The following is a 576,716-nucleotide window of genomic DNA, read 5'->3' as shown; positions in this document are numbered from 1 at the left end:
GGCGTTGGTGTAGATGATGCGGTTGGTAGATGACGGGTTGATGAGGTTGAGTGATGGAGAGTTGTACAGTAGGTGCCCTCCCTCGATGAGTCTTGGACTCCCTGGAGGTGTCAAATAATAATAATAATAATAATTATATCAAACAGTATACGAGGGATGTGAGTTTTCAAGATTTAAGGTGGTACACTAGTGGTGTTCCACAAGGATCGCTGCTTGGTTCACTGTTATTCAATCCATATTAATGATATTGGGGAGGATTTGTCAGGCGACATACAGCTATTTGCTGATGATGCAAAGATAGGTAGGGTAATCAGGAATGCTACTGATATGCAGTACTTGCAGAATAATATGAATAGGCTGGAATTGTGGGCATGTAAAAATGGATATAAATTCAATGACAGTAAATGCAAAGTCATGATTAGATAACGTCGTATTATATTGGTGGGATTATGCTAGAAGAAACTGATGAGGCTAGGGATCTTGGAGTTTTAGTAGATAGCAAGTTAAAGTTCAGGGGCCATGTAGCAATGATTGCAAATACAACTTAAAAGATAATTGCAATACTGAAACGAACTTTAACACGTAATGATAAGGATGTCATTTTGCCTCTTTACAAGACCTTGATAAGACCTTCACTTGGACTATTGTGCGCAGGTCTGGTCTCCTGGTTTCCGTTGTGATTCTGATATATTGGTGTCACAAATGATATCAGGATTGAGGAATGGTGATTATGAAGACAGATTGAGAATTTGTAGACTGCAGACACTAGCAAACAGGAGAAAGAGGAGTGATATGATTGAGACTTACAAACTTCTGATCGGGTCATACAGGATTTCAATTGATGGAATTTTCCAATTTATGGAGGGTGGGGAAAGGACGAGAGGGCATCCTTGGAAGCTGAGAATGAAGGCCGTCAAGAAAAGGTTGAGGGCTAGACTTTTCTCTCACAGGGTGGTGCGTGTAGAAAGTGGCCTCCCTCAATGAGTCCCTGACTCCCTGGAGATCTTTCTTAATAATAATAATAATAATAATAATAATAAATGACAACGACGCCATACTACTCAACAGACTTCTATCGTTTGATCTATTTTCCATCCTCCGTAACACTGGATTTCCAGCTCTCTCTCTCTCTCTCTCTCTCTCTCTCTCTCTACATAAAAATTCTTGACGCTTTCTAGAGGAGAGTGACTACGTTGATAAATGGTCCCTCCCTCGTTAACTCCTTCGGCTTATTATTTCACCGACGTAGGGTTTCAGCTCTATGCCTTATGTTCAGGTACACCCATGAACACTTCATCTGAACTGGCATCCATCATTCCTTCGTTTTCTGTTGGGTCCTATAAATACGAGTAGCAGCAGCCAAACATTCGTTTTTCAGCCCAACTGTAATCACATCAAACCTGCTTCTCCTCTTCCTCTCTTATTCCGTCTGCCCTTGTCCTCTGGAACTACATTCCTCATGAAGTGTTCCCCCAACAACCGCATCCCACAGATATTCAAGAAAATATCAATGGATTTCTCTCCCATTTCCCCCCTGCACCCTACACGCGGCGCTGAGGTACTATAGGTTCTTCTTTCTCTCGTGTATGGAATATAAAAATCTCTCTCTCCATACACACTGTTGGCATACTGTATTAATGATCTGTGGACGTCAAAACGCTTCAGGATTGTTATAAGAGATGATATCAGAACACAGGGTTCTACTTTTAAGAAACAAGAGAGGTCACTCCGTGCAATCGCTGATGATTTTTCTGGTCACATGAATCGCCTGCCGAAGCGAAGCTGATTACATATTGGGCTACGGGTCACTGAATCAGCCTGTCTCTTTCCACATACGTTTAACATACGTCCATGTACGTTTCAGATTATGGGTTTGAACCACGATTAACGGGTCACTGAACCGCACCTGATAATGTTGTGGACAACGTCAACACATTCGCATATTGATCTATAAATATAAAATAATATGATAACAAACGTAACACCTATAAGAAAACGCGTCTGTGAATGCCTACGAGATGAAACAAAATGTGTGTTTAAAAAAGAATAATTTTAATTAAGAATGCATTGCATTTGTCAACCCAAAAGACATTTACATTACATTAAAGAACTTGTACTATAAACCATCATTACTAAAACTAAAACTGTGTAATGGTCTAGATTTTGTCTAGTGTTATTCTTGAAAATCGATTATAGAAGGTTACATTAATGTCTTTCTACATTAATTGTTGCTTTAATTTGTATTCTTTTTACAAACTTTTTAATTTATAAAATGACTTTGAAAACTTCAAACATTTTACAGCATGAGTATCGTTGGTTCAATGCAGTTTATTAAAATAATAGCAAATTACTAAAACCAGACCTCCTCCCAACATACCCATACTCGCTTGCTTCTATATAGACTCATGTCCCCGTTACCTAATTCTGCATCCTTGTCCTGACCAACCTTTCTGAAATATTAACTGCCACTCCATGAATGTAAACTTGTTTACACTTCAATATTGCTGTGTTACACAGAAATATCAAACCTGTTATTCTAAGATTATTTTCATTTTAGTTTATCGCAAACCAAATCTTTTTAAACTACTATATCTCACATTTTCTCAATTTTCAAAGCTCCAGACCTCATCAGTCATTTATTACCATTCCAATTTTATAAAATAACGATTTCGTTTTTAAATTACAGCAATAACAATAAAGTAACAAGTTTTATTTAGCTATACTGACTTTCAGTTAATGCATAGATCAGAATAATTAACTTCAGGAAGGTTTAGAGGTCACCTTACTTCGCTTTCTTGGAATTAATCTAGGTAAAATTAATAAAAATGATAAAATTATAGAAATGCTACAATTAGGAAGAAACATAATATGTTTAGGCGGTACAACAATCTTTTTCTCATTGAATTATTGGCGAAATAAAGTATGATTCGAACAAGTATCGTGCTTTAATGTTAGGAAAGCACGATACATCGATGCAAAACTTTTATAGGAAAGTTTTGTATAATAATATTTAAAATTTGTTTTTAACCAACTAATTCTAAAATAACTACGGTGATACTTTTTAAGCATATTATGAGTTGAAAAAAATAGCATTTACTGTAGTATGAATGCTGATCTATTTTTCCTGTAGGGTCTCGTGAATCTAATCGAAATGTGGGAGCGAGCTATTCGAAATCTGGTTGGCTGTGAAAGCAGTTTCAGGACGAACAATGTAATTACACACTGCTGTCTGTTATTTTTCCCGGTGCATTCAATCATTGTATTTACCGTCTATAGGAAAATTTACTTGATATTCTACATATAGTCCCCGACAATCATATCCACTTCGTGAACAACGGTACCCTTTTTCTTCCCCATTAAAATCATACGTGAATGACAAATCGTTGACTTTATTTAGCATCATTTTATTAAAGGGTTTCAAAGTTTAAAGCGCCAGTAGTACGAACACTTACTGGCATGTTTCAATGGGTTTGTTTCGCTATCTTTAAGGATGATAGCCGATACGGAAGTAGAACGTGCACTGTATCACTCACTGTCACTCCGTGAAATTCCTTTGAATGAAACAAAAAGGATTTTTTTTACTCATCGCCAAGCACTGTTACCTTACCTTATCCGCCCATATATCAGGCTACACTAAGAGACTAAGTGTCTCTCATGGTAAATAACGGAAGTGAACGGAGAAATTTCGCTGTTATCTACGCCGTACAATGACCAGCTGTCGACTCAATGATGAAGAGATGGGAGTGCACGCTATCAGTGGGAATTCTTTGACTATAATGGGTCGTGAAAACGGCTCTACAATCTGCAATGGTGCCATGCCACAAAGAGACCCTTTAAAAGAGCAGAACAGGTTTCCTTAGGGAAAATAAAACTATTATTCTAGTGGGTAGTAGTAAAGGAGTCACAGGTGAAATCTTTAACGCATTTATCAAGGAATTTGAGAATAAAATGGCAAATTAATTTGAAATTTACTTTCTGACTAACATGGGAACATTTCGGTTCCTCTTGGTAATTATTATTACTGGATAGATGTCAGCAATTTGCTACTTGTAAATGCATACTAATAAGCTAAAGTCATAGGCTCGTCGTAATTTTAATGTACAAAACAGGTCCCGAGTGCTTCATCGCCAATACTTGGAAACCTTCACCAGTCCACACGAACTTTCACATTGTAGTGAAAGAACTGTGTTTTCTTCCTTTTAAAGGTTAGGTCATCACGATATCGTGTGGAAGAACCTTGACTTAGTCCCTTTTTCTAAACATTTGAATATGAATTCAGAGGCATGTGCCTATTACTAACACGCTCCAATCTTGTAAACTAAAAAACAACTTATTAGCAGATATGTAGACTAATAAATCATGACTAAAATAACTAGAAGGCATAAAAAATTGGTATTGCGAATAGGAATATTGTCTTATTGATTTCCCTTTTAAAAAACAAGATATGAACTGATCTGTTGTCATGACAACATCACATTCACTTCGACAAGCAAACTTGGAGCGATGTCATTTATAATCTTACAAGCTTAGTTTATTTACGACAAGTGTATTGAACGACCTGCTAACTTCTTAATGGTAGTTCTCAAGTTGAATTTGAATAATAGGATTATTATAGCTGTCAGTCTGAATGAATTTGTCGTTGTACTAACGACATTCTGATGGTTTGATTTACATGATACGTAGTGCAGCTAACAGGAAGTATTATATATAAAAGAAACATTAATTCTTTTAGACATGAATGGAAGCAATACACAGTCTTCATCCCAAATGAAGTTGTTTAGATGTATTTCTATCATAAGGGTTACGTTCTAGTCATTTGAGAAAGCATTTAAGGCAAAGTCAACACTGGAATCATTACCGTACAATTTGTCTAGCTTTTAGATTCATACATTAATATCAATTCGTAACTTTCCAAGTGTCATTTTAACTAATTGGGCATGATTATTTTTGCCATTCTTCATTAGCATTCAGGGATGTATTGTGTGAAACAGGTCATCCAATGTATCTATCATCTCGTGTTTTGAGCAATGGGGATTACATTTTGTGATCTTTGACGTATTGGACATTACATAACCACGAAAGCAGGTTTATATTTCACTTTCCCCTTGTCCTACTAAGCAGTTGTAGATTTAGGACGTTAAATGGCCCAGTGAACCATGTACTCTCTTGGTCTTTAGGTATAACCCCCTTCTCCTTAACGGTTTATTGGCGACTAGATTAGATTTTCCAACTATACTGTCCTCTGTTGTCTGTATCTTTCTCTCAACCTATTTGGAAGATAGATATAGAGAGAATCTTTATCTGCTCTCTACTACTTATCATGTTCTCCCTCGGTGTCTTGTTTCGTTTCACTTCCGTCTGAAGCACTCAGAGTTTCTGTTTGTCTCAGTGGCACCATTTGTGTCATTGCATTTTTATAACATAGAGATTTCTGAACATATTCGGTAGCGATGATCACTTGAATTCTTCCATACTTTTTCATTACATGGCTTTATAATTCACTCTTTCATTCCGAAATCTTCATATTTTTCTTAGTATTTTCTTTTTCTTAGACTTTTCAAATGACAAATTTTAGGAAGCTGTTGTACCACGATCAACAATCTTCATGGACTGGTACCACATTACAGACAACAGAACGAATTCGGTGATTTTTCTGTGCTGTGCCACAAATATTAGGATTAAATTCTTTGTGGATGCCTGTTTCCTACTAACCCCGCTTATAAGTAATAAATAATGATCCCCCACTTTCTTGCATGCATCATCCTGTATTATCCCGACAGGGCAGACAGAGAGAGAGAGAGAGAGAGAGAAGAGGGGGGGGGACGCGTCTGATGGATACGCATTTCTTACTAAGAAAGACTTGGTTTGGGTCCTTTAAAATCTGACCCGGAAGGGGATTTACTCTTTTAAATAAATAATATTCACTTATGAGAGGAAAAAGGGGAGAATGAATACTAGTTATTTAATTATAATAAAACATTTCGTGTTGTAATGCTATTCACTGACAACAAACTTATGGAAACCAAATAGCAAAAGTTATTTTTGTGTTGTATAATGCAGGTTGCACTTCCACTTTTAATTACTTTTTATATTCATTTACCAGGGAATTGTGTCATTTTCCAGGACCCGCGATATGCTCTTTTAAGAACGGATGTGATTATATGTTAGCAACTTTGTTCACCTACATGCTACCATTCAAGGCATTTTTGTACAACTTTTTACGTTCTTTGTTGTAAAGCTAATGCACATTTTTGTCTTTAGATTTCATAGCATTATTAGCAAAAGATAGGTTTGCAGAAGGAAGGAAGGAAGAATGCTTAATTGAGTCCAACTGGTTTTTCTTGAGCAACAATTTATGAGAACAATTCAGAAAATTTTCTCGTACCGGAAAACGAAATCAAGACCCTAACTCCCAGAAACTAGATAAAGTGTATTATTTCTTTTTAATTTTGGTATCAACATTAATTCTTTGCCATTATGAAGACACAAGAGAAAGTAATTGGTCATGGCTGATGAACGTATAAAAAGAGCCTGCGTTTCTGAATTTTATACAGTTAGATGTCGTTGTAGCTGTGTTATTTTATAGGGGTGAGTTATTTGTCTTTTTGTTTGTCCTACATAACACTGACACTTCTTCAGGCCTGTTTCCATAAAGCTATCTTTTGTGTGTGTGTGTGTGTGTGTGTGTGTGTGTGTGTGTGTGTGTGTGTGTGTGTGTGTGTGTGTGTGTGTGTGTGTGTGTGTGTGTGTGTGTGTGTGTGTGTGTGTGTGTGTGTGTGTGTGTGAGAGAGAGAGAGAGAGAGAGAGAGGAGTATTTTCTTCAGTTCTCTTTTCTTCCAAATCATGGTAATCCGACATAATATTAAGATCTGTTATTTAAGAAATGCTGAAGGAAAGTATTATGGAGACAAACTTACTTTCTTTCTACACAACTTCCTTTCTTACTTTCTACACAAAAGGACATAAAAGAAACCGAGCATCTGATCAACGAGATGCTGGATTGTAAAACTACAGCTTTTGAAACCATAAAACACAGCTTCGTGGAAGAGGTCAGACCTTTCTAACGTAGCAAATGACTTCATCCTAGAACTGAAGAAAAATATCCTTCTATTCGCAAAACATGATTTCCACTAGGATGGACCACAAGAAAAAAAAAGCATTGTGGTTTCCAACTATAAGAGAAGCACAAAATCCAAGCTAAGATCTAAGAATCGATGGCATAATATCCAAAGATATTAAACAACACCCAGTTAGCTTAGATCTAATCACATCAAAATTAATAAATAATTTTTAAAACTTGATATATACCAAACAGATTAAAAACCTGACTAATCATACCTATATACAGACAAACGTAAAGACATTCAATTAGCAACTACAGACCCTTAGCTACACTACTAGTTTTCAACCAAATTATAGAGACGATCGTGATTAACAAACTTGCTGCCTGTATAGAAAAATTTTCACGTTATTCCCGAAACATATTTCCAGAAGAATAAAGAAGCAACACCACTCTTGGTGGATTTCTTAAATATGGTAAACTCTGCTTTAGAAAGAAAAATATGTCGTGGTTGTCTAAAGTTTTTGATGCACACTAAATTATGAAACACTTCTAGAAAAGCTAAAACTTATTGGACTAAGTAGGCCTCTCTACACGTGGTTTACAAATTACTTGAAAAACAGGAAACAAATAACATTCATCGGATTATCCGGTAGTACAAAGCTACCAGTAACCTATGGAATACCACTCCTTTCCTCTTTACGATCCATGAATGTCAGTTAATTTCCTCTTAGGAGAAAGAGCTTCCAGGCGTATAACACGATCACCAAATTGCTCACAATAAACACCAACGATCTAATCTCTGAGGAGCCAGAATGATATTCAGAAATGCACTTAGTCGCAAGTTCACAATAAGTACGTAACAACAGCATCCTCCTTCCTGCATGCGAGGCCAATAAATAAATAAAACTACCACCATTACATAAGTTAAAACACTACGATCCCTTGGAATAATAATAATAATTTTTATTTATTTTTTTCTTTTTTATTAAAATTTATGATTACGTATTTAAATTACATGTGATGTATACATTGCGTACATACATACATTTGATTACATATGATACATACATTACATTACATTACATATGATACATTCATTGATTACATATTTTTTTAAAAATTCAATCCTTTTTTTATTATTAAAATTATGATTACATATTGTGATTACATATTTACAACAGGTTTAATTCTGTTTTTGTTTTCGTAACAAAGAAATTCGTACAGATTTTTTTTTCTTTTTTTTTCTATATAATGTAATAATAATAATAATGCAGCATTTATTCATTTATGCGTGTGTGTGTGTGTGTGTGTGTGTGTGTGTGTGTGTGTGTGTGTGTGTGTGTGTGTGTGTGTGTGTGTGTGTGTGTGTGTGTGCGCGCGCGCTTGCGCGTGCGCGTGCGTACGTGCGTGCTCATAATAATAATAATTTATGATAATTATTAGATATTAAAAATTATTTTTGCAAAAATTAAAAAAATTCATATAACAAGAGAAATATATTAATTATTTTTAAAAAAATCCCTGTAATATATTTCCAGCACCTAACAATTTTTATTAAATTCTATTTTGAAATATTCATCAATAAGTGAGTTATCTCTGTCTCTTTTTAAAGAAATCTTGTTAGGATTGTGCAGCTGTTTGCTAGTTTTTAAAATCGATGTCTAATTATTTGATTATTATTTGTCAGTATTTTTCATTGGCTCTGCTTTCCACCGAAAAGCGGAGTGAATGTCAAAAAAAAATAAATCTCAAAGAGTTCGGTTGATAAGCATTTGCTTGCAACCTGAGTGGTCAAATGGATAATATAACTCTCATTCGTAATCGACGGGCTGAGTTAGATCTCAGTGTGGTATGTTTGTGAAAGTCTAGGTGAGAGATTATCACTTGGGCTTCAAACCACATCTTAGTTTATCATAAAAGATTTTCAAAACAGGATTTCCAAGTTATCTAACCCATAGGTTATGATAGCAGTACCCTGTACGCGTGCAGACCTTCATATGAGGAATGGACACTAAAATAAATAAATAAAAATATTCTTATTTTACTTGATAGCTGTGAGCAAATGGTCTATTAGATACTAAAATTACTAAGAAAAGTATTTATAGACATATGAAAAGGAATGATCAAGAATAAGAGTCTCCTTGAGAAAAAGCATAAATGATCCAGCTATGTGGGTATGGGTGTGGGTGAGAGATGTTGAAATGAGTCAGTGTGATAGGGATTACTAATCGACTGGACTTCCTATAAATGGCATCAAGAGGTTTTAGGGAAGCTCATGGTGCACCCCACCAACATCAAAGCAGTGTTCTAAAGATAGCCAGATTTCAATGTATCGATAGCTGGATTGATGAAGAGAAGCATCTTGTGCCGAAAAGGAACCAAAGCTTATTGAAGACTGATGAAGCAGATGTGACGGGTTTGTTCCGAAAAGGCTCGAAGAGAGCTCCGATCCCATTGGGGAAATTTGCATTATCATGTGTAAGGGGAAATGAAGAGATGATCCCCTAGGAGAGTGGTGTTCAACCTTTTTTTACTACGCGAGCTGCTTTTCTATAAAATGTTATTCGGCGATCTACTCTCTTATATAGATCACGTTCCCCCAACCTGATATCTGATTACGCACAAATAAACACCTAAAAATAAACAACTAAAAAAAATACACAACTAAAAACTTTATTTGTGTATTTAAAAATTTATTTACCACTTTTAATTATTTTAATACAACAAATATTTTAATACAACAAAAAACAAACAAATTGGATTAAAATATTTATTTCTCTATTTTGAAAAACCAAACTTCGAAAAACAACAGATTGATTACAAACTCACAAGTAACAGGAAATGCTGGTTGATTAAAAGAAAAAAGTTAATGTGAAATTTGGCATTGTTTGGACTTCGCAATATTTTTCTAGTCAAGTTGATATGAAGAAGTGGCCAATCGCAGACAATCATCCAAGTGATCATTTGTAATTTGGTTTCTTAATTGATTTTTTATGACTGTCACATATGAAAAAACGGAATCTGATAAGTATGTCGATCCGAAACACGACAGAATTTTTCGCGCAACATCAGTTAATATTGGGTATTTTGTTTATTGATTTTGAATGTAAACTATTCTGAATGTTTATTATCTCAAGTTCTACTTCAGCTTGGTTTACATCAAACAGCCACTAATTTTATTTGAAATTTCTGTGATGTTCAAGTTTTCTTGAAATGGATTATTGATAAAAGATACAATCATTTCAGTTTTATTAAAATCTTTAAATCTTGAATTTATTTCATCCTCAACTAATTCTATTTCTCGAATAAATTCTTTTAAATCATAGCGAAGCACTTCTTGATTTTGTTCAAAACATTTTAATAAATATGAGAGATGTCTAAATTCGCGGTCATTGATATTTTTCTTTAATAAAAGTAAGTATTGGAAAGTTTTATTGAACTTAACATGTCAATTAAATTTTTATCTCTACCTTGTAACTCTAAATTTCGTACAGAAATCTACTAAAAATGATAAGTGTAACAACCATCTTTTATCACTCAATTGTGGATAAATATCTCCTTATTCATCAAGAAAATGTTTTATATCGTTAATACAAGAAATCTTTCTAAAAATTGACTTCTGCTGAGCCAGCGAACATTATTGTACAACAGAAGTTCCCTATCATCATCTGCCTGTAATTTAAGCCGTTGCAGGGCTTTTCCTCGAACAGAATTTACAATTTTAAATATAATGTCCAAAACATCTTTTGTGTTTAATCTTTTACTACACAATACTTTTTGGTGAATAATACAGTGGTACGTTAAAAAAATCTGGATAGTCATCGTTTTTACATAATGAAATGAAGCCCGATTTATTACCTATCATTGATGGAGCACCATCAGTAATAATAGACACAAGTTTAAAAAGCGGAAGTTTGTGTTGTTTCACAAATTCATCAAACGCCGAAAAAATGTCTTTTCCCCTAGTCCTTCCCAATAATGGTATAATTTTCAAAAGTTCTTTACTTGAATAATCTTGAAATACTATGCGAATAAATACCATTAACTGAGCAATATCAGTGAAGTCGTTTGATTCATCAAATTGTAATGAAAACGCAACACACTGGTGAATGTCTGACATTAACCTGGCCTGGAAACTTTTCTCCGGCAATTGGAACTCTTCCTTTCGGCAATTTGAAACCTTGTCTGCAGCCTAGACGTAGTCTCTCTCTCTTTAGCGACGTCTCGAACCGAGAAGCTCCTTTCTGGAAGCGGGAAACTCCTCTCTCAAGCAACGTGGATCCCGGCAGTCTCTCAGACGCCGAATCTGGACTGGGCGGTCTCCTCTCTGACAGCAATTCTGGAACCGGGACCCCTTCTGCTTGCTTCAGTCCCTTTTTATTAGGCCTCATCTGAGACCTCACATGAAATTTGGCAACCTCCAAAGAATCGGTATGAGTCTTTCATCTTAAGTTTCAAGTTCGGCACGCCTTTTGTTCTCCTCCGCTTTCTTTTGATTGTAAGTTGCCAGCCATCGAAAAGTTGTTTGAACTCTTTCTGACTGACTTCGGAGGTGTTTACACTTAGGGCCTGCAAGCCTTTCTCATACATACAAGTTTCAATAACAATCTTTCTAATGTCCCCATGTACAGCTTCGGCGACAAAAACATTGCCTTTGTTTTTAACACTCTAACATATTCTTATCTAATACAAACTATACCGAGACAAACAAAGTTTATTTTTTTACAATATTCACATTTACAATATTTTTTTCAATATTCTCAAGTAAAAAATCGATGTAATGTGCTTTGGAATATTTAATATGTAAGCTACAATCGAGTTTTTACACTTTGCTTATAATCGTATTCACTCGGCTCGCTGTTTGACTTCCACTGATCCAAATTAATTCATTTACCCGGACTTATAAGAAAATGACTGATTTGACGATTTTAACGAAAAATAAATAAACAATAGCAATACACTTAAAGCGAATTAAAAATAATACAAAATAATGATAAATAAAATATTATGTTTTCAGTTTTAATTAAATTTGTAAGTAAGGAGGAATACACAAGTGACCGATCAAAAATCGCTCCGCGTTCGACGGGTTGGAGACCCCTGCCCTAGGAGAACTAAGACAAGACTATGATTTAGACCCATAAAGATATAAAGTAGGAAATTGGGTAATTCTTGAAGTCTCTTAGGTCCTTAATCCACTGTATGCAGTAATGTCCTTATGAAAGGCGATAATAATAATAATAATATTTTTTTAGAATAGAATAAGTTTATTGTCATTCATTTATACATATATAGAGTATTTACAAATATATAATTCAGATTAAATACAAATATATAAACATATATAAATTATTATAACATTAATAATAATAATAATAATAATAATAATAATAATAATAATAATAATAATAATAATAATAATAATAATAAAACTCTTTTAAAGAAATTACATGTACACAGAAGGATATAAGTACAAACATTCCAATTAATAATAATAATAATAATAATAAATGATTTATAATAATTTATTATTACTGTTATTTATAATCATTAACTAAGAAGATAAATGACCACTGGTTCCCGCGACTGTCATTAATCACCCACTTGTGTAATGCATCCACCACCTGAGAACTTCGACAGTTTGCTGCAAGTAAAGGATCGAACTGAGACCAAAGAACTTCCTACTCAATTGCCATCACTAACTTCGCAAAATGTTGAACTTTCACGTTGTTAAAAAACAGAAATAAAAGCTTGTGTGGTATCATTTAAATCTATAAAAGCATCGAGCAGTTATGTAATGAGATGATTTGTCTGGCTAAATCTCTGCATGTCATGAGCTGTCATTACCGTCTAATAATATCGCAACGCATTGTTTGTCCTTGTTCACACAATGTCAGATGAAAGTCTTTTGACTCGCACGATGAAACCTCGTGGGTTGATAACCTCAGCAACTGTTGGCGTTGTAAATATCACCGTCTTTTTATTTATTTTTAACTGAAAAGAGGATCTTGACTTCGTTTCATATATGCACCACATGCTGCCAATCTAGACAAAAAAAAAAAAAAGACTTTGCTATACGCTACTCACAAGCCCCCCCCCCCCTGTGGTTTCAAAGGTAAATCTTAATTGAATGCATATGAAGTGTCCGGTAATCGACCCACCAACAGATGCATAGAAAAATGCACAAAACGGTGACATATTTAGTGCACTAGCTCACCATGTAAGTCTCGGTTCGTTGAATGCTATTTTGCTTATTGGTTTGGCTTGAATTTTTTGTACACTATTAATATTCTAATAGAATTAAATCCTATATCAAAAACAAAAGAAAACTCGTTATTATAACGAAGCTGTTATAACGACTTTTTTTCACTTAAAAAGCAACTAAAGAACAAGACCTCATCCAACTCAATCTCAACAGTGATGTGAGATAAAGTCCTGATCTGTCAATTTTCAAACAAAAGTTAGAACTAACAGTAATCCCATCTACTTCTCTCGTGGAATATAAAGGCAACTGAAGATTTTTTTCACTTTTCTAACAATAGTTTTTTGATAATTCTATGTATTTGTTTTGCAGTGTGTAAAACACTGTTGTTAGACGTGATACAAGCTCGCTGGATAAAAACTGTTTTAACTTATGCAGTATCGTTAAAAATTATTATTGTGTATTAAATTGTGTATTATGTTGTTTTGAAATAACTAATTCACAACTATAATCTGTTTAAAAAACTAAAATAGCTAAAAATGATCTGTTTTGTAAGTTGTATTTCATATACATATATTTAATCTTCGATCTGCAATCAGCCATAATTTGAAATCACGATTTTCATTCAGTCGACGAAACTAATCGGATAGCTAGAGGGCGTTCTCACCGTTCTGATTTTGTAAACTTCATTTCCAAATTGCCTTTTGACTCTTCTGATATTGACGTGTCATTGGTAAGATTCTCTTGTGTATTCTTTTTAATGGTATCCCTCTAGCTAATAACAACATCGAAATTGGCACAAAAACGTGAAGGTGCGGATCAAAGGGTAAATACGTGGAGAAAATCCGTGATTGTTTTAATGTATTGTACGTACTAGCTAAGTGAAATCCTTGTGCATGGAAAATATAGCATGCATGATAAAGCATTGATATATTTTTTTACGTTTCGAAAGACTAGATAGTACCAAACGAAATTAAATATATAAATTCTAGAACAAAAATAATCAAGTGGTTTTAATATCTTATAGTTAATGCACTCATTTAACTGCTGAACATATGTTGTTGTTTTAGATTGTATTTCATCCATTGTTAAAAAATCGCCTTGCAGTAAATTGCAAAATCTCAAACCACCTATTGAAAACTAGTTTTAGTTTATATTTTATATAAAATTTAAAGGAATTTGTATAATTGTATAGAATATTTGCTAACTTGATTTTTATTTTTTCATTAATCTCTTTTAACTTAAACATATTTAAGTACTCCATTTCTCAGAATGAATATAATTTATTTATATTTTATACAAACGAAGACCAATTGGGAGAAGAAATCTGAATCGACCGTGAGATGCGGTGATTGATTCATTCAATCCAATACCCTTGGAGGGTAACGGATGGCAATGCTGTAGCCAGTGAAGTTCTAACTGAGGCTCGGCTATTGCTGTTACCCTCCTGCCATGATCACAGCTTTAATAGCTCATTACCATCTTATTCCTACACTGTCCTCTACAGATAACGGGGAAGATGAAAAGCATTCTTGCTTCACCCCTTTAAGCCAGTCCTTATAAGGACTATAAGGACCAATTGGGAGATTATGGTTCTCGGAATCCAATACTCTTGGAAGGTAATGGATGGCAATGCTGTAGCCAAAGAAGTTCTAACTGAGGCTCGGCTGTTGCTGTTACCCTCCTGCCATGATCAGAGCCTTAATAGCTCAATAACACCTTATCCCTACACTGTCCTCTACAGATAACGAGGAAGATGAAAAGCATTCTTGCTTCGCCCCTTTAAGCCAGTCCTTATAAGGAAAAGGAAGGACCAATTGGGATGGGTGGTGTAGGGGTAGCTGGAGAGTTCATTTTAGGACTTCCAGTTAACAAATAGCAATGCTGTAGCCAATGAAGTTTTAACTGAGGCTCGGCTATTGCCGTTACCCAACCATGACTACGAGCTTTTTAGCTCCATAACACTCCATCCACACAGATATTCTTCATTCAGATGACGGGATAAAGAGTCACGGACTCAGTCCATCGCCCAGTTCTTTTAAGAACCAATTGGGATGGGTCTTGAACAATCGACCGTGAGGTGAAGTGATTGATTTATTCAATCCAATACCCTTGGAGGGTAATGGATGGCAATGCTGTAGCCAATGAAGTTCTAACTGAGGCTCAGCTATTCCTGTTACCCTCCTGCCATGATCAGAGCTTTAATAGCTCAATAACACCTTATCCCTAAACTGTCCTCTACAGATAACGGGGAATATGAAAAGCATTCTTGCTTCGCCCCTTTAAGCCAGTCCTTATAAGGACCAAATGGGATGAAAATTTTAGATGAGATGTGGGGTGATTGATTCATTCAATCCAATACCCTTGGAGAGTAATGGATGGCAATGCTGTAGCCAATGAAGTTCTGAGGCTCGGCTATTGCTGTTACCCTCCTGCCATGATCAGAGCTTTAATAGCTCAATAACACCTTATCCCTACATTGTCCTCTACAGATAACGGGGAATATGAAAAGTATTCTTGCTTCGCCCCTTTAAGCCAGTCCTTATAAGGACCAATTGGGATGAGAGTCCTTTTTAGGACTTCCAGGGTAACAAATGCCAATGCTGTAGTCAATGAAGTTCTGAGACTCGGCTATTGCCGTTACCCAGCCATGACTAGAGCTTTTTAGCTCAACAACACTCCATCCACACAGATTTTCTTCATTCAGATGACGGAATAAAGAGTCAAGGACTCCGTCCATCGCCCAGTTCTTATAAGAACTATAAGAACCAATTGGGATGGATTCATTCAATCCAATACCCTTGGAGGGTAACGGATGGCACTGCTGTAGCTAATGAAGTTCTGACTGAGGCTCGGCTATTGCTGTTACCCTCCTGCCATGATCAGAGCTTTAATAGCTCAATAACACCTTATCCCTACACTGTCCTCTACAGATAACGGGAAAGATGAAAAGCATTCTTGCTTCGCCCCTTTAAGCCAGTCCTTATAAGGACTATAAGAACCAATTGGGATCGGAAGGGTGAATTTAATCGACCGTGAGATGCGGTAATTAATACCCTTGGAAGGTAATGGATGGCAATGCTGTAGCCAGTGAAGTTCTAACTGAGGCTCGGCTATTGCTGTTACCCTCCTGCCATGATCAGAGCTTTAATAGCTCAATAACAACTTATCCCTACACTGTCCTTTACAGATAACGGGGAAGATGAAAAGTATTCTTGCTTCGCCCCTTTAAGCCAGTCCTTATAAGGTCCCATTATAATTGATTCATATGGAGTTTTTTTACTCCGATCAATGAGAGTTTTTTCGGCATGATGGTTGTTGCGAAGAATGTTTTTGATTTCAGTAATGATTACTGAATTTTGGATTTTGTCAATCTTCTTCTGACTTTTGATGCAATTTTCCGGCCCTTTCCCGTTCTCTTCGCCATTATAAATATTTCTCAGGTAAGCATATTTGAATACTTTTAAACATGAACAGTTTAAGTCCCGACGACTTTGTCCAATCTCTGGATAAGAAGCTGGCGCTCGACCTCTTCAAAAAACTGTTGAAGAAATTTGATTTAGAGTGGCCAGGGTTTCTGAACTTATATTCAGAGACAGATTACTCCACAGAAGCGGACAACTCAACACCAGGGGAAGAAGGGAAGATGAACCTGGTAATTTCTGCTCCTACAGACCATATAGAAACCCATGCTCAAAAAAAGCGTAAAACAGCGGAGACTCAGGTAAACGAGGGGATGGAAGAAGATGCCCCCAACACTGACCTCCCTACACCCAACAATGAAAAAGTCCCGCCAATTGTACTACGGGAAAAAGAACGATGGACGGCCCTCAGGCCTGTATGAAAAACCACCAAATTGCCTATTCATGGGCAAAAAACGTAGATGACGGAGTTAAAATCCAGCCTTCCACAGTAGGCGACTACAGACACCTCACAAAAACCATGGATGAGTTAGATATTAAATATCATACTTACTCTTTGAAGAGAAAAACCTAAAAGTTGTACTCAGGGGAGTAACAGAAAACATCTTCACAGATGAAATAACTGAAGACCTCTGCCTCCACGATCTCCCTCCTCAAGGTCAGCAGAATGTTACGGGCCGACAAGAGTTTAATGCCCTTAGTACTCGTAGAGATAACACACACACAAGAACATATACAACATAACAACGATCTGTGGACTGAAAATCACAACTCAACCACTAAGGAAAAGGGCCTCGTCGGGCCAGTGCCACAGATGTCAGAAGTACGGACACGCAGAGCAAACTCTGCAGAGAAGACTACAAATGCCTCAAATGTGGGAAAAACCACCCCACAGCAACCTGCTCAAAACCCAGCACTTCACCAGCCAAATGCGCGAACTGCGGGGGGCCCCCACCCGGCAAACTACAGGGCTGCAGTCACTACCTTAAGAACAAAACAGACAACAAAAGGAAACAGATCTCTCAACCCTGCCCACAGGCACCAGAGTCGACGGCTCCCCAGTTGCCTAACACCCAACAAAAGATAACAAAACACCAGCTCTCACAAATGGAAAATACCAATAGTCTGGAAAGCCACCGTCGAAGCAGGACATACGCTGAAGTAGCTCGCCCATCCAAAGATATCCAGCACGACCAAATTCTTCCAAACATGACAACAGTCATCACAGCCTCATTGGCAAACATGCTTCAAGACTTCCGTAAATCAAACCCTTCACCAAACCCCACATAAATATTTCTAAAAGAAACTCAAACCATCTTATCAATGCTTGTTAATGAACAAAACTAGATTACTCCCAGACTCAATACAGATCGCCGCTTGGAACGCCAATGGCCTAAAAAACAAGACACTGGAGCTTCAAGAATTCTCTCATAGATACAACCCTTACATCATCCTAATTAATGAAACTCATCTAAGAACTGCAGATAATCCAAAACTGAGAGGCTACACACTGTATAGAAATGACCAACTGGACCACAGAGGTGGTGGTACAGCCATATTTATCAGGAACTGCATCAGGCACAATGGAATACTCAACTCCCCCCCAACCTCCAACCTAGAACTCACTGGTGTCGAAGTCCACACAAACTCAACTGCAAGACTTAAAATCTACGCCGCCTACAACTTTTCTGCTAAGACCCTGCTATTTTCTGACATGGATGCTGTACTGGGCATAAATGAATCCATCATCGTCGCTGGTGACTTAAACTCCAAACATCCCTCCTGGAACAGCAGAACCACAAATAAAAATGGCCATATCCTCTTCAGCTACACAGGATTAAACAACGCTGTCGTAACAGGACACATGGAACCAACCCACCACAGCCTAACTAGCACAGCCAACATCCTAGACATCGCCATCCTACACAACATCAAATACTAGCACAGCATTCAAGCAATGAACGAATTATCATCAGACCACAACCCAATTCTACTTCACTTAGCAACAAACACCAGTCACTTACCCCACAAACCTCCATTATCTGGGAGAAACTTAGGAAAGTGCTACCAGAACACATTGGTCCGGTTCCCCATATAAAAGCTAAGGAAGAAATAGACACGGCAATAAAGAACCTCACCAATCAAATCAATAAAGCCATAACAGCAGCCACAGTATCCACGATTACCCACAAACAAAACCGTCTCCCGGAAGAAATCCTGGACTTAATAAGGGAAAAAACAGACAAAGAAAAAGATACATACCACAACACACGTGCTCCCCAGAACAAAACAGCCCTCAACAGATTAAACAGATATGTCCGAAAAGCTCTCCAGAACCACAGGAATCAACAATGGGACAAGCTCACCTCCATCTCCACAGCAGATCATTCCATATGGATATTCCTAAACAACCTCAGGATCAAGCGCAAATCCCTCCTCCCTCTCCAAGCAAAACAGCACCTTGCATACACAGATGCTGACAAAGCCGAAGCCATAGCAAGAAACCTAGAGAAACAATGCAGTCCTGCATATGAGAACCTAAACATCAGCCATGTATACAAGATCCATCATAAAGTCAGTTTCACAGTAAATCGTCCTGATGACAATCCCAGCCCTATAATGCCTACCTCACCTACCAAAATAATCGGCATCATCAACCATATCAAGATCAAAAAATCCCCAGGTCCCGACGGCATCACTAATAATGTCATCAAGGCACTACCACGCAAAGCCTTAGCACATCTGGCAAACATCATAAACTCCATCCTCAAATGGCAGCACTTTCCCCAGAGTAAACGCAAACCACGATGAATGCTGATCTTTTAAAAGCAACAAACTGATTCTACTCAAATAAACTGAGTTTTGAATGTCTCCAAAATTAAACGTATAAAATTTAACTTGCAAAACACAACATGTAAAACGAACGTCAGCGTACAATTATACTTACGTGGCTGTATTGTAGAGCAAATTTCCAAATAGAAAAGGTTAATGTAATGACACATTTGGGATTTAAAAAAATGATAGTAATTTAAGTTGGTAAACCGCACATCGCCATTGTCTTAAATACAGTAAAAATTATGTTAAACATACTTTACTATTTAAATAACTTCTTAAAATTAAATATGCTCAAATATGTTCTGTGTGGATTCAAAGCACGCTACAGTATGAAATACTAAATTGGGATGAAATCTATCGAAGTACATTGAAACCTCTAGTTTGGACTGAGAATAAAATAATACATATCTTAACTTGAAAATATGTCAATATTACAATGTGCGATAAATATTCCATACTAAACATGTTACCACAGATATTTATACGCTAATTTGGTAGGCTCCCGCTTGCCAATAATGACAACCTAAATAAAGTATTACTTTTCTGAGGGATTTTATTTTTCTGTAGGTTATGGTATTCTAGCTAACTGTAAATTGTGAGGATAATGCTAACTCTATTGCTAAATAAAGAGTCGTGTACACACGAAGTCAGATTGACACTAACTCAGAACAGTACCAAATGGTTGAAATTTTACTAATAGCAAACTTTTTCGCTGTGAGAAAACAAACAAACAAAAAAAAAACAACTATGCTTTGCGTCTTTATGAAAAGCTTCAATAGAACTTGTGTTATAAGTTCTATTCAATAGGCAAGACAGAGGTAAGTAATCATTCTCTCTCTTCTTATAATTTCCTTAGAAATCTCGCGAATTCCAAAGGAACCTTTATTTATATACTGACATGTCCGAGTTTTAAAACTTTTTAAACTAGAAACTCTCCTTTTATTAAAGGTTTTCCTGTAGATCCTTGCAATAAACCGTTGAACGACTCACCTTCCACTAACACAGTTTCGCCCTTTTCTCTTTTTATCCCTAGGCTAAAGGTGACCAACTCGCATCTTCCAATTCGAAAACTAGGCCTGAAATATCAAATCAAGATAAATGTATTTAAATCTTGTCTCTGCAGCAAACGAGCGTGACTACCAGAAAGTAAAAGTCCTTGAAGCTATTTGCTTAAAGATTTTAGAGTACGCGACAAAAGAACGGTGGCGTTTTTTTTTCCAAATTTCTTCCGTGAACAGGAGCAAACAGCTATTTTCTAAAAAGGAATTAGTGTGAGGAATGCAGGTGTGTAGGTGATGCCCATAAAAATCAGATACTGAAACTTTTATTACGGGTCACATGTACTGAATACGGAAAGCATAAAAATGTAAGGAACTTAGGACAGGCCTTCTAAGTAGGCCTGTCCTAAGTAGGCTTAGAGAGTGTAACTGAAACACAGAGACAGATTTTCGAATACAAGCAATCATTATTTTTTGAGAATAGTGAAAATACTTCCATTTCTTTACATTTGTTGCGGTAAGCTAAAAAAAATTAAAAAAAAACCATAAATGTATACACGTTGACAAAAAAGTAAAAAGAACAAAAAAAAAACACCAAAACAAGAAAAAGTATTTGATGCTTTATAAGTGATATTCTGATCATTTACCAGATTTTGATTTCTAATATTTTATTTTAAAAATGTAATGTGATCACTTTAACACCTTCGCATATTGCAATCACCATTCCCAAAATTCAGTTCGTGCAAATGAAAGCTGAAATTCAATAGAGAAACAATGTCTGATTTTAAAATACTGAAACTATGTTAAAAAAACGTTTACTTTTCTTGACCAAAAAGCTCTGGAAAGACTTTTATTGGGATTATATTGATCAAGTGCATATAATAAACAACTAAGTTCTACCAACTAGTGTCACCAACTAAGTCTGTTGGCATCTTCAGGGTACATAACTGATGTAAGGCACTAAAAAGTAAAAAAATGTAAGGAGGCCACAGTTGCCCGCTGTATACAAACCTTAACAGGAACCAAGGACTAATCTTGCCCGTGATCTGGAAGACCCTTATCAGATCCTTCAACTCGCCAGAATTATAGTGTCAACTATAGAACGTTCCTAAATAACAAGTGATATCATCCACGCTCTATGAATGTATTGTACGCGCTCTGTTCTTTGTTTAATATAATTGGAATCGGTTGATTATAGTTTGTAACAGTTTTTTACTTTTTAGGGCCTTACATCAGTTATGTACCCTGAAGATGCCAACAGACTTAGTTGGTGAAACTAGTTGGTATAACTTAGTTGTTTATTATATGCACTTGATCAATATAATCCCATTAAAAGTCTTTCCAATACTGAAACTATTGCATATCGGATTCCATATGCATCCAGACAAGACGAACGTGTCGTGATTCATTTCTTGAGCTGAGGTATGCCATCTGGCCATTTCTTTGTTAGAATGCAAGCAGCGTAAGATGGAAGCTGATAATTACGCTAGAGTAAAGTCTGCAATTATCTACTCGATTGTTCTCGGTCACTCATGAAATTATGGATGCAGCAGCAACACGAAGAAACAGACATTTCCTGATTAAAGTCTGATCAACGTCACTTCACTTTAGTGATAAAAGTCAGAGATTTCGTCATTAATATAATATTTTTGCGACTTCCGTTATTGTCAAGCAATAATATGGAAACCCTAAAACAATTGCGAACAATTATCAAAAGTTACGTCCATGGAAACGTACATAATGGGTATTTAAGATAGTAGTTGGAATTTTTTTATTGTAGCACTGAATTTCTCCCAATTGGCCATAATAAACTATAGCAAATCGCGATTAGAAGTTTGCTACGCTTTTCTTAACTCAGTCAGTTTCCTAGTTAGTCGATCTCTTGCATGGTCAAGTAGATTTTTCCCTTCCGAATCTCTCATCTTTAATTCCTCACTCAAAAAAAAAAAAACTTAGAATCCACACTATTTCATTCCATGATCTCTTCTCTAAAAGCTCTTCTAATCATTGATAGCCCTCGAGCTCATTTAATTTAGTGATGGCTGAAGGGTGGAGAGTGGCTGGTACCCGATTTCCAAAATGTAAGTTAGGTTTAAAGGAACTCCGCCGACTTCCTTCGGAAATAAAGGGCGTTAGAGCATTTATTTTCTTTCTTTATTTTATTATTCTTTATTAATTAAAATCTAAATGTTCAAATATCTTAATATATAAATTAATTTTAGAGCATTGCCGTAAAATTTCAGAAGCCAATTATAAGAAAATTTTCTGTCATCTCGTGTAGCACGCTCGCATAAAAAGCTTCTGATGTATTTTAGCGAAAAAAAAGGGTACATGAATGCGTTCTCTCTCTCTCTCTCTCTCTCTCTCTCTCTCTCTCTCTCTCTCTCTCTCTCTCTCTCTCAGTCTCATCAGATCTCAGCATTGGGAATTGTAGTCCAGTATAAAAGCCTGGAGGACACACAACAGCATTCCATTTCCATCAGTGAAGTTCCGGTTCATGTCTTTCTCGATGTTGTGAAAATGAGAACACGGAAATGATCAACGATTCCTTCATGATTTCCCTTAAGGAGAGACATTACGAACCTATTATGTTGTGGTATCATTTGTAGGCATATTACAGAATAAACTAATCACAGAAATGATTAGTGTGTTATATTGAAACGTGTACAACTTCTTTCAAATGCTGTAAAATCGATTGTATCGTAAATCTGATTGGAATAACATAAGATCTTCATGTCTCCAAATGGACAGAAAATATGAGACAATTTTCACTCATTCCTCGCAAATTGATATGATAGTTGGCGTGAATATGAGAATGGATAGATAAGTGCATTATTTCTGTTTATTTGTCTATTATAAAAATTCTAAATATGAGCTTTTATAATTCTTGTTTTGGTTCTATACTTATGCGAATCAGCCTCTTCGTATTTAAAGCAAACGAACACGACGAAGCAATTCTTGCCGATTTGCACAGAAAAGTTTCTTTAAGATTGATCTTATCACAGCGGCGTACTTCGATTTTGGAAGTGCTAATTCATTCGCATTAATAAACACTAATTTAATACACTCGTTACTTAAAACCGTATTAATTAATAATTGTTTATATGTATATTTCAAATAACAATTTTATTAATTTTAAATTTCATAAAATTATAGTGTTTTTATTGTTGTTAACTACTTTTTAAATTATGTGGAATGATTAGAAATGGTAGTTGGTGAGTTTTTTAAAGAAAAAAATATCGCATAGCAAAATAATTTTTTTATTAGTTTATTGTTTCGCAACTTAGCGCAGTGAATCAGATCAATTTATATTCCTTACTATAAAGGCAAACAATGGTTTTTGCAGAGGGCGCATGTGTCACGGTATGGCTGCCAGTTCTTTGTGGAATGTGAATTATTATTTATTTTTAATTCACATATTACTATAAAGGCAAACAATGGATTTTTGCAGAGGGCGCAGAAGTCACGGTATGGCTGCCAGTTCTTTGTGGAATGTGAATTATTATTTTTTTTTCTCTTTGGCACTGATGGGAGCTTTCTGTTGGTATTAAAAACATTTTTTATTAATTAATTAATAAAGTAATCATCCAACTTAGACATTATCATTGCATTTAGTGTTTAGCTATTCTAAACCAATACTAACATTTCAAACATCAATAGATTTTTATTAATAAAGTGTATAAAACTGAAACAAAAAAGTGTATAAAAGGGATATTTAGTTGCATTTACACAAAAATATAATTTTATTATTTTTTAAATAATCTTGTTGAATAACAAGATAAATAAATTGGCTCAAAAAGGACGTGAGACTTTTCTCGGGATACATTATTTTGATTGGAGAAAATACTTCCTTTGCAAATATTTTCCAATTGCAGGGAATGAGTATTACAGATTAGTAGGGATGATTTACGATTTTATTTTAAATAAAATAGCCTCTCTCTCTCTCTCTCAAGTTAGTGAACGAACAAACAGGAAGAAAATGAAAGCAAGCGCTAAAAATAAACTGCGGACAAAAGGTTCGAAGGTTTGTTGACTGACGCACTTCGGTGATATGGAATCGGGTCGTTCTGCTTTCAGAATTTGTCGTCAAAGGTTACCGTTTTATGTTGTTTGAAAAGAACTGAAGGAGCTTCTGACCTGTTTTTTTTTTTTTTTTTTTTTTTTTATTCCTTACTTTTTCTTCGAAGGAAGATAGAGAGAAAGGGGGAAAGAAATCACTAGGGGGTTGAACCGAAACCAAACCTAATACGTCATAGCATGATAACACTATGATCTCTTTCTCTTTGTCTATCTGTAACAATTCATTCAAGTGCTATTACTTAATTGTGCATTGTTACTGTCGTGTGCGACTGCAGCGTCACCACGCGGAATCCTTGAGAACTAGAAATAGATAAGAAACTAGCATGCGGGATTTCTTTTTTAATTTAAGGAAATGTGTTTTTATGTCTTATACAGTTACGACCTCGTCAAGTAGGAAGAGCACAGAAAATGCTTTAAGTAAACTTCCTCCGAAAATAATTTATTCTATTTATTTTTGAATGTTTTAGAAGCTTCGCATGCAATAGTTGATTGTTTAATTAGGTATAAAATTATTTCATATAATATTGAACGCGACGGTATTTTCATCGGAAACATCTGTCTTAATTTTGGCTGTATTGTATGATTAGTTTTTATAGTTGTGTGTTAGCAGTTTTTGTCGAGAATGCTGAAATTACAGATGGCATGTTATCGGATCAGTGACTTTGCAATTATCAGTTAAAAAATAACAGAGTGGAAACTGAGCATGTGTATAGAATGTGATAACAATGATGACATTCTCTTAAAATACCTGGGTTTGAATCCTATTAAGTACGCGAGGAATCTTATATAAAGTCCTTTCAATAAGTTGAATTGCCCAACTTCGAATGAATGTAACAGAACTGTCACCACTTAATCCAACAATATGAAAACTTTGTTTAGACAAATCACGAAATAAAAACAGACCTTGATTGAAGAGAATTTATGAAGGAGGAGGAGAGCCATCTATTAAGTGGATTGTCTCATATTCCAGAGCATGAAAGCATTTTGAGGAAAGTTTTTTGGGTATCACCCAAATATGGGAAGATTATTTTAAGCTCGGATTAATTTGGGATTTATATAGTTTAGGAGTCGTAAAGGCAATGAAATGTTTACAACAATAGATGATGCCCACTTTTTTGGAGGCTCAGGAAGCAGTACACGTGATGAGATATGATGTGTTTGTATACCAGGAAAAGATGGGGATGTATCTGGTCAAAAAAAAAAAAAAAAAAAATCTGATACTGAATGCAAATTTTAATATTATCAAAACTAAGATATTAGATTTTCTTACAAGAAATAAAAACGACCGTGTTTTGATAACTAGATGTTCACTAAATTATTCTCGTCCCAGTGCAAATCTCAAGGAGATCATCGTTTAACACTTTCATTGCCAAGCTGAAAATTGGAATTTCGTGTGGTGGCCATTTTTTTAAATTTTTTCATTTAGTTAGCGATGTCCACGCGATAACGCGTGATCGGCCGTTTGCTGAGAACTCGCGTCACGCGATATCGCTTGATTGGCAATGAACATGTTAAACATTGGTTATGTAAGAATATGAAGCTTCGTCTTTCAACATTACAGAGTTTGTCCAAAGGAATGTCTTCTGTTAAAATGGTAAATAGGAATTTCAGCCAATAAGGAAAGATCATTAATGTTCATCATCTGAAGTGTTTATAAGAGGACTTCCTTTAGAGGACTCGTAACCTAGATCTTCAATAGAAGCAACTAGATGTTACTAGATGTAACTAGATTCTAGATGTAACTAGAAGTCTCCTACCTCCAAAATACGAATAAACAGTCGCAATCAAGCAGTGGACAGAAACTAAGGGAAATGTTCTTTTTCTTTCTTTTTCTTTTTTTTTCTTCTTTCTAAACCGCTTCATGTGAAAACGAAGTCACCTATCACATATACATGGTTCTTTATTTTAGTACGATGTTGCTAAAGTATTTGCCTTTTTAAGTAATTGATGAATGAAATTCATTTAGAAAAGTTGTAGTATAGCTCTCACGCATTCACCTCCTGAATGTTGTGTATAAAATAATATCATTAATTTCAAGCCCTTCCGGTCATTAAGTGAACTCTAGTAATATCCTTCCCGTGAGCTATTTCTGGTCTCGATTAATTTCTTTTTAATGAGCTTTCAGCGTCTAATTCAATGAGTAATTGTCTTAGCATATGTTTTGTTCCCATTTGGGAAATGGGGTTGTAAACTCTTGCATGTAACTAATTATTATTTGAAGATGAACGATTCTCTAGTAGTTAGTTAGCACATTTGAAGCACATCACTGGAGCTACTCCTATAAAAATAGCTTGGATGACAGCGAAGAGTTTTTTGGTGTCGAAATAGGGTAATTATTTCCTTCATCACCTAGTGTGTCATTGTCCTGTTTAGCTGTGTCGTTTCAATTTCCCTAATTAACCAAGATTGAGTCTTAAGTGAGAGACTGTAATATCGAATTAACCTCTTTTCTGTATCAAATTAATTGAAAGAGAAAGTGCGTAATATCTGGATCTGTTGGATTTTATCATGTGTGTGTGTGTTGCAATATAGCATAGCACTTGTATCTTTTTGATTTATAGATTATGAGAAAAGAAGACTTGATCACTTTTTGACACGGGCAGAATTGATGGCTACATTGATGACTACGGAGACCAGTCCCCTTTTTTAAAATGTGAAAGTGTTTCTGATAACATTTTAACTTTCCTTTTCAGAACTGTACTTAAATGGTAAGTGATTTTTATCTCATTACACCCATTAATGAAAAAGTGTGATGTGCAGAATATTGATGTTTTCATGCTTTAGATTTTCTTTAAAATCAAATAAACCTAACTCGATTTCCCCTAATTTATAGCATCATTTTCCATGAGAACAACATTCCTATCCAAAAACGGGTATAATGCAACGTTTGAAATAAAAGAACTCATCGTGAGCACAGGTCTAACTGTTATTATAGTGATTGGCGTTGTTCGTTGACTCGAATATTACTATCATTTACTGCAAATTTGCAAAAGTTGGGAAAAGAAATAACAAACAAATATGGAAGCAATTTTTATGAAGTCGAAGTCAGTATATTTTTTTTTAAAAAAGCGACATCTTTATTCATTATGGAGTCCTGAGTCCTGAGAAGTCAAGTACGAGTTTTTGTTGTAGTTTTTAATGCCAATCTCACTCAGGAAAAATTGAAAACTTATCACATTTATTACCATGAGGATTAGATGATTCTAAAAAAGTCCTGTTGTAGAGACTACACATCAAATTTTTTGAAGCCATCCCAAACGTCTAATAAGGATGGGAGGAATGTCTCACATTGGACTACGAATCTCATCTGCCACCTAAAGACATACAAACATCCTTGTTACAGACAGCTTCGAATTCTCCTAGCAGGCTGTAAGGTTAGATAGCAAATGAATTCAATAATTCATAATTAAAAAAAAAACATTTTTATTCTTATTATTTATTTTGATCGTGACATTTGCTTCTATTTTACAAAGATCCATTTTCTATTTGTTAGTGACGTTTTTCTTTCGTTTATTCTCTATCAAAAAATGTAAAAAGAAATTCCCAATAAAAATGCTGTACTGCGAGATTTCAGGAAGAACAGGAAAATCGTCATGATTGTTTTTCACATGGTTTGATTTTGACATACAGTTGTGTCATCAGAATATATTTCCTTATATGGACTACTTTGTTGTTGGTGTCCTAACAAACTCCTACATGACTAAAGAATTTAGGTGAACTAATTCTCTCAGGATAAGTAATAAGGCGCTTTCGCCTGAAGGGTACTGTCTTCTATGGGAGAGTCTATAAATCTGTTTATATCGCCTACGGAAATAATTATATAAGACAGGAACATCATCTGAAAAAGTGCACTAAAGATATTTCTTTGTCGCTGTGAAATAACCCTTATGACAATTCTCAAGACATGAATGGAATTATGAGGTAATAGAACAACAGAATAGCCGGTACTACGAGAAATTTCACTGCTGTTTCATTATTATTTTTTCTTTTTTTTTCTTTTTTTTTGATGAAAATCTACTAATCTCGAACATCAGCCCTTATTTGGTGATATTTCTGAAGCTCTGCTAATCCAATATGGCGAGAAAAAAACACTTGCTTTAGTCTTGTTTCAAAAAAAAACAAAAAATGCACAGCACCTATTTGATATTTTCTGTCTGTAGATTCGAATACTATCTTGCTGGCGGATTCATTTAAATCAAATTTCTCATTTAAGATTGTTTCTAAAATTTGATAATCCATGATAGTGAATAGAAATTTGAAATCCAAGGCGCAAATATAGTAAAGACGATTCAAAGGATTACACCAATTCTATGATTATCAGAGATAAAGTGTTTGAGATCTGGTCAGTGGAATTCGGAGGGGTTTTAAGAAACTTTGCAGGGAGAGAGAGAGAGCGAGTTCAGAGGCTTATGACATCAATCATATCGGGACTGTGGAATGTTAGTTAAGAGGAATTAAAGACAAGAGATTTGAAGAGATTTTTCAAATGACACAATCATAGGAACGCAGACGGTGGATGCGGACTTGGAAACTGCACAAAGAAGTGGTGAAAAAGAGAGTGAAACTGAAGTTGTCTTGAATTACGTCCGAAATGTCGGAAACGACTACTTTGCCCGCCCTGAAAAGGATCTCCCCCCCCCACACACCTTGGTGGGAAGATCCCACAGTGTGAAAACCACTGAATTAAAAGTTGGAAGCAATCATAAAAACAAATAAACAAACAAAAACTAATCCCATTCTTCTATATGACCACGCGTAGTATTGCAACAACTGAAGTAAACTTGACAGCCATTTCTGACTTACGTTTCTTTTAGTCATTAAAATTGTTCATCGGCAAATTAAAATTGAATTAATTTCAAATTTTAATAGAAATTCTGAATGCCAAATGTCCTTAAATCCTGTCTAGCTAGAGAAGAATGATTATGATCGTGCAAATCATTTTTCAACAAAAGCGGTTCAGTTATAGCCGAAAAACTTGCCACTCATCAACCATTTAGAACTAACAATTCCTCTACTAGAACGTATGCATATCATTAATAAGACTCTTTTAATTGTTTAAAAGAGTCTTATTAACGATATGAATGTGAATAGCATTCACATTAATTTTTTAATGTGAATGCTATTCATTAAAGGTTTCAAACGTATCTTGCATTAGTGGTGTGGAAGGGCTAAGGATTAGATAATTCTGAAATACTATTCTAGATTGCAAACGACATTTTTTCACATCACTTCAGACCTTGGGTGAGCAAGGTGTTGCACTGGCGGATGAAATTTATTTCCCACCTAAAAACATTTGTAGATATCCGTGTAAAAGTGAAGTTTAAACTCAGGATTTGGTTAGAGAGGAGAAGTGCTGTCCACTCACTCAACTAGACTGGTAAATACGGTAAATACTTTAAAGTAATTCAGAGTTTAATAATGATTGCCGATAATTCCATATTTTTTCCCAGAACTATTTCAGTGGCAGGTATATATTATTATTATTATTATTATTATTATTATTATTCGTGACAACCTCCAAGGAGTCCGAAGACTCATCGCGGGAGAACACCCACACAACTGTCTTCACCACTACACCGAACCTCTACTACCAATCATCTCCATCAACGACATCTACCGCCCACCATCACCACAACTAGTATTTTTGTCTGTAAATTGCGTGTGTTCTGAAGGGCTGATTTGTCTGTATGCGGGATGAAAAACCCGAGTTTCCGGGAGAAAAAACCCTGCTACCTCCGTATGAGATCGGCTAACTCACCTTCGATTGAAAAAGTCCACTTAAAGATTCCTCCCGTAGCGACGAGAATCGAACTTAGGCCTATTCCAATCGAAGGGCGCAATGTACCTTCGTTCTTCCAATTGTGCTACGGAGGCGCTTATATAATATGCGAAGAAATTTATTGAGTAGTGGTACTTGTGAAAATCGACGAGTGTGTCAAGGTTTCAGCGCATTTATGACACATTGGCCTGTTTTTCGCTAATGCAGGCTAGACATTTTAAGATGAATTTCATCATGCTAGGTCTCTACAGCAGGGTTTCCAGTTCACGTAAAAAAATCAACAGAAAACAAAAAATAAATTAAATCACATGAAATTAAAAAATAAAAATTCCTTAGCATATCCACGATGCTGTGATAGGTTTATAGCCTTTTGTGTGTAAGAGTACATTGAAAAAAAGCGATTTTATTTCGGCAGATTTTTCTGCCACAAATGCCTCAATTTAAATCGAAACCATTTGATAACCTTAATGGAGATCCCAAATACCAAATTTCATTATGAAGAAACATGGTTTATATTAAAAACTTGTTAGAAAGAATATTAAGGAAGTAATTTTCGTAGATGACATACTACTTATTGCAACACGGCATCTTGGTTGACCTAGTGGATCGCATTTCCGTCTTCTATTTGCAAACTGCTGAGAAATTAGAATCCATCTTCGTTTTCAAAACGGCAGACTGTGGATGCGTTAATTCGGAACTACTCTCTTTCTCGCTCTCCATGTTCATCCACGTCAGGTGACAACACAACGTCTAAAACTAATCTGTAGGATGAAAACCACAAATTCGTGGGTAGGAGTGTGTAGTTAGAGTACCTAATCCTGTGCAAGATAACAAATCGTGCATTTGTGTATAAACCTTTCGTTACTAGTGAGATCCGATTCCATCATGGCAATCCGAGACAGAAGCAGATTTCGTAATACGGAATCATCCAAGCTCCTTCTAATTGAAGAAAAAAAAACTCAAAACAGCTGTTTGAGCGCAACAAATTATGGCAAAGATCCTTTGAAATACCCGAGAACTTCCTTTGTAGAACTGGGATAATCAGTAGAGTAGGTTATTGCAATTCATTGCAATACACTGTCAGAAGAAAGGGGAAAAAAACGGAAAAGATTATGCTGTGACCATAATCTGCTACTGCGTAACACATCCTGATATATCAACAGCGATTCTAGTGATGTAAATGGGGTGTAATATAACTAAACTTGTTGTTGGTGTTAATACAATGGTGATGAGGACCAGGATTACTTTGTCTGGTGCTCAATTCATTGGTGTTTTTATACAAATACCTCAACTGGGCGTATGTTGCACGTAAAACGTATACTGACGTTCGAGAGCAAACAGTTGAATTTTACTAGTAACAAATGTAATGCCACACTTAGCCTTTCGTACCTCCCTTTTGGAACAGACCTCGTAAGTGGTACCGTGCAATTGATGACTGTTAATGACTTAGAAATGTTTTTTTCGTGCTAGAGACGAAAAAAACCAACTGCCTAAGGGGATCAGTTTGGAAGAGGCAATTGTTCAGTGATAAATATAATCCTAAATATGTTGTTATTTAAAAATTTACTAATCTACAGGAGAAAGAAGGTCATAAAAACTTGAGAATGTCAAGGAAAATAACACGAAAGCGTTCTGTTGACTACACTATTATCAGCTTAAAAGATAAACAGTTTTTTAAACTGCTACGCAGTCTGGATGCATGATATTGGAAATCATTTAGTGCATGCAGTTGATTTTTCAATTATTTTAAAAAAATAAAAAATTAGGCATAAATTCTTATTTTTATGACATATTTAGTTATCTCGTCTTCGAATTCGATTTTTTGTTTCTTCCAAATGATAAATTATTATAAATTTTCCATTAACATTACAATGGGCAGTCAGACTAATAATTTTCTGCAGGATGAGAAGAGACAGTGATCCAATAACCATATAAAATGAAATAGAAGGTCAAATCCAATAACATATGAAGCAAACAGTAAATAAAAAACTTCAGATAAATGACAAAAATAATAAAGTAATAATAAATAGAAAAAAATAGAAAGAAAAATAATAAAAAATTGGCAACAATTTTTACTTGCTCTCCAATCAACAGGGTTCGAATCCTATATGGGCATGGATGTTTGTAATTGTCCTTGGAATAGAGATCAATTTCGTTATATGAATATAATTTACGTTTCCAAACTTTCGTGGATGGGAGTAACATTAAAAATAAAAAAGCTTTACACGCAGAGATAATAAATTTATTCTTGTATTGTGAAAGCACGTGAGTACTGATTTGTTTCTATTTTTCACAGCCGTAGCATATTACGACAGTTTTTTTTATTCTTTTTTTTTTCAGGAAGTTAAGTTAATTATTTTAACAACAAACCTTTACCTTAATAAGTGATCAGTGTGGAATCACAAATAAGGCGCACAGGATGTGCATTTTATTCCATGAAATAATATATTTCCTGGCTTCAAATTTACATGCATTTCCGCACAATTTTGATGAGTTTCGCAAGCATAGGTATTCTTCTACGTGTCAGTGAGTGGTTATGATAATAAAAAACTTTTGAAAAACAAAAAGGAATTTTAAATTGATAAGCCATTGTACACTAAATAAGAAAACTATGGATTCATCAACTGTTTTTCTTTAACGAGCTCTGCCTTTTTTTTTTTAAATCCCCATTTTTGTTCTTTGCATTCTTTCACAGCATGAACAGCCACAGTAACTCGTTCTGTTCATCGGTTTATTGTTGACTGCACCATTAAAATGTCTCACGTTATTTTTTAAATCGAAATCGTCCTTTCACAACACTTTCATAATTCTACCGACACGGTATTTCTCCCCTCTAGTACACTTAAAATAGTCCTTAAAAGAAAGAAAGGAAACAAAAATCTCACGTGAGCTTACTTAACTATCCGCGAACCTGAAACACTTCATTAAATATGCCTGACACGAATCCTACGACCGAAACCAATGACCCATTAGTCGACCGTAGTCAAACAAACGTACACACAATACACTGCACTTACAATCACCATTTTTTATGTCAATCTCCTCCCTTTTTTCTTTTTTGTTCAAGTTGACGAGAACCGAACTCTCTCTTATTTTAACAATTAACTTCCTGATACAAATAAGGAGTTCAATTTCGTTCTCGAGTAATAGAATTAATTCCGTAACTTGAAGCCTAACAGAGCGAATCTACAACAGTATTAAGGGAACAAACATGACCCCGTAGTTTTAGTGCTTGTTTTAAAAGCAATGGACAATCTAGAAAAAGAGAGAGACAGATGGAAGATTTGAACATTGAGTAGAAGACAAAACTGGAGTCAGCGAACTACCACAAGGAAACACTGAAATTTATGTAAGAAATAGGAGGTCAAATTAAGCCTAAACTTGCATTTTCAAAGTCTACTGTTCGATCCTCTAATAGGACATTGCCTTAGACGATGGCATATTTAAGAGAAGGACGCAGTTAACTTCTTTTTGTATCTAAAGTGACGCACAGCTACCATGGAAACAGTTACTCTAGTGTCTAATTACCAGCCGCACTATGTACTAATGAATCCCTCAGTTCTTAGAAGGTCTCACTGAAAAAAGAAAATGAATCTACTGTGATTCGGGATTTTGAACTTTCCCTCCTGATATTTTTATGACTTGAGAGAAAAATCCGGTGTTTGTGCTTTGTTTCATTATGGTGAGTGTGATTTATTGTTTATTTTGTTTCCATAAACTCTGTGAATTCTTCTACGTTTGTTGTTTACTAAAGTTTTTTTTAAATAATTATTTTTCGGCGAAATTTCAAACTTTCTACAACGTTAAAGGCCTTCTGGCTTTGATATTTGTGTCGAACCTGTAACGCTCTACTCCACATGAAGCATTGACTATTTTCTTGTAATATTATTATATTAATGTTGTTATTTAGATAATACTTTCTTATAGTCCTTATAAGGACTGGCTTAAAGGGGCGAAGCAAGAATGCTTTTCATCTTCCCCGTTATCTGTAGAGCACAGTGTAGGGATAAGGTGTTATTGAGCTATTAAAGCTCTGATCATGGCAGGAAGGTAACAGCAATAGCCGAGCCTCAGTTAGAACTTCATTAGCTACAGCAGTGCCATCCGTTACCCTCCAAAGGTATTGGATTGAATGAATCAATCCGAACAGAACCATAATACTTTCTTGGGATTCCATGGCGTCTAAAATACTTAACAGATATCCGAAGGGTGTGTGTGTGTGTGTGTGTGTGTGTGTGTGTGTGTGTGTGTGTGTGTGTGTGTGTGTGTGTGTGTGTGTGTGTGTGTGTGTGTGTGTGTGTGTGTTAGTATTATTATTATTATTAGACACGTCATGATGTTCTTAGACCAACCGCAATTGGCCATACATACTCCACCCATTGAATGGGTCTTGCGTGTTAATCATGTGTTCCGAGACTGGCTTGCCTGTTTTACGGAAAGAACAATCATTTCTTTTCGGTATCAAACCAGACTTATCAATGTTCCTTATGTTGTGACGAGATCTGAACTAATCGTTTTCGACCCGCACACTATACTGGCTTCCAACTGCAGTATAGAGGCATTAATTTCCGTACTGTAGACTTGTCCGTTTTATTTTTTTTAAGTTTTTGAAGTTTCTCTAATTCTTTTTATTCATATTTTGATTTTATCAAAAAATAATAATAAGTAATAATTATTATTATTTCTTTTCTTGGACTGATGGCAATCAATCTATGAATTTTTAAACTATGTTTAAAAACTAGGTTAAGTTTTTCAGAAATGATTTTAAAGGTGTTTGTCTGTTGTTATAAGACGTGGATAACGACAACATATATAGAAAATTTGACGATGTTCTAATTGGTTCAATAATTGTAATTCTTGTGCACCTTTTTTATACGATTGAAACCAAACTATCATACTATTAACGCTTATAATGTGAAGAAATTTGCCTCAGGAAAATGTGCAGATTTTTAATTATGTTTATCTAAGCTCAGATTTGTACTATTTCAGCGAATTGTATTCTACTAGCTGTAAATTATTTGAATTTGACAATTAAATATATATTTATCCTGCTTTCCACAGCATATCGAAGCCTATTTTTCCACTAGCGATGCGTAAAACTATTTTATGCAACAGTTAGTATTTTATGCAACACCGAAACGACATTTGAGTGTTGTAGGTTATTCTACAAGCAACAAATTGTAAAGCCAATATCTTTTAAATGCAAAACTACTACACACTTTCTGCGCCATATTTTTATGTATTATGCCCCTTGAGCGTCTGCGTGGTAATCTCTTTATATAACAATGACTACGATAGTAGCTCCCTCTTCGGTCGATCGAATTTCACATAAAATATTATTCACCACACCTTTTATTGAGTAAGGCAAGTTACAGTTTTAGCAAACGAGGAATTTTAAGTATCTATTTAAAATATTTATTTGTCATTTCATTTAAGAATAGTAAAAACGTACAATTAAAGTCTCACAGAGATATCACCAAATGTAAAAGGGAAATCGCCTAAGACTGGCATTGCTAACGATGTGTTTCAACACCCACCTGGATAGTTTAAGATAACAAAATCCCAAACAAGAGAAAGCATTTGATTTTTCCAAGGCTATTTTTAACATGCTTTCACACCAAGTATTTCACGCTTTAGCAGACTCAACGATCTCCAGTGGACCATGAATGCCGACAACCGACAATACTATTTCTTGCTAGCGGAACTTCCTTTTGCAATTTCTGGTCAAGTTTCAACATTAGCAACGATTCCTCTACTCCTCCTACTCCTCTTTTTTCTCTCCTTTCCTCCCTCGCTACTACTTTATCACCTTCCGTGCTGATTCCTTCGTACCTTGCAGTAAGCTCCTCTTCGTTTTTGCACACTTTTTCGTGGTACCTGACATCAACAGAAACGACCCAGATGAGATTGAGATGGCTCCTTCTGATCTCACAAACTGGTTCAGTCATTGACAGTTGAAAATTTCTCGTCGGTATATAAGAAATCGATTGACATCCACGTGTTGGTGTTCAGGTTTCTCGCCCAACATGAATATGCGTTATCAGGTAAGCAGCAATAGGCAATAGCAAATCAGTACTTTTGTGTTTCAAAAAAAAAAAGAAAAAGCAATCATTATTGTTGTTTTTAATCTTCAGAATCCGAAAGTGACCTTCAGAGAAAAATAATGGGTATTATCACGACTGAGGAACAATATTAACTCGGAATTGTGAGGTGTGGGATATCTTATAAAATGTTAATGTTTGTGTGTATATTTGTATTGTTTCTTGATGCAAATGAGATGTTGTCAAACAGGTTTAGAACCTTTAGGGCTTAACGTCTAGTGATTAAATTAAGTATAATTTAGAAAAAGAAGAATCAGTGTTGTCTTTTATGATAAAAGTGAACACAGTTCGGACAAAAAGGTTTTTTCGACTTTCTCATGTAGGCTTAACCTCTCCACTACCAACCGAAACACGTTTGGAGCTAATTTAGTCGAAAAAAAAACAAGAATTAGCGAAATTCTCGGGAATAACATAATAAAGTCTATTAGGGTTTACTCAGGACACACCGCGAGGAAGTTGACTCATTGGTTTTCCTCCCACAAAACTTTGGTGGTGATTTTTACCACCTTTGATCCCCGAATGGGATCTGATATTTTAAACTCTTTAATAAGTCAATAAGTTTTATGTATATCGTAGCTTTGATTGACTGATTGGGTACTTTTAGTACTCTCTTCTAGATTTGTTTTGGACATTATTTTGAATCCAGTATCATCGTTATTGCAATTAGGCTTACTAATGTATGGTCCACTATTGTAGATTATCGTTGGAATAGGAGAAAGATCTTCTTTGATAAAATTTACTAATTCTTTTTTCCAGAAAGCTTATTTCCTTTAATCTGGTAGAACCATTCTTGGCCCAAGTGGAATTGGCACCACGCAATGCTGCAATCCTAAAATTTCTTGCATTATAATTTTAGCGATCTTTTCAAAATTCGTTATTATTCAGAAGTGCAATGTTTGCAGTTGACGGTAGTGAAAATAAGCAGGCTACTTTGCTGGATATAAAAGAAAATTGACCTCCGTTTCCCAGCAAAAAGAGTTCATTTTCAAATGCCTAAGTGTTTTCAGAACTATCTGGAATTTTTATTTTTTATTTTTTATTTTTTACATACGGATGTGCGTGGCTCTGTTATACATTTCCGATTATCTTGTTTCTTCTTATGCAGGTCCCTTCTTGTTTCTAAACTCATAAGAGATCTTAATATCCACGTGTTGGTACTATTCTGAGCTTCCTTACTTGTATTTCAGAACAGACAAAACGTTTGCGAGATGCGTACCTTATCTACAGTAAATAAATAAATAAAATATTTCAATTCCTGCTGTCAATAAAAAATATAGTGAATAATATATTATTCGAAATCCAACAGACCAATCAGGAAGCTGCTGACGTAGCCATTGTTGATTAGATTTGAATTCAAGTTCTCTTTTCCAAGTAATTAGCAAAACAGCCCATTTTTGGACGAGTTTTGATTACTAATTAAACTTTGCATTGAACGTTATATGTGAACTGTATTTATTAATAACTACTACGTGGTCTGTCGGTGGCTGTTGGTGAAGAATGAATTATCTGTATATGAAAAGCTTTTCATGTTGCTCGGACAAACGCTACAACTAATGAAAAGCAGATTGATCAATGGATTGAATACTAAACAGGCTTTTCAACATTACAGGAAGTGGATCTGATCAGAAGAAGTTAGTTATTAGCTCTCGAAAGTGATACTCCATTCTGCCTTTGTTATTGTTACTGATTGTAATTCTTGGCGGATTGACGTATGCTCAGTGTCTTTATTTTATATTCAACTGCACTAAACAACGTACTCCTTGTCTTTTAATTTATAAAAACGATTTTTTGTTCGTAATAATGATCCTATATTCAATGGACAGAATGATTTTGTTATAACAGCCAATTTTTGCTATTATGGCAATGTATAACAATGGAAATGTATAACAAAATCTATAGAGAAATATGCAGGCTATCATCGTTCATAACACTCTTTTATCAATGGTATTTTTATCTGTGCGAGTGGAAAGTAGGTTAAAAACTTGTAATCTCCATTTTGACTGGTGGCGCCATCTGTGAACAGTGGATTAGAAAGCCATTTGCAGTCTTTGTGCATAAAATGTCGGTGGTTTTTATAAAACTAGTGAGTGAATGAGAATATAGAATATTCCAAGTACATAAAGCAATAATAGCTTAGGAAATAACTAATAACAAATCCTACACTTATTCTAGCCTAGAGAATCATGTAAAATATCCCTCTGATATTTATTAAAATCTTGATTTATAACAACTCTCCTAGATTTATAAAATTTAAAAGTATGAAAAGAAATCATAATTCCCAAATGAATTTTGTTAATATTTTCTTGATTAGTACCTCCTGCTGGCTACATTGGTGGCTGTTGCTGCAGCTGCTGGTTCCCAACAGCAAGCTCCGAACAGTAAAGATCATCAAGTAGTCGAAAGTGGTCATGAAAGAGCTGCTGATTTGAAAGATGCCGAATCGGGCCATCATCACGATCATCACAGCGAACACTTCCAGTAAGTCAATTTTCTGTAGTAATCATTGCCACAGTTCAATATTGAAAATGTAATATACAATAGATTACTGATTCCACACGTGCAAATTATTTTAAATTTCCATACGTCAGTCTTGTTCTAATAAACTTAATGGGAGTCAACTGTAGATACGCAGCATCTGTATTCTTTAAGTTTACGATTTTTTTATCAATTTTCTATTTCAATTATTTAATCATTTGAAAATTTACCATGTCAGATAGAAATAGATCAATTTTCTATGTCCATGAGAAAATAGAGCATGTATATATGTGTGTATAATAGGTTATGTTTACAGTAGCAAATATATTCGTTATATTTCATTTCAAAATATATATAAAATATATAAAACCACTTTTCTAATTGATTTGTACAAAAATAAACCCAATTTTATATAATTTAATATTACGAGTAAAAATAATAATGGCAAGAAAGAAATAAAATCGTAAATTTTAGTTAGCCTAGTTAGTACTAACTTATATTGCTAACTAGAGGGAAAAAACAAAGCAAATATTATTCGAAACTTATTATACTGTTTTCTATGGTTATGTTTTGTAGATTTGTTGCTCACATCTTGTGTAATTATTTTATTTATTAATTCTTATTTATAATTATTCGGACAATGTCGTGGTTGGACGAACAAAATGCGCTTGCGTGCAAAATAAAAAATTGAACGTGTCGTACAGGATATTTTAACTTCTATTTTTTATATACTTTTCTATTGTAATAATTGATCGTGCCACACAAGCTTTAGTCTATCCACGCAGCAGACGAGTCTTAACTAGTAGTATGTCGGTCAACTATTACGTAGGTAATTCACCCAATTCAGCATGTTTTGACAGGAATATGGGTGCTTGCAGTGACTTGTTCAAAGCACGAGTAGGTATCGCAAACAAGTCAATGCATGCAAGTCGATTCGGGCTAGATTTCAAATCTATAAATACCAGTGGTTTAGGAATAAGTTTCATTATTTTTTGTGTGCTTTGCTAACAATCATCAGTCGAAAGTGTGATAGATAAGTGCAGTCATACAAAGTGTAAATTAAATCTTTTATTTTGTGAATATTTTTGCAAATTTTATTACTTCATTATGTCTGAATATAAGAAGAAATGTCGACAGTACAGTATTGAGTATTTGAAATATGGTTTTATTCCGTCTGAAATATTTGAAATATAGTTTTATTCAAACTGTTATAATGGGGGGGGGGGGGTTACAAAATTTATGTCTTGCAAAGTGGGCGGTGGCCCGAAAACGCTAGAGGAACATCAGGAGGTGAAGTTACGACTGAACATTTTTCATTGTTGTAATTCCCGATCCTTCAAAGATTTCAGCATAAAAGTGTGGAATGCTAACCAGAGAGAGGTACCGAATTGTCCCTAAGGGCACTTAGCAAAACAAATTTTTGCTGATACATATTGTTGTATTGCTTCATTATGAGTTGGTCTGTTGAGTATCGTTATCATACCTTGTAGTTTTTTTCATGTAAATGTTTAAATTTTGGACTATTTATTGTTAAACGATTTTAGAAATAGAATATGAAATTGTGAAGAGTTGGCGAAATTAAAATGCTGTCGTTTTCAGAGACCTTTTGAAATCCTGTAAACATTTCCAGAATCAAAGGAAAGGGTACAGGCATTTGGTGTTTCTCTTTTTAGGATTAAGGATGGTTAGTTATTTATTACGTTGGTCAATTTGATTTACGTGGTATATACACCTTATAGTCAAGGTAACTAATCTCTTAAGGTCACATTTGTATTATGTTTATTAATTGGGTGTATTCTCTGATAGATTTGTCTGTTTTGAGGAAGTAAAAAACCGAGTTTCCATGAGTAAAAAAAACTTCTAAATCCGTGTGAAGTCATCTAATTCACTTTCAGATGAAAAGTCCATCTACAATTTTCTGACATCCAAGACAAAATTTGAACTTGAAGCATCAGGAATGCATTTTAAACCGTTATCAAACGAGATTATAATGGTTGTCGTTGGGATAAGGGAAGTTGTTTTCTAAAGGGACCAAAGTGATGAATGCAGATTTCGTCCCCTCGCATCAACGATTCCTCAGCTCACGCTGTTTGTCTGTTCAACACACACACAAAGCTCTAGTCTCTCACCTTCATGCCATCTGGATTCAGATTACTTTCTCGTTTTTCCCCCTGAGGAAACCTACTAGCGTTGATATTTCTAGGCAGTGTTATAAACACTAGATAACAAAGTGTCTGGGGAAGAAACGAACGATAATGGAATTTTGATATAAGAGTTCATCGCATTCTTTACTTTACTACGTTGGTCAATTTGATTTACGTGGTATATACACCTTATAGTCAAGGTAACTCATTTCTTAAGGTCACATTTGTATTATGTTTATTAATTGGGTGTATTCTCTGATAGATTTGTCTGTTTTGAGGAAGTAAAAAACCGAGTTTCCACGAGTAAAAAAACTTCTAAATCCGTGTGAAGTCATCTAATTCACTTTCAGATGAAAAGTCCATCTACAATTTTCTGACATCCAAGACAAAATTTGAACTTGAAGCATCAGGAATGCATTTTAAACTGTTATCCAACGAGATCATAATGGTTGTCGTTGGGATAAGGGAAGTTGTTTTCTAAAGGGACCAAAGTGATGAATGCAGATTTCGTCCCCTCGCATCAACGATTCCTCAGCTCATGCTGTTTGTCTGTTCAACACACACACAAAGCTCTAGTCTCTCACCTTCATGCCATCTGGATTCAGATTACTTTCTCGTTTTTCCCCCTGAGGAAACCTACTAGCGTTGATATTTCTAGGCAGTGTTATAAACACTAGATAACAAAGTGTCTGGGGAAGAAACGAACGATAATGGAATTTTGATATAAGAGTTCATCGCATTCTTTTAAAATTATTATGATGTTTTAATCCAATGATTAATAACATTCACTAAAATGAACTCTGTTAACATTCTTTGAAGGAACTAACCAAAGTAAACTGTCATTTCCCCGTCTAGGTACGCCAAGGTGCCCGCTAAGGAACATTACGAATTCGGTTACCGTAAAGGAAATCCCCATCACTTCAGGGAACGCCACGAACATCGAGAAGGCCCTCACTTCCGCACCAAAGTACGCTGGGGTGATAAACACGGAGGTCACGGCGAGCACTACTGGGAATACAACCATGCTGGACACCACGACGATGGTCATCACCATCATGACGGTCACCACCATCATCACCATTAGAAGATGAACTTATTTCTCCCCGCGATAGAAACCTTTAACCAGTGCCGAGGATGCAAGAACACTCTACAGTAAGATAGGAAGTGGCGTCGATGTTTTTGTTGTTGTATGTTAAGTGTTTTGTATAATAAAGTAGACAACACAATCGAGTCTCGATGAAACCAATTCATGAACGTTTTGGACACTCCGTCCATATTACTCATAGTTTAATTATAAACACTTTTTTTTCTAGCCCTTCTGCATTTATAGAGTTATAACTAAACGAGTCTCTTGTATGGCATGATTCGTAGCCGTCCTGACCTGCTTCGATTGAAGAAAAGTCTTTAAGATTTAAAGTAAAACGTTTTGGGAATGATTGGACGTTGTAAAGTACAAGATTAGATTTGTTCAGAGTTCTGCAAGTATTTAACTTCCAGTTTGGCTTGATACAATGGCAAACCTAATGAGTTTGTGGCGAAGCATTGTTGGTAATGACTAGTTCTCCAACTTCCACGTATTGATAGTTTCCTCAGATCATTCAATTGGTGTTTTATATTTACTCAACTCACCGTGTGCTGTTGTCAAAAATAAATAGATACGGGAGGTAAATTTCTTGGTCTCCATAATGGCTTTAAAAAGAATGTTTCTGTCGGGAATGGTTTTTACTCCTTTTGCAAGACAGGTAAACCTGGAATAACCATAGTTGCTTCGGCACTAATGCAAAAATCCCAATTCGACCTCTCTTTTCTTCTGTAACAGATGCGATGGTCAAAAATTTATCGCAGAAAAACTATGGTAATTACAAGTTACCCAACCAGCATGGTAAACTAAAGATTGTAATAAAAAACTGAAACGAATAACGCATAAGTTTTTCTTCAGTTCCATGCTATATTCATCTATCCTTCCTCACTGAAGAAAATATCCTCTCATTGGTTGATGAGTAAATAAAATGATAATCAGCTGATAAGAAAGTGAAACGCGTTGTACAAAATTTACAGAGAATCATCTGAATTCGACAACATTCTATAAGAAAGTGGACTCGATGAATATGATAAACAAATTATTGCGACACACGACATCTTTTATGATTTCAGCACACGTATCTTTCTCTTTTCTTCAGTCGAATTCATAAAATTGTATTTACTTGAACTTAAACCAAGCAGCATTGAATTTATAGCTAGTATAAATTCAAAACCCTTCCACGATAAGCAGTCATTGCAAATAATATGTGGCTCCATATAGAAGTAGACATTTTTAAGTTGAATTCCTAACTATTCAATACATTAATAAGGAAAATTCACACGCACACTACCAATATGTTTAACAAATACAGTAGATTCTGGTTAATTTGGACACATCCGGACTTAAACATTTTGGCTCAATGAAGCGGCTTCCCCAGTTATGCGAAGTTTCATGTTAATAGTTTAAAAGACTGAGCAACAAATATTGTGCTTAATCCTTATTCCCGTAGCATCTTATATCTGCAAATTGCAATGCTGTTCTGGCCGGTTTGCCTGAAGAAAAACCCAAGTTTACAGGAGAGGAAAAACCTCCATCTTTATATGAGACGGGCTAACTCACTTTCAACTGAAAATCCCTGATAAAGGATTTTAGCATTGTAGGTATTAGGTGGGAGATGAAGATCATCGTCGGGTGTGAGACCACCGCCCAGCTTATTAGACTTCTGAAGTGGCTTGAAAACGTTCCACCAACGGAACGCACATGGTAAGACCATAATCTTTTTGGCAACTATTCATTTGGAAAAATTCCTTTTGGAAAAATCACTTAAATTATGTAATGATGAAGTAACATCTGAAGTAACATCATGAAGTTTCATTGTGTACAATTTCGACATAATTTAAATGATAATAGTTGGGTCCCAAATGAGCCAACGTAGCTCAGTGTATCGACGATGCCCTTTGGTCAAAAAGACGTACTTTCGAATCCTGCCGACAGGTTTGACAGGTTTTTCACCCAGTAACACAGGCAAATTAGCCAGTAGAACACACGTAGCTTACAGACATCATAAATTGGCTTTATAGCTATAGTTTCTTTGGCCGTAAATCCAAAAAAAAAAAAAAAAACAGTTAAACACACTGGCATCTTTGGTACATTTCAATCCAATCTTCTCTGTCGTTATCTTAGTGATGATTTATCACTATTTAATTTCTGTAAAAGTTGATTTTCGGCTTTGGATATCCCCACCTGAAGTGAAGTTGAAGAGCTACAGGACCTTTCATGTGTCGTTACCAATGATCATGGTTCCCTGTAGACTTTTTTTTCACTTCACGCAGAATGTCAGAAAATATAAATTGAGATATAATTCATTTTTCCAGTATGAAATGGAACTCTTGAATAAAATGAAAACACAGATACTTAAAATGCGTATAGTTGTTTGTTTATTTTCACAAACCTATGAAAACCAATGCATGAAAATAACAGATTTCCTGTATAATTTAATGGACTCAGTGTTCTGAAGACTGACGGATATTACCCCTTCTTCTCTTAGATGTTGAAAGCTAAATGGAGCTTTTTTGGGTCTTTCGAAGTTCGTATTTATTTCACTTTGGTGTTTATTATAAACGAATAATCTTCTTTATCAACGTAATATTCCATTTTTGGTATCAAAATGTACGTTTGTTTTTATAATACAACCAGCTTGTTAATGCGTATCTTCAAATGGCAAATCGGAAAGTCTAAACTTAAAACTAGATGGTAAATTTCACTTCGGTGATTGTTCTGAAGAGTCAAACTAACCTGTATTTATAGAACACGTAATATTCATCTAATAGTGATAATTTATTTAAACAATATTTATATACAAAAGAAAAAAATGTGAAACATCACGACGAGACTAGTTGTTTCCAATAAGATGTCTTCATCAAAGAAAATATTCGAAAAACACCAGAATAATTCTGTTGGCATATTCTTGGATCCTTCATCTTTTCTAAGATCACACACACTCAAAAATTATCCGCTCCCTCTAACACCGTAATTCAAGCCCAAATTATGGTGAGTTATTCTCCTTTTGCAGTTGACCATTTTTATTCTCAGTTACTTGTCTGGTTTTTATTTGCTTCCAGATAATTATCACTTCTTGTACGAGAGGGACGATGATAATGAAAGCAGCCGCTACACAAGTCCAAATCGTTGCCACAGAAATCCAAATTAAAAATCCATGGGCATCTAATACCCGATTGATTAACATGATTCCAGGCCAGACAAAAACGAAAATTAGTGCAGAAGTTATTCCCAGTAGGTACGAGGTCATTCGAGCTCTTTTAAATATCTTTTCCACCATTTTCATTGATGGTTTCTTATAAAGACTGTTAAAGGAAACTGAGTTCACTTCTACGTTAAAATCCTCCTTATAAAGTTCAGTCCAAGGATTTAAAGGATTGTCAATATTTCTAGTCTTCTCCCATTCCTTTTCGGCTTCTGTTTCTGACATTTTCTTTCCGGTAACCATAGTTACCACAATGCACACAGCGCCACCACATAGCATAGAAACAACGTTGCCAACTAACATAGGCAATTCTCTTCCACTATTATGAATAAAATCGGATAATCCATGAGGATATGTGGAAGCAGTTCCTAACCACGAAACTATCCCACATATACAGCCCCCTATAGCCCCGGCAATCATGCTTTTACCATTTACTCTGGTCCACAATATGCAGAAAACGATGGGGAAAACGCAGGATCCAATGACTACCCCAGTAAACAGATATGTCCACGACAGGTTTAAGTTGATGGAGTAAGTGAACAGAAAGAGTGGAATGATTATAATGGTGGTCCAAACGATGCACCAATTTTTGTAGCTCCTTAAGCATTCTCTATGTTCCCTGTATGCACCATGTACCGAACATTGGAAGGGAGGTTTTACCAGATGCCGACATTTCTGTCTTCTAATAGTATCACATTGACACTGCTTGCAAGAGGCCATACTTGCGCATGTGCAAACCTGAGCGTCAGTAATGTTTCCGGTGTATGGTTTACCGCATAAAAGACATTCTCCGTCCTTTATATCTGGCCTTTAAGAAACAAAAGAATATATTATTATTTCTAAAACTATGGATATGAAGAAATTAAAAATAGCTCAATAATTACAATCAGCAGAACTTGAAATGAATAAACAGTTCTTTTTATGATATAACTTTGGACATGACCTCACCTGAAAGGTGCCAAGTAAGTCTGATAGATGTCGTAGATTATAATTGATGCCACAGCAATAACCTCAGCAGATCCTGTTGACATAACGGCCATTATGAGCAAGATAATCATCGAATAATTCCCTGTTTTTCCGAAAATCACTTCGGCTACAAGTGGAGATGCTAATCCTGAAAAATACAAAAACCTTTGTAGATCCGATGACGATTTTCTTTTAAGCCTGCTAAATATTCATATAAAGAATAATACTTTTAACAAGTTTTTCTTACTACTAAAAGAACTAACAGTTTCCGTGAGATATAATTAAGTTAAAATCCTAAATCCACTTGAATACGTTATAACATGTTATCAAGAACAGGGCTTACTTTATAAACCAGGCACATGAAGAATATGCAGCTTTATTGTTTGCATACCTTTATTGACACCATAGTGACAACATGGATTTTTTTCAGCGAAACTTCAGCCATTTAAAGGAGGTTAATTGGAGCTAAAATAAAATTAATTTAAAATAACAGCTTTGATCATAGATGGTAATATTGGTACCATCATAGGATAATGTGTTTGTCTAGCCTTCATATTAGTGTACTGTTTACGTGCAAAAAATTTTAGAATTGAACGAGCTTAAAGGCAATCTGACTACTTGTGTGTCGAAGACCACATATTTGGAAATAAAATATACATTAATGTATGCCATTGTGTACTGTTACTGTACTTTGAAATCTTAAACTCCTAAATTTGCAGATAGTAACTGTTGACTGTTGGCTTAAAATATTACTGAGATTAAACTGGATAACCTCTGCGCTAGGCCACACGAAGATAGATTTATAGTTCTAGCCTAGTCACCGACTGGTGGAAATTTTTCTAAGCCTTTCTTCAACCGGTTCCCAAGTTCGTCCATCTCTGGCACGGGAAAGCGGGTTTTTTCTCCCGGAAACGCAAGAAAATCGACCGTAGAACCCACATTATTTCAAACAGTAACATATCCTGTTAGGGTTAGGTACCAAGGGATGGCAACACTTGTTTTCCGGTCTCTTCATCGGTGGTTGCCTATAATTAGTGATAGATATACGCCAGCTATCTCTAATTGGCTACCAGTGGAGATTGAATTGAAAGATAGGATTTAAAGGGCCTCGCCTACTCCCTATAAGGGAATAAAAGGCGTTAGCTTATTTTTATTATAATCGAATAACAGTATGTGACGCGTATATCCAAATATACATATATTTATTAGTAGAGTAACATCATTAATAAATTTGCCTGTGTAGCACTGTAGAAATGGCGATTTCTTCTATAGGCTAGGCAGCCACAGAAAGACCGTTATTGATTCGATTCTAGTTGGCGACAAGAGGAACTTTTTCTAGACATTTTTTCAGCCAGTTCTTGGGCTAGTCTCTCTTTGTCATGAGCAAGAAGTTTCTTTTTTAATGCCATAAACTTGGATTCCAAAACCTGACACTGAGTAAAACCTGACTTACATAGACAATAGCATGATTGTTAAGTATTAGAGCCACGAGATGGAGTAACTATTTCTCTCTCTCTCTCTCTCTCTCTCTCTCTCTCTCTCTCTCTCTCTCTCTCTGATGATTAACTGATGGTTTGGGCTCACTATTCGCGACGGTGAAAGGATCGAGGATCGCTGGGCTGTCCACTCCTCTTAAAAAGTTAGTTAGGATAAAAGCAGATCCCTTTGGAGAATAAAGGGCTGTAGAGAATTTATTTATTTATCTATTATTAAGATAGCTAAGATTTGTATACCGTAAAATATTGACCAAATGCAAAAAAAAGTTAATTTAACTTATGTGAATAGTGTACTATATATGCATTATATGCAATTGAGAATGTAGAAAATGAAACACCTTCTAGTAGGGTTGCTGTTAGGATTAAATCTCTCTCTCTCTCTCTCAACCGCTGATAACATCATTTACACTAACAACTTTTGGCTATAATCCTTCTACAGAATATTCTGGTAAAGAATTCGCATTGTATATTAGTATACCGTTATCACAACTAGTTTTGATCCAAGATACGATACATTCGTGAAAATTTGTATTCTATAAAAATACCGCAGCCAAAATATTCTTGTGAGGAATTTTTGTAGGAAAAAATTCTGGAAAAGGCAGTTGAAAGAACGGAAAAGGAAAAGATGGTCCTTGTTGGAGATCTAAATTGCAGAGTAGGAAATTATGACCAGACATTGGAAAATTTGGAGAAAAAAGCAAAGCTAATAATAATAGTAATTGCCTACAAGATTTCTCTTTGGGAGATGGATTAATTATTACTAACACCATGTTTCAGCATAAAAATATGCACAGATTCACATGGAGAGAAGATGCAAGAAATAAGAAAACTCTCATTGACTATGTTATTGTTGATAGTGATGTTCAGAATAGAAGAGTATCTCGAGGATGTGAAATTGGAAGTGATCACCATTTGTATTTTAGTAGGATAAAATTGAACATCATGTTGAAAAGGAGAATAAAAGTGTGTAAGCAGAGTTTGAAAACAAGAACCAAACCATGAAGATTCAGTGGCAAGCCCTGAAGAAAGCTCTGATTGAGTCAGCCAGGAAGGCGTGTAATGAGATTGTCTGTAAGGATAGAAAATCCAGAACTCCATGGTGGTTATAGGAAGTTAAAGAGACAGTGAAGGAAAAGAAGAAAACATATCAAAAGTTCCTCGAAAATAAGTAAGCTTGTGATCTTAGAGAATACAAAGACTAATGTAAGAAAGCTAAACACTGAGTAAAACTAGCTAAACAAAAGTCATGGGAAGACTTTGGTAAGAACATACAAAATAAATATCAGGAAGGTGGGAAAATACTCTGGAGGCTGTTGAAGAAGCTTAGGAATGGAGGAAAGAGTGCTGTAAAAGGAATCAGAGACGATGACGGTGCGTGAAAACTGAAGATAAAGATATTTTAGATGTCTGAAGTAATTACTTTGAAAGACTGCTAAATGAAATAATCAATGACAGCACCGTGGTAAAAAAACACCAAACAGGTGCAATCAGAAGTACATGTCCATATGTGAAGTAATGAAAAGCCATCAAGAGCCTGAAATGTGGAAAGGCAGCAGGAGTAGATGCTATTCGACCAGAAATGCTCATGTAAGGAGGTATAAACGTTTTACAGTGGTATAATATGGAGGTATAAACGTTTTATGGAGGTATAAACGTTATAAACGTTGCATAGTTCAGAAGGCCTGGACAGAGGGACGAATTGCAAATGATTGGAGTAGAACTCTCATAGTACCCATCTATAAAATAAGGGAATAAAATTGAATGTGAGAATTGCAGAGGAATCTCCCTACGTTTTGTTGATCTGGGAAAGGCATATGACAAGGTGCCAAGAGAAAAGCTCTTCAAAATGCTACAGTTCTATGTGTAAATGGAACATTATATCGAGCAATACAAGTTCTATTCGAGTTGTAAGTACGCAGTTAAAATTGAAGGAAGCACAGAAAGATGGTTTGATGTTAAATTAAGTATGAGATAATGGTGCAAATTATCTCTGTCGTTATTCATCATTTATATGAATCACATTATGAAGGAACGTGATACATACCTGAGTGGTATATATAAATAAATCCAATTTAAGTCTGCAAGATTCTCTGACCAAATTGGATAACTGTTATAATAAATATACTGCAAAAATTAGCGATAAACAGGATGACAAAATGCAGAAACATTGCAACTACATCCTGAATGGAGAACCTATAAAACAAGTAAAACGTTTCAGCTATTTAGGCACACGTTTTAATGCAGATTGCAAATTAACCATTGAAATAGATCTCAGAATTAGCAAAGCCGGTATAGTAGGAAATCAGTTGAATAAATGTATATGGAATAAGAGAGAAATTAGTCAAAACACTAAATTAAAACACAGCGTTCAAACCAATTTTAACTCATGGATCTGAGAGCTGGGTTAGAAATCAAACTGTTGATCAAAGACTAGAGACCACAGATATGAGGATTGTTCTGATAAAAATTAGGGGAGTAACCGATGGCATCAATGGCAGAATTATAATAAAAATAAGGGTAGTAAAGAACTTGACATTGTTAGCATCCAGGAATATGTTAGCAGAGCTAATCTCAGGTTGTATGGTCGTTTAAACAGAATGGGAGAGGAAAGGGAGAGGAAGAAGAGCAATTGTTGTTTGTCAGGATGGCAGGAAGATGACCCCGAAGACCAATATCTAGATGAATTGATATCAGAAGTGACTCAGAATTTTAAACACGACAATACTGGAGTGCTCTCAAGTAATGGATTAATTTGGAGGAAATTTGTTGATAGGAAGTTAGTAATGATATAATTTTTTCCTACAGTACTGTCACACTATCCTCTACACCGCCTGAGAGCATTATGTCAGGAATTTGATGATGAAAAACTTTTGTAAGATTTTCGCAATCCTTCTTCGTTTTTATGGAGATTTCTTCGCATCATAAACTAATCAAATGCAATTCTTTAAGCCCCGGAAGGTCTCTTACAGTTTCTATGCAAGAGAGGGGACGCTTTGTCGTCATAAACAGTGAAATGCCCTCCACGTGAACAGTGCAAACTCCTTTAGTGCTTTCGAAAAGTATCAGTCCGCCATTTTCAAAATGCAATAGTGATATTCACAGCTGTTTACCTAGAATTATAAGTCTGTTCAATTTAAAACCATTCGCTCTTACAATATAATTTACGGTATTCATGGAAATACCTGAATAAATTTCTGAACTCTTGATAGTGGAGTTATATCTTTCCATCTTTTTACTAAGTAGATTCAGAAAATTATACAAGTCAAACTCTGTTCGTTTCACTTCTATTGAACACGGAATGCATAACTGGCACTAACTGAAATAAAAATGATCGCACCAAGATTTTAAAACAAAGATAACGACCATCAAAGAAATATGTGAAATTTTTTCTTTTACATGAAATTAACATCTTATCGACTCCAAGAAAAATCCAAATTATTTGTAACTTCTTGCCTTCCTTGATTCATTAATAGAACAAAGTAAGGATTGAAAACAACAAAATAATTCTTCAACAAAAACCTAAGGCATCATTTTATTTTAGCTCCTGTTTCTCTGAGATTTCTGTCGAATTATTTTCTGGTGTGCTATCCTCTTTATTTTTCGATGGTGCAATTCTAGAGCGACTTGGAAACCCTGACTATCTTCTCGATCTCCTGGTTACAACACACACGAACTCAAACACACGAATTAGCTCTCTTAAGGGCAAAATGATTAGAAATATTGAACCTGTTGTCCGAATTTGCCAAACTACCGTTGAGGGTATATGTAAAGCAAAATGTGAATACCTCTCAAAGATTTTATATGACAACGATGTCGACGTTGTTCTTCTTCAAGAGACTCACTGTAATGATGAGGACCAGCTGCACCTCAGGGGTCAAATTCCTGGCTTCATTATCACTGGAGCCACTTACCATCATGCACATGGCCTTGCTACCTTTGCACATAGTACCCTAGAAGATTTCTACCTCATTACAACCAACATTGTCGGCGGCGTGCATCTGATAACAACCACGATAGGGAACATAACCATTACCAACATGTATAACGCCCCATCATCTTGTGGCCTTCACTAGTTCAACCAGTGCACAACCACCCTGCGATGCATATACAAAGTGTTAAAAAATTTCCCTAGAAATCTTCAAATATATTTTTGAGGTCATTAATAATAAAGTATCAACAGAATACTATTAAAACTTAAATTGGACTACTTTTTCTACATAAACGTAACTTCATCTATTACCATGGCAACAGAGTGGCACCATTATTGACGCTAATATGTTACCGGAGAAATTGCTGTCATAGCAACAAGAGTAACAGACTATGATTCATGATCGTTTCCATGCATTTTGCTTCCCTATTTTCATTTCTTTTAAACTTCTTTACTAGATTTCGTCCTTGCTTCTTTAAATGTACATTATTACCGACGTCTGCATATATAATTGTATATAAATGTATGTATGAATTTAATGAAAAATATTGAAAGCTGTATATAATGTAATTAATAGAATAAATTACCTCTATCAACGTCATCTTCGGAGAGAAGCTCCTTCCCCTGGAAACTGCTGAGACCCAGATAAGCTAATCCCATTGTGCTTGATAAGGCAAATGGAATGGCAAACCACGTGAGACCACCTAAAATGAATCCCCAGACACCCTAAAGAATTAAATGAGTGTTTCATTTTTCTCTTGTGTTACAAGTAGTCTATATTTACCTTTCTTTAGTTTGTTTATGAATTGTAACAAGAACTTTCTTAAATAATTTCTTGAGATTTTACATTATGTTTTAATACTGGAAAAAAAAAGAATGGCATTATGTATGCAGTGCGCATCATAATCATTGAATAACATAACAAGATTATAAGAGAGAGTGCAATGCAGTTTTTATAAATCGGTTTGGCATTTGTTTAATCATTGTTTTCATTAAACACAAATAATAATAATTTATAAAAAATGCACTTATTAACAGAATAATTTGCTAATCTAAAGTATTAGGTAAATTTACTATCTAGTGATAAATGAAATTAACACTCAAGATTCTGTTGGTGATTTCTGCTTGAAGGCAGACAGTGGCAGATTGTACTGTGTTTTGCGCATGCTCAACAGTTCGTGGTTTTTAATATATCAATAGGGTTAGCTGTGAAGTAAACAGTAGTTGATTTTGCATTAACTCACCGTGTTATGCAAAGCTATGAACGTTTTTGAATAGTATGGATACTAAGGAATATTTAAACGTCTGTTACATTTTGCCCTCTGTAATACAAAAATGAAAATAGACCGTAAAAAAGTCACGTGATTACATATCACTGTTTTTGTAAGGGATTATATAAAATTTAATTGACATTTGAGTGCAGCATCTACTGCTTGCTGGGAGAAAATCGGCAAAATCCACAGACAACCGACTCCATATTGTGTCGCTAATCCTCACTAGTATTACAGTGTTCCTGTACGCAGTTGTCCTGTCTGTTATGTTGTAGATATTTCGGAGTTTCTTTTTGGAATAAAAAATTCTACTCATGTGCCAAAGATCGAATAAGTTAGTTCCGCTTAAAAAAAAAAACGTCGATGACTGGAATATCGAACCTTACGTCTCTTGCTCTTAGAAGTGCAGGTGTTTATCTAGAGATTATGCAAAATATTCGTAAATAATATTTTTTATTTAGTTGTCTATTAAATAATTTATTGTTTAAATAATTTATTATATAAAGTACAGAAAATAATCATATGTGACTTTTATAATATGGTAAATCATCTAATTAATTCTTTATTCCAAATCGCTTATCTTCTTCAGCCTCAAATATTACTTCATTATGTATTGGATTGCCGAAGTCTTAAGCCTATAATTCAAATTTAATCAGAAAGTTAAAATTAAAATTAAAGAAAATTAAATTAGAACGATGAGTGTTATTGTCTTCTTCCATACTCCGATCAGTTAATTCTTATTTTCGCATGCATATACATTTTACTCAAGAATCCGATTTATTAAATACAAATAATGTCATCGGAATCAAATCATTAGTTCTGTTGTCCTGTGATCTAAGGCCTGCAAATTGGAAAAAAATTGAGGTTATTTTGGGTATCCGGGTCATTGTTAACCAATGACCCGGATACAGCTTGGTATTTGTGGACTTGTTTCAGCATTTAATTTTGGCCTGGGCTAGACGAGGATCTGCAATGCAGTTTAAGCTATCTGGCTGCTGTTAAGCAGAGTAAAAATCCTTAACTGAACTGTCACAAGAAGGTTAATTATATATATTAGAATGTACCTAACTTAAAGCCTCGGAACCCTTGCATTTCGGAGCTTACATTACGAAACCAAAGGTTTATTTATAGTGCGTTATTTTAAAATGACAAAAAATCCCGAATTCTGTTAAAAAGTAATTATATTTGAAAGGAATACTATTTGACTAAGTAATCAGAATACTTCACCGACCTCTTTAGGTTTAGCTGCCACACTACTTTGCCAATAGGCTTGATCGCAAACTATTGCACCAAAGTTGCCAATGATGCTGATAATGCCATAAGAAACACAACCAGATGAGAAAAACGTAAAGTAGCTTCTTTCTGCGTTCTCTTCCGGGCTTTGAATGCAACTTAAATACTTGAACACGCTGTCGGAGCTGCCAAAGATGTTTTCTTTATGATCATACGGATTGTAATAAACCTAAGAACGGTAATAAGAATTAGTATTTCGAAGTAGAAAAAAAGTGATAATTTTTACAGAGATTGGCGAATAAGAGCTTGCCTACCTCCACCAAGAAGATCAATAAAATAATAAATATGATGCTAGTATTGAAGTACGAGACGTAAAAAGTCGCTCCCAATCCTCCAATCAGAGTGTAGCATCCGATGATTGCACTGAGAAGAATCACTGACATTTCTTGACTCATTCCGATCACCAAACTATTGAGGACAGCACAAGTGGCTAGTATTAGCATCGCAGTCACAGCCACGTTTGTAAATACAGCAAAGGTACAGAAAACCAAATGGGTCGCTTTGCCAAATCTTGCTCGAATCACCTGCAACATAAAATAACCTTTATAGTTTTAATTTTTGGATGATTGACTCGTCATAAGGTAACATATGCTTGCTTATGTTGCTAATTCGTAAAAAAAAAAATAATAATAAATTAGATAACGAAATTAATTGCCTTATAGGGAGTAGGCGAAACCGTTTTACTCCAATTCGTATACAAATTTAATTTTTCTGATTATGTTTTAAGTCAAAAGGCACCTACCTGAAGAAACGTCTTGGCTCCAGGAGCACGAATCTTTAATTGTATGGACAAAATAGAGAATAAAAGAACCTGCACCGTAGCGCCCGCTGCGTCAAAGTACGACCCGCAAATTCCATACTGAAAAACACAAAACATAAATATCAGATCCACAATCGTTAAAGGCATTCATCAGTACGCAATGATAAAGCATGCAATATATATGTATATAATGTATAATAGTAAAGGATAACCACACTACCTTTGTAGCAACTGTAGCCGGTTGAAGCATTGTGGCACTCCATGTCCACTGAGACACGATGGTTGTAGCTGTCAGTCCAATGGACACTTTTCCTCCAGCGTCAAAAGCGGTATCGAGGTTGTTGGCATCGTGGTACACAACTCTTCGTAAGGTGTGAAAACCGAATGCTATGGATGCTGCTAGGATTCCCACCGCCACGAACATTCCTAGAGCCACTTCAAACGATACGGAAGGTTGAAGTCCAAAACGAACAGTTGCATTCGCCCGCTGTGCGATGACATCGTGGTTACAATGATCAGGAACAACATCGAAACTTGGTCCAAAATTAGATACGGACTCTCCAGAAACTATCTTGTTGGTATCTTCGATCGTAGATGGAATTACAGAAATTAAAAACAACGCAGAGATGGTTATCTTTAAAATAGACATTGCTGTAATTTAAAAAAAAAAACAAATTCCATCAGATAAATCAAGCTACGTCGATATTAGAAGAGTTAAAATCATCGCCACCTGGAAAAGTAAAAAGATAATTTTATAATAATTAGAATTTAGAAAGTATATTTTCCTTATATCGGGGACCATTTTATTGCTTATTTACGATGTTTTTTAAAAAAATATCCTCGGGTTATACTTATCTTCAAAACACAGCATCCTACAAATGTTTTCGATAATAGTGCATACTTTTTAGCCTCACTGTAACAATTCACAAGTGAGTGGAACTATTTCTCGTGAAACAGTCAATAAACTACAATGTTTTGGTTTATAATGCTCAGCTTTCATTGAGCTGAGAGGGGTGTAGGCGAGACGTTTCGTTTAATTTCGGCCAAAGTTAGAATATACTTATTTCATATAACTGTTCACAAACACCTTTGGCTGCTGTGAGATTCGAACCCAAACCTACTGGTTCTAATGCGGAAGACCTGTTCATTCTCCCAACCAGAACGGCCAATATACATTCAAAGGTTTGTAGAGGACTCTACATATACTGCTCAAAACAATTAGGGGATATTTTGGTTTTCTTGTAAATTATAAAGTTATAAAAATAATTTACAAATGTAACACATTTATTTTAAACTATTCTTAATATACAGCAGTGGTGTAGAACGCGCAACTGCGTACACAATCATGTTAAGACTTGTCGAAACGTGTCTTAGCAGTATTAGCATGTGGGGGGGGGACAAAAGCGTGGCTTGTTGCTCTCACTTCCACAGTGCATAATTATCACTTCAGTTGTAAACTTGTGCCACCTGCCACCTATTTGTTTGTTAAAAATGGCAGAGCAACATGATATCCCGGAATCCATGGCTTGGAGAGCCATTGGTCACTCAAGCGTATCGTGTATCTCAAAGCGTAATTTCGCCACCTTGGAATCGATTTCTGGAGATGGGAAGTGTTCGAAATCGTCTTCATGCCATAGGTGCATTATATGCTCGAAGACCAATGGTTTGCATTCCACTTACTGCAAATGACGAAAGAGTCCGAAGAATTTGGGTACAGGAACGCAATTGGATAAATGAAGATTGGGCTCGTGTACTTTTTAGTGAAGTCCAGGTTCGGTCTGCAACCAGATAACTGACGTATCTTGATATGGCGTGAAAGTGGAACAAGAAATAATCCACAGTTTTTTCGTGAAAGACCCTAACATCAAAGTTTGAGGTATGGGCTGGAATAAGTATAACTGGCCATACTGATCTGTACTTTATCAGAAACGGTTCCTTAACAGCCCGAAGATATCGCGATGAGATTTTGGAACCTATAGTTCGTCCATATGCTACTGCAGTTGACCAAGAATTCCTTTTTATGGATGACAATGCTGGCCACACCGTGCAAATTTGGTACAAGAGCGGTTTCAGGCAAAGGTATTGAACGAATCGACGAGCCTGCTTGTTCATCGGATTAATCCATTCGAATATGCCTGGGATGCTTTAGGTAGGCGAGTTTCTGCTGGACTGGTGCCACCACGATAGCTTCGAGAACTAGAAATTGCTGTCACAAAACAGTGGGGAAATATCCCAGAAGAACTGTTTGATCATCTTATCCGGTCCATGCAATGAAAATGTACTGCTGTTTTGGCTGTTAATGGAGACTATATACGCCCTATTAAAAATTAACAAAAGCGTTTTTGGCTATTCTTGTTGTTATTCTTGTTAATAGTATTTCACTCTAAAATGTATAATTTGTTGAATTTATAATAAATATCGATCATTTAAACAATATCACATCAATTACATCCTATCCATGAGTAAGGAATATTTATTCATGTATAAAGTAACCAATAGTTATAATTATTTGCAGAAATTTATAATTATCTGACAGAAACTAAGATATCCCTAATCGTTTTGAGCAGTATAATTAATTTACGTTATTTCTAGCTTCCTGTCCGCTGTCTTCATCCAAATTAATCTCTTATTTGCCCGTATCAATAATTATTTGTTAGTAAAATAATATCACAAATTATTAATAATAAATGTCATGTAAGTAGACATGACATAACATGTCATTGACACGTCATGTCAATAACATGTAACAATAAAAATAAATTATTATTATTATTATTATTATTATTATTATTATTATTATTATTATAATCTGTGCCCACCTATTTTTAGAATAACAGATTATTATTATTATCATTATTATTATTATTATTATTATTATTATTATTAATGCAAAAACGCATAACTAATAGAAGTTTTACAAATTGGGAATACATTATTTTTATTACTACTACAGCGCTAATGAAATAACCACTATTTATTTACTTCACTTACCTTGTTTTAGGCTAAAATCTGGTGGGAAATGGTGAAAAACAATCTTCAAGTGATATATAAAATTTGTGTCCTGGATATTTGTTTACAACTACACAATACCTCCTTGCTCAGCTGGTAACAGTTATGTACCCTTTGCTGAAATGATCTAGTTTCGAATCCGTATATTCTAAGAAGTCTTTATAAAGAAATTTTGAAATTAAAGTAAGGTCACTGGCCGATTACCCAATAGGTGCACGCCTAGGGCCTCGTGGTCTCAAGGGGCCTCGAAAATTACCCAGCAAAAAGATGGTATGCCTCTAAAAATTTAGTGAACGTTTATATTTATTATTTATTTATTTTCTAATATATTTTAGGCAGCTAATATTTAATATAGTTAATATAAGTAATACTAACTAGACAAATTCAATAAATAATTATAAATAAAGAAAAAAATATTATTATAGGATTTTATTGTCTTTTTAATATAAAATCCAGTTTTACATAACGTCAAGGGCCTTATAACAAAATTGCGCCTAGGGCATCAAAGGAACATAACTACTGAGTAGGGTATCTGATAATACAGAGATGGGGAGGGTTTTTCTCCCAAAAACGCCATTTTTTTTAATCACGAACAGACAAACAAGCAACAGCTACGTACTAAAGTTCACTGTCCTCTTTGTAAAATGTACATAGACACCAAATTACTTCGCCATGACAGGCTTAAATATACACTGCTAGGAAAAAAAAGCCAACAGACACCATAGTTAGTGTAAGGAACAAAGAGCAATGGTGCACAACTGAATAAGATGTAGGATTGCCCTTCGCTTCGATGACCACAGCAATTTTACGTGAAATACTTGGCATAAGCATACGATAGCGATCGATGGGAATTTTGGCCCATTCTTCCTGTAGGCATGTAATGAGGTCATGGACTGTTGTGGAGCGAATGTCCCTGACCTCACCTGACGCTCCAGTTCATCTCACAGATGTTCAATAAGGTCGAGATCAGGGGCTCTGTGGAGGCCCGTCAAGTATGGTGACATTCATGTCCTCAAATTAAGAAGTTACAGCAGCAGTATTATGATATGGTGCACTGTGTTGCTGAATGAAGCAATGGTTAGTTCCATAAAAACCCCACAAAGTAGGAAGAATTGTATTATCCAGAATGTTCAGATACCTGTCCCAATTCAGTTCGTGGTACCACAAACAGTGGTCTGAGGAGACCAAGCCAGGAAAAACAAGAAAATACCATCACACCGCCATCTCCGAATTTTAATGTTGAGGTTACGTATTCTGGTAAAAGACGTTCAACCGGGTAACCTTTAACCAGGAAACCACCACACCGGACGATCTGCTCGAAACAGGGTGTAGTGTGATTTGTCGCTCCATTATACAGTTTTCTAAGCTTCCACGTCCCACTGTACACGCTCCTTGCACCACTGAATATGACTGCATATTGATTCGGGTAATGCGGGACTTGCATATTCTGATCCTACCATGGAAATCCATGTTGTGGGCCTCGGTTCTGAATGTTTTTGTGCGGATTCGTGTTCCAGTACGTTTTCACAGACGAATGACAGTTTTTACATATTATCCTTTGTAGCACCCTAAAGTCATTGTAATTGTAATTGTAAACTGAAATGAACAAAGATGTGTGTTTTTGTTGTTGTGTTTTTCCACAGTGAATTTTTTACTCAGTTATTCTGATTAGAATTTGATATTTAAATCCATGACTTTATACCTTAATGCATTCTGTTTAATTATTGTAAAAAATATATCACTACTCTGAAATTAATGCCAGGAACAGGAAAAAAAAAGTGCTGAGACCTGATATCCATGTAATTGATTATTCTAGATATTGTCTAATGCTACCTATTAAGATTGTTTGAGTTATCTGAAAACAATTCGTTCACATAATCGAAAATGCGATCTGTTAGAATTTGGTTGTTTTACAGAGACACGGCAGATAATTAACCCAAAAACGTCACTTAAACTCTTAAAGTTTGGTATAGAAAAACTTTTTTATACTCCAGATAACATAAATATAAATTTTACCTTTCCCCACACAAAGTAAGATAAAAACACACCAACAGTATATCCAACAGCATGTGAAAACATGTCGTTGAGTCATCTGCGCAAAAGGTTCGTTTTTGAAGGAACGGTCAGGGTAGGGCATAGTAAGGGTAAACAGTACTATAAGAAAAACCATACAGTCAAGTGACTTTGGACTTAAGGTAATCGTTCATCCACTGCAGCTGCTGTTTTGTGTTGTGGTGTTTTGTGTTTGGTAATGTAAAAATAATGGGTGAGCCACAAAATTCTTTGAAAGCTTCTTTGTGAAAAGTTCTAATTGTTCATAATTTTGTAACAGAAAGTTAACATAAAATATAAGATCAGAGCTAATAATCAGTGAAATAATAATAATTATAATAAATAACTATGTATTTGTGGTGCCAAATGAAGTAATGTAAGAAGAAGAATGAAGGAAAAACGAATATGCAAAATCTACAGTGGGTGCAAAATACGAATTTATGATTATCATTGGTATAATTGATGTACAATTTCTTTTGAATAAGACTTCACATTTATTTCCTAAAGAAATGTGTATTTCTGATGGAATTATTGTAAGATATGCATTGACAAAATCACCTTGTAGTTGGAAAGAATTACCTGAAAGAGTTAAAAAACAGAATTCTTGGTTAATAAAATATAACCATCAGCTGAAGTGGGAAATTGGTTCACTATCTCTGGACAAACTAAGAAATTGGATGATAGAATCAACATGCAAATATCAAATATTACTCAGCAAAGGAAGAGAAAACTCAAAAACATTAACAAAGTTAATAGGAAAGCCTATTCTTGATTTAAATGAAATTGGATGCCCAAAACGTAAAAACATAACATGTACTTTTAAATGCTTTTGGAAACATCACAAAAGATTCTGTGCTTTTAATAATGCTCAGAAATATATGTATTGGTTTCAAAAAATAAATATGCAACCCTTAATTTTACTACAGTAATAAATTCCCAATGATCACCAAATGAAAATTAACTTTCAAATGAGAGTCACATTGTCAAAAACCACATGATGGCAATTTGACAAGCAATGGAAGAACCTTTGAACAACAGTGAAAATTTAACAATAAGAAGATTAATGAACCAAAATATATATTGTATTTTTCACTTTATTTATTTTCTGTATGATAGATTCAGTAAATACAATTTGTAAATAATATTTCACTCAAATAAAATGCGTAAATTTAAATGAACAAATTGGGAGTCGTTGATGTGTTATACAAATTTTAAGTAAGACCATAATATTTTTTCCTTGTGAAATTTCATGCCACAAACTAACTAGAGACTTTTTTTTTGAAAATCCACTCAGTGAATTAAAAGTCTTATTTGTACATGCAAACCCCTCAAATATTTCAAGAAACTATGTCAACTCTTGGAAGCAAAAGGAAATGGGTATTAAATTAATTGGCAGAATTTTAGTGGAGAATATTTCACCTGGAAAGTGACAAAAAAATAAAAAGGTATCGTAGCATGCAGATATCAAGTGAATCAACTTGCATATATCAAAAAATACTTGCCATTGGAAGAGAAAAATCAAAAAGCATTAACAAACTCAATAGCCAAACCCGGTCTTCATTTAAATGATACGAAATGATGAAAACAATATGTGCATGAATTTAAAAACATTGAAAAAGCTGATGAATTTCTTGTTTGCTGTGATCATAAATATTTATTTGAGGGTAAACATTTTTTTTTCTTTACAATTTTTCTTTATTTCTTTCTTTCATTCTGAGCTAATTTTCGTTTGAAAATTGAAAATCACCCAAGTTACTAATTATTTATTTGTATTGGAAAGAATATCTAATATATTAATTGTGTTGAAAATATATATAAATATCCCTACTATGAAATAAATGTCGGGCTGAGAGGACAACAGTCAATTGGGATTAACGAAAATGAGTTTTACATAGTTGAACTATTTAAAAACCATAGTTCAACTTGTTTTGAAATGTCGCGTAGAGAAAAATCACGTGAATTATACGTAAACACCCAGGGCAAATGATACACTATGAACATCAGTGCAAATGTTAAATCAGAAGAATAACAAAAAATACTGTCTTTTTTTCACTTTATTTATTTTCTGTGTGTTAGATTCAGTAAATACAATTTGTTAATAATATTACAGTCAAATAAAAGGTAACATCGAAATTAACAAAATATATAGTACAAAGCTAATATTAATTTGAAATAACAAGAAATAACTATTTATTTGTTTTGCTGGCAAAAGAAGTTTCTAAAAGAAAACTCTGTGGAAGGTTCAATACCTTGTTTGTCTCATATCCGTTACTTAAAATTACTAATGCTAAAGAAAAAAATAAATAAAATAAATAAATTCCAGTTACAGAAATAGGTTATGAGCATGAGGAATCGATGGTAAAACGAATAGTCATATTGGTTTAAAAAAAATAAAATGTAAGAATTAATTTACTGCAGCAACAATTTCCAATGAGAACGAAGAGTCCCAACCTAAACACACGATTTCTCACCTTCGTACAACAATCTGGCGACTGGATAAGAGACATATCTTTTTGATAAGACTTAATGAGAAATCTAGTGTTGAAAAATAAATTCATATACATTTTATTTATTTATTAATTTTGCTCAGTTATTCTGTTGGAATATGTAGTTAAACTGAATTTTAAAAGTAAAATAGAGAAAATAACCAATCAATTTCAAAAAAAAAAAAAAATCATTTCGCTTGTCAGAATTCGATACTCTAACAGCACTCTGAATTCGAAACAGGAAATAACACCTACCCTAAAGAACATGGCACATAGAGTTTCCCAAGAAGCTTGGGAAAACATAGCATGAGCAACTGTGGGAAAGAATTAATACAGAGAACCAATCGGATAGTAATCTAAATTAAGTAGTCAACTAGTGTTTCTGGTCATTTACAGAAATATCTTTCAACTCCTATGTTTTGTGTGTTTTTGCGCTGTGAATGTATATTAGCCCGAGTAACCTATAATGAAAAAGTCAACTGCATTTTCAGATTTGTGTTTGTGTTCTGTGCTGTGAATATATGTTAAAAATCAACAATTTGGAATATTCAGAAAACCTAGATAGTACCAAGATGTTCCTATTCTGGAAATAAATGTAAGTTAATTTTTTTTAACTTAAACATAACAATTGATAATTGTAATTTCAATAATCACTGCTCGAATGTTTGGTAAGCATAATTCTAATACTGAATAGTTTTTTTTCATAAGAATAATCATAGGGTACATATTAGAGTATCAACATGGATACATTAGTGACTTTTCATGTCTAATGTGTGTGTGTGTGTGTGTTTGAGGGACACCAGCATATAATTAAATTATTCAGAAAAGCATAATCGCTGTGCCATCACGACTCTACTCTAAGAATTCCCACCCTTTAACAGGAAAGAAATACCCCAAAACGTATTGGAAAATTAGTACAGTCATCTATAGACAACCAAAAACAAAACATGAAGACAATGATGGATGTGTTTCACCCTGGGGTATATTCCAAGATATCTTATCTCAAAAACATCGCCCACAATTAGTTAGGCAAACCAAAAAACACCATGTGATATCACAGAGAGGCATATGTTCCCCAGAAATTTCCAAGCACATAACGTCACGATTGCTTATCTCTAAATATTACCCACAATGCTTACGTGAACTGAACACAACAGGTGATGTCCCTGACAGAAGGGGGCTCCAGCGAAATTCCAAACATTCCAAAATTTATCTTATCACTATCCATCATCCATAATGACATACGCAAACCCTTTACTTATCTACAACTCATAACAACACACACATCCAGGACACTGATGTCGCTTCCCCTTTCACCCTACCCCTATATGGTTGATAGTGTCCCACCAATAACGACACGAATGCTTATCCACTAATATATCTCCCTTTTCCATTCAAAACAATAACGTCACTTATTGACAACAACAAATGACATCACTTATCTACATCTGAAAACAACACACACCCACGACATGATTCCTTATCTTATCTTGATCTTGATCTGGTCAGAAGTGTCCCAGCAATCACGGCATGAATCCTTATCTCTACCATCACCCATAATTCCATAGGCGAACCAAAACACAAGAACTGAACCCATTGACACATATCCCCCCCAGGGAAATTCCAAACATTCCAAACGCATGACGTCACACACACAATGACGTCACGATTCCTTATCTTATCTTGAACTTGATCTGGTCAGAAGCGATCACCCCACCCTACTACTACTTGCCTGCTTATAATACAGTAGAGTATCTTGTTCATTTTCCCCCGTTTTACCAACCTAACTTGCATTGTCTTGACATTTTAATTTGCATAGTTATTCAATTATTGTATATCGTATAAATTTTATTGTTTTATTCATGATCACCTATGGTAACGATAAATTAATAATATTTCTTTATAAAAATGTTATAAAAATGCATATTGTTGAAATCCTAATGACAATCCCTATAACTAGATTAATCAAAGTTTAACCCCCCGCAAAACGGGGAAGGGTTATTTTTAATAATGTACCCTATATATATAAAATGTAAGCCTTTTTATGTAACGTTTCTATGTAATGTTTTTGTGTCACGTTTTTTGTCAAGTTATTTGAAACGCTACCCTGAGTGTCGAGTCTTCAAAATTCGAGTCATTAGAATTCAAGGAGAACCGACCTACCAGTCCGGAACTCGGGGGTAGGAGGCGTCGTAGACGCCAGGGGGGGGGCATAATCCCCCTTTCGAGTCTTCAAAATTCAAGTCATCAGAATTCAAGGAGAACTGGTTTATCAGTCCAGAACTCGGGGGGGAGCCCCCTTTTTAAATACTCGACACTCAGAGGCTACCCTGAGTTTCGAGTCATCAGAATTCAAGGAGAACTGGCCTACTAGTCCGGAACACGGGAGGAAGCTGTAGGCGCCAGGGGGAGGGGCCCCCTAGTAATATCTAAAATAATTTCCTGATCCTATTTAATTTGGATAATCGATATCAATTTATTCACTTTCTAAACAGAAAAGATATATTTTAAGTCCTGCATTGGGTTTGGTTTAAAGTAAATGGATTATATAAAGCCATGGACAAATGAACTTAATTTTTTATTAAGGTGCTATTGGAGATAATTAAACCTTTTCTAGAAATATACTTATATAAACCGAAAAAAGTATGATAGCACTTTATATGAACTTGCTATCTATTCTCTCACTTACTAATTAGGAACACAGTAACGCCTCTTAGACAAGCATTGCGGGTTATTTTTCCACTGATTAAACATCAGGGACAGACGAGCACCTACAACAAGCCCTTTATCGAATAATAATAATAAATGAATTATATGCAACTAAAAACTATAACTAGATTAATCAAAGTTTATCCTTTCCTGGAAAACACAGGGAGGGGTGTAATACAATAGAGTATCTTGTTCATTTTTTCCCGTTTTACTTATTATCCAGCAAATGAAATCTCATATTAATTATAAGGAGGGTTAAAATTTACCTGAGTTAGGCTGCATCATTCAAGCTATTCTCTATCCAGTATACGTTTGTTTTTTAGCAAAACACACAGTTGGTTTCAAGGATGTACCAACGAAATATTCTTCCAGCACCACCTCTCAACCTTGAAAATTCACAAAATACAAGCAAACGGTTGCCAACATAGACATCACATGATTCTTTATGTGATGTAAGATACAAGAGTACAGCAGCATGCAATAGAATAACAGAATCATTTTAAGGGCTTTTTTCCCCCCAAGTGTAATATTCAAATGAATAATGACTTGCTTTCTTGAAGCATGACTGTAAGCTGTTATGCGAGACCGAGGATGAATCAAGTAGAAGACGTAATTGCTGTTATTATTACTTCGGAGTATATAAGCACTATATAAACAACATTTAACCGTATTTGCTATTTCTTTTATTTGTATTCAGAGATATTTGGGATTATTTTTTCAGTAGATTGATTAGAAAATATCAGTTTGATGAAAATAGTCGAAAATGGTGAAGACTGAAGTAACAAATTTAAATGTCCGTAACACAATAAAAGGTCACAACAATTGGTGATGGAAAAGATAAATACTGTGCGACTACAGATGCGATACGCCTCAACACTTCTGCGCATGACAGAAGGTGAATCCATTCCGATAATAGGATAATCAGTCTCGCATCTGTGGTCGGAGAGTACTATGGAATCGGAAATAATAAATATTTATTTCCGATTATTATTATTATTATTATTAACGCCCGAAATTTCCTCCGTAGAGACGCCATCAAGACTAAAACCTATGACAACTGGTTTGCAACATTTTCTGGGCTTAGAATTCAAATTCAAAATGGTAATTGGTAATTACTAAAGAAATAGCCAAAAGGCTTCATTTGGGGCGATGTAAAATTACATCGGCAAAGTGGATATTAGATCCAACATTATTTCAAATCCGAATGTTTGTAGAAACTATGAAAGTTTCGTAAGTTGAGCTGAGAGCTTACCAGAATACAATCCTCGCCATCTCCTAGTAGCCTTAGCTTACACCACTTAAAAGACACAAATGCTGTCCAAGCGTCCATATGTTCGCCTTTTATTAGTGTATTTGATAATGATTTCACTGTCCTGACAGCTGTTTCGAACTGGTTAGTTCTCTTCAGTAACCAGGCATGTTTATGTGCAGGGGGCCGTCTCTCCAAAAACTTGGGTGATCCCTCAGATCACCCAACAATGAGCGACCTGAAGGATCATTTAACTGAGTAGTGGCTCTGCTCAGTGACAGGCTCATCCCACCACTGAGCAGAACCGCTCATATTCCAGAGAAAAACATCAGCCAAGGCAGCAGCCCGAATATAAGCCACCCGAACAGACGCAAATCCTAAGATGCTCAAGAGCATCCCCAAGGCAGAACCTTAAGCGAGCAAAGACTCTTTTTTCAGTACTAAGGAAACCCAAATATCAGAGAAATGAGTCTCTGAAATCACCCAACAATGAGTGATCTGAGGGATCACCCAAGTTTTTGGAGAGATCCCTCAGATTACGAGAATATGTGGACGCTTGGGCAGCGCCCACGTCTTTTAAGTAGCCCACATTAAGGCAACTCGGGGATGCCGAAGATTATATTCTCGTAAGCTCTCAGGTCAACTAAACATTTATAGTTTCTACGAGCATTCGGCTTTGAAAGAATGTTGGATCTAGTATCCACTTTGCCTATGTAACAGTTGATCTTCAGGTGTACCATGAAGAACGCTGCTCTGTAAATGTTTTTCACAAGTCCGCGCATTCACGCACGCACATTAATGTTTATAAAAATACTGAGTTTACCTCTAATAAGCACGCAATTAATACTATGATCTCATTATGAAATAGTAGGAACTTGATGCCTAACTTTTTATGTGATCCTCATAAAATGTAAAGGGTAATAAACTAACGGTTATAAACTATAGTAAATTAATATGGTAGATGGGCTATGAATTTTTATCCTTTATTTTTATTATTGTTATTTTGTTTATTTTTAGTTATTGTTTTATTGGTAGTCGAAGAGCATTATCGCTAGTACAATTTTAATCATAAACAGCATATTGTAATTTATTGGCGTTCATTAATTTCAAAAATTCACATTGATTTTTGCGATTTCCTGTGTTTTTGGGTTTTATTGTTTAATTTATATATTGTATATTTAAGCAGTAAAGAGAAATTAATTGCCCCTCTTGCTGTGCCCACGTAAAATTAAACATTCTGAAAACAACATTACGTATTATACAATCATTTAGCAAACACGATCTCTTTTTCTCTCGTATTACATGTTAATATGAGAGATTTATGTACATTATGAAGATAGGCCAGTTTTGTATCTACATATACCCAATATACTGAGCAATAATACTATGTGTATCAATAATTCATGATTACTATACATATTAATTTCTATGTATATTTAAAAATATAGAATGTTATTATATAGAATATTATATAAAGTCATATATACTAAATATAACAGTTAAACTTTTTATAAAACAATAAATTTTATAGGTTGTTTTAAAGATATAAAAATACACCTTTTGTTTTTTGTCATAGTTTTTATAGTATATTATGGTTTCAGGAGTGCATTTATTGTTTTTTTTATGCATTTATTTTTATTTTTTGTTATTGTGATTCATATTGTTGTTCTTTATAAATTGGAACACGATTTCATCTTGATCAATTTCTTGTTTAATTTTTAAAACGTAATATCGGATTTAAAACGAATTTAAATAAATTTCTCTCCATAATTACATAACAAATATGCAACTCTGGTTTCCTTTGAATCATGAATGTAATCTCCTTCAACTTATCCGTTCGTTAACAGCACGGGAAGACCACTGATTAAGGGTTAGTTACAACGAATTCATACAGCTGCACTCCCTAAGGGCAAGTATTTATGCCTGTGTGTGTGTGTGTGTTTTGTGCAGCAGCGCACTTAGGATTTAATCTGGGCGGAGGGGGACGACTTGAGTAGACGATTTGAGAATACACACTACGCATCGCATACAACCTGTGACTGATCATCTGCAATGATCGCTAATTCATAAGTTATGAATTAGCGATCTATATTTTTTATACTTCTATAAATTATACTTTTTTATCTATATTTTTATACTTCTATAATTAAGTTGTATAGTTTCTATACTACTTATGAATCATAAGCAGTATAGAAATAGAAGACACGACACAACGTAAATAAAAAAAATGAATTTTAATTAGGAAAAAAGATTTTTGTAAAATTTTCTACTGTTTTTTATTTTCCTTTTTCTTTGGAGGAAGGACTCCCTGCCCCTCCCCCCTCTGGGTGCGCCACTCTGTGTGTATGTGTGTGTGTGTTTTACGTTTTACTCCCGATAGTAACCAGGAGGTAATTTATTCCTAGATGCTCCATAGCATACAATGCTTATATTACATGTAGCTTCTAAGTACTGATGAACATTTGTATTTCCAATTTTTATCAATATTCATATTTACATTTATATTTTTACATCTGTATGTACATATTCCGACCTTTACATCCATATTTATATTTATATTTATATTTTTATATACTCATATATTCACACTATATAATTCATACAATATCAGTAATTTATGTTTCTTTTCAATGAATGGAAGTTGATCTTATTGACAAATTTAATTAGTTCTGAGCAATACTTTTCGATAAGTCTCTGTTTTGACACTGACCACTTGTCTCCAGGAGTAATGAGGTGTTGCATTGGGGGCATCCGGATGGAGTCCAGTAGCTCTGACAGTCATAAAGTATGTGGTCAACAGTCTGTTGAAGGTATGGACTATAAATACATGATGGTGATTCCAAGATATGGAATCTGTGTGAAAAGTGTCTTAGTTTTCCATGTCCGTTAGTAACGTGGTTAAACCTGGAGAAATCACGTGTTTTTTCAGCCGGAGTCTGCTTCTGATGCCAGGAAAGAATTCTTTTGTTGTTGATCCGTTTTTTGATGTTTTCCATTCTTCTTCCCACAAGTCTACGCTTTTCCTGCTGCAAGTATTTTTATAGCAGATTTCGAGTACTTTTGGTAACTTGTTTGTAGTCGCTTTTTTAGCCAACTGATATGTAAGTGCATGCACTATAGCAAGTTGTTCTGCTTGGTTGTTGGAACAGAGAGGATGCAGTCTAGAGCAGCGCTTTTGTATAATGGACTGTCTATATGCAATATCTGGTATTCGCCACTTTCAGAGTTTTCCTTCTCCTTAATATTTGTTTTCTTTGCTAGGTGAGGCCACTTACTGTAGTGAAGCGGACGTTCGTAACAGTTTGGATCAATGTTGGAATTTCCGCACGCACACACACACACACACACACACACACACACACACACACACACACACACACACACACACACACACACACACACACACACACACACACACACACACACACACACACACACACACACACACAGAATAACGCGGAAGATGCAAAAGCTGAGTGAATGAGTGAGTGTCATAATGTAGTGTAAAAAATCAATTTTTGGTCACGTAACATTATTACCAAATAACAACACTAGATGGCGTGAAACGTCAGATCATTTGAAAATGGCGACTTTCGATGGTGCAGAACGAGCACGTCGTGTGTTTTGGCTTGAGGAAATGAAATCTACAACACAAGTTCAGAGGAATTTTCGCACGCAATACGGCAAAGAACTTCCTAGTAGGCGCAAGATCTACACGTGGCACAAGCATTTTGTGGAAACAAGCTGTTCTGTGCGTCCTCCACGGTCAACGGAAAGGCCGCGTGCTGCCAATGCCGTTGTGGAAGAATCAGGAAGGTTTCAAGAGAAGACCTGAAAAGTCAACCAGACACGTGTCTCGTCAAACTGGAATTCCAAATGGGACTGTGTGGCGTGTTTTACGACAGCGTCTACATTTAAGGTCCTGCAAATTTAACCTCGTGCATTTGAAGAAAGTCGATAAGAAGATATGCCAGGATTTCTGTACGGAAATAATCAGTAGGTTAGAACAAAATGACTTTTTGGACACGATCGTCTTCAGTGACGATGAAGCGAAATTCCACACGCCATCGTAAAACATTTTCGGGGCATCCCATATGCCAGAAGAAAGTGTAATGGACCCTTCGTTTTTTTTCAGAGTCTACCGTTACTGGTGGTGTGCATCCGGACATGCTACAAGGGTACCTAAAACCACAATTAGACGACGATGACCACGAAGGACACATTTCCAGCAAGACGGAACACCTCATTACCTGATAGACGTAAGGTCGTACCTCGACCCCCTTTTTCCAGGCAGATGGGTTGGTAGAGAGGGTCCTGTAGGATGGCCAGAGCATTTCCACAACCTTACACCGTTACAATTTTTCTTGTGAGGTTTTGCGAAAGATCGAGTGTTTGTACCACCACTATCAGCCAAAGTGGATGAGCTGCGTTCCAGAATTATTGCCACCATTGCTGAAGTTACGCCAGATATGCTTTTCCCCTTATGGCAGAAAATCGATTATAGTTTGGACGTCTGCAGAATTACTGGAGACAGTCATATCCAACTTGAACTGTCTCTGTTGAAACTTGAAGTGTTACACTACATTTGCACAGTAATAAAAATTGTTCACCTATCGCTATTTATCTTCTATTGTCATTGAAAATTGTATACCCCTTTTTGAAATACCCTGTATATTTAATAATAGATTACCATCTCTTCAAAGATGGAACACGAAGTTGTAAATTTTTTTTAATAAATTTTTAATCAAAATGCTTATTTTTTCTCAAATAAATACGTTGTAGCTTAATTATATTATAAAGACGATTTTTTCCTTTGTTAATTTATTTTGATAAACGCTAAACTGATAATATTTAGCCTGAAATAAATTGAAAAAGGTAGAATTATATTAAAAAGCAACCTGTCTAGGATTTCAGGTCTAGAAGTTCAGATTCAAATATAAATAAACGGACACATTATTGACAATTTTTGAAAGTCAGTAAACAAGGACATATTAGACTTTTTGTATCTTATATGTCATATGCAAATTTGTAAAATTAAGCAAATTGTTTTTTTTTTATTTTATGTGACCCACCCACAAAAGATTGATATTCTACATTAGTACAGTTGATAGGCTAAGGTAGAATATCAATTTTTTTAAAATTATCGTTAATTTTATTTATTTGTATATTAACACGGTCTGGAAACCATTACCGGTTAGCAGTGGGTAGCATACCCGATCTCTAACCAGCAAACAGCGGTTCGAATAATGCTGTGGGCATGGAGATGTCCACAGCTGTGAATGGGGGATCAACTGCACCAATGTGAGATCACCGCTTTCCTTAATAGTGACTTGAAATGATTGAAAAAACAAAATTCATGTTTGATCTCCAAATCCGGATCATGTAAAAATAAATTTTAAAAAAAATCGTTATATCCCGATAGTACATTAGTACTCTGGGTTTATGACCATTCTTGGATGGGAGTTATGACCATCTCAAGAGAATTACGTTCCATCTCGTGATATCGGTAGATAGATGTGAAGGATATCGGTAGTGCATGCGAAGTATTAAAAATACGTAAATGATGTAATGTCAGAATGAATATAGAGTTCTAAGAATTAATAGGGTAGGAGGAAATTGGATGTTAAGTCTTGTTAAGCAACAGATTCTTAAGAAAAAGATGATGCGGAAGGAGCACCATGTGTAAGGATGATGTCCGTCACGAAAATTATAAGGCACAGGCCAGAAAAGTTAAAAGTATTGTACTGAAAAGTAAGTTTGAGTAATAAAAAGAATGACTTTTGAAGCTTAAGACAACCCAAAAGAATTCTATCGTTATGTTGCAAGTAAAGCAAAGAATGAATGTGAAAGAATAACTACTGAATACAGACGGTGTGTGGGTGACAGATGCAGAAGAGAATGTTCACTTAATGAATGTTGCCATTTTACTAAAAGCTATCAACGTTGAACATTGAACTTACAGCTACCTCTTCACCGCATGAGGTGAAGAGGTTGCACAAACTGAATAAGAATTTATCATTCGTGAACAACACTCATAGAAGTTGTGAATGAATGCAATGAATAAAGTGATGAGAGAGCTAGATATTCCTCTCACAAAGTGGTGTGTGATTAGAATGGATTGGAGGTGTTGAGTACAAGTAGTGTGAATGAATTCAAGAAAAGGTATGACAGCTGGCGTGGTTCATATGTGGCCTTCCTCGATGAGTACCTAACTTCAGGGAGGTCTCTGGTAATAATAATAATAATAAATAAATAAAAAAACAGAGTTGACATTCTTGATTTAACAACGTATAGCTAACACTTGAGGAAAATGGACGAAGAAAGCCTTATGACTCTACTTACACAAGCGTTCATCAGTCAATCTCGCCAGCTGATTACACGAAGTTAACTAAATGGATCACAACGTTCGCCGATCCTGAATATATATTTTTTATTTTTTTTTCAATAATAGGAATTAACATTAATTTAAAATATTTTACTTTTATATAGCCAAGATATTAAAATATTATTCCCCCACCCACCCAAGAAAACATCCCTTGACCAAGAAATGGACCTTCCCATTTTATTCGACTTTTTCTTATTCATTGTTAAAATACTTTGGATTTTGAAACTCTTCACAAAATGTTATTTAGTTCTTTAATTAAAGAACTTCGAAGAGCTCATGTCAGTACTGCAAAGAAGAATGTGGAAGTGCTTTCCATCCGTACATTTCCGTAAAATAATATATATTTCGCATTAAACACGTGGCCCTGGCGTTACCATGCAAAATGAGGATCTCAACTGCGAATGCATCAGGTATTTAGCTTTGGGCGCAAAATATTTGTCCTTCTGCACAAACTTTCTTTTGGTATACTATCATAGTCGAACCTATAGGTACTCTGTTACTATCACTCGATCCTTGTTAAAGGCATTATAACCATTAACTTGTAAATGTTGATACCGAATTTTTGGACGAGTGTTTTCACTATGAGGATTGAATTTTATTTCGGTTCTAATTCAAAACCTTGGGTCCATCAATTGCAAAAGTTCTGTTTAACAACTGTTTGGCTTCAATCTCATAACAATAGAGTATTTCTTCTGCAATCCTCTTACGAGCTGCTTAATAGTTTTCTGTCAGCTGGTGTAAGACCCACATGATACTAACTTTTGTTCTTATCTTCAAATCTCCTTCTTCTTCCAGTAGACTTTTGACGATAACCACTCTCTACCGTCAATAACAGTTGATGTTCTATCACTTCTTGATGACCACTGTGGCACAGTATAGTGATCCACCACGGCATCCTCACAAACTTCAATTAAAGTATTGTGAATCTAAGTTGAGTTACTTTTTGAATTCTGTTTTTCAAAGTAAGATTTCAGTTTTAATGTGCGATGCTAATCTTTGCTGATTAGTAATGTGAAGAATTAATATATTATTACACCACTTTTCTGAATTTCTCGATCATTGATGATGCATTAGATCTACTCCTTTTAATTTTAAAGTTACCACTTTGAATAACATATAGAATATATATATATAATTAGATTTTTCTATAATATACACAACGTAATTCTACTGTACAAGACAGTGATCCACCCTACAGTTATATACGCCTCCCCAGCCTGGAGCCATACCTCCAAGACAAACATCCTCAAGCTACAAAGACTACAGAACAAATGCCTGCGAATGATACTGGACGCCCCGTGGTTCATCAGGAACGCCCAGATCCACCGGGACATAAATATCCCCTACATCTCTCCACTACTACGCTCCCTAGCAGAAAAATTCTTTATGAAGACATCTATGCGTCCAAACCAACTAATACAACAAGTCGGACACTATGACGGTAATGACCACTGGAAACATAAAAGACCGAAAGCCATCCTAACACTCAACGACGAATAACCACTTCTGCCCACTCAGGGCGAACTAAAATAGCTGACAAATATCTCCCATCACTGCTCCCGAAACAAACAACAGGGAATATGAAAAGCGTCATGCTTCACCCTCTGCGCCATATATGTCCTGCGTCCTGCATATGCAACGTAATCATCCTTCTGTACGGGGGGGGGGGGGTTCTCGAGTTACGTCGGAGATCCGTTCCTACGGACCGACGTAAGACGATTTTCGATGCAAGTCGGAATTACCATAGCATAAGTTACCTACCTAACCTAAAACACCCTAAAGGCATACGTATATATCAAGAAACAGAACTAGGCCATAGGAAAATGAAAGGGAGAACATAATTACTGTATAGTACAGAAAAATGACAAAAATGAAACTGTAATAAAAAAAAAAAAACATAAAAATAAAAAAAAACTGGTGCTGCCTTCTCCTCGTTGGCGATATAGGTACGATTACGTTTCCAAAATAGGCCTGTCTCGTCCACATTAAACATTGTTGAGCACTGTATCCCCCCCCTCCCTTATCTCAGCCAACCCCTCAGGAAACTCACCAGCTGCTTTATCATCAACACGAGCAGCTTCACCTTGCACCTTAAGGTTATGTAAATTGCCCCAAGCCTTAAACCGCATAAACCAATTTTTCTTGAATTAACATGAGGCTAATTGGGATACGGCGTTGATGCTGGTCTTCCAGCCAAAGAACAAGAAGCCTTTCCATCTCAATCATGAGCCTACTGGCTTTCCTTTTCTTCGACACACTGCCATCGGAAGAGTCTGCCTTACATTTGGGAGCCATATTAAAGGGTAAAAAGTCGTAAAAAAACACAAACACAAAAGTGAGAGAGCGGATGTAAACAAAGCACGCGGTACCCAAAGAGTGTATGCTGGGACCCAAGCGACGTCACCTCTCCCAAACAAACGCCACGTAACGGCGTATTCTTCCACCGCGCTCACAAACAAGTTCGCCCGGGACGTTTGAATTTAACGTCGCGCTGCTTCAAGTCGAAATTTATTTTTTAAATTATTTATGGGATTACCGCCGTAAAGTCGAAATTTATTTTTTAAATTATTTATGGGATTACCGCCGTAAAGTCGAAACGACGCATGTCGAGAACCCCCTGTATAGCAGCATTATTGGACGAACGGAGAACTCCCATGCACTTTAATGTTACCACGTCCAGATTAAAAAAAATAATAATAATAATAAATAAAAATTTATCTAAGCAAATCTGCAACCTGGCTGAAAATTATGACACGTGGCAACGTTATCAAAAAAAAAAATGAAAATGATAAAAGACAAGGGTTATGAAACCACATATACTACAAAAAATATAGCAAAAAATAAAAGGTGTTCTTTTATTTTTCAAAATAAAATCTATAAATTGTGTAACTTAAAAAAATTATATATACCTTTTATTTCAAATATGAATCAATACAAAATTCTATATATATCAAGATTATATATATTGAAAATGTACATATAAACAAATTAATGTACATCTTGACATTGGTGATGCATATAGCAATATAATTCAGTATAGAAAAACGTAGAAGCTATACTGGCGTATCTAAATATCTCCATAATCTCGCATAAAGCATATAATACGGTGTAAAAGAGATCAATCTCGAGTGTGAAATGTGTTGGCAGACATCAGCCAGAGAGTGCATGCATCGACAGACTACATATTATTATACTGCACTTTCATGGAGTCCAGGACTCATCCTGACAGATCCTCTGATCTGAAATATATTTCGCTTCCGACTGACACGTTTAGGAAGAAGGAAGCATCTAAAATCTACGACAAAATCAGATGCACACAGCTTATTTCGAAATAGCAGTTAACGACTTGCTAATGAGTTCCTTGAGGCAAGCGCATAATTAACATGTGTGTGTGTGTGTGTGTGTGTGTGTTTGGAAAACATGTATCAAGCAGTGTTCTTCTTAAGATTGAAGTTGAAGACCAGTTATATTATTGTTTAACGTGAGTCTCACACAAAAATGTTGGTAACCCATTTGCACAATGGTTGGGTTAAAGGTTACATATATTCTGGAAACCCTACTTCTATAGGCCAAACAGAACTTTTGCAAACCACTTCAGGCATTCAATAAGCATCGTGGGTGTCTCACATCGAGGTGTGAAATCATCTTTCACCTCAAGACTGTCAAAAACATCCACTGCGCATGGAGACTGGAAAAACTATTGATAAGGTTGGCTGATTTCTCCGATGCACTAATACACAGACCTAGGTTAAAAGTCTGATAATGCACTACATCTGAATTAAGTAAACACTTTGTTTTAAAAAATAAAAACACAACTAATGTATTATAAAAAACACTGTTGGCTGTAGTTACAGGATTGACACTAGCTAGATCTTTCGTATGATTGAACAAGGAGCTTTCCCTGAAACTTGTTACGAATAGAAGTGCTAATGAGAAATGGTTTTATTGCATGGAAGGTGGAATGCATTGCAAGTTTAAGGTGTCATAAAATTCGAACAAGGAGCTTTCCCTGAAACAAGTTTCAGAAAAAGCTCCTTGTTCGAAAGATCTAGCTAGTATCAATCCTGTAACTACCGCACAACAGTTTAACTCTACCAATCATATTACTGCTTCGTCTTCTGTTCATCAAATTCTGCAGTCCACATGTCCTCAATTTATCTTCATAACTACGCTGATATCCATTCTTATCCATTCTTACTCGTTTCTGCACCCTCTCCAAGGTTCAGTTATCCCCCTTCAAATCCCATTGTCAAATTTCAGCACAGCAATGGTCTGATGATGATCTTTATAACGCAATCATCACGCTTTTATCTATGCTCAATGTCCATTCTACATCTCTACAATGTAGAAATCTTAGAAGATTTTTACATTGTTGAGATGTAGAAATCTAAGAAACCTTCACCAATTTCGCGATACTTCAATTGCGATAGTGATTTGAAATAAGGAACATCGCTATACTTGGCGATATCTCTTCATATTTCTGTCAATCAACACTCCACTATCCCTTGCCTCCTCTAGTGTAATTAAAAATAAAAAAACAAACATATGGAAAAAAAAGTTAAGTATCAATGGAAACAGATGGTTGGCTACAATTTGGAAGCACTTACCTTAATTCGGAAGACATTCGATGACAGAAATATAGTAATAACGTAACCTAATTATGTAGTACTATTATGTAGTGTTCCTGCATAGTGCTTGAGGGAATATTGAACGTCGAGGTTGGCAGAGTGGATTAGGCTACCGCTCTGGTATTTGAGAATATCTCGAGGTAATGCACGAATTTGTTTGCCGGTATGAAACACTAATCCCACTAATTGGAGGCCTATAGTGGCTTAAAAATATTCCACGTTTATTCTTTATAGCAAGGTTTCCATCTTATATATTATCCTGAAGCCTATGATAATACTAATATAAAATTAATTAACGTTTCCAGGTGGCGCTGATTTTAACTCTTTAAATATGTATTTTGATTTTTCTGATGCAAGTTTTTTTTTTATTACAGTAATGTGTCCATTTTAAAGATTTTAAAAGTCATCCATTTTGTAAATTTAATTTTCATATTTATAAAAGTATTTAAGTTTATGCACTTTATTCTAACAATATACCAATGCGTCCCAAATCTATTCGCTTCTCGTTAAAAGTTTTTTTTCTTGCAAAGAAAGTAATTAAAATTGCTTATTAAATAAATCGTTAGCCAGCGGATTGAACTGATAAACAGAGCAATGTTTGTTCGGTAAATATAAATATATTTAGATGGGAAATGGGGGTGGGGAAATGTGATAACAAGACACAATTTTGATATACCTTAGACGACCCAAAATGAAGATCAAATCTAGTGGGAGATGAACTTCATCGCCCGGTGTGACTGTCCAGCTTAGTAGAGGTCTGAAGTGGCTTGAAAAGTTCCACGTTTGGTCTCTAGAGCAAGGTTCATATCTTGTTCTAGAAATAAAAAAATAAAAATCTTTAGCTCACCTACAGTACGAATGTACTCTAAAAAAATCCAAAGCAGTCAAACTGAACGAACGTGTGCACTATTCGACTTAGCCTCAACAACTAATAGATGTTTGCTTGAAAATCCAGCTGGCGATAAAAGTTTTATTCCAACTATCATTTTAAAAACTGATCGAGAAGCAATTTGCTTCCATAAGTAAGATAATCTTGCAACCAAAGAATATCACGATCCCTTCCGACAGTTGCAACTACTTCAAAGAAACGGTCCAATCATATCTCTGAGCATTTTAATACTATTTTTTCATATGTTGGAATCCTTTCTTTTGATGGAGTTTTTACTTAAACGTTTTGTGGTAATACTAGTAACCAGCTCCTTCCGCATATTGAATATCACTCACCAACCTCAATTATTTCTTCAACTGTTCAAATTACTGTGGATATATTCTTGCATGTGCCTGTTTATGCGTGAATTGGCCGAGTAGAAGAATGTGCCAATACCAGTAGGCGATAGATTAGATTAACGCCGTGAATACACCCACCCGCTGTACAAAAAGAAACCGAACTTTTGATAGAAAATAAAACACAGGTCAATTATAATTATTCAAATCATTTATTTCAATCAATATACCCTCCCTCAGCTTCGATACAACGTTTGGAACAGTCAATTAATTCGTTAAATGAGTTTTTTATATCGGTTTTTGGGATACTGTTGAGGGTCGTGATTACTGCCGCTTGAACGTTTTCGATGGTGTCGTATCGCTTTCCTTTCATCGGCAAATGAAGTCAGAGGAAGAGAAAGAAGTCAAAGGGTGCTAAATCAGATGAATATGGTGAGTGATCCAACACACAAACTTGGTTTTTGCTCACAAACTGTCTCACAATGTTCGAACGATGAGATGGTGCATTATCGTGCAAAAGTGACCAACTGCCTGCATCATGATATTCATGCCGTAAGCGATGAATTCTCGATATCAATCGCTTCAACACTTCGAGATGAAACTCACCTTTGACCGTTTGGCCATGCGGAACGAATTATTTGTGGACAGTGCCCTCCGAATCGTAGAAACAAATCAGCATTGTCTTTACTTTTGACTTCTCCAAGCGACTTTTTTTGGGGGGTTTCCCTCTTCGGGTGGTCTCCACTCAGCACTCTGGCGCTTAGTTTCGGGCTCATACTCAAAACACCACGTTTTATCACCAGTAACGATCGTTTCAAGGAAATTCGTTGAAGTTCCTTAAGGAAGTTCCTTACGGCGGTTTTAATGAGGCCTTGCAATGTTCAATTCGATACATTTTTTGGTCGTCGGTCAGCGTTTGGAGAACAAATCGCGAATTCAATTTACGAAGGCCCAAACTCTCGATCAAAATGTTGTGCACAGTTGATTTCGGAATCCCCCAATTCATCTTCAACCAGTCCCACGGACGATTTCAGGTTTTCTTTGATGAAATTACGCACTTTTGGATGTTAATTTTTCTCAATCCGGTTTTTGGACGGCCTGACTTTTTGTAGTCCTCGAGCGTCTCAAGGCCACTTGGAAATCGCTTAAACCACTCGTAAACTTGAGTACGGGATAGGCATTCATCATATGCTTTTTGAAGCATTTGATGCGTTTCGGTAAAACCAAGTTTAACACAAAAGGCAATCGCAGCTCTGCTTGAAACTCATTTTCCGACTGTTCGTCAAAACACACTGTCACTCTTGGAACTATAACTCGACTTCTAATGAAATAAATGTCATAAACAGTTGGCACAACACTAATGAAGTTTGCCGCTTTCGACAACAAAAAGATACAACAGGTGGCGCCAATAGTTTCTTCGATTTTCGAAAAGTTTGGTTTCTTTTTGGACAGAGGGTGTATAGATGCTCACAAATATCTTTAGTTGGAAAACAAAATTTCGTCGCTCGGTGTTAGGCAGATGATAGAATTCATCTCCCATCCTCATTACTGGACACAAAACATCCTGCATATCTCCTATTTAGATAAATCTACAACCAAACCAGATGATGAAACTTTTATTCCACCTTTCTTACTGGAGACCAGATGATGATGATGATGATGATGATCAGCCTGTTTGCTACCCACTACAGGGTGAAGGCCTCTCCCATTGCGGGAAGGTTGGGTCTACTTTTCCCAAGGTGACCCAGTCCATCTTAAGAGAGTGTACCTATACTTGGGTGGATGAATGTATGAAGGTGGAAGACAATCACAAACATCCATGACTACGCGGGATTGGAACCCGCAGCCTTTTGATTGGAGAGCGGATACGCTAACCACTCGGCCAACCAGACCTGCGGAGGCCAGAATTGTCTTAAAAATTATTTCTCTTTTATTACATTTTAGTACAGAGCATGGTTTCTGGAATATCTAACCCAAGGTGCATGACATTTATAACCTCTATGTTGTCCATATATAAAAAGCTTAGATGATTTATTATTATATACTAATGAATGTGTTCGATGACCGAGGATGTAATGTTTTGTTTGAACACAGAATTTGTGGATCCTACTTTCACGCAGGAGGCACCACCCTGCAAGTACTTTTGTTTTCCATTTTGTCCATACATCTGAAGATTCGAGCTCCTTGAGCCAAGACATTTCTTCAGGTAATTAATTTTTGGCTTAAAACATAATCAGAACAAAAACAAATTTGTATACGAAGTATTTACATAAACAGGCATAGTTACAAATTCAAACTAGAAAAGTTATTTTATGTTGCAGGTGATCCAAGTAGGATTCGCAAAGCGACCCATTTGTTGTATTTACAAACGTCGCTGTTATTGCGATGCTAATCTTAACAACGTGTTCTGTCCTCAGGTTTATTACAATCTGTATGGTCATAAAGAAAACATCTTTGGCAGCTCTGATAGCGTGTTCAAGTATTTAAATTTCATCCAAAGTCCAGAAGAGAACGAAGAAAGAAGCTACTTTACGTTTTTTTTCATCTCTCTGTATTTCTTATAGCATTATCAACATCATTGGCAACTTTGGTGCAATAGCTTGCGATCAAGCCTATTGGCAAAGTAGTGTCGCAGCTAAACTTAAAGAAGCCGGTGTAATGCTGATTATTTGAATCAATAGTAGTGTTTATTACACACGCAATTTACAGACAAAAATGCATTACAGTCAATAACTTTATATTGGTTTCATGAGATGGTATTGTTCTTTCCTCTAAAGGATCTCAGGCAGTTGCATCGTCATACGCTACCTTCAGGAAAATATATGACTGTTGATTAAATGGCGATTGTAATTTTGTATTCATACTAGAATTTCGCGAGTCACTTCATCAATAAGCACTTTGAGGATGTAAATAACCAGTAGTTTGTTAAAAGGAGAACAGCAGATGATTCAACATATTATAAACGTTAGACATTTTCATTCCTAAAGGAAACTGACAAATCTCTAGAACAAGCAGGAATTCATACAATAATACTAATGAAGATCAGCACCACAAGATGGAAGAATATTAACCAGTCTGTTACAAATTAATAGGCATGTTAATATTCCTTAGCACTCACGATATTGAACAAATGTTTATTGTTTAGAATGAGAGGATCCTAATTAAAAAACTGCGTGTGAGAACACACACAATTTACAGACAACAGACAAAAAATAATGTTAGTGGAGATGGTAGGCTGTAGATGGCATTGTGTGTTGATGGTAGTAGTGTTGTGTGTAGTTGGAAGATTACGTTGGGGCTGTGTGGAGTTGTGTGTAGTGGAATAGAGTGCTCTTTCGCGATGAGTCATTGGAGGTGTCACGTAATAATAGTGTTGAAATCAACCATCAAGTTACTCTATAAGATAGCCCTACTGCCAAATGCATTAAAAGCTGCGAACTGTTGCGCATGCGCCGGATGCAGTTGTATCTGCTACTGCGAAAAATCATCAATAGAAACTATAGTGTTATTCTCGCTTGCTTTTTTATTACACAGTAAATTCGCCCAATTAAGATTATAAAATTAGTTTCTTGGTTAACAAGACCATTTTTTCTTGAATTATTTTTATATTTTATGAAACAATGATTAAAAAACTATTTATAAAACGTATAAAGTACACTGCATACAAACCTTTCTCTTTTTTCAGTATTAAAACATTATATAAAATCTCCAAAAATTATTTGTGGAAGTTCTGATCAAAATTATTTCTAAAATAATGAAAATGCAGATTGCTTGCAACACGAGAGAAAAATGAAACACTTGCTTAATTCTTTAGGGTGTCTGGGGAATTCATCTTAGGTGGCTTCACGTGGTTTGCCATTCCGTGTGCCTTATCAAGCAAAATGGGATTAGCTTATCTGGGTCTCAGCAGTTTCCAGGGGAAGGACCTTCTCTCTGAAGATGGCGTTAATAGAGGCAATTTATTTTGATCATTACATTATATTTAATTTTCTATCGTTGTCATTAAATTCATAAATGCGTTTTATATGCCCATTTAAAGAAGCAAGGACGAAATCTATTATAAAGGAAATGAAAACAGAAAAAAAAGCTGAAAACTATCATGAATCATAGCTTGTTACTCTTGTTGCTATGATAACAGTTTCTATGGTAATATATTACTGTCAACAATAGTGCCTCTCTGTTGCCATGGCAATAGATTAAGATAACTTTATGTACCTAAAGCTGTCCACTTTAAATTATTATTGCATTCTGTCGATAATTTTATTAAATATCTCAAAAATCCATTTGGAGATTTACGCTGAACCTTTGAAGCAATGTTCTGTAGTCAGTTGAATTATACGAGCCTCATTAAACTTCAACAGTTAATGAAAGCCTAAACACAAATTAATTTCATATTTAAATAATCTTTCATTTGAGAATATTCATAGCTCACCTAATATTCGTATCAATTTTAAGTTTTGTTGGTAGAGATATCTTTTTATTGGTAAAGATATTTGTTGGGTGCAAGTAGTTTACACAGTTAGGTCTAGACATGTTTGTCTCCATTCGTGTGCGAGGATAGGAATATTTCAGAAAACAGGACAACAGTTCATCACATCTGAAAACGCTTCATTTTCAGCGGAGGAAGCTCCTCATAGGCTCATTAGCCTAGATGACACAATCGACAAAGGCATAAATATCTTTGGAGATTTTATTAAAAAAAGTTATAATATATATATATATATATATATATATATATATATATATATATATATATATATATATATATATATATATATATATATATATATATATATATATATATATATATATCCTAAAAATTATCTATGGTTTCAACAGATTCACTACAAATTTTCTCTCTCACACAAATGCACTGTTTCTGCTTTGTCTGTTCTATATGAACTTCCACGGTCACTATACTACTGGACTGGCAACAAGCATCCCTTCAGTTTCTATTTCACATGGTATACAAAAGCACAATCTATTTTGCATCTCTTTACTGTGCAACTGCAATCACACTAAACTTGCTTTTTCTGTTCTTCTTTTATCCAATCTACCTATGAAAAAAGGCTTCCTCCTGAAGTAGTCCCGAACAATTACAACCTGCAATTCTTCAATAAAAATGTCAGATGCCTTTCTTCCCAACCGTCACCTGTACTCAACAACTCAAAACACTGTTGAACTTATAAGTTATTCTACTTCTGGTGGGTGGGATCCATACAAAAAAAAAAAAAAAAAATCCAAAACTTTAACGTAGAAACTATACTTATTCTGCAAATACAAACGAAAGAATGGCATATAAGTTGTTGAAACAGTAACATCGCTTAAGCCAACATACAAGGTGTTCCAAAATTCACGCAAGAAATAATTTTGATAGAAAACACAGGTTTTTAATTAAAAATTGTAATTTCTTATTGATCCATAAAGTACACAGTATAGGGCTATGCATGGAATAGCATATCGGGTAAATGGCCCCAAGGCTTTGCTAGCACATACGCACTCTTTTGTCGAAATTTTCCATGACCGCTTTGCATAAATGTGGCTGAATTTCGTTGATACAGCGCTCAATTTCCTCTTTCAAGGCGTGGGCTTGTTGGCATAAACCTTAGACTTAAAAAAAAAACCCAAAGAAAAAAGTCAAACGGCGTTAAGTCACATGATTTGGACCAATTCTGATCACCAAAACAGGAAATTACACGACCAGGAAATGACTCATGCAGTAATTGAATTGTTTCTCGGGCTGTATGGCATGTGGGACCGTCTTGTTGAAACCACATGTCGTCCACATCCATATCTTGCAATCTAGGCGCAAAAAACTGGATTATCATGTCACGATAGCGAGCACCATTAACTGTTATTGCCTTACCAGCCGCATTTTCGAAAAAGAATGGACCGATGATACCTCCAGCCCAAATTCCGCACCTAACAGTGACACGCTGTGGATGCATTTGTTTCTCAACAATCACTCGTGGATTTTTTGAACCCCAAACGCGACAATTTTGTCGATTAACGAAGCCATCAAGATGAAAATGAGCCTCATCGCTGAAGATGATTTTGTTCGAAAAATAAGCATCCACTTGTTGTTGCTCCATAATCCATTCAACGAACTCTCTTCGCTGTGTGTGGTCATTTTTAATAACCCTGAACTGTCATTTTTTTTTTCGTTGGCAACACTTCAACCGCACAAATGGTGCTAAATTTAAATCTTGCGTGAATTTTGGGACACCCTGTATAAAGCATAAGATAATACAACATAGAATTGCTTACCAGAATCTTCTGTAGAAACAATGGTCATTGAGAAGAATTAGTCTTCTGTTATTGCCAGTTATGTATTCATTGTTAAACACAAGCGAAATGAATGGCGTTCTGATCAAAAATTTTCTAAATCTACGTAGTGAAAATATGGAAAAGTGTAACTACACTTTTCCATATTTTTCCATACCAAAACAACTTTAGAATCTTATTCAGATATTTCCATGGGTACTGTAAATAACATTGTTAGAGTCCATGTTTTTAATTTTATTATTTTAGGAGAGTAACTATCGCCTATTTCTATAAAACTTTGCAAAATGGTGAATTGATATTTCTTATAAGATGTCACAGGGGTTTGTTATGAACTGAAGTGCTAAACTTCTCATCCCATATACATCCGTTATCCTTATATGTGTATAAGGATAAGGTGATAACGACGAAAAGAAATCATGATGAAAGTATTGCAAAGATCCTTAAAAGAATTTTTAAGTATTTTCGGTTAATAAAAAATATCTCCCACCTTCAGTCAAAACTGGACGTGACAATGGAATAATAATGTATAATTTTTGTTTCCCTGAATGTATTCTGTAGAATATCTTCTGTGATCATTGTGAAGAACGATTATCAAGAGAAAGAGAGAGAGAGAAAGAAAGAGAGAGAGAGAGAGAATTAATGCTAATAATAACCCTATTAGGAGGATTTCAATTTCTACAAGCTCCACCTGCATACAGTTTAATCACGTACATGTATCAGCTCAATATCAATAAACCAGTTGGTTTCAGGAGAGACAGAAAGCAAAAGGCAGTTCGAGGTCTTCCACCGTGTAACTCTTATTACTTACTGTCTGTAATAATGGGGATTCTGCAATCAGGTTTTGAGATTCAGGTTAAAAACCCGAATTTCCAGGTGGAAAAAAATTTGCCGGTGCCAAAGATTTACTATTTCAAGACCCGATCGAAGAATAGTTTCGAACAGATTTTTCTATTCAGCGACTAGAATCTATCCTCTAATAGTGTTTCCGTAGAGGTCAGAAAAGAGCCTTCTCGTTGGACTCCATACAAGTAGCAAGCGCCATTTCCACCAATAACTTAATTAAAATTCCTCTATTATAACTTAATTATGATTCCTCTATTATAATATCATATTACAATCTTTCATATGTGAGAATCACATTAAAAATTAACGTTTTCATTTTATACTCATCTTAGTCTATTTGCACTGTCTTATCAAAACGACATCTCAGCTCATGTTTGCTTTCGAGAGGTAAGCAAACAAACTGCATATTTTTCATGGCTGATTTATAAAGTATAAAGATCCGCGTTCCTGTTGCATCGATGTTTTATCAAATAGAATTAGAATTGTGGCCAAATGAAGACTAATTATTCTTTATATAAATATGTAGCAGACTTCAAAAAAAAAAAAAAAAAACGTGAGGGAATTGAAAAGATTTTTATAATTTTCAGGACTGGCATCTCCTCTTGAAATCGAAGTGATTCTCGAAAAACGGGGAATTACTTAATGATAAACTTGCTCCTAGTGGCTTTATGCCAACAGGATCTGCTGAGGTTATTGCTGTAGCTTCAATTATAATCTACGACATCTATCCGGCTTACGTGGCACCTTTCAGATGAGGTCAGTTTCTCTGGTCATATCACAAACAGCACCGTCTCTAATGCACTTCAAGTTCTTTAGCAATTATTTAGTTTTTTTTAATTTTTTCATGTCCATCGTTATGGCACTAAATCATATTCTTTTGTCTCTCATAAGACAGGTATAAAAGCTGGGGAATGTTTATGCGGTAAACCATACTCCTTAAATAATACTGACGTGCAGGTATGCACATGCGCAAGTATGACTTCTTGCAATCAGTGGTAGAGTGATATCATTGAACGACAGAAACGTCACCGTTTGATAAAACCACCCTTCCAATTTTCACTACATGGTGCATACAGGGAACATAGAGAACGCTTACGGAACTACAAAAATTGGTGCATCGTTTGGACCACCATTTTAATCATTCCACTCTTTCTGTTCACTTACTCCATCAACTTAAACCTCTCGTGGACATATCTGTTTATTGGGGTAGTCATTGGATGATCTTGCGTTTTCCCCATAGTTTTATGCATATTATGGACCAGAGTAAACGGCAAAAGCATAATTGCCGGGGCTATAGGCTGGAGTGTGTGTGTATGTGGGGGGGGGGGATATGTAGGACAGTTTCGTGCTATGCACTGCTTCCACATATCCTCATGGATTATCCGATTTTATTCATAATAGTGGAAGAGAATTGCCTATGTTAGTTGGCAACGTTGTTTCTATACTATGTGGTGGGGCTGTATGCATTGTGGTAACTATGGTTACCAGAAAGAAAATGTCAGAAACAGAAGCCGAAAAGGAATGGGAGAAGACTAGAAATATTGACAATCCTTTAAATCCTTGGACTGAAATTTATAAGGAAGATTTTAACGTAGAAGTGAACTCAGCTTCCTTTAACAGTCTTTATAAGAAACCATCAATGAAATTGGTGGAAAAGATATTTAAAAGAGCTCGAATGACCTCGTACCTACTGGGAATAACTTCACTAATTTTCGTTTTTGTCTGGCCTGGAATCGTGTTGGTCAATCGGGTATTAGATGGCCATGGATTTTTAATTTGGATTTCTGTGGCAACGATTTGGACTTGTGTAGCGGCTGCTTTTATTATCATCGTCCCTCTCGTACAAGAAGTGAAGATCATCTTGAAGGAAATAAAAAGCAGGCAAATGGTTGAGAATACAAATGGCAAGCTACAAATAGAGAATATCTTGCTGTGATAATTGCTTGACTTACTGTCTTATTCATCAATTTATTTGTAACCGGACATTTTTAATCTCAGTTACTTGCCTGCTTTTTATTTCCTTCAAGATGATCTTCACTTCTTGTACGAGTGGGACGGTGATAATAAAAGCAGCCGCTACACAACTCCAAATTTTGCAGTAAGGGGAGATCTAAACAACGATGGCTGGACAGCTTGAGAGGGAACATCCAAGACCTCGTGCTAGAGGAGAAAATGGCTGAGTGGTGGAGGTTGATCCGATGAAGCGACATTACGTGAATGGGAATGAGGTTGACGATCTCTATTACATGAATATGACTCTGATCTGTAAATATAGTTTGGTAAAAACTAGATGTAGCTTAAAAATACCAAAGCGCTTTACATCGATTTTTTACAGAGATCAAGTCCAATGAGAATATTGTAAAAATAACCTTGTTTGTCTCTGTATATTTCGTGCTAGATATTATTGTAAATAACTCTTTGGAAAATAACTGTACATACTCCTTTAACAAGAATATTTTAGAGTGTTAAATACAAAGGCAATGTTTTGCTGCCTGAACGTTGTGTAATAGCTTTCTATGAGGGCATAAGAAAGGTTATTTACGACTTTTATGTATGAGAAAGTGCTTAAAAGCTCTGCGCATAAACTGGTCGGCAACTTACGATCAAAAGGGTGCACGGAGAAGAACAAAGAGCGGTTTGAACTTAAAAAATGAAAGAGTCATGCCTAGTTCTTAGGGAGTTACAACCAGTGGTGAGCTATAAGGGGCTCGCGGGCACTCGCCCAAGCCTTTTGTTACATTTTTCTCAAATTTGCGAGCCCCTTGTTCTTCTTGCTTACTTTTTTATTTTTTCAAAAAAAAAAAAAGTGAGTTTTTTTTTATTTTTTTTGAAATACAGTATATTAAGCAACAAACTCATATGGTAACCTAACAAAATGATTTCATTAAATAAAATATTATAGTTGCTGTTACTACCATTTTACAAATAAGAATTCAAAAAGGTGCACGGACACAAAAGGGTAATCACATATAAATAAATAGGACTATAAAATAATGCCCTTTGATTGGTACCGTTGATTATCACTTGAAGTATAAAAACAAAAGAGAAATATAACATATTTCAATATTATTGTGTTTAGATAACATTTATTTATTATTTATAGATTGTTTGTCATTAAAACTCCTATCGCAAACAAAACAAATCTGTTTATAAAAAAATGCGAACTATTGCATATGTGCGATTATAAAAGATTTTATTCTTATTATATTTTGGTAGTTAAATTTTTTTTTCTTATGTAAGATAAATTAACACAGATGATTGTGTGCAAATATTTCATGTTTAGATCATGAAATATTTGTTTAAAAATGATAGCCTTTGGAGGTTGATTGTCCCCTCTTACTTTTTGATTAAGGAGTACACAAGCTGCATTAATAAAAGTTTTTGTGTGAGATACGGCTCTTTTTTTTTTTGCTCGATGATGCGAGCCCTTTGTTGAAATTTTCATAGATCACCACTGGTTACAACCCTTCGTGCAAGGTCTGAGAGTAGGCATAACAAAAAGAGACAGAGCAGAGCAGGGAGGGCTTCCAGTCGCCACTAGAGAGAGAGAGAGAGAGAGAGAGAGAGAGAGAGAGAGAGAGAACTTCCAGGTCGCCAGAGAAGGCTTCCAAGAGAGGGAACCTGGTTGTCAGTCAAGACAGAGTTGGCGGCAGTTTCAGTTATTGGAAGGGCTTCCAGTCGTCAGCAGTGAATCATCAGAAGGTCGGAATCAGAGGCAGTTCGAACCAGTGTAGTGGCAGCAGAGAAAAGAGGTGAGGCAAGACCCCAGTTACTAAAGAGGAGAGCCGAAATCCAGGTGCCAAGAAAGCAAAGAAGAAACGCTGTTACCGAAAAGAGCCAGTCGGCGGCAGTTACAGTCATCTGCAATCAGTAGCAGAAGTGGCGGCAATTAGAAGCAGAAGTTCCCGAAGTAAGGATCCAGTGGAGAATTTGCCCGCATGCTGAAACCTCTTGTATATGTGCTATTCGAGTACCGCAGATTGCAGTCAAAAAGTCCACTAATATCCCGAAGCGATACCGCTGTAGCAAGACACTCCTAAAGGAAGCCAAAAACTCGAGATGAAAGAAAGGCCATAAAGACTTTAGTAAAAGACTCTTGACTGAATGTGCGATACAGAGCCTCTGTAGGTTACTTCCCTTTGTATATTTTTTCTTATAATCTAGGAGATATGTTATATATGGAATAAAATACCGAAGGTGGATAAACATAATACGCAGTAGAGTAAGTGAGAAAGGTTACGCGAGAGAAAGCGCGCACTGCTAGTTAGTAATATAGAATAAAAATAAAGCTAAAGAATGGAGATATAAGAGAATAAAGATATTACAGTACAAGTATAGAACAACAGTACCATCTATTACAAAAGTTAGCATCAGTTTTTTACGCGTGGATAGGCTTATGTGTTCGTCAGACATTTTTGAAATAGATTTCACGGTTTGATATGAACACAGATGGATAAGAAAATAACTATTTATTAACTTAAAAAGCTAATATTTCGCTGGTATTATATCCAGCATCTTCAGAGCACACAACACAAAGTTTGTTACAAATGCAAAACAACCACAATCTGGTGTAACAGTGGGGCTAGTAAAAGTAATTGCAGCGTGCAACACAAGACTAAAGTCCTAATATGGCGCCATCTAGGTTTAAAAAAAAAATCAAAGTTTCGAAATAGTAGTCCAAATGATAGTCTTAGAAAGTCTGAAAAAATAAAATAAAATAAAAGTAATAAATATTAATTTGGTTCAATGGGGTTCAATGATTTAGCTTAAAAAATATTATGAGAAGATGACCAAAATCCATCATTTGTTCAGAAGCAATTAAATTGTTCATGAAAACCTCATATTTTAACAAATGGATTTTAACAGGTACGTGAAAATAAAATCAATTAATCGAATAAGCATTTAATTCAAAAGCAATTCATCGAACAACAGTTAATCCAAAAAATGCAATTTATAGAAAGCCAGTTCTTCGAAAAAAGAAATTAATAGAATCGCAATTCACAGAAACGCGTTTCGGTGAATTGCATGAAAACTTACAATTCATTGCAAAATCACAATTCTTCGAAACCACAGTTTATCAAATAAACAAATTACGAAAAATGAACTGTAAAGCAACTCTATTAAAAACTGGAATCAAATCGATTTCTGTTTTGATGATTTCTGGACTTAAAGTGTAAAGTAACTAAAAAAAGAAACAGTGTTTACATTGAACGATTAAGTTGGTAAAAATCAAATAAGCAACTGTTTGTGTTTGATGTACTCGTAAACAGGAAACAATTATAAATCAAACTATCTTCCCATTGCTCTTACTTGAGTACCATCGACATGCAATGGGACAATAGATTGGTGACTTTTATCTCGTTTTTAAGAACAAGCTAAACAAAACTCCATTCTCTCACTCATCGTCTACTTAACAACAGCAAAAAAAAAAAACATCGTCATATCTAAAACAGACTTTGTAATGACCAAATGTATCCACCTGCTCAAATGGTAAGGTACCAGAAGATTGGACTACCATTTGAGTAGGAGGATGCATTTGGCCATTACAAAGTCTGATGATCATGGTGATATTTTTGCAGTTGTTATGGGCTGAAGTGGAAGATCAGTGAAAGAGTAACGTTTTTAGTTTGGACCATTGAATGCATTCTATATTTCTGGCCTTGGACTGTTTTACAAATCTGTTGGAAACCAAGGTTTGGATAAGGTCCGCTTTGTCTTTATGGATTTCGAGTGGAACGAGGAATAAAACACTCATCTTAGCAAGAATGATTTCAGCTACTAAATCAGAGTAAGTGCTTGGATCAGTGAAAGGAATAATCAGCCTATAGAACACATGCATAAAAATTCTGATAATCGCAATTAGCACAATTGTAGTACCATATGAAGGAGCCTGAGATTGACTTGGAGAAGAACGATCTAAAAAGAAAGAAAGAAAAATGTAGGAGATTATAAGAGTTCCAAAAGTGGAGATATCAATAGCGTGTATGTGGAAATAGAGGTGATTAAGAACAGGTCCAGGATGATGAGGACTTTTGGAATGCTGATAAGTAGACTAACAATTTGTGTTAGATCATTACTGACAACAAATAATTCAGCTTCTCTTCCAGCTTGGTCTGTGAAGTCAGGAAGAGAATTCAGTAGAAATTTTGGATGTTGAAATCACCAAGAAATATTATCTCACTGTTTGATTAGGCTGTATGTGATCAACTTGCAGAGAAAGATGATTAAAAAGACCAGTATAATCATTAAAATTAGGAGAGCGATAAAAGCAGCAAATGAAGGCAACAAAGTGAGACTGGAAATTTTGAGCCAAAGCAGATCATATAAAGCGCATCGTTGGTAAAAATCCGGATTTCTTCTGGAGCGAGATAAAAAAAAAGCCCAATTATCTGCTTTAGAGGTTGTGTACATTGGAAACCGGCTAAACAAATTACTGTTACATAATACCTCCATGGAGTCCAGGACTCATCAGGAGGCCAATCGATATTAAACGATCCACCATGTACGCTACACTACTATACCTTCAACTGAAAAAATGCATATAAAAATTCCTGGTGTCGTAACCAGAATTGAACCCAGGTATTTTCCAATCGAAGGGAGCATATGTTATCATTTTTAGAACCCCGCTACGAAGACGCCTTTAGGTAGAAATCCAACTGTCTTATGCTTTCTTTCTTTCACGAACTAATGTAATAGAAATTAACCCAAATTTTATATTATGTAGGCTGTTTAATAAGTAATAAAACTATATTTATACAGATTACCTTTAATCATCATCATTTGCATGGTCTCTTTCGAAGTAACTACCGTGAGACGCGATGCATTTGTCCCAACGTTGAGTCCACTTCTTAAACACATGTGAGAGTCCGTTTTTTGAGAGTTCTTTCAAAACCGCCTCCGCAGCTTTTACACATGCTTTGTTGCTTTCGAAATGGCGGCCTCTTAGTGGTTTCTTGAGCTGAGGAAACAGCCAGAAATCGCACTGTGCGAGATCAGGACTGCATGGAGGGTGTGGTAGGATATCTGTGTTGTTCTTCTGCAAAACGTCCACTACACAACCAGCAATATGTGGCTTTACATTATCGTGGTGCAATAAGAAGCCATTCTTCAGCAATGGACGCTTCCTTTTGACGTGCTTGATGATAATCGCTGCTGTGTTGATCATTGTCTCTGTGATGGACGTTGAAGGTCTTCCCTCACGTTCAAGATCTTCCACATTTTGCCTTCCTTCCTTAAAAGTTTTATGCCAGCGAAAAACACTTGCCCTCGACGTTGCTTCATCGTGGAAAGCTTCGCGTATCATGTTAAGTGTCCGATGCCGATTTTTGCAAACGCACACAAAACGTCCTGTTTCAAGGACGCTTCCATTTTGAAGACTGGTAGCGCCTCGCAGGCGATCCGAAACAAGCTTGCGTTTAGTCACCTGACACTCTGGCACATCAGCCCGTATACGCCATCTATCAACCTCTTTTGTTAATACAGGACAGCAACATTTCTTTATTCCACAGAAATTAATATTATGATGAGTGGTTTCGCCACAGTAAAATTAGTCTTATTACTTATTAAACAGCCCACGTATATTAAATTTAAATTGGAGTTAAGTTTAAATTTGATACATTTAAATTAAATTTAATTTAAATTCTATTAATAAGCGTGACCAGAATTTCAAACCAATTTTGAAAAACCCAATTTTAATAATAATAGTAATAACTGGTTTTATGTCTTTACATGCACTTATGAGTGCAAACTGGACTGTATAGGTTTATGTTCACTGAATTCTTTATACTTAGTTCTATCTTTCCGCTACGTAACTATCATTTCCTAACACATGAATGTCGTACGTGTCAACCATGCTAAAAATATAACAGAATGTTATTTCGAGAACAATAAACTTGAAAGACGCCCAACGTCTTCAGACGACATTGCAAACTGAAGATAATGACGCAGCACATTGAAAAGTGACCCTTGTTTATTGTTTATCTCAACATATTAAAACAACATCACAGGAAAATCCACAAATATCTTTTGTGCCATTCTACAAATTATTATACAAAATAGTGCAAAAATATCGAATTAATAAATCACGCCGATTTACTAATTTCTTAAAAATAAAATAAGCCCATTGATTTTAAGAAATGTTTTACTACAATTTTAAATCAATTTTTTTTTATTCAATCCTCTTTACGAGAATGTATTAACTTGTAGCATAGTGGTGAGCTAAGAATGGGATAATTCGTTTTAATAACAAAACATTTTATAAAAATAAAAAAGCAAAGTGATAACATGAGTAAAGTTTCATCGGAGATTGTTATGTGGTGACATTTCCTTAATATGTACTTCATTGTGCTCGCCTACTTATATCACTTATCTTAGATTGTCACTGTGTAGTGTTATTACTTTAACTATATATTTCTATGTCTATACACACGAGACTATCGGAAATCTGTACCCTCTTATCTACAGTTAAATCTATCCACACAATTGGCCGATTCTTAGAATGATTAAGTATATTAAATAAATTAACAAAGGGTAGACTTCTAAATAGAGTCCGAACCCCAGCAATAGCGGTCTGGAGTTATTACTTCCTAATCCGGTTCTGGCAATATTTATTTGATCGCGCTGTGCCAGCCAGATCCCTAGGTTACAAATTCCTCTTAACCAAGGAGTAACCCTCAGATAATATACTAAATAAATCAATGTATTAATTACTCTTTATCTCAATTTTATCTCTCTTTTAAAATACTTTAGTTTGCAGTCGTGGTCTCTGTCATATAATTCTTTCCCGCTCAGATTCAGATATTAGCAAGCGGTGCTTTGGATTCAATCCAAGGCAAAAAACAGGTTAAGATATTCAAGATACATTTATTAAATTCCTAAGATTACAGATTTGAAAGAATATGCTCAATTGGAATAGAGAAATCCTAAGTTATCAAATTAAACATAGCAACTGTAATTCACACAACATATTCAATCATAGGTTAATTTCACTGCACCAAATTTTGTTAGCATCTTCAAAATATCTTTACTGATATTTTAAGGATACTTGTGACATAAAGATTGAATAATATAAGCAGGTAAACACAAAGAAGATATTTAATTAGCCAAATATTTCGGTCTGAAAATAGCAGACCATTTTCAGACCGAAATAGACGTTATATCACTAAGTATTAAAGGGAATATTATTAAGCGGAGACATGATTGAAATAAAGATATTAATTAATAATATTAAATAACATAAAATTAATATGAATTAATGAGTTATCCTGATTAGACTTTCCCAGATTTTTGATATAGATATACAGTCATTCCGATTCAGGTTAGGACGATGGAGTAAGGCCTCTACGCTTTCTTTGAATAAACGTTCAAATTTATAGCGGGATCTATGTAAGAGGCGAGTTTTTGACCAAAGGATGTTGTGGTTAGTTTCAATCCCGTGCTGAGACAATCCAGATTTTTCAAGTTTGTTGTGATGAATGGAGGATTGATGTTCTTGGATTCTTTTTTCCAAGAGAGCGTCCAGTTTGTCCAAAATAGGAGAAATCACAGTTGTAGGGAATTAGATCAACTCCAGGAAGAGACATAGGTGAGCGTTTGTCTTTAGGAGAAGGAAAATGGGAAGATAATTTAATAATGGGAAGAGAAATATCCAGAGTGTATTACGAAATCGAATACTTTTGTAATGTCTTCTCGAAAGATGTCAGCCAGTAATTTTAAAGTCTCCTTGAGAGGTACATTTCTATATAAAGATTCTATGTCAAAGCTCACCATAAGATTTGTAGGTTGCAATGGGATATTTTTCGATTTTCTAAGAAATCTGAGGAGTTTTTAAGAAAGGAACTACAGTTGCCTATGTGAGATTTCAATAATTTAGATAGATATTTGGCTATACGGTAAGTAGGAGAATCAATACAATCTACTATTGGACGAAGAGGAAAGTCAATCTTATGTATTTTAGGAAGACCATAAAATCTAGGAGGTCTTGCAAAATGAGTTTTGCAAGAACTCCTAGATTGCAAAAAACTCCTCAGATTTCTTAGAAAAATTGAAAAATATCTCATTGCAACCTACAGATCTTATGGTGAGCTTTGATAAAGCATCTTTATATAGAAATGTACCTCTCACGGAGACTTTAAAATTACTGGCTGACATCTTTACAGAAGACATTATAAAACTATTCGATTTCTTAATACACTCTGGGTATTTCTTATGTCAAAACAAATTTTACAGCCAAGTAGAAGGAACGGCCATGGGAAATCCTATCTCTCCTGCTTTAGCCATCTTTTATTTAGAACATCTAGAAAAAGTCCTCTTCTCATCTATTTTCCCTCAACCATCCTTTTGGGTAAGATATATAGATGACATCTTTACTATATGGCTTCACAACAAAGACTCCTCACCTTCTTTTTTAAACAGTATCACTTCCTTATACCATCGTATAAAGTTTACTATGGAAAAGGAAAAAAAAAAACAACCAGTTATCATTTTTAGATGTTCTCCTCATCTGGTCACCTTCAATTTCTCTTACAACTACAGTTGACAGGAAACCAACGTTCACAGGTCGGTATATTCTTAATGAATAAGCCCATCATCTTTGTCAAAAAACAGGAATCATAAAATGTCTAATCAGAAGAGCCAAAACTAATTGTTTTGCTTCTAATTTTCTACAGAAAGAACTTTCTACTGTCCAACAACACATGAAACTCAATGGCTTTTCCGAAAAAAGTACACAACATCTTCTCGATTCTTATAATCCACAACTAAACAACAAAGATTCAATACGTCGAGTTCCAATTTCATACATCTCCGGGATTTCAGAACCTATCTCAAGAATTCTGAAGAAATATGAGTTAACAGCTGCGTATTCACCTATCAACAAATTATCTTCCCATTTTCTTTCTCCTAAAGACAAACGTTCAACTATGTCTCTTCCTGGAGTTTACCAAATTCCCTGAAACTGTGATCTCTCCTATTTTGGACAAACTGGACGCTCTTTTGAAAAAGGAATCCAAGACCATCAATCCTCCATTCATCACAACAAACCTGAAAAATCTGGATTGTCTCAGCACGGGATTGAAACTAACCACAACATCCTTTGGTCAAAAACTCGCCTCTTACATAGATCCCGCTATAAATTTGAACGTTTATTCAAAGAAAGCGTAGAGGCCTTACTCCATCGTCCTAACCTGAATCGGAATGACTGTATATCTATATAAAAAATCTGGGAACGTCTAATCAGAATAACTCATTAATTCATATTAATTTTATGTTATTTAATATTATTAATTAATATCTTTATTTCAATCATGTCTCTGCTTAATAATATTCCTTTTAATACTTAGTGAAACAACATCACGCGGCTTGTTCTATTTTTTAATGATCTATTGTTAGTATTCCACCTTGTATTTTTTAAAACTGTTCTTGTAGTGCCACTGAAGATGGTCTGCAATTTTCAGACCGAAATATTTGACTAATTAAATATTTTTCTTGTGTTTAGGTGCTTATATTATTCAAATATCTTTACTAGTCTACACATACTCTCAAAACAATCACATCAATAACTTACTCATAACATTACAAACTAGAATCCATTCAATTAATTACTTGAGAAATAGCCCTTGGACTTAAAACACCGCTGTCCAATATTCGCTCAAGCCCTTTTCCTACGAGCATAGAGTTCTGAAACATAACATCTCTTTTCTTCTATATTACAATATTCCTCTTTCTTAACAAAGAATTACAAAAGGTTTTAACATTACCATATTGCTGGAAGTATATTCATTCTGTCATCTTATCCTTACTTCGTCCTACGGAATGTCCAGTTTTCTTCTAGACGATTGTCTCACAGGCTAGGCTTGGACTTCATTGTTCTCCTTTCTTTCCGATCGTCGACCAGAAACAGCATGGCTCGGATCGATCCACGTGGACGTATATGGCGTCCATTTCCTTCAAGCTTACTCGGAAGGCTACCGATTGTCTCCTGGCCTGTTCCTTCCATACGACATCGCGAACCGATGGCAGCGAATAGCTACACGCTATCGATAAGATCCCGAACTCGAACTCTCTCTGACTCCACAAGAAAATCCCTAGTAGACTACAGACCTCAAGAAAAAAAAGCTTCTCGAAATGGGGGGGCAAACTCCTTTTATACCTTCTACCCTCGGCACGCTCTTTTGCGCACGTGTCGTATATTCTATTCGCGTCTTCTTGGAGAACTCCATGCGTGTGCCGTTCTGCACGTAAACAATTTGCTAGGCTACTCAATTCACCAGAGATTTTCGTTAGTGGACTTTGAACTTCTGTTTCATGCCTTAACCTCTTAACATACAAAGACGTCTGTGACACGTCTTTTGTTTATTGCACCAAAATTGCTTTTGAATTTTGGTTTCACATATAAATACAACCGAATATAGATGCTAGACAATGTTGTGCCTATTTCCTTTCAGCTGAGAAAAGTTGTCAAAGGCGTGTATCGGCTCTTTCGTTTGCGCAAATTCGTCATTATTTTTCAAATAATGATGAATTTGATCCAGTAAATCACTCTTGCCCAAAACATTGGCAGAAAAACGACTGCTTTCTGATTTTTAATTGGTACATTAAGGGGTTCACATATATCTTACAAAGAATACCTTTTCCAATATAAATTCTTACAAAAAATTATGACATCATTTGCCTTTAAGTAATATTAGATAAAATAGGAATAGTATATTATTCATTAAACAATTTGTATCTTTACCTATGTACAAGCATTTTAGTTGTTGTTTAGCTAAAATTTGTTGAATCCTGAATAAATTATTTATTTAAGGAAATCTTTTCATTCAAGATCCAAGAAAGGTTTCCCCTTTCCTTAAAAAAAAACCCTTTTTTCTATTTCGCATCCCTCAATTCTGTGGGATGAGGGATACTTCGCCATTTCGAGATTTAAGTTACCTTCTGGCAGAAGTACATTTGGTGTGTCCTCTTTTGTGGTTCACCCCATGTCTTATGTTGCACAATCCTTTGTTTGTAAAGACATCTTGTAGACTTATGGTTGTCTTGCCCCTTTGGTGTTGTATACTGATCATATTCTACTTTCACATGCCTTCTTCCAACCTTTTCACTGATGCAGATATAACTGACCTCTAGTACCCTTTGACATATTTCATCCTGACCCTTGCTTGCCATTTCATTATCAATGGTTGCTTTAACTTCTGTAATGTCACTCGAACTTGAATGTCCCTTCTCCTCTGGTGGGGAATTCTCATCTGGCCCTAGTTGACTGCATACTACCTTAGGTTCTCTTCCTTCTCAGCTTGTTCTAATTTTTTCTTACATTGGGACGCGACGCCGAGTGAGTTGTTTCTATCACCCAAGTAATGTGCTTTCTGTTTCCTTCTGACAACTTTTTTCCTTCCAAGAAACATATTTCTTCTCTTGCATAATCACATGAGAATTTGTATTTCATCAGGAAATCATTTCCAAGTATTAGTGATATGTGTTGGAGAGAGGTCTTTGGTAGGATCAAGAACTCATGCCAAACACACATATTGTACTCTGGTAATTTTACCTTCAAACTCACTGATGTGGTAGCGTAGATGGTAGAGGAGGCTACTCCTGATAATCTAATAGGTCTCCTAAAATATGAAATCCTCCTCCTCACATAGGACTCTAATTTCTTGAAATAACTTTCTGCAATAATGGAGGTTTCGGATCCTGTGTCTATTAATGCTCTAAAATATCTTCCACAAATCCTCCCTTCTATAGATATTTCAAAAGGCTGGTTCACCTTTTTGCCAGGTTTGGTTATACACATGTGAGATCTGGATTCTTCATGATTGTTTTTACTGAAACACCTTTTACTGCTATAACAATTACAGGCAAGATGCCCAATCCTATTGCAATTGAAGAATCTGGGAAGTTCCCTCCTTTCATATCTTTCAGTGACTCCTTCCGAGTTTAAGGGCGACTCTGTGGTATCCCGAATAGATAATTTTGTCAATTTCTGCATTACAATGTCTAATTTATCAAACAATGGTTGCTGTAATCTTTCAATCTCCTTATGAATTAGTTCTTTGGTCCTTTCTTCCTGAAGATATGAAGACTCTGGGTTTCTCATAGAGGCTGCTGTCAGTTCACCAAGCACGGCATCGAGGCATTCCATAACAGGCTGCTGTAATCGTTCTACATCCTATTTGATTATGGATTGAACCTCGCTCTGATTAAGAATGTTTGTTGACAATTGATTGACTGACTCAACTCTATCTCCCTCGCTTCCTTTCATTCTCTTATGTTTGTCCTTCTTTTCACGACTCTCTTTCTCAGTATCTGGTTGATTAGTAGTGTCTTTCTTCTCTTTAATTAAGTTAATAAATCCTGTGGCAGCTTCAGGACGAATGTCTCCTAGCAGTTGGTCTCTTTCCTTTACCACTTTGTAACACTGCTCTAAGTTGGTTATCTCTTTTCTGAAAGCTGTCTCTCTCAATTCTTGCCTCACCCCCTTGCCTAAAATGTTGGAAGACTGCCCAATCTAAATTGGGATAGCCTTCATATGAGACGTTTAAGGTGCTCACAAGAGTCAACAACCTATTGTAAAAATCTGATATATTTTCTTTGTCTTTCTGTATTATCCTCTGAAGTTTCCACAAGTTCAGGCCCAAACTTCTTATCTTTGAAAACTGGGAAATTAGAACTTTTTAAATTTGGAATACTCCAGAGTTTCTTTCAGAATTGGCGATGAATATAGAAAGATTTTCGCCTTCTTACTAGCTTACTGCGTAGTAGTATAAGAAGTTAAAAATCTGCCCATCTGCCAACTTTTCTCAATTCCTCGAGGTAGCAAAAGAATGCAATAACGTCATCTGTCTCCTCACCTGAGAATTATGGGAATACTTGTTGCAGGTTAATGGTTCTAAAGAATTCTGAGTCATTCATCTCAGAGCTTGTTGGTGTAGACATTTTTGTACCTAAGTTCACAAAATTCTTCTCCAAATTAGTCAAACTTTCTCTTAAATTCCAATGTACCTTGATTGCCTGACTTGAATCCAAAACCAACTTACTGTGACTGATCGATTAATTTGTTTTAAGCAATCAAATCACATCCTGTCGACTGCGCCATTGTTATGTCGTGACGTATTTCTTAATTTATACTTTATTGTGCTCGCCTACTTATATCACTTATCTTAGATTATCATTCTGTAGTGTTATTACTTTAACTATATATTTCTATGGTCTATAGACACGAGACTATCGGAAATCTGTACCCTCTTATCTACAGTTAAATCTATCCACACAATTGGCCGATTCTTAGAATGATTAAGTGTATTAAATAAATTAACAAAGGGTAGACTTCTGAATAGAGTCCGAACCCCAGCAATAGCGGTCTGGAGTTATTACTTCCTAATCAGGTTCTGGCAATATTTATTTGATCACGCTGTGCCAGCCAGATCCCTAGGTTACAAATTCCTCTTAACCAAGGAGTAACCCTCAGATAATATACTAAATAAACCAATGTATTAATTACTCTTTATCTCAATTTTATCTCTCTTTTAAAATACTTTAGTTTGCAGTCATGGTCTCTGTCATATAATTCTTTCCCGCTCAGATTCAGATATTAGCAAGCGGTACTTTGGATTCAATTCAAGGCACAAAACAGGTTAAGATATTCAAGATACATTTATTAAATTCCTAAGATTACACATTTACAAGAACATACTCAATTGGAATAGAGAAATCCTAAGTTATAAAATTAAACATAGCAACTGTAATTCACACAACATATTCAATCATAGGTTAATTTCACTGCACAAAATTTTGTTAGCATCTTCAAAATATCCTTACTAGTCTACAGATACTCTCAAAACAATCACATCGATAATTTTATAGATCATTACTCACAACAATTCAAACTACAATTCATTCAATTAATTACTTGAGAAATAGCCCTTAGACTTAAAACACCGCTGTCCAATATTCGCTCAAGCCCTTTTCCTACGAGCATAGAGTTCTGAAACATAACATCTCTTTTCTTCTATATTACAATATTCCTCTCTTTCTTAACAAAGAATTACAAAAGGTTTTAACATTACCATATTGCTGGAAGTATATTCATTCTGTCATCTTATCCTTACTTCGTCCTACGGAATGTCCAGTTTTCTTCTTGACAATTGTCTTACAGGCTAGGCTTGGACTTCATTGTTCTCCTTTCTTTCTGATCGTCGACCAGAAACAGCATGGCTCGGATCGATCCACATGGACGTATATGGCGGCCAGTTCCTTCAAGCTTACTCGGAAGTCTACCGATTGTCTCCTCGTCTATTCCTTCCATACGACATCGCGAACCGATGCCAGCGAATAGCTACACTCTACCGATAAGATCCCGAACTTGAACTCTCTTCGAGTCCACAAGAAAATCCTTTGTAGACTACAGACCTCAAGAAAAAAAAAAGCATCTCGAAAGGGGGGGGGGGGGGCAAACTATCAACTTGGATCTTGAATGATCCAAGATGCTGATAGTTTGAGATGCTGATAGTGGTATAGTGGTGAGCTAAGAATGGGATAATTCGTTCTGGTAACAAAAAAGTTCATAAAAATAAAAAAAAAACGCAATGTGATAACATGATTTTAATCGTTATATGGAAGGTTATATAAAGATTTACAGAGCAAAGATTCAGTTACTTCGAAGTAACTGAATAAAGTTGAATAAAACGGAGTAAAGTGTTATTGGAGATACAATGAAGTATCTGCGATGAAACCAGGCATCTGGGCGAAAGTTGAACTAATGTCTTCTTAAATTTACTATCTTTCATATGACTTAAGTGATCATGCATTTGAACTCTCTATTGGCATACAATGTAGGGAAATAAACAAAAAAAGCAGGCATAGTAACGGGCGTGTCACATATCTTCAGTTAGCAAACTACACTGGTGTCCAAAAGCTAAGGAAGAACTGCATTTTGTACAGTATATGAAAAGATTTTCATAACTACAGGCAAATGTGAACATAAATTTATTGCCAGAATACTAATACATTATAGCACACAAAACATGTTAGAAATGTCATTCACATTTAATTACAATACGTTTTTTTGCAAAAGTTACAAATTTCCTAAGGCCATAGTTAATGAATTAATGTACAGTGTTTACCGAAAACTATGCGGAGAGACATTTCTGTATAGAATATGTCCACCCTAACTGCAATGCAACTCTTACAACGTCGTACCATGCTAATCACCACGTGATTCAGGCGTTCTTGAGGCAAACTGACCCACTCCTTCTTCAGAGCAAAGATAAGGCATTGTTTTCTGGAGGGGAATTTCGAGCAGCAATATGTCTTCCTATTGCATAACAAATGGGTTTGAGATCTGGGGAGCGCGCTGGCAGTAGATTCGATTAATGTCCTCGTTCTCCAGATGTATCTCTACTGTGCGTGTACGATGTGATATTGCATTGTCATCTATAAAAATGAATTCTTCGCCTACAGCACCACGGAACAATCGAACATGACGTTAAAGAACTTCGCAATATTATTCACCAGTCATAGTCCCTTTTTTCAGCACTTGTAGCTCGCTGAGTCCATTAAGCATAATTCCTCTCCACATAATGATCCCAACACCGCTGCATCTATCCTTTTCAAGAACATTCTCGCCATAGCAAGCAACACCACTTTCACGCCAGATCAGGTGTCGTTTATGGATCCAACACCATTGAAAACGATGAGCTGTCGATAAAAGGACGTAGACAGGCCTTTGTGCATATTAGCCTATTTATCGCAGACGTTTTGCCACATGTTGTCGAGATATACGCGTACCTCTGCTGCAATGGAGCGAACTTGCGAGCTGACCTGCCGTGGTACGACGATTACGTTTGCTGTTATAACCAAAAACCTATCTTTGTGCTCCGTGGTAGAATGAGGGCGACATCTTAGCAAACGCCTGGAACACAGTCCATGGGTTTGAAACGCTGCCCAGAGCCTGGATACAGCGCTATGTGAGGTTCCAAACACTCTGGCAATATCAGTAATTCTGCGGCCTTCTTTCCAATAATTCTTTCCCCATGGGAAATCATCTAGATCATGTCTTTCAGATATTACAAGATATTTAAGTATGCAACTTTATTCCTTCACGAAAAGAGCTTATTTCAAACATAATTGGCTTAGCACAGCCTTTTACCTTTTATCTTGTTGAGTCGTACCACGTGACCCCTTTGCGTGCGATTCTAAAATTTGAATGTGTACTCACTTTCTGCTCCAAATCGTTAGTTATATAAATTGCCACAAGCTAATTCGTCTGCATTTATTATTATTATTATTATTAATGTTATTATTATTATTATTACTATTATTATTATTAGTAGTAGTAGTAGTAGTAGTAGTAATAGTATTACGGGATATTCTATGGAGTTCTAAGACTCATCGAAGGAGGCCCTAAAAGCAAATGTTGGATAGACTAGACACTATCCAACATTTGCGTATTAAATATCATACTTTGCTTTGAAGTTATTCACAGCCAGGACACTTCCAACAGACTCTGGCAACCTAAATGTGCGGTTGTAATCTTCAGAAATAGCGTCCATTCTTAGGTTTTTTAAATCAGTGTACTTAGTTTTTCACACACACGCACAAAAAAAATTAAGGTTTATTTGGTGTCTTGCAAACATTCAACTAAAAAGTTTCAAATATTTTTCTGTCTTCGAAGAAAATTATGAAACTACGTCTTACAAGTTATAACTTCCAACATTCAACCAATCAAATCTACTCGTATGTGTACTTATTTACTTGTATGTTTCATGGCGTCACAAAACAAATAGTGGTGAACTTGTAATAGTGAACCTAGTAACGTAATATTCTTCCGCATTGAAATAGTCCGCCCTTTATTCTTCTGTGAATAGATATAATTTTATTATAAGACGTCTACGTTAATTCACAATCGTTTACAACCAAAAAAAAAAAAGTTCCTTAATTTTATTTATTATATGCTGTAAGGGCATTATAAAGAATTTCTCATAGCGTAAAACTTCTTATGAAAGTAAGCACTAAATTTTGCTGACTCGCGATATTTAGCAGATCTGCTAGGTTATTGATCTCTTATCCCGACAAATATACTAGAACATGAAAATAGACTTTCACTATTTTTATTATATTTGTGTATGTGTGTGTTTGAAAATGAAAATAATCATTAAATTAAGCGGTTGTCGGAAGAAAGGCTTAGCCACTGCAATTTCTCGTTTAGCAAACGGTAAGTGAATGATCAATTATTGTATGTATTATATCGTTCCTATTGTGCATTTTCAAAATTCCCCTTTAAAATGCTGCATCTCTTTTATAGAATATAGTGTTTTATAAAGAAATAGACTAAGCAATGAAATGGAAACCACAAACATCGGGTAGTATCATAAACATTTTATAATATGATACTAGCCTATAACTTAATAGCATAATTTATTTCAAGAAAAAATTATCGAAAATACACGGCGCCCTCTCACTATTGAGAATGCCGTGTCTATCATAAAACGATGATAATGCAAACATTTTTTTTTAATTTATTTATCTTAATAAAAATGCGTTCGCAATACCGGAATCTTTCTTTTCAACTGCTAAACCACAGAAACCTACGCCTACAATGCAAAAATAATTTTATATATACTGTACTTATCTTAATTCGTTTTTATGGAGGACAATCTATTATAAGAGCATTAATGGTTTCGCAGTTAATATCAAAAATAGCAGCAGTGACGTACGTAATGTTTTGTACAGTGCAGTTTACAAAACAAAGTTGCATTTAAATGAAAAGCAACTTTTTATACGGCCAATTTCCTATATCAGCATGCATTAATTCATACTTGATCATACGTTATAAAACAATGATAATGCAAAATCAATTATATATATACGTGTCTTAATTAATCTTTCTGGAATATAGTCTATCAGAAGAATATATTTGTGCAGTGCAGGTTGCAAAAGAAAGTCACCTTTTAATTCATACAAATTTTTTTCAGGTCAACATTATACTAGTATGCATTAATTCATAGTAACAATCAAATTCAAAAGTTTATATATATCGCAGAAAATGCCAGAATGCGCGAGAAATAATAATAATAATAATAATAATAATAATAATAATAATAATAATAACCTTTTTAGTTTTTATAATAATAACTAGTCTACTTTTTACGTACTTTCCAAGTTTGCTTAATTGAAAACTAACATTTGGTTTGTTATGCTGGAACGACAGACGTCTTCATCATGATTTACCTCGATAATGAACATCTATATGATTCATTTTTGAAAATGAGGTAAGTAATAGAAAACATTCACGCTCCATATATTTCGACAATAGATACTGTAGATATGAAGAGAAATGTCAAACGTGTTATGGCAAAGGTGGAGAAAACACTATACGTTGTTATATATAGAGGTATCACTCTTAGATATTTTAGCAGCGCATTGTATACACCAGTTGGTTTGCATGGTTGAAAAAGCGCTGCACTGTGAGAGGATGTTTGGTAGCTGGTTGTACATTATGATAATCCTGCAGCCCTACTACTGGGTCAGAAACCGAAGAGCACAGCAGACGATAATCTTTTCCTTCAGACTCCGAACTGTTTCTGTGACCTAAAGGTTTGTTGTATATCGTCTGAAGACTTACAGTTACAATGAAAATAACGATAATGTGATGAAAAGGGTTATTCAAGATCTTCACATGATTATGACACTCTTCTAAACCTTACTTTTACACCTGTGCAACTCCTTCTCTCGCATACCTTACAAGTATATTGTTCTTTTATTTGGGATGCTTATGTCAATCAATAGCAATAGACTTCTGTGCTTAGTGTGGTGATCCATATTCTTTATTTTAATTTTAAAATATAATACATACTAGCTAGATACTTAAAATATAATAGATACGCGACATGTACGCTCTGAATGGAAAATTGAAACAACTTCATCTCATAAAAAAACGGGGAGAGATACTTTTTCAGTAGAATGTATTAGTCAGTCTTAATTGTGGTTTGAAGAATAGAGTTATCCAGGAAGGTCTACAGAAGACCTAGATTACGCGGTGGATCTCTGCGCAACCACAAAATCATTACAATGTTGACAATCTTGTGTAATGGATGAAAAAAGATGAAGCAAATTGGGAAATTGTATTATCAGTAGAGCAGTGGATATGTAGGTGATCCATCAGAGGGCTGATCCAGTTATTGTTTCTACACCATTACTTCCACCAGTTTCCTTGTTGGTCACTAAAGGAAATTTTTGGTTATTGTACTGCGAAGCTTTGCTATGGGAAAAATATCTACTTCTGTATAAGTATTGTGTTTATCAAATAACTGTGCATCTTTATGACGGTCTCTTAATAATGGCTGTAAATATTACCTATAGTACGTTCATTACTTGAGCTAAGGGTCTCAGAATTAGGAACCTGTTCTGGAGAAAAATTACAAACAGATATCTCTAATAAAAGTGCCCTTCATTATTAAAAAAATTATTAGGGCAGTAACAATAATAACATACATTGTATTTATGTGTTGAAGCGACTTAAAGAATTAAAACCATGCCACAATAAGTTTCAAACCAATAGATTGAAATGCAAAGACGTTTTCCACTAAGCCAAACAACCTGGTGACTGAGCCTGTAAATCAGCAGGTTAATCAGTGTTGGCGTTATAATTTCTTATTAATATGCAACCTCAGATATCTCTAAATGAGCATTCGAACCATTGACACCAAGAGGAGGGCTGTGTGTTTATTTATGATATCATTGCCACCAGTGGTGGCCGGTGAAAATTTAAAGTGGGGGTGCTGCATATACAAAATAAAAAATAAAAAATAAATATTTTTTTCCTAATCAGTAACCAATTTATTAATAAATAAATTTACGTATTAAAAATTGCTTTATTAAAAATATTTCATCCTCACCACGTACAAACGCCAGTAATAAAAGTTTCGTATCTCACAGAAATAACGCGCACATGCATGCAATTTACCTGTAAGCGACACTGCCCAAACGAGCACTGTCGCAATCACTTGTAACGTGCAGTTATGTAATGAGTCTAGCAGCAATTGGCCGAACGTGATAATTCCGACGCTTAGATTGCGTTAGATTTCAGTGCATTTGTTTCGTAATCTAAAACGTTAATCGAACAATTCCAATTATTAACTATTCAATCACTGTCGAAACATAAGCTGTAACCTTTAACATGTTGCATTGCATTTATATAATGTTGAAAGCATTGTTATTATTTATAAACAAACAAAATGTAAATTTTTCATTTTTTCCTTGGGGGTGCTGCAATGTCGCAGTGCTTTATGTACGAGCCACCACTGATCCAACATGAGCTTTTTCTTTAGAATTAGATTTTGAAAATTATAAAAGATAACTGCTATACTGAACTGGAAGTTTTTTTTTTTAAAAAACTTATTGCCGTTAGTTGATGGGGGGGAAAAAACGAAAGGGTAAATAGTTCTCGTTAATATAAGCTATAAGCCAGTAATCGCATAGGATAAAATGTTGAATCTAAACAGCATACGATATTCAAAATTTGTATAATCAACAATCAATATTATGTAGTCGTAAATATTATAAAATCGTAATATTTATAATGCAGTATATATTTATTGTGTTTATGATTACTAATTTTGTTCCTATAAATTTAAAATTATTATATTTAATTAAAAGTATTAGATTATGCTACACGTTTTAATTATAAACTTATTTAAAAGAAAGATTTTTAGTCATAAGCTATTTGAAGTAATGTTTTGATATGGAAAACCATAAGGATAAACCCAAATGTTATTTAATGAACGAATGCAAACCCAATTCTTTAATGCAAATATAAATGTAACCAATTATGCGCATTGAATTTACATTTATTCATAGAACAAAAACATAAAATTAAAAAATATATATTAATGCTTCTCTTGAATGGGAGTGTTGTTCATTTTGGAATTTTTTCTTATGGTCATTCCAACAATTACAATTTCCTGAACCAGGGGAACAATGATAATAAAAACAGCAGCAATGTATGTCCAAAGCCTTGAGACAGATGTCCACACTAGAAATCCAGTCGATTCCAATACTCGATTTAACAACATCATTCCAGGCCAGAGAAAAATTAAAGTCACTGCCAAGATTATTCCCAAAGTATATGCGGTTATGCGAGCCCTTCTAAATACGCTTTCAACTACTTTTAGAGGAGGCTTCTTCGAATATTCTTTGTTATCGTCTAATTTAAAGTCCTCTTTGTAAATATGTGTCCAGGGATTCAATGGGTTATCGATGTTTCTTGTCTTTTCCCATTCTGCCTCTATTTCAGCTTCGGTCATTTGTTTTCTGGTTACCATGGTAACAATTACGCAGAAGATTCCTCCACATACGATTGAAACAATGTTGCCAACTAACATTGGAAGTTCCCTTCCGGTATTGTAAATAAAATTGGATAATCCTTCAGGATAGGTAGAGGCTATCGCCAACCATGACACTGCACCACATATGCTTCCACCCACAGCTCCAGAAATCATGCCTTTATCATTTACTCTAGACCACAGTATAGATAAAGTAATTGGACAAACCGAAGAGCCAATGAGTATGCCCGTGAACAAATATGTCCACGAAAGGTTTAAATTAATGGAATAAGTGAAAAGGAAAAGTGGAATGATTAAGATGGTAGTCCAGACGATACACCAGTTCTTATACCCGAGTAAGCACTCCATGTATTCGCGGTACTCACCATGTATTGAACATGAAAAATGTGGCTTTACTAGACGTCGACATTTATTTCGTTCAAAATTATCGAGTTGACACTGAGTACAAGAAATCATGTCTGTACATGTACAGGTCTGGGCGTCAGGCGAGATAGCAGAGTGCATCTGTCCACACAAGATGCATTCTCCTTCCTTCATTCCAGACCTATAAGAAATCAAAGAACCAATTAAATTCCGTTTGAATAACAGTAAAGAGAAATAAATACATCAGGTAACATCTCGAATGTCATCTAATAAGTTTATTAGATGACATGAATAATTATGAATGATTGGATGTTGTGTAAAATATTTAACAAAATTAGTACTTAGTAATTAGTAACAATTAGTACTTCACGTATATTATTCTTACCTGAAGGGTGACAGATAGGTCTGATAAACATCGTATATAATGAGAGATGACACAGCAATAACCTCTGCAGATCCAGTAGACATAACAGCCATCAAGAGCATCACAATCATGGCGTAATCTCCTGTCATTCCAAGAATTACATGGGCTACAACTGGAGCTACTAGACCTATATGAGAATATTTTATTAGAAAACGCCGATGTTTGTACACTTTAAAATGTATGCTGTTAATATAATAATTGGCACACGACCGGAAACTCAATGAAAATAGTTATTACGTAAACAAGTTTATTCTGAACATATCGTCAGCCATATATACTTATACTTTAATACTTATATATTTTCTGACATAGGGATTGCTATGGAATCGGAAAAGGGTTTTGATATTTCTAGGTGTTTCTAAGTGATTTCTAGGTGCCAAAGGTTATATTCTCATAACCTGTCTGGTAAATTTCGAAACGTTTTTAAGTGTTTTTCTATATTTGGATATAAAATATGCTTGGATCCATAAGATCCTCTATTTCAATATCTTACCTATGCCAAATTGAATCGATTGAGACCTATGATTTAGAAATTTGATTTCTTAAATCTCCCAACCTAATACCAAATAGTTCAATTCTATCTAAAATATGGATTTTTTCTGACCATATTTCAGTTGTAACTTTTTGAGTGAGATTTCGACAGAATCTTCTGAAATTTCGCGGATAGAAATCCTATGTTGTTATATAGCCAGTAAGTGAAACTCAAGATCGAGAACTACGATCTATATGAGTTCCAATACCGTAAAACTATCGGCGAAGGCAATTCGAAGCAAAGGTGGAGCAAACTCCCTCACTATTCTTGATATTCTCTCATAATGTAAAACACAGCTCCTAGGAGATATGTAAGTTCCTAGTGAAGGTATGTAAGTTCTTTTCACTAAGCTTTGATATCTTCCAGGTCTACCTACTCACTGATGAGACCTCAAAAAAAAAGGTTGAAACCGGTCTGGGTAGTGACCTCCCCTCATAATGCAATGACAGTATTACATCTCCTAGGAGCTGTGTTTTACATTTTGAGAGAATATCAAGAATAGTGAGGGGGCTTGCTCCACCTTTACTTTGAATTGCCTTCGTCGATAGTTTTTCGGCATTGAAACTCATATAGATCGTAGTTCTCGATCTTGAGTTTCACTTACTGGCTATATAACAACATAGGATTTTGATCCGCTTAATTTCTATTAAGTTGCCAGAAAACTAGCCGTTTGGCTTTTAATTACTTCAAATTTCGTTGACTAATTTAGAGCATTAATATATATCCAATTTACCTTTATCGACATCTTCTTCGGAGAGCAGTTCTTGCCCCTGGAAACTGCTAAACCCCAGATAAGCTAACCCAATTGTAGTTGCAAAGGAAAATGGAATGGTGAACCACGTCAGTCCTCCGAGTAGAAATCCCCAGACACCCTAATCGCCAATAGGGAAATTTATTAATGCAACGTTCATGAATCGAATGAATACTTTACCTGAATTATTAAATTAATTGAACTAAATAATTAATAACCTTATCACTATCATCATAACCAAACAGAAGTGAACATGTATAAGAAGAAACTGAAATCCTGGCACATATTGCCAAACTGCATTCATTTAAATGCACTTTTAATATAGAAGAAATGCAGTATATGTGAATTGATATTCAGTTAAAGGGATAATGTTAAATTCCAGTTAAAATATTAAAGAACAAGGCAAACATTTCATATAATAAACTTTAAGTCTATTTAATTCAAATCGAACGTTATAGTAAATTTTGATACTTCATTATGTTTTGATACTTTAGATTTCGATACTTACAGGCACAATATTAAGTTCTTTCCTGATAGTTTAATTATGACTTGTGTTGTTTATTTTTGCACGGAATGAACTTTTCGCATCATCTCCTCGAACCAATGTGATCTTTTAAATTCAAATTTAAATTTTTTAAACGACTAAAAGTAGATTGAACTACTTCTGCCAATTAATGAATACACAGTGGTAATCTCTACTAATAATGCAACTCTAAAAAAAATAAAAAATAAAAAACATCTCTATACATATGCTATCTTCGTAATTCTAAAAAAAAAAGGCTTGAATCAACCTCGCTAAATTCACATATTTGGTTTCATATAATAATAAGCCGATAATTGTTTGCTTTCAGATTCCACCACTAGACGGCAGCTCTGATAGAAACTATAAATGAATGTATCAATTCTACATAATATACGTTAGATGCTTGTTTCCGGTCATTTTAGGTTTTTAGATTAAGAGAAATTTCCTTCGGGATTATACTAGTTACTACATATAAATCTTTCTAAAATTTCATAGAAAATATTACATATTCATCGATGCGACTAGTTGTAGTAACAACCATTGTTTAATATGAAACGCATTTCACAATACAGAGGGTGATGATATCATGAATAGTCATTATAGAGCAACTTAATAGAACATGAGGATTTGACTGTAACAAATATGACCATATTGCCACCAATTGGTGAGAGTGATCATAGGGTCTTGACTTGGGAGGTGGCTAAAGGTGTAGAATTTTCAATTAAGACAGGGTACATGTGGAATTATCGGGCTGGAAAGTATGACAAGCTTAGGAGTTTGATTGGTTCAGTGCCATGGCATGTACAACTTCAAGGACTAGAAGTTGATAGTGCATGGGAGGTAGTTAAGAAGTGCTTGCATGAAGCAATGGCTGACTGTATACCTAGAGTCCGAATAATAAATCAAGTAGGGGTTAAATGGATGAATAACACCATTAAGCTTGAGCTGAAAAAGAAAGAAACAATTATGGAGGGAATTTAAGGAGAAAGGTGACCGGCAGGCACATGAACGGTATAAAGCGCAGGCCAGAAGGGTGACGAGTGTGGTAAGAAAAGCAAAAAAGGATTACGAAAGAATATTGGCCATGCAGGCTAAAGAGAATCCTAAACAGTTTTTTAGATATGTAACAAGTAAAAGGAAAAATGTACATGGCAGAATGATTTTAAAGAATGCCGATGGTAGGGAGGTAACTGAATCAGTTGAGATAGCTGAGTTACTGAGTGAGCACTTTGCAAGAATATATCATCCAAGGGGTGACATTGCAGAAACGAATAAACCAGTAGATTATACGGGAATTGTGGTGAATGAAGTGGAGGTGAGTAGTCTATTGCATAACCTCAATGTCAATAGATCTGTGGGATTGGATGGTATACCAGCTCGTGTTGTACGAGAAGCAGCTAAAGAATTGCCATTACCCTTGACCATTTTGTTTAATTTGAGACTCGGGTCTCGGTTAGTCCCGAACGGTTGGAAAGAGGGGAAAATAGTTCCACTGCATAAAGGTGGTTCCAAGACTGCTGTTGTAAATTACCGACCTATTAGCATATCAGGAATCATTGTCAAGGTCTTAGAGAAATTAGTCAAGAAAAGAATACAGGATTGGATAGATGAAAATGGGATATTGTATGGGGGACAACATGGTTTTGTGAAGGGTAGATCATGCCTCAGTAACTTGCTCACGTTTTATAACACAGTGACGGCTGAACTGGACAGGGGTAATGGGTTTACAGTGATACTACTGGACCTTGCCAAGGCCTTGATAGGATACCACATGGAACCCTAATCAGTGAACTGGAGCAGATAGGGATAGATATAGGGTTGGTGAGATGGATAGGAGGGTGGTTGAAGGAGAGATACCCGAGAGTGGTTTATTCAGGAGTGGAGTCTAAAAGACGTCTTGTGACTAGTGGAGTGCCGCAGGGCTCTGTTCTTGGACCACTGCTTTTCAATTTGTTCATCAATGATATTGGAAAGGATTTGAGAGGAAGTGTTCACTTGTTTGCTGATGATGCAAAGTTGGGTAGAGCAATTGTGAGTGCACAGGATGTCAAAATTTTACAGGATGATTTGGATAGTTTGGAGGACTGGGCTAGGAAAAATGGATGTCAATTTAATGTGGCAAAGTGTAAGGTTATGCACTTTGGGCTGAAAAGAATAGCTGCAGTATATCGCATTGGTGGAACCGTACTCCAGGAGATTGATGAGGCCAGGGATTTGGGAGTGTTGGTGGATATGGAGTTGAAGTTCAGGGGGCACATTGCAAAAGTGACTAAAACAGCTCACCAAATCACTTGGCTTCTGAAAAATACTTTAACATGCAGAGACAAACAAGTTTTTGTTCCTTGTATCGAGCCTTGATAAGACCCCATCTGGACTTCTGTGCCCAGTTATGGGCACCAGGGTTTCTTCGTGATGGGGAGGAAGTGGAGAGGGTCCAGAGACGAGTGACCAAGATGATAGCAGGTCTGTGGAATGAACCTTATGAGAATAGGTTGGGGATTTCTGGGTTGCAGAAATTGAACGATAGGCGAAGGAGGAGTGATATGATTGAGACATTCAAATTACTGAAGGGTTTTTATAAGATTGATCCAGAAGATATTTTTGAAAATATTACTGGTGGTGGGAGGACTAGGGGCCATGCATGGAAGCTGGGCAAGAGCGTGGTTGACAAGGGTGTTAGAGCTAGGTTTTTTACTTGGAGAGTGGTGAATGAGTGGAATAAGCTTCCAGAGTCTGTTGTGGGTGCTACGACCATGAATGAGTTCAAGGCAAGATATGATAGATACTGTGTGAATGTTGAATAGTTGTTCTTGACATGATGTTGTGTCCTCCCTCGATGAGTTTGTCGACTCCTTGGAGTTTCCCGGAACAACAATAATAATAATACCTGTATAGGTTTTGCTGCTACGCTGCTCTGCCAATATGACTGGTCGCAGTATAAAGCACCAAAGCTGCCAATAATGTTGATGACACCAAAGGAAAGCCCTCCACTTGAAAAGAACGTCAAGTAACTTCTTTCTGCATTTCCTTCAGGACTTTGTACACAACTTAAATACTTGAATACATTGTCCGAGCTACCAAAGATGTTCTCTTCATTACCGTAAGGATTGTAGTACACCTAGGAGAGAAAAAAACGAATGGTAATTTGAAGAGGATATTTATGAATTTAGTGTTTATGTAACTTTGACTGTTCATGGAACTTACCTCCACTACCAAGACTAGTAGAATGATGAATATAACAGTGCTGTTGAAATAGGAAACGTAAAACGTTGCACCTAATCCTCCAATCAGAGTGTAGCATCCGATGATTGCGCTGAGAAGAATGACTGCCATTTCTTGACTCATTCCGATCACCAAACTATTGAGGACAGCACAAGTAGCTAGGATGAGCATTGCTGTCACAACGATGTTAGTGAAGGCAGCAAAAGTGCAGAAGACTAAGTGGGTTGCTTTTCCAAACCTTGCCCTGATCACCTATAAGTTAAGAAACGATTCAAGTTATCAATGTACTACGGAATCGTTTCTTGAGGGATCTTATGTTTTTATTATTTTTATTTTATTTATTTTTGCTTTTAAACTTAATTATATCCTGAATGTGATATGTTACTTACCTGAAGAAACGTCTTGGCTCCTGGAGCCCGAATTTTTAACTGAATGGACAAAACAGAGAATAGAAGGACCTGCACTGTAGCACCTGCAGCATACCAATAAGGTCCACTGATTCCATACTGGAATAAAGAAATGAGACTATAAACACAAATAAGGTAATATTGAAATGCCGATTCATATCTTATGGGCTTTTTAGCACAACTTTAAATATAAACGAACATAATATAGAGTTTTACCATCTTATGCTTAGCCTTTTACAGATTATTTTTCGGAGCTTTTGACAGTTTTATAGAATGACATTATGAATAATTACGTATTAAAAGCTACGAATTTTTGATAAATATGTGATATTAATGAAAGAAAGGTATGAAGAAACTAAAAACAATTTTTAAAAATTTAAAAACAATGAAAATTATTTTAAAAGCAATTTTAATTGTTTTTACATTTTAAATTTTTTCGTTTTAAATATTTTTAATATTTTAAAATGCTTTTATTTTTAAGAAATATTTTTTATTTTTTAAACTTTTTAAACTCTTTAATTTTTTTAATATTTAAAATTTTTTAAACTTTTTAATTTTTTATATTTTTTAAATATTTTACCTTACTGGCAACAGTACAAGACTGCAACAAGGTGGCACTCCATGTCATCTGGGAAACGATTGTTGTAGCCGTGAGTCCAATAGATACTTTACCACCAGCATCAAAAGCAGTATCCAGGTTATTCGCATCATGATACACAACTCTCCGTAAAGTGTGAAAAATGTATGCAATAAACGCTGCCACGAATCCTATCACTACAAATACTCCTATGGCTTTATCAAATGCAACTGAAGGGCGTAGTCCGAACTGAAGAGTGACGTTCACCCGTTGTCGGATTATGTCACGGCTACAATGGTCGGGAATAACTGCAAAGGTTGGTCCAAAATTACGTGCAGATCCACGTGAACTAGGAGTCGTCTTGTTCGCATCATCGCTTGTACACGAAACTCCCAAAAAACAGAACATGAAGATTATTATTGAACTAGAGAACATTTTGGCAAATGAAGTCAGTCGAATGAACACCACTGCCCTCTGTTGGAAGATAATGTTAAAAGTATTCATTAGTTCAGGGCAAAGGTAATTTATTTCTCTAAATATTATATATATATATATATATATATATATAATATATATATAATATATATATATATATATATAATATATATATAATAAATAAATATATATATATATATATATATATATATATATATATATATATATATATATATATATATATATATATATATATATATATATATATATATATATATATATATATATATATATATATATTAGAATTAGACAGCACGAGATAGCAGAAGTTGTTTACGGTGCTCTCTCTTCCCTAGTAGTCTTGGGCGATTTGTCAGTGACGGCTAAGGAGTGGTTTTGACTACTATTCAGTCTCCAAGAAGTTAAGGCTTAATTCTTTTCATACTCCCTTTGAGGAACCAATGGCATTAGCAGATTTATTTATTATTTATTTAGTTATTAGATAATAATGAATAATAATGATTTATTAACATTTATACATTTATTCATGATCTTAAGAAGACCTACCTCTTCATAGTCACAATATTCAATGTCTGCTTAATTTTTTAATTAGAAATCTTGTTCAATTTTGATAGCAAAAACGTCTCCTGGTCCCGGTAGTATTTCTCCGATAGTTCTAAAATTTTGTGGTATAGAATTTGCTTTTGTTTTGCGTCCTTCTAAATACTATTTTCTTCCTGTATACCAATCATGCAATTTGAAATCTAGCTCATATCCAAACCGTTTCTAAGAAGAACAGCAAATCGTCATCATCATCTTATCTGTGATTTCTCTCACCTGGGTGGTTTTGAAAGTAATGCCCCAAATTTTAACAGTTCAAATACGCTGCTACCCGGAAATCTCTGAAATAAGTGATCATCGTGGATTACGGCCCTCAATCAACCGAAAATCTTCTTCCTTATGTCATCCCTAATTCAATAAATGCCATTGAAAAGTTTAGAGAAATTCTGCAATTGCTTTTTGCATTTCTAAGGTGTATACTTGGTTTGGCATTAATATGGATTGGAATAATAGCCAAGAGAACTTAGTTTTGCAGGGCAAGTATTACAAACTGTAAATTGAGTGTTCCCAAGCTTGTTTCCCTGTGCGGAATTGAAAATTGAAATTCGTGAAAAGGAAATCATAATTGGTGCATATGAGACTGACTAACTCACTTTCCGTTCTTCGTAAACAGACGCGTCGGCCTCAAACGTACAATGAAGTTAGCCAATATCAGAAGAGTGTAATATGGACCCAAGTAGGTGGCTCTGAATGCAGTATGAGTGTTGGGAATTGACCGAAAGATAAAGAATACTAGACCAGATCTTGGGGAGAGGGAATAACAATGGGTTGGACTATTTAGAAATACTGCCAAACCAAACTGTAGCTGTTCGGCGAGTGGAGCATGTTAGTTCTTCTGACCGGTTTGTTTGTTTGAGAGGAAGAAAAAAATGAATTTCCGGGAAGAAAAAACTGCTGATCTTCCGAATGAGACAAACTATGTTCCTCCTTAAAATACCTTTTTAGTGTTTCTCGCATCCTCACAAAACTAATGCGTAATCGCGTATTGACAAAACTACGGAGTTTTCACTAGAGGTGACCTTGATGAAATCTAAATTAGCGGAAGGAATATCGTAGATTGGATCTAGAGAGAGAGAGAGAGAGAGAGAGAAAGAAAGAGAGAAACAGAGAGAGAGAGAGAGAGAGAGAGAGAGAGAAAGAAAGAGAGAAACAGAGAGAGAGAGAGAGAGAGAGAGTACTTAATGTACTTTAGTATTTATGTAAATTAATGTGTTTTAATTATATGTCAATAGAGTGCTGCCTGATTCTTTAAATTACAACACTCTTCCTAAACAAACTCGGACCTGTGAACTGGAAACAACTAAGGCAAGTAGAATGGTGGAACACTTTTAACCACATCAAGATCAAGATAAGATAAGGAATAGTGACGTGATTGGTTGTTGAGATGATGACCTCATTGTGTGTGTGACGCCATAAGTTTGGAATGTTTAGAATTTCCCTGGGGGCATATGTGTCAGTGGCTTCAGTTCTTGTGTTTTAGTTCACGTATGGAATTATGGGTAATGGTAGAGATAAGGATTCGTGTCGTGATTGGTGGAACACTTTTAATCACATCAAGATCAAGATAAGATAAGGAATCATGTCATGGGTGTGCGTTGTTTTCAGATGTAGATACGTGACGTAATTTGTTAGTTGTAAATAAGTGACATTATTGTTTTGAATGGAAAAAGGAGATATATTAGTGGATAAGGATTCGTGGCGTGATTGGTGGGGCACTTTAAACAAGATCAAGATAAGATAAAGAATCGTGACGTTGATGTGTTGTTATCAGATGTAGATAACTGATGTAATTTGTTAGTTGTAAATAAGTGACGTAATTGTTAGTTGTAAATAAGTGATGTTATTGTTTTGAAAGGAAAATGAAGATAGAATAGTGAATAAGGATTCGTGGCGCGATTGGTGGGACACTATGAACAAAATAGGGGTAGGGTGAATGGGTAGCGACGTCCGTGTCTTGAATGTACGTTGTTATAACTTGTAGATAAGTAAATTGTTTGCGTATGGCATTATGGGTGATGGATAGTGATAAGATAAAGTTTGGAATGTTTGAAATTTCACTGGGGGCCCTGATCTGTCAGGGATATCACGTGATGTGTTTCGTTCACATATAGCATTGTAGGTGTATTTAGAAATAAGGAACCGTCACGTTATGTGTTTGGAAATTTCTGAGGAATATATATATCTCTGTGATATCACATGGTGTTTTGGTTTGCCTATGAAATTGTGGGCGATTTTTTTGAGATATCTTGGAATTTTCCCAGGGTGACACACATCACTCATTGTCATCATGTTTTGTCTTTGGTTGTCCATAGAGGGCTGTACTAATTTTGCAATACATTTTGGGGTATTTCTTTCCTGTTAAAGGATGGGAATTCTTAGAGTACAGTTCTTAGAATTCTTACGGCAGCGTTATGAAAAAAAATATCCAGTATTACAATTGTGCTTACCCAAACATACGACCAGCGGTTATTGTAATTACAAATCACTTGTTTTTAAGTTTTAAAAAAAAGATTAACTCACATTTCTTTCAGAATGGGACATCTTGGAACTATCGAGGTTTTCTGAATATTCCAAATTGCTGATTTTAACATATATTCACAGCACAAAACACACAGACACAAGATCTGAAATGCAGTTTACTCTTTTTTCATTAGAGGTTACTGGGAATAACATATATTCACAGCACAAAAACACACAAAACATAGGAGTTGAAAGATATTTCTGTAAATAACCAGAAAATCTAGTTGACTACTTAATTTAGATTACTATCCATTTGGTTCTCTGTATTAATTCCTTCCCACAGTTGATCATGCTATGTTTTCCCAAGCTTCTTGGGAACTCTATGCACTTTTTTGTTGAGGACATGTGTTATTTCCTGTTTGGAATTCACAGTGCTGTCAAAGTATGGAATTCTGACAAGTGAAATGATTTTTTTTTTCAAATTGATTGGTTATTTTCTCTGTTTTACTTTTAAAATTCAGTTTAACTATATATTCTAACAGAATAACAGAGCAAAATTAATAATTAAATAAAATGTGTGTGAATTTATTTTCTAACACTGTAGATTTTTCATTAAGTCTTATCTTAAAGATATGTCTCTTATCCAGTCGCCAGATTGTTGTACCAAGGTGAGAAATCGAATGTTTATGTTGGAACTCTTCGTTTTTGTCGGAAATTGTTGCTGTAGTAAATTAATTCTTACATTTTTTTAAACAAATGTGACTTTTAATTTTACCTTCGATTCCTTGTGCTCTTAACCTGTTTCTGTAACTGAAATTTATTTATTTATTTTTTCTTTAGCATTAGTAATTTTAAGTAATGGATATGAGACAAACAAGGTTTTGAACTTCCCGTTAGCGTTTTCTTTTAGAAACGTCTTTTGCCAGCACGACAAATAATAGTTATTTCTTATTATTTCAAATTAATATTAGCTCTGTAATATATATCATGTTGGAGGCTTAATGGATTTTTTACAACACTCAAAAAGAATTAAAATAGAATTTAATACATCCTATATTTCGTCCTAGTCACTAGGACATCTACGGGGATTACAAAAACAATTAATATAACATATACACAAATAACAAACAATACTAAGCCTAACCACGTGGGTGACACTAAAGTCCTATCTAGGTAGAGCGCCCTCTAAGGGCAGTAGTAGGTGGCCTGGAATGTAAGGTGGGAACTCTGGTAATGAGTGTTTCCCAAATCTTCTTTGGTTTTATTGAAATATGGTTGCATTAAGCTTCCGAAGATTTGGGAAACACTCATCACCAGAGTTCCCACCTTACATTCCAGGCCACCTACTACTGCCCTTAGAGGGCGCTCTACCTAGATAGGACTTTAGTGTCACCCACGTGGTTAGGCTTAGTATTGTTTGTTATTTGTGTATATGTTACATTAATTGTTTTTGTAATCCCTATAGATGTCCTAGTGACTAGGACGAAATATAGCAAGTATTAAATTCTATTTTAATTCTTTTTGAGTGTTGTAAAAAATCCATTAAGCCTCCAACATGATGTCCTCACAGCACTTAAGCCTCTACACACGTAGTCTGTAATATATAATTTGTTAATTTCTATGTTACCTTCTATTTGACTGTAATATTATTAACAAATTGTATTTACTGAATCTAACACATGAAATCAAATAAAGTGAAAAAGACAGTATTTTTTTTATTCTTCTGATTTAACATTTGCGCTGATGTTCATAGTGTATCATTTGCCACTGGTGGTTACGTATAATTCACGTGATTTTTCTCCATGTGACATTTCAAAACAAGTTGAACTATGGTTTTTAAATAGTTCAACTATGTAAAACTCATTTTCGTTAATCCCAATTGACTGTTGTAATCTCAGCCCGACATATATTTCACAGTAGGGATATTTATATATATATTTAACACAATTATTATATTAGATATTCTTTCCAATACAAATAAATAGTTATTTATTCTTATTTCAAATGAAAATTAGCTCAGAATGAAAGAAAGAAATAAAGAAAAATTTTAAAGAAAAAAAAATATTTACCCTCAAATAAATATTTATGATCACAGTAAACAACAAATTCATCAGCTTTTTCAAAGTTTTGAAATTCACAAACATATTGTTTTCATCATTTGGTATCATTTAAATGAAGAACGGGTCTAGCTATTAAGTTCAGTTCTTTAATGATTTTTTTTTATTTTTCTCTTCCAATGACAAGTATTATTTGATATATGCATGTTGATTCACTTGATTTTATCTGCACACTATGAAAACGTTTTCCTACAGCAATCTTTTTAAGAGTTATAGTAACGTGTTGAGTTAAAATATCTAATGGCTTTCTGTAAAATAACTAAATTCTAACAGTCGTGCTGAAAGTTCAACTGTTTTTTCTACTCTGTTGAAGGTATCTACAGATATAATAACAAAATTATGACTTTTCAGGTGAAATCTTCTCTACTAAAATTCTGGCTATTAATTTAATATCTGATTCCTTTTGCTTCCAAGAGTTGACATTTTCTTGAAATATTTGAGGACTTGCATGAAAAAATACGACTTTTAATTCACTGAGTGAATTTTCAAAAAAAAAAAAGTCTCTGCTTAGTTTGTGGCATGAAATTTCACACACAAAAAAAGAATTTGGTACAAGTGTTTTCCTCTAGTCTGGTGGAGCTATCAACAGATATAGGAACAAAATTGTGATTTTTCAGTTCATTTGTACTTTATTCAAAATTACAATTCTGTTATTTACTATGACCTCTGTTTTTAATTCCCCCAACACGTTACTAAAACTCTTTAAAAGATTGCTGTAGAAATAAGGCATCGTAGTGTGCAGATAAAATCAAGTGAATCAAAATGCATATATCAAATACTACTCGTCATTGAAAGAGAAAAAAAAAACATTAACGAACTTAATAGCCAGACCCTATCTTCATTTAAATGATATCAAATGATGAAAACAATATATGCATGAATTTCAAAACTTTGAAGAAGCTGATGAATTTCTTTTTTGCTGTGATCATAAACATTTATTTGAGGATAAAAATTTATTTTACAATTTTTCTTTCTTTCTTTCTGAGCTAATTTTCATTTGAAATAAGAATAACTAATTATTTATTTGTATTGGAAAGATTATCTAATATAATAATTGTGTTAAATATATATATAAATATCCCTACTGTGAAATAAATGTCGGGCTGAGAGGACAACAGTCAATTGGGACTATCAGAAATGAGTTTTTCATAGTTGAACTATGTAAAAATCATAGTTCAACTTGTTTGAAATGTCACATGGAGAAAAATGACGTGAATTACACGTAAACACCAGTGGCAAATGATACACTATGAACCTCAATGCAAACGTTAAATCAGAAGAATAAAAAAAATACTGTCTTTTTCACTTTATTTGATTTCGTATGTTAGATTCAGTAAATACAATTTGTTAATAATATTACAGTTAAATAGAAGGTAACATAGAAATTAACAAAGCATATATTACAGAGCTAATATTCATTTGAAATAATAAGAAATAACTATTTATTTGTTGTTCTGGTAAAAGACTTTTCTAAAAGAAAACGGTAACAGACAGTTCAAAACCTTGTTTGTCTCATATCCATTACTTAAAATTACTAGTGCTAAAGAAAAAATAAATAAATAAATTTCAGTTACAGAAACAGGTTAAGAACACAAGGAATCGAAGGTAAAATTAATAGTCATATTTGTTTTAAAAAAATTTAAGAATTAATTTACTACAGCAACAATTTCCGATGAGAACGAAGAGTTCCAACCTAAACCTACATACAACAATTTGGTTACCGGATAAGAGAGATATTTTTAAGATAAGACTTAATGAGAAATCTACAGTGTTAGAAAATAAATTCACACACATTTTATTTAATTATTAATTTTGCTCAGTTATTCTGTTAGAATATATAGTTAAACTGAATTTTAAAAGTAAAATAGAGAAAATAACCAATCAATTTGAAAAAAAAATCATATCACTTGTCAGAATTCCATACTTTGACAGCACTGTGAATTCCAAACAGGAAATAACACATGTCCTCAACAAAAAAGTGCATAGAGTTCCCAAGAAGCTTGGGAAAACATAGCATGAGCAACTGTGGGAAGGAATTCATACAGAGAACCAAATGGATAGTAATCTAAATTAAGTAGTCAACTAGATTTTCTGGTTATTTACAGAAATATCTTTCAACTCCTATGTTTTGTGTGTTTTTGTGCTGTGAATATATGTTATTCCCAGTAACCTCTAATGAAAAAAGAGTCAACTGCATTTCAGATCTTGTATCTGTGTATTTTGTGCTGTGAATATACATGTTAAAATCAGCAATTTGGAATATTCAGAAAACCTCGATAGTTCCAAGATGTCCCATTCTGAAAGAAATGTGAGTTAATCTTTTTTTTAAACTTAAAAACAAGTGATTTGTAATTACAATAACCGCTGGTCGTATGTTTGGGTAAGCACAATTGTAATACTGGATTTTTTTTTTCATAACGCTGCCGCCATATCTAAGAATTCTAAGAACTCTACTCTAAGAATTCCCACCCTTTAACAGGAAAGAAATACCCCAAAATCTATTGGAAAATTAGTACAGCCATCTGTAGACAACCAAAGACAAAACATGACAACAATGAGTGATGTGTGTCACCCTGGGAAAATTCCAAGATATCTCAAAAACATTGCCCACAATTCCATAGGCAAACCAAAACACCATGTAATATCACAGAGATATATATATTCCTCAGAAATTTCAAAACACATAACGTCACGATTCCTTATCTCTAAATACTACCCACAATGCCTTGCGCAAACTAAACACACCACATGATGTCCCTGACAGATGAGTGCCCCCAGTGAAATTCCAAACATTCCAAACTTTATCTTATCCTACAAGTCATAACAACGCACATCCAAGACACCGATATCGCTTCCCCATTCACCCTACCCCTATTTTGTTCATAGTGTCCCACCAATCACGCCACGAATCCTTTTCCACTATTCTATCTTCCTTTTCCATTCAAAACAATAACATCACTTATTTACAATTAACAATTACGTCACTTATTTACAACTAAGAATTACATCACTTATCTACATCTGATAACAACACGTCAACGTCACGATTCCTTATCTTATCTTGATCTTGTTCAAAGTGCCCACCAATCACGAATCCTTATCCACTAAGATATCTCCCTTTTCCATTCAAAACAATAACGTCACTTATTTACAACTAACAAATTATGTCACTTATCTACATCTGAAAACGATGCACACCCACGACACGATTCCTTATCTTATCATGATGAGATAAGGAATCTTATCATGATAAGTCCCACTAATCATGACATGAATCCTTATCTCTACCATCACCCATAATTCCATACGTGAACTAAAACACAAGAACTGAAGCCATTGACACATATGCCCCGAGGGAAATTCCAAACATTCCAAATTCATGGCGTCACACACAGAATGACGTCATCATCTCAACAGCCAATCACGTCACTTCACTTTATTGAAGGAATTTATGCTAGTAAGAGAGAGAGAGAGAGAGAGATCTACCAGACGTATTACTGAGTCTTATGCTGATGTAGTAATACTTGTGGCGCAGTCTTAACAAATAAATTTTCCAGTATTCATAGGCATACGACTAGTAAAATGCGAAAGGTTGATAAACCTAGTACGCAATAGTAAGATAGAATAAGAAAGGAATATATAAGGAAAGCGTCTAATAAAATAATATAAAGGCAAGGATAAAAAGAATAAATAAGATACATAAGCAAAGTGCACAAGTAAGTAGAATAAAGAGTTAATACCCCCTAGTAGTTAATAATACCCCTCCGTTTACAATTGACTGACCTTTTGTGGGTAAAATACACATTAAAATAATAACTTATCAGCACGCGCGCGCACGCACACACGCATATATGAAAGTTGTTCTTTTTCGAGATGGATGTGACGTCAAATTTTCATGATATACTTCTTACCCAATCCCATTATGGTTGACTGGTCTTTATGTATTAGTCTTCTGCATCTGTCTCCTGTCATTCTAAGCGCATCCCCCAATCTTAGTCCAGTCAGAGTAGAAATTTGATTCAAACATCCTCCATGGGGTCCTGCTTCTTCCTCTATCTCCTTGCATCTTGCTCTGCATGAATAGTTTTTCAATATTGTAATCAATATTCTCTCCTTTTCTTCATGCAGTGTGTCGGAAATATTTGAGGATTCTTCTCTCCGCAATGTTCCAGAGACTTATTTCAAAATTCAATTAGTCTGTGATAGTTAGGTTGATTCTTTACTCTTCCAAGGAACTCGAAGTATCCTTCACCGGGTCCCCATTTCAAAAAAACTTGATCTTAATTGCCATTGTTCTTGGCATTGTTAATTGGCAAGACTCTGAGGTATAATTTTTTTCTCCACACAAGTGTGGAGAAAAAAAAATTAAAATAATAATAATAATAATGCTCTTGAAGGACAAAGTAAATTACGACTTCCAGAACAATACGCCATCGTTGGTGATATAACTGATAATTTGGGAACATCCTGTTGCCAATCGTCTGTTGCTTTTTCAATCTTGGGCTGTTCTGCCAAATTCTTTGCCATCTTTTGTTCTTGATTGTATACTGGAATATTAAGAGACGATTGAAAGTTAGATAATAATTATAATTAATCTTGCAATTTTACTCTTGGATATAAGTGAGTTAATAAACCCTCAAGTTAAATAAAACCTGAAATGCATAGTCTTTAAAAAATCCTCAAAAAATCCTCGTATGAATCATATCCAGCAAACCAGTTGCTATCTGATTTCGGCTAGAGTTATGTACAGCCTTTTAAATTCGCTTTGTTCTTGTTGTGATTGCAAGGAAACAGCATATGAAATAAAAGTGAAAAAAAAATGAAAAAAAAATATAGAAAGCTAACTGTAATCCTATAAATTAATGGAGGACAAAGGGGCGTGTCTTATACCTCCATAACACAAAGCAAGGAATGTACACATGTGGTTTGTAGAGAATAACATCACTATATTACAGTAACCATCACTTAACACATTACCGAAATACGTTAGAACATGTATGGGACAATGAAACGCAATCAAAGATATCTTAGATAGGTATGTCCAAGAATCATTCATTGGTAAAATTTAAAATGAAGTGTAGAGTATCAATATCACCAACTTTATACCAAAAACTAGTGAAAAGTCTTTCAGGACATTTTCTGAATTTTAAGGAAACTTGATCTTCATACTAAACTAGTGCAGAAAATTGTCTTGCCAGACAGATGCTATGGCACAAAAATGAGCACTCACGTTAACAAAAGATAATTTATTATATTATCCATGTTTGTGTCATGCTCTTTTACTATACGTTTACATTACATTTGATTTAGTTAGATTTAATTTGCCTTTGATTTCAATTACTTTACTAGTATTACAGTCCGTTCGTAAACCAATGAAAGAAATCTGTAACGTTAATTGCGTTTAACTTGCAGACGATAAGTAGCAAAACGAAAATACCAGTTTTTAGATATGCGGGAGCCATCTATTGGTGCTAAGCGATCATGATTATTTTTTTTTACTTTCCTGAAAATAATAGCGGATTTTAAAAGAACGATTGTTTAATTTCATAAATTAGTAATCTAGAAAAATTGGATTACTTCTTTATTTCTTTCTAGTCCATTTCTCACAGAACGTAAGATATATATTCTGTTGTACAATAGTTAGTATAATATATGAAATAAAATAAAAGGAAAACCACTTACCTCTGAAGTAACTCGCTTATGGTTTTAGTCAAAAGACAAAAACTACCGTTTCATGTATCCAGTATCTTGAACAATTTTCTATCAGCAGTTTGAATAGTTTTAACAATGTCGTGATAAATTGCTTCTACTTAGTGACTGGCATTTTCACTTTATGACGCAAGAGTCACATTTTTGAACCTCAAATAAGAAAAAAGTAGGCGTATCTGTCAAAGTAACGACCACTGTGATGATTAATGGAAATACAGTTTGTCATTTAGCTATTCTTTATATATAAACACATGTTTCAGCTGGGATGATATCATCGTCTTGCACGGTATAATTTTGTTCCATATGATCATCATATGTACACTATACTACCGAAAGTTAAGTTTATCTATCTACGGGATAGATGTGTCGCTCTATCCATCATCTCTTATTTGAAGATCTGAAGTAGTGAAAGATATTATGCTTGGTTTCTAAAGTAGGGTTCTCCTCCAATATTTGACTCTTAGCAACCCTCCACAGAATTAGTGCGTAGGTTTACAACCATTCATGGATATGCTTTTCATTAAAAAAATATTTAGTTAAGTTTTGTTGGATTTTTTGTTGAGTAAACTTAATACCTAATGACATATGCTGGGATAAGCAAGTAATGATCTACCGTCTATAAAACCGTCTGGAGATGATGAACATGTGGCGCCATAAATTACGAGCGGCAACTCAGAGAACTATAAATTTGAAGTGAAGCCAAAAGAAACGCACCAACTTCTAGGGCAAGTGGTAGTAAAGCAGAGGATCGCTCCCTCTGATTATTAAAAAATAAAAAACAGTGACACAAAATAAATCAAATCAAAATGAACGCACAGATTCCTTATCGAAAACATTCTCCATTTTGAGCTTTGGTGTACATTGAACAATTTCATCTGTTTTATAAAGAGGAAAGAACTGTTTAGTACAGTGACATATCTATCGCTGTTCGGTTCTGCCTTTACAGCAGTATATTTAGATTTTGGAAAGGCTTTTAATAGATTGCCACATTACGAACTAGTAGTTAAATTGGAACAGATGGGATTGGACAGTAGATTAGTGCCCTGGGTGGGCGATTAGCTGTCTGATTGGTATCAACAAGTTGTGTATGGGGGAGTGATATCCCAGAAGAGGAAAGTCATTAGTGGCGTGCCCCAGGAATCTGTTTTGGAACCATTGTTTAGTTTGTATGCAAATAACATTAGAAAGGGCTTAACTTGTGATATACACCTGTTTATAGATGATGTAAAGTTGAAGAGAGTTATGTTGTAGCTTTGCAAGAGGACCTAAATAGGCTGTCTGAATGATCGAGCGTGTGTGGGGATATCAGTTTAATGTTGCAAAGTGTAAAGTTTTAAAATTTGGGAAGCAAAGATGAGATGCAGAGTATAGGATTGGTGGGAATATTTTGGAAGAGGTGAGGTAGATAAAGCCTTGAAATTTCTTGGACATAGTGCTAAAATTGTGAGGACAGCACGGCGAATAATGGGAATGATGCGGAGTACACTGACGTGTAGCAGTAATAATGTTTTGATTCCATTGTACAAAACTTTGATTAAGCCGTATATGGATTACTGTGCACATATTTAGTTGCCTAGTTTTCAAACGGATGATGAGATTTGGGAAAAGGGGTTCCGAGACGATTGACTAAGTTGGTTTCTGGTCTCTGGAATGTGGAATATGAAGCCAGATTTAGAGAATGCAAATTACAGAGCGTGATGGATAGAAGGAAGAGGGGAGATATGATCGAGACGTATAAGGTGGTAAGGGGTAATTACAGATTAATGTGGATGAGATTTTTCATAGAATGGGTGGAGACAAGGGAGTACAAGAGACCATCACTGGAAGCTGTATAAGGTGGATGTGAGCAAGGGGATTTTTTGCATGCAGATTGATTAACAGTATGATTCTACAAGTTGATTGTCATCATCACTATCTCTCTATAGACTGGTCATATTGTTCTTGATACCAGTATAAAAATTCGTGATAGTCCGACTACCATCCTGATCGCTGCAGGCGTTTTGAATTTCTGATTTATTCTTTCTCTACCATTGCCTACATTTCTGAATACGCACCGTTTGACTCCTCTCTGTTAGCCTCCACTGTATTTTCTATGTATTTATTGTCCGAGCAGTTAATGCAGCCCATCTGATGTCTGGATAGGCCACTGATATGGCATCGAACAAAGATACTTCTTCCGAAGTTGGTAAGTACTCCTCTATGTATCGTTAACAGTATACAGATGCCGGATCTACTTTACAGGAACATACGTGTTTCATTCTAAAAAAGGGAGAATGATAGATTGCGAATAAAGAAATCTCTCTCTCTCTCTCTCTCAAGGTATGATTTTGCGTAGAAGCAACGTTATCAATTACGTTGCAGTTTTAGTATATTTGTGTGTGTGTTTGTAGACGTGTTACGAGAAAGGTATTTTTGTGTTTTTTTCCTCAATTTTGATAACAAAAAAAAAAAAAATCAGCTAACGCCTTTTTATTCCCGTATACGGGAGTAGGCGAGGCCATTTAGCCCTATCTAACTTTTTGGAGACTGAGTGGGCAGTTCAATCTCCACTGGTACCAATCAGAGATAGATGGCCCAAGGCTATCACTAATTAAGCGGTACGCAGTGAAGAGAGACGGCTCAAATGTGCCGCCATCTCGTGGTCCCTAACCCTAACACAATATATTTAATGTCTGAAATAATGTAGGTTCTACGGTCGATTTTCTTGAGTTTACAGGACGAAAAACCCGAGTTTCCGGGAAGAAAAACCTGCTTGCCCGTGCCAGAGTTCGACTAACTCGGGAACCGGTCGAAAAAAGGCTTAGAAAAATTTCCTCTAGTCGTCGACTAGACTCGAAACCAAGTCTTCCTTCGCGCGGCCAAGCGCGGCGGTGTGCAAACGCCACATCCGCTGAGCTACACAGGCTCTCAATTTTGATAACTGATTTGTTTATTTATTTATTTTGATTTTATGACTATTTCATTCTTTTCATTATTATTAAAGCGGACACTTTTAATTTTCGTTGTTTTTAAGAGGAATGAACTTGTAGAATCGCAAGCAGAGCGAATTACTGGTGATCGAAGAATCTCTCTGACATCTCAAATAAAATCCATTTCTAAATATGAGTAATCATTTTAAAATCATTTGACTTCTCTGCAGTAGTGTGAATTTTAAAGACGCAAAAGGGGGGAAATGACTTATTGCTAAAAAAAATAATAATAATAATAATAATAATAATAATAATAATAATAAAATAAAAAATAAAAAAATTAACATTAAAAACAAAATCATTATAATCAAAGCCAACAGATTTCCAACAAAGACCCCAACCTCCCTCTTTCTTTTTATCAACTACTTTCTGTAATGACTTGAGAAAATTCCTCTGCTTCTTCCTGGGTAGACTCTTTTGTGGGACCATGCGCACGAGCATTCAACAATTTCAATTTTGATGTTTGGATATTGCGTACCATTCGGCAGAAAGATTATTTGCATATTTAGTGTGAATACTATAGCTTCTCCGTCCTTTATTCCTCTTCTTCTTTTTCAACCTATACATCCCTTAGGACGGGTAGAGTCTCCTGAGCTACGGCGAAATAATACAGCCTGTACTCCTCCGCAATAGCATCAAAGGCTTATATGACTATGAAATCCTCCACCTTTATAGATCAGTTAACTCAGGATTTGATTAAAAACGTCTCAAAAGGTTCCTCACGTCATAGACGGGACTCGAATCCGGGACTTTCCAACCCCAGGACTCGTCTACACGTATATCAACTGGACTACGGAGGCTCCATTCTCCATCCTTTACGGGATAATTATTGGTTCAGTATAACACCTTGAAGTTTTATGTTTCAGTAAGGAAATACCGTGAGTAGACATAATAATTAAAATTATAATAACGGATTTAACTCACGTAAACTGTTATTTATTAGTGGAAGTTTCGCCTGAGTATCACAGGCATCTTTAGTACATGTAAAAAGCTAAACAAACAATAACTGTTCAAGTTCAAGGTATTGATTATAAGATTGGTGTATTCTATTTAGTCTACCATCGTCCGAGATATACACTTCTTGTAAAAAGTCAACGAACACCTCCATGGGCAAGGTGCATCGTGTTATGTAACGAATCACGTACTTTTGTAGCGCTATAAGTTGGAGGAATAGGATGATCCCAAGTCAGTGCAACTGTGTCAGGGTGAAATGGTGGAACGAAAGGAACTGACGGAGTTTGAGTGATAGGATGCCAGTTAGAGGCCTCGCTGTTTAGCAAATCATCGACAAATTGGACCATCCCAAATCAACAACCAGTGATACTATACTGAAATGAAAGCGCAGGAAGTCAACTGCAAGTGCTAGCCGAAGTGAACAACTCAATACACTCACCGAACGTGACCCTACGGTGCTACGAAGAAGAATATGTAAAAACCGCGATTTGTCGGCCGACTCGTTGAATGTGGAATTCCTGCACGAATCTGCATAAGAACATTCAGAACTGTAATATTCTCGTACAATCACATTACCCGAAGTAACATGCAGCGTTGTCTTCAGTGATACAAAGAGCGTGTGTAGTGAAAGGTTGAAGTTTGAAAAGCTGTGTTATTGAGCGACGAATCACGCTACGCCCTTTACCTATCAAATAGATGGGTGTGGCAGATGCCGGGTGAACGTCTTTACCAGAGTTCGTAACCCTTACTATGAAATTCGGATGGTATGGTCCTGTTTTTTCTGGTTTGGCTTCGGACCTGCTTGCGGTACCGCGAACATTGAACTTCAAGAGATATTTGAACATTCTGGCTCAATGCGTCTTATATCGTGACATTTCTACGGAACTAACTATTGTCTCTTTCAGCAAGACAATGCCCCGTGCCATACGGCTGCTGCTGTAACTGTGTGGTTTGTGGATATGAACGTCACCACACTTGACTGGCCTCCACAGAGGCCTGATCACAAGATATAGGATGTTCTTTATTGAGCATCTGTGGATGAATTGGAGCGTTGGGTGAGCCCCCCCCCCACACACACACAACAGTTCAGGGCCTCATTAAATGCTACGGAAGAATGGTCCAAAATTCCCATTGATCGCTATCGTACGCTTGTGGAAATTATGCCCTTCACGATTGCTGCAATCCTCGCAGCGAAAGGTCCTATTTCAAATCTTGTTAAGGTGGGCGTCATGGCTGTTTGTTCCTCACACTATGGTGTCCGTTGATTTCTTTCCAAGCAGTGTATTTTAACCTTACCTGTTTCTTGTACGTTCTCTGAAATCTCCATTCGGGACCACTTCTTCTGAGGTCAACTTTTATAGCACCTGATACCCGCTTCTTCTATTCATTTCTCATTTCGAAGGAAATGAGAAATGGTCTCAAGAAGTGTTGCATGAAACACGGCATTTTGCGATGATCGGTTGTGTTATCGCAATATTTCCATGCGGAACATTAATGAACTAAAACATATTTCTTTATCTTTCATTACATATCCTATTAGGTGTATTTATTTATTTATTAATATTTTTTTCATATCAGTCCAACTACAAAAGAGGTGGCAAAACTCACCCACAACACATTAGCGTCTCGTGAAGATTTTAGTCTTTGGCAAAAAGAGAGTTCAGGAAGTCGCAAAGAAGTCGAAGTAAGGTAACTTCATGCTCCAAGGAAAGTAGTTGTACTCAAGATAGTTTGTATATCCTATAAACGGTTTCTGTAAAGCCTATAAGGTACCAATAATTTTGGAAATATTCCGTTCAAAAGCAAAACTTTAAAAAAAAAAAACGAATATTTTTATTGTGGGAAATCCTTCGGTATGTCGTCTTCCTTTCGTAATTGTGAGACTCAATGGTCCATCACGGCCAAATAAATGAGCTTCATAGAAACGATGGTGTCATATGTCTGTTCATATGCATAGATTCACGCGATTTATCTGTCTTGATTTTCTCCGCGTAAATTTTCTTTGTACCCAGTTCCAATTAAAGGGTGTCGTCATTACCGACTGATCTACGGAAGCCTCCAAAAGCGAGTAGAGTTATTAAAATGCTGAGAAAGGTTTATTTTCTCACTTTAAGGATTGGTCTGATGATTTGCTGCAAATGTCTACTGATGAAATTCGAAATTAGTCTTAATATAAGAACTATCGGACCATAGATCTTTACGTTTCAAATTGCGTAGGGGCACGTGACATGCATGCATTGTGCTTTACGATAAGGGGAATTCCAGCAACTACCTGCGTGAAAACGGCTCAGAAGGAGAAAAAAAAATATTAACGTCACTTAACAGAGTTGTTGGGTATGCAACATTGTCTGTAAAGGAGGCACTTTTCCTGCGCGTGAGCCGTGTAAAAATAAATTTCCTTCTGCCTTGAGAAGGTTTCCTTCTCAAGTCAGAATACCTTCAAGGTTATGTATATCTTTCCGTTGGCCTTGTACTTGATCTTCTGAAGTTCCGTCTATTTGCTTCCGTCTTCCTTTATTTTGTAGATTTGCTGTCATGCGCAGACGTGTATAGAATAGGAGGACAGATGTGGAAAGATATGGAACTAACAGTTTAAGATTTTGTGGTTCTAATGTGACTGTACGGTAATATCACGACTTCAATTTTGCAAGCTGATCCTTCACAAAAGACAGTTTCGGAGTGCTTCAAAATCATTGATTGCTGTTATCAGATGAATTATTAATGTTCTGGTACAGCCCGCTTTAATTCCGGTTCCGTATTGAATGTTATCAGTTGCCATTTTTTATTCGAACAAAGAATTCAATAGGGGAAAAAAAAATCAAATAATGCCTTTTCTTATTGGCTACCGAACTGGTAGCCAATCAGAAACAGCTGGTCCAAGCATGAGTGTAATCGGCACGCAGTGAAGAGACGGCTAACAAGTGCGGCCATCTCGTGGTCCCTGGCTCTAACACAATATAATGTCTGAAAATAGTGTGGGTTCGACGGTCGATTTTCTTGAGTTTACTGGGTGAAAAACCCGAGTTTCCAGGAGAAAAAACCTGCTTGCCCGTGAGAGATCGACTAACTCGGGAACCATTCGAAGAAAGGCATCTTAGAAAAAGTTCCTCTGGTCAGCGATTAGAGGAACACAAGTCTTCTTCGTGCGGTCAAGCGCCATGGAGTGCAAACGTCACTTCCACTAAGCTACACAGGCTCTCCTTTCAATAGGATACAATAATAATTTATTTTTATTTGTTTAAATATTTTATTGATCTCAAAAATATTTACATATATGCAATAATCGTCTTAAGTGACATTGAAACATGTCGTTTTACAAAGTAATGCGACTAAGTGCTGCAGATTATGGTTAATTTTCTACATTAGATTTCTATAAAAAAATCAATAATTTATATTATTAAAATTATGGTTATATATTATGCGTTTACAATATGTATTGTTCTGGGTTTTGTAACAATGAAATTCATACAAATTTTCCTTTTTTTTTCCTGTATAATGTATTAATAATAGTTACTGTAGTTGGTAATTTATAGTTGTGGTTGAACAAAACTACATTTTTCCAGTATTTATACAATTACAATTAAGTATATATATTTACAATTTTTGCTATAATGTATTTAAGTGCTGTAACTGCAGCAGCTAAATGTAATAAATGCATTTTTTTCCTTTTTGTTGATCTCGGTTGAGATGTAATTTCTCAGATTGCATCCTCCAAGCTTTTTTATTAAGCTTATCTGAGGATTACACGGTTTAGTTATTGATTTGATTGCTGTGTTGGATGTAGGCTGATGTTTGATAAGTCTGATATTCACTACAGCTGTAGGATGAGAAAATCATTTACACGCGTGCACGCGCATGCAAACGCACACGGACGCACACACGCACGCGCCCACGATAATTTGAAATATCATGACGAGCCACTGAACTGGAAAGCCTAAAGTAATATATTGTGTTTCATTAAGTTTGTAAGGTGTGTAAGGGTGCGTATTTCTTGTTCAAAGTATGCCCTTAAAGCTCCTTTCAGGCTATTGTAGTTTGTAAGGTTCCTGTATTCAAAAGGTAGTTTATTTTAGCATGGCTGGGATGTGGAAGCTTCGGATGGCCCTTCCTTAGTGATTATTATATTTATATATGATATTATTATATTTAGGATATCAGATAATAATATCTGATAATCAGATACTAATTGCCTGAGGTCTTGTTAATGGTATGTATTTCTGGCTGTCCTAGTTGGCATCGAAATAATGTTTTAGCATAGCTGCATAGTAACGTAAGTGTTTTGCTGTTAGTATTTTGTTTCTTTGTTCCCAAAAGATCAGTTTTATCATTTTGTACTGTAACGAAATTAATCTATTTAGTTTGTAGGGTGCACAGAACGTATACGTTGTTATAGCGTATCTTAGTATATTTTGGCATAGTGCTTTGTATATTAGTGTTTTTAGGCGTGTGGGAACTATGTATTTTAACGTGTAGAGTTTGCCAGTTATTCTTCGGAGTGTAGATGGTTTATGTGGCTATTCCATTTCATATCTGCATCGAAGTAAATTCCAAGGTATCGTATTGTTTCAACCTGAGTGATGGTAGTGGATTTAATGTTCTGTATTTTTATGTTTGTATTATTATTATTATTATTATTATTATTATTATTATTATTATTATTATTATTGTTATTATTATTATTATACAACACCTTCAAAGAGTCCTAGAATTCATTGCCCGAGACTCTTCCACCCTAATACCTAAAAAAAAAAAAAATTAAAAAAAATAAGCTAACGCCTTTTTCCCTTATTCCCGTATACGGGAGTAGGCGAGGCCATTTAGCCCTATCTAACTTTTGGAGACTGAGTGGGCAGTTCAATCTCCACTGGTACCAATCAGAGATAGATGGCCCAAGGCTATCACTAATTAAGCAGTACGCAGTGAAGAGAGACGGCTCAAATGTGCCGCCATCTCGTGGTTCCTAACCCTAACACAATATATTTAATGTCTGAAATAATGTGGGTTCTACGGTCGATTTTCTTGAGTTTACAGGACGAAAAACCCGAGTTTCCGGGAGGAAAAACCTGCTTGCCCGTGCCAGAGATCGACTAACTCGGGAACCGGTCGAAAAAAGGCTTAGAAAAATTTCCTCTAGTCGCCGACTAGACTCGAAACCAAGTCTTCCTTCGTGCGGCCAAGCGCGGTGGTGTGCAAACGCCACATCCACTGAGCTACACAGGCTCTAATACCTACACTACACTAATTTAATTAATTTGTATGGTTGCTGTAAAATTTATCTGGCAAATGTTGTTTTGTTTCTTAATTATGTGTGTTTTCTGCACAGCTTTCCTATTTTTTTGCAAGATGAAACTATAAAGACAAGGAGAAAAAAAAATTGTTGAAAAGATCAGTTCTGCGCAATTTTTTCATCTTCATGTAAGAGAAACAAAATTAATCAGTACACTCTTAAAAATAAAATGAAAAAGAAGGAATCAATTTATGTACGAAATTCGAAAGTGATTGAGGTGGCCCTTAACAATTTATGTGTCCCAACATTTTAAAAATATTGATAACAATTATTGTCACTGAACAGCCGGTGGATCTCTCTGCATTTGACGTATACTATTATTATCATTATTACGTAACACTTCCAACAATGAGCCCAAGGACTCGTCGTTAGAGGACACACAACTGCACTAAAAACTCACTGCCTTCTTTACTAATCCTCCAACTACAGCACACTACTATCATCAACACGCAATGCCATCTACTTCCCAATATCGCCACCAATAGCACATTTTGTCTGCAAACTGTGTGTGTTCCTTGGCCGATTTGCTGGTATGAGGGATGAAAATTTCAAATTTTGTGAAGAAATAAAAAAACACAAAAAAACTGCTATCTTTGTATGAGATCGGCTAACTCACCTTCAACTGAAAACACCTATATATATTTATTTTATATTGCTTTCCCCCACGAAAGGTTTATTTGTAAACCTGTAGTACATTCGTACCGTGAATGAACTTGATTTTATAAGGACGCAATGTTCCGTTGTTCTTACAGTTGCACTACGGAGACGCTTACTGTTTACTAAAACTAAAAATCTCCGTGAGTGGCAACAGGATGTCACATTAACTGAAATTAATTTGACATACTCTTTCCAATTGCTAGTAATGGCTACTAATATGCAATAGAAAAGCTTAGTGAATGGATCTCCAGTAAAACCAACTGACAAGGCTAGTAAATCAAATATTTTAGAAAGAATGCTGGCCAGCAGCTATGGGTTCTAACCCCGTAGTGGATATGGTGTTTGTGGCTGTTTTTAGGTGGGAGATGAATTTCATCGACTATCGCTCGCTATCGGAGGCCTAAAGTGGCTTTAAATATTTGGTCTCTCAAGCAGGGTTTCCAGATTATGTAAAAAATAAATAAATAAAAAATCCTTAGCCAGTCCATCGTAACCTGAATATTCTTAAAAAGGGAAAGGTGATTGCTATGTATTTGTACAACATTCAAATTTGATTACTTCAAGGATTTTTAACTTATTTTTTATTCAGTAATCAACTTAATTGGCCAAAAATAGTATAAGACTGAATATAATGAGGAAAATAAAGAAATATACGTAAAACACGAAATATTAAGAATATAGACAACAAACAAAATAGACTAATACATGAAAAACGCTTGTAGTGTTTTCAGGATTTGACGGATTTATCGAAATGACTAAGCGTTAATGGTGAATTGATGGAAAGGGACAGAACAGTCTGTTGCTTCGTAATTATGTTGGATGACTTGTTTGTTGTTATTTTTCTACTGTCTCATGCATTATATTTTTATTATGTCATGTTTTTATGTGCATTTCTTGGTTCTTCTTCACACTCCCCGCTATTTATCCTATTCTACTTCCGACCCCACCATTACGTTCCGCGCTAAATAAAAGCAATAAAAATCCATGAAGTAACTCAATATGGTGATCTAGGAACTCAAATCTGCATTTGAATGGGAATGGGGGATGGGGGTTAAGTATTTTACGATTGTGGCTTCAGTGACATATCTGATCTCCGTACTAAAACCCTGAAAAGAAAGAAAGAGAGAGAGAAAGAACATAGTGGGACGCTGAATTGAGGTTTTTCTTATTAAAGAAATTTGCAGCAATCATGAAAACGTTTGTGGATTTTTGGCAACTTACTATTTTTTTTTCTAGTCATTAAAAATGTTAGATCAGAGATCGAAGCCAAAGGTTTGACCAAAGCCACTCGCGTTTTATTTAATAATTTCGGGATGTTGTCATACGACATCCCATGGAGCACCTTGTATACTGCTGCAAAATAACGAGATAAAAATTTATACATTCGTTGGTATAGTACATTATTATTATTTTTCCTATATATATATATATATATATATATATATATATAGACCTCACCCGACGCTCAATTTCAGCTCACAGATGTTCAATAGGGTTCAGATAGGGTTCTTTGCAGGCTAGTCAAGTGTGATGACGTTCATGCCAACAAATCATGCAGCAGATAACAGCAGCATCATCACATTGCCACCTCCGGATTTCATAGTTGGGGTTACGCACTTCGGTAAGAGAAGTTCACCTGGCATCCGCCCGCCACACACACACACACACACACACACACCCGTCCATCCTAGCTTTCACTGCGTCTTTGCACCACTAAAGATAACGCCACGGTTTGAGTAATGTGGGACTTGCATATTGCAGTCCTACCCTGAAGACCCACGTTGTGAGCTTCGGTTCTGAATGTTTTTGTGCAGATTCGTGTTCCAGTCGATGCCCGGAACTCCACATTCAATATGTCGACGATGCAATTCGGTTTTTACATGTTATCAGTCGTAGCACACTCCGGTCACGTTGGGTGGGCCTCAAGTGCAAGTGCTGCCCGTCCGTTTTAGGTAATGTTAACTGTGCTAGACTCACTTGGAAGCATCATATTTTTCCAATTTATACTCGCTACAAAAATGACTCGTTATATGGCACGCTTCACCTTCCCTATGGGAAGGTGAAGTCAAGGGAAGGTCAACAGCTTTCTTATCGTAAGAAAGAAGCTGTTGACTTCTTTCTTACGATAAGAATGCACTGTTAAGAAAGGAGCCGTTGACTTCTTTCTAAACAGTGCATTCTTATCGTAAATATTGTGAGGCCTACAGTCGATTTTCTTGATCAGGGAGATTAACTACTCCAGTTTCTTCTAGAAAAAAAAAACAAAAAAAAATATTTTCCTGTATTAATGATCGACAAATTCGATATCTGGCATTAAACAAAAAATGTAAAGGCCCAGAAACAGTTCGTTTAGTGGTCTTGTGATGCGAACGAAAAGTAATCAACAAATATAAACCATCCTTACCTTACCAGCGATATAAGACTGTAACAAGGTGGTTCTCGATGTCCACTGAGAACAATAGTTGAGTTGTTAATCCAATGGAAACCTTGCCTTCGGTATTAAAATGAGTATAGGAATTATTGGCATCGTGTCATACAACGTTCCTTAAAATCTGGAAGACGACTGCAATGACCGCTGCCACGATGACCATAGACATTCGACCTTCAATGTCGAATTGGATAATTCGACACTGAAGGTCGAAGTCCGTGCTGAACAGTTGCATTCACATTCTCTGATTATGTCACAATTACAACGGTCGGGGACCAGAGCAAAATCTGGTCTAAGAATGGGCGTATAATGAACTCCAAATAGAAAGAACGCGAAGAGCATCACCTCCGGATTGGTAAATATCTTCTAGTTGTACATGATGGGTTCACTCGTAAATTAAAATGTAGGTTAAAAAGGATATGAAAACATGCATTTCCTTGGGCAGATATATATTGGAGGAGGGGAATAAGGCTGTAACCATCATCTCTCTCTCTCTCTCTCTCTCTCTCTCTCTCTCTCTCTCTCTCTCTCTCTCGCTCGCTCGCTCTCTCTTGCCAAACGATTAGTGCAACAAAATGATTATTATAATTTTGACACATTTCTTCATTATGTTAAATATCGGTTGATCACAGGAAGCAGTTAATTTAACAAGTTAGTCTCCCTAACTTGTTAAATTAACCTGCGCCGATGGCATATGTACAGTACTCGATAAATGAAATTCTTGCGACTCGTAAGAATTTTTGATTATTCCTATCACGCTTTCTTTAAACTTTTAACTTGTTTTATTCCAAACTCCAAATACTAAATATATATAATGCATAACAATGCACTAAAACTCGAATAGTATGAAGCTTTTATCCTAAGGGAAAAAAAAAAAACATTTAGATATTAAATCAGTTTTATTGATTAGCCAGGATATCTATCAGATGGCGTTGAAGGGATAATGACTTTTCCTATCCGCCCTAAAAAAGAAGAAGATAGAATTTCTCTTCGGAGTGTGTACTTTTTATTAGTCTTTTTTTTCCCGTACTGATTATTTTTGCTCCAAAGAAGAAGCTCACGTTCTTTTTAGCTAACAGAATATTGTGGCTCGTTTGTTCATCTACTAAAAAGCACGCTGCATAATAATGGGTAACACACTCTTGAAGCTTGAACGATGAACAGACGAAGTTTTGGTAAGTAATCACACTAAACCTGAAATCTGACTTAGGCACGTGGATGTACTCATCATCCGAAAAATTCCATCACATTTTCACCGACTTATCGAAAATCTTAAACCGCAAAACCCGATTCACAGTGGAATTTGGAAGAAATAGAAGACTTATTTCAGATATTCTTATCTGAATGCTTCATCATAGCAGACTTTCTTTTGAAGTATACACAGGAAAAAAAAGTTCAAGACTGGAAGATGCATGCTACGTCACACCATTATATAGCCCAGAAACGAGGTATCATTAAAACATTCAAAGAAAGAGCATACACAGTATCCAATGATAATAACAACACAAGGAAACAGGAAATGATGTATTTCAGGAAGGTACTCATAAAGAATAAGAGCCTCCATAGCTCAGTCAGTATAAACGAAGCCCTCTGGTCGGAAAGACCTGGGTTCGATTCCCGTCCATGACGCGAGGAATCTTTATCGGGTCTCTTTCGACTAAAGGTGAGTTAGCCGGGCTCATACGGAGGTACAGGGTATTTTCTCCCGGAAACTCGGGTTTTCCGTCCCTCCAACCGGCCAGTAGAACACACCCATTTACAGACAAGAATACTTGGAGGCATAGGGGGTAACCGCCTTATCCTCGTATTATGGTTAGGGAATCCAAGGATACTTGGAAAGCCGTGGGCGCTTAAGTGCCTGTTATTTTATTTTTATTTATTTATTTTATTAAACTTGTTAAAATATACATTATACGATACGTAACAAAGGACTATTTACATATTATAAGTATATAAGTATATATATTACAGAGAAAGAAAAATTTTCCTTTCGGATATACAATAGAAAATGCAATAAATTAATCAACATTACAGTTCAGTTTCAGTCTTCGTTATCTTTCAGATGAAGCGTATTGTCGTCAGCAATCCAGAAAAGGGTACCAGCTGGATTCCATTCCTCTATGAATTTCGCTACAGTTCTTGTTTCTTTGTAGTATTCAAGTTCCAGTGAAAGCCTGCTTTTTAGTTTCCGACAGAGGATATACATGAGGGTTTGTGCCGATTCGGTGATGGATGGGTGCTAGTTACTTGTGTGTTTTAGCTAGAAGCTGTAGATGACAGTCTTAGCGCAGATGAAGAGGAAATTGCATATTCTGTGTCTGTTTTCTTCTGTATGAACTAAATGCCAGTAGTCTTCTTGGCTGTGTGCGCGGTTATAGGTGCTAGAGGCAGTATTCAGGACATAGGTAATCATCGCTTTGTTCGCGGGACAGGTTAGATATGTGTGTTCAAAGGTACTTGAAAAGTCACAGAATAGACACAGATCCGTTTCTCTTAGCCGAAATTTGTAGAGCTTAGGAGTTGGCAAGATGTTATGCCATAGTCTCCACTGTATGTCGGAATCAGATTTGGCACACTTCGATTTATATGGAAGATTCCACTGAAAACTGAGTAGCATATGCAGCTTTGTAGATGAGAGGGTTAAGGATGAATATACGAAGGGAGAGGTTGGAGACACTGTCATGAGGAAGTGGTGTATTTTCTTGTAGTTGGAGGGAAGAATTGGAAGTGAGGCTTCAGATTGTACAAGATGAAATATCGGCTCCGAGCAGTTTCTAGAAGGAATACGGATTCCCTGAGGTGTAGCGATATCTGGGTAGGCTTTTATAATAGCAGCTTGCATCTGTTGATATTACTTTTCAATTTTTGGATTCTTCATTGGTAGGCTTGTGAATGTTTTCCACTTTAGGGCCTGTCTGGGTCAGGAGGTCCCCTATGATTCTTATTCCTGCTCAGTTCCATGTAGGGAAAAGAAATGGCTGGCCAGTTGTGAGACTTATGTTTCTGTTCGAAAATAGTGGTTCTGTAAGTACAGCTGACTCTGTTGATCCTGTCAGTGTGTGAGGAAGTTCTGTTTTTCCACCGCTGTAGAGAATCTGTAAAAAATGAGGTAGTTTAGGAGGACATGGTGTAGAATTGGCCATTCGGAGGATTGTGGAAAGTGCAAGTCGTCAGGTGGATGATTTTGTGATGTAATCGAAGGTGGTTACATAAGTGTGATTGCATTGAAGTGTCTTTAGGAGGAGGATCTAATCTTGTTTTCAAGGGAAATCAGGCCTTGACCTACCTCCCTTACTGAGTGGCTTGCAGAGTTCAGGGTATGTTGTCCAGTTAGTATTGTTCCAGAGGAAACGTTTGATTGCCTTTTGAATGTGGTGGAGAAATTCTTCAGGGGTGTGAGTACTTTGAGGGTATGCCATAACACACTCGCAGCCATCTGGTTAACTATTAGTACTCTTCCTTTAAGTGAAGACATGGAACGAATGCTGTTTCGTTTACCTAGCCATGGATGGATGAGCTCATAAAGAATGGCCACAATCTTACAACCATCAACATCTGCCGAAGGCCATTACGTAATTCAGCACAGAAGCAAGAAACTTAAAGGTATAGTTTCTTTGCTTTACGTAAAACAATCACCGGTAATAACAGCAGAATGCGTAAACAGTATAACTTAAAAGTTACCTTCACCCATACAAAAAGTCGTACGTAGATTCAAAGAAGCCTTCGAAATGCTACGTCGTCTAATCTAGGGTAACTAAAAACGAAGGTCTTATTTTTAACCACATTTGACGGGAGTACATTTACATCTTACAAAGCTGGGTGTGAATTAATCTGCGACAGAGGTTATACAACCCAATACAACAATGAGAGCTCGACGCAGATCTAAACACGTTCCCAGTCAAGTTTTCAAGTTTATTCATTGTACGAGTATGTCAATGGTTACTTGAGAAACCCGTCTGCTAATACAAACGCTTTTCAAATTTATAATTTAATCCCGAAGATGTAAGCGATTATGCAATTTTTTCTTAATGTTTACTATTTGTGGTTTTTATCGGAATGCCCATGAATGGATAACTCACAACAAGGAAATCTCAACTCAATTATTATTTAAGTTGTACCATACGATATATAAAATATATATACAAAATATATAAAAATGTATATTTCATGTATTTCGGTTTAATCCATAAAATTTCAGTGAGGTAGTTGCTGCCGAAAATATTCTTGGAGGAACCAAAGCATAAGAACGATATAACAATGTATAATGATAAAAAAAAGAGAAAATAAAGCATTGACTGCAGAAAGGATGTACGTTTATAAAGTAAGAGAACAATGTACACTACATAAGAACAATACTGAAGAGTCAGCTGGGATACTGATGTCAATTTTCAGATGTTTTCAACAAATTCAGTACAACGAAGAAAAAAAAAAAGATAAAATACAGAATTCGCTGCTATGTTACTAATTAGAGGTTCGAAGGGAAAATGACATGTTATAGAGCACTCCCATTCTTCATGACTGGCATTTTGTTAATGATAGAGGGTGGCCATAATTAAAGAAGTATTCAGGGCCCTGTAGCGAAAAATGTATTGGACGAAATTCAACCTAACTTGGTATAAGTACACTCTGGAACGCGGGGTTTTGATTTACAGAAAAGAAAAATAGTACACAATTCTACCACCAGGAGAAATTTGGCGCTAGAATCGCGTGGTTTGGGATTAAACAGTAATGGCCAGAAGAGACAACAAATCAGTTTTCGTGTTCTTATAACTTACACATGTGGTTCAGATGTTCCAAGAACGACAGAACGCAACGGATCTGAATTGATTTTCTCACATGCTGCGTTATTCTGTTTTTCAAGGTTGCTAAATCAGGAACATGTCCTTTATACACCACATGTTTCAGATGGCCCCTCAACCAAAAGTCGCAGGGGGTTGAGATCAGGCGAACGAAGTGGCCATGCTATGGAAAATGCACGACTAATCACTCTGTGTACTATGAACTGTTTTCGTGACATTCACTGTGCTGGCAATCCAATGTGAGATGGTGCTCCATCCTGAATGAATATAGTAGAGTCAATCATCTTCGCTGCTGCAGTTTCATAACAACAAAGTTTCGCAGCATTTCTCGATACCTAACAGCAAAGACGGTACAAGTCACAAGTCTAGTCGGCCGAAGTTCTTCGAAAAATTACGGACCGATAATAAACGATGCAGTGAAACCACGCAACACCGTGACTTTCGGTGAGTTTAAAGGGGTGTTATAGTACACGTGAGGGTTACTCGCAGTCCAAATATTTTTTATCTGAGCGGTATTTAACACTACCGTTCAGATAAAAATGTGCCTCGTCACGCCACAAGATCTTCCACGGCCATGCATCATCCACCTCCTTTCTAGCTAAGAAAGTCAGGGCAAGCTGCAGTCGAGGTTCCGTATCACCATGGAGCAAAACTTGAGTATGGGCGATCTTGTAGGGTTTAACAACTCAGCATTTCCGCACAGTTGAGTATGGCATGTCCAGTTGCCTTGATATGGCCCGGGCACTGCTGGACCGCTAGGCGTTACTCATTCCGTGTTCCACGACGGCAGTTGCAACTTCGTTAACATGTTAGGAATAATCCGTTTGCGCCCTCGCCCTGGCTTCACTGCTAAAGATCCGCTATTTTCAAATCGTAAAATAATTTTTCTTTTTTTTTTTGTTGTCATTGGACCTTTTCTCCTATCCTTCAAACGTCTTCCGACGTTTGAAGGATAGGAGAAACGATGTTTGTAGAAAATAACGAAGCCTCGTTTTAGTGCAATGTTATCTTTTACTGTGGTTAAAAAAGTTTATTTGTTTCTCATATCAGATTGAATTGCCCACTCAATCTCCAAAAGTTAAGATTAAATGTTTCGCCTAATCCCTTTAACGGAATAAAAGGTGTTAATGTTTTTTTTTAAAAAAAACAAATTCAGAGTATATGTAGTTCAGCTGGTTTCAGCCATGCCCTTTCGAATCGTACGCTTGTGAAAAGTATGCCTCGTAGGATTGCTGCAATGATCGTAGCTAAAGGTAATCCTACATCCTATTAAGGCGGACACTATGGCTGTTTGTTCCTCACATTATAGTGTCCGTGGACTTCTTTCCAAGCAGTCTATGTGTGTGTTGTTTATTCATTAATATGACAAAACATTAACAATATCAGGTACTGTTTGCATAGCTGAAATGCACGTGTTCTATGTGCTCCATTAATCTTGGAAACAGATTAACTGCAGTTAGCATGTTGGGATTTTCAGTTGTCAGGATTTTGGGGGGTACTGCATAAAAATGTAATCCTGCAGACCAAGAAACTCTGCCCCTTAGTCTCCAAAATTAGGTAGGGCTAAAACGGCCTCGTCTGCTCCCTATACGGAAATAAAAAGGCGTTAGCTGATTTTGAAAAAAAAATTCTACATTCATTCCATCAACATTTCTGATGTGGCATTGAACAAACAAACTCTCCTTCACCACTTCCAGGCATCTAAACCAGGCGAGTTATTTATTACAGAAATACATGTTTCATCCTCAACAACTATTGTCCACCTCAACTGTCCAATGTACATTTCTCAGATCTTGCATCCCATGCCAGAGAATATGACACCCATAATCCCTAAGTTTGAATTCCTCACCTCTCGTCAAACCTTTCATTGGAAACTTTCTTATATTCATTTGTCTTGTTTGTTGCACTCTCTATTCTGATAAGCACGTTTATCTTTCTGACTACACTGTCTGACAAACATATTGTTTCCATTGCAAGAAAAAGTATTTCTGAATCAAGTTTTTCACGGGTTTTTTTATCACGTACCATTCCGGAGAAAAGCAGTAAGCCCTGTATGATTTATTTAAATAATTTAATTTATTAAGCTATTTAATTATCAAAAGGATCACTTTCTGCTGTTATTGCATAAACCGTGCTTAGTTAACAAGATTATTACATTTTTCCACATTAAAAACGATGCAATCCATTCAATGCGTGAGTCTCAGATATAGCTTGTGTCGTATTGTCTGTGTGACACAAAAAATGCCTCGTATGGTGTTAATTCTCCTAAAGTTGTTTCGCTGAGTGTAGTGAGAGACTATTTACAAAGTTTATCAAGAAAACCTACGAATGTTATTTCGGTTGTAAGCAGTGGTGAGCTATGAAAATTTTAACAAAGGGCTAGAGCATCGTCGAGCAAAAAAAAAAAAAGAAAGAAAGAAAAAGCCGTATTTCACACAAAAACTTTTATTAATACAGCTTGTGTACAAATGCCAATCAAAAACTATGAAAGAACAACCTGTAAAGGCTATCATTTTTAAACCAATATTTCAGGATCTAAACATGAAATATTTGTACAAAATCAACTGTATTAATTTATCTTATATAAAAAATCATTTTCTTACTATCAAAATATAATAAGAATAAAATCTTTTATAATAGCACATATGAAATAGTCCCCATTTTTTATAAACAAAATAAATTTCTTTTGTTTGCGATAGAAGTTGTTATGACAAACAAAATATTATCTAAACACAATAACATTGAAGTACGTTATATTCCACTGGGGAGCCTGTGTAGCTCAGTAGAAGTGGCGTTTGCACTCTACAGCGCTTGACCGCACAAAGAAAGGATTTGGTGGTTCAAATCTAGTCGCCAACTAGAGGAAATTTTTCTAAGCCTTTTTTCGGCCGGTTCCGGAGTTAGTCGATCTCTGGCATGGGCTAGCGGGTTTTTTCTCCAGGAAACTCCGGTTTTTCGTCCCATAAACTCAATAAAATCGACCGTAGAACCCACACTATTTTCAGACATTAAAAATATTGTGTTAGGGTTAGAGACCACGAGATGGCAGCACTAGCTTGCCGTCTTCTTCACTGCTTACCGATGAATCAGTGATAGCCTTGGGCCAGCTGTCTCTCTGATTGGCTACCAGTGGAGATTGAAGTGCCCACTCGGTCTCCAAAAGTTAGATAGGGTAAACGACCCCGCCTACTCCCTATACGGGAACAACATAGGCGTTAGCTGATTTTTTTTTATATATTTCTCTTTGTTTTTATACTTCAAGTGATAATCAACGGTACCAATCAAAGGCATTATTTTATAATCCTATTTATTTATATGCGATTGCCAAAAGTGAATTCTTATTTGTAACATGGTAGTAACAGTAACTATAATATTTTATTTAATAAAATCACTTTGTTAGATTACCATATGAGTTTGTCGCTTAATATATTTCAAAAAATTATGTTGGTTTGTTTTTTTGAAAAAATAAAAAAGTAAAAAAAAAAACAAGGGGCTCGCAAATTTGAGAAAAAATTTAACCAAGGGCTCGGGCAGGCCCCTTATAGCTCACCACCGGTTGTAAGGTAAAAGGATCAAGAAAAAAGCTGGGTTCTGTATATGGTTAATCTGCAGGATTCGCTGAAAGGAACCAGATGCTGCATGTCATTTGCTGTCCAAATGATTTGGAGAGAGTCAACCAATCATTCTTCCTTACAAAGGTTTCAGGATTTTCCTTAAAATATAAGAAACATATTGTGTATTCAAATGTTGCATCAGCTTTGCGATCAGAACCTCATTCTGTTGATTTGCCAGTACTGAAACATCCAAAACCTGCAGGCATTGAGATTGGTGATGGTGAAGAAACAGAGGAAATATCAGACACAGAACATGATTTCGGAGTCAAAAACGCCGATCACACTCAATCACCCAAGAGGAACTGAATGATCTTGTAAGAGATCAATGTTACAAAGGATCACGCAGAACTGTTAGCATCACGGCTGCAAGGATGGAATCTCCTTGCTGAAGGAACTAAGGTCATGTGTTTCAGACACCGTCAAAGTGAGTGCATCATTTATTTCAATGAAAGTGATATCCTGATCTTTTGTACTAACATAGGCTAATAGAGTCCTGTGGCATTAAATGCACACCATATGCATGGAGAATTTTTAATGATTAGTCAAAGTCAAGTCTGAAAGCTATTCTTCACAATGGAGGCTTATATCCATCCATCCCAATAGCCGATTCAGTTACCACGAAGGAAACACAAGAAAAGATGGAAATAGTGCTGGGAGACATTAATTGCGATGCCAACAAGTGGAACATCTGTGATCTTAAAGTCATTGTCATTTTGCTTGGGTTACAAATAGGATCCACTAAGTACCGTCGCTTCCTATGTGAACAGGACAGCAGGACCCAGGAGTAATCATAATGCTGTGAAATAGTGGCCTTTGCATACACGTCACACCTGGAGAAAAGAATGTTAAACATTCTTTACATTTACATTGGTCTGGTAAAACATGTTTAACCAGACCAATGTAAACCTATAAACATGTTTTACATTTACATTTAAATGTAAATAAATGTAGAGGAGTCTAGTAAATGTAAAACATGTTTATAAGTTTTATATATAGGTTTTCATTCCCAATAGAAATTATAACAGCTTAGGTTAGGAAAGTTTTTTACCTTGGGTATAATATTTGTTTTAAAACCAAGGTTATAAAATTACTTGGTATCTTGAGCTTAAGTTAGGGGTTAGGTTAGTTTATAGTGAAAAAAGTAATGAAAGTACTTCTTTTGCACTCAATGAAATCAGAAATCATTATATAAACTAACCTAACCTAAACTTATAATTTCTGTTTAGAATGAAAACCTATATACAAAACCTATAAATATGTTTTTATTACATTTACCAGACTCCTCTAGGAATTATTCACTTTTACCGGTAATTATTAATAATAACCGAATTTATCACTGAGGTTTATAGGTTGACCAGATGAGTAAAAATTTCATTCGTCTCTTGTGTAAAATGCTGACACTCCACCAGAATATAACAAATAGTAAGACACGTATTGTACTTTTCACAGATGGGAGGGTCATCAGCCCTCAGTAAATATAAGAATGTGTAAGATGACTGCTTCCTCTCTTCTCTTTATAGGTTGACTAGAATGCCAGTGTTTACTTTCAGGCTTAATATCATATAATTTATTCGCCAATGCTTCCTGCTGTGATGACTGCAATTGACCATTTAGCTTTGATCTTATATAAAATGTCTATTGTCTACATATGGTACTGTCAAACAGTACGTGGAGAAAGTATGAGCTGCATCTGCAGTCTCATTTCCCTTAATTCCAATGTGGCTGGGAATCCAGCATAGCTGAACATAAAATTAAGGGTTTTCATTTTGTACAACAGGTGTACTGGATGTGAATTATACAATAGGAGAGGAGATAGCCTGTAAGAGCTCAACGAGTCTGTATAAATTACACACTAGTGGTAGCCGTTTTCTTTTATATGCACAAGTGCAAGCTGTATCGCGTGCAAGCTGTATCGCATGCAACCTTGCTGTATAATTACTGCAATCAGGTGGGATCTGGTTGGAGATAGTAATGTCACGAAGAACTACATCAACACAGCCAACATCGGAATCAGTTCTTGAGCCATCAGAATATATGGACAATAAATCAAAGTCGGCTGATCTGTGTGCATTAAACTCTTTGCAGGTAGACAGATGATGGGGTATGAGACTTCTGTAGTTGACAAAGTGAGAGGTTGCAGGATGGAGTGCAAATTTGCCATGGAGGGATGCTGTTGTTTGGTGTATGAAATGTTATCAACATTCATGTCAATAGCCTGCATAATTTCTTTAACATGCATACGAAATATACGTATGGTAATCCAATGTGTGTGATACTGAGCTTTCCAATGCAGAAAAAAGAGACTAGTCTATGTAGGATGATCTGGAAGATGCTTTATCTTTAGGGCATAATTAAGAGACAACTGTTTCCATCTAAGTGATGGACCCGATTCATTTGTTTCAACATAAAGACTTTGAGTAGGTGATGTGCAAAAGATACCGGTAGCATCTGTATATCCTGATGATGGATAGATCCACTATCGCAGGTTATTCTGACTTGCAGAACCATAGACTTGAAACCCATAATCTAGCTTTGAACGTGTAAGTGCATGATAAAGACGAAGCAGTGAAGATCGATCGGCACATTACTCAATAGAAGATAGTGCGAAGGAGATTCAATGGTCTCTTGTACTTTTCTCTTAGTTCACTTACTTGTGCAAGGAATGCAAGGTTTTTCTGTCAAAGATGAGTCCTAAGAACTTGACTTCTGTAGCTACTGGAATAACAGTTTGTCCCATTCTTAATTCAACGAGTGCGTTTTCGACAGAAGTACACAGACACTTTTTTCTGTTGAAAACCTGAACCCATTACTAAGAGCCCACTACAGAAACATGATCGATTGCGTGCTATCTTTCAATTATTCCTGTTACGATAGTGATAGTAAATTGTGAAGTCATCAACATGTAGAGCATTGTCTACAGTGGGATAAAGCTGTTTAGTGATTGAGTTCACTTTGATAGCAAAAAGTGTCACACTTAAGGCAGAACCTTGGGGAACACCCTATTCTTCAAGATAGCATACTTCCCGCTCTGCCTCAGAAAGTTTTTAATAAATACAGGAAGGTGTCTTATGAGACTTAAGTCATACAGGTTTTTTAATATGCAATATCTCCAGGCTGTGTCATAAGTTTTTCCCATGTCAAAGAAAACGGAAACCAGATATTCGTGTTTAAGGAATGCATCTTAAACAAGTTTCTAAACGGATTAAATGGTCCAAAGTTGAACGATGTCTACAAAAGCCATATTATGTATTGGAGTGAAGATAGCTGCTTTCTAAATACCGGAGAAGTCTGGCATTAACCATTTTCTCGATCTTACAAAGATAGCTGGTCAGAGCAATGACAACCGACTTATGGCAAGAATCCAGAAACTCTTCCTCTCCAAGTATTCTATTGTATATTAAGAGGAAATCCAAAGCAGATGGTAGATATTTTATCATTTCATATCAAGCTCTACTGCACTAGGAAGAGATAGCAAAGAGCTCTATTTAGTCCCTCCTTAAGAAATGGCTGATTGTATGGTTCAAGCCCATTGGTGGAAAAATTTAACATTTGTTTCTCTTGCTGCTCTTTCAGTTTTAAAAATTCAGGATATGACGCTGTTGCTGAGATTCTTGCAAATATTTCTACCAAAGTGTCTGCAATAGCTTTGGATTCAGCAATAATACTTCCATTACGGTATAAGGTAGACAAATGGCGTGTTCTATATCTACCTTTCATTTTCTGGATTTTATCTCATAAAATTTTTGCACTGGTCACTTGATGAGGTAAATTGGATCCATGATTGTTTTTGACGGCCATAACGTGCTTTAGCCGAGTATGCTTAAAATCTATTACGTTTGATACAGTTGAGTATCTACGAAATATACCCGATGCTCTTTGTTGATCGTTTTGGGCTGTCTGGCATTCTGGGTTCCACCAAGGTGGATAAAGTGAAAATCGAGATGATGTTCTTGGAATGTAGTTATATACTTTACTGATTCATTGATAAGTGTTTGACGGACGGTGTGATCATTACATTTTGCAAGATGAGGAAAAGTTCCAGTCAGCCTAGTCCATTTTTCATATGGACATCCGTATAGGGAAACATGGTTCCTGTAAAGACTGTGCAAAGAACAGGAAAGTGATCCGTTCCTTATATGTTCTCTTGGACGTCCCACGTGTGCAAATTGCAAGATCAATTGCAGAATATGAGCGGGTAGGCTTATGGAAGAAAATATTGAATCTATTATTTAAAACAGAGATCGTTATTGTCAAGAATTCTTTCAATGATTCGTCTATTTGTGTTGGCACTACCTTACAGAGCTGTGATCATTAGTGACCCATCAGAAGTATGGGTTAAGGCATTTGCAAGATTAGGTTATCAAGATCGATATAATTTATCTCAGCACTATTGAATATACTGTAGTAAGAAATACCACGGGTAGGCGAATCGCTACTGCTTTGAGAGCAATATTAATTTGGATTTGGACATTATGGAAAGGACTGACCACTAAGAGAGCTACTCATCCATGAACTGGAGTTGACCGCATCCAGTTCTGTTCCTAGATTACAACAGTAAAATTCCTTAAAGTATGATCTCCATTGGGTCTCATGTATGTCTACTATAGACAGAAACGGCTATCTGCAACAAAATCTTGATAGCACCAATATTCTGTCGAAACCCACAATGGTTTTATTGTAAAAAAAATTCCTATTGCTTTGGCTTGATAGATTTGTCTGGTTTTTGGTAGGTTGAGGGGGTTACCTTTGTCAGGTTTATATATTTATCAATTGTTTTGGGGAAGTGAAAGGCCAGTTTCCATTTCTTCCTCTGGTAAAATATTCAATACATCTAATATGTTAGAGTCAGTTGGCAAGTTTAATTTACTTTCAGTGGATATCGAAGTATATTTTTTCTGTGGGGATGTCTGGTGGTTTAAGTGACATCTTTGCCATAATTTTTGACAAGTGGGTTCTCATCGAATGGAACCATTTTTGGAGTTGTCTCTGGAGTAAACCATAGGTCATGAGATTGATGCGCTCAACAGAGAAGCACTCGCGATCATAAAGTTCAGGTATAGTGAAATTATTAGATGGTTGAATAGACATACGAGTTTGAGTTGCTGTTAACATTTTCTTAATTGTTACTGTCTTAGCATGCGAGGTTCTCAGAGTAGGTGTGGTGGCTAGCATTCTTTTTTGCATCCTGATATGCTTAGTTGTTTTAATTTCTTGTATTTCTTCTCCATCTTTCCACTTCTGACATGCACGAAATTGAGCTGGATGATCTCCCTGAGTCGTCATATTTAGCTTTTTTTTTTTTTTTTTTTTTTTTTTTGCAGAGAAAGATTTATCATGCTCTTGACTACCACATCCGGCACAGATGGTAGAGCCATGGCAGGCAGTTTGGGCATGTCCATATTTCTGGCATTTAAAGCATCTCAGCAGATTATGGATGTAAACTCTAATAGGACAACTGAGATGCCCTGCTTTTACAGATATTGGAGGATTAGACGTATCAAAAGTAAGGACGATGTTCCTGGTTGGAACCAGACCATCCCTACATATCAGGATGCGCCATGCACCGGTCATTCCCTAATCTTTAAGCTCTGAACATCTCATCAGGAACATCGAGATTCCATTCTGATATCACTCCTCTACAAGAATTGAATGTTTTATGAGGTGTTACTGTGGTGCTGCTTAGATAATGTTTCCACAAGGATATCACCAGACGTAGCTTCTTCAGGTTTGAGAGGTACTGCCAGTCCTACACCCTTTGGAATAAAGGGTGAAATTTTCCTTATTGGCTTTTCACCTGTTGCATGGATGATCAAAAACACAATGTGCTAGTATTATATCTTGTTTCTTACTTCTGTTACCAAACGCTGTATCTACAGTATCAGTATGTAGTTGGGATGAATTCATAGTCAAGGAGTTTTTGGTTTGGCACCAGAGCTCCCCAGCACAACAGCAAGCCTTAAATCCTGACCGGGGACAATGGGATGGGAGACTTACTGCAACTTCTGAACTTTGCAGGCAAGCCCACTACCCCATTGATCCTGGAACAATCCAGGATGGTCCGTCATGCCGAAGTAGTGCAAAATTAACAAAATCCCCCTTTCTAGTTTTCATAGGTTACACTGCATGTTAAACACAGCGACAGGGTGTTGGATCCCAGTGATAGCAGTCTGAAAAAGAGGAAGAATGAAAAGGATCAGTACCATCACTATAAAGCCCCTCTACCATGGACAGGTGCCCCAAATTTGAACAGGCTCTAAACCAAAAGGAAGCTAATAGATGAACACATTTTAAGTTAGTTGCAGAAAACTTTTTGGGCAACCACAAATCTTCAGCTTACAAAGAAATCGTTTCTTCTATACTCAAAGCATATCATGACATGGTATACAAGATGTCTCTGAAAATACTTTCTAGCATGAAATTTTTCCCAGAAAATCTCCGGTCCGTAAGTGAACACGGCAAGAAGTTTCATCTGTAGATTATGAGGATGGAAGGCAGGTGTAAGGGGAAGTAGAGTTATGCTATGTTAGCTGATTACTGTTGGAGTCTGCAACAGGAAGTTGATCTTATAACAGATGGGATTAGGACAGCATTCTGCATGTGTATTGTTAATGTTTATATCAGGAAATGTATGGACTTCTCTTCACGTATTAGACCTAGTGGCCTGTTACAGAGCTATCCTTAGCGCTTCTAAGCCGTACCCATCTCGAGGATAAGGTGGCTAGCCCTATGTCTGTAGATGCGTGTGCTCACGGGGGCAATTTGCCTGTTTGCGGGAGGAAAAACCCCAGATAAACTAGGGAGAAAAACCCTGCAGTCTACACCCAAGACCAGCTAACTTGTCTATATCTGAGAAAGATCCTTAAGCGCCTCACGTCAATGACGGGAATCAAATCCAGGACACTCCTTTCCCAGGCATATGGTTGCGAAGCGCATAGCCATTCAGCTAACCGAGCAGACATGCATGGACTTGTTTCTCAGAAACTACACGTGATGGAGGGGGAACATTTGAAATCAGCATGAGAAATTGAGTGAGAATCATGCAGTTGGAAACAAAGGAAAGGATATTCAAAAAGTTAATTTGTCAGGCAATGTATTCACTGATTTTATTAATTGCCTAAATATTGAAGTAGTCTTTGTTGAGGATTTCAATGTTCATAACTCAAACTGGTATCACATCTCTGATTCCACAGATCACATTGAAAAAAAATGCGAATGCATGTGCAGTTAGCAAATCAAATTAGTGAACTAATAGAAATGATGTGTCTACCCACTAGAATATGAAACTGTACCAGCTTTTCAATCCTGAATCATTTCCTTTTCTTTACCAAGTCTCCTTCCATATAAACTATAGATGTCAGCTTTTGCTTAGTCACTCAGACCACAATTTTAATCTTGTATCTGATGTAATGCCAAATGGTGTGAGTATTGAGCTGAACATCTGCCATGAGAGATTAACTGAAACTAACTCTTGCGCGATGAAAAGTGCCTTCATCCCAATTCTCAGTCTCATCATTCAACCACTGTCCAAAGTTTAGCTATCTATCCTGTGTGCCAAAACAATCCAAGAAAAAAAAGTAGATAAGTGGGAGGATCAATTGTAGCTTGTCTTGCTAAAGGCAAAAGAAATAAAAATAAAATAATAGAAATCTAATTTCGACTTTGAAATTGAGAAATACACTAAAACTTTCCTTTTGTTGAAACAGAAGTCAAGCTTATAGATATGACTGATTCTTCGTCCTCAACCTATACCACATCCAGATGGTATAATTGTTACATGCACAAACATAATAACTATATACACATCATTCTTTTGCAATGTAATGACCACTCAGATCTAGTGCTGCCATCACCAGGTTTCTTTTGTCTCTATAACAGGCTGCATCTGAAGCAAACTGTTCATCCAGCTGTCTTAGGTCTTGCATTACTACATACATTCATCATGATCTCCCTGCAGGTCCTTTTTAAATTTTATTCATGAGTACTTGAATTATTCTCTTAGATTACGTGTTGATGATGACTAAAAGAAAATTATAAACATTTCTTTCAAGATATGACTGACTTTGCCAAAAAAAAAAAAAAAAAGAAATTGAATTGCAGCCATAGACTACATTACCTGACCTGGAATTAGATAAATTAGATTAAATAAAATGCCTCAAAATGTAAGTTCTGTAACATTTCAAATGTCTATTTTTTTCCATTGGGACAATGTGTTTTAGAAAAAAAATTCAAGCAGATGGACTGGCGTATCGGTATGGCACCAATGAATAATTTCATTTGTTCCTTCTGGTGAAATACCATGAGCATTAAAGTTCTGGAACCACATTTACTGAGGGAAGTTAGTGATATAACAGAGTAGTTTCAATATAATTCAAATATAACATAATGGTGCAGTAATTTGCTCTCATTAGGATCTGTATACGATTCCATTCAACTGGGAACATGTCTTCAAGATCTGTAAGGAAAGGATATTCACAGCATGGGGGAATAGTCAAGGGATATGTGGGGGGAAGCAATATTACACTGTATACCCAAGGTCAGGAGGGTAAATTGGGTAAGTTAAATGGATAAGTAGTATCATTAAGTATGAGCTGCAAAAAAAAAAAAAAATGTCAAGGAGAATATATAAAGAAAAAGATGACCAGCAATTAACTCATAAACAGTATACAAGGATCAAGTAAAAAAAAATAGGCGATCAGTACAGTAAGAAAAGCAAAATCAGTTAATGAGAAAAAAATTAGTCAAACAGGCAAATGAAATCTAAGTGTACTGTTGTACTCGTATGGCAAACAGGATGAAGAATAACTATGGAAAGATAACTTTAATGAATGCTGATGGTAGAGGCAAACAAAACTGAGTTACTGAGTGACCATTTTGCAAGGCTATATCATCCAAGTGAAGATGATGGCAGAGGTGATGGGGAAATGATGTGAGAATAGAGGTTGATGAATCGAGATACTTAGGATATCACAGAATTTGAATACAACTGTGGGAATGGATTTCGATTTGCATTTTAAGAGAATGTGCACGGGAACTGCCCATGTCTTTGACCAGCCTGTTTAAGTCTCAGCTCTGGCAAAGTCCCAAGAGTGGAAGGAGAGCAAAATAATTCCTTTGCATAAAAGATCTACGTCTGTGGTAACAAATTATAGACCAATTAGTATTTCAGGAGTGGTGGTAAAAGTACTGGAAAATTTGGTAAAAAAGAATTCATGAATTGGTGAAAAAGAATATACTATTCTATGAGGCGCAGCGTGGCTTTGATTACTTGATTACTCATGCCTTAGCAATCAATTAACTTTTTATAATAGGGTAACAGCTGAGTTGGATAAAGGGAATGGCTACACACGATGCTACTGCTAGATTTTGAAAAGGCAAAAGATAATTTTTGACAGGATTCCACATGGTATCCTGTCAAACATTTTACGTGTCAAATTTTACATGGATACCATGTAAACTTTGACAGGATACCACATGGAACTGTTATGCAAACTGCAGCAAATGGCGATGGATATGAAACTGGTGATATGGATAAAAGGGTAGCTGATGGACAGATATCAAAAAGTATATGAAGCAGAATCCAGAAGGCAGGGGCATGCCACAGGACAGTACTTGATTCACTGCTGTTTAGTCATTTAATTTGTACATAAATGCTACAGGGAATAATTTGAATGGAGATATTCGGTTGTTTGTTGATGATGCAAAGTTAGGTAGGATAATAGTCAAAGATCTGATGCTTGCGAGATGATTTGAATAGGCTGACAGTATGTGGAAACGTGTAAGGTTATGCATTTTGGGATACAAAGATTACAAGCTGTGTACCACATTGAGGTTACTGTACTACAGGAAATTGATGAAGCCACTTATTTGGGAATAGCAGTAGATAGAGAGTTGAAGTTTAGAGGGCACATTACTAAAGTAGCTAATAGGATTCCTTGGTTATTGAAGAATGCACTAAAAAAACAGAAATAAGGGAGTTATCATTCCTCTTTATAAAGCCTTGATACCACATCTGAAATACTGTACTGAGGTCAGCTCAGTACAGTATTTCAGTCTGGGTTTCTTGAAGATGAGAAAGTAGCGGATACAATCCATAGGCAAGTGACTAAGATGGCGAGTGGTGTGTGAAGTGATCCCTATGGGGATAGATTGAAGATCTGTGGATGGAAGAAGTTGGTTGATAGGTGAAAAAGAGGGGATGTGATAGAAACATTTCAGTTACTTAAAGGGTTTTATAAGAGAAATGTTTCAGGCTATGGGGGGGGGGGGGGTAGAACAAGAGGTCACCCCTGGAAATTAAGAGAGTAGTTAGTAGGCATGTGAGGACTAAATTTTTTGCTTGGAGAGTGGCAAATGGATGGAATGAGTTGCTTGAGTCAGTTGAAAGTACTTTAAGGAGACAGCCCTTCAAAGGTTTAATACTGAATTTGTGGAATACTCATGCAATGTTTTCAGACATACTTTTCTTCTAAAGAATGGCTATTGTATTTAAATTTGTCAGTTGAAATTATTTCAAGCTCATTTGAAAGCAAAAACTCCTAATTCATGTGTAGGAGGGTAATGGAAGCCCTTGTGTGTGTATACTAAACTGAAACAAGAGTTAATGGCAGGTGTATACAATAGCATTAAGTGGGGGGAGTGATCATTGTTTCCCTATTTCATCTGTCAAGTGGATGCATTCATGTTCATACTACTCAGGAAATATGTTAATGATCAACAGACAAAAAATCATCATTAATAGATATATCTTAGCCAAACTTCAGGTTTTAAGAGAGGCTGTTGTTTGGAATTATAGTTGAAGCCAGTGGTGCATTCAAGATTTAATCTTCGGGGGGGGGAGTTGAGTAGACAATTTGAGAATACACATTGCATAAGACCTATTACTGAGCATCTGCAGTGATCGCCAATACAGGATGCCCATGATCTCCTCTGGCTCGGGAGGACTGAGCACTACTTCGTTCGCTTTGTGTTCACAGCGGCGGTGATTCCCGAGAGCTATAGGGTATTCCCACCTTATGTGACCACTAATTCATAAGTAGAAATAGAAGACACGACACAACATAAATAAAAAATTGAATTTTAATTAGGACAAGATTTTTGGAAATTTTTCTAGTGTTTTTTTCTCTTTTTTGGGGTGGGTACAGGGCCTCTAATCCCCCCCCCCCCCCGAGTGTACCGCTGGTTGAAGTAGTAAGGTTAAGAGACTTGTCTGTCTTTTAATTTTGTGTGCTTATGGTCAGTTTTGTCTGCTTAATGGGATGAAAAGCTTATGTTTCTAGGAGAGGGGGGGACCCTGCAAACTGCATGAAACTAGCTAAATAAAGTGCATATCACTCATGACAGATCCATATAAAAATTGGTAATAGAGGAAGAGAAGATTGATAGTCTTATAATAGTATCACCCTCATTTTGTAGGAAAGAACCATTTCCTCCATACAAAATACTCTGACCAGATGACATGAAAAGCAGTGATGTAAGGAAGGAATTTGCTTTGCAGAAAAACGATTAAATCAGTGATCGGATGTTTTGAATAGGGCGTATATGCTGTAACTGGCTAAAATGTATTTTGTGTCAGAGAGTGATGTTCTTAGATTGACAAAATGTTAAGTGCACTTTATGTACAAAAAAGAAAACAGTTCAACGCAGTTGTGATTTCTTGGCTAGATCGATATATCTATGCATTTCATGATCACCCTGAAAAATGACATTTTTAGGATAGTGTATATATATATTTTATGGTTTCAAATATTAAAACAAGTAGTTTCACAGACAGATGAAACTGGGAAAAAATTATTTGCTCAATACCATGTTTTCTCTCTCTCTGCCTCTTTGGTGTGCACTGGTGACTGTTATTAATGCTTGCATTTTTTCCAAATATATGTATCTGTAATTAGTATGGCATTCCCTTTTTCTGTTTTGGTTATTTATTTATTTATTCGCTTTTGACAAATGGGTAACTATGTTTTGCTTTAAGGTCATCTTTGTATTCAATATATGCTCTGTATTGCTAGTGATGTTAATATTTCTCAATGTGATTAAGAAATTAGGCAAGTTCAACTTTATTTCCTTATCTCATTTTCAGTTTTAGCCAGTCTTATAACCCTATGGATTTGCATTTACAAGCTTGTTGTAGTTAAATAATGGAACTGAGATAGGAACTTTTAGTTTCTTAGTCTTAATATTGGAAATTATCAGAAAGAATTTGAAAATAGCAATGCTGCTAAGTATTACTAAATACAAAGATAAACCTATCACAGCTTGCCTGCTGGGCTTCAAGAATGCCATAAGAACAAAATCACACTCTTTGTCATGTGATCGACCTATTCATATATCTTAAAAATAAATTAAAATAAAATAAATGTAAATGAGGTATCTTATTTTCTCAATTTTCCACAGGATCAACTGATAACAATACAGGGCGTCCACATTGGACCTCCATAGTTTCAACGTGTTACTACTACTTAAGTGGTATGGACCATGGTGTCAAAATTGTACAAATGAGAAGGAACACTCAACAAGTTTTTGTAAAAAAAATCAGTATACATCCACATGTGCTCCTTTAGTATCATGCACAATGTCAAGTCGATCTCCACCCAGGTTCATTGAAGCATGTCAAGGGTGATGAATGACACAGCAGCAGCAGCAGAAGTGCAATAGTTCAGGTTCTCTATGGTTGTCCATTTTAGTCGTGTAAAGTGGTCTATGCCCACCACCACTGAAGGAAGACCGTCAAGAGTTGCATGGATCTCCAAATACCAATGTAGCAGGGCACTATCCTGTTGAAAGAGGGTGTGCAGTTGCAAATCTTCAAGTTGTGGAGAGACGAAATTTTCCAGCTTGTTGAGGTAAATCATTCCATTGATGTTGCTTTCCATAAAAAAAATGGGCCAATGATAGCATTTTTACCTTGGGACTGTCATGCACATGTTCCATGACCCAGTGAGGATTTTCACTCTCCCATATCCTGAGATTTGCCTGTTCACTTTTAGACTTACATGAAAAGTTGCTTCGTCTAAAAAGCAAATCTGGGTTCTTGTCGACACGTTCCAGAATTTCAGCTGCAAACATTACCCATTGTGGCTTATCATTTTCCTTGATTTCCTGCAACACGTGCACTTTGTATGCGGGGAGAGACAACTTATGATGGACAACCCTGTGAACGGTGGAGCAGGATATTTGCAGTTCAAGTGATGCTCTCCTAACGGATTTTGTCGGGCTTCATGCAAAGGTCTTGTAAATCCTCTCAACCATATCTTCTGATATTGGCTACTTTCCTCCTCCATGTTGTTTCGAAATGCTTCCTGTCACTAGGAAATTTTCTTTCCACAAACAGATACTCTTGCTGTTGGGTGATCTTCTTGCACACCTGATGCAACTTACGCTGCACTACTTTGATTTCAGCTCAGCTAACAACACAAAACTTGCACTTTCTCCATGACTGATGCCATATTTAAAACTATGAGAGCCATGTCCAGCAGTGCCACTGCATCACAGCACAGTAAAAAAATTCTGGATGAAACTTTTACTCTGGAACGTTTTTACAACCAAAAACTTCACATATTTCTGCATTTCGATTTTTTTTACTGTTCTTTGAAACTAGGGACGTCCGATGTGGACACCCTGTATGATTTGCCATATGGAAAAGGGCATTAGGTATAGTATCTTAAGCAAGAAGGAAATGGATAGTATCAAATTGCTAAAAACAAATAATGAATATTAATAATTTAAGCTGATGAAGGAAATGTCAGATGTAGTATACATATATATATATCCATCCATCCATCAGTGGCTCTAACAGGCACTTAAATGCCCACGGCCTTCCAAGTATCCTTGAATTTCCTGTGATACGAGGATAAGATGGTTACCCCTATGCCTCTAAGTATTCTTAGAGTATTCAACACACTTTCTCCCAGTGTTGTCCCAATGACGAATTTTAGAGGTATCTGTAAATTGCTTGTTCTACTGGCTGGTTTGGTTGTTTGTTCTGAGGGACGAAAAACCTGAGATTTTGGGAGAAAAAAATGCTGTACCTCCGTATGAGACCAGCTAACTCAGCTTTCATTGAAAGAGACCAGATAAAGGTTCCTCACGTCATTGACAGGAATCGAACCCAGGTCTTTCTGACCAAAAGGCTTCGTCTATACCGACTGAGCTACAGAGGCTCATATATACGAGCCTGAGCCTCTGTAGCTCAGTCGGTATATATATGTACTATACTAATGAGAAAAATGCAATAATTAGCAGCAGAACCACACAACTAAATGTATGAAAGATCAAACTACCAAGCTATTAAAATAAGTGGTTTCATGGTCAGCTGAACTGAAAATATTAATTCCCTCCCACTACACCTATCCCATATTTATGGATTACACAAAATTCACTCTACCTGATATTGCCTGCCATTCAAGATTATCCTCATATTTAGTGTTGAAATACTACTCTCAAATAGTTACTCTCTTTTACCTGACTGATATTGCCTGAATATGCATTTTATATTTGTTGCATAGAAGGATCTCACCTGTTTTTTTTTTTTTTTTTTATTTCAGCCACGCCTATTATGTCGATCTGTTGACATAATAGGCATGACTGAAACAATTCTCTTAATAGTTCCATTTCTTTTCATTGATAGTACCAATCTTGAAGTCCACTAATTGAGTTGGGATACGTTCTGGGATTTAATCCAGTAGCTTACTTTGTGGTAATTTGCAGCCACCAAGTGGAAGTTCTTCAAGCTAATTAAAGATATCACTCTTGACACAGAAGATGTCATGAACACTCTGACTAATGATAATCAATTCCTACTTGATCCTGACACTCTAAAGAGAGGGCCAGGTGGAATATCATTAGCCAAGATCAGTGGTGAGTTATGAAAATTTTAACAAAGGGGGAGATGGGTAAAAATAGCGCATGCGCTTATTTTATTTTAAACTTGGGTGCATTCGTTATAGAGGAGTTGAAACAATAATTCAAAATCTATACACTGCTGAATAGACTATTTTTGTTAGGTTATCGTATGAGTTTGTCGCATATGTTTTAAAAAAAAAAATTTTTTTTTGAAAAAATAAAAAAGTAAACAAGAACAAGGGGCTCGCAAATTTGATAAAAATTTAACAAAGGGCTCGCGCGAGCCCCTTATATAGCTCAGCACTGGTCAAGATACTGTGTATGGAAAAAAATTATTTTTCCATACACAGTATCATTATTAATATAGGTAGTCTATGTTGGATGCAATTGTCAAAACCAAGAAGAAATCATTTTTTGCAATTACAGGCGGAGTTGTCATTATTTGCCTCCATTAGTGAAACTAATGGAGGCAAATGTTGAGAACTGAGGTGCATTAGTATTCCAGGTGGAATGACAGATTACAAAAGCTATAACAAAAACAACAAATAATGCATGTGTTTATATCTGGGCTTGATGCAAAGTTTCTTAGGTTTACATTAAAAATTTGGAAATTTGAACTATCAAGATAATGTAGATGACTTTTGTTTTTTAGTTCTATGGATAAACAAAATTAATTGTCTCTGCATGGACATCAACTCTACCAGTAATTTGTAGAGACTACTGAGATTTCATTAGTATCTGTCAAAACTTTCTCTTCCACTGACTATATCTTAGGGCCTGAATAAAACAAGAAATAAAGTTCTCCATTATATTTTTGCTTCTTTAAAATTTATCATTACTACTATTTGGCAGGAGTAATGGGCAGAATGAGAAATTCATGGAGTTTTCGACATTATTGTGAATTTCTCAGTCAGCCTAATTAACTTGTGTAATACCACTGTCAAAATGTGTTCAAGAATGGTTTTATATTTGAAGATAAAAACAGGTGAGCCATATACATACACATATGTGAGCAATAAAGTGACTAATCAACTGCTGTAGCAAATTGATATGCATTATGAGATTCCCAATTCCCTATAAATTGTCACTGAAAGTTCAAATCAGTTCTTGATTTGAACTTTCAATGTGTAATATTCATTTAATTTAGTTTGTGAAAGCATTTGAATTGAGCGGGCTTATAGTGCCATCTCTTAGGATGAGAAGGAACTAATTTTCAAGCTTCTGTCTGCTTTGTGGTGCTATCTTCATGAAAAATTGTGAGACCATGCACAGTTATCAGAGCTGTCCTTGACAATAGAAGCCAGGCGATCACATGATGCAGTGATTCCAGGGTTAGTAAAAATGGCTTCGACAAGCAGACAGCAGCGTTCTCTTACTGAGGTGGAATTAGTAGAAGTATTAGAAATTTTACCTTCCGATTTATCAGATTTGAGTGACAGTGACAATGAACCACCAGCACCAGTGCATCTGCAAAAAATAAATTGTATTGATGCTTCATTGTTTTAATACCGTGATACAAATTTTCGTCAAATAAATTTCGCGATACAAATTTCAAGATAAATTTTGGACACCTCTAACTTGAAAATAAAATTCCTATATAACAGTTTTGCTCAGTGACTTCAATTTATACAAGAAAACAGTGCAAAAATGTGTAATACATTATAGTAACTATTCATATTATATACATTAGTGACCTCTGTTGGACGACCCTTCACGAAAGGTGTTGTATATGGTATTTTTTTAATATTAAAAATGAGAATTTTTGAAAATTTGGATTATCTACAAACATCTACATCATGAATGGTGAGTTTTACAACATTTATGTTAGTTTTTTCATGATCTTATATAATTATAAAATATTTTATAATTGTGAAAATAACTCTGCAAGGAGGATTATACTAGTCATTTAGTATCTCAGCAGTTAAAGGGTTAATTATGTTTGTATGAAGCCAAGTTACTGAACATGAGAGGCCACTGAGACAAACTTAAATGGAAGATGGTATTCTTCCTTCCTACAAAATTTAGATCTGAAAAGGCATATGATAAGCTACCAAGAGAAAGCCTCTTGGATTATCATATATTGATAATGAATGATAATGCTGTATAGTGGAAAGAGGATGTCTATACTTTAAGTTGTTAAATCAGCAGCCAGAATAGAACAAATGTATGTCAGAAAACGATTGTATGTTGAATGGTAAATTAATTATGGAAAAAGAAATTAGCCAATGCTAATTTACAGATCTAAAAGTTGGGTTGGAAATAAAACAGTAAATTGGCGGCTATAGTCTGTAAATATGCAAATTTGGAAAATTTGAGAATGAAGAGGTGGCATCAGTTGCAAGAATCATATTAAAAATGCATTCATGTGTAAGTAAAGCTAGATAAGATAAACAATGATAGGATTAACTGCCAGTAGTCTGCTTATGATATGGTCACTTATACAGAATGAGAGATGAAAGATTAGCAAAACAGTTTTAATGCCAGGATGGCAGGAAAAAAAGATGCAAAAGAAAACCACAATAGTAAATTTAAGGAGGCTTGAGAAATTCTTATCAACCACCCTGATCTTAACAATAATGATGGTCTAAAAATCCCAAGAATATTGAAGGCACATATTCTATCTGCAGAGCTGGTGCTACTGACGGTGCAACGCGTGCATTTGCACGGGGAGGGAGGCCAAAATGAAAGTGAATAAAATGAGGATGTGGAGTAAGTAACAATAATAATAATACTGCGTAAGATCGCAGTTTTTATAATAAGTTGACTAGTGAATTATTATGTCCATGATGCTGTTTCTATTTCCGACAATCTGTCGACCAACGATACTCGCGTAATGCTATTCGGTAAACGAAGCTATGCGAGTCATTCTTCGCTTACTCTCTTTCCCTTTCACTCTCCTCTCTATTCCTTGCATACGAAACAATGGAGTCTGCAATAAAATTGCATTTAAAAGTTCATTATGCGATATTATATTTGCATCTTGTGCTTGTTAACTCACTTCTTCTTCTTCTACAGCTTCTCCCACTTAAGTGGGGTCACTGTTTGTTATGAGTCTCCTCCACACCTTCCTGTCTTGGGCTGTCACCACATCCAAGTTCTTCATCTTCAAATCCTCTTCTACCAGCTCCCTCCATCTCTTCTTTGGCCGCCCACGCTTCCGCCTTCCTTGCACATCCATCTGCATGACCCTTCTTCCCACATATTCGTCCTCCCTCCTCATCACATGACCAAACCATCTCAACCTTGCCCCCTGTATTTTCGCTCCTAAGTTCGTAACTTTCACTGTTCCCCTGACATAGACATTTCTCAGATGATCCTTTCTGGTCACACCGCACATCCACCTAAGCATTCTCATCTCTGCTACTTCCATCCTGCTGATGTTATTTTTCCTCAGGGCCACAGTTTCTATAGCATACATCATAGCTGGCCTGACTACTGTCCTATAAATTTTGCCTTTCAGATTGATCGGCACCCTCTTATCGCATAACACTCCAGCCATCTCCCTCCAGTTCCTCCAACCCGCTTGTATCCTGCATCCCACTTCCTTCTCAGCTCCTCCATCTTCTTCCACTGTTGAACCTAAGTATCTAAAGTCTCTCGCCTTCCTGATGACATTTCCTTCCAGATCTGTCTCCTGGCCACTGCGCAACACATATACTCTGTCTTACTTCTGCTCAGTCTCATACCTCTCTCTTCCAGTACTTTTCTCCATCTTTCCAGATTAGTTTCCGCTTCTTCTCTTGAATCTACACACAGCAAGATGTCATCTGCATATAACATTGTCCAAGGTGCATCTTCTCTCAGCTCCTCTGTTACCACCTCCATCACAATATTAAACAGAAACGGATTTAATGCTGACCCTTGATGTAAGCCAACTGTTACTTGAAAACTTTCTGTCTGTCCCAAACAGGTCCAAACACTTGTCTTCACATTTCTGTACATTTCCCGCACCAACCTGACATATTTCTCCGGCATCTTCTTCTCCCTCAGACACTTCCAGACTTCTTGCCTTGGCACTCTATCGTATGCTTTCTCCAGATCAATAAATACCAGATGTAGCTCCCTTTGTTTCTCTCGATATTTTTCCATCATCTGTCGTAACCCAAAGATAGCATCTGTTGTTGATCTACCAGGCATGAAGCCAAATTGTTCCTTTGCAATCTCCACCTCCTCCCTCAATCTACCATCAAGAACCCTTTCTAGGATCTTCATTGTGTGGGACATCAACTTTATTCCTCTGTAATTTTTACAGTCTTGTGCATCCCCTTTTCCCTTGTAGATGGGAACAAGAGTACTCTCCCTCCATTCCTCGGGTATATTTTCCTGTTGGCAAACTTTCATGAACAGGTCCCACAGCAGGTCAATTCCCTCTTCCCCCAGTGCCTTCCATGCCTCCACTGGAATTCTGTCGGGGCCCACCGCTTTTCCATTCCTCATCCTCTTCATGGCCTCCGTCACTTCCACTCTACTGATGTTCTGCACCATCCCCTCAGAAGGCTGCCCATCTCCTCTGTGAGTCCTTGCATTTTCCTCATTCAAAAGTCCCTCAAAGTATATTTTCCATCTGTTTCTTATGTCCACATCCCTCCATAATACTCTTCCTTCAGCATCTTTGATCTGCCTCACATGTAAGATGTCCTTAGCTGCTTTATTTCTACATTTCGCTAGTTGGTAAATTTTTCTCTCTCCTTCCTTTGTTTCTAATTGATCATACAGATCTTGATATGCCATGGCCTTTGCCTGTGCCACAACTCTCTTGGCTTCTTGCTTTCTCTCTTTGTACACCTCTCTGTCCTCTTCCACTCTTGACTCATCCCACTTCTGCTTTGCCTTCCTCTTAGCTGTCACTGCCACTTGTACATCATTATTCCACCACCAACCCTGCTTCTGCTCTCTAATCTTTCCAGATGTCTCACCAAGCACCTCGATTGCACAGCTCAGGATTACTTTTGAATTATGTTTCCACCAATCTTGTACACTTTCCAGTCCATCCGAAATCCTCTCTAACACTCTCTCCCTGAAACGATTCCTCACACTCTCCTCTTTTAAGCGAAACCACTTAATTGTCTTCATCCCATGGCAACCAGAAGTTCTTATCTTCGATCTTATTTTAAAGTATGCGCACAGCAGTCGGTGTTGTTGTGCTACTTGATCTGTTGGAATTACTTTACAATTTGTCACAACCTTAAGATGTTTTCTTCTAGTCAAAATGTAGTCAATTTGTGAGCTGTTGTTACCACTTCTAAATGTTATCAAATGTTCTTCCCTCTTGAAGAAAAACGAGTTCACAATTGCCAGATCAAACGCTACTGCAAAGTCCACAACCCTCTCTCCTTCCTGGTTCATCATTCCCACTCCGTGGCCACCATGCACCCTTTCACAGTCTCTATTCTGTCTTCCTATGTGCCCGTTCAAGTCTCCTCCAACAATCACCATCTCATTTTCTTCCAATTCCCTCATTTCTTCATTTAACACGTTCCAGAACTCATCTTTTTCCTCTGCTGTACAACCAACTTGTGGGGCATATACACATAATACGGCCACCCGCTCGTTAACTCACTATGAATTGAATTTCCCACTGTTAGCTGGTGTTAAATTCTGAATGAGAAGAATTATAATATAATAGTATCTCATTCAGAGTTTAACATAATCTGCCATTCCAAACCAATTTTGTTCATCAAAATAAATGTTAAAATATTACCTACTGTTGTGTGCCACTATTTTCTATAATATATTGTAATATATTTGTTAAAACTTGTAGTTGTTAGTTGTATTAATCATGCTAATTCTCAGTATTGTGTATTCATACCATGTGAACTAAACATGGGAACTTGGAACTTAATCCGATTATATGAATTACTGCCTAAGGCAAGACACATGTACTAGAAAACGAGTCATATATGAAGTAATTGAAATTTCCACTAGAGTCCTTCTCTTTAAGTAATGGCCGTCGATACTGTAATCTACAGAACGTTTCAGTTGGTTTTGAGTGTGTATTAAGGAAAGTTGATTTTGCTCAGTGTTAGTGACTGTTACAGTGATAAGTTTTTTGTAGAGTTTTATGTAAATTAGTAGTTAGTACAGTGTTTCAACCTCCATTAATTACTAAATAATACCATACTAATAATAATATTTCATTGTAGGGTTTAAAACAATTTTAATATTCAAATAGATTACAATGTCCAATAAAAGAAAAAACTATCAGGTGCAGAATATCGCAAACAAAACTGGAAAAAGAACGTGATATTCAAAAACATAGCGGGACTTGACTTAAATATCTAAAAACTGAATCAGCTGATGTAGGGCAGGAGGAAATAAGTAATTGTACCGAAACCAATGTTTATGAGCTCATGGCAAGTACTTCTAACTGGGATCCCAGTAACATAGACATTGCAAGGAATCTCGAAAATGAGACTGATATGACAATTTCCGAGTCTAGAGATTTAAGTAGGGTTGTTTAAGGGTCAAAGCTGTATAACTGAGAGGAGACCTCCACGTAGGCTTTAAAGGAATGCCAAGAACCGAACAGGGCTTCTGACCTAATGTCCAATCCTCACCTTCTCGTGGTGCACCCTGTTGGGTATCCACTTGGATACTGAACGAACGAGGATGGGCTGGCAATTTGGGATTTAGCCGACCATATTGTATTCTTATTGGCTTAAACCAATATAGAAAATGATGGTACAACATGACAAAATTTCATGCCAGCTGGGGCATCGCCCGGTTAAACAAGGCCCCCGTTGTTTTCGCCAGGGAACCAGGGCGAACAGCAAAAAGTCAGCTACTGGAACAAATCTGAAAGCACACCCCAACTCAACATCACCAGAGCAAAAGATCGGTACTATAAACATGAGAAAAGCCTGAATGGCAAAGAAATGGAGCCAGCTGAGGAATTAGATAAGTACCAGATCGACATAATAGGGGTAACTGAAACAAAAAAGAGACAAAAACTGGTGAGATCTTTCTGAACAATAAATATAAAATGTTATATTCAGGAAATGACAATTAAGGAAAAGAAGGAGTAGCCATAGTATTCAACACAAAATACGAGGCTAATCTTCTTGAATGGCAGACAGTCTCAAGTAGAGTAATGTGAGCAATTATGAGAATGGGGAACTGGACAATGAGACTTATTTGTGCCTATGGTCCCACAGAAGGTTCTACTAAGGTAGAAGTGGAGGAATTTTTCGATGCTTTAGAAAAAGCAACTGACACAATGAAAAGGGAAAAGTTGGTCCTTGTTGGGGATCTATATAGCAGAGCAGGAAATGATTGTCAGACATACAAATATTTTGGGAAAATTTGGAGAAAAGAGCAAAGCCAATAATAATGGCAAATACCTGTTGGATTTCTGCTCAGGAAATGGACTGGTTATTATAACACCATGTTCCAACATAAAAATGTGCACAAATTCACATGGAGAGAAGAGGCAAGGAATAAGAAAAGTCTCATCGACTATGTTATTGTTGATAGTGATGTTTTCTTCCTGATGCAGGACACCAGAGTGTACAGAGGATTTGAAATTGGAAGCGATCACTATTTAGTCTTGAGCAGGATAAAATTGAATTTAAAATTGAAAAGAATAACATGTAAGAAAGTTTTAAAGTTAATAAAAGTTGAGCAGCTGTCAGATGTGAATTGTAGACTAAAATACACAAAGATTATTGAAAAAAAAAAATGAATGAGTTTGAGAACAGGAACCAAAAACCTTGGAGATTCAGTGACAAGCCTCGAAGGAAACCCTGATTGATTCAGCCAGATGGTAAGGTTGTCTGCAAGGACAGAAAAATCAGAACTCCATGATGGACACAGAAAGTTAAAGAGGCAGTGAAGGAAAAAGAAGAAAGCATATCAAAAGTTCCTGGCAAATAAGTCTGCTCTGCAACTCATAACTCACCACATGCCTCTCTGGCTGATTGATTCAGCCAGAGAGGAATGTGGTGAGGTTGTCTGCAAGGATAGAAAAATCAGAACTCCATGGTGGGCACAGGAAGTTAAAGACGCAGTGAAGGAAAAGAAGAAAGCATATCAAAAGTTCCTGGCAAATAAGTCAGCTTTTGCTCTTAGAGAATACAGACACAAATATAAGAAAGCGAAACACTGCGTAAAACTAGCTAAACAAAAGTCATGGGAGCACTTTGGCAAGAATATAGAAAATAAATATCAAGAAGGTGGTAAGATATTCTGGAGGTTGTTGAAGAAGCTTAGAAATGGAGGAAAGAGTACTGTAAAAGGAGTTAGAGATGATAAAGGTAACATGAAAACAAGAGAAAAAGATATTCTTGAAGTATGGAGTAATTACTACAAGAAATTGCTAAATGAAACAAGCAGTGATGACAGCACAGTGGTAAAAAACACAAACCAGGCATGCAGGCAGGAATACATATCCATACTTGAAGTAGAAAAAGCCATCAAACGCTTGAAATGTGGAAAGGCAGCTGGAGTAGATGATATTCGACCAGAAATGCTGAAGTATGGTGTATATAAGAGTCTTACAGTGGCTGCACTGCATAGTTCAGAAAGCCTGGACAGAGGGACGAATTCCCGATGATTGGAGGAGAGTTCTCATAGTACCCATATATAAAAAGGGAAATAAAACTGAATGTGAGAATTACGGAGGTATTTCCCTACTGAGTGTTCCTGGCAAGATTTATGCAAGTATACTTGAGAAACGGTTGAGAAGAATTGTGGAAGATAAGCTTGGTGAAGAACAAGCTGGATTCAGGTCAAACAGAGGCTGTCAGGATCAGATCTTCACTTTACGACAAATAGTCGAGAAAGCATTTGAATATAACAAAGATCTGTATTTAAGTTTTGTCGATTTGGAAAAGGCATATGACAAGGTGCCAAGAGAGAAGCTATTCAATATGCTACAGTTATATGGTGTCAATGGGGCATCATATCAAGCAATACGTAGTCTTTATTTGAATTATAAGTCGGCAGTTAGAATTGAAGGAAGTACAGGAAGATGGTTTAATGTTAAATCTGGTGTGAGACAAGGATGTACATTATCCCCTCTGTTATTCATTATCTATATGGATCACATTATGAAGGAAAGTGGTATTAAACATGATATCAGAATTGGAGATGTTAATGTCAGCTCTTTGCTTTATGCAGATGATGTTATACTTCTAAATAAATCCGCTACAAGTCTGCAAGATTCTCTGACTAAATTGGATAGCTGTTGTAATAGATATGGTATGAAGGTCAGTATTAAAAAGACAAAGACAATGAAAATAGGTAGAATTGTTGAAAATGTCAGCTGTGTTGTGAACAGAGAACCTGTGGAACAAGTAAAACATTTCAGCTACTTAGGCACGATTTTTACTGAAGATGGTAAATTAAATATGGAAATAGACAACAGAATCAACAAAGCTGGTATGGTGGGAAGTCAATTGAATAAATTCATATGGAATAAGAGAGAAATTAGTCGGAACACTAAATTAGCTGTATACAAGACAGTGTTCAAACCAGTTTTAACTTCTGAGAGCTGGGTCAGAAGTAAAACACTTGACCAAAGACTAGAGACTGCAGATATGAGTCCTGAGAAAGATTATAGGCGTGAACAGATGGCATCAATGGCAATATCATATTAAAAACGAGGATATTAGGAAAGAAATTGACATTGTCAGCATCCAGGAATGCATTAGCAGAGCTAATCTCAGGTGGTATGGTCACCTAAACAGAATGGGCGAGGAAAGATTAGCAAAACAAGTGTTCTCTGCCAGGCTGGCAGGAAAACGACCCAAAGGAAGACCAAGATATAGGTGGATAGATACGGTACAAAGTGCCTTAGACGATAGAAATATAAGATCTGATAATGTTGGAGTCTTGACAAGTAACAGACTGATTTGGAGGAAAATTGTAGATAGGAAGTTAGTAATGATATAATTTTTTCATGTAGTACTATCATATCCTGTACACCCCTTCAGGGCACATGGCAGGAATTTGATGATGATGATGATGAAATTCAAGTGATGAACTTGATAGGTATACTGATCCAGCTAGATGGAATCCTTCTTTAAGCGATGCCGAAAGACTGGAAATCATAAAAAAGGGCCTGCCAGAGATACCAAACAGTGATTTCATATTTTCGCACAGCTCTAATGGTACGAAGTTTTCATTAAATTTTTACACCAGGGAACTAAGCAATGGAGAACATATTAATTGATCATGGTTAGTGTATTCAAAAGAAAAAGATTCTGTATTTTGTTTCTGCTGTAAGTTGTTTTCCTGTAATATAATGTCATTCACTACTGATGGGTATAATGATTGGGTCATTTGTATGTGTATCTTAATGAACACGAGAAATCTAAAAACCATTTGTAGTCCCATAAAAAGTGGATTGAATTATCGTCCAGGCTTAAATTAGAACAGACAATTGAGTCAATGAAACAAAAGTTATTAAATTCAGAAATTTGGCAATGGAGGAGCATAATAGAATGCCTAATTGCTGTTGTCCAGTTCTTGGGCCGACAACGCTTACCATTTCATGGAACATCTGATAATTTATATGACCCTAACAATGGAAATTTTTTACATCTTGTTGAACTGATTGCCAGATTTGACAGTGAAATTATGTTTCTCAACCATAGAAACATAATTTCTATGGTTGAGAAAGCTAAATATTACAGCATAGTTGTAGACTGTACTCCCGATGTAAGCCACATTAAACAATTAACACTAATTGTAAGATTTGTTAATACAGATCCAACTGATATCAACATTCATGAGCATTTTCTTGGTTTCATTCCTGTAAAAGCCACTACAGGCTCAGCGTTAACCGAATGTATCATAAGAAAATTATCAGACATGAATATTCCAATCGCAAACATGCGGGGCTAGAGTTATGGATTGAACATGAAAGGAAAGCATTCAGGAGTTCAACAACGCATTAGGGACTTGAACCCAAGAGCTTTTTATATCCCTTGCTGTTCTCATTCTCTCAACTTGGTGGCTAATGATGCCGCGATATCATCTAGAGAAGGTATTTCATTTTTTGAAACGGTTCAGAAATTGTATGTGTTTTTCTCAGCGTCAACACTGCATTGGGGAATCTTTAAGACACATATTGCAACCCTAACGCCCAAGCCATTAAGTACAACTAGCTGGGAATCTAGAATCGACGCTATTCACCCTTTAAGATACTATATTGAGGAGTTTTATTATGCACCGATAGAAATTGCTGGTGATGAGTCAGTAGACAAAATAGCGAAACACGAAGCTGAAACCCTTGCTCTAAAACTTAGAGACTTTAAATTTTTATGTTGTCTGGTTATATGGCACTATGTTTTAAATGAAATTAATGTTGCAAGTAAACTGTTGCAAAGCATAAAGATGGAATTGTCTAGTGGCATAACAACATTGGGTAACGTTCTCAAAAGTCTTAAGAATCTCAGAAATGATAAATCATTTCAAAATTTTCTTGTCGATGCTACAACATTAGCTGAGAAAGTCGAAGCTGATGCTGATTTGAAACCAACATTCGAAAGTACCAGATTGCATCAGCAGAAAAAGCAACATGATTATGAAGCAAGAGATGAACCTATTTTAAATCCCAAAACAAAATTCAAAGTTGAGTTTTTCTTTTTTATTATTGATGTTGCAACTAATTCTATTGAAGAAAGGTTCAAACAATTGGAACATCACGGTTCACATTTTTATATAACATCCCTAAATTAAAATCTGAGATGACAAATAAGCTCTTAGACAATTGTAAAAACCTAGAAGCTGTTTTAACACATGAAGAAAATAGAGACATCAATGCAATTGAGCTATGTGATGAACTGAAAGTAGTGTCCAAATTAGTACCAGAAAATACGCCGCCAATTGAAGTTCGTTTTATTGTTGATAATAACTTTGCTCTGAATGTCACTGTCGTCCTAAGCGACAGCAACATTCAATGTCAGTTGCAAGTGGTGAGTGTAGTTTCTCAAAACTGAATCTTATTAAAACTTACTTACACTCAAACAATGGCCAAAACTAGATTGAAAGGACTTGCCATGATTTCAATTGAACATGAAATCAGTCAGAAATTAGACTATGCAGACCTAATTTCTGATCTTACAATACTGGAAACTTGGCAAATAAGATTAATTAACAAGAAGCTAGTAACAGTTCAACAATTTGAATTTTAGATTTTTACACATATTTATACAACTACTGGGGTTTATTTTTTCTATTTAAACTATTTATAGGCATTCATTTGTTTTAGCATAACATCGTACTTTCTTTTCTGCACTTCATGCTCACTAGGATAGTTTAATAGTAATATTTTCCTTCATAATAATTATTCATTCATAATGTAGTGCTACTGTATGCATGTAGTCCTCATCTAGGAAACCAAAGTGTTCTTAGAAACCACACCAGATAGCAAGAGTTTCAACAGAGTTACAGGAATACCAATCTCTCTGCAGTGCATGGTGGTATCAAGGAGGAAGTGAAAAACTGCTGTTTTGAATTTGGTGATTTTATGAATCTTCTGGAAAGGTTAGTATGGTTTTATATATTGTTATACCTTGTAGATGAAGTGTGAATATTTAATTTGTTCATGTTTCTTACATATTCATAAAATGAACTTGAAAACAACCTGTCCTCAGTTCAAATGAAGACAGTGATGTTCAGTGTCCTTCCACTGTTGGTCAGACTCACAATGTTCAAAGTCCAGCTAGTGTGCAAAATACAGCTGTTGCTGGTCATAAGCCATTGCAGAGACAACCAGTGTGGTTTAGTGAGAAAGATAATCCCTTTGCTGGTACTGAACCACAGTTTAGAGGAAAACACCAAGTAAACATTCACGGAGAGAGCCCTGTAGATTATTTTTCACAGCTGTTTCCAGATGAATTGATAGATGAAATTGTGAAACAAACTAATCTGTATGCATGCCATAAAGGCAAAGATAATTTAGCACTTACTGCAACTGAACTCGAAATTTACCTTGGAATTCTACTTGTCATGACATATATAAAATACCCACGTGTAAAGCAGTATTGGTCTTCTGAACATGGACTGTGCATTGATATTATAGCTGATGCTATGTCAGTGAACAGATGGGAGGACATAAGGCGATATTTGCATTTTGTTGATTCAGACACAATACCTATCAACAATAAAGACAAAGCAATACATATAAGACCACTGCTGCAAAAGTTTCATGAAACATTCCATGCTGCTGTTAGCCTAGAAGAATTTCAGAGTGTAGATGAGATGATGATTCCATTCAAGGGACGTTCACAACTCAAACAATACTTACCTAAGAAACCAAAAAAATGGGGTTTCAAAATGTGGGTGAGGACAGGCATTTCAGGCTATGTATATTGTTTTGATTTTTATATAGGTGCAGATCCTGGAAGACAAAATTCAGACTCATTCAGTGCAAGTGAAAATGTAGTGCTTAGGCTTTGTCATGATCTTGCTGGTAAGAACTCCAAGGTATATGCAGACAACTTCTTCACGAGCATCCCCCTAATTAAGAAACTAAAAGGAAGATGATATTTATTATGTGGGTACATGCAGAAAAAATCGACTTCAAGGTGCTGACAAGAAACTGAAAAATGAAAAGGATTTGCAGAAGATGGGACGAGGAAATATGTCAGTTACCACATCCTCTGGTGGCATTACTATCACTAGATGGGTTGGTAACTCAATAGTACATGTGGTATCTAGCTACTTAGGAAAGGAGCCTATCAGTGTATGTCCGAGGGTCAGCTGGAAAGAAAAAAAGTATGTTGATATTCCACTACCTCGAAGCATAGCTGTTTATAAGAAACATATGGGTGGAGTGAACCTTATGGACTCTCTCGTGGCTTTGTATTGAAATGAAAACAGGAACAAATGTTCCTGTTTTCATTTCAATACAGTATATGAGAATTTTTTTTTTATCATATGTTGAATGTACAGGAATACCTTGTATAGCGCAGTTTTGAACAACGTGGGTTTTGGCCTAACACGGTTTTTATTATTACAATTATTATTATTACACTAACATTGTTAAAACTGACCGGCTACTCCCGGGCACCGCAAGTGACAGTCGAGAGCCACGTTTATGCAGTAGTTATTCGATTGGTTCTCACTTAGACACATTCTTACCCCATGGCATTTTATTATTTACGTTAATATTAGTATTTAATATTTTTTTTTATTAATTAAGTAAGAGTGAAAAGAGACAAAACAAAGAAGACACTGTTGGAGTAACAAAAAAACGTAAGCTGCTGACATTAGAGAAGAAACTTGAAATTGTAAAATGTCACGACAATGGTGTTTCGTTTGCTAAAATAGCACGTGAGAATTCAATGAATGAGTCATCTGTACGATCAATTATTCAGAGCAAAGAAAAGATTAAACAACATGGAATGAGCACTGCTTCTTATATGTCAAAAGTGATCACGAGAAATCGATCTTCTACAATGGAAAATATGGAACGCCTTCTAATGATCTGGATTGGAGATTGTATCAGAAAAAAGCTTCCTTTGAGTCAAATGATAATCCAGGCAAAAGCAACAAGTCTATATGACAAAATAAAAGAAAATGAAAGCGAAAATGAAGGAGGTACAACCAGTGAAACGTTTATAGCAAGTCGTGGGTGGTTTTACAATTTCAAAAAGCGTATGGGACTCCATAACGTAAGAATCCAAGGTGAAAGCACAAGTGCTGATACTAAAACTGCAGAATTATTTCCCAATGAATTGAAGGAGCTTATTGAGAAGGAAGGCTACACAGATGATCAAATTTTTAACGCTGACGAGACTGGCTTGTTCTGGAAAAGAATGTCATCGTGCACATTTCTAGCAGAGAAGGAAAAAACACAAGCTGGGTATGAAGTGTCAAAAGACCAATTGACACTTTTACCAGGAGGTAATGCATCAGGTGATTTAAAATTGAAGCCACTGTTAGTGTATAGAGCAGAAAACCCAAGAGCTCTTAAGGGCTTTACAAAGAACAAATTTACTTGTTCATTAGTGTTCGAATAAAAAATGTGGGCGACTCGTTCAATTTTCGAAGACTGGTTTAAAACTTGTTTTTGCCCTGAAGTTAAAAGCTCTTATAAAAAGAACGATATTCCTTTCAAAATTTCGCTTTTATTAGACAATGAGCCAGGCCATCGAACTCTATTGACTGACTTAGATGAAAATGTCAATATTTATTTTTTCCCTCCAAACACAATATCAATTTTGCAGCCGATGGATCAAGGCGTTATCTCCACTTTCAAGGCTTACTATTTAAGACGAACTTTTGCTCAAGCTATTAAAGCTGCAGCAGAAGAAGATTCTTGGACTTTGAGTGAATTTTGGAAGAAGTTTAACATAAAAGATGCCATTCAAAATATTTATGAATATTGGCAAGAGGTGACTCAAAGCATCATGAGAGCCGTATGGCATAATATCTTGCCACATTGTTCAAAGGACTTTGTTGCCTTTGAACACAGAAAGAGAAAATCTCAACAGAAATTGTGCAGATGGGCAAAGATCTTGGTTTTACAAGCTTAGATTGTAACAACGTGAGCGAATGTATTGATTCTCATTCAAATGATCTGGATGATGAAACCCTTTTGGAGTTGGAACAACAATGAGCCTATGAAGCAGAAGAAGAAGACGAAGATGACCCCACTGATGTCATGGTTGAAGAATTTTCCTTTGCTGACCTTTCAACTTTTGTGAGAAAAATCTATGAAGCTTCCGACTTTCTCATAAATGCCAACCCGAATTTGGAAAGAAGCATCAAAGTGAGACAAAGTCCCAATAATGCCATCAAATGCTACAGAGATTTAGTACTTGAAGAGACGAGGATGTGAACCATCCTCGTCTCTTCAAGTACAAACACTAAAAGACTACTTTAGTAAAAAGTAAATTACTGTGTGCTAAAATGATTTTATTTGTTATTTAGTTAATAAAAATAACATTTTTTTTTTCATTTTTAAACATTTTTATTATCCTAAATTTTTGTAATAAACAAATTAAATTAAAAACCTTTATAATTAGACCTCGAACAACGTGGTTTTGCATAGTGCGGACAGTTCTTGGAACCAATTAACTGCGCTATACAAGGTATTCCTGTACTTGTTTGTAATGCACAGATCATTTGGAAATGGGAAGAAAAAGAAAAATTGGATTTGTTGGAATTCAAATCAAGAGTGGCAACTGCTTTGATATATCAAGGTTTAGCTCAGCTAGGTATAAAGAAACGAGGACGCCCTTCAAGTCAGACACCACCAGCACTAAAGAAATGCAAAACTCGCTCTGTGCCACATGAGAAATGTTTTAACGGCAGCGTACACTTTCCAAAGAAGACAACAGGTGCTAATGCCAATCGTTGCAGAGATGTACACTGCAAGAGTAAAACAAAATACATCTGTGGTAGATGTCAGGTTCCAATCTGTCCGGAATGTTTTCAGACTTTCCATACAAAATGAGGGAAAGAGAATAAGACTGTTCTTGATTTACATAATTCTACTGATTGTTCTACTTTTTTGTATGTACTAAGTAATCCAAATTTTAATCATTTATGCAGTGTTTCAGCAAAATATAAATTGTTTATAATCTGTTTTGTCATACTTGTAATGTCTTTCAATGAAAATAAATTTCTTAGTCTAAGTCATTTCCATAAAAATATGTCTGTAGGCATTACTGCACGATGTCCTCAGCTGAAGACATCATTTTTTACATATACAAGACATAAATTTAGCAAAATTAATGAATTCATGGTAATACTGTAAGATTAAATGGTACTGTATCATGCCATTATAATTTTTTATAAATGAATATAAAAATTACATCGATCTTACTAAAACTCCTATCTAAGTGTATTAACATCCCCCCCCCCCCCCCAATACAAATGGTTTCTTTTGATTAAACTAAAAATCTTCTGAGCTTTACTTGTTGTCATGCTAATGTTATTCTGGTAAATATGAAGTTGGTGCCAGATTTGATTTGGATGCAAGTCTGGCACCAAATACCATATCACCACTTCCTTCAAAAAATACATATCCAGGTTTTTAATTGAATTTAATTAAAAAAGTTATCAACTTTTTAATACTCTTAATATATAAAAATTTTTAATTAGTTAGAACTAAACTTTAGCCTTATGTTGGAACATAGGAAACTCCAATACCTTAAAAGCATCGTTTTTTTTTTTTTTTTGCTTTTGTAAATTGTCTAAAATAGGAGTCACATGAAAAATATTCAGAATATCATAAATATTATGGCATATTTGATTATCTCTAAGAATAGAAAAGATTAGATTTGCAAAAAAATGATAGATCTATCATTAGCTTGAATCTCACAAGCAAATAATGATGCATAAAAGTAAGAAAAAAAACAAATATCTAGCAGAAAAGTCTCTGTCATCACATTTCAGTAGTAGAAATCCAACCATTTAGTATTTTGTTTTTAGGTAATTGACTATGAGTACATTTATATTAACTTTAATAAATAACCTCAGTACTGAAAAAAGTATATTCTGTACTGTTTTTTTTTTAAACCATACTGTATAATTGATTATATCATTACCAATCAGAAACTATTAAATGTGTAAGAGATGTACATGTTTACAGAAAAAATTAAATTTTTTTAGATCATTACTTACTCGTTTCTAATATAGAAATACTAACAAAATGAAGAAAGGAAGTAAATAAGAAAAAAAAAAAGCAAGAAATAGAACAAGCATAAAAGTATATTGTTTGGTGTCGAGGCTATCAGGTGAAGAGACGTTGCTGTTAGAGTGCTCATGAAAGATGTGATTTTTGTTAATTTTATTAAGTGTTGTTAGATTTAATTGTATCTTTTTATTATATTATTGTAGTTTTTTAGTGTAATTATTGTACTACAGCATTTTATAACATAATTGCAGAAATATTTTGAAACCTGACTATCAGAATCAGATATGATAACTGGGATCGAGTGTAATGGGTATACTATTTTTAGGAATGACAGAAGAGATAGGAGAGGAGTGCTACTAATGATATCAGATGACTTAAGTCCAGTTAAGGTAGAAACATAAGAAAACAATGATGGCAACAATGCCCCATGTAGCAGTGAGTTTGAGTCTATCTCGTGTGAAGTGAAGGTTAACAGAGTGAAATATATGGTGAGGTTTTGCTACAGACTTGGCGACTCAGTTGCAGGGAACAAAGAAATGCATCCCCCAATATAGCCTTATGGGTACCAAACGAATGATCATTATGGATGACTTTACTTTTCCAAACATTAATTGGGTAGAAGAGAAATCTTATGATAAGAAAGAAGGAGAATTTATTGAATCGTTGCAAGACAACAGCTTTCTGAAAGCATGTGAAAGAAGGAACTCAGGTCAAAGAGTGTTGGATTTGCTCAGAGTATCACAAGGGGTCTCTGTTAAGAAAATAGCTATTTTACCACCAATTGGAGACAGTGATCATGCTGTACTTTCTTGGGAAGTATCTACTTCTATTGAAGCTCTGATTAAAACAGGCTACATGCTGAACTACAAACCTGTAAATTATGATCAGCTTAGGAGAATACTATATCTTTGGTCCCATGGTATCAGTTACTGAATGGATAAAATGTCAGCAATACATGGGAATCTTTGAAAAAGTGCTTGAATGAGATGGTATCTCAATGTAGCCCTAGTGTTCGAAGAATAAATAGGTTGGAGTGAAATGGATGTGTAAACTTATTAAGCAAGAGATCCACAAGAAGAAGATGATGTGGAAAGAATATCTTGAGAATAAGAGTGAGAGGAGTTATGATATATATATATAGAGCTCAGGATAGAAAAATAACAAGTATTATGAGGAAAGCTAAATCAAAGTATGAAAAGAAATTGGCCATGCAAGCAAAAGAAAGAATGAATGTGGAAGAATAACTTTATTGAATGCAGATGGTACTGGGAGTGTCAGAGGCTAACAAGATTGTTCAGTTAACGAGTGCTCGCTTTCTTAAGATATATCAACCAGGTGTATTTAATATGGTGCACTGTGCTACTGCTACATTGGATGAAGAGTTACAGATTCATGAAAATGAGGTTGAAGAGCTGCTGCATAACCTGAATAAGAATTGGTCTATAAGGACAGGTGGAATATCAGCCCATTTACTAAAGAAATATTCAGTCGAATTGGCTATGCCCTTCACATGTTTGTATAACTTGAGTCTCAGCTCAGGAATGCTACCACAGGAATAGAAGAAATGTATGATAGTTCCACTGTACAAGGGTGATGCAAAAACTGATGTCTAACTACTGAGCTATCAGTATCTGTGGTGTGGTAGTGAAGATTTTGAAGAAATTGGTAAGAACTCGCATACAGAAATGGGTAGACAAACATGCTATATTCTGCAAGGAACAGCATGGGTTTACTAAAGGAAGGTCATGGTTTAGCAATTTGCTCATATTTTATAACAATGTTACAGCCGAGTTGGATAAAGGAAATGGATACACTATGATAATGTTGGATTTTTGTAAGACATTTGATAGGATACCACATGAAAGGCTGTTACATAAAATGGATAATATGGGATTGGAATATAAACTCTTGACTTGGATCAGGGGATGGTTGACAGACAGACAGATATCAAAAAGTGGTATATAGTGGGTGTGAATCTGCCAGATTTAAAGTGACCAGTAGTGTACCTCAGGGTTCAGTCCTTGGGCCATTATTGTTCAATGTATACATTAATGATATCAGGAAGGATCTAACATCAGATGTGCAATTGTTTGCCAATGATGCGACGATAGGCAGGCAATCAGGGATGCTACTTATTTTCAGCAATTACAAATTATTTGAATAGATTTAAAACCGGAAATTTGGGCAAATGAAAATGGCTATCAGTTTAATGTTAGTAAGTATAAAGGTATGCATTTTGGCATGATTAGAGTTCCAGTGTCATATTATATAGTGGGGTTATGCTAGAAGAAACTGAAGAGGGAAGAGATCTTGGCATATTAGTGGATAGGAATTTAAAGTTCAAAAGTCAGATAGCAAAAGTTGCAAATACAACTCATAGGATAATTGCAATGTTGAAGCAAACTTTGACATGAAAGGATAAGGAAGTCATTTTGTCTCTTAAAAGGAATTGATAAGACCACACCTGGATTACTGTGTGCCGATATGGTCTCCAGGGTTCCAAGGGGATAAAGAAACTGTGGAAAGGGTGCAAAGAAGAGTTACAAAGATTATATCTGGATTATGGGATGTAGATTCTGAGGACAGATTGCAAGTATATGGATTACAGACTCTGGTTAACAGGAGAAAGAGAGGTGATATGATAGAGGTCTATAAACGTTTAAATGGGTGTTATAGGTTATCAACTGATGAAATTTTTTGTTATATGGAAGGTGGGGAGTGAACATGGGGGCATCCATGGAAATTAAGTTTGTTTACAGTCAAGAAAAGGGTAAGAACTAGGTTTTTCCTCCCAGAGAGCAGCGAGTGAGTGGAATAATTTGCCCTTAGGGATAGTGAGTGCATCTAGTGTGAATGAATTTAAGAGAAGGTATGATAGCTGGTTTGGGTGATTTATAGCCTCCACTGATGAGTCCTTGACTCCCTGGAGGTCTCAGATAACAATAGTATCTGTTACAAGAAATAAAGTATTAGAATGCTATATCAATTAAGATTAACAGATTACCTAATACCTAAAAGAAGCCAAAATCAATGAAGATATAGAAGAAAAATGGAAAACTTTGATATTCATAAAGCAGCCTCTGAAGTAATTGGAAAGAAAAATAAAATATTAAAAAGAAAAACATTAAAAATTTGGAACACAGATATAGAAAATGCAATAAAAAAAATGCCATACAAATCATTCCTTTAAAAACATACAAAAACAAATAAAAAATAGATAAAACCATAGTATGTGCATCCACAATTATTGGTTGAATAAAGCATTGGCGATGATACATTACATGCTCGAAATGGGCACACTATCTTTCCAGACAGGTTTCATAGTGCATGCAAAGATCTGTCATCTTGGAGAATAAGGATTAGGACATCTTGTATAATTTTATCCCTTAGTTCACCAAAGTTTGAAGGGTGGTCATAGTAGAATATCCATTCCTTCAACATATCCCAAATGAAGGCATCAATCGATGTGAGATCAGGAGAACGTGAAGGATAAGGAAATTCTGTGAACTTCAAAATGAACCTCCCAGGGAAGTGTTCGGATAAATCTAGAACCAAGTGATGTGTGACAGGTTGCTCAGTCCTGTTGGAATACCTGTGCACAAAATGGAATATTTTTTTGCACAACACATCCTATGCAAATCCTAAGTGAAAGAAACCAACACATTTTCAATGTAGTGTTCGTGATTCCAGGTCACGGTTACACAACCCTCTTCAATGAAGTAATGCCAAATTATGCCATGGCCAGAAACCGCATGCCATGTGGTGACCTTTTCAACGTGAAGAGGTTTCTCTTGGACAAATTCAGGTCTTGAGAAACCAAGAAACCCGTAGGTTCATCTAATTACATGACTACTTAGATGGAAATGTGCCTCAACCGAGAACCAGACATTATGAGGGAAGGACAGATCTTCATAGACACATGCACAGTATTCTGTGCAGTGTAATCCATTGTTGTTAAACATGGACCCAACTGAATAAAGTACAAAAAGGCACCCAGCTCCTTAAGGATTCTCTGTAGTGAGGTATCCCAAGTTTTTTCGCTGTTCAGTGCTGACTGCATTTCGGAAGACTAACACTTGCTCTAGTACACGCCCATGATTCTCATTTGGGTTAACAGTTTATAGCCTCCCTGAATGCCCTTTGCATTGTTGCAGAATACTCCTGGTATGCTAGAACCTCTTGATTAAGGCAATGATGACACTATTACTTGGGGCACATATATGAAAATGACAAACAAACTGCTCACAACCCTTGTAGGCTTAGACCATTTGCTCTACCAATTCCATATGAACAAAAATAATGCTCAATAATAAACATCTTTTCTTCCTACATCAACAACATTGCTACAGCGAAATGTAATGGCATAGACTCTACATGTGCTCTTCTTTTAATGTGCAATTAAACGGCATATCTCATACCACATGTACTGAAGGAGGTGTGACAAAGTTCAGTACTTTTTTTGCACCATACTGTATAATTAATTAGATTAGAAGAACTAAAAGAAGCAATAAAGATAACAAAAAAATAGAAAATTAACCGGATTAGATGACATAAATACAGAGCTGTGTAAATATGGTGGAGAATATTTACATCACAGGTTCTTAAAATTAATAAATAACTGTTGGAGGAAATGTGAGGTTCCATCAGATTGGTCAAAAGTGTTAAGGTTACATCTATGTTTAAGAAAGGAGACAGATGATTGTGGAAATTACAGAGGAATCAATCTGTTAAATACAGGTTACAAAATTTACACTAAAATATTGAATAAAAGACTGAAAAATATTGTAAACAATCTCCTCTCAGAAGAACAAAATGGTTTCAGATGTGAAAGATTGTGTATAGACAATATTTGGGTGTTAAAACAAATTATTGAAAAAAAAAAAAAAGATAAGAATTTAATTTAAAGACTCATCTGGACTTTATAGATTATGAGAAAGCTTTTGATAAAATACACAGAAAAATTATGGAATATAATGAATAAACAAGGATTATCCATTACATTTGGTACAAGCTATACAAAGTTTATATAAAGATACAAAAATACAGCTAGTTCGGTAATAAATTAACAGAAGACATTGAAATTAACCAACATGTTAGACAGAGATATAGCTTATTTCTAACTCTATTCAACATATATTGATCAGATTATTAAAATATGGAAAACAACAATAAAACAAGGTATCCAGTTAAATGCTGCATGCAGATAACCAGATTATATTACAAGACAATGAAGATGACCTTCAAAAATCAGTTTATGAATTAAACAAAATAAGCTAAAAATACAATTTAAAAATTTCACAATAGAAAACAAAGGTCATGGCATTTAAAGGTCAAGATCATGTTAGATCAAAAATGGAAAGAGCATCTCTTTAGAGTGGAAAGATATTTGCAAAAAATAAAAATTGAATAAAATAATAATAGGTGGATAAATATAGACCAAAGGAAAAGAGAGAGAGAGGAAGACCAGCTGCAAGATGGAAAGATCAGTGAATCCAGAACAGACAAAAGCCTAATCCTTGAAGAGAAGAAGAACAGAATGGCAGAAGAAAGGTTAGCAAAACAGGTGTTTGATGTCAAGATTGCAGAAAAAAGATCCAAAGGAAGATCAAGAACTAGGTGGACTGACTCAGCTAGAAGTGCCTTAAAAAACCAAAATATTAGATATGATAATACTGGTATGCAGAGAAGAAATAGACTATTTTAGAGGAAAACTGTTGATAGAAGATTAGTAATAATGAAAACTTATCATTTAATATTGTCATAGTAACCTGTCTGTATAACCCTTGAGGGTGCATATCAACAAATTGATACTTGTGGTTTTACTATTTTCCTCTGTGAATTGTGGTGTTCATAATTGTGAGCTGTAATTCACTTTCACACAAAAGATATTTGATATATCTCTCAGTTTCTTGTGTCCCTCTCTGATAAATTGTTGGATTTGGTTACTGAAACATGAGAAAAATAATAAAGTTTAAAGAGGTAAAACCATTTTATGTTTATAATGATGGAAAGCAAACAAAAGATTTTTTGCAATACATAAAAATTCAAAACTTTGGCACTATAATCATTAATTAGAAATAATTATTAATTCATCAGCAATCTAAAAATAAATACTGAAGAGAAGGTTCCCTGTAAAGGCAAAAGATTAAGGATTTACAAATACAGATGCAAACATCATTTTATATAACTGACATTTCTAGTAAAAACTGGCAATTTGGAATGTTATCTTCTTTTTCCATGCTATTTATGGTACTGATCGATTGCAGCAATTAAAAAAAAAAAAAAAAGCTATTTCTACAAGTTTGCAAATTCTCCAGTTTTTTGCCTGAACATTCTACATTTTCCTAAATTAGTACAACTATAAGTCAACTATCCAGGAACAAATATTACTGTAGTGAATGTTTGGTAGAAAAGATACGTGAAACAATGCTTGAAAATAATTTTGATGAAGTATGCATTCTATTTTTATTAGTGTAATTTATTGAAGGAAAACAGATTTTACTCAGAATTTGAATTTTTGACTAAAGGAAGACTATCATGTACAAGAAAATACTGGAAAAGGATAAGAAAATCTTGTTTTAATTATATGTAAGCATCATTAAAATCACTTTTTAATTACTTAGTTGTTGGATAAAACATTTTATGCCCTTCCCACTTCAGTTGGAAGTGGGAAGGGCAATAACAAAATTGTTCAAAGAGGTTTGAAAATCAATGCAAAGAGCAAGGGACACAGAAAGCAGCCTTGATTGACTGCTTTTTGTTATTTTGATTGGATCAAAATAACAATTGCTGAGGTTACAGAGCTGCACATTAACATTCAGGTAGATGGAGAGGTGGTGTTCAGCATATTAAAAAATATGAATCTGAACACAACAATGGGACTGGGTGGCACATCATCCTGTAAACTACGTGAATGTGCAAGAGAATTGGCATTGTCTCTGATGAAATTGATCAATCTAAGTCTCATCTTTGGCAGGGTTCCAAGGGAGTGGGAAGAAGGTAAGATAGTAGCATTGCATAAAGGTAGCTCCAAGATGGAGGTAGCAAACTAATTAATATACCAGGAGTAGTTGTTACAGTATTGGAAAAGTTGGTGAAAGGTAAAATGCAACAGTGGGTGGATAGGGATGTGATACTCTATAGTGGGCAGCACGGCTTTGTAAAGGATAGTTCCTGTCTTAGTAACTTATTCACATTTTATAATAAAGTGACAACAGAACTAGATAAAGGTAATGGATACACCATGATACTGCTCGACTTTACCAAGGCATTTGACATATGGAAAACTATTACAAAAACTGGAAAGGACAGGAATGGATTATGAGGCTAGTAGCATAGATAGAGGAGTGGCTGATGGACAGACAGCAGAGTATATGGGTTGAGCAGAGTACAAGAGAATGATGGTGACCAGTGGAGTACTTAAGGGTTCACTACTAGGGCCACTACTCTTTAATTTGTATATTAATGACATAGGGAAAGATTTAAGGAGATATTCGCTGATAATGCAAAACTGGGGAGAGCAATAGTTGATAAAGGTTATATGAATATCCTGCAGGATGATTTAAATAAATTGGCATTGTGGGAAAAGGATAATGATTATCAATTTAATGTTGCAAAATGTAACATTATGCACTTCAGGTCAAAAAGATTGCATATGGTGTATCATAGTGATGGTATTGGTTTGCAGGAAATTGATGAGGCTAGGGACTTGGGGATAATGGTGGACAAAGAGTTAAAGTTCAGAAGGCATACTGAAAAAGTTGGTGAAATAGCTCAACAATTACTTGGATGTTGAAAAACATGCTAACAAGTAAAGATAATGAAGTTATTATCCCTCTTTATAAAGCTGTGATTTGGCCACATCTCGACTACTGCGCACCAATTTGGTCACCTGAGTTTCTTGGGGGTCCAGAAGGTGGTTGAAAAGATTCAGAGATGAGTGACCAAGATTGTGATAAGGAAAACTATTACAAAAGTCTGTGGAATACTCCCTATGAGGATAGGTTGAAGGTTTGTGGGTTACAAAGTTTAGTTGATAGGAGGAAAAGAGGGGATATGATAGAAACTTTTAAGTTCTTAAAGGGGTTTTATAAAATTGATACAAGTGAAATTTTTCAATATATGACAGATAACTAGGGGATATCCATAGAAGTTGTGTAAGAGTGTGGTTAGTAGGAGTGTGCAGACCAGATTTTTTGCATGGAGTAAGAGAACATACACAGGTGACATAGGATAGGAGTCGGTTCTGGTGCACAAACTTTCAGGACAATTGGAGAAATTCCATCAAGGCAGGAAGACTTTTTTGTGTCTAATTTGGACATATTTGTCTGATCTCTTCTGGCAAAAGGATGTTGGCATCTTGGAATGGTGGTGTGTGTGTGTGTGTGTGTGTGTGTGTGTGTGTGTGTGTGGTAGGGGGGGATTTATCATTTTCCATATTGTCAGTTAAGCATGCAGTGGAAGCAGGGTGTGAAGCCAGGAGATTGGCTTTTTCTATGCAATAGAGCAATCTGGGTATGATAAGGTGGGAAAGTTTTGCTGCAGAAGTTACAACCAATTGCTTTGGCAAGAGTCCAAAAGGCTCAGATGCCATTTGGACAAGATGCTAGTTTCCTACTATTTGTTCTCTCGAACTCTATTTTGGAAGCATTGATTTTTTTTTTTTTTTTTTGCATCTATTTCAGGCTTGAGTATAAGCTCTAAAGGAGGATGGAGTTCTTTATTTGAGCCAGTTATGGTATGCTTGATATTTCATTGGTACAGCCTTGGCACATTTTTTGGAGAACCAAGGTTTAGCTAGGGAACGACAGTTCAGAGTAGTGTGGGGAATGTATGTTTCCATGGCAGTGAAGATTACTTTGGTGATAAGTTCGGTGCATATGTTTGGGTTGGAAGACTAGAAGCAATAGTCTAACCATGGGATGAGGCACAGAAAACTGTTGCATGGGAGAGGAGATGAGCACTAGGTTGTGGTCAGAATTATCGGGGGAGCCTCACTATGTATTTGGAAGGGTCATTGGTGAGGAAAAGATCTACGGGGTTTGGTTCAGATTATCTCGTTGGCATGTGAACAAGTTATATAAGATCCTTGGTGATGACAAATGTTTCATCATCTGTGCCTGCAAGATCTGTGCAACTGGAGGAGGAAAGCCAGTTAGTGGTGTGGCCATTAAAATCTACTAGGATGATTATTTCACTGTTGGGAAAGTGGGACTGGAGAAAATCAATTTTTAAGGAGAGGAAATTAAAGAGCTCAGAGTGGTTTCTGGCATTAGGAGAGTGACAGACAGCAAATGAATTTGACTGAGTGGGGAAAGAATATTTTCAACCAAAGAAGGTCAAAGTTGGGTGCTCTCTGGCAAGGTGTGTCAGAGTGGATGTATGTGCAGATACCACCCTTGGGTCAAAAGGAGTTATAGTGTGTATAGTTTGGAAGGTTGAGATCAATAGTGTTGGGGAAGAGGTGAGATTTCAGTTTCTGCCAAAAAAGAGTAGCTCGGATTTGGTAGAATGAAGATGGTAGTGGATACTATTAATGTTGGAGTTGAGGCCATGGATATTGGTGAAGTGGATATGCAAAGTTCTGTGAGGCATATATTTGACTGCAAGGATTTTGCACATTTCCTATGAAAAGTTGCATCATGACCCCAAGGGATATTTCCTTAAGACCAACAACTTAATAAAAAAAAAACATAGTTTTTAAATAAACATAAAAAAAAGCATACATAATAAGAATATATGGGATTCCTAAAATGAATAACAGGTCTTACTATTACTGATGCAAGATACTCTCTAACTTCTCTATCAAAATACCTAGCAAACCTAGTAAGCCTTCACACCAGTCAAACATCCTCTTATGTAAAGAATACAATGCATTTGATAGAAAACAAAGATATAACAATGGTTCCTACTGATATATCCATACCACATATGTGGTATATCCATACCACAAAGTATGGATATAGTAAATCTGTTCACTAACATTCCAAGAACAGAAACCATACAACTATTACAAACCTCTTCCCACCACATAGTGGATCTCTTTAAACATTGCATCAACAGCACATTAAGTTAAATTCCAAGAAGAACATTTTGAACAGAAGGAAGGACTAGCAATAGACTTTTCACTTTTCCCTTGCAAGCAAGCCTATTCATGGAGTGGTTTGGAAAAAAAAAAAAAATGCCTTTCAACATCAAGGAATAAAACCTAAAATTGGATGAAGATATATCGCTATTTTCATCATCTGGCCTGATTATATTACCCAATTAGAAGATTTTGTCACCTACATCAATAAGCTTCACCATCAAATTAAAAACAAACAGGTCTTTAACGTTTTTGGATATGCTAGTTGAGGTATCAGAACAAAACACAATTTCTCAGTCTATAGGAAGCCAACATAGGATGGTACCTACATGCTACATCACATCACCATCCAGCACAAAAAATAGGCATCATCAAGCACTCCCTACATGATAGGACTTACACAATTCCCACTACCATAGAAAAAAAGGAACCAAGAGTTACAATACATGAGTTCAATCCTAATAAAAAAAAAAATTCTACATCAACCTTGAAAACAATCAGATCAACAGGAGCAGTGATTTTCCAATACATACAATGAGTCGCAGACAAAATAGCAAGGTTGCTTCATCAACAAAACATAAAGGTCAATTTCTACCCAATCAACAAAATTAATCACAAACTGTTTAAACCTCCACATCCACCACTTAAAAAAAACCAGATGTGTCTACAAAATCAGCTGTGGTTGTGGTTTACATTACATAGGACAAGCAGACAGATCTAGAGAGCTGTGCGGATCAGAACACTTCAAGAACATGGAGAACAAAATGGGACACAAATCAGGACTGGCAGTGCATACAACTGAAATAAAACATCAAGGGATATGGAAAAAACTTCTCATACATTAGCTTGGTCTTCTAATTCATCACAACATGCTCATATTTACTACTAATATACAGCAGCTCATAAACAAGCAAACAATGTCATAGCAAATACATGCTTTCCATTGTTAATTTATTCAAATATTTTTACTATGGTTGTTAACTGTTTTATTTCCTGTTTATAGCATTTTAGTAATTCACGTAATTATCCTGATGATCTCAAAAGAATTTTGCGAAACAATTCTGTGATATTAGGTTTAAGTCGCATGTTTGTAAACGCTGATGTAAATAAAATAATCACAATAATAATAAATCTTATTTCACTGGTTGAAACAAAAATTCATTAGAAAGTTGTGTTGTAATATTATGATATCAAGAAATGTTCTTATATTGATAAAAATAAATAAAGATATACACAAAGATATAGAGTAGAGTTCCTGTTACTTGCTACTGACAAAGAAGCACTGGCTAGTAGTAAATGAAAGACTGAAAATTTTAAAGTTCAAATATTTTGAAAAATGAGTATATGCTGAAACATCGTGTGATTGATACTAACAATGCATATTCTGTTCATAACTCATAAAAGTATTAAAACAGACAAAGCATCATCTATAATCTAAAATAGTAAGCCATAAATAGTGACAGGTGATGCTATATGTTCAAAATACTGGAATGCAGCAAACTAAGTTCATTAATATTATTGTAGAGGCAAAGAGTTTAGCATTCTTGCATTCAGATTTTTCTGAATGATTTGTCTAGTCAGAACAAATAAAAACAAAACCCATTACTTTGAAACCAAATGCTATCTCTAAGCATATCCAGCAGCTATTTCCTGTTTTCAGCATTTATCAGTTGTTTCTTTGAAAATTATTAGATCTGGAATTTAAAGCAAATGTTAGGGAAAATTTTTACTTGGAACAATTTTAATATTTGTAACTGGCAGTTATAGACATTAATACAACACAATACAATACTTTCTGAATCATTATAGAATTCTTATCTTTCACTGAACCAGATATAAAAGATTTTTCCACATCCCAATTTAATCAACTGTCAGAAAACAGAGTTGGATTATTTTGTTTGCTACACCATACACTGCTTTATTGCTTTCTGAACCCTGATAAATATCCAGGAACTTATTTTACAAACATTGTGGATGTGGTATAGCTAAAATCTGTTCAAATGTAATTTCATTTATGCATTAATGCTATTATGGTATTAAATCTGTATGATACAATTTTTTTTTTCTTTCCTTTTTTCAACAATTATGGTGTAACTGCAGATAACCTACCTGATTGGTAGGGTGAAAAATCATGTTTTATAAGGAAGTATTTTACAAATAAAAATTTAAAACTCGTACTCACTTTGACTTTCATCCATATTTTTGGTGTTTTTTTCTTCGGCAACACTGTACATGTTATTAAATTATGAACTTTGCAGGTCAATAACAAATTAGAAAATTATCACATGATTTTCACTTTAAGTAGTTCTCATAACCAATTTTTGGAAACAGCTTTATTAGTATCAACATCTAAATGTTTAGAAAGAAGAGTAATGGATGGCTCCTATTTAGCACAGTGCTACACACAATTATACATATCCAGTTTTATCTGTCTCTCTCTGACTGTGAAAAGAAAAAATAAAAATATGTCCGGTGTTCATTTAAAATTACTCTTTACTATCACCTGTCACAGTATCACGTGCTGCTTGTGCTTTAGACAGAGATTGTAAAGCTCTCTCTCTAAGTTTTTTCTCTAACTCTTCCAGATTTTCCTCTCCGGATTCTGATACCTAAAAAAAAAAAAAAAAAGAATATGAATATAAACTGTTTGAAACAATTTTGTGATATTATATTAGAAACTGTTAATTAAATAACATAAAGGGACAATTTACCAAACTCAGATCCTTTTATATTCAGATATAATGAGTCTTTTTCTATATTATTTTTTAAATGATAATCCCACCTATTGCAAAAGCTGTAAAAAAAACATATCACATTAGTACTATAAGCAGGATTAGAGTTAGATAATACAGAAATTGCGCTTTTAGAAACTGAACATGGTTTTTTCAGGATATTACAATTCTCTTATGAGTACATCATGTAATAAAAATTTACACCTAAAAAAAATAAAAATAGGTAACACTTTAGAATGTAGTAATGCAAATGCAAATATATAATGAAAAAATACCAAAAGCACCAAACCTTTGACTACCTTCATCTTAATTTACTACCACATATGTTCAATATGATGACACACATCTGGATTATGGACACCAGTTCAGTTCAAGTTCAGAGACAGCTGCATAGTGTTACACATTCTTCATATGAAGAGAAGGATAAGGACAACAGGATCAGCAAAAACCTGCAGAATGGGGGAGAAGGGTTCTAAGGAAAAAGCAGCACAAAGTTTCCTTGATTCAAATTAGATCAACTCATAATCTTGCAATTCAAGATAATCTCCAGGCTATCACAAAACCCTCTTTGAATTCCTGAAGCACCTGTATGATCCTTTAGTAAAACAGCTGACAAGCTTTCATGCATACTGCCAAGATCTATGCAAGAAGTTTTACCTATTATGCTTTTTTTTTTTTTTTTAAATCTTTAATGGCATCTATCTATTTGAAGAACAGCAGCATTTTCTTATTGTGAGTCATCTTGCATATCCCTAATGTCAACATAAAGTATCTGAATTATTATCTCTAATACCACTTTGGGATGTGTTCATTGCAGTGAATAATAGTATGTAACATGGATTGCTGCACATATAACCTTCTAATATTCTCATATCTTGTAGTACCTTATCATTTTCCACAACAAAAGAGCACCAGCTGTTCCAGATAAAGATGAAACCATATCAAACCAAAGCACTCAATTTAGCATCTCATAACTTTTTATTATTATAAAACTCGCATCACTACTGGCTTGAGCCTTTATTAATGACCAACTTACAGAATCTTTTTAGGCTAATAGCCTGAGTTATTATATTGAACAATTTCTATTTAGCATCAGTATACGATTTAGATGAGAGAAATATATGCATATGAAAAATAAACTAAGAACATAATACATTATCAAAGGTAAAGGATCTTGATGTAAGATGAGGAATATGCTTCAGCATTTAGGATGCTAAATCATTAGTCTGAATGATAATTCATTTCAGAATTGCAAAAAATGACCTAGATATCAGAACAGTTCATATAATTTTCAGTGCTGATAATCTACAAAAATAAGACAGCTAATCCTAGTTTTACTCAAACAAGTCAGGATTAATTTTATCTTACTGCTCATTTCATCTCAATTTTTGGATAAATGTCTTAAAATATTTTGCTAACTTTTGTAATTATAAGCATGCAAAACGTTCTTGGGATTATATACTGAAATGGTTAGTAGTTTGATTTACTGGCTGTAACAGAAATGAAGTGCTGCATGTTCTGGAAGGTAAGAAGGATAACTGGGGAGAGGAGAGAGAGATTGTATCATTACAGAAGAGCAATGTCCACACATGTAAGGGAAATTAGATATTATTAAATACTTCTATATATTTCACTCAGTGTAATATGAGCATACACTATACGCATCCTTTCCCATGTCTCAGTTACAACTGAGCAAGTAAGAGGAAATACTATTAAAGTTCAAGGAAAACAGGTATTAAAAATTATAAACAATTGTAATTACTTTCCAAAATGCCTATACAAGTTTTGGGAAATACATTCAATTAATAGTTTATAATTAATTTTATAACTATAAACAATTAATATATTTATAATTATTATAATTGTGATTTTTATTACATAACTAGACCTGTTTCCCTGGAACTTTAACAAGTTTGTGCTGTGTAGTGTCTACACATGTAAACCTCTAGTAGGAACTAGCTTTACTGTATACTTCTGAGTCAGGCAGTTGTGTTTATACAGCTTATACAGCACGTCAGTTGCAAATTTTTGGTAGAATTTTATTTGTAAAATTAGCATTTATGAAATGTCCTAATGATATCGAATATCTCAAATTCAATTTGAACTGATTTCAAGTTGTGTATATATATATATATATATGCATTTTTGTTTGCTTTAAAAAATTTGCTTCACATAGATTGTTGCTTTCTGTACCCAGTGATTGAATTATAAACAGCTGTTACACGTATTTTCTGCAACTGAAAATTGGAAGGTGGATGTTAAGAAACATGTTTGTTTAGATGCTATGTTTAGCATTACAATTAAAACTGTTCTTGGAATGTATTGTTGAATAAAAATGAATCCTATGAATTATAAGAAGTGAACAGTGTGTTGATTTCCAACAAAATAATATGTGAAATATCTATTATGGATAAGACAGAAGAAAGAGCCACTGACAAAAAGAAAAAATGAATATGTAAATGAACACGATACAGAAAACAATGGATAATTCTGACAATGATCAGAAATTATTCAGAGATTGGCATGAGGTGGTGCATTGTACAGGTTGGTGATTAGTGCTGCTGAAATATTTATTTTTTGTGATTTAGTAAATAATAATAGGTTAATTCACTGTAGTTTGGGTGTGTGATGGACACTGAATTATTTAGTATTAAGCAAACCATGTTTAAATTCAATATTGTCAGTAATGACAACGATGTGTGGTAGAACGGCAGTACACACGTCATTGTTGGGTTAAATGAATTTACATGATTTGTTCAGTGCATGTGTGTGTGAGATATCTGTCACAAAAGCTGAAGGATTTGTGGAGAGACAGCAAAACTGGTGAGTGTGTGTGTGTGTGTGTATAGTAAGTTTTAAAAATGAGTGCCAGATGGATAAAAGAATGAAGCAAGTGTTTGTAGAGTAGACAGTATTGACAGTAGACTGGAAAATGCTAATGTTGAACTTGCGACAATGGAAATACAAGAGAACAGAACAGTCCTAGATAAGGAAATAGAATATATGCATGTTATCCTTCACAGGACAAAGTGCAAATCTGAAAAAACTGCAGAAAAGTCAAGAGATTAACTGGACTGAGTAGAGAAAGAAGAAGCTGCAAGGTAAGTATAGAGATCATGTGAATAAATGAGAGAAATAAGGTAAGGAGAAAATTTTGTATGGAGATTCTATGATCAGAGGAGTACTTAATGAAAGTGTAACAAAATCCTGTTTTCCTAGCATGAATAATAATATTAGTGATGCTATCTGAGTGCAGAAAGATATGGTGAAAGAACTAATTGTCTTAGTTGGCACTAATGACCTGAGGAAAGAAGTATTCTATTAGGGAAGATGTGAAGGAGTAGTTATTTTTTGTTGCTTGAGGTGAAATGAGGAGGAGGAGGGGAAATGGTGATGATGATAGCAGACAAATCAATACACAGGCTATGTAAAAGGAATGAAGGGTTTGTAGACCTTATGGTCTGAATTTGACAGAAAGAAGGATTTGTATAGCATCAACAATCAGCACATAAATCGTTTTGATGTCAGGTGTCTAGAGAGAGCTTTGTTCACTGAGAGCTGCTGAAGTGCAAAATCAAGAAAATTTAAGCAATTAGGATGGATGCAGTAGGTGGATGAGTGAGTGAGTGTGCACCCATAAGGCAAGTGAGTGTGCATAAGAATGACCAAGAAATGCAAAATCTAGTATCTCAAGCAACAGTACCACATAGTGTAGTCAATTCAGGAAGTAAAGATGGATGGGGACCTAAAGCGATACTACGGTTTCTATACACTAATGTCAGAAGTATCAGGAACAAGAGGAGGACAGAGGATGTTTTTGATATTGATTAGTGCAACCTTGCCAAAAGTTATAGGCATTAGTGAGACTCAGCTAACAGCACATGATGCAGTTACTGGGGTGAATGAAAGGTTTATCATTTTTTAGAGATGGAGAAGATAAAATTGGGGAAGGGTACTGCTGTTGATAGCAGATGAATTGCAACCAAACAGATTTGGAAAACAGCCTCAAGAGTGGCTGTTCTTTTGAAACAGTTTGGTGCAAGATTGAGGCCAGTAAGTACCCTCCTGGCCTATATCAGGCTGGGGGGGGGGGGGGGAATCAAGGGATAATTCAGGAGGACATGCATCAGCAAATTAGAGAGATAGCATGTGATTGAGGGGACTCAGGGTACGAGATCTGGTTACAGGATCAGAAGAGCTATCCATAACTAAGGTTTAGGGAAAGTAACTAAGCAGTCTCAACTTGGGATATTGTAAAGCAGAAGGAATATTCTGTCAAGAAGGGGTATATGTGGAACTACACTGCAGGTGATTATAACAAACTTAGGAGGAAGCTTAAAGCTGTGCATTGGCATAAAAACCTGCAAGGGAAAGATGTTAGTAGTGCATGGGATATAGTTAAGGAGCATCAGGAGGAAGCAATAAGATTGTATACCCAAGGTCAGAAGGATTAATCATGTATGAGCAACAAATAATAAAATAAATAAATAATAATAAAAATGTCATGGAGAGTAAATAAGGAGAAAGATGACCAGTTAACTCACAAACAGTAGAAGTGTCAAGCAAGAAAGATGACATGGTAAGGAAGACAAAATCAGATTGAGAAGAAACTAGCCAAACAGGCTAAAAGGAAATCCCAAACAGTTCTTTCAATATGTGGCAAATAAGAGGAAGAATGACTATGAAAGGATAATCTTAATGAGTACTGATTGTGATGAGGTGAAAGAAGCAGAAAAACAGTTGAGCTATTCAGTGGCCACTCTTCAAGGGTGTATATAATACAAGTGAGGTTACTGCAATGATATGATAGACTGGTGTGGAAACAGAAGTGAATGAATTGGAGGTTCTTCAGATATTGCAGAATCTCAATGTAAATAAGCAGTGGGATTAGATGGAATATCAGTTCATTTTATGAAAAGGTGCAAGGGAACTGCTAATGCCCCTCTGCCTAAGCTCTTTAAGTCTCAGCTCTAGCAGAATTCTGAGTTAAGAGGGAAAAATAATTCCCTTGCATAAAGGAGGCTCTGAGACTGCAAATTATAGTCCAATTGGTATCTCAGGAGTGGTAGTAAAAGTACTGGAAAAGCTGATCAAAAAGAGAATTCACGAATGGGTGGATAAAAACATGATACTGTATGAGGGGCAACATGACTTTGTGAAGGGTAGGCCATGCCTTAGTAATTTACCAACTTTTTATAACAGAGGAACAGCCGAGTTGGATAAAGGAAATGGCTACATGATGATTCTGCTGGATTTTGCAAAGGCATTCGAGAATACTACATGGAACAATGTTATACAAATTAGAACCAATGGGATAGATGTGATAATGGTGATATGGATACAAGAGTTGCTGATGGACAGATATCAAGTAGTAGTATATGGAGGAGCAGAATCCAGGTGACAAGTGGTGTGTTGCAAGGTTCTGTGCTAAGGTCATTACTGTTTAATTTATACATAAATGATATAGGAAGTAATCTGAAGAGAAGTGTATTATATTTAGCTGTTTGCTGATGATGCTAAATTGGACAAAGTCATAGTTAATCAAGGCAATGTGAAGATAATGGGTATCAGTTTAATGTGAAAAAATATCAAGTTATGCTTTTTGGGATAAACAGATTACAAGCGGTGTACCACATTGCGTTTTCCAGGAATTAGATGAAACTAGAGATTTGGGAGCAGTAGTAGAAAGAGAGTTGAAGTTTAAAGGGCATATTGCTTGGCTATTGAAGAATGCACAAGTAAAGACAAGGAAGTTGTTAATCCTTTCTATAAGGACTTGATATATCCACATCTGGATTATCATACTCAAGTCTGGTTACCTGGGTTTCTTGAGAATGAGGAAGTAGTAGAAAGGATCCAGAGGTTAGTGACCAAGATGGTGAGTGCTGTGTGGAATACTCCTTGTGAGGATAGAAATAAGTGGTTGACATGTGAAAAAGAGGGGATATGATAGAAACATTTCAATTACTTAAAGGATTTTATAAGACTAATGAAGGAGAAATGTTTCAGCAGTTGGCTACAGAGGGCAGAACAAGGGGTCATCCCAGGAAGTTGAGCAAGAGTGTATTTAGTAGGGGTGTGAGGACTAGATTTTTTGCTTGTAGAGTGATGAATGAAAGCAATGGATTGACAGAAACAGCTGTGAGCACTTTGTCTATTAATGGGGTTAAGGAGAGGTATCGTAGATACTGCGTGGATAGTTTGGGTCTCCTGCAATGAGGCTTAGGACTCCATGGAGGTGCCTATACAATAATAAGGTATATATTAATATGTAAAAAGTGTACACTGATTATCAGTGAATAAAAGAAAATTCTGAGAAAACCAAATAAAACAGGTAAATGCCCATAATGTAACAAGGAAATATATATACAAATAACAAGATACAACAAACTGGACAATATAACAAGGAAATATCAAGGCACAACAAACTGGACAATATGGTCTGCTGCTACATCAATTCATGTATTCCTGCCATACCTAGATAAATCATCTGAACAACATTATTAGTTAGCTAGATTTAGCCCCTTAGTACAATTATTTACTGAGAGTTACAAATATATAGAGCAACTGTTTGTTATTGATTTTGCGAATAAATCTCTTTCACTCTTCTCTTTTTTTTTTTTTTCTTAAATTATGCCATTATTATGTCTAGTTTCCAGGATCATGTTGACCTCTCCACCCAGCAACTCACAGGATACACATATCCCAAATGTTAATTATTAATTTGTTTCCAGTAATGAAAGCATTTCTATTCTCATCTGTTCTATCCCTTCCTTATGTTTCCCATAGCTCATTAATGATGGTTCACATATTTACACCTCTTAGTAATTCAAATATAAAAATCAAATACAGCATTTTCCTAAATTATCATTTTCTAACATATCCTAAAACAAATGCATTGCTTTCCCCCATCCCACACACATGCAAATTCAGTTACAATCGAAGAACCATCATGATATGCAGCATTACCTCTGATATACAAGCATGAAATTGTTACAGGACAGTGTTTTCACTCAGTCTGCCAGATGGTTAGGGTAGTGGTGAGTGCCATCACAATAATGTGGATGTGTTAACAGCGTTTCCTCCTTTTATATTCCTTATTCTTTTAATTTAAACTATTCATGCACAACTCTTTCAATATCTTCATATTTTAAAACAATTTGGTTCTCCTTAACTATTCTTAAAATCATGTTTCTGTTGCTTGTATTTTATTTGAGTGTGCATTATTTTATATGAAATTTAAGCAAGCTTTATTATTATTCAATGTCCTTTTTAATTGTTCTGCAGATTTTCTGATTTTTTCCCCTTAATCTACAACTTTTTTTTTTTTTAAAGATGTATCATACCATATAAATCGGGTCTTGCCAAGCATGAAGTGAATACCAACCACAGAGTTATTTAGAATAATACCAAATCATAATAATGATCAAAGCATCTTCAAACATGAACATTTATTCAAAGAAAATTCTGAAGTCTTTTTACATTAGCCAAATTTTTACTACTCCAAAGTGTGAGAACTATATTTTCTGATCATATCAAAAGTGTTTTTTTTTTTTAATTTTATTATTTTAATTTTTTCCTTTGTATTTCAATCCTATTGTTCCTAAGTGTTGAATTCTAAGGGTGTGAGAAAAATGTTCTGCATGAAAGATAAGAAATGGGCAACTAGCTAGTCTACACACACATGCTTGCATCTAAACAATAGTCATCATAAAGGAAGTTAACTATAATCAATTATATTTAAATTTCTCCATTACAGTCAAACTCTCACTAGAGAAAACACCACTATAACAAACTACACAAGCATTATTTGGTACGCTATGCTAAAAGAAATTCACTATAGTAAACTCTTCCTGTGATCTCCTTGAGTTTGCTATAATGAGAATGACTATTCTCTTGGTTCTTGCAATACTTTGGTATACTCAAAGCAAAGTATTTATTTTATGTTATGAACAAATTTTATTTAAATGTTCAATTTTCTCAATATTGTATGTGTTTATTTCTTGACATATTAGAAAGGTCTGTCTCAGATAAAATAGTTGGATGGGTAGCCAAGCCTTTCTTTGTCCAAGGAGGATCTTGTTTTAGTAATGTATCACACATTTTATAATGTAAATGTAACAGCTCACAAAACCTCTAACAAGATTGGCATATAGCAGTTGGTAAATACCAACTTCTATGTGGCGATTTATAATAAATGAGTTTAGATAACTGACTGATTAATGGAGTGAATCTGGGACTGGTTATCTGGAGAAGGGTTTGAGGGGAAAAAAAAAAAGTGGAGCAGGAAAAGACCACTCTTAGATCACTGCCATTCTACGGAGATTTTATTTTATTTATTTATTGGGGGTGGTGAAGAAATTTTAACAAACAAAACAAACAAATTTGCAAAGTTAATATTTCAACAAAAATTATTTGGAAGCCACTGAATATGGGTTTATCTGCCAATTCAGTTTGAAAGCACAAGTGATGCTAAGTTAGTTGATGCCCAGTAAAACATGGAGTGCAGTTTGCAATGAGAAAATGGGCACTCCAATTAGAATTACCTGAATTTACTTTCAGTGCAAATTTAGTACAAATAATACACTGGATTATACCCAATCATCACACTACTGTTTACCATATAGTGAACATGTGTTGCACACATCGAGATTCACAAATCACCCACAGCAACCAGAAAGATTATAGACTCCAGAAAAGACAGCAAGAAAATACACATTCAAAATGGTTTAAAAAAACAAACTTGTATCATTTAATGATGCATTCTATGAAGGATGAGTAGTAACTATTGTAATGATCAAGTCAGATTTGGGAGTAAGAATCAAGCCAAACACGTGAGGTGCAGAAATTGTCAACATGAGTGATGAAATCTGCATGCACTTACACTGAATGAGACAGAGAGATCTACAAACTTGAATAACAGGTTCTGCATAAACTCACAACACATAATATACTTTGAGACTATTAGTTGGGACTATACTTTGAGACTATTAGCTTTTCATGTCAAAATTATTAGGTATTTTTAGAACAGTTGTTGACACACACATTGAAAAATGGCTTAGTACAGTATTACTACATGATCACATCATTGGTTATCATCTAGTGAATCAATAATGCACACAACCAACTCCACAATTCAACAGATGATTTTGCTGTGTGTGTGTGTATATGTATCTAAAGGAATATTGCTAGTGTCACAAATTATGAATTTCTATTTTCTGGTCAAACCGTCATGGGATGTCTAATCAGCACAACTGAAGTGGGTTCAAAAACAGCCAGCACTGATTAATCACAAAGGCATTACATGCCTAAAGATAATGATAGGTCTCATGTGGCATAAGTAACCCCAGAGTTCTACAGTCATTGATGAGAAATTCTATCTTATTCTCCGTATTTCCCAGACATCTTATCTGATTATTGGCTTTATTAACTGATAAATCACATGTGCAAATGTGAATATCCACACCGAGAGGCAGTTAAAATGAAGTCAAATGATTATCCCCCCCACCCCATTCTAAATATCCAGTTTTATAAGTGAGAGATTTATATAAAGTAGCTAAACAAGTCATAGGAACATTTGGATAAGCATATAAGATAAATATCATTAAGGTGGCAATATGTTCTGAAGGATATTGAAAAGCTTAGAAATGGAAGGGAAAAAAAAGCATGGTAAAAGGATGACATAATGGATGAGATAAGAAGTCAAATGGTCTACACTGACTGCAATTTCTCGTCAAAGCATTGAAAGAGTCATCAGAAATGTTGAAAAACTACATCAATGCAACAAGAAACAATGTACAATCCTACAGGACGTTTGGCCTTTCACCCAACACAATGCAGATCTCAAACACTTATCACCAAGTAATTATTAGCTATCATAGCACAATATGAATCACATGTGCTCCAACACTGTCTTTTTTCAAATCTTCTATGTTGTTAATTTGCTTGTTACTTAACTTGTATATTTTCTTTCACTCTCCTAACAAACAAAATGTTATCTCCTGATGAAGCACACTAACATGTGTGAAAGTAGTAGAGGTTTAAATCTAATAAAATCTGTCAACAGTCTCCACGTGGAATTTACACCAGACAAAGTTTTAGAAATATGGATTGAATCAATTTTTATATAAGTAATAAGGAAAATTCATAAATTCCATTTCAGTTTTTTTTTTCCCTCTCATTAAAAAAAACAAAAACTGAAGTTTTATTTATTTTTATGTTGTAAATGAAGATGAAGTGTTTAGTCACATAACATCATACTAATTCTCATCACTATCCATAATTTCAAGCATAAACATACCTTCTCAGATGTGCCCTTATACCTGTACAGCAACAAATATTGTGTAAATTAAGTATTAAAAATGTGAAGTGTTCAAACCTTCTGTTTTTTAAGTCAAAAAATTTACCTATATTCAGTGCCTTTCTTAATGTTCATTAATCATTATCCTATCATGAGATGCAGAATGCATCACTGCATCTTATTGATTCCGAGGGACTAGAAAACTGTATTCATGAAGTTCTATAAATAGTCCTAGCAATTAAATGTTACTGAAAGCCAAAGATTTCCTTAGTGTGTAAAAAAGTTGGCAGCTATACAATCTTCTGTTTTTGTATAAACTGAAAAACACATTGTAAGAAAGTGACCCAACAAAGCATGAATATGTTATAACTAAATATGGTTACAGGAATCATCAATTTATGTGCATATAAATTCTCTGTATTAGTGTGCAACTTAGATCCTTAAAGAATATGTAACATTCAGCGACAAATCTACATTTACTGATTAAACGAATAACTGTATGCACACATTTTCATTGTTGAGTCTTTCAGTTTATTTCTGTTCTGTTTAATTTGAAAGTTATACTGAAAATGCCCTTGATACTTGGACAAAAATTCTGTGCTTAATAATAAGAATATTACATAGATATAATCTGTAGTGAATTTTACTCATCTATTTTTTTATGGCTTATGTTACATTTGTCATTTTAACAGATATCAATAACTATTTAGTTTACTTTGTCTGACAAAATTATTAAAATAAGAATTTTTGTAACCCTTGCAAACAGTTGCATTCTTTTAGCTATGTATTTGATTTATTTTGAAGGTTTAATTTACCTAATTTCTGTATATGTTGTTCTTCTGTAAGTTCAGTAGTTGTTTTAATTTTTAAAATGGGCTTTGATTTTTTAAATCATTTTGATCAAAGTAATCACTGGAGTATCTGTAGCTTAATCAGAATGGGGAATGCCCATTGGATGTATAGATCTCATTCTGAATCCCATCCAGAAAACAAAGAACTTATGAGGGGGTTTAAATTTTTTTTCAACTGGGTGAGTTAGCTAGTCTCATATATAGAAAGAGAGAAAGAATTTTTTCTCCCCAACAGAAACTCAAGTTGACACTTGTAAGACAGATGGCCTGGAAAAAAAAAAAAAAAAAAAAAAAAAAAAAAAAAAAAAAAAAAAAAAATGAATAGACAAATGAACTCATAGACTATGCAGAGGGTTGCTCTATCACAGAATTAAGTTCATAGAACTTAATTCTGTGATTTTTTTTTTTTAAATGTTGGGCCCATATATGAGAGGTTGACTGGTCAACCAATAGTACTTAGTACTGTATATGGGTAGAGGGTTGGGAAAGGAGAAACTTGTTTACATTTGATTTAAAATGCCTGTATGTTGTATTCCTTGGGAAATGCATCAGGAGGAAGACTGTTCCACAGTACAGCAGTAGCAGCAGGGATAAAGAAAGAGGAAAAGAAACTTGTTCTGTGGGTTTCAAGGTGTACTGTGAAAGGATGTTGGGCAGAAGCTGTACCTGTTCCAATGGGCTTAGTACAGAGTGGGGGAATTATTGATGCTGTTTCAGATGAACATTTCCCATGGAAATATTTATAAAATATACAAATTGCAGAGACCACACGTCTACGTGAGAGTGAGGGGAGCGAGTTGGTAAGAGAAGGGTCATTTATCAGTCTAATTGCTCTCCTCTGTATCAAGTCAAGCATTTTGAAGGAGCTTTTAGGAGCCCCATTCCAAATGTGAGAGCAGTATTCAATAGCTGGGCAGATTTGTGATATGTATAAGGTTAACAGCTGTTTAGATCTGAAGTAAAGTCTTGAGCGAAAGAGAAAACCAAGTTTTTTGGAAGCTGAGGATGCAATGGTTGTGATGTGTTTATGCCAGGAGAGGCTTGATGTCGGGGTAATTCCGAGAAGAGAAATCTCATCTTGTCTGGGAATTTGAGTGTAATTAAAAATAATGCTGGGGTGGGAGGATTATTTTTTGTGAGAAATAAGACAGAACTGGGTTTTACTAGCATTGAAGTTGAAGAGGTTATCTGAGCTCCATTGGAGGACGGCTTGGAGGTCAGAATTAAGGGCAGTGGTAGTTGATGCTCTGTGGGTTGAAGTGGGTTGTGTACAGTAGGGTTTGTCAAATGAAAAGGAGGAGTGCAATGTGCTGTTGTCTGCAAAACTGTGTATTGGAGGTCAACTGAAGTAGGTCATTGATATAAAGAAGGAAGAGGGTCGGTGAGAGAACTGAACCTTGTGGGACCCCAGCATTAGTTGGATGGTAAGAGAAGAGGGAGCTGTCTACCATCACACATAGTGTGCATCCAGACAGGAAGCTGGCAATCCATCTGCAGAAGTCTGAGATAGTCCAAATGATGGGAGTTTGCTTAGTAAGCTTAATTCTTAATTCTGATCGAGATAGAATAACCTGAAGGGTTATTCTATCTCGATCGACAGGCCACTGACTAACACATTAAGGGAAGATGAAAACATTTTTAGTTTGGACTAAATTTGAGATAGTGGAAAGATGTGACTAATCAAATTATAAACAAGTATATTTTGTATTCAATCCCTCCCCTCATCTTGAAGTAATGGCTTTATTTTGAATCCATGACAATAAGATATTATTTATTCACTAAAGACAAAAATACATCTTATTTTTCTTCTTCTGCTAAGTGAATCCCAACAACAAAATGGTAATCTATAGCACATTTTAGCACTATGGATTAAATAATCTGGGAATCCTGCTCCAGAGCCTAAATATGGAATAATTTCAAGAGTCACTGCAGGTCTTCCATAAGCAAGGTGGTGATCTCATACAATGTGATGAAAATCTATTAAGATTTTTTATTAATTTTATTAATCATCTACTACTAGTAAGAAGATTTTGACAAACTATAGAAACAAGGAGAAAAAACCAACCATATATACCTATTAACTGCATATATGTAGTTAAATAGTAGAAGCACATTAAGGCATGTGGAAGAAAATTACATTTGAAATGAAAACTAATCAAGAATATATAAAGAAATTTTATGGCAATAAATGGATCAGTTTCATCTTTTACTGCAACTATAGATGCTTTCAGGAATGTGACTTGTCACAAACGGCTTCTGTAGATGGATAACCATTTACCAACGTGAAACCCCAATTGTTACATGTTTGTTTAGAACTAATCTTACTTGTCATATGGCGGCTTTTAGATGATAATTAAACTTAACGGATGGCCAGAATCCTCTAATTTCAGGATATCTCTTGGCAGTTGCAAGAAAGATACGTGCTTCTTGGTCTGAAAGACCAACCTAGATGTGAATCCCAAAAAGAATATGAAGAAATTTCTTCAGGTCCTTTAGAACAGACACAGAGTTTAACAATATAATATAAGCAGTAAAGGGTTCTTTTTTTCCTTCTTCCACAAAACATGAACAAATCTGACAACACTGAATGGCAACTGCCATCATAGTTAACCAGGAATATAGCCTATTCAATATCCAATCTAGAGTCCATGGGTTAAACTCCCACAGTAGCATGGTGGATGTTAGTGAACATCTTACGCTGTTAGATGCTTTTATCACCTGGAGGGAGGAAGTGTTTACTGGAGTACTGAAATAGATTTTAAAGAAGGTATATTTCTGGTCTCTAGAAAGGATTCCAGATTGGTGAAATTTCTCGGATACAGTATAAAAAACATGCTATGTGTTTCCAGTCTTCTATCAGTAGAACTGAGGTAAAAAGTAACAATAAATATATACAAAAGTGGGACATAAAACACACTAACACTCAGTGATGTTAGATATTCAGCACTAATTCCAAAAAATCTAATTCACTGATAAGATGTTTATATCACAGTTTATATCCCTCACCCATATCAGTCAGCTGCAATGTTATACACCTGCAATCTTGAGATCACTTTCCCCAATACTTCATTTCATTAGCTATCTGCTTTACTCAAAGAATGTCAGCAGACTAGAAATGACTAGACAACAACAGAAAGCCAAGCAAGAACAATCCAAATAAACCTAATAGTAAACATCATAATCAAATTCCTTATATGTACCCTCTGATGATATACAGATATTATAATAGTACTACATGAAAACTTTACACCACTACTAACCTACCGCCTGAGATTAGCTTTGCTCACACATTCCTGAACACTTACATCACGATCCTTTCTAATAACCTCATTTTAAATAAGATTCTGTCATTGTTCACTCTCCTAATCATTTGCAAAACTCTCATCCATGGTTTCCAGTCTTAAGTGTTTTTATTTCTAAACCAGCTCTGATCCATGAGTTGACATTAGATCCCAATTAATTTGTCTGTCAGGATTCCAATATGTCAGATCTTATAATTCATTCCTCTCAAGCACCTGTTACTGTATCAATTAACAAGAGGTCAGTCTTCCTCAGAGATTTTTTTCCTGTCACCATGGCAAACAACGCTTTTGTTACGCTTTTCCTTTCTGTTTTTTAAGTGACCACACCAATTTCAATTAGCTCTGCTCAGACATCCCTCAATGCTAATAATATCCAGTTTTTTTTTTTTTTTTTTAAATATAATTCTGCCATCTGTTCCTTCCCTTAATCTCTCTCAGACTTTCATATCTGCAGTCTCTGGTCTTGATCAAATGTTTTATTTCTAACCCTGTTCTCTGATCCATAAGATAAAACTAATTAGAACACTGTCTTGTATATAGGTAGTTTAGTGTTTTGATTAACTTTTCTCTAATTGATATAAATTTATTCAGTTCACTTTCTACCGTACCAGCTTTGCTCATTCTGCTGTCTCTTTTCATCTTTAATTCACCATCCAAACATTTTACTTGTTCTGTATGTTCTCCATTCAGGATGCAGATTTTTTTCAAAGTTTTTGCCTATTTCCATAGACAGTCATTTTACTGCTGATTTTTCTATCAGATTTGTTAGTTACAGCAGTTATTCAATTTAGTTATGAAGCCCTGCAGACTTGTACTGGAATTATTTAGGAGTATAACATTATCTGCATAAAGAGCTGAGATAAATATCTCCATTTTGATATCAGGTTTAATGCCACTTTAATTCATACTGTCATCCATATTGATGATGAATAACAGGAGAGAACTGCTAACTTACAACTAAAATACAGACTATGTATTGCTCAATATTATGTACCATTTATGCTATAACTCTAGCGTTTTGAACACCTTTTCTCTTAGCACCATGTACTATGCTTTTTCTAAATCAACAAAAGTTAAGTTTTCAAACAAGCCAGTCAGAAAATGTCACCTTCGTCAGAATTACTGTCACTTGATTGGATGTTAACAAGATTCACTTTGTTCTCCGAGAGCGAATCAAGTTCCCAAAACTTTCTTCTTTTTTGATTGTGGGTTTAATAAAGTTGTTCCACATTTTAGGCATTATTACTTTACGTATACCATTGGCCAGTGTAACCAAGTCTTGAATGTGGTGTTGTTGCATGCAACGTATAACTTGGCTCCAAGCAAGCATTATTGGATTCAGTTTGCAGTGATATGGAGGAAACCTGAGAAATGTGTGCCCTGTTTCACTTACCATGATGTCAACTCGATAGCAGAGAACTTATGCTTTTCCCTGTTTACAATTTCAAGCAACTGGCCTTCAACACAAGCTTGTCATCATAATTTTCTGGAAGCAATCCCGTTTTCTGTAACCAAGTGGCAATGTCAGCTTTTCTCATGGCTGCTGTGGGATTTTTTTTCTATTTGAATGTGTGATATGGTGCATTGCCAAGCACAATCATGCCATTGGAAAGAACATTTGACAGAAGTTGCTCCTTTGTCCAGTTCTCAAAAATTGAGTCCATCCATTTCACTGTGGTAATACCCAGTCTATTCCGATTCGAACAAGGTCAGCCCTTCAACAAAACCACTCGTGCCACCTGTATACTACATGACAACCACCTTTTTCATTTGTAGTCTTCAAACTGCTGATAATCCTTTAAACGTGACATCTCATGCACTCTTAACAGTTGTGTCATTCCATGATTTGCTGGATAGTGTGACTGAAATTAATTCACGTTTCATCCAGAAAAATGATACTCCTCCCGGCTTGTCAGTATTGTTGAATAGCTCAAAGATATCGATGTTGCAAAGCATATCATCCTCTCATTCTATGAAGGCTGACAATTGTTGCTGTTTTATGTACCTGAGGTCAAGATCCTCCATCATCTAACAAAGAAATATTGTTCTTGATATTTGTGGCAGATTGGAATCACTACTGACTTCAATCAGCTTGTTCAGCGTAGGCTACTCATTTCTGAATAAAAATGCTGAATCTTTGGCGAATGGCACACTGAACAAAGTTGGCAAATCTTGATGCTGAGTTCAAGTCTGCGCTGTGCCAGCTTTTTGGGTGTTGTCTTCAGTACATGTTACATCTTTTTTTTTTTTTTTTTTTTAAATATACAGGTATCCCTTGCTTAACGTGGGATTTGATTAATGCGGCGAAATTAATTGCGTCAATCCCTTGATATACACGGCAAGAGTTTTGATTAACACGCCTTTAACCCTGCAGAGCTCGCAGTTGATCTGACAGATACATGCAAAATGTTTAATATAAATATTCTTATACAATTCAGTGTATAGCTTGGAGGTCATGAGTAGCTGTGCATTCATATGTTACGAGTGATATTCCGCACTGTTTTTTGCTCAGTTTGGTTTAACATGTTACGTAAAAGTTTGTGATATTTGACAGTAAATTGTATTTTTTTGTCAGTATAGTTTTTTTTTTTTTTTTTTTTTTGTTCAATAATTTCTAGATTGTAACTGAAAATAAATACACCGTCATGTATTACTGAAATAGAGAGCCAAAGGTTTATTTATCATACAGGTCTTCTAGGAGATGTGCTTTTTACATTATGGAAAATACTAAGTAAAGTGATCCGAGCTTACTCGACCTTTACTACGAGTTGCCCATAAGGTTGCTTATGCTTGCATCCGCCGAAACTTTTAGTTTCTATATATTCGGCATGAAACTCTTGTAGTTTCTATATTCGGTTATGAAATAATGTTGGATTCAATATCCACTTAATTTGTACCATCATGTATTATATTTGCAGTGTTATTTCTTTATGTTTTATTGCTTGTTTGCCGAGGTCTGGAGGGTCATTTTGCTTGTTATCGTAGAATTTATGCCGATAAGAAAAAAACTGTTCAAACGAATCTTGATAACTTCTTTTAATAAAAAAAATTGCAGTAAATAATTTGGTACAAGTATTTATTAAAAATTTACTTTGAATTCATTTTTCATCTTTCCTAAAAGAGTACCATATAAAACAAATTATTAATACAGTAATCAATCATGGACAAATTTAATTTTTACCATTGTTTATTAGATTTGATTAACGTGATTTTGATATACGCGGTAACATCGAGGGATTAATTAACCGCGTTAATCGAGGTATACCTGTATATGTGTACGTATATATATATATATATATATATATATATATATATATATATATATATATAAAAATTAGCTTTCACACTGAAGATGGTTTTCTCTGAAACACCAGTCAGCTACTCACCATTGCTATACTTTCTTTCTCGGTCTTGCTAGTGTGTGAAACTTGCAGCTTCGAGTAAATGTTCACCAAAATTTATTTCGACTGACTTCTCAATGTTTTCTTATGAGAATTTCATATAAAAAATCTGGAGAGACAATCAACATAACTGTCTTGTTCAACATGTTTGTCCTGATTTTGAAATCATGGCATGACCACGAAGCAGTGTGATTGGTCAACACAACCAGCCAGTTTTTTTTAGTTAATTATTTTTGTGTTTTTTTTTTTAAAAAGTACTAATTTTTTTAACATTCTGTTTAATTTAAAAAAGCCTGAACATGTTGATAATTTTATGTCCAAACGATATTTTAAATGAATCTTAAGAAGGAACTATTTTCTATTGGCAGTTTTCCATAAGAAAGTAATTTCCTGCAATCTTAAAGTGAAACAGGGTATAAGTAGGGACATTCCTCTGTAATTTTCATGTTTTTTTTTTTTTTTTTTTTTTTTTCCCCTCCCATAAATGGGTGTTATAAGAACTCTGCTCAGTCATCTGGAATTCGATCCTCTGGTCAGCCCTTCTGAATTATATGGCATAGCCACAACTTTTGTACCTACATATTTGAGCACTTCTTGTCAAATACCATCTGCTCCAGCTAGTAAAATATCCTCCAAATACAGACAGAAATGTTTAAAACTTTAAAATATCAAGATTAAATTAACTGTGAATCTTACAATTTATAAACAAACAAGGCTATACAATGCTACTTTCTAATCAATCAATAACATTATGCAAAGAAATTTGTTTTATATACGGCATGATCCACTTCTTTAATAAAACAATACCAAAAACCTATAAATCTATGATTAGAAAAGAACAAAGTTATGAAGTACTACTGCAATTTTTATTTGAGGTAAATGAAGAAATTATGCAATGGCATGCAAGATTTAAACCATACTCAAACTATATTTTACAAAAAAAGAGGAAATTTTATCCTTTTCACACCTTCCATACAATGAAAAATTACTTTTAGTGGTATTCTATATGATCCTTTCAGAAGTGTGTGTAAGACTCAATCACAGCATCCCTCTTTCTCTTGTTTGTAGTGTCTGCAGTCCACAATCCTAATATCACCTTTAATACTCTCCTATGCACTCTTACTACTATATCAGCATCACTGCCAAAACCAGCACTACAATCATCCTCTGAGTTATATTTGCAATCTTTGCTATATAGCCCTTGAACTCCAACTTCATATCTACCAAAACTAGACAATCCTTAACCTGATCAGTTTCTTTTAGCATAATTCCATCAATATAATATGACACTGGATCACACCAAAATGCAATAACTTTACATTTACTAACATTGAACTGACAGCTATTTTTCTTTGCCTACAATTCCAGCTTACTCAAATCATTCTGCAAGTACTGCATATCATCAGCATTCCTGATTACCCTGCATATCTTTGCATCATTAGAAAACTATATATCTCCTATCCAATGTCATTAATATAAAGATTGAATAACAATGGGCCAAGGACTGATCCTTGTGGTACACCACTAGTCACCTTAAATCCTGCAGACTCACACATCCACTATATGCCACTTTATATATGTGTGTGTGTCCGTTAGATATCCTCTTATCCATGCTAATATTTTATAATATAATCCCATATTTTTTAATTTATGCAAAAGTCTTTCATGTTGTATCTTGTCATAAGTCTTAGCCAAGTCCAAAATTATTGTGTATTCATAATTACCAACTCATTATTATAAAATGTGAGCAATTTGCTCAAAAATGACATTACCTTAGTAAACCCATGTTGTTCATTGCAAAGTATATATTCTTTGTCAACACAGCTTTGTATGTGAGACCTTAAGAAAAAAGGTTCCTAAGTCTTCACCACCACTCCTGCTTTGTAGTTTAGGATAGGTTGATACACATCAGTCTTTGCACCATTCTAGTGTAACGTGATTATCATAATTCTTTCCACTTGAGTGGAATTTTCTCTATTCTGAGACTCCAATTAAACAGCCTGGTGAAAGGCTTTTTTTGATTTGTTCAGTCAGTTCAGTTGAACAATCTTTTAGCATCTGCACTGATATCCCATCAGCCCCTATTCTGAACTCTTATTCACTTTATGGAACAGCTCTAGTACCTCCGCTCATGAACCTGAGTTTCTTCATAATGGGCACTCATTAATTCAAGAATCTCTTCTGCATCTGTTACCTGCATACCATTTGCATTCATGCATTACATTCTTTACATTTAGGTCACATTTCAAGATTACATTATTTCTTTTACGTGCAGCAAAATGACAGAATTCTTTCTGGGTGGCTTTAACTTACAGAGGCAGTTTCTTTTCATACTCAGACTTAGCTTTCTGTACAACAGTTGTAACTCTTCTTACCTGATCCTTATAATTTTCATAACTGACATCATCCTTATACACATTGTATTCCTTCCACATATTTTCTTATATTAAGAATCTCTTGCTTAATAAGAGATCACTGCCAAAACCTGTTCATTCTTCAAACTCTATGGACACATTTAAATATTGCATCATTTAAGAATTCTTAAAATGCTTCCCATGCACTGCCAATATCCTTCCCATCTAGCAAACAATACCATAGGACAGAACACAGCATACTCCTCAGCTGGTCATAATTTCCTGCTTTGAAGTACAACACATAACCTTTTTTAAAGGAACATTCATAAACTTAGCCACTTCCCAAGTCAGTATAGCATGATCACTGTCTCTTACTGGAGGCAGAACAGTCACATTTTTAACTGAGTTCCTTCTGATTGAGGAAGTTGTCTTACAACATTTCAATAAATTTGTTTTCATTCCTCTGATGAGATTTCACCACCACCTAATCAATGTTTGGATAATTAGTCACTCATGATGATTACTTGGTAATGCATTTCATCATCACCAGCAACAAATCTACCACATCTGTAAGAACATAACACACCAGATGGCTGCAAACTCACTGATAGAAGGAAAATTGTTATTAGTAGTGGTCATGGCTTTCTACCTTAAGTGGACTCAAATCATTCAATATCATTAACAGCATACTCTCTCCTCTCTTATCCTGGTTCCAAGAAAATTCATCAAAAACATCTAATCTAAAGACAGTTTACCAAATGGAAAAAATTCATTAAACAACAATTCATAGAAAACTAATTTGTTGAATAAACAATTAAACAAACCACAATTTAAAAAATTACAATTCATCAAAGGCATTTCACTGAATAGAAAGAGAAATGAACAAAAATTCATCAAAAAACACTTTACTGATAATTTTCAACAAATTCCTTTCATAACCTCATCAAAAGAGTAATTTGCTTGCAAAATATCATTTAAAAGTATTCGATAACAATTACCCAAGATGCAGACAACCTAAGTAGGTAGCAATTGAGACTCATAATAATTAATTTGTTGTATTTTACAACATTAATCTGTGATCATACCTGCTACTTCATTGTGTAGATGTTGATTTCTCTCCAGACAAAAAAATTTCATTCTATCTAATTTTTTCACAATAATGGTCAGATTGAAATCAAAACTGATAATTTTTAATAGAGATCTTCACTACAAAATTTCTTTAAATTTCATCCATTCCAAGTGGAATTATTAATATTTCAAAACTTCCCAAAATTTTCCAATAAGATTGAGTGAGTCAGCTGTAATTAAAACTGAATTGTGCAGGCAACTTCAAGTACATGTCCTACATCACAAAGTTTATTGAATTCCATTAAGTCAAATAGTTATCATAATATATAATTTCAACATGTTGTCCCTTTGTGGCACGGATGCACTTCAACTGAAAATTGGAAGTTCTGCAAATTTTTATAAGGGTTTCAAATACCAAATCTCAGTAAAATTCATTCCATAATAGCTGGTAAATAGGCACTTAATAATAATATGTTATTATTATTTAATTATGAGTCTTTAATTGACAACTTAAGGATTCTATGTGATGAAGCATCCAGGCCAATGTACTGTTGCCAGTGAACTACCCAGATTGATAATTATTAATATATTTACACTGTAAATTGCAAAATGCTGATATTCTGATGTGAAAGATAAAAAGATGAAACTGGCAAACATGCACTGATAATACTTACTTATTCCTCTTCAATCCATTGGGAGCATAAAGACTTGACCACAGATCTCTACCTGACTCTGTTTGGTGCTTCTCTCTCTCTCTTCCATCTGTGTCCAGTTCTTTCCAATCTTTCTGAGCTGTTCTTCTGCCCCTCTCTGCCAGCTCATCTTCTTTGGTCTACCTCTCTTTCTCTTACCTTGCACATTCCACTCTAATGCTTGTTTGACTGTCTTTATCAGGTTTTCTTAGTACATGTGCTATCCATCTCCATTTTCTAACTGATGTCATACATTATTGCTTTTTGTTTAGGTTTTTTTTTTCCATTATTCTTTATTTGACACCTTTTCTAGACACTATTTGTAGAATTCTTCCTAAACAGTTATTTACAAAACTTTGTTGTTGTTCATGTTTTTGATGCATAGAGTAGAAATGATTTAATATTTGTATTAAATAATCTTTAAAACCTATTTCCTTTGATCTTCATATTTTCCTTAACAAGATAAAAATCTTATGTGCTCTCTGTATCTTAGATTTTATATCTTGTCCTTGTTTATTTATTACTGATCCCAGGTAATTATCTAGTACAATGTCTTCTTTTTGTTTGTTATTTCCATTATTTTTGTTTTCATTTTATTTATTCTTAATCCAACAGTTAAATCTTCTTCATTCAGTTTTGTTTTTCCCTATGGTATTGTGTATATGCTAGTAAACATATATCATCTGCAAAGTCCAGGTTATGTAGCTGTTCTATTAAATTCCACTGTATTTCCTTCTGTTTTTCATGGCAGCTCTCATAATCCAGTCTAAAACAATAAGAAATATTGTTGCGGGGGGGAGAAAGAGAGAATGCAGTCATGTAACTATTCTTTAGTTTCAAACTTCTCTCCACTGTGTATGATTTGTATTTTATATTTTTCATAATTTTACATGGTATGCCATAATATGACATTAATTTTCATACTGCTTTTCTGTCAATGCTGTCAGAAGCTTTGTCGAAATCAACAAAGCTGATATGAAGATATGACTGCAATTCTATTGACTGTTCTATTATTATTATGGGTGTCACTATTTGATCTATACATGACCTGTTGGTTCTAAATCCTGCTTGTGTTTCTCTTACCTTTTGGTCTTTTTTTTTTTTTTAAATTCTTTCTAATATTATTCTCGTTAGTATTTTACTTGATTTTCCTCTTCAATTACTGAAATCAGTTAAATCTCCTTTTTATTTTGAACAGTAACCCAATATTTCAATCATCGTCATTCTTTCTGCATCCACATTTACTTAAGAAATTACTGAAATTTAAATCTCCTTTTTATTTTGAACAGTAACCCAATATTCCATTCATCTGATCATTCTTTCTGCATCCACAATTACTTAAGAAATGGATAGAGTATATTCACTGTTGAATCTATATCTGCTTTTAATAGTTCATTTGGTACACCATCCACATCATCTGCATTTCCATTTTTACTTTCTTTTAGTGTTTTTTGTATTTCACGGTTTTTCATTTCTTTGGTGTCTATTTTTAATATTTTTTCCTTTTCTGGTATCTGAATTTCTTTTTGAGGTTTTTCACTATTCATTAGCCCTTTGAAGTATTCTATCCATCCTTCTATTTTCTTTTTTATTATTGTTTATTTCCTTGTTTGCCTTTAACAGTATCTCCTCTTTTCTTGCCTGTCATTGTTCTTGTAATATTATATAACATTTTAATATCACTTTAATTAGCTGCAATTTGTAACTCATTTAACAGTTTTTCAATAAACCTCTTATTTTTCTTGCATTTTTTTGAATCTCTTTATGTACTTGGTTATATTTCTCTTGTAAGCTGATGTTATTCTTATCTCATATCTTTTTTCTATATTTCTTTTTTTATCTTCAATTTAGAGTTTTCTGTGGAAAAATATGCATTCTTTGTCTTTTCTTCTATGCATTCCTAGTATTTTTTCTGCAGCTTCATGAACACTTTATAATGCTAATTAATGATGAAAGTCACTTAAGTAAAATTATTTGTAGAAGTTTCTAGAATTTGTTTTCCATATATTAAAGGACTTTCAGAAAGAATAGCAAGACTTTCACCAGAATGACCTACGAGTCTCTTCCCTCTGGTTCGTAAACTAAATACCTTCTTTATTTCTTTAAAAGACAAATATCCTCCTCTTGCTTATCCTGCAGAATTCTCTACTCTTGCGCCTTACATTATTATGGATAAACTGGCTGTGCTGCACAAACCCATCTTGAGGAACATCAGGAATATATTTCACTTAAGGAGCCCAAATAAACCTGCTTTTAGCAATCTACAGCCTATCTACAAAATGCAGAAGTCAATAGAACAATACCCAAGTTAGGTAGGTCATTCTGGTCAAGTTTTGCTATTCTTTCTGAAAGTCCTATACAAAAACTATTTTCTTCTGAAAAGACTGTACAGAGAAAGCTGTGAAGCATGCATTCATAATCCCAACCTTAACAAAAATGATTGTCTTAAACTTTCTCAATTTTGGGAAGTTATCCTAACTAATATTCACCATTCATGTGTTTCATAAATTGCAATTAATTATTTAAATTTTAAAATATTTTATTTCCTGATGTTAATTATTAATGAGTTATTCTCCTGCAGTCGATAGTGCATATAATATCATGCACTTTCAATTTAATGGTTGCTCTCTCTTTTTGGTCATTATCTTCTTGTAATGAAAATGGCTATGAAACACAGCTGAAAATTCTATAAATAAACAATTTTATATAAGTGACTATTGTCATTAATTAGCATTATAATGTCTTTCACTTACATATCGATTTTTAAATCAACTAGTTTTTAATACCTGTTCACATTTCTTCAATGCGTCTGAATTCTTCATTGTTATTCATGTTTGCCCTGATAATAATCACTCCTAAATTTTCAGAATGCAATGATTTGGGAGCACTTGCAAGGCACTGAAAGAAAGAATTAAAAGGGGAGTGCAGTTTACTATAATAAATTCTTTTCCATATTAGATTCCTGTAGTTAAATACATCCATGATTAAATTTTGTACTTTACATCTGCATACTGTCAGTTTTATGGTTTATAGTATTTTTGTTTTCTTTTATGAATATCGGACTGCTCTCTCATGCTTTCTTCACCCTTATTATATAACTTATTTGTTTTTTAACTCAAGTGACAAAATGAATCAGTAAATTAAATCTACATTATGCCCCATGAAATTATTCTGCAAATCATCAGGTTACTTTGCACCATTACTGAAAAACAAACGAAACATATTAATCTATAAATCCACTGATTCATTGGTACTTGGATTAACCCAAGTACCAATTAACCCCCCAAAAAAATGCACCACATTAATATTTTTCATGAATCAAATTACAAGCAGCATTCTGCCTTTCATCATATAATTGCCTACTCCACCATTAATTCCTTCATGGTAATTGTAGAACTGTTCACAGACTTACTGTAATGGAGCAAATTACATTTACTTTTCAAAATGGAAAGATTTTATTTCCTTATAAAGAATATATATGGAGACCTTAAGTCTGGAGAAGTTCTGTGTTTGGTCTTGAATAAATATTATATTTTTTACATATACATAATCTTTTCAATACTATATGAAATGTGTGGTATACACATAGACTGAAATGAACATTTACAAAAAAAAAACTTAATACATTCACATAAAAATAAAACAAAAATACTGGATTAACTGTGATGCTTCTTAATCCAACATAAACTGAAGTTATTTTGATAAACAGATTCCAAGCCTCACAATTCATTATTTGGTGAAGTGCTAATTCAATGATTTGTAGTTTCGATGAATTGTCAGGCTTCAATGAATTGCCTTTTGATAAACTGGGAATTGAAAATTTGATGAACAAATTGTTTTTTCAAGGACCTATCTTTCAATGAATTTTTTTTTTTTGGATTAACTGTTGTTGTTTGATTAAAGTGTGTTTGATAAACTGCCTTTTGATGAATTGTTTGATAAACTGTTTTCAGTGAATTTTCTGCATACCATCTAATCCTTCCTAAAAATATTGTATCCTTCAGATATATCAGTTAGTGTATCTGCTTGGACAGCCAGGTCTCATTAATGCCTAAAATATGAATTTTTGCTAGTGTGTGTGAGTGTGTTTCCCCTTCTTAGGAAGCATATACTATTCAAAGAAAGAAAAAAATGAATTAATGAATATCTCTTGAGAAAGCAAGCTATTCCCCATGTTGGCACACAAATGATATATGCATTAATATCCCACTGCAGCAATACATCTTCCCTACATACACTTCAGAAAAGGATATGATATCTGGAAAAAAAATGTGTTAACTTTAATAATACAGATACACAAGATAGTGAATAATCTGCATTATGAAAGTCAAATTTATTGCCACAAATTTCTTTATGAATGTGAATTATTCTTTTTTTTTTTTTCATGTAAAGAATATGAATTATTAAGAATACAAAAGGTCACACAAAAAATTATAACTATAATTTGATAAAAATACATTCACTTTTACATAATGGTAAAAGTCAAAATTCTAATATATATACACCTCTTCCTCTTTCTGCATTTTCTTATGTTTTTTATGTTTCTTGTGCTTCTTGTGTTTCTTGTGCTTTTTCTTCTTCTTTTTAACTGCATCTATTTCAGAATCTGGTTCCTAAAAAATAATAATTGTTATAAGAGACATGTTCGTGATATTAAGATATTATTTAATTGCTGTTACTTAATAAATGCAAGGCAAGAAGATTAGGACAAAATTAGATTCAATAGGTGTAATTATTTTACCAAAATAGCAATTATGTAATGACAGTTGCTCAATGAAGCAAAGATAAATGTAAGATTATGTCCAACTAAGCATAATTTATATCGTGGGGGAGGGGAATTAAAATCTAGAACACAAGGGTAACTCAAATGTAAAAGCAGTGATTATCACTGCCTGATTTTAACAAAAAATTAAAAACTGCTCAACAGCTTTCAAAACAATCTATTCTTTGTTCAAATAGCTCTGGAGGGATGTCTAACACCTAATGGTTTTGACAGTAGGAAAAGTCATAATTAGATAAATGTTTTAAGATTCCTATATATCAAAGATCATCTTAATAAGATACTGGCTTGAATTTAGTATGCCTGAAAATGTGACAGCAACAGGAAAGGGAACGACTTTTTGATCCTTATACACTGGTTTCTATAAATTAAGGAACAAAGAAAAATTATTATAACTTTGCATGATGAATTTATATGCAATTTGGTGAAAAGAAGCATGATGTGAGATGTAAAAGAAATACTACCTGCAAAAATTGTAAATAATTGGTTCAATTTAGTAATAAATGGGTACATAAAGATAAAAGTCAAAAACAAGAGATCAAATTGAGATTGTCAAAGTGCCTCAATAAGGAATGTGGTAATGCCTCACAACAATATGTGATACTCTTTATAATGGTATCCAGAAGCCAGGTTGATAATAACAACCATTGCTCTTGTAAAGTTCTCCGAAGTCACTCAAGGTTTTGGGGAATGAGAGTAGTGACACATCTACCTAAGCATCCCAAGCTCGACAGGATTAAGGACAGGAGACCTGGCTGGCTAGTCCATACACACAATAGTCTCTTCTTGAAGATATTGGTCCATGAGCTTTGCTCAATGAGGATGAGCATTATCATCTTGTAGGATAAATGTCTCCCCTATCGCACCCACATGCAGATGAACATAGGGTTTCAGGACCTCATCTCTATAACTTGCAGCATTCATGGTTCTGCTAGGAAGCATGTCCACCCAATAAGATGCCTCTACTTGACACTGCCTACACCATAAGTATCCCTTTCATGGATATTAGAGGGATGACAATGCATCCCTGGCTCTCTCTAGATCAGAGCATGCCTGGTATCATTTGTAGAGTAAATTGGGTTGTCTATAAACAATACTGGCCCATATTGGTCTTGGGTACAGTAGACATGAAGCCTGCCTCATTTCAAACATTCTCTCCTGTAGCATGGGAATAGGGACTAATGGCAGATAGCAATATTCCTATAGTCAATGTGAGATCAAATTATAGCTGAAACAGGAAGCAAATGGCCTTCCTTCGCTGTATCTCTGGGATGCTGTTTGTAACTGTTTGAACTGGTTCCACAGCCTGTGAACAACAGAATGACTCGCATGCAACGATCTGGGTACCTCTGCCTGACTTTGGCCAGCCTCTGAATTCATAAGTTAAATGATATCTTGTTGTCACTTCAAGCACGAAATGAAAAACCACTCCAAAATGCTAACTTTTATGTAATGGCTCATTGGCATATACAGTTAACACTGCCACTCATTTGTATATGATAATCAGACTGTCACTTTTTCTCTTTGTTCCTTAATTTTTGAAACCAATGTAGTGGACAACTTAATGAATGTAAGATAACTTTTAAAATTGCTATATTTCACTAATATTGTGTGAAATCCAGATTCCTATCGATAATGAATAAGAACAGACAGAACATGATTTTATATCAAACCACCATCCTGCACTTTCTTCAATTCTAACTACTGATTTGCAATTTAAATATAGATTATACATTCACTCTTTGACAGGGTTGCATTACAACAATCTTGTTAAGTCAAAGAGGTTGTAAGAGGAGTAAAATTAGTTACAAAAGAGACTTACACATTTTAGAATTGAGGAATGCTAAAATCATACAACGTATAAATTTTAACATAAAATTACTATATACAGTACAGTACTATAACAAATAATGAAACACTGTATGGTGCTTCTGTGCACTTACTAATCAACTGGAAAGATAGAGGCAAGAGTAAATAACCACAAGATGTAGGGAAGGCTAGATCATCAGTAATTCTTTTAATTCAGGAATTGCAACAAAGCATTCTGAGGATGGTTTGCAAATGCATAACTTGAAGGTGTAGGCCCATTCAGGAGGTGAGGTGATGACGGCAGGAGTGAGCTTTGAAAATATGTACCATACATTCAACTCGGCCTGCACAGTATACTTTTCTTTTCTATATAAATTTCTCCATAGCAAGCAAATACTACATGCAACATTCTATCTACTTTACTAAATCTCTCCACGTTGGGTCCATTTCTTCAAACAATTGAATTGCGGTATTAACATAGGCCAATGCTTTTGCCAATTTGTTCAGTGTATCATAAAATATTAATACCAGAATCACATTTAATATTTTTATCTGTAATATTTTCGATTAAGTTTCACAGTAATGAAACACTATGTAACCGCAAAATAATTTCAGTGGAACAAAACCAAAATGTTACACAAAAGTTATTTTCTTCTGGAAAACTCTAAAAAGAACAACAATTTAATTGAAATCACATTATATTATGTGCATTACAGGCTGCAGAAGAATAGCTCCATCTGCATTAAGAGATATTCAAAATAATTTACAATAAATAATTTAGTTAATTCTTTTCGAATATAAGCAAATTTAATTACAATTAAGGAAGACATGAATGGTGAGTATTATTTAATATAACTTCCCAAAATTGAGAAAGTTTTAGGCAATCACTTTTGTTCCGGTTTGGGTTGTGAATATGTGCTTCACAGCTTTCTTTGTAGAGTCTTTGCAGAAGAAAATAACTTTTGTGTAACATTTTGGTTTTGTTCCACTGAATCCTGTTTTGTAGATAAACCATGGCTTGCTAAACCAGATTTGTTGGGTTCTTTAAGAGATATGTATTCATGGAACCTAGGAGACCAAATCTGCACACGATAATCCAGGTGTGGTCTTATCAAGGCCTTGTAAAGATACAAAATGACTTTCTTGTCCTTAGATGTCAAAGTTTGCTTCAACATCACAATTATCCTCTGAGTTGTATTTGCATCTTTTCTATATGACCTTTGAACTTCAGATTCGATTCACTATTATGCCAACATCCCTAACCTCACCAGTTTTCTTATAGCATAACCATGCTAATATAATATGTCATGGGAAATCTCATCATGTTAAAGTGCATAACTTGACACCGATAACCATTTTTGTTTGCCCAAATTTCCAGCCTATTGAAATCATTTTGGAAGTGCTAGACACTAGTAGCACCCCCTGATTGCCCTGCCTATCTTTGCATCATCAGCAAACAATTGCACATCTCCTGTTAGACCCTTCCTAATGTCATTAATGTATAGATTGAACAACAATGACCCAAGGAATAAGCCTTGAGTTACACCACTGGTCACCTTAAATCTGGCAGATTCACATCCACCATATACCACCTTTTGATATTTCTGTCAACCATCCACTGATCCAAGTCAAGAGCTTATATTCCAATCCCATATTCTCCAGTTTATGCAATGTTCTTTCGTGTGGTATCCTATCAAATAGCTTAGGAAAAATTCAACATTATAGTGCATCCATTCCCTTTATCCAATTTGACCGTAACATTGACTGGAGAAATGATTGGCATATTCGAATTAAGTGGATGAGTAGAGATATAAAGGAAGAGCTGCAAAAAAAGAAAACATTGTGGAGGAAATATAAAGAAAAAGTGATCAGCATGAAACAGTATAAAGTGCAAGCAAGAAGAGCGACTAGTATGGTAAGGAAGGCCAATTCAGACTATGAGAGACAATTAGCAAAACAGGCCAAAATAAACCCAAAAGAGTTTTTTTTCTTTATGTAGCAAGTAAAAGGAAAATGATTATGGCAGGATGACTTTAAACAATGTTTATGGTAAGAAGGTGACCGAACCAAAAGAAACGGTTAAGTTGCTGAGTGATCATTTTGCAAACGCACATCATTCAGATGCAGATTTTAGTTGCTCTTACAGAAATACATAACAAAATTGAGGTAGATGGAGAAGAGGTGTTCAGCATATTAAAAAATATGAATGTGAACACAACACTGGGACTGGATGGCATATTATCCTGTATACTGCATGAAGGTGCAAGAGAACTGGCATAGTCTCTGATGAAATTGATCAATCTAAGTCTCATCTTTGGCAGGGTTCCATTACCAATTAATATATCAGGAGTGATTGTTAAAGTATTGGAAAAGTTTGTGAAAGGTAAAATATAACAGTGGGTGGATAGGGATGTAATAGCTCTATAGTGGGCAGAATGGCTTTCTTAGTAATATTCCCAGTGAATGTTTTATTCATATTTTATAATAAAGTGACAACAGAAATGGATAAAGGTAATCGCTACACCATAATAGTACTTGACTTTGCTAAGACATTTGATAGAATACCACATGGAAAACTATTACAAAAACTGGAGAGGGTGGGAATGGATATGAGGCAAGCAGCTTCGATAGGGTCATGGCTGATGGACAGACACCAGAGAGTAGTATGTGTAGAGGAGTCCAGGAGAATGATGATGACCAGCGGAGTACCCCAGGGTTCGGTGCCAGGGCCACTACTCTTTAATTCGTATATCAATGACATAGGGAAAGATTTAAGAGGGAATATTCAGTTGTTTGCTGATGATGCAAAACTCAGGAAAGCAATAGTTGATAAAGGTAATGTAGATATCCTGCAGGATGATTTGAATAAATTAGCATTGTGAGCAAAGGATAATGATTGTCAATTTAATGTTGCAAAATGTAAGGTTATGCACTTCAAGTTGGAAAGGTTGCATATGGTGTATCATATTGATTGTATTGACCATAGTTTGAGTAAAATAAGTACAAGTGATTTGATGCCATTCAGCGAATAATAAAGAAGACATCTGTCTCCATTTTAAGTGCATCTGTAGTGCAATGGTACATCACACCCTTCAATTGGAAAAGGCCTAAGTTCAATTCTCGTTGGGACAAAAGGAATCTTTATATGGCAATTTTTCAATTGAAGGTGAGTTAGCTAATTTCATACAGAGATAGCTGCTGATGAATATTCTTGAAAAAAATCAAGAATATTCAAACACAAGAGTTCAATACATTAATCAGTTTTGACATTGTTTCTCTATTTACCAATATTTCATTATCTGACCCTATTAGTTTACTGTTTTCATTTCAATACAAGAGTTCAATATGTTAATGAGTTTTGACATTGTTTCTCTATTTACCAATATTTCATTATCTAACACTATTAGTTTATAATATGATGATTTCCCTCCTGATGTGAAGATTTTTGAATTTGTTATACAATCAGAATATTTTAGCTAGAAAAACAAGATCTATAAACAGGCTGAAGGCACAGCCATGGATAGCCCTCTGTCTCCACCTTTGCCAAACTATTTTTTTAACCATCTGGAGATAACCTTGTTCTCGTTCATTCATTAGCAAACCCTCTCTCTGATTTTGTTACATCTATGACATTTGTGTTTTTGTCGCCTCATTCTGAAAATAAACTTACCACCTTCCTACATTGAATCAGTGGCGTTCACTCATGCATTCAATTCACCATAGAAAAAGAAAATGTCGGTAGTTCACCATTCTTAAACATCCTTCTTAATCACACAGACTTTGGTACTTTGTCAACCAGTGTTTATTGGGAACCTAACCTTTAGTCAGCATTCAAAATTCTGCTCATGATCAAAAAAATTGGTGTTATGTCATTAATTAATAGAGCCAATAATATGCACTCCTCTTCTTCAAGCTTACAATAGCTTCTTACTACCAAACTGGTTGGAATTAAATGGTTACATCATCATCCAATTCCTGCCAACCCTCAAGGGGTGTACAGGATATGACAGTACTACATGAAAAATTTACATCATTGCTAACTTTCTATCTACAATTTTCCTCCAAATCAGTCTGTTACTTCTCAAGACTCCAACATTATCAGATCTTACATTTCTATCGTCTAAGGCACTTTGTGTACCGTATCAATCCACCTATTTCTTGGTCTTCCACTGGGTCGTTTTCCTGCCAACCTGGCAGAGAACACTTGTTTTGCTAATCTTTCCTCGCCCATTCTGTTTAAATAACCATACCACCTGAGATTATTCTGCTAATGCATTCCTGGATGCTGACAATATCAAGTTCTTTCCTAATATCCTCGTTTTTAATATGATATTGCCACTGATGCCATCTTTCACCCCTCTAATCTTTCTCAGGACTCTCGTATCTTTGGTCTCTAGTCTTTGGTCAAGTGTTTTACTTCTGACCCAGCTCTCAGATCCATAAGTTAAAACTGCTTTGAACACCATCTTGTATACAGTTAATTTAGTGTTCCGGCTAATTTCTCTCTTATTCCATATGAATTTATTCAATTGACTTCCTACCATATCAGCTTTGTTGATTCTGTTGTCTATTTCCATATTTAATTTACCATCTTCACTAAAAATAATGCCTAAGTAGCTGAAATGTTTTACTTGTTCCACAAGTTCTCCATTCACAATGCAGTTGACATTTTCAATGCTTCTCCCTATTTTCACTGTCTTTGTCTTTTTATTGCTGACCTTCATACCATATCTATTACAACAGTTATTCAATTTAGTCAGGGAATCTTGCAGACTTGTAGCAAATTTATTTAAAATTATAACATCGCCCGTAGCAAAGAGCTGACATTAACATCTCCAATTTTGATATCAGGTTTAATACCACTTTCCTTCATAATGTGATCCATATAGATAATAAATAACAGAGGGGATAATGTACATCCTTGTCTGACATGAAATTTGACATCAAACCATCTTGCTGTACTTCCTTCAATTCTAACTGCTGACTCACAACTCAAATAAAGACTAAGTATTGCTTGTTATAATACCCCATTGAAACCATATAACTAGAATTTTGAATAGCTTCTTTCTTGGCACCTTGTCATATGCCTTTTCCAGATCTACAAAACTTAAATACAGATATTATATTCCAATGCTTTCTTGACTATTTGTCGTAAAGTGAAGATCTGATCCTGACAGCCTCTATTTGGCCTGAATCCCTCTTGTTCGTCACCAAGCTTTTCTTCCACAATTATTCTCAACCGTTTCTCAAGAATACTTGCATAGATCTTGCCAGGAACACTCAGTAGGGAAATACCTCTGTAATTCTCACATTCAGTTTTATTTCCCTTTTTATATATGGGTACTATGAGAGCTTTACTCCAATCATCAGGAATTCGTCCCTCTGTCCAGGCTTTCTGAATTATGCAGTGCAGGCACTGTAAAACTTTTATACCACCGTACTCCAGCATTTCAGGTCGAATAACATCTACTGCTGCTGCCTTTCTACATTTCGAGCCTTTGATGGTTTTTTCTACTTCAAGTATGGATATGTATTCCTGACTGCATGCCTGGTCAGTGTTTTTTTACCACTGGGCTATCCTCACTGCTTGTTTCATTTAGCAGTTTTTCAAAGTAATTACTCCTTACTTCAAGGATATCTTTTTCTCCCATTTTCATGTCACCTTTATCATCTCTAACTCCTTTTACAGCACTCTTTCCTTCATTGCTAAGCTTCTTCAACAACCTCCCCAGAATATTTTGCCACCTTCTTGATGTTTATTTTCTATGTTCTTGCCAAAGTCCTCCCATGACTTTTGTTTAGCTAGTTTTACACTTGTCTCTGTATTGACAATACAGAGCAAATAAGTCAGCACAAGTGGACTTATTTGCCAGGAACTTTTGATATGCTTTCTTCTTTCCCTTCACTGCCTCTTTAACTTCCTGTGTCCACCATGGAGTTCTAATTTTTCTATGATTGAAGACAATTTCACCACATGCCTCTCTAGCTGAATCAATCAGGGCTTTCTTCAAGGCTTGTCATTGAATCTCCAAGGTTTGATTCCTGTTCTCAAACTCTTTCATTTTTTCTTCAATAATCTTTGTGTATTTTAGTCTACAGTTCACATCTGAGAGCTGCTCAACTTTTATTCGCTTTAAAACTTTCTTACATGTTATTCTTTTCAACATGAAATTCAATTTTATCCTGCTCAAGACTAAATAGTGATCACTTCCAATTTCGAATCCTCTGTACACTCTGGTGTCCTGCACCAGGGAGAAAACATCACTATCAACAATAACAGTCAATGAGACTTTTCTTATTCCTTGTCTCTTCTCTCCATGTGAATTTGTGCACATTTTTATGTTGGAACATGATGTTAGTAATAACCAGTCCATGTCCTGAGCAGAAATCCAACAGATACTTGCCATTATTATTAGCTTTGCTCTTTTCCCAAAATATTTTTGTATATCTGACAATCATTTCCTACTCTGCTATTTAGATCCCCAACAAGGACCAACTTTTCCTTTTTCGTTATGTCAGTTGCTTTTTCTATAGCCTCAAAAAATTCCTCCACTTCTACCTTAGTAGAACCTTCTGTGGGACCACAGGCACAAATAAGTCTCGTTGTCCAGTTTCCCATTCTCATATTTGCCCACATTACTCTACTTGAGACTGGCTGCCATTCAAGAAGATTAGCCAAGTATTTTGTGTTGAATATTATGGCTACTCGTTCTTTTCCTTGATTGTCATTGCCTGGATATAACATTTTGTATTTATTGCACAGAAAGATCTCACCAGTTTTTGTCTTTTTTGTTTCAGTCACCCCTATTATGTCGATCTGGTACTTATCTAATTTCTCAGTTAGCTCCATTTCTTTGCCATTCAGGTTTCTTATGTTGATAGTATCGATCTTTATCTCTGGTGATTTGATTTCGGGTGTGTTTTCAGATTTGTTCCAGTAGCTGGCTTTTTGCTGTTCGCCCTGGTTACCTGGCGAAAACAACGGGGGCCTTGTTTAACCGGGCGATGCCCCAGCTGGCATGAAATTTTGTCATGTTGTACCATCATTTTGTATTTTGGTTTAACCAATAAGAATACAATTTGGTCGGCTAAATCCCAAATTGCCAGCCCATCCTCATGCGTTCAGTATCCAGATAGATACCCAACAGGGTGCATCACGAGAAGGTGAGGATTGGACAATAGGTCAGAAGCCCTGGTCGGTTCTCCGCATTCCTTTAAAGGCTATGTGGAGGTCTCCTCTCATACCCTTATACAGCTTTGAACCTTAAGCACCCCCCAAATGGTTACATCCATCATCAAATCCAACTGATAACTGACTGTGTTATTTCATTACCTAACTATTCTTCAACAGACCACAGGGTTCCAATCATATATCTCTTAACCTATTTGGTAGAATTTTGAAGAAGTTTCACCTTATTCCCAAATATTTTCCTACTAATAAAATTTCTCATCTGTTACCATCTACAAAAGATAAACTGCTGCCTCCATCTTTAGTCGTTGTTTACCAGTCACCTTGTGAACGTAATTTGACATACTTTGGGCAGATAGGCTGTCTGTGTGTGTGGGAAGATTTAACATCAGTAATATACTGAATACGTGAAACCTTAGAAGTCTGGATCAGCACGAATAGCATTGACACTAAACACAGCATCCTGTGGGATGAAGCTCATCTTTTCTATAGAAGCAGTTTTAATTATGAATGCCTTTGTCATGACACTGGTTAGATGTACTTCAAATTAAGGATGCTATTACAACAGTGAAAAGAAGATGCATAAATCTGCTGCATTACATGTTAAGATTAATACTACAGTTATCCATACATGTGACAATCTTATTGCCGAAATGGAGAAACATTAAATGGTGTAGAGTGATGACCAAACTGGTTGGCATGTTTCTTTAAGCCAAGCTATTCAGAATAATTTTTCTGTTTGCAAAAATTATTCTAAATTTTTCCTTCGTGCAAATGATGTCAATAAATGCTTTATTTGCATCAGCAGCGATTCGCTATATGATGAAATTTGCTACACTACAGTGATCTGGAACCTAATGTGTCGTATGACAGAGGAATCTTCTTCTTCTTGGCTTCCCTTGGTTTCCCTTTACAGGCAAACAATTGCCTAATTAGGCAATTGTTTGCCTGTAAAGTTTTCAAGGATTTAAAAAGTTTTCTGCCAATCTCCTCCTGCTCCTAGGTCTTTCTCTTGATCAGTGTCCCTTTGGTTTTGTTAGATCTGAACTAGGCGACGTCAAATTTTACATGATGTCACCATTCCAGAATCTAACAATTAACAAGAAATATATATGCATACTTATCTTTTAGCGCAATGTAACTATGTTTTTTTTTATAAAGTTATGTGATATTATGTGAATTTAAATTAATGTATCTATATGTCTAGCATGAATGTAAGTCAGCAAAAGGGGCAGATATGAGAGAAATCATTAGTGAAATATTATAAATGAAAGAATGCGTATTATTCAGCAACATATGGCAAAGATCGTCCTAATACTGTAATAGCAGCGTAAGCACCCGCGGGCATCACATCTTAGAAGACATCATGATGCATACGTTCCCGGAAACAAGAAGTCCCGTATGTTGATTGGTGAAGTCACCCAGCCTGAGACCAATGGGTGAGACGATAAGAGGAATTCAAACTTGGAAAGGTGGCATTCTAGGGGAGCGAATAAAACCCACGACACGGAAGTAAATCCCCCCGTTTTTTCTTGTTCCTGCATTTCTCTTCGTGTGCTCCAAGAATTCATCGCAGTTCAGCTCTCATTTTTGAGGGCTGACTTATGAAAGGATCTGGCATGACACCGCAGCAGATTTCGGCAAGATTAACCGTAGGTCGTCAATGAGAGGGCAATCGACGTAAAACCTTAGCAGAGAGATAGCACCCAACTCAGGTGAGCACATGTAACCCACGTGACGATAAATTCGAGACAACCAGAATCGAAACAAAGAAGGACGGAAGAAAACCGATAAAGAATAGATAAGTACTCTCACTTGCTCTAGCCCCTTTTGAGAATTGACTAACAGTGTTAAGAGAATGCATCTTAAAATTTGTAATGGAAGAAAGAGTGAAGAACTAAGATTTATGTAAATGACTATGCTTTTAAAATGAATTTTAAGAACTTTCAGTTAGATAGAGAGTCTGTCGTAATTAATCCGAGAGAGATTATAAATGTGCTAAAATGCTTAAATGTCCAATTGAGCTGTAATTAAGAATGTATTATATGTTGAGTTATTGAACTTGCTAACATTTTGAAGTCAATGCATAACTGTTTCAAGAGTGAGAGGGAGAGAGAAAGGTAGAAGATTAAATTAGAATTGATAACTACTTTAACTTGTATGGCATTATATAATGAGTTTAATAAATATTTTGGTTCCTTACTTAACATGTGTTTCTGATCATGATGACTGACCCTGACCCTTCATAAAACTTCGAACCTGTGATTGTGAGTGTGTGTGTGGGAATACCCCAATTGAAAATAGTAGGGCATGACTGCAAATAAAATAAGCCAGAGAACCCAAGACTTCTAAGAATTCAGTTAACATTATTAGTTGCACCTGATAATCTATGTTTATCCTAAAGGTTAAGTTTATCTCTAACTTTAAGACCCAGGCTGGCGCAGATAAAAAATAAATTTTGCCTGAGTAACCGGGATAACTCATAAAATTCAGGGAACAGGTAATCTCTGGTGGCCCTTAAAAGGTTAAATTACGTAAGAAAAGGTATAAAAGAAGCGAGACATAACGATAAGACTAAAATTAATGAAGATCACATAACAAACGCAACTGACTTAACAAAGAGGTATATGCGATAGAATTTGGTATAGCGGCTGAAGTAGGAAAGGATAAAGTTAATTATATTGCCTTGATATATCAATATCAGAGATATATGACGCACGTTTATATTTCCAAGCAATATTTGCCATCTGTCCTCATTCATTGTTTCTATGTTTTTTTTTCCAGTTCTTTCTATAGTTTGTGATGTCTTCTGTTATGTTAATTATGGATAACTGTTTTCTTATTTCTTCATTTATTTTCTTATCTATTCTTTTATAGCCTGTGAGTGGTCTTAGGAACTTCATTTCTGCAGCTTCCACTTGTCTTTTATCTTGTTCTCCCCAAGTCCAAGTTTCACTGCCATATTTCAGAATTGGTTTCGCTATTATTTTATATGCGTATTTTTCGATAGATAATGCGCACCCCAAGATTTTCATCACTCCTTTTGATGTACACAGGGTGTTCGGGATAAATTTGACATATTTATAATTAATTATATTTTTCCGTAAGTTACATGTATTAACACACACTTCTCTTCATTTAAAAGTTTCGACCCTTCTTCATTCATATACAAGATGTCAGAAAGGATGGATAGCTGGAACCCACCTGAATCATGGAAGAGAATAACTTGTATCATGATGATTCGTGCCCGCCATCAAAATAAGGATATTACGACTGCTGCCCAATGCTCCCTGAATACAGTAAAAACAATCAGGCATGAACTAGAGACTTGCAATGGTGACTACGAGGATGTAGCAAGAAGAAAGATCCCTAGCAGACGATCTGATTGCGTTCGTACAGCAGAATTCCTCGCAAATCTGCAGGAACAGGTGTTGAAGAACCCTGGCATTGGAATTCGGGCTTTGTTCGTGGAGTTGCTAACTGTAGTCAAGCCCTGGATAACAAGGGTAGCCAATGGTAGGCCGTATGTATGGCAGCAGGATTCGGCCCCTTGCCACACCTCTGGGAAAAGTCAAAAATGGTTGTCTGAAAATTTCTACGACTTCACCAGTCCAAATGTTTGGCCTCCAAACTCCCCAGACCTTAACCCCATGGATTATTTTGTATGGGGCGCAGTTGAAAAAGACACCAATCGCACTTCCAGTAATACAAAAGCCCAGTTAATGGATAAAATTAAAACAGTTTTTGCGGCCCTTCCCAGGGAGACTGTAGCATCAGCTTGTTCGAGGTTCCGAAGCAGAATTGAAGCTGTGATCGATGCTAATGGTGGTTATTTTGAGTAAATCTTGTTGATAGTATTGTAATTAACTCTGCCTGTAATGTTTTTTTGTCAATTCATTAAATTTAATAGATACAAAGAAGATTTTCTTTTTCCTTACGAAACTGTCAAATTTATCCCGAACACCCTGTAGATAACACGCATGCGCCAACTATTGGTAGAGTTAGGAAGTACAGACAGAGAACTGACGAATTCTTTAAAAGCATGTGCGTTGTTAGTAGCAGTGGTCGATTTTTTTTATTCAAAATTTTACAATTTTCACATTATTGGGGAGCACTGTGACATTACTATGACTTTTTGTGTGACCACTGGGCCCGAAAGATAACTTGTGTGGGCTGCATCATTCTCTTGTAACTAATTGCATCAACAATTGAAAGGTAGGTGTACATTTTTTGTATTTTATGAAGTTACATTATTCTGTACATCCTGTTTTAAAATATTTCATAAAGTAACTCGTTATTTGTTTATATTTTGTTATTAGAACTGAATTACCCATGGAAGGCAGAAGTACTTCTCGGAGAAAATAGTGTTCGTGAATGGAGAAAGGCTGAAACAGTCCTGAAATGTTTACATGGGAGGAAACGTGCTATGAGGTTTAGAAGGTGCTTGTGGCCAACCATAGGAAAAAAAAAAACTGTTTGATTGGGTTGTCAGTGAAAGAGCTAAAGGTATGAGAATATCTACTGTCCAGGTGTTGCATGAATCGAAAAGAATTGCGCCAAAACAATAATATAAAAAATTCCAAGGCCTACCCATGTGGTTTTTGGATTTATGAAGAGAAACAATTTAAGTGTGTGCTCCTCCACTAGTATTGTAGAAAGTTGGGCTGCTGTAAATGAAAACTGTGTTAGAAATGGTTTCATTAAAGCACAAGGGAATGCAGTGGTGTCCGGTGACAATGATTATGCACATGACGATGTATTTTCCGAAATGGAAGCTGAAGAAATACCAAACTAAAGTTTTATAATGCAATTGATTCTTTCAATATTAAGTCTGATGAAGAATTTTTTGGATTTGAATAGCGTAATGTTCAATAAATATTAAATAATATTTCTACCTTAGTTTTGTTATTACATCTGATTTACCCTCATACCTTTCAAACGTATATTATGCATGTTCATTTTTAGACGAATTTAGACTTCTTTTGTATGATAACGCACACATTATCTATCGAAAAATATGGTAGTTGTATTTGGGATGTTCTAGACATCTGTTTACTGAAGTGTCTATTCAAAGTTCCAATGACTGCTAGGAATTTTTGCTTTTTATATGCAAAGTCGATTTCTCCATTGGGGCTTATGTAATTTCCTAGATATTAAAATATATTCACTTGTTCTATTACTTTGTTGCGAATAACTAGTTTGCACCTTTTAATTTCTTTATCTTGAAATACTATTGATTTTGTTTTATTTATTAAGATTTTCATGTCATACTGTTCTATTGTTTTGTTCAATATGTGTAGATTTTTCTGTAGTTGGCCTTCATTTTCAGCAAAAATAACCTGATCGTCAGCATATACAAAAGGTTGGTTAATTCTTTATTTCCTATTTTAATTCCTATGATTTTGTTTTTATTCCATTCTCTTGAAATTTTTTTCATATATATATATATACATACATACATACACACACACCCTCTGTCCAAAAAGAAACAGAACTTTTCGAAAATAGAAACTAGTGGCACCACCTGTTGTATCTTTTTGTTGTCGAAAACGGCAACCTTCATTAGTGTTGTCAACTGCTTATGATATTTGTTTCATTAGCAGCTGAGTTATAGTGCCAAGAGTGAGTTCGACAAAACAAGAGTGTGTTTTGTCGAACATCGGAAAATGAGTTTCAAACAGAGAGCTGTGGTTGACTTTTGTGTTAAACTTGGTAAAAGTTTTACCGAAACGCATCAAATTCTTAAAAAAGCATATAGTGATGAATGCTTATCCCGTACTCAAGTTTACGAGTAGTTTAAGCAATTTCAAAGTGGTCGTGAGATGCTTGAGGACAACGAAAAGCCAGGACGTCCAAAAACTGGACTGAGCGAAGTTAACATCCAAAAAGTGCATGATTTCATCAAAGAAACTGAAATCGTCCATGAGATTGATTGATTGAAGATGAATTGGGGATTCCAAAATCAACTGTGCACAACATTTTAACAGTTTGGGCCTTCGTAAATTGAATTCGCGATATGTTACCAAAAAGTTGATTGATGGCCAAAAAATGTATTGAATTGAATACTGCAAGAACGTCATTAAAACCGCTCATGAGGACTCGAACTTCCTTGAAACGATCGTTACTGGTGAAGAAAAGTGGTGTTTTGACTATGAGCCCAAAAAAAGTGCCATAGTGCTGAATGGAGACCACCAGAAGAGGGGCTTCCGAAAAAAGTCGCTTGCAAAAGTCTAAAGTAAAGACAATGCTGATTTGTTTATACGATTCAAAGGGCATTATCCACAAAGAATTTGTTCCGCATGGCCAAAGGTCAATGGTGATTTTATTTTGAAGCGATTGATAGTGAGAATTCATCACGTACGACATGAATATCGTGATGCAGGCAGCTGGTTACTTTTTCCCGACAATGCACCATCTCATCGTTTGAACATTATGAGACAGTTTTTGAGTAAAAACCAAGTTTGTGTGTTGAATCACTCGCTGTATTCACCTGATTTAGCACCCTGTGACTTCTTTCTCTTCCCCCGACTTCATTTGCCGATTAAAGGAAAGCGATACAGCACCATTGAAAATGCTCAAGCAACAGTAACCACGACCCTCAAAAGTATCCCAAAAACCGATATAAAAAACTCATTTAACGAATTAATTGACCGTGCCAAATGTTGTATCGAAGCTAAGGGAGAGTATATTGATTGAAATAAATTATTTGAATAATTATAATTGGACTGTGTTTTATTTAATATCAAACATTCGGTTTCTTTTTGGACTGAGGGTGTATATATATTGAAGAGTATTGGTGATAATCCACTTCCTTGAATGAGACCTCTCTATTGGTTTTAATTTTTTTGGTTGTTTCATTATTAATTTTAATTTTTTTCTTCCATTATATTTGCTATTGCTTCTGTGGTTTGAGGTGGAGCTTTCAATTCATATAGTATATTGAAAATTTTGTTCTATTGATTTGATCACATGCTTTCTCATAATCTAGGAAAGCCATATATGTTGGCATTTTAAATTCTATTCTTTTTTTCTATAATTTGTTTGAGTGTAAATGTAGGATCTATGCCGAATCTTCCTTTCCTAAAGCCACATTGTTCTTCTCCAATAATTTCCTCAGCCCATGGTGTTAATTTACTTTTAATTATATCTAGATATATTTTATAGCGTGTATTTAATAACAATATTCCTTTATAGTTTCTGCAATCCTTTCTATTTCTTTTCTGAATAAGTTTATGACTGTTGCTGTCTTACATGACAGAGGAATGCTGTGTATTATTATGTTGAATTTTTTCTTGACAATTATTCATAAGGCTATTACACTTTTTTTATACAATCTTTGTCAAGTAGCTTTATTTTATCCTCCTACATGTTTCGCCAATCTTTTTCTATTGGCATCCTCAGGGAATACAAACTAGTAAGCTAAAATGAAGGTTACAGACTAGGTTATAACTGATGGTTCTAATTCATACAAAAAATTGGTATTGTGTGTGACAATGTGCGTGTCTCGTTAACGTGATTTAGCACCCTGTGCTAAAATGTGTGTAAAAGTTTTCCAAATTTCTGCTAAAAGTAGACCTTGATTCTTGTTTAGGTTTTCAGTTTTACAGGCAACTGTAGCTGCTTCTTTAAAGGTTCTTGAATGGTAGTTATCTTCTATGTATGGCATAAGGCTCTTATCCCACTCAGTGTGATGGTTAGTAGAGGCAAAGTGGCATGAAATGTCTTGTCTGTTATTTCTGACATATCCTATGTGTTCTTTCTTTCTCGTTTCAAAGCTTCTAGAGGTCTGACCTACGTAACTAATACCACATGAGCAAGGTATATTATATACTCCAGAGTACTTGTAGAATGGGTGAGGATCTTTCGGTGATCTTAAAAATTTCCAAATAGTGTTGATTGGTTTGAATGCCACTCTGATCTTATGTGGTTTTAAAAGGTTAGCTAATTTTTTGGAAAGGTTGCTGACAAATGGAATCGTAATTGTACTGATGTATTGGACGTCATCACGTTGTCGATGTGGTATATCAGTAAAGAGAATCTTGTTATAGAGTCTTTTTGGGTAACCATTTAAAGAAAGTTCTCTGGATATTGTGGTTAATTCCGTTAGTAGGTCATCCTTGTCTGTCGTATACTGTATAGCTCTTTTCTTGAGACTATGGATAATGCTAAGTTTCTGAGCTATGTGATGAGCTGAGTTGAAATGGAGGTAACGTCCATTATTTGTAGGTTTTCTGTATACAGATAGGTTGATACTATTATTGGATTGTTTCTTTATTAAAATGTCAAGGAATGGCAATATGAATTAGAACATTTTTTGTATGAATTAGAACCATCAGTTATACCTAGTCTGTAACCTTCATTTTAGCTTACTAGTTTGTATTCCCTGAGGATGCCAATAGAAAAAGATTGGCGAAACATGTAGGAGGATAAAATAAAGCTACTTGACAAAGATTGTATAAAAAAAGTGTAATAGTCAGAGGAATGCTGTATTTAATTGTAATTTAATAGTAATCAATGTGTGGTAAAATCCATGAAATTACTCATGCTATTTCAAAAACATTAGATACACTTATTTTTAAAAAAAAAATTATCTTTTAAAATAATGTGACAGGTAATGTTGGAATTTCTGGTTTTGTGTAGCAAAAAATTGCTTACCTCACTACTTTCTGATCCACTCTTTTTTATTTTCCTCTTTTTCTGATCTTCAGCTGGAGAATGGACTTTATGTTTACGTTCTTTTTTTTTAATTTCTAGGCCTGGAGACTTTTCTTTGTGATTTTCTTCAACATATCCCATTTCGGCACTCCCTCTCTGTATGATATCATTTTCGATATCAGTACCCTTTGAATGTTTCTTTTTGGATTTTTTTTCTGATTTAGACAGCTCATCTTGTCTGGATATCTAAAATTATACATGTTGTTTATTCACACAAATAACACACACACATAGAAATTTTCAAAAAATAATACAGGCATTTTAAATGCAAATGTTAAATGATGATCAGAGTCTATCCTTTACTTTGGCATCGCAACAAATACTGCAATATGATGGCTATTGCCGAAAAGGGAAATTATGTTTTGAATATTTTTCAGATGAAGTGAGATAGTCATGTTCCAAAGTTACACAAATATTATACAATTTTAAAGTTCAAGTATACTTCTTTCAGAAAATATTTTCAGCCTTCTACCAGGAAAGAAACATAAGTTCATCTCGAGTGGCAAAGGCATTAACTCCACACATTACCTTAATTCATGTTTACGTGTATATAATGCAACTACCACTAAATGTGTTCAATTTTAGGTTTGTGTTTGTGAGAAAATGCCAGAGGAACCACCCACTGGCACAGTCTGAGATCAAATATTTCAATGTAGGAGTAAAAAACATGGAGAAGTTGAATTTCATACCAACTACAACCATAGTGATCAAACTAATACATATACACATGAAATTCACCACTTGCATATACACTCAGCTCATTCGCATTTTATATTTTTCCATACATATTTATAGACATAAAAATAACATGTTCAACACTGCCAGATTATAAAATCATTATAGTTTTTAATTAACCTATCCTCCAACCATCATAACTATCTAATTTGGTATTAAAATAAATTCACCATCTCTATAATTTGCTGATGAATGCCATTCCATATATTTTCTATGGAAAAATCACAAACAGTAAAAAAACGAACTTCGCATATTTGTCTTATTTGCTATAATTTTATTATGCTCTCTAGTAGAGCCTGGTTCAGCCAAATGGAACAAACTCCTGCTATCTTATGCCCTAAATTAACTTATAAACTTCAATCAAATCTCCTTCCTCTCTTATATTATATGGATTACAACTAACAATCAATTCTCACAATGAATCTTGATAAAATCCCTCTACACACTTAGCCAATCTTCTCTAAATACCCTTGATTTTTTGACATCTGTCAAAAACCTTAGAGAGCAAAGCTGGCTGGCCTGACTAAAGCCTTGTATCATGGTATAACTTTCTTTCTCTTACAAGGGAAGCTTCTTTTAATTAATCCAAAAATATGCTGAGTTTTGCTACTTGTCTTACCAATATGATTCCAAACCTAAATTCCCTATCAAGGAAATACCCAAATCTTTGTATTCATTAAATTTTTGTAAAGAATATCCATTCAACTCATGTCAATCTAATGCATGAATCAAATATACTTGCCTTTCTTCACATTAAGTTTTAAACCTCACTTCTCCATTCAATCTTCCAATATTTTAAGATCATCCTGTAAAGAACTTAGGTCACAGAAAGAATCAACTACTCTGTTCAACATTACATGAATAGCAAATATTGAGAGAAACCTAAATCATTTATGAATATAATAAGGATTCTAACACTGAATCTTGTGGGGAGGATAACTTAGTAGGCTTTTGAAAAAAAAAAAAAAGAAGAAAAAAAAAAGGACAGAAATGGAAGGAAAGAGCACTATAAAGGAATCACAGATAATATAAAGATGACAAGAAAACTGAATACGTTCCAGATGTCTCAAGTAAATACTTCGAAAGATTGCTTAATGAGACCAAGTTACAGAATAGTGGCAGAAAATATTCAAGAGGAAAGCAATCAGAGTACATATCAATACTTCAGCTAGAAAGAGACACCAAAAACTTGAAATATGAAAAGAAAGGTTGTATGGATAATATCTGATCAAAAATGCTCAGATAAGGAGGAATAAAAGTTTTACACAGGCTGCACTACATAATTTAGAAGGCCTGCTCAGAATGTCAAATTTCAGATGAACAGAGGTTTCATAGTCACTGATAAAGAGGGAAATAAAACTGAATTAAAATTAGAGGAATGTCCTTACTGGGTGTTCTTCCAGGTAAAATTTATGAAAGCATATTTGAGAAACTCAGCTGCCCAAATAGGGGTTGTCAGTATTAGATTCTGACTCTAAGACAAACTGTTGAGAACCATGGGAATATAACAAGGATCTTTTAAGTTTTGTTGATCTGAAAGATGTCCAAAAAACAAAAATTATATCGTGTAAATGGGACATTATATTGAATGCTAGATATATTTGAGGTGCAAGTCTGAAATTAGAATTGAAGAGAGAAAGTAAAAATGCTAGAGTGATTAGGTTGGAAGTGAAAAGCAGCAAAATAGGAAAAATGGAAGTTCTAAAAAACAATGAAATATTACATGAAATGATTACACTCTTGAAGTAACAGATTTTCTATACCTTGGTTCGTTCATCAACATTCTGACACAGTGAAAAGAAAAACACAAAATTCTTTAATACCATAAAAGCCTAATTCTAATAAGTGAAAATTCAAACTTATCACTATAAATACCAAAATTCATCTGTGCAAAACTATATAGGTTCCTAGACATGGAATATCCCTACTCAATGTGCAGTTAATATTGTCAAAAGCTTAGGACAACATGCTTTCAATCAATATTAAGATATACATGACAAGATCACATTCTTAATACTGTCATTCTTAAAGAAAGCCAGAAAAATATAAACAATTCAGAAAAGTTAGGGATTGTGTCAGGGTTCTCTTGAATTGGTAGAAATGCAGAACCTTCCATAGAATTTTCCAGACAATTGTGTATCAAGTTGTATAGATGTCTTGATATAGCATGTGCACTGCAGGAACCAACACTGTTATTCATGGCCTGCTCCACAACGGCAATAGCAACTTTATTCACTTGTGGAATGATTAGTTTGCAACCTCCGCCAGGTCTACCTCCTAACAATCACTTTTCTTCAAAATAACTAATCACAGAGCACATGATTAGCATATGGAGATAGTGGACTTCATCAACATTGGTTCAGGTGATGAAATTCACGGTGATAGTACAAACCTTGTCCAAATGTGCTTTGCTCATGAAGCTGTACTACCTAAACAGTTGTAATGCTGTCACTGCATTCAACAACCTGAATGAAGGGAAAAATCCCATGTCCATCTTCTTAAACCCTCCTGGAACCTGCCAGGCTGTGTGATATGCAAAATATTGCTGAATTTGGATCTCTGGATGGCACTCCATATGGCCTTAAACAGGGATACTTTAATTTTTATCACCATGTACTTCTGGAAGAGAGCCTGATATAAATGTTTTGACTACAATTCCAATCCAGAAATGCTTTCATTATTTATTTTTGGTGGATGTATCAGGCTTCCAATGTTGTGAAGTCTTCATTTCGCTGGCCTTACAATTTTTTGAGGAATTATGGATGCCCATGTCTCATCTCTTCCTGCTCAGGAAAAAAAAATTTGATATCACCAAAACATATTCCATCCAGAACACCAGGTATTTAAGGTGGTTTTGTTTTCCTATGGTAAAAAAAAGTATCCATCCCATCTATTAATGAAGATTTGGAGACATATCCGTGGTTATCTGAATGCACATTTCAGATAACCAATTTTATTTTTTTTTAGACCAATGGGTCACATCAAGTGGAACCAATTTTGGTATATTTTCAGAAATGAGGTCCATATTCATTTTTGCCTCTGATATGCTATATGGAAATTGCAAGTAAACTTTACCATTCATGGATGACGTAATTGTGAGAGGACAGGACAATCATACTTGTTAAAGTTTCCAATTTAACAATTTCTTTAAAGGTGCCTTTTCTGTGTAAAGATGGTTTTACCACTAGACGTTATTGCTATTGTTCTGGTATATTTCCTCTTTCTCTTCATATGATATGTTCTACCCAGTCTTGATTTTTTTTTTAATCACCTTTTCATCCTTCCACCTTTGCTGTGCTTGGGAGTAGGCCAAATGTTCTCGCTCACAATCAGGACATGTTAGTGTTTTGTGTAGTCTTTACTTATGCTCTTTATGGCTGTATTAGGTCAGATTGTAGAAATGCAATACAGTCTGAGAATGTATTGCATTTCTGAAAGTCAAAGCATAGCAAATGGTTTGGGACACCGAGCCAAACAGGAGAGCCGAGGTACCATACTCACGCTGATATGATGTTGAATAAGGTTGATATTTTTGATCAGAACTAGGTGACCATCTCTATGTATAGGAAGGATTCTTCTTATGGTTGTCACTCCTTGGTCTTTTAATTTGGACCAAGTCTCTTTGTTGGAAACTTCTACCTGATATTACTCTTTGAAAAAAAAGTTGGTGGTGGTAGGGGGGGGAGTCATTGATTGGTATTCTCTCCAATAGATGTTGCATGGAGTTGCTCTGCTTCTGGATAGCTACTTTAAAAAGACTGTTCCCCTGAATGGAGTTTCTTAACATATTTCAAAGATCTGCTAACATTTATTTCAAAGATCTGCTAACCATTCTGGATAAAGAAGAGTGACATTTTCATGATTGGAGGCTTGCCTGTTGAATGTATAATTAAGAAAGAAGGTATATTTGTTTATGTGTCTGGCATTTTCTGTTGATGTGCAAGTGATTTCTGTATTGAATTAAAGCTTGTAGAAATTCCTGATAAACATGAAGATGAAAACTTACTCATTCTCAGAAAGAAGTTCAGCACCAGAGCTCTCAACCTGCAAGCTATGACTGTGCCTGGGTGTGGAACAACAGGGCTACCCTGGCACCACAGCAAGCCTTGAGTCTTGACCTAGGACTATGGAAGACTTACTTCAACACCATTTACCCTTGCGGACAAGCCTACCAGTATAGTCCATCTTATGAAAGCAGTGGCTAAATAGGACCACCAGTACTCCCCCCCCCCCATCTTTCCAGATGTCCACAGGTTGCATCTCATAGAAAACATGATAACAAGGCACTGGATCCCAGTGATGGTAGCTGGGAAGATAGGAGGATGACAAAGAATCAGAGCAAAAAAGCAACATGAAAAGCATAGAAAAAGAGAAAAAAATAAAAGGGTCTAGTACCATTACTGGGAGGTCCATCTCCAGCAATAATAGATGGCTTGCATAGAGAGGAGTAACAGATCCTCCCAACCATATTTAGTGAGAATGCAAATTAAACATGATTTCTGAGAAAAATTAAAGGATTGAATAGACAGCATCAAAGGCAAAACGATATTAAAAATGAAGATGTTAGGAAGAAATTGACAGGTGTTTGTTGTCAGTAAGGCTGGAAAAATATCCCAAGATCTAGATAGACTGATTTTGTTACAGTGCCTTGGGAGACTGAAATTTAAGACCTGAGAATGCTGGAATCCTGAGAGATAGCAAGTTGAAGTGGAGGAAGACTGTCAATAGGAAGTTAGAAATAACAATCTTTTAATGTACTACCATCATAGTATCCTGTACATCCCCTTGAGTTTACATATCAGGAATTTGATGAAATTATATCCTTGTTTTAATACTTTACTCAAGAGTAAGTGAACGAAGTTAACATGCGAGGTATCTTCATTACTGGTAAAGAAGCTGATAACTTCATATTAATTGCCTCAGTATCCCATAATGCACAGCATACTTCCTTTTGGATTTGAAATTACATCATGTGCAAAAGCTCTGTTTGCTTATTGGGGCATCTGCATCATATGGTTGCTCTTCTCTATATTCCAAAGATCTGGCCCAAGTCCTAAACAATTCTTTAATTAATAATGTCTTATATGGTGAATAAGTTTGAGCTTATTCTTATCGTGTAGAAGTGCAAATAAAAATCTTTATTCCCTAAAACTTGAATACTGTCACCCTATTCAATACAATGATATTGAATAGGGTGACAGTATTCATCCTGTTCAATGTTTATTTTATAAAATTTTAGCTATTAGCTACTAACTTTACAGCCTCTCACCTCAGTAGTAGTTCAGGTGGTAAAACCACTGCTTATTTACTGCAAAGGTTGAGAATTTGCATTGCTTGTGTGGTCCTTGAGTTTATGAGGCTTGTTTATTTTCATTATTTTTTTTTAATCAATAGTTGCATTTGTAACAGTAACAGTGTGTATAAATTTTTTTTTTTTTTAAGTGTTATGCTAGTGAAAAATAATGTACAGGGTGTCCCAAAATTCACGCAAGATTTAAATTTAGCGCCATTTGTGCAGCAAAGTATTGCCAACGAGAAAAAAAAAGACACCATGACAGCTCAGGGTTTTAAAAATGACCACACACAGCAAAGAGAGTTCGTTGAATGGATTATGGAACAACAAGTGGATGCTTATTTTTTGAACAAAATCATCTTCAGCGATGAGGCTCATTTTCATCTTGATGGCTTCGTTAATCGACAAAATTGTCGCATTTGGGGTTCAGAAAATCCAAGAGTGATTGTAGAGAAACAAATGCATCCACAACGTGTCACTGTTTGGTGCGGATTTTGGGCTGGAGGCATCATCGGTCCATTCTTCTTCGAAAATACGGCTGGTAAGGCAATAACAGTTAATGGTGCTCGCTATCGTGACATGATAATCCAGTTTTTTGTGCCTAAATTGCAAGATATGGATGTGGACGATATGTGGTTTCAACAAGACAGTGCCACATGCCATACAGCCCGAGAAACAATTCAATTACTGCATGAGTCATTTCCTGGGCATGTAATTTCCTGTTTTGGTGATCAGAATTGGCTGCCCAGATCATGTGACTTAACGCCGTTGGACTTTTTTCTTTGAGGTTTTTTGAAGTCTAAGGTTTATGCCAACAAGCCCGCGACCACCCACGCCTTGAAGGAGGAAATGGAGCGCTGTATCAACAAAATTCAGCCACATTTATGCAAAACGGTCATGGAAATTTTCGACAAAAGAGTGTGTATGTGCTAACAAAGCTGTGGAGGCCATTTACCCGATATGCTATTCCATGCATAACCCTATACTGTATAGTTTATGAATCAATAAGAAATTACAATTTTTAATTAAAAACCTGTGTTTTCTATCAAAATTACTTCTTGCGTGAATTTTGGGACACCCTGTAATTATAGGCATATACAACAAAATCTTAATATTTAATGAGCTCACAATCATACACTTATTTGCAATTAAGATTTTATAACAGATCCTAAATATGCACACACTATTCAAAATCAAATTAGGATACAAAGTGCACAACAGGAGTATGTCATAAATCTCGACCTCCTCTTGCTTTCCCCTTTGGGTCAGTGAAATCTAAACTAGATAATTCATGCTTTTTTATCCATTTTAAACACATGAATATCATATGCAAACCACCAAGATATTTAAAACTAGTCTCCCAAAGGCAGCACAAATGTCTTGAAAGCAGCAGCACTAAATTGCAGTATTATGATGCATGAAGAGTTCCTTGACAAAAATCTTTTAATTTATTTTATTTTTTAAATTAAACACAATAGTAAAGCAAAGTTTTCATTTCTTTTCAGTGGAAAATTCTCACCAACTTTGTATGGCACAGTAAAGAAATATGGACATGAAAATGAAAGTCATCACCTGATATAAACAAGATATAGTTCTCTAATTGCAAGAACTTAGTTGGAAATGTTAATGCAACTTATTAACAGCTTTTCAAATTTCAGATACAAAAATCTGTAAGTCCCATTTTCTTTCTCAATAAATGCCATAATCAAATAGCTGTGACAGACCACAGTTATACATAAAGATTCTTCCTCCTTATACAAACTATATTAAAGAAATGTCAGTTAAAAAATGTTTTTAATTAAAATGTCAATTAAACTGCACTATTCTTTTTTTTTTTGTTTTTTTCTTGTAAATTATAAGATAGCAGATATTTTGTAGTGTTGTGTGCTCATTATTACGTATCTACTGCATTCTGAATGAACTAGGATAAGCTAGTAACTTAAGAGTAAAGAAACTGTGTTCTATATTTACTGTAACCACACATAATGACATACATGATAATACAACATAATTAGATATTATGCTATCTGGGGTCTTGCCCAGTAATAAAAGATTGTTTTCATCAGGGAATGAAGCAAAGTGTGAAAAATCATCTAAACAAACCCAATTAAATCCCTAAGTAGAAATTAACACAGGCACCTGCCACTTCTTGTACATCTAAATATCAAAGAAGTAGTTTCAGATTTTTTTTTTTTTTTTAAATATCTGATCCGCACCTGAAAGGTCACAACACCTATAGCAAAGCAGTGTCATGTGTGGGGGGAAGAGAATAACAAGAAAGGAAGATAAGATCAAAAAAAATATAGCAAAGAGAAGCTCTAATAATTATGCTAAGCACTTACTTAGCATTACTGTTTTGCCAGGTCATACACTAGTTATTACTAGGGATGCACTGAAGTAGGATTTAGCCAAAGTATACTGAATTAAACATGTTTTTTTTTTAAAAAAAACTCATTAAAAATTTATTAAAAAAAATTTTTTTTTTTTAATGTGTACATTATTTTGTTCATAAAATTTAATTAATCATGCTTTTGTCTTTGGCAGAATATTCATTCGGTTCTTAAGAGTAATTATCAAAGAGCCTAAATGTATTCATTGTTTCCATATTTTGCTATAAAATATAGAATCTGTAATCTATGTAAGACAAATATAAGCTTCTTAGCTCTATAGTTTAATATTTTATTACACCCCCACCTAGAGATCACTTATTATGAATTGTATTTTTCATAAGTGAACAGCAGTCAGTTCTTAAGAGTAATTATCAAAGAGCCTGAATGTGTTCATTTTGGTGCTTATTTAATTTTCTAACAAAGCTTGGTTATGATGTCAAATGCGCTTTTGTCTTCTATTCCATGGGTGAGTGGAATAATTTGCCCTTAGGGATAGTGAGTGCCCCCACGTTCTCTCCCTACCTTCCATATAACAAAACATTTCACCAGATGATATCGTACAACACCCATTCAAAGTTATAGACCTCTATCATATCATCCCTCTTTCTCCTATTAACTAGTCTGTAATCCACATACTTGCAATCTGTCCTCATAATCTAAATACTATCCAGATATAAACTTTGTAACTCTTCTTTGCACCCTTTCCACAGCTTCTTTATCTCCTTAGAATCGGAGACCAAATCTGTGCACAATAATCCAGGTGTTATCAAAGCTTTAAAGAGGCAGTTTCTTGTAGTATAACCCCACTAATATAATATGCCACTGGAAATCATACCAAAGTGCATAACTTTACACTTATTAACATTAAGATGACAGCCATTTTCGTTTGCCCCAGATTTCCAGCCTATTCAAATCATCTTATAAGTACTGAATACCAATAGCATCCCTGATTGTCCGGCCTATCTTCGCATCATTGCCAAACAATTGCACATCTAATGTTAGACCCTGCCTGATATCACTGAAGATACCACACAAAACAAAATATATAACAGAATAACTTGGTATGGTTGAGTGTTGGTTGAATAAATTTATACAGAATACAAGAGAAATTAACTGAAACACTGAACTAAACAAGCAGTATATAAAACAGTTTCAAACAATTATAATTTATGGATCTGAAAGTAGGATGAGAAATAAGCAGTTCTCAAAGACAGAACAGAAAAATTAGAATTGTATGGAATATTAGGTGAGTGAATGATGACAGCTATGCAACAAAAACTAATAATATTAAGATAAAAAGGAATTTGACATATTCTGGAATATTAATGTCTTCGTAGCTAATCTAAAGATGACATGGTCACTTCCAAACAAAATAGGGGATGAAAGATTAACGAAATAGGTGTTTGAAGAAAGACCTGTTTTGTTAATTTTGCACAAATAGCAGGGAGGAAATAGATAGGGAAGAATTCATGCAGTTAGGAGAGCTTTAGAAGAAAGAAAATTTAGCCATTATTAAATCGAAGACTTCAAGATTAAGAGATCAATTTACAAGAGAAATGTTGGTAGCAGACCACTAATGAAATATTAAGCATGTGGGATGACTATCATCATAATATTTGGTACACTCTTGCAAATATACCAGAACAATGTGTTAGACCAAATATGGCACACACACAAAAAAAGAATAACAAGATGACATAGACAAACTGATTTGCACTGCCTTAGAGAACTGTAAATTAAAAGGTGGTAATGAAAACTTATTATGCAGGACTATAATATATCCCTTGATAGCACATACTAGGAAATGTTGAAAAAAATGCATGATTCGTGAGATTAAGTCATTTCATACTTGCCTCCTTTTTAACTAATTTTGTTCTTGCATCATCCACTGACTGACTTTTGCTGTGAGATGGAGATTGAGAAACTGAACGGTGCTTAACAGGGACCGGAGACATCGAAGGTTCCCTTTTTTCCTAAAAGTTTAATACATAAATATATTGATTATTAACTAATCAATTCTTGTATTAATATCTCTTTATATTGATGCTGTTATTTCAGTTCAAATCTGTTTCAAATAATATGCAAGTGACAGGTGGGATTTTACATTTAGTAAACAAATGAAACATAACAATAAAACTGGAGCATAACAGCAAAAATAGTATTCTTTATACAGTCAACTCTCCCTATAGAGAATATTTTGAAATAGTTTATTATAGTGGAGGTATACTAGAACTTTTGCTTTAGCACTAATGCAATTGAGATTTCACTGGGACTTTCATTTATTACCCTATTATAATGAGTGAGTTCACTACAATGTTTTGCATGTGTGAGAAATAAGTTTTTCATATCATGAATACATTTAAATTAAATCAGTTATTAAATTAAATTAGTTATAATTTCCAATAAAGGAAGTTTTAAACAAATCAATGCATTCATGTAGTTCAATATTAGTTCAATGATCGAGGAAAGGAAGGAGTAGCGATAGCATTCAACACCGAACATGAAGAAGGCATTGGAAAGAAGTTTCAAGTAGAGTTATGTGGGCAAACTTCAAAATAGGACAACGAAACTTATTTGTGCCTATGGTCCTTCCACAGAATTTTCTTCTAAGGAAGAAGTGGAGTTTTTTTTTTTTTTTTCATTAGAACAGGTAGCTAATATTTAAAAAAAAAAAAAAATGGAAAAAGTGGTATTTGTTGGAAACCTGAACAGCAGAGCAGGAAATAAATCTCACCAGGAATATAGGAACATTTGGGGAAAATTTGGAGAAAATTACAAAGCTAGTAATGGTAGGTATTTGCTGGACTTCTGCTAAGGACACGGACTAGCCATTACTAACACCATGTTTCAACATAAAGATGTGCACAAGTTCATATGGAGAGAAGACACAAGAAATAAGAAAAGACTCATTGACTAAGTCATCGTTGATAGTGATATCATAAAGCTGGTTCAGATTACAAGTGTGTACAGAGAATTTGAAATTGGAAGTGATGGTTACTTAGTAACTAAGTTACAGCTTTTACAAGTAAACTGTACACTCAACTATGCAAACATTATTAAAGAATTGCAGGCGTAAACTTCAGTGGCTAATTGGTTCAAAAGACATATTTCGAAGATAGCAAGAAATTCTGGAGGTTGTTGAAGAAGCTCAGAAATACAGGAAAGAGTACTCTAAAAGGAATTAGAGATGATAAAATTGAAAACTGGAAAAGAAGATATCCTTAAAGTATGGAGTAATTACTTTGAAAAATTGCTAAATGAAATAAGCAGTGATAGCACAGGTAAAAAACACTTAACAGGGATGCAGTCATGAATACATATCCATACTTGGAGTAGAAAAGCCATCAAAAGCCTAAAATGTGTGGAGTAGATGATATTCTACCAGAAATACTAAGTATGGAGGTATAAAAGTCTTACAGTGGCTGCATTGCACAGTTCAGAAGGCCTGGACAAAGGGACAAATTCCAGATGATTAAATTAAAGTACCAATATATAAAAAGGGAAATAAAACTGAATGTGAGAATTTCAGAGGTATTTCTATACTGAGCATTACTGGTAAGATTTATACTTAAGAAATGGTCGAGAGAAGGATTGTGGAAGAGAAGCTTAGGGAAGAACAGTCTGGATTCAGGTCAAATAGAGGCTGTCAAAATCAGATTTTCACTTTACGACAAATAGTTGAGAAATCATGGGGATATAACAAAGATCTGATTTAAGTTTTGTAGATCTGGACATGGTGCCAAGAGAAAAGCTATTCAAAATGCTACTAGTTATATGGTTTTGATGGGGCATTATATCAAGCAATACTTAGTCTTTATATGAGTTGTGAGTCAGCAGTTAGAATTGAAGGAAGATGGTTTAATGTTAAATCTGGTGTCAGACAAGGATGTACATTATCCCCTCAGTTATTCATTATCTATATGGATCACATCATGAAGGCAAGTGGTATCAAAATTGGAAATGTTAATGTCATCTCTTAATATCAGCTAAATAAATCTGCTACAAGTCTGCCAGATTCCCTGACTAAATTGAATAACTACTGTCATAGATATGGTGTGAAAGTCAGCAATAACAAGACAAAGACAATGAAAATAGGCAGAAGCATTGAAAATATCAACTTCTTTGTGAATGGAGAACCTATAGAACAAGTAAAATATTTCAGCTACTTAAGCATGATTTTTAGTGAAGATGGTAATTAAATATGGAAATAGACAACAGAATCAACAAAGCTGGTATGGTAGGAAGTCACCTAAATAAATTTATATGGAATAAGAGAGAAATTGGTCAAAACACTAAATTAGCTGTATACAAGGAAGTGTTCAAACCAATTTTAACTTATGGATCTGGGAGTTGAGTTAGAAGTAAAACACTTGACCAAAGACTAGAGGGTGCAGATATGAGTCCTGAGAAAGATTAGGAGCATGAATAGATGGCATCAACTTCAATATCATATTAAAAACAATGATATTAGGAAAGAACCAATGTCAGCATCCAGGAATAGGTTAGCACATGGGTGTCAAACTTGCAGCCCATGGCGAATATTTTTGCGGCCCAGCCAAATGTTTGCCAATGAAAGTGATTACTACATATAGCAGTGTTGCATGCATTTCCTTTACACATAGGCGAACCATTTCCCCCCACTATTTCTACCATCCGATTATATAACTACTATCACGTGCCAGTGCCACACCAACGTCTATTCGTCAGTCTTGTTTGAACTGACTTGTTTGGTGTGCGTAACAGGAAATATTTTGCTTTCGGTGAACAAGAAAAATAAGTTTACTTACATTACGCTTATTAATTTATGCAGTCATTTAGTGTCTGGTAAGTTGATGTTCAAGAAAAAATATCAGTTTTTATTAAAATGTTCTATTATTTTATGTGAATGATTATTAATTTTTATCAGTTCCTTTGTATTCAGCATGTCTATCAAAACCAAGTGATAGTAATAAATGAAAAATTGTTGACGAACATCAAAATTTCCAAGAAAAGTGGGTATTTTTGCTGTGAAGTAAAAAATAAAATAATCTGCTTAATATGTAATAATGTTATCAGTGTACCAAAGTTATACAACATAAATCAAAATATGATAATTACGAGGGATTTAAGAGACAAAAGTTGAAAGAGCTCAAGTTGGGACTGAAAAAACAACAGTTCATGTTTACTAAAGTATTACCAGAAAGTGAAGCGGCGGTGCATGCAAGCTACGTCTTGTCGGAGTTGACAGCTAAACACTCTAAACCTTTTACTGAAGGTGAGTTCATTAAGGAATGTCTAATTAAAGCTGTAGAAATTATTTGTCCTGAAAATATGAAGGCTTTTCAAACAATCTCTTTGTCTAGAAATACAGTTGCAGAAAGAATTACTGATTTGGCCGACAATTTAAGTGTTCAGATCAAAGCAAAATCATCTAGTTTTGAAGCTTTTTCCATTGCCTGTGACGAGAGTACGGACATTGGGGTGTAGCTCAATTAGTTTCTTCGTGCTTGCGACACGGATTTCAACATTTTTGAGGAATTATTGAAACTAGTACCAATGCATAACACTAGTACAGGACAAGATATATTTAATTGTGTTTTTGAACTTCTGCAAAAATACAATCTACCTCTGTCAAAATTAACTTCTGTAGCTACAGAGGGAGCTCCTTCTATGACCGGAAAAAACAATGGTTCGTGGCATTACTGCAAAAAAAAAAAAAAAAAAAAAAAAAAAGTGAAATTTATGACAAATCCAAGATTCATCATATGCATTGCATTATACATCAAGAAGTATTATGTGCGAAATTAATAAACATGGAAAATATGTTGACACCTATCAAAAAAATCATTAATTTCATAAATCTCGAGGCTTAAATCAGCGACAGTTCTCTGCTTTCTTAAGTGAATTAGACAGCAAATATTCTGGTTTGTCCTACTATAACGAGGTACGTTGGCTATCCTGCTCCAAGATTCTTAAACAATTCTGGGACTTGAAAGAAGAAATATGTCAGTTCTTAACTAAAAATCAAGACACAAGCCTGGTTTTTGACACAGTGTGGTTGCAAGATTTATTGAAAAATGAAGATTTAACGCACTTTCCGACATGCATCATGAACAAATCAAGTTTAAGTGAAACTGCATCGTATCAAAAATACGCAGAAAAAATTGTAAACCTTAGAACTGAATTTGAAACAAGGTTTGCAGATTTTAAATTTTTGGAAGACAAGTTTTCTTTGTTTTCTTCGATTTTTTCAATAAATATTGAATCAGTACTTAATCAAATGCAAATGGAGCTAATTGAAATCCAGTGCGATTTAGATTTGAAGGCAAAATTCAGTGAAGTTGGTGTGTCTGGATTTTACAAATATTTACCTGCCAGGTTTAAAAATATTCGAAAATTCACATATGAAATTATATCCATGTTTGGAAGTACTTATCGGTGTGAGCAGTTATTTACAATTATGAAGGGAAATAAGTCTCCTGTCAGATCCAGAATTACTGACATTCACCTTGGATCAGTTTTGAAAGCAATCACTGCGAACAAGATTTCCCCCAAAGCAGGAAAGATAGTAGCAGAGAAGAGATGCCAAGTATCAGGGAGAAAACATTAATTTTATCATTGTTCTTGTTCTTTTTTTATACTGTACTTTTCAAAATAAACCTGCGTTTTTATGAAAATTTAAGTTTTTGTTTTTTGCGGCCCACATAAACTTAAACCTCATTTATTTGGCCCGTGTTAGCCTTTGAGTTTGACATGCTTAAGTTAGCAGAACTAATCTCAGATGGTCATCATCATCATTTATTTATAATTTTAAAATTATAAATAGGGAAACCAATCAAAACAAATAAGTAGTCTGTGTATACTAAGATAGGACTTGGAGGTTGTTATGACGTGAAGGAAAAACCAGGCTTCTCTGTCATATGCTACTTGCCATATCTCTGATATAGAGAGTTGGGAGGAAACAGCGAGAATATTGCTGATGTATTTCCAATATGGAGTTCGGGGTCTGCCTCTTTTTTCCATCTGTAGGGGCGTAGAGGACTAGAGCATCAAAGGGTACAGAGGGTGGATGTCTAAGTTGGTGGCCAAGCCATTTTATTTGGTTTCTTTAAACAGTGCTGAGTAGAGGATTTAACCTCAGGTGGTATGGTCACTTAAACAGAATGAGAGGGGAAAGATTAGCAAAACAAGTGTATTCTGCCAGGTTGGCAGGAAAAAGACCCAGAGGAAGACATAGGCAGATTGATATGGTAAAAAGTGCCATAGAAGATAGAAATATAAGATCTGATAATGTTGGAGTCTTGACAGGTAACAGATTGATTTGGAGGAAAATCGTAGATTAGAAGTTAGTAATGATGTAAGTTTTTCATGTAGTACTATCATATCCTGTACACCTGTTGAGGGTACATGTCAAGAATTTGATGATGATTGAAGACTAGAGACCACAGATATGAAGTTTCTGAGAAAAATTAGAGGAGTGAACCAATGACAGAATCATATCAAAAATGAAGATATTTGAAAGGAACTTAACATCATTAGCATTCAAGAATGTGGTCAGCAGAGCTAATCTACAGTGGTATGGCCACTAAACAGAACGGGTGAGGAAAGGTTAGCAAAAGAGGTGTTTGGTGCCAAGATGGTAGGAAAGAGACCCAGAGGAAGACCAAAGTCTAGGTAGATTGATTCAGAAGAACGAAATGTTAGACATGACAATATAGTAGTGCTTAGAAGTAATAGACTAATTTGGAGGAAAATTGTGGATAGGCGATTAATAATATTGTAAAGTAACTTGTGCTATCATAGTAATCCAATCAGCCCCTTGGGAGTATATATCAGGAAATCGATGATGATGCTAAAGGCTGTTCAGCCGAATTGAGCAGGCCTTTGACATGTTTGTATAACTTGAGTCACAGCTCAGGAAAGGAAGGCATGTATGCCGGTTCTGTTGTATGAGGGTGGTGCAAAAACCATTGCGTCTAACTATTGACTTATTGGTATCTCTGATGTGGTGGTGAAGATTTTAGAGCAGTTGGTAAGAACTCACATACAGAAATGGGTTCAAGACTCACAGAAGGACGGCCTTTTCCAAATAACAATGACTACATACCTATCATCCTTTTCTCTCTCTCTCTCTGAAGATGTCCTCATAACATCGATTATTAGCCCATTCCACACACACACACATCCATGAGAGGAAATTATGTTTCCTAATCACTCTTGCTCAGTTTTCTGGGGTAACCCGAGTTCTTCCAGTTTGCAAAGAGCTATACAATCACAATTATGCTCCAAGATCCCTTTATCAACTTAGATGTTTCTATCAAGTCTCCTCTTTTGTCTATTATTCAAGTTTAGAAGACTTGCAGTCCTTTAGTCTATCCTCATACATACAATTCCATAGGTCTGATATTATCTTGATTACCCACCATGAATCTTTTCAACTTCCTCCTCATCTCCTCTGAACCTAAGTGACCATATAAGACTACAATCAAAACTTTGTACAGTGGAAGAATAAGTTTCTCACACCTTCAAGTTAGTCCTCCTCTCAATGTGATGACTTAACTGGGAGCCTCCATGGCTCAGTCGGTATAGATGAAGCCCTTTGGTCAGAAAGACCTGGTTCCTGTCCATGACGTGAGGAACCTTTATCTGGTCTCTTTCGAATAAAGGTGAGTTAGCAGTCTCATACAGAGGTAGAGGGTTTTTTCTCCCGTAAACTCAGGTTTTTCATCCCTCAAAACTGGCAAACCAGGAAGTAAAACACACAATTTACAGACAAGAATACTTACAGGCATAAGGGTAATTGTCTCATCTTCGTATTACGGTTAGGAAATCCGAGGATACTTGGAAGGCCATGGGCACTTAAGTGCCTGTTAAAGCCATTGGATGGATGACTTAACTGCCTACTCTCATCCCCAGGTTTCATTTACCACTTCTAAATGTAAATTACAGTTAATAAAATATACCTATCAGTTTAATGTTGCTAAGTGCTAAAACGCATAATTTAGCAATCAGCACCTTTAAACTAATATTTACAGTCATTTGCAAATAGAATGACTTGTTCAGATCAGTCTGTCAAGATTCTGTATCACAATTCATCTTACTATACATTTTAACATTTTGCCATTGGCAAATAATTGCATATTACTAACCAGATCAACCTCAACATCATTAATATACATGTTAAACAACAATGGCCCAAATACAAAATACTACAGTATCTCACCAGTCACCCTCCTCCTCGTACACTACACATCAACATAACTCTGATACCTGTCAATCAGCTACTTAATCCATGTCATAAGCCTATTTTGCATACCCATCCCTTTGAGTTTGTATAACAACCTGGATCATGAAATGGAATGCTATAAAATGCCTAACAAAATCAAAAATTGCTCAGTATATCCATTCCCCTTATCCAACTCTACCATCACTAAAATAAAACATTGCTTTTATCCTTTGATGTCTTTTATCCTAGCTGCAATATTGTATAATGAATTATCTTGCCTTCCTTCTACTCAGTTATTTGGTGGTAGATGACATTCATTGCCTAGAGAAACATGACAACTACCCTTGCTTATTAGGTACCCGAATTGGCTGCTTCCATGTATCGTCCCAAGAGCAAAAGAAACCAGGGATTAGTTTCCACCCAGTCATCTAATATACAGTGTGAATGACATCCTTTGATAGCTTGTCAGACATATTGTAGAGATCCAGAACCTTCCTCACGATCAAGAGTGCAATAAAGCAGTTCTGCAGGCTGGCCACAATACTGGGACTGAACCTGGTGGTAAGGCATTTTTAAGGCTTCCTGAACAGTATACGATCCATAATCTGGCTATCAGATTGCACCTGGATAAAGATTATTAATGTTTTGTAAAGGGCACTATTGCAGCCGCATTATGGGATGGATACTGGATGTGCTCATTATTGGCAATGTGTTTAAGAGTATCTCCTCACATGGTAAGTTTCCCTGCTCTCTTTTTCTCTTCACTTCTAAAATACTAACATGGCAGTAAACCAAAATAAATATAGTATCACTACAAGGTTAAAATATATATATATATATTTATTTACAGAGTAACTGACTCGGTTAAATGACATGTTTAATATTATTAACCGACTTAAACATTGAGGAAAAAAAATACAAGAGATTTAATAAGGTTTCACTACTAGTTTCATCGGAAATGCCGACTTCGTCAAGTGAATACAGTACCATGGAGAAAACAACATCTTAAAAATATGTTGTACTTTAGACAAAACAGAGTTTAGAACAAGTGTAGTTGTGTTTGAAATTGAGTCCGAGCATTAGTTCTAGCGTGTAAATGATATCATGAGTGCACCAAAACTGGATTACAGCGCTATGTGAATCGGGCAGGCTTAACTGAGATTGCTGTTTAGATGGGCAGGGTCGAGAGCTATTTCTTTTGATTCCAAGATACGTCTTTCTAATTCATTGGAGCATTACCAGACAAATAATCTCCTCAAATCCACCTACCACTCCGTTCTCTTCATCCACTTATTCTCCGTATATATATGGCCTTCCAAAGATCCACAAAGAAAACACTCCTCTTAGACCAATAGACCATTGACTCCCCTAGTTACAATCTCTCGAAATATCTCGCTTCCTCCTTAAAACATCTCACAGGAAAATCCTTTTCATATATCAAAAACTCGGCTTATTTTGTCTCAAAGATAAAGAACATCCAACTTAACAAAGCAGACAGAATGGTAAGCTTCAACATAGTCTCACTATTCACCAACGTTCCAACCCAGGAAGTCCTTAGTCTTTTAAAAAAAGTTACCTAAAAAGATTTTTGCCTTACTTTTGCATTGTGTGGAATCAGGCTACTTTTTTTTTATTTGACGACAAGATCTACAAACAAAACAGCGGTTTGGCAATGGGTAGCCCTTTGTCTCCGGTGCTAGCCAACATTTTTTTGGAAGATTTTGAGGAAAAGGCAATTTCCTCAGCGACACTGAAACCCAAAATCTGGCTACGTCACATGGACGACATTTTCCTAATTTGGGAGCCAGCCCAGAAAACTTATAAACCTTTCTGGATCATTTGAACAATTTTCATCAAAATATAAACTTCACATCCGAACCAGAAGTTAATGGTGTTTTAGCTTTTCTAGATATAAAATATACTAGAACAATGGATGGTCCCAAGATTTCTATCTTTAGAAAGCCAACACACACCGATAGATACCTACATGCTTTGTCTCACCACTACCAACCTCAGAAATTAGGAATTATTTCCACTAGCTCATCCTTGTTGTCAGAAGAAGAGGAACTTCAACAGGAACTTAGTTACCTCAAAAGGACTTTCTTAAATAATGATTACTCTCCTAAAAATATCTATAATCGTCTTAGTAATGAAGATAACTTAAACCCAACAGCCTACATCTCTTTACCGTATATAAGTTCTCTTTCTCCTAAACTAGTGAAAATCCTGCAGAAATTTAATGTTAAAACATATTTCTCCACCTTTCCAAAACTCTGATCTTACCTCAGTCAACCTAAAATAAAACACAACCTTCTTCAGTTCCCAGGAGTATACAAAATCATTTGCAGCTGCGGCAAACCATATTATGGCCAGACAGAAAAGTCCATCTCTCCCCGCCTAGAAGAACACCAACATGACATTTCTTATAACAGAGTCCATGCTAGTGCCCTATCCAGCTACATTTTATTCTCGGCCAATACCAATGTTGAAGGATGACAACATCAAATAGACTGGAACTCAACTTCAAACATCCATAAATGCTCCGACGAATTAGAAAGACGTATCTAGGAATCCAAAGAAATAGCTCTCAACCCTGCCCATCTAAACAGCAATCTCAGTTACAGCCTGCCCAATTCACATAGTGCTGTAATCCAGTTTTGGTGCACTCATGATATCATTCACATGCACAGTGCTTTCACGCTAGAACTAATGCTTGGACTTGATTTCAAACACAACTACTACTTGTTCTAAACTCTGTTTTGTCTAAAGTACAATATATTTTTAAGATGTTGTTTTCTCCATGGTACTGTATTCACCTGACAAAACTAGTAGTGAAACCTTATTAAATCTCTTTTATTTTTTCTCGGTTTAAGTCAGTTAATAATTTTAAACACACACACAACCAACATTCTTGTTATAAGCATCATCATATTCTTGATATGTACCCAGATGTATGAATGCAGCATATTACAATAGTGCTACATGAAGAGCTCATGTCATTACTAAGTTCCTATTACCAGATCTTATAATTTGGTCCTCTAAGGCAGTGCTTCCCAAACTTCTGGATGCAGGGCCCCCTTTGGAAAAATTAAAATATTTCATGGCCCCCCTCCCCCCCCAAAAAAAATCGTAATATAGACATATGTTATTATAATATTTATTGTATTTATATTCAATACAAAACATACACGGCGAATATTGCAAAAATCAAATGCAAATATTACATTTTTTAGCATCTTACATACAGAGCACATTACCTCATTTTTGTATAGATAGATATATTGTTATTGTATACATTTGCAGTACAAGCACATGAAACGTAAAACGATTAGTAATAAAGAAAGAATTAAAAATATAAAAGAAGTTTAATAACAATTTAATGTGTTTCAATACTGCTACACCAATATCAGGTGAAATATTTGAAACTGCAATTCTTAGATTTCTGCTTTGAAATGAAACTTATATGAATGAGCATATATTTACTAATATTCATTAAGCGCCGAAATACGCAGTAAGCAGAATTTGTGAACCCACACCAATGTGTGATTTTTTCCATTAAAATATAACAAAAAAGAAATAATAAATAAAAATTAAATACATTTCTTTTAAGATAAAAAAATCTACTTAGTCAACATTTTAAATTTGTTCTCATTATTTCATGGCCCCCCCCCTCAACAAAACTTACGGCCCACAGTTAGGGAAGCACTGCTCTAAGGCAGTGCTTCCCAAACTTATGGATGTAAAGGCTCCTCTGGAAAAATTGTTCTACTTGTTCTAAACTCTGTTTTGTCTAAAGTACAATATATTTTTAAGATGTTGTTTTCTCCATGGTACTGTATTCACCTGACAAAACTAGTAGTGAAACCTTATTAAATCTCTTTTATTTTTTCTCGGTTTAAGTCAGTTAATAATTTTAAACACACACACAACCAACATTCTTGTTATAAGCATCATCATATTCTTGATATGTACCCAGATGTATGAATGCAGCATATTACAATAGTGCTACATGAAGAGCTCATGTCATTACTAAGTTCCTATTACCAGATCTTATAATTTGGTCCTCTAAGGCAGTGCTTCCCAAACTTCTGGATGCAGGGCCCCCTTTGGAAAAATTAAAATATTTCATGGCCCCCCTCCCCCCCCAAAAAAAATCGTAATATAGACATATGTTATTATAATATTTATTGTATTTATATTCAATACAAAACATACACGGCGAATATTGCAAAAATCAAATGCAAATATTACATTTTTTAGCATCTTACATACAGAGCACATTACCTCATTTTTGTATAGATAGATATATTGTTATTGTATACATTTGCAGTACAAGCACATGAAACGTAAAACGATTAGTAATAAAGAAAGAATTAAAAATATAAAAGAAGTTTAATAACAATTTAATGTGTTTCAATACTGCTACACCAATATCAGGTGAAATATTTGAAACTGCAATTCTTAGATTTCTGCTTTGAAATGAAACTTATATGAATGAGCATATATTTACTAATATTCATTAAGCGCCGAAATACGCAGTAAGCAGAATTTGTGAACCCACACCAATGTGTGATTTTTTCCATTAAAATATAACAAAAAAGAAATAATAAATAAAAATTAAATACATTTCTTTTAAGATAAAAAAATCTACTTAGTCAACATTTTAAATTTGTTCTCATTATTTCATGGCCCCCCCCTCAACAAAACTTACGGCCCACAGTTAGGGAAGCACTGCTCTAAGGCAGTGCTTCCCAAACTTATGGATGTAAAGGCTCCTCTGGAAAAATTAACATATTTCACCCCCCCCATCGAAAAACAAATCTTAATACAGATATATATTATATTTATTGTATTTATATTCAATACAAAACATACACAGCAAATATTGCATAAATCAAATGCAAATATTACGACATACACATCTGACATGGCACACTTAGTCTTATAACATTTTAAATTTGTTTTCATTATTTCAAGGTCCCCTTCAACAAAACTAACAACCCCCCAACAGGGCCACAGCCCACAATTTGGGAAGCGCTGCTCTAAGGCACATCTTACTGTATTAAGCATTGATGATCTGTTGGTCTTTCTCTAAGTATTTTTACCTGCTATCTGGCAAAAAAGACTTTTGCTAATGTTTCCTCTTCCTTACTGTTTAAGTGACCATATTATCTGAGATTAGATCTGCTCACACATTCCTAAATGCTAACAATGTGGTTCCTTTCTAATATCTTTGCTGTTTTAATATGATTCTTCTACAGATGCCATCTGTTCATTCCCCTAATATTTCTCAGAACCCTATGGTTTCCAGTCTTGATTTCATTCCTAACCCAGCTCACCAATTCATAAATTAAAATTGGTGATCTTGTTAGATTAAACTAGCTGTCTTGTGTACAGCTAGTTTAATCTAACTTTTCTCTTATTCCATATAAAATTTATTCAACTGACTTCCTATCATACCAGCTTTGCTAATTCTGTTGACTATTTCCATATTTAATTTGCTATCACTAAAAATTGTACCTAAATAGCTGAAATGTTTAACTTGTTCTATAGGTTCTCCATTCAGGAAATACAGTTGATGTTTTCAGTGTTCTGTCTATTTTCATAGTGTACCTTTTTATTGCTGATTTTTATATTTAATTTATTACAGCAGTTAATCAAGTTATCCAACAGCAGATGGTGCCAAATTAGGACTTTAATTCTTTGGGTTGTCTGTTATAATTTTATATCATTTCCACTATTAACTAATTGTTGCTGTATGCACTCTGAAGATGTTGGGTATAAAGTAAAGAAATGTTATCAGCTAAATGAGTAAATAAATATTGTATTAACAGCCTTATCTGGATAAGGATGTAACAATCATAAGTAAATAAACAAAGTTGCTAGACCAATATGTGGCACAACATGCAGAAACGATGAAAATTACACAAACAAGTGAATGAGACAAAAACATTCAGAAAATTGAATGTGTAACAATATTTAACAAAATTAGAAAGACACAAATCAGAGAAAACTGCACAGCACAGACCATAAATAACTGCATCCAAAAATAAAAAGAATGGAAAAGTCACATAGAAAGATTGTGAGATTGGGAGAGAGAAAAAAAATTAAATAAATAATAAAAATAAAAAATGAAATAATAAAATAAATCACTGAATATCAAAGGGAAAGATGGCCCTTAACACAACAACACTACATGCAAATAGGCATAATAGACAAAAACTATTTAAGAGACAATAGTGAGAACAGTCAATGAAATATTACTAAGTATATTATCAATTAGAAGCAAACTTTTAATGCCTCTCTTTGTTGATAATCAGTTTCTCTGTGTAGTTAAACTTATTCTGTTATATGTAATTCTTCTATGACTGATCACAGTAGCTAACGAACCAAAATTTCTCAATTATCTTAATCTTTAATTAAATAAAAATAATTAAAACACATTTTCATTCTTCATGCTGCTTTTACACTTTTGTGTGCTCTAACTATGAATTTATCTGGTTGCCAACTATAGTTCGCCCACCGATTTGAGGTCCCTCGAAACTACTGCGCATGTCAGAAAAAGGAGAATCCATTCCAATAATAGGGTAATCAGTCTGTCTTCTGGGATGTAATAATAAACAAACTGAGTTTGTTTATTATTACAGGTTGGAAAATTTAGCTTTTCTTTTACGAACATTGCTGTTTTTAAAGTGTAACTATTTTGCTTGTATAACAGTTGGAAAAATGTACGTAGAGTGTTAATACGTGCAAATACTGCGTTCTACATAAAACAATGTCACTTCACTCCATGATAAGTTTCCTTTTATTCTGGGACATTTTAAAACAAAATCCGATTTCATGAAGTATTTTCCTTAAAGTTTCTCTTTTCCAAGAAAAATTAATTTTTTCTTTAAGCACAGGAATCAATTTCGGAACAGTTGGCACTCTTTTCTCGACCACGTAAAATTCGTGAATAGTTCTTATAACGTCTACATCAAAATCATTCAAAGCTACGGTTTCGATGGTTTTCTTTCTCTGGCGCTTTTTTTTAGGAGATTTAAATTTTGGCTTACCTTCACCTTTTGATTCCCTACGAATTCTTTTAACAGTCAACCCCGATACGCCCGCAATTGCACTTGCACGTTTTATGACTTGAGAAAGGAGAACAAGAAGACGGCCTTCTGACGATTTTTTTTTCGCAGAATGTCAGCACATTATTCAATATTCTTTTGCAAGAGCTACTGAAACGTGTAACAATAGAACTTGTTGACTGTACTGGATCCATCATATACAAATTAATAATAAAAAAATAATGCAAAAAGAGAACAACAAAAATCAAGCTAGTACTAGTACAGCGACAGACAAGAAAGCACGTGATTTCGCATGTTGGCAACCAATTCGTACATCCTTCATTTCTTTCTCCCCTTCAGCATGAATCGACTATTCTTGGCACAAAGCCAAGAAGGGACCTAGAAGTGGTGGGCGAACTATACCAACTGCTGATCTGGGTGGAAAAATAGTATCATATAATTCTGAGTTATACAATATCCCATCTTACAAGATTTATAGTAGTTCACATGTTAACGATAGTGACTGATGTAGCTATTAGTGCCAATAGTGAAAAGGTATTATACAGATTGCCCACAAAATTTCATCTCAATAAATGAATAATGTAGCAGATCTTAAACCAAATGATCATCTAACCTTTTGGTAGAAATGCTGTTGAATAAAAACTTCAAACTAGAATAAATGTCTTTTCCTTTATGGTTACACGGTAATCAGAATTCATTATAAAAATTATGGAAACATAATTTTTATAATTTTCATACCCTGTTAGAGTAAAACTTCAGTTTAATATAAACCAAAATAATCAGTTGATGTTTCAACTTTCACATTAAGGTCATCATCTGGAGTATACACATATACACAAAGAAACAAACTGCACTACAATCTATGTGGTATGCTAAAGTTGCATTAATTTAGTCAATCCATTAAAACTACTAGCCTGACCTCTGGTGGGGGAAAAAAAACCTTACTACATCAACACTAGAGTTCTGTTATTATATTATCTATTTAGTTACAAAAAATAAATTAAGCTAGAGAGCAACATGTCGCTCATAATTACTCATATAAGTATACATATAAATTAAAACAAAACAGTACGGATAGTGGCCAATAAAAGCTGAAATAATTGCTTGAAATCAGAGTTTGTTGGAAAACTTGAAAAACTAAGTAGGCTGAATGTGTGCCATCCACATTCCTGGGAATTTTAGGCCACCATTATTGTTAAGATTAGGATAGTTAATCAAAATTTCACGGGCTTCTGTTTAAAGAACAGGTCCTTTTCCAAACAATTTGGTGTAGGGCATTAAGAGCATGATCTGTAGAAAGTTTATGTAGGAAAAGAAAGGGGGAAGAGAGTTCTGATTTTCAATAGTAAATTGTATATGCTCATGTTTGTTCAGGTGGCTGAGGGAGGTGTTTAATGTTTGGTAGCCATGTGGCCAGATAACGAAAACATTGTCAACATATCTAAGCTAAACTGTAGGTTTTAAAGTAAAGGAATCTAGAGCATGTTGCTGAAAAACTTCCATATAAAGAACACACAACACATCATAAACAAAATTAAAAAACAAACACTTGGAAAGATGATTTATTAGTCAGTTTTGACATTTCTGCCTTTTCACAAATGTTCCAATCCGTGATACAATTCTCCTCTTATAGAACAAATTTCCTCCTGACATTACAGCTCTCTTTGTCCACATGCTCCATTCTGGTTACTTTGTGTGGCAAAATAATTTTTATCTACAAAAAGAAGGTATGGGCTCACCACTATCCCCCCCCCCCCCCACACACACACAATTGCACACTCTTATATGGAAGTTTTTGAGCAATGTGTTCTAGATTCCTTTACTTTAAAACCTACAGTTTGGCTTAGATATGTTGATGATGCTTTCATTATCTGGCCACACAGCTGCCAAACATTAAACACCTTCCTCAGCCACCTAAACAAACAACATGCGTGCACACAATTTACTACTGAAATTGAAAATCAGAACTGGCTTCCTTTCCTGGATCATCGGTTACACATCTTCCCTCAGGTAGTCTATCCTCCACTGTCTACTGTAAGTATACACATACCAGCCAATATATACATGCTAGCTCATATCACTACCCTTTTCAAAAATTTGGAGTCATAACACCCTCAAAAACAATTTGCTCTAATGAACAAGCTCTTAAACAAGAATTACAAATTATTAGCAATAGATTTGTAATGGCTATAATTACTATTCATAAAACTCAACAAAAAATACATGTAGTACATGTAAAACCATAGCTATCCCATATATTAAAGGGTTATCAGAAAAACTAAATAGAAATCTACACCATTATAATATTAGTGCCACTTTTAAACCACTTATAAAATTAAAAAAACATATTCAACTCCTCTAAGGATCCTCTCCTTACCCCCCCCCCCCATTGGCTCACCCTTGAATTCATTGTATTTATTGCACCTGTAACTTACCTTATATTGGTGAAACTGGACATGCCTTACTATGCTATGGAATCCCTGCCCATAAAAAAGAACACAAACGACACATTAAATTTAATAATTTTGGTGAAGCAGGCCTCTCAGATCACACTCTCCACACCTCATACTAAATTGATTGGAAAAGTATCTGTTCTTTACATCATACAAAAACCTGTATGAATGCACATTTAAAGAAGCCTGTGAGCCATCCTAATCTTAACAATAATAGTGGCATTAAAAATCCCAAGAATTTGGATGGCACAGATTCAGTCCACTTAGTTCTTCAAATTTTCCTGCAAACCCTGACTTTAAGACTCTAAGCAATTATTTTAGCTATTACTGGCCACCATCCATACTGTTTTGTTTTAATTTATATGTATACTTATACGAGTGATCATGGGTGAACGTGTTGCTCTCTAGCTTAATTTATTTTTGTAACCAAATAGATAATATAATAAGAGAACTCAAGCAATGATGTAGTAAGGTTTTTTTCTGCCAAAGGTCAGACCAGTAGTTCTAATGAATTGACTAAATCAATAAATTTCAGCATACCACACAGATTGTAATGCAGCTTGTTTCTTTGTATTATGTGTACACTCCAGATGATGACCTTAATGTGAAGGTTGAAACGTCGAGTGATTATTTTAGTTTATATTAAACTGAAGTTTTACTCTAACAAAGTAATTGTTTCCATAATTTTTAGAATGAACTTCAGTGGCTGGTTTATATTTTCTAAATCCTTCTTACTGTGTTTTAGCATTCAAATAAAGCAACCTGGATAACAACAGGACACTTTCAAGAATAGAAAAATGTATATTTCTTTTATGAAAGACTGTTGTGCTTAAAACACTGTTGGATAAAATCAATTATTTAGTTATCTTTCATTATCCATTTCATATATTAACACAAAATAGTATAAATACAAATATCTTAGGCTTAAAGAAAACATAACAAATAGGCAGAAAAATCTACCCTTGGTCTTTCTGGTGAAACAGAGGATGATGAGGACCCTGATGATTCTTTAGAAAGTTTTCGCTTTCTCTTTTTCTTTTTCAGCTCTGGAGCTGGGGATGGTGATAAGGAAGGTGGGCGACCTCTCCAATGCCTTGGCCTGTTTTCTAATGGCGACCTATTTCTATGAACATTTAAGAGATAATATTATATCAGTATATTCCATGGTAATAATTAAGAAAAAAAGGAATAACAGCAATTTTAATTTTTTTTAATCTTAGTATTCATCATGCATAAAGTGAAATAAGCTTGTTATTTAGCATTTTTTTAAAGACAATTCCCTCTCCCCAAAACAACAAAACATTTGCACCCATCAATAGTCTAAGTATTAATTAATCTAGGAGATCCTGCTCACATGACCAAACACAGTACTTTTTCATGCTTTGAAGTAAGCAGTGATTCAATTATTAAAAAATATATCATCTACACTCAAACACATCCACAAAATCTGCTACAATGCATTTTAACCAACAGCATGCTAGATGGAAACTGGAGACACTATCTTCTCATGCTAAGTGGGCCTTCATTTACACACAAAATTACATTTGTGACATTAAAAGTGAAGATTTTACCTTGGCTCATCTATTATAATCAAAAGCATATTAATGCATTTTTTAGAGTATAAATCAGAATAATTTTCAACTTTAACTGGTATCTCATCACTTAGCACACTAGACACCAACAAATTAACTTAAATCAAACTATCATTTTAATGGTATTTTCTAAAACTGTGCAGCATTCTCCACATCCCAAGGGAGAGTTGGTCTGCATCTAGGAGAAAGAGGTGCATGGTAATAAAGTAATCTACCATTTATCTGATCTTCAAAATGACTCTTGTGAATCAATTGACTTCTGGTAAAGCACCATGGAATTGTACTTCATTTATCAGAACTTACTGTTCTGATTTATTAAGATTTTCTATATACGCTATATAGAAAGTTTTTTCACTTGGTTTCAAATTAAATTTGCCAAGAAATTGTATTCTTCTTTAATCCTTAATACTTCATGTGGAAACTTTGCACATGAAGTATTAAACATCTTCACAAGGCAGCCTCCATGCATCAATTTTATAAAACCTCTTTAATATCTTAAAAGTTTCTATTGTGTTATCAATTTCCACATATGGGGTGGACTCCCAAAAGCTCCCTCAAAATGCTCGACTCAATACCGAGGAGAGCAATCAGACTTATTAATGACCCATCTCTTACCAACTCACTCCCCCCATTTTTGCACAGATGATCGGTCTCTGCACTATGTGTTTTCTACAAATATATATCCATGGAAAATGTTCATCCGAAATAGCATACGTTTCTTCTCCTCCTCCTTCATCCCTGCAACTGCTATACAATGGAACAGTCTCCCCATGATGTGCTCCCTAAGGAATACAATATACAGTCATTCAAATCCAATGTGAACAAGTACCTCCTTTCCCAATCCATACACGGTACTAATGTACTATAGGTTGATCTACCAACCTCTTGTGTATGGGCTCAAACCTTTAACCTATCCTCACAGGGAGTATTCCACAGACTTATCAACATCCTGGTCACTCGTCTGAATCTTTTCAACCACCCTCTGGTCCCCCAAGTGACCAAATCATAGCCATATAAAGAGGGATAATAACTTTATCTTTACTTGTGTGTGTTCAATATCCAAGTAATTCATTGAGCTATTTAACCAACTTCTGCAATATGTCTTATGAACTTTAACTCTTCGTCCACCATTATCCCCAAGTCCCTAGTCTCATCAATTTCTTGCAAACCAATACCGTCAATATGATACACCATATGCAACTTTTTCAACCCAAAATGCATAACCATACATTTTGCGACATTAAATTGACAATCATTGTCCTTTGCCCACAATGTTAATTTATTTAAATCATCCTGCAATATATCTACATCACCTTTATCATTTCAGTCAACTATTGTGCACATATCACTGAACAATATGTTTCAGCATTTCAGTAATGTTGTGCTTCATGTTAGCCCTTTATTGTAATTTTTTTGTTTATCTTAATTCTAACCCAGAAGAAACCACAAGCATATGTGCTGAAACTAGTCAGTTTCATATAATTATATTAATATGGCTAAATAAATCCAATATATTCCTTCTTATAGATCTATTAATATTCTTGAAGAGTTTGGGGTTGTAAGTTGTTGGGAAACACATTATGGACAAATCCGTGAACACACGCATCTACAGACATAGGACACATCGGGAGGCATAGGGCTAGCCACCTTATCCTTGGAAGGGCTTAGGATAGCTCTGTAACAGGCCATTAGGCCTAATACGAAAAAAGAAGAATATTTAAGAGGTGAATGTTTTGGACATGGGCAGTTATATGTAGCATGTTCTCAAGTTAGCAGTTCTGAGAATTTAATTATTTTTCTCGAGGATGATGAAACTTCCGTGAACACACGCATCTACAGACATAGGACACACCGGGAGGCATAGGGATAGCCACCTTATCCTTGAGATGAGTACGGCTTGGAAGGGCTTAGGATTGCTCTGTAACAGGCCATTAGGCCTAATACGAAAAAAAAAAAGAAGAAGATTTAAGAGGTGAATGTTTTGGACATGGGCAGTTATATGTAGCATGTTCTCAAGTTAGCAGTTCTGAGAATTTAATTATTTTTCTCGAGGATGATGAAACTTCTGTTGTTTATGAAGAAATATTATAATGCTCACAATTCTACACCATGATGAAAGCACCAGTGCCAAATACTTGAGTAAATACCCTGAAGTGAACCGCTGGCATATAATAAGTTCGCCTCGGCTAAGTGGAAGAGCTAGTATATTATATAAAAAAAAAAAGATTTAAGTAAAGTACAACATAAAAAGAAGGATGTTATTCATATATGGTATGGTGATTCTATTATAAAACATGCTGCTGATGACTGCATTACAGCAGGTTTTCCAGATGCTAAAATCATAAATTTAATAAATGCAATTGAAAAACAGAAAACAAAAGTAGTAGAGATTGTAGTTCTTGTAGGTGCAAACAACTTAACAAGTAATAAATATATTATGAGAAAAGATGTGAAGGGACTATTGAAAGAAGCAAGACTGAAGAGTGAGAAAGTGAAAATCATTAGTGTATTACCAAGATAGATAGTACTGAATTAAGAAGGGCTATGATGGTAAATGATTCGATGTACATGCCATGCAGAAGGAATGATAATGTGAAGGAAAAATATATTCATGTAAGAGGAAGGGCCTGAACTTTGGTGCATTTGATATGGATAATAGAGAAATTATTTATTGACAGGAGAAGTATTACAACGAGTCAGAGAAACTACATCATGATGGGAGGAATAGTGAGAATCTATGCATGAAAGGGATTAAGCTGTGCAACTGTGTTAATGTTATGAATATGTTTAATCTTAGCAGCAATTATAATAAAAAGGATGACTGCATGTTTGTCTAGGTCAGACATTAAATATGTGAAAGGATTTCTGCATTATTGAAGTATTCAATATGAACAGAGATCAGAAAGTTGTCCTAGGTCATGCACAGGTGAGTACACAAAAAAATATGGAGATAACTTACATGTGTACACAAATGCCAGTAGTATCAGGAACAAAAGAGTTGCCTTTGTGAATTCCTTGAGGACAGAATGTTGGCATCAGCGAGGTCTGGCTCTCAGAGGTAGTATTAACTAGTATTGAGTGTAAAGAGTATGGAATGTTTAGGAAGGCTAGACAGGGGATTTTGCTGATGATATCAAGTGATTTGAGTCCAGTTAGGGTAGTAAGCTATGATTGTAATATTAGTAACAATTTTTCATGTGGCAGCAAGTTTGAAGCTATCTGGTGTGAAGTGAAGTCTACCAAGATCTAATAATGGTGGAGTGTTGTACATAGTGGATAAGTTGCTGGTGACGTTGACATGCTTTGCCAAATCAATTTAATGGCTGTTAAACAATTAATCATATATGAGAGAGAGATAAACCAAGGGGTCCGACAGGGATGTCACCTCTCAGAAACTCTTTTTAATATCCACTTAAATGAAATAATAATAAAATGGAATAAAAATTTACATCAAGGAATTAAACTTTCCCCTACAGTAAACTTAAACACACTCCTCTTTGCTGACGACGAAATAATAATTACAAATTCTGAAGATAACTTACAGAAAGCTATTTTAGATCTAAATGAGATATCCAAAGATTATGGTATGATAACATCAACATAAAAATCAAAAACTATGGCCTTTAAAGGACAAGATCCTGCAAGAATTAAAATAGTATTAGATAACAAGATCTTAGAACAGGTGAATTCATTTAACTACCTAGGATGTATGATCACTTATGAAAATGAAAAAGATATAAACATAAAAATTGCAAAATATTTAAAAATAACAGGAGTAATTAACTCTATATTTAAACCAAACCTAGTTCAAAAACAAACCAGACAAAAAGTATTCAATACATTAGTCCTACCAGTCTTAATGTATGGAAGCAAAATCTGGACAATAAAACAAAAAGACAAACAAAGATTAACAACAGTGGAAATGAAGTTTATGAGAAAAACTGCAAAGTATGTCCTATTTGATCACAAACGAAACGAAGAAATAATGAAAGAATTAAACCAAGAACCAGTAATAGAAAAAATTAAAAAATATAAACATAAATGAATGGAACACGTTCAAAGAATGAAAACAGAAAGATTACCAAAACAAGCCTTAAAGTACAAGCCATTAGGGAAAAGAAAACCAGGACATCCTCTTAAATGATTCAACGATGATTTCTAAGGCCGGAACAGGCCGTGCTAGGCCTAAATCCTTGATACGCATGATGATGACAATTAATCATCATACATGACTAATTATCTGAATACTGATTATGAAGTGGTGAAATCTCCTGAGAAGAATCGAGCCGAATTTATTGAGCTATTATGAGAAACTTTCTTAAGCAGCATGTGGCAAAAGTAACTTAAGATCAGTGTTAGACTTATTATAGTAACAAAGGAAGTTTCAGTACATGATGTGCCTGTTCTGCCTCTAATTATTGGCAGTGAATGATTCAAGCTGTACTGCCCTGGGAAGTGGTTAAGTATACAGATATTCCATTTAGAAAAGGGTTACATGCTGAACTTGAAAGCTGGATATTATGACCAACTGAAGAGAATACTAGGTTCAATTCCATGCAATCAGTTGCTAAATGGAAAGAATATTATTGGCAGCACATAGGAAGCATTAAAAAAATACATCAATGGTGCAATATCAGAATGTATCTTATAATTTGAGAAATAAACAGGGCAAGAGCAAAATGGATATGCAATTTAGTAAGTGAGAAACTCTGAGAAAGAATTATGTGGAAAGAATACCATGTGCATAAGAATTAACATCAGTTATGAAAATTATGAAAGTGTTCAAATATTGTATAGAAAGCTGAGTGTATGAAAAGGAACTTGCCAAACACAACCCAAAATAATTCTGTTGTTAGTAAAAAACTGTACTGAATGAAAATATGTAGATGGTAGATGCAAAAGTAATAGTTCAACTAATGCATGCCCATTTTGCTAAAAGCTGTCAATCTGGTATATTAAACATGGAGCTCAGTGCTGTCTCAGGTGTATCGAAGAGGAGGCACTAGAACTATACCATAAAAGCAATAAGAATTTGGCAATAGGAGCTGGTGAGATAAACATGCATGAAATCCCAAGGTGGTGCAAAGACTGATGTGTCCATCAACCTATTAGTATCTCTGGAGTGATAAAGTTTTGCATGAGAGCTATTAAAAATTTTTCCAAAATATCTATACCAGAGCTTTCCAAATTGTGTGTCGTGACATGTTAATGTGTTGGCTGCAGTGTGAAGGTGTGTTGCACGAACATAAAGTGTTAAACAGAATAATCACTGAAAATTTCCGCAGCGGAATCCATTTCGCAAAGTACCGGTACGACTTTTAGTTAGCGCCGTTAAAGAAGATATTTGGTCAACCACTCTAAACCCCTTCCCTGAGTCTATACCGACTTGCATGCAACCATCATCATCAGTTTCGTTTTCATTGAGGTTTTCTATAGTTTATTCTATAGTTAAGTATGAGTAAATGTAAACAGAAGCTAAATTGTGCAGAGCCGCACTAAGGAGTCCCAAAAATACTTTACTTTAAATAGAATGTAATTGCAAGATGTTTTACATTCTAGAATTTAAATTTCACTTTCAAAATTATATATACAAACTATCTTTTAATTATTTTTAACCTTTAAGAATATTTCATATCAATATATTTCAATAAATAAGGAGAATAAATGCAGCCGAATTCATCCCTGTGGTTTTATCACGTAGTAGTCGCTCGGTTTTATTATCGTTCGACCAATAAAAATAAAGCGCCCCACTTAGTCATACAAATGTTATTATTGATGTTTATTCTAACTGTGACGTGAATAAACGAAGAACTGGTGCTTTTATTTTATGTTTAGTTACTGTTAAAGCTTTACAATAAATTCGCACAGTTTTATTTATCAAATTGGTGTTGAATTACCAGTAAAATGGATAAGTTTCTAATTAATAAAAGAAAATCTGAAGGTGACATTTGTGATGAACAAAATGTATTGACTATAGAGGAAACTACGCAAGAATCAACTGTTGAACGGTCTGCATTAATACAGAAGAAGTGTAAAGGAAAATTCTCCACGCCTCGTTTATACAATGAAGATTATGTGAAATTGGGATTCACATTTTCTGGTAACGAAAACCATCCTTGCCCCTAGTGTTTAGTTTGTATGGTGATACTTGCAAATGAAAGTATGGTACCAAACAAATTAAAGCACCATTTTACCTCAAAACACAATCATTTGTCAGAAAAGCCAGTAGAATACTTTATTGAACTTTCAAAATCTTTAAAGAAGCAGTCTACATCATTCACCAAGAGAATGAAGACATCGGAGAAAGCTCAAAAGGCAAGTTACTTGATTGCTCAAATAATTGCCAAAAACAAGGAGCCACACACTATTGCCAAAACCACTATAAAGGAATCTTTATAGTGGTTATCAAGCTTAAGAATGCTTGATGACAAAATGCGAGTTTCTTTATCTACTATTCCATCAAATATTGAAAAGCTGTGTTCATCTCATGAAGCTCATATATCTCATTAAAATTCTATTATTATATATTTCTTTATTTTCTTTCTATTTCTTATAACAATGACATTAATCTTGGAAATAAATATAAATATATTATATATTTTTATTTTGTATATTTTATTATATATAAAAATACAATATGATGGAAAAAACTCAACAAGCGAGCTATGAAATCTGTTTTTCCTATATTAAATACATTGAAAAATTGAGAAGAGAGAATGAGAATCATTTCAGCTCACTTGATGTGTTTTTTATTCGATCATACTGTATTATATATTTTTAATAAAAATGAAAGGTTTTCATGAGATAGGTTGTGTCGTGAAACAAGTTTAACCTCTGGTTTGCTAATAGACTGTGTCGTGCCCTCAAGACAAGAGTATAGTCTAACTATATCAAGCAACCTTGAAAGCAGTTATATGATATTTGATCTCATCAAATATCAAAAGGAGTTGCATGTTATAGTAATGATGGGATCAGTTTTAAAAGGAGTAAGTGATTAATCACTTACTATAAATAGTGAATTTTTATTAACCCGGTATTGGATAAACAGGAAGAGATTTTTAAATAAACCTTCTAAAAGTTATACAAAATATAATTGTAAAAGCATATACTTAAACTACATTTGATCTGGCCACGTACCCATGAGAGGCACATCAGACTGAATTACTGTGCCGCGAAATTATGTTTATCTAAAAAGTGTGTCACCAACATCAGAAGTTTGGAAAGCACTGATCTATACTCTTTGCAATGAACAGCATGGGTTTACTAAGGGAATATCATGTTTGAGCAACTTACTCCTAGTTTATAATAATGTTACCATTCAGTTAGACATGGGAAATGGATAATGATAAAGCTTTTGAAATGATGCACCATGGAAGGTTGTTACATAAGTTGGAGGACATAGGATTGGATTATAAACTATTAACTAGGATAATAAGCAAAATAGTGGTATATGGAGAAGGTGAGTGTCAAATTTAAGATAACCAGTGGTGGATCTGAGGGGATCAGTCCCTAGTTCACTGTTATTTGATCATTACATTACTGATGATGGGAAGGATTTCACAATACATACACATTTATATATGCACTGTTATTTTTAATGTTTTTTTTAAACTTTCACTTTCAAATACTATCCCAGGATTACTACTCTACTCCCCCCCCCCCCAAAAAAAAAGAAAAAACATCCTAATAACTTTAAAATAATTTGCAATTAAACATTTCCTTGATAATAATATTTTACATCAAGTGAAGAAATGAATTACACAAATGAATCTATTTGGTGAAATGAAGATACAAAACCGAATCCTACTTTAATTAATAAATAAATAAATAAATAAAAGCAGCAAGATAAACTGGTACGATTTGTGTAAACAAAACCTACGTGAATTCAAAAAACTATAATATTTTTACTGCATTCCTTCAAAATGAATTCACACACACATAATATCAAAGGAAATAATATGCAATCATCAGTATATCTGTTCTAAATATTATCAGCTACGTTTTATGCTTGTGAGAGATTCCTATAACCCTACTTCTGGAACGATTTTCATACAAATCCTATATATTATACCTGCTGTACGCAATTTGGATTTCAATATAAATTTATATATGTGTATATATATATATATATATATATATATATATATATAATGTTATTCATTTCTAAAAATTATACAAACAACTACAACGTTATAGTAAAAGGTCAGTTTAATATAACCAAAATAATCACCTCGCATTTCAACCTTCGCATCAAGGTCATCATATATATGTGTATACTGGAGTATACACATATAAGCAGTTGAACTTGGTTATAACAAGCATCAAGGGATCAACAAAAGATCATTGTTATAACCATTACTCACTATATCAGTAATGAGTTAAACCTGTCTCCTATCATTTTTTTTTACTTATTAATAATTCAATAAAAATATTTTAAAAAGTATTAAGCAAAAAATAAATAATATAGTTACATACCTAGATATTCTTTGTATCAATATTATTATTATGTGATACCTCCAGGGAGCAAAGCCTCATCAATCCACCAACTACAGCAAACCGCAACTACTACACCAACTCCATCTACCGCCCACTGCCACCACCACTAGCATTATAACAATCACAAACAACACCCATGTCCACAGCATGATTTGAATTTGCAGCCTTTTGGCTGCTGAATAGTTAGTGTATCCACTAACCGCTATATTGTAGTTTATACAAGCAACCAGACCAGCATGCTTGTATAACCTACAATATACTTAATATTAAACCACTTTGTCCATAATTATAAAACTATAATATTAAATTTTAATATTAAATATTATGTATTAAGTATAGTTTATCTGTAATTAAAAACAATACTAATTGATAATAAACAATTTCACTGAAACCATTGTGCCCATTTCCACTTGAGCTTTCAAGATCAGATCATCTATTGAGAATCCAGCACTTCTTTGTGTAGTGAACCACTGAAGCCATGCATCGTTGACATTTGAAACCTTGCACTTATGAAATTTTATGTTGTTTTCCAGTGCCAATATGTAACCATCTTTATTCTTGATGAGGACAAAGAAAACTTGTCCTTGGTTATACTTCAGCATTTTTTGCACCACATTTTAATGCATGAATAATTTTGACTTTTTTAGCATATGGGGAAACACTATCTTTCAGTAGACACGTTTCTGACTGAAGAATTCAATTTTAAGTGAATTTATAGTCATGGCAGTGTTTGGGCAAAGTGAGGGGGGGGGGGGGAAAGGCTAAACCACTTGACAGGTAGGTAGACTGGGGATGGTTCCCAAGAACAAGATTAGATCATAATCCAGCCAGTAATCCAATGCAGGTTTATAAAAGATAAATCACTCCTTTCATTTTTGTTAATTCGAAGAACTACCCAAGCAATTAAACTTGTGCAGTATATATATAGTGTATATCGTGCAATTGTACGGGATGAGTAAATTAAATTCATTGTTGCCTTTTGCTCATTAGCAACCATAAAAGACAATAAGAAATTATGTTAGTTACTGCAGATAAAAAAAAAAAATAAGCCACAAAAACAACAAAAATCCATCACAAAAAATATTCATATTCACTTTCATTAAGAATTGCGGATATGAATATTTTTGCTTATACTTGCTTAAATTATGTGCATCACCATTTGCAGATATCCAAACCTGATCTACTCTTAGAAAAATCTCAAATAGCAGGCTCAACCTCAACTGTTCATATCATGATAACAAAAGTTAGTGCAGCTTAAGAAATATATATAATATATTTCTTTCTTCTTTTCACATCATCAAGGTTTTTGGTGTAATCGCCCACGTTGACCAGATGGATTGGGAGATGCATTTAATAGCTTTCTACCAGGTGTAGAATAGGAAATGGAAGAAGGGGATAATATATATATATCCATCTGGTCAATGTGGGAGATTATGCCAAAAACTTCCATAATATGAAAAGAAAGAAATGTCATAGTGTCCAAGATCATAATGGACAAAGTAATATAATCATGAATAAGATGATTTTGGGCCAGAAATATGAAGAAACACTTTCATATCTACAAAGCAGTGCTGTCTCAGATAGAAATAAATATGACCAGGTTTTAAAAATGGACAAGTCATTATATAAGAAGAAACAAACAAACAGCAAGAAATCTATACATAGCTATTTATAATGTGGATACTCTTATTGGTGATGACAGGTTAATAAACCTAGATAAAGAGTGAAAGTATTAAATGGGATATGATGGGACATAACTGAACATAGATGTAAAGGAAATACACCCTCTGTCCAAAAAAGAAACAGAACTTTTCGAAAATAGAAGCTAGTGGCGCCACCTGTTGTATCTTTTTGTTGTCGAAAGCGGCAGCCTTCATTAGTGTTGTGTCAACTGTTTATGACATTTGTTTCATTAGCAGCCGAGTTATAGTGCCAAGAGTGACAGTGTGTTTTGTCAAATGTCAGAAAATGAGTTTCAAATAGAGAGGCTGTGATTGACTTTTGTGTTAAACTAGGTAAAAGTTTTACCGAAACGCATCAAATGCTTCAAAAAGCATGCAGTGATGAATGCTTATCCCGTACTCAAGTTTATGAGTAGTTTAAGCGATTTCAAAGTGGTCGTGAGATGCTTGAGAACGACGAAAAGCCGGGCCGTCCAAAAACTGGACTGAGTGAAGTTAACATCCAAAAAGTGCATGATTTCATCAAAGAAACTGAAATCGTCCATGAGATTGATTGATTGATTGAAGATGAATTGGGGATTCCAAAATCAACTGTGCACAACATTTCGACCGAGAGTTTGAATCTTCGTAAATTGAATTCGTGATTTGTTCGCCACAAGCTGACCGACGGAATGTATCAAACTGAACATTGCAAGGACCTCGTAAGGACTCAAACTTCCTTGAAACAATCGTTACTGATGACGAAAAGTGGTGTTTTGAGTATGAGCCCAAAACAAAGCGCCAGAGTGCTGGGTGGAGACCACCAGAAGAGAGGCATTCGAAAAAACGTTGCTTGGAGAGAAATAAAAACAAATGCTGATTTGTTTCTACGATTCCAAGGGCATTATCCACAAGGAATTCATTCTGCCTGGCCAAACGGTCAATGGTGAGTTTTATCTCAAAATTCTGAAGCGACTGATAGTGAGAATTCATCGCATATGGCATGTATATCGTGATGCAGTTGGTCACTTTTGCACGATAATGCACCATCTCATCGTTCGAACATTGTGACAGTTTTTGAGCAAAAAACAAGTTTGTGTGTTGGATCACTTGCCGTATTCACCTTAGCACACTCTGACTTCTTTCTTTTCCCCTGACTTCAGTTGCCGATGAAAGGAAAGCGATACGACACCACTGAAAACGTTCAAGCAGCAGTAACCACGATTCTCAACAGTATCCCAAAAACCAATATAAAAAACTCATTTAATGAATTAATTAACTTCATCAAACACTGTATCAAAGCTGAGGGAGAGTACATTGATTGAAATAAATGATTTGAATAATTATAATTGGCCTGTGTTTTATTTTCTATCAAAAGTTCAGTTTCTTTTTGGACAGTGCAATCCAAGATATAAACAATGGTTTTCCACTTACATTTGCTAATGTAAGTGGAAAACAAGATGAAAGCAAACATGGTGTAGGTCTTTTGATTAACAATAAATTAGAAAATAACTTAGAAGATGTAAAATTTATATTAGAAAGAATCTGTCAAATCACAATAAGACTAAATAGAAGATATACCCTAAGAACAGTGCAAGTTTATCTGTCTACATGCAGCTGCATGGATGAAGAAGTAGAACTTGTTTATAACCAAACAAATCACCTTCCAAAAAATGGTAATCATTATTTTAATATTTTGATGGGAGATTTCAATGCAAAGGTAGGGAGGGAAAAAATTCCAAATGAAGCATCTGTGGGAATTAATGGTTTTGGCTGCAGAAATGAAAGGTGAGAAATGTTAGTGAAATTTTCAGAAGAAAAAAATCTAAAAATACTGAATACTTTTTTTTCAGAAAGAAACCTCAAGACAAATGAACCTGGAAATGCCCAAATGGAACTAACAAGAATGAAATTGATTATATATTAACAGATAAACCCTATATAGTACAACACAAATATTATAAACAAAATAAGATTAAGCAAAGATCATAGATTAGTCCAAACCAAAATAGCAATAAACACAAGAATGGAAAGACAAAAACTGATAATAATAATAAAAAAAAAGACAACCAGAGACACATTAGAAATATTGGAAATGAAAAAAGAAAAATTTCAGGTCAATTTAGAAAAAGACAAAAAAATAAGCCCACTTTCGAACATTGAAAACTTCAGCAGTATCCTAATAAAAAGTATAATAAAGAATGTTGAAAATTTATCTGGGGACTCAAAAAGAGCACAAGTAGACAAAGTAAAACAGGAAACTAAAGACTTAATATAAAAAAGAAGAGACATGAAACAAGATGAACATGGTATAAGAAACATAGAATATACTGAACTTTGCAAAAGAATCATATAAAGATAAAGATCAGATAGGATATAAAACATTTCAATACAAAAATTATAAGAACAAGAATAGAAAATACATCATCATCATCAAATTCCTGCCATGTATCCTCAAGGGGTGTACAGGATATGACAGTACTACATGAAAAAATTACATCATTACTAACTTCCTATCTACAATTTTCCTCCAAATTAGTCTGTTACTTGTCAAGACTCCAACATTATCAGATCTTATATTTCTATCGTCTAAGGCACTTTGTACCGTATCAATCCACCTATATCTTGGTCTTCCTCTGGGTCGTTTTGCTGCCAACCTAGCAGAGAACACTTGTTTTGCAAATCTTTCCTCGCCCATTCTGTTTAAGTGACCATACCACCTGAGATTAGCTCTGCTAACGCATTCCTGGATGCTGACAATGTCAAGTTCTTTCCTAATATCCTCATTTTTAATATGATATTGCCATTGATGCCATCTGTTCACGCCTCTAATCTTTCTCAGGACTCTCATATCTGTGGGCTCTAGTCTTTGGTCAAGTGTTTTACTTCTGACCCAGCTCTCAGATCCATAAGTTAAAACTGGTTTGAACACTGTCTTGTAAACAGCTAATTTAGCGTTCCGACTAACTTCTCTCTTATTCCATATGAATTTATTCAATTCACTTCCCACCATACCAGCTTTGCTGATTCTGTTGTCTATTTCTATATTTAATTTACCATCTTCAGTAAAAATCGTGCCTAAGTAGCTGAAATGTTTTACTTGTTCCACAGGTTCTCCATTCACAACACAGTTGACATTTTCAATGATTCTGCCTATTTTCATTGTCTTTGTCTTTTTATTGCTGACCCTCATACCATATCTATTACAACAGCAATTGAATTTAGTCAGAGAATCTTGCAGACTTGTAGCGGATTTATTTAGAAATATAACATCATCCGCATAAAGCAAAGAGCTGACATTAACATCTCCAATTTTGATATCAGTATTTGATATAGAAAATACAGTATGCAGGTAATCTTTATATGACAGGTGTAAAAGATGAAAATGGAATACTGATTACAACAGAATAAACATGTTGGAGATAACAGCTAAATTTTATGAAGAATTATATACAAATAAAGGTAAAGTAATAGAGAACAATAAAAGAGAAAAGGATACTGAAAACTATAATGAATTATGGTCCAAGATGATGAAATAAAACATGCACTTACACAAAAATGAAAAATGTAAAAGCACCTGGACTTCATAAAATACTAATAGAAATGTTAAAAAATGGGTGAGATCTCTTGCACACAAAACTAGCAGAATTGTATACTGAGTGGTAAGAACAAGAACCCCTAAAAGTTGGAACACTGGAAAAAATCATCCCTTCTATAAAGAAAGGTGATAAATATGGTAAATGATAGATTCTTTACAAGCCTTAAAGTAATGAAAAAAAAAAAAAAAAAAAAAACCAGAGATATTTAAAAGCAACTTACTAAACTGCCTAAAGAATATAATATACCAATTTCTTTGGTTTTCATAAATTACGAGAAAGCCTTCGACTCAAAATGTAAAATGCTTATAGCTTTAAAACATATAGGAATAAATGATATTTATATTAACACACACACACACACACACATATATATATATATATATATATATATATATATATATATATATATATATATATATATATATATATATATATACACACACACACGAGGGAGGTTCATCAATAATAAATTTCAATGGAAAAGAAAGAAATGGAAATAAAAAGGCCAGCCTCATTGGCCGAGTGGTTAGCATATCCGCTCTCCAGCCAAAAGGCTGTGAGTTTGAATCCTGTTGTGGGCATGGATGTTTGTTTGTGAAAATACTAATGCTAGTGGTCGGCAGTAGATGATGATGGTGTAGGTGATGAAGGTAGTTGCAGCTGGTGGAGAGTAGGTACCCTCCCTCTTTGGACTCCCTGGAGGTGTTATGTAATAATAATAATAAAAAGAGGAGTCAGACAGGAATACAATCTACTAAAATTATTTGCTACAGTCCTTGAATATGCTACGAGGAAACTGAACTGGGAGAAAAGAGGACTGAATATTGATGGAGAATACTTAAGAAATTTACAATTCTCTGATGATATCATTCTAATAGCAATATCATCAGAAGTGATTATTGAATTAAATGAAGTCAGTCTGGATATAGGCCTACATATAAATATGAAAAAGTCAAAAATAATGTATAGTGGAAATACTTCAGAACAAAAATAAATTTAAGCAAATCGAAGAGATTGAAATAGGGAATTCATACAAATATCTAGGACAAATCATTACAACCAACCACAAACTTCATCATGAAATTTCAACTACAATAACAGTAGGATGAAAAGTTTTTAATCATTATAGAGAGATATTTAAAAGCAATTTACCAAACTGCCTAAAAAAGAAAGATCTACAACCAGTGAGTATTCTTAACAATGACCTATGGTAATGAAACCTGGAGTCTGACTAGAAAACATCTAGAGAAACTGATAACAACACAAAGAAACATGGAAAGAGCCATTTTGGGAATAACCCAGTCAGATAAAAAGAATAAGAGCACAAATAAAGGTAACGGACATTGCCTTAGTAATAAAAGGAAACAAAAAAGAAAATGGTGCTGGGCAGGACATGTAATGAGAATGTCTGACAACAGATGGACAAAGAGAACAACAGAATGGACACCAGGAACTGGTTATGAGAAACCAGACAGACCAGTGGTAAGATGAGATGATGACATAACAAGATGTTATGGACATTTATGGTGGAGAGATGCACAAGACCTAGCTAAAATGGAAGCATGGAGAGGCATTTGTCAAGTAGTGGACTGAACAAAGTTGTTGATGATGATATAAATCATGAAAGTGATTAAATGTTCCAAAAGCTATTGAAAAGGCTCAGAAATGGAAGAAAGAATATCACAGTGAATTAGAAATAGTGATATAAAAACTGAAAATAAGGATATTCTGGATGCCAGGAGTAATTAATTTATAAAAGTAACAGATGAGATGAGCAATGACAAAACGACAGCAACAAAATCCAGGAGAGATTAAGATTCACTTCAGCATACTGGATATAGAAAAAGCTATTCGAAATCTAGCTATGCTACTGACATAATTTATATCAGCAGCTAGAACTGAAGGATGTACAGGAAGAAAAAAGACGATGTAAAATCAAGTGTAAGGCAAAAGTACAAGCTATCTGCAGTGTTATCCATTATAAATAATGAATAACACTGCAGATATTGGGAAGCAAAGTGACATTAAACCTGATAACAAAATTTGAGATGTATTAAACTCTTCTTTTTTTTGGATGTTTTTGGAGAAAAAAAAAATATATATATATATATATATTTAAAATACTAGAGAATTTATTTCTGAATCATAAGAAAGTTGAAGTTTTTCAAGTCCTTCATCTAATTCATGTTACATGTAAAGATAAAGTAAAAATTAAGAATTCTTTAAGTGAAATTACTGATGTAGTTTAATTTAAATGAAACAATTATACAGAAATTTTCAAAGAAATTACTATATTTTAGTTGTAAGGACTGACAAAAAAAATTGATATAAAAGGAGCAGCAACTGTAAAGTCTAGTAACTTCGCACCTTAAACAATTTTGTGCGATTTAATATTCTCTGTTCAAAAGAGGCAAAAATTCTGGCTACTTTTAAACTATTTACATTTCTGACAGATAACACACCAATGAATTATGTTATCCATTTTATTTATTACAAATTCAAACTTTATATTGGGTATTTATTTTATAATTGTTTTAAATTATATTAAATATTTAAACCATACCTACCTCTGTCTTTGATTTGACCAATTGTATAGAGGTGATCCATGTCTTCTGTCCATCATCTTGGAATCGTCGGGAGATGGCGTGTGCATCCGTCGACGTGGACTCATACCCCACCTCTGTGATCTGTGTTCTTGAATTTCATATCCTGGAGAATTTCTCTTTCTGCGATTATCCTCATGCCTCCTAACTGGATAATTATCTTCTGGTGTTGAAGGCCTTCGTCTTCTGTCAGTCTGAACTGGAGAAGCCATTCTTCTTGCTGAAAATTACACTTCACAGTAAGAAGAAATGTACTCAAATGAATATTGATTTGTGTTTGAGGTATAAGATTATGCCAAGGAAGAAAGTCATTGCTACCTTCTTTAGAAAGAGAGAGATGTATGCTCTAGGAGTCATGCATTAGTATGAGTGTATGAATTCACTCAAAATTATGATTTCTTTTATGTTTTTATTCTAACCGAGTTCAGTTCAGTTTCAAATTATAACTGAAACAAAAGTGAAACAAAAGTGAAATTTCATCACCCAGAATGGTCTCATTCTGGGTGATGAAATTCATCTTCTACCAAAAGATATTTAAAACAACTGTGTCCATAGTAGGATTCCATCACAGTCTGGAGAGCAGATATGCTATCCCTTGTCCAATCAGGCTGGCTTCTATGCTAGGTACTTCAAAAAAAACCACACTTAAAATTGAAGAAATCAGTGTCTTAGTTTCTCAATTGTATCTTTTTTTTTCAGTCTAGAAAAAAATGTACATAATAGAGAATTCCTTGTTCTCTATTATGTACATTAAGATTCCAACTACAGTAGTGAACAAATTAATCCGAACAAGCCGAAATTGTCAAGTTTTTGGTTTTAGTCCACTATTTTAATTGAGTGCTGCATGTCTGTTTTCTATGATGTTTATTAATAATGTTGTGCATGTTTAGTAGTGTAAACAAGTTGGCACTCATAATGTTTTATTAATTTTGTGTAACTATAAAATGGATACATCTCCAAGAAAGCGATCAAGATATGTATTCTTTCTCGACACACATCCATGACTCAAAGACAAATTGCCAATAAGTGCAGTGTTGGTTTGGGTACTTTTAATGCAATTTTAAAGAGGTTTAGGGAAACAGGTACCTTATCCCCCCTGAAAGAAAAGGAAAATGTAAAAGCAAAAAAGGAAAACTACATGAATACTTACATTTGCTAGTTAGGAAAAGTAAAATGAATTCAAGATTGTCTGTTGTAGAATTAAGCAGACTTAGCAGCTAGCAAGGTTAATGTTTCTGACATCAGTATGTCAAAGATTGTTGGAAACAAAGAGGACTGCCCACAACCAAAATAAGAAAACTTATGCAGAAAAAGAGGCTCCAGTGAGCAAAAGTGTACAAAGATTGAACTGTTGAGAACCAGAAGGAGGTCATATTCTCAGATGAGAGCCATTTCTTTTTCCAAGGAGAGCGAGTATCTTGTGTTCACAAATCAATGGCTGAGAACACTTCTCCTGCTCCTTCAATAAGCTCTTAAACACCCAGCTAAAAAAGATGTTCTGTGGTTGTTTTACACATGACGGTTAGGATCACTTATGCCTGTTGACGATATGATGAAAAATGACCAATACATAAAAATATTGTAAAAAAAGAGTGGTTCCACAGAACCAGAAAGACAAAGAACTCATCTTCCAACAGGTCCTTGCTCCATGTCACTCTTCAAACGAAATGAAAGAGTCCCTCAAAAATCACAACATCCAATTGCTTCAGTGGCCAGATAATTCTAGTGACATTAACTCAATAGAAAATTTGTGGGTCATAGTGAAAATGAGACTTAGAAAAATTAAATTGTGATACAAAGGATAACTTAATACAATCCATTATAAAAGTGTGATTTCAAGATGCAGAAATAAGAAAAATGTGTTTATGTTCTGGTCACCTTCAATGCAACCAAAATGCAGTCTTGCCCCTTTTCATTGCAAAAGGGGGTCTCAGATCACCTATCCTTACCTTCACATTCATATGCTAATCACTAGACAAGAATCTCTCTCTCTCTTTGAGCTCCTCATTCCATAAGTTTCCAATTTGAATGGGTAATGGCATTACAAAGGTTAATTATAGGTACAAAGGGATATTAAAATGCAGGCACAGGAATGCAAGATGCATCAGAAATAAGGGTGGGGAGTTTTTGGCATCGGTCAGTTCGATTTGGCCAAAAATTCTAGGCATCAGAGAGGTCATTTTTCATCATATCATCAACAGGCACAAGTGATCCTAACCGTCATGTGTAAAACAACCACAGAACATCTTTTTTAGCTGGGTGTTTAGGAGCTTGTTGAAGGTGAGCAGGAGAAATGTTCTCAGCCGTTGATTTGTGAACACAGGATACACGCTCTCATTGGACAAAGAAATGGCTCTCATCTGAGAATATGACCTCCTTCTGCTTCTCAACAGTTCAATCTTTGTACACTGGAGCCTCTTTTGACTAAAACGATATAGTCACAGGAATAAAAGGAACAGGAGGGTAGTGCTGATGACAGCTAAAGAATTACAACCAACAAAATTAGAAGTTAGAGGATTTTACATCTGAGGGAGATGGTTCACTTGAGGCTATCTAGTGTGAGATGCAAATAGGACAGAAAGATTCAGATGCCATGTATTGGCAGATTAGCACAGTGAGTGCTAATCTGCCAATTTTAGTGCTAGATGAATTATTATTATGAGTGACTAATTATTGGGACATCGACTGGAGGGAGGAAAGAATTACAACCACAAAATTAGAAGTTAGAGGATTTTATATCTCAGGGAGATGGTTCACTTGAGGCTATCTAGTGTGAGATAGATGCAAATAGGACAGAAAGATTCAGATGCCATGTATTGACAGATTAGCACAGTGAGTGCTAGCTGAATTATTATTATGGTTGACTAATTATTGGGACATCGACTGGAGGGAGGAAAGAGGGCATGACAAGATGGAAGTGGGATTTATACAATTGCTAAGGGTTACATGAAACATGTTATAGAGGGATCAAGGAGTTTGAGGGTGTTGGATCTGATAGTAGCATCAGAAGATGTATCAATAACCAAAGTAGACACTTTGCCTCAATTGGGGAGAGTGACCATGGAGGGGGGGGGGGTGATTAAGAGACACACAAGAGTCAACTTGGAACAGTGCAATGGATTGAGAAGCTACAAGGAATGAATGTCAGTAGTGCATGCCAAGGGGTCAGAGACTGCTTGAGAGTAGCAGTATCAGGCTGAATACTCAAAATCAGGAGGATAAACCAAGTTGGAATTAAGTGGGTGAGGAGGATATAAAGCAAGAGCTGCAAACAAAGAAAACATTGTGAATGAAATATAAAGGAAAAAAGTGATCAGCATACTCATGAGCAGTACAAAGTGCAAGCAAGAAGGGTAACTGATATGGCCAATTCAGACTAAGAGGAATTAGCCAAACAGGCCAAAGTAAACCCAAAAGTTTTTTTTTTTTTTTTTTTTGGTGATGTAGCAAGTAAGAGGAAAAATTACTATGGCAGGAGGGCTTTAAACAATGCTCATGATAAGGTGACTGAACCAAAAGAATCAACTGATTTGCTGAGTGATTGTTTTGCAAGTGTATCAATCCAGGTGGAGGTTTTACAGTTGCTATACAGAGATACATATCATAATTCAGGTAGGTAAACAGGAGGTGTTCAGCATATTAAAAAATATGAATTGAACATAGCAGTCGGACTGGATGGCATATCAGTACATACTGTGTGAATGTGCAAGAGAATTGGCATCGTCTTTGACAGTTGTTCAAATCTAAGTCTCAGCTCTGGCAAGATTCCAAGGGAGTGCAAAGAGGGTAAGATAGCACCATTACATAAAGGTGGCTCCAAGACAGAGGTAGGAAACTACAGACCAATTAATATATCAGGAGTGATTGTTAAAGTATTGGAAAATTTGTGAAAGGTAAAATACAACAGTGGGTGAATAGGGTTGGGATACTCTATAGTGGGCAGTATGGCTCTGTAAATGGTAGGTCCTGTCTTAGTAACTTATTCACATTTTACAATAAAGTGACAGCAGAACTGAATAAAGGTAATGACTACAAAACGATACTACTCAACTTTGCCAAGGCATTTGACAAAATACCACATGGAAAACTATTACAAAAACTGGACAGGATGGGAATGGATATGAGGCTATTAGTATATGGTTGAGTGGAATCCAGGAGAATGATGATGACTAGTGGAGTATCTCGGTACTAGGGCCACTACTCTTTAATTTATATATCAGTGATATAGGGAAAGATTTAAGAGGGAATATTCAGTTGTTTGCTGTTGATGATGCAAAACTAGGGAGAGTAATAGTTGATAAAGGTCATGTAGATATCCTGAAGGATGATTTAAATAAATTAGCATTGTGGGCAAAGGATAATGATTATCAATTTAATGTTGCAAAATGTAAGGTTATGTACTTCGGGTTGCATATTGTGTATCATATTGATAGTATTGGTTTGCAAGAAATTGACGAGGCTAGGGACTTGGGGATAATAGTGGACAGAATTAAATTTCAGAGAACATATTGCAAAAGTTGATAAAATAGCTTAACAAATTACTTGGATTTTGATAAACATGCTAACAATTAAAGATAAGGAAATTATTAACCCTTTTTATAAGTCTATGATTCAGCTACATCTCGACTACTGTGCACAGATTTGGTTAGCTGAGTTTCTTGGGGACCAGAACATGGCCGAAAAGATTCAGAGACGAGTGACCAGGTTAGCAAAAGGTCTGTGAAATAGTTCTTACAAGGACTATTTCACAAAAGGTCTGTGAAATTCCAGCAACTTGCAACCGCAACCTCTTCAAGAATATCAATAGATTTATAAGAAGGAATATATTGGGTTTATTTAGCCATATTCATTCAATTATATGAAACTGACTAGTTTCATCACATATACTCGGGGCCTTCTGGGTTAAAATTAAGTTAAACAAAAAATTACAATAAAGGCCAACATTAACCATCATCATCATCATCATCAAATTCCTGCCATGTACCCTCAAGGGGTGTACAGGATATGATAGTACTACATGAAAATAATTACATCATTATTAATTTCCTATCTACAATTTTCCTCCAAATCAGCCTGTTACTTGTCAAGACTCCAACATTATCAGATCTTATATTTCTATCGTCTAAAGCACTTTGTACTGTATCAATCCACCTATATCTTGGTCTTCCTCTGGATCGTTTTGCTGCCAACCTGGCAGAGAACACTTGTTTTGCAAATCTTTCCTCGCCCATTCTGTTTAAGTGACCATACCACCTGAGATTAGCTCTGCTAACGCATTCCTGGATGCTGACAATGTCAAGTTCTTTCCTAATATCCTCATTTTTAATATGATATTGCCATTGATGCCATCTGTTCACGCCTCTAATCTTTCTCAGGACTCTCATATCTGTGGTCTCTAGTCTTTGGTCAAGTGTTTTACTTCTGACCCAGCTCTCAGATCCATAAGTTAAAACTGGTTTGAACACTGTCTTGTAAACAGCTAATTTAGCGTTCCGACTAACTTCTCTCTTATTCCATATGAATTTATTCAATTGACTTCCCACCATACCAGCTTTGCTGATTCTGTTGTCTATTTCTATATTTAATTTACCGTCTTCAGTAAAAATCGTGCCTAAATAGCTGAAATGTTTTACTTGTTCCACAGGTTCTCCATTCACAACACAGTTGACATTTTCAATGATTCTGCCTATTTTCATTGTCTTTGTCTTTTTATTGCTGACCTTCATACCATATCTATTACAACAGCTATTCAATTTAGTCAGAGAATCTTGCAGACTTGTAGCAGATTTATTTAGAAGTATAACATCATCCGCATAAAGCAAAGAGCTGACATTAACATCTCCAATTTTGATATCATGTTTAATACCACTTTCCTTCATAATGTGATCCATATAGATAATGAATAACAGAGGGGATAATGTACATCCTTGACTCACACCAGATTTAACATTAAACCATCTTCCTGTACTTCCTTCAATTCTAACTGCTGACTTACAACTCAAATAAAGACTAAGTATTGCTTGATATAATGCCCCATTGACACCATATAACTGCAGCGTATTGAATAGTTTCTCTCTTGGCACCTTGTCATATGCCTTTTCCAAATCGACAAAACTTAAATACAGATCTTTGTTATATTCCCATGCTTTCTCGACTATTTGTCGTAAAGTGAAGATCTGATCCTGACAGCCTCTATTTGGCCTGAATCCAGCTTGTTCTTCACCAAGCTTTTCTTCCACAATTCTTCTCAACCGTTTCTCAAGTATACTTGCATAGATCTTGCCAGGAACACTCAGTAGGGAAATACCTCTGTAATTCTCACATGCAGTTTTATTTCCCTTTTTATATATGGGTACTATGAGAGCTCTACTCCAATCATCGGTAATTCGTCCCTCTGTCCAGGCTTTCTGAACTATGCAGTGCAGCCACTGTAAGACTCTTCTACCACCATACTTCAGCATTTCTGGTCGAATATCATCTACTCCTGCTGCCTTTCCACATTTCAAGCCTTTGATGGCTTTTTCTACTTGTAGTATGGATATGCATTCCTGACTGCATGCCTGGTCAGTGTTTTTTACCACTGTGCTGTCATCACTGCTTGTTTCATTTAGCAGTTTTTCAAAGTAATTACTCCATACTTCAAGGATATCTTTTTCTCCCATTTTCATGTCACCTTTATCATCTCTAATTCCTTTTACAGCACTCTTTCCTCCATTCTTAAGCTTCTTCAACAACCTCCAGAATATTTTGCCACCTTCTTGATATTTATTTTCTATATTCTTGCCAAAGTCTTCTCATGACTTTTGTTTACCTAGTTTTACACAGTGTTTAGCATTCTTGCATTTGTCTCTATATTCTCTAAGAGCACAAGCTGACTTATTTGACAGGAACTTTTGGTATGCTTTCTTCTTTTCCTTCACTGCCTCTTTAACTTCCTGTGTCCACCAGGGAGTTCTGATTTTTTTATCCTTACAGACAACCTCACCACATGCCTCTCTGGCAGAATCAATCAATGTTTTCTTCAGAGTTTCCCAGTGAATCTCCAAGGTTTGATTCATGTTCTCAAACTCTTTCATTTTTTCTTCAGTAATCTTTGTGTATTTTAGCCTACAGTTCACATCTGAGAGCTGCTCAACTTTTATTCGCTTTAAAGCTTTCTTACATGTTATTCTTTTCAATATGAAATTCAATTTTATCCTGCTCAAGACTAAATAGGGATCACTTCCAATTTCAAATCCTCTGTACACTCTGGTGTCCTGCACCAGGGAGAAAACATCACTATCAACAATAACATAGTCAATGAGACTTTTCTTATTCCTAGCCTGTTCTCTCCATGTGAATTTGTGCACATTTTTATGTTGGAACATGGTGTTAGTAATAACCAGTCCATGTCCTGAGCAGAAATCCAACAGATATTTGCCATTATTATTAGCTTTACTCTTTTCTCCAAATTTTCCTAAAATATTTTTGTATGTCTCACAATCATTTCCTACTCTGCTATTTAGATCCCCAACAAGGACCAACTTTTCATTTTTAATTGTGTCAGTTGCTTTTTCTAAAGCCTCAAAAAATTCCTCCACTTCTACCTTAGTAGAACCTTCTGTGGGACCATAGGCACAAATAAGTCTCATTGTCCAGTTCCCCATTCTCATATTTGCCCACATTACTCTACTTGAGACTGACTGCCATTCAAGAAGATTAGCCTCGTATTTTGTGTTGAATACTATGGCTGCTACTCCTTTTCCTTGATTACCTTTTCATTGCCTGAATATAACATTTTGTATTTATTGCTCAGAAAGATCTCACCAGTTTTGGTCTTTTTTGTTTCAGTCACCCCTATTATGTCGATCTGGTACTTATCTAATTCCTCAGCTAGCTCCATTTCTTTGCCATTCAGGCTTCTTACGTTGATAGTACCGATCTTTAACTCTGGTGATGTTGAGTTGGGGTTTATTTTCAGATTTGTTCCAGTAGCTGACTTTTCGCTGTTCGCCCTGGTTCCCTGGTGAAAACAACGGGGGCCTTGTTTAACCGGGTGACGCCCCAGCTGGCATGAAATTTTGTCATGTTGTACCATCATTCTATATTTTGGTTTAACCAATAAGAATACAATTTGGTCGGCTAAATCCCAAATTGCCAGCCCATCCTCGTCCGTTCAGTATCCAAGTAGATACCCAACAGGGTGCACCACGAGAAGGTGAGGACTGGACATTAGGTCAGAAGCCCTGGTCGGTTCTCCGCATTCCGTTAAAGGCTATGTGGAGGTATCCTCTCAGTTATACAGCTTTGACTCTTAAGCACACCATTAACCTTAAGCACAAACATTAACCATAACGTTATTAAAATACTGAAACATATTGTTCGGTGATGTATGCACAATAGTTGACTGAAAAGTTAGTGTGACGTGAAAAGATCTAATCAGTGATTTCCAAATATCACATAGGATCATTCCTTAGTTTCTAATGAGTGCGCCTTGTGAGTGGATGTCCACTGTAGATTCATTTATGTTGCTGGTAGTGAAGTTGTCCTCTATGATGTCCTCTACTTTACTGTCCACAACATAAACATATGTACATCACTGAACAATAGCTGACCCGTGCAAGCTTTCATACTCCACGTGTTTTCTGTTTTTAACCTATTGTAATGGTTCCTACATGTTTCAGTATTTTAGAAATATTATGGTTCATGTTAGGTCTTTATTGTAATTTTTTGTTCATCCTAATCCTAATCCAGAAGAAGCCACAAATATGTGCAGTGAAACTAGTCAGTTTCATTTACAAACTTGTAAATTCATTTTACTGGTTGAAAATCTACATATTCATGATCAATAGATTTATTTATTTCATCCACCACCCACACGGCATATCAGTCGGGAGTGCAGGTGAAGATTCCTGGGTAATTTTTTGACCAAAACACGAATACAGAAAACCCTGAAGATGCAGTTCCAAGAAACTGTATGTAGAATTCTAATTCCATCCTCACTTAATATAACTTCAAGCCAAATATAAATTACATTGATGATATAAAGTTCATTTGTATAAATTTGTAAAAAAGTTAAAATCATCATGCAATTTGCTTGAATGTGCTAAGATCTGCCTAAGGGTATATGGCTCTGTCAGACTGGTAAAACTGCATTCCTCTTGGTGAAGTGCTTGCTAGGACTCTTGCACTCTAAAATATGGCATATGGTAATACAAGTGTTACATTGTTCTCACACAGGTGAGATATCAGCCCTCAATAGATAAGAATGTATATGATTAGTGTGATCTTATGTGAAGCCTAGCTAGTGCAACTACTTTGCTTTTATTTCTACACAAACTAGATCACACAATGCTTAATCCAATAAAATTTATTATTGCTTCTCTTCTTCTTCTACATATTCATCATCAATAGATTTATTTATTTCATCCACCACCCACACGGCATATCAGTGGGGAGTGCAGATGTCATCAATTAATGAACTCTGCGCATTAATTGTCAGTGGACACACAATACATGGAAAAGTAAGAGCTGATTAAGTAGCTGCATCCAGTTTCACTTCCTGTAATTCTAATGTAGCTGGATATTCAACACAATTGAGCATCAATATTAAGGTTCCTCAATTTGATACAATAATTCTGGAACAAAAAGCATTGGATGTGGATTGTACATAGGAGAGAAAATAGTAAAGAAAACAATGAATATCGATTTTTTGGTAGAGATTTTCTTTTATGTAGACAAACACAAGCTGGATGGCATGCAGCTCAGTAATATAGTTACTGCATTCGAGTGGAATGTAACCAGAGACAATGAGTCAGGAAAAAGAGCAGCACAACCAACACTGATTTGGAAATCTCAATATAAACAGGTGAGAAATCAAGAATATTCTGCTCTGTGTGCACTAAACAGCTGCAGGTAGACAAGCTGAATTGGAGTCTGATGTGATGGACTAGTCCTCCTCCTCCCATACCGAACTTCCCAACATGGGAGGAGAGGGACTAATCCATGTGGGATACTCACTGAATGACTATTTTTAGGAAATAGTTAAGTGGCAAGTATCTTCATTCAGGGGATAGAGCAATTTCATTTGCTTTGACATAAAGACTTCAAAAGGGTGATATGCAAAATGCATCTATAATGGTAAGATCCTATCCATCATCAAAGTATGTTTGTAGACCTTGATGATGGAGGATCCAAAGATACTCTCCCTTTCAGAAACACAGACTTGGGACCGACAATCAAGCTTTCAGCAGAGGTGCATGATAACTGGGGGTTCGAGGATATTTGGTGAACATCAATTTTTAACACTGCAAAAAGATAAGTAATTTTTTTCAAATTTTTGCTAATAATACTGAGTTAATTTATTGTATTTATTTGTTTTCTAAGTATGTGAGATAGAGTGAATTATTTAGTTGTAAGTAAAATGCATATATATTCTTAAACTATATACTGTTGGTATGGCAGCCTAGACATCTTTGTTGGGAGAGCTATATTTGCATGATTTTGTCCAGTGTAAAATTTGTGAGATGTATTCAATATGAAAGTTGAAAGATTTATGGAAGGAGAGTGAAACTGGTGAGCATGTGTGTAATAAACGATTTGATAGTGAATGCAGACAGAACAAATTGTGATAGTACCGTAGAGAGTACTAATAGCAGACTGGAAAATGTAAATATTGGTGATAATACTGAAAGTGCAGTGGTGAAAGTTCAGGAGAATTTAGAAGACCTGAATAAAGAAATAGCACACTTACATGTAGTCCTTCATAGGACAAAGTGCGAGACCAAAGACTGAAAGAGATCAATCAAACTAAGAATGGAGTTTTTTGTTGATGTTTTTTGGTGTGTGTGTGTGTGTGTGTGTGTGTGTGTGTGTGTGTGTGTGTGTGTGTGTGTGTTGTTATGTGGCAAGTAGGAAGAAGAATAATTTTAATTTTCTTGGTAAAGAAGTGACAGAGGGAGATGAAATTGTTGAGTTACCATTTTGAAAGGTTATATCATCTAAATTGGTTGGTAGGTGGGGGAAAAAAAGGGGATGGATATGATAGAAACATTTAAGATATTTAAAGGATTTCACAGGATCAATGCATGGGAAATGTTTCAGCACTTGGATAGAGAGGGCAGAACAAGGTCATCCATAGAAGTTGGGGAAGAATGTGGTTAGCAAAGGTATGAGGACTACATTCGTTTTGCTTGGAGAGTGGTGAATGAATGGAATGGGTTGCCTGAGTCAGTTGCGAGTGCTTAATCTGTTAATGGTTTCAAGGAAAGGTATAATAGATGGTGTTGCATAGTTTGGGTCTCCAATGAATCTTAGGACTCCATGGAGGTGCCTGTGCAATAATAATAAATAAATAAAAGCTAAGCAAAGGTTGTTGATTAGCACCCCATTCTATTATACTTTGCAAATGATATTCAGTGCTCCCTTGCATTTTACTCTGAGTTGACAAATACGTGCAGGGAACATGAGGCAATCTATCAAAAATGAGTCCTAATAGCTTGGCTTCTGGGATAATAGTTTGTTCCATCCCTAACTTTGTATCTTGTTGAAGAGTGCATTTTGTCAAAAGTGTATAGAAACTTTATGTGCCGAAAATCTGAAACCATTATTTAGAACCTATCAACAGATATCAACATTGCTTGTTGAAGTTGTCTTTCAATGACCTTGTTACACGAACAAAAGATTGTGAATTTGTTTCAGTAAATTATGGAGACTACAACTGTATTAGGAATAATTACTTTAATTTCAACCTTCATATTAAGGTCTTTATGTGGCGTGAACACATATACATACACACACACACAAAGACAAGCTATATTACATTCCAAACAGTATACCAAAGTGACAATGATTTGATCAACTGTTATTTTACTGCCTGACCTCTGGTGAAAAACTACATCAAAGTTATATCCGATTTATAACATCAGAGAAAAAAAATCATATACAAGGGTTGTTTGAAAAGTTGGGTAAAAAAATAAGTTACACATTTTTTTTTGGAAAAAATCACCTTTATTTCTCAACATAGTCTCCATCCATAGTCTCTTTCACCATGAAATTATGGCGAAAGAGACTATGTAGTTCCCACCACTACACATTTGAGTCCAAGTGTGTAGTGGTGGGAACTACACACTTGAGTCCATACTCTCATACTGATAGATACCTTCATGCTTCCTCCAATCACTATCCCCCACAAAAATTTGGAATTATTTCCACCTTAGCTCTCCGAGCCAAATCTTTGCTTACAGAAGAAACAGAAACTGAAAATGAACTCCTTTTTCTTAAAAAAACTTTTATTAATAATGGTTTCTCTCCTAAGAAAATTGACAAATTTCTTTCTCCCAGTCACTCAACTACTTCTGAAGATCCCTCTTCCCCCAGAGCCTTCATCTCTTTGCCTTACATCAGCTCTCTTTCACCAAAACTCGCAAAAATTCTCAAAAAGTTTAACTTCAAAACTTGCATCACTGTGCTCCCAAAACTTCATTCAATACTTAGTAAACCTAAAGAGAAACATCTTCCAACTCAGTTTCCAGGAGTGTACACAATTTTATGTGTGTGTGGAAAGCCATACTATGACCAGACTGCTAAATCCATCCTTCTACGTTTGGAAGAACACCGTAGGGATATCTCCTATAACAGGACTAGAGCCAGTGCTCTCTCTAGCCACGTTCTCTTTTCAGTTAACTCAGATGAAGGCTGCCAACACATTGTGAACTGGGCTCAAACTTCTAGCATCCATGTGTGCTATGATGAACTCGAGAGAAAGATTGTCGAATCTAGAGAAATTTCTCTAGATTCCTCTCATATCAACAACAGCCTAAGTTTCAATCTCTCTGATGCACACGTTGCCTCTGTTCAGTATTGGTGCACTCGTGACAGCGCATAGTATACGTTTGTTTGGAACTCAAGCTCGCATTTTGTTTTCGAACACACTACTGTCTTTTTATACTTGTTCTGTTATTACAATTTTAAGTCTCTGCAATTCTTTATATATTTCTTTGATTGTGATGCCTGAAGATGTTGATCAATTCAATGAAACTAGTGTACTAGTAGTATCTTTTCAAATATATCATGTCATCTTTTTATGTCTCAGTATCAGTCATTAAAACTTTTTCATAATATTCCAACTGAGTAAAAATGAATTCTGAAAAAAAAATGTGTGCGTGCGTGCGCTCCAGATGATGACCTTGATATGAAGGTTGAAATGTTGAGTGTTCATTTTAATTTATATTAAACTAAAGTTTTGCTCTAACACACTGGTTGTCTCCATAATTTTCCATAATGTATTCTGATCACCGTGTAAGCATGAAAGAGAAGAAGCAGTTAGTCAAAGAGGCTAAAGGAAATCAGAAAGAATTTTAATCACTATGTAGTAAGTAAAAGGAAACATGACTGTGGAAAGATGACATTAGAGAACACTGATGGCAGAAAAGAAATAGCTGAGTTGTTGAGTAATTACTTTAAGTAAGGTACATATTTTCAGGGAGTTGGACTTGACGGTGGGGGAGAACATAATTCTATTATATAAGCTAAGAGTGATGCAACAAATTGTAGTTAAATTATTATATTTAGTGATCAAGATATTGGAAAGGCTGGTTAGGAATTGTATCCAAAGGTGGGAAGACAATACTGGGATTCTCGATAGAGGACAGCATGGTTTTGTTAACAGTAAGTCTTGCTTTAGCTTTAGTCTACTCATGTTTTATAGTAGAGTAATAGCAGCAGAGATGGATATATCAAGATGCTTTGGATTTTGTCAAGGCATTTGAAAGAATTATACACTGGAGGATGTTATACAAACTTAAGGAGATAGGTTTGCAAAAAAAACTTGACATTAAGTTAAAGAATGGTTGATTGACAGGTATCAGTAAGTGATGCTGAGTTTCTGAGAAGGAAAATGACCATAGTGTACCACAGAGCTCTGCATCCGAGCTACCGTTGTTTAACATGTATGTTAATAATACTGGGGAAGTTTATGAGTGTAATATCCAATTGACATGGAATGTAGATGATACAAAATCCTTGCAGAAGATTTGAAGAAATAGCTTATATTGTCATGAACAACGAACATTAATGCAATTCTGTACAAAGGTCATTACAAGCGAGTACTATATTAATGAGAATTTGTTGGATCTAGACAATAAAGCTAAAAAGTTGGAGGCTATTGTAGATTACAAATTAAAATTTTAGATTTACATGGTAAGGCGGTTAACTCGTCACATTAAGTAACAGCACTGTTAAAGAAAATACTTAACTTATATGAATAAGGAAATTACACACTTTACAAGGTATTGATAGCTTTCTCACACTTTACAAGGTATTGATAGCATCATATCTGGATTTACTGTATGTACTGATATGTTCCCCTGGGTTCCAATAGAGATAGAGACAGTTGGAAAGATAAGGCAGCTGAGATAACTGGTCTATGAAATTGTCCATATGGAGAGATTTAAGGAATATGTTCATCAAAGTTTGAGGAACAGACAATGAAGAGGAAATATGATAGAAACACAAGATAAAGGGAGCTTACAGTATATACCTCCAAGTCAATCTCTGGATGCTGTCTAGGTTCTGTGGAATGGGTTACCATTAGAAGTTGTAAAGGCAACATGCATAATAATTTTCTTTATTTATTCTTTGCAAAATCTTCCCATAACTTGTTTTACACATACATTAGCTTCCTATTCTTTTTTTTAGAAAAACTTGTGTCATAATTATATGAATTATTTACACAAAAACAAAATACAAAGATAATAGTTATTTGATTATAAGGCCATATATTTTGGTCTAAAACTTACAGACCATCTTCGGTGGCAAAAACAGTTGATACAAAGTAGAAATTCAAATAAATCCATTAAAAACAATGGATTTATTTGAAATAGAATGAGTCGCATGATGTTATATTTCCAGTAATGTTATGTTATAACAGAGGAAAAGGTTTCCAGTAATGTTATAACATAACATTACTGGAAATATAACATCAAGAGACTTATTCTATTTCAAATAAACCCATTGTTTGCATTCTACCTTGTATGAACTGTTTTAGCCACCAAAGATGGTCTTGTAAGTTTCAGACTGAAATATATGGCCTTATAATCAAATAAATATTATCTTTGCCTTGTGTTTTAATGTAAATAATTCATTTAGCTTCCTATGTATTGTGCATGTTGACTTGCTAACCGGGAACTTTTGCATGATTTCTTCTTTTCACATACTGCTTCTTTAACTTTGCATGCACTATGCAGTTTTTCTATTTATGCATGCCATATGTTATATGTTTTCCTGGCTCTGTCAATCAACATTTTGTTCATAATTTACCTCTCAATCTCTAAGGTTTTTCTTTCAAAGTGATTCATTTTGTTCTCAATAATATATTATATGCTACAATTTATATCTCAGTTGTTTGATTCTTTTCAAAACTAACTAAATTATAGTAACTAAATATGAATTAACTGATTATGCTATATTTAGTTTCAGCCAATTTAAAATATAAATTTTGTTGGATAAGTGCAGAATTGCTAGCCCATCATCGTTCAGTGAGCAGCAGTCCAAGCAGACACATAATACTAGTATGCAACACAGGAAAGTGAGTATTTAACACTAGGTCAGAATTTCCAGTTGGTTCTCCTCATTCTTTGTAGCTTTGAGCTTTAAATGACTCCAGAAAATAGTAGTGAAATATTAAAAGTTTTGTGGGAAATTATCCAATTTCAAGGATGTATAGATATTTCCTACATCCTTGAAAATATACTAGAAAATTTTTTCTACATTATTAATAATCTACCACAAGCATTGCTAGCTTGTGCTATGATTTATTCATAGTTATCTGGTCTGCTGTGTCACCTTTATTATTGTTTTAGTGAGTACAACTTCAGCTGTTGGTATAGAATATTGTGCTGCTTTTTTGCAATTATTAAAATGCTCGAAAAAAAAATTTCTGAAGGTATTAAATTGACATAGAAAACTATAATATGCTCACTTGTTCGTCTGTCAATTGGCGATGGCCTTCTTTTTTCTATATCTCGGTAACGATCTCTTTCATTATAGCCTCTTTCTCTATTGATCCTGTTTCTGTCCCTATCCCTCTCTACCCGCTCTCTTTCTCTATCATAATCACGCTCTCTTAGGGGTGATCTGTACCTTTCTCTTGAATATGATCTCCATCTATGCCTATCCATTGATGGCGAATGCATTCTTCTTGCTCTTTCGGGGGTTGGGGATCGCCTTCTTCTAGTAGGTAGTGGTGGTGATCGTTGAATGGGTGCACGTCTTCGTGCATTGGGACTTCTTCTTCTTGGAGAAATCCTTGCAATGTTAAACAATAATATAATTAGAGAGACAGAACTAAAATAAATAGTAACTTATGATGAAATTTTGCTTTTAAAATGAGTATTAAGTTTAATGATAAAATCACATTATCTTACCTTCGACTATATGGTGAAGAACTATGCTTTCTAGGGGCTGGTGATACTGATCTTGAACCAGATGAGCCTGATGAAGAAGTCGATGTTCTTGACCTAACATCCTAAAGAACATTTAAAAAATAAGATGGTTGTTAAATGAAAAAGTGCAGGAACAACAAAACACAGTACATAAACGTTATGTCTACTGCATTCTAAGACAAGTGGATCAAGTCTACAAAATTCATTTTTGTATAATTCTAGAGTAGTCTTTAAATATTATTACATGACTATTAAGAGCCTTAATAGATATGCTGGCCACTGAATTAGAAACTTTATGTTTACATACATTTGCATAAAGGTTTCTAATTCAGTGGCCAGTATGTGTACTTGTTCTCACCATCAAAATACAATGCTTGTATTTTAATGTAATATCTGCTGAAATGATACTCATTTCAGCAGATATTGCTAGCATGAAAAAGGTCAGGCTTTGTTATACTATCAGAAATTTGTGATCAGCAACACATCATAAGTAATGTGTAGGTGTGTGCATGGTCAGTGCAGGCATATATGCATTTAAAATACATGAAACAAATTAAGCAACACATTATTTCGTAATGGTACATGATAAGAAATGCAAGTTTTCTATTATTATGTGACTTCTCCAAGGAGTCATCAAGGGAGGACACCCTACAACTCTCCATCTCCACCATTACTAGTTCTGCCATTTAAAAAAAAAAAGCACAATCATCACTCAATAGTCATGCATGTCTACACTGTCCAGCTACTAAACTTTAAATAGAGTGGTGTCATTTTCATAGGAGATTAATTAAGGCTGACCATTCCTGATTATTAACAGTGTGCGTGAATATGTGGTGCGTTACAATGATAATAATTCAACTAAAACAACAACATGCGAGAGAGACAGAAATCAATATAGTGATTGAACTCACCGGAAATAATGTTTTATTCATCAGAATCAGGGTCCCCCGGACCACATACACAATTTTCAATGTGCTGACCTTTCTTGTGTACAACAAATTGCATCCGGTGTGTGACATGCTCTACAGCTGAGCGTAAGGAGTCGATTTGGATGTTCATAACAGCCCATTTTATGTTCTCTTTCAAGACATGCAAGTTGCGAACGGCACCAACATACACAATGGATTTCAAATACCCCCGCAGTAGCAACGTCTGTTACTGTCTCTTCTTGCACTGCTTTCCATCCTCTGCCAGGTCTAACTCCTAGTGATCCAGTTTCTTCAAACTTCTTAATCATAGCTCTCAGTACTACAGCTGACATAGGACCTGTATGCAGGTTATGACGCCTTCTAAATTCCCGAAGGGCTGCTACGGCATTACATTGTTTAAGGTAAAACAAGTTAACAAGTAAAGCATGCTGCGGCAAGGTAGGACGCATACTGAGCACAATTCGTCAGTCATTCGAATAACTGCCTGAACATTCCCAATCCCTTTTTAAGTAGAATTGGTGGCGCTGCCGTCACATATGCACAGTAAAATTTGCATAATTCTTTTTTACCTGCGTTTACTGCAAATATTTGACTGCTTTTGGCTCTGCCGGAGCCAAAATTTACCCTATTGGCGACTTTTGGTACAAATATTTTTATCACGGAATTCATCTCCCCATGCCTTTGAAAGTCGCAATATAAAATGTGGTCTCATTCCGTGTATTAATTTTAGCTACAGATACCTCCAAAGAGGGAAAGTTAATTTATCGCCACTGTGTACATAACAGTCGGTGGATTACCAATTAACAACTGTTGCTGCATGCTAGAAATTAATATTAATAAAGAATATTATTAAAATTATTCTCAGGATTCTTCAACAGACTGCAGGGTTCAAATCCCTTATATTTCTGATATCTCGGAACCGAATGGCAAAATTTTGAAGAAGAATCATCTCATTCCCACGTATTTTCTGATCAACAAAATTTCTCACCTGTTGCCATATACAAAAGACAAACTGGCACCTCTATTATTAGCTGCCGTTTACCAGATACCGTGTGAATGTAATGTAACATATTTTGGACAAATAGACTGTTCTGTGGAAAAAAGAATTAATGAACATCGAATACATGAAACCTCAAAAGTCTGGTCTGAACATCTTTTCAAAAAAAATTGTGAAGCACTTTTACATCAGCCAAATCTGAATCGAAACGATTGTCTCTCTCTCTCTCCCAAAAATTTAGGAGATTCTTATCTTATGTAATCATTAAAAAATAGTTTTTAAGAATAAATTAATAATATTCTTTATTAATATTAATTTCTAGCATGCAGCAACAGTTTTTAATTGGTAATCCACCAACAGTTATGTACTTTGTATTCCATTCCTTTGAATTGCTTGTTGTCTACTATGGTTATAGTGTAATTTATTATTTAGGAATTATTGATGCTATTACATATGAACATATACCATGGAAATATTTAAAGAAATGCACATACTGCAGAAACCAAAGACTTGTGCAAAAGTGGGTGGAGTGAGCCGATAAGAGATGGGTCATTAAGCAATCTAATTGCTCTCCTTTGTACTGAGTCAAGCATTTTGAGGAAGCTGCTAGGGGCTCGAGTCCAAAGGTGAGAGCGGTATTCAATTATTCGGGCCGATTTGCCATTTGTATAAGGTTAACATTTGTTCAGAGGTGAAGTAACGACTTGAGCAAAAGAGAAATCCTAGTTTTTTAGAAGCTGAGAAGGCAATGGTTGCGATGTGATATGTCAGGAGAGGCTTGATGTCAGGGTGATTCCAAGTAGAGAAATCTCATCTGGAAATTTGAGTACTGTCAAAGGTAATACTGGGAGAAAATGGCTCTTTTTTTTGTGAGAAATAAGGCAGAACTGGATTTTGCTAGCACCGAAATTGATGAGGTTATCTGAACCCCATTTGAGGATGGCTTGGAAATCAGAATTGAGGGCAGTGGTGGTTGTAGGTCGAGGTAATTTGTGTAGAATGTAGTTTTGTTGTTATCTGCAAAATTGCATATTGGGTGGGAGGTCAACTGAAGTAGGTAATTGATATACAGAAGGAAGAAATTTGGTGAGAAGATAAGGAATCATCCACCGTCACCACATAGTCTGAGTTCAGACAGAAAGCTGCAATCCAACTACAGAAGTTTATTGGCGATGCAATCCATACTCATGGTCGTGCCTTCAAGGTAGTGTAGGAGTTGGGAATTGATGGTTCACTCCATTACTTTAGACTGGAATGAGCTGAGATAGGTCTGTAGTTTGATAGCAGTGATTTTTCATCCTTCTTAGGAATGGGTTGAACATAGGCGAATTTCCAGACAGTGGGATAGATAACAGTGGAGTAAGAGAGTATATAAAGATGACATGGGATAGAAGTCAGTGCTGGTGCACAAACCTTTAGGACAATTGAAGGAATGTCATCAGTGCCAAAAGACTGTCAAATTTGGATAATATTTTTCGGATCTCTTTCTGGCAAAAGGATATTGGAGACACACTGCATATTGGGCATCTGGAATGGTTGGAGAACATTTACAATGGTATGTCATGCATGCATTGGAGGCACAGTGTGAAGTCAGGAGATTGTCTTTTTCTGTGAGATGATGCAATAGAACCATCTGGATATGATAGGAGTGGGAATAGTGCTGGGCAAAAGTTATGACCAGTTGATTTGGCAAGAGACCAAAAGGCTCAGCTGTCATTTGGACAGGTTGCAAGTTTTCTGCTTTTTGCTCTTTCAAACTTTGTTCTGGGAAGCATTGATGGTTTTCTTGCAGCTATTTCAGCCTTGAATATAACCACTAACAAGGATGGAGTTCTTGATGTAAGCCAGTTGTGGTATGCTTGATTTTTTATTTGTACAGCCTTCGCACATCTTTTGAAGAACCAGGGCTTAGAGTTAGGGGATGACAGTTCAGAGTAGTGCGAGGAATGTATGTTTCCATGCCAGTAAGGATTACTTTGGTGATATGTTTGGTATATATATTTGGGTTAGAAGGCGGGAAGCAATAGTCAAACCATGGGAATGAGGCACAGAAGTCACAGAGTCTGTCTCACTTGGCACTCTTATAATGCCCAATTACTCCTGTATGAAAGTGGCTGTGAAAGCATTGTTGCATGGAGGAGGAGATGAGCACTAGATTGTGGTCGGAATTACCCAGGGGACTTATTACATTCACCGTGTATTTGGAAGGGTCATTGATGAGGAAGAGATCTAGGGTGTTTGGGGGGTGATTAGGGTTATCTGGTATTGTGGTTGGCATGTGAACAATTTGTGTAAGGTTGTTAGTGATGGCAAATGTTTCAGCATTTCTGTCTGCTAGGTCTGGACAACTGGAAGAGTAAAGCCAGCTGGTGTTGTGGACACTGAAATCTCCTAGGATGGTTTTGCTGTTAGGGAAATAGGACTGGAGAAAATCAATGTTTAAGTTGGTGACATTACAGGAGCGATAGAAACAGCAAATGAATTTGAGTAGATGAGTAAGAAAGATTTCAACCAAAGAAAGTCAATGTTGAGTGATTCTGGGTTGGGTGCTCTCTGGCAAGGTATGTCAGAGAAGACACACGTGCAGACAAACTTGGGTCGAAAGGAGTTAGTGAAATTCATGAGAAAAGAAAAATAAAATTTTAAAAAGAATCAAAAGTCAAGCAGCTTTCAGTAGTGAAATGTAAATTCAAGAAAAAGCTTGAAAACAAATACAAACCTTGGAGACCAGCAGCAAAATCTGAAGATAATGCAGATGCATACAGCCAGGGAAGTACATGACTGAATCCTTCCACATTTTATTCCTAAACCAACACTCTGATTCATAAGTTCAAATCAATTTAAATAGTCTTGGGTATTCAAATTTCTCTCTAATTCTATATACATTTACTTAGTTGGTTCCCAATCATAAAAAATTTGCTTATTCTATTATCTATTTCTAAATTTAATTTGTCATCTTTATTCATATTTCTATATTAATTTCCACAGTTTTTCTATACTTAGCAGAGAATCTGTTCCTGAAATCTGCAATAGAAATACAAAATTGTCCAAACCTAAACAAATTCAGCTGCGCCAGACTGCAAAACATCTGGGAGAACATATAAGACCATCAGCAAGATTTCCCGCTGTGATCATAGAGGGCATCAGACAGAATTGTGGAAATGTGTGTTTCTGGCTGTTGTGCTTCCTGCACTTGCATGCTTAGTATTTCATTGTGTCCATGAGGATGCCTTCGTGATAAACAAAATATTGGTTTATCTATTTAACTAAGTAAATTTAGTTAAATATTAATTTCAGATGTTTTCTCTCTATTAAACATCAATATCAAAGCATTATTACCAGAGAAAGAGTGTTACTATTAATGTTTAGGAGATGGTCTTTATGTTAGCTCATAAGAAATCAAGTATCTTTACATTTGTTATTTTTGTAGATTTGAAAAAAATTGAGGTAATTTCCAGTGTGTAGATAATATTATGACTTCAGATAAAACTGCTTTCTTAGTGTAAAATCACAACTAGTTTTGTATATTTTATAGTATACTTCAGAAAAAGAATTACAATAAAGTAATAAGATATCAAAAACTTTCCTAAAAGAGAATTTACAAAATTCAAGATTTGAGTAAAGGAACCAATGGTTAAATGATTTAACAATAAATGCATAATAAAAAAGTGTTCAAGAATTATTGCTATGCCTAAAGGCTAAACAATAATATCATATCTTAACTGAGATCCAAGTGGTTGAGAATTATCACGAAAAAGGACCAGACTTGGTATAAAATAATTTCCTAGTGTGTGAGAGTATATAAACATTTTGGGAGCTTCTTTGAATTTTCTGTGAATATTTGGTGAAAACATCATCATCAAATTCCTGACATCTCTCCTAAAGGGGTGTACAGAATATGATAGTACTACATGAAAAACTTACATTATTACTAACACTTCCCATCTACAATTTTGCCCTAAATCAATCTGTTACCTGTCAAGACTCCAACATTATCAGATATCACATTTCTGTCTTCTAAAGCACCTTTTACCATATCAATCCATATCTTGGTCTTCCTCTGGGTCTTTTTCGTGCCAACCTGGCAGAGAACACTTGTTTTGCTAATCTTTCCTCTCCCATTCTGTTTAAGTGAACATACCACCTGAGATTAGCTCTGCTAACACATTCCTAGATGCTAACAATGTCAAGTTCTTTCCTAATATCCTCGTTTTTAATGATATTGCTATTGATACCATCTATTCATGCCCCTAATCTTTCTCAGTACTCTCTAGTCTTTGGTCAAGTGTTTTATTTCTAACCAGCTCTCGGATCCATAACTTAAAATTGGTTTGAACACTGTCTTGCATACGCTAATTTAGTGTTCCGACTACTTTCTCTCTTATTCCATATAAATTTATTCAGTTGATTTCCTACCATACCAGCTTTGTTGATCCTGTTGTCTATTCCATATTTAATTTACAATCTTAACTAAAAATTGTGCCTAAGTAGCTGAAATGTTTTACTTCTTTTGTAGGTTCTCCATTCACAATGCAGTTGATATTTTTAATGCTTCTGCCTATTTTCATTGCCTTGTCATTGCTGACCTACATACCATATTTATTACAACAGTTATTCAATTTGGTCATGGAACCTTGTAGAGGATTTATTTAGAAGTATAACATCATCCGCATAAAACAAAGAGCTGATATTAACATCTCCAATTTTGATATCAGATTTAATACCACTTTCCTTCATAATGTAATCCATATAGATAATGAATAACAGAGGACATGTACATCGTTGTCCGACACCAGATTTAACATTAAACCATCTTCCTTAACTGCAACTGCTGACTTACAACTGAAATAAAGACTAAGTATTGCTTTATATAATGCCTCATTGACACCATACAACTGTAGATCTTCGAATAGCTTCTCTCTTGGCACCTTGTCATATGCTTTTTCCAGACCTACAAAACTTAAATACAGATCTTTGGTATATTCCTATGATTTCTCAACTATTTGTCGTAAAGTGAAAATCTGATCCTGACAGCGTCTATTTAGCCTGAATTCAGCTTGTTCTTCACCAAGCTTCCTTTCCACAATCCTTCTCAACTGTTTCTCAAGTATAGTTGCATAAATCTTACCAAGAACACTCAATAGTGAAACAGCTCTGTAATTCTCACATTCAGTTTTATTTCCCTTTTTAACTTTGAGAGCTCTACTCCAATCATCTGGAATTCGTCTCTCTGTCCAGGCCATCTGAATTATGTAGTGCAGCCACTGTAAGACTTTTATACCTCCATACTTGAGCATTTCTGGTCAAATATCATCTACTCCAGCTGCCTTTCCACATTTTGGGCTTTTCATACTTCAAATATGGACATGTATTCCTGAATGTATGACTGTTGAGTCTGTTTTACAACTGTGCTGTCACTGATTGTTTCATTCAACAATTTTTTCGAAGTAATTACTCCATACATCAAGGATATCTTTTTCTTCAGTGTTTTCATGTCACTTTTATCATTCCTAATTCCTTTTACAGCACCCTTTCCTCCATTTCTGAGCTTTTTCAACAATTTCCAGAATATCTTACCACCTTCTTGATATTTATTTTCTATAAAATTATCTTTGTATTCTCTAAGAGCACAAGCTCTCTTATTTGGCAGGAACTTTTGTGCTCTTAGAGAATACATTACAATTAGTTCACTATGTTAGTATATTATTAGTTCTGGTTTCATAACATGCATATCGGCACTCACAATGTGCCCATTATTGATATTATTATTGTCTGAAATTTTGACGTACTAACCGATTCAGGTAGTTGTGCTACTTTCAATCTTTTTTTATTGTAATTTAAAACTGTTAAGTGTTGAGATATTTTTTGTGTTTGCTACAGACATTCTCTTTGTCACTAACGAGACAACTTGTCAGCCATTATATGTAACTTCTTACTTGCCATTTACATGGAGTGCACATGCTCACTGAGGAGTTTGATGGGTAATTGACAGTTGACAGAGTGTTTGGTACCAGGGGACGGAGGAAAAGGGGTAGAGAGAGAGAGAGAGAGAAAATGGAATTTTGAAAACAGCAACCAGATAATTTTGTTCTTAGGAAGTTTTAAGAAACGTGATAGTTGGGAAAATATTAATAGATGATTCCGAAAAGGAATCATAGCGCACTGTGAATCTTTAAACTGGAAGAGTTGAGACTGTTAGTAAATGTTTAATAAATAAAAGAAGATATTTGGAGTTGGCATTCTAATTCAATGATCAGGAAAACGCTGAGTGAAAAGTTTTGTCTTCTGTCTTAAGGATATCGGATCTATTTATTATTTCTACTGGAAAAGGCAACGGAATTAGTAAATCTGAAACTGTGAAGTAGCTTAATACGAAGGGCTCTGCTTAGATATGTTCTTTATGTAGTAGTAGAAGAAACTTCTTTCTCTGGTACAAAAATGAGCTATTTATGCATCAAATTGAACTGCGAGAGGTAATTCCAGTGAAAGAAGAGGAATGGTTGAAAAAAATCGCATTCTAAATAAGGAATTAAAAAAAAAAAAAAAAAAAAAAAAGATCCGATCGAAAATGTTTTCAGGAAAGGACCTAACAAGAAAACTGACTCTGGTGGACATTTTGTTGTTGTGTAAACAGTGTTTAGTCTGGCAGACATGGTTTAGTATATGTTAAACAAACCAGTTATAGAGAGTCAGAGAGTGATTGATTGCACTCTTTTAAGATAAGCAGATATCTAAAGTGTAGATTTATTTTAGAAGGCCTTGGGTCAGAGAGTGAATAATTACACTCTTTTAAGATAAAGATATATCTAAAGTGTAGACTTATTTTAAAAGGCCTTGGATCCAATTAATTTTGTAATTATTTATATAATTTTATTTAAATGCATATAATGTTTCAGTTTCATTAAATGTATATATATTTTTATTTGGTACTCGAGTCAATAATTTTCCAGATTCTAAAAGAAATAGAGTTAAAAAAGTCATTGTACCAATCGGAATGAACTCTTGTCTAATTACTTAACACTTGGTTTAAAACAAAATCTCTTTACAGAGATAGTAAAAGGATTAAAATAAACAGTATGATAAGTGATGTGAAATAAATACCCACAAAAATTGAAAATAACTACTTTAATTCAATAACAAATGGCTACATGAAGACAATGATCATAAACAAAAGGTCAAAATGGGATTGTTAAAGTGCCTCAAAAAGAATGTGGTCATCCCTCAGCAACACAGTGTGGACGAGATAAAATACAAATAAAAAGAATTCCTTGTTAAGTGAACTGGATGTTGATGACAATTTTATTATTTGAAATAACCAAGTCAACAGTTTGGTAGCTGGCTTTTATACTTTTATTGACCTTTTTAGACTCATCTGGTAGATGCCAGATGAATATAAAAGACCGTCAACACGATCTAGAATGACATTAATTTCAGGTCACCAGTTGGGGGGTGGAGGCATTAAGACTAGAAAACTTGTTTCAGCATTTGAACTATGAAGGCTTCGTCCAATGTCTTTCTGGTAAAGACCAGAAGAGACATGTAGTGAGCTATTTTTGGAATAGGGTAGGAAATTTGTCATGGTGATCTACATAAGAGTTAGAGGAGGAACATGACATCGGCTTATCAGTAAAGCTGCAATGATATCATATATGGATTTGAAAAAAAGTAAGAATGGGAGATAAACCTTGATAATTTTTAACAGGAGGCAAGTTTTCAATATTTGGCTTTCTCAAAGTTGCCATTAAATGACTGCAGGATTCAGTGTGTAAAATGTTGAATGAATATACTGAATGAATTTTCTTGTACCTTAGTAAACTTCTTTGAAAACCAAAGGTTGGAGATGGGGTGTCTTCATTTAAGAAAGAATTATTTCACTTTTTGAGTAAGAGCAGGTGTTTCAATCAGAAATGGGAAAAAAAGAGGAAAACCAATTTGGTATTAGTGTGATATCAAAAGACCCAAGACTGACTGAATGAAGAATGGTGTGCAGAAAAAGTCTAGGTCATGAGGAAAGTTGGCTCTTACAATTATATCTGAAAGAGCTGGTGAACAAAAATTGCATAGTATTGGAAAAGTGGTATGGATTATCTAGAAATATGGCAAGTAAATGGGTAATTTTTATTAGATCATTACAAAGAGCAAATACTTTGATATTGCTGCTTTATGAGTGGAGTTAGAGAAGGGATCCCAGTTTGAATTATGTACACTACACTAAGCATACAAGAAGACTATCTTGCCATTTGAGCATTTAGAAAATCAAGCTTCAGAGACAAATCCAAGATGTCACAGTGGTTATCAGCATTCTGGTGAGTGAGAAAGAGAGCAAATTAAAGCAATGAAGTATAATAGGAGTATAATAGACCAAAACTGGCGAGATCTTTCTGAGGAGCAATAAATACAAAATGTTATATTCAGGCAATGACAATCAAGGAAAAGAAGGAGTAACCATAGTATTCAACACAAAATACGAGGCTAATCTTCTTGAATGGCAGTCAGTCTCAAGTAGGGTAATGTGGGCAAATATGAGAATGGGGAACTGGACAATGAGACTTATTTGTGCCTATGGTCCCACAGAAGGTTCTAAGGTAGAAGTGGAGGAATATTTTTAAGGCTTTAGAAAAAGCAACTGACACAATGAAAAAGGAAAAGTTGGTCCTTGTTGGGGATCTAAATAGCAGAGTAGAAAATGATTGTGAGACATACAAAAATATTTTGGGAAAATTTGGAGAAAACAGCAAAGCTAATAATAATGGCAAATATCTGTTCGATTTCTGCTCAGGACATGGACTGGTTATTACTAACACCATGTTCCAACATAAAAATGTGCACAAATTCACATGGAGAGAAGAGGCTAGGAATAAGAAAAGTCTCATTGACTATGTTATTGTTGAGAGTGATGTTTTCTCCCTGGTGCAGGACACCAGAGTGTACAGAGGATTTGAAATTGGAAGTGATCACTATTTAGTCTTGAGCAGGATAAAATTCAATTTCATATTGAAAAGAATAACATGTAAGAAAGTTTTAAAGCGAATAAAAGTTGAGCAGCTCTCAAATTTGAACTGTAGACTAAAATACACACAGATTATTGAAGAAAAAATGAAAGAGTTTGAGAACAGGAATCAAACCTTGGAGATTCAGTGGCAAACTCTGAAGAAAACCAGAGAGGCATGTGGAGAGGTTGTGTGCAAGGATAAAAAAATCAGAACTCCATGGTGGACACAGGAAGTTAAAGAGGCAGTGAAGGAAAAGAAGAAAGCATATCAAAAGTTCCTGGCAAATAAGTCAGCTTTTACTCTTACAGAATACAGAGAAAAATGTAAGAAAGCTAAACAGTGTGTAAAACTAGCTAAACAAAAGTCATGGGAGGACTTTGGCAAGAATATAGAAAATAAATATCAAGAAGGTGGCAAAATATTCTGGAGGTTGTTGAAGAAGCTTAGGAATGAAGAAAAGAGTGCTGTAAAAGGAATTAGAGATGATAAAGGTGACATGAAAACAGGAGAAAAAGATATCCTTGAAGTATGGAGTAATTACTTTGAAAAACTGCTAAATGAAACAAGTAGTGATGACAGCACAGTGATAAAAAACACTGACCAGACATGCAGTCAGGAATACATATCCATACTTGAAGTAGAAAAAGCCATCAAAGGCTTGAAATGTGGAAAGGCAGCAGGAGTAGATGATATTCGACCAGAAATGCTGAAGTATGGTGGTATAAAAGTCTTACAGTGGCTGCACTGCATAGTTCAGAAAGCCTGGACAAAGAGACGAATTCCCGATGATTGGAGTAGAGCTCTCATAGTACCCATATATAAAAAGGGAAATAAAACTAAATGTGAAAATTACAGAGGTATTTCCCTACTGAGTGTTCCTGGCAAGATCTATGCAAGTATACTTGAGAAACGGCTGAGAAGAATTGTGGAAGAAAAGCTTGGTGAAGAAGAAGCTGGATTCAGGCCAAATAGAGGCTGTCAGGATCAGATCTTCACTTTACGACAAATAGTCGAGAAAGCATGGGAATATAACAAAGATCTGTATTTAAGTTTTGTCGATTTGGAAAAGGCATATGACAAGGTGCCAAGAGAGAAGCTATTCAATACGCTGCAGTTATATGGTGTCAATGGGGCATTATATCAAGCAATACTTAGTCTTTATTTGAGTTGTAAGTCTGCAGTTAGAATTGAAGGAAGTATAGGAAGATGGTTTAATTTTAAATCTGGTGTGAGACAAGGATGTACATTATCCCCTCTGTTATTCATTATCTATATGGATCACATTATGAAGGAATGTGGTATTAAACCTGATATCAAAATTGGAGATGTTAATGTCAGCTCTTTGCTTTATGCGGATGATGTTATACTTCTAAATAAATCCGCTACAAGTCTGCAAGATTCTCTGACTAAATTGAATAGCTGTTGTAACAGATGTGGTATGAAGATCAGCAATAAAAAGACAAAGACAATGAAAATAGGCAGAATCACTGAAAATGTCAACTGTGTTGTGAATGGAGAACCTGTGGAACAAGTAAAACATTTCGGCTACTTAGGCACAATTTTTACTGAAGATGGTAAATTAAATATAGAAATAGACAACAGAATCAGTAAAGTTGGTATGGTGGGAAGTCAATTGAATAAATTCATATGGAATAAGAGAGAAATTAGTCGGAACACTAAATTAGCTGTATACAAGACAGCGTTCAAACCAGTTTTAACTTATGGATCTGAGAGCTGGGTCAGAAGTAAAACACTTGAACAAAGACTAGAGACCGCAGATATGCGAGTCCTGAGAAAGATTAGAGGCGTGAACAAATGGCATCAATGGCAATATCATATTAAAAATAAGGATATTAGGAAAGAACTTGACATTGTCAGCATCCAGGAATGCGTTAGCAGAGCTAATCTGAGGTGGTATGGTCATTTAAATAGAATGGGAGAGGAAAGATTAGCAAAACAAGTGTTCTCTGCCGGGTTGGCAGGAAAACGACCCAGAGGAAGACCAAGATATAGGTGGATTGATACGGTACAAAGTGCCTTAGACAATAGAAATATAAGATCTGATAATGTTGGAGTCTTGACAAGTAACAGACTGATTTGGAGGAAAATTGTAGATAGGAAGTTAGTAATGATGTAATTTTTTCGTGTAGTACTGTCATATCCTGTACACCCCTTGAGGATGATGATCATGAAGTATAATAGGGAAATTTTTTTTACATTCCCTTTTCACTAACAATAAAAACAATCAGCCATTACTAATTTCTTGCTTGCCGCTTACTTTGAACAAATGCACCTGCTCGTAGAGATTTATGGACAACTAACAGCTCACAGAGAGTGTGCTCGGTATCATAGGTAATGAGAGAAAACAAAAAAAGAGAGAGAATGGAAGTTTGAGAATGCAGACCAGAGAACTTGTTTTTAGGAAGTTGTTGAAAAATTTAATAATCGAAATTCATTATCAGAGGATTCCAAATGAACAGTAATTATTCATACCAGTGATATGAATTATTTCCTTGGGAAAAAAAGGATGGAATTAGAGAAATCTGAAACTCTAAAGTGGCATTAATGAAGAGAGACTGCTTTGATACACTATTTATATAGTAAAAGAAACTATTTTTGTCTGGTAAAGAATTGGTGATTTGTGCAGCTTGCAATTATATTGCCTGATGTAAGAATATTTATACTCAGGTGAAACAATAAGGATGAATGGGAAAATATATGCTAAATAAGCAAATACTGCACAGTTCTATGGAACTTAATAGGTTTCATATTTTGAAAAAGGGTCTGATAAAGAACTGCCTCTAATAGACATTTGTTGTTTTGTAGAAATTTGTTATGAAAAACAATGTTCAGTATAATAGTAAACTGAGTAACTACACATAAAACAAGCTATAAATAAAATGAGCCAGGGACTGAATGAATTTATCCACTGAAGATAACTAAGTAGGTTTTTTTTGTTGTTGTTGTTGTTTAGAAAGCATTAATTTAAATAATTTTGTAATTATTAATTTAATTATATTTACCATGTATATAGTTTTATTTAGTCTTATGAAATATGGATTTTAAAAAGGAATGAAGTTAAAAGTCATTGTACCACTCGAACTGAACTTTGATATATTTACTTAACACTCAGTGCAAAAATAGTACAATACATATAAGGATACATCAAGTACGTACACAACACATACAATCAAATTAGCACAGCCTCTTTGCAAAGATTAACAATAAGTTAAAGACACCAAGAAATTATATATTCTTAGTTCTGTCCTTTATCCAAGTGCAAGAAAATGAAGTTTGCAAATTAGTAACAAAGTAACTTCATGAGGAGTGCTTAAGGGTCAAAGCTGTATAATATAGCCTTTAAAGGAATGCGGAGAACCAACCAGGACTGCCCTAATGTCCAATCCTCACCTTCTCGTGTTGCGCCCTGTTAGGTATATACCTGAATACTGAATGAACGAGGAGGATGTGCTGGCAATTTGGGATTTAGCTGACCAAATTGTATTCTTATTGGCTTAAACCACAATATAAAATGATGGTACAACATAACAGAATTTTATTCCGGCTGGGGCGTAGCCCAGTTAAACAAGGCCCCATTGTTTTCACCAGGGAACCAGGGCAAACAATGAAAAGTCAGCTACTGGAACAAATCCAAAAGCACACCCCAACTCGTCACCAGAGTTCAAGATCAGTACTATAAGCATAAGAAGCCTGAATGGCAAAGAAATGGAGCTAGCTGAGGAATTGGATAAGTACCAGATCGACATAATAGGGGTGATTGAAACAAAAAAGACAAAAACTGGTGAGATCTTCCTGAGCAATAATTACAAAATGTTATATTCAGGCAATGGCAATCAAGGAAAAGAACAAATAGCCATAGTATTCAACACTAAATATAAGGCTAATCTTCTAGAATGGCAGGCAATTTCAAGTAGAGTGATCTGGGCAAATATCAGAATGGGAAACTGGACAATGAGACATTTGTGCCTATGATCCCACAGAAGGTTCTTCTATTAAGGTAGAAGGTGGAATTTTTTGAGGCTTTAGAGAAAGCAACTGACACAGCTTTATGCCATTCCACCTTATGCTTGCCATTCGCCTTACTGAGGTAAGGTTTGAGTGCAGCTGTGCAAATTCATATTCTTCAGCTGCTGATAAACAGGTGTGGTGCTATTATAAAAAATCACAGTCCCACTCTATGATTTTATATATGACATACCAGACAATAGTGCAATTTGTTGCTTCTGGACATTTCCACTTCACACTAACATCCCTTACGGTTGATCAGGACATCTGAAGTAGGGTAGAAATCTCCTGAAATGAGTTGCTGCAAGTTTAATGCCATGTCAAAAGTCACTGGGCTCTTTGGTATGGTCCATTTTAGTGTTAATATTTGTCTATGAAGACTGCAAGACCATGTGCTTTTTTTATACCTATATGAACCACAGTTGTGATGTACATAGTCATATCCACTACGAAAAAGAGTATCCAGATATTTTTGATCAGAGAGTATATCTAGATTGATGGATTCAGCTGAAGATAATAGCTCAAAGGATGTGTTTTGGTATTGAAAGTGAAAAACTGAGGTGGGGATAATTAAATTATAATATTCTGGATTATCTGATTTACTCATGGTACTAAATGTGATATAAGTTAGCTTTTCATAAATGGAATTGATAATTATCAGATGGTTAGCTTAATTTCTCAAATTTAACATGAAATGATGAGATTTAACTGAAGTATAAGTCAGCTTAAGGCATAAATAAACAAGACAGTCACACCTAACTAAACCTGGTTTTGTTAAAGAACTTTTAAAAAAAATTGTGAAGGGAAAAAATATACAGTTCATTTTTTTAGTTAGGATTGGAAATGTGAAGTACCCTTCAGTAATGGATTATAGAAGGATAATTTCAATAAAGCAAAAAATATATATAATCAACTCTTACATCAACCACCACTATAACAAAGAAAAGCCCTCACCAAAATCCCATAGGCATAATGCTAAAGAAAATTTACTATGATGAATTATTAATGTGGTCACAATGAATTTGCTATAGTGGCAGTTCTGTATAATAAAGCAATTTTAAAATGAAGAAGAGGAGGTTTTAATTTAATTTAATTTTTTTATGGTTATTCATAGATGAGAAGTTAAACTTACAATACATTAGTACTGTTGATAGAAAGTTGAGATGAGAGAAGGAACTGGTTAACCACAGATTTGAGGACTGCAGGAAATACCTAAAAAGTGTTCATTCCAAATGACAGTAACAGAAAGAAAAAATAAAGAAGAAAATTTGTTCTGTGAATATGAACCTCTTTTCATTATTATTATTATTATTTTTAATTAATCTGACTCTCACACTTTCAGGTCATGAGATCTATAGAATATCAGTACCATGTGTGCGTATATATGTTAAAATTCTGCTATTCCAGAAGTCATTTAACATGCTAATCCATTCGAGGACCACCAGTAACTGAAGTTTTGGCTATATGGTTATTGTATTGTATTTATTTGACCAGTCAGTTGCTTTGATTTATTTCTGTGAATCCCACCAATGAAAAGTTGTAACCTATTATGCATTAGTATCACAAATATGTTCAAGATTACACTAAAGCCATTAGGAATGCAAATCAAGTGATCTGTAAAGTGCATTATTTTTGCAAGATAAAAAAAGAAACTGCAAAATCAATACAAAACTGGCTAACTTGCATTTGGTTGTCAAATCTTCACAAACATTCCTTTCATGCTACAATGGAAAGAGAACCCTGGGTCTTTTCAAAGGAAGGTTTCACCATATATGCTATAGAAATTCAGGGTAGCAAATAATATAGAAGCTAGTTATTTCTTATATTATTTAAGGTCTGAGAATTTTGGCACAATAAGACCAAAATTATAGAAGCTGAGAAAGTAAAATGCCATAGACACCTCTAAAAATTTCATCAGTAAGCCAATTCTGATGAGATATTCCTCAACTGGCCCTCCATAAAAAAAGTGATATCTCCAAAAAAAGGCACAGAAATAATCTGAGATAATCATTAAAATATGGATTTCAGAATAGCATTCCCATATAGTGATTTCATTTATTATAACAAAATCTAGATGTGTTCATAGATTTTATTTACTGTAACACATTTCTGTGGTACTTTAAATCCTTTTGCCTAGTTTTGCCACTACAAATATTTAAAACAAATCCTCGTATGAATAACAACTTTTAAAAAAATCCATCCAGCCAGCTAAGTGCACTTTTTATATGCATACAGAATAAAAAATGAATAAAATGATTTAACTCCATGATGCATTCAAGAAGTAGTTAAAGAAGCATTCCTGGAAATGAGGCATATGAAAAATTACTAACAAGTCAGCAGATACCAAAAAATACAGAGAAAAATGTAAAGTAGCTAAACAAAAAATATGGGAAGACCTCAGTAAGAATACAGAATATAAATATCAGGAGGATTGCATATGTTCTGGAAGCTATGAAAAAGCTTAGAAATGGAGGAAGAGTACAGTAAAAGGAATCAGATATGATAAAGATGACATGAAAACAAACTAGAGATATTCTAGATTATCAGGAGTAAACAAGCAGCAAAGAATAATGATAGAAAATATTGAAAAAGAATGCAAATAAAGAGGAATATGCATCAATACTTGAGGTAGTAAAGGCCATGAGAAATGTAAAATGTGGAAAGGCAGCTGGAGTAGCTGATAATCAACCAGAAACGTGAGGTATAAAAGTTTTCCAATGGCTACATTAGATGGGTAGAGTAGACCTCTCAAAGTTTCCAAGTATAAAAATAAAAATAAAATTGAATATGAGAATTACAGAGGAATTTCTCTCATAGCATTGCAGTTAGGATTTATGAAAGCATACTTAAGAGGGTAAGAAAAATGATGGAAGAGAAACTTGGAGAAGAACAAGCTGGGTTCAGACCAAATAGAGATTATCAAGATCAGATTTTTATTTTATAACAGAGTTCAGAAATTGTGGAATATAACAAGGATCTTGTTATATTCCTCAATTCTGTTAAATTTCATGATAAAAAAACAAAGTGCCAAAATCTTTTCAAAATGCTACAGTTATATAGAGATAAATGGAATGTATAAAGAGCAATATGTAGCCTATAAAATAACTCAATCTTAATCAGTAGTGGTGTTCTGCTGTAATAGTGAGAACAATAGCACTAATAAAATAATGTCAGTCAAGTAGTTGACTAAATACTGCTAATACAATACTTTCTAAGCACTTGTTTTTTCTTTTTTTTTTTTAAACATAAGACATGTTTATTTTCCTATACAAAATCAGTTGAAACAAATTTTAAAAATATTTCATTTAAATTAAATACAGACCTTTCTCATATTTCGCGATTTTCCTTCTAATGCTTTCCTTACTGGGGATTCATCTTCTGAAGTACTATCTGAATCATCTGCTCCATGGGAACGATAATGTCTTTTTTTCTGTACAGAATTCTTTTTGGGTACAATTGATAGTGGAGATTCTCTCTGTGGTGAAGTCTATTAAAGGGACAAATTTCTTTTAACTTATAACCAAATAGAATACAGACATTTCTTTTACAACTTGCAAGAGTTAGAGGGCACTTCTTAATCATTTTAACTAATTTATTTTAAGAATTTCAAATAGTATTTTTTTTTTCCACCTTTCATACGTCATTTTTCAAAGTCCAAATATAACAACAGTGAGAAAGGTTGTCAGCGTGTTGCCAGAATCAATGGTATGCTAGTGGAGGTGTGTGAGAGGGGAATACAGTTTGTGGATATGTGGCATGTATTTGAGTGAAGAAAGGAATTGTACAGATGTGACAGACTGCATTTGAATGGCTTTGGAGTGAGTGCACTGGAGAAACTATTGCTAGATAGCAACAGTGAAGTGTCTGATGCAGGCAAGAGATCAGAATAAGAGATGAAGTGAAAGATCAGGAGAGTGGTATTGAAGAGACAGAAGTGCTTGATAATGGAAACAGTAATAGTCTGAGAAATGAAGAGATAATGGGAATGCAAGAGAGAGGAACAGGTGGACAGGGAGACATGGCATAGGGAGTGTGGATTTTGGAAGTGGTAGTGAATGTATATACGGTGATGATCAGCACAGAAATGAAATAGGTTGGGATGTGAATGGGAAAGATGAGACTGAGTGGATATATGTGGTAAGCAGTGATAAAGGCGATTGGGTTAAGGGCAGGTATGGTGGGGAAACCACAACCAACAAGTGGCTTGGAATTTTAGGTTATAGACTTAAAAGTTTAGGTTATAGACTTAAACTTTTAGGTTATAGTTTAGGTCTATAACCTAAACTGCCGTGTTTATTTATAAATGCCAGAAGTATCATTTCATCAGAGAGATGAAATGGTTTCACTGACTGAGTTTATTCATCCCAAAATCGTTGGAGTAAGTGAACCATGGTTGAATGAAGATGCTATCCTAAGGAATACATAAAGGATGGGTACAATGTTTTTCATGAAGATAAAAGGACAAGAAGGGGGGGGGGGGGGGAGTGCTGCTGATGACAGCAGGAGAATTATGTCTACAAGGTAGACATGAAAGAGGGAAATGGTGGCAATGGTTATGAGGCAGTGTGGTGTGAGGTTGAGATTGACAGGAAGACATTTGGTTGGATGTTGCTATAGGCCAGGGAATATGGAGAGTGGTGATGAAGAAATGTATAAACAACTTGGATCAGTGAACAAAGAAAAGGTAATTATTATGGACAATTTTAATTATGGCAGCATAGATTGGAATGAAGAGATAGCATTTGGAAATAAGGACAATGAATTTGAGTTCTTGAGATTAAACTATCTCAGGCAGCCTGTAAAGGAGAGCACGCAAGGATCACAAGTTTTAGATCAGATCATTTCATCAGAGGATGTAATAGAGTAGGGTTTCACACTTTCCTCCAGTTTATGAGAGTGATCCTGAAGTGATCACCTGCGTTGTGGCTAGCCATATACATACTTCTGTGAGGAAATGATATACAGTCATCCCTCGACTTATGTCCATTCGAAGATACATTCGTGATCCCATAAGGGAATAAATAACATTTTCGGCTATACCTTTGAACAAGACGCAAGAGAGCGTAAGGTAAAGCATGCACAATGGCAACAACGTTTGCAGTGCCAAACCTCCCTTGGCAGTTGGCACGTGTCTTCAACAGTTCCTCTGTTGATTTTGTGTTTGAGAAATGGGTTATTTGTACATTTATCATTAAATCTTTCGCGATGTTTTGTGCAACATGGCCCCTACATGCATGATCAAAAAACCTAGTGAAGAATCACAGGAAAAGAGATGAGCAATTGATCTTGAAATGAAGTTGCAAGTTATAAAGCAACATGAAGCTGGTAAACCTGTCAATGTGATCGCACATGACTTCGGATGGTCTCATTCTACAGTGAACAACCATTTTGAAAAATAAGGATAAAATCGCAGAGGCTGTGAAAGGATCTGCTTCCATTAAATCGACGATAGTGACGAAGCAATGACAAGGTCCTATGAGTGATATGGAAATGCTACTTGCATCATGAATAGAGGACCTGAACCAAAAGTGCATACCCCCTTAGCACTGTGACCATAACCGCTAAGGCACTAAGCCTCTGCAACATGTTGAGGGAGAAAGCAGAACCCAATTATGACTATGAATTCAACGCTTCTTCCTGTTGGTTCATGAGATTCAAACAGCGTTTAGCGCTACATAATGTGAAAATGTATGTCAATCTGCAAGTGCTGAGAATGCTGCCAAGGAGTTTGTGGAAAAATTGGATAAAGTTATTACGGAGGAAAATTATTTGCCACAGCAAATATTTAATATGGATGAGATGCCCTTGTTTTGGAAAAAAATGCCCGAGCGGACATTCATCCACAAAAAGATAAAATCTATGTCTGGTTTCAAAGCTCTTAAAGATCATATTACGATTCTTCTGTTAGGGAGGTAATGTGGCTGGATATAAACTGAAACCATTTGTGATATAGCACAGTGAGAATCCACGAATCTTCAAAAACATTAGGAAGCATACTCCCAGTTCATTATCGAAGCAATAAGAAGTCGTGGATGACTCAAAAATTGTTTGAGGATGCTTTAGTCAACTGTTATGCGAGTGAAATAAAAAACTATTGTGTGAAAGAAAATGTAGAATTTAAAATTTTACAATTCTGAATAATGCTCCAGGTCATCCGTCTTATACATATCATAGTGGGGATCTTCACCAAGTTCAAGGTCATGTTTCCCACTCCAAACACTAATTAAAATGACAATATACTTATTACAGTTAAATCCCTAACCTGTATAAACTCTGTTGATTTAATGTATCGACTTATGTCCGACTCGACTTGTGTCCTGCCGAATGGAACAGAACCCAGACGTAAGTCGAGGGATGACTGTATATGGAAGTACAAGGTAGGTAATAATGGCAAGTTTAGGAGACAGCTTGGAGCTATAGCATGAATGAAGAGTTGAGTGGTAAGAAAATAATGCTGCTTGGAGCAGACAAAGAAATATGTAACAGCATCAATGTGCGATATTACGAATGTTAAAAGGCTGAATAAGGTAGGCGTAAAATGGATCAATGAGGGACTTAAGCATGAAATCTGGAGGAAGGAGCTCTGGAGGCAGTACAAGATGAATAATGGTAATAATCAGTTACATGAAAAGTATAAATTGAATGTGCATAAAATGCCTAAGTTAGGACCGCTGGTAACAAACCAGAATGGAATATTTAATATAAAGCATCAAGAAGATAGTGGCTGCCTAAGGAGGATTTTCAGTTAATGTACACTAATGCCAGAAGCATTCAGAATGTGTGAGTGGGGGGGGGGGGGCATGGTTAGTTCATCCTGGCCAACAGTTATTGGAATTAGTAAGACATGGATGACAGAAGATGATACAGTTAGTAGGATAGAATGTGAAGGGTATAGTGTGTTCAAGGAAGATAGAGAGAAATGAATGAGGGAGGAGTGTTACTGATGATAGTTAATTAACTGCAACCAAAGAGTGTAGAAGTTCACTGTAGGCCAGTGAAAATAGCACATTTGAGGTTATCTGGTGTGAGATAGAGGTCAGCAGAACAAAATATACAGTTGGATGCTTCTATAGACTAGGAGGATAGTATGCATCAGCAAATAAGATCGACGAGCAGAGGGCAGGTAATTATTATGGGGATTTCAACTATGGGAATAAACTGGAAGTAGGAGAGGATACATGGGAAAAAGGAAATGGAATTTATGCAGTTACTAAGAGATACCATTGGTTTGAGAGTTCTAGATCTATTAATTGCATCTGAGAAATTGTCCATAACCAATATGACCACGTCGCCGCCAACTGGTGAGAGTGATCTTAGCCTCGACCTGGAAGGTGGCTAAATGTGTGGAATTTTCAGTTAAGAGGGAGGTATATGTGGAATTACAGGGCTGGTGGTGGGTATGAGAAGCTTAGGAGATTGCTTGGATCGGTACCATGATATGTGAAACTGCAAGAGCTGGATGTCGATAGTGCATGGGAAATGGTAAAGGAGTTTGTGGAGAGTAATGACAGACTACATTCCTAGAGTCAGAAGAGTGTAAATCAAGTGGAAGTTAAATGGATGAATATCATCATTAAACTGGAGCTACAAAAAAAAAAAAAAAAAAAAAAAAAAAAAAAAAAAAAAAAAAAACGAAGGGAATTCAAGGAGAAAGATGACCAGCAGGCACATGAGCAGTACAAAGCACAGGTCAGAAGAAGGCAAAAGCAGAGTATGAAAGGAAATTAGCAGTGCACATCCAAGATAATCCCAAAACAGTTTGCAAGTAAAAGAAATAATGTTTATGGCAGAATGATTTTAATGAATGCTGATGGTAGGGAGGTAAGTGAATCAGTCAAAATAGTAGAATTACTAAATGAATACTTTGCAAGAGTATATCATCCAGGTGGAGACATTGTAGTAACGAGAGAGGCAAAGACTTATATGGGAAGTGAGATAAATGAAATGGAGATGCAATATGAATACAGCTATGGGAGTAGATGGTATACCAGCTCGAATTTTATGTGAAGGTGCTAAGGAACTCTCGATGTCTTTTGACGCCATTGCTTCAACATAAACAATGGCGTCTAAAATGCTGACAACATTGTTTATGTTCTGCCATAAACAATCTCAAGTCATGGCTCTGTGTTAGTCCAAAGGGGGTGGAAAGAGGGGGAAATAGTTCCATTGCATAAAGGAGGTTCCAAGACTGATATAGCAAATTACTGACTGATCAGCATATCGGGAGTTGTTGAGTTACCGGACAAGTTGGTCAAGAGTAAAATACAGGAATGGATGCAGAAATGGGATACTGTGGGGAGGGGACAACATGGTTTTGTGAAGGGTAGGTTATTCCTCAGTAACTTACTAACATTTTATAATACAGTGACAGCTGAGTTGGATAAAGGTAATGGGTTTACAGTGATACTGCTGTACTTTGCAAAGGTCTTTGACAGGATAATACATGGAATTCTAATCAAACTGCAGCCCATGGGGATGGATATAGGATGGGTGAGTTGAATAAGAGGATGGTTGGAGAGATATCAGAGAGTAGTTTACTCAACAGTCAAGTTCAGAAGAAAGCCTGACTAGTGGCATGGCATGGGCTCTGTTCTTGGGCCACTACTATTTAAATTTGTACATATATTGAAATAGTAAAGGATCTGAGAGGAATTGCTGATGATGCAAAATTGGGTAGAATAAAATTTTGCAAGATGATTTGGATACTGGCAGCCTGGGCAAAGGAGAATGGATGTCAGTTTAATGTGACAAAGTGTAAGGTTGTACATTTTAGGGTGAAAAGATTACCAGCTGATACCACATTGATGGAACTGTACTCCAGAAAATTGATGAAGCAAAAGATTTGGGAGTGTTATTGGATAGAGAGTTAAAGTTTAGAAGACACATAGCAAAAAGTGGCTAAAGCAGTTCATTGGATTACTTAGTTATTGAAGAATGCTTTGATGAGAAGAGACAAGCAGGCTATTATTCCTCTTTATAGCCTTGATATGATCCCATCTTGACTGCTGCACGCAGATCTAGTCTGCATGGAGACCAGATCTGTATTTCTTGGCAATGAAGAAGAGGTGGAGAGTATCCAGAGGTGAGTGACCAAGATGACAGCAGGTCTATGGAATGAATCTTATGAGAACAGGTTGAAGATTTATGTTTTACAGAAATTGCCTAACAAGTTCAAAAGGGGTGATATGATTGAGACATACAAATTACTGAAGAGTTTTTACAAGATTAATACAGAGGAAATTTTTCAGAACACATCAGGTGGGTGTGAGAACTAGGTGCCATCCTTGGAAACTGAACAAAGGTGTGGTTAGCAAGGGTGTTACATCTAGTTTTGCTTGAAGAGTGGCGAATGAGTTAAAAGTATGATAGATACTGCGCAAATGTCGAATAGTGCTTGGCATGATGTTTAGGGCCTCCCTTGATGAATCTAAGAACTCCATGGAGTAGCCTGTAATAATAATAATAAAGAACAAGCCAGGAAAGTGACTCTTAGTAAGGATAACAAAAGTGCAGTACGAGTAGAAATTAGCAAATCAGGCAAAGAAAAGGCCTTACAGTTTTTATTTTTTTTTTTCAAAGGTATGTGGCAAGTAGAAGAAAGAATGATAATGGTAAGATGATGTTAGTGGATGAAAATGATAGAATAGTAACTGCTGCTTGAGGTATTCAGTGACCAATTTATAAGGGTGTTTCATCCTCATCAGGGTCAAATCATGAGAAACTTAAGTGTAGAGGACATAGGAGAGGATGGCTTAATTTTAAGTGAGGAGGAGATATTTGAGAAAATAATTGAGGTAATAGGAGTTGATGACATATCACAATGCATCATAAGGGAATGTTCCATGGAACTGGCAGTAGCATTGGCATGCTTGTTTAATAAGTCCTGCAACAGCACTGGTTCCAAGGAAGTAGAAAGATGGTAAAATTTTTCCACTGCATAAAAGTGGTGATAAGGTTGTAGCTTTGCCAGCAACACTTGACATATGGAGAGAATACCGGTCTAACAATATTCCAACAAATGGCTTCCTGGTAGAAGATCCCTGTGCTCTGCAGCCTGGTTTTGCTCTTCCTAGGCAGATTTGGTCATCTATCAACAGGATCAGAACTAACAAGAGCAGATGTGGCTACCTACTACATAAATGGAGGCTGTTAGACCACCCTTATTGTGATTGTTCTCCCGTGGCTCAGACGATTACTTTCGTGAACATAAACGACTGCCCAAGGCACCAATTTCACAGTGGTGGCCTACAAGACATCCAAGGTGACAGATGAGGCCTTGGATTGGCTTTACAGACTGGACATTGACCTGTAGCTGTTTTGTATTCCTTTTGCCATAAGAAGAAATAAATAAAAGACTGTAACTTCAAATTATAGGTCAATCTGTATATCTGGAGTTGTGGTGAAGATACTGGAGAGATTGGTAACAAGTAGAATACAGAAATGGTTTAATAACAGTAGTATTCTCTGTGGTTATCAGCATGGGTTTGTTACAGGGAGATCATGTTTCACTAAATTACTTGTGTACTAGAATTACAACTGATTGTAATTCTATCTAATACTTAAATTCTAATTAAATACCTACATGGCCATTCTAGAATTAGATTATGTGAGCTCAGAGAAAACATTCCCTCTCACTATTTGATTCTTTCAATTAAATTCATTTCTGAGAAAATACATTAATACACAAAACAAACTGAACATGGCATTCAACTAAAAGTTCGATAGTTTAATTTGACTATATGAAACCTTCTTATGCAACTTCTCTATCCTGATGTTTCTACTCATTCATTCTGTGTCATCTCTTAAATTCTTCAGAATACAATAAGTTAAAAGGCCTCACTAATATACTTGCATGTCTTCTTTCAGTAAACAAGTTTCCTTAATGCAATCCTTCCTTATTTTTGAAGAAGCAAGCATGAAGAATAATCGCTCAGATAGACATTTAGATATACAGTAGGAATACATTTAACTGAGCCGTTCAAAATGCACTTCCAATAAAAGGAAGTTCACTGCAGATTCCATCTTGCTCCTTGGAACATATATCACTTGATTCTCACATACAAAGGACCGATACATTATAATGTCCTCCAATTATTAACTTCACATTTCCTCCTTAGTAGTTAAAGATACAATACAAAACTTTGCTGAGATTAGAGAACTTAACTTGGCAGTTTATTCCACCTTCCTTCCTTGTCTACTTACTAGCATTCAAGTTCCATGACAACAGCTGTTCTAAAAACATCTAATGTCTATTAACGATTCAAAGCAAAACTCTAGGGACAACATGGCTGCTATTGCTACAGCACTTGCACATTGTAATATGTAGCATATGACATACGATGAGTACTATAAACAATAATATACATACAATGTTATTTCAATGTGAAATCCTAAGGATTACAACATACGGTAAGCAAATGTACTACTTGATTACATTTAAGTGTTTATATCACTACTGCTTAAACACATGGCAGCTCCAGAAATACTAAGCATATAACTGCATTACTAAACAAATTACATACATTTTAGATTATCTTATCATATAATAAAATGTATTCCTTATTAATTCTACATTAATGAAATTTACATTCAGTATATATAATGTTAAAAAAAATGAACACAATAAAGTAAAATGATCATGTCAGATTTTTACACTCGTAACACCTATAAAATAATCTATAAAAAGGGAAACAAATTGATGTACAAATTACAGAGGAATTTTCTTACTGGGTTATAATAAATTTAGTTTAATCCTTTATCCAAGTGTGAGCAAACAAAGTTTGCACCTGAAAGTATCTTCAGGACTGGGATAAGGTAGTACAATACCGGGCAACTCGTTGCAAAGGTGGAGCAAGCTTACATCACTTCTATCTCAGTATTTCCCATAATGCAAAACATCTCCTTGCAGCTATGTATAATGTTATGCATTAAGGGAAGGGCCACTATCCAGAGTGGCCCTTCCCTTAATGCATAACACTAGTTTCGGCCTTTATTAAGGTCTCTTCAGTGGGAGCCAGGCCCAAAGAGGAGATACCAGGCAGAAGCATTAGCAAGGTCATCTCTTCCTATAGCAGTTGCCAAACAGTGTGCCACCTTCTTATTAAATTACTCTGGATTTAGAGAGAAAGATGTTGAAAGTTTATTTTTTACTTGGTTAGACTATAATAAATTTAGTTTAATCCTTTATCGAAGTGTGAGCAAACAAAAGTTTGCACCTGAAAGTATTTTCAGGACTGGGGGTAAGGTAGTACAACACCAGGCAACTAGTTGCAAAGGTGGAGCAAGATAACATCACTCCTATCGCAGTATCTCCCATAATGCAAAACACATCTCCTTGCGGATATGTCTAATGTTATGCATTAAGGGAAGGGCCACTACCCAGACTAGTTTCGACCTTTATTGAGTTCTCTTCAGTGGGAGCCAGGCCCAAGTGGAGATACCAGGCAGAAGCATTAGCAAGGTCATCTCTACCTATATCATCTCTACCTGTGGTATATAATACACATTTTGAATGTAATACACATTCAAAAGAAAGTGTATTGTAGTATGGGATACAGTAATATGAAATCAGCAGTCTCCATATACAAGTAACCTGGTCATGAAGATACTTCACACGCAAACTTTGATTGCTTATGCTTGGGTATAAGATTAAAACAAAATGTAATTTCACATGTATTATAACTTTTAAGATAAATACTTGAGAAAGCATAAGGATATATATATATTATATAAAGAGGATCTGTATTTAAGGTTTTTGGATTTGGAAAAGAGAACATATACAGGATGGTTTGATGTGAAATTAGGTATAAGACAATAAGAAAGGTACACGCTATCCCCCAATATGAAGGAAAGTACTATTAAATCTGATGTCAAAATTGGAAATGTTAATCTCAGTCTCTTTACCTTATGCAGATGTTATACTTCTAAATAAATACAGTACAAGTCTGAAAGATTCCTTGACTAAATTGAATAACTGTTCTAATAAATTTGGTATGAAAATCAGCAATAAAAAAGACAATGAAATAGGCAAGAAGTTTGAAAATATCAACTGCATCCTAAATAGATAATTTTAGTGAAGGTGGCAAAATTAAATATGGAAATTAACATAGAATTAGCAAAGCTGGCATGGTAAAGTCAACTAAATAAATTTATATAAAATAAGAGAGAAATTATTATTATTATACAGGTATCGATTCAGAATGTGACCATGATCTGAGAGATCCATTATTCACACAATACCTATTATACCTCTCCTTAAACTGATTTGCTGATGAAGCACCCACAACTGCCTTTGGCAACTATTTCACCCATTCAGAAAGCTGCAAGCAAAAAATCTAGTCTTCACACCCTTGCTAACAACACTCAGATACAACTTCCATTGGTGACCCCTTGTTCTCTCCCATCTTACCATGTAATGAAAAAGGTCCTCAGTATCAATCCTATAAAATCCCTCTAATAACTTAAATATTTTTATCATGTCTCCTTTTTCTTTTTTGTCCATCAGCTAATTTTTGAAGCCTACAGACTGTCAATCTATTCTCATAGGAAGTATTTCACAGACATGCCGCAATCTTTGTCAGTTGCTTCTAGATCCTCTCCACCAAGTCTTTATTCCCCATGGAATCTTGGAGTCCAGAACTATGTGCAGTAGTCCAAATGTGGTCTTTTTAAAGCCTTATACAGGGGAACAGTAACTCTTTATCCCTGCTTGTTAGTGCATTCTTCAACAACCACGTAATCTAATGTGCTGTTTTGGTAGTATGCCCTCTAAAACTTCCAACTCCCTGTCTACAGTCATTCCTAAGTCCCTGGACTCATCATCAGTTTTCTGCAATTCAGTTCTATCAATTGCTTCCTGAAGTGCATCACCTTACACTTGGCCACATTAAACTAGCAGCCATTTATCTTTGCTGCTAGTCTAAGTTTTCCTGCAGGATCTCTGCATCACCTTCATTTACCACTGCTCTTCCTAGTTTAGCATAATTATTGAATACTTAAGGAATTGACAGCGTATACTAGAATATAAATTAAATCACACTTTAATATATACTTTAAAATATTTTGGCAATGTCACGTTGCCATCTTCATGGGAACTTAAGATAAAGACACGTGCATGCAAGAACAGCAAATGAGAAACGAAGCGAGGAAGCTACCGTTTTATTAAAGTCCTGATGGTAGTCCCTATCGGGCTATATTAGGTGTTCTTGGCCTTTGGGCTGAAGCTCACCTGATGTACATTTCCCAAATTTCAGGTAATCAGGTAATCCCAAATTGAAATTTAAGCACCGTTTCTTTTCACGGAAAGCTCTCCGAATCTATAACTGTGCGAGCTACACTTTGCTACGGGAACAAATGAACGCTACACGTAATTCCCTAGCTGACTCAAACAAAGCCATTTTAGCGCTAAAGGAAGAGCTTTCTAATACGCTAAATCACAAACTTTGGTCAATTCTACATGATGTCCCATGCACTGTGGCAGATAAAGAATTCAAAAAAATATGTAGTCAACATATCAACAAGTGTGATAAATTAAAAAAGAACTCTATGTCCAAACCAAAACTACCAACCAACACTGTAGTTAACCTTTCTTCAGTTATGCTGAAGACTGAAGCACTGAACGCTTTGTCACATGGTCACAACTTCGCCATTACTACTAGGAAAATACTACTGGCCAAGGAACTAATGATCCAGATTGAACGCGGGATTCGCCACCTTCCAAACCACATCGCCAGCGATATTAGATTGGATGTAGCCTGTGTTCTCACAAAAGCAAGACCACCAAAAACCAACATATCCAATAGTGAATACAAGTCTCTGCAGGAAATGAAGAAAAACAAAGATATAGTTATCACCAAAGCAGATAAGGGGGAATGCCACTATGGTACTCAATCATACTGACTACACAGGTAAGCTTAATGCCTTACTATTAGATCAGACTACTTACTTCCCTATTGAATACAATCCCACCAGCTAACAAATTAGAAAAGTCCACAGGCTCCTTAAGAAGGTCTAACAAACTAAAACCATATAACTCTAGACTCCCCCCGTATATATGGGCTCCCAAAAATACATAAAGAAAATGTGCCATTATGTCCCATAGTGGATGGCATTGATTCCCCCACATACAAACTAGCTAAATATTTAGCCAAAGCGCTCACACACTGTACTGACAACACACCATCACACACAAAAAAAAAACTCAGCCCACTTAAAAGCCAGTGTAAAAAACCTTATACTCCAACATACTGACATAATGGTCAGTTTTGACGTCTCCTCCTCCTTATTCACAAATATCCTGCTCAAAGAAACTTAGAGCTAATCCAAGCTAAATTTCCTCCGGATATCTCTGCCCTATTTCAGTTCACAATGAACTCAGGCTATTTCGTTTGGCAGGAAAAATTCTACAAACAGATGGAGGGGACAGCGATGGGTTCACCACTTTCCCCACCCTTGGCCAACTTCTTTATGAAGACTTTTGAAGAGAAACTCTGCCCCACAAAAACCTACCATATGGCTTCGCTACATTGATGATGTGTCTGCTATTTGGCCACATGGCTTGGATACATTCCTCTCCTTAACACACTTAAACACCCAACACCCCAGAATCAAGTTCACCCTGGAAAAAGAGGAAAACAACAGCCTCTCCTTTCTAGACACACTAGTCACCCGCCAACCTGATGGAACCTTGGTTTTCTCAGTTTATAGAAAATCCACCCATACAGGCAGATACATTCACCAACAACCCCCCCCCCCCTCTCCACAACAATATGGAGACACTATTCAACAGGGCTAAACTAATCTGTTCAAATGACAAAGCCCTAACCACTAAACTAAATCACATCCTTAACACTTTCTCAGCCAATGGCTACCCCCCCCCCCCTTCACAAGAAAGATTACTCTAAATCCATCACCATTCCCTACATCTGAGGCACCTCGGAAAAAATCAACAAAATCCTAAAAAAACATGACGACCTCTTGTTACAGACCATATAGAAAATTGGCATCCCTTATCCACTCCACTAAAGACCAATCACTTCCCCTAGACCTACTGTGTATACCAGGTCCCTTGCAGCTGTAAATTGTCCTATTTCAGCCAAACAGGCAGGACAGCAAATATCAGAATCTCAGAACACAAGGACTACATCCGATTCTACCAGTACAGCCACTCTAGGCTTGCAGACCATGCTCTGGATACTTTCTTCCACCTTATTCTGTGGCGAGTATCCAGAGCATGGTCTGGATAACACACTGCAGCAAGTTCAAATATGAAAGACTATTCATGGAATCAGCCTCATCCCTTAGGAACATGCCAAACCTCAACGAATTTGGATGCATGAGACTGCCCCAAATTTGGGAAACATGCATCAGGAGAATCTCAGCCCAAAGGCAAAGAACACCTAATACAGCCCGATAGGGGCACCATCAGGACGTTAGGAAAACAGTAGCTTCCTCGCTTCGTTTCTCATTTGCTGTTGTGTAGTACTTGCATGTACGTATCTTAAGTTCCCATGAAGATGGCAACATGACGTTGCCGAAATATTGGAAAGTATATATTAAAGTGCGATTTAATATATATTCTAGTATAAGCTGTCAATTCCTTATGTATTTAAAAATCACGTTTAACCAGCATATAAGCCTTTCTACAAGAATTAGTTTAGCATAGTCAGTAAACAACTGAATATTTCCTGTCAAATCATTTCCTATATTATTGATATAAAAATTAAACAACAGAGGACCAAGTACTGAGCCCTGTGGTACACAACTAATGGATTCAACTTCTCCATAAACCACTCTGATATCTGAGCATCAGCCACCCTCTAAATCCAAATCACCAGATGCATATCCCTTTGCTCCAGTTTACGCAACAGATTCTATAATAGAATCTCTATATAAGAATTACTCTTAAATCATTTGACACTTCTTTTTCACTATTTATCTTTCATTTTATTCTTTCACACTCCTCCATTCATATCCACCAGACCACTAATCTCATTTTGTGTATGCCTCATCTCATTTTATTAATTTTCATACTTTGCTATTGCATTCCAACAATCATGCTCTCTTCTAATTGGCAATCACTCCCACTTTTGCTCTGTCATTCAGACTCACTTCTGTTCCTGCAGTCACAACCACTGTTTCTTTTTTAGTCCCTTCCATATTTACAATCATATTCTCTCACTCACCTTTCTGGCAGATACCATTCTCAGCCTTACACTCTTTTCATCCAACATTCACTTCTCATTGTAGACATTCGTTTAAATCACCACAGCATGTTAATTTATCACACTTTCTACAGATCCCATCCACTCACTTCTGCTCAATCTCACAATAAACATCTAGATTTCTCTATACATACATATTACACTCCCAACAATGGAAACTTTGAGAAATCCACAAAACTCATTACACATGATTTTTGCATTATGTCTTGTTTTGGTCTGCATTTCACTTTTGTTAATCGTAACATATTACACAAAATTCACTAAAAGACATGCTAACAACTTGAAATTGCTATGCATTTGGTTTCAGTATCAGTGATAATTTTTTGGCAAAATTAATTCAATTTTTCAATATTATTAAGAGAATTAAACCTCATCTTTAATCCATTAATTCTACAGTGATCTTCCTTACAGCCTATGTACGTACATTCTGCTTCAATATTTTCATAAATTCTCTTGCAATATAGTTGAGTACAGTTTCCAGTAATGATTTTTTTTTAAAAATAATCTGTTTTCAATCTTCAGCTATTCTGGATGTAATAAAAATGTAAAATTATAATGACATGTATCTAATGTAAACTTTTGTACAATCAGGCATCTGCTATTGGGTCACCCGCCTCCCCAAATTACATGATCCATTGTGAAATTAAGGCTTATTGCTTCCCAGGTATATTTGTGTATAGAAGGAATTTCCTATTTTTAAATTACTGATCTTAGCAAAGTCAATTGGAAAAGTTGTCAGTTGCAGTCAGTTGGACTCTTATTTTTGATGCTTTCCCCATTCTTTCTCATAGTCTTTTATTGGTTTGTTACCTATTCTAGTATTTATCATCATCAGCAAAATTCTAATATGTGCTTTTGGGAGGCAGGGGGAATATTATGATAGTACTACATGAAAAGTTTACATCATTACAAACTTCCTATCATGAATTTTCCTCCGAATTAATGCAAATTCTATTTCAGTCTTATCAGACACTTCTTACTGCATCAATCCACCTAGATATGGGTATTGCCCTTGGTACTATTCCTTTCATCCTGGTAAAAAAACACTTCTGCTAACCTTTCCTATCTAATTCTGTTTAAGTGAACATACTACCAACAATTAACTTATTCACACATTCCTGAATGCTTACAATATTAAATTCCTTCTTAATATCCTCATTTTTTAATATGATTCTCCCATTAATGCCATATGTTCACCCGGTCTTTCTCAAAACTCTCATATCTGTGATATCCAGTTTTTAATTAGTTGTCTTATTTCTAACTCAGTTCATAGATCCATACATTAAAATGGTTTGAACAGTCTTGTTTGCAGCTAGTTTAGTATTTTGGCTAAACCATTCTTTGTACTATTTTACATATTTTTTGCAATACCAGTCTATCAGCCCTCCTCCCTCCTAATTTCTCTTTTAACCAATATAAATTTATTCAGTCAACTTCAAATATGGAAATAGACAGCAGAATTAGTTTTACTAACCCTGCTGTCTATTTCCATATTTAATTTGCCATCTTCATTAATAACTGTCTAAATAGCTGAAATGTTTTAGATGATCAGTAAGTTCAGGATGCACTTTATGTTTTCAGTGTTTCTGTCTATTTTCATAGCCTTGTTCCTATTTATACAAAAAACACTGCTAATTTTCATACCAAATTTATTATAGCAGTTATTCAATTTAATTAGAGCATTCTGAAAACTGTGCTGATTTATTTTGGAATATAACACCATCATCAGTATTAAGTAAACAGCTGAGATTAACATATCCAATTTTCACTTTTCTTCATAATGTGATCCATACAATGAATAATAATGCACCCATGCCTTATACCATATTTAATATTAAACCAATTTCCAGTAATTTTCTCAATTCTAATTGCTGACTACAACTCAATATAGGATATTGAGTTATATAGGATATTTAAAAAATTTTATTATTTGTGAAAGGTATAATTTATTATTTATTTATTAAATCCTGTCATGGACTGAACCATTGTAAATGTTAAAGTATTGAATCCTGTCTATTGCATCTAATGTAAAAATAATTGGTGAGTGGTATCAGATTTCTATACTGGAATCTAAGCACACAAGTAAGATCCTAGATATATATATATAATTTACGATCTATTAACAAAATTCAATCTTAACTTCAACAATAATTAAGTAAATTGAGTCCGCACCCCTCTATACATAAAAGAATGAAAAATAACTGAATAATATTAAGATACATTTTAAAAAAATATGCAATATTCTTAATGTCACTTCTACAACAGAAACTTATTTTGAAATCTAAAAAAGACAAATCACATCTCATCTGGTTTTTGGGAACAAAATTATATCAGCTAAAAAAGAATATTCTCTCTTAAATGCATCTGGACCTCTCTTGAAAAAAAAAAAAAAAAAAAAACAGTTTATTTCTTTGATGAAAAAAATTCTCCTAAAAACCAGTTTATCTTGGAAATGACTGCAGATTTTCTGTTCTTAGTGATATGAAAAATTCAGACTTGACAAAATCTTCAAATTCAAACACTATTTAACATTCCTCCTTTTAACACCTTCTAGAAGAATCCCATAAAAATGTTTCTTTTTGCTACTTTCATCTTCAAGATTCACAATGTTTTACCTTTCTGTAAGAAGGATTCACAAGGAAAAACAACTGGACACTTAAAAATTAACTAGCTGTATCCTGCAAAACAGCCATTAAAACATTACTGCACTAATAAAATCTTTAATATCCGATAAATGTTCTCTTCCTATATGAGAAACTTCATTTATCAAGTTCCAAAGTTCCTATAATTTTCTTCCACAACTGATATTCCAGTTACTTTTGTAACATAACAGTTATACTTTCAAAATATCTTTCTTTCTGAAAGACCACTACTAAATGAACTTTTTCTTACACATTCCAAAAATTCTTCCATATCACTACATACATGTATCTCTCTCACTCACATAGATCTATCCAGCTGTTTCTTATTTGTGTTCTTTTCACTCGTGAATGCTCCAGCATGCATGATACCTCCAGTTCTGCTTCAGTTGTGAAGTGTGGGAAATCACAACCATTATGTGTTATCTTTATGCCACTTTGCTTGAAAGCAGTAAAAACCCATAGTTTCAGCTAAGTAAGCAAGTCTTAACTTATGTATTTTAAAAACAGCTGAACATGAAACTATAATACTAATTTTGGATACAGTAAACTACAAGCAAATCTTACTACTACATTCACTTCATAAAATGCTAATGCTACACACAAACAATGCACAACTATATGTATATGCATATAAAAACAAGCAATTAACCATGCAGTTCTCACAATATAAATACATAAAAATGGTAATTTGAAATGGAATATTTAAGTTTAAACTAATTCACATAAACAAAATTCTATTGAAATCTGTATGGATACACTGATGGTCAACAATATGTATTGAAGGATATAATGTCCCACTTACACAACATAATTTGTAGTGTTTTCCTCTTGATTGACCTCTTGTCATATGACATTTCCAGGAAATGGCTATATAACAAGGATCAATACAGATCCTTGTAATATTTCCTTGATTTCTTAACTGTTTTAAAGTGAAAATCTGATCCCGATAACTTCTATTTGACCTCAACCCAGCCTGTTCTTCAAGCTTCCTTTCCACAATTTTTCTTATCCTTTTCTCAAGTATTCTGATATAAATCTCAACAGCAACACTCAAGTAGGTAAATTTCTCTGCAATGAACACATTATGGTTCTTCCCACTATGTAGATGGGATTTGATCTGGAATTTGATCCTCTAACCATGCCTTCTTAGTCATGCAATGTAGCCACTAAAAAACTTTTATACCTCCATATTTGAGCATTTCTGGTCAAATATCATTTACTTCAGTTGCCTTTCCACATTTCAAATTTCTGATAAACTTTTCTACCTCAAGAAATTGATGTGTACTCCTGATCGCACTCATCTTGATTGTTTGCTACCACCCTGCAGTCGCTGCTTTTTTCATTTAGCGATCTTTCAAAGTAATCACTCCAGACATCCAGTAATCTTGTCGAGTAATCACGTAAGTAATCTTGTGGAGTTCAAAAGGAATCATATCCTTTTCCTGTTAAACTCTACAAGGACCAACTTTTCTTTTTTCTCTATTAAGAGGCATCTCTAATGATTAAAAAATTACTCTACTTCTTAGCAGAACCTTCTGTGGGACCATAGGCACAAATAAGACAACAGTCCAATTCTCCAATTTGATATTTGCCTGCATCACTCCACTTGATATTAGATGCAATTCAAGATGATTATTGTCACATTTAGTGTTAACACTATAACTACTCCTTTTCTTTGATCATTATGGCCTGAAGATAACATCTTGTATTTGTTCTTTAGAAGAATCTCACATGTTTATTTTTTAACACCCATTATGTAGCTCTAGTACTTACTCCAGAAATTGAATTCTAATGTGAATTCCATTTCTTTTCTACTGATGCTTCTTATGTTGTGCTGACAATTCTGAACTCATGATATTGAGATGGAGGTTGTTCCATCATGCTATTTTGGTTTAAGCCAATAAGAATACAATTTGGCCAGCTAAATCCCAAATTGCTAGCCGATCTTCACTGGTTCAGAATCCAGGTAAATAACTACTAACAGAGTGCACCATGAGAAGGTCAGGATTGTGTAACAGATCAGAAGCCCTGGTCATTCTTCCCATTCCTTGAAGCCAAATGGAGGCCTCATTTCTCTCCCTCCCAGCTTTGATCCTTAAGCACACTTTTTTTTTTTTGACCCTTAAACACAGCATCCATTCTCACACTATATAAATGAATATTGTAATTATATAATGTGAGAACAATATACAATCAAAGTGCATATTGTTCATTCATTCTTCACGTAAAACAATTGCATAGTTGTACTTTCTTTAATCAAGAGCACTAAATTCATAAATCAAAATATTTTCATTTTTATTTAGCAATGTCACAAAAATGGAAAGACTTAATGATTGGAGAACAAGTTGCTATTATCGAAGGTTTGGCCAGTAAGGTGTTCGAAAATGAAATAGCCAAGTATGGAATATCAACTGCAAATTTCATGAAGGATTTACTTATAAGGTTAGTATAAAGTATTTGTATTTTTTTCTTCCAGTATTACCTTTGATAATACTCAAAGGTCTACACAAGATGAGATTCCTCTTGATATCAAGCTAACATTAAGCCAAGTTTTTGGCATAAAAACATTACAACAACTGCATTTCAGAATACAAAAACTAGGGTTCCTCTTTTGCTTTACCTCGATACAGCTATTTATCTTATACAAATCACAAATCTGTCCAATTATTGAATACTGCTCTCACATTTCATTCAATACAGAAGAGAGCAATTAATTCTCTTACCAGTTTCTTACAAATTCATTCAACCCACTCACACACATACATTTAGTTTCCATGCACTTCCATGGCAATTGTTCGCATGAGCAACAATAATTCCTCCACTCTGCTAAGCCCATTGAAAACATACAGTTGCCATCCAACATCCCTTCACAGTTCAAATTATGAACTTACAGAACAAGTTTCTCTTCCTTTTCTTATGAAGAAGTTTCTTCTTTCAGAACTCTACCCATTAAACAGTATTAACATACTAGAGGCTGACCAACCAATTTCTTGTGCATAGAATCAACGTATAAAACTAGTAAATTTATAATAAAGAAATTACAGTGATTTCATTTTTTTATTAAAATGAATATTCTTCTAAAGAGAATCTGCTTAGAATTAAAATTACTTTAGAGTAGTTATTACATACCGGTTCCTTTTTAATTTTTACATTCTCTTCAACACCAGGCAACCTTTTCCTGGCATGTGTTTCTACATCTGGAGAGCCAGAACTAGATCCAGAGCTTGATGAAGATCTAGATGGAGACTTCACCTTTCTCCTAAAAAAACAGCAATAATTATCATCTATTAGTGATCACAATCAGCTTAAAGAAAGGGATTGCAGGCTTTACAGTACTACAAAACAATATTATGTATTTGACACATCAAAACACTTCAGAATAATAATTCTGTCAATACTTATTAAATGCCCACTTGCAAAATTGATTATAATGAAAATACCATTACTTGATTTTATTACAAACTTATATTGAAACATATTAAACATATAAACAAAATCACAATAAAAAAAAAACGAACATTAGCATCTGCCTAAAGGAAGACCAATGACAGGATATGATGATGATGATGATAATAATAATATGCAAATAATGTATTGAAAAGTAAGCAATTCTTATCTAATGACATTTACAGAAAATCACTTGGACTAATTAGCAAGAGAAAGAGATAGAAAAAAAACATATATACAAATAATTTTATAATGCCAAAAGATCAGCTAATAAATATAAAACAATGATGGTTAATACTCTGCAGTCCACTGTAAATACATCATATTTATGATTTAAATTTATATTGATAGTGGATCATACAATGTGAACTGTGAACTGATATGATTGTGGTGAACTGGATTGCACAGTTCATATTGCAAACTGTGCAATCCACTGCAAAAACTATTTGTAATGCTTTGAGAAAACCAATCAATCAAGGAAATCAATACATTAACATATATTTCATTTTGCATCTCACAAAATATCAGTATGTAAGGAAGAAAACTAGTAAACTTGACTCCAACAGATCACTACTACTATTATAAGTTGAAACACTGGTTAACCATTTCAGATATAGTGTGTGTACTAAAAATTATTAAAAAAGAGATCTGAAAATTACAATTTAGAATTGCATAAGAGTTCCCAGCTTATCTGATCTTTCACTTATCAATAATTATATTACATTACACTGCATTTCTAATAAACTTTCACGGTTAATATGGAAAAAATGCAACTTCAGTCAGGATTATCCATTCTTGTATACTTTACTACTTGTTAAATTTGTTTCAATTTGTCAATGATAAAATGTTATTTTCTATTATTATTTTATAACTTTGGTATATCCATTTTAACTACAAAAGATTGAAAACCGAGTATTTTAGTACTATGGATGAAAAGTAAGCTAGAAGTGATGCTCTGAAGTTTAAATTGACATCCCCCCCCCTCATTCTTTATGCCTCAATAAGCTTAAAGATTCTTTCAGCAATCTAAAAGGAATAAAAATATGCTTTATTAATCTGTTGCACAAGAAAAATCATTGCATTATATAACAAGGATCTGTATTTCAATTTTGTAGATCTGGAAAAGAGATATCATAATATGTCAAGAGAAAAGCTATTCAAAAGGTCTACAATTATATGGTGTAAATGAAATATATCAAGCAATACAGCCTACAATGGGTTATATGTCATTAGAAAACAATTCGATGTTAAATCATGTGTAAGGCAAGAGTCCATACTATACCTACTTTTAATTATCTACATGGATCACATTACTAAATTAAATAACTTCTGCAGATTAAAACAAAGATTATGAAAATGGGCATGAATAATGAAAACAACTGCATCCTGAATGAAGAACCTATAGAACAAGTAAAGCATTTCAGCTATTTAAGCACAATTTTTATTAAAGATGGCAAAGTAAAAAAGTAAAAACAGACAACAGAATTAGTAAAATTGGTATGGTATGGTAGGGAGTCAAATGAACAAATTTTATGGAAGAAATCAGAAATTAGTCAAAATACTAAACTTAATACAAATTTTAACTTATGGATCTTAAATAAGAGCCAAGTTATAAATAAAACAGCTAATCAAAGAGTAGAGACCAAAGGTATCAGAATGAGAAAAATTAGAATGAACTGGTGGCATTAATAGCAGAATCATAAAAAATGATTATATTCAGGAAGAACTTGATATGGTTGTTACTAAATAATATTTGAACAGATAATATTATTATTATTATGTGACACCTCCAGGGAGTCCAAAGACTCATCAAGGGAGAGTGTGCCAACACTATCGAATGATTGTTTCCCTTCCAACTACTAACTGCGCTCAAACTTGTTTTAACTTTTTGCAAGCCATTAGTAGCACAGGCTCTACCAATCGACCAACCCTTGCTACATATCAGGTGGTATTATATCAGCTAAACATATTAGCAAAGCAGGTGTTTTATGCCAGGATGGCAAGGGAGAAAAAGATCTAGAAAAAGAAGAATAATATCTAGATACAATGATACATTAGAAGTGCTTTAGAAGACCAAAATATAAGTTCCAACAATAATAGATCTAATTTAGAGGAAAATTTGTGATGTCATAAATATAAACTTTTCATGGAATACTATCATAGTATCCTGTACAACTGAAGGTATATATATATATAAGAATTTGGTGATTATTATTATCCCTCTTTATAATGCTTTGATATGGACCACCTCTGGACTATTTCGTTGGCAGGTTTTCTTGGGAATGTGGAATTGGTGGAGAGAATTTAGAGACAACTGATTTGTGGAGTGCTCCCTATAAGTACAGACTGAAGATTTGCAGATTACAGAATTCAGATGATGAGCAGTAAAAATTGATATGATCTAAATATTAATTTCATATACCTTTAATGGATTTTCTAATACATGACTGATCAACAAGAGGCCTCCTCGAAGTTAGGTAAGTGTGGTTAATGCACGTGGCTATTTTTTATTTTTTATTTATTTATTTTTTCCTAGCAAGTAGTAAGTGAGTAAACAAGTTGCACTTGCATGCACATGAATACATGCACACAATTCAGTTTTCATGCATGCCAGTGTCTATATTAGGTACATAAATAATCAAGCAGGTTAAATTCACAGAATTTTACTTCAATAGGTTTTTGTACTGACAACATTTTCAGGAAAATATTATAAACAAATAAACAATCTTAACAGCCATTGTTTTACAAATTAAATGACACTGAATAATACAGTTGAGTGACATATATCATTAGTCACATAATGCAAATTCTGTATATTATATTGTTGTGTAAACCAAGTATATGATTGCTCACATAATAAAGGTCTAGGATGTTACATATACTAATTAATGATTTTCAGATGTCATGAAGGCAAATAGCTTCCATGCCTTACTTAGCAGAAAACACTTATCACAATTCAGGTGCATTGCGCATTAAAAGAAACCATGAAATTGCACATCTGATAGTCATTAATTAGTATAACATTCAACTATTCTTTTCCCCATCAAATTTTTACACCATTTTATGAAACATTTTAACATGTTAACTGCCACAATATTAATTTTTTTTCGATCTTCACAGGCCACTGGGAAAAATAACAACCTGTGAAACAGATACGTATCATGTGGCTCTAGCAGAAAGTGTATGTGTGAGGTGCACTTGTTGCACACGGCAATCAAAGTGTTAAAACATAATTGTGTTACTATTAAACATAGCTTATTTTGAATATATAATTTGTACTGTTTGAATGGCTCTTCTTTAGAAGTGGCTATTCCAAATTATTAATTCTAGAATGAATATTATGATTGAAAATAACTCTCCTTAATGATGTTGCAATTGTGCAGATCTTTTGACACATTTATACATTTGTTAGTATATATATATATTGTATGCCAGTTTCAAACTTTTTCAGTAGAATTTGTTTAATATTTTCTATACCATGAATTGTCTTCATGGTATAGAAAATATCTGAAAAAGAATGTTTTCATATTTTGATTTTATAACATTTGCTTTTAAAAATAACATGCATGGCATAAGTAGGTTCCTTTCTATACCAAATATGTATGAATATCTAATGATATTTCTATTTCATGATCATATGCTATCTATAAAAATACCAAAATAAAATTAAGCAATCTTAATCAGTAGTTCTTTCCCCAATCCGATCTCTAGGAATATACAGTCCCACTTACATATGATAGTATATGCTACTGTAACCTATATTTTTTACTTATATTTCTACAACTTTTCTTTTTTTTACTTTAATAAAACACTGATTTGCAAACTGCTGCATTTGTATTAAAATTATCAATCAATTCATTGAAATTGCAGTTCTTTTTTTATACTGGAACTGAATATTATTATTTTTATATAATGGATAATTTCCATTCTTGTTTTCTCCAGTCATCAAAAAAAATTACACAATATACAGGGAAACCACAGTCGCTCATTCCATAAAATACAGACCTACAAGCTTCTGTAAGAAGAAAATTCGAAATCCTGTGATGTGATATTTCTCATATATTTCAGTCTCAAATAAAGCTGACACATCACCAGAGTTGGAAATGCAGATTTTGCATAATGCTTCACAACTGTGTTTCATTTTTTTCACCTCAGGTTATATCCAAAAACTATACAAGTCTTGCCAATCATTTGGGCTTCACTTGGATTTACTGGAAATAAACTCCATGTTTTTTTTGGGTATTTTACCATACTTCCTACTATAAAATTTTCCTTTCATTTTGCTTGTGCCTATGCAATAAAGTAGTGGTGGTGACGTGAGAGGATTCCGTCACTATACTATGTATTCACAAATCTCCTCTACCCCCCCCCCCCTCCCCACAGACACACACCCAACTGGAGCTCTTCATAAATCTGTACATGCATAATTAGAGCTTATAAGATATGTAATTCATTTGCTACCATATCCATCATAATACAACTAAACTGGATATTTGTCTCTAACAAATTTGTATTGGTGGCTTATTCTTTCCCCCAAAACATGTCAGTCATATGCAAATTATATATATTTGGTTAATGAGGTTTGAAATATAATTACTTACACCTCTGAAAATTTAAAAATACAAACATAGAATACAAATATAAAATTTATTTTAATTATTGGTTCCTTGTTTTGTAAGAAGAGAGGTAGAATAATCAGGAATGTGACCGACATGCAGCAGTTGAATGATTGGAGGGCATGTGAAAATGGCTATCAGTTTAACATTAGTAAATGTTACACACTTTAGCATAATGAGATATCCAATGAGTATTATAATGGTGGGATTATACTAGAAAAAATTGATTAGGACAGGGATCTTAAAGTTTTAGAAGATAGAAAGTTGAAGTTTAAGGGCCATATAGCAAAGACTGCAAATACAATTCTAAAGATAACCGCAATGAAGAAATGAAATGAACGTTAACATATAAGGAAGTCATTTTGCCTCGTTACAAAGCTTTGATATAACCTCATCTGGACTACTGTGCACAGATGTGGTATCTCTCATGGTTTCTGAGGTGGTGTGGATACGGTGGAGAAAATTCAAAGGAAGGTGAGAGCTGTCAGGACTATGGAATGGAAAGATTGAGAATTTATGGACTACAGACACTAGAAAACAGAAGAAAGAGAAGTGATATGATAAAGACCTACAAACTTCTGAGTGTCATACAGGATACTGGTAAAAGGAATTTTCGATTTTATGGAGAGTGAGGAGAGGAAGAGAACATTATGGAAACTGAGAATGAATGCAGTCAGGAAAGGGGTGAGAGCTAGAATTCTCTCTCAGAGAGTGGTGCATGATTGGAATGGAATGTCCTGCAACCTGTTGTATAGACAACAAGTACACTAAGCACTTGTATATGTAAATTTATTATGACATATTTAAAAAAAATTAAAATACAAAAGTCAAATTTCAAAATCTTTAAGATCACTAACTGGTAATTAGTTTACGGAATTAACAACACAAATGAAGTATATTAATTAAAGGTAACTTCAATGAATCACTTCTATATTTCAACAACGTCACATTGTCATCTTCAGGAACATAAAGATATGGTATGTGCACGCAGGCACTAACACAAAGCAAATGAGGAAGAAAGCAAGAAACTAATATTGTTCCTAAAGTCCTAATGGTGCCCTCTTGTGGGCTAATTTGGTAGTCTTGGCTGTTGGGCTGAAGTTCTCATAATGAAAGTCTCCCAAATTTGGGGCAGTTTCATGCACTCAAATTTGTTGAGGTTAGGAACGTTTTTTAGAGCTGCTGAAGATTCTTTGAATAGTCTTTCGTATTTAAACTTGCTGCGATGAATTATTTTTGTTTTTTTCCAACGAATTTTATGGTGGGTATCTAAGGCATGGTCTGCCAGCCCAGAGCGGCTGTACTGGTGAAACCGGATGTAGTCTTTGTGTTCTGAAATCCTGATTGGCAGTTTTAAAGCCTGAAGCACTCACTGCACTTTCACGTGGTCACAATTTCGCCCTAGCTCCTAAAAGGATACCTGCTGAAGAAATCATGATCCAAATAGAGCGTGGGATTCGCAACATGCCTAACCATATCGCCAACAACGTAAGACTGGATGTAGTCGGTGTTCTGACCAAAGCCAAACCTCCAAAAACCAACTTATCCAAAAACGAATATGCAGCCCTACAAGAATTGAAAAACAACAAAAACATAGTAATCACCAAAGCTGATAAGGGAAGTGCCACTGTGGTGCTCAATCAAAAAGACTACAAAGGTAAGCTAAATGCTTTAGTACTAGACCATACTACTTACCTCCCCATTGAATACAATCCGACCAGCTCTCAGATTAGAACTCTCCACAGACTCCTTAAGAAAGTCACTTCTTGGCATGTGGAAGTCACCAACAAACTTAAACCTTATAACTCTAGACCCCCCCCCCCCCGATTATATGGATTCCCAAAAATACATAAACAAAATGTGCCATTGCGTCCCATAGTGGATGGCATTGATTTCCCCACATATAAATTAGCCAAAACGCTCACACACTACACTGGCAACACACCATCACACATAAAAAACTCAGCCCACTTTAAAGCCAGTATAGAAAACCTCGCACTCCAACACACTGACATAATGGTCAATTTTGACGTCTCCTCCCTATTCACTAATGTCCCACTCAAAGAAACCCTTGAGCACATCCAAGCCAAGTTTCCTCCCGATATTCTCAGCCCTATTTCAGTTCACAATGAACTCAGGCTATTTCGTTTGGCAAGGAAAGTTCTACAAACAGATAGAGGGGACAGCCATGGGTTCACCACTTTCCCCACCCCTGGCCAATTTCTTTATGGAGACATCTGAAGAGAAAGCCTTAAACTCCGCCCCACAAAAACCCACTATTTGGCTTCGTTATGTGGATGATGTTTTTGCTATTTGGCCACGTGGCTCAGACACACTCCACTCCTTCCTAACACACTTAAAGAACCAACACTCCAGAGTCCAGTTCACCTTAGAAAAAGAGGAAAACAACACCCTCCCCTTCCTAGACACTTTAATCACCCGCCAGCTTAATGGATCTTTGGTTTTCTCTGTTTACAGAAAACCCACCCATACTGGCCGATACATTCACCAGCAATCTCCCCCCCCCACAACAATATGGGGTTATAAAAACACTATACAACAGGGCAAAATTAATCTGCTCAGATGACAAGGCCCTGACTACTGAACTAAGCCACATCCTCAACACTTTCTTAGCCAATGGCTATAACCCCAAAAAAAATCCAAAAATACTAAAACCAGTAAACCACAACCCCCCTCCCCCACAATAAAGATTACACCAAGTCTATCACCATCCCCTACATCCAGGGCACCTCTGAGAAAATAACCAATATCCTCAAAAAATATGACCTTACTTCCTGTTACAGACCATATAAAAAGTTGGCATCCCTTATCCACTCTACCAAAGACCAACCACTTTCCCTAGACCTACCTGGTATACACCAGGTCCCTTGCAGCTGCAAATTGTCCTACTTTGGCCAAACAGGCAGAACAACTAATATCAGGATTTCAGAACACAAAGACTACATCTGATTTCACCAGTACAGCCATCTGGGCTGGCAGACCATGCCTTAGATACCCACCATAAAATTCGTTGGAAAAAAACAAAAATAATTCATCACAGCAAGTTTAAATACGAAAGACTATTCAAAGAATCTTCAGCAGCTCTAAAAAACGTTCCTAACCTCAACAAATTTGAGTGCATGAAACTACCCCGAATTTGGGAGACTTACATTACGAGAACTTCAGCCCAACATACAAGACTACAAAATTAGCCCACAAGAGGGCACCATTAGGGCTTTAGGAACAATATTAGTTTCTTGCTTTGTTCCTCTTTTGCTTTGTGTTAGTGCCTGCGTGCACATACCATATCTTTATGTTCCTGAAGATGGCAATGTGATGTTGCCGAAATATAGAAGTGATTCATTAAAGTTACATTCAATTAATATACTTCATTTGCGTTGTTAATTCCGTAAACTAATTACCAGTTATGTCTAACCAACGTATAAGCCTTGCTACTTTAAGATCACTATTGTACGAGACAGATCCAGTAATACTGGATCTATCTCGTACAATAGTGATCTTAAAGTATCTATCCCTTAGTCCATCTGCAGTATTACTGCAGATGGACTAAGGGTTAGGTAATCCGATTCCTGTGATTTGAGTACAAACAGTAATTTCAAGCTATTTCAAGGCCTCTAAAATAAGCAGATACACTATAGAACAGTAATTCTCACCTAAAGAAATTCAGAGACATCCATGTCACAGTCAGATTCACTATGACAATAATATTAAAAACCACAAGGCATGCTTTCATCATCCTACATAGAAAAAAAAAATTCTTCGGAACTGTTAGGGCAGATATCAAGAGCAGATAGGAACTTCGGAACTGTTAGGGCAGATATCCTACAAAAACTCCCCCCATCAGTACTTGTCTAACAGTCTAACTTAAGTATACTCTGGTACTTGAGTTAGACTAATGTCAGGTATGCAAAAGTAATTATTTATCCAATTTTCCAAGTTTATTCTAAATCTAAACAATATTATTATTATTACATGACATCTCCAAGGATGTCCAAGAACTCATCACCTACTGCCCATCAATAGAAGAAAAAGGAGTTTTTTTTTAGATGAAAAAAGATGAAAAAGAAATTTACTTTGCATTCAAGTTTTTCACTTGGATGCAAAGTAAATTATAATTGCTGAGAAATTAAATTCTTGTTTAACCTTTAACCAGGTGTAAAGTTTTAACCAAGTTGCATATGAAGTATCTTCACAACTAAGCTACTTGTATATAGAGGCTGTTGACTTCACATCAATTGCCTCAATATTCCCTAATTCCTAATATCCCTAATGAAATGAAAACACAATGAAAGAATTAAACATGGGGAGGGTCGGCGTTTTTAAACTTGGTTATAAATGAAATTAAACTTGCCAAGAAATTATATTCTTGTTTAATCCTTTATCTAAGTAAAAGCAAACAGGATTTGCATGTGAAGAATTTTCAAAACTGGGCTACTGGTATACAGAGGCTAATGACTTCACATTAATTGCGTTAGTATCCCATAATACAAAGCACGCATCCCTTTGGACATGTATAATAACATGCATTAAGGGAAGGGTCACTACCTAGACCGATTTTGATCTTTATTGAGGTCTCATCAGTGGAAGCCAGATTCAGAAAGATATTTGGCATTTGTCAGCACAGCAAATATAATTTAATTGGAACCAATGAAAAAGCTTTCTACAACTCTTTTTATAAGATAAAATATTTTAGAGTCTGAAAACCAAGTCATTTTCACTAATTTCAAAACACAATTTTGTCTCCACACACACACACAAAAAAAAACTCAGATCTTCTCCCTTTGCCTTTAATAATAGCACTAAGCTCAACAATCAAGATCCAATCACTTTCTCTTCTTGGAAGGACACTCTGGTCTTTCCTGATACAAGCAATTGTATCAGGAAAGACATTTTCACTTCAACAGCATCATCAGATTCCAAAAAACTTGACATCCTTTTTCACTTAGTCTTCACCTACCAGCTATTAATACCATAAAAATCCTCAATTTGCCAAACCTTAGACTACTACTCTTGTATTTAGATGGTGCACTTACTAGCCGTCTTGATGCTGTTCATCATCATCAAATTCCTGCCATGTACCCTCAAGGGGTGTACAGGATATGATAGTACTACATGAAAAAAAATTACATCATTATTAATTTCCTATCTACAATTTTCCTCCAAATCAGTATGTTACTTGTCAAGACTCCAACGTTATCAGATCTTATATTTCTATCGTCTAAAGCACTTTGTACCGTATCAATCCACCTATATCTTGGTCTTCCTCTGGGTCGTTTTGCTGCCAACCTGGCAGAGAACACTTGTTTTGCTAATCCTTCCTCGCCCATTCTGTTTAAGTGACCATACCACCTGAGATTAGCTCTGCTAACACATTCCTGGATGCTGACAATGTCAAGTTCTTTCCTAATATCCTCGTTTTTAATATGATGTGCTGTCATCACTGCTTGTTTCATTTAGCAGTTTTTCAAAGTAATTACTCCATACTTCAAGGATATCTTTTTCTCCCGTTTTCATGTCACCTTTATCATCTCTAATTCCTTTTACAGCACTCTTTCCTGCATTTTTAAGCTTCTTCAACAACCTCCAGAATATTTTGCCACCTTCTTGATATTTATTTTCTATATTCTTGCCAAAGTCCTCCCATAACTTTTGTTTAGCTAGTTTTACACAGTGTTTAGCATTCTTGCATTTGTCTCTATATTCTCTAAGAGCACAAGCTGACTTATTTGCCAGGAACTTTTGATATGCTTTCTTCTTTTCCTTCACTGCCTCTTTAACTTCCTGTGTCCACCAGGGAGTTCTGATTTTTTTATCCTTACAGACAACCTCACCACATGCCTCTCTGGCAGAATCAATCAATGTTTTCTTCAGAGTTTGCCACTGAATCTCCAAGGTTTGATTCCTGTTCTCAAACTCTTTCATTTTTTCTTCAATAATCTTTGTGTATTTTAGTCTACAGTTCAAATTTGAGAGCTGCTCAACTTTTATTCGCTTTAAAACTTTCTTACATGTTATTCTTTTCAATATGAAATTGAATTTTATCCTGCTCAAGACTAAATAGTGATCACTTCCAATTTCAAATCCTCTGTACACTCTGGTGTCCTGCACCAGGGAGAAAACATCACTATCAACAATAACATAGTCAATGAGACTTTTCTTATTCCTAACCTCTTCTCTCCATGTGAATTTGTGTACATTGTTATGTTGGAACATGGTGTTAGTAATAACCAGTCCATGTCCTGAGCAGAAATTCAACAGATATTTGCCATTATTATTAGTTTTGCTCTTTTCTCCAAATTTCCCCAAAATATTTTTGTATGTCTCACAATCATTTCCTACTCTGCTATTTAGATCCCCAACAAGAACCAACTTTTCCTTTTTCATTGTGTCAGTTGCTTTTTCTAAAGCCTCAAAAAATTCCTCCACTTCTACCTTAGTAGAACCTTCTGTGGGACCATAGGCACAAATAAGTCTCATTGTCCAGTTCCCCATTCTCATATTTGCCCACATTACTCTACTTGAGACTGACTGCCATTCAAGAAGATTAGCCTCGTATTTTGTGTTGAATACTATGGCTACTCCTTTTCCTCGATTGTCATTGCCTGAATGTAACATTTTGTATTTATTGCTCAGAAAGATCTCACCAGTTTTTGTCTTTTTTGTTTCAGTCACCCCTATTATGTCGATCTGGTAATTATCTAATTCCTCAGCTAGCTCCATTTCTTTGCCATTCAGGCTTCTTATGTTGATAGTACTGATCTTTAACTCTGGTGATGTTGAGTTGGGGTTTGTTTTCAGATTTGTTCCAGTAGCTGACCTTTCGCTGTTCGCCCTGGTTCCCTGGCGAAAACAACAGGGGCCTTGTTTAACCGGGCGACGCCCCAGCCAGCATGAAATTCTGTCATGTTGTACCATCATTTTTCATTTGGTTTAACCAATAAGAATACAATTTGGTCGGCTAAATCCCAAATTGCCAGCCCATCCTCGTTCATTCAGTATCCAAGTAGATACTCAACAGGGTGCACCACGAGAAGGTGAGGATTGGACATTAGGTCAGAAGCCATGGTCGTTTCTCCGCATTCCGTTAAAGGCTATGTGGAGGTCTCTTCTCAGTTATACAGCTTTGACCATTCAGATGTGGGCAATTCAGCTTTTCAGACTTCCCAGCTACTGTCTCACAGATGATCCACTTTCACGTCTTTTCAACAGATACTTTCACAGGCACTATTCAGCAGAACTGACTCCCATTTCTGCTGAACCTTTAATAATACAATTACCTAACCTTCATTTAGAATTCAACTGCTAATGCACTGGATCTGCTATTACCATTCATGTTTTCCCATCTAATCTGTTCTCCAGAAAAGCTTTCCCTCATGAAGAATATCCTATAGATAAACTCAATCTCTCAAAAAAGATTCCACCTCTCTTAACTCCTGTCCACAAATGGCATCAATCTGCTAAACATCCTGAAATCTCTCATGTATGGGAAGGATATAAAAAATGAATACTGAGCAAACAATAATGGGCTAAAATTTTGAGAAAGAGGTGACCAAACAATATTCTATATTGGGATTCCACCTCTCTTAACTTCTGTCCACAAATGGCATCAATCTGCTAAACATCCTGAAATCTCTCATGTATGGGAAGGATATAAAAAATGAATACTGAGCAAACAATAATGGGCTAAAATTTTGAGGAAGAGGTGACCAAACAACATTCTATATTGGGTAATAGCAGAAAAACCAAACAAAATTTATAAGTAAAATTTTAAACAAAATTTAAAAGTAAAAAAAGGAATTTGGAGTGGAGCAAATTTAAAAAATTTTATGAGCAAGAGATTGGAACTACTTAAAGAAAACTGCATCTGATTTACATAAACATATTTAAGGTGAAAACTATGATATGTCAGATCTCCTGAAGATCAAAATTGTTCCTATTTGGTAACAGATTAAGATGAATTACACTGGCCAAGAAAAAAAAATTTTTTTTTCCTGCTGATTATGATCTGACACTTGTTTTTTTACTAATTTGGGTGCGCTGATTTCAAATATCAAACCTATTTTTCTCTATCACGTCAGGTTTATCCTCTATGGCATTTTCTTTTTGCTAATTTGTAAGTTTTTGATAGTTTTAAGGAGGCAGTACTATTTAGAGGATCGAAAAAATCGATTTGTTAATATTATTCTCTGAAAGTATGTACTTTTAAAAATCTGTTCCTAACCTTTTATCAAGAAATTCAAAAAATTCCCGAAGATATAGCCTATTATTCAAAGCGGTGTGCAGATCAGAATTAGAGTGCTCACCACTCTCGCTTGTTAGTAAACGAATAAATGCGTAAGAACCTGCAATGGCACGTACTGGTGCTTTGAATGCGAGAGAGGCTGATAACCGACCTAATACATTTAGGTGATGAAAAGTAGGTGATGACAACTGCCTAAAACAAATGAATGCTATATGAGTCATAGCGAACAAAGAACGATCGAAATCAGTCAATTGTTAATCGATCGTGAAAGTATGATGAGCGCTTATAACGTTTCAATAATGTCTCTGGTTTTTTTTTTTTTTTGTCTTGTTAATTGCATGCTAGTTGGCAGTGAAGAAAATACATCATGTCTACTACTCGAAATTGTGTCAATAGTGTAGATTCCTTCTGCTACATTTGTGGCAGCTTTACCATTCCCAGTCAAAGGACAAATATCACTGATTTCGTTAAGAAAGTGTACTTTGCAAACTTTGACGTAAAAATTGCAGATCAGGACAAGTCATGGGCTCCAAATAAAGTGTTTAAGTCATGTGTAGAAAATTTACGACAGTGGAGCAAGGGAAAACGCCAAAAATTAACTCTTGGCATTCCAATGATTTGGCGTGAACCAAAAAATCACGTAGATGATTGCTATTTTTGTTTAGTTCAGACTTCTGGTTATAATAAGAAGAATAAGAAAAAAATTGTGTATCCAAATCTTGACTCAGCAATTCAGCCAGTTGCTCATTCCGATGAAATAGCCGTGCCAATTTATAAAGGACTTCCTTTACTTGAGAACGAGCGTGATCGGTATATGCGAGATGTTCTTGAGGAGCAAGACCCGGATGTTGATTTAGACAATGAATATTTAATTTCTAGTTCTGGACTACGTTTTACTCAAGCAGAATTGAATGACTTAGTAAGAGATTTGGGCCTATCAAAGGAATCATCGGAATTGTTAGCTTCAAGATTAAATGAAAAAACTTACTGGAGCAAGATACTAAGATAACTTTTTATTGTTGCAGGGAAAGTAATCTTGTACAATATTTTAAACATAAGCGTGTGGGTTTGTTTACTGTAACATTGTGTCAGGTTTACTAACTGAAATGAGTGTTGTACAATATCATCCAAATGAGTGGCATTTATTTATCGACAGTTCAAGCAGAAGTCTCAAGTGTGTCTTACTACACAATGGGAATGTATATGGCTCAATTCCTATTGGCTATTCAGTCCACTTAAAGGAAACATATGAGGACATTAAAAAGGTTCTGAGATTATTAAAATATACAGACCATAACTGGATAATCTGTGTGGATCTTAAAATGGTGAACTTTTTACTTGGCTTTCAAAGAGGATATACAAAGTTTCCGTGTTTTCTATGCTTCTGGGATAGTCGAGCTAGAAACCAACACTGGAGTTCAGAAATATTGGCCTCTTAGAATATCCTTAAATGTTGAAGAACAGAATGTTATAAATCAACCTTTAATCGACAGAGAAAAAATCATTTTTCCACCTCTAAACATCAAACTAGGTCTTATGAAGCAGTATGTTAAAGTTTTAGATTTACAAGGTGACTGTTTCCAATACATATGTGAAAATTTTCCACGACTTAGTTATGAAAAAATTAAAGCCGGTGTATTTGATGGACCGCAAATTAGAACTTTAATGAGAGACCCAAATTTCATCAACTCTATGAACGAAATTGAGAAAGAGGCCTGGACTTCATTTACGATGGTTGCTAATAATTTTCTTGGAAACAAAAAAGCATGCAATTACAAAGATCTAGTGGAAACAATGCTTGAAAATTTCCAGCGCCTAGGTTGCAACATGAGCATAAAGCTTCATTTCTATATACAGTCATCTTGATAGATTTCCCGAGAATTTAGGTGCTGTAAGCGATGAACAAGGTGAAAGATTTCATCAAGACTTAAAAACTATGGAAGATCAGTACCAAGGAAGATGGGATTCTCACATGATGGCCGACTACTGTTGGAGTATTCGAAGGGATTGCCAAAACAGAACACACAGCAGAAATTGCTACAAACAAAAATTTATTCCCTGAAACACATGTGTAAGTAAAATTATTTTTTTTATAAATATTCTTGTAATTTTTAATGAATATTGTTAAGTAGTTATGTATCTAATTATCGCCTCTCTCGCATTCAAAGCGCCAGTACGTGCCATTGCAGGTTCTTATGCATTTATTTGTTTACTAAAAAGCGAGAGTGGCGAGCGGTTCGATTCTGATCTGTGCACCACTTTGAATAATAGGCTATATCTTCGGGAATTTTTCGAATTTCTTGATAAAAAGTTAGGAACAGATTTTTAAAAGTACATACTTTCAGAAAATAATATTAACAAATCGATTTTTTTGATCCTCTAAATAGTACTGCCTCCTTAAAACTATCAAAAACTTACAAATTAGCAAAAAGAAAATGCCATAAAGGAAAAATCTGACGTGATAGAGAAAAATGGGTTTGATATTTGAAATCAGTGCACCCAAATTGGTAAAAAACAAGTCTCATATAAAAGTCAGCAAAAATTGTGTTGGACTGTGTTATTAGACATCATCCTGCACTGATTTAAAATCACTGCATTTCCAAAATTTGATCCATTATGTCAGCTATACATGCTTACATAGTCTGGTTAAGGACTGATTAACTGCACTCATAAATACAGTTTGTACCAACTTACCTCTTAATCAGGTCAAAAAAAGAGCTGTTTGGCTGCTGTAATGCAAAAGTGCAATAATTAACACTATAAAAATGAAGAAACAAATAAATTTATTAAAAGCTTTATATTTAAAAAATATTACAGCATTTATAAATGTGAACCTAAACAAGAGATAATACTATTTTTTACAATTCTATATTTTTTGAACACCAGATCCAAAAGGTCTTGATTTTTGACCGGAAGGAGAGGGAGGACAGGTGCCATCTGTATTTTTTAAATGTAGTAGGTGGAGATATGATGTGATCTCAAGCATTCACTGCTCACCAAAAATCTTACAAAGAAATGTCTATTACAGAATACTGATTCAGAAAATACTGATTCATTAAGTATAAACATAAATTCCTGTTTATACTTAATGTTTTATATTGTACTATACGTTATGGTATATAAAGCGATATTTGTTTGCTACAGATGCTTATTTATAATAGAATCATTTCTTATACTGTTGTAAACACTTAAATCTAAATTTCCTTTTATGAAATATTATCATGATCAGTAAAAAAGAAATCCTCTGTCACAAAAAGACCATCTACTCCCAGTTTCTGAAACAGCATAAGATGCAACTGAATTTTCAGCTAAATTCTAAAATTTCTTTGCTGCACAATATAAGGACAAACTGTTTGTAATGAATATTATTTTCTTGTCCCCTAGAGATCTCACAGGAATCAATCAGTGAGAAGTATATTTGCATATAGATCAGTCAATATTTATTATTACGAAAGCTAAGAATTTACACTCTTCAATAAGTATGAATCCATAACTGAACTGAAAATTTATAATAGCTTGTTTTAAATATAAAGTTTTTATTAAAGTTAAACTGTAATATTCATTTCTCATAATTTCAAAGTTTACCATTTGCAATACAGCTTTTTTTTTCTTTTTTTTTTAATGGAAAACCTATTCATGAGAGGTTGGTCAACTTATAGTATGCTAGTACCATGGATGGGCAATAAAGAACTAATTCACATTTGACTTGAAAAGCTGTGGGTTGTATTCCTTGGAAAACAGGTGTGGTAGAAAAATGTTCCTCTGGAACATTTTTCTACCACACCTGTTCCAGTTGTAAGTCAGCAGTTAGAATTGAAGGAAGTACAAGAAGATGGTTTAATGTTAAATCTGGTCTGAGACAAGAATGTACATTATCCCCTCTGTCATTCATTATCTATATGGATCACATTATGAAGGAGAGTGGTATTAAACATGATATCAAAATTGGGAGTGTTAATGTCAGCTCTTTGCTTTATGCAGACGATGTTATACTTCTAAATAAATCCGCTATATGTCTGCAAGATTCCCTGCCTAAATTGAAAAAAACTGTTGTAATAGCTATGGTATGAAGGTCAGCAATAAAAAGACAAAGACAATGAAAATAGGCAAAATTGTTGAAAATGTCAACTGTGTTGTGAACGGAGAACCTGTGGAACAAGTAAAACATTTCAGCTACTTAGGCACGATTTTTAGTGAAGAAGGTAAATTAAATATGGAAATAGACAACAGAATCAACAAAGCTGGTATGGTAGGAAGTCAGTTGAATAAATTCATATGGAATAAGAGTGAAATTAGTCGGAACACTAAATTAGCTGTATACAAGACAGTGTTCACACCAGTTTTAACTTACGGATCTGAGAGCTGGGTCAGAAGTAAAACACTTGACCAAAGACTAGAGACCGGAGGTATGAGAGTCCTGAGAAAGATTAGGGGGGCGTGAACAGATGGCATCAATGGCAATATCATATTAAAAATGAGGGTATTAGGAAAGAACTTGACATTATCAGCATCCAATAATGCATTAGCAGAGCTAATCTCAGGTGTTATGGTCACTTAAACAGAATGGGCGAGTTAAGATTAGCCAAACAAATGTTCTCGGCCAGGTTGGCAGGAAAAAGATCCAGAGGAAGACCAAAATATAGGTGGATTGAAACGGTAAAAAGTGCCTTAGAAGATAGATATATAAATATAAGATCTGACAATGTTGTAGCTTTGACAGGTAACAGATTGATTTGGCAGAAAATTGTAGGTAGGAAGTTAGTAATGATGTAAATTTTTCATGTAGTGCTATCATATCCTGTACACCCCTTGAGGGTAAATATCAGGAATTTGATGATGAAGTCTCAGTCCCTGTACCTGTTTGATCTTTTCAACTGGAAACAGGCAGCCAGAGCTGCTGTGGACATTGGAGTTTCTGAGGAAAATGACTTCACTGTTTGGAGCTTGGGGAGAAGTGGTTAGCAAGTTCCCTCTCTACAACCCTACTTCTCATAGAACATTTTTCAAGCTTCCGATAAGCAGAGGAACACTGAATTTCTCCTTTCTTGTTCTTATTCTTAAATTTCTTCTCTCAGCTAAGGATGTTCCTAAACATCCATCTCAACAGCAAAGTCAAGTACAGCCACTAATCTTCTAAAGTTATTCCATGAGAAAAAGCACAAATCAGAAGAAAACTAATAAACAGGTGGGCAAAAGCCTGGAATGAAATATGAAACTTCGTAGCACTATATTTAAATACACTCAGGTTACATTTTAATTAATCTTCAATATGAAAGGATGTAAAACATCTGATATTCAGAATTAATTCACTACAGAACACTAGTATTACAAACAGATCAGAAGGTAGGAAAAACAAAAGGAAGGAAAAAAGGAATGCACCAATATAAATTAATGTGGATTATGGTTACAGCAATTTACAAGAGTGGTATTTAATCTAATCCAAGGAAGCTAAAGCCTGTGCAGCATATAACTGTTAAGATGGACTGAATTCTTAATAGTAAACATTCTTAATACTTGTCACATCAAATTAACAGCCCTGCAAATACATGCACAAAGCCTCACCTCCTTGAATTTGAAAGTATCTAAAGATACAATATTTTGTGAAAATGTATCTCAATTATCAAGTACCCTTCTGATAAAAGAATATTTGCTAATCTATAAAAATTCCTTAGTTTTATAGCTGTGTCACCTTGTAATTCAATTTACTCAACACCTCAGCAAATTTATTAACTTAAAATACTCCTCCCTGTATGAAAAACCCATCATTCTTGCACTTATTCTATCAAATAATTATCTTTACTTAGGGAACACAAATTTAAAATAATACATATTCATCGTCAATTTCCTGATATGTATCTTGAATGATAGTACAAGCTGACGTGATACCACTACATGATTAAGATTATATTATTATTAATTTCCTATCCACAATTGTCCTCCAAATTAGTCTACTATTTACAAGCACTCCAACAGTGTCGTGCTTAACATTTTGATCTTCTAAGATATCAATCCACCTAGACCTTGGTGTTCCCCTGGGTCTCTTTCTGCCATCTTGGTATTAAACACCTGTTTTGCTAACCTTTCCTATTTAAATCACCATTCCATCTTAGATTAGCTCTGCTCACACATTCTTGAATGCAATGTCAAGTTCCTTCCTCATGTCTTCATTTTAAATATGATTCTGACACTGATGCCATCTGTTCAGGCTCATAATTTTTCTAAGAACTCTCATATGAAGTGTTTCTAATCTTTCAACAAGTGCTTTAATTCTAAGCCAAGTCAAGTATAAATTAAAACTGATTTGAACAGTCTTGTATACCGCACATTTGGCATTTTGGCTAATTTTTCTCTTATTCCATAAAAATTATTCAACTGGCTCCCCACCCTACCAGCTTTTCTATTGTCTATAACCAGATTAAACTGGCTATCTTCACTAAATTGCTTAAACATAATGGGAGAGGAAAGATTAGCAAAACAAGTGTTCTCTGCAGGTTGACAGGAAAAACACCCAGAGGAAGACCAAGGTATAGGTGGATTGATACAGTAAAAAGTGCCTTAGAAGATAGAAATATAAGATCTGATAATGTTGGAGTCTTGACAGGTAACAGATTGATTTAGAGGAAAATCATAGACAGGAAGTTAGAAATGATGTAAGTTTTTCATGTAGTGCTATCATATACTGTACGCCACTTGAGAGTATGTCAGGAATTTGATGATCTTCACTAAAAACTGGGCCTAAATAGCTGAAATATTTTACTCGTTTTATAGGCTTTCCATTCAGAATAGCTGAAGTTTTCTATGTTCCTGTCTATTTTCATATTTTTTGATCTTTTTATTGCTGATTTTCATGCAAATTTGATACAGTGGCTATTCAATTTAGTTAGAGAATCCTGTAGACTTGCACTTGATGCTTTTAGGAGTACATCATCTGAATCAAGCAAAAGAGCTAAGTTTCATATCTCCAATTCTAATATAAGGTTCAATGCTGCTTTCTTTCATAGTATAATCCATATAGATAATGAATAAGAGTAGAGATAATATGCATCCTTTTCTTACACCAGATTTTATTTAACCATACTCCTGTATTCCCTTTAATTCTAATTGCTGACTTACAACTTAAATATAGACTATGTATTGCTCTGTATAATGTTCAATTTACCTCATATAATTGTAACATATTGAAAATATTTTTTTTTGGGCACATCTTATCATATGCCAGTTTTCCAGATCTAGAAAACTGAAGTACAGATTCTTGTCATATTTCCATGATTTCTCAACTATTTGTTTTTCTCCCAATTTCTGTTCCACAAATTTTCTCAGGCTCTTTTCAAAGATGCTTGTATAAAACTTGTCCAGAACACTTAATAGAGAAATTTCTCTGTAATCCTCATATTCAGCATTATTCAATTTTTTACAGATGGGAAATTTTAGAGCTCTACTCCACTATGCTCTGTCCACTTTCCTATACAAACCCTTGATCCATGACAAAATCTTATTACAACATTTCTCTAATTTAATGACTACATGAAACTATCAACTGCTTTACTAAAATCTAGTATCCAATGTCAGAAGTATTTTTTGCATCTGTTTCTTTTGAAACAATAGCAAAATACATAACTTAAAGCTAACAGATGCAAGGAATCTGCTGAATATAAGACACAATGTGACATTACAGCTAGTATAATTTATTAACTTTCTACCCTTAACAAAGGGTAGGGTTGAGGGTAATTAATGCAGGTTAGTAGGAATTTTCCCAAACTTTTGGGATTGTTACCTGATCATCCCATTTCAGATTATGGGCAATGTAACAAGGCAACTAAATGCAAGAATTAACCATTTGTACTAAAACTACCTGCTTCTATTTAAAAAAAAAAAGAAAAAAGTTTTAGATCCCATTTGCAATCATTTTTCAGAGATTCAGAGATCTACAAAGAGATTGAGAGCAACTGTGAGAGGTCATTATTTCCGATTCTAGTCAATTATTACTTAGAACATCTGGAAGATCATCATCCCCCCCCAGACAAACTGCACATCAATCAACTCCATGGGTGCAATATGTTAACATATTTACAATTTTGCACAACTATGACTCAAAACTGAATGCCTCCCTCCTGCATCCACAAGAAATCAATACTCTAATCTTGAATAAATATATAATAGAAAAAGGAAACAATAATTGGTTTGCCTTCCCAGATTTTTTACTCAAGAAATGGAAGGCATTATTTAAATTCACATTGTACCACGGGCCTACATTTGTAGGCTGTAGTATTTTTTATTATTATTATTATTACTTGCTGCCAGGGAGTCCAAAGACGCATCGAGGGAGGGCTTACTCTACAATCTCTGTCTCCACCACTCAATCCACCAACTACACCAATGCCATCTACCGCTCACCACCACCATTAGTATTTCCACAGAAATTGTGAATTTCTGTGGAAATAATAGCAGAAAATTCAAACTTATCTGCTATTATTTGTAGAAAATATTACTAGTTTAGTGTTTTGGCTAATTTGTCTCTTTTATTCCATATAAATTTATTCAACTCACTCCCCACTATACCATCTTTGCTTATTCCATTGTCTATTTCCAAATTTAGTTTTCCATTTTCACTGAAATGAATCACATGTTCTGTACACTTTGCATTAATAATGCAGTTCATGTTTTCCATGTTTCTATCTGTAGCTACTTATTCAGTTTAACCAAAACTTATTCAGTTAAACCAAACATTTGATTTACTTAGAAGTATAATATCTGCATCAAGTCAAGAGCAGTTGAATATATCTAATTTTGATATCACAGTTAGTGCCACTTTCCTTTGTGATGATTCGTATAGACGATAGCTTGATCTCTTGTTTGACACCTGATTTTATATCAAAACATCTTTCTATAAATGCTTTAATTCTCACTTATAGCAAACTTGCGTACACCACAGAAATAAGTTGTCGTAGCAGATAGTTTGCTATAGTAAGTTTTTAAGAATAGCATCTTGATATATACTCTTAAGTATATTCATGTACTATCACATAGTATAATACTGCATGATTAAATTTGCATTATAACATCAATAGGAAACAAATAATTGCTTCCTACTGAAAATTTTCTTCTGAATTAATCTGGTGTTTAGCTTCCCTTTGATTTCTGTGGTTTGAATTCATGTTTAAAGCTCGAATTGGCCACACCTTTAAACATCAATTCATTTTTTCCTTGTGGGTAACTTCTTCAACAGGGGTGAGGAAGTTGTCAAGGTTTTAAAATCAGTACAAGCAAACACAAATAACAGCAATGAAAAAAAATGATTATTATTTTAACTATATGCATGTTAAACAATTATATTGCACATATACCAAAAAATTAGTGTGTGAGGCAGCATTAAATGAAAAGCATTATGTGTTAATCATACCCTAACTTCATGTGGTTCATATATTTGATCAAAGAAGAACCTGGTTTAATACAGGTCCTTGATTTTTACTGCAATGAGTAGGGCTGCATAATTTCAGAAGTCTGCTTGAATTTTTGGATAACTATTTGAAGCAATATATGCCAAAACACATGATGACAACTGTTTGAAAAACAAGTATGAGAGACTATTCCTTGAATCTACTTGTGTTCTAATGAATTATCCTAACCTGAAATATGGATGCATTAAAGTGTCTCGCATCTTAGAAACACTCATTCTGAGATAATCAGCCCAAATGCCAAAACAGTAAACTAGGTGGTGCAATTGCCAAATCAAGTAAACTAGATGGTGCAATTTAGGACTTTATGCCTTCTTTTATTTTGCTATTCACGGTCTCGTTTACTCCAGTAGTGTCTGATAGATGCATACCGGTGGCAATATATTGAGAGTAATTAAATCTATTTATTAATTAATAACTTCTACACTGTAATACTTTCCTTCCAGAAATAAAGATGAATAACAACATATATGTTTGATACCAGAATTACATGGAAATTCATGCATCAGAGACTCAGAACTTCTGTAAACTGAAAGTTTTGAGACAACTCAGCAGACTAGTCTTTTTTAAAATGTTGTAAGAATAATATCGTCCCAACTTGTGTAAAACTGAAGCACTGCTTTCCACTCGGCTAAGCCACCCATGTTTAGAAGTACACTAGTTTTGCTCTATCACGAGAATGAATTAGCTCTACATGATCTTTGCTTCTCAAGACCAACAACAAAGTTATGCAGAAGAGCTTGCCTGTACACTGAATGTCAATCAGCTTCTTCCAAAAATAGAGTTGGAACACCTGTAAATTTGTCCCAGTAGAAAAGTTTTTTTTACCCCTATAAACATAGTAAACCTGTCTTCCACTACCCTAAAAGCAATACTCAGTATTGCTGAGTCATGGCCATAACTTTTGCAATTGCTCCAGGAAATATACTTGCTAACAATTTCTTGATACAGATTGAGTGAGGGATATACAACCTTCCCAATGATGTAGCTATGAATAGCTTGATGTAGCCAATGTCATAGCACAAGCAAGCCTCCAAAGGCAACCACTCCAAAAGAGAACTCAAGGCATTACTATAACTAGTCTAGGTGGCAGATGTCTTGTATCATCTGGTGAAATACTACCAGCTAATTAGAGACACCTGAAGTGGCTGCAGCCATGTTTAGTCATTAGAGCAAGGGTTCCGGTTTCTGTCCCCCTCCCACTCTTTCCACATGCAGTGAGAGTGACACCCTCAATGACATACCAATCTCACTGTATGGGGCAGGATCCTTCCCCATTTGAGGGTACAGTAGTACAACACAGCACAGGATGGCCGCTGGATAGTACACGGGACTGAACAGTTAGTAACAAATCTGGAGGCTTCCTAGTAAGCTAGTGTCAAATCCTGCAGCCATGTGTACTGCCACTTCATGACTGGTGGGAGACCAAATACTGTGACAGCAGAGAGAACTGGCGAGGTCAAGTATGGACAGGAGACCGAGTTCCCTCTGTGTGGGCACAGTATGTCTGCAAGTCTGTCACCTCACTGCATGTCCAACTTCCTTTTTATCTCTTCCTTACAAAATACAATGGACTACAACCCAAAGAAATGCAATTTGACTGCAGATCTTAAAAATTCTCCCACAAAAAATGGTTAAAAAACAGAAACCAACCACACAAACCAGCATTAATTCTTACCAAAAAAAAAATTTACATATCCACTTAACCCACATCCATGGCCCAAACAGCAATATAAATGATAAGCACCACCAAATACAGTCATCCAAACCAGAAGTACTATTCCTATCAGAACCCTAACTTGGCAACTTCAACAGACACTGTCTACCTCCACTGCCCAAATTACACATTACACAACTCTTTCTTCTACAAGTGCAGCACTTGTGTGCATTCATCACAACTGACATACCATGCAGGAAACTGCACATCATTCAATCCCCACTGTTTAATTAATCTGCTTTGGCTCAAAATTTCTCTACCAAACCAACCTGCCCTTCTCATATTTATCACTCTCCAAACTCAGTCAACCACTCTGACCTCTTCAACTACCTCTCTTTAAAGTTTGATTTTCTGCAGTCGAAATACCACAATAGTGGGGTCATCCTTCTTGGCTTCCCTTTCACCGAACAAACAGGCAGGGATGTAGAGCTATTTGCCATCAGCAATGGCATATATCAGATCATCAATCTTCCTAGCAGAATACCTGACAATCCCCTCCAATTTGCCAACACACTTTACCTCTTTCTAACAAGATTCCCTTCCAGGTATACTGTTGTCAGTTCTCTTGGTAACTCAGACCACAACCTCATAGAAGTCTCTTTTGCCACAGAACAACCTTCACCCACCAGTTCACAGTCTTGTGTCCTCTGGGACTACAAGAGTGCGAACTAGGACTTCCGTGATTTCTATTCCTCCTTCCCATGGTCTGACTACTGCTTCAGTGTTCTTCTGACCCAAACACCTGCCCAGACTGAATAACAGAAATTATCCTCACAGGAATGAAGTCTTTCATCCCTTATTCCATTCCAAATTCTCAGCCACCATCCATGCCTTGGTTCTCAATAAAGGGCACTAATGTTGTAAAGCTTACCTCAGGCTCAAGACCAAAAATTTCAGCTGCTGCCCATTCTGCAGCTCGCAACTGTTCATTACAAAGTCCAGGTCAGATTTTGAAAGGGCCAAATGCTGCAAACTTGCCTTCTGTCCAAATAGCAGTTGCCATTGGGCGCAACTTCTGCCCACTCAAGTTTCCACCACTCTCACATCTGGATAGCACTGTAGTTACCTCACCTAAATACAAGGTCCACTTACTGGCATCCTGCTTTTCTTGAAATTCCTGCATTGATGACATGGGCAAAGTTACCTCCACACTACCAAGAATGCCTCTTCATGTTGCCCATAGTCTTCTGACAAACCAAGAACCGAAAGAACAACCAATAACCTGAACACAAACAATGCATTGGGTCCTGATGGTATCCCACCTATTGTGTTAAAAAATTGTGCCCCAGAACTAACACCTATCTTGTATCGCCTCTTCAATCTATCCTATTCAACTGGCATCTACCCTACAACATGGAAGCAGGTCCACATCCCAAAATTATGGAGAAGATCATTAACATCCAACTCTTGAATCACCTAGAGTCGTACTAACTAATCAGTGACTAGCAGTATAGATTCCGCCACTCATGATCTACAGATGATATTCTTGCATTCACCGCACACCTATGTACTCAAGCCATGGAGAAATTCACGTGGTTGCCCTCAACATCTCAAAAGCATTTCATCGGGTTTGACACAGGGGCATACTTAACAAACTGCCATCCTATGGTCTGCTTCCTCACTCTGCAACTGGATCAATTTTCTCACTGGTTGCTCATTACATGTCATGGTGGATGGTTTACTCTCCTCAGATTTCCCCACCAATGCAAGATTACCCCAGGATTCTGTTCTGCCACCCGCTCTCTTTCTTGTATATAAATCACCTGCTCTCTCAGACTTCCAATCCTATCTATAGCTTTGCCGATGACAGTACACTCCATTTCTCCTTTTCATTCGACAAATATCAGAATCCTCAAAAGCTACCATGACCAGTGAACTGAACTCAGTTCACTTTACTTTACAAGGTTGTCCTTGTCCCAATGGAACAAGGACAACCTTGTAAACTTCAATGCCACTAAAACTCAGTCCTACCTGATCTCTCGCAAGAAAGAGCTCACATCCTCCCCCTTATATTCAATAATACTGAGATAGCCAAACACGATCATATTTCTCTACTTGGACTCACCTGCACTTCTGATCTTTTCCTGGCACAGCCACATTTGAACTATAGCTTCTGTAGCTGCCAAAATATTTTGTGAAAAATTTTGTATTTTTCGCAAAAGACACTACTTCACTATTCACACCTTCAATTCTATCCAGAAGAGCACAAACCAGCTAATTAATGATCCCTCTCTCATGTACCCACTTCAATCCCTCTCAAAGATGGTCAGTTTCTGCTGAATTGGTCACTATTATTCCTCCACTCTCCTCAAAAATCATTAAAACAAGAGCCACTGCTAAACAACACCCTTTTACAGTCCATCCTCACCAAACCACTTCACTGCCTCCTTCATCCCATCTACTTCTGTCTTTGGAACAGTCTCTCTTATCCTGACTTTCCCAAAGTTTACAACAACCCTCAGATATTCAAAGCAAAATGTGAACAGATTCCTCCTTTCTTCTATTCTTCTTGCCTATACACGCCACTAGTGCACTATAGGTTTTGTGGCCTTTCGTATGTGGATACATTATATATAAATGACAGTCATGAAAGCAGATAAGGAAAATCCAACTGTAGTTCTTAAATCATTCTGATTATATTAATAAATTAACTGTCCTGCTAAAAGACTGAACCATCTACTGTTTGTTGAATGATAATCCCACTAAGAGAGATCAAAACCAATCAGAGACTTCTCAAAAATTTTTAAATATTTTTATTTTGATTAAAACTAACTTCATTGAATTTACCACCTATAATAGTTACCTATGAAAGCAATTTGATGCTTTTTTTTATTACATATAAAAATCCACTGCCATATAAAAAGGCATTAGGAATAAACTGGCCAGCTGATCTGGCTGAATGGATAGCATACCCAGTCACTAACTAACAAGCCATGGATTCTGGGTTAAAATTTCACTATAGGAATTGAGGAGAGAGAGAAGGAGAAACAGTATGAGGTTATCACTCCACTTATTGGAGGCCTGATGTAGCACATAGTAGTTTCATGTTTTGCCTCTAGTACAGAATTTCTGGATTATCTAATCCTTAGCAAATCCCAAAATATTAACATATTATAGGTTTATAACCTTTCATAGGTGAGATACACATAAAAAAAAAAAATAATAGAACAATTATGGAAATGCAAGGAGCAAGCTAGTTAGTATTACTGCATTTTTGAAGATCCTTGCATAAATATTAGTGGGATGTGGGAGAATTAAGTGGTAAGTAGTAATAATATTAGAGATAAGTATTCAAACAGCAAAAATTTGATATGCAATTCAATTGTTAAGAATTTGACAGCCTCTTCAAATTTTCTCAGATTTTCAGAAACTGTGAGTGAACTTCACAAATCACTATTGAATAGGTCCTTGCACCCACTGAATCTATCACTGAAACATGCATATATAAACTATATATATAATTTTACAAATGACTTGTTATGGGAGTTCAGTGCCAGAAGGCAAAAACAGTTTGTTTCGACCATGACTAGATTATAAATAGAGACTATGATCAGCAGAGCTAAATATTAACATATAAACAAAACGTACGACAACATGTCTCGAATTATCTAACCCTCAGTCTACCGATGTTACTAATGTACAATAGGTTCACAACCTTTCTGTGAGTGAGATTTTGAAAAATTGGTCATTCCTGACTAGGAAATAAACAGATCCAATCTTTTTTTTTTTTTTTAAATACTAAAACTGGCTACATAATTTATCCACACAGACACGAATTACATGGTATTTAACTTTTAAAACCATATATATTTATATATATAAATATTAAAAAAAAAAAAAAAAAAACACTGCATCACCAGCATACAACAAAGAAAAACTCTTAGAATCATCCTTACTTGCAGAGGTTTTTATAAGTGAATTCTTCTTTTTCCTGTTTACATCTTAAAGGAACAATTCTTTGTCCACTGATCACAACAATGGAAGCATTAAACAATCATGCTCTTTCCTGTATTCACCTAAAATCAAACTGATATCAAATCTCAAACTGCACTCACTGAGACACTTTTTTTTTAAACATGGGCAAGGCTCACTTAATAATACACGTACTATCACAAAAACATCATGTAACCAATTAGTCACAAGTACGAATGTTATACTAAAAACAAATAACATATATAGACATTGTATTGATTTATAGAGAATACTCACAGCATGTCTTCCTTCCCTATATATTTTACAGGCTGCACACTGACAGCTTAAATAAATACAATGTGTGTGTATATATTATTTGTTGCAATTAATATTTATATCCATGTACTTGAGAATAACTGGTTACTTAGTATCATCATCTGATAACTGTAGCCAGAATGCAATTTGGATCAATTTCCAAACTACTGTTTATATACAGTATGAACACAATACTAGTACAATTTACAATTTCTTAGCATTTTTGTTCACCCCCCCTCCCCCCACTTTTTCAATATTACAAAAATCGTAAAATTTACTGTTAAGAACGTACAGGGAATTTAAGAAATAATCTGAATCCACTCCTCTGATTTTATCACAGTAGCATAATTTTGAATAGATGTTGGTGAATTTACATGTTGGGATTAATTGTTCTTTACTAGAAATGATGGAATTATCACAAAATGTGTGAACTAATAAAATAATATGCATTCAGTTCACCAAAATCTTTCCAACGTCTTTAATGTTTAAGTTACATTAATTATAAAGGAATTAAAAACACCACCAAATATTTATCAGACAATACAGTATATAATCTATATCTAAAATTTGGCACAATAAAAACAGAATATAGTAGTAGTAACAGCAGAGTATTAAAAAACCTTCTATGACCAGTTGTTGGTGTATAACCATAATAGGGGGTATACCAGATATAACAGGTCCAACAAAATGAATATTTCCTGAATACTTTTTTTTTTTTTTTTTTAATGTGGCTCTCATCCATGGAAGGTTTTGTAAACCTACAGTACGATACTTTGCTACTGTAGGTTTACAAAACCTACATGGACGGGCTAAGTTTTTTTATTATTACTATTAATTTTATATATTTTTTGCATTTTTATTTATTCTTTACATCATCCAGAAACTCTGTTCTGGAGACCAAACATGAAAATTTTTAAGTCCACTTCAGACTTAAACAACTTTCCTATCGACTTTCTTCCAAACTAGTGCAAGTCTCATGATCAGCTTTGCATTTCATCTTCTAAAACACTCTTAACTGCATCAATCTACAAACATCTTGATTCCCTAGGTCTTTTTTTCCAGCCATTTTCTGCTACACACATTTTGCTAATATTTCATTTCAAATTCTGTTTAAGTTTATTTTTGGTCACTAATTTTTAATATGGATTTGTCAATGATTATATACAGGATCATCAAAATTAAAGGAACCTTGTTTAAGGCCTTGTGGTGTGCCACCCAGCAATCCGAATGCTGCAAAACTTTTGCAGGAATACACTGTGTCACATAGGAGCGATATCTGAGAAACAAAAAGGAGTTCAAAACTCACCACCACGGGTGCTGTATGATGTACCAAATGTAGATAGAGCAATTTTTCTGTGTATTTAAGGAGGAGTAAAGCGACACAAGCATAAATAACACATTTTTATTTACTTCTGTTATGTATTCATGGACTGTACTGTTCAATGTGTTGCCCTTCCTTGTATGCCAAACACTGCATACTAGGAAGTACTGTTGAACATATTGTGCATCCTTTGCACAATATGTTCAACAGCAGAATGCAGCTGGTTGGGACTGATGTTGCGCACATGCTACGTTATGCTGTCTTTCAGTGCTGTAAAGTTACCAGGATGATCCTGATAGAAATTTTTGAGCCAAAAGTCACAAAGGGGTCACAGATCAGGTGAACGAGGTGGCCATGCAATGGGAAACACATGGATGATCACTCTGGCTTCCATGAAATGTTCTCGAAGAACCTTCTGTACAGATTGAACAACACGTGAAGGGGCCTCATTCTGCATAAAAATGACTGAATCCATGCACAGGCACTGCTGCAGCTGTGGTCAACAAAATTATTTATCATATTGCAGTACCAACTGGCAGTAACTGAGCAGGTCACAGGACCCAACTGGCAAATATCCTCAAAGAAGAATGGTCCAATGATAAATGAAGCTGTAAACCTGCCAGAAAGTAACTTTGGGTGAATGCAAAGCAATCTGTTAGATCGTGCGAGGATTTTGCATAGCCTATACCTTGCAATTGTGAGTATTTCACAGTTCTGTTCATCCTGAAAGTGAGCCTCATCTTCCCACAAAATCATCCACAGCCATGTAGTGTTCAAAGTCCTGCAAGTGCAACTTCTGTGTCTGGGTTATCTTGAATGGGTAGAAATGCAGAATAAGGCATATCCATGTGTCTTGATACAGCATGAAGGTTTATGCACCACAGGAACCCATGCTGTTATTCATGGCCTGCTGCGCAAAGGCAACAGAAATTTCATTCACTTGTGAACCGATTATTTTGTGACCTCTGCCAGGTCTACCTCCCAACGATCCTGTTTCTTCAAAATGACTAATCATTTATCACAGACCACATGGTGATAATGGATCTCATTTGTTCAGGCAACAAAATTCGTGGAGTGTAGCAAAAGCACTGCAATAATTTAGGTAGTACAGCCACTAGAAAAGTATGTTGAGGCAAGGTTAGCGCCATCACTGTGGGCGGTATTAACAACCAGAATGAAAGGAAAAATCCCGTGTCCATCTGTTTAAACCATCCTGGTACCTGCCAATTTGCGTGATATGCAAATTCCATGTATTTTCTATTCACAACACTTTAGTGAATTTTGGAACTACTCCCCCCCCCATCACTTCTGCATGACAAACAATGTATTCCTGCAACATTTTGATCACTGGGTGGTGCTCTACCAAGACCCTAAACAGGGACACTTTCATTCTGATCACCCTGTATTATAAATTTACTCTCTTAATGCCACATCCAATCTTCAAATATTGCTCAGGTTTTATATCTTATCTGACTCTCAAGAATTCATAAAGTTAAATTGGTTAGAACAATAACATACAAAATATTTGCAAAACAGCTAACGTATACTTTAGATGATTTCTTCTATCCAAATAAAATTCAACTTGCTTTTGACCAACTTTATCCTATTATCAAATGTTATATTTACATTGCCATCATCATTAAAAAAAATTGTGCAATAACAACTAAAATATGAAACCATTCTACAGGATTACTATTATAAATGTAGTTGACTGTTTCTCTGCCTGCCATATTTGTTAATAGCAATTATATAATTTACTAAAGAAATGTTGAAAATTCAATTATAGTAAATTTAATTACTATAATTAACAAGTATATTTACTCACAAATATATTCACTATTTACTCAATAACATCGATATTGAGTAAAGACCTTAGCTTAATATCTCTTTAATATATTTATTTGAATGTCAGATTTAATACCACTTTCCTTTATGTAGTACAAATAACAGTGAGGATTGTTATTTATCCTGGTTTTTTTATCCAAATATCCAGGTTTCACACCCATAGATAACAAATGGATGAATTATTGATTTATATATATTTTTACTTTAGTTTTCCAATGATTATCCTTTGAACTGATCCATATGCAAGAGTGAATAGAAAGCCTGATTACCTCTCTTTATTTGATTCTGCACTTCCATCATATCATTTGGTTGACTAATGATCATTAGTCCTAATTATTTAAATCGTTCAACTTTTTCTATTTCAATGTTACCAATTTTCACACTTGTATCAGTTAAATGATTCTGCCTGATATTAATCATTTTGTTTTTTTTTTTCATTGATTATTTTTTAGCTCTATATATCTTATGATTTTTCTAATTCTAAATATATTTCTATTCTGATCTCTGTTTGGTTCTTGACATGATGTTAATGTCATCTGAATATGCTGCAATCTTCACTGATTTGTTTATTTTAGCTATCTGTAGGTTATCCCCCATCTTACACAGAATGAAATAGTTAACTCACATTATACATGATTTCGTCATTTTCGCATATATGCAGTTTCATTACTGCAGTACATGAGAACTATCACTGTTTCAATAAAGTGGAAAAGCTTCTGTGCATGAGCCTTGTTTCCTACCCCCCCACCCCTTCCACAGTGTTCATTCTGTGTCCCTACTGCCTTATTGGTCTATGTGGTATTTCACTTTATCAGTAAATAACTTCTGCATTCTTTGAGCAAGATGCCTGGCAAGAGGCAAAGGAAACTAGTGAAAAGAAGAACATGAATAAAAGACCAAGTTAAAAAAAGGCCTAGGAAAAATAGTTCTTCAGAAGTGAAAGGTCACGGGACTGAATGATTCTACAATAATAATGGCATGATATAATGCACAAAAGCACTCAATCATCCACAATTAGTGATGAAATCTCAATGTAATGAAACTGAGAAAATGGAAAGAATAGAGCATCAAAACCAGCAGAACAGCCTTTGTCTAGGAAGGTCATGCAAAAGAAGGCAAAAAATTTATATGATCTCACAAAAGATGAAAAGCAACTGACACCTTTTGTTGCAAGTTGTTGGGGTTTCAACTACTTTCAAAATCACTGTGTGTCCCACAATCTCAACATGACTGGAGAAGCTGAAGCTGCAGATCATATCACCATTGAAGAATTTTATGAATTTCTCTTCAAAGTGAAAATAGATGGTTACAATCAGAAGTTGAAACTGCAAGTCAGGCTTCTATTGGGATTCCTGATAAAGCACACTTCAGTCTCCTATGAGTCTTCAACTTCATAATGGCAATTAAATAAAAAAGATGATTACAGTGTATTAATCATGAAAATAAAGAACTACTTTAATGGTTATTTGTTTTGTAAGTACTGAGTATTTTATTTACTACTCTTTTGCCTTAATATGTGTAAAAAATAGGTACGTTTTAGATTAAATCAATCTTGACGATAGGAATCTCTCTCTCTCTCGGTAACGCAACCTCTATTATCCCATGTCATAAGCTTCCTGTTTTACACATTTTCAACATATGTGCAGATTCTCAAAAACATAACCTTCACGTATAACAATAGTTACCTCTGCAAAAATCGATTAAAACCACTACAACTGTGTTTATAATATAAAAGTCCCCTGATTTAAAAAAAATAAATAAATAACTGGTGAAAACAACATTCTTGAGAGGAGCATACTACTATGTAGAACATAACAGCAGCATCTGCATCTAGCTTTTACATTTCACTCACCTTTGCATTTATATAGCATGCCAACTGTACTACTTTTATACATTAAAATAAAAACAGTGTATTTAAACATTTAGAGAAATTACAAAATTTCAAATTCAACTTAAAATTCAGTAATTACTTAACATTTACATGGTAGATGAATTTCAATGTCTGGTGTGAAACTACCTATTTATTTAAAGGTGACCTGAGGAGTTCAGTGTACAATCTCTTGCGGGTAGGGTCCTCTGAGGAAGAGTGTTGTTTTCAATGTAATGAATTTCATGCTAACAGAATTTCATGAGATTCACATAAAAAAATGTATTTATTTGTTACTTTTTTTTTTTTTAAAAAAGAGAGAGAGAGAGAGAATTATAGAAGTATCTAAGATGGATAACTTAAATACAGATGCTATGAATAAACTAGCACTAGGAAATATTGTGTATTCAGAAAATTTTTAAGATAAAGTATTGTAAAGGAGAAATAAAATGGCTAGAAGAGTTTTATATTAATGGTTTCCAGCTTCAAAACAGTAAATACAAGATTTGAGGAATATGTTAACAATTCTTCTTTTTCATCTGTCAGATGATGGGTTGAGTCTCATATGAAATCTTTGCCATCTGGCTTTATCTCTGGCCATTTCTGACATCTCTGAAGCTCGATAACTGTGACCTTTCCTTCAAAGTTTGTAGCCAAGTTCTTTTTTGGTCTGCCTCTTGATTGTCTTCCTCATCCAAGACTATATTTGGTAATCTCTGAGAGGACATTCTCTGGAGGTGTTTAAATCATAATTACTGTTTAAGAATTATAGTTATGATATAGTCTCTATAGTTTGTTTGACTTGTTTGTTTTATGTTCTGACCAGTGAGTCTTATTTTTCTTAAGCATATCATTTTGAATGCTCTAATTTTCTGTATTTCTTTCTGGTTGAGTCTTTAATGTCTAGGCTCCACATGTTGCTGTAGGTATAATAATGGTTTTATAACATTTTAGTTAGAGGTTTTTTAAAATGCTGTTATTCTTCCATATTTCATTAATTTATTCATATTAGACCATGCTATGTTAAGTCTAGATTTTATTGTTTCTGTTGTCGAGGTTGCAATGAGAATGGCAAGATACATTAATTGCTTGACTTGTTCAAATATTATTTTTTAAGTTAATTGGAATATGTTTTCAATAGAAATATTAAATTTCTTTTTAATTTTAATTTGTTTAAATTTACACATACACAATGAGAGGGAGGGGAGGTAAGAGGAAGAGAGTTGCTTTACATTTCTAAGATAATAGCACCTTACCTTATTACTAAAATACTCTGGATTAGAGATAGATGTTGAAAGTTTTTCTACTTGGTTATACTATAAATTAAAGGATTAAACCAAGAATATAATTTGTTGGTATCTTTAATTTATAAGAGTATTTTAGTAATAAAGTGTGACACCTTTTGGCTACTTGTATATGGAAATATGATTTCTGCATTACTTCAACCTTAGAATCACTTCTGGATATTGCTCCCACTGATGAGATCTCAATAAGGGTCGAAACTGATCTCAATAGTGACCCTTCTTATAATGCATAGCATTAAACATGTCTGCAAGGATGTGGTCGTCAAGTCAAATTACTTTGCACGCTTACACTTGCATAAAGGATTAAACAAAGAATATAATTTCTTGGCATCTTTAATTTATGCATAACCAAGTTGAAAACTTTCAGTAACCACACTTTTATTCAACTTCCAGGGTTGACCCCTTGTTCTGGTCCCCTCTAGCCAAGTGTTAAAATATTTCCAGTGCATCAATCCTATAAAAACCTTTAAAGCAACTTAAATGTTCCTATTATATCCTATCTTTTTTCCTATCAACCAACTTCTGCAATCTCTCCTCATAGGGAACATTCCACAGGCCACTCACCATCTAGACAGCAGCTAACCTAGAAATGCCCAACTTTGACATTCTTTGGTTGAAAATATCTCTTCCCCACTCAGTCAAATTCATTTGCTGTGTCTATTGCTCTCCTAATGCCACTAACCACTCTGAGCTTATTAATTTCCTCTCCTTAAGAGTTGATTTTCTCCAGTCCCACTCTCCTAACAGTGAAATCATCCTCCTAGGAGATTTTAATGTCCAGAACAATAACTGGCTTTCCTCCTCCAGTTGTACAGATCTTGCATGCAGAGATGCTGAAACATTTGCCATCACTTACAACCTTACACAAATTGTTCATATGCCAACCAGAATACCAGATAACCCTAACAATTCCCTAAACACCCTAGATCTCTTCCTAACCAATGGCTCTTCCAAATACATAGTGAATGTAGTGAGCCTCCTGGGTAATTCTGACCATAATCTAGTGCTTATCTCCTCTCCCATGCAACAATGTTTATATAGCCACTCCAATACAAGAGTAGTTTGGAATTATACAGACAGCCTCCGTGACCTCTATGCCTCATTCCCATGGTTGGACTACTGTTTCTAGTCTTCCAATTCAAACATATGCACCAAACGTATCACCAAAGTAATCCTCACTGGCATGGAAACATATATTTCCCACACTTCTCTGAACTTCTGTCCCCTAATTAAACCCTGGTTCTCCAAACAGGTTGTTTGGAGAACCAGGGTTTAATTAGGGGACAAATCACAAATGACAAATCAAGCATACAACAACTGGCTTACATCAAGAACTCCATCCTCCTTCAATGCATATATATATCCAAGCCTGAAATAGATGCAAGAAAACTATCAATGTTTCCATAACAGAATTTGAACAGGCAAAAAGCAGGAAACTTGCAGTCTGTTCAAATGGCAGCCGTGCATTTTAGTCTCTTGCTAAAGCAATTAGTCATAACTTTTGCCCAACACTATTCCCACATTTATCATATCAAGATGGCTCTATTGCATCATCACCACAGAAAAAGCCAATCTCTTGGCTTCACACTTTGCCTCCAATGCATGCATAACTGACAATGGTAACTGCCTCTCCCCATCCATTTCAGTTGCCCAACATTCCTTTGCCAGAAAGAGATCAGAAACCTATTGTCTAAATTAGACACAAAAGTCTCCTGGCCCCGATCGCATTCCTCCAATTGTTCTGAAAGTTTGTGCACCAGAACTGACTCCTATCCTATGCTGCCTGTACGTATTCTTACTCCACTGGTATCTAACCCGCAGCCGGGAAATTTCCTATATTCAACCCATTCTGAAGAATGGTAGCAAATCACTGCCATCTAACTACCGCCCTATCTCACTCACCTCAATCCTATCTAAAGTGATGGAGAAAATCATCAATTCCCAACTCCTACACTATCTTGAAGGCACCCAGCTATTTAGTGACTACCAGTATGCATTCTGTAACTGCTGATCAACAAGAGATCTACTCTCATCCATTGCCCATTTCTGGACAAATGCCATGGAGAAATTTTAGCAGATCTCAAGTAGTTGTACTTGATATCTTCAATGCTTTTGACTCGGGTGGCACAAAGGCTTGCTAAGCAAACTCCCATTATTTGGACTGTCTCAAGAGTTCTGCAGTTGGATTGCCAGCTTTCTATCTGAATGCACACTATTTATGATGGTGGATAGTTCAATGACCTACTTCAGTTGACCTCCAATATATATATATATATATTTCTCTCTCTCTCTCTCTCTCTCTGTCTTCAATTGTTATCTCTATTAATATACAATATACAGTCTTTCAAATCTTTCAATGCTAAAATCTGAAATCTGTTCTACAACAATATTGTTACAGTTCTCACATTTGGAACGGTGCTCAAGAATTGTCGTTAATAATGCATACCCCACTTCAGAAGACAGGAATGAGTAAGTGATCAGTATGCCTTCCTTTGAATTATTTATCATTCACCACACAGATGTTCAACTTCATTTGCACATCTTTTCTACTTTCTTTTTTTTTTTCATTCGAATAATTTTGGAGTAGATGTTTGTAATTTCTCTTACTTGTCATGCATTAAAAAAAATCAACTCTGAAGGGGAAAAAAATCCTCTGAGTATACTAAGTTGCTTCCCCTTATTATTCGTTCTCTTTACTTCCATTTTGTGGTTGTTTTGGTTTTGAATGTGGCATTTATTATTAATTTAATGATCAACTTTTTAAAGATTCTCTTGGATAACTGCGATGATTTCTTCAAATAGAGAAGTTTGGCAAATCTCAAGTGGTTGCACTTGAGATCTCCAAAGCTTTTGACCAGGACTGGCACTAATGCTTACTAAGCATACTACCATCATTTGGTCTGTCTCAGGACTTCTGTAGTTGGATTGTCAGTTTTTTTATCTGGATGCACACTGTATGTGATGGTGGATTGTTCATTATCCTGTCACCATTCAACTAATGCCAGGGTTCCATGAGGTTCTGTCCTCTCACCAACCCTCTTCCTGCTATATATCAATGACCTACTTCAGTTGACTTTCGACCCAATACACAGTTTTGCAGATGACAGCACATTGCACTCCTCCCTTTCATTTTATAAACCTTACTCTACATCAATTCACCTCAACCTACAGAACATCAACCACCACTTCTATCAATTCTGATCTTCAAGCCATCCTCCAATGAGGTCAGATAACCTTGTCAATTTCAATGTTAGTAAAACCCAGTTCTGTCTGATTTCTCACAAAAAAAGAACAATTTTCCCTGAAGTCATACAATTTTGTAGGTATAACTTTCAGTAGTCTCCATGGACTTTTCGGTAAATAAAGTAAACCCGACTCCTACTTAAAACAGAACATTTTAATAGTCTGCTGTAATTTGGATCGCATACAAAAGGATTTCACTATTTCATACTCATTCCCTCACTGTTCTGTTCTGTTAATTAAATTCATTCACTTTACAAAAATAAACTACTGGGCAGCACTGTATTTGACATATCTAGCCACTGGTAGCATATATAATCAGCATGAATGGATATTGGATGGTACCAGTCACAATGAATTAATGGTGGTAGCTTATTTCTATTGAACAGTTAATAGAAATGAAGTTTGTGAAGTCAGATATCGAGTGGATGGATTGATATCATGTTTACTGTATTATATGTAAAAAATATAAATACATATGAAAGAAATGATAGTTGCAGGAACAAATGATTTGAAAGAAGACAAAATGGAAATGATAGAGGATGTGAGGGAATTACTTAAGGTGGAAAAGAGAAGAGTGAGAGAGTTAGGATGGTGAGTATTTTGCCGCAGAATGACAGTGAAGTGTTTAGAAGGAGGGCCATAATTGCCAATGACTTTATGCGTGGATTATGCATGGAGAGTAGTGTGGAATTTGTGGATGTGTGGAGTGAGTTCGATGGGCAAAAATAAGATGGATGGTTTACATTTGAATGGATTTGGTGTACGGAGGCTTGAAAAAGTGTTGATGAATGAAGTGGATGTACAGACTCAGGGAAACTAGATTTATTAAGGGGGGGGGAGTAGACATGCAGACTTTAGGGAGGCAGTTGAGTGTATGAATGAGTATAATATGCTCGAACGAGTACAAAGGACAACAAATCAGAATGGGATAGTTAGTATAAGGCATCAAAGTAGGGATGGGACTAACAGGTATCTGCAATTCATGTACACTAATGCGAGGAGTATTAGGAACAAGGAGGAGGAGTTTTTGGCCTTGGTTGGCAATTCTAGGACACAGGTTGTTGGTATTAGTGAAACATGGCTGACAGAAGATGATAAAGCTAGTGGGATTGAATGTGACGGGTATAGCGTGTTCAGGAGTGACAGGGAGAATAAAAAGGGGAGGAGTGTTATTGATGATAGCTGATGAGTTGCAGCCAAGGAGTGTAGAAGTTGAACTGCAGGATGGAGAAAAGAGCACATTTGAAGCCATTTGGTATGAGATAGAGGCTAGCAGAACAAAATATACAATTGGGAGCTGCTATAGACCAGGTGATGGAATAGATGGTGGGGATAGTATGCATAGGCAAATAGAAGAAATGAGTGAAAGGAGGGTAATTATTATGGGGGATTTCAATTATGGTAACATTGACTGGAAGGAGGAGAGGGCACATGGAAGGAAGGAATTGGATTTTATGCGGTTATTAAGGGACAACTATCTGCGACAGCACATAATGGAAAATACTAGGGGGCAGAGAGTGCTTGACCTAGTAATCGCATCTGAGAATGTGGCTGTAATAAACATGACCATGTTGCCACCAACTGTTGAGAGTGATCATAAGGTCATGACTTGGGAGGTGGCTAAAGGAGTGGAATTTACAATTAAGACAGGGTACATGTGGAATTACCGGGCGGGTAAGTATGACAAGCTTAGGAGTGTGCTTGGCTCAGTGCCATGGCATGTAAAACTGCAAGGGCTGGGCTGGATGTTCATAGTGCATGGGAGGTGGTTAAGAAGTGTTTGCAGGAGGCAATGGTTGACTGTATACCAAGAGTCCGAATAATAAATCAAGTAGGGATTAAATGGATGAATAACACCATTAAGCGTGAGCTGCAAAAAAAAAAGAAACAATTGTGGAGGGAATTAAAGGAGAAAGGTGACCTGCAGGTGCAGGAACAGTATAAAGCTCAGGCCAGAAAGGTAACAAGGGTGGTAAGAAAAGCAAAAGCGGATTATGAAAGAATATTGGCCATGCAGGCTAAAGAGAACCCCCAAACAGTTTTTTTTCAATATGTTGCAAGTAAAAGGAAAAATGTTCATGACAGAATGATTTTAAAAAATGCTGAGGGTAGGGAGGTAACCGAATCAGGCAATATAGTGGAATCACTGAGCGAGCACTTTGCAAGAGTATATCATCCAGGTGGTGACATTGCAGGAATGGAAGAACCAACAGCTTATACTGGAATTGTGATGAATGAAGTAAAGGTAAATAGTCTATTACAGAACCTCAATGTCAATACATCTGTGGGATGGATGGTATACCAGCTCATGTTGTATGTGAAGTGGCTAAAGAATTGTCAGTGCCCTTGACCATTTTGTTTAATTTGAGCCCTGTGTCTGGGTCAGTCTGAAGGGGGTGGAAAGAGGGGAAAATAGTTCCACTGCATAAAGGTGGTTCAAAGGCTGCTGTTGAAAATTACTGGCCAATCAGCATAACAGGAATCGTGATCAAGGTCTTGGAGAAAATAGTCAAGAGGAAAATACAAGATTGGATAGAAGAAAATGGGATACTGTATTGGGGACAGCATGGTTTTGTGAAGGGTAGGCCATGCCTCAGTAACTTGCTCACATATTATAACACAGTGACGGCTGAACTGGATAAGGGCAATGGGTTTACAGTGATTCTACTAGACCTTGCTAAGGCCTCTGACAGGATACCACATGGAATTCTAATCAGTAAAATGGAGCATATGGGGATGAATATAGGATTGGTGAGGTGGATAGGGGGGTGCTTGACGGAGAGATATCAGAGAGTGGTTTATTCAGGAGTAGAATCCAAAAAGACGGCCTGTGACTAGTGGTGTGCTACAAGGATCTGTTCTTGGACCACTGCTGTTTAATTTGTTCATTAATGATATAGGAAAAGATCTGAGAAACAGTTCATTTGTTCATGGATGATGCAAAGTTTGGTAGGGCAATAGTGAATGCAGATGATGTCAAAATTTTGCAGGATGATTTGGATAGATTGGAGGTCTGGGCTAAGGAGAATGGATGTCAATTTAATGTGGCAAAATGTAAGGTTATACATTTTGGGGTGAAAAGATTAGCAGCAGTTTACTACATTAGTGGAACTGTACTCCAGGTACAGTTCCACTAATGTAGTAAACTGCTGCTTTAGGAGTGTTGGTGGATAAGGAGTTGAAGTTTAGGGGACACACTGCAAAAGTGGCCAAATCAGCTCATCAAATTGCGTGGTTGCTGAAGAATACTTTGATGAGCAGAAACAAGCATGTTATTGTTCCTCTGTATCAAGCCTTGATAAGACCCCATCTCGACTACTGTTCCCAGATTTGGTCACCTAAGTTTCTTCTTGATGGGGAGGAGGTGGAGAGGATTCAGAGACAAGTGACCAAGATGATAGCAAGTCTGTGGAATGAACATTATGAGAACAGGCTGAGGATTTGTGGGTTGCAGAAAATGCTTGATAGGTGGAGGAGGGAAGATATGATTGAGACATTCAAATTACTGAAGGGTTTCTATAAGATTAATTCAGAAGATATTTTTGAGAACAGGGCTGGTGGTGGGAGGACTAGGGGCCATCCATGGAAGCTGGGCAAGAGTGTGGTTAGTAAGGGTGTTAGAGCTGGGTTCTTTACTTTTAGAGTGCTGAATGAGTGGAATAAGCTGCCAGAGTCTGTAGTGGGTGCTGTGACAGCGAATGAGTTTAAGGCAAGGAATGATAGATACTGTGTGAATGTCGAACAATTGTGATGAACATGATTTGGGGGCTCCCTCGATGAGTCTAAGGACTCCCTGGAGTTGCCCATAATAATAATAAAAATATAAAATGCATCCTTAAATTTAGGTATAATTAACTTCTGAATAGAATCTGATTAGCAAAAAAGGATCACGTCCAAGTACAAAGAACTACAAATTTTTGATAGATTTCAAACACTAAATTAAGCCATAATCAAACACTTAATTGTCCCGAGGCCTGGATCTAGTCCCAGAATAGTTATATAAATTATAATAGCAGCTATGTGACTTACATTTTTTGTTAGTTCTGGCTGCATATGCCATCTGCTTATCACCAAGCAATCGTGTTTTCTTTTCTACTTCCTTACAAGTGTTTATCAACACAATGCGGCATCAAACTTATGCAAGTATTACTCTCGTGTAAGTTTATCTGTTTACGGTTTGTAGCACAGCCCTATTACCATTTATTAAGTTTGTGAGTAAATATTATTAGATTCTGATGGCTAACTACTAAGAGACGCAATATGAAGTTCCAGCAAAATCCCATAGCAATTAGGTCAATTCTATATACATGGACAAAGAAAAATAATACATAGTCTTGCCATATATACTGTTACAACTTCCATGCAGTGCCCACACAACTGCATGAGCCCAGTTCTGTTAGTGGCACCGTGCACAGCCAACATTTGCATTTATCAGTAGAGAGAGATAGTGAGAGTTGTCCAGCTGTATGGGGTTAACATGCAGTGGGGAGATTATGAGAACCATGTAGCTGTAATAGCACTTCACAAATTTGGACTACAGCCACCTATTATTTTCAACGCACTAAAAACACTCAGGATCAGTAGGATGCTTGTATATTGGACTATTAACTGCTATAATGATACAGAAGACTTCTCACCATTGAAAAAAAGGCTGACCATGCTGCATTAGGAAGCAAAAATTCGTGAAGGCATGCACGCCTCTGCTGTAAGCCTGTGAGAATGCAGAAAGTGATATTGCAAGAGATGAACGTTTTGCAGAGAACAATGTCATGCGTACTACTTGGATGCTTCCTAATACCACAACTTATCCTGTAAAAGGTGATAAAATTAAAGGCACTTCTTCAGTGGTACGTGAACAACAGACACAGAGATATCCTCTTCACAGATGAGAAGCTTTTCACCATTGAAGAGTCGTTTAACTGCCAAAGAATTGGGTGTATGCTACAGATGGTGGAAAAGCACATCATAGCATCCAGGATTTGGAGAGGTCATTACGTCGCATCAGTGATGATTTGGTAGGGGATGATGTATCGGGGAAGGTCAAAGCTGAATTTCTGTGAGAAAGAGACCAAAACCTCCACCGAAGTGTATCAAAACAAAGTGCTGGAACCTGTGGTGTGACCTCTGAAAAACAACTTGTTTTACGGTAGGCAGTAGACCAACCAACAGGACATAAGGCACACAAGGCCCTTGCACACAAGGCAAGGACTACAAAACAATGGTTGGAGTGATATGTGATTGCCCAACCACATATCACTATCTGATTGGTCGTTTGGAAGTCCTGATATCATTTGATAGTTTATTTGACCAGTTTCTTCCAACTTATTGTGTACGTCAGGATAAAATTTATACATTGGGGTGGGGGTGGGGGGTCCTTACCAGTGTGATTTCTAAAGTAATCAACTGTCATATATATAATTTTATCTTGAAGTGTACATGATTAAGTCTCAACAGAATAGCCAATAAAACAATTTTTTTTCTTGATGTTTATGATTTATACTGGATAGGCCACAATGGGTAACTCACTCCATGAAATCTCACTTCAGTTATCACCTACTACATCTTGTGTACCTAACATAACATAAAAATGCTTGGCATATAAAGAAAAATCATTTGTTTTTAAACATGTACTTGAAATCACAAAGGAGTCCCAGGACTCACTTCAGGACAGTGAGCACTGCACAACACAACTACACTACACGGTCCATCAACTACATTACATAACCTACTAATACCACAACTAATTGGGGTGGGGGGTATATGTTCTGAAACATGGACTAGTTTTTTGCAAGTAAAACTTGCTACCTCCGTGTGACAGGCTAACTCGCCATAATCTGAAAACAATTCCTTGCAGCAGAATGAAAATTGAACACAGATCTTTTCCAAATGAAGAGCACTCGCATGAGAAAAAGTAAATAAGTCCAGAATGTTGAAGAAGAAGAAAAAATTATTTAAACATTACTTTTCACCAGCACTTTCATAGGTATTTACTAATGGTGTTCTAACACATCACATGAATGTTCTAGGACTAAGAGGAGAGAAGAAAAAAAATCTGTTGGTCTTTGAAATACAGTGTTTATGAAAAATAATTATACAGATCACAAAACAAGAATCAGTAAAAACAAAATTACACACAGGAAGATAAGACAACACTAAATGTTAATATGCACCACACATTAAAACTGCTGTGGTTCCAAACTTGATTTAACCAATGTACTGGCCTTGATATGCATGGATGCAAATTGTCTATTGAAATTGAAATAACATTTGGACATGAAGCATAAGTTATTTAATATACTAACTGAGCCCTCCTGCTTCGTCGAGGTGAACTTATACTGCCAGCGGTTCACTTCAGGGTATCTACTCGAGTATTTGGTTTTCGGCATAGAATTGTGAGCATTATAACACTTCTTTATAAACAACATTAAAAGTTTCACCATCCTTCAGAAAAATAATTAAATTCTCAGGATTGCTAGTTCGAGAACATGCTACATATAACTGCCCGTGTCCAAAACATTCACCTCTTAAATGTAAACCTGCATATCTAAGGGTCTATCCTGCATATCCTTGGGCTTTATTAATCGTCATTGCAAAGCAAAACTCTTATTGGAAATTATAACCGTTTAAATGCATATGGATAGTCTGAAGGAATGAAGATAATTTCTCTGACATCAGGACCTGCAAATATCACAGCTTTTATCATATTCAGTTTCAATGATTTTACTTGAAGCCTAGTTCCATTGCAAATATTTGTGTAGGGGGTGCAGATTTTGGAGCAACATAATAGGAACACCTATTTTCAATTTAATTTCATGACCAGGCAATCCTGGTTGATTAAGCAAATTTAAAAATTCCATGGGAAAATAAACTGCATCAACTACATCCACAGGAGTATCTACTGATTTATAAACACTAACAGATCAATTAATCCTATTAAGAACCTCGTTTGTTATTGACACACTATCATTTCAAGGTGCGAGGATAGCTCTCTCCCTGAACCAAGATAGCTTTTCTGTTATGTTCTCACTAGATGGGTAGACACTGCACAGCAGTTCACCTGCAGTTCGACAATTTTTCCAACATTTAGGTGTGTTAATATAATTTTTCTGTCTCTTTGTTGTACTTCACCACTGACAATTTTAAGGAGAAGGAATGTGCATTAGAGTCGCCACGTAGATGAACACGCATATTGGTTTTGAGAGAAAACTTCTTTATATCATGCCATAGTGACAATTTCTTAACACAGGCTTCATCTGCCCTGGTTCTGTGGGATACAACGGGCAGTGTTTGTCGAAAATCACCGGCAAATAAAACAGTTATTCCATTCATTCTTCAATCGTCTGATCTGATATCCCTCAGTGTTCTGTCGACAGTTTCAACAGATATTTTTTTGGGGACATTGTACATTCATCCCAAACAATCAAAGAAACCTTTTGTAATAATTTCAACAAATTACTTTGTTTTGATATATTGCACATATGTGTAGCATTAGTCACATTTGTAAGTGGTACTTGGAAGGTAGAATGAGCAGTTCGACCACCTGGCAATAGAGTGGCTGCTATACCTGCAGATGCCACAGCCAGAGTGATTTTACTTTGGCTTCTCAACTTAGGTAATAACAAATTTAGTAAAATGTTTTCCCAGTAACAAATGGAGCATCCAAGAAAAATAGTTTCCCTGATTGATTTTCACAGCTTGTTAAAACATTGTAGAAAACTTCAGCTCGATCTGAAGTTGGTGATTGTTCGTGGCGACTTAATAAATTCCAAAGTTCATTGAAATTGTATGAGGTTTTCCGGATTAAATCTGTATCTAGAGATAAAGGATTGTTTGGTATCGGAAAACCAAAATCTTTAGCACTTTTGTCACTTATTGACTTAACAATTGATTCAAGTCTCAGTAATGCCTTATTACATACTGCTTCATTAAACTGAGCCTGAGAATGAGTAGAACATTCTTGGTGTAAGATATCTTCCAAAAAAATGATTTTTGTAAGTTGACCATAGCAACAGAGGGTCAGTCATTACAATGAACAAAAGGTGCAAAGATGACGGTATGTCAGATGTACACCATTTACTGTTCTTAGGTTGTTGAATGATTTTGGTCCTTTTACATGCATCAAGAACATTCGTAAATAAAAGCATTCAGCATTATTGGGATGTACACTATAAACATGACCTAGAGCATCAGTCTTCTTCACACCAGGATAGCCATCCACGTTGGCACCCTTTGTTGAAAGATGTTTTGGTGCCAGGTGTAGTATGTAGGTACCTCATTATAGGTCAGTGTTTGGGCAAAATTTCCTTCGATACACAGCTTAATGAAGGCTGTTAATGTTGTGTCCTTTGGTGATCAACTATGCTGAGTGTGTTACTTTCTGTGAAGTATACTTTCTTTTAGGGTTACACGGTGATCAGCATTCATTTTAAAAATTTTATGGAATTTACAACCGTGTTAAAAAATACTTTTTTTATTATCCCGACGTTTCGATCTTCACATCAAGATCATCATCATCTGGAGAGTACATAAATATACAGGACAAGCTGAGTTACATCATTAACTGTAAGCTAGAGAAACAATGATTTGATCACATGTTATTCAACTGGCGTGACCTCTGGTGGTAAAAAATTAAAATACAAAAAAAATAAATAAATAAAATAAAATAAATTTTTACATCAAGCTAAATTCTATTTTTACAATGACAGGAATAAACATTCTTTTAGAAGGTTTTCTTTCAGAAACAATTGGTGTCCTATTTTTAGTATTACAATTCTTATTTTTGATTTACAATACCGAATTTTCTACAGTCCTGTTTATAGTTGTTCTTGGTGAGGAAGGTCGAATATATACCTTCCATATGTTTGGGATTTTTAGACCATCATTGTTGTTCAGATTGGGGTGGTTGCTGATAATCTCACAGGCTTCCTTAAATTTTCGTACATACCATGTTCTAGAGTGATGTAGACAGCTGGTGGTTTTCCAGTCAATTCTGTGCAAGGTATTCAGGGCATGATCAGAAAGGCCAGCTTCACCATGATTATTATATTTAATGTGTCATTTATGTTCTTTTTGTCTAATAGGAATAGTGCATCCTGTTTCTCCTATATACGGTATGTTGCAAGTACAATAAATCCGATATATACTCCAGGGTGAGCTAGTGGAGGGAGTGGGTCTTTGGATGAGTTGAGTAAGCATTTTAATTTTGCAGGAGGTTTAAAGGTGGCTTTGAGGTTGTACTTTTTGTAGTACTCTGTTTATTTTGTCTGATATTCTTTTAATGTAGGGAATGGTTATAGTTTTACTGTAGTCTGGTTTGTTTTTGTTTTTTATTGTGGTTTTGTAGAGAATTTTGTTTATAGTGTTTTGGCTGTATCCGTTTTTTTGTAAGTTATTACTGATAATTTTAAATTCGTCTTTCAGTGCCTGTTCACTGGAACAAATCGTCTGAGCTCTGTTTTTTAGCGTGTTGATGACACCTAGTTTTTGTGTTGGGTGGTGGTATGAGTTTATGTGTATATATTGTCCCATATGTGTCGGTTTTCAGTAAACAGTGAAAGAAAGATTGCCCGAGGGAAGACGTGTGACAAGTGTATCTAGAAACGGAAGTGTGTTGTGTTTTTCAATTTCAATTGTGAACTGTATGCACTTGTGTTGTTTTCTTAGGTGGTTAAGGAATGTGTCTAATCTCTGGCGGCCATGGGACCAGATCGCGAAAACATCGTCAACGTCTAAGCCAGACTTTGGGTTTTAGAGGAGAGGACTCTAGGGCAAGTTGCTCAAAATATTCCATGTAAAAGTTAGCAATAGCGTATTTTAATTTTTTTCCACCAGAGGTCACGCCAGTAGAATAACATGTGATCAAATCATTATTTCTCTAGCTTACAGTTAATGATGTAACTCAGCTTGTCCTGTATATTTATGTACGCTCCAGATGATGATCTTGATGCGAAGATCGAAACGTTGGGATAATAAAAAAGTTTTTTTTTTAACACGGTTGTAAATTCCATAAAATTTTTAAAATAAAATCTGTGAAGTATACTCTTTGACCATTTTTGAGATGAACTACAGTTGGATGGTACTCATGAACATCAAAAGATAAAATCTGCCAAACGGCTTCAGAGGTACTGATGTATCATCTGGTTTGGTAGAGATCTACTTTGTTATAGTCATTTTGCAAACAAAACTAGTTTGGTCTGAGCCCTTGTTGATATACTTCATACATATTTGATGGATTTCACAGAACTGCAAATTTCAACATTTATGTATGCATTAAAGATTCATGACAAAACTGGATTATAAGGCACTATATGGCGATTATCAATTTCAAAAGTTCCTTAGCTATTATGTATGGTAGCAATTCGACAACCATCTGAATGGGCACGTCGATATCACATATATCCATCCTCACCTGTTTGAGTTTCGATAAATGATCTTGGATGTCTCTTGGTGAATTTTATTTTCATGCATAGTAAGTTTGGATGAATAGGTCTGCATGGATGGTGCACTATGTTTTGTTATGTCACCAAAGAGTTCTTTGTCACATTGAGGAGAAGGCATCTTGCTGCTAATAATGGAATCGATTTCATGACTCCTGATTTTATTTTCGAACCAAATAAGTATGTGAACACGTGGCAATCCCCTTTTTTGACATTCTATACTGAATACATATAGCACCTCCATGCTTCAAAAATCTTGTGCTTTGTGATGAGATTCACCAATTTCTTCAGCTTGCCATGAAAAACTCTTGCAATAAGTAGTAAATCTCTGGCCAATTACTGTTGCATGTGAAAATAATGAAGAGGTCAGCCCCACCATATGCTCTAACACAGACCACTGCATCTGGAGTATTTTCACAGAAATAATGGGGGCTTCATATGAAAGAAGAAGGCAATATTCTAATTTGCCAATGTTTGAAGCATTTTCATCAGCACACAATGCATCATAGAGATATATATAATTTTCTACCCACAGTTTACTTTGGTTTAAACACATGTATGCGAGATGTTCGGACTCAATTTTAGCATAAATGTCAACCCAGCATTGATTGATGAGTTTACCATATCTATGTAGTGGATTTAAATTTTCCATACCATCATGCAATATGCATAAAAATTCATTGCTGAAACGGTTTTTGTACTTGCAGGTTCTTCACTTCCTGGATTCATTTGTGGTAAATCAATGCAATATCCATCCTCCCCTCTGCAAAATAAAAGTGGATATTGGAGTGCATCGTAGGCTCTATGATGCACTCCATGTCTTACATATCCGTTTCAGTCTATTGTCACAACCATGTAAGATTATGTCTCTGCAGTTAAATTCTTGCCCTGTAATGATAATTGCTATTCTATTAGCTGTGGGTGCATTGTATCTGCCTGCATTATATCTTGTTGGTATTTGGTTTGCATATATGGCCAATCTTAGTTTTTGCACATTGTTAGCATTCTCTATAGCTGACTTAAAAGAGTGTGTGTGCGCGTATGTTATGCTGATGTAATTTTTTATAAATCAAATACAATTTTCTGAGTTCAACCCTGTAATCTGTCTACAACAGAAAGCTGCTTGTTTGTTGTGGGTTTAAAATTAAATTTGTAAAAATGTATGATCATTTGGTTCATCTGGCAACAAACTTCCAGCCAAATGGTACACTTGACCTTGCACTTTAAAAGTAAGCATGAACCCCCCTTTCAACTATTTGCTTTGCACCAAATGATCATTTGAAATGTGGAATTGTAGGCTCAAGTAGTTTCAGTAAATTGATGAGAATGCTGATGTTGCATTGCAGTGATAATAATGGTTCAGGAGTAGCTGTGATTTCATTTAGTTTCATCTTTCCACTCAAACAACATATTCCAGGAGATTCGTGTCTGTATTTAAGGGCTTTACAGTGCTGACATACTACAATCATAGTGCTAATCACAAATGTTGAATCAGTGGAATATCTTATATTACAATTTTAAGAGAAAGCAGACTATTCCTTATTATTCCAAGAAGCTTCAATAATTTCACTCTGTCTATTCTCACATGCCTTGCTGGAGGGGTAGAGCGACTTATAGAACTTACTCTTCATTGTAGCATATTGGGAAAAAAATAAAATACCTATTAATAATTATAAAAACTACTAAGAAAAATACTAATAAACATAATATTGGTAATAAGAAAAGAACTTAATATCACAATATCTAACAACAGAATTTAACAATATCTAAAAAATTTAACCATTGGTCAATTCATTCCCGAGTTATAAGCGAATATCAAAAATGAACTTTATATATATAGATTTCATCTATATCAGCCTTCAACCAAGAGACAAAAGTCCAAAAGGTGTCAGCTGCAGCATGAATTCAATGAATTATTCATATTTATACCACAATATATACATAAATGCCACCTCTCAAAAACATAAAACTGACCTGGAACGTGTTTGATAGATGTGTTCAAGTTCGGTTTTATGTTTGTGTGGGTCAAGATGAGCCAGAGCACCTAGAGGAAAACCAACTCCATAATCATATTCTGAGATCAACTAGCATGATGATGATGGGGGGGAAGGGGGGGCATAAACAGTAGGTGAAATATATATTGACTAATCAATACTGCAGTCAAACTGATACATGCCCCATAAAATTCATCACCTACATATAGGTTGACATGTATATATTTACTCGGCTTATCTTCTCCCTTACTTTCATTCTCTCACCTTATTTTTTTAAATATTTCTACATACATTTATACACAAATACCAACATATTCAACACTGCCAAAAACCTATCCTCCAGCCATAGCTATAACTTTTAATATTACATAGATTCAGTGCTTCTTAAGAGAATGAAAAAGTTATTCCATACATTTACTACTCTAAAATATGAAAAACTGAATTTTGCACATTTTTGATTCTTTAATTTTCATTACTTTTTTTAATTTTTTTTTTTGTTCTATGTCCTCTAATGGGACCTAGCTAAGCCAAATGCTCCAAACTCCTATCTATCTTATAGATACCCTGAAAATGATGTATCCAAATCTTCTTGATTGTATAAATTTGTCAGATTATGACTGAAACTTATTCTCGTAACTACCATGATAAAAAATAAAAAAAAAAAAAAATTAAAAAAAAAAACACTACAGACTTCAGTAAAATCTTCTCTGAATACCCTGGATATTCTTAACATCTATTAAAATTGGTAAATAAATTTGGAGGCATAATCAATGGGAAGATGACTGCACTTGTATAGTGCAGTACAATTACATGGTACTCTACATAAAGTTGACTGATATACATGGGTTGGTTAATTGAAACATCATTGTTTTGAGGGTCAGATAAATGGGAAATTACTGTAGTATCATTACTTCCTTTCCCTTCCAAGTGAAGCTTCTTGTACTTAATTCTACAATCTGCTCAGCTTTATTGCTGTCATACAAATATGATTCATGAGCTCCAATTCTCTATCAACCAAAAAACCCAAATGTTTGGATTCATTGAATTTTAAAAGCCTCTCAATTCAATTTATATCAATAATATCATCTTCTTACCAAATCAGACAAACTTGCATTTGTTCACATTAAATTTTAAACCATAATTCCCATTTCCTCTAGTATTTTAAGATCATGATGCAAACAATTTTGATCATCAGTACAATTGAACTACTCTGATCAATGTTACATCATCATCAAAGAGAGATATATTACTCTTAATATTTGAACCAAAACCATTTATGAATATATTAAACAACAGGAAACATGAGATGACAATTTAAGAATATTTATTCAACATGAATATTGATATATTCATGTTGAATTATGAATATTCATATATTCAACAAGGAAAAATTAAACAACAATTTATGAATACATTAAACACAATTACCAAGCCATGTGGTTCTGTACCCTGCTTCAACAATTAGCTGCTAGCAGCAGGATACCACCCGCCTCCAATACCACTTCCTATCATCTGTGTCATCCAATTCCCAACCCATTATCTCACTAGACGATATGCATCTGGCATGCTACAATCAGTTGGCTCTTATGTGGAATACTATCAAAGTTTACCATGTCAAAGACACATCCATGATATCTTAAAAGGCAGCTATATCAAACATTAAAATCTGTTTAAATAAGAATGACTAACAATTTTCAATGCAAAAGAAGAATGTTTTTCTTCAAACTTTATTTAGCATATTACTGCACTTAGATATATATTTTTACAACACCTACATTTCAAAAAATTCATTAAATTTGATTTATTCAATATTGATGGTTTAATTTTTTTTAATAGATAACGTGTGCTACGCTTTTCATATTTCGACCAATGAGTCACTGGAAATATATTATCATCATCATAATCAAATTCCTGTACTAGCAAGGAGTGTATACAGAATACTATGATAGTATTAGATGATAAGTATATCATTATTAACCTCTACATTATTAACCTCATTGAGCCCTGTACACTGGTGACTACTAATTAACAGGTCTTCAAGTAGTGAAGAAACAGTTGCTGACCTTTTCATCACTTTTGAGAATATTGAGGTGAGAGCAATGGGACAATATTTTGATAGATGACTTTCATCTCATTTTCTAGATATAGACTGGATAAAGACTTATCCATGACATCGGATAGATTCAAGATGAATATAACAGCTTATATAGACAATAAAGGATGAATATTAACTGGAGAGATACTATCTAGACCAGGAGACTCACTAGCATCAAGACTAACAAGGATTTTTCTGATACACTTCGGTTGAAATATCAGAAGCAGTGAGCAATTTGTGGTATTACAAGAAGTGATTTGCCTTGGTCAATTAAACAAGGTGAGAGCAATGGGACAATATTTTGATAGATGACATTCATCTCATTTTCTAGATATAGACTTACATCCATGACATCGGATAGATTTCAGATGAATATAACAGCTTATACAAACAATAAAGGATGAATATTAACTGGAGAGATACTATCTAGACCAGGAGATTCACTAGCATCAAGACTAACAAGGATTTTTCTGATACACTTCTCTTGAAATATCAGAAGCAGTGAGCAATTTGTGGTATTACAAGAAGTGATCTGACTTGGTCAATTAAACAAGAGATGGAGGAAAAGAACTAATGCCAAAAGATGAGCCTTATCTTTGGGTGATGCTACCATGGTAACATCAGGGTGTACGAGGTGAAAACAAGAAAGGACAGAATTTATGCCCAACAGTTATTAGTGAGGAACAAGATGGGATTGAATGCTAATTGAGCAAGAAGTAAGGTTAATACATTTTGCAAGTCTGGTTTGAATTTGATAATTTTTTTTAAACTTGTGGGCTACAGTGTAAACTGAGAAAGTAGTTGTAGTTTTGACTTCAACAAATGAACATATACATTTTATCATGAACTGCAGAGGCACAATTTTTAGAGTTTCAGTGTTTGAAGAAAAATGGGCAATTTCCAGTGGAATGGGAAGGTCCTCATTCCCATGAGAATTATTTTGGTTATTAGTCCACAACAAGTCTGGAATGTGACTTTTATATAAAAAGGTCTGCTTAAATCAGATATGTTTAGACGACAGTGATAACGAAAAAGGAGTTATAGTATTCAATACTAAATATGAGGATAATCTTGAAGGGCAGGGAGCATGATGATGATCTAAAGCATCAAGTAGAATGAGGTAGGTAAATATTAGAATGAGAAATTGGACAATGAGACTTAATTGTGTCTGTGATCCCCCAACTGTGCCTACACAAGATGTTTCATTCAGGCCAAAATAATCAGAGAAAAGAAGGAATAGCTATAGTACTCAACACTAAATATGAAGATAATCTTGTTTATCAGAGTGGAGTAACGTGGCTGATTAATTAGAATGGAGACTTGGACAACAAAACTGATTTATAACTATGGTCTCACAGAAGATTATACTAAAAAAAGTGGAGGAATTTTTTTGATGCATTATAACAGAAGGCAGATGAAACAAAAAGGTTGCTCCTTGGAGATCTAAACAACAGAGTAAGAAATGATTATCAGACATATAGAAATATTTTGGGAAAATCTGAAGAAAAGAGCAAAGCTAATAATAACAGTAGCACCTGTTGGATTTCTGTTCAGGACTTATCTTCACTCTTTTAGAAAAAAAACGTATGTAGAGGATTTAAAATAGGAAATAATCATTTAGCTTTGAGCAGGATAAAACTGAATATACTTTGAAAAAAAAGGTATGTTTAAAGAAAGTTTTAAAAAGAATCAAAGCTGAGCAGCTTTCTCAGAGACTATGAACTCAAATATACAAGAAAAAAAGGAAAATATGAACCAAACATTTTAAATTCACTGGCAGACCTTGAAGAAACATTCGATTCAGCCCGAGAAGCATGTGCCAAGGTTGTCTGCAAGAATCGAAAAATCATCTTCCATGAAAAAAAATTCATGGAAAGACATGGAAAGAACATAGAAAGTAAATATCAAGGTGTCAAAATATTCCATAGGCTATTGAAACAGTTTAGAAATGGAGGAAAGAATACTGTAAAAGGAATCAGAAATGATAAAGGTGACATGAAAATTGAAACTATTCTAAATAGCTAGAGCATTACTTTGAAAGACTGCTAAATGAAACAAGCAGTGACAGCACAGTGATGGAAAATATTCCAGAGAAATGTAAACAAGTGTATATAAATATATCAATATTTGAGGTAGAAAAAGATATCAAAAACTTGAAACATGGAAAAGCAGCTGGAGTAGATATTATTTGACCAGAAATACTTGAATTCAGTAGTTTTACAGTAGCTACATAGCATTTACATAGCTATATTACAGTGTCAATCAATAAAAGAAAAACAAATGTGAAAATCAGAATTTCCCTACTAAGTGTTCCTGGTAGGATTTCTACAAACATTCTTGAGAAAGGGTTAAAAAAAATTGTGGAAGGAAAGAGAAACTTCGAGAAGAACAAACTAGGGGTCAGGCCAAATAAAGGTTGTCAGGATCAGATTTCTCTTCCACAATCCTTCTCAACCATTTCTTGAGTATATACGTGCATAAATCTTACCAGGAACGCTCAGTAGAAAAATACCTCAGTAATCCTCACATTCAGTTTTATTGAGAGCTCTACTGCAATCATCGGGAATTTGTCCCTCTGTCCACGCCTTTTGATATGCTTTCTATTTTTCCATCACTGCCTCTTAACTTCCCGTGTCCACCATGGAGTTCTGATTTTTCTATCCTTGCAGACAACCTCACCACATGCCTCTCTGGCAGAATCAATCAGGGTTTTCTACAAGGTTTGTCACTGAATCTTCAAGGTTTGATTCCTGTTCTCAAACTTTTTTCATTTTTAATTCAATAATCTTTGTGTATTTTAGTCTACAGTTCACATCTGAGAGCTGCTCAACTTTTATGCACTTTAAAACTTTCTTGCATGTTATTCTTTTCAATATGAAATTCAATTTTATCCTGCTCAAGACTAAATAGTGATCACTTCCAATTTCAAATCCTCTGTACACTCTGGTGCCTTGCACCAGGGAGAAAACATCACTATCAACAATAACATAGTCAATGAGACTTTTCTTATTCCTTGCATCTTCTCTCCATGTGAATTTGTGCACATTTTTATGTTGAACATGGTGTTAGTAATAACCAGTCCATGTCCTGAGCAGAAATCCAACAGGTATTTTCCATTATTAGCTTTACTCTTTTCTCCAAATTTTCCCAAAATATTTGTGTATGTCTGATAATCACTTCCTACTCTGCTATTTAGATCCCCAACAAGGACCACATCACTCTACTTGAGATTGTCTGCCATTCAAGAAGATTAGCCTCGTATTTAGTTGAATACTATGGCTACTCCTTTTCTTTGATTGTCATTGCCTGAATATAACATTTTGTATTTATTGCTCAGAAAGATCTCACCAGTTTTAGTCTTTTTTTTGTTTCAGTCACCCCTATTATGTCGATCTGGTACTTATCTAATTCCTAAGCTTGCTCCATTTCTTTGCCATTCAGGCTTCTTATGTTGATAGTACCAATCTTCAACACTGGTGATGTTGAGTTGGGGTGTGTTTTAGGGTTTGTTCCAGTAGCTGACTTTTCGCTGTTCGCCCTAGTTCCCTGGCAAAAACAACTGGGGACTTTTAACTGGACGATGCCCCAGCCGGCATGAAATTTTGTCATGTTGTACCATCATTTTGTATTTTGGTTTAAGCCAATAGCGTTAGCGTCTTTGTTTGGTAACAAAGAAGCTGCCTTTTCTATCTTTGTTAAGAGATGTTCTCTAGGGATGGATGTAGGAGCAGTGACAAAGTTGAGACCTTTAGCAAGTATGCTTTCTTCTGCCAAAGATAATTGATGGGAAGACTTATTGATGACAACTTTTTTTTTAGATAGATAGGGTCAAAATGAGAAGTTTTGCTATATTCATATTTTCAGAAAATATGAATATAGAAAACTCATTAGAAAATATGAGAATCATATTTTCTAATGAGTTTTATTATATTACCAAACAAAGACGCTAACCTCCTCCGTATGGAAGCAATTTTCTGTATAAATAAAGCTAGACCTCCACCTGACAACATTTCTTACTCTGAAAGGAAAGCTATCAAGTCCTTAAAAGATAATAGTAACATAGTTATCATTCCGGCAGACAAAGGGAATGCAACTGTCATCTTAAACAAGTCTGATTACCATAATAAAATCTTGGAACTTTTAAATAGTGATACCTACTCAGAAATTGCTAATGACCCTACGATGGAACTACACAATAGAACTAATAATTTATTAAAAACCACCTTAGAGTTACAAAGAAACATTCGGCTTTCTCTTCGGTCACTTCATCCCTTGATACCTCGACTGTATGGTCTCGCCATGATTCACAAAAATAACTGCCCACTCAGACCTATAGTTGAGGGCATACACTCTCCCACTTATAATCTTTCCAAATTTCTAGCGAGTTTTCTAAGAAATCTTTCTGGAATTTCTTCTTCACATATTAAAAACTCTGCAGATTTTGTTTCTAAAATCAAGGACATCAAACTTAAAAAAACAGATTTAATGGCCAGTTTTGATATTGTTTCTCTCTTTACAAATGTTCCTGCTCAAGAAGTCCTCATTTACCAATAACAATTATCAAAAAAACTCTTTGCTCTTCTCTCCCATTGCATAGTCAGGATACTTCAAATATGATAACAAGATCTACTTACAAAACTCAGGTTTGGCTATGGGCAGCCCACTCTCGCCGATTCTTGCGGATATATTTCTCAACGAATTTGAAGAAAAAGCTATTAACTCCTTTCACTTTAAACCAAAAGTCTGGTACCACTATATTGATGATATTTTCCTCATCTGGGAAGACGGTTTCAATAACCTCTATTTATTTTTGGACCACCTAAACAAGTGCCATGAAAAAAATCTCTTTCACCCTCGAACTGGAATCAGATGACTGCCTTCCCTTTTTAGACCTCAAACTTACCAGATGTGCTGAGAGCATTAAAATCTCAATTTTTAGAAAGCCTACTCATACTGACAGATACCTTCATGCTTCCTCCCATCATTATCCCCCACAAAAATGTGGTATTATTTCCACTTTAGCAAACCGAGCCAAATCATTACTTACAGAAGAAACAGAAATTGAAAATGAACTCCGTTTTCTTAAAACAACATTTATTAACAATGGTTTCTCTCCAAAGAAATTTGACAAATTTCTTTCCCCCAGGCACTCCACTACTTCTGAAGATCCCTCTTCCCCAAGAGCCTTCATCTCCTTGCCTTACATCAGCTCTCTTTCACCAAAACTGGCAAAGATTCTCAAGAAATTCAATTTCAAAACGTGCTTCACTACGCTTCCAAAACTTCTTTCATTACTTAGCAAACATAAACATCTTCCTACTCAGTTTCCAGGAGTATACAAGATTTTATGTGATTGCGGAAAGCCATACTATGGACAGACTGCTAAATCCATCCTTCTACGTTTGGATGAACACCGTAGAGATATCGCCTATAACAGGACTAGAGCTAGCGCTCTCTCTAGCCACGTTCTCTTTTCAGCTAACTCAGACGAAGGCCGCCAGCACATTGTAAACTGGACTCAAACTGCTAACATCCACGTGTGCTACGATGAACTCGAAAGAAAGATTGTTGAATCTAGGGAAATTTCTCTAGATTCTTCTCATATCAACAACAGCCTGAGTTACAATCTCTCTGATGCACACGTTGCTTCTGTTCAGTACTGGCGCACTCGTGACAGCGCGTAGCATTCGTTTGTTTGGAACTCATACTTGCATTTTTTTCAAACATGTTACTGTTTTTTATACTTGTTCTGTTAATACAATTTTAAGTCTCTGTAATTTTTTATATGCTTCTTTGAATGTGATACCTGAGGATGTTCATGTAACGAAACTAGTAAACTAGTAGTATCTTTTTTTAAATATATCTTGTCATCTTTTCTCTCGGTAATAGTCATTAAACCTTTTTTATATATATAACTCCCCCACACACAAAGGATGCAAGGTCTATAGCAAACAATGTATAAACTTGTATGAAAGCTAAGTAATCTGTTGATATTGTTCTTAAAAAGAGGTGGTGGTTGTAGTCCATGGGGAAACTGTTCCACAGAACTGAAGAAATGAAAGACCAACTGAGAGTGGCATGTTTGGTAAGTCAGCAGTACCAGTGTCAAAGAATGTTGGATAGCTGCTGGTCAGGTTACTATAGGTTTAGCAGAAATGAGGGTTATAATGGATGCTAGCTCTGCTATCCTCAGTCCTGCTAAATGGATAAAATAACACTGTGTCCACTGGAGTAATCACTTCTGGACACATAAGAGAGATAATTGAAGGAACCGAATATCCATGAGTCAGTGGATGAAGAAAATACCTGAGAGGGATTTGTCGATCAAATAAACTACTCACTTCTAAATAGTGTCAATAATTTTTAGAGAAGTTTTAGATGTAACACCCTGAAAATGTGACAGAAGCATAGGGCAGATTTCAGATTTGCACAAAGTAAGTAGTAAGTGTTCTACTTACTACTTACTTTGTAGGTACTACTTACTTTACATTACTCAACAGATGAAAAGTATCATCCAAAGCAAACAAGGATGCCAAGTGGTGTTTTTTTTTGAAATTGAGCATGTTATAGAAGTGATGTGATTAAAAAGCAGGATTACTCCTTGCTTTTAATCACAAGAACTTGGTTTTTTTTTTCTTTTTCAAAAACTGTGTTCTGAAAGCATTAAAGGTGACTAAGTTGTTATTACCTCAAATGAAAGATCATTGTAGATGATCTTGATGTTGGAGCACTGCATTTGTCATTTGAATAAGATTGGTGGATAAGTCATTCGTGTATTTAAAATAATAAAAAAAAAGAGGGAGAGTAGAATAACAAAGTAGGAATATATAAGAGAGAACACCCCTCCACCATTACAATGAATGACCCAAGTGAAAAATGGCAATGCAATTACAAAGGGAGGAAGACCATAAGATAATTCCTTGTCCTAAACACTAAACCTACCAATTTTTCTTGTGCAGGAGTGGATGAGGAGAATTATGTCAGGATATCAGCTTTTTCTTTAGGTGATGTGAGTACATCTGGGTGGAAGTAAAAATAGACAAAAGTCGGACACTACAATTTTTGCAAGGGACTAGAAGGCATGGCTGCCATTGGTACAGGTGGTGAGATTTCTACATTTAGTCTTTTGTCTTAGTTCTGTGAATGAAGCTGAAGGTTCTGTCTCAAGCCACTTACAATAAGCTGTTTTTTTTTCTTGGACTGACCTGACACTTTTTGAAAACTATGGCATAGATATACGGTGAAGATTTGGAACAGAGAGTGGAATGAGAACTTATTCCAACATGAATAATATCTGTTACCAGATCACAAGTACCTGGAAGAAAAAATCAGTAATCTGACCATGAAAAGAAAAAATATTTAGTACAATCTTGCCAGTTTGAGTTTTTTTGTGTCATTAACATACTCATGTCAAAATGGTGGATCTCCAGTTTTTCAGCCAGTTCATTTTTTTTAATTTTGATACTTCTGATGTTAATAGTCCCTATCTTCAATTCTGCTGATGTTGAGTTTGTTTCTTTAGCAGACTTTTCCCTGTTTGAACTAATTGCCCGGTGAAAACTGTGGTGGCTTTGTCAAATCACGCGACATTGTGGCTGGCATGAAATTTCATCATGTTGCATCATCATTCTGTTTAGGTTTAAGCCTTTATACAATATTATTTGGTGAGCTAGGTCCCAAATTACCAGACATTCTTGATCATTTCATAACCAGCCGGATATCTACTGTTTAACAGGGCGCACCGCATGAAGGAGAGGACTGAACCACAAGCCAGAAGCCCTGGTTAGTTATTCATTCTCTAAAGGCTATGTAGAGGTTTCTTCCCAGTTATCTTTTACTCTAAGGAAGCCCCTCCCCCACCACCACTTTCTCCTCTCCAAGATCATAAAATATAGCAAACTTAAATCTGAACCTATTTCCATTCAAAGGATAAAAAAATAAATAAATAAAAATAAAAAAGGGAGGGGGGGGTTCTATTTTCATTTAGGTGCATTTTAAGTTGATTTATAAGTGATTATACTATGACTGCAAAACACACTGATGAATTAAGCATGATATAAAACATATTAAAAATGATCGCTTTGCATAGTCTTGAAAACTTCATTGGATGAATACCTTTTTAAATATGAAATAAATTTTGAGTCATACACAATTAAAAAAAAAAGGACTGAATGCACAATTTTAATAAATATAACTGTTCAAATGTAAATTTATATATTCATTACCTTGAAGGTGAAAAGTGAGGTCGTCCAGGACTATGTCTTGGAGATTTTTCTCTTGAAATTCTCTTTCTTGCTGGAGAAACATGTCGTTGTGGGCTACGAGAATTTCTTCGGGGAGAGTGTGATGGTGAATGACTATGTACAGGAGATTTGTTATGCTGAACTTGGGGAGATCGACTGCGATGATGCTGAGGAGATTGACTTCTGTGGTGTTGTGGAGAACGGTTTCGTCTATGCTGTGGTGAATAATTACGACGAAGCTGAGGTGAACCTCGATGGTGCTGCGGTGAATGACTATGGTGATGTGGTGGAGAATGGCTTCTGCGATGAGGGGAGGAATGGCTTCGTCGATGTGTAGGTGACTGACTTTGGCGATGAGGAGATCTCACATGACGATGTGATGGACTTTGCCTTGGTGATGTAGACCGCTTCCTGGGTGGTGATTTTCTTGGTAATGAATGGCTCCACTGAGGGGAATTTCGGTTATGCTGAGAAGGTGATGAACCACTCCGACTGCGATTAGGCGTGTGACCAGCATGCGAAGATCCACTTCGATGGGAGGAATGGCTGCGTGACCTGCAGGCAGGCAGATGGCATTCTGGCTTCTGCTTTACAGAGACAAGAATCTTGGTACAATATGTACCAACTACTACTTATAAGCTAAGAAATTTTACCACGATATACGGCATTTCATTATGATGCTGAAATTAATTCCCAGAACATTATGTTCAACATCATATTTCAGCATATGCTTGCAGACTGTCACCTCAAACTCAAAATGTTGAATAAATTTAAAGGAACATTTTTTTCAAAGTTTGTGGAATTAATTATTCTCTATTTCAAACTTTACCAGGAATATATTTTAATTCAAATATAAATTTGATAAGTTTATGCTAATTTTTCATTCTAGTCTAATGAATCTCACGTGAATGCATATGAACACAGTGGCTTGAAATTACCATATTCTGATATCTTTGCAGTGTGGGAAAGGAAGGAACTAGGCCAGAACTAAATTTATTTCCCCCCCACACACACACACCAAAAAAAAAAAAAAAAAAGGAGAGAAATCAACATCAGATTTAATGCATGGAAAAATGGTACATTTGCATCAATATCTGAAATGCAACTAAATGACAGCAGTTTTTAATTACATTAATGTAAAGAGGTATAACATAATGACAAACAAGGAGATGGCAATGTTTTATCTTAATATATAAAATACCTCTGAACATGATTTCAATATTAAAATTACAAATTTATGTTCATAACTGCTTATATTTTCTCTTATAGATAAAATTAGCCTATAATTAATGGAATAAAAGCTGAAGATTTTAAATGAAAGATTATATATATATTTTTTCAGAATTCATTTTTACTCTGTTGGAATATTATGAAAAAGCTTTAATGACTGATACCAAGAGATAAAAAGATCACATGATATATTTGACAAGATACTACTAGTAATATCTTTACTGGTAGTATCTTTTCAAATATATCATGTCATCTTTTTATCTTTCGGTATCAGTCATTAAAGCTTTTTCACATATATATATATATATATATATATATATATAAGGTGAGGTTAGAATGATGTGATATGGTATCTTATAATTTTAAATAAATATATAATATAATAAAAATAACTGTAGTAATTATGAATAAAAATATAATAATTTTTATATTATGAAAGGGATTTCTTAACGTCAAAAGCTAGAAACATGACAGGATTTTCGAGTTTGTACAGAATTCTGAGAAAGAACTGACTTCTGATCGATGTTCACTTCACACCATCTCATGGCATAACCCATTATTAAGTGTCCATCTTGATAGTGATGATTGAGCCAACCAAACTAAATTTTTTATTGACTTAAACCACACAACATACAGATATGATGGCACCTCAAGAACAAATGTGATGCCAGTTGGTCACTGTCAAGTTGATATTGGCTCCTTTTGTTTTTGTTAAGGAACAAGAATGAACAGTGAAAAGTCAGTTGCTGGAATATACCAAACTCAATGAATTTTAAGATGACACCATCATTGTAAGAAGCATGAATGGAAAGTAGTGGAGCAATCAGAATTACAAAAATACAATTTTAACATTAATGGTGCATCTGACATGAAGCCTAAATTTGTTGAGATATTTCTAAATACTAAAATTACGAGATATTATATTCAAGCAACAGACAAGAGAATGGTGAGCAATTTCCAGTTGAGTGATGGAGCAAATTTCAAAATGGGGAAATTATACGACCCTTGTTCATTACTATGATCCCACAGAAGGTTCCAATACTGATATGAAAAAAAAAATAATAAAATAAAAAAATAAAAATAAAATAAAAAAATAAAAAAAATATATATATATATATATATATATATATATATATATATATATATTTTTTTTTTTTTTTTTTTGAAATTTAAACAACAGAGTAGGAAATATAAATAAGACATACAGAAAGTTCATGAAACTTTTGGAGAAAACAACAAAGCAAATAATAATGTATTCACTTGCTAGATTTCTGTGCAGTGGTCATTATTAATACTACGTACCAACATAAAGATGTGCATAAGTTCACATGGCAAGAAAGCACATAAGAAATTAGAAGTCTTACTGACTCAAACATACAAATATTACTTGAGAAATCAGTGAAAAAATTTAAAAACAGGAATAAACCTTTTTTTGTTTGCATTTAGATCCAATTTCTCAACAAGAGAAAAATGGCCACACACACACACACCATGTTAATAACATGTGAGTGTTCAAACTAATTCTCACATATGGATCTGAGAGTTGAGTTAGAAGTGAAATGGTGAAGACCACAGATATTAGAGTTCTGAAGAAAATTATGAGAAGTGACAGATGGCAACAATGACAGTCATTAAAAATGAAAATATTTCAAAGGAACTTGATATCACTAGAATTCATGAATGTGCAAGCAGAGTGAATCTATGGCATCAAGACAGAGATGAAAGGAAAGATTAGCAAACAAGGTATTTTATGGATGAATGAAAGAAGATCCAAAGCTCAGGATCTACACAGACTGATGCAGTTTGTAGTCAATTCAAAGAAATTAATATCTGAAAATGGAGACTTGACATATGATCTAGAAGAAAATTGTTGAAATGAAGCTAGTAAACATAATTATATACCCCACTGCAGAAATAATATTTCATTATTCTGATTTCTACAAACTACATATTGACAGAATGGCTTCTACCTGGAAGTACATAGTACATAAAAACTCAATAAATAAAAATTAAGCAGGATGCATCAATCATGTTCTAACAATACCAAACAAACGTTACCATTTGACAATACCAAACAAACTTCTCCCGATACAATTTACGAAATCAAGTTTGAATTTTGGACTGCTGTACTTGGAATAACTCTGCGTGATGTAATAGCCAGCCAAGTTGGCTGAGTGGTTAGCGTGTCCGCTATCCAGTAAAGATGCTGCAGGTTCAAATCCCATTATGGGCATGGACGTTTGTGACTGTCGTACAAACTCTGTGTAGAAAGGGAATCTGCGATCCTACCACTTATTCTAGCAGAAGACTTCACTCCCAAAACCTGGTGAGGTACGGAAGTGACCATACGACATCTATGGACTTCAAATGTGAAAGGAAAAAAAAAAAAAAAAAGATGTAATGGCCAAGATGAAAGATTACATTGAAATAAAAAATGATTTTAGATAAAAAAAAAAAGATCAGATTTGTGCAATGAAACCCTGAATGATACAACATAAGAGTAATACAGCTTTGCTAGAACAATTCTCAAAAGTCTTCAAAAAATCAAGTGAGAACTGCCTGTCATTGTTATGTGAAAAATTCAGAAATAAAAAAATAGGCCTCTCGGTAACTGGTATCAGATAAATTCTTCAAAAATAAATATATTTCTTATGAATTCCGACAGTCACCAGGAGATGATCCTCCTCTTTCTGCACACAAATCATGCCTTCTTTCTCCACCAGCAACTGCCAGGCTACATGAACACAAATAATGCCAATACATCATTTCTGATGTGTAAATTCAATTTCCTGCATGTACAAGAAATCGATTTTCTCCTTTCTGCATAAAATAAAGTAAAATTGTTTCTAGTGTTATTTACTCTGGAAAATGCCATCATCATCAAATTCCTAACACATACCCTCAGGGATGTACAAGACGTAATGATAACTACATGAAAAGTTACATTGTTACCAACTTCCAACCAACAATTTCCTCCAAATTCATCTGTTCTCTATCAAGACTCCACTATTATCAGATCCTATATTTCTAAAGCACTCTTTACTGTATCAATCCACCCAGATCTTTGTCTTCCTCTGGATCTTTTTCTTACAGACTGGCAAAGAACACTTGGTTTGCTCATCTTTCCTCTTTCATTCTGTTTAAAGACTGTATCCCCAAGATTAGCTCAGCTAACACTCCTGAATATTAACAATATCAAGCAGCTCTCTCAGATCATTAAATTAAAAATGGTTTGAACACTGCCTTGTATACCGCAAATTTAGCATTTTGACTAATTTCTTTCTTATTCCATATAAATTTATTCAGTTGACTTCCTACCATACCAATGAAATAGACAACAGCTTTGTTAATTTTGTCTATTTCCATATTTAATCCATCTTCACTAAAAATTGGGTCTAAATAGCTGAAACGTTTTACTTGTTCTATATGTTCTCTATTTAGGATGCAGTTGATATTTTCAATGTTTCTGCCTATTTTCATTGCTATCTTTTTATTTCTGATTTTCAAACCAAATTTATGAAAACAGTTAATTTAGTTAAGAAATCTTGCACTCTTACTGGATTTATTTAGAAGTATAAAATCATCTACAAAGGGTAAAGAGCTGAGTTAGCATCTCCCCAATTTTTACATTAAGTTTAATACCACTTTCTTCATAATGTGATCTAGAGAGATTAACAAAAGAGGGGATAATGTACATCCTTCTCTCACACCTGATTTAACATCGAACACCTTCAAATTCTAACTGCTGACTTACAACTCAAAAACTAAGTACTGCTTGATATAATGTTCCAATTACACAAAATCTGATCTTGACAACCTTATTGGCCTGAATCTTGTTCTTCATTAAGCTTTCTTTCCACAATAATTCTTAACCATTTCTCAATGCATACTTATATAAATCTTGCCAGGAACTTTCCTGGTAGGGAAATATCTCTGAAATTCTCCTATTCAATTTTATTTCCCTTTTCACTGATGAGTACTGTGAGAACTATAAACACCTAGAATTTGACATCTGTCCAGGCCTTCTGAATTATGCAGTGAAATCACTGTATACCTTTTATACCTCCATATTTGAGCATTTCTGGTCAAATTTCATCTACTGCAACATTTTCCACATTTAAGGTTTTTGATGACATTTTGTACTTCCAAGTATGGATATGTATTCCTGACTGCATTCCTGTTGGGAGTTTGCTTGTTTCATTTAGCAGTACTTCAAAGTAATTACTTCAGACATCTAGAATATCTTTGCCTTCAGGTTTCATGTCACCTTTATCATCTATCATTCCTTTTACAGAACTCTTTTCTCTGCTTTTTCAATAATCTCCAGAATATTTTGCCACTTTCCTGATATTTATTTTCTATGTACTTACCAAAGTCTTCCCATGACTTTTGATTAGCTAATTTTACAAACTGCTTCACTTTCTAGCATTTTTCTCTGTATTCTCTAATAGCACAAGTGATGACTTGTTTGACAGAAACTTTTTATATGCTTTTTTCTTTTCCTTCACTGCCTCTAACTTCCTCAGTCCACCAAGGAGTTGTCATTTTCCTATCCTTACAGACAACCTCTCCAAATGCCTTCTGGGCCAAATAAATGTTTTTTTCAGGGTTTACCAATGAATCTCCAAGGTTTAGTTCTTGTTTTCAAACTCTCCCTTTTTCATGAATAATGCTTGTTTATTTCACTCTACAGTTCACATCTGAAAGCTGCTCAACTTTGATTCACTTTAAAACTTTCTTACATACTCTTCTTTTAAATATGAAATTCAAATTTATCCTGCTCAAGACTAAATTATCACTTCCAATTTCAAATCCTCTGTATACTCGTGTCCTGAATTAGTGGGAAAACCTCAACAATAACATAATCAACGAGACTTATTATTTCTTACATCTTCTATGTGAATTGTGCACATTTTTATGTTGGAATATGGCATTTCAAATCCATGTCCTGAACAGAAATCCAACAGGTACTTATCATTATTATTAGTTTTACTCTTTTCTCCAGATTTCTCAAAACATTTCTGTATGTCAGGTAATCATTTCCTACTCTGCTGTTTAAATCTCCAACAAGGAGAAATTTTTTCTTTTACTTTGCATCAGTTGCTTTCTCTAATGACTTAAAAAATTCCTCCACTTTTTTGCTTAGCAAAACCTTTTTTTGCACCATAGGCATAAACAGGTCTCACTCTCCAATTCTCCATTTTGATACTGCCTGCCATTCAAGAAGATTAACCTCATATTTAGTGTTGAATACTATTGCTACTCCTTTTCCCTGATTTCTATTGTCCGAATACAACATTTTGTATTTGTTGCTTAAAAAGATCGCACATATTTTTGTCTTCTTTGTTTTGGTACCACCTATTATGTCAATCTGGTACTAATCCAGTTCTTCTGCTACTTTTATTTTTCTTCCTATTTCTTGAACTCTGTTAATGTTAGTTGGGATGTGTTCCAGTAGTCGACTTTTGTGCTTTTTATCCCAGTTCCCTGACAAAAATAATGGGAGGCCTTGTTTAATTGGGCAACACCCTAGCTGGCATAAAATTCTGTCATGTTGTACCATCATTTTTGCACTATGGTTTAAGTCAATAAGAATTGCAATTTGGTCAGCTGAATATCAAATTGCCAGGTCATCCTCATTTGTTCAGTTAGGTCAGAGACTCTGCATTCCTTAAATGGCTACATGCAGGTCTCCTCCCAGTTATGTAGCTTTGCCCCTTGAGCAGCCCTCTGGAGAATGTTCTTTTACATAACTTTTTTTATGTTTGAAAATTTATAAATTTAAGCAGGTACTTTAAACAGAACATGGAGTAAGCATTAATATCATAAAGAAAGATAATGTGCTTATTTAAAATGAAACATGCACACAACAGCAAGTTATCTATGTTTACATATTAGTGCACACTGTGAAAATCTCTGATATCTCTGAATCATCTCTAACTCAACAGTGCACACAACTAAACTAGAAAGTCAAAGAAGATGTGCACCTCTTTCAAGCAAAACTCTAAATTTTGAGTTCAGAATTTTCTAAATTTTATTAACTAAGTTCTACTTTTAGTAAATGAGTATTGGATGGCATTATAGAAGTGAGCTGATGCAGAAATATAAGAGCTGAACATATTGGATCCCTAACAAGAACAATATAGAAGAAAATTATATAAGAAACTAGTAATGAAGCCTTACATGTGTTAAAGTATCACGGTATCTTGTATATCCTTATCTCTACAAACTAGCCAGGAAATGACTATGATGATGATCATCATCATCACAGAAGTGAATCTACTTTGACTTTTGCTGTGCAAACTTTACATTCAGGTTCTTCCCCACAACCACACACACTAGACAGGAAGTTTTATCACCAGCTAAAATTTAACCATGATCATTATTCAATAGGTTCTATAAATGAGTTCCTAACATAAGATCATAGTGATTGCTTTCTAAGACTAAAATTCTACCTTAAAAAGGAGAATATGCTTTCAGGTGCTTCAAAAAATTTCAAAGGATTTTTTAGAAAGACTATAATCCCCACCTCCCTTCAGTTACTTGGAAATCTGCCTCTGGGGTTAACAACTGAAATCCTCAAAAAAAAAAACAGAATTTTCAGATTTCAGGCCATACTTAAAACATCAAGTTTCATCACCTTACTAGTAACAACTATCAAAAGCAGCCAATAGGGAAGAAAGAGCAGAACAAACTTCTAGTCACTGCTTTTGATCATCAAATTTTGAAGAACCATCTTTGCAACAATTTTTTTCTCATTCTCAAATCGTCCATCAAAATCTTCTTCACTGTTTATCTAAATTCAATTCTTCTGCTCTTAAACTGCCCACTTAATCAGTTGGCAGGCTAAACTAATTGCTGCATTCTTTCCATATTTTCAGATGTTCAATGAGTTTGTGGTCAGAGTTCTTTTGTCATTTCTCATATCTTCCTGTCATATACTAGACTTTTTTCATGGCATCATCACCATAAACCACTCTTAATATGTCTAGACTTTCACTTGTGCTTATGTTTAACTTTGAACTAAACTTGATGTGCTGTTCTATATACCATTCACTCATTTTTCTGAAAAAAGCAACAAACATACATGCAAACTAAAACATGCACAGTGACATGGTTTGGTTATCCATAATAGTACAAGTCCATTTTGGAAATGTGTCACACCTGCATATGATTCCTCATAATTGCACTTAAGACTACTATCAAATGAATCTTGCTTGCTTAAAAGCAACTTTTAATCTAATCAAATAAAAAGTTCTAAAATTTATTTTTTATGCTCTAAGCTGTACTGGGGGAGGGGGGGAAGCACGATTCTTGCTCATATGCAGGCAAACAAAATTTTCACTCATAAATAAAAATGCTAAAATATTAATCTTAAACAGAAATAAAAAATAAAACAAATAAAAAAAAATTATTATAGCTAAGTATTATCACTGTCATGTAGTCTTAATATAAATCAGTTATATCTTGCAATTAAAATATAGAAAAGAACTTGTACATTTCTCTGAAAAAAATGTTCCGATCAACTTACTCAAGACTTGTGAACAGATATGTTTAAATAGCTAATCACCTCTCCTCTTTGGATAAAGATAGAAATCAAAACAAATAATATTGCTGCTATACTTGATCCATTACACTGACTACATTTCATTCCTGGCAGAAGTTAAATCGCCATAGCCAGTTAAATTTTTTCTTAATGTATAATAGTATATCAGGAAATAATGATATTAGCAAAAAGGGGGAAAAGATGAACAGTGGACATAAAAAAATCCAATGCAAGGCTACAAACTTGAAATCTGGTGTATCGAAACAATACTACAAGGATAATGTAGTAACATATTCCTTATGTTTTTAATACACTACTGACAGGGCCGGTTTTATCATTAGGTGAACCTAGGCAATCGCCTAGGGGATGCTAAGACTTCGGGTATGTGTAGGTGTACGTATGCTTGTGTGAGTATGACAAAATATATATATAAAAGCAATGTATAGAGGTGCCTAAATTTTCTTTGCCTAGGGGCATCAGATACTCTCGGACCGGCCCTGACTACTGACAATAATAATCTAGGTTTAGTTTCTCTTTTGAAGTGCTACAAATATTCAGATTACATTTCAATGAATTTTCTTTTTTAAGAATAAACATCTTTTTCAATCTTTCAGATTTTGCCAGTTACATTTATATCAGTGGATTCTGTAACATTATAACCTCAGGGCACACCAGCTACCAGGACCTTGGTTTTTGTAATCACCAGTAGCTCATATAAGAATTCACTATTTATAATGAAAGTTTATACATACATGTTTAATATAATGAATTGGAAGAGACTATGCAATTATGCCTGAAGTTAGTTTCTCATATGCTCAAAACTTGGAAAAGTGCATGCCTGTTCTTCATCATTTATTATAGCAATATGCTGAAGAAGAAACAGGAAAGTGCATCAGCATACAGAAATTTTATGGCTCAATATCTTACAATAATGGCAGAGCCATACTTATAAGACTCAAACTTGCAGGTAGCCACAGCAAGAAAACAACTCTTGTATCTTTGGCTTTAGAGCTTAATGGTACAAAATTACATCCCACCACCACTTTAACTTATAGCTTGGTTGGCTGAGTGGAGGAATGCATCTCTACTGTGCAGCCTTACAGGCATGTCCCACTCCAGTATGGATGTCTTGCAAATGTTTAGTGGTAAGATCATTTTTCCTGTCACATGAGACTAGCACTCTACATGGATTACATTAAAGAAACTTGAAACATTCCATGTTTGGAAAATTTCCAAGTTTAGTCTTCTGAACAGAGTTTCTACTCTAAAAAGTTTACCCACAGTTTTAACGTATCAATCCCATCCACAAAAGCTAATGTTTTGTCAGTGCAATTGACATAAAAACATAATAGTGATAAAGATATAGTACAGAAATTTATAATTTTTTACCATACTTGCAGGTAATAACAGCTAATAATTATGGAAGTATAACATGCTTTGTAGCTGAGAAAATAGGAGAATAAGTTTTCACTGAGTATGCAAAAAACAACATGCACATAAGCTGTAGGCTGAAAATTGAAAAATATTGCATCTATCATAGATGGGATTCAAATCCAGACTAAGGAACAAAATGAAACTTTCACTTGGCATACAGTCATTAGCATCTAAACCTAAAGAGACATAATAAGCTTATTTCAAGTGGAAAGTTGTTATTAGAAAGCTCTGGAGATATCAAACACCACTTGATTTCACAGAGGGAGAGTGAATTAGTTAAAAAAAAAAAAAAAGTTTAATCCAGAGTATCATTCAACAATGAATAACATGTACTCACACAATTACTATTTAAAAAAAAAAATGTAAAAATTCTTGTTTTGTTTAGGCAATATAAGTTTGTGAAAAAGAAAAAGGAGAAAGTAAAACAGAGTTATGATTAAGAAAGCTCAATTGTTAATGAGAGTGGGGTGTTCAGAAGATGGGGGGAGGTTCTGTAGAAGTGAGTCGATACATAGATGGGAAAGTGGAGAGGGGTTGTGAAATTATTTAACATAAAAAATTAACTGATAAACTTGAAACTAAGAAAAACCATTAGTTATAAGTGAGCGGCCAAGAAAACTAGACAATATAAAAGCATGACGTTAGTTCTATTTTCTTTACAACAATAAAAATATTTTACATAAATAGTTATTTGGAATGGTTGGATTAACCTTAATGCAACTTTAAAAAATGCATGTATGCTAACTGTATTTTTCTTTTTTTAATACTGACCCAATAGAGAGGTAACAGTACTATAAATGTGGTCAAGTGATTAAAAAGAAAGTAATCTATCTTTTTAATCACTTAGAAAATTTAAAATAAAATAGAAAATTTCAATATAATATAATGAAATCAAGGAAGATAAAGTGTTGATTCGATATGTTTTCATTTGGACTGTGTACACATGTTGACCAGTGGCTGCTCTAATTCTTATGTAGTTAAAAGAAAGCATAGAGAATGTTACTGGAGCAGCCACCTCCACTGGCCAGCCCACAAAAGTGTATATATATATAAAAAGCATAATGCAGAAACATTATGCCTAGAGTGAGTGAGTGAATAAGTGTGAGTGAGTGATAGAAAGAGAGGAAGGGGAATAACCTATTAAGCAGATTGACTTTTCTGTATGCAAATAAGATTTAAAACTGGTTGGATTTGAGTTTTATAAAGTGTTATGAATAAGATGGTCAACAATGAAGAGGTTAAAAAAAATATGGGGAAAAAAAAATAGCCATTGCCTAAACTCTTCAACTCAATGGTCCTTTCAGTAATGTACAGAGCAGAGAGCTGGATCACTGGCAAACAAGAAGGCAGATTAAAAGGTTTTGAATCAAATGGCTTAGGAAGAATCAAAGTGGACAAAAAAGGGAAGAGTTGGGATACACTGATAACAATCTAAATCATGAAAGATAGCTTCAATGGCTTGGTATATAGCCAGAATGTGCCAAGAAAGACTGTCCTCAACCCTTCTGAGGCTGAGAACAGCTGAGAAGATCTGCTCAGACTTGACTTCACAACAGATGACAAGGCTGGCAGAAGACAAAAGCTAATGTAGGAAAAGAATTCATGAAACACTCAATCCATCATGAATGCATGAGATGGTGATGAAAGTGTTATGAGTTAAGTAGTGTTTTGAAAGAAAAAGAAATCAGCTAACAGACTTTATTTCTGCATAGGGAGTAAGCAGTCATTTTAGCCCTATTTAACTGTTGGAGACTGAGTGGGAAGTTCAATCTCCACTGGTAGCCAATCAGAGATAGCTGGCCCAAGGCTGTCACTAATTAAATGGCATGCAGTGAAGAGACAGCTCAACAAGTGCTGCCATCTTGTGGTCCCTAACCCTAACACAATATATTTAATGTCTGAAATAGTGTGGATTCTATGGCGAGATTTTCTTGAGTTTACAGGATGAAAAACCTCAGTTTCTGAGAGAAAAAACCCGCTTGCCTGTGTTAGTTGATCTTTTTCTTTTGTGTTAGTCGATCTAGAGATCAACTAACACAGAAGAAAAAGAATGCCAAGTTTTTTTTTTATGAGGAAGCTATAGAGGTAATATGTTTATGTCAGAATAAGCTGGATGCAAAATTTAGCCTAAGGGGAAACACCGATCTTGAAAAGATATTGAAATATTATCAAAAGTAAGAGGGAGTGAAGTAATATTTTTATTGTGGCTAATAAATAACATGGGACTGTGTTTTAATGGCACTGACATTCATAAGTTGTTTTCATTGAGAGGATTAAGGTGATCAGTGAGACACTACATTGCAGATCTTGAAGCTTCCATCACTTGAGTACTAGAGAATTTCTCAAATGAAGAAGAGAAATAGAGAGTACTGTCATCAGCAAAACTAGAAACATTACTTGAAGTCAACAGGTCACTGATGTAAATGAAAAAGACCATGGGTGAAGGTAGAGAACTCTGGGATCTCAAACATTGTTAAAGATATCTGATAAAATGAGACCATCCATGACATTCAAATATCACCAGAGAGGAAGTTGGCAATCCAATCACAAAGGATGGGGGAGAGAGAGAGAGAGACTTGTTGAAAAAGCCTTGATGTTAGACATAATCAGATGCCCCTGAGATATCATAGGCTACCACCTGAATTTCTCTAAACCTTTCTATGACCTGTGTCCAAAGGTGGATAATGTTAATGAGATCTGCTAATATGGAAAACCTTACTCGCCACACAAAAAATTTACTCGCCCCAAATCACCAAATGTTATAAACATGTCCCAATAAGTCAACAGGAGTTCCACAAATGATTAATAGTGCTGTACTGTGGTTGGAGAAGTTATTTTTTATCAAATAAAAAATATTCCTATTGTTCATGCTGCAGCTACTCATCATATAGCAAAATCAACTTGCCATGTGCGAGTGTATTTATTGAGCCCTGCACACTAGTGACCATTAATTAACTAACAGGTCTTCAAGTAGTGAAGAAACAGTTGCTGATGACCTTTTCATCACTTTTAAGAATATTGAGGTGAGAGCAATGGGACAATATTTTGATAGATGACTTTCATCTCATTTTCTAGATACAGACTGGATAAAGACTTACATCCATGACATTAGATAGATTTCAGATGAATATAACAGCTTATATAGGCAATAAAGGATGAATATTAACTGGAGAGATACTATCTAGACCAGGAGACTCACTAGCATCAAGACTAACAAGAATTTCTCTGATACACTTCTGTTGAAATATCAGAAGCAGAAGACAATTTGTGCTATTACAAGTGATTTGCATTGGTCAATTAAACAATAGATGCAGGAAAAGAACTAATGCCAAAAGATGAACCTTATCTTTGGGTGATGCTACCATGGTAACATCAGGGTGTACGAAGTGAAAACAAGAAAGGGCAGAATTTATGCCCAACAGTTATTAGTGAGGAACAAGATGGGATTGAATGCTAATTGAGCAAGAAGTAAGGTCAATACATTTTGCAAGTCTGGTTTGAATTTGATAATTTTTTTTAAACTTGTGGGCTACAGTGTAAATTGAGAGAGAAGTTGTAGTTTTTGACTTCAGCAAATGAACATATACTTTTATCATGAACTGCAGAGGCACAATTTTTAGAGTTTCAGTGTTTGGAGAGAAATGGGCAATTTCCAGTGGAATGGGAAGGTCCTCATTCCCATGAAAATTATTTTGGTTATTAGTCCACAACAAGTTTGGAACGCGACGCTTATATAACGAGGTCTGCTTAAACCAGTTATGTTTAGACGACAGTGATAACAAAAAAGGAGTTATAGTATTCAATACTAAATATGAGGATAATCTTGAAGGGCAGGGAGCATGATGATGATCTAAAGCATCAAGTAGAATGAGGTGGGTAAATATTAGAATGAGAAATTGAACAATGAGACTTAATTGTGTCTGTGATCCCCCAACTGTGCCTACACAAGATGTTTCATTCAGGCCAAAATAATCAGAGAAAAGAAGGAATAGCTATAGTATTCAACACTAAATATGAAGAAAATCTTGTTTATCAGAGTGTAGTAACGTGACTGATTAATCTGAATGGAGAATTGGACAACAAAACTGATTTATAACTATGGTCTCACAGAAGATTATACTAAAAATGTGGAGGAATTTTTTTGATGCATTATAACAGAAGGCAGATGAAACAAAAAGGTTGCTCCTTGGAGATCTAAACAAAAGAGTAAGAAATGATTATCAGACATATAGAAATATTTTGGGAAAATCTGAAGAAAAGAGCAAAGCTAATAATAACAGTAGCACCTGCTGGATTTCTGTTCAGGACTTATCTTCACTCTTTTAGAAAAAAAAACGTATGTAGAGGATTTAAAATAGGAAATGATCATTTAGCTTTGAGCAGGATAAAACTGAATACACTTTGAAAAGAAAGGTATGTTTAAAGAAAGTTTTAAAAAGAATCAAAGCTGAGCAGCTTTCTCAGAGACTATAAACTCAAATATACAAGAAAAAAAGGAAAATAAGAACCAAACATTTTAAATTCACTGGCAGACCTTGAAGAAACATTCAATTCAGGCCGAGAGGCATGTGCCAAGGTTGCAAGAATGGAAAAATCATCTTCCATGGAAAAAACGTCATGCAAAGATATGGCAAGAACATAGAAAGTAAATATCAAGGTGTCAAAATATTCCATAGGCAAAAAAGTTTAGAAATGGGGGAAAGAATACTGTAAAAGGGATCAGAAATGATAAAGGTGACATGAAAATTGAAGCTATTCTAAATAGCTGGAGCATTACTTTGAAAGACTGCTAAATGAAATAAGCAGTGACAGCACAGTGATGGAAAATATTCTAGAGAAATGTAATCACATGTATGTAAATATATCAATATTTGAGGTTGAAAAAGATACCAAAAATTTGAAACATGGAAAAGCAGCTGGAGTAGATATTTGACCAGAAATACTTGAATACAGTAGTTTTACAGTAGCTACATTGCATTTACATAGCTACATTACAGTGTCAATCAATAAAAGAAAAACAAATGTGAAAATCAGAATTTCCCTACTAAGTGTTCCTGGTAAGATTTCTACAAACATCTTTGAGAAAAGGTTAAAAAAATTGTGGAAGGAAAGAGAAACTTCGAGAAGAACAAACTAGGGGTCAGGCCAAATAAAGGTTGTCAGGATCAGATTTCTCTTCCACAATCCTTCTCAACCATTTCTCATGTATATACTTGCATAAATCTCACCAGAAACACTCAGTAGAGAAATACCTCTGTAATCGTCACATTCAGTTTTATTTCCCTTTTTATATAGGGAAATTTTCTGGAATTCATCACTCCATCCAGGTCTTCTGAACTATGCAGTGCAGCCACTGCAAGACTTTTATACCTCCATACTTGAGCATTTCTGTTCGAATATCATCTACTCCTGCCTGCCTTTCCACATTTCACGCTTTTGATGGCTTTTTCTACTTCAAATATGGATATGTATTCCTGACTGCATGCCAGGTCAGTGTTTTTTTCCGCTGTTATATGTTATATATGTTATATTTGTAACTAATTTTACGTTTTATAGTGAAATAATATAATTTATAAATTACAATATAAACTGTATACAGCACTATAAAAAATAATAAAACTGTGTATAATGCTTCTCTCTACTTATTCATAAAATTATCAGCTGGAAGAAAACAGCAAGAGTAATTCTTCAAAGCTGCTGGGACAATTCATCAGAGGAGACAGGAGAGGCAAGGTCATCATCAGCAAATTCTTCAATCTCAGGTACCACTAAAAAGTGTATGGATGATGAACTTACAACCAATCATGCTTATGACGGCCACCCTATTAAGATATTCACTGAATACTGCCTCACTTCAGCAGCCCATGGACCACATGATTATTATCTTCAAGCCATATTATTAAAGAAATACTGTTTGCTTAGGCTATTGCTGCTACTAAGGATATGAAAACTCGCAGCAAATTTTGGAAGGAATATAACATCTTATAGATGCAGCACGAAGTGAGGTGACAGCAGAGTGGATGAATGAAGTTTGGAAGAAGCTGCTTAAAATATGTATTTATACATATACAGGATTTAACAAAGACAAAACATTATAAGAGATTGGTAACAAGATAGTGCTGCAAGCTAGAGCTGGAATTTGATATGATGATGTACGGCAGTTGGTAGAAGCCATGAAGAAACACAGAAAGTTGCAAAAGAGAAAAAAAAAACATACAAAAATTAAAAAGAAAGAAAAAAGTAGAACAAAAACAAAAAATAAAAAAAAGTGAACAAATGGAAGAGGCATTTGCCTCTGTTAAAAAGTCAGTTTGGTTGGTTAAGAAAATGACCCCCTCTCCCTTTCCCCCCAAGCATGGAGATTTAGAAACATACAGAATGCAATTCTGTATGTTTCTAAATATCCATGACAATCTCATGGATGCATTTGACTTGGAGAGAAATATATTCAGAAAAGTAAAGGCAAACTGTTAAAGCTAAGGTGGAAGTAATGTGCATGTTTTTTTTTTTTTTTTTTTAAAGAAGTCCATCCCAGCTGTTAACTCACCCTTGTAAACAAGCCCAGACCTTCCTTAAGTCATAGATCGAGTGAACCATATCTTTATAATGTAATTTTTTTTTTGCAGTTGCGCAATTCCTGAATTTGAAGAATTTATTGTTGAAGATACAGCCTTCTTAATTGAATCATCTAGTTAAGAAAATAGCTTTGAAGAATTGCTCTTGCTCCATGTATTTCCTGTGTTTCTAGTTGATTGTTTCACTAGTAAGTTCACAGAAGCATAGTTGACATGATGCAATCATATTTCATTATTTATTATAGTAGAGCGCATAGTCATTTTGTACATTGTTATTTCACTATAAACAGAGAGAAAAATCAGTTTAAGATATAACAAAACATATATACATATGTTAACATTCAGGTGTTAATTGTCAACATATCACTATGGTTCACATAGTGATTTCCAACTAAAACCTTTTTGAGTTACATCAGGATTGTCAGAATAGAACCCTGTTATGAGTTGAAGAATGGCTGTATAACATAAAACCCTGCTATTTCCATAATACCAACTCACTCACTTGCAATCAAAAAAGTACAATAAATGTTCTTTACTGGGATTCTTTATTGTTTTGCAGCTTAGACCAGATAAAAGCCGAGGGTCTTTTGAACCAAAGTGCAAGCAATGTAGTTATTGCTGAATTATGGCAAGTTCATCATAAATCATGTGAAAAAAAAAAAAAGCAACAAACTGACATCAAGGGTATGATGTTGAGTTAAGGAGGCTATAGCTACATAATGGATGAAAAGCTGTAACTATTCTCAAAATCCTACCACATTTTCAGTATCTGTTACACCAGAGGATGAAGAGATAGGAAAAATTCTGTGCAAGGTTATAAGAAGTTTCAGTAATTTCTACATTGTAATATAAACTTTAGGGTTAAGTATTGCAGCAATATTATGAATATTTAATACATTTAACATATTATTAACTAATATGGTGTTACATACATAAAAATTATTCACCTACAGTGAGCTTCTAGCAAACTTTGATTAGCACTGCTGTTAATTTTCAATAAAAATAAATAAATATATATGCACACACATACACATACATGCAAAAAAGTATTTTTCAACTAATCAAAAATCACTGAACACTAAAAAGGACAATCCTTATATCTGCTCTCATATGAAGACATGAAAATAAGAATATTGTGTAGACTTATATCCCAATGCCCTTCACTGTTGTCATGAAATTCACAATTAAAATACACAAAATGAAAATACCTGATATGATTGTGACCATAAATGCAGACGAGGCGTAGGCTTTGGGAGGGCTGCTTTGAATATTTGAGAATACAGTCATCTCTCAAAGAAATGTAATGCACACTATTCTGTTAGAAGTTGTATTCATTTATTTTTTCTTCAGATACTGAACAGTATTTCTATTAATGCTGCCACTCTGATAGTAATCATATGATGATGAGCATGAACAATAACGAATTGATGCTCCTGGCTGTATTCAGTAGTATACAATTAAGTTTTTTTTATGCAACTCCCACACACACACACACACACACACACACACACACACATTTCTCACCCCTATATAACCCAAACATCATTACTATAGAACTATTCAAGCTACTTCTGGCTTTTAGTAAGTGGGATAATGCTATACCAGACAATGAAATTTATCTTCCACCTTTACACATGCCAACAGTTGGCTGGAGAATGAATACATTAACCACTTAGCCAAAAAAGCTAATTGTCATTACCTGCTGCTAGGTTTCTTTTTTTTTTTTTTTCCCCAAAGTATTCATAAAACTGATCTGCCATTCTTATGTAATTCATGCACAAAATGTCTTATGTGCATGAAACTATGACACTGATCTGATCAGTGTACAAATGTTTTCTAAAGTGTACCTTTCTCAAGTCACTGTGAAACTTCTTGTTTATCAATCTTAAACAATCTTATACATCAATTAGCAAGTTATCGACACCAGGTGAAGTTCTCTGGTTTGTCTTTATCTTCCCAGCCTGCTCAAATCTAAATAGCATTTTATGAAAGAACAATGCACACGTAATGGTGTACTGGAGTGATAATAGTGAAATTCTTCATTTCTTTAGTCTTCTTTAACTAATGTCACAAGCATGCATTAAAAAAATTCTTCTCTTACTTAAGATAAATCTTCCATATCCCAAATAAAGCACATTGGAGATATGGAACTGCACATTATTCTACCTAAGAAAAGGTTAACAATATCATCCCATGAGAACAAACTAACAGAATGTCCTTCTTATGTCCATACAATTAAACTGAAATCAAGACAATATTTAATCTTCATTTCATTATTGTTCCTACCATGTATGAGATTCTACCAAAACAGTAGTTATAGCAGAATCTCATTAATAATTACTATAGAAAATTATGATGTCTAAATAGTGGATTTTTTGATAACTATATATTGCAACAACTTATTTTAAAGTAATTCATTTCAAGTATCATGAAATATGTCATAGAACATCAAGTTCAATGGGAGTTTGTTTTTTTTTTCTCTTTATTTTACTTATTTTTGGATGATACACTGTGTGATATGCATTTCCAGAATGTGTTTAGAATGCTAAGAGTGGTTAAGTTAAGGTTCAATATAATAGATTATGTTCTTGGTTGATAAAAAAAGTCTGCTGATACCATGAAAGTTTGTTATTAATATCAATAATAATGCGTTTCTCTTTTGCCTACTGTATAATGTTTGAAAGAATATATAAGAATGTGTGACAAATGACTTGAAGGCACTAATGCTTATGTTTTTCTGGCATTAACATTTTAAATGGAATACTTGGTTGCATGAGCACAGTTATATCACTACAGAGTAACTAAGAGTTGCATCTCTAGAGAATGAGATACTGTAATCATTGTCACACAGCAAAATTTCCTTATATTTCCAACATACAGGGCCAACAGAAAATAACACAAACAAATTTCCACTTGTTTCAATGATTACTGAAATACTCTCTCAATTGATAGTTTGTTTAAAAGAAATCTCTGGAGAATCCCAAAGAGATATAATTTTAAATGCATGACAGTGATAAAATTTGCAGATAATGGTAGCCAGTGATGAATATGTGGATAGTGTTACTTAATCAATATTAATCATGAGAATATGCTGTTTTGAAAAGACCCTTATGGATAATGGATTATGTGATGTGGTTGATGACAGTAAATAAATAAATATCAAAAGAACAATTAATACTACTAATAATTATGACAGCCAATATAAGAATGTCTGTCATTATCTTCATTCTTGTTACAACCATAATTGATTATCTTATGTATTACAAAAAAACAAAGAAAGCTGCAACCTATGTCTAGAACAGCCAGACAAATTTATTTGTGTATATTTTCACTGAAATATATTCACCTATATATTCACTGAAAATACTATCTTTAATCATACTACAAATAAATATTCTTGCAGGAACCTATTTCCACTTGGAGATAATAAATCACCAGACAAATAAGCTATTACTGTTTTAAAGAACAAATGATGTTACTTTGCAACTAACTTGAATAGAACCTGTCACAAACTGACAGGGTATGAAACAGAGAGAAAGGATTTATTGGAAATTCTGGTCTCACACCAAAACATGGTGCTGAGAATGAATAAGAATCCAATGGAATGATTCTTAATTCTTATAAGAAGTTTTAAATAAGAATCTAAATTAAATTTAAATATGAATGTCTGCCTTTCATTCTCAAAAGTATGAGAGATTCTTATCCTTAGCAAATATCAAAAATAACTTGGTTGGTAATAATATCCTTCTGGCTAATAGCACTTGCCTTTATTAGTAAATCAACTGCTGTATATTTAATTATATGCCTCATATAGATTGCACATCCATTCTACACTGGTAGTGTACTGTTATCTTCAGTATTGCATATCTCTTGCTAATTTTCATTCAATCTTTTACTATATTTACATATTTCATATTCAACTTTTTACCAGTTCATATTGGATTGATTCTGTTAGACACACTGGCCATATTAAATACTTCACAAGGCAATAGTTGAGAATGAGAATAATAAACAACAAAGCCACGATGAAAGGGGAATATGTGTACAAACTTCATACTTCCATGACAGACAATTTTACTTTGCACTGTAACTCCAACCATTCTGCACTTTGATTCTCTGGATGTTGATAAAGTGAATGCACTCATATCTAATGGTCATCATTGCATATGCACATTTTCAATGTATAAAATCTGATGTTGGTATGCATGTTCAAAATTTTAAAAAGTTTTTGACAATCATTCTTTGGTCCATGGTTAACAGTAATACAGTAGAATCTCTTTTCCACTAGCAGTACTATATGTGGAAACTTGAAATGGACCTCATATTACTGGTTTACTATATCTATTTAATATATATTACTTTCACAAATGCAACAATTACTGATTAACTCCAATTTCCTAACTGATTCAGTTGTTCAGCTTAGATCGGCTCACTTTGAAGTATAATAGTCAATGGAAATTTCCAAAACAAAAGATAAGTACAAATTTGCATTCACTGGGTGTCATCAATATCATTAAAATCACTGATATCCATGGTTAGCTCAAATGCATACAACATCAGTCAGAAAGTGAAGCTACCAGTGTTGCCTGTGCTGTGAAAAATGTAGTTTGCCTTCATATGAAATTATTTTATTTTCATCAAGGTTAAAACTGCTCGAAAATTTTTTCTCAGTCTTAAATATAAAGTTCCATTAAAACATTTCAACCATTCTCAAGTTGTTACATGTAAATGGATGGAGTGACAAGAAGCTATGTGTTTATGTTTGCTTGTGAATGTTCCTAAAAATGAATATTTTATCATAGACTGCTTGGATAACAGTCTATAATAAAATCAAAAAATTGAATTTTCAATTTTTATTATTTTTTTTGAATTCTCTTGGACTTAAGGTCCATTCTTCGCCACATCTTTATACAACTTCCAGGGATAGTCTCTCGTTCTTTCCATCTTAATAGCCACTCTTTTTATAATTCCTTCTATATTAATCTGATAAAATCACTTAACCAACTTAAAGGTCTCTAGCATAGCTCCTCTTTTCATTCTTCCACCAACCTCTGTAATCTACATTTCCTCAAATGCTCTTCATAACCAAAATGCCAGTCCTGATATCACTTTGGTCATTCATTTTTGGCCCCTCTCTAGTGTTTCCACATCACAATGAAAACTAGGTGACCAAATCTGACAATTCCTTATATAGAGGCACCACCACCTCCTTATCCCTATGTGTCAATGTACTTTTTATCATAGCAGCGATAGGATGTGCAGTCTTTGCAACATTTGTGATGTGCTCTTGGAACTTCAGTCAATTGTCTATCATCACTCCAAGATCCCAAATCTCATATCCACTTCCTGAAGTACAGCTCCATCAATACAGTACATAGCCTTACATCTCTGTATCTCAAAGTGTAATACCTTCCATTTTTATTAATATTAAAAATGCAACCTCACTCATTTGTCCAAGATAAAAATCTATTCAAATCTTCGTGTGGAGAATTAACATCAACACTACTCTTGATAATTCTACTTAACTCTGCATTATCGGCAAACATTTGAAGATCTCCAGTCAATCCACATGAAATATCATTAACAAATAAGTTAAAAGATTACAAATATTACAGAAGATAATCACATGGTTAATTCTCTCTGAGAGTTTTTTTTAAAAAAAAAAGCTATCTCAGTTTTAATCTGATATAACATTGTCCTTTTGGAAAGAAAAAAAAATCCAAATTCTTGAGATATTTCTCTACATGCACCGCAAAATATTGTTCTCTCTTCCGTCAAAATGGGTTGAGTACTTCATGAGTCCATCTTCTCCACTCTTCTCTTAATAAAGTCTTTCTTGAAGATCTTGAAGGCTGTTGATCTTAGCAGCTTTCTTAATATTAGTGATCCAGCTTATCCTTGGTCTTCCCCTTATTCGTTTGGCGATTTTCTGTCCCTGTATTTCGTGAATGAATGTTGATTCATTCACAAAATATTACTGAGAACAAAAGATAATGGTAATCTACAGACCAGTCCAGAGATGTACTAGTCTTTATTGATTACCATAGGACAGAGATCCAATGATAAGTATGCAGATGTGTACAAAACATGACACTTGCAACAAACTATAGAAAGGCAGAATGGAATATCTGAAAAGGAAAACAGAAGAAAAAATAAGATGATGTTAACCAAATGTCAAATTCGTGTCATAACATGATCTGGGAAACAACCTGTATGAATTATTATTCATGTATTACTCCTCTGAATTAGATCTAATTGAGAAGAGTAATACAGTGATGCATTCTCAGTAGTGAAAAGTAAACAGAGGCAGGATAAATAAATAACGCAAATTAAAGCTTATGATTACTACTCAGTCACATGATCAGACTATAATTATGAGCATATTAATGCATCAGTTCCGGCAAATTTTTGGACAAAACGTTTTACAAAAGATAATTTTTTTTATCTAATAAGGCATGATCAACTTTTTAAATAAAGAAATAAATGATTGATGTCTTCAAGTATTATCAAAAACACTAGTTTAAAGTAAACTAGAAAATTTCAAATTATGAACTCAAGCTTTGGAAACTATTAAAAATGCAGACAAGTGAAAATATTGTCATACTCACCTCTCCCTTCCTTTTGCATTTCGAGAAGGTGAGGGGGAATGACTTTGATGTCCATCAGATTTTTTGATATCTGGCCTCTTTGGTTCTTGTTCAACCTCTGAATCACTGCTGCTCTTAGATGGTGGTCTCGGAGTTAACTCTCTACGTAAAACAATTAAAAATGACATTTCAGCAAAGAAGAATGTTGCATTAAAAGGAACAAGATTAAGAAAATAGCTATAAGTCTTAAAAGATATACATAGATATCAGGGATGGGAAAGTGGATCAAATTCAAATTGATAATGCAGTAAAATAAATGTTTTTCTTGGACTTAAAAAAAAAAAAAAAAAAAAAAAAAAAAAAAAAAAAAAAAAATCTTGAATTGATATTTTTTGAAAAACCTAAATGAAATATGGATAAGAATTGAAGGGGGATAACAAACAAACAAAATTCAAATCCAAATTTAGATCAATTAAAAATATCAGTTTAAATCGAAATAAAAGAAATAAGCTCAATTATAACATGAAAAAGCAATCATTCAGAGTGTGTGTGTGTGTGTGTGTGTGTAAGAAGATTACCCAACGAGGGGATGATAGTCTTACCCAAAAGTCACCAGGATACCCTTGAGAATTGGTGATTATTGGTTCTCATGGAGCCCTCACTTTTTTTTAAAACACATTTTGGCTACCTACTTTCCAAGAATTTTATTTCTTTCTTTTAATTTTTGAATATTCACTATCCCTAATGCATTTTAATTTATAATGAGAATAATTTTTTTGAGAAACTCAATAATTATATTAATTACTTGAAATTTTAAAAAATAATTACATACCATTAATTTACATTTTCTAGAATGAGGTAACTGGGGAATCCCCTGGAGACTACAAAAGCACCAACTAGGCCCATAGGTATATCAAATAATGCTCATGATGCTGCACTTTGAAGTGAGATTGTCATGGATATTTGAGGTTGATCACTAAAGAAAATTGATGCCAATGAACTTATCTGAGATGTTAGTAAAGGTAAAACTTGGTTTAGATCCTATTAGTCCAATAAAGACTTCACTCAGAAACCTTCATGAAAGTCTGCAACTAATCACATACTAAACAATGTCGGCTCCACCACAACAGTGCATGCTGCACCGTCCCAGTTCTTGCACTGTTGCTGTAAATGCACTTATATAGCGTTGTGATATTTTCATGTTTTTGGTGTTTTTCTAAATAATTATTCACAATGGCTGTTGGTAAATGTGCCCTTAAATCAAAACATGAAACTACAGATATAAAGAAATACAAAAACTTATATCTAGACATGAAACTACGGATATAAAGAAATACAAAAGTGGACAGTACTTATCAGGTATAGCACACAAACTTGTGTTGCAGTATCTGTGTTAAATACCATTGTAAAGGATTATCTTTTGTCTTGTAAAAGAACATGTTAAAGGAACAGCCAGCATGAAAAGAACCATAACAAAAAAGTGAAGATGCACTAATGGAGATGGAAAAATTGCTTATGATATGGATAGAAAACCAGATCCAGAAATATGTTCTGACAGTACAGGCCAAAGCAAGAAGTTTATTTGAGGACCTTAAGGGAAAATAACCTAAAGGAACACATTGTTTGCTGCAAGCAATGGTTAGTTTGCACATTTTAAAAATCATGCTAGCTTTCAAATGGTCGAATTTTAAAATATATTCAGTGTGTTCAGTATTTAAAACTTGTCCAAAACATTTTTGTTTTGAACAAGTTTTAGCATCAACACTAATACCTGATGTTTATAATTTTTTTTTGCTATTTAATATTTCTGCATTGCATTACATGTTTATTTTTTGCATATGTGTTTGACATGACAAAGTCTATTATGAAAGGTTGGGGGAGGAATCCGATTACGTTAATTTTGATTTGCATAAGGAGTTGCGGAACAGTCTATTTACATATGTTGAGGAGTGTGTATTTTGTAGAAGCTGTAGCTATTATAAAGGAAAGTATGGCAAAGATATTTATGTTTGGTGGAAAGAGCTGTATCATTAGAACAAATAGCCCTAGCTCTGTATGTGTTTTAAGAATATCGTACTGTTGGGCTGGATGATGATGTCATTGTTTATGTAGATACCTTCCTGTGTGTTTGCTTTTTATAAATGGAAGAATATAATGAACCATCTGAAATCATAATAAAAAAATAAATAAAGGAGAGAGAGGTGGGGGACAAACAGTTATTGGACCATTTTTCTACTGTGAAGTGAATTTTGGGATGTTGGCTGTTTAGGCAAGTAATAAAAGAATCCAAACATGTCTTGTCCATGGAGCCAGGCAAACGCATCAGCAAAGCATAATGACACTAAGGGCTTCTATGTAACTGTGGTAAGTATTTTGTTTTTAAAGTGTTCCATGGAAAACCTAGCAAAAGGGAGGGAGGAGGACCCATATAAGTACCTCCATTAGTCTGTAGATTTTCATTGCCAGGTAAAGTAACCTCCATACATAGTAAATTTGAATAATTTGAAGATATTGGGTATTTGTGAAGGGGTGGGGGAAATTAGACTCTTAATTCAAGTGTCTATTAGTGGTACATTAGTAAATAAAGACATTACATCGAAACTAACCATTATGTCTGTATTTCTAAGGATGTGATTTGAAATGGAAAATATTTTTTATGTTTGGGTACCCTATAAACGAGGTACCTAAACTACACAAATCTAACATTCCCCTATGCTTTATAGCTGATAGCATAGGCATATCAACAGTTAGTTAAGTTGCTTCCCAAACAACAGTTTGGGAAGCAACTTAACATATCAACAGTCAATGCTTCCCAAACTTTGATGTCACCCCCCCCCCCCCCCGGAAAAATTAAAATATTTCACGGCCCCCTCGAAAATAAATCATAATATAGACATATTATTATAATATTTATTGTATTTATATTCAATACAAAATATACACAGCGAATATTGTAAAAATCAAATGCAAATATTACATTTTTTAGCATCTTACATACATATTTGACATGGCACATTACCTCATTTTTGTATAGATAGATATATTGTTATCATACATTTGCAGTACAAGCATGTGAAACATAAAACGATTAGTAATAAAGAAAGAATTAAAAACATAAAAGAAGTTTAATAACAATTTAATGTGATAGATGTGTTTCAATACTGCCACACAAAAAGTCAGTATCAGGTGAAATATTTGAAACTGCAAATCTTAGATTTCTGCTTTGAAATGAAACTTATATGAATAAGCATATATTTACTAATATTCATTAAGCACCGAAATACGTAGAAAGCAAAATTTGTGGGGAAAAAATCACACCAATGTGTGATTTTTTTTCAAAATAACAAAAAGAAATAATAAATAAAAATTAAATATGTTTCTTTTAAGATTAAAAAAAAACTTGGTCTTAAAACATTTTAAATTTCTTTTCATTATTTCATGCCCCCCCCCCCCTCAACAAAACCTACGGGTCCCCAAGGGGGCCGCGGTCCACAGTTAGGGAAGCACTGAGTTAAGTCGCTTGCCCCATTTACTAACAACTTCCTCTACTTTTATTTAAAAAAAAAAAAATCCTGTTCATTTCAAATTACCAGTTAAAAATCACAGCCTTAAAACTGAAGACGTAATGGTTAGTTTTATTTGCAAAACGTACTGTTCCAGTGGGGGGGGGGGGGGTCGAACCTGGAATATTTCAAATAAGTGACATGTGATGGAAAGAGGTCTCTAAGAAGATGTAACACATCAGCAGGAATATTGGAAAAAAGGGATTACATCAAGACATGCAAGGATGTTAGTAGATAAGTCTAAACTGGATAGGTTTTTGGACAAAACTAGAGGAATTTTTAATGTAAGATTCCGATGACCTTATGTGCTGTCCTAGATGTAGTTAGATGCTTAAATAAGATATTAAGTAGGAGACTTTATGTCCACAAGTATAGATCTCAATGGCACTCTTACATGAACATATCTGTTATGCCATGTAAGACATCAACAAACTAGATTCCACATATTCCAGATTTTTAAGGAGATCTGAGTTGCAGGACATTTGATGAACATTGTCGATTTGTAACACAGCAGAAGTATTAGTAATCTCTTTCAATTTTTTGCTATTAATACTGAATTAATTTAGAATATTTATTTGTTTTGTAAAGATATGTGATACAGTTATTGAGACTTAAGTAAAACCTGTATATTTCCTTAAATATTAATTATATATTTGGTTTAATCCTTTATTCAAGTGTAAGCAAAGTTTGCACCTGAAATATTTTCAGGACTGGGGCAACTCATCGTAAAGGTGGTATAAGTTCTGATCACTTGCCTTAGTATCCCATAATGCCCATAAGGATATGCGCTTTGCATTATGAAATACTAAGGCAAGTGATCAGAACTTATACCACCTTTACCACGAGTTGCCCCAGTCCTGAAAATACTTCAGGCGAAAACTTTGTTTGCTTACACTTGGATAAAGGATTAAACCAAATATATAATTAGTAACATAGCCAAGTGAAAAAATTTCCATCAACTATCTCTAATCCAGAGAATTTTAAAAATAAGGTGTTGACACCTTTTGGGAACTGGTATATAATGATATGACTTCTGCATTACTTCCACCTTAGTGTCATCACTCTGGGTCTGGTTCCCACTGACGGGACCTCAATAAACGTTGAAACCTGTCTGGGTAGTGACCCTTTCCATAATGCATAGCATTATACATACCCATAAGGATATGTACTTTGCATTATGGGATACTAAGGCAAGTGATCAGAACTTATACCACCTTTACCACGAGTTGCCCCAGTCCTGAAAATACTTCAGGGGCAAAATTTGTTCGCTTACACTTGGATAAAGGATTAAACCAAATATATAATTGGTAGCATAGCCAAGTGAAAAAAAACTTCCATCAACTATCTTTAATTCCTTAAATATTGTCAATATGTCACCTACGTAACAGAAAGCCAACAGTCGAGACGTCTTTGATGGGGGAGTTAATTTGTGGGATTTTGTCCAGTGTAGAATTTGTGAGATGTTTTGTTGCAAAAGTTGAAAGATTTGTGGAAAGAGAATGAAACTGGTGAGCAAGTGAGTAGTGGCAGAAGACTGCAAAATATAAATATTGGTGATAACACTAAAAGTGTAGGAGTTCAGGAGAACGTATAAGCCCTGAATAAGTAAATAGCAAGCCTATAAATAGCAGGACAAAGCACAAGATTGAAAGGCTGTGACAGAAAAAAGATTATAAGAATAAACAAGCAAAAGACATAATGAGATAATTTTTAGAGTGATTCTATGATAAGGGGCATATATTGCAAAAGCACCTGGCATGAAAATTAATGAGTGATACCTGAAAGTCAGAATACAAGTCAGACAGGAAGGTGAAAGAATTGATTGCTTTAGTTGGAACCATCACAACAAGCGAAAAAACTGTATGAGGGATGGTGTGAAAGTGACTGGAAAAAGGAAAAAAGAACAGAAAGAGGGTGAAATTTGATAGCTTATCAATCAATTTGCAGATTGTGCAGAAGGAATGATGAAGGGTTTGTGGACTAATGGTGAGCTTGATGAACAGAAAGATTTGTATAATGCTGATGTACTGCAATTAGATGGATTCAGAGTTAAGTACCTATAGAGAGCTTTGTTCACTGAGAGTATGAAAGCACAAAGTCAGAAAAACTAAAGAAATTAGGGCAGGTACAGGCAAATGTGTGTGAAGATATCCATGAAGTGAATGAACAAAAAAATGTGGAATCTAGTCTCATAGGCAACAATTTTGAATGGGATAGTCAATGCAGAATACAAAGGTGGTTTGGGGCATAAGGGATCATTACAGTTTCAATATGCTAATGCTAGAAACATCAGGAATAAGAGGAAAAGTTTTTGGCATTGTTAATGCAACCTTGCCAAATGTTATAGGCATAACTGAGACTTGGATAACAGCCAATGATATAGTCGGCTGTTAGGATGACAAGAATAGAATGTAATGGATTTAGTATTTTCAGGGAGGACAGATTAGACAGGACAGGAGGTGGGGTACTGCTGATGACAGCAGATGACTTGCAGCCAACAAGAGTAGGAGTCAAATCAGGCAGATGGCAGCTCTTTTGAATTAATTGGTGTAAGATTGAGGCCAATAAGACAAAATATAAAACTGGTTGCTGCTATAGGCTAGGGGATGTCAGGGTTGAGGTGGAAGACATACATTAGCAGATCAGTACAATGAATCAAGTAATTATTATGGAGGGAGGACTTCAACTTCAGAGACAGACGGGAAGGAGGAAAGATCTCATGGCAGGAAGGAAATGGAATTTATGCACTTACTAAGAGATAATTATTTAAAGCAGAATGTGATGGAGGAAGACTCAAGAGTCAGGAGTGTTGGTTCTGGTTATAGAATCAGAAAACTGTCCATAACTAAGGTGGCTGCATTGCCTCCAATTGAGTAGTGATCATGAGATCTTCACTTGGCAGGTAGCAAGACATGGAAATTCCAATTAAGAAGGGATATATGTATGGAAGTACAAAGCAGGTGATTATGATATACTTAGAAGATAGTCGAGGGATATCTGAAGGAAGCAATATCACACTGTATATTCAGGTGGGAGGGTAAATCAAGTAGGAATTAGATGAATGAGTAGCATCATTAAGCATGAGCTGCAAAAAAAGAAAACGTTGTGAAGGGTATATAAGGAGAAAGGCGACAAGCATGGTAAGGAAGGCAAAATCAGATTATGAGAATAAATTAGCTGAGCAGACAAAAAGAAATCCCAAAGAATTTTTTTTCATTGTGTGGCAAGTAAGAGGAAGAATGACTATGGAAGGATAATTTTAATGAGTGCTCATGGTAGTGAAGTGAAGTGACAAAGGCAAATGAAATTGTTGAAATACTGAGTTACCATTTTGAAAAGGTATATCATCCAAGTGAAGATACTGTTATGGCAGAGGTGACAGGGACAGATGTGAGAACAGAGGTTGATAAATTGGAGGTACGTAGGATATTGCAGAATCTGAATACAAATACAGCTTTGGGAACTGGATAGGATACTGGCTCACATTTTTTGCAAGAATGTGCAGGGGGAACTGGTGATACCTTTGACTAAATTGTTTAAACCTCAGCTGTGGCAAAGTCCCAAGAAAGCAGGAGGTGAGAAAAATAATTCCTTTGCATAAAGGAAGATCAATCAGTAGGAGTGGTGATAAAAGTACTGGAAAAGTTGGCCAAAAAGAGAATTCAAGAAACTGCAACAAATAGAGAGGGATATGAAACTGATGATATGGATAAAAAGGTGGCTGATGAACAAATGCCAAAAAGTAATATACGGGGGAGCAAAATTCAGGAGAAGGCAGGTGACTAGTGAATGAAGGGCTCTGTGTTTGGACCACTGCTGTTTAATTTGAAGTGAAGACATTATGGCAGAGGTGACAAGGACAGATGTGAGAATAGAGGTTGATAAACTGGAGCTACTTAGGATATTGTAAAATCTGAATGCAAATACAGCTGTGGGAGTGGGTGGGAAATGAAATAATTTGATGGGAGATAAGAGTTGTTTGCTGATGATGCAAAGTTGGGTATGGTAATAGTTATTCAAGGTGATGTAGAAAATTTGCAGGATGATTTAAATAAGCTGACAGTATGGACAAAATAATTGATGTTATTTTAATATGGGAATAACTGTAAAGTTATACATTCTAGGATAAAAAAATTACAAGCTGTGTACCACACTAAGGGAACAATCTCCAGGAAATTGATGAAGCAAGGTATTTAACAGTAGAAGTAATAGATAGAGAGTTTATGTTTAGATGGCACATTGCTAAAATATGCCAGAGAAGACTGATTACTTGGTTATTGAAAACACACACTAACAAGCAGAGATATGGGAGTTATCATTCCTCTTTATGAACCCTTGATATGACAGCATCTGGATTAATATGCTCAGGTTTGGTCAACTGAGCTTCCAGAAGCATGTCACCAAGATTGTGAATGGTCTGGAATGCTCCCTATGATGACAGATTGAACAAGAACAAAGCAGGATATGATGGAAACATTTAAGTTGCTTAAAGGATTCTAAACAAAAGAAGTATTTCAGCACTTGGCTAGAGGAGACAGGAGGAGATCATCCCTGAAAGTTGAGTAAGAGTGTGGTTAGCAAGAACATAAGGACTAGACTTTTCTCTTGGAGAGTTGTGAATGAATGGAATGAGTTGCCAGAGTCAGTGATGATTTCTTAGTTTGTTAATGCTTTCAAGGATATGATAAATGTTGTGTTGATAGTTTGGGTTCTCATTATTGCACGGCACCTCCTTGGAGGTGCCGTGCAATAATGTCACTGTTTGCTTATCCAAGTGTAAGCAAACAATGTTTGCATGTGAAGTATCTTCAAGACTGGGCTGCTTATATTAATGACTTCACATCAATTGTTTTAGCATCCCATAATGCAAATCACATGTCCTAACAGACACGTATAATGCTATGCACTCTGGGAAGGACCGCTACCCAGACCAGTCTTAACCTTTATTGAGTTGTTAAATTGCAGGGATACCTCTCCAAAATTTCTGAGTGATCTATAAGATCGCTCTATATTTCACTGAGCCTAATAGTGATTCTTTAAGATCACTACTAAACTCAATGGCTTCAGGACAGGAAACTCAGTGGCAACTCCACTCAATGACAGACAAAAATGAGCCATGAGCAGAACCTCTCTATTCCCCATGACGCAAACTATCATCAGTGGGATCCAGACCCAGAAGAGATACCAAGGTTGAATGAAGTAATACAGAAGTCATATTTCCCATATACAAGTAGTCAAAAGGTGTCACATTATTAAAATACTCATTAGAGATAGATGTTAAATTTCCCCCCCCCCTTGGTTACACTATAAATTAAAGATGCCAAGAAATTATATTCTTGGTTTAACCTTTATCCAAGTGTAGCCAAACATGTTTGTGTGTGAAGTATTTGACGATTGAGCTACTTGTATCAATTGCCTTAGTATCATATCAAGCAAAGCACACATCTGCACAGACATGTCTAATGCTATGCATTATGGAAGGGGCCACTACCCAAACCAGTTTAGACCTCTATTGAGGTATACTAATGTGCACGGATACCTCTCCAAAAACTGAGTGATCTAAAAGATCACTAAATCTCACTGAGTGACCCTAAAAGATCACTAGTAAACTCATAACTACTGACATGAATGACTCCAGGACAGGAAAATCACTGATATCCAAGTGGATTAAAGGATTAAACTAAATTTATTATAGTCCAACCAAGTGGGAAAAACTTCCAACATCTTTCTCTAAATCCAGAGTAATTTAATAATAAGGTTAGACACCTTTTGGCAACTCGTATAGGTAAATATGACCTCTCCATTACTTCCACCTTAGTATCGCCACCTCTGGGTCTGGCTCCCACTGAAGAGACTCAATAAAGGTCGAAACCGGTCTGGGTAGTGGCCCTTCCCTTAATGCATAGCATTATTCATGTCTGCAAGGAGATGTGCTTTGCATTATGGGAGATACAAAGACAAGTGATGAGAACTTAGTCCACCTTTACCACGAGTTGCCTCAGTCCCAAAGATACTTCAGGCGCAAACTTTGTTTGCTTACACTTGGATAAAGGATTAAACTAAATTTATTATAGTCTAACCAAGTGGGAAAAAACTTCCAGCATAGTCTTATACATGTCTGAAGGTTATGTGCTTTGCAATATGGTATACTAAGGCAATTGATTTGAAGTCATTAGCCTCTATATACTCGAATTACCTTCTAGCCCAGTCTTGAAGATACTTCACATGCACACATTGTTTGCTTATATTTGAATAAAGGATTAAACCAAGAATATAATTTCTTGGCATCTTTAATATATAACACCAAGTGAAAAAGCTTAACAAATCTGCTTGCTGACTCTTCCACCTACTGTGTTAGGGATTATGACTAATTGGTCAACTCACAAAAAAAAGTCTTAAATTGGTTTCCAGAATTACTACAAAAGCTCAAGTCATTACATCCTATATCACTATAACTTCATGGCTTGCAAAAAATTCACAAACCTTACATCCCATTGAGACTTATAGTAAGTGGCATATACTCTCCTACTTATATCTTATCTAGGCATCTAGTTAATCTACAAAGACAGCACATAAGAATTATTCGTTGGAATCTTACACCAAAAATTCCTCTCATTTTGTCAAAAAACTACCTAGTATGGAAACATCATGTACTGACATCCTTGCAAGTCTTAATGTCTTATTCCTCTTTACCAATATTCCTTTGATGATGTGCTAGATCTCCTTATAAACCTCTTTCCACAACATGTCACTGATTTATTTGAACATTGTCTCAGGTCCAATTTTTCGACTGGAACAACAAACAAAAATTTTGATCCATAATGAGCAGTCCCCTCTCTCCTCATTTGCAGCTGACCTTTTCATTGAGAATTTTGAGAAGAATTTCCTAACAGAAAATGCCATCCACATACTTTATTTTAGACATCTTTATTATGTGGAAACATGACTATCCAAAGCCTGCAACAATTTCTACATTGCCTTAACTTTTATAAACTTACTATGAAATTTACATTAGAACTTGATAAAGTGGAAAATTCCCTTTCCTTTGATGTTCTCATCACTAAAAATCTTGAAAGTGGTGTTACTCTTGAAGTATGTCATAAATCTTCACATACATGCCTCATCCCTTCACAATCCTTCTCAAAATTTAGGCATAATGTACACTCTAAAGAATAGAGCAGTTTCTATTATACAAAATGATGACTGAGTAAAGACAGAACTCCAGACTCTCTAATCTTTTTTTGTTCTCAATGGCTATTCCAAAAAAACAGTTGACAAGATTTTATATTTCAACTATACCACTCTCAATAATCAGAATATCCATTACAAAAACTCCATCACAATACCATATATTGGAAGCCTATCAATTCAAATAACATCTCTTTTCAAAGATCACAACATCAGAGTAACTTTTCAACCAATTTAAACTGTTCATAGGCTCCTGAGATCTTCTAAAGACAGCACACCTTTCTATCAATGCCTAGGAAAATGGAGAATTCTATGGCTCATGTGGTTTAGCCTATGAGGACAGACAAGCCGTGAATTTGAGATTAATAAGAAAGAACATGTTGCAGATGTTGACCATAAAAGAAAAGACATCTGGTTTGGCCAACCATACCTTTAATTTCATCCATGCAGTTAATTGGAACCTTTCAAGCATGCCTTATATAAAAAAGAACTTTTATTCCAGACTTCTGAAGGAATTTGTTACAGCCATCCATTCACACAGATCATTGAATATAAACCAAGGACTGACATTAAGTGACATAAGGAAATCTCATTAAATCTTTTAACATTAGAGATTTCATTAAAGTTTGTCAATAATTGCCTTCTATTGTAAGTGCAGACAGCTAATGCATGCCACACATTTTTATGTTTATTGTATAGTGTGACTTTACCTATTATTTTTTTTTTTTTTAGTAATGTCTTTTCAGCATTTACTCAACTGAAAAACCATTACTAAACAAATAGTTAATTGTTTTTCAGCATTTAATCAACTTTGTGATCTTTTTCTATTGCCACCAGTTCTATTTTAGGTGGTGAAACTAATTAGTGTAATTTATTTTTTTTTAACAACTAATAAATTCCGTTTTATGAATCCAGTTCCCTCTACAAAAAGAAAACACTAGTCTGCCATTTCTAGACACACTTTAATCATGCATCTTAACAGTAATCTTTTTCTCATCATCTCATCTTCTTTTTATCCTCTTTTACATTGCAGTGTTGAGGGTTTGTTAATCATCAGACCTCAAATCGTTCACAGGATAAGGTGGTCAAGCCCTATGCCCGGGTGTATCCTATGTCCTGTAGTGTCGAGTTCTCAAGGCCGGTTTGCCTGTTTTGCAGGATGAAAAACCCCAGGATAAACTGGGGGAAAACCCTACTTTCCAGGCCCAAGACTGGCTAACTTGGCTGAGGAAGATCCTTAAGCTTCACTGATGAGAATCGAATCTAGGACACTCCTTCCCCAAGCATATGGTTGCGAAGCGCACAGCCACTAGGCTAACCAACCTAGTAATCTTTTTAAGTTTTCATAAAACCTACTCACACAGGTACATTCAAACCTTCCCATCCCCCAATGATCGGTAGCATAAAACCCTAGATAAGAGCTACCAACCTCTGTTGCAACTTTCTCTCTCTCAGCTGAATTCTCCTTTATTCATCACCTTCCTATCCGACTTCAGAGTTAATAAAACTAAAATAATACTTTTCCTCCCTGCATCGTGCACACAAATTACAGTAATGCTATTACTACTACTCCTGTGTGGGACACCTTGGATAAAACTAGTCCTTAAAATAAGTGTAACCTTTGCAATGCTTTTAAATGTTATTTGAAGTTACTGCCCTTATTCACTCGCCTAAAGATAAACTTCCCTCCCCTCTCAGTTCCATGCACATACAGGGTTCCTTGCTTTTGCAATGTACCCTATATGATTCCAGAAGATCATCTAGCTTGAAGAACACAAGAAACTGCTGCTATATTATGGTCAGTCAAGTCTTTGACAATGCCTTGGACATTTTGTACAAAATCGAATGGAAAAAACTTCACTGCAGAATATACAAACATGGCAGACTTTTCTCTCTTTTTTTAGAATCAGAAGCAGATTTAAAAAGCCATCTAAATCTAATAAACTATAGCTGTATGAAAGTTTCGAGATTTGGGTTAGTTGGTTCGTTAGTTGATTTAAATTTATGTGCAAAGCAATTCAGGCTATGAGAAAAGTGTATTACGTGTTAATTGTGTTCTAATGGCTAGTTTGCCTGATTTGCAGGGTGAAAAACCCAAGATTCGGTTAATGGCAATTCTTAGATATCCTGCCAAACAGCAAAGGGTGCCTATCAGTGCACACAAGGGATATCCTTCTTATGACTAAGTTTAGTCTAGTATTTATCCCTTATTTTTTGTGTTGTTTATGTATGTCATTGCAATTCTCATTCTATCCCAGATGATGTTTCTATGACAGGCAAAATATTTTAACCCTTAAACCTCCATGCAATTCTTTCATTATACTATTTTCACTATACTAAACCTTAACATGAACTTAAAACACAATCCTAATTATTTTTCTTGGATGTATTCATTTTCACCAGATTATCAATAATATAATCTAACAGAACAATGAAAGGCAACTTGTCCAAGACAAATCCATATGGCTTTTGTAAGATGGGTGCAAGATGACAGCATATATCAGGTATAACTTGTTAAAACGAGTCTGCTATTTACACATACACTTTCAATACAGCAAATGCAATAAAAGTACAGAAAAGTGTTTATAGTGAATGCGCATGAAATGTATAACTTTTCAGAAAAAATACATACTTGTTGCCATTAATTTGCACTACAAAAAAATATAAGAATGAGTATTATTATTATTATGGATACTCAATAAAAATTCATACCTAAAAAAAAAATTAAAAAAAAAAAATGCAACAGGCTTCTAATAAGAATGACATATTGATAAACGCTTTTTCTATAGCATATCCGCAAATACAATTATTGACATACGATCTACATGCATTTTGGCAAGTATACTGTTGCCTACCTCATGATATCAGATTAACACATTATTAGATTATATGAGGCATTAAAAAACAGCATACTAGGGCAAACAAATCAAACACAAGCCCTTAGTTTCCAAAGAAACTCTGAGGGCTTGCGTTTGATTTGCCGAACTTAACAAATTTCACTCTCTCCCTGCTGTTTCTCAGTTCTTCCAGTAACCCTTTAATATTGTCTCTCATATTGCATTTATTGCTACTTAAATCATTTTATTATTAAAACACTTAAGGAATTGAACAACGTAGTTAAGAATATAAATTAAATTATACTTTAATAAATATTTCCGGTATTTCGGCAACGTCACATTGCCATCTTCTAAAGGAACTTACAAAAAAAGGCACATGCACGTAGGCACTACAACACAGTAACTGAGAATGAAGAGATGAAGCTATTGTTCTCCTAAAAGTCCTGATGGTGCCCTCTAGCGAGCTAAGTAGATGTTCTTGGCCGTTGGGCTGAAGGTCTGCTGATGTAAGCCTCCCAAATTTGGGGAAGTTGCATACAACCAAATTTGTTGAGGTTTGGAGAGTTTCTTAGGGCTGAGGCTCATTCCATAAATAGTCTTTCGAATTTGTATTTGCTACGATGTATTACTGTAGCTTTCTTCCACCGTATTCTGTGGCATGTATCCAGAGCATGGTCTGCAAGACCAGAATGGCTGTACTTGTGAAAACGGATATAGTCCTTATGTTCAGAAATTCTGATATTCGCTGCCCTGCCTGTTTGGCCAAAGTAAGACAGTTTACAACTGCAAGGGACCTGGTATACACCAGGTAGGTCTAGGGAAAGTGGTTGGTCTTTAGTGGAGCGGATAAGGGATGCCAATTTTCTGTAAGGTCTGTAACAGGAGGTCAGGTCATGTTTTTTTAAGATTTTGATAATCTTTTCCGAGGTGCCTCAGATGTAGGGAATGGTGATGGATTTAGAGTAATCCTTGTTGGGGGGGGGGGGGTAGCCATTGGCTGAGAAATCATTTGTTCCTACAAATGCTGCAGTTACTTTTCTGCTTCTCAGTTACATTCCTGACATCCTTAATTTTTGCTGCTGGAAAGCTCAGAGTAGTGAATCAATCATTAAGGATGTCAGGAATGTAACTGAGAAACAGAAAAGTAACTGCAGCATTTGTAGGAACAAATGATTTAAGTAGCAATAACTGCAATATGAGAGACAATATTAAAGGGTTACTGGAAGAACTGAGAAACAGCAGGGAGAGAGTGAAATTTGTTTAGCCATCTAATTAAGTCTATTACCAAGATATGAAATTACTGATTTAATACATGGATTGTATAGAAGAAATGGATATGAATTTCTTGTGCAGAGCAAGTCTGATAGTAGAAGGGGTGGTTGCACTTCAATGGATTTGGTATCAGGAGCCTGGAAAAATTATTTATAGGGATGAGACCTTAAGCAAAGAGTCAGGGAAACTAGATAATCGTGGAGAAACAGTGAGAGTGCATGTGTGTGTGTGTATGTGTGTGTGTGTGTAAAGGCAGCTAAAGTATGCAAAAGTGATGCTGGTATAAATGTCAATGAGCAAGGTAATGAATTCGAAAAACAGGCAGACATCCATGCAATGCATTTGAACTGAGTGTATGGGAGAATGAAAAGAGTCAAATAGACCAAGCTGAATGCAGAGGCCAAATTTATGGTGACTAGTGGTGTATGAAGTACATATACCTGACTGTAGTTAGTGATGTTGAACTAACTAATACTATATATACTGGCAAAAGTTTTAAAAAAAAAAAAAAAAAAAAAAAAAAAAAAAAAAAAAAACTGCCTATTTGCTGCAAGAGTAACAACAACTAAATCTTTCTTTACAATACAAGAAAAGGCCAAAAATGCAATATGTACTACATTTAGTTGAAGTACATATTAGGAAAATATGTACTTTAAAAAGCACAATGCATTTTTTAAATTAAACTTTCCAATGTTAATTAAAAGTTGTTTAATAACTTAAACATAATTTTTAATTACACTGAATTAAAGAAATACTGTATATTGGTCCATATTTCTATAACTTGGTTTTAAGAGAACATAATTAATTTATGCCAACTTGTTGATCATTAAGTCTTGTCCCAATTAGGAAGCTAGCATGTTATAACAGACATAACAATCACTTTTTCCATTCCCACAGACTAATATTTAGTTCATTTAGTCCAGCAGAGGTTGCCAAAAGGAATGCCAATGGTTATAACTGCATTTGAATGACCGCCATCTCCAATTATCTGATTGACACAGTAGTGCTATTCTGAATCAGCTATGATCTGAACTTGGTTCAACAACAGGAACGTTGTTATATACTTTTGCTGTGTGCAGAAGGCTTCATGAAGGTGGTTGTAAGCTATATGACCAATAGACTGTGTGTCCCTATGCCACGGGAGAGTATTGGAAACAGGTCAAAATTCCACATCAACTGAACCCAAGACTTTTTTTTTTTTGAAGGTGGGGTGGGGGGGGGAGTATTGCTTATGCATGTGTGCTAATTCTATCCTAATTTATGCTCATGCATAGACCTCCACATTTTACTGTGTAGGAATTTTGAACAGAAATCCTACGGAATAGGTTGGTTACTCCTTATTCCTGGAAGTGTCCTAAGTCTGTAGAAGTGTGTGTTCACAGGGCTGGTTTGCCTGTTCTGTGGGACGAAAACCCTGAGTTTTAGGGGTGGGGGGGAATCCCCTACCTCCATATGAGACCGGCTAACTCATCTTTAGTCGAAAAAGAGACCAGATAAAGGTTCCTCACATCACTGACGGGAATCAAACCCAGGTCCTTCCTACCAAAGGGCTTCATCTATAGCATAGATGAAGCCCTTTGATAGGAATACCTTTTTCCACTTGTGTAACCTTTTTAAACCCATTTCTATAAATCGTACCCCTTGTTTTTAAAATAACCGTTTTTAAACACTGACACTTTTGTTCACTTTACATTCTGTTCACATTTTGTTTACTTTACTTGTTTTTCCGCCATTACTGATTACTTTTTGTGTACCTCTGACCGGCCCAGCATGTACCCCGGGGGTATGCGTACCACTGGTTGGGAATCAATGATCTATACTGACTGAGCTACGGGGTAGCAAAGTGATATCAGGTGTGCTCTGATCTGGAGATAACCAGGGATACTTTATCATTCCTCTCTAATATCTGAAAGAAAGACTTATGGTGGAGGTGGTGCAATAGTTTGGCTAGGAATAGTGTTGGCTGCTTTGAACTATATAGCTTCTCTTAAAACTGATTTTTACAGAGTAAGTTATTCAAATCAGTCCTCTCCTACTTTAAAAGTCTCCTATCCTTGTATCCTTTCAAAATTTCTGAAAAGGTAAACTTTCAAATTCTCAATTTAATAATACAGTAGTGCCTTGGTTAACAACAGCCTCAGATAATGATGTACTTGGTTAACGACAAGTGGCTGTAAGAAAAAATCTCTTGGTTAACCACTCTCGATTATGTGAACCTCTATCCAATCTAAAAAACCGAATTTTCCAATCGCACTCAGCCACACACGGGAAGACATTGTCGAATAGAGAACAGGCACAAGGCATAGCTGTGAAGCTCAGATATGTTTGACCCATCACAGCCAGCTGTTTACGTTTTTCGTTTATTGTTTCTTTTCTTGTAGTGTACTGTGCTTTATTTTAAAATTTGTGGTTATAAATGCGTTTTATGATGAAAATGAGTATATAAGCATTTATTTTTTATGTGTTGGTTCATATAGAACAATAAATCGGCAGGTGCATGTCACTGTTCGTTCGCCATCAAAAGGCAAATTCAAATCTCATCTGTATTATAATAATCGTTGTATCTATAAGCTGCTAATCAGTGTATGTTACGGTAAGTGCTGTATCGTCACCTTACAAGCAAAATGCACTAAGTCAAAAATTGCAGGTTTCGAATTTAACTGTTAACTTTTATTTCAAAAAGTTTTTTTTTGAATTTTTACTTTTATTTTCAGGTGACGATATGTTCTTTGTATCCCTTGTCTTAGTGTTGTACAATTTGTAATAATACCGTAATTTGAGTATCTTTTTTTTATAGTGTGAATTTTTTTACCGCGTGACAAAATGGGTGCCAAAAAGAAAGCTAGCGAGGAAAAAAACAGAAAAATTTTCTCTATTGAACAGAAGAAAGAAATAATAGCAAAACATCATGAAGGTGTGAAAGTTATGCAGCTAGTTCGAATATATGAAACCAGTCATTCTACAATATCAACCATTTTGGCTAAGAAAGAAGAACTAAGGTTGCCTGTCAAAGGGCTTCTTTTTGAGCAAATGGAAAATCTATTACTAATCTGGATCAAAGAAAGAGAAATGGCAGCCGATACTACATCTCAAAATGCAATCTGTCGGAAAGTTAAAAACAGATTTATCCAGATTTGAAAAAGAAGACTTTGGGATCAAGTTCTGAGGTAGATGATGATGATTTCAAAAGTATCAGAGGTTGGCTTGACAACTTTAAAAAAAGAACAGGAATTCATAGTGTGGTCAGAAACGGTGAGGCAGCTAGTGCTGATAAATCATCATCATCAAATTCCTGCCATGTACCCTCAAGGGGTGTACAGGATATGATAGTATTACATGAAAAATTTACATCATTACTAACTTCCTATCTACAATTTTCCTCCAAATCAGTCTGTTACTTCTCAAGACTCCAACATTATCAGATCTTATATTTCTATCATCTAAGGCACTTTGTACCATATCAATCCACCTATATCTTGGTCTTCCTCTGGGTCGTTTCCTGCCAACTTGGCAGAGAACACTTGTTTTGCTAATCTTTCCTTGCCCATTCTGTTTAAGTGACCATACCAGCTGAGATTAGTTCTGCAAAAGCATTCCTGGATGCTGACAATGTCAAGTTCTTTCTTAATATTCTCATTTTTAATATGATATTGCCATTGATGCCATTGTTCATGCCTATAATCTCTCTCAGGACTCGCATATCTGTGGTCTCTAGTCTTTGGTCAAGTGTTTTACTTCTGACCCAGCTCTCAGATCCATAAGTTAAAACTGGTTTGAACACTGTCTTGTATACAGCTAATTTAGTGTTCCAACTAAATTCTCTCTTATTCCATATGAATTTATTCAATTGACATCCTACCATACCAGCTTTGTTGATTCTGTTGTCTATTTCCATATTTAATTTACCATCTTCACTAAAAATCGTGCCTAAGTAGCTGAAATGTTTTACTTGTTCCACAGGTTCTCCGTTCACAACACAGTTGACATTTTCAACAATTCTGCCTATTTTCATTGTCTTTGTCTTTTTATTGCTGACCTTCATACCATATCTATTACAACAGTTTTTTTCAATTTAGGCAGGGAATCTTGCAGACATGTAGCGGATTTATTTAGAAGTATAACATCATCCGCATAAAGCAAAGAGCTGACATTAACATCCCCAATTTTGATATCATGTTTAATACCACTTTCCTTCATAATGTGATCCATATAGATAATGAATGACACAGGGGATAATGTACATTCTTGTCTCAGACCAGATTTAACATTAAACCATCCTCCTGTACTTCCTTCAATTCTAACTGCTGACTTACAACTCAAATAAAGACTAAGCATTGCTTGATATAATGTCCCATTGACACCATATAACTGTAGCGTATTGAATAACTTCTCTCTTGGCACCTTGTCATATGCCTTTTCCAAATCGACAAAACTTAAATACAGATCTTTGTTATATTCCCATGATTTCTCCACTATTTGTCGTAAAGTGAAAATCTGATCCTGACAGCCCCTATTTGACCTGAATCCAACTTGTTCTTCACCAAGCTTTTCTTCCACAATTCTTCTCAACCGTTTCTCAAGTATACTTGCAAAAAATCTTACCAGGAACACTCAATAGGGATATACCTCTGTAATTCTCACATTCACTTTTATTTCCCTTTTTATATATAGGTACTATGAGAGCTCTACTCCAATCATTGGGAATTCGTCCCTCTGTCCAGGCCTTCTGAACTATGTAGTGCAGCCACTGTAAGACTTTTATACCACCATACTTCAACATTTCTGGTCAAATATCATCTACTCCTGCTGCATTTCCACATTGCAAGCCATTGATGGCCTGAGTTATTTTGGAAGAAATAAATGTCCAACAGGACATTTATCACAAAAGAAGAAAAAACACTTCCTGGGCATAAACCAATGAATGATAGGTTAACATTGCTTTTAGCAGCAAATGCAAGTGTAGCCTGCAAGGTAAAACCAATGTTAATCTACCACTCAGAGAATCACTGAGCATTCAAAAAGTTCAATGTATCTAAATCCAATCTCAGTGTTTTGTGGAAGTCTAACAACAAAGCCTGAGTCACAAGAATAGAATTTAGAGACTGGATTTGTGAAGTGTTTGGACCAGCTGTCAAAGCCTATCTTGAGCAAAACAATCTGCCTCTAAAAGCCATTTTAACCTTGAATAATGCACCTGGCCATCCAACAGGCATACAAGAAGAGCTACCAGAGGAATTAGATTTTATCAAGGTGATTTTTCTTTCTCCCAAGACTACATCTCTAGACTACATCTATGGAACAGCTGATAATTGCAAATTTTAGAAAACTTTACACAAGGGAACTTTTTACCAGGTGCTTTGAAATGTGTGAGGTTGCCAACATAACCCTAAGAAAATTTTGGAAGGAAGAATTCAACATTGCCAAGCCTTTACAATTAGGCTAATTGTAAAGGCTTGGCAAGAAGTAACAATGAAATGTCTCAAAGCAGCATGGAGGAAACTGTGTACTTCCTTTGGTAATGAAGAAACTTCAGATGAAGGACACAAATTAGTAAAGGATATTGTGGCAACTGCTCATGATCTTAACTTGGAAGTTGAGGAAGAAGATGTTGAAGAACTACTGGAGATGCATGACCAAGAACTGACTACTGACGAGCTAAAAGAACTTTTCAAGCAGCAATGTGAAGAAAAGGAAATGGAAATTTCATCTGAAGATGAGGATGGATGAAAGAACGAATTACGACTGCTGAAATCAAAAATGTTTTGGCAAAGTGGGAGGAAGTTCAAAATATTGCTATGAAATGGAATCTCAACAAATCTGAGGTTATCAGAACTGCAGATCTATTTAATGAAAAGTCCATGCAGTTTTTCAGAAACATTTTAAAAAAGAGGCAGAAGCAAACAACCCTAGACATGTTTTTTACAGGTCCGTTTGTCAAAAAACTCCAAAGTGAGCCCAATTGTCCTTCTGGTGAAGATTGATAATTAAAAACTGTTTTCATGAACAATTCATTTTATTAATGTTAATTTTTTTGTAGCAAATACATATACACCCCAACTGTATAATAAATAAATGATATTTAACATATTTTTATGACATTTTAAATGGGTTTTATCTGCATTTTTAATATGTACTATGGTTGTGGTAGGAGCCGGAACAAATTAAATCGATTTTCAATTAAATCTTATGGGTAACGACGGTAATCCTGGAATGGATTACCGTCGTTAACCAAGGCACCACTGTATTTGTATTTTTTGGAATTTTATAATAATTTGTAAATTTCTAATAAATTTGTATTTCTGGTACTTTTGATACATACTATTTTAAGTATTCAATTTTAAGATGTATAATGATTTATACACCTTTTACTTCCTAATAGTCATGGTTTGCAAAGTTAATACCAAACAATCTAATTATGCTACCCAAAATAGGGGCTAAGTATCAACTATGAATGATTAACTAGGTTTGACTCATTGACTTCTTATTCATTAAAACTGAATGTTACTCAAATATGTTTCACTGTCTGTATGGCTGATAGCATCTTCAGGAAGATATTTAACACAAAAAAGCTCAAATGTTTCCAACAGCTGTTACTTCTATAAATTGAAAAATACTGGAGTGATAGTTTAATACCATATAACATTATGCAACATGAGTGGCAGTCTATAATATATAATGTTGTGTTAACTGTGCGACTGCTGGCATAAGAGAGAGAGATCACGAATGTTATATACACTAATTAATGACTTGCAGATGTCACGAAGTATAAGTATTATTCACAAAAAAATTTCATGAAAAAAGTATACTTTTTGTGTTAATTCAAGAAACCTCTCATAGCACAAGTATCTCTTAAACAACTATTATCTTCTAAGTAAGGCACAGGATTGGTGCATCTGAAGTTTCTGTACAAAATATGGGGAGTTTTTCAAGAAGCTTTTCAATAGGCATTTAAAAAGAAGATATGCAGGAGCTCTCCTACATGTCTTTCCTCCTATGATCTAATATCAGTCAGAATGTCTGGTTTGCACTCCATATAATCTGGGAGTGATTTGGTGTCTTAAGTTCTTAAGACACCAAAATCTTATAATCCTATAATCTCATAAAACCCCATCAGATATATTAGCTAATTTAGATATATGTTACATATGTCTCTGTAGAAGAATCAATAGGTATCTTTCCAGATCAATTTTCTCCTGGTGTGACTCCTGCATCATTGCCTCCGATATTTTTTTTTTTTTTTTAATTGAAAAGGGAGATTTTACTACCAAACATGGTATGGCAACCTCTATAACCTCATAAATTGCTAATTTATATAAGTTTAAGGAAGTAGTTATAGCACAGATGATCCTAAAGCCATGTCTGGTGGAGACATGTTGATATTATACATTATATGGAAGCACATCCAGAAAGACCATGAAGATTTTGTATATTCCTAATTAACTGCCATCCAAAAATCAAATTTGCATTGGAAATAGAAAAAAGATGATAAATCACCATTCCTAGATAACCTTGAAAACAAAAACAACACTAGAGGATTAACAATAGATAATTAGAAAACAAACCCATAGGGATAGGTAGTATCTACATGCAAGCTCTTTCCATCACCCTCAACAAAAATCAGGTATTATCAGAATCCTAAAAAATAGAGCTTTAAATATACTCAGTTTGTGATGAAATTAATGAAAAGAACTTGAAATCCAATTTGGTCAGTTCCTCCAAAATGGCTACTCAAAGAATTTACTAAAGCAACTTAAGGGGTACTTAAGGGTCAAAGCTGCATAACTGAGAGGAGACCTCTACATAGCCTTTAAAGGAATGCGGAGAACCGACCAGGGATTCTGACCTAATGTTCACTCCTCGCCTTCTCGTGGTGCACCCCTGTTGAGTATCTGCCTGGATACTGAATGAACGAGGGTGGGCTGAAAATTTGGGATTTAGCCGATCAAATAGTATTCTTATTGGCTTAAACCAAAATGCAAAATTATGGTAAACATGACAAAATTTCATGCCGGCTAAGGCGCTGCCCGGTTAAACAAAGCCTCTGTTGTTTTCACCAAAGAACCAGGGCGAACAATGAAAAGTCAGCTATTGGAACAAATCTGAAAACACACCCCAACTCAACATCACCAGAGTTAAAGATCAGTACTATCAACATAAGACTGAATGCCAAAGAAATAGAACAAGCTGAGGAATTAGATAAGTACCAGATCGACATAACAGGGGTGACTGAAACAAAAAAGACAAAAACTGGTGAGATCTTTCTGAGCAATAAATACAAAATGTTATATTCTGGCAATGACAATCAAGAAAAAGAAGGAGTAGCTATAGTATTCAACACTAAATACGAGGCTAATCTTCTTGAATGGCAGGCAATCTTAAGTAGAGTGATGTGGGCAAATATTAGAATGGGGAACTGGACAATGAGACTTATTTGTGCCTATGGTCCCACAGAAGGTTCTACTAAGGTAGAAGTGGAGGAATTTTTTGAGGCTTTAGAAAAAGCAACTGACACAATGAAAAATGAAAAGTTGGTCCTTGTTGGGGATCTAAATAGCAGAGTAGGAAATGATTGTGAGACATACAAAAATATTTTGGGAAAATTTGGAGAAAAGAGCAAAGCTAATAATAATGGCAAATACTTGTTGGATTTCTGCTCAGGACATGGATTGGTTATTACTAACACCATGTTCCAACATTAAAATGTGCACAAATTCACATGGAGAGAAGAGGCAAGGAATAAGAAAAGTCTCATTGACTATGTTATTGTTGATAGTGATGTTTTCTCCCTGGTGCAGGACACCAGAGTGTACAGAGGATTTGAAATTGGAAGGGATCACTATTTAGTCTTGAGCAGGATAAAATTGAATTTCATATTGAAAAGAATAACATGTAAGAAAGTTTTAAAGCGAATAAAAGTTGAGCAGCTCTCAGATGTGAACTGTAGACTAAAATACACAAAGATTATTGAAGAAAAAATGAAAGAGTTTGAGAACAGGAATCAAACCTTGGAGATTCAATGACAAGCCTTGAAGAAAGCCCTGATTGATTCAGCTAGAGAGGCATGTGGTGAAGTTGTCTGCAAGGATAGAAAAATTAGAACTCCATGGTGGACACAGGAAGTTAATGAGACAGTGAAGGAAAAGAAGAAAGCCTATCAAAAGTTCCTAACAAATAAGTCAGTTTCTGCTCTTAGAGAATACAGAGACACATGTAAGAAAGCTAAACACTGTGTAAAACTAGCTAAACAAAAGTCATGGGAAGACTTTGGCAAGAACACAGAAAATAAATATCAAGAATGTGGCAAAATATTCTGGAGGTTGTTGAAGAAGTTTAGAAATGGAGGAAAGAGTGCTGTAAAAGGAGTTAGAGATGATAAAGGTGACATGAAAATGGGAGAAAAAAGTTATCCTTGAAGTATGGAGTAATTACTTCAAAAAATTGCTAAATGAAACAAGCAGTGATAACACAGTGGTAAAAAACACTGACCAGGCATGCAGTCAGGAATACATATACATACTTGAAGTAGAAAAAGCCATCAGAGACTTGAAATGTGGAAAGGCAGCAGGAATAGATGATATTCGACCAGAAGTGCTGAAGTGTGGTGGTATAAAAGCCTTGCAGTGGCTGCACTGCATAGTGCAGAAAGCCTGGACAGAGAGACGAATTCCCGATGATTGGAGTAGAGATCTCATAGTACCCATATATAAAAACGGAAATAAAACTGCATGTGAGAATTACAGAGGTATTTCCCTACTGAGTGTTTCTGGCAAGATCTATGCAAGTATACTTGAGAAACGGTTGAGAAGAATTGTGGAAGAAAAGCTTGGTGAAGAACAAGCTGGATTCAGGCCAAATAGGGGCTGTCAGGATCAGATTTTCACTTTACGACAAATAGTTGAGAAATCATGGGAATATAACAAAGATCTGTATTTAAGTTTTGTAGATCTGGAAAAAGCATATGACAAGGTGCCAAGAGAGAAGCTGTTCAATACGCTACAGTTATATGGTGCAATGGAGCATTATATCAAGCAATACTTGGTCACTATTTGAGTTGTAAGTCAGCAGATAGAATTGAAGGAAGTACAGGAAGATGGTTTAATGTTAAATCTGGTGTAAGACAAGAATGTACATTATCCCCTGTGTCATTCATTATCTATATGGATCACCTTATGAAGGAAAGTGGTATTAAACATGATATCAAAATTGGAGATTTAATGTCAGCTCTTTGCTTTATGCAGACGATGTTATACTTCTAAATAAATCCACTACATGTCTGAAATTCCCTGCCTAAATTGAAAAAAACTGTTGTAATAGATATGGTATGAAGGTCAGCAATAAAAAGACAAAGACAATGAAAATAGGCAAAATTGTTGAAAATATCAGCTGTGTTGTGAACGGAGAACCTGTGGAACAAGTAAAACATTTCAGCTACTTAGGCACGATTTTTAGTGAAGATGGTAAATTAAATATGGAAATAGACAACAGAATCAACAAAGCTGGTATGGTAGGAAGTCAGCTGAATAAATTCACATGGAATAACAGTGAAATTAGTCGGAACACTAAATTAGCTGTATACAAGACACTGTTCAAACCAGTTTTAACTTATGGATCTGAGAGCTGGGTCAGAAGTAAAACACTTGACCAAAGACTAGAGACCACAGATATGAGAGTCCTGAGAAAGATTAGAGGCATGAACAGATATCATCAATGGCAATACCATATTAAAAACGAGGATATTAGGAAAGAACTTGAAACTTGACATTGTCAGTATTCAGGAATGCATTAGCAGAGCTAATCTCAAATGGTATGGTCACTTAAACAGAATGGGCGAGGAAAGAATTAGCAAAACAAGTGTTCTCTGCTTGGTTGGCAGGAAAATGACCCAGATGAAGACCAAGATATAGGTGGATTGATACGGTACAAAGTGCCTTAGACGATAGAAATATAAGATCTGATAATGTTGGAGTCTTGACAAGTAACAGACTGATTTGGAGGAAAATTGTAGATAGGAAGTTAGTAATGATGTAAATTTTCATGTAATACTATGATATCCTGTACACCCCTTAGGGTACATGGCAGGAATTTGATGATGATGATGACTTATTTTCCGATGATCCAACCTGTGTTATAATGAAATGATAAGTTAATTACAAAGGCATAGCCTCCTACCATATGCTGGCAACAAGAAAAACAGCCCAATTATCAAAATCATTTGATGTCAGAACAGCTTCAAACCAGTTAACACCAAGTTAACTAAAAAAAAGAACAACATGTTGGTGATGTTGAAAATAAGAGAAGAAGTGAACTCATGGCACACATCCGTGCAGAACATCACACAGTAGATGTGGCAAGTATCTCAATACTTTACACTTAGAAAAGAATGAGATGCTACCCAAACATTTGGGGAATTTGACCATAAAAGAAATCACTTACCTAACTTCTAGTTTCTCCCATCTCCTACAAAGTAGTCCCTTTGGGCATGTATACAGAATCTCAGCAGCTTTTCCATAATCCCATGTATCTTGGAAAGTCCTCAAGTGTGACTGTTTCAAGTACTTTCTATAATTCTGCCTGGATCTCCTCAAATCTTGTCCAAATGATGCTCTTTCAGCTAGAATTTCATCTTGGGAACAGGAAAAAAGTCACAGGATGAGGAATATTGTTGTGTTTTTGGAAGCTAAGAACATGGAAGTTCTATGTTCAAAATGTCTGCCAAAATTCACTATACAGTCCCATAGGACAGCCCTACAATCTCATAACCATCATGGATAGCCTTGAGCACTTTCATTGTTTTCTGGTGTAGTGCGTGTTGAGGGTCATCAAGAATAATCATCATTACCAAACATTTGAACCATAAAAAAGCTTTGTTTTGGCTCATAGCATTATCGCTGAATATTTCCCTAATAATTCTTTGCTTCTTAAAATCTGCTATTTCAATTGGAGAAGAAAATTGCTGAACCACTAAAATGCATTGACGTTACAAAAACACATGCAGCCTCTCAGCTTGCTGGCATATTGGTTTACATAGGATACTACATGTCCCTTATAGTGATAGAAGGCCATACTATAACCTGTTTATGCACTACTCAAATTCTCCTTTGAATACTTCTAGTTAGCACCTCGTACTTTCATCAGATTGCTGAAGGAGTCTTCTGATATCATTCGCTCACATGGTACACTAAATAGAAACCAAGGACTTATCCTTCGTGACATCTAGAAGTCATTAATTAGTGTATATAACATTCACGATTTCTCTTATGCTAGCAATCATATAAAGAGTTTGCACAACAATGTCTAGAATGCACATGATGTGCCTAATGATATGTGAGATTAAACTATCAATCCAGTATTTTTCAATTTATAGAAATAATGACTCTTGGCAAAAAATTTCGTGAAAAAAAAGTATATTTTTTGTGTTAATTCAAGAAACCTCTCATAGCTCAAGTATCTCTTAAACAACTATTATCTTCTAAGTAAGGCATGGGATTGGCGCATCTGAAAGTTTCTGAGTTTTTTGTTTATGTTAAATATCTTTCTGAAGATGCCGTTAGCCATAAAGGCAGCAAAACATGTTAGAGTAATATTCGGTTTCAATGATTAAAATGTCAATAGTTGATATAAACTTCACACATTTAATTTCTTTAAAAAAGGGCTAAGAATTGGGATGTAAAAAAAAAAAAAAATCTCAGCTAACGCCTTTTTATTCCCGTATATAGGGAGTAGGTGAGGCCGTTTAGCCCTATCTAACTTTTGGAGACTGAGTGGGCAGTTCAATCGCCACTGGTAGACAATCAAAGATAGCTGGCCCAAGGATATCGCTAATTAAACAACACGCTGTGAAGAGAGATGGCTCAACAAATGCCGCCATCTCGTGGTCCCTAACACTCGTATTTAATGTCTGAAATAATGTGGGTTCTACGGTTGATTTTCTTGAGTTTATGGGATGAAAGACCCAAGTTTCGGGAGAAAAAACCTGCTTGACTGTGCCAGAGATCGACTAACTTGGGAACCAGTCGAAAAAAGGCTTAGAAAAATTTCTTCTAATCGCCACCTAGATTCAAAACCAAGAAATCTTCCTTTGTGAGGTCAAGCGCATGTGCAAACGCCACATCCACTGAGCTACACAGGCTTGTAAAGGGATTAATTATAAAGATTACATTTCGAGCTAGAAATGCCTGACTGAAAATGTAACATGCTTCTAGAATAACCCATCATAGTATTAATACCAATCATGAAACATTAAAGGAAAAACCCATGTGTCTGTATGTACATGCAATAGGTAACAACACAGAATGCTTTAAAACATGATCATGTATTTATTGCATTTTAGCATTACTCTTTTAAATGAGAGGTGTGTGTCTGACAGAATATTACTTTAGCTTTGTCTTTGTTTGAATCAAGATGAATCCAAGAAATCGCACAATTATAATTCAGTATCAAATATGTAAAAAACTTGGTCACTGGTAGCCTCTAGTCCTAAAGATCAGTCAGTCAGTCAGTCATATGCTAGTAATACGTATTCAAGGTATTAAGGATTTTCAGGTATTAGATACAATCTGATTATCTTAATGAGAATAGGACTTTGTTAGGTAGTCCTATTCTCAGGAAGTCATATCAGTTGAATACATATGTTATAGATTAGCTTGCCCATTTTGGAAGGGAAAACTGAATCCCTGAGATCAGATAACACATCACAGCTCGAAGAAAACAATGACATTTCATGTCATAGACAGGATTTCAGCTGCATTCTTTTTTACAAGTCAGTAACAAAACCATTAAGTCAGAGACATTACAAAATATTGTATCACATGAGCATGTGATTAAATAAAGAAAATTCTTGACACCAAAAACCTCAGTGAACTGATATTAAATCCCTTTAAAAATATTTTCAAAACCATGCATGTGGTTTATAAAATATTAAACAACTCCAGTGAGGACCTTACTTATCTATATGATCCTTTTTAGTTTTATGAAGAATACTAGTATTTGCTCCTGAAGATTGTGAAGATGATGAATGCCTTCTAATTCTTTCTCTTCCCCTTCCTCTGTCTTCTATCCTTTTGAAACTGGACGTGACACGCTCTTGTTCTTCCTACAAATATTATATATATTTAAAAGAAAGAAAGAAAACAGAAAATAAAAAACTTAACATATAATTTGTGTTTTCTTAATAATTTTAGACAACTAGTACAATGTGAAAAACATGATATGAAGTATTTATACAATCAAATAACCACATGAATAGTTTTAATTCAAATACATATACGCAGAATATACTGTTACAAAATATTAGTTGTATTTTATAATGCTATATACCAAGTATTCGCTGGAAATCACGATATTACTGGATGTCACAAAATTATTTTTTGTTTTATTTTTTTAATGAAAATATATACAAAGAGGATTAGCAGCATAAAGAACTTTCCACCTGATTTAAAAACTAAAATACTAATGGCTACTTAGTAATGCCTGTTTCAATTCTGCTAATTTATCAATATAGAGTTTTATCAATGAAACTATAACAGCAATTCATTTTCAAACAGCTGGATATTTGTTGATATTAACAGCTACCGAAAAGAAATCTTGAAGTGCAAGGTATGTATAAAGCAACAAAAACTACAGGCTTTTTTGCAGGTCTCTTATGGCAAACACCTCCCTGCTAGAAGTAGTGTGGTTAGTTGGAAATTTATTTTGCACTTGGTTAGACTATAAGAAATTTAGTTTAATCCTTTATCGAATAAATTTATTACAGTCTAACCAAGTGCAAAATAAACTTCCAACATCTTTCTCTAAATCCACAGAAATTTAATAATAAGGTGGTACAACGGTTGTTAATTCGTATAGGTAAATATGACCTCTGTATTGCTTCTGGCTTAGTATCACCACTCTGCGTCTGCCTCCCACTGACGAGACCTCAATAAAGGTCGAAACCGGTCTGGGTAGTGGCTATTCCCTTAATGCATAGCAGTATGCATATCCGCAAGGAGATGTGCTTTGCATTATGGGAGATACTGAGACAAGGAGTGATGAGAGCTTGATCTACCTTTGCTGCGAGTTGCCAAGGGATGTACCACCTTACCTCAGTCCTGATGATATTTTCAGGTGCAAACTTTGTTTGCTTACACTTGGATAAAGGATTAAACTAAATTTATTATAGTGTGGTTAGTAAGGGTGTGAGGATCAGATTTTCTGCTTGTAGAGTTGTGAATGAATGAAATGGGTTGCCACACTCAATTGTGAGCACTTTATCTGTTAATGGGTTCAAGTGTTATGATAGATTGCGTATATAGTGCGAGTTCCCGTGAGTCTTCAGACTCCATGGAGGTGCTGTATAATAATTATAAAAGATGAATTCTTCCTAAAAAATATTTTAATGTAACATGTCTGTTGAAAGAGAAACAAAACTTGAAAATAGAAACAAACCCCATTTACCACTCACATTTAAATTTCAGTGGACTCAACACAGGGAATAATCATACAATAAGATTAACCAATCTTTCCCTTTCTAATATCATTTATGATGCACAGATAGTTTTTGTTATAGGAAATGATAGCATTAAATAAATCATATGACAAAAAAAAGTAAAAAAAAAAAGCAAAAAATGAGAAAAACTAATAAATGAAGATGATACAATAAAAACAGAATGTGAACGGAAGTAATCATACAGTGTAAATAAGTCTCGACACAAGGAAACTACTTGTGGGGATGGGGAAGGTTGGAAGGGGAAAGAAAAAAATGAAAATTAAAGAATGCAACTGTTAATTTGGACCTCAAAAGCAAAACCAATTTGATGATTCTGATGACTAAATTAATGAATACAGGAAATATTTCATTCAGTTTCAATATTTTAGTTTTAATATTGGAATATCATGAATTGGCATAATAGTAGCAAACTATAAAAACAGAGGAAAATTCACGCTAAAAGTTATATTTGTAGAATTTTTGTCAAGTACGACAGGTATCTTCAGTATAGAATTACAGAACGGCAATCAAACAATAACAGAAAATTTTTTAAAAAGTGCTGCCTTAGTAGCTAATGTAAGACAACTAAAATAATATCAATAAGAAAATTAAGCCTATTCATCTAGCTACCAGTAGGATCAGATGCAAAGACCTATGAGAAGAAGTGTTGAAGTAATAGTGATATTTTCCATCATATTCTCTTTTGTTTGCTTTAGCAATAATAAAACTCTTGTTATTCTTCAAAAACTTCAGGACTTGAAATTCAGAAAAAGAAACTTAAAGGAGGCTCAAGCACTAAAAAACATTTTGCATATTTGAACCAAATTTTGTAAGCTGTTTTAAGAGATAAGGATTGAAGGCCTCTATGAAAGGTATTTCTATCTATACAGTGTAAAAATCCATAAGAGATACCTTTTTTGAGGAGAAACGGCAGTCACATCCTTTTGATAAAACAATGAACTCATCCTGTGGAAATAGTGGATGGCCAGATATATTAATGACAAGTTTATCTTTAGCCGTCTTAACTAAGGAAACTAATTCTATCAAGAATGCAATAAAATCTATTTTAGTGGATGAATTTTTTAATATTATTCTTCATATCCCATCAACTTCTTACCATGCTTTTAATTCTATTGTTGATAATTTAAAATGAAAGTTTAATTCCCTCGTAAGTCATATTAGGACCAGTACTCAAACGTTATCTGTGACTCAGATAAATTCAAATAAATGCTATATCCATGCTGAATCTCATCACCTTCTCAGACAAAAAGGTTGAGACCATTAAGACCTTATTAACATCATGCTCATTCTTTATATTCTTCTGATTCTTTTACAGAAAAAATTACAATATATAAAGTGCACCTTATCAAATGATTTTAATTATTCCTTCATCAAAAAAGCATTTACCAGTTATGGAATCTCTGGCTCTTCTAGAAGAAATAACTCACATTCCTATGTCTTATGAAAGGTATTTCTGAACATATAACAAAAATTTTAAAACCACTCAACATTTTTCTTGCCTTTCCCTCCCTTTCCATCAGAAAAACTTTCACATTTCTTGCTTCTCATTGATTGCTCTTGCAGCTCATCTTATTTTGGACAAACTGGAAAGGTTGCCTTTATTTGTCAAGAACAGGGTTTCCCAAACTGTGTTCCGCAGAAGGTGAATAAGTGTTTCGCAAGAAGTTCTCCTGGAATTTGTCATTTTAGTTTTCTAAGCATTTTTTGAATAAATATTTTATAGTGGAAATATTCTGAGGAGAATAATATTCGTGAATATGTCCAAAAGCTCAGACCTAGTGACCAAGCCATGTAAGTATTCATGAAGTATCATTAATTTTCACACATTGAAACCTTTCAACATTTGGGAAAGGGAACATGCTGTTTATGACCAGTCATAAAAATTGCCTGCAAGCCAATTACAACAATGGGTGGCATATCCTCTGTTCTCAAAACTGAAGGAAATTACATCTGTGTAGCAAATGTCAGTAACCAAGCGGCATATTTTTAAACATGGAAATATTCATGAATTATCGTTAATTTTCACACATCGAAATCTTTCAACATTCGAGAAAGGGAATACCACTGTTTATGACCGGTCATAAAAATTGCCTGCAAGCCGATTACAATAATAGGCGGCATATCCTCTGTTCTCAAAACTGAACGAAATAACATCTGTGTTGCAAAAGTTAGTGACCAATCAGCAAGGAAGAAAATTTTTCCACTGAAATTGAAGATCAAGGTAGTATGTATCCGGTTCTCAAATCTAGTAATACTGAATACTTTCTTCACAAGTTCGTATTGTAGGGTGAAAGTTTCGAAACCGTAGTGCCGTGATTTTTTAAAAGTAATAGGCCTGCAGATTTAAATTTTAATATGAATAAGAGACAAGGGACTTTGTTTAATTTTGGTGTTAAGAAATCTCATATTGAAGGTGTTTGTGACGCACCAGATAGTGAGTCATCCACCACCAGCCTACAGAGCAATCTCCAGGATGTACAAAAGGAGGGGGAAACTACCAGCACACAGGAGAAAACATCTGCATTCGCTCGTCAGTATTTATAATAATATTATAAATTTTTGATGATCAGAATGGGATTTTGTCAATGAAAATCAGCACAAATTAATTTAATGATGTTTATGTTTAATTGTTAATTAATAATTAATTATTAATACATTACAAAATAACCAAGGTGTTCTGTGAAAATTTCAGGATAAGAAAAGCTTGGGAAACGCTGGTCTAGAAGAACATGTCTCTATTAAATATCATGAGCCTGAATAGACTTGATGAGCATGTTATCTGCACTAAACAGAGTTCAACAGAACAAGACAAGAATCCTCTATAAAAGTTGTTTGCTCATAGAACATCTATAAAAGAGACATGTGAAGCATAACTCCATTGTCCTAGCAGATCCATAAATTATAAATTTAGTTTAATCCTTTATCCAAGTGTGAGCAAACAAAGTTTGCACCTGGAAATATCTTCAGGACTGGGATAAGGTAGTACAACACCGGTGGACCAAGCTAACAACACTCCTATCTCAGTATCTCCCATAATACAAAACACATCACCTTGCAGATATGTATAACTCCTATAGATAAAGATGATCTCGCCATTGCTTCTGCCTGGTATCTCCACTTCTGGGCCTGGCTCCCACTGAAGAGAGCTCAATAAAGGTCGAAACAAGTCTGGGGACTGGCCCTTCCCTTAATGCATAACATTATACATATCCACAAGGAGATGGCATTATGGGAGATACTGCGATAGGAGTGGTCTTAACTTGCTCCACCTTTGCAACGAGTTGCCTGGTTGTACCACCTTACCCCAGTCCTGAAGATACTTTAAGGTGCAAACTTTGTTTGCTCACACTTGGATAAAGGATTAAACTAAATTTATTATAGTCTAACTAAGTGAAAAATAAACTTTCAAGATCCATAAATTAAAGATACCAAGAAATTATATACTTGGATTAATCCTTTATCCAAGTGTAAGCAAACAAAGTTTGTGCCTGAAGTATTTTCAGGACTGAGGCAATTCGTGGTAAAGGTGATATGACTTCACATCACTTGCCTTAGTTTCCCATAATGCAAAGCACATCTCCTTCCAGGCATGTATAATGCTATGCATTATGGGAAGGGTCACTACCCAGACCAGTTTCGACCTTTATTGAGGTCTCATCAGTGGGAGCCAGATCCAGAGGTGACTAAGGTTGAAGTAATGCAGATCATATTTTCATATACGAGTAGCCTCCTTTTGGATATTTGTATATGAAAATGTGACTTCTTTTATGAAGTCAACATAAACAGCATTATGTACAATGACTGAGAAACTTTGATAGCAAAAGGTGTAACACCTTAAGGCAGAGCCTTGGTGAATATTCTGTTCTTGAAGATATGGCCAAGATAGCATGCTTTCCACTCTGACCTGGAAAAGTTGGCTAGACAAAGTCTTTAATAAATACAGGAAGGTCCCTGAGACCTTGGTTATAGAGATTTTCTAATATGTCATATCTCCAGGCTGTGTCATAAGATTTAATAAAAAAATTCTTTCAAATACATTATAAATGAATTATTAAATGCTGACTAAATGGATAGTGCCTAGGCTTTCTTACCCATAGGTTCTGAGTAATAAAGAAAAAGTTAAGACTGGTAGAAAAGGGTCAAAAAGAATGTGATAAATAATCAGGACAAATTGTAACAGCGATGAAACTCACAAAGCTTTCTCTATCCTAATGAAGTATGATTTGGAGATCAGAGTTTAGGGAAGTAGAAACTGACATTCTGGAGGTTGTGTTGTTAATGCAATACATGGTTTTGTTAAATTACCTGGAGGAGTGAGGTCATCAGTGAAGCTATATTGAATTTGCAGTCAATCTAAGGTCACTGACATATAGAAGGAAGAGAGTATGTAAGAGAGAGAACAGTCTTGTGGACTCCAGCATTAGTTGTAGAGTTAAGCTGGAAAAGCTCAACAAATGCAAAGCACTCGCACATATGCAGCCTGCCATCAGCTCAGGTGATGGTAAGATGGTCACGTGTGGGTAATGAGGTTGACTGAAATAAAGTAGTATGGAAATTCCTTAAAATTTACTGATGGGTGTCTCCATACTTCAATAAGTAACAATGATGCCTTTTGGAAAAAATTACGTTTTTTAATGCCATTTAAAATGCAAAGAAAATTTATAAGAGTTTGACTAATGAAGAGTTGGTCTAATATAAAAGTAGCATTTCTAAATAACTTAGGGAATTGAAACAACGTAGATCCGAATATAAATTAAATAATACTTTAATAGATATTTCGGCAATGTCTCATTGCCATTTTCTAAAGGAACTTACAAAAGGCAGGAGCACAACAGGCTCTAACAATATAGTAACTGGAAATGAAGATATGAAGCTATCTTTCTCCTAGAAGTCCTGATGGTGCCCTCTGGCGGGCTAAGTAGGCATTCTTGGCCGTTGGGCTGAAGGTCTGCTGATGTATGCCTCCCAAATTTGGGGCAGTCGCATACAACCAAATTTGTTGAGGTTTGGAGAGTTTCTTAGGGCAGAGGCTGATTCCATAAATAATCTTTCGAATTTATATTTGCTCCGGTGTATTATTTTTGCTTTCTTCCACCGTATTCTGTGGCGAGTATCCAGAGCATGGTCTGCAAGACCAGAATGGCTATATTTGTAAAACCGGATGTAGTCCTTGTGTTCAGAAATTCTGATATTCGCTGTCCTGCCTGTTTGGCCAAAGTACGACAGTTTACAACTGCAAGGGACCTGGTATACACCAGGTAGGTCTAGGGGAAGTGGTTGGTCTTTGGTAGAGCGGATAAGGGATGCCAATTTTCTGTAAGGCCTGTAACAGGAGGTGAGGTCATGTTTTTTTAGAATTTTGGTAATTTTTTCTGAGGTGCCTCGGATGTAGGGAATGATGATGGATTTAGAGTAATCTTTTTTGTGGAGGGGGGCTGTGGTTTGTAGGTTTTAATATTATTTGGATTTTTGGGGGGGGGGGGGTAGCCATTGGCTGAGAAAGTGTTTAGGATGTGATTTAGTTCAGTGTTAAGGGCTATGTCGTTAGAACAGATTAGTTTAGCCCTGTTGTATAGTGTTTTTACCACTCCATATTGTTGTGAGGGGGGGGGGGGGGGGATTGTTGGTGGATGTATCTGCCTGTATGGGTGGGTTTTCTGTAAACTGAGAAAACCAAAGTTCCATCAGGCTGGCGGGTGACTAGTGTGTCTAGGAAGGGGAGGCAGTTGTTTTCCTCTTTTTCCAGGGTGAACTTGATTCTGGCATGTTGGTTGTTTAAGTGTGTGAGGAAGGAGAGGAGTGTTTCAGAGCCATGTGGCCAAATAGCGAACACATCATTTCTGATGTGTTCTGAACACAAGGACTACATCCGGTTTTACAAATATAGCCATTCTGGTCTTGCAGACCATGCTCTGGATACTCGCCACAGAATACAGTGGAAGAAAGCAAAAATAATACACCGGAGCAAATATAAATTCGAAAGATTATTTATGGAATCAGCCTCTGCCCTAAGAAACTCTCCAAACCTCAACAAATTTGGTTGTATGCGACTGCCCCAAATTTGGGAGGCATACATCAGCAGACCTTCAGCCCAACGGCCAAGAATGCCTACTTAGACCGCCAGAGGGCACCATCAGGACTTCTAGGAGAAAGATAGCTTCATATCTTCATTTCCAGTTACTATATTGTTAGAGCCTGTTGTGCTCCTGCCTTTTGTAAGTTCCTTTAGAAAATGGCAATGAGACATTGCCGAAATATCGGAAATATCTATTAAAGTATTATTTAATTTATATTCGGATCTACGTTGTTTCAATTCCCTAAGTTATTTAGACATGCATAACCAACGTATAAGCCTATCATATAGAAGTAGCAAGGTTTTAATTTCTGTTAAACAAATTGAGAAAAGCTAAAAGAACACATACATTGAATGGCATAGCAGGCTACAGAGATTATAGTACGCCCACAGATTCGAGACCCTTCGACACTTCTACGCATGTCACAAAAAGGAGAATCCATTCCGATAATAAGGTAATCAATCCATCTTCTGGGATTAGTTTGTTTATTATTACAGGTCGGAAAATTTAGCTTTTCTTTTACGAACATTGTAGTTTTTAAAGTGGTAACTATTTTGCTTGTATAACAGTTGGAAAAACTGTATGTAGAGTATTAAGAAAGTTAAAAAAAAAAAAGGTATAACATAAAACAAAAATTTAACGAAATTTATTTTTAAGAAAGTTTTGTATAAAATAAAAATAATTATACAGAAAAACAGAATTTTTTTCAAATGAACTTCGATATTCTAAACTTATAGTTGAGAGAACTGAGACACTTTAATGTCCTAAACCAATTAATTATTTATGAATTGTTGTGACTCTTAACAAACCGATGCAAAAAAAAAGTTGGGAAAAAAAAAATGCCATTATCAAATCCTTTTAATCCTCATAGTCATCTGAATTGGTCCAAATCGCCATGACTTTCACTTAAATTGATCACCAAAGGTTCGCATAATTCTTCGATAATTCCATCTCTGTCCCAATACGTATTTTCCAATGAGGTGACACGAGAGCAATATTTTCCCCAGTTTTGAACTGTAATACTTTCAATCGCCTGTTCTGAAAGCCTAAAAAGTTTCGACATATCAATATCCCCAGTTACATTGTGATGGCAAACAGTTGGCACTCTTTTCTCGAACCATTAAAATTCGTGAATAATAGTTCTTATAACGTCTACATCAAAATCATTCAAAGCTATGTTTTCTATGGTTTTCTTTCTCTGGCACTTTTCAGGAGATTTAAATTTTGGCTTACCTTCATCTTTTGATTTCCTATGAATTCATTTAACAGTCAACTCCAATATGCCAGTAATTGCACTTGCACGTTTTATGACTTGAGAAAGGGGAACAAGGAGACTGCCTTCTAACGATTCTTTTTCACAGAATGTCAGCACATTATTCAATATTCTTTTGCAAGAGCTACTGAAAGGTTTAACACCAGAACTTGTTGACTGTACTGGATCCATCATACAAATTAATAACAAAAAAAAAAAAACGACAACAAAAATCAAGCTGCTACTAGTACAGCGACAGACATGAAAGCACGTGATTTTGCATGTTGGCGATCAATTCGTATACATCATTCATTTCCTTCTTCCCTTCAGCATGAATCGACTATTCTTGGCACCAAGCCAAGCCTAGCTCTACAAAGTGTGGGCATACTATACCAGTACCAAAATTAGGTACAGGTAGTTCCCAACTTTCCAAGTTAATATGTTCCTAGTGGAAGTATGTAAAGCAAAAACTCATCAAGTGAGAATTTATTTCCCATAGAATGGGAAATCTGTAACCCTTGTTAAAAACAAGGATTATGTTCCCCTGTGAAATTTGGCCATGGTAATGTTAAATAAAAGTCTCCAGGATGATAGTTTATACTTATGAAATCATTTATATATCAAGAAATGAAAACATAGCCTTTACAATCAAGCAAGTAAACCTGGGAACTTAACTCAAAGTGAGACTTGTCTGTGTATAAGAAGTCAGGTTACTTGGCTATAAGCTAATAAGTAAAGGGGTAGGGGAGGGAATTAGATAAACATGTTGAAAGAAGTATTGTACCACCACTGGTTTAGAATGAAACACTGGCGAACTTTCAGTCACCACAGTGGCATACAGCTATATAAGATGTACTCTAAAGTTGACCTATACATCAGTACAACTGTCAAAAGTATGTCAAAAAATGAACTTCTGAAGAAAGTGCTATCACAGGATATCATATCAAGGACCTATTTGTTTGTGATCCTGAAAAAGACTATATCACTCCAAAATGAACTGCAGCAATACATGCTTAAAAGAAGAGTGATAAGTAGAAATCTTGGGGTCAGTCATGAGTAAAGGTAAATAGCAGGAAGGGCTACACAACTTTGGTTTCTGCAAAAGAAAAGATGAACATAAGCAAAACATTCACAACAATCAACAACAGACTACACTGGTGTAAAGAATATTATGACTAGTCCATAGTGCTGGAAGTCTGTGATATGCTGTGATGAATTGTATTATGCCATTTCCTGATTGGATAGACAAGGGTGGGTCACACAGATGCTTGAACACTTTTTGACCAAATGCATCATCCAAAATGAGAAGTTTAACAGTGCTGATATAATGGTCTGCAGATGTTTTTTTTTCCTGGTACGGATTCTGGCTTTTGGTTGTAAAGCCTAGAAGGATTGACTGTAGAACTTAAAACATTTCAGATAATAACACCAGGTAGGAACACATGATGGCAACAGCTCTCTGCCATACTCTCACCCAGAGCTCCAAGATACCTTGGGATAATAAAATTGTACTAGTCCAAGTTATTATTATATCACACCTCCAGGGAGTCCAAAGACTCATCGAGGGAGGGCATCTACTCTACAACTCTACGTCTCACTACTCCACCAACCTTCATCATCTAACACCAACGCCATCTACCACCTGGTACAGTTATTGGTCTACTTTATATAAATATTGTTTTGTATGTGATCTTTTTAAAATCAATGTTATGACAGAAAATAAAGTAATATATTCTTTAATTCTCACTACACATTACATGTAATTATACAGAAAATATTCTTTCCTTTAATGTGAGTTTAAAATGTACACCACAACACAGTTCATTTACATAAGGATTCATAGGTCCTCCAGTATGGCTTTTCTTAATTGCAAAATACTACCACTTATCAACTTGGGGATCAATCATTGCTGACTGGTTGACTGAGTAGTTAGTGTACCCACTCTCCAACCAGCAGGATACGGGTTCAAATCCAGTCTTGGGCACGGATGTTTTGTGGGAGGTGAATTTCATTGCCTAGTGTGAGATTACTGCCCTGTTTATTGAAGGGCTGAAGTAGCTTGAAAAAGTTTCACATTTCGTCTCTAAAGCAGGGTTTCTGGATTATGCAAAATAAATTTAAAAAATACAAACAAATATATAAACTTGATTAAACTAGAAAAAAAAATCTACTACAGGTTTGGAAATACTCTTAAGTGATTGGGAGCAACACAAAAAAAAAAAAAAAAAAACCCATTCACTGGAATAAAGTCCTTTAACTTTTGGTATCATCAATAATCTGCCTATGTTTCTTTTTCCTATTTTCTGGCATTCAGGGTGGAGAGAGAGATTCACTGTTGACCTCAACTTCCCTTTTATTAGATTCATTTGATTAAAACCTCATTGACGTGATGATATACTTGTTATAATGGCTGCAATTGCAAACAGTTTTGAAGCCTATCTTTATTACTTGTTCTTAAGAGGTGTTGTATGTTGAAATACTTACCCAAAACTTTGAATGCATACCACTCATTCACCAAATTTATTGAAATCGTTTCTTCATTATTATCAAAATATTTCCTTAAATGTTCACCCCAAATTCTTCCATATCTTCAGGCCAGATAAATATATAAATATACTGAGACAGTTTTGGCAAGTTCTGATTCATTTTCACTAAATCTTTTTATCAAATACATTATTCCTTCATCTATTACATAAAGAAAGGCTTAGGTATCATTCATTATTCATAATAATGCTTAACAGTATAACCAACACCAAGAGGGAAAAAAATACATTTATTAAACTCACTAATATTTCACTGGTTTTCTATGCAGCATCATCATCAGAGCATAATGATAAGTAACAAGTACACAACACTAAACTAAGTAATTGTAGAAACAATTTAAATTGTAAATGACACCTAATGTCCTTACATGGTGCCCTCTGTGGGTCGGATAACTTCTTCTTCGTCTATGATCTCTTATACTTTTAAGCGTCGAGACTTTGCCAAAGAGATTTCCATGCCGTCCTGTCCAAGGTTTGTTGTTTTGCTTCTTTCCAGTTAATTCCCTTCCTGTCCAAGGTTTGTTGTTTTGCTCCTTTCCAGTTAATTCCCTTCTTTTCCAATTTTTCTTTAATTTCCTTTTGCCAACCTTTCCTGGGTCTGCCTATGTTTCTTTTTCCTATTTTCTGGCTTTCGTATACAGTTTTTGCTATTCTTCCTTCTTCCATTCGATTGAGATGTCCAAACCATCTCATTTGGGCTTGTGTTATGAATTGATTCAGAGGTGCAACTTGAAGGCTGTCTCTTATGGTTTGATTTCTTATTCGGTCTAGTCTTGTTTTTTGTGCCACTTTCCTGAGATATTTCATTTCAATTGTTTGTAGTTTATTTGTGTTTCCTGTTGTTAAACACCAAGACTCACAACTGTATGTTAATGTTGGTAGAAACACTGAACTGTACACTGCCATTTTGGTATTTTGGGTGACTTCTTTCTTATCTAGGAGTGGGCCTTTCATTGCATAGAATAGCTTTGTTCCCCCTCTTATCCTGTTGTTAATTTCTGTGTCTAGTCTACCATCTTCTTGTATATAAGATCCCAAGTATTTAAAGGAGTGGACTTGTTCCAGTTGGTGATTCTCTATTTTTATTGTGTGCTTTTGTTGGTTTCTAGGTATGATCATTGTTTTAGTTTTATTGATATTTATGGTCATATTCCTTTTCTTTGTTTCTTCATGCCAAATGTTGATATTGTACTGCAGATCTTCAGCTGTATTTGCTAGAATCACTACATCATCTGCAAAAGCCATATGTGAAATCCTAGTTTCTTTCAGTTTCCTGTATCCTAAGTGGAACTTTTTTGTTTTTGTTTGGCATGCCTTTAAAATTTCATCCATTACTACGATGAAGAGAAGAGGACTGAGGATACAGCCTTGCCTCACTCCTACATTTGTTTCAAATTCTTTTGATCTATTATTACAGATTCTTACATAATTTCTATTACTTTTGTAGAGGCTTTGTATGGCTGCTATTAAGTTATCTTGTATCTTGTTTTTTTTTTAATGTTTGCCATATTAAGTGTCTGGGAACTCGGTCAAAGGCCTTTTCAAAATCTATAAAACATGAATGTAGTTCTTTTCCATATTCCAATGTTTTCTCTGATATTTGTCTAAGACTGAAGATAAGATCCTGTGTGCTTCTATTTTTTCGAAAGCTATATTGCATTTCATCCAGCGTCTCCTCTATTTGATTCCTAAGCCTCGCTTCTAAAATGCGGGTATATAATTTTCCTGGAACGTTAAAAGCGAAATTCCTCTATGGTTTTCACATTTGCGGTTGTCTCCTTTCTTAAATATGGGGATTATTATAGCTACTTCCCAGTCTTTGGGAATAATTTTCTTTTTCCATACAACATTGAATAGGTGTAAAAGAAATTTTATGGCTTTCGTTCCTAAATTCTTTACCATTTCTGGTGTTATTTGGTCATGGCCTGCTGATTTGCCCAGTTTTATTTTATTTATTGCTGCTAACAGTTCATTTGCATGAATTTCTTCACTCTGATCTTCTATTTTGCTTGTGTGTCTTGCTCTTAGGGTTCTATTTTTTCCTTGTCCTGCATCTTCCAATAATTCTTGAAAGTACTGTTTCCATCTTTCCATGATGTCTTCGGAATTTGTGAGTAACTTTCCATCCTTATTTTTGATAAACTTTATGGGGCATTCTTTCTCTGACCTCATTCTTCTTAAAACATTATAGAAGAGTTTTTGGTTTCCTTTAAAATTTTGTTCTAAAGTATGTCCGAAGTCTTCCCAGCATTTTCTTTTCTCTGCTTTCACTAAGGTTTTAACTTTATTTCTTTGGTTGTTGTATAGTTCTCTATCAACCTGCAGCTTTGATGTTATATATCTCTTCCATAATTGCTTTTTCTTTTTAATTTCTTCTTTTAGTTCTTCAGTCCACCAGGGTGTTTTATGTTTCTTCTGTTTATTATTTAATGATACACCACAAATTTCTTTGCTTGTTTCTAGAAGAAGTGTTTTGAACCTGTATCATAGGTTTTCTACATCTTGGTCTTCATATATCTCTTTTTCTACTTCTTTCATCTTCTCTTCTATTTTACTTTTATACTCAATGGCTGTTTCTTCTTTCTTTAGTTTGTAGTTCTTTATCTTAACATTTGTTTCCTTGCTACTTTTTCTACATTTTTCAACTTTTATTTTATGGATTGTTTCCAATACTAATAAGTAGTTGTCACTGCCTATTTCAGGACCTCTGTAGACTCTTGCATTTTTTGTATACTTCCAGTACGATCTGCTTATGATGGCGTAGTCGATTATAGATTTTTCGTTTCTATTGGGCTCTTCCCTGGTAAACGTATGGATTTCTTTATGCTTGAACATAGTATTCGCTATCACTAAATTATTTGTAAGGCAAAGATTTATTATTCTTTCTCCATTATTATTCCGGGTTATTTCTCCTTGTGATCCCAACACTTGTTTCGTTTCTTCATCTACTTGATTCCCTACCCGGCCATTAAGGTCTCCTAGTAGTATGATGCCCTTGAACTTCAATTGTTTTTTGTAAGAGTACGAAGAATTCATCTTTAATTTCTTTATTGGCATTATCGTTTGGGCCATATGCAACAATTACAGTGAATACTTGGTTGTCTGATTTAAAATCTATAGTGATTATCAACAACCTTTCGTTTATTAGTTGCCATTTAGTAATATATTCTTTGAGATCTGGTTTAATTATGCAAGCTACCCCTTGTTTTCCCCATTCTCTTGGGTTTACCCCTGAATAGAAAAGTATATACCCATCTTTCATTTTCTGGCAACCTTGACCTTTCTTTTTTGTTTCTGTGACTGCTAGCAAATCCAATCTTGATTTTTTAAATTCATCAATTAATTCGTTTTCTTTTCCATGTAGACTTTTAATGTTCACTGTTCCATATCTCATGTACCTTTTTCCTCGCTTTGTCGTTAACCATTTAGGCAGTTCAGCTATCTCTTTGTTATTTCTTTTAATGAGTGAAATTTTAAGGTGTGCAGGGGATTAGCCTTCAGCACCCGAGTCTGGTGGTAGGGCTGCCACCTTCGAGGCCCCCAGACCGGCCTATGAGGGAAGTGCTATCCTGTTGGTCCGCGGGAGGTATTTTATTTCCCTCCTACCCTTCATGGTAACCTATGACGAGCATTCCCCGATCTGCCACCAGGGGACGCGCCCGATGGGGGTTACAGGTGTCCCCGCACGGGGGGTCGGATAACTACAAAGTTAATTTAGAAAGGTCAACTATTAGGTCTTACAATGACAATCTCCCAGATCTTTGATAAATTAATACAACCATACTTGTTGAGGTTGGGAGAATGCATCATAGCTGATGCTGATTCTAAGAATAGCCTCTCAGACCAGTAACAACTTTGTAATATAGATGTTTTTCTCTATCTGATCCTATGTATGAAGGAGTATCCATAGCATGGTTGGTCAATCACAACTTGCCATACAGATAATCTCAGATGTAATTTTTGTGTTCTTCAAGGTGGATGTCAACTGATCTACCAGTCTGTCCCAAGTAGGTTAAACTGCAGGCACAAGGAACTTTATACACTCCCGGATGTTCAAGAGGATGTATTTTCGATTATTCGGAGAAACTATGAAAGTAGCTAGCTGACTGAAAGGTTTGAAAGTAGTATGGAGATCACATTTACAGAGAAATTTGGCTATTTTTTCTGATGTACTCTTAACATATAGGATGGGAATGGTTTTGCTACGATCTTGTGTGTAAGAGGGATTGGGGAAGTAACATTTTTTTTTTTTTTCTATTTCATATAGACCATAACCATTGGCTAAAAAAGTATTGCAAAGGTTTCGCTCATTTTCAAAGACTGTCATTTGAACAAATAGCCTTGGCTCGGTGGTAAATGTTGAGGATGCCATACTGTGGGAAGGGTAGTGGTGGTGTGATTGTTTATGTAAATACCTAACAGTATGAGTAGGTTTTCTATAGCTGAAGAAGGATAATGAACAATTAGGAAGTCATGTTGCTAGTGCATCTAAAAAAGGAGAGGCTATTACTTTCTTTTTCTATAGTGAAATTAATTTAGGATGTTGGCACCAAAAATGTATCTAATGTCTGGACCAGGAGGCCAGACAGCAAACACATCAACATAGCACAGTCAAAGTGTTGATTTTGGTGTGGCTGTGTTGAGTGCTTGGTTTTCAAACTGCTTCATATAGAAGTTTGCTGGTGGTGGGGGGGGGGGTGAAGAAAGGGAACGCATAGCAATCCATCTAGATATATTCAAATCGCTCTACATGCATTATCTGTAGACCATTATATACACCTACACTATTTATGTTATCTCAAAATTTCCTCTCAGAAGGTTGTGGTATTTCGTTTCCTTCAAGTCCATATGGTATTTTGTTTGACTAATCAGGTTTCCTCTTTGAAAAATCACTGATAGCTGTTTAAATAAAATTTAAAAATCTACAAAAAATGGATTCCATTTGTAAAGCAGTATGTCTTCATTTTCCTTAAAAATGCCTTTTGATATTGTGGCATCATCCCCTTTTCCATTGCCTATTTCCTCCAAATGCATTATCACTACAAAATAGTCGATAACAAGTGCAGTCAGTGCTACCACTATTAGACATCCACCTTACTGAATTCAGATAACTAAACTTTGGGATATTTGTTTGTCAATGGCTGCTGCTCTTCCTGATTCTTTCAGTCTTTTTTGGTTAATTCTGGTAAAAGGTGTATAATTTTTTTTAACTACTGTTTCAATTTCTGCAACAAAGGAAACATCTTTAATAAAATTTAAAACAGTCAGATTCAAATTATGTGCAATACAGTGTGCTGATATAAAATGTGGCAATTCTCTTTAATTTTGTCACTAGCCAGTTGTTTTTCCAGCACATTACCTGCTCCCTCTGTTCCAATGCCTAACAACCAATTACCAGTCTTCCATGATAAAAAGGTATTAATTTCACTCTCTAAAATAGCAAATATCTCACAGCTCTTGTGTTTTGGAAAGGAATTATGGAAATGATGCATCCTTCAGTTTTCCCAATTTTATCAATGTATCTCATAAAGGACAAGTTTCTTCTCATGTGAGATATCTGTAGAAGCACCTAGAAGAAGACACTCTACTGGAGCTCTTTGATTTCTTTAACTAATTCTTGTTTAATGACATCAGTAATAACTGACAATTTCATATCATTCTGTTATTGTTCTAATGGACCTGTATCTACATTGAATGGCCAGTTTATCAGGAACCACGTTCAATAATGAGTGGGAATCCCTTATGCCTTAAGAATGGCCTAGATTCTTTGAGGTGCTGATTAAACTAAATTCCTCTGAGATATTTGTCTCCACACTACCACAATGGAATCACCCTACTGTTGCAGACTGGATGGTAGTACGGTGCTACTGTGAACTGCTTGTTCCAACTCATCCGAGAGATGCTCTATAGGATTGAGGTCTGGGAATTGAGCTGGCAACTGAAGTAAACAAAACACACTGTCATGTTCCTTTAACCACTTTAACATGCTATGTGCTTTGTCTTGTTGGAAATACTCATTTGAGAATGAGCAAACCACAGCCATGAATAGATGAACATGATCAGCAATGATGTTAAGATAGGCTGTAGCATTCAGGGAGTGTTCAACTGATATCAGGTGACCTAATGCTTTCTTCACACACCATTACACCCCTGCCACCAGTCTGAACTGTTGCTACTTGGCAGAAAGAGTCCATAGTCTCATGCTACTGCTGCCATACTCTGGTTCTCCCATCAGCATGACAATACAAACCAGGACTCATCAGACCAGGCATCATTTTTCCAGTTGTCCAGTGTCAGTGATCACATGCCCGCTGAAGCCTCATCTTCCTATTCTTAGCTAACAGAATTGGGACCTAAGATGAAAGTCTTCTCCTGTACCCTATCCATGACAGCATGAGATGAACTGTGTGAACCAAAATGATGTTCTGGCCACTGATGCTGAGCTGTGATTTGATTGACTGTGATCCTCCTAATATGTTTCACAATCCTTGCCATTCTTCTCTGACCTTGTGCATCAATAAGCTGTTTCCATCCACATGACTGCCATTGGCTTTAAATTGCCTGGTTATTATATCCATTAATAAACCCTAAACACTGCTTTGTATGAAAAGTGCAGAAGAGTAGATGTTTATGAGATACTAGCACGTCTAGAACCAACAGTCATACCATACTCAAAGTCGCACCTTTTATCTATTCTGACTCATCAAACACAAAAACCATCAGATGCCTGTCTACCTGATTTATATAGAAAACTGCAGCCACATGACTCAATCTCAGGAATGGTTTCTTTTTCTAAATAGAAAGGTGTTCCTAATAAAGTGGTCACTCAGTGTATATCATGCTTATCTGCAGGGCTATCAAGTTTTTGAGATCAGTAAATAGTTTATTGAATTTAGCTATATAGCAGGCTGCATTACAAAGGCACTTAAGGTGGTCAAGCATTTTAGAATCCATCCGCCCCCCCCCCCCCCAAACACACACCCGTTTTGTACAGCTACATATCTCTTTATAATTTAATATCTTTATAATTTACATTTTCTTGACTAGACCAATTTTGGCAGGTTTACATCAGGTTCACTTTTTCCAGCCAAGACTGTAATCTACCAGTGCACACAAATATTAAAAATTATTGAAGTGTACCAATGCACTGCAAACTCGTATTGAACAGAAAACAAAACGAGACTGAAAAAAGTACACCATAAACTGCATGTGCTATCTATCTATCTTATAGACAACTGCTGTTAGGTGGCATGTGAGTAACAAGTGTGTTAAGTAAAAATATTTTTATAAGTTCTATTAGTTCCATTTCTTTTCCAATTCTTCTATTAGTTCTATTTCTTTTCCACTGATGCTTCTTGTGTTGATGGTGCCAATCTTGAACCACACTGATGTTGAGTTGGAGTAGGCCTTGTTTAACCAGATAACACCTCGGAGAGTAGGATATTCTTTCTGGTTGTACCATCATTATGTTTTTGTTTAAGCCAATAAGAATACAATTTGGTTGGCTAGATCCCAAATCTGCTCTCCAAATCTCCAGCCCATCCTTGTTTTTTTTTGGTATACATGTGCATACCTACTAACAGGATGCTCATGAGAAGGTGGGGATTAGAGATTAGGTCAGAATCTCCACATTCCTTAAATAGCTACGTGGAGATCTTAAGTAACCAAACAAAGATTAACAAAATACTTGTTCCTCCCACCAGCTAACATCCCTCTCAACATTCATATTACAACAATACTATTCCTAGTCCCTATCCATGCACCACATAAAAAATAGCCAGAACTTTAGAGAAATGTAATCTCTGCACGGCTTTCAAACTACATATAAAGCTAGCTGCCCTTATCAGGTTTTTACAAAATCCCTTGGTCTTGCAACTTATGTTATGCCAAAATAAGTTAACATTCACCTTAAAGAACACAAGAAATACATTCAATGCCACAACTATGGTCAGTCACATTTAGCCAACCATGCCTTTGACATATGTTATGTAGAATCAAATGGAAAAGCTACTAGGATTCACTGCTATAAATATAAACTTTTTTTTTGTGATTCAGCAGAAGATTTACAAAACAAACCAAATCTAAATAAATACAGTTGTGTGAAGCGCCCCAAGATTTGAGAAGCAGTGTTTTTCACACTTCACACCCAGCAGCCAAAGCTCAAAGCACCCACACAAATAACAAACACAAAAATATGTACTTACTGTGTATTTTTGTGTGTTATTATCATCACCATCATGAAATTCCTGACATGTACCCTCAAGGGGTGTACAGGATATGATAGTACTACATGAAAAATTTATATCATTACTAACTTCCTATCTACAATTTTCCTTCAAATCAGTCTGTTACTTGTCAAGACTCAAACATTACCAGATCTTATATTTCTATTGTCTAAGGCAATTTGTACCGTATCAATCGACCTATATCTTGGTCTTCCTCTGGGTCATTTTCCTGCCAACCTACCAGAGAACACTTGTTTTGCTAATCTTTCCTCGCCCAGTCTGTTTAAGTGACCGTACCACCTGAGATTAGCTCTGCTAATGCATTCCTGGATGCTAAGATGTCAAGTTCTTTCCTAATATCCTCGTTTTTAATATGATATTGCCATTGATCCCATCTGTTCATGCCTCTAATCTTTCACAGGACTCTCATATCTACGGTCTCTAGTCTTTGGTCAAGTGTTTTACTTCTGATCCAGCTCTCACATCCATAAGTTAAAACTGGTTTGAACACTGTCTTGTATACTGCTAATTTAGTGTTACAACTAATTTCTCTCTTATTCCATATGAATTTATTCAGCTGACTTCCTACCATACCAGTTTTGTTGATTCTGTTGTCTATTTCCATATTTAATTTACCATCTTCAGTAAAAATCGTGCCTAAGTAGCTGAAATGTTTTACTTGTTCCACATTCACAACACAGTTGACATTTTCAACAATTCTACCTATTTTCATTGTCTTTGTCTTTTTAATGCTGATCTTCATACCATATCTATTACAACAGTTATTCAATTTAGTCAGGAAATCTTGCAAACTTGTAGCGGATTTATTTAGAAGTATAACATCGTCTGAGATTAACATCTCCAATTCTGATATGTTTAATTCCCTCTGTTATTCATTATCTATATGGATCACATTATGAAGGAAAGTGATCCATATAGATAATGAATAACAGAGGGAATAATGTACATTCTTGTGTCACACCAGATTTAACATTAAACCATCTTCCTGTACTTCCTTCAATTCTAACTGCTGACTTACAACTCAAATAAAGACTAAGTATCGTTTGATATAATGCCCCATTGATACCGTATAACTGTAGTGTATTGAATAGCTTCTCTCTTGGCACCTTGTCATATGCCTTTTCCAGATCAACAAAACTTAAATACAGATCTTTGTTATATTCCCATGCTTTCTCCACTATTTGTCGTAAAGTAAAGATCTGATCCCAACAGCCTCTATTTGGCTTGAATCCAGCTTGTTCTTCACCAAGCTTTTCTTGTACAAATCTTCTCAACGGTTTCTCCAATATACTTGCATAGATCGTGCCAGGAACACTCAGTAGGGAAATATCTCTGTAATTCTCACATTCAGTTTTATTTCCCATTTTATATATGGGTACTATTAGAGCTCTACTCCAATCATCAGGAATTCGTCCCGCTGTCCAGGCTTTCTGAACTATGCAGTGCAGCCACTGTAAGACTTTTATACCACCATACTTCAGCATTTCTGAATATCATCTACTCCTGCTGCCTTTCCACATTTCAAGCTTTTGATGGCTTTTTCCTTCAAGTATGGATATGTATTCCAGACTGCGTGCCTGTTGAGTGTTTTTTTTACCACTGTGCTATCACTGCTTGTTTCATTTAGCAATTTTTCAAAGTAATTACTCCATACTTCAAGGATATCTTTTTCTCCTGTTTTCATGTCACCTTCATCATCTCTAACTCCTTTTACAGCACTCTTTCCTCCATTTCTAAGCTTCTTCAACAACCTCCAGAATATCTACCACCTTCTTGATATTTATTTTCTATGTTCTTGCCAAAGTCCTCCCATGACTTTTGTTTAGCTAGTTTTACACAGTGTTTCGCTTTCTTACATTTACATCTATATTCTCTAAGAGCACAAGATGACTTATTTGACAGGAACTTTTGATATGCTTAAGGGTCAAAGCTGTATAACTGAGAGGAGACCTCCACATAGCCTTTAAAGGAATGTGGAGAACCGACCAGCGATTCTGACCTAATGTCCAATCCTCACCTTCTCGTGGCACCCTGTTGGGTATTTACCTGGATACTGAATGAACGAGGATGGGCTGGCAATTTGGGATTTAGCCAATCAAATTATTCTTATTGGCTTAAACCAATATACAAAATGATGGTACAACATGACAAATTTGTGTGTTATTACAATTTTTATATTGTATCCCAGATGGATGTTGCAGTTTATATTTTGCTAAATGACATATAGGACAGACATGACTTCATTTTTATTTTTAAATCTATATCATACAATTACATAGTTAATAGGTTCTTAATACACATTATTAAAAATTTAGGACTGTTGAACAAAATGTTCACATGTGCCATAGGCTACAAATGCTAAACACTTAATTAACATATACTGAAGCACATTAAAAGCTTATTCAATACAAAATTTATGGCATATGTCTCTTTCTGTGAATATTTCTAACTATAAGGAGGGGAATGCCTGCAAAATAATAAAGATCTTGATAAAACTTACCAGCCTCTTTTTGATCTCTTCTTTCTTCTGCTCTAAGAATATAGAAGGAATTCCATCAGCACTATCTTGGGCACTTATTAATAAAGTCCATAAATCTGACATAAAATCACGGGCATTCTTCCCATTCAGAAACCCAGTAAGATTAATTTGCATCATTCTGCCATCTGGATGCTGAAAGAGGAGATTAAAAAATTAAAATCTAATACAAGAGAAAACTAGGACTAAAACACCTTCAAGAGTCTCTTGCTCTCATTTATTAAATTTATTGGCACTGCATTTAAAATCAACAAAAGTGTATTAAACACTGCAATTTATTATCATTCCCCACATCCACATTTCTTTCGTATATTATAGATTTTGAAACAAGTCATTTTGGCTTTTTTTTTTTAATTTTTTCAAACAATAAATTGCACAACATCTCTTAAACAAGCTCTTTTCTTGTCTACCCCATCGTTGAATAGGTTATAACAAACTGATCGTTGCTTAACTTTTTAACAGAGTGATGTGTCTGGTGAAAATTATTCAAATCTTTGAGAAAGTTTAAAAAATTAATAGGTGAATTTCACAGTGATAATAATTAACTGAATCAAACACAAACTAATTATATGGTTAACAAGTAAAGAAATTTTCCTCTATTTAATAATTTAAATGGAGGAAAACTTGATACGAGTACCTCAGTTCTTGCTATGAATATATCTGATTTGCTAACTGGAATATGGATGGTATCCAATTAATAACAAGGATTTCTCTATTAAATGATTTTATTTTGCAAACAGCTGAGAAAACTAATTCCACTGAGAACAGAATAGCACTATTTTATGGTATCTAAACATTTATGGGAGTGAAATGTAGACTATTTTAGTTCTTACAGTGTAAACATTTTATTTGATATGTATATCAGACTATTTTCATAACTGATCCAATAACTGGAAAGTCAATGATGAGTTAACAGCTGGCAGCCAATCATCAAGCAACTAGTCTGCACAGATAATGAAAACTATTATACAGTAATGGATTAGTACTAATGTTAGGGAAGTGTTAATCCGTTACTGTGTAATAATTTTCATTATGTTGACTGCTTATGTTTCAATATTTAGATCTAGTCTACAGAGATGAATGGTTTGTAGTACATGCTGGATAGTGCAGTTACCAATACCTAGAAAATGTTCAGCATATTTTTAATATCTGATTAAAATTAATATAATCAAAATACTAGAACTTCTTAACCAAAAAAGCAAATAAAAATAAAAGAAATTTACAATAGAAATGCATCAACCCATATTTTGAAAACACACAGTTTTAGATTCCCACTACTCATCTCAATACTAATCAATCCAAATGAACTTGAGAATGGGAGAAATATTTTATCATAATATTTAAGAATGGTGAAAAATTGTTAAACAATTAGAATTTTTGATGACACTGGACAATGGCCAACAGTAGCAATACACTTGGATGCCTATAATTTTAATTGCTTCCTCAGGATATTAATCTTGACCAGCAAATATTGTACTTATACTCTCACACTAATCTTCTTAACTTGGCTTATTAAGTAACAGCTGTTACTTAACTGCCTTAGGATATTCCTTCAGAGAACATAAATTTCTTTTCATGCTAATCATCTTTCTCTTTGTTTATTTATTAAGTCATGGTAGTTAGCATGATACCTTAATATTGTAAACACATCTGTACTTTTATATTTCTTTGTGGGTGTGATCAAAGCCAACTCACTTACCATCCATGTTACCAATACCAGAATGAGATGCATCTCATTCTAGTGTTGTTCCAAAATTATACTCTAGCATTCAGACAGCTGATCTAACACTAAACTCAGCAATAAAAGTTATGCTCACAGACTTCAGGATGAATGAGGATGTGGAACATGATACAGAAAACATTACATCACCAATTTAGCTAAGGTGGAAAGGATAGCATGAATAATTGTTAGGTAGCAATTAAGCAATAATATAAAGACAAGTAAATTAGCAACTCAAAAAAATAAATAAAATGTCACAAGTCACAAAAAGACATTTAGCAAGCTTGTTTTGATCTTGTGATCTCAGCAGGTTATAAAAAAAAAAAAAAAAAAAAAAAAAAATAGGACAACTCCTACCGAATAATTTATAACCTACAATGTGAGAATCAGATGATTAACATTACCAAACTTTTAGTACTTTAGTAACATTATGCTTTAAAGAATAATGTCACAAATATAAAACAGTCACATCATTTTACCATTACATTTTATGATAAAATATGTAACACAATTATCTTTCATTTACTCCTTCAAACAAACACAACAAACTAAATTTTGTTTCAAGTGTTTTATTTCTAGTCGATAGATGAACCAAAGGATTTGTCATGAAGGGTCAAATCTTACTACAGTAATAAAAAATACTTGGTTTTAATAACCAGACAAAATTAAGTACAAATATTTCACTATAAGTTTTATACATCAGCTAAGTGCTGGCAATGGCTATCATGCATATACCAATGTCTGTAGATGTGTGAGACTGAAACCAACAGATTAAAAGAAGAGATTGACTCTCTTCACTATAAAAAACTTGGGACTATTTGGAATAGTTGTTACAGATGGTTTACTACAGTGAATTAGTTGCATTAGACCTATGGGAATTTGGCCAAGACTTTTTTCCAGTTATTCTAGCAAGCAACTTTGGAGGATTAAGAAATCAAACTTGAAATACATACACACACACACTGTAATTACCATTTATCAGACTTTCAAAACAATGACCCTTCAATTAACCAACTCTTGCATGTCAACTGACTTCTGGTACAGCACCATGTAATTTTACTTCAATTATCAGAATGAATTGCTTTCCTGATGTGGTCAGATAAACAGGTTACTGTTTGTGTGTGTTTGTTATATAAAAAAGTAACCTACTAAATTTAAGTTTAATCAGAGATGCTGGGTACAGAAACTCCATTGTTGCAATTTAAATCAGAATGATGTATCAAAGTTTCAAATTTTTCTTGGAATAAACAGCCATATTTCGATATAATCTGCTGTTGATTATCCTTTCTTAAGGGAAAGGGAAAAAAGAATAAAGATGTCCTACACCTTTATTCTATAGTATAACCAAGTGAATAATACTTGCAACAAATATTTTGAAAATACAAGGTTAACTGGAAAGGTCTTTGAGAGAGTAGTTTTTATTGACATTATAGTGTTATGAACATCTTAGATAAAATCTCAATAAAGGTCGAAACCGGTCTGGGTAGTGACCCTTCCTATAATGTGTAGCATTATACATGTCCGTAAGGATATGTGCTTTGCATTATGGGATACTAAGGCAAGTGATGTGAAGTCATCAGCTTTTATATATGAGTTGTCCAGTCCTGAAATTACTTCAGGTACAAACTTTGTTTGCTTACACTTGGATAAAGGATTAAATCAAGAATATAATTTTTTGGTATCTTTAATTTTTAGGAGTACAAAAGTATCTGCATAAAGAAAAGAGAAAAACTTACCACTCTCTCTCTCTCTAATTCTGATATCAGGTTAAATGCCACTTTGATTCATAATGCGATCCCTATAGATGACGAATAAGAGTGGAAACAAAGTGAATACACCTGACGTTACATCAAACCACATTTCTCTCTTTCTTTTGATTCTAACTTCAGATTTACAACTATTATTATCGGACTTCCATGGAGTCAAATGACTCACTTTGGAAGATCCACTGTCATGCACGGCTCTTATATTGTGACTTAAATGCATTCACTGTCGCCATACCCACCAAACACTCCATGCAAAAAAAAAAAAAAAAAAATCTACTCCTTAACCTCTTGCTCACACCCTGTTTATACAGCTTCCAGAGATAGTCTATCATTCTCCTCCAGTCTCCACCCATTCTATAAAAAATCTCATCCACATTAATAACCCAGTTATTACAGGGATTATAAGTAATAACCTTTTACCAACTTATATGTCTCGATCATGCCATCTCTCCTTCTATCGACTAAACTCTACAAATTGCATTCCCTCAATCTGTTTCCATATTCAATATTTCAGAGACCAGTAACCACCTTAGTCATTTCTTCATCCTTTTGAAAAACAAGTGACCAAATATGTGCATAGTAATCCATATGAAGTCTGATCAAAGCTTACATAATGGAATCATAACATCTTTACTCCTACATGTTAGTGTTTTCTACATCACTATTATAATGTGCTGTCTTCACAATTTTTGCAAATGCTTTCAAAATTTCAGGTCCCTATCCATCTACATGAGATTCCTCATCTCTTCTGCCTCCTAAGATATCCCCATTAATCTCATACTTTGTATACCACCTGTACACTAACTGTACCATCTGCAAACAACTATATATCACCATTCAAGCCCTTTCCAATATCATTTATTAACTGTAAAATCAAAGCCTCGAGGGTCTGTTTTGGTGCAACAGCACCAAAACACACCCTCAAGACAACACTATGGACTTTCTTCTTATGGGATATTGCAAGCAAATCTTATTTCTTTCTTGCTCTTTGTACTTCTCATGCAACTATTACCACTCATCTTCTGCTGTCCCCATAATGCATTCTTCCAAATTGCACACTTCACCTCTTCATTCATTCACTTTACATCTACCTTATTTTTGACCTCCTGATCTGGGAATGCATTCAAACATTGCATCTGCCAGACATTTTTTCATTCAATTCTTCATTTCATAATATAGCTGTAAGCTGTCTCCTGAGCTTGTCATAATCACCAGCCTTATAGTTCCATATAAAATATATCCTTGCTTACAGAGTGTCTTATATGGCTGGCCACTACTCAAGTAATATTTCATAGTGACTTTCACCAACTGGAGAGAGATTTAACACCTCATTTACAATAACATCCTCTGACGAGATAATCAAATCCAAGACCTTTGATCCCCACGTATTCTGTTAGGTACTGCCTAGTTGTGTTGTGCCTCATAAACTCAAATTCATTCTCTTTATCCCAGATACTTTCTCTTCATTCCAAGCTATATTACATAATTAAAATTAAGAATAATAATGATCATCCTTTTCTTATTCACAGAACTAATCCGCAAATATACTGCCCTCCAACATTACCACATCTATAGCAACAGCAACATCCAACTAGATTTCATTCTGTTCACATCCACCACATCATACTGCTTCAGAACCACTACCATTATTAGCTCCTTTTATCTCAACCTTAGATGGGGATAACTTCTCTGCTGTTGTCAACAGCACTTCCCTTCCTTTTCTGTTTATCTTCATGACAAACATCACATCCATCTATCTCTATTCCTATCAGAACATCATCAACATCGATGTCTCACTGATTTCGATAATTTTGGGATGAATATGCTATTAATGCTACAATTTAATTTCCTTTGTTACTCATTTACAATATACTTAAACCATGCTCTTTAATGTAAGAAATACAGTTACTGCATTTCTTACTTTAAAGGGCATGGATGAACACCTCAAGAAGTTTAAATCCATAAACTATAATGAAGCCAGTGAAATTGAAACCAACAACCTATTCGTCAGAGTGGAAGTGCCACTACATTGTAAAAACAGCTAAATGTAAGATGCCCTTGTTTACCATATAGATGGCACTTCCACTCTCTGACAAATGGGTTATTGGTTTTAGATTTTTTCATCATCATCAAATTCATGCCATGTATCCTCAAGGGGTGTACATGATATGATAGTACTACATGAAAAAAATTACATCATTACTAACTTCCTATCTACAATTTTCCTCCAAATCAGTCTGTTACCTGTCAAAGCTACAACATTGTCAGATATTACATTTCTATCGTCTAAGGCACTTTGTACCGTATCAATCAACCTATTTCTTGGTCGTCCTCTGGGTCATTTTGCTGCCAACCTGGCAGAGAACACTTGTTTTGCTAATCTTTCTTCGCCCATTCTGTTTAAGTGACCATACCACCTGAGATTAGCTCCACTAATGCATTCCTGGATGCTGAAAATGTCAAGTTCTTTCCTAATATCCTAGTTTTTAATATCATATTGCCATTGATGCCATCTGTGCATGCATATAATCTTTCTCAGGACTCTCATATCTGCGGTCTCTAGTCTTTGGTCAAGTGTTTTACTTCTGACCCAGCTCGCAGATCCATAAATTAAAACTGGTTTGAACACTGTCTTGAATACAACTAATTTAGTGTTCCGACTAATTTCTCTCTTATTCCATATGAATTTATTCAATTGACTTCCCACCATACCCGCTTTGCTTACTCTGCTGTCTATTTCTATATTTAATTTACCATCTTCACTAAAAATCATGCCTAAGTAGCTGAAATGTTTTACTTGTTCCACAGATCTCCATTCACAGCACAGTTGACATTTTCAATGATTCTGTCTATTTTCATGGCCTTTGTCTTTTTATTGCTGACCTTCATACCATATATATTATGACAGTTCTTCAATTTAGTCAGAAATCTTGCAGACTTGTAGCGGATTTATTGATAAGTATAACATCGTCCGCATAAAACAAAGAGCTGACATTAACATCTCCAATTTTGATATCATGTTTAATACCACTTTCCTTCATAATGTGATCCATATAGATAATGAATAACAGAGGGGATAATGTACATCCTTGTCTCACACCAGATTTAATATTAAACCATCTTCCTGTACTTCCTTCAATTCTAACTGCTGACTTACAATTCAAATAAAGACTAAGTATTGCTTGATATAATGCCCCATTCACACCATATAACTGCAGCGTATTGAACAGCTTCTCTCTTGGCACCTTGTTGTATGCCTTTTCCAAATCGACAAAACTTAAATACAAATCTTTGTTATATTCCCATGCTTTCTTGATTATTTGTTGTAAAATGAAGATCTGATGTTGACAGCCTCTATTTGGCCTGAATCCAGCTTGTTCTACACCCAACGTTTCTTCCACAATTCTTCTCAACTGTTTCTCAAGTATACTTGCATAGATCTTGCCAGGAACACTAAGTATGGAAATACCTCTGTAATTCTCACATTCAGTTTTATTTCCCTTTTTATATATGGGTACTATGAGATCTCTACTCCAATCATCGGGAATTTGTCTCTCTGTCGAGGCTTTCTGCACTATGCAGTGCAGCCACTGCAAGGCTTTTATACCACCACACTTCAGCATTTCTGGTCGAATATCATCTATTCCTGCCGCCTTTCCACATTTCAAGTCTCTGATGGCTTTTTCTACTTCAAGTATGTATATGTATTCCTGACTGCATGCCTGGTCAGTGTTTTTTACCACTGTGTTATCACTGCTTGTTTCATTTAGCAATTTTTCGAAGTAATTACTCCATACTTCAAGGATAACTTTTTTTCTCCCGTTTTCATGTCACCTTTATCATCTCTAACTTCTTTTACAGCACACTTTCCTCCATTCCTAAGCTTTCTTCTTCAACCTCCAGAATATTTTACCACTTCTTGATATTTATTTTCTAAATCTTGCCAAAGTCCTCCCATGACTTTTGTTTAGTTAGTTTTACACAGTGTTTTTTTAGCATTCTTACATTTGTCTCTATATTCTCTAAGAGCATAAGCTGACTTATTTGCCAGGAACATTTGATAGGCTTTCTTCTTTTCCTTCACTGTCTCATTAACTTCCTGTGTCCACCATGGAGTTCTAATTTTTCTATCCTTGCAGACAACTTCACCACATGCCTCTCTAGCTGAATCAATCAGGGCTTTCTTCAAGGCTTGTCATTGAATCTCCAAGGTTTGATTCCTGTTCTCAAACTCTTTCATTTTTTCTTCAATAATCTTTGTGTATTTTAGTCTACAGTTCACATCTGAGAGCTGCTCAACTTTTATTCGCTTTAAAACTTTCTTACATGTTATTCTTTTCAATATGAAATTCAATTTTATCCTGCTCAAGACTAAATAGTGATCCCTTCCAATTTCAAATCCTCTGTACACTCTGGTGTCCTGCACCAGGGAGAAAACATCACTATCAACAATAACATAGTCAATGAGACTTTTCTTATTCCTTGCCTCTTCTCTCCATGTGAATTTGTGCACATTTTAATGTTGGAACATGGTGTTAGTAATAACCAATCCATGTCCTGAGCAGAAATCCAACAAATATTTACCATTATTATTAGCTTTGCTGTTTTCCCCAAATTTTCCCAAAATATTTTTGTATGTCTCACAATCATTTCCTACTCTGCTATTTAGATCCCCAACAAAGACCAACTTTTCCTTTTTCATTGTGTCAGTTGCTTTTTCTAAAGCCTCAAAAAATTCCTCCACTTCTACTAAGGTAGAAGTGGAGGAATTTTTTACATCTTACATATAGAACCTTCTGTGGGACTATAGGCACAAATAAGTCTCATTGTCCAGTTCCCCATTCTCATATTTGCCCACATTACTCTACTTGAGACTGACTGCCATTCAAGAAGATTAAGCTCGTATTTTGTGTTGAATACTATGGCTACTCCTTCTTTTCCTTGATTGTCATTGCCTGAATATAGCATTTTGTATTTATTGCTCAGAAAGATCTCACCAGTTTTTGTCTTTTTTGTTTCAGTCACCCCTATTATGTCGATCTGGTACTTATCTAATTCCTCAGCTAGCTCCATTTCTTTGCCATTCTGGCTTCTTACGTTGATAGTACCGATCTTTAACTCTGGTGATGTTGAGTTGGGGTTTGTTTTCAGATTTGTTCCAGTAGCTGACTTTTCGCTGTTTGCCCTGGTTCCCTGGCGAAAACAACGGGGGCCTTGTTTAACCGGGCGACGCCCCAGTCGGCATGAAATTTTGTCATGTTGTACCATCATTTTTTATTTTGGCTTAACCAATAAGAATACAATTTGCTCGGCTAAATCCCAAATTGCCAGCCCATCCTTGTTCGTTCAGTATCCAAGTAGATACCCAATAGGGTGCACCACGAGAAGGTGAGGATTGGACATTAGGTCAGAAGCCCTGGTCGGTTCTCCGCATTCCTTTTAAAGGCTATGTGGAGGTCTCCTGTCAGTTATACAGTGTTTTTTTGTTTTTGTTAAACTTCTTTTTTTCCCTTTTTCCACTTTTTCGAAGTGAGAATCTCTCGCTCTCCAGTAATTCTCACTTTGTTTCATTGGTATGTAATTTAAAAAATTTACTCAATAGTGCTTCAAAACTCAAGAAATAAGTAATGTTGTTCCATAATGGAAAGAAACAAGTCCCTGAGATAGCTAAATTCATTTAATAAATTTGCCTTCAAGGATATTATCACACAGGTAAGATCATGCATATAAATACAAGCATACAAAGAAAGATAACAAACAAAAGAATGAATATCTCTTGAATGGTTCTAATTGGCAATCTATGCAGGCATGGCAAAATTAAATGTTGGACTAGTATTCACACAAATGTCTCCCAGATGCCTGGCAATATGATGAAGGATGTTTAAGTTCATTAAATATTGTAAAGCTCTGGTGGTAGATTCCAAAAACACTCCCATGGTTTTGTGCCTGCATCTGTATAACAAGTCCCCTCCCCTGCAAATCATGGGATTTGTAGGGGAGGAGACTTTATGATGATTTTTAGAGTAGGGGAAAGCATGATCTGCAACTCTTGAAAAGCCATAATGGTGGCAACTGACACTTTTTTATGTTCATCTATATGGATGTTAGCAATTATTCAGTCTGGTCAAAGCAGGCCATTTTGCTGAAGCATGGGATCTTGCAAACATATGGCCTATTTAGGCAATGGATATTTTCATAAGCAAATAAGAATAATTAATTTTTAGTTAAGAATGAAAAAGGTTTAGATGGTTATCTTTTAAGAACCTGTGCTACTTCAGAAGTGTCCTGGATGCATGTATTTATTAATTTGTATGTGTGTGTGTGTGTGTGTGTGTGGAGGGGTTACAGTTTTGCTGATTCTGTGAGGAAGCTATTCACTAAGAATAATGTTTCATAGATATGGTTAATTTCAGTGATAATGAAATGGTTCAGACACTTTATCATTACTATTGCTATATCTTTCATATGATAGGTTATGCAACCTTTTCACACAGAATCAATTTTAGTTAATAATACTTGTACATAAACTTACAAGTTGGCTACACATGACTTTAAATTTTTCAGGAAATGACAACATACACTAAAATTAATACCTTCCTATATTTCAGCATTGCCATCTTCTGGGAACGAAATTATGATATGTGCACACATTAACAATGAGCAACGAGCAATTGCTCATTAGTGCCTGCTACCAGAAGATGGCAGTGTAACACTGATGAAATATAGGAAGGTACTGATTAAACTTTAATTAATATTTTAGTATACATTGTCATTTCCTGAAAAATTTAAAGTTATTAGTTAATAATAATAATGAAGATTTTTAATGTTCATGACTCAAAAAGGTTTTCCATCTCACATTCCACCAATCAATGCTGGAAGAAATACAAAAGTATTTACTAATAGCAATGATCTAAAATAAGTATTTACTAATAGCAATGATCTAAAATAAATATTTACAAACCAGGATACCAAATAATTCTCAGGCATCCTAAGCATATAGCTATTTTTTTTACCAGTTCTTCAAAATATATCATATACAGCATAGCAAAAAAAAAAAATAATAATAATAAGTAATAAATAAGCAATAAATTTAAAAAAAAAAAACATCTACTGTGAGTTGTAATAAAAGAGAGGACATTAGAAACAGGGTGAACTTGCTTGTTTTAACAATGGATTAATAGTTTTATGTCAAGTTCAGGAAGATTCCCACTAAAACATGTAAACTATAGCAAACAACTTATAAGAGGCTCAGTTAAAACTAACATTTCAAAGATTTAAGCATTTTAAAAAGGACATGAAAAGATGCAGCAGCAATCCTTGAAATGGACAAGCAAATATAAGCTGCAGTCGCAAAATAGTAGTGTGCAATTTATTACCAAGTGACTGCTCATTGACACTGTGAATATTAGTGAGTTAACTGTGAATAAGAAATTGATATGGTCCATAATTACCAGATGTGGAAAAAATAAATATTTGCACAAAGTTTTTTTCACGTTTCGTTGATGAGGAAAACCTAGATTAATATATGCTAGCAAATGTTTTGTGTTCAAACAGCTGATAATGAACTGGATTTCCTACACTGTAAGCATGTATGTTTTGCAACTGCCGTCTTTAGTTGGTAGATGAATTTCATCGTCCTCTGTAACACTGCTTACTGAAAACAGTTCCATGTGGAAAAAACTCTAGAAAGAAGTCTCTAGAGTAAGGTCTCCAAGACCAAATAAAAAAATGAATAATAAAATGCGAAAAAAAAAAAAATTAGAAAAAACCTGGAAAAAATATTCTTAGCACATTCGTGATACTGATGAACAATATCTTTACAACCCATCATAGGTGGAATTCACATAAAAAACACTACTACCTCAAGACAGTGAAACATCTGTTGGTAAGAATGAAGTGTATGCAGTCAGACTGGACACAGCAGATGGCAGCGGTTGTATTAGTTACCTGCTCAAGCAGTAATTGCAAATGTTTCTAGCTCACAAATAGATTGCAGTGTTCAACTACCATCATTATTCCCAACTTGGCCTGTAAACTTTTGTTTTATGTTTGCCAAGTTGAAACAGATTAAAAGAATGATGATTTGATAGTTTATAACATTCACGTAAGTGACAATAGAACAAAATACATCACAGAAGATAAGTTTTCCTGCATCTTTCAATTTGTATGCATGCTGTAACGAGTGAACTCATGTCTCTTAAGGACTATTTGAGTACGATGGGTAAGAAAATATTTTCTTTACCCATATTATTCAGTCTTATCAGTTTGCTGCACTGTATAGGTATCAGTTCTACTTAACTTATAATTCTTGCTGAAATAAAATACTTCAATCCACCATTCTACCAAACATCCATGGACCTCTTTCAAGCTTTGACTTAACAATAGGTGATATGGAATTCCACAAAAATCAACACATTGCAAATGGCTTGAAACAAAACTTTCAGCTTTGTGCTCAAGCTTACACAGCAACTCATAACAGCTACACATATAAAATTAAATAAATAAATGCTAATAAATCCAAATCTGAGTATCAGAGGTATACATATATATACAGAAAACTCGCTTCCTACTCAACAGGAGCAGAAGCCTTCTGGTCTGTAATAAGGTAGTGTGTCCAACTGCCTCTCTCAAGCATCTAAATAGTGCCATTTAACACCACCCAACCATAAAGCTCATTACCTGGCATTCTTCTACTCTTGTAGAGATGACCAAGTCAAATCAACTCCCACTATAAAAAACAGAATAATTCTAAATAGTGTCAATACCAACAAGCATTCTTCGAGTCTTAATGTTACCTCCCCTCTCAACTATGCTCAAATGCAATCAAGAACATAATCTTTCATACTTGTCTAACACATCTACCTTAATAAATTATACTTGACAGGAAATTATATTCCTGTTTAATCCTTTACTCAAGTGTAAGCAAACAAAGTTTGCATGTGAAGTATCTTAATGACTAGCTACTTGTACAGGGGGATTAATAAGTGATGGAACATTGTGTAGAAAGGCTCATCTTTGTGAAGCCAAAAATGGAAGGCAATCTGGTGATGTTAAAAATAAATAAACTTATGCAGTTGCTTCACAAAGACGGGCCCTTTCTATGGCATGTTCCATAACTTATGGGCCACCCTGTATATAGATGTTATTGACTTCACATCTATTGCCGCAGTATCTCATAATGCAAAGCACACTTACTTTTGGATATTATTGCTATGCATTATGGGAAGGGTCACAACCCAGACTGGTTTCAACCTAAATTGAAGTCTCATCAAGTAGGAGCCAGACCTATACTGAGGTTGAATTAATGCAGATCATGTGTGCTTTCCATGTACAAATAGCAAAACAGTATCAACTTATTAAAATATTCTGGATGAGGGATAGCATAGCTGTACAATTTTTTTCACTTGGTTAGAAAGTAAATTATCCTAATGAAGAAATTATGTTCTTCTTTAATCCTTACCAAACAAAACAAGCAAATAAAGTTTGCACACGAGTGGCCTACTTGTATATAAAGGCTGATATAAAGTTAACAGCCTCTTTATACAAGTAGCCTAATTGTGAAGATAATTCACATGAAAACTTTGTTTGCTTACACTTGGATAAATGGGTATTAATTTACTTTGTAACCAAGTGAAAAAACTTTCTACATCTATCTCTGATCCAGAGTATTTTAATAATAAGGTGATACACATTTTGGCTACTTGCATATGAAAAATACATGACTTCTGAATTAATTCAAACTTGGTATCTTTCTATGTCTGGCTCGAACTGATGAGATCTCAATAAAGGTCAAAGTTGAAGTGTTTTTGCATTATGGAATACTAAGGTCTGCTGCCTCTATATGCAAGTAGCCTAGTCATGAAAATACTTCGCAAAAATGCCCTTTTTTTTTTCTCTCCCCCTGCTTACACTTGGGTAAACGGTTAAACAAAAATATAATTTCTTGGCAAGTATAATTTACTCTGTAACCAAGCAATAAATATTTCCACGATATCTACCTTACATCGTGGAAGAAAGCTTATATTCAATCCTATTTCTGTTATATTCTATAAATGATTGATACCAGCCTGGTTGGCAGAGTAGTTAGCATATCTGCTCTCTAATCATAAAGCTGCAGGTTCGAATCCTGCAGCTTTATGATTAGAGAGCAGATATCATGGATGCTCGTGATTGTCTTCAGGTGGGAGATGAATTTCATTACCCAGCAAAGCCCACCACTTCACTTATTGGTGGGCTGAAGTGGGTTTAAAAGGTTCCATGTTTAGAGTCTAGAGCAGGATTTCAGGACTGCATAAAGAATAAATTAAAAATACAAAATATATATATATATATATATATATATATAAAAAATCTGTCTATATATATATATATATATATATATACACACAGAAAATTAATAAAGAAAAAAAAAAGAAAAAATCCTTAGCCCACCCACAATACAAAATGCAAATTTATTATAATTATAAAAAAAACTTGTCCTTCAAAAATTTGAGATAAAAGTCATCAAACCATCATCAGGTTGTCCTCAGTTCTCTCATTAACAGCAGAATTCTTTCATCACCTCGAGATCCTTTAGTTAATTAGTGATATAAACATGGATTCTGTCACTCTCAAACAACATCAAGTTTCCAAGCTATCACTACCAAATAGCCATAGTTGATATCCAAAGGTTCCTTTGACTCAAAACCATGAAAATGTTAGAGAAATTCAAGTCGTTTTTGACATTCCCAGGCTATCTGACAGGATCGAACAGAGGTCTTCAATAAACCACTATCTTATATGCTGCCTTCTACCCTTTGCAAGTGAATCAGCAGTTTTCTCTGGTTGCCTATATGTGATATTGTGAATGGTTTATTTAATCTTCAGATTTAACAGGACAACTCTGAACTTTCATCCCATGCCCATCTTCACTCACTCTCGATGCAAATCTTATCCACAGTTTTGTTAACAGTAATTCCATTTCTCTTCATTTGACAAACTCTGTAGTGGTCAAAACTTCAAGATCTTCCATAACCAATGTCCTGAACATTAATCATCTTGCTATTCTCTAGTGGAGGTAAGGATTCACTTCTGTCTTATTTCTCGCATCAAATATCTTACTTCATTTCCAATTCAGTCTGATAATATTCAGAAATCGAATCAAAATCACATTTTTCTTGTTAATTTACACCTTTTAACCACCTTTCCTGGCAGTAAATGTGTATAGCGACTCCGTAGCTCAGTCAGTATAAACAAAGCCCTTTGTTTGGAAAGACCTGGGTTCGTCCAATCAGTGACATTAGGAACCTTTATCTGGTCTCTTTCGACCAAATGTGAGTTAGCGGTCTCATACAGAAGTAGGGGGTTCATTCACCTGGAAATTTGGGGGGGGGGCGTTCCCAAGAACAAGCAAACCGACCCATGAACACAGTGGGAGGCATAGGGTTAACCACCTTATCCTCGATACAGTAGCGGTTAAATGTAGAAAAAATCCGACACCGCAAGGTAAAAGAGGAGGGAAGGAATAATAAGAAGAAATGTGTGAATAGCCTCTCCAGCCCTCAATTATACATACTATAGCTTCAACCTTACTGAACCAACTTCATATCCCTCTTTCATTCCATTACCTCCCTTCTCTGATAAAGCTTTCAACATAGTGTTTCTTAAGAATATTACCTCCTGCTGTTCAAGAAACATAACCGGTCTTTCTCATTCAGAAAACAATTGCACCATAGTTCTGCAACCTTTTGTGTGTGAATTAATAAAAAAACAATAAACACACATGCTATTAAAATACTAGTTAATGTTTTGATAACACAGTAATGTTAGGATAGATAAAGGTGTGAAAAAGAGATGCATGTACTAATATGTGACAGATTTCCTGTAGAAAGAAAAAGAATAAGGAGCAATTATTATTAATATTAGAATGTGACACCTCCAAGGACTCATCGTGAGAGGACACTCTACTCTGCTCCACTACATATATCTGGCCATCTCCCTACTACTTAATTGTCCAATTATAACACAACGACACTACTACCATCAATGCCATTTACTGCCCATCACCACCAATATTTTTTGTTTGTAAATCGCGTGTGTGTTCTCATGGCCAATTTACCTGCACATGGGGTGAAAAAGCCAAATATCTACGTATGGACCCAATGTTAAATGCCACTTAATAATAGAAACGAAAGTACATGATGCATTTGCTTGCTATGAACAAATTTATGATGAAAAGAGAAGAGGAATAAGCAAAGCACATTTTCATCAAAAAAAAAAAAAAAGGTTACATTAAGCACATTGCACATTTTCATCAAAAAAAACACAAAGGTTACACCAGAAGAGCTGCAGCCTGATCCTTCACATAGGGAAAGCACGAGTAATTAAGATGTGATTGTAAAGGAGATATGGGTGATTATTCTCCAGTTTTATAGTGGCAGTAACGCACAGTACAGTTTTATAATAAGGTTTAAAAATTAAAATGACAGTATACTTATTACTGTTAAGTCCCTAACCCCTATAACTCTGTTGATTTAATGTATCGACTTATGTCCTGCCGGATGGAACGGAACCTGGACGTAAATCGAGGGATGACTGTATATATAAAGATATTCCTTACTGTCATCAAATAAAAAATACACCTCTACAGAATTTATGTTGAAGGAAGGCTATTGGTAATGTAGTTACATAATAATTTATACTAGTAGAAAAATGCTAGAATTAAAAAAAATTAAAACAAAAAGTTCTCAGTGGCAGTGCTACAAAATGATACTTCCATCCCTTCTCTCCATTAAATGCACAGGTTAAATGGCAATGCTTAAATTGCCAAAATGCTTATGTGAGAATCACAGAAAAAATACAAGTCAGAAGTCTTTTCTCAATTACTAGTTGTTGAACAAAAGTATGAAACAATATCGCTAAAATAAATTATTTATAGATGAACTATTTATTGAATAGTTAAATGTATGTAGGATGGATGAACAACTGAAATATAATGATCATTTTATAATTCCCTAACACTGAAATGCTTTAATGACCACAAACCACTCAGTGTAATTAACTATATACAAAAATTGGCTCTATTTACAGATGACTTTGCAAATATGTGTGTGAAATTTAACTGCAATTATCAGAAGTAAACACAAAAGGGGGAAAAAGTAAGTGACACCTATGTAACAGTTGGATATAAATTATTTTCTATGTGAGATAAGGTTAGCTAGTTATGCTACATAATGATACAATCAGTACTAATGAAGTGATATTCAAAAAATATAATCATCATGTCTAATTTTCAAAACCAAATTAACTTGATTGTTAGCTAATCAAAGTGAGAACTCCTGAAACCATTATTAACTCTGAATAAGTACAAGTATATGAGAGGTAATTTAATCAGTAATTGGACCTTCTCACACACACTGTATGCAACTCATGCTGATGTTTAATGGAGAAAATATGGGTTTAAAAAATAAAAATTAACTGAATTTATTTAGCTTATTTTATTAGCCAATATTTTGAATTCATCACCAATGCATCCTTATGGGCACAAAGAAATATCAAGCATGTGCAAGCAGGCACACCAGTAGGAAGGCAAATACACTGATTTCATCATAAGGCCAGATATTACACTAATACACTCCTAACTGGCACCCTCTATGGGTGTGATAGTAGAATTTTGCTGATAGTTTCACGATGATCTCCAGATTTTTTGCCAATGTAATGCGACCAAATGACAAACCCTGCAAGGCACATATCACCACATTCTCCAGAACAAGGTAGTAGAGATTAATTTAAGGTAGTAGAACCTCTACTACCTTAAATTCTGATCAAAACATTCAGCAATGGAGTTCGGATAACATTATCAACTTCAATGCTAGCAAAACACAACTCTGCATTATTTCCCACAAAAAAGAACCATGTTCTTCAAATCTTACCCTTGACAATACTCAAATCCCTAATCAACACAAGATTCACCTTCTCAGAATAACTAACCTCAAATATCTCTTGGCAGAGACATATTACAAATATTGCCTCCTCTGCATCCAAAAAATTAGGCTTCTCTTTGAGATATGAATACTGCGCTCATATCTGGGGTGATGTCCCTAAGATCTCCTTGAGAATACTGGGTGCTATACAGAAAAGACCAGTTAAGATTGATTGAAGACCCGTTTCGCTAACATACTCCACTCATTTTCGCACAGATGTTCAAGTCTCTGCAGCCTGCATCTTTGATAAATATATTCTATGGCTGCTGTTCACCAGAATTGACATCAATAATTTCCCCACTCTCTTGCAAATCCACACAAACGCATGCAGCAGCTAACCAACATCCTCTCACAGTTCAACTCCAAACTCACAGAACAAATTTCTCTTCTTTGTTTATCCCTTCCACTGCTATCCTCTGAATAGTCATCTACCACACCCATTTCCCAAGGAATACAATACAGAGCTTTTCAAGTAAAATGTTAAGTTCATTATTGCCCATCCATGGTACTTGCATACTATAGGCTGACCAACCTTTTGTGGATAGATTCTCCATAAAAAAAAAAAAAAGATTCCAGGAATAGCCTTTTATGATTTGTAATCTGTTTCTGTATAAGAGAGAGGCTTTCTTCTATTTGATCCAGTGATCTGTATCCATGGCATGATCTGCCACTCCAGAATGAGCTGTGGTGCAGATGGACATATTTTCTGTGTTCTTCTAGGCAGATATTTCCTGTACTTCTGGTTTGTCTGAAGTATTAAGTTTATAGGAAGAGAATTACTTTGGACAATGACTTCCCCATAAATAAGATTCCACTATTACAACTATAGATGGCACCAATTATGATTGTAGAAGCCAGCCTTTTGAAATCAGTCTGTGTTTACATTCTTGTTGGTGTAGTTGGGTGTACACAGTATTTCTTTGTACTGATGAAGATGCCTTAGCGAACAAGGTGAAATAATAGCTTATAATTTAATTAGCCAAATAACTTTAATTATTATTTTCTGACCTTTTCTCCATTAAACATTAACATGAGTGATAACTAACATCTACGCATCCATACCAGACTACATGCAGCTGTGTTGATATGGAACGCTGATATGCAGGTGTGTTTCACTGAAGTATACAAGTAAAAAAATGCCTGTTTGTGGGTACATACTGCAAAATCAATAATTTTCAGACTACCAATTTTGCTATTACTTTGTAAGACATTTGAAATTATAACATTCCAAAATCATAGTGCATTATTTTAAACAATCCATTTTTCAAGCACTGTTCATGCACTTACTGTTACTTTCTATAGTATAAGCAACACCTCCATCCTTTCAAAATTTATCTACTATGACATTTGTCATTCATTTGAACAAAGTGTCTGAACACACACACACGGCATTAACAAGTGAAATTTCTCTCTCTTTAAGTGCGGCTGGAATTAAGGGATGAGAATTTGAAATAAAAAAAAAAAACGTATTAAATTTTGTCTCAATTTAATTGGGTATCCTCATTTAGTTAGTGATAATTATTGGCTTTCTTACCACAACATGGTTTTCATTATCTATTAGTTTAGTGATAATGGACAATGCTTCAGATCAAAGTGTTTGAAGTCAGTCAAAATTATGACAGCAGACCTGCTTACATCACTTGAAGTTCATTTAATTATCAGCTAATTTTAGTCAATTAGCTAATGAACAAGCCATGATATGACAAGGAACTGTTTTATTACAATCAATAAGCAAAAAACATCATAGAACTTACTACAACTTACTCAACAAACCATGATATGACAAGGAACTGTTTTATTACAATCAATAAGCAGAAAACATTATAGAACTTACTCTGCTGCTACTTTAAGGAGGTGGGAGAGAAGTATTCCAAACAAATTTAAAAAGAAATGTATGAACACTAAAAGTTGCAAAGATGAACTGAAGTCTGTCAATATATTTGTATCTTATATTAGGTGGGAGTGGGAGATGAATTTTGTTGCCAGTGTGAGATCAGCTCCCTGCTTATTGGAAGTTTAAGACAAAAAAGATTTCATGTTTGATCTCTAAAGCAGTTTCCAAACTATCTCAAAAATAAATAAATAAATATATATATATATATATAATGAATTAAAAAAAAAAAAAAAGAAAAACCCTTAGCCCACTCATGGTATTAATGTACTATTGGGTTTACAACCTTTTGTGAGTGGGAATGACAAAGTTTACATATTGTAAGATAATGAACCTAATGTATCAGCATTATGAATATACAAAGCAAAGATAAATCCTTAGTGTTTTGCATAATTTGTCTCCTAAAACAGAAAGTGCTGCATAATTTTTGGTGAATTTAGGATGTCAAACTCAAGCAATATGTAACAGATAGTGTCTATGTAAGGAGAGTGATGAAGTAAAATAAGCATACTGCAACACTGTTCAGCACACACTGACAGTACAGCCTACAGGAAAGAAATCAGTCGAAACAATTTGCTTTGCTATGCTGTTGCAATGCTTGTAGTTATGGTATGGACACAGACTCCATATATATCAAAATGCCACTACAATGCTACCACCTGCTGGATAATATTATGAAAAATGCATCAAAGATTTGTCTTTCATTTTATCTAAGATGTTCGTAACACTAGAATGTCAATAAAAACTACTCAAAGACCTTTCCATTTATCCTTGTATTTTCAAACTATTTGTTGAAAGTTTTATTCACTTGGTTATACTATAAATTAAAGATGCCAAGAAATTATATTCTGGTTTCATCCAAGTAAGCAAACATAGTTTGCATGAGAAGTCACTTCACGACTGGACTACTTGCATGTAGAGGCTAATGACTTCACATCAACTGCCTTAGTATCTAATAATGCAATGCACATATCCTTATGGAGATGTATAATGCTATGCATTATAGGAGGGGTTACTACCCAGACTAGTTTTGACCTTTATTGAGGTCTCATCAGTGGGAGCCAGACTCAGAAATGATACCAATGTTGAAATAATGCAGAAGTCATATTTCCATATTGAAGTAATAAGGTGTGACAACTTTTGGCTACTAAAGAGTATTAAAGAGGTTTATAGGATTGATAATGAAGATCTTCAGCACATGGCAGGAAGGAAGAGAACAAGGGGTCACAACTGGAAATATACAAGAGTGTGGTCAGCAAGGTGTGAAATTACCTAGATTTTTTTATTTTTTTTTGCTTTGAGGTTAATAAATGGATTGTTAGAAGTGGTCGTGAGTTCATTGGTGAATGAATACTAAGTGGTTTATTATCTTTTTTTCTATTTATAGGACACACACACAATCTGGAAAGTATGTTATCCTCAACACGCATGCACACACAGAGTTGGACTATTTGTTGTAATGACATAGAACTCAGTTATCTTTGTGACTCTTTTTTTAAGCACCATGTTACAATCCCTATAGATTACTAGTTGTTTAACAGAGACGTGCACATTAGATATGGCATATTTTTGGAATAACGGCTTCACACACGTAAGAGAAAACTAAATGTGATTTACTACTCCTATATATTTCGCTCAATATATAATGAAATTTTTTCAGGGAGAAGAGAGCAAAACTGGTAATAACATTTAAATTCTGAATACAAGAATGAGTCATACAGTATGCATAATATCACATCTTGGTTGTAGATGTCTAGTAGAAGGAAACACTATTAGAGCTCAGAGAAGTGGGAATATTTTAAAATAATTAATAATATAAGCAATTAACAGCAATCACTTCCCAAAACTTAGAAATAGGCATAGTCTGTCTGATTAAGATTAGGACAGTGACATAAGGCTTCAAACAATTCAAAAAATAGACAATCGAATTTGAACCTACTGTAGTATAGCATTTTTGTATGGTTCCAATGAACTCTGTGTCTGGTGTTGATCACATGAGAAGCAAGGCCTGAACTTTCAGAATCCAAAAATCATATAACCTCTATGTTCTTTGATTCTAATAGTAGCAAAATGGCCAGTCTGTTCAAAGTAGCAAAGATGACAAGAACAGGTATTTAATAAAAACCAGGTAAGGATAAAGGTGACAATGTATCTTGGATAAGTAGGGCAAGAAAGATGAAAACTTCCAGGCTGGTTTGAAGGTGGTGTACAAATTATATCTGCAAAGGGTCCTTGCTATTTGTTCAGAAGCAGATCCTCTTAACATCAGATTGCAATCTGGAAGAGGGATGATAGTTATCAAATATTTTCTGTACCAAAGTCTCGCTGTATCCGTTAAGTAACAGAGTAAGTTTTATTTAATTCTTCTAATAGAAAAAACTCAGAAACTGTGTGTGCTTGGTGTACAAGGCATTTGAAAATACCTATTTTTTGTGAAGGATGATAATGTAAAGATGCATAGATATACTGGCCTGTAAAGGGATAAAGATTATAATTTGAAAACTACCTTCAAAAGAGACTAGAAGTTGTCCTCTTTATTACCACCCATCAAAGATACATCATCACATTTATCCTTGACTGGCGTTTATCAAATAGTCTGTTATTGTCATCTTTGATACTTTGAATAGACTGGTCATTCTGCTACTATTAGAATAAAAGAACATCAAGATTTTATATAAGATTTTTGGATTCTTAAGGTTCAGACCTCTGCTTCTCAGGTCATCAACACTACACACAGAGTTCACTGGAACCATACCAAGATGCTACACTACAGTAGGTTTAAATTCGATTGTCTATTTTTTGAAATGTTTGAAGCCTTACGCCGCCATCCTAATCTTAATCAGACAACCTGTATGTCTATTTCTAAGTTTTGGGAAGTGAATGCTGTTAATTGTTTATATTTTTATTCATTATTTTAAAATTAATTAATTATAAATCTATTCCCATGTCTTCTGTGAACTCTAATAGTGTTTCTTCCTACTGGACAGCTGCAACCAGGACACGTGATATCATATGCATGCTGTATGACTTGCTCTTGTATTCAGAATTAAATGTTGTTACCAATTTTTTTGTCTTCTCCCTGAAAGAAGCTCATGATATATTGAGTGAAATATACAGGGGCAATAAATTATATTTTGTTTTCTCTTACATGTGTGAAGCCATTATTCAAAAAAAATATAGAATTCCTATTTCTATAGAAATATAGAATATAAATAGACAAAAAAACTGCATACCACCCTCCCTCCCACACCTGACATACAAGACCCATCCACTAGTTGGTACATATGAAAAGATAATAGTTCTTCATAAATGTAATCTTCATGCTTTTTTTTCAAATGATACATCCAGCTAGTGACCTCTATATGTTCTTCAAAGGATCAGCCTCATCCTCTTGCAAATCCCAGATTGTATAAGGTTTATTGTACCTGCAACTTAGCCTACTTTTTTATATGACCAGTAGATCCTTAACATCCTCCTTGGAGAACATAAAAACTACATCTATATAGCAAGTCATACTTTATTCACACAGGATTAAATGAAAGAAGGCAACTATGCTACACAGAAGTTGTTAGAGATCTGAGAGACTATTTTGAGAATATGCCATGAAACACCCCCCCCCCCAACCTCAGTAAGTATGGTAGCATTAATTTGCCTAAGATCTAGAAGACAGTCATTCTAAGACCACATTTAGCTTGACTTCTTTATCTGTCTCTCCCCCCCCCCAACCTTCAGAGATTACCTTGAAAGAAACATTAGTTCATGTCAGTTAAATTTAAATTAGATTGTTTCTGCAACAATCTAATTATGTGTCTTATCTCAGTTGTAATTTGTGCACCGAAGCAGCTGGTTCAAAATCTAACAATATTTTGCTGGATTAATAACCCAATTTATTTTGTTCTTCTAGTGTTCTTTATACCATAAAGCACTATTAACTTATTTACAAGTTTTCTACAGTCTCAATCTTATATACTTCCATATAATCTTCAATTAAATATCTTTTCTATCTCTTAATCAGATAAAGTCAACATGCTATAGTAACCAATTTTTACAACTATTGTGATGCAAATACACTGCTGGGAAAGAAGTCAATGGACACTCCCATTGGCAAGGAGCATCATGCCATGTAACAAATCATGTTTGGAGCTGGAATAAATTGGAGGAACATAATGTTCCTGGCTACAAGAAGGGAAATGACAGAGTTTGAAAGAGGTGTTGTGATAAAATGCCATGTTGCAGGCCTATCTGTCTGGCAAATTGTTAATAAATTGGATCATCCAAGTTAACAGTCAGTGATACCATACTGAGATGGAAGTGCAGGGATTCCACTACAAGTGCTACCCACAGTAGATGCTCACCAAACATATAAAAACCATCATTCGTTGGCTGACTGACAAGTTGAATGCAAAGTTCCATGCATCAACTGGAACACGAATCCACACAAAAACATTCAGAACAGAGGCTCACAACATGGATAGGACTGCAATATGCAAATTCCACATTACCCAACCCAACAAGCAGCATCGTCTTCAGTGGTGCAAAAGAGCATATATAATGGGACATGGAAGTTTGGAAAGCTGTGTTATGGAGCAACGAACCATGCTACACTCTCTACAGAGCACGAGCACATGGACAAGTGTAGGTGTGGTGGATGCCCGGTGAAAATCTCTCACCATGGAATGAATAATCCCAACTATGAAATTCAGGTGACTGTGTATTGGTATGGTCCTATTTTTCCTGGTTTGGCTTTGGACTTCTGTTTGTGGTGTCACCAACAATAAACTTCAACTGGTATCTAAAGATTCTGGACAATGCAATGCTTCCCACTTTATGACATTTCTAAAGAACTGGCTATTGTCTCTTTCAGCAAGACAATGCACCATGTCATAAGGCTGCTGTAACTGCATGTATTGTGGACATGTCACCACACTTGACTGGTCTCTACAGAACTCTGACCTTAACCCTACTGAACATCTGTAGGATGAACTGAAGCATCAGGTGAGGTCAAGGGGGACATCCCTCCCACAACAGTCCAGGGGCTCATTACATTCATATAGGAAGAATATTCCAAAATTCCCATTGATCACTAGCATATGCTGGTGGAAAGCATTCCCTATAGGATTGCTGCAATCATCACAGCAAAAGGAGGTCCTATATCTTTACTTGACATCTATTAAAAATCTGGATGACCAAAGTTGTGAGTCATAATTTAATTGGCTACACAAGAGACTTATATAAAAGGTATCATTAACTATCTTTCTCCTACTGAAACTTCTTATAATTAAATCTATAATCTTCTGAGCTATACCTTGGTTAATCAACATAACTTTACACTTAAACTCACTCTCAACTGAAATATCCAAATTCTTATATTCTTCAACTCTTTAGCCTGCTCACTGAACTTCTAATACTAACTTACTGCCAAATAGCATAAACTTACATTTAATCAACCTAAATTTTAATCCTCAGTTCTCTATAGTAAAGAACAGCAACCATCTGAATAAGAGAATAGTGAACCTAATTTCATATAATTGACAACAGAGATATTTTATTCTGAATATCTCAATTTAAGTCATTAATGAATATAGTAAACAAGGGATCTGACAGAGAACTTCATTCTTGACTAAGTCTCCTAAACATTACAATTTCCTAATCATGTAAGTTATGTCACTACCCATCTGGTATATTTTAATCAACAATTTCTTATTGAAACCCCATCAAAAGACTTATTTAAATCTTTACAAATATCATAGCAATTACTATAATTTTCTTCAGTTGACAATGTTCATCACTTATAATCACTCTCCCCCTGCTCAAATAAACAAACAATCTCAAGAATACTGTGGAATTGCTCTATAGGTCAGTCTATACCAGTACCCTAACAAAACAGTAGGACAAAATATATTCACAATGTGCATGTTTAGATGTCATCTAATAAAAACTTTATTTGACTGAATGATACCAAGGCAACACGATTTTTGAGAATCTTGTTCTAGAATAATGAATTTTTGGCCTCAACTACAAAGAAAGTCAGCATCTATTTGGAAAAACATAAGCAATAAATCAAATGCTATAATTATGGACAGTCAGGTCTAGCAAAACTATGCCATAAACACTATTATGCTATGCTGCAGCAAGAATAAAAATGATTTTTTTTTTTTGAAGAGTTTGCTGCTGCTCTTAATAACCAGACTAACCTAAATAAATATGAATGTATGAAACTTCTCAAGATATGAGAAACTAATATCTTAGATTGCTGGCTTAACAACCAAGGATTTTCTATTAGTGAGCAAAGAAGACCCTTCTTGAGAATTAAGGCTCATCAGTTCCACTTTATTTTGTGTCACCTGTATGCAAGTTGGTTTTATATTCATCCCACCAGTGTCTATGACAGAGAATAAATATTAAAATCATTAAACTGTGTTTAACTCATTCCTTCATGCTGTCTTCATTTATTACACTATCAATATGAATTTCAACTTGCACTTAAGCGAAACGCATACTAACTAAGGTGCACCAAGGAAAGGTGAAGATCAGATATGAAGGCAGAAGTAACTTTCTAGTCCCTGGATTGCCAACCTGTGGGTTTCCAAGTATTTTCTGGGAAGGGTAGGCGGTATTTTTAGGTGCAATTATTTTTATAGGAAATTTCACCACGAAGATTTTCAACACTTATTTATATGGCTACACTGCAATATTCTACTAGTGGTTGTAACACTGATATTTGATAAATGAAGGGAAGTGACTAAGGTCCACCGCAGCAGATACTTAAAAACTGTCAAAGGCCTGCCATGTTTATACATATTAAACATTTTATATTATTTTAATTATTTGCTATGGTGAACTTTTAATATTTTTTTTGTCAAATTTCTGCCACAGTGAACCTCGATTCGCTCCCTAAAAATAAAATATACAAATGCAGTGTTATCATTAGAATAAAATACTATGTTACAAATAGTAAACAGTCATATCCAAATATCACCATGCTTGCCTTTCGAGTTTTACTTCTATTTGCCTCTACATACCTGTGAGAGAGAGTGGATTTTCAATGCTTCTTCATATCAAAACAAAGGCAAGAAACAGACTGAATGTTGAGAACAACATTTGGTTAGCTTAAACAATTGTGAATTTCGAACCTGGTTGCCCAGATGCAAGTACAACCATCACATTAAATTTTAGGCTAGAATTATATTCTGAAAAATCTATTTTTAATGTGTTTTCTTTACCCTATTAAAAATGCCTTTTTATGTAAATGTGGCAGGGTGTTGCAGGTTACTTGGTTATTATAAAAGGGGGTTGCAACTCAAAAAAGATTGGGAAACACTGCTCTAGTCAGTGGTGGCCTCCTCATAGCTATTTCAGCTCAATCCTTAAGCAATTCTTCCTCAACACCTCCACTTCCTCTAATAAAAATGATTTTTCCACAGTATGCCATATTAGCCTGGTTGTTCCTTTACTTAGGCACACTCTGCATTGACAATTCTATATGGCACATGCAGAGAGACTAATGAATTTCACATAACTGCCTTCTGCTGATTTATGTGCTATTAAGAAAAATTCTGGGCAATAAAAAATTTTCCATGTGGAGAGAATGTTGCACTAGGTTGCCTTCTATTCACAGCATTTGAATCTGCTATGCTTCACAATACTCCACTTTCACAATGATAATTCTGTGCACTGTTGCTAATGCTCCATGGTAATCCTCATAGATTATCCACCAATCCTCTGCATTATAATATAGAATATAGGGAAAGTTTAAAAGAAACTTTTAATCATCCCACCTTTTCACAATTAAATCTTTTAATTCTATATCCAACTTCCAACCAGTTGAATGAAAGAAAAGTGACCAGTAAGCTTACATGTAAGTTAGTCATTGCTGCTTTAAATAATTTCACAGAAAGTAGTAAGAAACTGAGATTGGTGATGAGATGACTGTTCCTGGAAAGAATATTCTCTAAGTGCAGTTGGTCATACTAATTTGTTATTGCACTTCACTGACCTCTCCAAATGAGTTTGCTTTTGATTAATGCATACAAAACTAACCAATAATTCTCCCCACATTATAGCATTAAATTAAGTTGTTTAGAACCAAACCAAAAAAGTCAAATCTATGAGATGAATATATCCGCTTGATAACTCGTGTGCATGTTCCTAGTCAGTTTGTTTTGCAAGTATAAAAAAACTTTGCATTTTCTGCAGGGGGAAAAAACCCTGATATCAGCTCAACATGATACTAGCTAACTCAGGTGTGAATTTATAAGTATCCTAGAATTATTCAAATTGAGGAAATTCTAACTAATCATTACACCAGGATTTGAATGCACCTATCAAACTATTGTTACTAATATAGTGCCAAGTTATTAATAGTTTCAAGGGTCCTCACTTAAAATGATCATTATGTATGATGTTGTCACTGAAAAAAAAATATATATATATAAAATGCTCAGCTTTAGTATTCATATTTATACTTAAATGTATGTACTTTTCTAAATTAAAGGCCCAAAATCAATATTTACTTTTTTTCTTTTTTTTTTGCACTTTAAGGCTATTATATATTAATGATGTATAGTACAGAATCATAAGATTTAGAAACAGGAAATCTGAGGATAACATTTGCGGTAACAAGGTACGTAAATGTTCAAAATAAAAAAGATAAAAAAAAGTAGCTGTCTTCATTCTAATCAAAGTAGTCTGTGACTGACTTTTTTGATGGCTACATTTTTCTATATATAATCTACTTTAATATCACTCCATGTACCTAGAGAAAAGTTTATGAGCAAAAGGCGTATCCATCATAATGCATTCATTTCACTGAAATTCTTGACATTTGTGTGTATCTGTTCCCATATTACCAGGTATGATTATCTTTACCAGAGGACTGCAACACTGCACCTGATGCAGACTCAGTCTATGCCTAGAAGACTGAATGAAGTAAGTATAAGTAAATGACTACATAAGTTTAAAAAATTTTAATAAAACTAAAATATGTTTATGGTTTTCACTCAAACAGATGAAATTGCAAATTTAGTTAAAAACAGGTAGTTGGTTCAAATGAATAACATATTACCTAAAGAACAACACTATATTCACTTAAAAATCCAGTAACATGTTAAAACCAACCTTGTTGCTTAATGTTTCCAATATCAAATCATCCAACCACACATTGACAATTGTTTCAGAAATAAGAAGTATAACTCATATCAAAGGATGAATGAATGAAGATGATTAAATTATGTACTGATAGGAACTAGAAAAGGAAAATTTCTTTTCAAAAATTAGAAAAACTAATTCCTAGTTTACAACTCAGAAATAAATCTAAATTTTGGTAATAATTTAGTAGGAAGCTGGTGTAAATTAACCTAATAATGTAAAGGGGGGAAAAAGTTAACTTAGAGTTATTTATTAAATATTTTATGGAGTGCATCTCATTGAATTTTTTTTTTTTTTTTTTTTTTTTACAAACAGCCTATTAATGATAAAAATTATAAAAAAAAAAAAAAAAAGAGAGAGAGAAATATCAAATATTTTAAATGAAGGTAATTATTCAATCTCAATTTGACAACTATCAAATTAAGATATGAAGTGAAAGAATACACTTTGAGACAAACAAACCAACTAGAAATTTACTGTAATCATTGGAATAATATCAAATGGCCTTAGTTACATAAACTACGCACAAATTCTCTTTTTCATGTTTAAAAAGTCAAAAATAAATATTTATACTAAACAGATATGTCCACTTTTTGAAAAATGATCCCTTCGTATTTAAGATTTTTTTAAAGCAACAGCATAAAACTGTCAAATTTCAATCCACATGCTGTTTGGTCACAAAGGATTATAGATAAATTTGGGAAACTAATATAAGCTGTCTCATGATTAATACTAAGATAAAATTCATTATTCATTCACCTGACATTTTCAGTTTTACTGATGTTGGAAATGAATGGCTTTGCACAAGCAAATGACAATGTTATATCATGAATACTGCACAATATTCACATAAAAATTTTAAATTCATTCTTAAAAGTTAATAAAATCAGGGATATGGTTGATGAGTGCATGAATGTATTTTCCCTAGTGTGAAGGTGAAACTGTTAAAATGCAATGTGTGTGTGCGTGGGGGGGGGGGGGATTCATAATTCTCTCAGATATAATGATTTAAAATGTGACAAGATATTAAAGTTACTAGAAGCAGGCAAAATATAAGAGCGAAAGAATAATCCTTATAAGTTTATTGCTAAGATATAACAGGAGTGAATGAATTCAGAAAAATGCCTTATGTATTGCAAATGAGTCAATATGTATGGTATATGAGAGTGATGGTAAGATGCATGTAGTGAATCTGATGGATGATCAGATTCACTACATGCATTCTATATATGAGTGATGGAATATATAGATCCGCTTTTATGGTATGAAATGTGCCAGGCCATAAAAGAAAGGTGATAGATGCATATTTTTCAACAGGTTTGTCAAATGACAGACCACAGTATACAACCAGAATAAAACAGTTTAACTAGTTTGCATGATTTCTAATGCAACTGTGGTTTATTTTTTACCCAATATCTAAGTTTGCCATCAAAAATAATGTACATGTATTTTAATAAACCATCAATGTGCCCAGATAAAGGCAAGTCAACAAAGAAGACAGCTCAATGATCTAAGCATTAGGATGAAAATTCAGTATTGAATGCTATAAAACTGTAAAATATGCCTAGAATGAATTCAATCCAATGGGAGTTTGAGAGAAACTCTGCTTGTAATTAATTTAACTTGTTTAGACAGCAAATCAGCTGGTTCTAAAAATTTCTACTAAAGATATAAACGAATTGCTGAACTCGCATGAAAAGGAGTCAACTACTGAATAACTTATTATTGGTTACAAAAATGGTTATTGAAGAACCTAATCCTACCTGTACTTTTACATTATAAAATTACAGACTTTTTGAAAAAAAAATCGAAATATCTGAAAACTAAAGTTAGCACTTAGCAATGCCATTAATGTTACAGCAAAATTTATCAAGAAAAGACTCAAGTTTAGATGAAAAACTACATGCAGATTTTTATTTTAAGGAATTCAAAATAGTAAATCCTGTAACATTTTCACTTTTGCATGATAAATGTGTTTATTATTTCATTATTTAAGTATCATTTGTTGGGGGATCATAATTCAAAACTATATTTCCACAAACATAACCTTGATTCATGATAAGCTATGGGAATTTAAGGTTCAAGTTACAATAATATGCTTAATGGTTTTCCAGGAGCCAATTAGGTTTAAAAAGCAGAGGGTCTATACTGTATATGAATGGATTTGGAATCAGATGTCTGGAGAGAAGAAAAATAATCTGTTCAGTGAAAGTGTAGAAATACAAAATCAGATAAATTGAAGCTCCAGGGAGAGGAGGGTAAGCATGTGTGGGCACCTGTGTGAGTATGAGAAAAAATATAAAGAGAAATATCAGCAAGCTCATGAGCAATTCAATAGTATAGGAAAGAGACATAACCAGCATAAGGAACACAAATCTGATTATAATAGGAAATTAGCCAAGGAGGCCAGAGGAAATTAAGTTCTTCCACTATGTAGCAAGTAAAAGTAAGAATGCTTATGGAAGGATAACTTTAATGAATACAGCTTTCAGGGAGATGAAAGAACAGAAGAAATAATTTGATAACTAAGTGATACATTTGTGAAGGTATACTACCCATATCAACTGAAAGTGCATTATCCAAATGAAATACAGAAAATGAGACAGTGAATATTCCAATATTACATTAGAGAGGGTGAACTGGAGGTGCTTAGGATATTAAGAAATCTCAATGTGAATACAGCCTATGGGATTGGATGGAATAGCAGCCAGTCTGTGTGTTACAAGAAAGTGCATACAAAATGATGGTACCTTTAGAAGGACTGTTTAAGTCTCAGAGCCCCAAAGAAGTGAAAAAAAAAAAAAAAAGCACAAAACAGTTTTCTTACATAAAGGAGACTTCAAGGCAGAGGTAGCAAATTATAAATCATCAATAACTTAGGTGTGGAGAGTTAAGGTATTGGAAAAGTTGGTTAATAGTAAAATTCAGTATTGGGTGTAAATACATATGATGCTTGGAAGGGGAGAAAGAACATAGATTATGACAACAGCTTTGCTTTGCTTTATGAAGCAAAGTTGTCATAATTTGTGCAATTTCTGTGATAAAGTGACAGTTCTAAGTTGGATATGAGGAATGGCTCCATTTATATCTAGGCTTTGCAAAGACAGTTTTCATGTTAAGCTCATGCATGAGTGGTTGTTGGTCAACCTATAGTACATTAGGTGGGGAAGTTAGCAGAAAACCACAGAAAACTGCATTGTACAAAGCAAGGGAATAGATATGAGACTGATGACAAAAAGAGGGAGGCTGACTGACTTCAGAAAGTAATATATGATGGAGATGAATCAATGTGCTTAAGGGCTCTGTACTTGGACCTCTGCTGTTGAATTTATACACTGATACTGAGAATGATTTGAAAGGAACGTCCAACTGTTTGCTGATAATGCTATATTAAGGAGCACATAAGCAATTAATAAAAGTAATGTAAGAGATCCTTTCTTTTAGTGTTGTACGGTGATCAGCATTCATTTTAGAAATTATGGACTTTACAACTGTGTTATAAATAACTCTTAATTTCCCGACGTTTCGATCTTCATATTAAGATCATCATCTGGAGCATATACAAATATACAGAACAAGCTGAGTTACATTACATACAGTAAGCTAGAGAAACAATGATTTGATCACAGGTTATTCTACTGGCATGACCTCTAGTGAAAAAAAAAAAAAAAAAAATGCAAATTAATTAATTATTTAGAAACTACATCAAGCTAAATTCTCTTTATGATAACATGAGCAAACATTCTTTCTTATAGATAGTTTTCTTTCAGTAACATTGATGTCCTATTTTTAGCATTACAATTGTTATTTTTGATTTAGGATCCTGGATTATATACAACAAGCCACGGCAAGAACAGGTGTTGGATTGACTGACTGGCTTCAAGTTGGAAAAGGAGTTAGGCAAGGATGTTTACTTTCTCCTCACTTGTTTAGTATATATGCAGAGGACATCATGCATGAAGCATTGGATGAGCTCAGGACAGGAATTAGGATAGGAGGTAGATTGATCAGTAATCTGAGGTATGCTGATGACATGGAAGAACTAGGACTAATTCTTGACAAAGTTAACAAGATCAGTAATAACAGAGGACTTCAACTCAATCCTAGCAAGACAAAGATTATGGTTCTCAAAGGAAATACAAACAGAGAAGTTCTTGAGAAACAAGTGTACCTTAATGGAGAAAGAATTGAGGAAGTCAGCAAGTTTGAGTACCTGGGATCCATTATTAATGTGAAGAATTACTGTTCAGAAGACATCAGAAAAAGGTTAGGAATTGCTAAAACAACAGTCAGAGACCTGTCTAAAATCTGGAAGGATGGATCTATCTCCATGGAAAAAAGTTGAGGATTTTGGATGCAGTTGTTTTTCCAACAGTAACTTATGGATGCGAGACTTGGAACATAAAGAAGTCAGATAAGAAACGGATATCTGCTTTTGAGATGTGGTGTTACAGAAGGCTGTTGAGGATATCATATACTGAAAGGCATACAAATGAATGTGTTAGAAAAGATCAGCAGAACTTTAAGGCTTCTTAAGGATATTGACAAAAGAAAGTTAAAATATTTTGGACATATAGAAAGGATGAAAGGGGGACTTCTCAGAACAGTAATAGAAGGTAAAGTTCCTGGAAAAAGAGGCAGGGATAGACCATCAATGAGATGGATGGGTGGCGTGTGTGGAGTGACTGATCTTCAGAGTTGAGGCCGCCAGAAAAGCAAACAACAGGACTACATGGCGAGGCCTGGTGTGGCACATCATCGAGCATCAGAGTGACAATACGGCATCTGTAGATGCCAAGGAAGTGAAGAAGAACATTATATACAGTCCTGTTTATAGTTACTCTTAGAGAGGAAGCTTCCGTGGGTCGAATATGTGCCTTCCATATGTTTGGGATTTTTAGACCATCATTATTGTTCAGATTGGGGTGGTTGATAATAATCTCACAGGCTTCCTTAAATTTGCATTCATACCATGTTTTGGTGTGATGTAAACGACTGGTGCTTTTCCAATCAATTCTATGTAAGGTGTTCAGGGCATGATCAGAAAGGCCAGCTTCACCATAGTTATATTTAATGTGTCGTTTATGTTCTTTTTGTCTAATGTAAGAGATCCTGCAGGATGATTTAAATAGACTGACAGTTTGACCACAGGATAAGTGTCTATTCTACAGGTACTTCCATGGGCATTGCTCCAGTGAATTCACAATCATCATTACTCCACTTTTTGTTGCACCTGTTAATACAAGGGCAACAGCTTCCCAGCATCCCTTTAATGTGCAACTGCAAGCACACCGAAGTTGCTTCTCTTCTTTCTCTTTTATTCCTTTCACCTCTGTCCTCTAGAACAACCTTCCTCATGAAGTACTCCTAAACAACTACAATCTGCAACATCAAGAAATTTCTATCTTGGTTTTCATCTGCATTCCTACAGCACTGATGTTTATATAGATCTCTCGTGTATGGGATCAATATTAAAAAAAAATAATAATAAAATTAAGAATCAGGCTAAACCAGTGAATGCAAGGAGATATTTCAATGCATTTATATTAATGCAAGAGGTATCAAGAACAAGGAAAAGTAATTTTTGCATTGGTCAGCTTGAACGGACCAAAAATTATTAATATTAGTGATATAAGAAGGGACAGAATATAACGAATACTGTATTTTCAGTGAGAGCAAGGAGAGAACACAACTGGGGAAGAGTACTGCTAATGACAATAGAACTGCAACTAGTAAAAGTGGAAATTCAGCAGTAAGGTAGAGTTGAGAGAGAGAGAGAGAGAGAATGTATTTGAAGCTATTTGCTGAGATAAAAGCCATTAAGTCAAAATTCAGTGGTGAAGATTACAACTGCAAATTCAGATGAATCAGCTTGTGGTAATTTTGTGTAACTGACAATTTATAGAAGACTTAGACTATGGAGAGATACTGGAAAGAGAAAGGACATGGGGAAGAGCAATTACTGAGAAATAATTACCTAAAACAACATGTGATGGAAGATATCTATAGCTTAAAACTATTGGATTTGGTAGCAGCGTCAGAGAATTTGTACTTAATCAAAGTGATCTGGAGGGGAGGGGCAGTAAGCATTATGGAATTTTAAATTAAGATGGGAATATATATAGACTGCAAAGTTGGGGATGGAAATAGTTTGAAGTTTGTAGTTCCAAGGCATAAAAAATTACAAGAGAAGGGTGTTTGTACTGCATGGAAAATAGTCAAGGACTATTTTTAAGCAACAACAAAAATAAATAAAAAAATAAAAAATAGTAGTATTACATTGCACATCCAGGATCAGGGCCGGCTCTACCGACAGTGCAAGACGTGCATTTGCACGGGGCAGCAAAGTTGGCATGAACTATACAAAAAATAAGGGAGAAGGGGCGGCAAAATATGCTACTGCACGGGGCAGCCCTGTCCAGGATTAAGAGGAAAAATCAGCTGGGTTATGGTTGAACAGCGTCATTAAAAGAAGACTGAAAAACATAATAGTGGAGGATAATCAGTAGGCTAATGAGTGGTACCAAAGCATGAGGCAAGAAGGATGACCATGGAAAGGCAAAACAGATTAACAGAAGAAATTAGTACATCAGCTAATAGTAATCTCCAAGTTCTTTTGCTATGCAGTGAATAAAAGGAAGAATGATTATAGAAGGATAACTTTATTGAATGATAATGGTAGGGAGACGACAGAAACAGACAATATCGTTGAAATACTAAGTAATCACTTCGTGGGTGTATCATCCAGATGAGATAATTAAGTGCCTGATGTGACAGGGATTGATATGAGAATAGAGGTAGATGAACTGGAGATGTTCAGAATATTAAAAAATCTTGACGTGAATACAGTTCGACGACTGGATGATTGCTACTTCTGTCTTGGGGCACCAAGACAGAAGTAGCAAATTATGGATCAATTCATATTTAATGAGAGGTTGTTAAGATTTCTGAATTCTTAACACAGAATTCAGAAATGAACACTGAAATATGATTCTCTGCAGAGGATCTGTTGATTTTCTGTACTGCAAAGAGGAGAAGTTTTGTCTTAGTAATTTACTCACTTCTATGATAAAGTGACAGCTGAATTTGATGAGAGAAATGGCTATGACAAGATAATGCAGGCATATGTAGTAAAGGCATATGATAGGACATTGCATGGAACCCTATTACGTAAGTTGAAGCAAATGGAGATGGACATGACACTGGTGAGATAAATGATGGTGGAGTTGAAACTGCATCACAGAGCTCTGTACTTGGGCCACAGCTATTTAATTTGTATATTAAGGATATTATGAATGATTTCAGGGGAAATATTCAATTGCTTGCTAATGATGCTAAACTAAGTGAAGATAATGTAGAGATCCTGCATGATCTAAATAGTTAGAGCAAGATGATGATGTCAATTAATGTGTCAAGTTACAGATTATGAGATGAAAAAATTACAAGCTGTGTATTATGCATATGGAACTGGGAGTGCAGGAATTTAGGGGATGGTGGACAGAGATAAAGGAAGTTCATAGGCTATATTGCAAAATCAACTAAACAGCTGAAGAGTTACTTGGATGTTAAACACACTAAAAAGTACAGGCAGGTAAGGAAATTATTATCCCTCTGTTTTGGGAATGGAAGAGTGGTAGAGAAGAATCAAGTAACCAAGGTATACAGTCATAAGAAATTTTCACTATGAGGAGAGATTGAAGGTATATTAGCTAAAAACTTTAATGCCAAGACAGAAAAGAGGGGAAATGATAGAAATGTGTAAGTTGCTAAAGGGATTTTACTGGATTGATACAGAAGAAATTTACTACATGACAAAAAGGAAAGCACGAGGGGGGGGCACCCCTGAAGGTTGTGTAGAGAGTAGTTACTAAGAAACAGATTTGTTGCTTACAAAGTGATTGGTGGAATGAATTCACAGAGGCCTCTGTCAACCCATTCCAGTCATCGTCAACCAACTCATACCAAACCAATGAATAAGTTATGGGCATTGTGTCAATAATTTCTGGCCTAGTGGTTAGCATACCCACTCTAACCAACAGGCTATGGGCTCGAATCCTACCATGAGTATGGATATTAGTGATTTGTTTCAATAATGAAATACCGTGACTAGACATATTTAAATAATTATAATACCTGATAAAAACTCAAGTAGTATATTTTATTAGTGTAGAATTTTTGCCTTAGTATCATAGGCATCTTCAGTACAAGAACACAAAGGCAACTGAACATTAACAGACAATTCTAAAAAAGCACCACCTAAGTAACTAATGTAAGTTAACTAAAAAAGGTCAGTAAATTTCCTAACATATTAAAAAAATGACATATATTTAGACAAAATAAAGTTAGAAAAGATTAGTTGAGTGTATGTTTTCATGTAACTTGATGCATGTTTTCACACCAGTACAAAGATTAGTTGATTTAAAAAGTACTATCTCCCACAAAAAAGATACACTGAGACCATTGGATCTGTTAGGAAAGTGAAGTAAAGTTTCACATGATTCTTTATAAAGCCGTTCCATGACAAACCAACTTTTATGAAGAACTCTTGTCTTGTTCTAATGAACTATGTCTTGTGCTGACAGCATGCTCTGCAAGTCCAGACTCAAGGTATTGAATATAAGACTTGTGTTCTTCCAGCAGAATAAAAGCATATCTTCTTGTATGCCCAAAATAAGACAACCCACAAGAGCAAGGAATCTGGTAGACACCTGGATAATTGAGATGTGGAAGCTTGTCCTTAGAAGTGAGAAATGTGGAGATTTTTCTGATGGGATGAAAGGCAACAAAAATATTCAGTGGTTTTAAAACTTCTGCTGTGCATTCATTAATGCCTTGCACATAAAGGTAAGAATATGAGAAATCACCATCCCAGTCTAAGGATGGAAGTATTAAAACATTGGCTAATCAGGCTTACTCCTTATGTCTTTAGATGAACTGTTACAGAAAAAATAACATATTAATTCCACCTTTTTATCTAATGGATTTAAGAATTCTTTCATCAAAAGAGCTTGTAACAGTTATGGTATCTCTACCTCTTGAAATTATATTATTATTAAAAGAGACCTCCAGGGAGTTAGGGAATCATCGAGGGAGGCCACATACTACAGGCACCAGTTATCATACTTATTCTTGAATTCATTCACACTGCTTGCACTCACAACATCCAATGGCAATCCATTCCAATCACGCACCACCCTATGTGAGAAAAATCTAGCCCTCTTCCCCTTCTTAGCAGCATTCATTCATTCTCAGTTTTCAAGGATGTCCTCGTCCTTTCCCCACCCTCCATAAATTGAAAAATTCCATCGAAATCCTGTATGACCTTTCAGAAGTTCAATCATATCACCCTTCTTTCTTCTGTTTGCTAGTGTCTGCAGTCTACAAATTCTCGACCTGTCTTCATAATCAGCATTCCACAATTCTGATATCATTTTGAACACTCTCCTTTGCACTCTCTCCACTATATCAGAATCACAATAGAAACCAGGAGACCAGACCTGTGCCACAATAGTCCAAGTAAGGTCTTATCATAGGCCTTGTAAAGAGGCAAAATGACATCCTTATCTTTACATGTGAACGTTCGTTTCAACTTTGCAATTATCTTTTGAGTTGTATTTGCAGTCTTTACCACATGGCCCCTAAACTTCAACTTCCAATCTATTAACACTCCAAGATCCCTAGCCTCAGTTTCTTCTAGCCTAATCCCACCAATATAATATGACATTGGATATCTAATCATGCCGAAGTGAATGACTTTACATTTACTGACATTGAACTGACACCCATTTTCCCATGCCCACAATTACAGCCTATTCAAATCATTCTGCAAAGACTGCATATCAGCAGCATTCCTGATTACCCTACCTATCCTTGCATCATCAGCAAATAACTGTATGTCGCTTGTCAAATCCTTCCCATTATCATTAATGTACAGATTGAATAACAGTGGACCAAGCACTAATCCTTGTGGTACACCACTGGTTACATTAAATCTAACAGACTCACATCCACCTGTATACTACTTTTTAATATCTATCAGTCACCCATCCTCTTATCCACACTAATATTCCATAATCCAAACCCATATTCTCCAATTTACGCAACAGTCTACCATGCTGTATTCTGTAAAAAGCGTTAGCAAAATTCAAAAGTATCATGGTGTATCCATTGTCTAGTTCAATGGTAACATTGTTATAAAATGTGCACAAGTTGCTAAAACATGACCTTCCCTAAGCAAATCAATGTTGTTCATTGCAAAGTAGAGATTCACTGTCAACCCATTTTCGAATGTAAGCCCTAACTAATTTTTCCAAAATCTTCACCACCACTCCTGAGATACTAATTGGTCGATAGTTGGATACATCAGTCTTTGCGCCACCTTGTGCAATGGAATTGCATACATTCTTTCCATTCCTGCAGAATCTTCCCTGTTCTGAGACTCATATTAAACAGCCAGGTCAAAGGAATAGCCAGTTCAGCTGAACACTGTTTTAGCACCCATGCTGATATCCCATCAGTTTCTATTGCTGAATTCTTATTCAGTTTGTGCAACATCTCTAATACCTCCTCTTCATACACGTAGGTTTCTTCATTCATTGAAGAAGTAGCAGTGAGCTCAATGTTGCATACACCAGGTTGACTGCTTTTAACAAAATGGGCATTCATTAGTTGAACAACCCTCATGCCATCTGCATTTAGAAAAGCTATTCTTAGAACAGAGAGCCAGTTTCTTTTCATACTCAGACTTTGCTTTCTGTACAACAGTTGTGACTATTCTAGCCTACTGCTTATAATTTTCATAACAGACATCATCCTTATGTACACAGCATTCCTTTCACAACATCCTTTTCTTATGAATCTCTTGCTTAATAACACTACACAACCATTTGACTCCTACCCTATTTATTCTTCGAAATCTCAGGACACATTCTGATATTGTATCATTAAGTATTGCTTAAATGCTTCCCATGCACTGTTAATATTCTTCCCATCCAGTAACCAATCTCATTCCATTGAACTCAGTATACTCCTCAGATGGTCATAATTTTCTGCTTTGTAGTTCAGCATGTAACTTTTGAATAAATTTAGTCACTTCCCAAGTGAGTGCATGATCACTATCACTAACTGGCAGCAGAACAGTTATGTCTTTAACTGAAATGCCCTCTGACACTAATCAAATCTAACACACTTTGACCTAAAGTTGCTTCTGTCACATGCTGCTTGAGAAAGTTGTCCTGCAACAGCTCAATAAATTCATTTTCATTCTTCTCATGAGATTCTACTGTTACTAATCAATATTTGGATAATTAAAGTCTCCCATTATGATTACTCTTTTCATGCTCATTGTTTCTATTTGGTGATGTATTTCTTCATCACTAGCAACTAATCAACCAGGTCTATAACAACACCTCACTATGTAATTGACCTTGTTAGATTCCACCTCACACCAGACAGCTTCCAACTCACTGCCACATGAAATACTGTTAGTAGTAGTACTACAATCGTAGGTCTCAACTCTAACTGGATTCAAGTCATCCGATATCATTAGTACCACACCCCTCCTCTCCTATCCTTCCTAAAAATACAGTACCCTTTACACTCGATACCAGCTAGTATGAGTGATTCTAATAGCAAGGTCTCACGAATGCCTACAATCTGAGGTCTCAACACATTGACCAAGGCAACAAATTCCACCCTTTTGTTTCTGATACTAATATGTATAATATGCAGGTAGATGATAATAATCTACTTGCATGTTCTTTTGTATACTCTTGTCTGAATGACACAGTTTGATAACTTCCAGATCTCGATTCTTCTCTAGTGCCTTATACATGTAGGCATCTTTACAAACATTTGATGGGTCCAAATTGGATCAAACAGAAGAAATAACTTATTCCTATCCCTTATGTGCAAGGCATTAGTGAATGCATAGCGAAAGTGTTAAATTCGCTGAATATTTTTGGTGCCTTTTGCCCCATCAGAACAATCTCAACCTTTCTTGCTTCTCATAAGGACAAGCTTCCACATCTCTATTATCCAAGCATCTAACAGATTCCTTGCTCTTGTGGGTTATCTTATTTCAGACAAACAGGAAAATCTGCTTTTATTTGACTAGAAGAACACAAGTCTTATATTCAATACCTTGAGTGTGAACAGTCTGGACTTGCAGAGCATGCTATTAAACACTAGACAGAGTTCATTGGAACATGACAAGAGTTCTTCATAAAAGTTGGAACAGCTTTATAAAGACTCATGTGAAACTTTACTTCACTCTCCTAACTTAAATAGATCTGATGATCTATGTCTAACTCTTTGTGGGCAATAATACTTTTTAAATCAGCTAATCTTTCCTAACTTTGTCTAAATAAATAAATATAAACATACATATATATATATATATACACACATACACACACACAGTTTTTTTGTTTTGTTTTTAAAGTTAGGAATTTTACTATCTTTTTAGTTGTTACATTAGTTACTTAGGTGGCACTTTTTTTAGAATTGTCTCTTAATGTTCAATTGCCTTTATGTGTTCTTGTAATGAAGATGCCTATGATACATAGGCAAAAATTGTACACTAATAAAATATATTACGCGAGTTTTTATCTGTTATTATAATTAATTAAATATTCGTGACTGTCACTAATTGGGAAATTAATTTCATTGCCCAGTGTGGCCCCATTCACTGGAAGTCTAAAATGGCTTGAAAAAGTTCCATTCTCTCTCTCTCTCGATCAGGATTTCCAGACAATGGATAAATGAATAAATAAATAAATAAATAAATAAATAAATATATATATATATATACACACACACACACACACACACACACACACACATACACACCGTCACGTTGTACCATCATTTCTATCTTTTGGTTGAGAAATCATGGGAATATAACAAAGATCTGTATTTAAGTTTTGTAGACCTGGAAAAGGCACATGAGAAGGTGCCAAGAGAGAAGCTATTCAAAACGATACAGTTATATGGTGCCAATGGGGAATTATATCAAGCAATACTTAAGTCTTTATTTGAGCTGTAAGTCAGCAGTCAGAATTGAATGAAATACAGGAAGATGATTTAATGTTAAATCTGGTGTCAGACAAGGATGTACATTATCCCCTCTATTATTCATTATCTATATGGATCACATTATGAAGGAAAGTGGTATTAAACTAGATAAAATAATTGGAGATATAAACCTCAGCTCTTTGCTTTATGTGGACGATGTTATAATACTTCTAAATAAATCCACTACAAGTCTGCAAGATTCCGACTAAAGTGAATAACTGTTGCAATAGATATGGTATGAAGATCAGCATTAAAAAGACAAGGACAATGAAAATAGGAAGAAACATTGAAAATATCAACTACATTGTGAATGGAGAACCTATAGAATAAGTAAAACTTAGGCTCGATTTTTAGTGGAAAGAGACAACAAAATCAACAAAGCTGGTATGGTAGGAAGTCAACTGAATAAATTTATAAGGAATAAGAGAGAAATCAGCCAAAACACTAAATTAGCTGTATACAAGACAGTATTCAAACCAATTTTAACTTATGGATCTGAGAGCTGGATCAGAAGTAAAACACTTGACCAAAGACTAGAGACTGCAGACATGAGTCCTGAGAAAGATTAGGGGCACAAACAGATGCCATCAATGGCAATATCATATTAAAAAAGAGGATATTAGGAAAGAAATTGATATTGTCAGCATCCAGTAATGCATTAGCAGAGCTAATGTCAGGTGGTATGGTCACTTAAACAGAATGTTGGAGTCTTGACATGTAACAGATTGATATGGAGGAAAATTGTAGATAGGAAATTAGTAATGATGTAAATTTTTCATGTAGTACTATCATATCCTGTACAGCTCTTGAGGGTACATGGCAGGAATTTGATGATGATAAATACACACACACACACACACAGGTAGTCCCCATGTTATGGACGAGATGTTCCTGAGAATGTCTTTAGGTCAGATTTGTAGGTAACTCAGATCCCTGATGAGCAGCACATACATTGTGGTAATAATAATACTATAATGGCTCATGTGGCAATAATAATACTCAGTAATACTGTAATAATAATAATACCCCTTTACTGTAATAATAAGTTACAGAAACTATTGTACTCTTTCTTTTAATTCAAACAAACAGAACATAAAAAGAAACTCATACAAAAAGTTGAGATAGGAGAAATTTCAAAAAAAGAATATTAAAGGTTGCAATGTCTTGCTTACTGAAAGAGGCATTTTTGAGGCAAGAAGGTAGGCTAACATTAATCGGAAGATGATGATGGCGATGGTACTGGAGAGGATAGTGTGGGTGCTGGGGAATCAGGATTTGATTCTGTTTGTAGAGGAGGGGAGCTTACCACTGAACTCTGTTTCTTGAAGCAGGTATCTATGGTTGTTTGCACAGCCTTTTTCTTTTTTTTCATAATAAATGGCTTTGTAGAAACTGATGTTCTCACTAACTGCATGGTAAATTTCTTACAATGAGCAGTTTACAACCTTTGTAAACTGCTCATTGTAGAATCTTGCCCCTCAAACTTAGCAAATCCTGCTTCAATGAGACGAAAGGCTTCAGCCAATTCTTTTGTCAAACTTTCTTGGCTCTGGGACTTCTGATTCTTCGTGTTATTGTGTTTCTATCAGGTGCTTCTCTATCTCCATAAGGTTTTCATTTATTAATTATTGTGAATGGGACTCTAGTAAGTCAATGACATCATTTTCACTGATGTCCAATTACAGTGCATTGCCACTATCCACCACAACTTTTCTGGCTTTGATGATGATTTCTTCTGTGAAGCCATGAAAATCATCACAGAACTGAGGGCACAGTTTGTTTTCCACATCCCTTTCATTTAATTGCTTCATTTCCTATGAAAAAATCAGCAATGTTTCTGATGGCATCATAGATGTTATAATTCATCCAGAACCCTCTCAAGGTCATCACACCTTCTTCCATAACCTTGACTGCTTGCAAGAATGTATGCCGTACGTAATAAGCCTTATTGCAGAAATGACTCCCTGGTCCATTGGCTGTAGTAACAATGTAGTGTTGATGGTAAAAATACAACCTTTACATTATGGTGAAGGTCATCTAAAGATGTTGGATATCTAAGTGCATTGTCCAGCACAAGCAGAATTTTAAAGGGAATTTTCTTTTCTTTTCTGAACAATAACAATCCACAGCAGGAAAAAAAGCAGTTCAAGAACCAATCTTCAAACATGGCAGGTGTGACCTAGAGCATTAAATTTGACTTCAAAATAATGCAACGAGGTGCTCTTGGATTTTCGGAGCGGTAAACAAGCAAAGTCTTGAGCATAAAATCTCCAGATGCATTACCACTCAAGCAATAAAGTTAGTCTGTCCTTCGTTGCTTTGGTGCACTTTTTTTCTTCTTTTGAGATGTAAGTTCTTCTGGGCATTTTTTCCCAGAACAATCCACTTTCATCTGGCATATAATCCCCCCCCCTTCAATAATTTTCTTCAACATTTCAGGAAATTCAGTTGCTGCAGCTACACTGGCACTGGCTGCCTTCCCCTTGCACTTTAATATTATGCATATTTATCCTATTTTTGAAACAATTAAACCAACCTTTACCTGCAATAAATACTTCATCACAATTACCTTCGATTTTCACATACACACAGCTTTTAAACTGTTGAATATGTTTGGGACTTTTCCTGCACTAATGCTAGCCTAATAGGAATGTTACACTTATTCCATCATCATCATCAAATTCCAGCCATGTACCCTCAAGGGGTGTACAGGATACGACAGTACTACATGAAAAAATTACATCATTACTAACTTCCTATCTACAATTTTCCTCCAAATCAGTCTGTTACTTGTGAAGACTCCAACATTATCAGATCTTTCGTCTATTTCTATTTCTATCTCTATTTCTATTTCTATCGTCTAAGGCACTTTGTACCGTATCAATCCACCTATATCTTGGTCTTTCTCTGGGTCGTTTTCCTGCCAACCTGACAGAGAACACTTGTTTTGCTAATTTTTCCTCTCCCATTCTATTTAAATGACCATACCACCTGAGATTAGCTCTGTTAACGCATTCCTGGATGCTGACAATGTCAAGTTCTTTCCTAATATCCTCATTTTTAATATGATATTGCCATTGATGCCATCTGTTCACACCTCTAATCTTTCTCAGGACTCTCATATCTGCGGTCTCTAGTCTTTGGTCAAGTGTTTTACTTCTGACCCAGCTCTCAGATCCATAAGTTAAAACTGGTTTGACCACTGTCTTGTATAAAGACAATTTAGTGTTCCGACTAATTTCTTATTCCTAATGAATTTATTCAAATGACTTCCCACCATACCAGCTTTGCTGATTCTGTTGTCTATTTCTATATTTAATTTACCATCTTCAGTAAAAATCATGCCTAAGTATTCTTGTTGAGAGGCTTATACGCTGGTTAGACATAATAACTAATATTTAAGGAATTGACAGCGTATACTGGAAATATAGATTAAATAAACTTTAATATACACTTTCCGATATTTCGGCAAACATAACTCCATCCTAGACACACTAGTCACCCGCCAACCTGATGGAACCTTGGTTTTCTCAGTTTATAGAAAACCCACCTATACAGGCAGATACATTCACCAACAATCCCACCACCCCCCCTCACAACAATATGGAGTTATTAAAACATTATTCAACAGGGCAAAAATAATCTGTTCTAATGATCAAGCCCTAACCTCTGAACTAAATCACATCCATGACACTTTCTCAGCCAACGGCTACCCCCTCCAAAAAATCCAAAAAATACTTAACCCAGTTATCCACAACCCACCACCCCCTCCCCCTCACAAAAAAGATTACTCTAAATCCATCACTATTCCCTACATCAGAGGCACCTCAGAAAAAATCAATAAAATCTTAAAAAAACATGACTTGACCACTTGTTACAGACCACATAGAAAACTGGCATTCCTTATCCGCTCCACCAAAGACCAACCACTTCCCCTAGACCTACCTGGTGTATACCAGGTCCCTTGCAGCTGTAAACTGTCCTACTTTGGCCAAACAGGCAGGACAGCAAATATCAGAATCTCAGAACACAAGGATTACATCCGATTTCACCAGTACAGCCACTCTGGGCTTGCAGACCACGCTCTGGATACTCGCCACAGAATAAGATGGAAGAAAGCCACAGTAATACACCGCAGCAAGTTCAAGTATGAAAGACTATTCATGGAATCAGCCTCGGCCCTTAGGAACATGCCAAACCTCAACAAATTTGGATGCATGAAACTGCCCCAAATTTGGGAAACTTTTATCAAAAGAACTTCAGCACAAAGGCCAAGAACTACCAATATAGCCCGCCAGGGGGCACCATCAGGACTTTAGGAAAACTCTAGCATCCTAGCCTCAGTCTCATTTGTTGTATTAGTACTTGTGTGCACGTGTCTTTTTAGTAAGTTCCCAAGAAGATGGCAACGTAACGTTCGCCGAAATATTGGAAAGTGTATATTGAAGTTTATTTAATCTATATTTCCAGTATACGCTGTCAATTCCTTAAATATTAGTTATCATGCCTAAGTAGCTGAAATGTTTTACTTGTTCCACAGGTTCTCCATTCACAACACAGTTGATATTTTCAATGATTCTGCCTATTTTCATTGTCTGTCTTTTTATTGCTGACCTTCATACCATATCTATTACAACAGCTATTCAATTTAGTCAGAGAATCTTGCAGACTTGTAGTGGATTTATTTAGAAGTATAACATCATCCACATAAAGCAAAGAGCTGACATTAACATCTCCAATTTTGATATCAGGTTTAATACCACTTTCCTTCATAATGTGGTCCATATAGATAATGAATAACAGAGGAGATAATGTACATCCTTGTCTCACACCAGATTTAACATTAAACCATCTTCTTGTACTTCCTTCAATTCTAACTGCTAACTTACAATTCAAATAAAGACTAAGTATTGCTTGATATAATGCCCCATTGACACCATATAACTGCAGCGTATTGAATAGCTTCTCTCTTGACACCTTGTTATATGCCTTTTCCAAATCGACAAAACTTAAATACAGATCTTTATTATATTCCCATGCTTTTTCGACTATTTGTCGTAAAGTGAAGATCTGATCCTGACAGCCTCTATTTGGCCTGAATCCAGCTTGTTCTTCACCAAGCTTTTCTTCCACAATTCTTCTCAATCATTTCTCAAGTAAACTTGCATAGATCTTGCCAGGAACACTCAGTAGGGAAATACCTCTGTAATTCTCACATTCAGTTTTATTTCCCTTTTTATATATGGGTACTATGAGAGCTCCACTCCAATAATCGGGAATTCGTCACTCTGTTCAGGCTTTCTGAACTATGCAGTGCAGCCACTGTAAGACTTTTATACCACCATACTTCAGCATTTCTGGTCGAATATCATCTACTCCTGCTGCCTTTCCACATTTCAAGCCTTTGATGGCTTTTTCTACTTCAAGTATGGATATGTATTCCAGACTGCGTGCCTGTTGAGTGTTTTTTTTACCACTGTGCTATCACTGCTTGTTTCATTTAGCAGTTTTTCAAAGTAATTACTCCATACTTCAAGGATATCTTTTTCTCCTGTTTTCATGTCACCTTTATAATCTCTAACTCCTTTTACAGCACTCTTTCGTCCATTCCTAAGCTTCTTCAACAACCTCCAGAATATTTTGCCACCTTCTTGATATTTATTTTCTATATTCTTGCCAAAGTCCTCCGATGACTTTTATTTAGCTAGTTTTACACACAGTTTAGCTTTCTTACATTTGTCTCTGTATTCTGTAAGAGCATAAGCTGACTTATTTGCCAGGAACTTTTGATATGCTTTCTTCTTTTCCTTCACTGCCACTTTAACTTCCTGTGTCCACCATGGAGTTCTGATTTTTTTTATCCTTGCACACAACCTCACCACAGCCTCTCTGGCAGAATCAATCAATGTTTTCTTCAGAGTTTGCCACTGAATCTCCAAGATTTGATTCCTGTTCTCAAACTCTTTCATTTTCTTTTCAATAATCTTTCTGCATTTTAGTCTACAGTTCACATCTGAGAGCTGCTCAACTTTTATTTGCTTTAAAACTTTCTTACATTTTATTCTTTTCAATATGAAATTCAATTTTATCCTGCTCAAGACTAAATAGTGATCACTTCCATTTTCAAATCCTCTGTACACTCTGGTGTCCTGCACCAGGGAGAAAACATCACTATAACATAGTCAATGAGACTTTTCTTATTCTTAGCCTCTTCTCTCCATGTGAATTTGTGCACATTTTTATGTTGGAACATGGTGTTAGTAATAACCAGTCCATGTCCTGAGCAGAAATCCAACAGATATTTACCATTATTATTAGCTTTGCTCTTTTCTCCAAATTTTCCCAAAATATTTTTGTATGTCTCACAATCATTTCCTACTCTGCTATTCAGATCTCCAACAAGGACCAACTTTTCCTTTTTCATTGTGTCAGTTGCTTTTTCTAAAGCGTCAAAAAATTGCTCCACTTCTACCTTAGTAGAACCTTCTGTGGGACCATAGGCACAAATAAGTCTCATTGTCCAGTTCCCCATTCTCATATTTGCCCACATTACTCTACTTGAGACTGACTACCATTCAAGAAGATTAGCCTCGTATTTTGTGTTGAATACTCTGGCTACTCCTTCTTTTCCTTGATTTTCATTGCCTGAATATAACATTTTGTATTTATTGCTCAGAAAGATCTCACCAGTTTTTGTCTTTTTTGTTTCAGTCACCCCTATTATGTCGATCTGGTACTTATCTAATTCCTCAGCTAACTCCATTTCTTTGCCATTCTGGCTTCTTACGTTGATAGTACCGATCTTTAACTCTGGTGATGTTGAGTTGGGGTTTGTTTTCAGTTTTGTTCCAGTAGCTGACTTTTCGCTGTTCACCCTGGTTCCCTGGCGAAAACAACGGGGGCCTTGTTTAACCGGGCGACGCCCCAGCCAGCATGAAATTTTGTCATATTGTACCATCATTTTTTATTTTGGTTTAACCAATAAGAATACAATTTGGTCGGCTAAATCCCAAATTGCCAGCCCATCCTCGTTCGTTCAGTATCAAAGTAGATACCCAACAGGGTGCACCACGAGAAGGTGAGGATTGGACATTAGGTCAGAAGCCCTGGTCAGTTCTCTGCATTCCTTTAAAGGCTATGTGGCGGTCTCCTCTCAGTTATACAGCTTTGACACTTAAGCACCCCCACTTATTTTGATCTTCTAAACAAATCAATAACCTTTCCATTTCAATGATTAATATCCACTACACTGCTTAGTAATAACCGATGCTTTCATTGGAGCACTGCTTTTCACATATTCCTTCTCACTTTATAATTGTTCCAATAGTCGAGCAACTGAAGCATAATGCTTTCCCAATGAATGATGGCGTCTGGACTTTCCCAAAATGCTTAATTATTTCTACTTTCGTTTCCACTGTAATCACCTTTCTCTTCACTGCAGGCTCACCTGAACTTGCAGTGGACTTTCGGTTTGGAGGCATGGTCATAAGGATAATGCACACCCATCAAAACCGAATAAAAAAGTTAGACAAAAAGACAAAAGTGATGCTGGTCATAAGCTACTGTATAAACAATGAGACTAGCAGCTAGCATAAAGATGCTGCCCAACAAACTGCTTACACTATGTGTGGAAGAAACTATTTCCAGATTTATTCATTTAATTATCCTTATGGGAGCTGTGTAGCTCAGTGGATGTGGCGTTTGCACACCACGGCGCTTGGTTGCACGAAGGAAGAAAGGAAGACTTGGTTTCGAGTCTAGTTGGCGACTAGAGGAAATTTTTGTAAGCCTTTTTTCGACCAGTTCCCGGGTTAGTCGATCTCTGGCACGGGCAAGCAGGTTTTTCCTCCCGGAAACTCGGGTTTTTCGTCCTGTAAACTCAAGAAAATCGACCGTAGAACCCACATTATTTCAGACATTAAATATATTGTGTTAGGGTTAGGGACCACAAGATGGCGGAACATTTGAGCCATCTCTCTTCACTGTGTACTGCTTAATTAGTGATAGCCTTGGGCCATCTATCTCTGATTGGTACCAGTGGAGATTGAACTGCCCACTCAGTCTCCAAAAGTTAGATAGGGCTAAATTGCCTAGCCTACTCCCCGTATATGGGAATAAAAAGAAGTTAGCTAATTTGATTTATGGGAAGCCTTGGGAGCCTGGTCATAAGTATGGAATGCCGTAAGTTGGGTTGTCCGTAACCTGGGGGACCGTCTGCATGTATGTTTGTTTGTTTGTGTGTGTGTGTGTGTGTGTGTGTGTGTGTGTGTGTATATATATATATAGAAAGTATACTTTCTACATTTATATCTCCTCCAGAGATTTCTATTTAATAAGGTTAAAACACCTTATGGTAACTTGTTTTGGCGAAATACTTAGCTCGGTATTACTAAATCTTGGTATTTCTAATTCTAGCCTAGCTCCCACTGACGAGACCTCAATAAAGGTCGAAACCGGTCTGGGTAGTGGCCCCTTGCCTTTAATACAAAACATCATACATCCCCTTCTTGGAGATGTGTTTTGGCATTAAGGGTAAATATTAAGATTAGTGATCGGAGCTTGTTCCACCTTTGCCACGAGTTGCCCTGGTCCTGCACTACCTGTGGGATCAGTTAGACTTGCATCAATTGCAGGCGCAAACTTGACTTTTAGTCTGTTTGCTTACTTGGGAAATGGAGTAAAACCAGGTTTAAAATTACTTGGTATCTTTAACATATATATATATATATATATATATATATATAAAAATTGCTAAAACAGGAAAAAAATCCTTATCACACCCATGGTACAAAATGTATTATAGGCTTGCAAATAACCTTTCACAGATGAGAGTAACAAAAAATAAAAACAAAAATAATAATGTTAGCATCCCACAATGAATTTTTGTACTCCATGGAAATGCTGTTTAATATGAGTAATCAAAGTAAACTATTATGTTGTGCCAGCAGTCATTAACAATGAGATGTAAGTAATTAAAACAGTTGTCTTCTAATTTACATATTTACAATATAAAAATTATCAAAATGAGCGAGTTATAATTTTCACCACTTAATCATTGACTTCTTTTTTGTGTGGCCATCCAATAAAGGGTGCTTACCTTAGTACCATGAGTAGGTTAAGGATTAGTACCCCAGAAACCCTACTCTGGAGACCAAACGTGGAACTTTTTCAAGTCACTTCAGATCACAAATAAGCAAGGCAGTGATCTCCCGCCTAAACACATTTATGAATGAGCATCTGTGCCTATAATGGGATTTGAACTCATCGTATCGCGTATTGATTAGAGAGTGGAGATACTATCTACTAGGCTGGTAAGTTACATTAATTACAGCAACACATAATGCAACTACAATTAGTTCTCTTTTGCTTGAACAGGGGAAAATTTATCTGGTCAGGGGAAAACATGTGGTCTCATATGATAAAAAACATTAATGCAAATACACGATCTTAAGACCAGTGGTTTTATTATTTATAACAATCTCTCCCCTAAAATTGAAATTATCGTTATAGCTAAATTATTTAAATTAATATTACCTGGATGATAGATGGTGCCAAGATAATGCACTGAAAAAGTTCTGATATGAAAAAATAATTTCATTAGAGGTCTGAGAGACTAATGTTTCTAGTTAAGGAATGAAAAAAAGAGCTTCATAAAATCTTTGTAATACTCAAGTAAAAGTCTTAAAAAGTATTTTGGCCATTATAATAAATAAGAAATTACTGCAGCCAGTTTATAGCACAAAAATATTCATCTGAGTACAAAACAAAATGCAATGCCAATATTTTGCAAAGAAATTATGTAAGGATGATTTAAAAAATAAATAAGACAGAAATAAAAAAACCTTATGGTCACAAGGGATTTTAGGCTCAAAGAAGTTGTATCTTGTTTTCATCAAATTGGCCTTTTCACTTTTTTTCTGTGATGTTAGAAAGAAACCTGACATCACAATTCAAAAGTATAAACAGAGTTAATTTAGTAGTATGGTCATTTAAACAGAATGGGAAAGAAACAGCAACAGGTGCTTGATTGAAAAAAAAGAAAAGAAAAAAAAAAAAAACTTAGCAAGACTAAGATCAAAGTGAATTGATGCAGTTAGTTGTGCACCAGAAACTGAAATGTTAAATTTGTTCAAATAACATATTCATTTGGATAAATATATTTAATGGAGCATGTACACTAGACATATTTAAATAACTAACAGTTTACACATGAAACAACAAAATATAGAATTTTATTAAAAAAACTCCAATATATTTCATCCAAAATTACATGGACATCATCACGGAAATAGTTAACTACACTCAAAACATGAATCACAATAATGAGTCATAAATCATGCATATATTAGCTCATGTTTCAGTCACAGGTGAGGTACAATTACACTATTAGTTCAAAGGAAAAACTGTAAAAGGCTGAGTACATATATAAAAAATAATTCTGAACAATTAATAGCGATCACTTCCCAGTCTGATCAGTTGAGGTTCGGATGATTTAGAGGCATTTCAACGTCTCAAGAAAAAGAGGATCAAATCTGAACTTACTGGAATGAAAAGTTTTGTCTGATTCCAAAGAACTCCTTGCCTAGCATAATAGCATGAGAAGCAAGGCCAGACGACTTCTCACATTCCAAAAATGTAATATAGTTTTGATATTCTTTGATTCTAATCCAGGACTTGAAGAACTTAATATTGAAGGTATAGGGGAGATTATTTAATGATAATCTCTTTCAGGATGATCTCTATCATTCACTTGCTGTAATTACCATATTTGCCGGCATATAAGACGCACTGACTTTTTTCTACACATTTTTTAGGAAACAAACTTTATCACTGAATATTATAATGAATTTATAGTATTTCAAATATAAAGTAATAAGTAGGTCTACTTTCAACAAATACCTAATCTAACTAGTAAAGAGTATCCACCTTTTAATCTTCTTCATCAATACCTAAAAATTCATCTCGAGAGCTAAATGAAAAGACATTTGAAACCTCTTCTAAATCAGAATCTGAGTCCTCATACAACAAATTGTCCTCTGTACCATCCAGTGCATTACTAATGCCACACTTAAATGATTTAACCACTGTCTCAGTTTTCACAGCATCCCATGAAGCTTTGACCCACGCACACACTTGTGAAAAGCTAGGCCTCTTCCTTCTTCCTGATGGCATAACCTCAACATCTGAAGACTGCATCCAGCTGTTTCACTTCTCCTTCATAAATCCCTTAAATGGTTTATTAATACAAACATCTAAAGGTTGAAGCTAACTAGTTAGACCTCCTGGAATTACAGCTAACTAAGTTTTCAATTCCTTGAGTTTATTTTTAGCATCTTCTGTTCTGTGAGAATGAAACTGATCCCATACTAGCAAGGCAGGCTTCTTCAACAGTCAGGGCACCTAGACCAAATTTTATCTATCCGTAACTTCATTCCTCCTCCATCCATCCAGCCTTTTGTGTGAAAATGTACAAACACTCTTTTAAGCAGTTTTTGTACATGTTTCTTGGGTAGCATCTTCCTTTTAAAAATCAATAGTGGCAGCAATTTTGTCCCATTAGCACAGCAGAATAAAACAATCGTGTAGTTTTTTCGTGCCCCAAAGTTTTAACAGTAACACCTTTTGTGCCCTTGGAATCTACAGTTTTGTTTGAGGGCAAATCAAAAGTCAGCGGAACCTCGTCCATGTTTCCTATTTGCGCAAGTTCAAAATTTTCTAGTTTCCCTGCATTAATGACGAATCGATGAAATTCAATAATTTTTTCTTCATATTCAGCTTGCATCTTTTGTGATATTTTTGTTTTAGTCCGCATACATAGCTGGTTTCTCTTCATGAATCTTGAACACCATGATGTTGATCCAGTAAAGTTGGCAATCCCTCTGTTAGTGGCTATCGCTTTCGCTTGATGAATAATCATTTTTGTAGACACTGAAAATCCTGCTTTTCTGTGGTCTAATATCCAAGTATTCAGTTCTGCTTCAAGTTCTGGCCATTTTGCAGTTCCACTTCGTAGGTTATGCTTACTATGAGTCTTTTTTTAGATCCTCTTCCTGATTCTGCCAAGTTCTTATCATTTTCTCAGTTGGGATGGCCCGAAATGCCTCTCTGCAGCCCTGCATATGCAATCATACGTAGCAATGCCGATGTTTTTTACAATACTGTACAGTATTTTACAATACTGTAGCAATGCCGATGTTTTTCAGCCACAATTTGCCAAGAAATTTAGAGAAAATTTAATGGCAGAAATCGATCACCGTTCACAACAAACGTGACAACATACACATCCACTGAACTCCACATAACTGGAATGTTTTCACACACCACAAAGAAGCAAGAAAGAAATCACCTAACTCGGAACAGAGAAAATTTCCAGAAATGAAAGTAATAAAAAACTGAGTATCGGCATATAAGACGCACCCTGTTTTTCAGACCTATTTTCAAAGAAAAAAAGTGCGTCTTATACGCCGGCAAATACGGTAGTTGCTAGGTTTGATGATTTAATGTCAGACATCCTCTTTATATGCTCCTTCAAATTTTATTGACTGTCTGTTTCATCAACTATATTTTAAACGTTCAGTTTTCTAGTTTCTATATCTATTTAATCTCCTACTCTCAATGATCTAAAGAATTTTTTCCTTTAGTGTTACACAGTGATCAGCATTCATTTCAAACAAATTATGATACTATAACCATGCTAGAAATAACTATTTTCATTTCCTGACATTTCGGCCTTCATATTAAGGTCATCATCTGGAGCGCGCGCACACACACACACACACAGAAACAAGCTATATTACATTTCACTTCTTCTTTGGTGCATCAATCCAAAGTTTGGTAATGATAGCAGCACATCATAACATCCTGACTTATGACCTCCTTTTTATCTCTTCATAACTCTTAGCACCAGTTAGCATCATTGTTATTTATATATGAAATTCTTGGTCTCCTCGTGGCCTCTTTCCTTCTACAGACCCCTCCATTATTTCTGTAATAATGGAGGGGTCTGTAGAAGGAAATCTACAGACTCAAATGGTGTCCAATTAGGCTTTTTCTTCTCTTATTGATGTGTTTCATTAATGGTCGCTCTTCATTAACTATATTTAGAACTTCTTCATTACTTTTCCTTTCTGTCCAACTAATTTTCATCATCTTTCCAGCACCAAAGTTCAAATGCCTCCAACTTTTTGATGTCTTGTTTTGTTAGAGTCCAGGCCTCACAACCATATAATACAATGCTCCATATGTATGTTTTTACTAGGCTTTTTTTGAACTGGATGCTAAGTCCTTTACTGGTAAAAATGTTTCTTCTGTTGTAGAATGCTTTTTTTGGCTAGGATTATTCGTGCTTTAATATCTGATTGGTTTCTTCCATCTTCTGTGATAAGACTTACAAGATATTTAAAAGAGGATACCTGTTGTATTAGGTTATTATTTATTTCCAGGTTTATTTTCATTAGATTTGCTTCACTTGCAATTAATAATTTTGTTTTCTTATAATTAATTTTTAGGCCATACTGTGTGAAAATTTCTTCCATCTATGTCAGGGTGGCTTTTAGTTTGTTTTCGTGATCAGCTATAACTGCTATATCATCTGCAAACCATAGCCAGTTAATGTCAATTCCGTTTATCTTAATTCCTGTTTCTATTAGTTCTTTCAATTTATTTATTGCATCTTCAATGTACAGAATAAACAATAGGGGTGAAAGAGAGCACCCATCTTACACCTCTAGGTATTTTTGCGATTGCGGTTTTGGTTTTATTGCTGGCTGCTTCTATTAGGGCTTCTTGATGCTTGTAAAGATGGGCCTTCTATCTCTCCAATCTACCTTTGTTATTGTTCGATGATTTTCACATTTGTTTGCATTACAGGTATCCCTCAATAAACGCGGTTAATTAATCCCTCGATGTTACTGCATATATCAAAATCACGTTAATCAAATCTAATAATGGCAAAAATTACAATTCGTTCATGATCGATTACTGTATTAATAATTTGTTTTATATGGTACTCTTTTAGGAAAGATAAAAAATGAATGCAGAGTAAATGTTTAATAAATACTTCTACCTATATTATTTACTGCAATTTTTTTTTATCAAAAGAAGTTACCAAGAGTCGTTTGAATAATTTTAGTTTTTTTCTTATCGGCATAAATTCTACGATAACAAGCAAAATGACTCTCCAGACCTCAGCAAACAAGCAATAAAACATAAAGAAAAAACACTGCAAATATAATACATGATGGTACAAATTAAGTGGATATTGAATCCAACATTATTTCATAGCCGAATATAGAAACTACAAGAGTTTCGTGCCGAATATATAGAAACTAAAAGTTTCGGCGGATGCAAGCATAAGCAACCTTATGGGCAACTCGTAGTAAAGGCGGAGTAAGCTCCAGATACTTTCCTTAGTATTTTTCATAATGTAAAGCACATCTCCTAGAGGAGATGTATGATAAATAAACCTTTGGCTCTCTATTTCAGTAATGCATGATGGTTTATTAATTTTTAGTTACAATCTAGAAATTATTGAACAAAATAAAAAAACTAAACCATACAATACTGACATCGGAGGTCACGGTATCTCTCAGATACAATTTACCGTCAAATATCACAAACTTTTACATAACATGTGTTAAACCAACCTGACAGCAAAAAACAGTGCGGAATATCACTCATAACATATGAATGCACAGCTACTCATGACCTCCAAGCTACATAATACTGAATTGTGTAAGAATATTTATATTAAACATTTTGCATGTATCTGTCAGATCAGCTGCGAGTTCCGCAGGGTTAGAGGCGCGTTAATCAAAACTCTTACCGCGTATATCAAGGGATTGCCGCAATTAATTTCAGCGCATTAAGTAAGGGATACCTGTATTTACTTTAGGAATGGGTATGATAGAGCATTGTGTAAAATCTTTGGGTATGATCCCCATTTCATAAATATCCTTTATGATCTTGAAAAGGTATGACTTAGTTATGTTTCCGGAGTATTTTATTAATTCTGAAGGGATGTTATCAATGCCTGGTGCCTTGTTGGTTGATAATTCATTCAGTGCCCATTCAAATTCATCTTTTAACATAGTTGGACCAATTTCTTCCACATCAAGTCTTGTTTCATCTTCTATAGCCTTGGCGTCTAGATCTTTTCCGCTATATAGATCTTCTAAGTACTTCTTCCATCTTCCAAAATTTCTTCCTTATCTATAAGTACGTTTCCCTGTTTATTTTTGATAATTGTACTTCTTGTCTTGTTTTGCTGTCTTATTCCTTTTATGTTATAAGCTTTATCGATTCTCCCAGTCTTTGTTAGATCTTCTATTTCTTTATATTTCTCTGTATACCATTGTTTTTTTGCTTCTTTACACTTTCTTTTTTTTTTTTTTTGTTATATTAGATTTAAAATTCTAGATTACCTATAGTCCTATTTATAACTACTCTTAGGAAAAAGGTTATGAAGGTGGAATATGTGCCTTCCATATTCTTGGGATTCTTAGACCGTCATTATTGTTTATTATATTTCACATAGTATGCTAAAGTGACAATGATTTCATCAACAGTTATTCTACTGGCCTGACCTCTAGTGAAAAAATAAAATAAATGAAATAAAATAAAATAACTACATCCAAACTATATTCTGTTTATGACAACATCAGAGAAAATATTTTTCCACATAGCTAGCTTTATTACAGCAAAAATGATGTCCTGATTTAACATGAGAATTATTATATTAGATTTAAGATTCTGGATTACCTACAGTTCTATTTATAATTACCCTTAGGTTAAGGGGAAAGGTTAATATGTGCCTTCCATATTCTTGGGATTTTTAGACCGTCATTATTGTTAAGATTAGGGTGGTTGATAAGAATTTCGCAGACGCACAATTCCTATCAGAAAAAAGGAACAAAACGGCACATTAAATTTAATAACTATTGTCAAGCTGGTCTTTCTGATCATGCCCTGAATACTTTACATAGAATATACTGGAAAAGCATTTGTTGTTTACATCACACCAAAATGTGGTATGAACGTAAATTTAAAGCCTGTGAAATTCTTATCAACCACCCTAATCTTAACAATAATGACGGTCTAAAAATCCCAAGAATATAGAAGGCACATATTCTATCCACATAACCTTTTTCCCTAAGAGTAGTTATAAATAGGACTATAGGTAATCCAGAATCTTAAACCTAACATAACAATTCTCATGTTAAATCAGAACTTTTGCTGTAATAAAACTGTCTGTGTGGAAAACATTTTCCTCTGATGTTGTCATAAACAGAATATAGCTTTGATGTAGTTATTTTATTTTACTGATTTATTTTATTTTATTTTTTCACTAGAGGTCAGGCCAGTAGAATAACCATTGATCAAATCATCTCTTTAGCATACTATGTGAAATGTAATATAGCTTGTCTCTGTATATATGTGTATACTCCAGATGATGACCTTAATATGAACTTCAAAACGTTGGGAAATTAAAATAGTTATTTCTAACACAGTGGTAGTCTCCATAACTTGTCTGAAATGAATCTAAAGAATTTCATTAGAGCAATTCAAACATTTGTCTTTTCTATTCAAAATCAGTTTCATTACCATATCTGAAAGCTAATTTGGATATTATATTATGTATCCTTAGTTTATATGTATACAGTAAATACAAAATATCTATATTTTGTATTCCACTTTTTCTCCCCCTATTCTTATAGTTTCCCAAATCAATTCCATAACCTGTTCGATAAGTTTGTTATCTATCACAGCACATAATCTAAAATCAGTCCAAGTCCCAATCTGTTTTTTGACAGATCTTAAAGCAGTATTTCTTTGCAATTATTGTAGATTTTTTTTTTAAACTTGGTACTCAAGTAAATTATAACAAAAAAGAAATTATTTTCTTGTCTATTATAACTTTATTTGAAATTATGCTTAGATGATGTGTTATATAGTGTAATTCCTCCTTTGAATCAAATATCAGTACATGATCATCAGAATGCAGAACTGTATTCATCTCATAATTATTAGTGATGTATATCCTTATTTTTATTTTGCAAGTGCTATCCACAGAAGACAACCCACCAAACACGACCATAGGGCACTAAGAAGAATAATATGTAAAAACCACCACTTGTACGTGGACCTTCGAACGTGGAGTTCCGGGCATTGACCGGAACATGAATCTGCACAAAAGCATTCAGAACTGAGGCTCACAACATGGGTTTCCACATGGTAGGAATGTAATATATAAGACCCACATTACCCAAACCAATAAGCAGCATTGTCTTCAGTAGTGCAAAATGGAAACTTGGAAAGCTGCATCATGGAGTGACAAATCACACTATACCCTCTACCAAGAAGATGGATGGGTGTGGCAGATGCCCAATGAACATCTCATACCAGAGTGCATAATCCCAACTATGAAATTCAGAAGTGGCGATGTATTGTATGGTCTTGTTTTTCCTGGTTTGGCCTCAGACCTCTGTTTGTAGTGCCATGAAGACTGAACTCTGAGAGGTATCTGAATGATGTAATGCTTCCTACTTTTTGGTGTTTATATGAAACTGATCATTGTCTCTTTCAGCAAGACAATGCACCATGTCATAAGGATGCTGCTGCTGAGCTGTGTAGTTTGTGGACATGAATGTCCCTCCCCCACACTTGATTGGTCTCCACAGAGTCCTGATCTCATTAATACTGAACATCTATGGAATGAATTGAGCATCAGGTGAGATCAAGTGGCGTCCATCTCACAACAGTACATGATCATTACATATCTCGAGGAAAAATGGTCCAAAATTCCCATTGATGGCTATCTTATGTTTGTAGAAAGTATGCACCTATAGGATTGCTAGTCATCACACCAAAAGTAGGTCATGCATCTTATTAGATAGATGCCATGGCTGTTTGTTCCTCACACCATAGTATCCGCTGGCTTCTCTCCAAGCAGTGCATATTATCCTCTAGCCTAGAAAGAGCAGAACTATTACCATGTTTCTCATTGTGCCTCTGCAATGGTCTGAAACTTTTGTAAGGATTCCAAATTTCTATAAAATCTCTTTAGTCAATATCAGAACAACTTGCATAAGGATGAAGAGAGGGATAGGAAAAAAAAAAATCCAATAAGTGTATGTATTTGCAAAATCCATTAATAACAGCAAGGTCTGCTATTTTTTAATGCTATAAAAACCTGTAAAATTTTATATAACACAAATGCAGAAAGAGCAAGCCACTCAATCGTAAACAAAAGAAAATAAACTCTCTTCTTAATTACAAATCACAGATTTTCACTAAAATGAACAAATTGTTTCATGGACAAGTAAATCTGCAAAGATATCGATCCTGAGTGATGATCATATATAAATCTGAATTTGTCAACTTGTTTTTATGAATAAATGCCCATCTTAAAAAACAGAGTTAAAACAGAATGCACCAATCAGAAGAAATTATTTAAAAAATAAGTATTCAGTACTCTACTTAGAAGTTCTTCTTACAAAATGATCTCTCTCAAAAAACTGGGCTCTTATATTAATCAGTATAATAATAAAAAGCCAATGTGTGAATTTGTTAACCTGTCTAATGACAGGTTAAAGTCACGGATGGCTAAGCAGTCCTCAGCACAAAAACTACTCAACCGACATAGTCCTTTGGATGTTATAGTATAAACAAAATAATTAGCTAAACATGAATCTTTGCCATGTACATGCATACTTGATTTTTTCCTATCAGATGCAGCAAACTGTGTTCACAATAAGTGTTAAGAAAATTTACAAGAATTGATATATAAAATTGGTGCAATGACTGATTCAAAACCAAATAAAAAAATATTTAATAAAACCAAACAACTATATGCAATGTAAATATTCATAACTATAAAAATAATTGGATCCAAGGCTTTCTAAATAAAGCTCTACTTCTTGAGATCGCCTTTATCTTTAGAGAATATATTCATTCACTCACTGACTCAATTGTATTACTGAATCATTTTACATATCAGTCAACTAAAAGGAATGAAGAATACTGTCATTAGGAAAACTGTGAATAGGATTTGAAGTCCGAGAAAGGAGATCATTTAGCATATGTATCTTGTTCCATACATCCTCACTCTGAGTATATATATATATATATATATATATTCTTACCTTAGGTAATACCACAAGAAGAACAATCACAATTCTTTACCACAGAAAATAGTTTCCATTAATGATTTATAAACGAAAATTTATCAAAGTAGAGCTCTTGTTCATCAATGTCAGTTTAAAGTTTCAGATTTGTCTAATTCCATCACTTGTTTCTGAGAAAATAATTCATCAACATCAACAGTATGTTCTTGAGACAGAAAAAGAACTTTCCATTTTAGTTTCTTCAAGCATTGCAATGGTTATGGCATTGTAAACAAAATGCTTATTTACTATCTCCTGTGTTATTCACTTGTTCACAATGTCAATTCAGTGATAGGATTCACTTTGTTAAAATTCCTTATCAGAATCACTCACGTTTAATACACTGATCAAATTCTGCAGAAACTTAAACAACATTTTCTGGTTTTCGTTCTCAAACTTTTTTTTTAAGCTGGAAACTGAATGCTCTATCTGTCAACCTTCCACCAATCTCCTCATTAAGCATGCACACTTCAACTAAGCAGCAAGTGAGGAGTTAGTAATAGCTTCCACATCATTGTTAGCAGAAGGAGAATGTCTATATAGCCAACAATTATGGTACATTTAAAAACTGTGAATTAGAATAAACAATTGAATTATTGCATTATTGGATTTCTGGCAAGCACATTTAATTACAAACACTTTATTTATTTATTTTTTTTAAAATAAATATTAATGTGTTATTAAAGACACGGTGCCAATATACCTGGTTACAAAACTGAAATTAAAAATTTCTAACATATAGAAGCAATCATAAAAAGATCCATAATTATGATTATGTTTGTACACTGTAAAACTTTTATACCACTATTTCATATTTCAGATCAAATATCTATGCTAGCAGCCTTTCCACACTTCAAGTTTAGTTTCTACTGGCTTTTCTATATAAACTAAGATGTATTCTTGAGTGTATTCCTCCTGATACCATATTTATTCAAATATAGCTCACTTTTTTCCACAAAATTAAAGTTAAAAAATCGTGGTGCGAGATATGTGGGGATTTTCGGAAACTCAAGTTTTTCAGGAAAAAACTAAATTGACGTTTATAATTAAATTCTCAGTATTCATTATAATTTATAATTGCTCACATTATTTATAAAATGAATGCACTAAAATTTTAATTATCAATGGTAATTACGCAATAGGTCGCTCACCTTCAGCATGCAATATATTGGAATCTTTCAGCGACAATGCTTTTGTAATTAAATTAATTTTTCCTAGCAAAATCATGTCCCAAGCTCTCAAAATCCAGTTGAACGTCAGTTCTAATGATGGTCTCTTAATCTTAATCCACCCCCTTTGCAATCCAAGATCGAGTAGAAGTCAATGCTCTCACTCTCACATTTCTTCTACTGGTTGCTTGCATCTCTATGCATATGATTCGTGTAGTATTAACAAAAGATCACATGACTCAATGAGAAAGGCGGGCCGACACTGTTGAGTTGAAATGCCGATTCTCTTCAGCCAAATTCCAAATATCTGAAACTACCATGACAACATTCACTCTCTATTTCTTAAACTTTAAAACTTTTTTCGTGTGCAAACTATATGCGAAACTTTTTAATTTATTTTTTGTAAAGTAAAATCATGGGTGCGAGATATATATGAGGGTGAGTTATATTTGAGTAAATATGGTATTTTTCAGTGTTCTCTCAACTATTACCTCATTTAATAATTTTTCAAAGTTCTAGAGAACAAACATGATATTTTTAAAACCACTTCAGCCCTCCAATAAGCAGGGCAGCAGTCTCAAACAGAAAGAAGCAAATACTTTCATGCAAATCCATGCAAGAGTCGAACATATACATATAGTGGCATTCAACCTTAAGTCTGGGTCTTTGTCTCAAAATGCAGTATTTAATGAACAGGGATGTATAGGAAATACAATATCCAGTTTTCCTTGTTAGGCTCAATGGCCTGACAAGGAAAATTGGATATTGACTCATAGTCAAGTAACTTTACATCTTTAAAATATAATTAATTTTGACAAAGAAATTAATCTTATTGAGGTTCTACCACTTCCCCTTTTTTAGGAACTTTATCTTTTATCATTATTTTGAGAAATCTTCCTTCCATTCTTTCAATAATGTCCAAAACATTTCAAATTTTTTTTGTCAATACTCTGTCAAAATTAGAATATTAAAATTCTACCAATCCCTTCTAGGACACAGCCATCTGTCTGTATTTCAGCATGTAGATACTAATCTATTGAAAATTAAAATGTTGCTAATTATTTTTTTACACACACACTATGATTAACAAATAAACTGATTAACAAGCTTCCATTTTTAAAAATTAAATGGCAATGAATTTTATATTTTTTGTTCGATGACACATAATATACACTTACAGTATAAAGAATGAAACTATTTTAGTTTGCCTCGAATTAACCTAAAAATAAAGTAATAAAAAGGCCATTTTTGTTTTTGTTAAACTATAACCTATTCACTAAATAATTAAAAACTAAAAAGGTTATGAAGAAATTATTCACTGGCAAGAAAATGAAATGATATCCTGGGATGAATTTACTGTAATAACTAACAATATATCATTAATCTCAGATTGTGTTTCTAAGATTAAGGTGAGATGAACAGACAGAATTACCAATCCTGGAATTTAAGTGTAACATTAAATGTATTAATCTGACATTCTTAGTTAGGAACAAGCTGATTAAGAATGATAATAACATCTGTAGATGTTTCAAACAGTAAAACTTTCTGATCCATATATATATATATATATATATATATATATATATATATATATATATATATCAAATATGATACCAAAGAAAACATAGTTAAAGCAGAAAGCAAGTAACTAAATATTAGGAAAATCACATAATACATCTTCCTTTAGTATCAATGTTCCAAAGCCTATAAATAGTATCTGGCACAGCCCATGTTCAACAATGCATGAAGGTATATAAAAAAGGGACAAGATGAAAGTAGGTGACTGGAGAAGTGGGTCAGAGGGCAACATGCCGGAAAGACTGATTTGTAGTGCAGAGGACAGGAATGAAGGATATCACTCCCAGGTTATTTCTATAGCTATACTGAGCAATTCAGCAAAAGCATTTTTCTCACTTCTGCTTTCTTTCCAGACAACTGATGTACCCTGAAAAAGAAACTTCTACTCAAAGCTAGAAATAGCCCTAATCTCACCTCTGTCAACAAATCTCATTTTCTTAATTTTATAATTGCTATAGATTATTAAAGACAGAATCACACAAAGGATCTCTCTCTTTATTTCTAAAATATCTTGCAAAATTATAATTTAAAATAAATAAAAAAACACGAGATATGACATTTAAGTTTCAAAAAGAGGTAAATTTTTTTAATGTTCCTTCAGATCTTCAATAATCTAGAAGGTAGCAATAACAGTGTTGTTTAAGACAAAAACAAACATCTACACCACGGTGAGTTGTGTTAGTAGCGAAGTGAAGATGTTTCCGCTTAAATCACTAAGACCAGTTATGTGCTTTGGTCAGTGGAATGATCACCTCAAATTAACAAGTTCTTAAGAATTTATTATATAAAGAAGATAAAAGATAAATTTATATGAACAAGAACAACTCAGGAAAAGCTTGGGTATGATAAAGATTGATCACCAGAAAATAATAGGTTCCTTCTTCTGCAACCCTTGCCTATGCATAACACTTACAGATCGTGCAACCTCTTGCACACTGAAGTTATTTTACATTTTATATATACATATATACATATATTAAAAATTTAAAAAAATTAAATTAACAGCCTATTTTTCTATCCACTTCAGGGTGAAGGCCTCTCCCATTGTGGGAGGTTTTGGGTCTAATACTACCAATATTCCATATTATGCGAAGACAATCACAAACATCCATGCCTACATGGGATTTGAATCCACAGTCTCTTGGCTTGAGAGCCGATGTGCTAACCACTTCGCCAACTAGGTATATATATATATATATATATATATATATATATATATATATATATGGGGTGCTTAAGGGTCAAAGTTGTATAACTGAGAGGAGACCTCCACATAGCCTTTAAAAGAATGTGGAGAAGTGACCAGGGCTTCTGATCTAATGTCCAATCCTAACCTTCTCGTGATGCACCCTATTATCTACCTGGATACTGAACGTACGAAGATGGGGTGGCAATCTGGGATTTAGTCGATCAAATTGTATTCTTATTGTATTCATGTTGTATCATGATACAACACGACAGAATTTCATACTGGCTGGGGTGTTGCCCAGATAAACAAGGTCCCCATTGTTTTCGCCAGGGAACCACGGCAAACACCAAAAAGTCAGCTACTGGAACAAATCCTAAAACACACCCCAACTCAATATCACCAGAGTTCAAGATTGGTACTATCGACATAAGAAGCCTGAATGGCAAAGAAATGGAGCCAGCTGAGGAATTGGATAAGTACTAGATCAACATAATAGGGGTGACTGGTAAAAAAAAGGTGAGATCTTACTGAGCAATAAATACAAAATGTTATATTCAAGCAATGACAATCAAGGAAAAGAAGGAGTAGCCATAGTATTCAACACTAATTATAAGGCTAATCTTCTTGAATGGCAGGCAATTTAAAATTGGTCCTTGTTGGGGATCTAAATAGCAGACTAGGAAATGATTGTCAGATATACAAAAATATTTTGGAAAAATCTGGAGAAAAGAGCAAAGCTAATAATAATGGCAAAGACCTATTGGATTTCTGCTCAGGGCATGGACTGGTTATTACTAACACCATATTCCAACATAAAAATATGCACAAATTCACATGGAGAGAAGAGGCAAGGAATAAGAAAAGTCTCATTGACTATGTTATTGTTGATAGTGATGTTTTCCCACTAGTGCAGAACACCAGGGTATACAGAGGATTTGAAATTGGAAGTGATCACTATTTAGTCTTGAGCAGGATAAAATTGAATTTCATACTGAAAAGAAGAAAATGTAAGAAACTTTTAAAGCAAATAAAAGTTGAGCAGCTCTCAGATGTGAACTGTAGACTAAAATACACAAACATTATTCAATAAAAAACAAAAGAGTTTCAGAACAGGAACCAATCCTTGGAGAATCAGTGGCAAGCCCTGAAGAAGACATTGATTGATTCAGCAAGAGAGGCATATGGTTAGGTTGTTTGCAAGGATAAAAAAAATCAGAACTCCATGGTGGACACAGTAAGTTAAAGAGGCAGTGCAGGAAAAGAAGAAAGCATATCAAAAGTTCCTGGCAAATAAGTCACCTTGTGCTCTTAAAGAATACAGAGACAAATGTAAGAAAGCTAAACACTATATAAAACTAGGTAAACAAAAAACAGAAGGTGGCAGGATATTCTGGAGGTTGTTGAAGAAGCTCAGAAATGGAGGAAAGAGAGCTGTAAAAGGAATTAGAGATGATAAAGGTGACATAAAAACAGGAGAAAAAGATATCCTTGAAGTATGGAGTAATTACTTCGAAAAATTGCTAAATGAAACAAGCAGTGATGACAGCACAGTGGTAAAAAACACTGACCAGGCATGCAGTCAAGAATACATATCCATACTTGAAGTAGAAAAAGCCATCAAAAGCCTGAAATGTGGAAAGGCAGCTGGAGATGATATTCGACCAGAAATACTCAAGTATGGAGGTATAAAGTTCTTACAGTGGCTGCACTGCATAGTTCAGAAGTTCTGGACAGAGGGATGAATTCCAGATGATTGGAGTAGAGCTCTCATAGTACCCAATATAAAAAGGAAAATAAAACAATGTGAGAATTACAGAGGTATTTATTTACAGAGTGTTCCTGATAAGATATATGCAAGTATACTTGAGAAACAGTTGAGAAGAATTGTAGAAGAGAAGGTTGGTGAAGAACAAGCTGGATTCAGGCCGAATAGAGGTTATCAGCATCAGATTTTCGCTTTACGACAGATAGTAGAAATCATGGGAATATAAGAAAATCTTTATTTAAGTTTTGCAGATCTGGAAAAGGCATAAGACAAGGTGCCAAGAGAGAAGCTATTCGAAACGCTACAGTTATATGGTATCAATGGGGCATTATATCAAGCAATACTTTATTTGAGTTGTAAGTCAGCAGTTAGAATTGAAGCAAGTACAGGAAGGTGATTTAATGTTAAATCTGGTGTCAGACAAGAATGTACATTATTCCCTCTGTTATTCATTATCTATATGGATCATATTATGAAGTAAAGGTATTAAACCTGATATCAAAATTGGAGATGTTAATCTCAGCTCTTTGCTTCATGTGGATGTTATACGTCTAAATAAATCTGCAAGATTCCCTTACTAAATTGAATACCTGTTGTAACATATATATGGTATGAAGGTCAGCAATAAGACAATGAAAATAGGCAGAAGCATTGAAAATATCAACTGCATTGTGAATGGAGAACCTATAGAACAAGTAAAACATTTCAGCTACTGAAGCACAATTTTTAGTGAAGCCGGTAAATTAAATATGGAAATAGACAACAGAATCAACAAAGCTGGTATGGTAGGAAGTCAACTGAATAAATTTATATGGAATAACAGAGTAATTAGCCAAAACACTAAATTAGCTGTATGACTAGATGACTAGTCTCAGCTAGTCACTTAAACAGAATGGGCGAAGAAAGTTTAGCAAAACAAGTGTTCTTTGCCAGTTTGGTAGGAAAAAAACTTAGAGGAAGACCAAGGTGAATTGATACGGTAAAAAGTGCCTTAGAAGATAGAAATATAAGATCTGACAATGTTGGAGTCTTGACAGGTAAGAGATTGATTGGAGAAAAATTGCAGATAGGAAGTTATGATGTAAATTTTTCATGTACTACTATCATATCCTATACACCCTTTAAGTGTACATGTCAGGAATTTGATGATGATGATATATATATATATATATATATATATTAAGCACCACATTTATTTTGCAGTCACTCTTTTTGAGATATACCTTCAAGGAGAGTTCAGGCTACATATGATAGCTACATGATTAAATTTACATTATTAATATCCTATCAACAGTTTTCCTCCAAATTAGTCTATTACTTATCAGCACTCCAAGACCGTCATATCTAACATTTCTAAGTGTCTTCTGACTGAATCAATCCACCTATCCCTTCCTCTCGGTGTCTTTCCTAACATCTTGATATCAAACACCTGCTTGCTAACCTCTCCTTATCCATTCTAATTAAGTGGTCATACCACCTTAGCATTAGCTTTGATCACACAATCTTGAATGCTAACAATGTCAAGTTTCTTTCTAATAACTTCATTTTTAATATGATTCTGCCACTAATGCATCTCTAATCTTTAATCAAGTGCTTTATTTCTAACCCATCTCTCATCCATAAATTAAAACTGTTTGAACAGTCTTGTATACTGCCAGTTTGGTGTTTGGGCTAATTTCTAGCTTATTCCATATAAAAAAACAACTGGCTCTCCATCATCCCAGCTATGCTTATTCTATTTTTTTAATTAAAAATAAAGTTGTTGTTTTTTTTTGTTTAAAATTCTTCATATTTCTATGTGACTACTTATTTCTGAGATCTGCTTTAAATCTTCTGCAAGTAAATCAAGCTCCCTCTTCAGCTGTTCACTACATGTCACAGTAGATGGTTTCTTTTCAGATTTTCCCACCAATGAAGGTTTGTACTTTCACCCAATCTCTTCCTCATGCACATAAATGACCTACTTTCACTAACTTCAAAATCTTATTCATAGCTATGCTGATGACAGCACAATCCAATCCTCCTCATTTGTCAAACCTTGCAGTGCAAATTCATTAGAAGCCTCAAGATCCTCCATAACTAAAACCTTAAATTCTGATCTTCTCACTAATCTTCAATGGCGTGATAACTTGGTGAATTTCAACACAACCAAAACACAATCCAGTATAATTTTCTGCAAAGAAGATTTCACATCGCTTCCCTTAACGTTCAATAACATTCAGATATCTAAAAATAACAGATTTCTCTTCTTGGCCTGCCCTGCACACCACAACCTTTCCTATATGATCTGAAATATGATTTCTGCATTAATTTAATTTTAGTATATCTTCTGGGCCTGGCTCCCACTGATGAGACCTTAAGAAACACCAAACTAGTCTGAGTAGTAAACCTTCCCATAATGCACAGCAATATACACTTCTGAAAGAAAATGTGCCTTGCATTATGGTCTTGCTATGCACTAAAGCAATTCGTGCAAGGTCATCAGCCACTATATACAAAAAGCCTAGTCATGAAGATACTTCTCGCACAAACTTTGCTTGCTTTACTTGGATAAAGGATTACACAAGAATGTAATTTCTTGAAAAGTTTAATTTAATTCAACCTTTCCTAGTGCAAACAAATCTCAGTAAGAATGTAATTTCTTGAAAAGTTTAATTTAATTCAACCTTTCCTAGTGCAAACAAATCTCAGCCATAGCTTCTGTAGCTGCCAAAAAACTGTTTCTTCACAGGGAACTACTGGTGACCTCTACACAACTCCTAACACTGTATAAATCCCAAATCTTCCCAAATATGGAATACTGCTCATACATTTAAGGTCACTCAAAAACCTCACCAGCACTGCTTGATGCTTATCAAAAGAGGGTAATCAAATTAATTCTCTCACAGACATTCAGTTTCTACCTTATGCTTCTACAGCTACATCATGGTCAATGCTCTGCTGAACTAGACATTCCACTTTCTTCCAAAATTAAAAACAAGAGCAGCTGCTTGTAAATATCCATTTACCATGTACCTTCTAATTTATAGAACCAACTCCTTCTCTTTCATTCTGCCCACTCTGTTCTTTGGAACACATTTCCTCACTCTGTCTTCCCCAAAGACAGTAACTTTTAGCTATTCAAAAATCACATCAAATTTCTTCTTTCTTCTTACCGACACTTGGCATTCATGTGCTATAGGTCTTGTGACATTTTGTGGAGTAGATAAAAAATAAACTGAACAAGTTTGATAGCTCATGCTTTCATCACACTTTCACTCATTTTTAAAGGTAATATTTGCCTTTTGTTTAGTTTTAGCTGTGATGTTTTGAGCAGTGAAGACAGCTTATGAAAACAACAAAATTTAGCTGGATTACCATATCATATATTGATATCATTAATTAATCTACTAGTCAATCTAACTGGCAATTTTTTTTTTTTCTCAGAGTACTTAAAGTAAAGCTGCTATCATATATCCATCTTACTTTCCAAAAATATTTCTGTGTATTTTATTTTTTTTGGTCATCTTCATATTACAAGTTTAACCCTAATAATAAAAACATAGTTCATGAATTCTACAAATATTAATAGCATAATTTTTTAAGGTTCCATTTTTAAGATCAGTGAATGATGCTGAAATTGCTGATGATCATCCAAATTTACTTATAATTTGCTAACTCCCTGCCCCTCAAATTTACTTCTTAAAATTTGCTGACTTCCCATCCCTCAGATCGACTTCATTTTCTTCAAGCAAATGAATAATAAAATACTGAAAATATCAAATGGTTTATAACAGCTGTTACAACACATAAGAATGAGACTTATTTGAAAATACCTGAAGAATTCCTAATTTTGCATTAGAAAGACTCCTAATTTAACTGTCTTTATATAAAACATTTATATTAAAATGCATTACATATCTCCACATAAAAATTAAATAAAATATGCAACCACCAATGGTAGCTTATTAAAAATTTCTGAATTAATTTAGCTGCCTTCAGTAAATTCTAAACTTTTTTTTTTTTTTGACTCATTACAGAAGTTCATCATCAACAGAATATATTAAAAAAGCAAAGAATTGACCTGAGACAAAGTCAAATTTTTCTCACACTTAAACATTATATATAGCAAGTATTATTAGGAAGATCAAGGTGAGGTTACTTTTCTTATAATTTATAATAGCATTTTAATTCTGCTATTATAAAACCAAAAAAATAAGCTCTTTATGGTCTGGTCCTTCGTATGATTTCTTCTTGTACAAAATAGGTACGAGACATTTAACTCAGTCCAACTGAAGAGAATATTAAAACAGCTATTTTATATATAAAGTTAAAATTTGCTGCTTCTATAGTTCATTACATTCAGATTCATCTGATATGACTAAGCATAGAGGAAAACAATGTTGTCTGTTGGCATGCACAGTAACTTCATTATCCATAGGTAATGATTCTCAACCATGAAAAACACTCAGATACTACTCTTCATTTCAATGTAATGAAACTTGACATTTCATATGACAAGCTGAGCCAGTTATGGTGTTAGCTGGTCAGTCTGCATAACAAGAATACACAAATAACTATTTTAGACCAAATAACATTTCTGGCTAACGCAAAAACTGATAATGCATAAAATAGAGGATAAACTGTCACTTCAGGTTTCTCTGTAAGAATTAACTTTCAAAGATAAATAAACATTTTCTTCAAATATTTCTTGTACATGTTTTTGATTTCCATTATTTCAGTAATAAATGTGCATGGTTATGTTTTCATATTTTTCTTAGAATGAAGTCAGAAAAGTTCCTAGATTGAAATTATTTCCAACTCCCAGGATTAATAATGAGGAGGAGAAGGAAAAGATTCTTTCAATGGTAATGATTAAAATTTCATAGTGATTTGATTATCAGTATTAAAAGCGGAATAACATATCACATCATACAAAAATGTCTTATTGCTTATAAGAAACACAGAGAAAATACATATTCAAATCAATTAATGAAATACCAAATAGAATAAAAATAGCAAACAGCATTAAAGAAATATTTCTGTTCAAACATCCCTAAAAAACATGGAAACCTATACACTACCAAAGTTGAAGGAATAGCTCATACCTTCTAAGTATTCCACATGATAAGTCCTGCTTACTCAACTTTTTTTTATTCAACAGAGTAGATGGATCATCAACAAGATATGTCAGCTGTTAGGACTTGCAGATTAGGTCTGTGGTGAAGTGGATAGTCACAGTCATTCATAGTGTTTTCACATTCATTCATGAGGACTTTTTGACTAACATGATCTGTTTGTGGGAGATGAAATGTAAACAATAAGACCAAAGTACCAGTGAAGCAGCACTTCAAGTGCCACATATAAACACCATTTTAGGGAAAACAAATGCAAAGCGATATTATACATATCATTCCACATACTATACCTTACTCATAAATGTCCACCTCAGTAATATGCATATTCTAATTACACATAAAAAAATTTTTTTAATTACATTTTTCAGTACATTACCTTTTCAGCTTCCAACTGATTAAATACAAATTCTACTACAACATCATCCTCAATCCCTAAAATTTCTGTAATTCTTCGTGCTATCCATGGCTTGATCATATCCAAATTTATTTTAACCATATCAACCTAAAATAGATAATATACATTTGCTCATCATTCATATAATAAGAATATTATATAAAATAACCTGAAGAGTATTTAATAAAACTTCTTTACAAAAATATATTTTTTTAATAAAAAAAACCTCAATACAAAAAAAATATATTGGAAGTTTTTCCACTTGGTTATACTATAAATTAAAGATGCCAAGAAATTATATTCTTGGTTTAATCCTTTATCCAAGTGGAAGTAAACAAGTTTGCACCTGAACAATTTTTCAGGACTGGGGCAACTCGTATAAAGAAGCTAATGATTTCACATCACTTGCCTTAGTATCCCATAATGCCAAGCACATCTACTTGCAGACATGTATAATGCTATGAATTATGGGAAGGGTCACTACCCTGACAGGCTAACGAAAATAGTTCAGGCACAAACTTGTTTGCTTACACTTGGATAAAGGATTAAACCAAGAATATAATTTCTTGGCATCTTTAATTTATAGTATAACCAAGTGGAAAAACTTCCAACAACTTTCTCTAATCCAGAGTATTTTAATAATAAGGTGTGACACCTTTTGGCTACTTATATATGAAAATATGACTTATGCATTACTTCAACCTTAGTATCTCTTCTGGGTCTGGCTCCCAATGATGAGACCTCTACAAAGGTTGAACCCAATCTGGGTAGTCGCCCTTCCCATAATGCCTAGCATTATACATGTCCACAAGGAGATGTACTTGGCATTATGTGATACTAAGGCAAGTGATGTGAAGTCATTAGCCTCTTCATCTGAGTTGTCTAGTCCTGAAAATAGTTCAGACACAAACTTGTATTCTTACACCTGGATAAAGGATTAAACCAAGAATATAATCTCTTGGCATCTTTAATTGAAAAAATTATATATACTGTCTAGGATTATGTATATATATTTATTTCATGCTATTTACTCAAGATGAAGTAAATTTTATTGCCTGAAATATAAACATGAAAACAGAAGAACTATGTAGTATGCAAAATACTATGTAGTATTTTGAAAAGAGATAAAATGGAAAATAATAGAGGACCTGAATGAATTGTTTGAGGTAGCAAAAGAAAAGAGTGAGAAAGTTAGGAAGATTAGTCTTTTGCCATGGTATGACAGTGAAGTGTTTAAAAGGAGGGCCGTAATTGCAAATGACTATGCGTGGGTTATGAATGACGAGTGGTGGGGAATTTGTGGATGTGCAGAGTGAGTTCGATGGGCGAAAGGATCTATATAAGATGGATGGCTTGCATTTGAATGGATTCGGTGTAAGGAGACTTAAAAAAGTGTTGTTGAGTGAAGTGGGTGTGCAGAATCAGGGAAACTAGATTTATTAAGGGGGGGGGAGTAGATATACAGACCTTAGGGAGGCAGTTGAGTGTATGAATGCGTATAATATGCCCGAGCGAATAAGGACAACAGATCAGAGTGGGATAGTTAGTATAAGGCATCAAGGTAGGGATGGGGCTAATGGGGTCTGAAATTCATGTACACTAATGCTAGGAGTATTAGGAACAAGAAGGAAGAATTTTTAGCCATGATTGGCACTTCCAGACCACAGGTTATTGGCATTAGTGAAACATGGCTGACTGTAGATGATATAGCTAGTGGGATTGAATATGATGGGTATAGTGTGTTCAGGAATGACAGGGAGAATAAAATGGGGGGAGGAGTATTGTTCATGATAGCTGATGAGCTGCAGCCAAGGAGAATAGAAATTGAATTGCAGGATAGAGAAAAGAGCACATTTGAGGCCATTTGGTGTGAGATTGTGGCTAGCAGAACAAAATATACAATTGGGTGCTGCTATAGACCAGGTGATGGAAAAGATGGTGGAGATAGTATGCACAAGCAAACAGAAGAAATGAGTGGAAGGAGGGTAATTATTATGGGAGATTTCAACTATGGTCGCATTGATTGGAGGAGTGAGGAGAGGACACATGGGAGGAAGGAATTGGATTTTATGTGGTTATTAAAGGATAACTATCTGCGACAGCATGTAATGGAAAATACTAGGGGTCAGAGAGTGCTTGACCTAGTAATTGCATCTGAGGATTTGGCTGTAACAAATATGACCACATTGCCACCAATCGGTGAGCGTGATCATGGGGTCTTAACTTGGGAGGTAGCTAAAGGTGTGGAATTTACAATTAAGACAGGGTACATGTGGAATTATCGGGCTGGTAAGTATGACAGGCTTAGGAGTTTGATTAGTTCAGTGCCATGGCATGTACAACAGCAAGGGCTAGAAGTTGATAGTGCATGGGAGGCAGTTAAGAAGTGTTTGCATGAAGCAATGGCTGACTGTATACCTAGAGTCCGAATAATAAATCAAGTAGGAATTAAATGGATGAATAATACCATTAAGCTTGAGCTGCAAAAAAAGGAACAACTATGGAGGGAATTTAAGGAGAAAGGTGACCTGCAGGCACATGAACGATATAAAGCGCAGGCCAGAAGGGTAACAAGTGTGGTAAGAAAAGCAAAAAAGAATCACGAAAGAACATTGGCCCTGCAGGCTCAAGAGAATCCTAAACAGTTTTTTCGATATGTTGCAAGTAAAAGAAAAAATGTATATGGCAGAATGATTTTAAAGAATGCTAATGGTAGGGAGGTAACTGAATCAGTTGATATAGTTGAGTTACTGAGTAAGCACTTTGCAAGAATATATCATCCAGGTGGTGACATTGCAGAAATGAATGAACCAATAGATTATATGGGAATTGTGGTGAATGAAGTGGAGGTGAGTAGTCTATTGCATAACCTCAATGTCAATACATCTGTGGGATTGGATGGTATACCAGCTTGTGTCGCACGTGAAGCGGCTAAAGAATTGTCAGTACCCTTGATCATTTTGTTTAATTTGAGTCTCGGGTCTGGGTTAGTCCCGAGAAGGTGGAAAGAGGGGAAAATAGTTCCACTGCATAAAGGAGGTTCCAAGACTGCTGTTGTAAATTACCGACCGATTAGCAAATCAGGAATCATTGTCATGGTCTTAGAGAAATTAGTCAAGAAAAGAATACGATTGGATAGATGAAAATGGGATATTGTATGGGGGATAACATGGTTTTGTGAAGGGGAGATCATGCCTCAGTAACTTGCTCACATTTTATAACACAGTGACGGCTGAACTGGATAAGGGTAATGCGTTTACAGCGATTCTACTGGACCTTGCAAAGGCCTTTGACAGGATACCACATGGAAATCCAATCAGTAAACTGGAGCAGATGGGGATGGATATAGGGTTGATGAGATGGATAGGAGGGTGGTTGATGGAGAGATACCAGAGAGTGGTTTGTTTATTCAGGAGTCGAGTCCAAAAGATGGCTTGTGACTAGTGGTGTGCTGCAGGGCTCTGTTCTTGGACCACTACTCTTCAATTTGTTCATCAATGATATAGGAAAGGACCTGAGAGGAAGTGTTCACTTGTTTGCTGATGATGCAAAGTTGGGTAGAGCAATTGTGAGTGCACAGGATGTCAAAATTTTACAGGATGATTTGGTTGGAGGACTGGGCTAGGGAAAATGGATGTCAATTTAATGTGGCAAAGTGTAAGGTTATGCATTTTAGGGTGAAAAGAATAGCAGCAGTATATCACATTGTCACATTGATGGAACCGTACTCCAGGAGACTGATTGATGATTGAATCCACCAACATTCGCAAATCCCTGTTAATGCAGGGATTTGGGAATGTTGGTGGAAAAGGAATTGAAATTTAGGCGGTACATTGCAAAAGTGGCTAAATCAGCTCATCATATTACTTGGCTTCTGAAAAATACTTTAACAAGCAGAGACAAACAAGTTATTGTTCCTCTGTATCGAGCCTTGATAAGACCCCATCTAGACTATTGTGCCCAGATATGGGCACCGGGGTTTCTTCTTGATGGGGAGGAGGTGGAGAGGATCCAGAGATGAGTGACCAAGATGATAGCAGGTCTGTGGAATTAATCTTATGAGAACAGGTTGAAGATTTGTGGGTTGCAAAAATTGGTTGATAGGTGGAAAAGGGGTGTTATGATTGAGACATTCAAATTACTGAAGGGTTTCTATAAGATTAATCCAGAAGATATTTTTGAGAATAGGACTTTGGGTGGGAGGACTAGGGGTCAAACATGGAAGCTGGGCAAGAATGTCGTTAGCAGGGGTGTTAGAGCTAGGTTTTTTACTTGGAGAGTGGTGAATGAGTGGAATAAGCTGCCAGAGTCTGTGGGTGCTACGACCGTGGATGAGTTCAAGGCGAGGTATGATAGATACTGTGTTAATGTTGAATAGTTGTTCTTGACATGATGTTAGGGCCTCCCTCGATGAGTCTGTAGACTCCTTGGAGTTGCCTGGAATAATAATAATATAAAATAAGAAGAATCTTCTTCTTCCCTCTTTTACTTTGCAGTGTTGAGGGTTTTCTATTCATTTAACTATAACCATACACAAGGATACAGTGGTTAGTCCTATGCCTCCCAGTGTATCCTATTGTCTGTGGAAGCATTGACTTCTCGAGGCCAGTTTGCCTGCTTGTGGGATGAAAAACCCTACAGTCCAAGCCCAGCTAACTTGGCTATGTCTGAGAAAGATCCTAAGCTCCTCACGTCAATGACAGGATAAGAATCTGTTAATGCCAAATACTTTTTTTTAATGGTAATCGCATACATGAGAAAGGTTGTTCAATCTTACATATCATGAATGAGCAGAAAATTGAATCCATGAAAGTGAATCAAGACAAGAGATCACCTGCTTTCTTGACTGCTCCACTACTTACTAGGCTAGTGTCTATCAGCCACTGTTATTCATGTCAACAGCTTCTCATCTCCATTTCCTCTGCTTTATATATAATATTTTCTGTGCAGTATCAGAACAAATGTTTTGCAGTCTAACGATATCTGTTTTATGCAACTCAAGTAAATTGCTAAGGTAAAATCTCTTCAAAACAAAAAAAAGCCGATCTGCCCCCCAAAAATTCCTATCTACCCTAAACCACCACACTTCATAAATTAAAGATGCCAAGAAATTATTTTCTTGGTTTCATCCTTTATCCAAGTGTAATGAAACAAAGTTTGTGCCTGAAGTAACTTCATGACTTCACATCAATTGCCTTAATATCCCATAATGTAACGCACATATCCTTATGGACATGTATAATGGGATGCCAAGGCAATCAAGTAATGGTCGCTTCCAATTTCAAATCCTCTACACAGCACTGTATCCTAAACCAGCATGAAGATATCACTATCAACAATAACACAGTCAATGAGGCTTTTCAAAGTTGTTTAACCAATTATGATTCTGTATATATAGGTTCCCCCCTTACTGAGATCATCTCTGATAGCTGGTTGCAGATATGCCTACTTATTCTAGTGTCAGTGGCATAGCTATTTTGGTATCCTTGGTAAACTTCTATCTATCTTCTATAATGACAATTTCAATAACTTTTAAAATATCCTGTCACTGGTGTCCTTCTGACTGCCCAATGCCAACGTGTCCCTACATTGTTTATATGGACTGATATGAAGAGTATGCCATTTCTTCTAGCAGTTTAATTTTTATCTTGACCCAACTGCTGTTGTTGAAAATGAGTTTTTTTTGAAGCAAAGAAATCTCAAACAGAGCAATCACACGAAGAATTTACTTCTCCGTAATGGTGAAATAAATGGCAAGTGATTTAGAAGAATACTAAATATGCAGGGTAGAAAATCTGCTAATGCCTTTTATTTCCTCCCTTATAGAGAGTAATGCCTTTTATTACTGCAGTATAACTGATTATAATTGTTATATAAATCTAAATGATTGTCATACTTATTCTACTATAATTAAAAATCACAGTAGCCTAATATCATAATAGATGGCTGAAAGATTAGCAAGTAATACTAATAAAATAATTATTTTTAAATCAATATCCTCATTGCTACAAGGTGTTAAGCAATAAATCACTTGCAGGTCACAATACCAACATGTTACTGGAATTTGTAGGTTATTCACTTTGGGGAAGTTTTTTTTAAGCATATTAATTATGAATTAATTACAATTTATTCTGAACTGAAAACTACAAAAGGAGGGTTAAAAAAAATGTTATTCTTTAAATTATTTGAGAACCTTCTTTATGAACTCTGACAACACACAATAATAGCTAAAACTAAAAAATCCAAAATAAATAAAGAATAACTACACAACTTGCTTTTGATTTAGTTCTTCAGTCAATTTTTAAAGGACAACCAAAGTATTTCCATGATGGATATTTTTTTCTACCATACATCAACTGAAAAACAAGCCTGGGTTCAAATCCCATTTGCAACAGAGAAACATCGCTAAGTCTTTTTTTTATGGAGGATTAATATTCATGTTGATGCTAAATGGAGAAAACACATCTAAAAGTAATAATTAACTAAATTTATTTAACTAATTAGATTATTAGTGAATATTCTATCTGGTCAACAAGGCTTATGCACAAAGAAAAACTAAGCACATGCACATCAGCAGGAAGGAAATCGCAGGGCTGATTCTTACAGTCTTAACTGGTGTCCTCTATGGGTGTGTTGGTGGAATTCTGCTGATGGTGTCAATAATGATGGTCTCCCAGATTTTTTTTTGGCAGTGTGAGGCAGCCAAATTTGTTAAAGTTTGGAGAATTTTGTAATGCTGACAGATTCCATAAACAGTCTTCTGATTTGTATTCATTTCTGTATAAGGAGGAGGTTTTTTCCACATAGAATTCAGTGATCTGTATCTATGACATGGTCTACCATCCTGGAACAGCTATAGTGAAGATGATAGATATATTTTCTTTGCTCCTAGGTGGATATTAGATAGCTAATATCCACACATTGACCAAGACAAAATATTGGCTAAAAAATGTAGTTACTTTTTAGTTTTTTTTTTTTTAAATTATTACTTTAGGCATGTGTTATTTCCATTAAACATCAACATGAGTATTAACCAACATATAAGAATCCACAGTACAATATGGAGGGTTAAGTCGGCCAGTCTTAAATGGAGATAGAATGTTTATTTTCCTTCCTCAGGTAGCTCAGGATTTTCCTTCCACAAACTGCAAACTAGCACACAAAGCCTGTTTTGCAGGCTTCATTAACTGACAATGAAATTTTGTTTTTCCTATTTATCATTGAAATGTAATATGTACATGTAAGATAATAAATGACAACCATTATCATAGTTTGATAATCTTTATAAGCAACTAGGCAATGATCCACAGATGTAATGACAGTAAATTACATTTGAAAAAGTATACTTCTGGAAATTTAGAATTTAAAAAAAAAAAACTTTCAGATAATAAAAAAAAAAAAATATATATATATATATATATATATATATATTATAATTATACTTACTTTTCGATTTAAAATTTCATTGAACTTCAGTTGCTTCAGTAATTTTTTCTGTTTATCACTGAAGCGATTATCTTGCTCAGCACTAGTTCCCTAGAAGAAAAATATGACTAATAAGCAATATGTAAATTAAACTAGATTTCCTGTATACATTTTTTTTTAATTAAATAAAACAGTTGATTGTATAAACTATTTATAAGGGGGTGTTTTTCTATGTTCACCATAGAAAAACAGCCCTATAAAGAATAATTAATTTTATTTAGCAAATTAGATTATGAAAATATTTTGCCTTGGTCACACAAGGCATCTTCGTGTGCACAAAGAGATAGACTAAGCACACTGAACAGGAAGGTAAATACAGAGTGTAAAATGTGCTCCTACAGTCCTAAATGGAACCCTCTATGTGCATGTGAGTGGTAATGGAATCTTTCAGAATAGCTCTGAAGATCCATGCATGGTCTGTTATTCCATAACATAGTTTGTGTTTCTCCAGAGAAGACTTTAAGCTGTTCTTTCAGTCTGTCCAACTGAGTTAGTCTGCAAGAACAAGGGTACCACAGCCACCAGGATGATCTAGATCACATATGGCCTAGATACCCCAGCCTGCGGGCCAGATCCGGCCCTAATCTATTTCAGCAAAGTTTGTCTGATTCATGGTGGGAAAAAACATGGTGTGTTCTACTAACTCACATTAAGCTGACGTCATATGACTTGTGCAAAACACACTATGCTTTCTCCAACCAAGGTCTCTTTCTCAATTTGACTAACAGCGTGTGTGAACGTGTTATAATAAAGTGTCAGTTCGGTACTTGCGTTGGTGTTGTGCTTTGTTCCATGCTTGCATTGATGTTGTGTTCCGTTCGGTGCCTGCGTTGATGTTGGGTTCCGTTCGGTGCCTGCGTTGATGTTGTGTTCCGTTCGGTGCCTGCATTGATGTTGTGTTCCGTTCGGTGCCTGCATTGATGTTGTGTTCCGTTCGGTGCCTGCATTGATGTTGTGTTCCGTTCGGTGCCTGCATTGATGTTGTGTTCCGTTCGGTGCCTGCATTGATGTTGTGTTCCGTTCGGTGCCTGCATCGCTCAACAAAGAATACAACTTGAAGAGACACTTTACTTCGAGATATGCGGATCACCCAAAAATTGATGGACAACTACAAAAAGATGAAATACAGAAGTTGAAGAAGAACTTGGATACCCAGCAGCAAATGTTCAACGAGCAAAGAACATAGCACCACAGCATTATCAAAGCCAGCTTTGTGGTAAGCAAAAAAATCGCTAAGCATTCTAAGTCATTTGGTGAAGGAGAATTTATCAAAGAATGTCTGCTGGATGTTGCAAGTATAATATATCCTGAAAAGAAAAAAAGACTTCGAGAATATTCGTTTGTCGAGCCATACTGTTGTCTGACGGATAGAAATTATGGCTGATGATATCAAAAAAAGTTTAAAAGAGAAGACTGCTAGATTGGAAGCATTTTCAATTGCTTTGGATGACAGCACCGATGCCTCCGATACAGCACAACTAGCAATATTTATTCGAGGAGTTGATGCGGATTTCAACATCACAGAAGAATTACTGGCATTTCGGCCATTAAAAGGAACAACTACTGGTGAAGATATATTTGAAACAGTCACAGTCTTTGAGAGATGTGGGCTTAAATGGAATTCACTATCCTGCATATGCATTGATGGAGCCCCTTCAATGGTTGGTGCACAGAAGGGATTTATTGGAATAGTTCATGAAAGAGCAATAGAACTACAGATCCATCCAGAAAATTTAACAAATTTTCACTACATTATCCACCAACAAAATTTGTGTGCAAAATCAATTAAATTCACAAATGTTATGGAAGTTGTAGTAGCCAGTATTAACTTTATTAAGTCATGTGCACTTAATCACCGCCAATTTAAGGAGTATTTGGCAGACCTATTTTCGGATTATGAAGATGTGTCTTATTATTGTGAAGTAAGGTGGTTGAGTAAAGGTAAAATGTTAAACCGATTTTATGATCTGAGACAAAACATTGCAGATTTTATGGACATAAAAGGAAACACAATTAACCAAGTAAAAGATGATGAGTGGGTGTGTGATTTGCATTCCTTGTAGATTTGGTGGAAGAAAAATATACAAATTTACACGCCTTTTCAAGAAAAATCATTTGTCTTTTCGGCAGCACATATATCTGTGAACAGTTTTTTCGAGGATGAAATACAATAAATCAAAAATTCGGACAATAATAACGGACGAAAACTTCGAAAATTCAATGCAATTATCCTCAAGTAATATTAACATCAATACTGATAGTCTCGTAGTTGAAGTACAAGGCCAATCTTCACATTAAATTGTTATGTCGTTCATTATATTATAAAATTTATGTAGGGCTTCATACCAAAGCATTATATTATAAATAAATGAAATATGAAGTAACAACTTGCTTTAATTCATTTAATATTAATTTATTTTATTTAATAATTTGGTCCAGCCCTTGATTTGGAGACAGAATGATAATTTGGCCCCCGAACAAGGAAAGGTTGCTCATGCCTGATCTAGATGATGGAGATCTTTTGGTGAGCAGATAAGAGTAGCTAATTATTAATATGGCTTAAAGAAGACCTACATGTTAACCCTTTTTTAAGAATGTGAAATTTTTTCTGAGGTGTCCCAGATGTAGGGAATAGCAATGGGTTTTTGTGTGTTCTGGATTTTTTTAATTTATTTATTTATTTTTTTTTAAAGAGGAAGGTCACTGGCTAAAAGTGTTCTGGATGTGATCAATTTCACTGGAGAAGTTGGTGGGATCAGAGTAGACAGTTTTAGCTCTATATGCTAAGGTTTTGATAACACAAGAGTACTGGAAGGGGTAATGATGTGAACAGATGATGGGTATAACTTCTGGTGTATGTATATTTTCTGTTGACAGAAAAGGCCCTCAACTCTACTGTCTCAAACCCACAATATGGCTAAGTTATGTTGAGAATATGTTCGCCATTGGGGCACATGGCTGAAATATTTCGAAATATGTTTTGAAATTATATGTTGAAAACATTTTGCACCTCAATAGCCAATATCTGAAAATCGATTCCAACAATGAAAAGGAAAATACGGTTTGCTCTTCCTTGATACCTCTTTTCTATCTTCAGAAAACCTATTCACACTGAAGATACATCCATCAACATTACTACCCCTTCCAGCAGTAATGTGTTATCAAAATCTTAAGCAAATAAAACTCAAACCATCTGCTCTGATTCACATTAGCCTCTCAATGAAATCAATCACATCCAGGACACTTTTTTAGAATGACTTCCCCTTAAAAATATAACAAACAAACAAACAAAAAAAAAACTTTGCAGGTATTATTTCTGGGAAAATTCCCATGTTACTCCTCTAAAATAAACTATTATTTTAATGGCTAATATAGCCTACTTTGGCTATATTATATTTTAATGGCTAATATAGCCTACTTTGGCTATATTATATTTTAATGGCTAATATAGGCACACCTAAACGAAAGTAGGGTATATTAACCATTAAAATAATAGAACACTTTACCCCCCCCCAAAAAAAAATAATTAAAATGCAAAAAATCCTGATATTCTGCATCCAGAGCACCTCAAAAAATTTCATGTGTTCTCAACATGCTAACCTCCTTCAACATTACCAAAAATTAGTTGCCCTTATACAATATACCATGTTTGTAGCAGTATTGTTGGAGATAAGTGAGGTCCATTCTATGATCAATTTTTCAATAACAAAATTATTGAAAGATTAAAAAAATCTGAAGGACGTTTTAAACAAAATGTGTCTCCTGGCATGTTAGCTGACTTCTGTTAGAGCTGCATCTCAACAACTGTATTCCAACTGTGTAGTTTGAACTATTTACATTAAAAGTTTCAACGTTTGAACCGCATGATCAGCACTCTGCACTAAATTTCAAAATAATTTTTATCTTAAATCATAATAGTCCTCAGTGAATCTTTCACCACCTATGTGTGCATTTATATACATTTAATCATGTTTTAGTCACAAGTTGTGAAAGATGTAAAGATTTTACCTGCACAGATAATTCTTTTACTTTTTTAGCAGTTCTGTTGTTGATTATTAACAAATCTTGAAGTGCAGACTAATAATAATTAATACTAAAAATATTTAATATTAATCTTTCTCTCTTTTGTATTCCTTAAACCCTTTATAACATAGATCACTGGTTAAAAATGGGATGTTTGAAATGAGAAAGAACATGCTGATGCATCAAGATCAAATATTTGTAATGAAATCAATGAACATTAGCTGTTAATTTATTATAAGGCAAATGTTAAAAAATAAATATATTTATAATTATTCATGTTTGAATGAAATATTATAAACTTTGCCCAAATTGCCTTTGCCTGAGAGAGTATTTAAAATGGGTATGCAGGTACTGAAAGATTGAGAGACAATCACCTAGATCATTATGATCTCTACACTATCCCTTGATCCTGTAAATGAACTTTGAAGAAGTTGGAAGAACAGCAAAAATCCATCTAGAACAACTTTGAAACTATGTTCATTATCTGCACTACTGCCATTCTGGAGTAGCAGACCATGCCATGGATACTGATCACCAAATCCAATGGAGAGAAAACCTTCCTTTTATATAGAAACAGATATAAATCTGAGAGACTATTTTTGAATCCATCACAGTACAAGCAAATCCCATCTTATGAGCATAATGTGATCATAGTAATGTGTGTAAGTTGATTTATTCTTTCCTAAGATAAGACAAATCAATTAAAAAAATGCAAGTGTATTGAGAAATATTGGTGAACTTCAAGCAATGTAAAATGTTTGTAACCGCATAAAATGAATTAGGAGTCCAATCATTAGTCCATGCAATGTTCGTAAATACGAATTGTTGCTTGTATCTTGAAAGTTCAAAACTAGGCATTTACCTGAACTACAACATTCTCTAAACTCATTGATCTCACTTTACCAAAAATCTGGGGGGACTATCATATTGAGCCATTCAGCAAGATTCTATCACCACACCTATAGAGGGCACCAGTTAGGACTGTAGGATTCAACCTTTCACACTCAGTATGCATTTACCTTCCTGCTGGTGTACCTGTATGCAATGTTTAGAGTATTTCTTGGTGACATGATGCCAAGGCAAAATATTCACATAATCTAATTAGATAAATTTAGTTAATTATCTCTAGATGAGTGTTTTCTCCACTAAACATCAACATGAGTTTTCCCCAGTTTGCATAACATATTCCCAAGTACACTTGGGAATGTTCATGGGTGGGAGAAACATATTAAAAAAAAAAAAAAAAGCTTGCAAAATGTTTCTTGGAACATTAATGAAGGAAATTCCTCTAATCTTCACATATAAATAGGTACGATGGATGCTCTATTCAAATTCACCTGGGATTTTGCCTTGTAACCAAACCTTATGGATTAACTGCAAAACTTTTAAACCATTTTATTTCAGGTCAAATATCATCTATTACAGGTGCCATTTTAGGATTCTAATGGTTGTTTATACCTTAAATAGGAAGTAAAGTTTCACATTTCTTTATAAAGCCATTCTATGAGGAAACAACTTTTATGAAATTTTATTTTCCCTTTGTGGAAGATAGTACTTCTTAAATCAGCTAATCTTTACTAACTTTATATTGTCTATATATATATATATATATATATATATATATATATATATATATATATTTTTTTTTTTTTTTTTTCCATAAGTTAGGAAATTACTGACCTTTTATAGTTATCTTACATTAGCTACTTAGGTGGCATTAAAAAGCACCACCTAAGAATTCCCTGTTAATGTTTAACTGCCATTCTATGATCTTGTATTCACAATACCTATGATACTTAGGCAAAAATTCTATGCTAATAAAGTTCTTTTTCACAAGTTTTCTTCCAGTGTTATAATTATTTTCTGTATAAAAATATGTGGAAGTCTTCTGGTCTGTTAGTGTCCTCAGAATATCCATTTCTGGGAAGATAAAAAATACATTTTATGTATCAATATAGGTATGCCAAAGTTGGTAGAAAGATGTGTTCAACCTGAAAATATAGGAGTTGGGAAAAAAATCCCTTTATTACAATGCTCTATTTCTGCAACATGTCTTTTCTATCAGTAATGTTTACAAACTGGCTTTGTTCATTCCTACTTTACTTTAAGCTTATAAAATCATGAGTAGCTGCTAATAAATATCCATTCATATTCCAGCTTTAAGCCTACAGAGCCAACTTCTTATCACACTTTTTTTTATTGTATCTAGCTATGTCCTCTGGAAGTCTTACTCACACCATTTACTATAATCTCCATGTGGTCAAGAAACACAAGTTTTTTTTTTTTTTTTTTTTGGGGGGGGGGGTAACTGAATTACAGCTGAAGCAACTAAGACTATGTGACCAGGATATTATGTCTATAAATTGCATTTCTTCTGGTCAGTTTGCTTATTTTGGGAGATGAAAAGCAGTCACATTGTATAAGACCAGCTAACTCATCTTCAGCTAAAGACTAAAAGTTCCTTGCATCTTAAATGAAATTCGAGGCCAGATCTTTCCAACCAAAATGCAACATTGATATTGCCTGAGTTAAGTGGGCTTCTTTCATTTTTTATGCTATGTAAGCCTCTGATGTATAAGGCTAATGCATACAAACAAATAAAAGTAGGAATCAAAGCGTTTCATGCCAAATATAGTAAACTATAAAAGTATCGGCGACTACTAGCGTAAGCTAAAGCACGTAGTACAAACTAGGGCAACTCGTAGCAAAGGTGGAGAAAGTTCTGATCGCTATTCTTAGTATTTTCCATAATGTAAAACCCATCTCCTAGGAGATGTATGATGTTTTACATTATGGTAGGAGGTCACTACCGAGACCGGTTTCGATCTTTATTGATATCTCATCAGTGAGTAGCTAGACCAAAAATTATACTAAGGGTATAGCGAAAAGAACTTATATACTTTGCTATACGGGTTGTCAAAAAGGTGCACTCATATATTATTTATATGATAAAGAGCCAATGGACTTCATTTCGGGGATGTAAACATTATTTAGATTAAGGAGATATTAAATCGCACACCTGTGGGATTTAATATCCCCTTAATTTAAATAATGTTTACATCACCGAAATGAAGCCCATTGGCTCTTTATTTTTAAACATAAAAGTAGTTTTGTCACACAAAAGCAATTTGTCTCCAGTTGGATTATTATTATTTTTTTTTTTTGTCTTACCATTTGATCTCTTTTGGTCCATCTACATTTCCTATTACTGGTTATTAAATTTTCTACCAATTCAAATATTCTCAAGATGTCCATCCAATTCTCGGAGCTTTTGAATTACTTTTTACAGTTATATTATAGGAGAATACTATCTTTGGTCACATGGTATCAGTTACTAAATGGAGAAAATGTCAGTAATGCATAGAAATCTTTGAAAAAGTGCTTAAATTAGGTGGTATCTGAATCTACCCATAGTGTTGGAAGAATAAATAAGTTGGGAGTTAAATGAATGTGCAACCATATTAAGCAAAAGATCCACAAGAAGAAAATAATGTGGAAAGAATATTGTCAGAATAAGAGTGAGAAGAGTTATGAAATATATAAAGTGCAGGTCAGAAAAGTAACCAACATTGTGTGGAAAGTTAAATCAGAGTATGAAAAAAAAAAATTGGTTATGCAGGCTAAAGGCAAAGCAAAAGAAAGAATGAATGTGGAAGACAAACATTACTGAATGCAGATGGTACTCTAGTGTCAGAAGCCAATGGGATTGTTCAATTAATGAGTGCTCACTTTGCTAAGATACATCGACAAGATGTATGTAACATGGTGCACAGTACTACTACTACTACTACATTGGATGAAAAGTTAGAGGTTCATGAAAATGAGGATGAAGAGCTGTTGCATAACCTGGATAAGAATTTGTCTATAGAGACAGATGAAATATTAGTCCATTTGCTAAAGGAATGTTCAGCCAAATTAGCTAGGCCTTTCACATGTTTGTATAACTTGAGTCTCAGCTCAGGAACAATACCACAGGAATGGAAGAAATGTATGATAGTTCTATTGTACAAGGGTGGTGCAAAAACTGATGTGTCAAACTACCAACCTATCAGTATCTCTGGCGTGATAGTGAAGATTTTAGAGAAGTGGATAAGAACCAGCATACAGAAATGGATAGACAAACAAGCTATAATCTGCAAGGAGCAGCATGGGTTTACTAAAGGAAGGTCATGTTTTAGCAATTTGCTCATATTTTATAACAATGTTACAGCCAAGTTGGATAAAGGGAATGGATATACTAAAATAATGTTGGATTTTTTCTAAGGCATTTGATAAGATACCACACAAAAGGCTGCTGCATAAACTGGAGAATACGGGATTGGAATATAAACTCTTGACTTGGATCAGGAGATGGTTGACAGATATCAAAAAGTGGTATACAGGGTGTGAATCTGATAGATTTAAGGTGACCAGTGGTGTACCTCAAGGTTCAGTCTTTGGGCCATCATTGTTCAATCTATACATTAATGCCATCAGGCAGGGTCTAACATCAGATTTACAATTGTTTGCTGATGATGATGCAAAGATAGGCAGAGCATCAGGGATGCTACTGATATTAGCCCCTTACAAAATTATTTAAATGGGCTGGAAATTTGGGCAAACAAAAATGGTTGTTAGTTTAATGTTAATAAGCATAAAGTTATGCGCTTTGGCATGATGAAATATCCAGTGGCATATTATATTAGTGAGGTTATGCTATAAGAAACTGAGAAGGCAAGGGATCTTGGTTATTGATGGATATGAATTCGAAGTTCAAAGGTCACATAGCAAAAGTTGTAATAAAACTCAGAGATTAATTGCAATGTTGAAGAAAAAATTGATATCTAAGGATAAGGAAGTCATTTCGCCTCTTTATAAGGATTTGATAAGACCACACCTAGATTATTGTACACAGATTTGGTCACCTGAATTTCAAGGGAATAAAGATGCTGTGGAAAGGGTGCAAAGAAGAGTTACAAAGATTATACCAGAATTATGGGATTTAGATTATGAGGACAGACTACAAGCATGTGGATTACAGACCCTGGTTAACAGGAGAAAGAGGGGTGATGTGATAGAGGTCTTTAAACTTTTGAATGGGCGTTATAGGATATCATCTGATGAAATTTTTCATTATATGGAAGGTGGGGGAGAGAACACGAGGACATCCATAGAAGTTAAGTTGTTCAGTCAAGAAAGGGGGTAAGAGCTAGGTTTTTCTCTCACAGCAGTGAGTGGAATAGTTTGCCTTTATGCATAGTGAGTGCATCTAGTGTGAATGAATTTAAGGGACGTTATGAGCTGATTTTGGTGATTTATAGCCTCCCTCGATGAGTCCTAGACCCTCTGGAGGTCTCAGATAATTCTTTGACTAAAAATAAAATTTTAAAAAATATATACATAGAGGCTGTACGGAAGAAGACAGAGAGAGAGGAAAAATAGTGTACGTGTTGCCTATGTATGATAATGACGAGCTGAGCAGAAGAGCAGCAATATTGAATGACATAATAGCTAGAATGTGTGACAAGAGAGGACTGGTACATGTGGATGCTTGGAGTGCGTTTGAGGAAAGAGAGGAATTGTATGCGAGAGACCGCTTACATTTGGATGAGGAAGGACGTAGGCATCTGGAGAGATTGCTGTTCTGAACGAGTCAGTGTGTCCCAGGGAGGATGATAGCAGGGGTGGCCTCTTGTGGGAATGGATACTTGGGAGAAGGGAAACGACATCAGGTAACACTGAGCCCAGTGAAGTCTAGAGGGGATAATGCTGGGTATAGAAACAATGGCATTTATATGCTTTATACTAATGCCAGGAGTATCCGGAATAAGGGAGAGGAATTGGTGGTGCAGATAGCATCAGCCTGGCCAAAAATTATTGGGATCACTGAAACGTAGTTGACAGAAGAGGATATAATAACAGGAATAGAAGTCGCTGGGTACAGCATTTTTCGGCATGATAGGAGGGGAAAGCGTGATGGTGGGGTACTGCTTATGATAAGTGACGACTTATGTCCTCTAAGAGGAGGCTTAGGTAGTGAGACAAATGATTTTGAGAGCATGTGGTGTGAGGTAGAGGTGGGCAAGACATGATATTTAGTGGGATGTTGCTACAGACCCAGGAGCACAGAGGATGAGGACCAGGAGGTGTTTAGACAGTTAAGTTTGGCAAGTGCAAGAAGAATGATTGTTATGGGTGATTTTAACTACAGTAGATAAATTGGGGAGAGGAAGATGCATGTAGCAATAGGGGAATGGAATTTCTAGAATTCTTGAGGGACAAATGTCTTAGGCAACATGTAACAGAGGGAACAAGAGGTTCAAGAGTTTTGGATTTGGTTATAGCATCAGAAGAGTTGATAATAACTGAGTGGCCATATGGTTTTGACTTGGAAAATGAATAGACATGCAGGAGTATCAAAGAGACAGAACTTATGTGGAATTATAAAGCAGGTGATTATAATAGTCTTAGACATCAACTTCGGTAAGTTTCATGGAGGGAGGAAATGGAAGGCCGGAATATCATTGATGTGGGAAATTGTGAAAGAATATTTGTTAGCAGCAATGGTAAGTTGTATATCACGAGTGAGGAAGAGGACACAATTTGGAGTAAAGTGGATGACAAACAATATTAAACAGGAATTGCATGCGAAAAAGAGGCTATGGAAGAGATATAAGGAGACAGGTGAAGAGAAGATGCATGAAGAATATAAGACACAGGCCAGAAGAGTGACTAGTGTGGTAAGGAAAGCGAAACTGGGATATGACAGGAGATTGGTCCTAAGATCCAAAGACAATCCTAGGGAATTTTTTAGCTATGTGGCCAGTAAGAGGAGAAATGACTGTGGAAGAATGATATTGTGGGATAAAAATGGGAATAGAGTGACTGATGCAGAGAAAATAGTGGAATTGTTCAATGAACACTTTATTGGAGTATTTCATCCTAGAGCAGTCAGTTTTAATGCTAAAGGGAAATGGCAGGTTCAAGGTTTAGAGGTACAGGTGGAGAGTGTGTTTCAGATACTGAGTACTCTGGATGTCAGTAAAGCTTTGGGACTGGATGGTATTTCACCATGAGTTTTGAGAGAATGTGCTAGGGAACTGACAGTGCCTTTAACCTGGCTTTTCAAAAAGTCTGGCTGCGGAAAGGTGCCCAGGGAATGGAAGGAAGGTAAGATAGTGCCATTGCATAAGGGTGGTAACAGACTGGAAGTGTCTAATTATAGGCCATTTGTGTGTCATCAGTAGTTGTTAAGATCTTGGAGAAAGTAGTGAGGGACCGTATACAGCATTGGGCAGATGAGGGTAATGTTATCTGTGAGAGTCAACATGGATTTGTGAAGGGGGCACTCTTGTTTTAGCAATATGCTAGCCTTTTATAATAAAGTTACAAGAACATTAGATAAGGGAAAGGCATATACTGCAATTTTCTTAGATTTAGCAAAGGCATTTGACATGGTGCCACATGATAAGCTGATATTTAAGTTGCAGCACATGGGTCTGGATGTCAGATTGGTCAAATGGATTCAGGATTGGCTGTCTGATAGGTATCAAAGAGTTGTGCATGGTGGAGCAGTTTCAAGGAGGCAGAGGGTTACAAGTGGGGTCCCACAGGGCTCAGTACTAGGACCTATATTGTTTAACCTTTATATCAATGACATTGCAAGGGGATATTCATTTGTTTGCAGATATGTGAAGCTGGGAAGGATTATTAGTAATAGTGCAGATATGGTAGCCCTGCAAGAGGATTTGAATAAGCTAGACAAATGGGCAAATGAATGGGGGTTTCGGTTTAATGCAGCAAAATATAAGGTCTTGAGGTTTGGGACACATCGATGGGATGCTGCATACTCTATTGGAGGAGCTGTACTGGAGGTAGTAGGGGAGACAAGAGATGTGGGGTTGATGATTGATAGAAACCTGAAATTTAGGGGACATATTGCAAAAGTGGTGAAGGTAACACAGAGGATTGCTGTAATAATGAGAAGAACTGCACTGAACTGACCTGCAGAGATAAAAGAGTTATCATTCTGTTGTATAAGACCCTGATCAGACCACACTTATATTGTTCTCAGATTTGGTCCCCAGGATTTGAAGTAGATAAAGTAACTGTGGAAAGGGTACAAAGGTGGATAACAAAGATGGTTTCAGGACTGTACAATGTTAGTTATGAGGATCGGCTGAGAGAATGTGGACTGCAGAATTTGGTGGATAGAAGGAGAGGTGATATGATTGAGACTTTTAAACTGTTGAGAGGTGGTTACAGAGTTGACACTGGGGAGTTCTTTCGCTTGGTTGAACAGTGGGAAGGAGTGATGACAAGAGGCCATCTCTGGAAGTTACGAAAGGAAACTGTGAGCAAGAGGGTGAGGAGTGGTTTCTTTGCATGGGGGGGGGGGCAGTTGAACCATGGAATGCATTGCCTGATGGAGTGGTGAGAGCTAGAACGGTCAATGAGTTTAAGTAGTGGTATGATAGACTTTGTGTTTCTTAGGGGGGGGACCTCCCCTCGATGAGTGTTGACAGACTTTATGTTCTTAGGAAGGCCCTCCCATGATGAGTCTTTTGACTCCATGGAAGCTTGAATAATAATAATAATAATATATATGGGATTGCTTAAGGGTCAAAGCCAAATAATTGGGAGAAGATCTCCATGTCGCCTTTCAGAAATGCAGAGAACCAACTGGGCCTTCTGACTTAATTTCCAATCCTCACCTTTACATGTGCACGCTATTAGTAGGTACTGGGTACTGAATGAACGAAGATGAGCTGGCAATTTGGGACTTAGCCAACCAAACTGTACTCTCTATTGGCTTAAACCACAGATTTATATGATGGTACATGATGAGATTTTATGCCTGCTGGAGCATTGCACAGTTAAACAAAGTCCCAATTCAATGCAATATAAACATCATGACTCTTCATATGCTTTGTAGGTAAAATGCGCAAGAAAACTCCTTTTACATCAATTTTTATTCCTATATATCAAAATCTTGCAACATACCTGTGAACCTCCAGTTGAAAATCGCTGATCTATGTGGATCACATTATGAAAGAAAGTGGCATCGAGCCTAATATTAGAATTGGAGATGTCAAATTAGCTCTTTGCTTTATGCAGATGATGTTGTACTCCTAAACACATCTAGTGCAAGTCTCCAGGATTTACTAAACTGAATAACAGCTGTAATAAATTTTACATGAAAATCAGCCATAAAAAGACCAAAACTATAAAAGTAGGCAGGAGCATAGAAAAACTTCAGCTGCATTCTGAATGGAGATCCTATTGAACATGTAAAATATTTCAGCTGTTTAGGCACAGTTTTTAATGAAGATGGCAGGTTACATCCAGAAATAGACAATAGAATAAGCAAAGCTGATATGGTGGGTAGCCAGCTGAATAAATTTATATGGAATAAGAGAGAAATTAGCCAAACTGGCAGTATACAAGATAATGTTTACCAGTTTTAAGTTATGGATATGAGAGTTGAATTAGAAATAAAGCACTTGATCAAAGACTAGAGACCACAGATATGAGGATTCTGATAAAAATTATGGGAGTGAACCAATGGCATTAATGGCAGAAGAAAGGAACTTGACATTACTAGCATTCAAGAATAGGTAAGCAGAGCTAATCTAAGGTGGTATGGCCACTTAAATAGAATGGATGCAGAAAGGTTAACAAAACAAGTGTTTGAAGCCAAGATGGTAGGAAAGAGGCCCAGAGGAAGACCAGGATCTAGGTGAATTGATTCAGTCAGAAGGTGCTCACAAGTAATAGATTGATCTGGAGGAAAATTGTTGATAGGAGATTAATAATAATGTAAACTTAATCATGTAGTGCTGTCATAGTAACCAGAACATCTTTTGGGAGATGCATATCAGGAAACTGATAATGATATATATATATATATATATATATATTAAAGAAATTTAATGATCAGAAGTTAAGAGATACCAAAATAGGAAAACAAAAAAAAACTATTTGAATAAACAACTAGTTTCATCTTTTCAGAAGACCTCACTGGGTGCATAACATGAAGAGATGCAAAAATATATATATACATTAGAAGAGAACGACAGTTATAAATTAACTTGCAAACATAATGCCAACATTTGAAGCCATTCTCAATGCATTGTTGCTGATGGGCACGTTCACACGGGCATGTAGGCCAAAGTTCAATAGCTGAACAGTGACAATTAGATAGGTTATAGCTAAGGTCGGTATTAAGATTGAGGAAAATTTCTATTGATTCCACAGTTCTTCTCTCCACGTCATCATGGCATCTAATAATGTTTTCTGATTTGTTCAAGATCTCTGGATGAGCGACAGAATCTTCACCATTAGAGTGAGCAGAATCAAGAGCATGATTAGATAGTGTGCTGGTTCTAGTTTGGCCATAGGTGATGTCTCTGACATACTCTTCCACATGCAACTCAATGGATTTAACCATGACCAAAACAGGGCACACTGCAGTTACACCAAAAACAATAAACTCCTGGATACTTAAGAATTATCCATTATGAGAAAGTAAAAAATACATATTAAAAAAAATGTTTTGTCTAGGTTGTTTGGCAAGTTCCTGAAGGGCATCAGTCAAACGTAGGATAAGGGGGGGGGGGGGGTAAATGTGCTATATTAACTAAACGTGCTCACTCCCTCCAAAATGAATAAGAAGAAATTACCAAAGAAAGTTGTGAAGAGAAACTACAGTTTCCTCTTCAAAACCTTTCAAAAAAATGATTATCCTAAACAGACTGTTCGTAAGCCACTATTTAATCCACCTGCTCACCATATTGAAGATAGTACAGTCATACCTCGGTTAACGTTACCTCTGGTAACGAAGCCACGATGTAATGAAGACCGCAATTTCAAGCCATGTTTTACATAAAAATATGAAAATTTTAAGGTCAATGCCCAGCAATCATCCGATTGGCAACTCATCACGTACTCCCAAGCTGTGAGCGTGTCTGTTTTAAAAAAGTTTCACACGCCATCCACGTAATTTAGTCATTGCTCACACATCGTAGGATGTGTTTCAGTGTGGTTTCATTGCAATAAATGACGTATGTTCTCTGATAGCATTATTGTAGAATTTGTAAATATTAATATTTAGTTAAAATGTCAGAATCAAGGAAAAGTTTTTTTAGAAACTAAATTACATATCGTACGTGTTGAAAGGGGGTTAAAGAAAATCCAATGTGGCACGTTCTTTAGGATTAGCGCAGTCAACTTGAACAACCATATTTAGTTAAAATGTCAGAATCAATAAACGTTTTTTTAGAAACTAAATTACATATCGTAATTTACAAATAGTACGTGTTGAAAGGGGGTTAAAGAAAATCCGATGTGGCACATTCTTTAGGATTAGCGCAGTCAACTTTAACAACCATTAGTCAATCAGAAAAAATAAAAGTCTGCTCAGAATTGTATAGATGTTACAGCAGCAAAATTAACTCACTTAAGGAATCCAATTTTAGAAAAAAAGGAGATAATGTTAAGTTGTAGATAGATATGTCACAATGTCATATGCCTTTAACTCAAATGGTGATTCAAAAAAAAGCATTATTTTTGTTTAATCACCTGAAATCTAAACAAACCGAAGAAATTGCGGAAAATTTTGGGACTTCTCGTGGTTGGTTTGAGAAATTTTAAAAAACGGGCCAGAATTCATAGTGTAAAATTATCAGGAGAAGCTGCAAGTGCAGATGTTGAAGCTGCGAATAAGTTTCCAGAAAAACTAAAGGAAATAATTGAACGTGAAAATTTTTCACCAAATTTGGTGTTCATTGTTGATGAAAACAGTTTGTTCTGGAAACGGCTACCATCAAAAAGTTTCATTTCTATTGAAGAAATATCAGCAGCTGGATTCAAAATAGCTAAAGACCATTTAACATGACTCTTTGGATCAAATGCCTCTGCCGATTTTAAATTAAAATTTTATTAGTTTACCATTCGGAAAATCCGAAGGCATTAAAAGGTAACATAAAAATGAATTTACTAAGAAGTGTGGAAAGCCAATAGAATCACGTGGATTAACAAGGGGTTATTTACTGATTGGTGTGTTAACCATTTTTGTCCAGAAGTGAAACGGTATCGCAAAAGAAATAATTTTGAAGAAAAAGCTCTTGTTGTTGGACAACACTCCAGGACATCCTACTGATCTTAATAGTATGTTGTCCTTCTTCCCGCAAACACAACTTCCCTGATTCAAAAAATGGATCAGGGAGTAATAGCAACATTTAAAGCTTATTATCTGTGTGGTACATTAAACAATTTAATTGAACTAGAAGATAAAGAGCAAACATCAAAACCTTTTGGAAAAACTACACCATTAAATATGCAATTGAAAACATTAATAGCTCTTGGAAAGAAGTCACTCAGAAATACTTAAATGGAGTTTGGTGCAAATTATGGCCAGAAGTTGTACTAGAAGAAGAAAATAACATTCAAGAGATTAGTTATCCAGATGGCTCAATCAATAGGTTTCGAAAATGTCAACAAAGAGGACGTAAGAAATTTATTAAATACAGATGATAGTTTTTCAATGGAAGATTTAGAAAAACTTGTTAGCAATGAAGCCAAAGAAAATGAAGATGAATTAAACAAGTTCCTACTGTGGAAAAAGTGTTAGCAACCAAAGATTTAAAAAGGTGCTTGAATGACATTAAAATGTTTTAAATTTTTTTAGTGAAAATGATCCTGATTTAGGAAGAAGTGTTATTGTTAAGTGATCAGTGTTAAATGCAATAAATCCATATAAGCAATTGCTAAATGAAAGAGAAAAAAAGCATAAACAATCAATTTTAGATACGTATTTTAAAACGTCATGATTTTGTCTTTGTTAGGTATGTAATACTGATTTTTTTATTTAATAAAGCTTTTCTTTTTTCAAAAAAGTATTTCATTTTCTTTACGTATGAATGTATCCCTATTATGGCCAAAGTATTTTTACCTCTGAGAACGAAGTTTTGCTTAATAAAGTAATTTCATGGAACGCATCCTCTTCGTTAATAAAGGTATGACTGTATACTGATGTAAAAGGCTTTATGTCTCTACTGTGTATTCACTGTTTCACCAAAGTTAGCTAAAATTCTCAAGAAATTTAAAATAGACTTCTTTTACTCCTCTATCCAAACTTTTCCTTACTTTGTAACCTAAACCAAAACATGACAGCCTAAAGTAACCAGTTTATTTTTTTTCCCCTATATACAGGGTGTTTGGGATAAATTTGACATATTTATAATTAATTATATTTTTCCGTATTACATGTATTAACACACACTTCTCTTCATTTAAAAGTTTGGACCCTTCTTCATTCATATACAAGATGTCAGAAAGGATGGATAGCTGGAACCCACCTGAATCATGGAAGAGAATAACTTGTATCATGATGATTCGTGCCCGCCATCAAAATAAGGATATTACGACTGCTGCCCAATGCTCCCTGAATACAGTAAAAACAATCAGGCATGAACTAGAGACTTGCAATGGTGACTACGAGGATGTAGCAAGAAGAAAGATCCCTAGCAGACGATCTGATTGCGTTCGTACAGCAGAATTCCTCGCAAATCTGCAGGAACAGGTGTTGAAGAACCCTGGCATTGGAATTCGGGCTTTGTTCGTGGAGTTGCTAACTGTAGTCAAGCCCTGGATAACAAGGGTAGCCAATGGTGTTGAAGAACCCTGGCATTGGAATTCGGGCTTTGTTCGTGGAGTTGCTAGCCCTGGATAACAAGGGTAGCCAATGGTAGGCCGTATGTATGGCAGCAGGATTCGGCCCCTTGCCACACCTCTGGGAAAAGTCAAAAATGGTTGTCTGAAAATTTCTACGACTTCACCAGTCCAAATGTTTGGCCTCCAAACTCCCCAGACCTTAACCCCATGGATTATTTTGTAATGGGCGCAGTTGAAAAAGACACCAATCGCACTTCCAGTAATACAAAAGCCCAGTTAATGGATAAAATTAAAACAGTTTTTGCGGCCCTTCCCAGGGAGACTGTAGCATCAGCTTGTTCGAGGTTCCGAAGCAGAATTGAAGCTGTGATCGATGCTAATGGTGGTTATTTTGAGTAAATCTTGTTGATAGTATTGTAATTAACTCTGCCTGTAATGTTTTTTTGTCAATTCATTAAATTTAATAGATACAAAGAAGATTTTCTTTTTCCTTACGAAACTGTCAAATTTATCCCGAACACCCTGTATAGGATGTCTTGAGAGGAACAGAGGCAGAAGAATATACTATTTTCTGGCAGGATGCAGGAAAAATGGGGTGGAGTATTGCTTATGGTAGCTGATGAGATGAACCCTCCAAGGGTAGAAAGCCAGGAGATATTTAATGCATGTGACTTTGAAGGTATATGGTGTGAATTAGAGGTTGGCAGGATCAGATATATAGTTGGATATTGCTACAGGCCAGGAAATGTAGAGGAGAATGAACAGGAAATGGGCTTGGTGAGTGGAAAGTGGGTGATTATTATGGGTGATTCCAATTATAAACTATAGATTGGGCAGAAGAAGTAGCCAGTGGTATTAAAGAGACTCAATTTTTGGAATTCTTGAGGGACAAATATCTTAAACAGAATGTGCTGGAGGGAACAAGAGGATCAAGAGTTTTGAATTTAATTATAGCATCAGAGAATTTGATGGTGACTGAAATGTCATATTTGCCTCCGCTTGGTGAAAGTGACCATATGGTACTGATCTGGAGAGTACAGACATGCAAAAATCTTAAGAGGGAAGGAAATGATGTGGAATTATAAGTTAGGCGATTTTAATAGTCTTAGAAATCAACTTGGGACATGGGTGGAAGAGAGGGTAAAGAGGTTAGTGGTGCATGGAAGCTAGTTAAGGACCATTTGTTAACAGCAATAGCAAAATGTATACCACGTATAAAAAAAAATTGGAGTAAAATGGATGTTTTTGTTTTTTTATTTGATTTTTATGGTGCAGACATCAAAGGTCATACCGCACCAGGACACAAGTCACAACAGTACATATGGTAATTAGGACAATCATAAACATCCATGCTCTTGGCAAGATTCAAACCAGCAGCCTCTTGGCTGGGGATCAGGCCACTCAGGCAGGTGTAAAATGGATGACAACTGAAATAAAGAATTGTAGATAAAAAAAAAGAGGTTACGGAGAAAAAGTATAAAATGAGAGGTGGTGAACAGTTGCATGAGGAATACAAAGTTCAAGCTAGAAAGGTGACTAGTATAGTCAGGCAGAGGAAAATTATAATATGAGGAGGCAAGTACTACAACCATAAGGAATTTTTTCGTTATGTGGCTAGCAAAAGAAGAAATGATTGTTAGATGAAAAACATGGTATATTAACTGAGGTCTATTTAATGATTATTTTATTAGCTTCATTCTGGGGTTGTGAGTCATATGCCAATGACAATGGAGAGGCTGAATTAGAAGCAAGCAAAGTAGATGCATTTACAATAATAAGTACTCTGGAAGGCTTTGGGACTGGATGAAATTTTGCCACAAGTCTTAAGGGAGTGCACTTAAGAACTAACAGCTTCTGACTTGTCTATTTAATGAAAGCCTCACAACTAGAAAAGTCCCTGGGCAGTGGAAGGAGGATGATAGTGCCATTGCATAAGGTTGGTGGGAGAATGGAGGTATCAAATTATAAGCCAGTTTGTGTTACTTGTGGATGTTTAGGTTTTAGAAAAATTGGTAAGAGATTGTATACAAAACTGGACAGAAGAAAATAACTGTGAAGGTCAGTATGGATTTGTTAAGGAACATTCTTGTTTCAGTAATCGCATTAACTTTTATGATAAAGTAACAGGAGTGGTTGATGAGGGAAATGCATACTGCATTTTTTTTTTTTTTTAAGATTTTGCAAGGACATCTGATAAGGTATCACATGATAAATTGATGTTTAAACTGCAATGCATGGGTTTGGATATTAAGTTGGTGGAGTGGATCAGCAATTGATTTGATAGAAATTAAAGGGTTGTGTATGGAGGGGCAACATCAAGGGAAGGTACTAGTGGAGTTCCACAGAGCTCCGTGCTGAGACCACTAATTTTCAACCTTTATATCAATGATATTGTCACTGAAATTCAAGGAGATATTCAGCTGTTTGCAGATGATATGAAGCTGGGGAAGGTTATTGATAGTAATGCTAATGTAGTAGCTCTTCAGGAAGGGGGATGCCAGTTAACGTTACTAAATCTAAGGTTTTGAATTTTGGGAACTGCAGATGGGATACTGCATACTCTATATGTGGAAATATGCTAAAGGAAGTTGAAGCATGGGATCTTGGGGTTATGGTGGATTGAAATTTAAGGGGCATGTTGCAAAGGTGATTAAGACAACTCAGAGAATTGCTGCAATATTAAGATGAACATTAATCAGCAGAGATGAAATGGTAGTGATTCCATTGCATAAGGCCCTGATCAGGTCACATCTGGACTAATATACTCAAATCTGGTCACTAGGGTTTAAAGGGGAATAAAGATACTTTAGAGAGGCAGTTGAAAAAAATGATTTCTGGACTGTGGAATGTTAGCCATAAGGATAGACTGAAATCATGTAATCTGCAGAGTTTGTCTGATAGAAGGCAAAGGAGTGATATGAATGAGATGTTTAACCCTGTGGAGCTCGATGTTGAAAAAATTGCAGCTTAGGTCTCTTGTATCCGAGAGATGCATTCATTACTAGTATGTGCTGAAATGCGATAAAACTTAAAAAACACTATAAATATAATACATGGTTTATTTATTTTCAGTTACAATCTAGAAATTATTGAAAGAAAAAAAAACAAAAAACTAAACCAATACTATACTGACATCGGAGTTTGTGGTATCTCTCAGATACAATTTACTATCAAATATCACTTTCACATAAGACTATCATTCTCATCATTGGACTGGAGTAACATTCGCTGAACCTCTTCAACATCTGATGGATTTTCCAAGCAATACATTTTTCCAGCCATTTTCAACAGTAAATTAAAAAAAAAACTAAACCAATACTATACTGACATCAGAGTTTGTGGTATCTCTCAGATACAATTTACTATCAAATACCACAAACCTTTACATAACACGTTAAACTAAACAAATGGCTTATATATCTCGTAATATAAAAATGCACAGCTAGTCATGACTTCCAAGCTATAACTAGATACGTGTAAGAATATTTATATTAAAACAATTGGTTTGTATCTGTCAGATCAGCTGCAACCTCCGCAGAGTTAAGCTCTCGAGAGGTATATTTACCAAATGGATAAGAGAAAGAAATTTTTAGATTGCAGAAAATAAGGCAGGGGTGAGAACTAGAGGCCATCCCTGGAAATTGTACTAGGAAGTGGTGAATGAGAGAGTGAGAAGGTTTTTTTTTTTTTTTTTTACGTGGAGGAATTGCCTGAGTATCTTGTGAATGCTAAGAGTGTGAATGAGTAAGCATCAGTATGATAGATATGTTACGGGCAGGAGAGATTTTCCATAAGTCTGTGGACTTTTGTAATATATGTGTAATTATTCACACTATGATGTAGTATAATGTATATTTCTTATATATATTTTTTTTTATTGTCAATCATATAGACCTCTCTCTTCCCTTCCAGGAGTTAATGTAATAATAATAATATATATAGAATATTGACCAATTCATCATTAAAAAAAAAAAAATCCATTCTAATTAAAAATTATTCCAAAGAACTGCTTTTAAGGGGGAATTTGAACAGTGATGTATATGTGCTATACTTCACATCAGCTGCTCAAAAACTATATACTGTGTGCTCCAACATGAACCACACTTATGCTGATGACGTCACGTACCATATTTCAACAATGAACCGTCTATATTCCTCAAAGTACTTATTAAACAGGATATCCGAAATCTTATTAGGTGAAAATGAAATTAACAGTTGGCTCACTTGAACAATCAAAGGAATATATATATATATGTATATATATCACTAAGAGAAATACTGAAAAGATATGATCATACGTCCTTAAAAGAAATGCTGTTTAAACTAACTTTTCGCTCCATATCCAACTATAAAGGTAAAAATTCATGCAATTTTTTAAAAGTATGTTGACGATTAACGTTTATATAATCTTTAAAAATAGCATATCAAGACCCCCCCCCCATTTTCTGAAATCAAAAACTATCACGCATATTAAATTGAACAATGCGTAGTGACACTTCAGCTTCCAACCATATTAACTTCTTAAGCACAAGTGAACTTATGATTATCATCTTTAATTATTAAACAAAGGCATATTCTTACCCTAAAAAATCCAGCATCAGTCATTTTTTTTTTATATCGTTTCTTCTTGGACTAACACAACGATCTTAGACATATCTAACAAATCACCACACATGCGCAAGAAAAACAAGGCCGTTTCCATAACTGTCCCCACCTGGTGACCATAAAACTTCATATAATTCCCTTCAGAAAATCTTAATTAATATTATTAAGAGCATAAATGTAGTAAAAATTTCATTATCTTCAATTTTTACGTCATTATTATTATTAAGAGAGACCTCCAGGGAGTCAGAGACTTATCGAGGGAGACGAGTCTCTGACTCCCATATATAAATGACTCCCATTGATAATAAAAGAGACGTATAGTATTCGTAAAAGAACAAAAAATAAAAATAAATATTCATTGTATTAGTAATTCAGAGTACAGTATTAAGTTGAGATGAGCAGCTATCCCGATATTTTTGATCATATGGTGTATAGCAGCCTATAATCTTCTATTCCACAAGATTTTGATATCGCTGCTGGAATTCCCTTCCATTTGCTTCGAGAAAAATACTAGCGATATTAGTCACACATGTTGAATGATTCGACCTGGCTTGCAATCGGCATTCCATTCATCCTACAGGTGTTCGATGAGTCTGAGATCACGGCTCGATACAGGCCAGTTAAGTCTTCAAAACCCATGTAATCATGTTAATGGGGAATTATCGTGTTGATGCAGGAAAGGACCTTCGCCAAACTGTTGTCATAAGGTTAGAAGCATAGCATTATCTAGAATGTCATTATAAGTTGCTGCATTAAGGTCCCCTATCAATGAAACTAAATGGCCCTAGCCAGAACCAAGAAAAACAGCTCCAGACCAAGATGCCTTCTCCACCAAATTTCACAGCTGTTATAACACGTTCGGGTTAGCGTTCTCCTGGCATCCACCAATCTAGACTCTTCCGTCCGATAGTTATGGTGTTGGCGTTGCCTGCAGGGTTTTTCAGAAATAAGTAGTGAGTGTCTTTCAACCGATGACAGGCGATTTTTTCGCGCCATGCGCTTCCGCACTCGGCAATTCCGCTATATGATTTTATGTGGCCTACTGGACAGAACAGCAATTCACTATTGCTACTCCTAGTCGTTTACACTTCACATAAAGGAACTCACAGTTGATCTGGGCGTCTACATCTAGGCAAACGTTTTCGGAACTGGGTTGTTACAAAGGTGGAATTTTACGGAAGTCCCAAGTCAAAAATAAATGAGCTCTTCAGTAGGGCCAATTTTACTCTTAGTTTGGCTATGAAAACTGCAAATCACGTGCTTCGTTTTACACCTGTATGAGTCATGCTTGTGATGTATATAGCCACATCCACTACTATGAAGGGATGTCCTGATGTTATGGCAACTTTGTTGCCATCTTATGGTTTGTATTCTTTTTTCTTTTCTTTTTTTTTAAACAGAAGCAGGAAAAACAGGAGTAAATATAATAATTTTTTTTTTTGTTCAAAATTTTTACCGCAGTAACATTGGTCATTGTAATATTTTATGCCTCGTTCATGCTTTGGAGTATTGGGAAAATTTATAGACTAGGAGCCTAGAGTTGGTTACATAAATATCACACAGAGTGATTAAATCCCAATCAAAGCATGTCCTCGACATTACTCTATGCATACTGCTATATTCGACATTCCTCCAAGTACAACTTGGCAGAGTTAACAACAGAGGATTATTCACTATTTGGAAAACATCCCGAAGTATTACAAGTGATAACAATAGGTTCAGTTCCGTTTTTTATCTGGCGGACAGCATGGGGAAACCGCTTTAATGTTATACTCTCGAATGGAGGAGCTCTGATTCCTTAGATGAATAATTATGGTGTGGAGAGCATGCAACAAGTTGCCAACAACATGCATTGCCCGAGATGCGTGCAAGATGAAACAGGAGGGAGCGGAACAGAAACCAGAAATCCCATTCCATAGATGAAACCTGGCAACAGCCACTTCACTTCTAATAAGCAAAGGTGGTGTTTTATCCACTGAGGAAAGTCATCCACCACCTCACCTATTAGTTTAAACTGTTGCAATATTAATAATAATAATAATAACAATCCCTACATGGCGCACCACCTTGTCGTGGAAGAGCTTGTGCGCTCTGAGGATGCTAGGGGCAATGCTGGAGCTAGCGCAGCTACCAACAGCCCCCCCCCCCGTAGCCAGAATGCCTTAGCAAAGGAGCCATACTAAGCCTCACCTCCAATTTGAATGGCGAATAGAGAAGAAAGAAGTTATCAATACGAATCAGTCGTTGCCAGGGTCAACAAGGACTGAGTTTGGTGCTATAGCTCCTGGGCATTAATGGCAATAAATGGGCCACAGGGCTTAGACGCATTTGCTGGTCAAAGAACTGAAATGCGACTGGGAGAAGAACAATAAAAACGAAAGAAA

At 35.1% G+C, this 576,716-nt stretch overlaps 3 protein-coding genes across 5 annotated transcripts; all 3 read right to left on the bottom strand.

The window, feature by feature from the left end:
* Positions 1–45,163: 45,163 nt before the first annotated feature.
* LOC150096018 (uncharacterized) lies at positions 45,164–55,745 on the bottom strand. The gene is made up of 6 exons (XM_090409595.1): positions 55,317–55,745; positions 55,079–55,195; positions 54,275–54,505; positions 52,360–52,498; positions 46,331–46,496; positions 45,164–46,190 (listed from the first exon to the last, which is right to left on the bottom strand). The coding sequence occupies exons 1-6, from the start codon at positions 55,743–55,745 to the stop codon at positions 45,164–45,166; spliced, it is 2,109 nt and encodes a 702-aa protein (XP_090265721.1).
* A 53,101-nt stretch (positions 55,746–108,846) lies between these two features.
* LOC150096017 (uncharacterized) lies at positions 108,847–116,509 on the bottom strand. Its single transcript, XM_090409594.1, has 7 exons — positions 116,105–116,509; positions 115,507–115,623; positions 115,078–115,369; positions 114,783–114,985; positions 111,355–111,493; positions 110,051–110,216; positions 108,847–109,846 (listed from the first exon to the last, which is right to left on the bottom strand). Exons 1-7 carry the CDS (start codon positions 116,507–116,509, stop codon positions 108,847–108,849), a joined length of 2,322 nt encoding a protein of 773 aa, XP_090265720.1.
* Positions 116,510–192,984: 76,475 nt separating this feature from the next.
* Positions 192,985–574,395, bottom strand: LOC150096016 (uncharacterized). 3 transcript variants are annotated; one of them, XM_090409078.1, is made up of 18 exons: positions 574,309–574,395; positions 552,013–552,102; positions 544,549–544,674; positions 472,597–472,767; positions 450,441–450,589; positions 421,659–421,799; positions 398,248–398,820; positions 337,322–337,451; positions 317,651–317,815; positions 299,366–299,466; positions 298,921–299,246; positions 282,927–283,182; positions 265,972–266,134; positions 248,134–248,253; positions 237,803–238,048; positions 219,875–219,982; positions 218,156–218,267; positions 193,144–193,278 (listed from the first exon to the last, which is right to left on the bottom strand). In XM_090409078.1, the coding sequence occupies exons 1-17, from the start codon at positions 574,330–574,332 to the stop codon at positions 218,160–218,162; spliced, it is 2,997 nt and encodes a 998-aa protein (XP_090265204.1). In that variant the 5' UTR covers positions 574,333–574,395; the 3' UTR covers positions 193,144–193,278; positions 218,156–218,159. The 3 variants fall into 3 exon arrangements, with proteins under 3 accessions (XP_090265203.1, XP_090265205.1, XP_090265204.1); XM_090409077.1 differs by lacking the exon at positions 218,156–218,267 and having other exon boundaries at positions 192,985–193,278; XM_090409079.1 differs by lacking the exons at positions 218,156–218,267; positions 544,549–544,674; positions 552,013–552,102; positions 574,309–574,395 and adding an exon at positions 500,726–500,856 and having other exon boundaries at positions 192,985–193,278.
* Between the last annotated feature and the right edge of the window lie 2,321 nt (positions 574,396–576,716).

The sequence above is a fragment of the Typopeltis vanoorti genome, chromosome 19, assembly GCF_054136105.1.
Source record: "Typopeltis vanoorti isolate ZY-2024b chromosome 19, IOZ_Tvanoo_1.0, whole genome shotgun sequence".
In the NCBI taxonomy this organism is placed as follows: Eukaryota; Metazoa; Arthropoda; class Arachnida; order Uropygi; family Thelyphonidae; genus Typopeltis; species Typopeltis vanoorti.
Note: the sequence above shows the minus strand (reverse complement) of the source record. Positions and strands in the feature narration are given on the sequence as shown.

Bases quoted from the DNA above. Each gene is read 5' to 3' on its own strand.
- LOC150096018 (XM_090409595.1), bottom strand. From the start codon at position 55,745: ATGTCTATTTTAAAGATAACCATCTCTGCGTTGTTTTTAATTTCTGTA. The intron at 55,196-55,316 runs GTAGTGTGGTTA...TGTGTTTTTCAG, and splicing joins CGGCTACAGTTGCTACAAAG to TATGGAATTTGCGGGTCGTA. The intron at 46,497-52,359 runs GTAATTTATTCT...TGTATTTTTCAG, and splicing joins CGAAGATGACGTTGATAGAG to GATTAGCATCTCCACTTGTA.
- LOC150096017 (XM_090409594.1), bottom strand. From the start codon at position 116,509: ATGTTCTGTTTTTTGGGAGTTTCGTGTACAAGCGATGATGCGAACAAG. The intron at 110,217-111,354 runs GTAAATTGGATA...ATTCTCATATAG, and splicing joins CGAAGAAGATGTCGATAAAG to GTCTAGTAGCTCCAGTTGTA. The intron at 109,847-110,050 runs GTAAGAATAATA...GATTTCTTATAG, and splicing joins ACCTATCTGTCACCCTTCAG to GTCTGGAATGAAGGAAGGAG.
- LOC150096016 (XM_090409077.1), bottom strand. From the start codon at position 574,332: ATGACTGATGCTGGATTTTTTAGG. The intron at 266,135-282,926 runs GTAGGTATGGTT...AAATGTTCATAG, and splicing joins TGGTCAAATCAAAGACAGAG to AAATAGGTCGCCATTAGAAA. The intron at 238,049-248,133 runs GCAAGTATGAAA...GTATAATTTTAG, and splicing joins CAAAATTAGTTAAAAAGGAG to ATATCCAGACAAGATGAGCT.